The sequence below is a fragment of the Bos indicus genome, chromosome 18, assembly GCF_029378745.1.
Source record: "Bos indicus isolate NIAB-ARS_2022 breed Sahiwal x Tharparkar chromosome 18, NIAB-ARS_B.indTharparkar_mat_pri_1.0, whole genome shotgun sequence".
Classification (NCBI taxonomy): Eukaryota; Metazoa; Chordata; class Mammalia; order Artiodactyla; family Bovidae; genus Bos; species Bos indicus.
The window spans coordinates 11854800-12420045 of record NC_091777.1 but is presented as its reverse complement, the minus strand read 5'-3'; the positions used below and the strand labels follow the sequence as shown (position 1 = coordinate 12420045).

General features: G+C 56.7%; 5 protein-coding genes and 6 long non-coding RNA genes across 21 annotated transcripts; 7 read left to right on the top strand and 4 right to left on the bottom strand.

Moving 5' to 3' along the window:
• Positions 1-19034: 19034 nt before the first annotated feature.
• Positions 19035-32590, bottom strand: LOC139177049 (uncharacterized). 2 transcript variants are annotated; one of them, XR_011561434.1, is made up of 3 exons: positions 27061-32590; positions 26773-26854; positions 19035-26619 (listed from the first exon to the last, which is right to left on the bottom strand). It is a non-coding gene; the product is annotated as an uncharacterized lncRNA (long non-coding RNA). The 2 variants fall into 2 exon arrangements; XR_011561433.1 differs by having other exon boundaries at positions 19035-26854.
• A 640-nt stretch (positions 32591-33230) lies between these two features.
• Positions 33231-40470, bottom strand: COX4I1 (cytochrome c oxidase subunit 4I1). Its single transcript, XM_070770414.1, has 5 exons — positions 40337-40470; positions 39056-39129; positions 35188-35355; positions 34246-34377; positions 33231-33483 (listed from the first exon to the last, which is right to left on the bottom strand). The coding sequence occupies exons 2-5, from the start codon at positions 39126-39128 to the stop codon at positions 33347-33349; spliced, it is 510 nt and encodes a 169-aa protein (XP_070626515.1). The 5' UTR covers position 39129; positions 40337-40470; the 3' UTR covers positions 33231-33346.
• Positions 40471-40566: 96 nt separating this feature from the next.
• Positions 40567-52329, top strand: EMC8 (ER membrane protein complex subunit 8). 2 transcript variants are annotated; one of them, XM_019978789.2, is made up of 5 exons: positions 40594-41050; positions 48199-48275; positions 50475-50544; positions 51259-51353; positions 51866-52329. In XM_019978789.2, the coding sequence occupies exons 1-5, from the start codon at positions 40820-40822 to the stop codon at positions 52023-52025; spliced, it is 633 nt and encodes a 210-aa protein (XP_019834348.1). In that variant the 5' UTR covers positions 40594-40819; the 3' UTR covers positions 52026-52329. The 2 variants fall into 2 exon arrangements, with proteins under 2 accessions (XP_070626513.1, XP_019834348.1); XM_070770412.1 differs by lacking the exons at positions 50475-50544; positions 51259-51353; positions 51866-52329 and adding an exon at positions 49378-50123 and having other exon boundaries at positions 40567-41050.
• Positions 52330-79590: 27261 nt separating this feature from the next.
• On the top strand, positions 79591-109438 carry C18H16orf74 (chromosome 18 C16orf74 homolog). 3 transcript variants are annotated; one of them, XM_070770411.1, is made up of 5 exons: positions 79591-79799; positions 81148-81211; positions 87682-87726; positions 106535-106675; positions 108911-109438. In XM_070770411.1, the coding sequence occupies exons 3-5, from the start codon at positions 87699-87701 to the stop codon at positions 108967-108969; spliced, it is 228 nt and encodes a 75-aa protein (XP_070626512.1). In that variant the 5' UTR covers positions 79591-79799; positions 81148-81211; positions 87682-87698; the 3' UTR covers positions 108970-109438. The 3 variants fall into 3 exon arrangements, with proteins under 3 accessions (XP_070626512.1, XP_070626511.1, XP_019835792.1); XM_070770410.1 differs by lacking the exon at positions 81148-81211 and having other exon boundaries at positions 79592-79799; XM_019980233.2 differs by lacking the exons at positions 79591-79799; positions 81148-81211 and adding an exon at positions 88908-89055.
• Positions 109439-115760: 6322 nt separating this feature from the next.
• On the top strand, positions 115761-154870 carry GINS2 (GINS complex subunit 2). The gene is made up of 5 exons (XM_019978790.2): positions 115761-115950; positions 116171-116285; positions 146770-146869; positions 149469-149595; positions 149734-154870. The coding sequence occupies exons 1-5, from the start codon at positions 115861-115863 to the stop codon at positions 149857-149859; spliced, it is 558 nt and encodes a 185-aa protein (XP_019834349.1). The 5' UTR covers positions 115761-115860; the 3' UTR covers positions 149860-154870.
• Positions 151185-546286, bottom strand: GSE1 (Gse1 coiled-coil protein). 6 transcript variants are annotated; one of them, XR_011561427.1, is made up of 18 exons: positions 544024-546282; positions 398443-398623; positions 181623-181841; positions 173062-173261; positions 169197-169372; positions 168590-168787; positions 167896-168087; positions 167235-167539; positions 166394-166718; positions 163606-164222; positions 162821-162933; positions 162332-162602; positions 160949-161062; positions 159855-160220; positions 158319-158591; positions 155533-155636; positions 152855-154923; positions 151185-152781 (listed from the first exon to the last, which is right to left on the bottom strand). XR_011561427.1 is itself a non-coding variant. In XM_070770407.1 (17 exons), the coding sequence occupies exons 1-17, from the start codon at positions 545986-545988 to the stop codon at positions 154789-154791; spliced, it is 5712 nt and encodes a 1903-aa protein (XP_070626508.1). In that variant the 5' UTR covers positions 545989-546284; the 3' UTR covers positions 151185-154788. The 6 variants fall into 6 exon arrangements, 5 of the variants coding, with proteins under 5 accessions (XP_070626508.1, XP_019834345.2, XP_070626507.1 ...); XM_070770407.1 differs by having other exon boundaries at positions 151185-154923; positions 162332-162560; positions 544024-546284; XM_019978786.2 differs by having other exon boundaries at positions 151185-154923.
• On the top strand, positions 206310-208493 carry LOC139177044 (uncharacterized). Its single transcript, XR_011561426.1, has 3 exons — positions 206310-206455; positions 206690-206818; positions 207965-208493. It is a non-coding gene; the product is annotated as an uncharacterized lncRNA (long non-coding RNA).
• LOC139177045 (uncharacterized) lies at positions 247832-249665 on the top strand. Of its 2 annotated transcripts, XR_011561429.1 has the most exons (3): positions 247937-248440; positions 248794-249158; positions 249537-249665. It is a non-coding gene; the product is annotated as an uncharacterized lncRNA (long non-coding RNA). The 2 variants fall into 2 exon arrangements; XR_011561428.1 differs by lacking the exon at positions 249537-249665 and having other exon boundaries at positions 247832-248440; positions 248794-249201.
• Positions 270712-274871, bottom strand: LOC139177047 (uncharacterized). The gene is made up of 2 exons (XR_011561431.1): positions 273774-274871; positions 270712-273182 (listed from the first exon to the last, which is right to left on the bottom strand). It is a non-coding gene; the product is annotated as an uncharacterized lncRNA (long non-coding RNA).
• LOC139177046 (uncharacterized) lies at positions 371813-374386 on the top strand. The gene is made up of 3 exons (XR_011561430.1): positions 371813-371933; positions 373331-373489; positions 374110-374386. It is a non-coding gene; the product is annotated as an uncharacterized lncRNA (long non-coding RNA).
• Positions 493805-501234, top strand: LOC139177048 (uncharacterized). The gene is made up of 2 exons (XR_011561432.1): positions 493805-494040; positions 500566-501234. It is a non-coding gene; the product is annotated as an uncharacterized lncRNA (long non-coding RNA).
• Positions 546287-565246: the final 18960 nt, after the last annotated feature.

Here is a 565246-nt window from a genome sequence, read left to right as displayed (position 1 = left end):
TGTACAATTAACATTGATGAATTACAGAAGGTTGAATGAATTATGGGAGGTCAAATCAGTCAACCCTAAAGGAAATCAACCCTGAATATTCATTGGAAGGACTGGTGCTGAAGCTGAAACTCCAATACTTTGGCCACCTGATGTGAAGAACTGACTCATTGGAAAAGACCCTGATGCTGGGAAAGACTGAGGTCAGGAGGATTAGCGGGTGACAGAGGATAAGATGGTTGAATGGTATCACTGAGTCAATGGACATGAGTTTGAGCAAACTCCGGGAGATGGTGAAGGACAGAGAAACCTGGTGTGCTGCAGTCCAAAGGGTCACAAAGAGTCGAACACATTTAGGAACTGAACAACAAAGGAGATAGATGGAAAAGAAATTGACATTTGACAGAATTTTCCAAAATAATTTTGTGAACAAACAGAAATGGAGCAGCAGTCCAGGTCACTGGGACCTCCCAGTGGTTGGGTCATTCTATTTTTTCCTTGTCCTTCCCCAAACTCTTAACTTCCTCATTGCAGCCCTCATTGAGTTGACCTCTCACTCCAGGCTCATTTCCAGAAGTGTTTAGACTCTCTGCTCTGAAAGTCTCTTTCTCTAAAGGCAGTATTTCATGATCCCTCAGATCCTGACTTTCCCTGACTGCACAAGGGGATCCACAGAAACCCTAAGTGTCTTCTGATACCGTGTGACTACCAAATGGCAGCTGCCAGTGACAGCGTGAAGCCCCCCTCACCCCACCTAAACTCATGCCTGTTGTGAAATCTAGGGTGTAGAGGGATGTTCAGAAAATAGCTTCTTCCTTCCTGTGGCCAACTTCATGTAGACATGTCAGAATTGCAGGGGGAAAATGAGAGGTTAAAAAAATACACTGGATTTGCTGAAAAAGTTATTTCTTGTAAAAGTTTCTCCCTTCCATTTAGGGACGACATGAACAAGCAGATTACTCTGTTTCCTTAATCTGCGAAGGTAGAGAAAAACCCACTTCAGCAAGGGCTCTGTGCCTGAGCCAGCCACCATCTCCAGCTGTAGGGTGAAAATAACATTGAGGGTTCATCAAACCAAACCCCAGTGGGTTCTGTTTGAACATTTCTGCAGTCAGTCAGTAAGTTCAGTCACTCAGTCATGTCTGACTCTGCAACCCCATGGCCGGCAGCACAGCAAGCCTCCCTGTCCATCACCAACTCCCAGAGTTTACCCAACTCATGTCCATTGAGTTGGTGATACCATCCAACCATCTCATCCTCTGTCGTCCCCTTTTCCTCCCACCCTCAATCTTTCCCAGCATCAGGATCTTTTCAAATGGGTCAGCTCTTTGTATCAGGTGGCCAAAGTATTGGAGCCTCAGCTTCAACATAAGTCCTTCCAGGGAATATTCAGGGTTGATTTCCCTTAGGATGGACTGGTTGGATCTCCTTGCAGTCCAAGGGACTCTCAAGAGTCTTCTCCAACACCACAGTTCAAAAGCATCAATTCTTCAGTACTCAGCTTTCTTTATAGTCCAACTCTCACATCCATACATGACCACTGGAAAAACCATAGCCTTGACTAGATGGACCTTTGTTGGCAACGTAATGTCTTGGGGAATTTTGAGCATTACTTTACTAGTGTGTGAGATGAGTGCAATTGTGCGGTAGTTCGAGCATGCTTTGGCATTTGAACATTTCTTATGACCTCAAAATTTAGTTATGGAATGGGGTCCCTGCAGAACCAGGCTGAGACGTGGGTAGATCTTGTATTCAGTCACTCCATTCCTGCCTACAGCCTTTAAAAGGTCTTTTATTTCAGGTCACTAGTGGTAACCCTCTGTGTCTTCACCTGAAATGTCTTTGTGTCACAATCCCTCCTGAGTGATGGCTTAGATTCTAGCTTGGCAGATACCCTTGCTGATGAGCAAGATATTATTTGAAGATATTATTTGAAGATATTTGAAGATATTATTCTATTGTGTTCCACTTTATTTAAACATGCCAGGATAACTGGGCATCTATATGGGAAAAAAAGAAATTGGACCCTTACCTCACACCATACACAAAACTCAATTCTATGTAAATTATAGATCTACGTGTGAAGGCAATAATACAAAGTCTTTAAAATTAATATTAGAAATCTCTCTGCATGAATCTGGAATAGGTAAGTTTTCCTTAAGACAAAAAGAAGTCATTAACCTCAAGGGAAAGATTGATAAATACAACTCTATTGAAATTTAATATCAAAAATGTCATTAAAAATCCACAGATGAGAGAAGATACTTATAATACATGTACCAAACAGCTGGTTCTTATCCAGAATATATGAAGATCTCCTCAAAGCCGTAAGAAAATGAAACACCATAATTGAAAAACTGGAGGAAACTTTTCACAAGAAAGCAAGAAGGCCAATAAATCACGAAAGTATGCTCAACCTCATTAATAATAAGATAAATGCAAATTAAAATAACAACAAGTTACAACTATATACCCTATGACACACAATTCCACATTTAGTATATGCCCAGCAAAACGCAAACACCAGAATACATGTGAATATATATATACACACACACACACATGTGTGTGTGTCTGTGTGTATGTGTATGTATATATGTCAATTTCCAAAGCCTAGGGGGGAAAATGTCCATCAACTTTAGAATGGGGGAAAAAACCACATTAGAATGGATAAATAACGTGTGTATATTTGTGCCAATGAATAATATCCAGCAATGAAGATAAACGGCCTAGGGCTCCACACCACATGGATGAACCTTAACATGGTATTGAGTGAAAGGAGCCAATCCCACCCCCCACAAAAAGATGCAAATGATATGGTTCCATTGATATCAATTTGGAAATAAACAAAAATGGAACACTTCAGGATGAATACACAAGCAGTGGGTGCAGAAGGCAAAGTAGGGGTCTGATGACCATGAGGACAGTGGGACCTCCGGGGAGAGAGGGCCTGCTGGGAGGCGCCGCTTCTTGGGAACGCGTCAGTGGCACATTTATATTTTATGCACTTTTCTGTGAAACATAACACAGCAAAAAGGGGACGTTAAGGATTCCTAAAATAATAGGAACACAATCCATATCTTCCAAACTAGTGAATTAGAAAACCTGGGAAGAGGGGAACACAGGGGAAAATGAAAAGATCAACAAAACTTAAAGCACAACGTTGGAGACAAGAATAAAACCAAAAGGAGAATAAATAGAAAGCACAACATAAATGCCACGGAGAGGAGGTTCAAACTTGTGCGTGCTCACTCATGTCTGACTCTTTGCGACCCCATGGACTGTACCCTGACGGGCTCCTCTGTCCATGGGGTTCTCCAGGCAAGAATACTGGAATGGGTTGCTATTTCCTTCTCCATGGGATCTTCTTGACCCAGGGATCAAACCCATGTCTCCTGCGTTGCAGGCGGATTCTTTACCGCTATGCCACCTGGGAAGTAAATTAGGGGCATCTGCTCACTGGGTGACTGCCCCCTCAATGCCCACCGCATGCCACTGAGAGGAAATAGAGGTTCCCACACAGAGGCACCATTACATTCTGTCTTTGTTTAAAATAAATGCACCTTAATACAGTCACACATACACATCTACAAGTTCTAAGGGACCAGTCAGTAAAACGTTAGTTATCTCTGTGGGATGGAACTGTGGGTCGTTTTTATTTCTATTTCTAATATTTCTATAATTAGGCTCTGTCTCTTAGATTTTTTAAGACTTTATTTTTTTAAAGCAGTTGTAGGTTCACAGCAAAATTGAGAGGAAGGCAGAGAGAGTTCCAATACACCCCCAACCCTGTTTCTACACACACAGCCTCCCCCATATCAACATCCCCACCAGAGGGGTCCATTCATCATACCTTATGGATCTACCCTGACGGGTCATCTCCCAAGACTACCGTCTACCGTCTACCCTGGGGCTCACTCTGGGCACTGCATACTCTGGTTGGACAAATCTATAAGGTCCTGTAGCCCCCATGACAGAGTCACACAGAGTATCTTCACTGCCCTAAAACTGTGTTCCGTTTACTCATCCCTCCCTCCCCCTAACTTCTAGCATCCTCAGATCTTTTCATTCTCTCCATCGTTTTGCCTTTTACAGAATGTCACAGAGCTGGAATCACAGAGTATGTAGCTTTTTCAGATGGGCTTCCTTTACTTAGTATTAATAATATGCATTTAAGGTTCCACCTGGGGCTTCCCAGGTGCTGCCAGTGGTAAAGAACCCGCCTACCAATGCAGGAGACATAGAGACAAGGGTTCGATCCCTGGATCAGGAAGATCCCCTGGAGGAGGGCATGGCAACCCACTCCAGTATTCTTGCCTGGAGAATCCCATGGACAGAGGAGTCTGGAGGGCTACAGTTCATAGGATTGCACAGAGTCGGACACTACTGAAGTGACTTAGCATGCACACAAGGTTCCTCTGTGTCTTTTCATGTTTTAACAGCTCCTTTCTTTTTAGTACTGATGCTGCTTGGAAGAAAAGCTATGACAAACCTAGACAGTGTATTAAAAAGCAGAGAGACCACTTTGCCAACAAAGGTCTGTATAGTGAGAGTTTTTCCAGTAGACGTGTACAGATGTGAGAGTTGGACCATAAAGAAGGCTGAGCACCAAAGAATTGATGCTTTCAAATAGGGGTGCTGGAGAAGACTCTGGAGAGTTCCTTGGACTGCAAGAGTATCAAATCAGTCCATCGTAAAGGAAATCAACCCTGAATATTCATTGGAAGGACTGGTGCTGAAGCTGAAACTCCAATACTTTGGCCACCTGATGCGAAGAGCCAACTCGCTGGAAAAGACTCTAATGCTGGGAAAGATTAAGGGCAGGAAGAGAAGGGAGCGACAGGGGATGAGATGGTTGGATGGCATCACCAACTCAATGGATATGAGTTTGAGCAAACTCCGGGAGGTGGTGAAGGACAGGGAAGGCTGGCGTGCTGCAGTCCACGGGGTCACAGTTGGACATGACTTAGCAACTGAACGACAAGAAGTATTCCATTGTTTGGGCATACCACAGTTTAATCACTCACCTACTTAAAAGATATCTCGGTGCTTCCAAAATTTGGCACAATTGCTTTTTAAGTAATGGGAGTGACGTGGTAGTCAAGCTGAAGCCATGGTATGGAGATCCTCATGGGCCACGCCAAGTTTAGATGTCATAGGTCATACAGGAGCGAATGAAGATTCTGGAGCAGACACTCAATGGGACAGGAGCCGGCCTTGGGGAGGATCCATTCACTGAAGATTCGTGGTGTGGCGGGGTCAGAGGCAAGCGCTGAGCCAGAAGGCGCCCCAATTGGTCCAAAGGTAAGTGGGAGGGCAGGGATGATGCACGAAGGCCGGGGAGGAGAAAGGCGAATGGGGCTTTCAATTCTTTGAGGACATTTTGGAGGAAAGAAATAATAGAGCACAGTGAGATTCAGGCAGCTGGGTGGGACCCGGGAAGAGGGAGTAGTCAGGAAGAGGACGCCCAGCCTTGGAAACCAGGAGGGGAGGCTTTATTTAAGTCAGTTGGGGTTAACCTCAAGTACTCCCCGAATGTGTAAGATGATGCCCCAGGAAAGCCAGGTGCAGTTAGAGCATCTCCAAGGGACGAAGAGAGGCCGGTGAGGAAGCGCACTGGCCAGAGGGCAACTCGCCTGTCAGCTCTGGCGCCTCCCTCTGGCCCGACCGCAATCCTGCAAGGGGGGAAGTGTGGAGATGAGGACAGCTCCTCCCAGAGAGATGAGCCCACGTGTCCAAGGCCATGAGCAGTGGAGGATGTGACTAAGGTGTGAACTTGCCCCTCCTGTGGGCAAATCCCACTCTGCTCTCCGATAAACCGCTCCCATAGAGACGGTCCCGTCTGTGGGGCTGAGGAGCAGAGAAGGGAGCAAAGGATCCCATAAGTGTGTGACAGGCACAGCCTGCACTGTCTGGGGACCTGGCCTCCAGGTATGGTGATGAGTGGACAAAGACGCACAGGTGGTCTCGTAGAAGAGACCTCCATGTGTGGGCGACAGGGGCGGGGGCACCGCATCCCTGGTCCTGGGGGTGGGGGGCACTTCACACACACTGCTCTTCCCCTGAGCTGGCGCTCAGGACTATGGTCTTTCCTCCCTGTTACAACTGAGGAGTCAGAGGCCCCAAGGGGCTCACAAGTCCCAAGACGTCCTACGGCACAGGCTTTGAACACAGGCTTGGATCCAGGGCACAGGCTTTGGGTGTGGCTGTCTTGCTTCCCAGCCTCAGGCTCCCCATCTGTGAGATCGCAACCTCACAGACAGCTGTTACTCGCTAAAGCCTGTGAGCTATCATGATGTCTGCGGCTAGGACCTCGTCATAAGAACTAGCATTTGCACTGAAGTGATGGCTTGTATTGATCAAGCATTTTCCACATTTCATAGCTCTGAACTCAGTTTTTGTTGTTTTTTTTTAACTCTAGATCAAGCATGCTTTCTGGGATATTATGCCGTTTTGTTGGAAGAAACAGTCTGTGGAAAGAAAGAAAATGTAGATGCTTGAAAATAAGGTTCTGGCTGAGCAGGAAAGGCAGGAAGTCTCCCCTCATAGTCTCCTGCATTAGTTTCGGCCTTCCTGAGACCTTGGCTGGGGGATCGTGTCCTCCTTCCACTGATACATCCGGAGGTCAGTGAGGGTGTCGTTTACTTCCGGTTGTTTTGTGAGCTCTAGGTAACTGGGCCCAGCGTGTCTTACCCATAGAAGGGTTTTGATAAATATTTGTGGAAGGAGGGGAAGACGAGGACAGGGAGAGCCAGAGAGCAGCCTGGATGCAAGACCTCTGAAGACCAAGACCTCCTGTGCAGAGTGTTTGTCTTGCCAATGTATAAATACGGGAGTTCCGAGATTATACAACTTTTTTTTCCCCTCAGAACTGACACACTGCCTACGGGAATGAGTTCAGTGTGGATGGCCTGGGCAGACAGGCCTCCTTCAGGTTGAAAAGCAGTATCCTGTGCTAAAAATGACCCGAGACATGGAGAACCTGGCCCGGCTGGGAGAAGCAATCTGTGCCTCCCCATCTGTCAGCAACATGGGCATTCAAACAGCTGTTCTCGACTGCTGGCCGCGACCCTCTCTCGACCAATGAAGGGTCCTACGGGGCGCGTGGGATTTAGCTCCAGGGTCTGCCTTTTTCAGTGAGGTGAGACCCCTCCCCATCCTTTCGTCACACTCTGAAATTAAGAAGTGGGAACTTCTGGAAGCCACGGGACAAGGTGAACGTCACCCTGCTGGACGAGGTCAGGGGCTAAACACGCGCCTGCTGCACATGCGGAGCCCAGCGCCCTTTGCAAGTGGACAACTTACACTGCGCTTGACCTTCACACACCCACAGGCTATAAACAGCGTGAGAGAAGACGCAGCTGGCAGGGATCCGCTCTGCAGGGGGAAGTGGCCGTGTCACTGAAGGAGAGCACGTTAGTCACTAAGCTCGGCCTGGTTTCCTTCCAACAGCTGCCTTTTGCTACGTTATTAGATCTGGAAACGTTCAAGCAAAGAGAGCAATGAAGGGGGTCAAAACAATAACACTCGGGAACAGACAGGCAGAGACCCCGAGAGACAGCGCTTATGGGACGGGCTTGCACGACACTCACAGGTGAGTCTTACCACACCACTGTCAGAGCCCGAGGACCTAAAAACTGCAGAGGCTGAAATGCTACAGAGAAATCAACTGACTTCTAAACGATCTGGAGTCAGGAGTTCTATTTGTAAAAGCCGAAGTTGAAACGCTGACGTGGATGACAGAATCAATCCCGCACTGGCGGGTCTAAGAGATGCAAAGCTGCAACGGTTTTGCCACGTAGGAGAAAAGGGCGGTGAAAACTCACAGACACAGAGGGCTTCCCTGGCGGCTCAGTGACAAAGAACTCATCCGCTGATGCAGGAGGCACAGGTTCGATCCCAGGTCTGGGAAGATCCCACATGCCGCAGAGCAGCTAAGCCCGTATGCCACAGCTACTGAGGCCCCCAGGCCCCAGAGCCCAGGCTCCACAAGAAGAGAAGCCACGGCAGTGAGAAGCTTGCACACCGCAGCTAGAGAGCAGAGAAAAGCCTGTGCAGCAGTGAAGACGCAGCCCAGCCAGAAATAAACAAAGTTTAAAAAGAAAACACGGAGTCGCGGGGCATGGGCGCTGGGAGGCGGGGGTGAGGCACAGGCATCTCCGTCACAAGGACTTTGGGGCCAAAAGCGGAGTGTGGGATGGGGTGGGCGGGGGGGGGGTGCTGGGATTCTGAGGAGGGGTCAGGGGGGTTCAGACATCTATACCCTGAAAGGATGTGTCGTGAGGAGGCCAGGGGAGCAGTGGAGGGACTCGGGGCAATGTCCGTGTGTTATCACAGAGACCTGAGACGGGGGTCTCCAGGAAGGACTGCTTCCAAGGTGGGCCCTCGGCTGGTGTCTGGGAGCTCGGACCTGGGGAGGGTCCCCCTGGCAAGTGGCTCCCTGTCCTAAACTGTGTGTACAGATAGCAGGGCCGGCACTGGGCGCCTGCTGTCCTCCTGCGAGCCTGGGGTGAGGGTGGGTGTTGGGCAGAGGGTGCTCGTGGGACTGGCCCCCCAGTAAAAACCCTGGGCGCTGACTTCTGACGTGTCCCTGCTGGACAGCTCTGCGCACATGCCGCCTGGGCTCACTGCTGGGGGAGCTGAGCGCATCCTGTGTGACTCCACTGGAGAGGACGCTGGAGGTTGGCCCCCAGGACTTCACCACCCACCTCTCGGCCCCTTCGCAGTGGCAAAACCAGTCCCGGAACCCAGTCGGGCATCCTTGGTGTGGATGGTAAAGAAGAGAACCATGTTCTTAAGCGTCCAGTCACACGGAGGCTGACACGAGGCCACACACAGACAAACAACAGCTGAAGACCCGAAGCGTGTCATGAATTATCACGGGAATGGTTAAAACCAATTAAAGAGATAAAACAGGCCATGTTCTGCTTTCAGATGGTACTTCCAAAATCACTGCGTTCTGAATATAAGGCAGATTGATCATCAAACAAAACAAAAAACTCAGGATGCAATTTTCCTCGTCGTGGGTTGAACTGTCTCCCAAAAAAAGACACACAGAAGCCCTAACCTCTGGTATCTGTGAATGCGGCCTCATGTGGAGGTAGGTAGGGTCTCTGCAGGTGGGATCCAGTTAAGCTGGGGGCCTTGGCGCAGTTAGCGGTGCCCTAAGAAGAAGAGACACAGTTAGGGGTGGGGGAGAGTGTGGGGGAGGGCCGTGTAATGCTGGAGGCACACCTCTACCTCCTCAGTCATGGAAAGCCCAGGATGTCAGGGGCCACCAGTCAAGAGACCGGCAAGGAAGGAGACTTTCTGAGAGCCTTGAGGGGTTCGGTGGCAAGGCCCCACCCTCAATTTCAGGCTTCTGGCCCCGGCAACTGTGAGAGAACACACCTCTGCTGTTTTAAGTCATCCGGAGATCAGTATTTGGTTACTGCTGCCCCAGAAGCTAACATTGCTATTGCTATTGCTATTGCTAAGTCACTTCAGTTGTGTCTGACTCTGCGACCCCATAGACAGCAGCCCACCAGGCTCCCCTGTCCCTGGGATTCTCCAGGCAAGAACACTGGCTGCTGCTGCTAAGTCATTTCAGTCGTGTCCGACTCTGTGCGACCCTATAGACGGCAGCCCACCAGGTTCCCCCATCCCTGGGATTCTCCAGGCAAGAACACTGGAGTGGGTTGCCATTTCCTTCTCCAATGCATGAAAGTGAAAAGTGAAAGTGAAGTCGCTCAGTCGGGTCCGACTCTTAGCAACCCCATGGACTGCAGCCCACCAGGCTCCTCTGTCCGTGGATTTTCCAGGCAAGAGTACTAGACTGGGGTGCCATTGCCTTCTCCGAGAAGCTAACATACCCCCTGGCTAACTAAGTAGGGTGTGCGAGCGGAAGGCACCTTGTATGGTCCAACGTCAGAACCACAGTTTGACCCGCCCCGGAGGCATTCCACACACACGTGACACGTCTTCACCCTGTGTGACAGAGAACCCGCCGACCTCAGCAACCTGAAAGGCTTGAGGCCCAGCTCTAAAATCAATCTATCGATCAGCCTCTTCTGCTCTGAAGAAGCGGCCTCTGCCACTCAGCTTCCCAACCAAAGGCACGCGACTCACATCAGGTCCCAGTCGGCAGCGGAAGGACACCCTTCCCTCACAGAGGGCCTTGGCTCGCTCACCAGGGGCCGAGGGGAGCCCCTCAGGATGCAGGCTTGCTGTCATTGGGAGGATCAGCCACACGCTGCCCTGCACCTGAAGGGGGCTGATCACACCTGGGGAAAAATGTTTTCAAATTCTATGTGCTCGAATTGAAAGATAAAAGTCTTCACCTTCAAAGCATTTGTCAAGCTCAGATTAAAAGTTCAAAGTTCAAAGACACACTGGAAAAGGAAATGGCTACTCCAGTGTTCTTGCCTGGAGAATCCCATGGACAGAGGAGCCTGGCGGGCTTCATAGCCTATGGGGTCGCATGGAGTTGGACACAACTGAGCGTCTGAACAACAAATTTAAAGTTCAAAGACACACTTAGGAATCATACCACAGAGTAATTTTTGTTTTTTTGGCTGCGCTGGGCCTTGGTTCCTGCTCGCAGGCTTTCTCTACTGGGGAGAGTGGGGGCTACCCTCTGCTGGGGTGCGCAGGCTTCTCATTGCGGTGGCCTCTCTTGTTGCAGAGCACAGGCTCTAGGGCATGCGGCTCAGTAGCTGCGGTGCATAGGTTTAGTTGCCCCTGGGCATTCGGAATCTTCCCAGACCAGAGATTGAACCTGTGTCCTCTACATTGGCAGGCGGATTCTTAAGCACTGGACCGCCAGGGAAGACCCCACAGAGTGGATTTTAAATCACATCCGTGCCAGGAACACCAAAAGGCCACGACAGGGTCCCTGAGCTGGGGCCAGCCGGACGTGGACATGGACAGGTGGATGGAGGGTTCACACCCCAGCAAATAGTCAACTCTGAAGAGGTTGTAAGAAATACTTTACATGGTGTCAAAGCCCCTCACAACACACCTGAGTCAAAAGCACCTTCCAGAAGGGACCTTCCAGTTTAGAGTCTCTAATTCCCACATTGGAAGGGCTAGGAAATTCCATGCCTAGGGAAACAGTCACTTTCCCAGTTATCCAGAGAGGGGGAACAGGCTGGGCCAGTTTGGGGGCTCTGACTTGTGCACTCCCAGCACAGCCCCACCCCCCGATTCTGGGGAGAAGAGGCTAATGGGGCCGACTGGAGTGGTTGAGAGAAAGCTTTGTGAAAGGCTGTCCTTGAGCTCTGAGGGTGCAAAGTCTGTGTCTGGGCTGGGGGTGGAGGGTACCTGCTGAGCGGGAAAAGGGAAGGAAAGACAGGCAGGCCCAAACTGAGCCCTGTCCTGTCCCCTGCGGAGCAGAGCAAGCAGGGGTGGGGGCACGTGTAGAGGCCTTCAACGCGGGGGCCCCCAACTGTCATCCTGGGGGAGAATGAGAACCCTGAGGCTACAAGGGGGCACCTGTGTGAGGCGTCTCTGGGACGCCTGTGAGGATTCGGGGAGGCTTCTTGAACTCCAAATGCCCGAGTAGAGGCTGTCTGTCCCCGCCCCCTCCTGGAGACCCTGAAGGATCCTGACCAGCCTGTGCCTGTGGGAGGTCACCCCCTGCCATGCCCCCTCTGCCCACGTGGGGATGGGCTCCGGGTCTCTGGACTCCACACTACCAGGTGTCTGGAGGTGCACATGCCGGCCTGGGCAGGGAGCTTCTGGAAGTGGATCTCAGGAGAACAGCGAGAGAGCCTTGTCCCTGGGATCCAGGACTGCTTCTTACTCCCGGCTTGTGGGTAAAAGCAGTGGCCCGGAATGCATGCTGCAAGGTGCTTTGGGCTTTGAATCCCATGAGTTTGAGCATCCCCTGGTCACCCCAAGTTTTGGAGGTGGGCTGTGTGGCTGTGACTGATCTTTTGCAGGTGGGGGTGGGAAGGTGCAGAAAGACTCCACTGAAAGGTGTCCCCTCGCCCCAGGCCACCCCTCTCATGGGGACTCATCAGGGATCCCTTCATCCAGCAAATGTGGGGAATGTGCCCTGCACCCTGGGTCTAGGGCTCTGTGTCTGCAGAGAGGAGGGTGGGCCGAGCTAAGGGGACCTGCACCACTGATCTGTAGGAAAAAGGAGGGGCCGTCCTGTACATGGGGAGAATGGTGCGGTATCCCTCACAGGGAAGGAAGAAGCCAGGTTGGAGGCGCCAGAAGGTCCTGAGAGGGGCTATCTGGAAGGAGGACGTCCACACACTGCCTTCACTTCCCCTAGGGACCCTGTGCTGGTGATTTTATTGCCTGAGTTTATAGAGGGGCTTGGAGGGATTGGTGCCTTGCCCAGTGACAACAGCACTGGGCTCGACAGGTAGCTGGGGACCCCTCTTTCCCCTGCACCCCGCGGGCCCCTGAGAGCCACACTCAGGACCAGACGGGCCACGCCCATGTCTCCATCCAGGCCGAGACAGGCGGCGGCACGCAGAGTCCCCTTCATAGCTGCCGCGCCAGCCGCAGGACAGGGACCACAGCCCCGCGGCCAGGCTTCCAGCTGCACTGGGCGACACCAGCCCTGGGAACGAGGGCTGATGGGGAACTGAAAGAGCGCAGCCTGGCCCAGCTGGAGCGTGGAGTCCAGTTCCCAGGGACCTGGCGAGGACAAGGTCAAGGCCACACTGGTGTTTGTGCATTGCTCATTACTGGAGCACCGTCAGCCTTGCCGTATTGGTGCCCCTACCTGCCCCGTCCTCGGGAACCACCCAGAGCCTGGTCACAGCTAACAGCAGGCAGCCCTCATCCCCCGACCCTCCCTCTGGAGCTGGGGCAAGACGGCTCCAAGATGGAGATGGAGGTGCTGAAGGGGCCATTGCCTGGAGAAGGCAGAGAGTGGGCAGGGCGATGCGGGGCCCATCCGGAGACCCCCGCTCGGGGACAGTCCAGCGACCCCCTCCTCCTTCCCCACCAAGTCTGCAGGCACGCCCTGAGTGCCAGGGGCCTGGGCACCCCAGGAGACCCTCAGCCTGCTCCCACCCAAGGCCCTCAGCGCACACCCAGCCTCCCGAGCCCTGCGCCGCCTGGGCCCCTGCACCTGAGGTGTGCACTGAATCACACCTGCCCCTCTCTCCTGGGACGCGCATCAGTGCCCACCCTCCACTTCATCAGTGAGGAACCCTCCGCCCCCGTCTCAGTGGCACACCTGGCTCCAGGCCACTGCTTTCTAAGGTCCCCAGCTCTGGCTGGGCCACCCCTGGCTGCATAGAATGCAGAAGGACAGGGTCTTCTGCTCAAATCAGGGGCAGCACTGGAGCCCCCGAGCAGCTGAAGGATCTCAGTCTGTCCCCCACCTGACTCCGGGTTTCATCTGTCCTGGCCTCTCTCTAGCGAGCCACCCAGCTCCCTGCCTGAGAACACAGTTCAGTGGGCTCAGAGTGTCCAGAGCCTGGAAAGGTGGCCGCTGACCTCTGGGAGGGACCCCCAGTCCATGTTAGAAATGAAACATCTGCATCCAGCCCGTGGTTTGTGAGTGGTCACCTGGGAGTGGCTGAGCTGTGAGGCTGCAGCCTGAGGCCTCACCCTGGGGAGGGGAGGGAAGGCCTGGGAGCCTCTGGTGCAGACAGCGATGACGCTCACTCACGCAAGCTTGTGGCGTTTCCTTTCCAAGACTGAGGGCTCCTAAGGCCCTGAGGCACTTCCACCTCCAGAAGTTAAGGGTGTCTGAGTTAGGTGGGGTGGACCCACACCAGCTCCAGGACAGCCCCCGGAAGCCGAGTTTTCTTCGGTCATTTCTAACACCTAACAGCATCAACATTTCTTTTAAATTTTGCCTCTTTCTCTGAAAGATGGAATTTTAAAAAATTCCCTTATTCGACGCTTTACTTCATGACGAATTCTCAGAACAGCGTTCACTCCCACTTCTCAAAGTGACCTAGACTCCAAAGGCAGACACAGAAGCCCTATTGACTTTGCCACTATTTTACTCTGAGGTTTGGCAAGAAACAACTGACCTCAAAAGGCAGAACCTGTTTTTGCATGTGACTTCACGGTGTAAGTCTCTGACTATTACTGGGGCAGCCGTCTGCTTACTTATAATAGCAACCTTTTAAATCATCTGAAATGCTCAGTGTTTCACCACCAGTTGATTCCATTTGATTCTTCCAACAGTTCCAAGCTGGGGGTTATGATCTTCATGACAACAGAGCTGGCTGAGACTCAGTGACCATGCCTTCCACGCCCTCTGCAGTGTCCTAGGGGTTGAGCTCACATCATCACATCATGGGCCCTTTCCAGCCCACCATGCCCACTGATGTTTCTAAAGCCCAGGTTTTGACAGCCAAGTGCCATTTGTAGTGGCTTCAAAGCCCCCGATCCACAGAGCTGTGGTTCTCTACTCTTGGTGACCCACTTCTTATACTGAAATCTTGCCCTGCTCACAGAAAACCTGAGAAGACTCCAAACTAGTCGACGAGATTGCAACCATGTAAGGAGGCTCCCAGGGCACAGCAGGTCCCCAGAGCTGCCCTGTTCCCCCATGGCTCCCGCACGGCATGCGCTGCCCTCACTGGGCTCCCCTGTGAGGCGCCGCTGTCGGCTTCAAGAGACACCCTTGAACCTTTTCAGACGACTCTTGTTCACGGCTTCCCTGGAGCAGGGGGTAACTTTGGCATCCTCCTATACACAAAGGGCAATTGACCTTCGCCCCAGCCGGTGAGGGTTCCGGGCCCACAGAGAGCACGGCTTTCCAACTCCTTGCTGGGTGACTCCACGTGAGTCTCGAGCTCGGCCTCAGTGACAGCATTTCCACAGTGATGGGCAGGCACTAAGGAATCAGGGCTCTCCCCCAGGCCAGCTGGTTGCTAATCTACCAGCAGCCATGAGGAAGGAACCGGAGTAAGTACGGGGCTGGTGTCCAGTGAGGGGCTGGACTGGGAGCTCTACCAGCCCTTCTGGCTTCAGAACCAATGTTCTCCAACACCTGGCACAAAGGGACTCGGAGGCAGGGCCCAGAAGCCTGGAGCTGCCCCCAGGGCTTCTGTGAGAACCGCCCTGCCTCCTCTGCAGGCAGCACCAGAACCCATGCATGCGCAGGAGCTCGGGCTGCTTGGTGTCTGTAGGGCTGCGGCCAGGCTCCCAAGATAGAGGGCCTCAGCCTGCCACAACTCCCTGGGCTGAGCACTACAATGCTTCCCGATCATCTTCAGAAACCATGTCCTGCTTCCGGATGAGGCTTCCACCCCAGGACCCCAAGCCCTATCCTGATACCTCTGCCACCAAAGAGTAGGATCTGGAATGCGGACCTCAGGGTGGCTGGGGAGCCCAGGTGGCATCGTCCCCTTGTCCCATTAATCCTGCTGCTCCAGGGCCTGCCAGCCTCAGAGACGTGGAACAAGTGCAGACTCCAGCTTGCCAGACTCGCTTGGGAAACCAGGAGGCCGCCGTGTTGATCGTCACTGCGACACCAGTGCGTTGGGGGCCGGAAGGCGCCTGTCAGCATTACCTGCATAGCCTCTGCCTCTAGACACATCTGCACGGGAAGCCGGGCCGTAAACAGGCAGTGTCTCAGCAGGCTCGGAGCCAGACTGCAGGGGCTGCCTGGAACAGATGAACTGCAGCCCTGGATAAAAGGTCTGGGTCCTCCGTCCTGCGGAGGACGGGCACCCACAGCCAGCAGGCCCGGGATGCTGCGGGGCAGAATTGATCCGGACTGCGCTGGGCACCGCCTGGAAGGACAGTGGCCTCTGGGACCCTCCCTTCTCCAGATATTCACGGCGGTCCTAGTCCCTCCCTCCACCGAGGAAGCTGGTCTTCCTCCTGCTACGCTGACACCCTCCACAGGGCCAGTTGGTCTGCATGGGGTGGAGACCATGCCCGCCTGCCTCTCTGCTCAGGCTGGCCTGGCCCGGTGGACGTGCTGTCGTCTGTGGACATGGGGAAGGTGGCAGATTGCCACCCGCCTCTGAGTGCTGGGCCACGGGCACAGAGGTGTGAGGCCTGGGCAAGCCTGGGGGCTCCTGTGATGGAGCCTGGCACGCGTGGCCACACGGCACGAGGGTTCCAGCTCCGGCTTCACTCCCCTCCCTTGCCAGCTTTCCGCACGCAAATGTAATTCCGATGCTCAGGCCAACAGTTTCCATTTCACGAGTAAAGCAGATGAAGCGGGAAAATAAACCGAGTGGAGCGGCCCCTCCACCTGCTCCGTTGGCAAGCACCGACCATCAGAAGAGCAGCTCTTTCCGACAGGCCCTGCGCTGAGCAGCAGCAGAAACCAGCCCCGCAGGGTGGACACACTGCCCAGGCGGGTCTGGAGGACAGGTGGGCCTGGTGGCCCGGCTCAGCCAGGACCTCGGGCTCAGTGCCAGCCTCCCGGGACACTTGATCACCAGCCCGGCTCACCGGCTGGCTCGTTGTGACAGGAGCACAGCCCGCCAGGCAGGGAGCTCCTCCACGACACAGACAGCACGTGCTTGAGGGAGGGGGAGGAGAGGAGGGGCGAGCTGAGACTCCTGGTCTAGAGCCCACCTGCGAACTGCCCCCTGGCTCCATCTCAGACCTTGGGCCGCCCGCTAGACCTCTGTGCCAGAATCTTCCACCCACCTCCATCCTGTCCTCTCTGCCTGTGCGGCTCGGGGATGGGGTGGGGGTCAGCTAATGGGGAGCCCTCTGGGAGCCTGGAGGAGGGGGAAGGGCACTGTTGGGCATCTGCCTGCCGGGCACCCCCCCACTCCCACCACCGGCTGTGTCCCTTCACCACAGGCCCCTGCTCCTCTCACAGAGACTGTCACAGCACTTTCTCCTTCTGGTTCCAGAAACTTCTCCCCCCACACCACTTCTGGCCTAGGGTTGGAGCAGCTCCTCCTCTACCACCAGCTTGGGGCCCAAAATCTCCCCTTCAGGTCTGCTCACAGCCACACAAAGGACCCCTGCACTCTAATCTGAGGAGGCCTCTGTGTGGGGGACTGGGTAACCCTCGCCCCGTAAACATGGATAGTCACGCCTATTTCCAGGGCTGCAGGGAGAATTCAGTTGAGGGTGCCCATAAAAAGCTTGCATCACCTCACCCTACAGACCTGGCCACATCGATGCGGCTGGGTCAGCAGTAAGTTGTGGCACCAAATGCAAGTGGCAGCAACTGGCAGTCAGACCTGGAGTCCGAAAGAAAGGAGGCCTGGGGCCCCAGTGGTCAGGCCACGGGGAGGCCTGTGTTCACTGCGGACTCACTCTTGCAGACAGGCTGTGCTGAGAGCGGTGGTGGCACGGGCTCGGCGGCCAGGGTGGCGGGGGAAGGGAAGGGACATGGCCGGTACCTGCAGACGGGAAGCTGTGGGGGACCCGGAAGCTTCCTCGCCGGTTTCTGTGACCCTTGAGGGGACAAGCATTTGGCTGTAGAGCCCACGGCTCCTGCCAGCAGGACTAGGTGGATGGAAGCTGCAGTGAGGTGAGTTTGGTTCAAAAGGAAGAAGAAATTTCTAGTAACTGGAGCTTTCTAAAATAGATGCTTCCCACAGGGAACAAGGTCCCTGCAGTGTTGTTGGGGGAAGTGGAGACAGATAAAGGGACCATCGATGGAACTGTCATGTCACGGAACAACGAGGCCATGCTCAGACAAAAGGAGCAGTTTGTAGGTCCTGCTGCAGGACAAGCCCTGTTGTAGACAGCTCAGTACAAAAGCGGCTTTCAGAAATGCGTCGGTTCGACGTCCCTGGGGGCGCAGTGGGCAAGAATCTGGCTGCCGAAGCGGGGGTCACGGTGCTGATCTTGGGTATGGGAAGAGCCCGCATGCTGAGGAGCAACTAAGCGAAGGCCACACTGCTGAGCCTGTGCTCCACGAGACCAGCTCCCACTTGTCTCAGCTAGAGAAAGCTCATGCAGAGCAACAAAGACCCAGCACAGCCGGCGATAAATACAGAAGGAAAAGAGGTGCATGGGTAATGAGGATGAAAGTAAACATCAGGAGTAACAGGGTCTGGCTTTGAATAAACAGGAATCCAGGAATGCACATTGACGTCAGTGGATAAACACGGACAGCTTTCCATTGTGCACTGTCCTACCCCTAAACACAGAATCCCTGAGAAGAACTTAGCATTGTTTCTGTGATTTTCCAGACAAAACGCGTAAATTGCATCTCATTGTGAGGAAACATCAGACAAACCCAAATCAAGAGGCATCTGAGAAAAGATTGGACTATTCAAACATGTCCAGGCCGTGAATGCCAAGGAAACACTCAGAACAGATCCAGGCAGACAACAGGTCATCCCGTGATCCTGAATGGGGTCCCGCTGCCAGAGCAGGCTGGAGCCCTGAGTCCTAGCTGTCGGGAAACCTGAGTGGGGTCTCAGGGCGAAGGGCACACAGGAATGCTCTGAGATACTCTTATGTGCCTGCAAGTCCAAAAACGTTTCAAAATAAAGAGTAACAATAAATGTAAAGGAGAAAAAAACAAAACACCCAGTGACAGTGCTGACTGCCATCCCCCTGCTCGGTGCAAGGTCACAGGAAGGACACTGTGCCCTCTGAGGCAGGTAAGCTCGGGCAGGGCCCAGCCTGGGGGACACGGACACACGGAGACACGCGATCCACGTCAGCCTGTGAGACGTCCACCCACACAACAGCCCAGTCTCCTCAGCGAACGAACGGCCAGAGAAGGGAGGAATACAGGAGACTCACAAGGCACAGCAGCCTTTCCTGGATCCTGATTCAAGCAAACCGACTTCAGGGAGATGTTCACGAGAGAACTGGAGCGACGTGGACCCTGCCTGGCTGTCAGATGATACAAGCGAATCACTGCTAAGTTGTCTGCATGGAATCATGTTACGACTGCGATGCTTTAAAAAAAAAAAAAAGTCCTCATCTTTAAGAGTACTTTGACATATCCGCGGACAAAACACGACAATGTCTGGAGTTTGCTCAGACAATTGTGCAAATGTGCATTGACGGATGGACAGACAAAACGTGGGACACATGTATGAGAGTATTTATTATTCAGTCTTTGGAAGGAATGAAGGGCTGACACCTGCTACAACGCCAGTGAATTGTGAAAACATTATGTGCTAAGTGAAAGCCAGACATGAAAGGCCAAATAATTTTATTCCACTTATATGAGGCACCTAGATAGTCAAATTCATAAACACAGAAAGTAGAAAAGAGGTTCCCAGAGCTGGGGGTGGGGGGAACAGCAGGAGTTAGTGTTTAATGGAGACAGAGTTTCAGTTCGGGATGACGGAAAATTTCTGGAGATGGTGGCAGTGATGACTGCGGAAAAATGTGAATGTGCTTCATGACTCTAAACGGAAAGTGGCAAACTTTATTATGTATATCCTACCACCTTAAAAAAAAATACCAGGGGGGTGATGCACAAGCAGATAATTGCTGAAACTGGGTGACGAGTACCTGGAGATTACTTTTATAATTCACTCTCTTTTCATGCATGTCTCAAATGCTTCCACACTGAAGTGCATTCTTAAAACCTTACAGACAAAACAATGGTCCAAACACCCAGGGTTGATGAGCACAGCTATGAAAACCACTGCAGCTTGGAAAAACGTTCATGAGATTATGTTGGGTCAAAGGCTGGCTCTCCAATTCTGTCTATACTATGTGTGAATCACGTGCCAAAACATGAATTAAGGAAAAAATTCTGGAAGGAAACACACCAAATTTACAACAGCCCATAGTGTTCTGATGGTTGGATCGTGGGTAGATTTTCTTTTCTTCTTCTAAACTTTCTCTAATAGAGCTACTTGTATAGGTTTTGGAAATAAGTTACATATCCCCCAGGGCAGTCACAGGAGAGAGGCTGTTAGCAAGCAATTAAAGACTTCTCTGGTGGCACAGTGGGTGGGAATCTACCTGCCAGTGCAGGGGCCCCGAGTTCGATCCCTGAGCCAGGAAGACTCCACAAGCCGCAGAGTGGCTAAGCCTGTGCGCTGCTGAGCCTGTGCTCTAAAGGCCACCGGGAGCAGCTCCTGAGCCCACGTGACACAGCTACTGAAGCCTGCATGCTCTGGAGCCTGTGCTCCACAAGAGGAGCCCGGGCACCGCAATCAAGAGCAGTCTCTGCTCGCCACGACCTCAGAAAGCTGGCTCGCAGCAATGAAGCCCCAGCACAGCCAGGTAAACGAATCTCCGCTGTGCTGTACTCAGTCATGTCTGACTCTGGACTGTGGCCCGCCAGGCTCCTCTGTCCATGGGATTCTCCAGGCAAGGATACTGGAGTGGGTTGCCATTTCCTTCTCCAGGGGATCTTTCCAACCCAGGAACTGAACCTGCATCTCCTGCATTGGCAGACAGGTTCCTTACCACAGCGACACCTGGGAAGCCCTAAATAAATAAATAAAAATTTAGAAAACAACAACGCACGAGCTATGAGAAAGCAGCAATCCATCTGGAGAGTTCCGGGCTGCCTGGCCTGAGGATTCGGGGACAGCTGCCAGCCCAGGGCAAGGGGTGGGCGGCCTCTGCTCCTTCCTCTGGGGTGGGAAGGGGGTCTCCGGGCTGTCCCCTCCCTGGAGTGCAGTGGGTGCAGAAGAGTGCAGCCAGGCCTGACCCCAGGCCCACACACACAAAAGGGCCCCCAGGAGTCGGGCTGGGGGCGCTTCCTGTGCAAACGCCCGGCGGCTGCGGCGTCCAGGGCTGTGGTCGGCTGGCCCCAATCTGGGCTTGCATTGCTCAACCCGCCCTGCTTTTCCTGTTCCCCTTTCCCGAAGGCGCAGCCAAGGCTGCAGGTCCGGGGGCTCTGTGGGCTCACCACATGGTGGACCCCCCCCTGCCCAGGAGCTGTTTCCATGTCTCTGATTGTTTTCCCTCCCTGGGTTGCTAAACAGCTTATGAAGAAACCCCCTTTTGCTTTTGTATTCTGGGGAAGGAGCCCAGCACTGTTTGCCGAGAGGATGTGCCGTCTGGCCGAGTTGGCAGGACGCGCCCGGCCCCCTCACAGCCAGGTGGAGCGGCTCCCCCAGAGATGGACCCAAACCCACCCCCAGGTTGCACAGTGGTAACAACAGCTGACACCTACAGGGTGGGGGAGCTGTTCTCCTGACAGCCGTCCCGAGGGGGCCCGCCGTGACCCCGGTGTCTCGAGGAGGGGCTGAAGTGTCACAGGGAGGTGACACGGTTGACCCAGGTCAGGTTGGGGGGGGTTGATCAGAACCAGGACAGGACCACTCGCCCTCGCAGGTCCCCTGCAGTGTCCCGCGTGCCCAAGTGCCCCCAGGACCCCACTGAGGCTGCAGGTACAGGAGCCTCGGGGGTCCTTTGGAAGAGTGAACACTCACTCCTGAGGTCACTGCTTTGGGAAGGAAATTTCAAAGAGGTGGAGAAAAATGCCCATGGGGAGAAACATCTGTGTCAAGGAGAGTATCACCTCTGGAGCACGACCGAGAAGGGGTCCCAGATAATGCTGTGTTTCATACATCACAGGACGGGTCCGTGGAGTTCACAGTGGTATCGTGCATACAGTTTTCTATGTCCAGAATATTTCACCATGATTTTAAAATGAAAACCAAACAAACCAACCTGACTGACTGCACAGGCCTCTTCTCTGACCCTGAGTCAGTACTCCAAAGAATGTCAGCCAGGGGCTGACGGTCTCAGCAGGAGACGCTGGGCTCCACTGTTTATCCCAAGACACACCCTCAGGATTGGAGCCCCTAGCAGACAGAAGGAGAGCAGAGCAACCCCGCCCCCCCAACTATGGAGTCGTGGCTTTGATGAGGGCCACCCACAGCCCCCTCTGGCTGTGAGGGAGGCGCCCTGACCCGGCTCCTGTGACAGGCCTGCCCGGGGCCATCCGTCCCCCCTTCACAAGATCCCCCAGGGAGACGACCAACCGCACTAACACAGCAACCCAGCCTCCGAGGAACCTGCGGTATTTTTCAAGCCCGAGAAAAGAAAAATTCCGGCTGCTCAGACATCTGAAACAAACACTGGCTTTTCTGATTCTGAGACCCATGGGGATCTTTATTACGTAAACATCTGAAGGATCTGTTCTGTGCAGATGGACAAAAATACATAATTCACTTACAACATAAATAGCTTAGCGTTCCACTGCTCCAGGCCCTGGTTATGTATTATCATTTCAAAAAACCTGTGGAGGGTTTTGTGGCCAGTGACCGAGGCTCAGTCACCATGAGCAGAAGTCTGGTGATGACAGGCTCTGTGTGGAGTAAACGTGGGAGAGCCTGGACACGGGTCCCCCAGGATCTGGCCGCGGGCTCCCTTTTGTGCCAATGGTGTGGGGGTGGGGCCACACTCTGAGGTTTTGTTTTTCAGGATTACTTCAAGATGAAGACACTTTTGTGGGCATAACTGGGAGTTATTGTAGATTCGGTTCCAGTCCTCGAAATAAAGTGAGTCACGAATGCTTTGTTTCTCGGGGCCCATGAAGGTTCTCTTTACACTCTACTGAGCCTGTTCAGAGTGCAGTAGTATTATGGCTAAAAAATCTGCATGCTGTGCTGTGCTCAGTTGCTCAGTTGTGTCTGACTCTTTGAGACCCCAAGGACTTCAGCCCGCCAGGCTCCTCAGTCCATGGGATTCTCCAGGCAAGAACACTGGCTGCTGCTGCTAAGTCACTTCAGTGTCGTGTCCGACTCTGTGCGACCCCATAGACAGCAGCCCACCAGGCTCCCCTGTCCCTGGGATTCTCCAGGCAAGAACACTGGAGTGGGTTGCCATTTCCTTCTCCATTGCATGAAAGTGAAAAGTGAAAGTGAAGTCGCTCAGTCATGTCCAACTCTTTGAGACCCCATGGACTGCAGCCTACCAGGCTGCTCCACCCATGGGATTTTCCAGACAGGAGTACTGGAGTGGGGTGCCATTGCCTTCTCTGAAGAACACTGGAGTGAGCTGCTATACCAGGGGATCTTCCAACTCAGGGATCAAACCGAGGTCTCCAGCGTTGCAAGTGGATTCTTTACTGTCTGAGCCACCAGGGAAGCTCAAAAAATGTGCATACTTTAAAAAACAAAAACAATGACAATAGTAACTTCTAAGATCACTGATCACAAATAATAATGTAAAGGTTTGAAATATTGGGAGAATTACCGAAACATGACACACAGAAACAGAGTGAGCAAATATTTGCTGTTGGAAAGTGGCGACAATAAACGCAGGGTCGCCCCAAACGTCCAACTTGTAAAAAAAGGAAAAAAAGGCACCGTCTGCGAAGCCCAATAAAGCAAAGCACAATGAGACCAGGTACGCACGTGCAGGGGGCAGGCAAGGGTCTACACCTCCACAGTTTACCCCTCTGAATCTGAGCCTTCATCTATGGCCCGGGAGGGTGTGGGGCCCAGACCTAGAGTTAAAATGCCTCATCTGATCTCAGATGCCTCGGGCAGGCAACCAGAAACTTTTCAGCAACTTTTTCCAATCTGTTTCTTCCCAACTCTTGGTACCTAGAAGATCCATGAAAGACGTCCACTGAGCCTATGCGCTCGAACACAGGCTTGAACGTGTCTGTGTGCCTATACATATTTCTGGGTAGAGCGTTCTTAGCTTTTGTTGGATTCTCAAAGAGGGTGGTGAGTCCAAAAGTATTTGAACCTGTGTGTCAAGCTCTTTCTGTTATGAATAGGAAACAACAACAACAAAAATCCAACTTAAACTGGCTGGAGTAAATAAAGAAGAAAAAGGAATCTATTGGCCCGTGCAAGCAAAAGGTCAGGGAGATGCCAGGCTCAAGTAAAGCTGGATCCAGGGGCTCAAATCACACCAGAAAACCCGAGTCTCTCCAATTCTGGCTCCGCTTTCCTCCCTGGTCACCTCAGTATCAGGTGGGCTCGCTACAACCAGGCCTCCTGGGGTGCAGGCACACACCCTCACTGTTCTAGATGCAGCAGGATTTTAGCATCCCGGGGGCCCACTGCAGGTCACGTTCACAAACAAATCCTTCCGCAGAGGACTGGGACGCTTATCTAGGACGTGGGTCCTTGGTCTTCCCTGCAGTCCCAGAACAGGGGCTCTGCCAGGCTCATGCGGATACCAAGCTGGTGTTTTCCAGGGGGCCTCGAGGAGGTTTGAGGAAGTGGTGGCCCTAATAGCTGGGAAAGTCCTCTGAGGCAGCCTTGTGACTTGCTTTGCAGGTGACCCCAGCAGGCTCCTGATCAAAGGGAAAACCCCAAGAGTCCCCCTCCAGCCCAGCATGGTCACAGCATGTACAGAAATGCCTGGGAAGCACCAAACGCCAACGTGGCCATGGGCCAGGAAGCCCCAAACATGGAGATGCTGCCTAAAGCCCCTGCCAGTCACACCTTCTGGATACATGTGTCACCTCCAGCTTGCCCTCTCTGGTATCTGGACACTGACTTAGCACTCAGCAGAGAAACTAAATCAAAGCCAGCCCTGACAGAGCCAGCCTCTGAGCTGGAGTCCCACCTGACAGCTGTGCCCGGAGTCTCGGCCACCGCAGAGCAAGGGGAAATGTGTGAGCGCTGCAGTGTGACACGCTGGGGCTTAGACTCTGGCCCTCCCATCTACCAGGTGGACAGCCTCTTTTAGGGTCCCCACCTGGAACGGGTAACTACACTTCTGCCCCAGGACTGCGGTGAGCAGTGACTGAGATGGAACACGACACAGACGTTAGCGTGATGCCAGGACAATGAAACACTCACTCAGCAAACGTTTACTGAGCATCTAACGTGTGCCAGGCACTCTCCCAGAAGCCAGGGTTACAGTGAGGACAAAGCAGATGCAGGTGTTTGGGGCTTGTGAAGGTGAAGGAGACAGTGGTGATGAGGATGGTGGTGATGGTGACGCAGGAGGGTGACGATGAAGCCAAGACTCCTCCCCAGACCATGAGACCCTCAGGAGCAGGAGCTCAGCTCCCACTTCCGGCCCCCTCAGTGTCTTGCACATAGTAGGTACTTAAGCAATGGGTGTTGTTGACAGACTTACTCTACAAGCCGCTCCAGGCAGAGGAGAACCCTTCCAAGATGGCTCAAACCAGCCTCCATGCGAATTTCCTTAAGTTGTGTGTTTTATCTTTAAAACGGACTTGAGTCTCTTTCCACTCTGTGGTCCACCCATGTTTGTTTTACTTGTAAACAACAAGAACCTTTTTCAAAACTTTGAGTGAAAATGATGCCCCAAGAAAACATGCCCTGTTTACTCCTATGGCTTTTGAGACACTAACACACTCACACAGGCACGCACATACACACTCATCCCCCTCAGGCCACCCACACACACAGCAGGTCTCGGAGGCCAGGGCCAGAAGCACAAACCCAAACTGATAAGCCTCTGAGAACACGCATCTCTCCTGGTGGTGCTGAGCCAGAGAAGCAAGGGCAACTTAGCTCACCACGCTCCAGACAGGAGGCGGGAGCCGGCCACTCTGTGCTAAGAGCCAAAGGCTCTGAAAAGGTTGCTGGGAGCTTCGTTTTCCCCTTCAAACCTGGTGTTCCCATCACAGAGGCCACATCACCACCGGACGGACTCTGGAGGACACTTGGGGTCCAGGACTCAAGGCAAACAGAAAGCAGCCACTCTGAGTGGCCCGTCTTAGAATCTGCTCAGGAGTTCTCCCAACTCCAGCAAGGAGATTAAACCAGTCAATTCTAAAGGAAGTCAATCCTGAATACTCCCTGGAAGGACTGATGCTGAAGCTGAAGCTCCAATACTTTGGCCACCTAATGGGAAGAGCCGACTCACTGGAAAAGACCTTGGTTCTGGGAAAGACTGAGGGCAGGAGAAGGGGGCAGCAGAGGATGAGATGGTTGCATGGTATCACTGACTCAATGGACATGAACTTGGACAAACTCCAGGAGATGGTGAGGGACAGGGAAGCCTGGAGTGTGGCAGTCCATGGGGTCACAAAGAGTCAGACACTACTTGGCAACTCAACAATAACCACCACAACAACAACCTCCCAATTCCTGTGACAAATGTTCCGACCAGGAAAACAGGCAGGAAGAGGGCAAGACACTGCCCAGAGCTGCTGGGCTGGCCAGGACCTAGTCAGAGCCGGCTCCCTGAGTTTCTATTTCCTCGTTTCTGAAGTGAGCCTTCTAGACCATCTCTCAGATGGTTTTCAGTTCTGTTACACAATATCCATCCTCCACAGATGGAGGTGGAAAGCAGCTCAAGGGCGGTTTGACATCGACACACTGGAATTTATGAGAGATGAAAATGCTTGTCACCTGATCCCTGAGGGTGGGGGTCCTGCCCTTCCCACCGCAGAAGTTTAGCATCGACGTGGAAACGGCCGAGGACACAGTCAATTCCTCCCCTGCATGAGTCAGGAGGCAAATGTGAGGTGTGCAGTGCTGAGAAGCCTACATGGGCCAGTGCAACTTCCTGGGGGCGGGGGGAGGCCAGTGTTACTTGCAATTTGTAGAAGTAACTATTTCTATATTAAATACAGCAGTTGTGGAGTAAAATACAAATTTTCCATGGATTTTCACAATCAAACACAGGATTGTTGAAGGCATGTCATGCACAGGGCAGGACAATTGAGGTCACTGCCCCACATTCCACATTGCACAAACTTCCCTGCCAACTTTTCAGTAGACAAGTATGACAAGAAGGAAAAAAAAATTTTTTTAATGCAGAGCCTGCCTCTGGGGTCTCCAGGACCAGCACGGAGCCTGGACGCCACCTGGTGTTCATTTGGGATATGACAGTCAGCATCCTGAAGGGGTTGGCTTCAAATACCTGTGGAGCAGTGGAGCAGGGGAGCCGGTTCCCATATCACTGTGGAACCTCCCCACCCCTCCCCCAAGGGCCCCCGTTGTTAACACGCTCATTTGGGTGAGGTGGAGCCTCCCCAGCCTGGCCTCAAGAGCAGCACCGGCTTGTTAACCCCACCTCTGCTCTGCTCCCCTTGGAGACCCTGGTCCAGAAGCCCTGGGTTAGGCGGAGAGGTCTGTTTTCTGGCTTCTCAGGCAACCTGGGAATGAAGACAGAGGTCTGAATTTGCCATCACCGTGGGCAGATTTTAAACCCTACAGAAGCACCTAATACTGATATAAGGCCCAGGCCTCAGTGCCTTTACACAATAGCCCAGGTGACCCTAACACCCACCCTGAGCTGAGAAACACTGGGATGAAGACTCGCATCACGTGAGTTTTCTGATTAAAGCGTCCTGGTACTTACCTGGTGGTCCAGTGGTTAGGACTCCACGCTTCCAATGAAGGGGCTGCAGGTCCGGTCCCTGGCCAGGGAACTAGATCCCACACGGCCGAAAAATTAGTTTTTTAAAAGATTTCAGCATCCTTGGGAAGGACGCCAGCAGTGAACCTGGCTCCTCAATCAAGTGATGAGCACTTCCTGGGATATCCTTTGGACCAAGAGGTTCAGAGAGGTGTAGGCTGCCCACATGGACGTGTCCCGTGTTTGGGGTCATGTATATCCTGCTCCTGTAGGCACTCTGTCGGGACACCCTAAATGTCCTCAGCTTTCTTCACTAAAACACAAAAATTCCACAGTTAGAGCTATTTTCTGGCACAGTAACTGGTGGGATCAATCAGGTAAACGACCGCACTAAGGACGCAGAGCTTTGGCGCTAAAACTGGGAAAACCAAGATAGGTTTGCCGCCCTCAACCTCACACCCGCCTCAGACCAGCAGCAGTACCTGGGGCTGGGCCTCACTGTGCACTGGAGAGGCGGTGGGAGTCCACTCAACTCTCGAAGGGTCTGTGACCCCCAGGATGACAATCCTGTGTTCCGTGCTTACCCACATTGCAGCCCTACGGGTGCACTAGAGTGAATCTGGCAATAGATTTAGGGAGGAATTGAGGTTCCTAACATCCATCCCAAGACCAGGTGCTGCCTGCAGGGCGGGTCTCAGAAGGGAAGGCTCAGGAGATCACTGGTCAGTGGAGAGCAGTGGACGTCTGAGTTCAGCTGGTTTTGTTGTTGACTTCTGGTTTGGTTGGGGGGAGGGGAGAAATCGGTTACAGGGCAAAAGATGAGGAAACCGTTTAGAACATTTCTAATTTTACAGGGTTGTTTTTGCTTGGGGCTGACAGATATGGCAGCTGGCCTTCTGAGATGTGGGGGCTGCCTTCACTTCCCCACACACCTGGGGCTCACCTCTCTTTCACTCCTGCCATCCCTGCCCCGGTCAATCGGATCCCATTCAGCAGTTTCTCTGCAATGCCGGTCTGTCTCAGAGGCCAGCCCAGGAGGGTCAGTGTCAGGACTGAGTGCCCCAGCCCCCTGGACCTTTTCTTTTTACTCTTTCCTATTTCTTTTGGCCGCACTGGGTCTTAGTTGCTGCACGTGGGACCTTCAATGTGGTGTGCAGAATCTAGTTCCGCGACCAGGGAATAAAGCTGGGCCCCCTGCATTGGGAGCACAGACTTAGCCCCTGGACCACCAAGGCAGCCCGCCCCTGTCCAGATCTTACCAAGGTCCCCAGAGTTCACTTGCTGTCGGACTGGGTAACCTTCCCAGCCTCATCAGATGGTTCCACCGCACCTCCTTCCTGGTAGAACCCTTGGCTACCCTGGGGTCTCAGCTCTCGGGTCCATCAGCTGTCCCTGCTCCCCTCTGCTTCCTCTGGCACCACAGCAGATACCGTGCCGGGCTTGGGGCCGTGGTTGATCTGTCCCCACCCATTTGTCCTCTGGGGGATCATAGGGGTGGTTCACAGTAACATCTCACCTAATGGTTCAATGTGTGCGTGCTCAGTTGCTCAGTCGTTTGTGACCCCATGGACCGTAGACTGTGAGGCTCCTCTGTCCGTGGGATTTTCCAGGCAAGAATACTGGAGCAGGCTGCCATTTCCCTCTCCAGGGGCTCTTCCTGACCCAGGGGTCTTGCATCCCCTGTGTTAGCAGGAGGATTCTTTACCACTGTGTCACCTGGGCTGGATAGAAGTACCAGTGGGATTTCTGGTTTTGCTCTCTAGTATCTGTTTCTACAATACGGAGGGAATCACAGAAATTCCAAACCCCTGCCGCCACAGCCTTCGCCTCTCTGGAACCCCCTCTCCATTGCTGTTAACCATCCAAATAGGCCACCGTCATCTTTGCTGTTGTGGTCAACCAGTGTCTGAGGATCTGCCCTCATGGTCTCCTATCCCTCTGCTCCCCATTCTTCCTGAATCTCACTCCTTTCTTCTGAACTATTCTCTCCTTCCTGGATTATGTCCTTCATTGCTTCGTCAGGGAAGACCTGTGAGTAACACACGCTCTTCATGTTTGCCTGTATCTTTCTTCCCCTTGCACTTGGTTAACAGGTTCTGCGTGCATGCTCAGTCACTTCAGTTGTGTCTGATTCTTTTCCACTCCATGGACTGTAGAGCCTGCCAGGCTCCTCTGTCCACAGGATTCTCCAGGCAATAATACTGGAGTGAACTATTTCCTCCTCCAGGGGGATCTTCCCAACCCAGGGATCAAATCCACATCTCCTGTGTCTCTTGCAGCATCAGCAGGCGGATTCTTTACCCACTGAGCCATGTGAAATACTGTGGACCTAACAGAAGCAGAAGACATTAAGAAGAGGTGGCAAGAATACACAGAAGAACTATACAAAGATCTTCACCACCCAGATAATCACAATGGTATGATCACTCACCTAGACCCAGACATCCTGGAATGTGAAGTCAAGTGGGCCTTACGAAGCATCACTACAAACAAAGCTAGTGGAGGTGTTGGAATTCCAGTTGAGCTATTTCAAATCCTAAAAGATGATGCTGTGAAAGTGCTGCACTCAATATGCCAGCAAATTTGGAAAACTCAGCAGTGGCCACAGGACTCAAAAAGGTCAGTTTTCATTCCAATCCCAAAAAAAGGCAATGCCAGAGAATGTTCAAACTACCACACAATTGCACTCATCTCACACACTAGTAAAGTAATGTTCAAAATTCTCCAAGCCAGGCTTCAACAGTATGTGAACCGTGAATTTCCAAGTGTTCAAGCTGGATTTAGACAAGGCAGAGGAACCAGAGATCAAATTGCCAACAACCGCTTTATCATTGAAAAAGCAAGAGTTCCAGAAAAACACCTACTTCTGCTTTATTAACTATGCCAAAGCCTTTGACTGTGTGGATCACAACTAACTCTGGAAAATTCTTAAGAGATGGGAATACCAGATCACCTGACCTGCCTCTTGAGAAATCTGTATGCAGGTCAGAAATTAAGTTAGAACTGGACATGGAACAACAGACTGGTTCCAAACTGGGAAAGGAGTATGTCAAGGCTGTATATTGTCACCCAGCTTATTTAACTTATATGCAGAGTACATCATGAGAAATGCTGGACTGGACAAAGCACAGGCTGGAATCAAAATTGCCAGAAGAAATATCAATAATCTCAGATAAGCAGATGACACCACCTTTATGGCAGAAAGTGAAGAACTGAAGAGCCTCTTGATGAAAGTGAAAAGGAGAGTGAAAAAGCTGGCTTAAAACTCAACGTTCAGAAAACTAAGATCATGGCATCTGGTCCCATCACTTCAAAGCAAATAGATGGGAAACAGTGGAAACAGTAGCAAATTTTATTTTGGGGGGCTCCAAAGTCACTGCAGATGGTGACTGCAGCCATGAAATTAAGATGCTTACTCCTTGGAAGAAAAGTTATGACCAATCTAGACAGCATATTAAAAAGCAGAGACATTATTTTGCCAACAAAGGTCTTCCAGTCAAAGCTATGGTTTTTCCAGTGATCATGTATGGATGTGAGAGTTGGACTATAAAGAAAGCTGAGGACTGAAGAACTGATGCTTTTGAACTGTGGTGTTGGAGAAGACTCTTGAGAGTCCCTTGGACTGCAAGGAGATCCAACCAGTCCATTCTAAAGGAATTCACTCCTGAATAGTCATTGAAAGGACTGATGCTGAAGCTGAAACTCTAACACTTTGGTCACCTGATGGGAAGAGCAGACTCACTGGAAAAGACCCTGATGCTGGGAAAGATTGACAGCAGGAGAAGGGGATGACAGAGGATGAGATGGTTGGATGGCATCACTGACCGAATGGGCATGAGTTTGAGTGAGCTCCAGGAGTTGGTGATGGACAGGGAAGCCTGGCGTGCTGCAGTCCCTGGGGTTGCAGAGTCGGACACGACTGAGTGACTGAACTGAACTGAACCACATGGGGTTAAACAGGTTAGCTGATTCTATCATTCTCGTTCAAATTACCGTTCCATTGCCTTCTGGCTTCCAGGGTTACATTTGATAATCCGCTGTTACCTGTATCTGATATTTGATGATTTGTATTTGATGATTTTTAAGTTCTACAGGGTAGAAAGCTGCCAGCTGGCCACAAGGCGAACTCCTGAGTGACAGGCAAGATGAAGACAGCAGGCTAGGGCACAGCACACTCCAACTGGCAAGGAGCTCTCCACATGCCAGGTGAGGGCGGCAGCCCCGGCAGGGCCTGCAACGGTCCCCAGCAGACATGCAGCGCCTGGGCCAGTCAGGGACCCTCACTCAGCAATCTCCACTCCTGGAGGACAGGGGCCCCTCTGGCTAAGCCAGTGGCTGCTCCGTTGGCCTTCACAGTGGTTCTCGAAGTCCTGCTCCGACCTCATGTTACACAAGGAGCGCAGCAGTCTCCCTGAACGCCCTGGGAGAGCTACGTGGGCACAGCTCCAAGAGCTCAGCCAGCCCCCTCTCCACACCCTTCCTCTCACAGGGCTCAATCCCACAGGTCGTCTTTCAGGTCCTGGAACCCAGTGAGCCCTGTCGTCCTCAAGGCCTTTGTCCACGGTCTTTCAAGTGTGACCGTCTCAAGTGTGGGTGACAGTCATCAAGCCCCAGCTCAAACGCTGCCTCCTCGGGAAGGCCTCCCACCGCCGACCTCCTCCTGTTCCCCTCCCAAGCCCTCGTGAGTAGTCTCAAGATGTTGCCCACTGTTTCACTTGTCCTCAGTGCTCCTGGGGGCCCCAAGAGTGAGCCCTGAGGGTTGTGTTCAAGGGTGGTGGTCACCATCACTCCCCAAGGACATGCAGACCATCTGGAAAGTGGTCAGCAGACCTCCAGCTTCAAGATGCAGGGCTAGGTCAAGCATTCATTCTGCTTCCTCTTGAATCACTACTAAAATGGAAATAAAGGGAATTTTTTTGAAGGACAGAGAGAAGAGAGAAGAGACCAGTCATGTCTTGGAGTCTGACAGGAGTGCTTCCAACGTGTTCAGGGGAAGCCCCAGGCCCAGGGAGACTGTGTGGAGCCACCAGAGGGGAGAAGCAGAAGTCTGGAGGTCAGTCTCCACCACCCCCCATCCCCACTCAGGCAGCGCCCTCAGCCCCTAGCCAACTTCCAACCTGGGAAGATCCCCTCCCTCTTGGGGTCATTCTGACGTGACGGCGAGCGCCTCGGCAGGGCAGGTGCCCCCCCCAGGGCCACTCAAGGGTCAGAAAAGCCACGTGGTGGGTCAGGTCAGTCCTGTAACAGGAGCCCTCCCCGGAAAGGAACTGAAAACTGCATCACCGAGGAGGAGGCCTGAGCCACCCAGAGCCCCCTGGTCCTCACAGCCAGATTTGCACCCTGCCGCGCCAACACTTCCTCTCCCACCAGAGGGCCTGGGGGAGATGGGGAAAGGGGATCAGCTGGCCCTCTGAGAACAAGCCAGAAGCCACCACAGTCGGGGGCTCCAGTTAAACCTGCTCCTCCATGAGCCTACCTATGGCCATCTTTCGTCTCACTCCCCTGTGTGAGCTCTAGGGCCCAATTCCCCTCCAGTTACAGCTCCTCCCCCACCCGCCCGCCTGCCCCTGCACCAGTGCCGCTGGGAGACCCCTCTGCACCGGCTATCCGGCAGCCCCCATCACGCAGCTTGTGCTCTGGGATCTGTTCTGCACCCCACCCCCTGCAGGGGCCCCAGGAACCAGGGAGGGGAATGGACTTTAGAGTGGGCGGGAGAACCACAGGACGGCAGGAGGAGCCCCCACGGGGAGCCTGCCTGCCGGGGAGCCAGGGCAGGGTGCCTGGCACTGGCGTCACTGTGGCTTCTTAGATAAAGAGGTGGAGAGCGGCCAGAAAATCAGGCAGGAGACACAGAACTCGGCCTGCCCTTTCCAACCTCGTGGTCACACACTCCAACCAACACCAACTATCTGAAGGGGACATTTCCGGGAGAAAAGCGACCACAGGGACATCTGTCAGCCTGGCTACTGTAATGGGATTTTACTCATAAAAACCTCTTGCCAAGGACTCGATATTTTTAGTTTTCACATGCTAGTCCTTATACAATTTGTCTTTGCCAGTTCACTTACACCCGAAAGGTACTGACTACTGACAGACACGTGGGAGAAACCTCCCGCACGTCCAGTGCTGCTCCACTTCATTCAGTTACCGTCAAAGAACCAACCATGAGGCCGTCACGTGAACTGCGCGTTTATTAGCACTGGTGCTGCAACAGAGCGCCTCCAGTGAGCACGCGGAGCTGCATGCGGGTGACTGGACAGGTGAGGTGCAGACTCGGGACCGCGGGTCCTTACTTCTTCCACTCGTTCTTGTCGTAGTCCCACTTGGCCGAGAAGCCCTGGATGGGGGCCACCTTCATGTCGAGCATCCTCTTGGTCTGCTTGGCCACCCACTCCTCTTCAAAGGTGTGCGGGATGGGGCCGTACACTACAGTCCAAAACAACGGCGTGAGGTGACACTGTCTTGACAAGGTGTTTCTAAGCCAACACGTCACAGAGGTGAGTTTGCCCCATGGCACTAGCAACTTGATCAGCACCGTCATCGGCCACTCGACACCCACACCCACACCAACGTGCTGGTTTTAAACTCTGCGCACTGACAACTTGGTACTCCCAAATTACACCCTGGTTTGTAACAGTGAGCACGAAAACACAACGCTAGAGCAGAACGTATCCTGTGCAGGACACAGACGGCAGGTACACTGGCAAGCGTGCAGCCCAAGCAGAACCAAAGGCGACTCACGCAAGAGCGACAGTCACAGGCCTGTCACCGCCCCACGTCCACACGCAGAACGGGCCAACCTACCCCACAGAACAGAGAACACAGGACAGGCAGCACCAGAACCAGCAGGCAGCCCCACCGCCGGCCGAGCAGAAGCTGCTACGTCTGAAGACCCAGACCTCTGGTGACTTGAGCTGCAGTCCCTGCATCCCAAACAGCCCCTGATGGTAAGAGTGTCCTCCTCCTCAGTCTAACTTCCACCACACCTTCTCCTTGACACCTGACCGCCAAGCAGATGAGCCACTGGAAACGTGCTGGGCTGGACAACCAAGCGTGGCCCGTTCAGGATCAATCAGCCGCAGGCCACACCACTTCAGTTCACGTGAGCCAGCGTCCCAAAGCTGGTGAACACTCCAGGATGGAGCCCAGATGGCAGAGCCTGTCTGTGTGACGCACCGCCCCACTCACCATAGTGCTTCTCCCAGATGAGGAGGAGCGCGGTGAAGCCGATGAAGAACATGGCCGCGCCCACCACCGTCTTCCACTCATTTGTGCTCCTGTTCATCTCGGCGAAGCTCTCCTTGAACTTAAGGCGGTACACTGAGGAGACAAAGGACCGTGCTGCGGGCACAGACGCCCACCTCGAGGTAGAGCTCCCCAGCACGGGGGGCGGGGGGGCACACGGAGTGAGAAGCACCACAGGCTTCAGGCCCCGACACCCCCTCACACTCGGCAGGGGGCAGTGTGTGGTGGAGCATGGAGTGAGAACCACCACAGGCTTCAGGCCCCGACACCCCCCTCACACTCGGCGGGGGGCAGCATGCGGTGGAGCATGGAGTGCCTCACACTGGGGGGGGGGGGGGGGGGGGTGAGGAGCACCAAAGGCTTCAGGCCCCGACACACCCCTCACATTCGGCGTGGGGGGGGCGTGCGGTGGAGCACGGAGTGAGAACCACCACAGGCTTCAGGCCCCAACACCCCCCTCACACTCGGGGAGCGGGGGGAGATGTATGGAGACCCTGAAATTCCTCCTCATTTAGAGGAAGGCACGGGGTCCGTGTAACGTGCCTTCTTCCTGATGGTGTGCCAGCAATCTTCCATCAGTACTTAGCACACCCAGCCCCAGCGAGCGGAGGCGCTGAGGAGCTGCTCGCACATGTAAACCATCCTGAGTTCTACTCGGTGGCTCTGCAACCCTGCTCCTGCTCCTCCTGGGGGCTGGAGCCCATGAGCATGGACAGCAGCACCTGGGAGGGGGTTCAGCCAGCTGGCAGAGCTGATGCCCTGGACAGCCCCACAGATGCAGAGCACCGCCCCCCGCCCTCCCCAGCACACGGGTCTCTGGGCCCAGCCCAGATCCAGGAGAATTCTCGCCCAACGCAGGCTGCCCATGGTGCCGTCAATACCCACGTTCAACTTTCTCATCAATGGAGAGGCTGCTCCAGGAAGCCTTCTCCTTCTCCTTCAAGGCCTTCTGGCTGGCAGACAGGTTCTTGACATGGGCCACGTCGGGCAAGGGGTAGTCACGCCGGTCCACATAACTCGGGAGAGCATAATCTTCACTCTTTACAACACTTCCTAAAAAACATGTTGGACAAATATTTGAAATTCACGTAAGATCCATTACAAACAAGGCAGTACTTTTAAGAACTGAAGTCAGTCCAGGTACGTGCACCCTGAAAACCTCAGTCATCCCAGGGGCTGTGGCCCCCATTCCAGACAACCACAGGACGGTCGTGTGACATGGGGAGCAGGCTCGCCCCATGTGGCCCTGAGAGCAGGTGAGGACGGAGGGCAGATGGTAACAGCAGCGCTCCTCATCACAGCAAAACAGCAACCTGCCAGGGAGAACGAGGGAGCATGTCCTGCAACTACCGGGGTTCACACAGAGTCTGGACAGCTACTCAGGTTCCCTGGACTAACTGGAGCCTGGAGTAAAAGGAGGCCATTCCACAAGGAACTCCAACTAATGGGGAAGAACAATATAAAACTCATAAAAGAAACAAGGGTTCAAAGTTCAGAAACAAAGACATGAAAAGATGGCTACTGTGGCACTGCTTATTACAGCAAAGTAGCAAATAACCTTAGAAATGTGTATCATGGAGCCATTTGGCTTGTTCAACAAAGGTTTAGAGTGCCTACTGTATGCCAAGTACTGTTCTAGCTCAAAATGGGAAGAGAGTCGTGTACACACCAAGTCACAGAATACCATCGGGGTTATATTTTCTTTTTAAGAATCTGAGTTACGTGTAGATACTCACATGAATATGCCACTAAACACAAGTTAAACCCAAGTTGTCATCAGTGGGAAGCAGGGATGAAATAGAGACTTCTGCCCAAAAAGATAAAAATTTCAGCACCTTCAAATTCGTGTGTACCCAATGTATTACTCTAGTAAAAAGGGGAAAAGTTCAAAAAGCAGGGGAAAAAAGAGTATCTTAAACTTTAAGGTTTTCCCTCAGCAAAAAGCTGTTTGATTCTACCCTGTATTTGCAAGGAAATTCTGTGTTCGGAACGAATCTGGAGGTATAAAGTCCTACAAAAATGCTTCATCTCCATTAGCTTAGTCTGAATGATTGAAATCTCCCAAACTGTGTTAACAACACTGAAAGAAAACCTTGGATCTTAAACAAAGCAGTAAAAATTCTCCAAATGCTCACCAGTGCCTTGCCTATGACTAGCACACTCATATATTCATACCCAACCTTATCCCAAAGAGATTGAGATGAAATGGCTATTATTTTCATTTTAAAAGTTTTCATTTAAAACTTTCCAATTTTAAAACTCTAAGACGCTATTAAAATGATGAGTGGACTAAAAAGCACTCAGCTTACATGAGTTATTAAAAATGGATGTTAATTAGGGTGTTGAGAATGTTCTCAAGTTGATTACAGGATAATGGAGCAACTCAGCGAATGTACTGAAAACTGCTCAAGTGTAGCCTTTAATGTGTCAGGGTGTCATGGGAAATAGATCTAATAAAACTGTTATCAAGACGCAAATGCTTATAACCTTGAAGCATCCTAAGCATAAAACGGCATTTTCTAGAACAAAAATGACTAATTCGTGACCTCACCGCTGCCAAGGGCTCTTCAGGACTTTTGGCCTGGTTCCCTAGTAAATGGGAAGGGTGGGGGAGGCCCCCATACAGACACATAAATGTTAACACACCAAACATTCCTTTTAAAAGGAAAGAAAAGCATAGATTTTGCATCCTAGTGAAGGTTATCATTTCTATCCTCGATCTGGATAGATACGGGGGCCTCTGCTGAGGAAATCCAGGGAATCTGAGCTCCCGTCTCAGTCCGACATGTCGCCACATGAACACCTGAGCTGCCAGTGGGGGCTCCCAATGGCTATTCTATGTGCAGAACAACTTCATGTATGACTTTACACGACCAGAAATCTAGAATGAAAGGACGAGACTCGTCTGAGAGACAGCAGCTTCCTCCACCCGCCTACCGTGTGCGCGAGAGGCAGCAGTGAGTAAGCCCGGCAAGTACCTGCTTCCAAAAGCTTACGCTCAAAGAGGCAAACACCCCTCAAACTACCCGCAAACCCACAGCCTCTAAGGAAGCACACAGGGTGAGACAGGACCTTTTCCTGTAAAATGACACCAGCGCAGAGGGTACGACGCGAAGGAAGCACCATCTACACCTCTGGAGCTGAGGCAGGAGGCGGTGGCCTGGTACATCTGAGACACAAACCACCCGTGGGGCAGGGAGCGAACCACTGTGGAGCGCTGGTCTGGGCTGCTCTCTGCCTGTGAGTCTGATGTGATGAGGCCAGTGAGGCATGAGGAGCCAGCGGATGGCTGCACGCAGGGACCAACTACATCTGACTTCCTCTGCCTAAAGCAATACCTAAGAATAAGCCCTGGTCAGTGCTCCTGAAGGAGACAGAAGTTGGCTTCTCACAGAAGATCAGAACGACCAAAGGAACATGAAGGGACCTTGAGGGGTGATGGAAGTATTGCATGTCCTGATTGGAGTCACTGTCACACAGTTGAGTGAGTTTATCAAAATCCATAGAACATAACATCTAGAAAAGATAAACTTTCCTTTCTGTAAATTATACTTCAAACTGAACTAAACAAACAAAGAGCTAAAGAAATACATTAGCAAAACCAAAATGGAAACAAAAGGTAATCTTTGACCTAAGTGACTTCTAGGCTTTTAGTGAAGGAATGTTTCTTTCTGTATGTATTAACAACTAAAATTTTTATTATCTACTCATTTAAATAACATTTCAATAATGCTTTTACTAAAATTATCTGTTTTAGAGTCTGTTATCCTGAGCAATATAAAGGACATACAGAAATGTAACACCAAAGTATCACCAATTAAAGGACACAACATCAAGGAAAAAAAAATCACACATAAAGCAGCTCAGACAAAAGCTCCTGAGTCCCTGGATACATGAGTCTTGCTCTTGACTGCATCACCCATCACTCAAGCCTTGCACTTGATTCCCCAGTAACACAATCTGTCACAATGACTCCCATTTCCTCCTCCTGCTTGCTTTCCCTCTGCCTGGAATAACATTCCGCTCTTGAGTGTGAGGGAACCCCACCAGCCCTTCAGCAGAGCAAGGCCTCTCCTCCAGAAGCCCCTCCCCGTACCTCAGACCAGGCTAAATGCTTCTCCTCCGAGCCTATCTCTCATTGAAACACTGCCTACCTGTATCTTTCCTCTCCAGATTGCTGGGACTCTGGAGTAATTCCACGTCTCATATTCCTTTATTGTAAGTGTCTAACACTGACAGCTACAAAGAAGATGCTTGATAAACGCAAAACTCAACTTGCTATGTGCCAGGCTCTGAACTAGGTTCTTTAAGTACATTTCAGGTGAGAGAACAGATTCCTAAACTTGAGCAGCAAGTCCAAGGCAGAAATGAGATTAAACCCAGTCCATGTTCCTTCCCTTCTGCTGTCCCAATAATTTAAACAATATTCAAGGTAAGTGGCTAGACGGTGGGGGTGGGGGTTGGTTGGGGGTATGGAACAGTAAAGTCAGGTATAGGGTGGATCTCTTAAAAGGTGTGGAACTTGAACCTGAAAACATGGGAAGGGAAGGGAAGGAAAGAGGAGAAAATATCAGTATAAGCGAAGACTCAAACTAGGAGTCATTAAAACTCTAATCTAGAACTAGGCACCATTACACTGCATGTATCTCCCTTCAAATTCCTCAACAAAATGTGATCAGGATCAAAGCTCTCCACATCTGCAACTAGCACAGGGCCTTACTAGCAGCAGAGCAAAAAGAAAGATGACACTTACCATGGGCCCGAACACACACCGAGGTGGAGATTGCACGCCTACCAATCAGGCTAAATACTCTGGTTGCCAACATTCTGAAAGATAAAAACATACCTTCACTATGAACAAGGGTAAGCACCTATTAGGAATGATTCTTTTTGCCCCAGTGCATTCTGGAAATCAATGCAATTCTTTTTTTTCTTTTTCTCCCCAACATAAGTGACCGGTTCTTCATTACTGATTGTAAACTTTTAAAATAACCTAGGATGAGGATTTATTTTTTTTTTTCCTCAGCAGACAGCATGTTTTAATGGAGCGTCCTTATAAACCAACTGTCTCATACACATACACTTAAAGCAACTGGTAGAAAACTGGTTTGTTTGAGGGATTTTGCTCTTTTTGCCTTGGTTTTTTAAAAAATCAGCTTTCTTAAAAAGCAAAGAGGGAAAAAAATAGTTTAAGGAGACTGGAAAAGCTAGAATGTGCTGCCAGTAACGGGCTCCACCATCTAGAGGGAAAAGGTAAACAGTTTCAAGGAACTAAGAGACACGCACCGCATTCATTATTTGGTTACAGACCTAATATGTGCCCCGGCTTAGAAGGGGAAATGAAGGGGAATGGATGCAAAGGTGGCCTGATCCACTTTCAATCCCTGCAGGACAACGAATGACCGGGATGACACATCTCTCACGCGGGCCTTTTCAGGGTCAGGCCCCGCTCCCCTATTGCCCCTCCCTTAAATCTGGACCTTTCAGGGGGCTGCTGCTGATGGAAAAGATCCCGAACTCATTCAGAAAGCAGCCCACTAGAGGCAGAATCAACAAAAGCATGACGTCAGGGCCGAACTCGCCTCCTTTTCCCGTGTTTTCTCCCCGGCCTGGCCCGCGCCTGAGCGAGTGCCGAGCGTTTACCAGGCCAGGAAGCGGGGCGCCTCCCTCGGAGCCCCGTTACACCCCGGGCGGTGGCGCAGCACCGTCGGGAGGGGCGGCCGGGAGCCCGCAAGGCAACCTGCCCTCAGGCCCCCGCCCTCGGCCAGCGGACACTCCAAGGTCAGAGCCGCAACCAGCCCGCGGCTGCGGAAGGACAGCTGGAGACCGGCCGGATGCTTCCAGGCGTCATATAAGCAGGGACCAGGCGGCTCCCGAGCCCGGAGCCCCCAAGGGCCGGCCTCAATGTCACCGGGACAGGAGGCCCAGTCGTCAGTTCCCTGTGGGCGCCCAGCGGTGGGCACGCAGGCCCGAGGACTCCCAGGGCTCGACCCTCCTCAGCCTCGCGGCGCGGACCCGCCACCGCCCGCCTCACCTGATGCCACCGACCAGCCGCTGCCCACCGTCCCCGCCGCGACGACCGCCCTCTATGGCTCGGCTGCCTGCGACCGGAAGAGAGCGAGGCCGAGCCGCGGAGCACCACGGGATCGAGGAGGACTCCACCCCGCGCCCGACCGCGCGGGAGGTCACAGGACCGGAAGTAGGTCGAGCGGCGAACGTCGTAAAACGCCGGACTGGGCGGCTTTCCGGCGGCCACTGGACGTCCGCTTTCCGGCGGCGCCCGGCGGAAAGCGCCAGTGGAGTCTTAAGGTGGCCGCGTCGGCCTCTCCCGGGTGGTTAGCCGGCGTCTGAGGAGCGGAGCTCGAGCGGGTCTGGGCCCGTGAGGGGCCCTCGCCAGCCGCGGGCCGCGCCAGGGAGCCGCCGCCTCGTCCTCCTTCTCCCCTGAGGCGCCGCGCGGCCAGGCAGCGGATCCAGGCCTCGGCCGGCGCCGGGCCTCCGGGGCCCTCCCGGGCTCAGCATGCCCGGGGTGAAGCTGACCACCCAGGCCTACTGCAAGATGGTGCTGCACGGCGCGAAGTACCCGCACTGCGCCGTCAACGGACTGCTCGTGGCCGAGAAGCAGAAGCCACGCAAGGAGCACCTGCCCCTGGGCGGCCCGGGCGCCCACCACACCCTCTTCGTGGACTGTATCCCCCTCTTCCACGGCACCCTGGCCCTCGCCCCCATGCTGGAGGTGGCCCTCACCTTGGTAAGCGCGGAAAGGGGCTTGCCTCAGAGTTAGCGGGACAGGAGACGGGCTGACAGTCGGCTTCCGAGCCGTCCCGGCTAGAAGGTCAGGGTGGTCCAGCCGGAGTCTCGGGACCCAGCACCGCCGAGTTCGCCGTGATCGTGAACGGACGACCCGCGAGAGCGCGTTGGTCTTTGCCCGCACGCACTTAGCAAGAGCCCCGCAGGTGGCAGGCAGCTCGTCGTTGCAGCGGCCGAAGGGGCGACCTTAGTCGTCCCGGGTGTTTTTAGAACGCCTTAGGCGACGGAAAAGGCACCGATTTTCTCACACCGGTAGCCCTTATAGAGACAAGCCGCTGTGAACCGAGCGTCTGTATTTGGAATTTTGAGTCGCGGGGAGTTTGGACGTTGCCGTTGGGCTCGCGCGCACCGTCGCGCGGCCGGATCCGTGTCTGCCGTAGGTGTCAAGGCGCGGTTCTAACCACGTTACTGCCCCGGGACACCCAGGGTGGACCCACGGTTAGAAAGGCGGCGTCGAGCGCTCCGTGAACAAGAGCTTGTCTGTCTTCCTTAGTGATATCTGGAATGCAACCGTGATTTTAAAAGCTGAAGACTGTGTGTGGAATTTGAAAGCCAGAGCAGACTTGGCCTTCCAGCCCGCACACTTCTGTGGGTCTGCTCACGACTGATTTATTTGAAGTACAGTGGGAAAAGGTGTGGCGTAGGAACAGACCGACTGGTTATTGAATTTTGGGCCGTAGTTGTTGAGGTATGGTGACCAGTGAAGGAAAAAAGACGACCTGTAAATTGGAGTTAAAACCTTAGGGAGGAGTAGGCTCAGACCTGCCTGGGTTGAGGTAGAATTTTTCGAATATGTATAAACTAAGATACTAAAAGAGAATTAGTTGATTCATGCAAAGAGTAGTTAAGTTTGAGAAGAGTAGTAGAAATCCTTTTTCTCTACATCCCAACAAGTAAAATGAATCCATTTTGTAAATACCTAATTATGACACCCATGTAAATTCTTAATAAGCAGGAAGTATCTTTAGACCAGCAGTCCTTGCCTAAGCTTACTGGGCACATCTTTGAGTACTTGTTAAACTGAGTCATTGTGTGAATTTTTTCCTATCATCATGGGGCAGAACATAGATAGAAAGTAGATGATGTGTATAGAATCAACATTTTAGCTCCTAAAGAAATGTGCTGTTGGTATCAGTGTGTTGCTGGGGTATGCGTGTGTCTGTTTTAATGCAAGTCTTTTGAGCTTCCTGTCTTGATTATTCTATCAAGATAACTGTGTGGTGATTGGATATGTGCAGTGCAGTCGGTCACTCGCAGGGAACTCTATTGACCAGTAGTATTAAGCAGGGTTATCCAGCTTTCCAGTAGAGCCAAGCCTGTGCTAAGGGGAAGGATATTGCTATGGATCAAATACAGTACGTGTGTAGCGGTTGAACTTGTACCAGGCAGACAAGTACAGTACTGAAGAATAAGTGCCATATGGGGGGGTCAAGCAGAAAGTGGGGAGGGGTCTGCTGACCCAGGCTGGGACAGTCAGGGAGGGCAGGCTGCCCAGAGAAAGGGACATGCAAGTGGTGGCCCAAGGGGCAAGGCTGGAGGAAGGGGACAGAGGGACCAGGTGAAAACCGGGCCGGGGCGGGGGGGGGACGACACACTTTTAGAGATGAGCTAGAAGGTAGAGTATAAAGGGACCAGACAGAGAGAGACGTGAGCAGTGGACAGACTTCATCGTAGAAATCATTCAGGGGCACTGCTCGCTCTGCACCACTGCATCTGTACTCCAGATGCACCTTCGAGTGTTTCCCCAAGTGTGCCCTTCAGTGTTGGAGTCTCCTGTCCAACAGAATTAAGTGCAAACTAGGTTTTCTGCACTTAGCCTCTTTTAAGACAGTAAAAACTGTCTGAATGTCTGTCCTACCAAGCAATATGGTAACTTGTGCTCACTTTTCTTATATTGATCAAAACTTTGAATCATAGACTCAGCATTTAACAAGTAGGAGAACAATGTCAATTGAGTACAAATTAAATAACTTTGAAAATAAAGTCATAAAGAAAAAAATTGCCATTTGAAACCATCTACAAGTTTTTGTGTTACTGTTAAGATATTTAAGTTTATATCATTCAGATTTTGTCTTAGCAACTTTATAACCTGAAGGCAATGAAAAATCTCAGCCACAGTTTATCAGCTGTAGAAAATGTTTTAATAAAGCATTTAAATCCATAAAACTATAAACGAGGCCTAATTCTGATGGCTTGTTTCTATTCAGGGAGTTTTGTATTGGGTTATTTTTGATAAGTGGGAAAGACTGACTTGATATTCTGTCCATCAAAGGGCAGCATCAAATTCCTTTGCAAGGCTTTTCATTATAATTTTCCATTTAAAAAAAAATCCATGCATTTCTGGGTGCTTTCTATTTTTTTTTAAGTACTTAGGCCTGTTATCTTAATTTATCCTTATAACCCTTTGACGTAAGTAGTGATGGAATTATTTCTAATAGCAAAAACCCATAAAATGTCAGTAGGGAAATTAGCATAAAGCTGCTGTTTGCCTAAGCCCTCTTTGTCCTCCCCACACACACACACACACACACACCCCCACTGTGATTTCCTAGTGCTGGGAGCTGCTTGTTGGTACCTTCTGCTCTGATGACTTCTCATTTGACTTGGGCCTGGGATTCCTTCTGCTGCCCCCATGTGTGCTTTGCCTGTGCTCATCTGCACAGGCTACCGCCCCTCTGGCTTTTCGCTCAGCCCCCTACTTCCTCCTGGGAGGGGGAGCTGGCTGCTCTGGGCTCTCCTTTCAGTTCTTCCCGTGACCTTCGCTCTCTGTTCCCAGGCCCCTTATCTCCAGCGCTCTTCCTCCAAAGCCAGCTCCTCCTCATGGAAGAATCAGCTGCTGATTTAAGGATCTTTTTCTTCTCCGTGAAACTCGCCAACCCCTCTAGTTTTAGACTCCAGGGCCTGGGTGTTGCTGCAGACAGGGAGGCTCCCAGACACCTAGCTTGTAAGTGACCAGCGTGGGAGCAGCACCCTCCTTGGGGTGACTTACTTAGCAGCTCCCTGCCTTGCCTGCTTTGTGGCTGTGGTCACGGAAGTGCATGCAGTATTATGAGAACTCCAGGTGCCTGGCTCATGCGGACACTAGCAAGTTTGCCAAGAGAAGCTGCTTTCTTTGTCCAGCCTAGCTGGGAATGGACGAGTGGGCCCGAGCCTGTAGTAGTTCTCCTGCATGTCTGCGAGGGAGCAGGCCTGAAAGACGTGAACAGAGGGTGGCGGCTTGTGCCAAGGTGACAGTGTCCTTCTTTCCATCTGAAAAGTAAAGGAAACCGCATAAGTGAAAGCAGGATTTGGACCTTGTATCAAAGTCACTTGCCAGGTATCAGAGTGCCATCGTGAACATTTTCATTTTGATTGTTCACAAGATGCATCACAGGAGGACACCATAGCAGCAGAAACGAATTCACTGAGAACAGAGTTCAGACAGCTTCTCAGCTCTTTTGCTTTGTCCTGCCCCACTTGGAGGGTACGAGTTGCCTACTGTATAATCTGCCACTTAAATCCACTTGGGCTTTTTGTTAACAAGCTGTTTGGGCTGACTGCAGGATTCTGAAACCCCTCAAGAGCCACCTGCCCCATCCCCACTCGGCCGACTGTCCATGCTGCTTGCCTCCTGCAACACACCGACTCTGCTATGCTGCGTCACTCACTGATGACGTCTGGTCCACTGAAGCTTGTGTTCGCCACTCGGTGGACTCTGATGGCTGGTTCTCCAGTCATCAACTGGTGGCTACTGGTGTCTCTCTGGACAGTGGACAGGCTGTGCCTGCCCATCACAGGCATCCAGACTTCATTTGGTGGTTCTTATTTGAATCATTTTGTGACCTGGTTCACTTTGGGAGCAGCCTCTTCAAAGAGTTCTACTAGGAGTTCCCTGAGGTCCAGTAGTTAGGACTCGATGCTTTCCCTACCGGGGCCTCAGGTTCAATCCCTGGCTGGGGAACTAAGATTCTGCAAGCCATGTGATGCAGCCAGAAAAACAAACAAAAAGCAAAGAGTTCTACTAGAAGTTTAAGGTCATGACACTATTTTTCTGCTAGAATTTGGTTAGGCCTTTAGAGTGTTTTATATAGGAATCCACCCCTCTTTAGGTAAAGTGTCAGTTGAGGTATGTTCGTTTGTCACAAGAATCCACCATCCTGTCAGATGCCTTCTCTGCTGTCTGAGCACAGGTACAGGGTGACCCTGTGTGTTTCCTGGAGACTGAATCCCAAACCATTCCCTTCAGCCCAGAAGCAAGATTGGGGAGCAGCTTAGACTGCTCACTGAAGACTGCTGTGGGAGCTCCCGATGGCCTGGTGTCAGGGTTTGGTGCTCTCACCGCCGTGGCCTGAGTTCAGCGTCTGGTCAGGGAACTGATACCCTGCACTTGTGGTGCAGCCTGCTGCGGGATAGCAGCAGTGGGAAATAATCATCTTATCCTTGCATTAAAGGTAGCTGTGGTAGGCCCCAAAAAATGCACCCCCCCCCAAGATGTCCACGTCCTAGTTCTTGGACCCTTGGACAGGTAACCTTACGTGGAACAAGAGATGGCAGATAAGATTGAGTTAAGGATCTTGAAATGCGATGATTATCCTGGATTATCTGATAGACCCAGGGTTCACATAAGAGGGTCCACATAAGAGGCAGCAGGGTAAGAGTCAGAGAAGAGAATTTTGACCACAGAAGCAGGGGTCAGAGTGAGACAGCCACCACCCGAGGAATGCAGTGACCTGTGACCTCTCCATGTTGGAAAAGGCAGGGAGCAGATTCTACCCTCAAGTCTCCGCCAAGAGGCAGCCCCACAGACTTGTTTTTGACTTCCGACTTGTGAGCCAGATCTGTGCTGTGTTAGGCCACTAAGTGTTCATACCAGACTCAGGACACTCTCTGTAGTTGTGACTCTGGATGTAAGAGCAGCCCACAATGCGGAGCCAGGCGAGGGGCGCAGAGGTGGGCAGGCGTGAGGATCACCTACATGAGGACGCCCTCAAGAGACCAGTCTTGGATCAGAAACAGAGGCTAAGAGGGCGACACCAAAGGGCGGGCCAGTGGGTGGGTGTGAGTTCAGGAAATGGGACCAAGTGCCAGATTTTAGAACTAGGCTATGCCCTTGGATACCACGTGGAGGTAAATTTAGAAAGAAATGAAAGAATTTTGCTGCTGTAAGCAGCAGTAGAGTTTCCAAGACTCATTCTTTTAAGAGGTGATAGAAATAAAATATAAGTAGTTGTGGAATAATTTGCCTCAAAGTTAGAGTGAAAGAGCCATTATAAATATTTTGGCGACATAGCCCTCATCTCTTGGGTGGATGACCAAAGCCTCTAATTGGTTCATTGAGCCTTGGTTTTGACCCAGTATGGTAATTTGTGAGCTCTTAGGAGGGCAGAATTACTATTCTAATCCTCGTGTGAGCCAGGGAACCTTGGACTGTGACCATTTTGTAATGTCTGCTTTTAGTCATAAAGGAGACTGTTGGAGTCCCAAACCAGAATTTGAGAAAAAGAACGAATAGAGCTATGTTTAAAAAGGGAAAAGAAAGAAAAGAAACCCTTTTTAACCAGTTAATTCACTTTGAAAAAAATTGAGGATCAGTTGTATCTCTTCTTTTGCAAGCTGAGAATAGAATTTCCTGCAGTGTATTATTAAAATTCCGTTACAGCAAAACAGGACGACCTTTTGTTTTTAATAATCACATTAGATCTGCAGGATGCTAAATCTGATGAGAAGAGTGGCATTGTAAAACAAAAAACTTAGCCAGAAGGAAAAACATAAATACAGTATACTAACGCATATATATGGAATTTAGAAAGATGGTAACAATAACCCGGTGTACGAGACAGCAAAAGAGACACTGATGTATAGAACAGTCTTATGGACTCTGTGGGAGAGGGAGAGGGTGGGAAGATTTGGGAGAATGGCAATGAAACATGTAAAATATCATGTAGGAAACGAGTTGCCAGTCCAGGTTCGATGCACGATGCTGGATGCTTGGGGCTGGTGCACTGGGATGGCCCAGAGGGATGGTATGGGGAGGGAGGAGGGAGGAGGGTTCGGGATGGGGAACACATGTATACCTGTGGCGGATTCATTTTGATATTTGGCAAAACTAATACAATTATGTAAAGTTTAAAAATAAAATTAGAAAAGAAAAAAAAAAATATCTGCAGCCATGCTCCTGTTTAAAAGCATGCCACAGGGAAGTCTGTGAGTGCATGCACGCGTGCTCCCCTGCACCCCACATCCCAGCACAAGGGTTTTCATAGTGTATTACAAGGAATACTGAAATAACAGTACTGAAGGACTTGACTTTGAAAGAGACTCAGATTCCCATGCTGCCTCTGTTTTCTGGCTGTGCAAGCTTAGACCCTCTCTGAGCTCTTTAGTTTGCTATCTGTGAAGGATTGATTTTAACGACCTGAAGGCTTGTTCAAGCCCCAGAAGGCCTCAGTGCTTCATCTTGTCAGAGAAAGTGGATAACACTGGTTCCCCCTCACCCACGGCACTACACCCATTTATTATGTGTCTGCGCTGGAGCCTTCTGCTAGGACTAGGGGAGGAGGTCATTCCTAGTGTCCAGCCTCACACCCCACCCCACCCCCGGCCATTGCAGGCTCCTCCTCTGTGGGAAGACACTCCACCTCCGAGAGAGGGGAAGCCTATGCTCTTTGCTTTCTCTGACCTCCTATGGACTGTGGAAAAGCTAATTGCGGTGGCCTCCTTTCCCCTGAACACCCATACACCCATTTGGTGTGTGTTTGTTTTTTGGTGGCCATACCACCACCATAATTTGGTGGGATCTCAGTTCCCCAACCAAGGACTGAACCTGGGCCACAGCAGTGAAAGCCCAGAATCCTAGAAATCCTATGGACAGAAGAGCCTGGTGGGCTACAGTCCATGAGGGTTGCAAAGACTAGGACACAACTTAGCGACCGAACAACAGAGGCCACCAGGAAACTCCCGCATTTCATTCTCGTAGGGAGGAGGATACAGGAGTTCTGTTTGTCTTGTCCCAGCATTTGGTTGAGGGAGGGAGGTTCCTTTGTTTATTGAGACTTGATGTTTAAGGAAAAAGCATTCACCTTTTCTTCCCAAATTTTGTTCTCTTTTCAGATTGATTCGTGGTGCAAAGATAATAGCTACGTGATTGCTGGTTATTATCAAGCTAATGAACGAGTAAAGGATGCCAGGTATATCCCTGTGAAACCCCTCGAAACCCCTCAGTGGGCTCCCGGTGCAGAATCTGTCAGAACAGAATCCCTCCGTGCTTGTAGATAGTACTGCAGGGGTGCTGGGGCGCAGTCTGTGAAACAGTGCCCCTCCGTGCTGTTGATCGTATTCCAGGAGGGCTGGGGTACGGGTCATTCCAAACACCAGTTATTCTAAAGACTCAGATGAATGCTGGGATTCTGTCCTGTGTTGTCTTTATTTTGCTTAAAGGGAATTCTGAAAGCGAAAGCAACAGTCCAGCGCCTCCTGTTCAGTCCCCCCTGCGCTGTGCCTTGCTTCCCATTCCCAAACTGGGATTGATGTAGGGCAGAACACCAGGCAAGAACTCCACTCTTTTGGGGGGTTAAAAAAAAAGCAACTTTAGGTTTGGTGTTCTTTGGGTCTGCTGCTTTGACGAAAGCATGGTGTTTGCTACTTTCCCCATACAATAGGTCTTGTTTTCTTTTATCCAGCTAGTTGCCCCCATGGTGGTTCTCACTAACGAGCAAAGCTGAGATCTTTGCTTTGTTTCTGCATCAATGTCCTAGCAGAAAAACTGATAACATCCTAATGTTAGGGTAATTTGAGGTGGACTTAACAAGCTGGTTATCTCCAGAGGTGTGAACCGTCTGTCAGAGAAAGGAGGGTGGTGCAATTACCCAGAGCTGGTGACAAAAGCTGGCACCTGCCCTGCCTGAAGGAATGAAGATGGGTCGGGTCAGGAAGTTGTGTCCACCCCGCCACCTCCGCCGCCCTGAGAAGAACAGTGTCCTTTGGTCAAGGGATATGGCCAGCAGCCAGCCTGACATGATCTCACAGAGAGAGTCCCAGAGGAGTCGGCACCCTGAGCAGCCAGAGGCACGAGCTGGGTGACCCTGAAGCTTTGCTCATGTGGCCAGGCAGAGCTGATGGGCTCCCGTGTCCAGGCAGTCAGGGGGTGCAGTGAAGGGCCCCAGACCAAATGCCTCCCGGATTCATGTCCACTCGCCCAGCATAGGCAAGTGGTGGGACTCAGTAGCATTTGGGGAAATAATACAGTAAGCCAATGGAGCACTTCCAGAGATGTGAACTGTTTTGTTCTAGAGGACTGGGCCCAGTCAGGACTGAGGGTGGCAGAGTCCCCAGCGCAGCATGGACTCAGAGCGGCTTCTGTGCCAGCCTCTCTGTGGACGACATGCAGAGCTGCTCTCTGATCCCTGATTCTTCAGCTTTTCCCAAGACATCTCTGACTGTTTGGTCCCTGCATCCGTGCATGCCTCTGGTTTCTCCTCAGTGCGTCTCTTACCAGCCCCTCCTTCGAGTCCACCTGCCTCCCTATGTTGATGAACTGGAGCCTGTTCACGGCCTGTCAGTCTTGGTCTTATTACACGAAGGAAGCTGCCAGAGTGTGAATCCCCTGCCCCAGGCCAAGCTCTGTGGTGAGCTGAGCCACGGACTCCTGGCCCTTGCCCTCAAGCTGCTGCACTGAACTTGGAAGACATTGGAACCCAGGCCTGTGGTGCAGGCCCCGGAGCCCGTACTGTGCGGGTGGTGCGGGGACTGTGGCAGCAGGAGCAGGAGGCACTCCACCCACAGCCGTGACAGAGGAGCCTCCGGAAGGGTGTGGACAGATGAGCCGGTGGCTGCGGGACCCCGGCCCTCGAGACACCTGTGCAGCGCTGCCTTCACTCTAAGGGCTTTCCAGGGTGACTGGGGGATGAGACTCCCTGGGGCCCTTTGTCTATTACATTGTTTTTTGTTTCATTTTTCTTAATACGATGCTGCAGATAATCACACATCTCTGTAAATTTTCAATTTTAAAGGTAAAAATAGAATATTGGCTAAATTTATTTTTATAAAGCATTAAGCCTGCTTTTTTCACCTCAATCACGACGACAGGGTCGTAACTGTATAGTGTGTTTCTTTCTGGTTCAGTCCCTGCTTCAGAAAGCTGAGACTGATTGTACAGAGGGAAAGATGCACGAAAAGACAAGGGCCCCTGGTCTGCCCTGAGCAGAGCAACAAGTCACTGCAGCGGGATCACAGTCCCCAAAAGCTACCTAAATGGGTGTAACCCCACACGGGAGGTAGCTTACTGGTGCTGTTGGTCTTTGTGTCATTGCTGTTTACTCTGCCACAGGCAGACAGTGTTGCCCAGCGTCAGCTAAAACTTGGTAACCTCGTTGGTTCTTCCCTCTCAGTCCAAACCAGGTAGCAGAAAAGGTGGCCTCCAGAATCGCCGAGGGCTTCAGTGACACGGCTCTCATCATGGTGAGTCACTGTCGCTCGCTCCAGAGTCCTGTGTGTGGGGACAGCTGCTGAGCAGCCTCTTGCTGACGGGGAGCTTTGTCTGTGAGCGGTTTCCTTTCTGCAGGTACTTACTTCATCAGACCATGGCCTCCTTCGGCCGTCTTCTCCCAACTGCAGGCTTAAAGTTGCTGAGTCAGGGCCGCTGCAGTCATGGCACACGGGTGTCCAGAGGTGGGGGGTCTTTCAGCTACAATGGGTCTCAAAGTGGGATCCCCATGCTCACAGTATCAGTACCACCCGGGAATCTATTGGAAATGCAGGTTCTGGGGGCCTAGGAATCTATGTCTCCATAAGCTTCCAGATGATTCCAATGTACACTCAAGTCTGAGACGCATTGAATTAGGTCAACCAGCACAGCAGAGGGAGCAGGGACGGACATAGCTCATGTCAGGAGCCCTGTTCCTCTCAGTTCAGATGAAATTCTAACAGGGAAGGCAGCGTAACGTTTGGAAGCTTCGGGTGTGTGAGAAAGCAGTCAAGTACTCAGTGCTTCTCCCATGTGATGCACCGTGAGCCTGGGCTGTGGTGATGTGCACTCTGAGGCAGGGTGTCTGCTGCGCCCGTCCCTGACATCCCTGTGGAGTCCTCCCCCGTGGGAGAGCCCCAGGGAGGGACCCGCAGGCTGCCGCGGAGGTCCTGGCTCTGTTCGCGAGTGCGCCCTTCGTCTCGTTGCAGGTAGACAACACTAAGTTCACGATGGACTGTGTGGTCCCCACGATCCACGTGTATGAACACCACGAAAACAAATGGCGCTGCAGAGACCCGCACTAGTGAGTGCCCATTCCCCGGGGGGCCCGTGGGCCGCGTGCGCTGGGGCCAGTCCCGGCACGCTGCTTGCACGGGAGACCTGACCCCCGCCTCCTGGGTTTTTAAGCTACATGTTCTCTAGAGAAGTGTGCACACCTCATACAGAAGTCACGGGTGTTCCTCAGCCCCCAGAGGACAGGCCTACAGGGTTTCCAAGCAGTGGGGACATCCTGTCACTCACGGGTCTCCCCTCCCAATCCCAGGCCACCTTTCCCTAAGCCAGACCCTCTTCCCAGGCTTTTGTGGTTTATTTGCAATCAGTCATCTACCTCCAGCTTTTTCAGAATTTCATTTGAAGGTTATCTCTTGCATGTTTCATATCCTTTATATGTATCTTCATGTGTTTAGATGTGTTTGCTAGAGTTCACCCTTGGCTTCCTTTATACTACTCTGCGCGCGGCTGGTTTCCTGTTTACTCTATTGAAAAGCCACGCGTTTTGAGTAAGAGGCTGACTTCTCCTGTCTCACCTCATAGTGATTACTGTGAAGACTGGCCAGAGGCCCAGAGGATCTCAGCATCGCTCCTGGACAGCCGGTCCTACGAAACACTCGTGGATTTTGATAACCACCTGGATGACATTCGGAATGACTGGACAAATCCAGAGATCAATAAAGCTGTTCTGCACTTGTGTTAGGGAGGGGTTTCAATGACTGGTCTCTGGGCGTTTCCACTACACTGAAGAAGAGAAGTTATTTTTAAATGTAAATAAAATATCACAGTCGGTGTGGAAAGCTGACAGTTTTCAGAAGTGGCGTGTGCCTTGAGAGAGGGCAGAATGTCCATCAGTCACCTGTCTAATGCAAAGTCTCTAGACCAGGTACAGACCATCCCATCCGACCACCCTGTGGAGCCTTCCCAGTTGTACATGGCTATAGTTCTTCAAATCAAAGCTATTTCTGCTTGTCCAAGATTGTTCCTATTAAACAATTTTAACTAACCTTTTATAATCTGGAGAGAATACTTTTTAAAGCATATGAACTGTCTTTAAAAAAAAAAAAAAAGCCCAGATCTTATACCCAAAATAGAGTGTTTGTGAGTTTTCATCCTGTTTGAATTAATATCGTCCAGCCTGGGGATCAGGCCTGTGCCTGGTGTGCCGGTGCCAAGCTGTGTCTGAGAGCCGAATGCTGGTGTGCACAGCCAGGAGGCTCCCCTAGCTGCCACGCCTCTTCACATGGGAATAATGCTGCTGGTGCCTGGGAAACCTTCATCGTCAAAGGGTAAAAACAAACACGTTGGGAAGGCAGCTTGAGTGGGAGCCCTGTATGATGCTCCTCAAGCAGACAGATGGGAAACCCACGGAACTGAAGAAAAAGGGGATCGGTGTGCTAAGATTGTCTTAAACAGGCAAAAGTCGGTCCTGACTCGACTGGCTTGCATGATTACCCGAATGGCTCTAATTTATTTCTTCACAACAATTATTTCTTTTCGTATATGAAGCCACACGAGCTGAACAAAACATAGGCTCCTGGAGTTTTACAGCGCCCAGTCTGTAATCGTTAACGCTTGAAACAGTTAAGCTTTTTAACCCCATTGTAGGAAATTGATGGGGAAAGGACTCCATCGCGTTTATTCTTTTTCATACGAATTATTCCATGCAGAGTGCAGAGACCTGTACCTTTGCCGCTGTCATGTTTTGGACCATGTGAAGGAAGTCTGTGACAATTGGGTTATCTGTTGAAAAGGCTTATGGTGCAGCATTTCACTGTTTTATCAAGTAGGAAACCTTCCAGCATTGCTTACAATAGACATGCTTCCTTTAGTCCACCAGATTCTCTCTCCTTCCTTCAAATCCAGCTCACCCTTGGCTTTGTAAGGTGACCGTATGTCGTGTGGGGAACACAAATGAAGGGCTGGCATACCGATGCACTACACCTTCTCGTCGCCTCAGAGGCTGCAACCAGCACAGGAGGAGTGCAGCGGGCAGTCTTGTTCCAGATGGGTCTGTATTTTATTTTGGAAAGGAGAAGAGTCCGTCTCTAGCATTTGCCACAGAAAAGGCTGTCTTTTCCTGAAATTAGAATGAGCATGTGCTACCTCCAGGTCAAGGTCAAAGGTAACTGGTAGAGCTATTTGAAGCCAAAGGTGTGGCCAAGTCTAGTTTGGAAGCATTGCACAGATGGTCTTATTGTCCCACATTTTTACCTCTGTGAAGAAACAAAAACAAATTTCCAAAGTGCAGACGATTGCTTCTGGATGCTTGTGAAAACAGCAAAGCCCCTGGGCCCTGTGCCGGGCTCCCCTCTGTCTTCTCTCCAGGCCTGGCTGTGTGGCCTCTGAGCCTCCAGTCTCCCAGCCCTTAGAACAGTCGTTACCCACCCAGGATGAGAGTAGGAGCCCATCAGAAAGCCACTGAAATGGAATCATACTGTGATTTCCCTAGAAAAGATTTAGAGAAGCAACACAAATTATATTGTATATTGAAGAGATTCTTGTCAGTCAGAACATTCCTAAATGAGTCCTGCTTTGGTTCGAAGGGGCTGGAGGGGAAGGGGTGGGGAATGTGTAGAGACATCCCCTTAGAACCAGCCATATGCTTAAAATTCTGGTGGACGTTTTTCTCTGTTCATACATCCATCCATCATGAAGAGAGTGGGACAAATGAATTACCGGTTTGCCTAAAAATGCCATCCAAATCTAATGGTTGCTTTTAAGAATTGAAAAATACTGAATGTGAAAAGGTAGGCTGTGACTTCCTAAATGACAAAAAGCAAGGTGCACACTAAGGAAAAATTGGCTTAAGCTTTCCAGGGATCTGGTATTTTTAAGCTTCCTCAGTGTGAAAAGTTCCATATAGTTAGCTTTGACTCAGTGGCTTATTTTTCTGATTGATGTGCTTGCAAAACTGTTGTTCCCTCTTAGAGTAATTTTCAGCTTTTCTGACTTACCGTCTTTGTTTTGCCTTCAAAAGAAAAATATTGGCTTCCCAAACTGCCCCTTTTTAGTATTATATTTATCTTAACAAAGTAGCTACTTTATAACATCCTGGTAAGTGAAAGCAAGAAAAAGAGCCATGGGCATTAATCTCCATACCCTGCAGACATTTTTAGCAATTTTAATGAAGAGAACTGAATTTAAAAATAGACTTTGATTTTACTAATTGACATTTCTTTAGCCTTTCCATCAACTCAGTGCCTCTTAAGCACTGGATTCTTTTCTTCAATTCAGTAGAAAGCCTGGCAGCAAAGACTGGTTTGTGTTCCCCCTGCCAGCTTTCAGATAAAGTGAAAGTCTCTTGGCTCTGTCCAACTTTGTGACCCCATGGACTGTAGCCCACCAGGCTCCTCTGTTCATGGAACTCTCCAGGCAAGAATACTGGAGTGGGTTGCCATTCCCTTCTCCAGGGGATCTTCCCGGCCCAGGAATCGAACCGGGGTCTCCTGCATTGCAGGCCGATTCTTTACCAGCTGAGCCACCAGGGACGCCTTTAGCTGTCGGATAGGTGGTATGTTAATCTGACTGTGTTCCCGGACACCTCAGAATCGGCGAGGGGCGCGGGGCGGGTAACAGATATTTGTATTCTCATAATGTTGACTTGTTACTACTTAAAATGTTTAAGATCTTGAATAGGATGCAAAATCTGATCAAGTTTTGCCTTTCTCTGAGATGAATCCCCATTCTTCTAAGGAGCTTTTCTTTCCCCTTAAAGATTAACTCCTTGGGATCGAGTCCAGCTTTAGAACTGCCAAAAGCTGTGTTCTCCTTGGTCTTTTGCTTCCACAGTAGTGCGTCAGGTGCCAGCGTGGAGGAAACCTTTGGCTTGAACTTGCATTGCCATATAAAGCAGAGTAGCATCCTATATTTAGTGCTGTCTGAAAAAAAGTTCCAGATCCCATCAGGAAGGCCATGGTAAATAATCACATTTCAGGATACAGGCACACCTCGGAGATATTCTGCGTTTGGATTCAGATCACTGAAATACAGCAGTGGAGTGAGTCACAGGAATGTTTTGGTTTCCTGGTACGTAGAACAGTTATGCTTACACTATACTGTAGTCTGTTAAGTGTGCAACAGCACTGTGTCTGAGGAAACAGTATGCATACCTTAATTTCTAAATAATTCTTAGCTCAAACATGCTAACCATCGTCTGGGCCTTCAGAGAGTCATCATCTTTGCTGGTGGAGGGTCCGTGCCTCCATGTTGGTGACTGCTGATTGATAGGGTCGTGGCTGCCGAAGGCTAGGGTGCCTGTGGCAGTTTCTGAAAACGAGACAGCAGTGAAGTTTGCTGTGTGGATTGGCTTCTGTGAACGGTTTCTTTGTAGCATGCAGTGCTATCTGGTAGCATTTGACCCACAATAGGACTTCTTTCCAAAATTGGAGTCAGTTGTCCCAAACCTGCTTTATCAACTAAGTTGATGTCGTAGTCTAAGCCCTTTGTTGTCATTTCAGCAGTCTTAACATCTTTATAGGAGTAGATTCCATCTCACGAAACCACTTCCATGTCCTTCCATAAGGAGCAGCTCTCCTCTTTCATTCAAGTTTGATCATGAAGTTGCAGCAATTCAGCCACATCTTCAGGTTCCACTTCTAGTTCTAGATCTCTTGCTCTTCTCCCCATATCTGCAGTTACTTCCTCTGCTGAACCTTGAACCCTTCAGGGTCTTTCATGAGGCCTGGAATCACCTTCCAGACTCCTGTGTATGTTGATATTTTGACCTTTTCCCAAGAATCACAGATGTTTTTAATGGCATCTAGAATGGTGACTCCTTTCCAGAAGGTTTTCAATTCACTTTACCCAGATCCATCAGAGGAATCACTCACTACCTATGGCAGTTGGAGCCTTAGTGAATGTGTTTCTTGAAGAAGACTTAAAAAGTCAAAATGACACTTGGATCCATGGGCTACAGAATGGATGCTGTGTTAGCAGGCGTGAAAACCATTAATCTCATTGTCCATCTGCATCAGAGCTGTTGGGTGACCAGGTGCATTGTCACTGAGCAGCAGTCTTTTGAAAAGAATGTTTCTGAGCCTCAGGTTACAACAGTGGGATTAAAACATTCAGTAAACTGTGTTAACAGATGTGCCGTCATCCAGGCTTTGTTCTGTTTATAGCGCACAGGCAGAGTAGACTTAGCATCATTCTTCAGAGCCTGGGATTTTCGAAATGAGCACTGGCTTCAACTTAAAATCACCGTAACATTAGGTATTAGCCCCTAACAAGAGAGTTAGTCTGTCCTTTGAAGCTTTGAAACCGGTCATTGACTTCTCAATTCTAAAGGAGATCAACCCTGAGTATTCACTGGAAGGACTGATGCTGAAGCTGAGGCTCCAGGACTTTGGCCACCTGATGCAAAGAACTGATTCATTGGAAAAGACACTGATGCTGGAAAAGATTGAGGGCAGGAGGAGAAGAGGGGGCAGCAGAGGATGAGATGGTTAGACTACATCACCAACTCAATGGGCGTGAATTGAGCAAACTCCAGGAAACAGTGAAGGACAGGGGAGCCTGGCACGCTGCAGTCCATGGGGTCGCAAACAATTGGACATGACTTCGCAACTGAACAACAGCAACAGCAAATCAACTTCTCTCTAGTTACAAAAGTCCTAAATGGCATCTTCTCCCATTAGAAGGCTTCATCACCTACACTGAGCATCTGTTCACTGCAGCTGCCTTCACGTGTGATCTGAGCTGGAATTCTGGAGAACTCATTGCGGCTTCTCCATCAGCACTTGCTGCTTCAGCTGTCGCTTTCGTGCTCTGGAGGCAGCTTCTTTCCTTCAGCCTCAGGAACCATCTCTGCTGCTTCACACTTTCCTTCTGCAGTTTCCTCACCTCTCAGCCTTCACAGAATTGAGGCGAGTAGGGGTCTTGCTCTGCATTAGGCTTTGGCTTCCCAGAATGTGGCTGGCCTGATCTTCTATCCAGACTGCTCAAACTTTCTCCATATCAGCAGTAAGGCTGTTTCTTCGTCTTATCAATGTGTATACTGAAGCAGTGCTTTTAATTTCATTCAGGAACTTTTCCTTTGCATTCACAGCTCGGATAACTTAGATACAGCAGGCCTCTGGCTCTGCTTTCAGCATATCTTTCTCTCTAAGCCTGATCGTTTCCAGGTTTTGATTTAAAATGAGACATGAGACTCTTCCTTTCCCTTGAACACTTAGAGCCTGTTGCAAGGTTATTAATTGGCCTAATTTCAATATTACATCTCAGGGAATACAGGGGCCCAAGGAGAGGGAGAGACGGGTCAGTGGAACAGTAAGAACACAGTTTATCCATTCAGTTTGCTGTCATAGGGCTGTGGTTTGTGGTGCCCCAAAACAATTAACGATAGTAAGATCACTGATCACAGATCACATAACAAATATAACAACAGTAGAGAAGTTTGAAATATTGTGAAATTAGCAACATGTAACACAAAGTGAGCAAATGCTATTTGGAAAATGGTGCCAAGAGACTTGCTCAACACAGGGGTGCCGCAAACCTGCAATTTTTTTGAAAATACTGTGTCTGCAGAGTGTGATAAAAGGGGATCTGCCTGTGCTCGTGAAGTTCTCTGGGCAAGGCTTCTGCCCAGCACAGCCACAGTAGTTGGGGAGTCTGCCCCAGCTGCAAGTCAGGACATACGGGCAAGTTTGCCAAGACCCCCGGGTGCACCCTGCGTGCTGATGGTCTTGTGACACATGTAGAGTGGACCTGGCTGTCATCCACCAGCTTCCTCCGCTACGCTGACCTTACTGCTGAAGAGGTGGTCATTCCTCAGACGTTTTAAAAAACTAACCTTCCTGTTGGCTCAGCTCTGCGGGCGGCAGCAGTGTGGGTGGGTCCAGCCAGCCGCTCTCTAGCTTTCTGGTCATGGGCAGGTCACCCCTCGTGTCTCATCAGACAAAGGAGGGTGACCGTGCCTCCTGCAGGGGCGCTGTGAGGACAGAGGGGCTGGCACATGTGCTCTCAGCAGAGTGTGTCTGGGCTGCAGTCCTGGAGCCTGCTGCTTCCCGGGCTGACCCCAAGGCAGAGGACTGCGTGTGTGCGTGTGCTTGTGTCTCCTGCTTTGGGATGTGGGTTCTTTACCACTGGAGCCACCTAGGAAGCAGAGGACTACTTAGTCCTTTGCTAAGAACGATCTGTTCATTAATAAGTGCTTATTCGTAGTAGACACTCAGTGAGCATTTATTGAATGAATGAGTAAATAAAAGCATTTGTTCTCAGAAATGACAGCCGCTTACATTTCTTTAACCCTTTGTTTACACTCTCCTTTCTAGCCCCCCAGGATGCAGCAGGGTGACATGGTCTGCATTTTACGGGTGGGGAACCAAGGCCTGGACCAGAAGTGACTGCCTGAGGCCTTCCACGGCTGGGTCGGGGGGTGCAGGCCTGTCCTGGAGATGAGGAGCAGAGAAGCCATGTTCCTCCTCTTCCTGCCATGCTGCCCAGCCTCACTCCCGCTCCCGCCCCAAACTTAATGCATTTTCCTTCTTACTACAATGACAGTGTGCGTTCACGGTAGAAAATCAAAAAAAAGACTAGAAGAGACTCCCATTCTACCATGCCCCTGTTCACAAAGACAGCTGGAAAGCTGTGACATCGTCAGGGTCCCCTGAGACCTTTGGTGTCCTGGATACTGAGATGCAAAGGAGTGGGAAGCACGGAAGGCCTACATGTGAGGAGCTTACACTGTAAATTAAGGGGTAAAAGGCATAATTATAAGTAAACATTAGAAAATTTATGCAGATTCCCAGGCTTAGGCCCTGAGAGTTCAAATTCACTGAGATTCTGGACCCAAAAGTCAGTGTTTAGCCGGTGATTCAGGTCATACTTTAAAAAAAACCCTGGTCTCTGACCAAAACCCATGCATTATTGTGAAGAATTTGAGACCTTCAGAACTGAAGCGACCACCCCAGTACACACACACAGCCAGTGCCAGAACACTGGGACCACCGGGCCAACACCGGGAAGCTGGTAATTCTGTGGATCAGCAGCTCCAGCATCCTGATTCCGTAGGATTCGCCCTGGCAGGACTCAGGTCTCCTAGGTGAACTCTGCCTCAGCAAGAAGCTCTGTGATTTTTTTTTCTTTTTAAAAATACTTTGTGCACAGAATGCAGGTGTGTGCTGTAAACATCTGATCAGTGGGAAGCAAGCAGGTTGATGCCTAGCTCATAGCTTCTGAGCCATCTCACAGCCCTCACGGAGGACAGCAGGGCAAGAATAATGTCCCACAATTTCTCTGCTTCCCAAAGTGTTTTACACCTAGGAGGACCTATTGATTATTTTTAAGTTATATCCTGAACCCGTCAGTACTTCCCACTCTCAGGAGGTGGCCCTGTAGCAAGAGCCCTCCATGCAGCTGCCTCCTGTGTCCCTAGGGCCCTGACCTAGTCCCCATGTGTGCAGGGCCTGCCTCCAGAGACCTCTTGTAAAGTCAGACAGGTACGAACTGAAAAAAGCGGAGTCATCTGAAATCTCCCCATCTGCTGAGTATTCTTTCCTCCAAGTGTTGGGATTCCTTATTTTTTGGATTCTGAAGTCTTATATTTAAATTTGCTGAAAGAAATGTGATTGATATTTTCTGGATTATGAAATCATTTCCAGAACCATTAAGTTCACCCTTTTATAATCACATCTAATGTTCTCTGTGTTCCCATTTCAGACATACTTGGCAAGAGGTTTTTGGTTTTTGTTATTTTTTAATAAAACTTACTTATTGAAGACTAACATATAGACCGAAAAGCAGACAAATCACAAACATGTAACTCAGTGATTTTCCACAAAATGGTCAAGATGGGCAGGTTCAGGTTCTTGTAACCACCACCAAGCTCCAAACACAGAATGTTAGAACACTGCCAGCACCCAGGAGCCCCTCATGCCTAAACCCAGGTTAACTCTGCCCCTGGTTTTCGGCCTTTATATGACTGAAGGCGTGCAGCCTGTGTACTGGCTGTGAGATTCGTTCACGTGTGTAGTAATTTTTCATGCATTTTCCTTGCTGTGTGTCATTTCACTGTATCATCGTACCCCAGTCTCTCCATTTTACTGTAGGTGGATATTTGGGGTTCTTCCAGACTTAGGCTGACAACAGATCTTGCTGCAGTAAGTGTCCTCGTATGTGCCCTTTCATGCACATATGTACATGTTTCAGGATCATGATCGAGGTTGGGATGTGTATGTTCAGCTTCTTAGGGGACGGTGCCAGTTGAACACCTGCCCTCACTTCTTCTGTCTTTAACAACTCTGTGTCCTTTCAGTGGTAGATATTTTGATGGTGAGTAGGGGCTTGCTTGGTGGTTCAGACAATGAAGAAGCTGCCTGCAATACAGGAGACACGGGTTTGACCCCTAGGTCCAGAAGATCCCCTAGAGAAGGGCATGCTACCCACTTCAGTATCTTGCCTGGAAAATTCCACGGAGAGAGGAGCCTGGTGGGCTACAGTCCACGGTGTCACAATGACTTGGACACAACTGAGCAACTAACACTTTTCACTTTGAGCGGTATATCATGGATTATTGGTTTGAATATGAAAAGCAAAATAATAAGCTTTCCAGAAAATAGACGGAGGATATTCACATGTCCTCAGGCAGAGATTTTTAAACAGGACACATAAAGAAGCCATCAGTTATACTATATTAAAATCAGGAACTTCTGTTCATTAAAAAAAAAAAATTACAACTGTGAAAAGATCACAGCACCAGAGAAGATATTTATCATATACCCGACAAAGACTTCGATATATCTATCCAAATATATTTTAAAAATTAGGCGAAAACAAAACAAAAATTTAGGCCAATTTTTGAAAAATGACAACCCAACTGATCAGGTGCTTCCCCAAATAAGATATCCAAGTGACCAGTAAATGTTGAAAACATGCTCAATTAACGTCATCAAAGGAGAAGCGAATTGAAAACAGGAGAGTGTTCTCAAGGGAGGAAAACGTGAAGAAGCAGAACCCCTTCCCAGCCTCGCCTAGCTCACTGTCCCCGCCCTTCCAGAATGGTCTCACGTGACTTGACGGCATCCGGCACCCGAAGCAGCAGCTGGGCTGGGGTATTCTTGCGACTCAGCTTTCATACTTGGCCTCCACGGGCAGGGAGCAGCGGTGCTTGACCTGAGGAGCTCAGCTGTGCCTCTCTCCCCGCCCGCTTAGGATGTGACCCTCGGCGAGACTTCTAAGGAAGATGACCGTCTATCGACTGTCCTGTCACCTGCAGCCTCTAAGGCTCTGGCTTCCCACTTCATCCAGCCCCACAGCTCAGAGCTGGTCCTTCCAGAACCGCATTGTTCTGTTAATCACCCCTAATGCCTGGAATTTACTCAGCAGGCCTCCGAGCTGCTCAAAGCCATTTGCAGATCCTGCTGGTAAAATGGCTGTCCCTGGGCAGCCAAGCTCTCTGCTAAATTACTTCTAAGCAAAGAAGCCGTTCTCAAAACTCTAGGAGACTCGGAGTGCCTTGACAAGCAGGCCCTGTCCCCGCCTGCGCCCCAGGAGGAAAGCACAGCTCCTCTGGGCATTACGAGATCATCCAGGAGGGACAGTGGTCTCCGTAATTATGGGAGTGGTTACCCAGGTGGGCTGGCAGACCTGCAGACAGCCCCACGCCAGGGAGCACTCAGACGTGAGGAGAGGGAAACTGAGGCAGGCCAGGACCTGGTGAGGGGGGCAGGCTGGCAGCAGAGAAGAGGGGAATGTGTTTTGGTTGGGGAACTGGAGGAGCAAAGCAGATGGGTAGAAACCTGGGACGCAGAGGAACTGAAGTCTTTCTCCATTTTCAGCAGGGGCCCCCTGGTATTCTTCCCAATATGTCTCCCAAGCATCCCGCCTTTGAGACCAGCCCTGTGTGGGCACGGCCTCAGACACCCTGTGGACCCCGCTGCTTCCCTGGGCCTACAGGATGATGGGGGCTGGGTGCTCAGAGCTGCCTCTGCACCTGGCAGCCTCTAACCCAGCTGAGCGCTGGTCCTTCCCTTACGTAGCCCTCTGGACGCCGTGCGGGGAGCAGAAGGCAGTGGCCTGCAGGCCCTGGCCACAGGCCCTTCAGTGCAGGTGCACAGACACAGGAGGAGCTTAGTTCCTAGGGAGGGCAGCCCCTCTGGGAAAACACGGGAGGTGGGAGACAGAGCAGGGTGGGGTAGAGCCGGGACATGGTGGCAGGGAGGGACCAGCCCCCCAGAGTGTGAGCAGGTTGGGACAGCTGTCCCCAGCCAATACCACCCCGTGGCTCGGCTATTCCCTACAATTCCACTCCCCCGTCCTTCTGGGTCCAGAGATTGGGTCGTGATCAGAGTCTGGCGGTAGGTGCGGGAACCCTCAGCCTGGGGGCCTGGGTGACAGCTGATTTATCTCATCCTTTCCCATTCATGCCTCTCATGTACCTGAGTATCCAGACCAGGCTGTGAGCCCCCTGTCCAGTATCGAGAAGGTATGGGTGCTGTCTGTACAGGCTCCACAGGGAGCAGTGTTCAGAAAGAGGAGGAATAGGGCCTCCCTGGTGGTCCGGTGGTGAAGAATCTGCCTGCCAGTGGGGGAGTATGGTTGGATCCCTGGGCTAGGAAGATCCCACATGTTGCAGAGCAGCAAAGCCTCGGCACCACAACCACTGAGTCTATGCTCTAGAGCCTGGGAGCCACAACTACAGAGCCCACGTGCTGCAACTGCTGAAGCCCACACGCCCCAGAGCCTGTGCTCGGCAACAGGAGAAGCCACGGCAGTGAGAAGCCCGGGCACCGCAACCGGAGAAAGACCCACACAGCAGCGAAGACCCCGCACAGCCAAAACTAAATAAAGTTTTTAAAAAAAGACAGAGGAAGAATATTGCAGTGAATCGTGGAAAGGGAGGTGTTCCTCTGTGCACACAGGTCTGTCTCCTCTGTGCCAAGTGAGCAAGGGACCCCTGTGATCAGAGAGAACGGGGATGTGAGTGCCCACGCCCACCCACTGCCCACCCTGCCTAGTTCTGTGAAAGGCCTCTGATGGCGCTAGCTTCCTGAACCACCTGGGAGCACCTGTCAGACCCCCAGAAACAGACTCTGCGGGAGAGACCTGGAGCCACGCATCTCTGACCTGCTCCTCTAGCAGAGCCTGTCTGTCTCAGTGTGCTTGAGCTGGAGACTGACGTTCACTGGCTAAGCCTGTGTGTGTGCATGCTCAGTCGCTCAGTCGTGTACAGTTCTTTGCAGCCCCGTGGACTGTAGCCCGCCAGGCTCCTCTGTCCATGGGATTCTCCAAGCAAGAATACTGGAGTGGAATGGGTTGCCATTCCCTTCTGCAGGGGATCTTCACAACCCAAGGATCGAACCCAGGTCTCCTGCCTGGCAGGCAGATTCTTTACCATCTGAGTCACCTGGCCTGGAGCTGAATAAATTTCGTCATTTATTGTCCCCGCTCCACAGGGAGCTGTCAGCTAGGACCAGACCTCTCAGCAACCCCAGTCCAGCTGTGACTCCTGTTTGCTGAGTCCTGGGGAAGGCGTGCACAGGGCTGTGCGGGTCCCACTTCACCTCAGCTCGCCTCTCCAGCCCGCAGAGAGATGGCCTCTGCCCTCACAGGGCCAGGAGGACGCTGTGTTTGTGATGACACACTCAGCTTTCATCAGCCCGATGGCTTGTCTGGGCCACAGGACAGGCAAAGCCTCCCCCATCAACCGAAGAGGGGGTGAGGTCGTGGGCCCTTCCCTGAGACCTGCCCTCCCCACCAAAGCACCTCGCCACCCAGGCTCTGGCCAGAGATAGAACCCTCAAACTGTGGGCTCCTTCCGTCAGATGTTGCCTGTGGCAGGAAGAACACATGGCACCAGTTTGCCAGCTGGGGGCTTGGCCAGGCTTGCAGTGACGCCCAGCGCTCAGCTGGCTGCTGGCCCCAGGGACTTAGACCCCAGCATGGAAGAGCCTGGGCTTAGAGCTGCGGGTGTCTTCACTGGCCCCTGTGCCAGCTGCCTGGGCTGGGCTTCCCACCACGAGCCCAGGGGCGAGAGGAGCAGCGGGGCTGTGCCGGGGCCCCGGCGGCCTTTGATGTGTGTGGCAACAACAGACCAGTGGGAGCCAGGACAAGTCTGGGAGCACGCCACCATGGTCATTTCCCTCTTGGCCTCCAGCTGTGCCTCGAGGCTCCCTCCTTCCCCAGGGGCCCCGGCTGCAGCTCCGCCTCCAGTCTGCCCCCCGACACACACACACACCCCATGTGGTTTAGAGCAGCCCTGTTACAGTATTACAATGTGCTGTGGGGTGGGAAGGGCCAAGCCGAGCTGTCGACAGCATGGCGGAGCCCTCCAGGCCGCACTGGGCCAAACCAGGGGCCTTGAGGCTCCCAGGAGACCCCCAGTTCCCCAGCCCGATCTGCCACAAAAGGCCTCTGGTGTTCCCATCGGGACGACTGTTTGTCAGCATGGACACGGGTTTTCCCTGCGAACACACTGGTACCCCCTACACCCGACTCCCTTTCCTCTGCCTCCCAGGCACCCAGCTTTGCGTTCCAGGAACATTCCTTACCCCAGGCAAGGGGGAGGGAGGGGCAGATGTTGGAGTCGTTGTTTGATAACACTTCTATTTTCCAGAGCTGAGCTGGGGAAGATGCTGGCAGAAGAGAGGCCCGTCCTCCCTTCCCAGAACTGGGGTGAGTGGGTGGCTTCGGGTGGGCTTCTCAGATCCGAGCAAACGTCCTTGCCGGGGACCCGTCAGCTTCCGGGAAGGGCCTGGGTGCTCTGCCGGGCTGGTCTCACCCCAGCCACACTCTTGGCCACGTGTGAAGCCCTCGCCGCTCTCCACCCGCAGGTCCCCCGTCACCTGCTCCGTCTGGCCTGCTGCGTCGTGAGCCGGGCTCAGGGCTCCTCTCTTGTCCTGAGGCTGCTTGACTGCTGTCCCATGGGGGTGTCACTGGGGCCCCACACTCTCTCCCTCCACCACCACGGTCAGGGGGCCCCCGCCTGCCGCGGGGGTGCATGCGGTGCTGCGTTCGGCTCGGTAGCCTCCTCACAACGGGGACTTGTGCACGGTGACAGTGGGCCTGGAGCCCCTTCCTCTCAGGCTCTCAGGTCATCAGGCCAGATGTCCCTGTAGAGCCAGTGCGGTGACGGCTGTGCCCAACACACCCAGGCTTAGGTGGCTCACCCCAGGCCCGAATGCCAGACCTTGCCCTTCTGCTTTATGAACCACTTCTGTCATCCCCCCGCTGTCACCCCCGGGTCACCCGCTAGGACCCACGGCTGCCTTCCCAGGAGAGCCTTCCAGAAAGCATCCCGTCCTCCCCTTCCTTCCTCCTGCCGCAGTTCGGATCCTCCTCCACGTGGGTTTCTGTCTGCTGCACGGGCTCCAGCTGGCCCATCCCTCTGTCCTCGAGGCCAGAAACTGGGGATGTGAGCCAGGGATTAATGGCACAGAGTAAGCTTCCGAAAGCCACGGGGGCTGTTGGAAGGCCTGAGCTTAGAGATAATTTCCCTTCTCTGCGAAGGCTAGGCATTTAGTCTGACGGGCAGAGTCAGGAGACAGTCAGCCTGCGGGGGACGGGCAGCAGCCCTGGCCCGGATGGCCACCTGAGACAAGCAAGCGATGGTCCCCAGGCTAAGACGAGAGATGGCCACTGACCTCTCCTCCTAGAGGTAAGAGCTGGGGCCCAGGGAGCCTCACACGGAGCCCCTGAGGACCCCCGGAAGGCTTGGGGGCCCCTCTCCATCCCTGCTGTGGAAATCTCCCGTCAAGTGCCCAGCGACATGCCACGCACTTTCCTGTCCTCTCCTCCTCAGTTGTAAGAACTCTCTTATCACAGCATCCACTCCTGGCTTTTTTAATGTAAAGATTTCGGAAGTTTATACGAGTGAAAGACGTGACAAGGCTGCTGCTTCTCACTCCCACCCCTCACCAACCCAAAGCCCATCCTGGTTTTGGTCAAGTGATGTATTAAAATTGACACAGGAAAAGCAAGCCCACTTTCTTCTCACCGTCAGTTGGCAGCGCCTGGGGGAAGGAGGATGTTTGCGGCACAAATTTTTCGTGGAGGAGAGCTTGCTGCCAGGAGAACATTTCATTTCCGAGCATCTCAGGTTTTGTCTTCAGGCTGCGGGGAGGCTGTGACCCCCTCACTACCCTGCCCAGGTAGCCAGGGGTTCCAGGGAGGGGAACTGCTCTCTGGGGACCCAGGGCAACTCAAAGGAGGATTTGAACTCAGAACTTCCTGTCTGCTCGGACCCCATCCTGTTGAAGATTTTTGTAGCTGGGGGACGTACAGATGGGCCTGCTGGTGGCCAGGTCCTCAGTGTGTTTAATAAGCAAATGGAACATGGTGTGCCTAGAGGGTCCCCAAAAGTCAGTGGGGTCACTTTGGTCTTCCAGGTCCATGCCGGGGAGAGGGCTCAGTAACAGGGCTCCGCTGTGTGCCGTCCACAGCCAGGGACCTCCTGCCTCCCCAGGAATCCACCTGGTTCCTGGGGGGGTGATTTGGCACCTGCAGCCATGAAAAATAATTTTCAGTCTCTGGAGGAGGAAAGAGTCCGCACTGGTCAGGCACAGTGCACAAACGGGGTCAAAGTGCCAGGTCTGAGCCCGGCGTTCCAATCCCAGCTGTACCACCACTAGCTGGGGACACTGGAACCTACTCCACTCCTCCAGCTCGGTGTCCTTGTCTGTCAAACGGGGGTGAGGACTCCTGCCCTCTGTACCTCGTGTCATTAAGTCGGTTCATTCTCGTCTGGCGAACTTTCACGACCATTCCTGATTAGGAGCTGCTATTACCAGACGCTGGTCATGAGAAAGTGGCCGCATTTTCACCCACATCAGCTCAGTGACATGGGTACTATTAGCCCATCTTTCAGGTGTGGGAACTGAAGCACAGAGAAGACGGGTGACTTTCTCAAGGCTGCTCATTCACTCATTCATTATTTTTAATTCAGGGAGATTTTAATATGAAATATGTCAAGTATAGAAAAGTACGGAGAATCCTTTAACATGCACTTATGTCCTAGCATTTGCTGTATTTACTGAATCTTTTAACAGATGAAGTGTTGAGCTAAGAGCCCTCTCTGTCATCCTCTCCTATTCCACCTTTTCCTCCCTGCTTCCCCGGACCGACCACTTGTCTGAAGCTGGTGCCCCCTGCCCCAGATAGACCTACGGTGTTACTGTGTACACTTAGGGACGGCTTTCTCTTTTCCAAAATGCTACAGTTGACTTCACACCATACAGTCTTGCTTTCTGCCGCTCGGTATGCTTTTGAGTGTTTCCATGCAGTCATGTGCAGACCCGGCTCACCCACAAGAGCTGCTGCATGGCCTCCAGCGGACGAACAGGTCATGATGACACCCCCGGCACGTCTATGCCTTCTTCTGACCGGCCATCAGCACCTTTCCAAGTTCGCTGTTTACACAAGATACTACAGGGAACAGCCCCTCTACCCGCCCAGTGCTCCCTCATGCAGGCGTCCCAGGACCCTTTCGTGGGGTACTTGGGTGAGCTTCCCTGGATGCTGCCCAGCTGCCCTCCAGTCATCCCACTCCAAGCCCCGAGCAGCTGTCTGTCCAGGACCAGCACTTTTCAAGTGTTCAGTGGGTGTGGAGTGGCACCTCCTTGTGGTTAATTCACTAACTACTCACCAACGGCTGGAGCTGGCCAGGCGTTGTGGTGCACGGTTACCAAGTGTCGCCGCAGGGACCAGGAGCCCAGGGAGGGAACTCTAGACACAGAGTCCCTGGTCTCGCGTCCGGCAGCTCTTACCAAGCTCTGATTCACAGAGTCGGTCGTTTGCATGTGCACACCCCCTCCCCACGAGCAGTGATCTCCTCCAGCCAAAGGTCTGGGTGTTCCTGTTTTGGCCTCTCTCGATCCCAGCTGTCCCATATGGCAGCGGGCAGCCAGGTATGGCTCCTGAGGACTTGAAACGGGCCTGGACCAAGTGGAGATGTGCTTCGGGTGTACGATACACACCACCTTTGGGAGCATTAGCCCAGAAAGAAAGAGCCTGTCTTATTAATAATTTTTATATGGACTGCATGTCAAAGTGATATTTTTGGATAAATCAGGTTAAATGAAATATGCCACTGAAATGAAATTCACCTGTTTCTTTTTACTTTTTTTTAAAAAACAAGGCCACTAGGCAATCATAAATGGCACCTGTGGCTTGAAATAGATTTCTGTTGGATAGAAAGAGCCCTAGACTGTACCAGGCTGGAACCTTGTGGTAGGTGGCTGGGGAAGGTTTGATGGGTGGATGAGAGAGCAACCTGACACTGTGAGAGCAGAACCATGGGACGTCTGGGCCCCTGTGGCCCAGTCCTGATGTCCTCAAGACAGTGCAGAGCAGCTGGTCCCCTGCTCCAGAGCCCTGACACCCTTCCTTCCTGCCTTCCTCTCCTGCCCCAGGGGAGTGAGCAAGAGGCCACGAGAGCCGGCCGCCTGCAGAGAGGCTGCCTGAGCAGGCCCTCCCAGAAAGCCCCACACTGAGCAAGGAAACTGCCCTGCAGAGCAGCTCAGGCCACTTCAGGGTCAGCCCCCTCCCAGCCGCTGCCCCCACCCTGCTGGCACTGCCCCCGAACATTCCTCCAAAGCCCCTGGGAGGCCAGGACCACGCTGAGGGTTCCGGGCCGGCACTCTGGCTGCCCAAGGCCTCCTGGAAGAACACAGAGCTGCTCTTGGCCCCCGGGCACGGCGCCTGGGCCCTGCTCACCACGGCGCCTGCTTTGATGCCTTGAGAAAGGTTAACTTTGAAGCTGCTTGTCTGGGCGGCCGAGCTGCCCAGGGCTTGATAAAAGAGCCCAAAGGCTCCGGCCTGCAGCATTCTGTGGAGTTACCCCAGCAGATGGAGAGCCTGGGCTGAACAGCCGGGGAATCCCACCCCACTTTCCAAAGATGTGCTGAAACCTGACCGATTTGGAATCTTTGGGAGGAAGTAGAGTTGACAAAGCTAAGGTTTTGGGTGACCTAGTCTGACCCCGCAGGCACAACGCTTGGACGTGTTTTAGTGGCTGTAGGTGGGAAATATTGTAACAACAGTGTTGATTCTTTTCTGTGATGAACGGTGACCATAGGTCTGTCTGAGGCTGGACAGTGATCGGCAGTGCCCTCAGGCTCTGTCAGGCAGGGAGGACTGTTTGACCCTCCACCGCCCACCCGTCCCCAGTAGCCATGCCTCCTGGGCCTTCCTTCCCCTTCCTAGTCCCAGACTCCTCACCAGCTCATGCTCTGGCACCATCAGGGCACTGGCCTCCTGCATCCTTTCCCTGACTCACTTCCCCCAGCCCATCTACATCCCCTTTGGAGTGCTTCTCCTAAGCTGAGCCAGGAAGGCCCAGCTCATTCAAGTAAATAGAAGGGCAGAGCTTTGGACCAGGTCTTGCCTCTGACCTCTGGATGGACTTCGGCACAGGGCTGTGCACAGTTGAGGTCCCCAGTGTGTGCACGCGCGTGCTTAGTCGCTTCGTCGTGTGACTAAGAGACTGAGAGACCCTTGACTCTGAGACCCTGTGGACTGTAGCCTGCTAGGCTTCTCTGTCCATAGGGTTCTCCAGGAAAGAAAACTACAGTGGGTTGCCATTGCCTCCTCCAGGAGATCTTCCTGACCCAGGGATCGAACCTGAGTCTCCTACATTGCAGGCAGATTCTTTACCACTGTGCTACCTGGGAAGCCCGGTGTCCCCAGACATGGCCTCAAATAAGTAGTGTTGTTGTTCTTACAAGAACAAATAGGTTTACGAACAGGAATATCTCCCAAAAGCCACAAATTCCCTACCGGTCACAAAGTACCAATCTTTTTTATCTTCAAGATGGTTCCTAGGTCTGCCGTTTCCCTGAACCTGGCAAGATCAGAATTCATTCAACAAAGCAACTCATCCACAAGATTCCTTGACTCCTTCTGCCCTTACCCATCCCCCTGGTCTCAGATTGGTGCCTACTCCTCCCCTCTTCTTAAAAACCACCCCATACCCATGACCTCAATCCTAGCCCAGCTTGGGACTCCACATCTGCCACGGGATGTCCCATCTCAGAGCCTGGAGGACTGATGAGAAATCCCACCCACACCCACTGTAAAACACCTCTGGTTCTGGAACATTTTTCAAATAATTCTTTCAGTTTGGCATTTGAAGTTGTTTGGCTATAAGTAACATATTAAATTTAACGAGCACCATCAAGCCCGCTCAGGAATGCTCCTGAAGCAACACTTCAGTCTGCCTTCAAAGCACTGGAACTTTTGCGAAGACCAGATTTAGCACCAAAGAACGTTCCCGTGTCTCAAACTTTCCTTAGCCTCTGCTTTGCAGATTTCCTTACACTTTAAAACCCATGGATTTTTTTCCCTTTAACTTTTGAACTGGGTAATCCATTCTCCTGATTCGGGTTTCAAAGGTGCTGAAGGGAAGAGAATAAAAAGCCCCCGGGCCTCTGCCCCCAGCCCACTCCCTCCCTCCAAGGCAGCAAAGCGCTGGATTCTGCGGAACCCTCCAGAGTCCATCCAGCACACGCGTGCATGCGAGCTCAGTACACGAAGTCGTTTCCGACTCTTTGCGACCCCAGTAGCCCTCCAGGCTCCTGTTTCCACATGAACAAACACAAGGCCGTATTCCCCTCCGAGAAGAGGACTAAATGTTTGTACACACTTCTGCCGCTTGCTGTCTTTCACTTGGGGATCTCTCCACATCAGGACTTGAAGGGCTTTGTCATTCTTGCTGCTGCAATCTTGTTTGTTTTCATTGATGGGTTTTTTTCTTCTCACTCTGAGACAATTTGGGGGATCATGGGAGCCCACCGGCCCCGGTGCCCCCGTCCTATCCCCCTGATTACACTCTCTCCCCCACCCCCCCAGCCACCCTCTCCCACCCCGCAGGAGGCTGGGGCCAGCTATGCAGCCTCTCTGATCCACCCACTGCCCCACCAAGATGCCTCCATGACCAGCTGCTGCCAAACTCTGAGCCCTCACAGCTGCTGGTCTGGCCACCTCTGACCCCACCTTGGCTCCCAGGCCCTCACCCCCTGGGCTCCTCTGGCCGGCCTCCCAAGGGACTCCAAGGCAGGGCTGCCTTGCTGTCAGTCCCATCCTGCCACACTGCCTCAGGGACAACTTGATACCTTGTCCCTGAACCCTGCCATCTGCCCCCGCACCCCTGAACTTTGCCCCCTGGCCCCCATCATGCTTGTCTCTACACACATTACCCACCTCCCTGCCCCTGTGCTGCTGTGTGCTCCCCAAGCTGCTGGCCCCCTTGTGAGATGCTCCATATGTGAGAAGCTGAAGGAAGGAAGGACTGCCCTTCTTCCAGTCCTTCTCCATCACGAGTGTGGGCTGGAAACCACAGGCTTGCTCCCTCACTGCCAGCCGCCAGCCTGTGAGGGCGAGGTGCTCTCCAAGGTGCCTCCCTCCTCCTCCACCTCCCTCTCCAGTCGCTCCTGATTTTTGTCTTCCCTCCTCTTCCCACACCCTCCTGCCCTTCATTTTTAGGGTGCACCCTTTGCTCCTGTGTGCAGGTGCTCCAGTCCCCCCACCCCAAGAGGGTCCCAGGCTCCCCCTTCTCTCTCCTGCAGACCCAGCCCCAGGCTGGTGGTGCGGCTCATCTACCTCCACTCTTTCCAAAAGCCCCAGAGCCCAAGAAGCCTCTGCCCCTGCAGCAGGCTGCCATCCATCCAAACATCTGGTCATTCCAGGGCTCGGCCCCTGGGGACACCTGCCTCTTCCTCCCTCAACCTTGTGGCCACGCCTCCCGGGAGGTATAGGAGGTTGTTAACAGCAACTGGGGTTGTGGTCGTATTATAGCTTTCACGAGGTGTAACTCACATGCCATAAAACTCACCTGCTTTGCAGGCACAACTCCAGCAGCTTTAGTGAATTTACAGATCCCTCTGACTATTGCAGTCCCTCTTCAGCCCCAGCCCTGGCAACCAAATTTACTTTCTGTCTCTATCTAGACACTTCACATGCATGGAATCATCCTCTGTGTGGCCTTTTGTGTCTGGCTTGCTGTGGATTGTTGCCACCTTTTGGTTTTTGTGACTCGTGCTGCTGCTATGCACAAATGTGCACAAGTCTTCGTGTGGACATACACTTTCATTTCTCTTAGGCTGTTGTTCAGTCGCTCAGTTGTGTCCAACCCTTTGCGACCCCATGGACTGCAGCACGCCAGGCTTCCCTGTCCTTCACCATCTCCTGGAGTTTGCTCAAACTCATGTCCATTGAGTCAGTGATGCCATCCGACCATCTCATCCTCTGTCATCCCCTTCTCTTCCTGCCTTCAATGTTTCCCAGCATCAGGGTCTTTCCTAATGAGTCGGCTCTTCGCATTAGGTGGCCAAAGTATTGGAGCTTCAGCTTCAGCATCAGTTCTTCCAGGGAATATTCAGGGTTGATTCCTTCAGGATTGACTGGTTTTATCTCCTTGCTGTCCAAGGGACTCTCAAGAGTCTTCTCCAGCACCACAGTTTGAAAGCATCAATCCTTTGGCACTCAACCTTCCAGCTCTCACATCCATACATGACTTCTGGAAAAACCATAGCTTTGACTAGACAGACCTTTGTAGGCTAAGTAATGTCCCTACTTTTTAATCCTCTGTCTAGGTTTGTCATTGCTTTTCTTCCAAGGAGCAAGTGTCTTTTAATTTCATGGCTGCAATTCTCTTGGGTAGATACCTCAAAGGGGAAGTGATGGGCTGGTGAATGAATGTTCAGCTTTCTAAGAATCTGCCAAGCTGGATTCCAAAGTGGCGGCATCACTTTACACTCCCGGCAATAATTTAAGTTTCTCCACATCCTCACCAACATTTGTTATTTTCTTTTTACCTTATTTTCTTTGATCAGAGCCATTTGAGTACATGAGAAGTGGTATTTCATTGTGGTTTTGACTTGCATTTCCCTTAAGACTAATGAGATTGAGCTTCTCATCATGTGTGTCTTGGCCATTTTTATATCTCCTTTGGCGAAATATCTATTCTAGTCTTTTTAAAACTTTTTAAAATTTCAATGTCAGTTGTTAATTAGGTTATTTGCCTTCTTGCTGATTTGAGAGTCCTTTGTGTATTCAGTCCCATGCAAATATGTTCTCCTCGCATTTCATTTCCTTAAAGGTGTCTTGAAGTTTTTGGTTTTGATGAAGTGGCCGTCGACTTTTGTGACCCTGCCTCTATTGGTGGACACCGCTCTGGCGCCTGGCACAGTGCGGAAACCAGGCTCTGTCCTCACTAGCCCGAGACCTGGGTGGGCGACAGCACCTCTCTGGGCATCAGTCACCTTGTCTGCACAAAGGGGGCACTTTGGTACCCACCCCAGAAGCCCGCTCAAAGCTGTGCTTGAAACTGTGCCTGGTGCCCAGTTACCTTGAAACCAACCTCACTTACGGACTGTGGGTCTTTCGGGGATTTTACATTCATCCTCAGGTTGGATCCTTATTGCAGCCCTCAAAGCAGGTGCTATTCACCCCATTTGAGGGTGAAAAACAGAGACTCAGGAAAGCTGAGTGGTTTGTTTAAGGTCCCACAGCCTGTGAGGGGCTCACAGAGGCATCGCCCCACTTGAGGGGTCCAGGATTGCTGCCTCGCCACCCAACAGCTGCTCCCAGAGGCAGACTGAGGCTCCCTCCCCCGACCCGGAAGTCCAGGCCAACGCTGTCCCCAGGGTCACCAAATCGGCACAGGCCAGGCACTGGCCAGCAGGATGAGGGACTCATCACACTGCCCCAAAGCCAAGACCTCTGCCCTGGGGGGAGTCGAAGCTGCTAAGACACAGTGCGGCCAGCGGGACACTGGGGAACCCCAGGCATCGGGGAGCCCTGAGGAGGGCCAGGCTCAGCCTGGGGTGTGCACAGGGGTATCTCAGCCTCTTCCAGGTTGGGGTTAAGCCCCAGGCCCCTTCTGACGACCTCTGGAGCTACAAAGCAAGTCTGTGGGTCTGTGGTGATCTTCTTGGGCAGATAGGCCTGCAGACCAGAGTGTCCCCACCTGCATGGCCCATGTCCTCCTTACCTGGGAGCTGTCTCCCCAGGGCCTGTGTTTCTTTTGTGACTTAGCGAATTTTGAAACACACATGGAGAGAGAATAACACAACCAGTCCCCACGTACCTGTCTCCCAGATCCAACAGTGGTCACTGCAGGGCCACGCTCATCTATTCTCCCATCCATTGAGTACATTCCAGGCATCCTATCATGTCATTCCCAAATCCCACAGTACAAGTGTGGGCACACACATGTGCACAAAAGTTTCTCCAGAAAGAAAGGAACCACCCGCCACCTGCTTTGTACTGGGGCTCCTGGTGGGTCCTGGTAAGGAAGGCCCCTTGGCAGCCAGACATCCTCAGTCCAGGCCATTTCACCTCTCTGAGCCTCAGTTTCCTCATCTGTACAATGGGACTGCAGTACTTACTACCTGGCAAGATGGCCTTGGAGATTAATCAAGACTGCAGACCGTCTGTGGGCACATAGGGAGATAGCAGAACAGAAACAGCATGGCGGGGAGGGCCAACCCCAACATCAGGAGGTGGGGGAGAGAATGGGATGGAGGAGTTACAACCAGATCTTCCACTGTCTGAAACAACAAATTCTTAGGCGGGGGAGGGTGGTTAAAAGCCTCAACCAAATGTAGCAAGTCATAGATGCACATTTTCTCATTTCTCTGCTTTTTTGGACACTTGGAGTAGTTTATAAATCTAATTCAAGAACTTAAAGTTGCAATCAGATCGTGTCTGTGCTTGACACTTACTAGGAGCCTGGCTCAGTTACCTACTGCCATGTAACAAACATCTCCAGACTTAAAACAGCAGTGGCTTAAGAGAGCCACCTTTGTATACTTTCTCCCAACTCTGTGGGCTGCCAGGGCTCGGCCAGGTGGTTCCTGGGCAGCTCATGACACCAGCTGGGGCTGCTATCACCAGGTGGGGACTTGACTGGGCTGGATGTCTGGCCTGACCCACATGGCAGGTATTGGGGGCTGGGCACTGGCTGGGAGCTCAGCTGGAGCTCTTCCAGGCGGTCTACACCCAGGCAGTCTACACCCGGGCTGTCCCTGTGGCTTGGGTGTCTCAGCATGGTGGTGGGGTTCGGAGAGGGAGCCTTCCCAAGAGCAAGTCTTCCCAGATGGAGGAAGAAGCCACCCAGGCTGAGTCCCAGGACAGGTACTGCATCGCTTCTCTCGTCCTCCTCTGGCAATCTCAGGGCCACAGAGTTAAGGAGGGGGAATCAATGTCGCCCTTCAGTGTGTGTGTGGAGGGCGGGGGCAGGGGGAGGAAGATCTTGCAGCTGTCTTTAACTTCCCATTGTGATCAACAAACAAGTGTTGAATACAAAACTGAATTCCACAGACATGCTTCAAGCAGGGAATTAGCCCCGGTGAGGACTGGAGGGCTGTGAATGGAACAGTCTCTCCCTCCCCAAGCAGCACTGCTCTCCCGCTTCCTGACAGCTTGTGGAGACCCTCTGGGCCCCAAACCCTCCAACACAGAGTGTGACTGGTGGTGCTCTAGCGGTGAGGGGAGGTCACACCACGGTGACGAGGAAGGCCTGGCTTCTCACATCTGCTCAGGGGCTGCTGGGAGGCCAGTCTGCAGAGTGCCCTCTCTCCTTTCTGCTGCTCTGGCTGGAGGCTCCCAAGCACCCTGTCCACAGGTGTCCTGGGCTGAAGACCCCCGCTGAGCCCTGGGCTGCCCTGATGTCCTTCCAGGCACAGGAGGTGTCCGGGGCAACCACTATCGTCTCACCCTTCCTCCTCTGGTCCCCTCCCTGGCGCGGCCCCCGTGCTGCCTCCACCACCATTGTCGCCCACGCCACCCTTTGCTGACAGCTAGAAGGGGCATAGGCGGTGAGGCTGTGCAGACAGAACCACCCCCACCCTGCTCTGGCAACCTCTCCGAGTCACTGCCTCCCCAGCAGCTCCACGGGCTTGGCATTTGGGCAGATGGCTCCCTTTAGGAATGCGTATGGTCCCCCGTCCCCAGAAACTGTCTGAGGACTTGCGGTTCTTCATCGGTTCTCCCAACCCTGATGCGTTCCATGAGTGTGTCTGGAGCCCCTGCCCTGAGCTGGGCCCTGCCCCAGGCTGAGAAAGTGAGGCCAGCAGGGCAGACTGGTCCCTGCCCTCGGGAGCTTCCCTGCTAGGGATACCCGGTCATTGCACCCACCAACCCATGGCAGCCTACAGTGTGCCTGGCAGACGGACACATGCTCAAAGCCATGGGAGCCTGGAAGAGTTAACTGGACAAGGGAGGTGGAAGCTCATGAGGAGGAGCCACTCTACAGGGCTGGCCCCTTTTCCCTGGGCAGAAAACCAGACCAGCTTCCTTGGCACTTCACCTGGCTGCCAAGAAAATGATGTCCAAGTGGGTGCTCTCTCTTTTAAAAAAACAAAAGCTCACTTTATCTTGGAAAATTTCAAACACATACAAAAGTAGAATAGTATAATAAGCCTTCACGTATGCATCACTTAGCTTCAACAATTATCAACATTTTCCATTGTTTTCATCTCCACCAGCCCCTCCCGTCCTCACTCTGCCACCTTTTTATTTTCCTTGTCTTTGTCTTTTTTTGGCCACACCACGAGGCTTGTGGTATCTTAGTGCCCTGACCAAGGATCAAACCCACGGTGCAAGAGCAGAGCCCTAACCACTGGACAGCCAGGGAATTCCCATTATTTCCCTTGTCTTTGAAAAACCTCATCTTCATACTAATTCACTCACAAATACTTTTTCACATGGATCACTAACAGATAAGGGCTTTAAAAACACAATGACACCACTATCACATCTCTTAATATTGGCAGCGAGTTCTTAATATTATCTAACACCCAGACTGTGTTCAATTTTCTATTATCTCGCAAATATCTTTTTCTAGTTGGTTTGTTCACATCAGGACCCATCCAGGCTTTGCACAGATTTGGAGTAGGTTCATCTCTATCTGAAGTGTCTGTCCTTCCAAGTGGGCTTGGATGCTCGAGTGGAGATTCTCTACCGCAGGGGCCCCCAACCTCTGGGATCTAATGCCTGATGATCTGAGGTGGGGCTGACATAATAATAATAATGGAAATAAAGTTGCACAATAAATATTGTGTCCTTGAATCATCCTGAAACCATCCCCACCCCCGTCCGTGGAAAAACTGCCTTCCACAAAACCAGTTCCTGATGCCAAAAAGGTTAGGGACAGCTGCTCTATGGTATCAGTCAATTACCATCACCTGGGAGTTTTTACAAACCACCCCTACCTGGGCCCTACCTGGACCAATTAGGTCAGGGTCCCTGGGGTGAACCAGGACCTGAGTGTTTGCTTTATTCATTTGTATTTATTTATGTATCAGTTAAGCTCCACCCACCCCACCCCGCCTTGGGGATCCTGGCCTGCTGCCAGAGTTAGGAATCCCTGGAATACTCTTGGGGGTTCTCACTAGCAGTTGTGCCCCCGGGGTGTCCCCTGGCAATGTCTGGAGATGCTTTTGGTTGTCACCACTTGGGCAGGGGGGCTATGCACTGGCATTTAGTGGATGGCAGCCAGGACATCCTGCAGCCCGCGTGGCACAGAGTTAACCAGCCCCGAACATCAAAGTGCTGACATTGAGAAACTCTGATACTGGAGCACCAACCTCTCTGGTCTCAAGGGGCAGAGGCCTCCTGGGGGAGGAAAAAAATTAAACTGGATTCTTTCCATTCCTCATCTCAGCCCCTTACAGTTGATGAAATGCATCCCCCTGGGCTTCCTCTCATTAGCCCTGCATCCCCTCCCCCAGTGCTGCGTGGGGCTAAACTCTCCCAGGAGACTGGCCGCTCCCATCTCTGGTTGGGGCAGGAATGCATCTCTCACCTGCTGGGCGACCTCTGTCCTTCCCTCTGCCTCAGGCCTCACTCCTGGGAAATGGAAAGAGCAGGGCTGTCCCGAACCAGTGGTGACCTTCAGCCATCTGCACAGTTACCCCGTTCACTGCAGTACCCGGTGCCCAACACAGAGCAGGTGCTCAAAAAGTGTTTGTAGAAATGAATGGATCCCCATTTCTCCTTGTGGAAACCGGGGCGCAGAGAAAGTGGGTCTCACAACCAGCTTTTGGCCTCAAGGCTTTTCAGCCTTGTCCTTGCTTCTGTGTAAAGAATGTGTGTGCCTGCCTCCCCTAGGGGTTCCCCGCTCCTTTGCTGCCACCGTCTCAGGAGACGATGGGGAGCAAGGCTGTCCCACAGCTCCCCAGGGAGGAACAAGGGCACAGGACACTCCCAGCCCACCTTCCCTCCTGAGGCTGGGGTGGGGGCCATCCTCCCCCACTTTCCTCTGTTTGTGGGGAGGCATGATACATGTCCTATCATTTTGGACTGGATATGGTCTGGGCACCCAACATTTTGCAATATTTTTGGGAATGACTCAAAAGAGAACACAGCTGGAGAGCTGACTCAATGTCCTGCGTTCACTGAAGGCATGTCATTGTCCTGCTCGGAGGCTCAGTTCCCTTCCTCTGTTTCCAGAAGGACACAGGCCACAGGGCGTGGAGACCTTTTGATCGTTAGACGGAGCCGGCCTGACAGGCTGGTGACAATGACGTGAAAAACACTTGGTGGGGGTGGCTTTGTCCCTCCTGGCACGGTAGGTGCCTGTGGAGGCCTCCTCTCTGTGGGAGGCCTCCGGAGAAACCCATCTGGGTACAAGGCCCCGTGCACCCACAGGCGGGGAACTGGGCAATTCCTAACAGCTGGGCGTCCTCAAAAAACCTGCCACCCCCAGCCGGCCACACCGCTAGCTCAGCCCCACACGTGGGGTGCAAAAGCATGTGTGGAGAGCCAGAGGGCCAAACGTTAACAGCGGGGCAGCTGTCCCTTTGATCACGCGGGTCATCCGAAGCCCCGGAGGCCAGCGACTAGATGGGTGGGAGTGGGGGAGGGGCGCGCAGCTAGCACGTCCCCAGGACCCGGGGCAGGCGGGGAGATGGTGGAGCCTCCCTTCTCCCCGTTCCCCTTCTCCGCGGCTCGGCGGTGGGGCTCACTCAAGCACGGCCATGCGGTGTGGGGGAACCCCAAGGTCCCACTTCCACCAACCAGGGCTGGGGATGCACAGCCGCAGGGGGCCTGGCACCCAGCCTCGGGGAGGGGCGCACGGTGGAGAGTCCCGCGGCCCGAACTTTCCCCGGGATCCCCCTTCAGCCTCCCCCACCGGCCGGGCGAGAGGAAGCTAAGGAGAGCGGAGTGAGCCCGCGAAGCCGGAGGCGCGGGTGCTGGGCGCGCCCCCGGCTCACTCCCCAGGGAGGCGGCGGGCGGCCCCGCTCCGCCCCAGCGCCCGGCCGGTGAGATCCGGCGCCCGCGGGCGGGGCGGGGCTGCAGTCGGCACCGCCCCCGGGGTCCGGGGAGGGGACGGGGGAGGCGTGCGCGCAGCGGCGGCGGCGGCGGCGGCGGGTGCCGGGAACGCCGGCCGGGGCGGAGCGGGGCCCCAGCGCACTGCCCGGCTCGGGCCATGACCCCCGCTGCTCTCTCTTGTAGACTCGTCGCCGCGGCCCCTCGAGCCCGGCCGTCGCCGCTACGGGCGCCCGGGCGGGCCCCACAGTGAGCCCATCAGGAAGTGGTAAGTGCCCCGCGCCGCGCGCCCCGGTGTGCCCGGCGCTGCCCACCCCACCCCACCCCTCCCTTCCCTTCTGGAAGACACAGCTCTTTGCCGAAGCCGCAACCCCGCCAAGCAGCGTTCACGCCCCGCCAGTACCCGCCGCGGGAGGGCCGTCCCTGGGGAGGACGGGCCCCCACCCCGGGGTGGGGTGCGGTAGGGGACCCTCGCGGGCTCGGGCGTCCCCCCCTACTTCTTGTAGACTTTTCTGCGGAGACGCAGGTTTGGGGAAAGTTGGGCCCCCTTTGGCCATGTTGCAACTTACACCGGGCGCGTGGGGAGGTGTGTCCCCGCCCGTGGAAGCCGCCGGCCCCCCAGTCTCCACCTGCCACCCCACGCGGTCACGAGTTCCTGGGGAATGGGCCAGACCGCCATTCCTGAAAGCTGGAGAGGAGCCCGGCCGGGGGGTGGGGGCAGGAGGCCTGGAGAGGAACCATTTCCCCTCTATCGAGTATTTCAGAATGTATTATTTATGAACCGCCTCACTTAGGGGCCCCCTTCGCTCCCAGGGCATCAAAGCAGGTTTGCAACCGCAAAGGGCGACCACTATGAACGCGCTCGCCACTTGCCTGGCCCGCTGAGCTCAGCGGAACTGGAGGGAGGCACTCCTTACTCAGGTGGACCTACACCCCGGCTCGGCGCCCCCCCTGGTGGGCGGGGTCAGGGCAGAGGGGGACCTCTCTTAGACCTCCCCGGGCTGTTAGGCCGCGATGGAATCCGAAAAGTCTGTGCTGGCTGAGCCTCCTTCGCCTCGCTGAGAATGAGGAGGAAGAGGCAGGGAAGGCAGCCTGGTGAGGGCCCTCCTGTGATTGGTGCAGGAACAAACACCCCATCTTACAGACGAGGAAACTGAGGATCCCAGAGGCACATCTGGATTGGCAGGCTGCGGGGGGGGTGCTTCCTACAGAGCCCCCAGGGGTGCTGGGGGGCAGCCCCTGTCCCAGGCTGGGTCAAGTCCAGAAAGCAGCCCCTTACCTGTGCAGGCCACACCCACCATGGGTTCCCTGTCCCCACCCTGGATGGGAGGGAGTTGGTGTATTTATGGAAAGACTTAATCCCTCTGCAGGCCCCAAGGAGGTGGAAAGCTCCGCCAGCCTAATCTCCTCTCCCTGGAAGCCTTTCCCTTGGCAGGTGGGTTGCCCTGGGTGGGCTTGAGCCCTGGGTTGAGATCACCTCTGGAACTTCCGCTCAATGGCCACGGAAAGAGAGCAGAGCTACTTCATGTTGATTGAGCCCTACATGCTGCTACCCATCACCTGCGTTTTCCATTTTTCTTCTCTGACCTAACACTGTTGTTATCCCCACTTTACAGATGAGGACACAGAGGCTTATAAAGATCAAGTGACTGATCCAAGGTCACACGCAGGGGCGGGCGGGTAAGTGGCGAGGCCTAGCCTTGAACCCCTACCCTCACAGTGTAGGACCAAACTGTAGGCAGACCCTCCCGGGTGAAAATAATGTGTTATAGATTTACAATAATGCGTACACCCAGGAGCCCGCTCACAGCCGACGCAGCCACAGCCTCCCCTCCGAGCTTGTGGGGGATTGTGTGTATCCCACAGACAGTGCCACACTGTGGTTACTTTTTATTTGGGTGCAGAGAAAGCAGTGGTTTAGTTTTCTGTTTGCGCTGCAAACCTGAATGGGGTGAGCTGGCCAGCAGGAAAGCTAAGGGCTAATAGTTTGCGACTCCTAACTTCAAGGCTGCTGTAAAAAGGATGCCGTGTTTTCTAATTAGCCCCATGATTAGTTAACTGTTAGCCTAACTTCTAATAGAATACCCCTTATTTTTAAACATTTTTACTGACGTGTAACATATGGAAAGTTGCACAAATTGTACGTGTTGAATTTGATCTCAGGCTCAGAGGGCTAAGTATCGTGCTCACATTTACATGGCCAGTCAGTGGAAGACCACAGCTTGACCCTGGGTAGCCCAAGACCCTGCCCCGTGACAGCAAGGCAGGTGCAGGCTTTAGTGGGCACCTTGCCTCCCCCCCAAGCCCATCGTCTTTCGCTTCCTGTGGGCGAACAGCTGTGGGCCAGGCAAGTGCCCCCTGCGGGTCTGTGGCCTAAAGCCCAGGAGAGGCTCATGTTTGCATTCTGTGTACCAGAAAGGGAGGCATGTTAACGCTTGTAGCATCTGTTCCCAGCGCAGTCCCTTTGGCTGCTATTGTAGGAATTCTAATCCTGTTGCAAAAGGAAAGTCCCATTTTTTTTTAAAAGAAGGAAACCAAGATGTGTCATAGGCCTGCTGGGAGCCCCTCTTGGCCAGTCTGTCAGTAGGTCTTCCCTGTGTTTGCAGTAGGGGGACTGGCCCGAGAGCTGGTCCTGGGCTCCCCCAGCTGGGAGGGGAACCTGATTCTATCTGGTCTGGTGGGTCCACCCACCTAGGCAAACTGTCACATTCTTCAGCTGTGAGTCTCCACCCGTGCCCTCTCCTCCATCCTCCAGTGAGGTCTTGGTTAAGGGAGTGAGGCTCTGGGTCCCTGTCAAGTCACGAGCTCCACGGGACTCTTCCGATTCCGTCTGAGAGGTGACTCCAGAGACCGTGATCAGGCTGTTAGCCCAACTCTGCCTTTCACTGACTCCCTCTCTAGGCCTCCATGGGCCACAGGCCTCATCTGGGAAGCCCAGGTGGCCACCTCCATGTAGGGTTGCTAGGGTTAGCAAATAAAAATAAAGGCTGCCCTGTTCCATGTGAACTGCAGAAAATGATGGAGAATGTTTAGTAGGAGTCTGTCCCGTACAGGAGTTGGGCATCCTGTATTTTATTTGGCAGTTTATTTCTCTGACCGCTCCCAGTTCCAGAGATCTGATTCATCCCAGGAGGTGTTTACTTCATCTCCTACAGCCCAACCTCCATGATCCCCCAAAGCAGAAACCGAAGGGAAGCTAATAGCAGATCCCTTGTGCCCTGAGTGGTTCTGATGTGTTCCACGGGCAGTGCTACATCTTTATTACTTTACACTTTGTGCAGAGAACACATTAGTTTACTGTTCTCTTTGCATCAGGAACCTGCAGGGAGTGGGCTGGCGAGCCTACCCTGCTACGGGCTGATAGTTTGGGGCTCTTATCTGCAAGGCAGCTATAAAGATAGTAACAGACATCTTGGCCAAGGGTGTCCTCTGTCCTGGAGCTGCCCAGGCTTCAGAGGGGCCGTGAGGGGCCATTTGGCGTGCAGAGTGGCCGACATCCATCTCTCTGGCCACTGCTCAGGGGAGAGGCAGACCCCTGCAGGAGGAAGTAAGTTTTTATTTCTCACTGCCCATCCGTGTCACCAGAGAGGGTTCTGTCGCGGCCATTTGGCGGTAGGGAGATTCTTACGCCCGAGTGCAAGAAAGGACCTGTTTTAACTCAAGCTGTTGTGCAAATAATTAACAGCCTGATATTTTGAAGGGAACACAAACAGAGCCCGATTTGATATGAAAGGGTGGTTTTTCACACTCCTGCGAATGTGTGAGAGAGAGAGTACATTTATACCTAAACGTGAAGTTCTCTTGGGCCTGATGGCTTGCCTACCTTCTTGCCAAGCTAGGGGGGCCCCTCCCATGGAATCTTTTCTTCCCACCCGTTAAACCTTTATTTTCTAATTGCACAAATGTGTGTCTTCCGGGTATAGACCTCAGCATGTAGAATGATAGACACAGAAGCCCGGGGGTGCAACTGACCTGGCTTTGAGCTCTGGCCTCCCAGAGCTGCTGTTGGACCGCCCAGAGCTCCACTTGGTCATCTGTAAGTCACAGATGCGGTGATGTTATCTCGCTGGGTGTTGTCAGGTTTAGGAATTTTTGTAATGAACTCAGCCTCTTGAAAGCATTAGCTTGACATCTGTGTCAGTGGTGAGGATGAAGTTTAGGGGGACATAGCCTGCTGCCCACAGTCAAGCGTCTGTATGGCTCCATTTGGACAGATGAACATCCCGTCTACCAGGACCGTCTCCTGCAAAGGCACCTGCCATCTCTGCTGGGGGCAGCCCCATCACAGAGGGAGTGGAGTGGACGGGGCGCTGTCCACGGTCCTACATAAACCACCCTGGGGAGCGCCTCCTCCATCCCCTATAACTGGCTACACCTCGGACTCGGGGACTGCATAGCAGGCTGCCCCCCGGTTCTCTTCCCACACAGTGTCCCCACAGGCTACTGAAGGGTGACACCGTGACATTGACAGATGATGACGATGGTGACGACGGCTCCAGGCCCTGTCCTGGAGGCTGGGTCAGGATGCCTGTTCTATAACTGAGGACTTGGAGCCGGAGGGGCGGGGGTGGGGGAGGAGGGCGGTGAAGCATCAGCATCTCAGGCTCAGAGAGGAAGAGGACTTGGCCGAAGGTCACACAGCCCACACAGACTCCTGGTTCCTCTCAGCCCCTCCCAAGGCCCACTGCCCTTGTGGCGCGTTGCAGCAATGTGCATGGGAATGAGAAAGGTCGGTTGGTGAAAACTACATTTGGAAGTTTTAGAAACTAGAAATAGAATCATTCCACCTAGCCCTGACCTCACCATGTGACGTTTGCCTGACCCTCACACAGCTTCCCGTCCCACGGTGTCCACTGGATCCAGGCTGCCAGCTCCTCCTCCTTCCTTAACTTCCTTCCTTTTTTCCCTGAATGTTTGGAGATAGGTATTTCTCAAGTCACAGGACAGCTTTAGCGACAAAACCTATCCATTCAGGACAGTTTTCTGGGAGGAGCAGGGAACCAGAGCGCCTTCCCCCAGCCAGCGCTGCGGCCCCTGGCCACCCCTCCAGCCACACCAGAGACGGGGTAGGGGAGTTGGATGTGATGCTCCCACTGCATTCTGGCTACCGGGACGGGGCGCGGGGGGTGTTCCGTGGAGTCAGGGTAAATAACTGCTCTCTGCTTTCCCTTGCTGAATGCTTCCCTTGAATAGTTTCAAGTTTCAGAAAAGTTACAAGAACAGTAGGAGCTAATGTATATCCTTCCCTGGAAGTGAACATGTAGCTACAGTTGCTTCATTGGCTTGGATTTCTGGCCGGGCTCTGAGAGTGAAGCTGCAGAAATGATGGCCGAGGACCCTAAACACCCCAGTGCGTGTCCTCAGGGCAGGGCCCACCTCTTACAAAATGCAGCCCAGAGATCAGAATCACAAAACTCGACCACAGCTCCATGCTGTCACCTCCTGGACAGGTGTCTTTCTTTTGACCGTTTTACTACTTTTCAAACTAGAGACAAGCATGTCGTGAACGCCCGTGTCCCAGTGTCAGCGGCAGACAAGGCAGCGCCCCTCACCCTCCACGCCTCTGCGGCTGTTTCTCTGTTGGACTTTACGGCAGCTTCCCACTCTCACTTCGTCAGTGCGGACTTCAGTGTGAATCACTGTCGTGTGGCCCTAGGGTGGGATGTGTCGTGTAAGCTGTTGGGTGGGCGGTGGCCAGCGTGTACCCCAGACAGAACGGAGGAGCGTGGACTGTGAGATCAGAGCTCACTGTGTGGCTGTGATGTGGTGTGGCCGGCAAGAGCCCTGGGAGGTTGCTGTGGCCCTAACTCAGGGCCGCAGACCCCTGGGCAAGAGGCCCACGAGAGAGATGGGAGGGGAACTCTGGGGTTGAAAGCATAGGCTTGGAATCCCTGCCCCACCACCTGCTCCCCATACAACCCTTCTGCAGGTTAACTAACTTCCCGGTGCCTCAGTTTCCCCATTAGCAAAGTGGGGATCGGAATGGCCCCAGTGTCACCAGGCTGTCGTGAGGCTTAAATGACCATGAATGGAGGCACTCCGGAGGGTGCTGGGCACAGAGTGGGTGCTCGAGAGAGGCACCCATCCCTACCCCACAGGCCTTCTCTGGGGCTCTCCCTTCCTCCAGCACTGCACCCCCCAACCCAAGGAAGGGTACACACTCCTGGCAGCTCATCCCACCTATTAGAATCGTCTCGCCCCTGCCTCCAGAGCTTTGGAAAAGCCCAGTTCTTACCACAGCCCAGGCCAATGGGGAGCCTTTTGGGGAGGGACCCCTGCCAGGCTCTGATTCCCAGCTCTGGGAACTGCAGCTCCGGGCCTGCTCCAAGTAGGAAGCGCGTCCTTTACACGCAGCCATCCTGACTCTGTTCCCATACGTGTCTGACCGTCCCTCTTGCCCTCTCCCTCCCTGGTCCATCTCCTACCCGCCCACAAGTCCAGCCTGGCTAAAATTGAAGCCTTTGCCCTGGCCGCTCCTCCAGACTGACCCCTCCTGGGATCCTACCATCTCACCAGCCTGTACATCACCCCAGCTTCCAGCAGCTTCTCTCCTGTACCCTGGCTGCCCCACCTTTTCCAGTGCTCAGACTCCACGGTTTCTGGCCCAGAGCTGAGCTTCTGGGTCCCATGGGGCCTTGTTACAACATCGATTCCGGCTCAGTGCACCCAGGTGGGGCTGAGAGGCTGTACTGTTAATGAGTTCCTGGGGGTGCCAAGGCTGCTGGTAGCAAGGCCTGGAGGGGGGCTGGCCTGCACAGCCCGCTAGAATGCAGAAGCTACTACATGTGCTCAGGATAACCCCTCCACTATGTAACCAGCCTCCAGAGACCCCGCAGTGCGGCTCAGCCTGGGCCCTTCTGTGGCCTGTTCCTCCAGTGGGCCACGCCCCCGCATGTCCTCTGGGCCTTTGCACATTCTGTTCCTGCAGCCTGGGGTTTCCCGCTTGGCTGGCTCCTGTCTTTGGGGACATGGTCCCTGGCCTCCCAGGCTGGGACCGGAACCTTCCTCTGGCCTCCTGGCCTCAGATGGCACCACTGCACGCTTACTCAGGTGCAGGGTCCCGTTTGGCCTTGTATCCACCTGTGTCTGGTCTCCCAAGACCAGATGCCAGGATGGGAAATGTGTAAGAAGTATATTGAGGAAAGTAGGGAAGGGGGCTGGGAGGCCTGGGCCCAAGGAATGAGGGAGGAGGAGACAGGAGGATGGGTGCGGGGTGCCCATGGACAGTTGGCCAAGCCAGAGTCAGCCTGACTGTCAGGGTGCCTATCTCAGATCCCAGCCCTCCATCCAGGCTTGCACCGCAAGGGTGGCAGAGACCTTTGGGGCGCTGCCCATGGCCACCCCCCGGCCCCTGGTGTCTCCCTGCGAGTGCAGGAGTCCCCATCCTCAGCCTCTCAGAGCCCCGAGCACCCACCCTGTAGAGCTTCACAGACCCCTGTAGGGGGGCCCTCGCGGGGGTCAGGGCAGTCCTGGGTTGGAACCCCAACTCCACTCCTAGTAAGCTGTGTGGCCTCAGGTAGCCACCACCACCTCTCTGAGCCTTGATTTTTCTCATCCATAAAGTGGGGACAGTGATAGCACCTCCTAGGGTTGTAACAGAGTCAAATGTCAGGAGACCGTGAGCCGCTGCCCGTTTCTTCAGCAGCTCTTCAGAACTTGCAGGGAGATGGTGGGGGATTTTAACCCCCATGGACTGGGGACTGGGCTCCTTTCAGCCGTTAGGACGCGAAAGAATTTGCATTTTAGGAGAGGAGGCCTCGTTTGAACAGAAGGCACACCACACCCATCACGGGGCTCAGGGCCACCCTGCGGCCCCACCTGGGGCCCTCTCATCCCCAAAACAGCCACACGGTGGCCCCTCAAAGGCAGGGCAGGTGGTGCGTGTTCCGCCCCATCACCCAGGCCAGACCTCTCTTGCACCTTCACCAGCTCAGTCGCCGCACTGGGCCTCTCTCCAGCATGTTCACCTTTGAGATGCCTGAAAGTTTTTTCCACCAGCACACAGCAAATTCAGCCCAGATGTAGCCAGCAGGCGCCGTGACCTCGGCCGCGGTTTCTCTCCACCACTGCTTCCTGTTGTGCACCCATCAGGCCGGGTGGGGGCCTGGCCACGCGTGGCCGATACAAACAAGCCTCTCCTCTCTCCCCAGGCTGCAGAGGTGCCGACATGGGGCTGAAGCTGACCTGCCTGAAAGGTAAGCGGGCGGCTGTCTCCTTCCAGCTCTTAAGGGGGGTGCCCGGGGGGAGGTGGAGTGAGCCCTGAGACAGGGCAGACCCTGAGACCCCAGCGGTGCTGCCCTGGACTGGGAGGGGGGCACCTCCGGTAAAGGCAGCACCGGTACACAGCAGGCGCCGTGTAAGTGTGTGCTCTGACTCTGAGTGCTCCTCCAGGCCTGCCTTTCCCTGGAGCTGAGTGATGGGGGGACGTAGTGCCCCCCACGCCTTGGTTGCCCCCCTCAGAGGGATGCACTCCAGGCTGTGCAGGGTCAGGGGCCCTGCAGGACGGTGCCGGGCATGCACGGGGCGGGGTGGCGGGGGGGCTTTGCTCTCCACCCTGAGGGCCTGTTACCACGACACGGGTGGTGAGCTAGGTGGTCCCACCTGCTAGGGGCTGGGCAGGGAGGGCTAGGAGAGGCCAGGGCCAGCAGGGGGAAAGTTCCAGGATGCAGAATCATCGAGGGGCGTTGTACGTGTTGGTCGAGGCAGCCCAGACCTCTTTCTTCTGCTCTGGACCTTTCGGTTCAGCGTCCAGACGACCAACGGGGCCCATAGGAAGCTCATTACTGGGGGACAAATGCTCCTCCCATCATCTCCCCAGCCTAATATCTGGGAGTCACCCTGACGGCTTCTTGCCCATGTACAGCATGCCCGCCAGCCCTGACTCCCCTCCTGCCAGCTCCCACTCCATCCCTCTGTGACAGGAAGCCCTCGGGAGGTCAGGCTTCAGGCCCTAGGCTGGGATGTGGCACTCAGTGGGGGCAGGGTACGTCCATCTTGATGAACAGCTCTTCCAAGACCGCGGGCCAGTGGGGAGCAGCAGTCCCCACGGAGGAGTCAGGGGAGGTGCTTGCTGAGCGGGCGTCCAGGAGAGTTGGGTCCAGAGACGGAAGCCTCGGGGCTCAAGAACACTCTTCCCTTAGACCGTGCTGGGCACAGAACAGGCGTTCGAGACAAGCTGTCTTTTCTGGTTGTTAGTTGTGGTAAAATAGACATAACATAAAGTTTCCCCTGTTAACCATTTCTAAGCGTACAACCCAGGGGCATTAAGTGCATTCATGTTGCTGTACAAGCGTCAGCGCCGTCACCTCCAGGGCTCCTCCTTTTCCAGCTGAAACTCTGTCCGCATTAAACACAAACCCTCCCTTCCTCTCTCCAGAGCCCTGACCCCCACCACCTACTTTCTGTCTCTCTGAAAGCACCCACGGGGGTGCCTCCCGGAAGCGGAATTGTATGGCCTCTGCCGTTTTGTGTCTGGCTTCCTTCAGTCTCAGCGTGATGGTGAAGCTTCGTCCGTGTTGTGGCAGGTGTGTCGGGACCTCCTTCCTTTTCGAGGCCGAATACTGTTCCGTGGTGTGTGGGCCACGTCTGGTTTGTTCCCCTCCGATGGACGCTGGGCTGCCTGCAGGGTTGGCTGTTGCGCCGTCTTTGACAAACCAAGATGCTGGAGGGGCCTCTGGGAACCAGCTGCCTCCCTGCCCGAGGCTGGGGGTCGGCCAGGGCAGGAGGTCCAGCAGCCTCAGGTCTGAGAAGCCCTGGGAGGCGCCCCCCACCCCACCCCCACCAGCAGGACTGAAGCCTGGGCGGCAGCCTGAGTGCTCCTGGGCCGGGAGCTTTTAGAAGGGCGCCAGAGGAGCTAAGTGCTGGCAGGAGTGTGGGAGCGAGGGGTGCTCATGCATTTTTCATTGCTGGCTCTCCGGGGCCCACCCATCACCCTCTCCCACCCCCAGCCGCATCTGGCCTTGGTCTCTGAAGATGACGAGGCCCACACAGGCTTGGGTGTGACTGAGGACATGGGATGGGGGTTGGGCAGGGCATAGAAGCCCTCTCCCTGGGCTTAATGAAGACCACCCAGGTCCTCCACCAGTCCAGGGGCCTGGACCCTCCCCCTGTCGGAGCCTCATTCTTACAGCAGACTGCCAAGGGCTGGGTCCCGCACCCCTGACATCCACACGTGGTCGTCCATGTGCGTCCTTTGCTGCCCACAGGTGCGGGTCCAGCTGGTTGTTGGTACTGGGATATGTAGCCTGGGCACCGTCTTGTGTTTCAGTTCAGTTCAGTCCAGTCGCTCAGTCATGTCTGACTGTTTGGGACCCCAGGGACTGCAGCACGCCAGGCCTCCCTGTCCATTACCAACTCCCGGAGCTTACTCAAACTCGTGTCCATTGAGTCGGTGATGCCATTCAACCATCTCATCCTCTGTCGTCCCCTTCTCCTCCCGCCTTCAATCCTTCCCAGCATCTCGTGTTTATTTTTTATTTCACATCAAGTGTGAGGGCTGTGTTTCTCCAGGCCATGTCACTTTCACAGTGCTTGAATGCCTCTGTCCAGTTCTGCCGAGAATGGGTCTTTGGGTCGTTTCCGGCGTGTGGCTTTTTGGATAATGTCATTTTGAACATCTCTGCCCTAAGTACTAAGAGTCGGACACGACTGAAGCGACTTAGCAGCAGCAGCAGCCCTAAGTACTGGTTTATTTGGCTACCCCGGGTCTTTGCTGTGGCATGTGTGATCTTTCAGCTGCGGTTTGCACGATGTAGTTCCCTGACCAGGATTTGAACGCAGGCCCCCTACAGTAGGAGTGCAGACCCAGTAGGAGTGCAGACCACCAGGGAAATTCCCACTTTGTGAATTTTTTTTTAAATTATAATTTCTTTGGGATAAATTCCAGAAATCAAGATGATCTAGTCAAATAATAAGGGTAAATGGTGGCATCTTCCTGGGGGTTTGGCCCTGGACAAGGCCCTGGTCTGTGCACTCTGAGTGGAACCGTAGCTCATCCATCCCTCCTCCCACTGTGAAGTGGGCACTTCTGGGATCCCCAGTTTCCAGATGAGAAAGCTGAGAAGCATGGAAGTCATGTACTTAGCTGGGGCCACACAGCGTGGATCCAGGTGGGATTTGAACCCAGGCGGGCTGTCCCAGAGGCCTAGCTTTAGCCACCACTGGCATGGCCTCTTCAGAGGAAAGCCTTTTAATTCAACACTTAAAGTGACCGTGGTCTCTTACATCTTCACATGAATCCTAAACTTAGTTCATCTTAACATTAACTCAGGTGGTGTCTTAAGTTTCCACTGTAACAGATTATCACAGATGTGCGGCGGGGGCTGGTGGGGGGGGGTGGCGGTGGTTCAAACCACAGAAGTCTCTTCATGTTTTCTCCCAGTTCTGGAGGCCTGAAGTCTGAAACCAGAGTGGGCCATGTTCCCTCTGGGGGCTCCAGAGGTGGGGTCTTTCCTGTGTCTTCCAGCTCCTGGGGGCTCCAGGCGTCCTTGGCTTGTGGCCACCTCCCTCCAGCCTCCTCCCCTGTGTGTCCCTGGGCCCTTTCTCTTAGAAAGACATCCCTCTGCCTTTGTCTTATGAAAACACCAGTCTTTGGACTTAAAGTGAAAAGTGAAAGTGAAGTCGCTCAGTCATGTTCAACTCTTTGCAACCCCATGGACTATAGCCCACGGAATTTTCCAGGCAAGAGTACTGGAGTGGGTTGCCATTTCCTTCTCCAGGGGATCTTCCTGACCCAGGGATCAAACCCAGGTCTCCTGCATTGCAGGCAGAGGCTTTACCTCTGAGCCACCAGGGAAGCCAAGTCTTAAATACAGGATGATTGCATCACAAGGTCCTTCACTAATTATGTCTGCAAAGAACTTATTTCCAAATAAGGTCAGAGTTTGCAGTTCTGGGTGGGCGTGGATTGGGGGGGACTCTCCTCAAACCCACCACATGTCACTTCACCTCTGAACCTCCCACGTGGGGTACAAGAAGGCAGTTCTGTTTTAGTTTTAGAACGTGCTCATTGCCTGTCTTTGTCATTGCGATAAAGACGCAGCTCAAGGTGGGCGATCACAAGAGTGTGACGTCTGAGGGCTGTGCCAGAGTCCTTATGTTTCTGGTTCCAAAGGAGCAGGGGGACACTTTGAACAGGCTCCGTGTGCTCAAGGCCCAGCTGTAGCAGCCGTGACCTGTGGGAATGGTCCACTGTCCCGAGAGCACGTCCCTCGCTCCTTCTCATGTAAAGGCTGGTGTGCCCTGGGCATCCCCCAGTCACTCACCTTGTCCTCACTATATCTGGACAGCATAGCTAACTTTACAAATGGGAAGACTGTGGCACAGGGACCAGGGCTCAAGGCCCAGGGCAGGTCGTCGGGGCTTGGCCTGGCAGACGGCACATGAGGGTGGTGAGGGGTTTCCCTGATTCGTGAGCAGTTCTGTCCTGGTCAGCCTTGAGGGTGGGGCACCACCAGGAATCAGCATGGTGGGGCCCTATGGTTTTCAGCAGGGATCCCTGACCTGCAGTCTCAGCATCACCTGGGAAGCAGACAGAGGTGAGAATTCTCAGACCCACTTGCACCTGCCGCGTCAGGAGCTCTGGCGTTTCTTGCACTCTCTCTGAGGGATGCCAGGACATGCTCAAGGTGGAGAACCACTGGCAAGGTGACTCTGGAGTCAGAGAGATTAGGTTCAAATCCCAGTCCTGCCCCCAACCACTTCATGTGCCCAAGCCTCAGTTTCCCCATCTGTGAAATGGAGTGATGAGTGGCAGCATCTCCTGGGCCAGGTGTCAAGAATGATCTGAGATGAGCGCTAGAGATGGTGCCCCCGGGGTTCCTGGCCCTTCACGCCTTCCCACTCTGGAGGAGCTCCAGCTCCAGCTGTGTGGGGACCTTGCTGGGGAGGGGGGTGGGGGGTGGGTAGGGTCGGGGGAGTTAACCTGCAGGTGTGGCCTTTCCCATTGGGGTCTCCTCGGGGGCCTGGTGTGGTCTCTGGGACTCCCCAGAGTTTGCTGGCTTCAGCCCCAGCCAACTCCATCATCACCATGGAGACGGGATCCGAAAGATGGGGCTGGTCCCAGGGGACTGTCCTTCTGGAGCAAAAGGGCCAGGAGATGGAGACTTTGTCCAGGCTTGTTGTTTGGTTCGTTTGTTATAATAGGCTTTCTTTTTTAGAACAGTTTTAGATTTATATTAACAGAAAAATTGTGAAGAGAGTACATGGTTGTGTACACTCCATGACCAGTTTTATGTGTAGTCAGCATCTTACATGAGTGTGGTATGTTCTTTATGGCCAGTGAACTGATACCGACCCATTATTTTAACTAATACTTTATTCTGAGTTCCCAGTTTCTACCTGGGTCTGTCCGTGGATCTGATCCGGGACCCTCCTTACATTTAGTCATTGTGTGTCCTTAGGCCCCTCTGGGCTGAGCCAGTTTCTCAGAAGCTCCTTCTGTTTGTGACCTTGACCATCCTGAGGAGTATGGTCAGGTGCTGTGTAGGTTGGGTTTGGCAGTCTCTTTTGTGGAGTATGTGGTGATGGTGAGGGTGGAGATGAGACACAGCTGCAGCCCCCAGGCCACTGGGACCCCTGACTGCCCAGGCGTCCTTCCTGGTTCCCTGTGGTGGCTCAGAACCTCTGCTCCCAGTAACCCAGGTTTGGGTGGCTGGGAGCTGGCAGTTACAATAATGTCCATTTTTCTGATTGGCGTTTAGAGGCCCAAGACTAGCCTCAGGTCACAGCAGAGAGTCACCCTACAGAGCCCCCTTCCAGTGTGAACATGTGGTTCCAGCTGTCCTGCAGTGGGGTCCAGAGTTGGTGGAGAGAGTGTTCACCTCACAGTGCAGGGAACAGCATTCTGGTCAGAGGGAACAGCAGATGCAAAGCCCCAGAGACAGGAAGAGACTTGGTGAGCTGTCAAGTATGGTTGGAACTGGAGGTAGGGGCAGGGGCCAGGCGGAGAAGCTGAGGCCCTGGAGCAGGCAGGGCTGTGAGAGCAAAGGTGTTCATCGAGAATTTCTCTTCAGAGTCATGGGAGGCACTGGGATCACTCGAGAGTGGGTCCTCATCCTCTGTGTAACATCAGACTCACTCGAGAGGCTCACGGGAGGGGGTGGCCCTGGCCTGCTGATCAGGGCAGGGATTCTTTTTTTCTTTTTCCTTTAATAATTTTGTTTGTTTATTTTTGGCTGTGCTGGGTCTTGATTGCTGCAAGAGCTTTTTTCTAGTTGCGGAGAGTTGCGATGCACGGGCTTCTCATTGCAGTGGCTTCTCTGGCTGCGGAGCATGGGGCACACGGGTTCAGTAGTTACAGCACATGGCTCACAGCTGTGGTCCCCGGGCTCCAGAGCACAGGCTCAGTGGTTGTGGCACACAGGCCTAGTGGCCCCAAGGCATGTGGGACCTTCCCGGACCAGGGATTGAACCTGTGTCCCCTGCATTGGCAGGTGGATTCTTTACCACTGAGCTACCAGGGAAGCCCAGGGATTCAGTTTGGATGAAGCTGTGCAGCCTGGGGTGAGAACCACTGTCCGAGGCCCATGCCCTTGCTATTCAGGGGGCCCTGTGGTGTAGACTGACTACCCAGAGGTGACAAGGACCAAGTGAACTTGGCTGGGGTTCAGGGAGGCAGGCTTCAACCCAGAGCTCCTCCTGGAACCTCCTGTACAGATCTCTGCCCAGGAGACAGGGGCTTGGGGGGCTTGAAGCCCACCCCCCCGGCCTGCTCAGAGTAGGGGTGGGCAGTCGCAGCCGGTCGTGAACGCCGAGGCAGATGGAGCTTAGTCCGGCTCGGCCTTGTCCCAGGGGCGAGCTGGCAGCCCTCTTGGCTCAGAGCAGGGATTTACCCCTGGTCAGGCTTAAGCTAAACCCAGCACCTGCTGTCCTCCCGAAGGAGGGGGCAGAACCCAAGACTCACGGCAGGTGGGAGAGGAGAGTCGCTGTCTCTAACTGGGGCCCACACAGGATTAATCTGCATCTCCTCCTTGCTCCCGGGGCTCCACAGGGGCAGAAATCATGCTGCCTTCTTCATCCCTGGAGCCCTGTTCCCGGCTGTGGGTCAGCACACAGTAGGGACACAATCGACGCTGGTAGAAAGAGCACTCCTTTGAATTTAATTCAGATGCAGAGACCCTCCCAGGACCAGCCCTGACTGGCCAGGGCAGCTGTGCCATCTCATTCCCTCGCCCAGGTCAGCGGTCCACTCCTGTCCCCCACTACCCCACCTCTCCTGTCATCCACTCAGCGAGGCTTTGAGGAGACTCACTCACGATGCCCTGGTTACAGGTGGGGCTCCTGAGGCCTCGGGTGGGAAAGCCCCCTGGCTCGGGTCACACAGCAGCCGCGCGGGGGCCCCAAGGGCCTCGGGATCCTGACCAGGCACCTGGACATGAGGCCCCCTACCCCACCTCTGTGCCCGCAGTTGCCTCTGGGCCGGGCCTGGGCGAGGTGCTCCAGAAGTGCTTTTGGGCTGAAGGAGGCGGGAGGGGGCTGGACTTGCTGCCTGGTGCCGGCGGCTCTTGGGGGCTAGGGGCCTCATGCTGCCCCCAGGGAAGGGAGTGCTCACCAGCTGTCGGCTGCCAGCACGTGCCTGGCCTGGGAGGCTGACCTCTCTCCATCCTGGGCTGTGGTTCCCAAGCCTCCCAGAGGGCATGGACGTGATCCTGGGCCACGTCCACCTCTAACCCATCCTTCCCCACCTCCCCCCATCCTTCTGCTTCTGCCTCACAGACTTCACGGTGCCCAAGGCAGGTGAGCGTGAAGCTCAGAGACGGGTCACTGGGTCTGAGTCTCACATGACCTGGCTGAGGGTCTTCAATCCCCTGAATCAGTGCTTTTTGTTCTTAACTACAAAGCAGGACAGGGTCTGCAGGTGGCGCTGGCCAGTGCAGGAGACATAAGGGATGCGGGTTCCATCCCTGGGTCGGGAAGGTACCCTGGAGGAGGGCATGGCAGCCCACTCCAGTATTCTTGCCTGGAGAATCCCCATGGACAGAGGAGCCTGGCGGGCTACCGTCCATGGGGTTGCAAACAGTCAGACGTGACTGAAGCGACTTAGCACACACACATGTGACAGGTGCAGTTAGACCCTGGCCGGGCGGGCTGTGGCTGGGATGGAAGGAGGCTTGTGGGGGTGCCATGCGTGTGCGTAAGTGGCCACTGGGGGCTGTTGTTATTACTGAGATGATCCCATGTGCTTTCTTCCCTTTCGAATGTCTTTGGAGTTTTCTCTATGACCGTGGGCCAGGCCCCCCATGGCCAGAGCAACAGTGAGTGGTCCTGGTATCCGGAGCAGTCACTGACTTGCCCAGGAGTCCAGCACACAAAAGGACAGCTGTGTTCTGTCTCTCCCAGGGGCCGGACAGACCTGTGCCCTAGGGAGTGCTTGTGATGTCAGCGCCCACCGTGTTGTCAGCGCGCACCGTGGGCAGCAGGCGGCCGGGCCGGCCAAGGGCAGGTTGTGCTTTCCTGCATCCGTAGCGGAACCTCTGCCAGTTCCGTGGGAGGTCAGGAGCTGAGATGATCATGCGGAGTTGTCCTGGATGGAGGGGGGGCAGGCCTTTTATATGGCCATCTACTGGGGGAGCTGGCTTAAGAGCAGGTGCCTCCCTTGCTTGCCTCCCCTCCAAATCCCACCCGACAGTTTTCTTAGGCTGTGGGTAGGTGCTGTATGGGGCTGGGCTGTGAGCCCTCAGTGGGCAGCGCTCTGGGCCACTGGGGACCAGCCTGGCCGGCAGGGTGGATTGGGGCTGCACAGCCCAGCATGTGTACTCAGGCTGAAGGCTCAGACCCGGTGCTGTGGGACAGGCGCTGACACCTGTCACAGCCCCTGGCCACCACCAGCCTCTGCTCCTCTAGACATGCCCTGATGGCCCAGCCAAGGGCCACCCCCAGTGGGTCAGAAGGTGAGCCGTGAGGAGAGCACTCTGCAGCTGGAAAGAAGGGGCTGCAGCTCTGTCTGAGTGGAGAGGGAGCCACGCCCAACATGAGCCTGAAGTGAAAAGAACGGGCTGTGAAACGGCGGGTCCCGTGCCACCGCCTGTGCTGTGTGCTGAGTCACCCAGTCGTGTCCGACTCTTGCGACCCCATAGACCGTCGCCGCCAGGCTCCTCTGTCCATGGAGTTCTCCAGGCAAGAATGCTGGAGTGGGTTGCCGTGAGGGAATATGCCTGTGAGCATATGATCTACAGATACATAGACTGTTCTGGAAGAAGACAGTAGTCATGGTTGTCCCCAGGTGAAGAGGTGACAGGGAGCTGGGTGGCGGGAGAGTGAGATGGCAGCAGGACTCGGACAGACCTGAGTCCTCCCCAGGAGCCTGGGTCCCTGACCCAGGGACACCAGCTTGACCCCATCCCCTGGACGCTGTGCGGTTGACTCCTGGCCCCTGCGACCACACGCTGGGCCGTGCTCCTGAGTGGCTTGAAGAAAAAGGAGTGTTCCTCTTGGCGGTCCCATCCCCTTCTTACCTCTCCAGGCCTATACTCCTAATCCTCCCCCAGCTCCCTCACTGTCTTTTTACTGTCTTACCACGTCACCTTGATCAGACCTCTCCTGCAGCAGGAATGTTCCCCCACCTTCTCCCATTCCACCCCCTAAATCTGTATCAATCCCTCCTCAGAAATTGTTTTATTTCTCTTTTAATTATTTTATTTTTTGGGTATGTGAAACACCTGCATGGTACAGAATATAAAACGTGCAAAGGGATTAATGCAGTAAAAGCCAGCCTGCTCTCAGTGCTCTCCCAGCCACCCGCTGGAGGCAGCCTCCCAGTCTTCTGTGGGCTCTGCTGTCTGGCTGCCCGTCTGCACCCATCTCAGGCCTCAGCTGCCCACAGCTGGGGGACACCTCCTTGGCCTCAGGACCCAGGCTCCCCCAGGGGCTCCTCAGTTTTCCCAGAGTAACAGTAGTCACCTCCTTCCTCTGAGACTAACTGGGATTTTCTTGCCTAATTGCACAGTAATAACCGCAATATTCTATTAATAGCAGTGATGACTATTCATAGCAGCAGTAACAGTATGGCCCCGCTAAGCACTGCTGTTGGCCAGGCTGCCCCAGACAACTTCCGCCTAACCTCATGTGTCCTTACGAGCGTCCTGCAGGTTACAGGCTGGCATCTAGAGCACAAGTTCGAATCTTTATTCCGGCAAGGGGCCGACCACATATGTAGTATCTTTGCAGCTAAGGAAGCACAGGCTCAGAGAGGTTAAGAAGCCTTGCTCAGCCCACACATCTGGCCAAGGGCGACTGGGGAGGCCAGTCCCTCTGGCTCAGGACATCCTTAAGCCGCTTCCCGTGGCTCCAGCCACACAGATGTGCAGCAGGGCTACTCAAGACAAAGGAAACCAGTCACCCTCAGGTGCCTACTCTGTCTGAAATGCCCAGATATTGTCTCAGTCAGTAGTGGTGCTGACCGTGGTTCTCAGCTCTTGGGTAGAGCTGCCAGATTTAGGAAGGAAAAAACAAAAAAAGTGGGATGAATTTCAAATAAGGACTAGTTGTCTAGGATAAGTATATCCCTCATGTAGCATGGGCCGTAACTCTGAAAAACTGTTTTGCCCTGAGTCTTATCTGGCAACCCTATCCCCGGGGGACACTTGGCAGTGTCTGGAGACACCCTTTTTTGTTGCAATTCGGGAGCTACAGCATCTAGGGATCAGGTGCTGCTCCACCCTGGCCAGTGCTCAGGTGGCCCCACCGCAGGGTGACCCGGCCCCAGGCGCCAGCAGCGCTGAGGCTGGGGAGCCCGAGCCGCGCTCACCACACACCACCCACGGCCCGGCAGGGATCGAGGGCTTTGCAGATTTTCTTTGACCTTAAGTCTCCGTCATGCTCTGAGGGCAGGCCTACTCTTGAGTCCATCTTAGAGGCCAGTAGACCAAGGGCCAGGCTTCCCTGGTGGCCCAGCGGTAAAGAATCTGCCTGCAATGCAGATTCAATCCCTGGGTTGGAAAGATCTCCTGGAGAAGGAAATGGCAACTCACTCCAGTATTCTTGCGTGGAGAATCCCCATGGACAGAGGAGCCTGGCGGGCTACAGTCCATGGGGTTGCAAAGAGACACAACCGAGCGGCTAAGCACAGCACAGGGAAGCAAACACTCCCCACTTTGCGGCGCCTTTCTCTCTGGCTCCTCCTCCCGAGTTCTCTCTCCAGCAGCTCATCCCTGACGCAAGCTGGGGCTTTTTCCTTAATTAAAAAGAGATTTAAAGCATCCACTGCCGTCTCCACTGGGCCTGAGCTGCCGAGAAAAGGTAAAACCCCGCCCGCCTGCCCTGGCCTCATTTGTAATAATGCAAGGCTTTCCCCTTAATTGGAATTAAAAAAAAAAAAAAAAAGATTAAGTGCATCTGGAACCCTCAGAAGCATTTGTCCATTTGTTTTTTGAAAGATCGGCACTAAATCCAGACGCTGGTCATGTCTGAGGAATTAGTGCCAGCCCCAGCCTCTGCCTGGCCCCAGGGCCTTTGTGCATGCTGCCGCTGACCCACGAGCCCTCCCCACCATCTCTGTGGCCACCTTGGGGAAGCCTCTTCCGATTCCCACCGTCTCTTCCAATTCTGCTGCCCCCTCCGCCCTGTTATCTGTTCTTTCCTCCTCCCATCACTGACCCAGACTCTGCCAAGGTGGACTCTGCTTCCCAGCCTCCAGGAGGACAGGCTCTGCATCAAGTCTCCTATGACTTCTCTATGCCTCTGTGTGTCCATCTGGAAGGTGGACTTCGTCAGGAGGACCGAATCATGAATCCCTGCAAAGTGCTCACACAGCCCCCAGCCTCCTGTGAGCACCGTCATCACAGCCCAGCCACCTGGGCCCTCCCGACAATGGCCTGGATCAGAGGGCCCTCCCTGTTATTTTCTCCAGCCTCCTATGAAATCTTTGGGGTCCCAGTTTGCTGCCAGGGACTGGAGCAAGAGGTGGAGGAAGGCAGTGGGGCAGGGGACAGGAGCAGAGAAACATCTGTTGAGACTCTCTTGTTCTCTGCCACGTCCCCAGTGCCTGGAATGATGCCCAGCACACAGTAGGTGCACAGGAGCTCTGTGGACCAAGCTGGGGGGTTTATTCCTGAGCTGTGGGGGAGGAACATATCCCCTCCCTCTGCAGGTGAGCAGGTCAAACTTGGGGAGTCACAGTGGGAACTAGAGTCAGACTAGAGTCAAACTATAGAGTCAGGACCTAGAGTCAGACTGGGTTTCTCCTCCTTCCCCAGCCTGGGGCCCTGCCAGCCCAATAGGAAAAGGGGTCTTGTTTGAGTGTTCAGCTAGAACCAGGAACATCTTGTCAGAGTCACTCCAAACAGCTGTGTGACTGCAGAGACGAGACCAGGGCCTTGGCCTGCACTCAGGGGGCGAGGGGTGCTCAGCATTGGCTGAATCAGTGAATAAGTGCAAAGATTAGAATCTCATGCTGTTAATAACTGCTTGTGCTTATTGAGTGTGCACTGCAAAGCTGGCTTTGTGGTTTCCTCACCTGCCACATGTACCTTACCGACAGACCGCTTGGCTAGAGGGCGGGGCTTCCGTGTGGCTCGTCATCCTCTCAGCGCCCCCTGGAGGTGGGGACTGTGAAGTACCCCCATTTCTGCAGGTGGAGCTACTGCCAGGTGGGTTGAAGCCCAGCTGTACGTTCTGGCTTCCAACTGCACTGTGCGTCCAGCAGGGCCACTGTGTGAGACAGTGCCCTGGGGAACCGTGGGTGCGGTCCCAGGGATGTGGTCCCAGGCAGGGTCTGGGAGCTTTCTTTTAGGGTGCTGATCAAGCGCCATTTAAAAAAAGAACCAGCAGAGGGCGCCCTTAAGCCACGATCCCTGCGTTGGGGCCGCACCTGCTCTTGGATCCTGCCCGGTCATTTTGTGGCCTCTGGGTGGCCTGGGGACCAGGAACAGTGCTGTGTCCCCCGTGCCTGGGGCATCCTGAACAGAGAAGGGGCCTGGCTTAGGGCGTCTGAAGGATGAGAAGTGGCTGATGACAGAGTGAGTTGGGTCCTCAGGTTTGCATGCCCTCAGACATGCTGCCTGCCTTCTCCGAGCCTTGGTTTTCTCGCTGGAGAATGGCCATGGCCCTGGCATCCACGAGGGATTGTGTGAGGGTTAATGTGGACTCGGCCCAGAGCCTAACCTGGGGGACGCTCAACGAGGGTTTCGGGGGAGGCGGCAGCCGTGTGCCCCTCCCTCAGTGCTTGTCCCAGGCCACTGCTCCCGTGCTGGGCAGCCAAATGCCCCACACTCAGCCTTCTGTACCTACAAGATGGGTAGCATAGTTCCATTTTCCAGCCCTGGATTCTAGACTTGGAGAGAAAAACCACGTGTTCCCAGGCACCCTGGCTCAGGGGGGCCCTGCCCAGCTCTCAGACTCACACAGGAGCTTTGGAAAGTTCTGGTGGTCCCCCTGCCTTGGGTTATTTTTTAAACTTCCCAGGTGGCTTAGGAAGCCAAGATGGAAAACCACTGCCTAGGAGCGGGTCAGGGGCAAGGGCGGAACTGGTTTTCAGAGCTCACTCACAGAGCCCCAGCGTTTCCCCCGCGGGAGGCAGGCAGCTGCCACCAGGAGGCCAGGGAGGTCTGACCTGGCTTGCTCTGTGTCCAGCTTGACTCATGTCCTGGGAAAGCGTGTGCCTCAGAGCAGGGTTGGGTCAGGGTGGGTGACAGCCACCAGCCAGGAAGGCTTCCTGCGCATGCTCCCTGTCACACCCCCAAATCGAAATATCGGACAGCTCTGGGGCCCTGGGATTCCCTCTGCCTTTCCCTCCGGGGGCCTGGGCCCCTGGAATCCCAGCCAGGCCCTTCCCCTCAGGAAATGGGCTCTTAATGACCCGAGACGGGCACATAATTAACAAATAACCATTCTGGCTTTAGCACAAATGAGCTGCTTGTCTGGGGCAGGGTTGGCATTTGTGTTTAATCCCCAAAGTCGGCTTTATCTCCCCGGAGCTGCTCCCGAGAGCTCAGCCACTCCTGCTCTGGGCGGCCCAGAGGGCTGAAAGGGGCTGGAGTCCTGGCCCCCTCCCTCTTTGCCCTCCTCTCCCGCCTCCTCCTCCTCTCACTTTCCCCTCCCTCCTCCTCTCTCTCTCCTACCGCCCTCCCCCTCTCCTCCATCCTCTCCCCACTCTCATCCTCTTTGCCTTTCTTTCTTCTTTCTCCCCCTCCTCCTCCCCCTTCCTCCTCCCTTCCCTCCTCCTCCCCCTCCCTCCTCCCTTCCCTCCTCCTCCCCCTCCCCTCCTCCCCTCCCTCCTCCTTCCCCTCCTCCCCTCCCTCTTCTCTGCCTCCAGCATCTCTCCAGGACCCACCAAGAGTGACCTGATGCTTCCTGATTAAGAATGTGGGCTTTGTCACTGTGCTCCCAGAACAGGTTAAATTGCAGGTGTGAGCCCTGGGAGAGTGTGGCTTTCCTCCATTAGCATTTTCTTTTAGAACTTTGGAATACTCACTGAAGAAGGGGCCTTGGAGGCTGATCAGGGAGGCTCCCTTCAGTTACAGACAACAGTAATCAGAGCTCGATTTTGTGGCCATGCTCCCTGAGACGCCCTTTGGGGATGATTCTGGAGGAAGCTAGCAGGGACCAGCACCCTCTTGGCCCCAGCTCACTGGGCAAGGGCTTCCGAGGAATTCATTCATTCCGTTCATTTCCTCACGCCCACCACCTGTCACTTCCCAGCAGTAGCCAGATTTGGGATTTGGGTTTGGGTTTTGGCATTAATGAGCCTCGGGCTTTTGAGTTTCTGTTGTTGCCTATTAGGACGTCAGGCATGTCCCTGATCCAAACTTCCCAACTCCTGGATATTACAGAGCTGACAGAGGCAAACCACAGCCCTTGGACCAAAGCTGACTGCCCCTCCTGTTTTTCTAAATAAGTGTCTTGGCACACAGCCCCACCCACCCATTTACATATTGTCTGAGGCTGCACTTGTGTTCAGTGGCAAACCTGAGATGTTGCAACAGAGACTTTGTCGCCCCCAAAGTAAAACATATTTACCGTCAGGTCCTTTTCAGATAGTTTTCCTGGCTCTGTTACAGGATCATGGTTACAAGGAGCAGCAGCTTTTGGAATCAGACTGACTCAGGTCTGGGTTCAGATCCTGCTCCCGCCACCCGCTAGCTGTTCATCACTGTGCAAGCTCCTACCGTTTCTGGTCCTCGGTCTCACATCCGAGCTCACCCCTCCCGGTGTGGCCTTGAAGACCGTAGGAGGAGGTGTCTGGCATGTGGCAGATGATCCCTAAATGCCAACTGCTGCAGTGATAACAGGAGGACTTCCTGCAAGTGGCTTCTTTGTATCTGTTTTACATTCTGGGCTTCTGCATAAGATGGCAGGAAGAAACAGCTCTAAGGTTTTAAAGAAAGTTGGCAGCGGCCTTGGTGGGTGCTCCTGAGGGGCTCGTCGTCTGATGGAGGGGACGTGGCCCCTTTCTACAAAACTAACCAGCCTGCCTGGTAGATTTAGCGGGGGGCCACAGGGACTCTCCAGGAAGGAAACAGGATTGGGATTTCAAGGACAGGCAAGCTGTGCTGACTACTGTATCAGTTATCTACTGCTGCATAAACAATGACCCCCTGAACCTAGTGGCTTAAGGATTTGTTATCTCACAGTTTCTGTTGGTCGGAGATTCGGGGACAGTTTAGCTGGGAGGTTGTGTCACAGAGGGTCTCAGAGGTTACGGTCAAGCTGTAGGCTGAGCCCTAGTCTCGTCTGAAGGCTTGCCTGGGCTGAAGGACCCACGCCCTAGGTGGCATCCTCCCGTGCCATTGGCCCACCAGCTGGGCTCCCCCTCAGGCCGCTTGAGCATCCTCACACGTGGCAGCTGGCTCCCCGAGAGCAAGAGCAGTGTCCTGCATGACCTTGCCATGGAAATCACACGCCATCCCTTCTGTCTTCATCTCTGCATTGGAATCCACCCTAGCGTCCATCCCTCACTGGAGAGGAGGGGAATCAGACTCCACCCGTCAGGGACATCGTTGAGGACCACCACACTGACCCGGCAGGGGTGATTAAGGAGCACTGTCCCAGTGGGGGTCGGGGAAGCCCACCCTGCTGCTCGGCTCCTGCTGTTGGCTGGGGGCTCGGATACCTGAGCTAACGTGGTCCAGTCTGGGGCTGTTTGGGGAGGAAAAACAAAGAGGCAGGGCATGGCGACAAAGATCTGAATACTGAGTTCAGCGGTGCCTGAAGTTGTTTTTGATTTGAAATTGAAAGCACCCCTGTGTGCTCTGTCCCAGGCAGGATGCCAGGTTCTAAGGACGCATGGGCCAGCAAGTAGGGGCTGTCCTTCACACGCTCACGGTAAAGGCAGACGGGACTGATCGTTTCGAGATTGGCACCGGAAGACTAAAGGAGCGGGGTCAGATACCTGGGGCAGCTCCCCCATAGGAGAGCCTGTTATGCTGGGGTTTGAAGGGTCAGGAGGAGCTCACCACTCTCCCAGAGCAACAGAGAGCACTCCAGGCAGGAGCAGCCCGTGTGACAGCACAAAGGGCTGGGGAGCCCAGGGTGTTTGGGGAACTGTGAGCAGTTCAAGGGGTGTGGGCAGGTGGCAGGGAAAGGGAAAGTCTCTCAGTCGTGTCCAGCTCCTTGCGACCCCATGGACTATATGGCTATGACCAACGTAGGAAGCATACTAAAAAACAGAGACATTATTTTACCAACAGCGGTCCATCTAGTCAAAGCTATGGTTTCTCCAGTAGTCATGTATGGATGTGAGAGTTGGACTACAAAGAAAGCTGAGCGCTGAAGAATTGATGCTTTTGAATTGTAGCTTTGGAGAAGACTCTTGGGAGTCCCTTGGACTTCAAGGAGATCCAACCAGTCTATCCTAAAGGAAATCAGTCCTGAATATTCATTGGAAGGACTGATGCTGAAGCTGAAACTCCAATACTGTGGCCACCTGATGCGAAGAACTGACTCATTGGAAAAGACCCTGATGCTGGAAAAGATTGAAGGCGAGAGAAGGGGATGACAGAGGATGAGATGGTTGGATGGCATCACCGACTCGATGGACATGAGTTTGAGTAAGCTCCGGGAGTTGGTGATGGACAGGGAAGCTTGGTGTGCTGCATCCATGGGGTCAGAAAGAATCGGACATGACTGAGCAACTGAAGTAAACTGGATTATACAGTCCATGGAATTCTCTAGGCCAGAATACTGGAGTGGGTAGCCATTCCCTTCTCCAGGGGATCTTCCCAACCCAGGGATCGAACCCAGGTCTCCCACATTGCAGGTGGAATCTTTATGAGTTGAGCTACCCAGGGAAGTCCAGGTGGCAGGCTTCAAAACAAGCTTGGGGCAGACTGTGGAGGCTGACTTTAATTTACGATCAATCTTTCCCAGAAGGTATTTCATGACTCATGGTTTTGTGAGATGTTAACAGGTGTTCCTCCAAAAACAGAATCCAGGGTTATTTAAGTTCAGGAACCCCAGGATGAAGCACAATGACAGCAGCTTCCTCAGTGCAGGACTTCTCAGAGCCTTTAATGCTCCAACAGGCATGGGATCTCCACAAGATGGATAGAGTAGATGGGATTCCCAGACTCACTGGATCGTGGACCCTCCCTCCTGAGGGAGTCTGTGGAGGCAGTGTTCCAGGGAACACTCTTTGGGAAATGCTGTTTGTAGCTAATTGCTGAGAGCTAGTGAGTGTTCGGGTATGATCAGGTTTGCAGTTTCTGGCTGCTGTTTGGAGGGTGGGCTGCTGTTTGGAGGGATCAGCCAGAAGGTGGAGAGGCTCGCTAGGAGCATGAGGAGGGGGAGGAAGACTGTCACAGATGTGAGGTAAGTGGATCTATGGACTCTTTCTGTTGTTTAGTCGCTCAGTCGTGTCCAACTCTTTGCAACACCATGGACTGCAGCACGCCAGGCTTCCCTGTCCTTCACTATCTCCCAGAGTTTGCTCAAACTCTTGTCTATTGAGTTGGTGATGCCATCCAACCATCTCATCCTCTGTCACCCTCTTATCCTTTGCCTTCAGTCTCTTCCAGCATCAGGGTCTTTTCCAATGAGTCAGCCCTATGCATCAGATGGCCAAAATATTGGAGCTTCAGCATCAATCCTTCCAATGAATATTCAGGGTTGATTTCCTTTAGGATTGACTGGTTTGATCTTCTTGCAGTCCAAGGGACTCCCAAGAATCTTCTCCAGCACCACAAAAGCATCAATTCTTTTGCACTTAGCCTTCTTTATGGTCCAACTCTCACATCCATACAGGACTACTGGAGAAACCATAACTTTGACTAAGCGGACTTTGTTGGCAAAGTGATATGTCTGTGGTTGGTTAAATTGGCTGGAGGGTTGGAGAGTGAGGAGATGGGGGGTAAGGGGGACTGCTGCTAAGGCCCTGGTTACTGGCACAGGGCTGATGGCCTTGACTCAAGATGGGAAGAGTGAGGTTGGGATTTGGCAAGAGCACTTTCATGTCAGCTGGACATGAAGTCTGGGCTGGATTACCTGAGTTTATGGGAGAAAGAAGACAAGGCTTACAACAGTTTAGAAGAAAGAGATTCTTTGACTAATGTAACTTACCCAAAGGGACAAAAGGAAACAAAGTCTGAATAGCCCCACCTCTTACTAAAGAACCCCAATTTGTAATCAAACATGTTTGCACAAAGACAATTCCAGGCCCAGACAGTTTCTCCAGTGAATTCAGTCCAACGCTTAGGGAAGAAACAGCACTGATGTCACAGACTCTCAGAAGATAATTTGTGGGGGACGTAACTCCATGCATGGCACTGCCTCATGCAGGCGTGGCTTCCAGCTAAGCCTGTGGCTTTCCTCCACTCGGGGTTGTGTTTTGAGTACCTACTGTGTGTCACAGCCCCCAATGTTAACATGAGTGACCAAAGCAGAGAAAACTCGTACCCTGGCCAAGTCGCGCCAGCTCAGACGGGTCCTGACGTGGGCATGCAGAGCAGTCCCCTGGGCCCTGCACCATGGGGACCCATGGCAACGGAGGAGGGCAGCGGGCAGCCCCCAGCGGCCACTGACGTCTGTCTCTCTGTCGTGTGTGTGCGTGTGTGTCCCATGGCCTGCCCTCAGGCTTAAAGATGTGTGTAAGCAGCAGTGGCAGCCACGACGAGGCCCCCGTGCTGAGCGACAAGCACCTGGACGTCCCCAACATCATCATCACGCCGCCGACCCCCACAGGTGTGGCCCTGCCCAGGGACACCCGGAGGGCAGGTGAGGTGCTGCTGTCAGGCTGGGGGGCTGGGGTGGGTGTCTGCTCCTGTGCTTTATTAAAAATTTACACGTGGATCTGCACACACTCCACCTTGGGCCCGTGTCCCTGGCACCAGCCTCAGCAAGTTATGGTGTATGGAATAATTAGCTCCATAGCCTCTTCCGGCAGCTGGGTGAGTCATGGATGGGGCCGCGTGGGCCTGCCAAGGTGGTAGACAGAGGTGCCTTCCCCTGTAGCTGAGGAACTGGGGCTCTGTCTTGCGGTTCAGTGGACAGGACAGGCTTGGAAACTTCCCCCTCCCACCCAGGCTGGGGCTGATCTCTGGGCCTTCCAGACACAGCTCACTGCAAGGAGCAGAGAGGGGATGGGGTGGTTCCCAGAGAGATGGTGAGAGGGAGGGGCCCAAACTACTGCCCCCCGCCCCGCAACCCCCAGTCCCTCTGTGAATACCACTGGAGCTGGCAGGGGGCGGGGGGCGTTTATTCATGAACAGGTTTATTGAGTCAGGCCTGCTGCTTGGTGCAGAGGCTGCTGTTGTGAACAGTCATCGTAAGTGATGATGGTGGTGGTTTTTCCTTGAGGCCTCATAGTAACTCTGAGTCAGGTCCAGTTCTCATCATCCCCATTCTACAGGTGGGTAAACTGAGGTTCCGAGAGGTTGAAACACTTGTACAGCTGATACGTCAGAGTTGGGACTCAGATCCAGGCCGTGAGATCTGGAGCTTGTTCTCTGCACGCCCTGACTTGACGCCCTCTCGGGGGCTACCATTGTGGGCTACAGCTAGTGCCTGGCTCATCTAGGGGACACAGGCCCACAGAGGCTGAGGAGGGGCTCATGAAAAAGGTGGGGACGCACTCAGGTAGACTTCTCTAGAAGTTCTCAGTCTGGGTGTCAGCTTGCCCGCCAGGGGGAATGACCTGGAGAGCCCATCAGGCTGGGGCCAGACCCCACACTGGTACTAGCACTGGGTCAGGCACAGTAATGACAGCCATGGGTCACAGTCCCGTGTCACCTACCCAGGTGCCTGGCACTGGGCTATATGCTTTTCACAAATCTTAAGTGAATTCTCACTCCAACCCTCTGAGCTGTGCCCTTATCTCTAATTTATAGTTGGGAAAACTGAGGTCCACAGAGGGACAGTGACTCCCTCAAGGGCACACAGCAAGGTGAGAGAAGAGCTGGGTTTCTGCCCCTGTGTCTAATCAGAGAGCTTTCCATGGGTAACCGAGGCCCAGGCCCTGCCGTGACACCCCCTTCCCTCTCGGAGCCTCAGTGGCCTCATCTGTAAGATGGGATCATAACCGCCTTCCCTGCTCCCAGGGCTGGTGTGAGCACAGGGGAGACTCACAGTTCCTCCTCAAGGTTTGTGGGGTGCAGGCCTGGAGCCCTGAGTGCCCACGGGGTCCCAGTGCAGAGGGACTGCACAAGAGGCCCCCTCACATCCTGTCTGGTGGCAGAAGTGAGGCCTGGCCTCTGCCTTTCCCCATTTAGAGAGGGAGCTGGAGGAGGAAGGGCAGAGCCCTTGGAGTCACAGAACCCTGCATGTGGGAACGAGGCCCCAGCTCCCCCGTATCACAGAGAGTGGTCATGCCTCAGAGGCTGTGAGAGTTGGTGACGAGGAAGGTCAGGGGCCCGAGCCCACAGCCCGCACGGTGCCTGTGTGGCCAGTCTCCTCACCAGTGACACGTTTAGGGCAGGGGGACAGCCTGGCAGGCCTGGGCGGCACATCCAATGGGGCTGCGGGCTCCCGGCGCTGAAAGATCCCTGGGGCTTCCCCCACAGTGAGAGATGGGCGAGAACCCCGCCCTGCCCTGACCACCCTGCTGACTAGGGGGGCATGTCCCCTCTCGGGGCCTCACTTTCCCACCTGGAACTGGAGGGTGGGTGTGTTGACCTCCTGCCAAGCCTCAGGCATGCAGGCATCTCCAGGCAGGCGGTCTGAAGCAGCTGAGCCATGGGGTGTATGTGGTGGGGGAGGTTCAATCCCAGGAGCCTCAGCCTGAGATCTGGGGCAGCTCGGGGCTTGGGGTGGCCAGAGGAGAGGGGGAGAGCCCGTGAGACCCACGTCACTGGGTTCCCTCTCTGAATCGGCTGACACCACCGCCCTGCGTGCGCAGAGCTTGGAGGGATACGATGAAGCAACGTGGCCTGAGGCCCCGGCCCTGGAGCTTCTGGGGAAAGGGGCCTGGTGTGGGGGGCCCATCCGGATGTGGACCCCACCTCTGTCTCCTAGTCTGGCTGGACGAGTCTGGGTCGTGCACGGAGGATGGAGACCTTGACCCTGAGGCCTGAGGCGGCGACGCAGGTCAGGGGTGTGCCTGCCCCGGCTCCTGCTCTGGCCGTCCCCCTCTCCGCATGTCCGGGACCCTGGGACACTCTGCTGAGGACGCTGGCTGGGAGGACGCACCGGTTCCAGCGCTGGACCAGAGGCGTGGGGAGAGGAGCGAGCAGTCAGCCCCGCCCGCTTCCAGAGCGACACTTCTCAGGCCCCGTGGGGTGGACCAGACCTCCGACGCCTGCACGTTCTCGCTGACCCCGGGCATGGTGACAGACGCCGTCCAGGAGAGGCTCCCTTCTGGCCAGGTGGACTCCCAGCGCCCAGGGCCATGCAGACAGGCGCCCTGGAGGTGCACACACACATAAGGACTTCTTGCACAGGACTGGCTCCTTTTTTACACGTTGTCTTAAAGGCATCGAAACTGTCCAGAAAGTGATTTATAAGTTCTTTTTTGCATTGTAAATAAAGATCCCGTGTAACGTGCTGCGGACTCTGCTCCTTGTGCGGGCAGAGGAGATGGAGCACATTCAGTACAGAGGTAAGTTTAAGAGAATCGCTTATCATGGAGGGGCTGGTCTAGCTGGTTATGGGTTTTCGGGTGGTCTTGGCCCCTCAATTGGCCCTCCTCATTCTGTGGCCAGTAGCGCCCAGAGTGCGTTCTCACTGCAGACGCTCAGAGCACAAGCCAGGCCCGCAGGAGCGTTCTCAGCTTCCACATGTGGAGCAGGCAAGCCACACAGACACACCCCACGTGGCTGAGCTGGGCAGTCACATGGCACGGGAAGGGACAGACATGTCTATAAAGGGAGGGAGTGATGGGCTGGGAATAACCGTCTAGTTTTCTGGTGTAGACGCTGTGATTACCCCCATTTTACAGACGGGGCATCTGAGAAACTTAGAGCCCAAGGTCGTCAGAGAGTGAGAACTTGAACCCAGACCCCGCATTCTTACCATCCACATGAAGCTGCCACTCAGCAATATTTCTTGTTTGTCCCTTTCTCCCTGGATACTCGGCGCCCCTTATATCCCCCTGGAGGTGACGTGGACACTTTGCCCCAGTCCCTTCCCTCTGGGACCCAGGGGATGCTGGTCTCAGGGCTGGGTGCTCGTCCTGAGAGCTGGCTGTGTGTGCAGGCCAGGAGAGCCCACCCCCCATCTCCTGGGTACTGCTCAGAGGCCTCCAGCCCACTGAGTAACCTGTGGTGGCTAATGGACACTTCACCCCAGGCTTTTAGTGCCCATGGCAACAGCAAGAGGACTGTGAGCTGGAGAGCAGGTGGAGGCTGGCCAGAGGCTTTGCAGCCCTGGGGGCCGGTTTGGCTTTCTTGCAGGGCCAGGTGAGTCCCCTTGGTCTCCTGCAGAAAGGTCTTGCAGTCCAAGGCACCCACACCAGTCCTGGGCTCTGGGCCTCTTGAATCTGAAGGGCTCATTCCTTTTAGAGCCAGCATGGAGCATGCACCCCAACTGAGTGAGGGGGACCCTTCCTGGTGACACCTGCCCCCCAAGTCAGAAGAAACCCTGTGCAATGCTCACTGCTCCTGAGGCTCTGCCTTCAAGCTAGCTCTGTCTCTTCGTGAGGAAGGGGCGAGGCGGGGGGTGTGATGGCAGGGGGCAGGGCAGCCCACTGCAGCCCCCCAGCATTCCTTCTTAGGAGCGTGAGAAAGAACAGGGGGAGTGGATGCCAGCAAGGGTGTTGGCCGGACCCTGGGCTGTGCAGTGTGACCTTGGAAAGCTTCAGCCCCTCTGAATCTTGTCTTCACCTGTGAAGTGAGGAGAGCAGGACCTCCCACGTGGCAAGCCCACGTGCGTTAAGGAAAACGATCTCCGTGCAACAACCACATAGTACCTGGCATGGAGCAGACAGTCAGTAAATGGGGGCCATGATCACACAGGGCACACACCTCCCTGGGCCTCCGTTTGCTCGTCTGGGGAATGGGCACAACGCAGCGGGGACCTGAGGAGTCTGGAGGGGTGAGTGTGGGGCAGGTGGTGGAAGCGGGCACCTGGGACCCCGTCCCTGGGCGTGACAGAGCCCCGTGTGTGTGCACGAGGGCAGGGTTCCCCTCCAGCGCCCGAGGGCTTCCTCTGCTGCAGGAGCCACTGGTTTGGGGGCTCTCCAGGCCGCCTGGCGGTACCCCTCACCCACTAGGGATGGGAGTTAGCAGATACATGCCCCACCTCATTTGTTCCTCCTCCTGGTGCTGGTGAGGGGATTCAGACAACCTGGTGCTTTGTGCCGGTGCTGTCAGCAGGGAGCCGGTTCAAAGGCAGATGCCCTTTGTTAGGGGAGGTCTGGGGTGGGCCTACTGTTGTGTCTCTAACCAGCTCCCTGGGGGCAGTGCTGGTACTGTGAGGAGCCAGGCTTCCCTGGGAGCCCCAGGTTGCTGGGGAGCGGGGTGGGGTGGGGGTGGTCTGAGCCCCAAGGGGCCAGCAGTAGAAACTTGCTCCTTAACCTGAACTGGCCCTGGAGATCTCCCGCCTTCCTGGAGCATCCCAGGAGGGCCTTGTGAATAAACTGCTTCCACCTGAAGCCTTCCTCGGAGCCTAGGGCCCAGCCTGCCACGTCCACCCCCATGCTTCCTTTGTCAGATGGGCAACCTGGAGCGAGTTACTTTGCCTCTCTGAGCCTCAGCATCGGACTTCCCTGGCAGTCCAATGGTTATGACTCCCCCTTCCAATGCAGGGGAGGTGGGTTCGACTCCTGGTTGGGGAACTAGGTCCCACGTGCTGTGGGGCACAGCCAAAAGTTTAAAAAAAATAAATTATTAACTGATCAACTCTGAGCTTCAGCTTCCTCTATCTTCAAAAGAAGGTAGTAACCAGGTTGTTGGGAAGATGAAACAGATGACCATACGTACAGAACCTAGAGTGTTACCGATTATGCTGATGTTTGCAAAGCTGTGTTTGAGGAGATCCACCAGGCGAAGTCTGTGGTCGCAAACTTGTGAGGGGGTTGTTGGGTTTTCCGTGGACTTGACCCTTCATGAAAGGTCAGGCATGCTGTATCAGTCAGGGAGGGGGGTTACATCTTTGGGGTTGGTCTAGAATGACAATTTTTTTCTGAGCCCAAGACATGGCTGCCTGATTCTTATTTCTTGAGTCTGTTCTTCCTTAAATACATTCCCAGGGGAAATGGTTACTAATGCTTGCAGTTTATTTTCCATTTATTTTTAATGCTAAAGCCACACATACTAATTAAAACCAGCAACCAAAAAAAGCTTTGTAAGTGGCTTCCCGCAAAGTGTGTGTGGAGGGGTTGGTGTGTGGAGGGCAGAGGTCACGGTCAGTGTCAACTTAGGAGGAATGAACAGCTCTGGTCGCCCATGAAGCCCATTATCCCTAACCCCGTGTGTCCCAGCAATGTTCCTAGGCTCCAAGAGGCGAGGCAGTGATCGCGTCCTCGACGTGGGATTCATGCTGTATGCCTCTGGGAGGGGAGGCTGGGAGGGGAGAAAAGTGTGAAAACAGATGGAAATGTAATTTTTTAATGACAGCAGCAGATGGCAAAAAGACACAAGAGTGTATTGGCACTGTGTCGGAGGCATTTGAGAGCTCCCACCCGGCTCAGCTGTGATGTGCGCCCTGCGGCTCACGGGCTGGCTCCCCTGCCAGACTCTGGTGGCCTGCAAACAGCAGGGAGGGACTCGCAGGCCCAGCGGCGGCGATTAGGGGGACGCTGCCGGCTGTGCGGAGCCACAGGCGGCTGGGAAAGACCTGTGGCCACTGGGTGGGGTCCGGAGGCTTCCCGGGCCAGGCTTGCCGGGACCCTGCAGGCAGTCCTCGGGCTCTGGTTTCAGACCGTCCCTCCTCTTGGTCCCCTGGCTGTTGCCCTAGGTGCCACCGCTAGTGCTCAGCTAGACATCCGGTCCCAGCCTTCAGGTGATTCTCCTGCTGCTGGACTGGGTCCCATCCCCACTCCGCCCCCCAGAGCTCTCTTTCTGTAAACTGCTCATCCATTCACGTCACTCCCCGACCTGCATCTCTCACCCGGCCCGCTCAGGATCTGGTCAGGTTCTGGGGAGCAGCTTACACAGCGGCCCTGGATGACGGGAGCTGTCTGTCTTTCCTGCTTCATTCACCAGCACTCAGCAGGGAGAAGGACACCTTGAGGGCTGTCGTGAGCAGAGCCAGCCCTGCCGCCAGGTGCAGGAACCACGGCTGTCTGCACAGCTGGGCCAGACGCATCTGAGAACTTCGCCTACATCAGTCGTTCGCTCCCAGCCTCCCGAGGGCTTTAGGAGGTGAAGGTGGGAAGAGGTACCAGTTGGAGCGGCTGGGCCCCACCAGTAAAATTCGCCAGTGGCCAGAAACAGCAGGAGAGCCAGGCCTGCAGGGGTCATGCTATCACCCCTGCCTTGAGACCTTAGAGGGGCCCAGGTAGTGAAGCAGTCTTTGTCCTTGGAGGGTACCATCCCAAGGGCCCCTTTCAGCTGCGATGAGGGAAGAGAGTTTCAGGAGGAGGTGTTTTTCTGCTCTGCATGTCCCTTCTGCTTCCATGACTAAGTCTAGCCACCTCCCTAGCTGGGAGACGCCACCTGCAACAAGTCACTGCTTCCCCGCCATTCCCCGGGGACCACAGGAGAGCAGTGGACATCTGGGTGGTTTCCACCTTTTGGCTGTTGTGAATCATGGTGCTTTAACAAGGTCCCCCTAAGGACCTTGGCCAATACCTTGTTCAATACTTGTTTGCCCAATATTTGTCCAATACTTTGGCCACCAGATGCAACTCATTTGAAAAGACCCTGATGCTGGGACAGATTGAAGGCGGGAGGAGAAGGGGACGACAGAGGATGAAATGGTTGGATGGCATCACTGACTCAATGGACATGAGTTTGAGTAAGCTCTGGGAGTTGGCGATGGACAGGGAGGCCTGGCGTGCTGCAGTCCGTGGGGTCACAAAGAGTCGGACACAACTGAGTAACTGAACTGAACTGAAGGACCTTGGTGTCTACTCCAGTTTGAGGCTCCAAGACGCCACCGTTTTGTAGTGTGGAAGGCCGCACCCCCTTTGTCTCGTTCTGCCTACAGCCCTGTGACGTAAGCAGCAGCAAGTCCCCACGTTCCCAGAAAGGACGCCAGGACACTGGGCTCTGCTAGCACTCACGATCCCACCAGGGCCTCTCTGAACCTCGGCTCTCCCACCAGCTCTTTTCCTTTGTGCTTTTACAGTCTGCGGAAATCAGGGAGGGAAGCCTCTCCAACTTTGAAACACAAATATTTGCCAGTCAAGGAAACATTGCCCCATCAATCAAAACCCAGACAAGTTGGCACACACTCTCTGCAGATGCCTGAGGGAGCTTCTATTTTAGGAGGGGCCAGGTGGCCTGCCACCCCCCTCTTCCCCAAATACCCTGGGGACTCCTTCCCTTCCTACCTCTCTTGCAGATGAAAATACAGAGGTTCAGAGTGGTCACTTGCTCTCGGTTAGACAGCATTCCCGAGGGATCTTTTATTTTCTTGGAAAGTATTTGTCTTCGTAAATGACACAATGAAGGAAATCTCCAGGCTCCTCATGATCATTTCCAACGCAGATAAACAACAAACCGCTTTCCAGGCCGTGTGAATGGGCAGAACTGGATGATGGCTTTATTTCATCTTCCCAACAACCTGGCATGGGGCAGTTTTCTGGATTGTTAGACGGGAAAGTGTGTGGTTTTGTGGGGTGAGGGAGCTTTCCTGAAGGGATCTAGAACCCTGAAATACTCCTGTCACATATGCTTTTTCTTGGAGCCTAAAGCTAATGCTGTCAAATTCAGCATCACCTTCCCCCCCACCCCAGTCCTCCTCTAGCTGCTTCACCTCAGGTGGAAGCTCTGCTGGCTTATCATCACGCCACTGGAATCCCCCTGACCCTGGTTAGAGGTCAGTCCTCTATCCTCACCCAGACCACTGAATCAGAAGTCTGAGGGAGCGTGCACGTCAACACGGGGCATCTCTGGGGGAAGGGTGAGGGAGGGTAGGGAAGGGATGCTGCCAGAGGAGGGCCTGAGAACCACTGCTGCAATGGTTCACGTGAACCCACTCTATAGAGGGCACCCGGACGGACCAACAGTTAATAGCCGGACTCACTGATCCGTATTTGCAAACTCGCCCCTTCACAGGTTTTCACCTGCGGAGCCTGTAAAAGTGCAGGTTGTGAGCCTTTTCTCCAGCAGTTTCTGAATGGGAATATGTGGGTGCGATGAAGGAATCTGCATTGGCCAGAAGATTGTGAACTTAAAGGAAACAACGCCTTCCCTCACTCTATTTGGGTGGGTCGGTGGGGGCACCGCGTTTGTGTAGCCAGGTTACACCGTTACCAATTACATGCTTTAACTCCTGGCTCCGAAGGGGGCGACAGAGGATGAGATGATTGGGTGGCATCACCGACTCGATGGACATGAGTTTGAGCAAGCTGGGGGAGATGGTGATGGACAGGGAGGCCTGGCGCGCTGCAGTCCAAGGGGTTGCAAAGAGTCGGACACGACTGAGCGAATGAACAACTCCCGGCCCCGAAGCCCACCCAGCCCCATTTTGACTCGCGGTGTGGGAAGGCAGGCGCCCGGGGCTCGTGAAGGGCCACCGAGGGCGGTCCTAGGTGCAGGTGAGCCGGCGGCTCCAAGTTAGCGGCGCACGGGAGGGACGAGACCGGGACACGGGGACGGGCGGGGCCTGCCTCGAGGGGGCAGGACCCGCTCCGCAGTCACGTTCAAGATGGCCAATCCGCGGGCTCGTAACAGTCATTCTCCCCGCCTTCCACCGCCCCACGTAAAGCGCCGTCTTCCTATAGGCCGGCCAGGGCTCCTTCCGGTCAGGGGGCGGGCTCTGCGCGGTGGCGGGAAAGCGGCAGACACAGTGGTGTTTTCTCGGAAACTGAGGGACCTGAGGCGGCGGCGGCGAGCCCTGGGTCGGCCGGTGGCGACGCCATGGATGCAGCGGAGGTGGAGTTTCTGGCCGAGAAGGAGCTGGTCACCATCATCCCGAACTTCAGCCTGGACAAGATCTACCTCATCGGGGTGAGAACCGCCGGGCCCCCGGCTCGGTCTGGTGGGCTCCCGCTCCTGGCGGGCTGGGTTGTCGGGGCCCAGGCCCGCAGATGTAGTCGGGCGGGGCTGGGGAACCGGTGCAGGGTGGTGGCGGGGCGCGGGGCCGGTCGAGACCGCGCAGGGCGTCAGCTCGCGTACTGCGGAGGTCCAAGCCCTGCACTTGTGAGTGACGGGGTGTGCGTGTTTGCAGGGCGACCTGGGGCCTTTCAACCCCGGCCTACCGGTGCAGGTACCTCTGTGGCTGGCAGTCAACCTGAAGCAGAGACAGAAGTGTCGGCTGCTCCCACCTGAATGGATGGACGTGGGTGAGGACGCGGAGGGGGCCCCGCGAGGGGTTGGGAGACGGGGTGCCGTTTGGGGCGTGTGTACCAACTGTAGTTCAGGTTTTCACTGTAATATTATTTCCACTCGCTTTATTTAAAAATTTTTTTGAATTTTATTTTTATTTGTTTAGCTGCTCCAGGTCCTAGTTGCAGGCATGCAGGGTCTTTTAGTTGTGATTTGGGGGATCTAATTCCTTGACCAGGGATTGAACCTGGGCCCCTTTCAGTGCGGGTTGGTGGGGAGTCTTAGCCACTGGATCACCAGGGAGGTCCCTGATTTTTATTTTATATTGGAGTATTAGTTGAATAACAACGTTGTGTTGGTTCCTGGTGTGCAGCAAAGTGATTCAGGTATATGTGCACCTCAGGCGGAAAATCCCATGGACGGAGGAGCCTGGTAGGCTGCAGTCCGTGGGGTCTCGAAGAGTCAGACACGACTGACCGGCTTCACTTTCACTTTTCACTTTCATGCGTTGGAGAAGGATGGCAACCCACTCCAGTGTTCTTGCCTGGAGAATCCCAGGGACGGGGGAGCCTGGAGGGCTGCCGTCTATGAGGTCACACAGAGTCGGACACGACTGAAGCGACTTAGCAGCAGCAGCACGTGTCCACTGTTTTTTGAAATTCTACATCTTGGTTATTAGAGAATATTGAGCAGAGTTCCATGTGCTATACAGTAGGTGCTTGTTGGTTATCCATTTAAAATCTAGCAGGACACATTCCTGTAGCACATAGAACTGTGCTCAAGGTTATGTGGCATCCTGAATGGGAGGGGAGTTTGGGGGAGAATGGATATATGTACATGGATGGCTGAGTCCCTTTGCTGTTCACCTGAAACTGTCACAACATTGTTTGTTAATTGGCTATACCCCAATACAAAATGGGGCTTCCCAGGTGGCTCAGTAGGTAAGAATCCACCTGCAGTGCAGGAATCGCAGGGGGTGTGGGTTTGATCCCTGGGTGGGAAAGATCTCTGGAGGAGGGCATGGCCACCCGCTCCAGTATTCTTGCCTGGAGAATTCCCTTGGACAGAGGAGCCTGTTGGGCTCTTGTCCATAGGGTCGCAAAGAGTTGGACACGACTGAAGCAACTGAGCACGCACACATGCCATACAAAATACAAAATAATAAATACATGTAATAGTGTGTAGATCTCAGTCCCAAACTCCCAGTGTATCACTCCCCTCCACTTTTCCCCTTTCCTAACTCAAAGTTTATTTTCTAAGCCTGAGTCTGTTTCTGTTTTGTAAATAAGTTCATTTGTATCTTTTTTTTCTAGATTTCCCCATATAAGGCATATCATATGGGGAATCTAAAAAATATGTATCACCTATATGATACAGATATTTTCTCCTATATTGTGTGGATTGTTTTTTCACATTTTCCACAGTGTCCTTTGACACACAGTGTTTAAAAATTTTAATGAAGTGCTTTTTTTGTTGCTTGTGCTTTTAGTGTTTGCCTTTTTCTGTCTGGTTCACTTCACTTAGCATGATGATATCCAGGTCCACCCATGTTGCTGCAAGTGACATTATTGCATTCTTTTTAATGGCTGGGTGATGCTCCAGTGTGTGTGTGTGTGTGTGTGTACACCACATCTTGTTTATTCATCTGTCGGTGGACATTTGCGTTGCTTCCATGTCTGGGCTATTGTAAACAGGGCTGCAGTGAACATTGGGGTGCGTGTGTTTATTTATTTGTTTTTGGCTGCACTCGCAGTATATGGGATCTTAATTCCCTGACCAGGGATAGAACGCGAGCCCCCTGCACTGAAAGCTCTGAGTCTTAGTCACTGGACTTCCAGGGAAGTCCCACTTGTATCTTTTTTCTTTTTTTTTTTTTTTTTAACAATTTCAGAGAACTCTTTTTTTTTGTTTTTAACATATTTAGTTTTTTATGTATTTATTTTTGGCTGTGTCAGGGGCTTTCCTGATAGCTCAGATGTTAAAGAATCTGCCTTTATGCTGGAGACCCTGGTTCGATTCCCAGGTTAGGAAGATCCACTGGAGAAAGGAAAGGTTACCCACTCCAGTATTTTGGGGCTTCCCTTGTGGCTCAGCTGGTAAAGAATCAGCCTGCAATATGGGGGACCTGGGTTCTATCCCTGGGTTGGGAAGGTCCCCTGGAGAACGGAAAGACTAGCCACTGCAGTATTCTGGCCTGGAGAATTCCATGGGTAGTCCGTGGGGTCTCGAGGAGTCAGAAGTGACTGAGAGACTTTCACTCACCCACTCACTCTTTTGTCTGTGCTGGGTCTTCATTGCTGCACAGGCCTTTGTCTAGTCGTGGTGAGCGGGGGCTACTCCCTAGTTTCGGTGCGCCGGCTTCTCACTGCAGTGGTTCCTCCCATTGCTGAGATCAGCCGCTGTGGGTCACGAGCTCTAGAGCACAGGCTCAGTAGTTGTGGTGCACAGGCTTAGTTGCTCTGCAGCATGTGGGATATTCCCAGACCAGGGATTGATCCTGCCTTGGTTCTTGTCTCCTGCCTTGGCAGGCAGATTCTCTATCACTGAATCACCAGGGAAGCCCTCAGCTTGTACCTTTTTTTTAGTTTGCATTTTTTTCCTCTTATATTTTTAAATTAATAATTTTATTTTTAATTGAAAGATAATTGCTTTACAATATTGGTTTGATTTCTGCCATACATCAACATGATTTAGCTAGAGTGATTTAAGTCAGAGAGAAAAACAAATCTCTTAACCACATGTATATGGAATCTAGAAAGATGGTACTGATAAACCGATTGCAGGGCAGCAGTGGAGATGCAGACATAGAAAACAGCTTGTATCTTTTTGAACTGGGTGTTTTTCAGGTAGATGCCAAGTAGTGGGATTGCAGATTGATGGTAATTCTTTTTTTAGTTTTCTGAGGACCCTCTATACTGTGCTCCATAGTGGCTCCACCAGTTTATATTCCCACCAACTGTGTAGGAGGTTTCCGTTTTCTTCTCACCCTCAGCATTTATTCTTTGTAGTTTTTTAAAAAAACATTTTATTGTAACTTCTGTTTAAGGAAAGTATATGAGTGGCTTCATGGCTAAGTCTTGTCCGCCTCTTGCAACCCCATGGCCTGTAGCCCGCCAGGTTCTTCTGTCTATGGGGTTTCCCAGACAAGATTACTGGAGTGGGTTGCCATTTCCTTCTCCAGGGCATCTGCCTGACCCAGGGATGGAACTCAGCTCTCCTGCATTGCAGGCAGATTCTTTACTGACTGAGGCATCAGGAAGCCTCAGTCAGTAAAAAAAAAAATTTGTAGGTTTTTTTTTTTTTTAATGTATTTTCTTGTCCGAGCTGCATGTCATGTGGGATCTTAGTTCCCTGACCAACCAGGGATCTAACCCATGCCACTTGCCTTGGAAACCTGGAGTCTTAACCACTGAACCTCTACGGAAGTCCTTATCTTTTTTGGAATTTTTGATGATCACCATTCTAATTGGTGTGGGGTGATATCGCATTGTAGGTTTTTTTTTAAAGAACTTTATTTTTTCGTGTTATTTATTTTTTGACCGTCCCGGATCTTCTTTGCCGCATTGGCTTTTCTCTAGTTTCGGCAAGCCAGGGCTGCTTGTTCATCCTGGTGTGCAGGCTTCTCTTGTTGCAGAGCACAGGCCATAGGGCACTCGGGCTTCAGTCGTTGAGTCTCGTGGGCTCAGTAGTCGTGATTTTCAGGCTCTAGAGCACAGGCTCAGTATTGTGAAGCACGGGCTTAGTTACTCCAAGGCATATGGGAATCTTCTCGGACCAGGAATCAAACTGGTATCTCTTGCATTGGCAGGCAGATTCTTCTCTGCTGAGCCACCAGGGAAGCCCTCATTGTAGTTTTGATTGCATTTCTCTAATAATTAGTGATATTAAGCATCTTTTCATGTACCTCTTAGTAGACATCTGTATCTTTGGAGAAAAGTCTTTTTAGGTCTCCTGCCTGTGTTTTGATTGGGTGGTTTTCTTTTCTTTTTTTTTTTTTAATATTGAGATGCATGAGCTCTTGAAAAATTTGGAGATTGATCTTTTAACATCTCCCATTCTGTGGGTTGTCTTTTGTTTATGGTTTAGTTTGCTGTGCAAAAACTTTTGAGTTTAATGAGGTCCTTTTTGTTTTCGATTTTACGTTAGAGTATAGCTGATTAACAATGTTGTGTTAGTTCCAGGTGAACAGCAAAGTGATTCAGTTAAACATATACATGTATCTACCCTTTTTAAATTTCTTTTCTCATTTAGACTATTAGACTATTGAGCAGAGTTCTGTGTGCTATGCAGTAGGTCCTTGTTGGTTATCTACTTTATTAATTTTTAACTTTTTATTTTGTATTGGGGTGTAATTGATTAATAATGTTGTGATGTTACAGGTGGACAGTAAAGTGACTTAGCCATCTGTATATATGTGCCCATTCTCCCCCAAATTCCCCTCTCATTCAGGGTACCACATAACATTGAGTGGAGTTCCATATACTATAGAGTAGGTCCTTGTTGGTTATCCATTTTGAATGTAGCAGAGTGTACATGTCTATTCCAAACTCCCTAACTATTCTTTCCCCCTGGCAACCATAAGTTCTTTCTCTGTGAGTCTCTGTTTCGTAGGTTTGTTTGTATCATTTCTTTTTAGATTCCACATATATGGAATGTCATATGATATTTCTCTTCTGTCTGACTTACTTCACTATGACAATTTCTAGGTCCATTCATGTTGCTACAAATGCATTATTTCATTCTTTTTAATGGCTGAGTAATATTCCTAGGGTATATGTAACATTTCTTTATCCATTCCTCTCTGGACATTTAGGTTGCTTACGTGTCTTGGCTGTTGTCAACAATGCTGCAATGAACACTGGGATGTGTGTATCCTTTAGGATCATGTTTTTCTCTGGATATATGCCCGGAGTGGGATTGCAGGGCCGTATATATGATAGCTCTGTTTTTTAAGGAACCTCCATACTGTTCTCCAGAGTGGCTGCACCAATTTACATTCCCACCAACAGTGTCGGAGAGTTCCCTTCTCTCCACACCCTCTACAGCATTTATTGTGTGTGCATTTTTTGATGGTAGCTATTCTGGCTGCTGTGAAGCGATATCTCATTGTAGTTTTGATTTGCATCTCTCTAATAACCAGCGATGTTAAACATTTTTAAGTGCCTTTGGCCATCTGTCTTCTTTGGAGAAATGTCTATTTAGGTCTTCTGCCCATTAGTTGATTGGGTTGTTTTAATGCTGTTAAGCATCCTGAGCTTTTGTAAATTTTGGAGACTAATCCCTTGTTGGTCACATCATTTGCAGACATCTCCCATTCTGTGGGTTGTCTTTTTTGTTTTTATTTTACGTTGGAGTGTAGTTGATTAACAATGTTGTATTATTTTCAGGTGTACAGAAAAGTAATTCAGTTATACATATACATGTATTTTCTCTTTTTCAAATTCTTTTTTCATTTAAGCTATTAGAGATTGTTGAGAGTTCCCTGTGCTGTACAGTAGGTCCTTATTGGTTATCTGTTTTAAACATTTTAGTGTGTATATGTCAATCCCAAGCTCTCAATTCATCCCTTCCCTCCACCTTTTTCCACTGGTAATCCTGTTTGTTTTTTTTTAGTCTGTGACTGTTTCTGTTTTGTAAATAAGTGTATTTGCATATTTTTCATTTGTGCATATAAGCGACATTATGTGATATGTGCCTTTCTCTGTGTGGCTTACCTCACTTAGTATGATAATCTTCAGGTGTATCCATGTTACTGCATGTGGCATTATTTCATTCTTTTTCATGGCTGAGTAATATTCCAGTGTATATATGTAGCGTATCTTCTTTATGAATTTATCTGTTGATGGACATTTAGGTTTCTTCCTTGTCTCAGCTATTGTAAGCAGCGCTGCTGTGAACATAGGTGTGCGTGTATCTTTTTAAATTATAGCTTTGTCCAAATATATGCCCAGGAGTGGGATTGCTGGATCATATGGTAACTCTGTTTTTAGTTTTTTAAGGAACCTCCATACTGTTCTCCATAGTGACTGTTGTTCAGTAGCTAAGTTGTGTCTGACTCTTTGCGACCCCATGGACTGCAGCACACCAGGCTACTCTGTCCTCCACTGTCTCCCAGAGTTTATTCAACTTTGTGTCCATTGGGTTGATGATGCTATCTAACTGTCTCATCTTCTGCCCCTTCTTCTTTTGCCTTCAATCTTTTCCAGCATCAGGGTCTTTTCCAAGGAGTCAACTCTTGGCATCAGGTGGCCAAAGTATTGGAAATTCAGCATCAGGATGTTCAATGAATATTCAGGGTTGATTTCTTCTAGGATTGACTGGTCTGATCTTGCAGTCCAGTGAACTCTCAAGAGTCTTCAGCACCACGGTCTGTTCCCAGCAACGGTGTAGGAGGTTTCCCTTTTCTCCACACCCTCTCCAGCATTTACTGTTTGTAAACTTTTTGATGATGGCCATTCTGACCAGTGTGAGGTGATACCTCATTGTAGTTTTGGTTTGCATTTCTCTAATAATTAGTGATGTTGAGCATCTTCTCATGTGCCTGTGGTCATCTGTGTGTCTTCTTTGGACAGAAGTCTGTTTAGGTCTCCTTCCATTTTTTTGATGGGTTGTTTATTTTTTTGATATTGAGCTACATGAACTCTTTGTCAGTTTTGGACATTGATCCCTTGTTGGTCTCATCATTTGCAAATATTTCTCCCATTTTGTGGATTGTCTTATTTTCCTTATGGTTTCCTCTGCTGTGCAAAAGCTTTTCAGTTTCATTTGGTACCATTTATTTTTGGTTTTAATTTTTATTTTCTATCCGAGTGCAGTTGAATAACAGTGTTCTTAGTTCCAAGTGTACAGCATAGTAACTCAGTGATACATATACATATGTCTCTTTCTCAAATTCTTCTCCTATTTGGTTATTAAAGAATAGTGAGCAGAGTTATGTTTGGTATACTGTGGATCCTTGTTGGTTATTTATTGTAAATATAGTAGTGTGTTTATGTCAGTCCCAAACTCCCAATTTATCTTTCCCCTCCACTTTTCTGTGAGTCTGTTTCTGTCTCATAAATAAGTTCATTTGTATCTTTGTCTGGCTTACGTCACTTATTTTGATAATCTCCAGGTCCATCCATGTGGCTGCAAATGGAATTATATCATTGTTTTTTTTTTTTAATTGACGTATAGATCATTTATAATGTTGTGCCATCTCAGCTACACAGCAAACTGACTCAGTTATGTATTTTTTTTTAATATTCCTTTCCATTATGGTTTATCCCAGGAGGTTGGCTATAGTTCCAGTGTTAACCAGTAGGACCCTGTTGTTTATCCAGCCTAACAGTTTGCATCTGCCAACCCAACACTCCCAGTCCACTCCCCCTACTCCCGCTTACCAGTCACAGTCTGGTCTCTGTGTGAGTCTGTTTCTGCTTTGTAGATAGGTTCATTTGGGCCATGTTTTTTTTTTTTAGGTGTTCATAACTCTTTATTTGACATAGTTTCAAACTTACAGAAACATTGTAAGAGTACTGTAAACAAAATCCATATACCCTCTACACAGATTCACCAGTTTCCATCTGCCAGTCTGTGTATTAGATCAGATCAGTCGCTCAGTTGTGTCTGACTCTTTGCGACCCCATGAATTGCAGCCCGCCAGGCCTCCCTGTCCATCACCAACTCCCGGAGTTCACTCAGACTCACGTCCATTGAATCAGTGATGCCATCCAGCCATCTCATCCTCTGTCGTCCTCTCCTCCTCCTGCCCCCAACCCCTCCCAGCATCAGAGTCTTTTCCAATGAGTCAACTCTTCACATGAGGTAGCCAAAGTACTGGAGTTTCAGCTTCAGCATCATTCCTTCCAAAGAAATCCCAGGCCTGATCTCCTTCAAAATGGACTGGTTGGATCTCTTTGCAGTCCAAGGGACTCTCAAGAGTCTTCTCCAACACCACAGTTCAAAAGCATCAATTCTTCGGTGCTCAGCCTTCTTCACAGTCCAACTCGCACATCCATATGTGACCACAGGAAAAACCATAGTCTTGAGTAGACAAACCTTTGTTGGCAAAGTAATGTCTCTGCTTTTGAATATGCTGTCTAGGTTGGTCATAACTTTCCTTCCAAGGAGTAAGCGTCTTTTAATTTCATGGCTGCAGTCACCATCTGCAGTGATTTTGGAGCCCCCCAAAATAAAGTCTGACACTGTTTCCACTGTTTCCCCATCTATTTCCCATGAAGTGATGGGACCAGATGCCATGATCTTCGTTTCTGAATGTTGAGCTTTAAGCCAACTTTTTCACTCTCCACTTTCACTTTCATCAAGAGGCTTTTGAGTTCCTCTTCACTTCCTGCCATAAGGGTGATGTCATCTGCATATCTGAGGTTATTGATATTTCTCCCGGCAATCTTGATTCTAGTTTGTGCTTCTTCCAGTCCAGGGTTCCTCATGATGTACTCTGCATATAAGTTAAATAAGCAGGGTGACAATATACAGCCTTGACGAACTCCTTTTCCTATTTGGAACCAGTCTATTGTTCCATGTCCAGTTCTAACTGTTGCTTCCTGACCTGCATATAGGTTTCTCAAGAGGCAGGTCAGATGGTCTGGTATTCCCATTTCTTGAAGAATTTTCCACAGTTTATTGTGATCCACACAGTCAAAGGCTTTGGCATAGTCAATAAAGCAGAAATAGATGTTTTTCTGGAATTCTCTTGCTTTTTCCATGATCCAGCGGATGTTGGCACTTTGATCTCTGGTTCCTTTGCCTTTTCTAAAGCCAGATTGAACATCTGGAAGTTCACGGTTCACATATTTCTGAAGCCTGGCTTGGAGAATTTTGAGCATTACTTTACTAGCGTGTGGGATGAGTGCAATTGTGTGGTAGTTTGAGCATTCTTTGGCATTGCCTTTCTTTGGGATTGGAATGAAAACTGACCTTTTCCAGTCCTGTGGCCACTGCTGAGTTTTCCAAATTTGCTGGCATATTGAGTGCAGCACTTTCACCGCATCATCTTTCAGGTTTTGGAATAGCTCAACTGGAATTCCATCACCTCCACTAGCTTTGTTCGTAGTGATGCTTTCTAAGGCCCACTTGACTTCGCATTCCAGAATATCTGGCTCTAGGTCAGTGATCACACCATCATGATTATCTGGGTCGTGAAGATCTTTTTTGTACAGTTCTTCTGTGTATTCTTGCCACCTCTTCTTAATATCTTCTGCTTCTGTTAGGTCCATACCATTTCTGTCCTTTATCGAGCTTATCTTTGCATGAAATATTCCTTTGGTATCTCTGATTTTCTTGAAGAGATCCCTAGTCTTTCCCATTCTGTTGTTTTCCTCTATTTCTTTGCATTGATCGCTGAGGAAGGCTTTCTTACCTCTTCTTGCTATTCTTTGGAACTCTGCATTCAGATGCTTATATCTTTCCTTTTCTCCTTTGCTTTTCACTTCTCTTCTTTTCACAGCTATTTGTAAGGCCTCCCCAGACAGCCATTTTGCTTTTTTGCATTTCTTTTCTATGGGAATGGTCTTGATCCCTGTCTCCTGTACAATGTCACGAACCTCATTCCGTAGTTCATCAGGCACTCTATCTATCAGATCTAGGCCCTTAAATCTATTTCTCACTTCCACTGTATAATCATAAGGGATTTGATTTAGGTCATACCTGAATGGTCTAATGGTTTTCCCTACTTTCTTCAATTTAAGTCTGAATTTGGCAAAAAGGAGCTCATGATCTGAGCCACAGTCAGGTCCTGGTCTTGTTTTTGCTGACTGTATAGAGCTTCTCCATCTTTGGCTGCAAAGAATATAATCAATCTGATTTCGGTGTTGACCATCTGGTGATGTCCATGTATAGAGTCTTCTCTTGTGTTGTTGGAAGAGGGTGTTTGCTATGACCAGTGCATTTTCTTGGCAAAACTCTATTAGTCTTTGCCCTGCTTCATTCCGTATCCCAAGGCCAAATTTTCCTGTTACTCCAGGTGTTTCTTGACTTCCTGCTTTTGCATTCCAGTCCCCTATAATGAAAAGGACATCTTTTTTGGGTGTTAGTTCTAAAAGGTCTTGTAGGTCTTCATAGAACCGTTCAACTTCAGCTTCTTCAGCGTTACTGGTTGGGGCATAGACTTGGATTACTGTGATATTGAATGGTTTGCCTTGGAAATGAACAGAGATCATTCTGTTGTTCTTGAGATTGCATCCAAGTACTGCATTTCGGACTCTTTTGTTGACCATGATGGCCACTCCATTTCTTCTAAGGGATTCCTGCCTGCAGTAGTAGATATAATGGTCATCTGAGTTAAATTCACCCATTCCAGTGTATAGGCATATTAATTTTTTCTTGAATCACTGAGAATAAGTTGGAGACAATGTATGCCTTTAGCAGTACACAATGTGTACTTCCTAAGAGCAAGAGTATTTTCTTATATTACTTCAGTATAATTCTCCAAATTATGAAATTTAGCATTGATACAATATTATTATCTAATTCACAATCCATATTCAGATTTTTAAATTGTCCCACTAGTGTTCTCTACAGCTATTATTTCTCCATTTCAGGATCCAGTTAACAGTCCCGCAAGGGATTTAGTGCTCTTTTTCTATAGATTCCTTTAATCTGGAACATTTCCTCAATCTTTGTCTTTATTGATCTTAAAATTTTTAAGGGTACAGCAGTTATTTTATAGACTGTCTGTCAGCTTGGATTTGCCTCACATTTCCTCAGAATTAGATTCAGGTTATACATTTTTAGCAGAGATGCCTGGGAAGTGATGTTGGGGCTTCCTCATTGCATTTTATCAAGAGGCACATAATGGGAAGGAAACCAAAAAAAAAGAGGCGGTATATGTATATATATCGGAGAAGGCAATGGCACCTCACTCCAGTACTCTTGCCTGGAAAATCCCATGGACGGAGGAGCCTGGTGGGCTGCAGTCCCTGGGGTCGCTGGGAGTCGGATACGACTGAGCGACTTCACTTTGACTTTTCACTTTCATGCATTGGAGAAGGAAATGGCAACCTACTCCAGTGTTCTTGCCTGGAGAATCCCAGGGATGGGGGAGCCTGGTGGGCTGCCGTCTATGAGGTCACACAGAGTCGGACATGACTGAAGCAACTTAGCAGCAGCAGCAGCAGCAGCATGTGTATATATATAGCTGATTTAGGCTTCTCTGGTAGCTCAATTGGTAAAGAATCCGCTTGCAATGCAGCAAACCCCAGTTCGATTCCTGGGTTGAGAAGATCCGTAGAGAAGGGATAAGCTGTCCTCTCCAGTATTCTTGGGCTTTCCTGGTGGCTCAAATGGTAAAAAACCTGCCTGCAATGCGAGCTACCTGAGTTTGATCCCTGGGCTGGGAAGATCCCCTGGAGGAGGGCATGGCAACCCACTCCAGTATTCTTGCCTGGAGAATCCCATGGACAGAAGAGCCTGGTGGGCTGCAGTCCACGGGGTGGCAAAGAGTTGGACATGACTGAGCAACTGAGCACAGCATAGCTGATTCACTTCGCTGTCCAGTAGAAACTAACACAGCATTGTAGAGCAACTGTCCTCCAAAAAGAAAAACAGGCACATAACATCAGATTGCCCTGAAATCGATGAACTTAACTTTGATCTGTTTTCTTATCATTTTCTTACCTAGCAGTTTTTGCATCCATTGATTTACTTCTATACTTATTTGCTGTCATTTTATTGTAAAACAGAGCCCATCACATCTAATTATATATATATGTATGCATTTATTTATATTAAAAGGAACTAATGGATTTTTATTTTATGCAATTGGTTAAAACCAACTATATTTTACTATATACTTTAATATTAAAGTTATTTCAAATTTGGCCAGTGGGAGCCCCTTTGGGCTGGCTGCTCTGTCCTTTTATTATGTCACTATCATTCTTTGAGCACATTTTTATTTCTGGGACAAGATGTTTCAGGCTTAGTTAAGCTTTCCCTACCCCAAACTCAGATTGGTCTTCTCAGCTTGTTTTATTTTAATGGAGAACAGCATTGAAGAACCACATGCCATGGACTTCCCTGGTGATGCAGTGGCTAATACTTTACCATCCGATGCAGAGGGTAGGAGTTCAGTCCCTGGTCAGGAAACTAAGATCCCACATGCTGCAGCCAAAAATCCAAAAATAGTGTTACAAACACTATTGTAACAACTTCAATAAAGAGTTTAAAAAATTGGTACACATCAAAAAAAATCTTGGGAAAAAAAAAAAAGAAGCCTTGTGCCAAGCAAGCATACTGTTGCTTCTACCCTCTCCTCAGACAAGCTAGGGAAAATTTAAATATACAGTATATATGCACACACACTGGATTTTTTTTTTTTATCATATATTTCAAGTTCTCACAATAGAATTGGACTTGCAGGTGTAAGGGTATGGGTGATTGTCACTAATATTTCCATCTCCTCTCCCACCTTTTTCTACGTTTTAATTGCATATAAATATGGAAAAATTAAGAATGATGCTGTGTCTGCTTTCTGTTCTGTAACGCTGTGTTTGTGTGTACACGTGTGCGCTCAGTAGGTAAATTGTGTCAGACTATTTGCGACCCCATGGACTGTAGCCCGCCAGGCTCCTCTGTCCATGGGATTTTAGGCAAGAATACTGAGTGGGTTGCCATTTCCTGCTCCAGGATATGCCATATTTTAGATTCCACATATAACTGATATATGATTTGTCCTGACTTACCTCACTTAGTTTGGTGATGTCTAGTTCCATCCATGTTGCTGCAAATGGCATCATACTATTCTTTTTTATGGATGAGTAGTATTTCATTGTGTGTATTTACCATATAAATATATATGAATTCATCTTTATGAATTTATCTGTTGATGGACATTTGGGTTTCTTCCATGTCTCAGCTATTGTAAGCAGTGCTGCTATGAACATAGGGTGCATTGTAACTTTTTGAATTATAGTTTTGTCCAAGAAAGGCAATGCCAAAGAATGCTCAAACTACCACACAATTGCACTCATCTCACACGCTAGTAAAGTAATACTCAAAATTCTCCAAGCCAGGCTTCAGCAATACGTGAACCGTGAACTTCCAGATGTTCAATCTGGCTTTAGAAAAGGCAGAGGAACCAGAGATCAAAGTGTCAACATCCGCTGGATCATGGAAAAAGCAAGAGAGTTCCAGAAAAACATCTATTTCTGCTATTGACTATGCCAAAGCCTTTGACTGTGTGGATCACAATAAACTGTGGAAAATTCTTCAAGAGATGGGAATACCAGACCATCTGACCTGCCTCTTGAGAAACCTATATGCAGGTCAGGAAGCAACAGTTAGAACTGGACATGGAACAACAGACTGGTTCCAAATAGGAAAAGGAGTACATCAAGGCTGCATATTGTCACCCTGCTTATTTAACTTATATGCAGAGTACATCATAAGAAACACTGGGCTGGAAGATGCACAAGCTGGAATCAAGATTGCTGGGAGAAATATCAGTAACCTCAGATATGCAGATGACACCACCCTTATGGCAGGAAGTGAAGAGGAACTAAAAAGCCTCTTGATGAAAGTCAAAGAGGAGAGTGAAAAAGTTGGCTTAAAGCTCAGCATTCAGAAAACGAAGATCATGGCATCTGGTCCCATCACTTCATGGGAAATAGATGGGGAATCAGTGTCAGACTGGAAACAGTGTCAGACTTTACTTTTGGGGGCTCCAAAATCACTGCAGATGGTGATTGCAGCCATGAAATTAAAAGACGCTTACTCCTTGGAAGCAAAGTTATGATCAACTTAGATAGCATATTGAAAAGCAGAGACATTACTTTGCCAACAAAGGTCCGTCTAGTCAAGGCTATAGTTTTTCCTGTGGTCATGTATGGGTGTGAGAGTTGGACTGTGAAGAAGGCTGAGCGCCGAAGAATTGATGCTTTTGAACTGTGGTGTTGGAGAAGACTCTTGAGAGTCCCTTGGACTGCAAGGAGATCCACCCAGTCCATTCTAAAGGAGATCAGGCCTGGGATTTCTTTGGAAGGAATGATGCTAAAGCTGAAACTCCAGTACTTTGGCTACCTCATGCGAAGAGTTGGCTCATTGGAAAAGACTCTGATGCTGGGAAAGACTGAAGGCAGTAGAAGGGGATGACAGAGGATGAGATGGTTGGATGGCATCGCCAACTTGATGGACATGAGTTTGAGTCAACTTGGGGAGTTGGTGATGGACAGGGAGGCCTGGCGTGCTGCAATTCATGGGGTCGCAAAGGGTCAGACACGACTGAGCGACTGAACTGAACTGAACTGATGCCCAATAGTTGGATCGTATGATAGGTCTAGTTTTGTTTTCTGAGGAACCTTCATGCTGATCTCCATGGTGGCTGCACCGACTTACAGTGCCACCGACAGCTTGGGAGGTCTCTTCCCCACACCCGCTCCAGTATTTATTGTTTGTACACTTGTTGATGATGGCCTTTCTGACAGATGGGAGGTGATATCTCATTCTGGTTCTGCTTTGCATTCCTCTAATAATTATGTGATGTTGATCTCTTCTCATGTGCTTCTTGCACAGCTGTATGTATTATTTGGAGAAAAGTCTATTGGAGTCTTCTTCCTTTAAGCGATTGGATTGTTTATTTTTATATCAAGCTGCATAAGATCTTGTAATTTTGGAGATTGATATCTTGTGGGTCTAATCATTTGCAAATACTTTTTCCCATTCTGTGGGTTATCTTTTCATTTTGTTTATGGTTTCTGTTGCTGTGTGAGAGTTTTTGTTTAGTTATGTCCCATTTGTTTACTTTGATTTTTAGTTTTTTATTGCAGTTTAGTTGATTAATAAAGTTGTTAGTTTCAGGTGTACAGCATAGTGATTCAGTTGTATATATACATGTATCTACACTTGTTCAAATTCTTTTCCCATTTCAGTTATAACAGAATAGTGAGTAGAGTTTCCTCTCTTATACAGTTGATCCTTGTTGGTTATTTATTTTAAATATAGTAGTGTGTGTGTATGTCATTTCCATACTCCCAATTTATCCCTCACCTCCACTGTTCCCTTTTGCTAATAATAAGTTTGTTTTCTAAGTCTCTGAGTCTGTTTCTATTTTGTAAATAAATTCATTTGTATTTTTTTTAGACTTCACATAAAACCATATAATATGGTATTTGTCTTTCTCTGTGTGGTTAGTTTACATAGTATGATAATCTCCAGGTTCATCCACGTTGCTGCAGATGTCATTGTTTTTTTTTTGGCTGACTAACACTCTGTTGTGTGTACACACCACGTCTTCTTTATCCACTCAGCTGTCGCTGCACATCTGGGCTGCTTCCATGTCTTGGGTGCTGTAAGCAGTGCTGTGGTGAACGTTGGGGTGCATGTAATCCTTTGGAACTGTGGTTTTCTCCAGATATGTGACCAGGATTGGGATTCCTGGATCATATGCTAGCTCTTTTTTTAGCTTTTTAAGGACCTCCTTACTGTACTCCATAGTGGCTGCACTATTTTACGTTCCCACCAGCAGGGTAGGAGGGTACTCTTTTCTCCAGACTCTCTCCAGCATTTATTGTTGGTAGACTTTTTGATGATGGCCATTCTGACTGGTGGGAGGTGATATCTCATTGTAGTTTTGATTTGCATTTCTCTAATAACAGAAGCAGAAGATAATAAGAAGAGGTGGCAAGAATACACAGAAGAACTATACAAAAAAGATCTTCATGACCCTGATAGTCACGATGGTGTGATCACTCACCTATAGCCAGACATCCTGGAATGTGAAGTCAAGTGGGCCTTAGAAAGCATCACTACGAACAAAGTTGGTGGAGGTGATGGAATTCCAGTTAGGCTATTTGAAATACTGAAAGGTGATGCGGTGAAAGTGCTGCACTCAATATGCCAGCAAATTTGGAAAACTCAGCAGTGGCCACAGGACTGGAAAAGGTCAGTTTTCATTCCAATCCCAAAGAAAGGCAATGCCAAAGAATGCTCAAACTACCACACAATTGCACTCATCTCACACACTAGTACAGTAATGCTCAAAATTCTCCAAGCCAGACTTCAAGAATACATGAACCATGAACTTCCAGATGTTCAAGCTGGTTTTAGAAAAGGCAGAGGAACCAGAGATCAAATTGCCAACATCTGCTGGATCATTGAAAAAGCAAGAGAGTTCCAGAAAAACATCTATTTCTGCTTTATTGACTATGCCAAAGCCTTTGACTGTGTGGATCACAATAAACTCTGGAAAATTCCTCGAGATGGGAATACCAGACCATCTGACCTGCCTCTTGAGAAATCTGTAGGCAGGTCAGGAAGCAACAGTTAGAACTGGACATGGAACAACAGACTGGTTCCAAATAGGAAAAGGAGTACATCAAGGCTGTATATTGTCACCCTGCTTATTTAACTTATATGCAGAGTACATCATGAGAAACGCTGGGCTGGATGAAGCACAAGCTGGAATCAAGATTGCCGGGAGAAATATCAATAACCTCAGATATGCAGATGACACCACCCTTATGGCAGAAAGTGAAGAGGAACTAAAAAGCCTCTTGTCGAAAGTGAAAAAGGAGAGTGAAAAAGTTGGCTTAAAGCTCAACATTCAGAAATGAAGATCATGGCATCTGGTCCCATTAGTTCATGGGAAATAGATGGGGAATCAGTGGAAACAGTGTCAGACTTTTTTTTTTTTTGGCTCCCAAATCACTGCAGATCGTGATTGCAGCCATGAAATTAAAAGACGCTTACTCCTTGGAAGGAAAGTTATGACCAACCTAGATAGCATATTCAAAAGCAGAGACATTACTTTGCCAACAAAGGTCCATCTAGTCAAGGCTATGGTTTTTCCTGTGGTCATGTATGGATGTGAGAGTTGGACTGTGAAGAAAGCTGAGTACTGAAGAATTGATGCTTTTGAACTGTGGTGTTGGAGAAGACTCTTGAGAGTCCCTTGGACTGCAAGGAGATCCGACTAGTCAATCCTAAAGGAGATCAGTCCTGGGTGTTCATTGGAGGGACTGATGCTGAAGCTGAAACTCCAGTACTTTGGCCACCTCATGCGAAGAGTAGACTCATTGGAAAAGACCCTGATGCTGGGAGGGATTGGGGGCAGGAGGACGAGGGGACAACAGAGGATGAGATGGCTGGATGGCGTCACCGACTCGATGGACATGAGTTTGGGTAAACTCTGGGCATTGGTGATGGACAGGGAGGCCTGGCGTGCTGCGATTCATGGGGTCACAAAGAGTTGGACACGACTGAGCAACTGAACTGAATAATTAAAAGAGTCGAGCATCTTTTTCATGTGCTTTTTGCCATCTGTCTGTGCCATCTTTGGAGAAATGTCTATTTACATCTTCTGCCCATTTTTTAAGAAGTGATCGATTTATTCTGGCTGTGCTGGGTCTTCACTGCTGCACACCTCTGTCTGCTTGTGGGTAGCAGGGGCTACTTTGCAGTTGCGGTTCATGGGCTTCTTGTTGCAGTGGCCACTCTGGTTGTGGAGTACAGGCTGCAGGGTGCTTGGGCTTTAGTGGTTGCAGTTCGTGGGCTCAGTCATTGCTGTTCCCAGGCTCTGGAGCACAGATGCTGTGTGCAGACTTAGTTGCTATGCAACAAGTGGCATCTTCCCGGATCAGGGATTGAATCCATCCATGTCTCCTGCATTGGTAGGTGGATTCTTTAGCACTGAGCCTCCAGAGAAACTGCCCATTTTTTGATTGGGTTGTTCAAGCTTTTTTGTTGTTGAATTGTATGAGTTGTTTGTAAATTTTAGAGATTAAGCTCTTGTAGGTCACTTCATTTGCAAATATTTTCTCCCATTCTGTGGGTTGTCTTGTCATTTTCCGCATGGTTTTCTCTGCTGTGCAAAAACTTTTGAGTTTTATTTGGTCGTATTTGTTTATTTTTGGTTTTAGTTTTTATATTGAAATATATAGTTGAGCAACAGTGTTGTCTTAGTTTCAGATTTACAGCATAGTATTTCAGTTATATGTATACATATTGGGCTTCTTAGGTGGCTCTAATGGTAAAGAACCCACCTGCCAATGCAAGAGACGTGGGTTTAATTTCTGGTTGAGGAAGACCCCCTCGAGGACGACATGGTAACCCACCTCAGTGTTCTTGCCTGGGGAATCCCATGGACCAGGAGCCCAGTGGGCTACGATCCCTAGGGTTGCAAAGAGTCGGACACGATTGAAGCAACTTAGCATGCACATGCCTACGTGTATCTCTTTCTCAAATTCTTTTTCCATTACGGTTTTTACAGGATAGTGAGCAGAGTTCCCTGTGTTTTACTGTAGGTCCTGTTGGTTATTTATGTTAAATATAGTAATGTGTATATATCGATCCCAAACTCCCAATTTATCTTCCCCTCCACTTTTCCCCTGTGCTGACCATAAGTTTGTGAGTCTGTTTCTGCTTTGTAGATAAGTTCCTTTCTATAACTTTTTATAGAATCCACATATAAGCAATATCATATGATATGTCTTTCTCTCTCTGGTTTCCTGGACTTAGTATGATAATCTCCGTGTCCATGCCTGTTGCTGCAAGTGGAATTATTTCATTTTTTTTAAATTGAAGTATAGATGATTTACAGTGCTGTGCTCATCTCTGCTGTACAGCAAAGTGACTTAATTATTCACGTGTGTGTGTGTATACATTTTTAAAAATATTCTTTTCCATTATGGTTTCTCCCAGGAGGTTGGATATAGTTCCCAGTGTGAGACAGTTGGACCTTATTATTTATGCATTCTAAATTAATAGTTTGCATCAACCAGTGCAGAATTCATAGTCCACCCCTGTAGCTGTCCACCCCTCCTCCCCTGGCAGCCAGAAGTCTGACTTCTGTGTTAGTCTGCTCCCGTCCTGTAGACGGGTTCATTTGTGCCGAACTCTAGATTCCACGTGTAACTGATGCCACGTGGTATGTGTCCTTCTCTTCCTGATTGACTGACAGTACGGTTATCTCTAATTGCATCCAGGTTGCTGCAAATGGCGTCATTTCTTTTTTTAATGGCTAAATAGTATTTCATTGTATGTATTTACCACTCGATGAATTCATCTGTTGGTGGAGATTTAGGTTTCTTCCATGTCTCAGCTATTGTAAGCAGTGCTGCTATGAGCATAGGGTACATGTGTCTTTTTGGATTTAGGCTGGGTGTGTGCCCAGGAGTGGGGTTTTTGGATCATAGGATAGCTCTGTTTTTAGATTCCTGAGAAACCTCCATACTGCTCTCCATAAGTTCGCCAGCGTGTATTAACACCGCAGTGCAGCAGGACTTCTTTTCTCCATGCCCTCTCCAGCGTTCATTGTTTGTACAATTTTTGTTGATGGCCATTCTGACCAGTGTGAGATGATATCCCATTATAGTTTTGATGTGCGTGTCTCTAATTAGCAATATTAGGCATCTTTTCATACATCTCTTGGCCATGTGTGTGTCTTCTTTAGAGAAAGTCTGTTCAAGTTTCCTGACCGTTTTTTTGATTGGATTGTTTTTTTAGCTACATGAGCTCTTTGTCAAGTTTGGAGATGGGTCTCTTGTTAGTCTCATCATTTTGCCAACATTTTCTCTCATTCTGTGTGTTGTTTTGTTTATGGTTTCCTTTGCTGTGCAAAACCTTTTGAATTTAATGAGGTTTCATTTGTTTATTTTTAGTTTTTATTTTTCATTGGAATGTAGTTGATTAACAGTGTTGTGTTATTTTAGGTGTACAGCAAAGTGATCCAGTTATAACACATTACATGTATTTTCTCTTTCTTAAATTCTTTTTTCATTTAAATAATTAGAGATTATTAATCAGAGTTCCCTGTGCTGTATAGTAGGTCCTTGTTGGTTATCCATTTTAAATGTTTCTGTGCGTATATGTCAATCCCAAACTACCAGTTTACCCCTTCACTCCGTGTTTTTCCTTTGGTAATGGTAAGCTTTTGTCTAAGTCTGAGTCTGTTTCTGTTTTGTAAATCAGTTCATTTGTATATTTTTAGATTCTGCATGTAAGCTGTATCGTGTGATGTTTGCCTTTGTCTGTGTGGCTTACTTCACTTGCTATGGTAATCTCCAGGTCTACTGATGTTACTGCAAGTGGCATTATTTCATTCCCTTTAATGACTGATGAGCACTCCAGTGCATGGCTGTAGCACATCTTCTTTATGAATTTATCTGTTGAGGGACATTTAGATATCTTCTGTGTCTCAGCTGTTGTAACCAGCACTGCTATGACCACGGGTGCATGTATCTTTTTGAAGTATATATTTGCCCAGTTAGATGCCGGTGGGGGGGTGGGGATTGCTGGATCATATGGTAGCTCTAATTTTAATGTCTGAGCACCTCTATACTGGTTTCCACAGTGGCTGCACCAACGTACATTGCCACGAACAGTTGAGGAGGGTTCTCTTTTCTCCACACCCTCTCCAGCGTTTATTGTTTGTACACTTGTTGGTGTCTGCCTTTCTGACAGATGTGAGGTGATATCTCATTGTAGTTTTGATTTGCATTCTTCTAATAATTAGCGATGATGATGATGCTTCTTGCACAACTACATGTGTTCTTTGGAGAAAAGTCTTTTGGAGTCTTCTTCCCATTATGTGATTGGATTGGGTTCATATCAAGTTGCATGACTTTATACATTTTGGAGATGGATCCCTTGTAGCTCTAATTATTTGAAAATATTTTGTACCGTTCTGAAGGTTGTCTTTTCATTTTTTTTTTATAGTTTGCTATGCAAAAGCTTTTGAGTTTAATTATGTCCCCTTTGCTTATTTTTATTTTTGTTTTATATTGCAGTTTAGTTGATTAATAAAGAAATGCTAAAAGCAAAATGGCTGTCTGAGAAGGACTTACAAATAGTTGTGAAAAGAAGAGAAGCGAAAAGCAAAGGAGAAAAGGAAAGATATAAGCATCTGAATGCAGAATTCTAAAGAATAACAAGGAGAGATAAGAAAGCCTTCCTCAGTGATTAGTGCAAAGAAATAGAGGAAAACAATAGAATGGGAAAGACTAGAGATCTCCTCAAGAAAATCAGAGATACCAAGGGAACATTTCATGTAAAAATGGGCTTGATAAAGGACAGAAATGGTATGGACCTAACAGAAGCAGAAGATATTAAAAGGTGGCAAGAATACACTGAAGAACTGTACAAAAAAGATCTTCACGACCCAGATAATCTCACAATGGGGTGATCACTCACCTAGAGCCAGACATCCTGGATTGTGAAGTCAAGTGGGCCTTTCTAGGAAGCATCACTATGAACAAAGCTAGTGGAGGTGATGGAATTTCAGTTGAGCTATTTGAAATCCTAAAAGATGATGCCGTGAAAGTGCTGCATTCAATATGCCAGCAAATTTGGAAAACTCAGCAGTGGCCACAGGACTGGAAAAGGTCAGTTTTCATTCCAATCCCAAAGAAAGGCAATGCCAAAAGAATGTTCAAACTACTGCAAAATTGCACTCGTCTCACACATTAGTACAGTAATGCTCAAAATTCTCCAAGCCAGACTTTAAGAATATGTGAACCGTGAACTTCCAGATGTTCAAGCTGGATTTAGAAAGGGCAGAGGAACCAGAGATCAAATTGCCAACATCCGCTGGATCATAGAAAATGCAAGAGAGTTCCAGAAAAACATCTACTTCTGCTTTATTGACTATGCCAAACCTTTTGACTGTGTGGATCACAACAAACTGTGGAAAATGCCTCAAGAGATGAGAATACCAGACCACCTGACCTGCCTCTTGAGAAATCTGTATGCAGGTCAGGAAGCAACAGTTAGAACTGGACATGAAAAAACAGACTGATGCCAAATAGGAAAAGGAGTACATCAAGGCTATATATTGTCACTCTGCTTATTTAACTTATATGTGGAGTACATCATGAGAAATGCTGGGCTGGATGAAGCACAAGCTGGAATCAAGATTGCCAAGAGAAATATCTATTATCTCAGATATGCAGATGACACCACTCTTATGGCAGAAAGTGAAGAAGAACTGAAGAGCCTCTTGATGAAAGTGAAAGAGGAGAGTGAAAAGTTGGCTTAAAGCTCAACATTCAGAAAACGAAGATCATGGCATGCAGTCCCATCACTTCATGGCAAATAGATGGGGAAACAGTGTCAGACTTTATTTTTTTTGGCTCCAAAATCACTGCAGATGGTGACTGCAGCCATGAAATTAAAAGACGCTTACTCCTTGGAAGGAAAGTTATGACCAACCTAGACAGCATATTCAAAAGCAGAGACATTACTTTGCCAACAAAGGTCCGTCTAGTCAAGGCTATGGTTTTACCAGTGGTCATGTATGGATGTCAGAGTTGGACTATAAAGAAAGCTGTGTGCTGAAAAATTGATGCTTTTGAACTATGGTGTTGGATTAGACTCTTGAGAGTCCCATGGACTGCAAGGAGATCCAACCAGTCCATTCTAAAGGAAATCAGTCCCGATTGTTCATCGGAAGAACCGATGTTGAAGCTGAAACTCCAATACTTTGGCCACCTGATGCAAAGAACTGACTCCTTTGAAAAGACCCTGATGCTGGGAAAGATTGAAGGTGGGAGGAGAAGGGGATGACAGAGGATGAGATGGCTGGATGGCATCACTGACTCAATGGACATGAGTCTGAGTGAACTCTGGGAGTTGGTGATGGACAGGGAGGCCTGGCGTGCTGCGGTCCATGGGGTTGCAAAGAGTCGGACACGGCTGAGTGACTGAACTGAAAGTTGTGTTAGTTTCAGGCATATAGTGTAGTGATTCAGTTGTATATATACATGTATCCACTCTCTTCAAATTCTTTTCCCCTTTCGGTCATTAAAGAATAGTGAGCAGAGAGTTCTGTTAGTGGAAAGAGAGTCTGGAGACCCTTCCTCCTGTGGACCTTGGTTCTCAGTAAGGACCCAAAAAAGAATCTAAGATCCTACCATTACCAGAAAGTTAATTAACAATAAAGAACAGGTAACCAGGAGTCAGACACAAGTGAGTGACTGAGAAAAGAAAAGAAAGAACAGAGAGAACACCTCAAGAGAGAGGTGGGTTGCTCCAAGGGAGGCAAATGGCCCTAGAGGTCTGGGGTACAAGTTTTTAAGGCAAGGTCATTTGCATAATTGAGGAGGGTCACTGATTGACAACCTTGATTGATAGCAGCAGGTTATAGAGCAAGAGGCTCTACTGCACATACCCTTCTCATTAATTAGACATATGTCTTCATGGAGTGTTTATGAGCAGCTGATGAGCCCAGTGGCCACCACAGGTTAGTGGTGTGTGTGTGCACGTGCTGCAGTGGGGAAAGTCCCACCAGTTCGCTGGTGGGGTTTTTCCCCTTGACCATTTTGGAGTACTGGTAGGGGGTGTATTGTGGGGGGGCTTGTATATCTTTCAGTGCGATTAGGCAGTATGGGCCGGTCAGCTGAAGGGGCCGCTCCTCCTTGCTCTCAGCACCCTGCTGTCAGTCCCTTGTGTTACACAGTTGGTCCTTGTGGGGTATTGATTTTAAGTATGGCAGTGTGTGCATGTCAATCCCAACCTCCAGTATCTCTCTCCCCTCCACTTTTCCTTTATGCCAAGGGTAAGATTGGTTTCTAAATCTGTGAGTCTGTTTCTATTTTGTAAATATATTCATTTGAATCATTTTGTTTTAGAATTTACATATAAGCCATTTCATATGATATTTGTGTTTCTCTGGTTTAGTTTACTTGGTATGACAATCTACATGTTAATCCCGGTTCATCCATGTAGCTGCAGATGGTATTATTTTATTTGTTTTAATGGCTGAGTAATACTCCATTGTATGTATGTACCACATCTTCTTCATCCATGAGTCTCTCCATGAACATTTGGGTTGCTTCCATGTCTTGGGTGTGGGAAGCAGTGCTGCAGTGAACACTAGGGTGCGTGTGTCCATTGGAACCATGGTTTTCTTTGTATCCATAGGAATATGAATGCTGGATCATATGGTGGCTCTATTTTTAGTTTTTTAAGGAATCTTCAAACTGTTCTCCAGAGTGACTGTTGTTGAATCGCTGAGTCATGTCTGACTCTTTGCCACCCCATGGACTGCAGCACACCAGGCTCCTCTGTCTTCCACTATCTCCCGGAATTTGCTCAAATTCTTGTCCATTGAGTCTGTGGTGCTATCTAACCGTCTCATCCTCTGCCACCCCTTCTTCTCCTACCCTCAGTCTCTCCCAGCCTCAGGGTCTTTTCCAATGAGTCGGCTTTTCACATTGATTGGCCAAAGTATTGGAACTTCAGCATCAGCCCTTCCAATGAATATTTAGGGTTGATTTCATTTAGGATTGACTAGTTTGATCTTGCAGTCCATAGGACTCTCAAGTCATCTCCAGCACCGATATTCCTTAATAATAATAGTGTGGGAGTGTTCTCTTTTCTCTACACCCTCTCCAGCATTTATTTTTTGTAGACTTTTTGATGATGGCCATTCTGACCAGAGTGCAGTGGTATTTTTTGTAGTTTGATTTGTATTTCTCTAACAATTGAAAATGTTGAGCATGTTCTCAAGAGCCTGTTGCCATCTGTGTATCTGCTTTGGAGACACGTCGATGTAGGACTCTTATCCATTTTTTGATGGAGTTGGTTTTTTGATATTGAGCAGCCTGAGCTCTTTGTCAGTTTTGGATACTAATCCCTTGTCTGTCTCATGATTTGCATATATTTCCTCCTGGTCTGTTGGTTGTCTTGTCATTGTCTTTATGATTTCCTCTGCTGTGCAAAAGCTTTTGACTTTCATTTGCTCCTATTTGCTTTTTTTAAAAATAATTTATCTTATATTGAAGTATGCTGCTGCTAAGTCACTTCAGTGGTGTCTGACTCTGTGCATCCCCATAGATGGCAGCCCACCAGGCTCCTCTGTCCCTGGGATTCTCTAGGCAAGAACACTGGAGTGGGTTGCCATTTCCTTCTCCAATGCTTGAAAGTGAAAAGTGAAAGTGAAGTCGCTCAGTCGTGTCTGACTCCTAGCGACCCCATGGACTGCAGCCCACCAGGCTCCTCCATCCTTGGGATTTTCCAGGCAGGAGTACTGGAGTGGGGTGCCATTGCCTTCTCCGATACTGAAATATAGTTGAATAACAGTGATTTTTAGTTTCACATGCACAGCATGATGACTCAGTGATACGTATTACGTGTATGTTTCTCAAATTCTTTTTCCATCTTGGTTTACAGAATGGTGAGCAGAGTTCCCTGTGTTGTACTGTAGGTCCTTGTTGGTCATTTACTGTAAATATGGTAGTGTGTTTATGTCAGTTTCCCAAATTATCCTTCCTCTCCACGTTTTTCTTTTGCTAAGCATAAATTTGTTTACTGAGTCTGTTTCTGTTTTGTAAATACATTTAGTTGTATCATTTTTTTTTTTTTTTTTAGAATCCACAAGTGATATCGTATGATATTTGTCTTTGTTTTCTTTCTGTGTCTGGCTTACTTTACTTAGTATGATAATCTCAAAGTCTATGCATGTTGCTGCACATGGAAATTATCTCATCTTTTTTTTAAAAAATGGAAGTATAGGTGATTTACAGTGTTGTGCCCGTCTCTGCTGTACAGGGTAGTGACAGTTATATACATACATTCTTTTTTTTTTTTAATATTCTTTTCCATTATGGTTTATCCCAGGAGGATGGATGTAGTTCTCAGTGGCAAACACTGGAAACTTACAGTTTATCCATTCTGAATAAAATGGCTTGTGCCTGCTCTCGGTTGCAGTCTTCGGCCTCCCGTTCACCTGGCTCTTTCCTATTGCGGAGCGTGGGTGCCGGGCGCTCAGGCTTCTGGTTGTGGTGTGGGCTCAGCTGCTGCGTCTAGAGCACATGCTTATCGTTGTGGAGCACGGCGTAGTTGCTCTGCGGATGTGGGGATCAGAGATCATACCTGTGTCTCCTGCTTTGGCAGGCAGACTCTTTACCACTGAGCCACTAGGGAAGCCCTGGATTTTGTTGATATTGAGCTCCGTGAGCTCTTTGTCAATTTTGGTGATGGATCCCTTCTTGGTCTTATTGTTTGCAGACATTTATTCTATAGGTTGTCTTGTTTTGTTCTTGGTTTCCATTGCTGTGTGAAAGCTTTTGAGTTTAATTAGGTAATGTATGTTTGTTTTTAAGTTTTATTTCATATTGTAGTGCAGTGGGTCTGTATAGTCAAAGCTATGGTTTTTCCATTAGTCATGTATGGATGAGAGAGTTGGATCATAAAGAAGATTGAGTGCCGAAGAACTGATACTTTTGAACTGTGGTGTTGGAGAAGACTCTCGAGAGTCCCTTGGACTATAAGGAGATCCATCCAGTCTATCCTAAAAGAAATCAGTCGTGAATATTCATTGGAAGGACTGATGCTGAAGCTGAAGCTCTAATACTTTGGCCAGTTCAGTTCAGTCACTCAGTTGTGTCCGACTCTTTGCGATCCCATGGACTGCAGCACGCCAGGCCTCCCTGTCCATCACCAACTCCTGGAGTTTACTAAAACTCATGTCTGTTGACTCTGTGATGCCATCCAACCATCTCATCCTCTGTCATCCCCTTCTCCTCCCACCTTCAATCTTTCCCAGCATCAGGGTCTTTTCAGATGAATCAGTTCTTCACATCAGGTGGCATTGTTCTTCACATCACAAAGCATTGGAGTTTCAGCTTCAGCATGAGTCCTTCCAGTGAATATTCAGGACTGATCTCCTTTAGGATGGACTGGTTGGATCTCCTTGCTGTCCAAGGGACTCTCAAGAGTCTTCTCCAACACCACAGTTCAAAAGCATCAATTCTTCTGCAGTCAGCTTTCTATAAGGAAAGATGTGTCCGACTCTCATATCCATACACGACCACTGGAAAAACTGTAGTTTTTACTAGACGGACCTTTGTTGGCAAAATAATGTCTCTGCTTTGTAATATGCTGTCTAGGTTGGTCATAACTTTCCTTCCAAGTAGTAAGCGTCTTTTAATTTCATGGCTGCAATCACCATCTGCAGTGATTTGGGAGCCCCCCAAAATAAAGTCTGATACTGTTTGCACTGTTTCCCTATCTATTTCCCATGAAGTGATGGGACCGGATGCCATGATCTTCGTTTTCTGAATGTTGAGCTTTAAGCCAACTTTTTCACTCTCCTCTCTCACTTTCATCAAGAGGCTTTTGAGTTCCTTTTCACTTTCTGCCATAAGGGTGGTGTCATCTGCAGATCTGAGGTTATTGATATTTCTCCTGGCAATCTTGATTCCAGTTTGTGTTTCTTCCAGTCCAGCGTTTCTCATGATGTACTCTGCATATAAGTTAAATAAGCAGGGTGACAGTATACAGCCTTGATGTACTCCTTTTCCTATTTGGAACCAGTCTGTTGTTCCTTGTCCAGTTCTAACTGTTGCTTCCTGACCTGCATACAGATTTCTCAGGAGGCAGGTCAGGTGGTCTGGTGTTCTCATCTCTTGAAGAATTGTCCACAGTTTATCGTGATGCACACAGTCAAAGGCTGTAGCATATCTCTTTGGTAGGCCCCAGCAGTCTTTGTCGATGGTCGTTCAGCACTTAGTTGTGATTTTGGTGTCTTCATAAGAAGAGGTGAGCTCATGTCTCTCTGCCGTCTTGTCTCCACTGTCAGCTGCACAGACACGAAGACCAAATATTGAATTATTCTATTTATGTGATGAATTGTCCTGAGCAGGCAGATCCGTAAAGACAAGGGAAATTAGTGGTTGCCTAGGGATGGAGGTTTGAGTGGGTGATAGAAAGATTATGGGGTTCCTTTTGGGGTGGTGAAGATACTGTAAAGTCGATTGAAGTGATGGGTGTTCAACTCTGTGACTATATTAAAAACTATTGAGTGGGTGAATTGCATGATATGTTGATTATGCCTCTGTATAAAGGTGTTGGGGGGGGGGAAAAAGGAAAATACTGGGTCAAAGAGGCTGTCTGTCTTTATCCCAAACTTTTGCAGGCTTTTTTTCCTCACCTTGGTGATAAGAATGGCTCATTACTGAGAAGGATCTCAAATTTATCTAGGGTTGGGTTTGGGGGAATATAGAATCTGAAAAGCCTCTGAATGAGTTTGACTGTCCCCTTCCCTTTGGGAATCACCCAGGGGCCCCTGCCTCCTAGAAGCTTGGACACTTGGAGCCAAGTGTGACTCAAATATAGGTTAAAGACTGCGTGAGCATTTTGTCTTTAGTCCGTATCCCAAAGGGGTGTGTGAAGCTGGTGGTCCAGAAACATGGCAGGAAACTCAAGTTCGTTAGGCTTTGAGGGCTTGTTGGTTTTTTTTTAAGCAGGGACACATACCCTCAGCAGTGCCCCCCCGCCCCCCGCCCCGCTGGCTCCCCACACACCAAGGTCCTGGTTCCATCGGCACTTCTTCCCTTTCCAGCCTATTCCAACCCCAGGTGATGTGGGGCAAAAACCTGTCTGGTGGGAGCCCCGAGTCAGCGGGAAGGCGTGGGAAAGTTTCTCTGGGCCTTCTCACAGGCCTGGGCCATCCTGGGGACAGGAGTGGGCATCGCTCATCAGTCCACGAGGGCCGCTGCTGCCGCTGCCACCGTGGATTAGCTCTGCCTGTTCTCGGATGGCGCACATGGAATCATCTAGCATGTCAGTTTTTGCTCTCGCTTCTTTTAAACGTTTATTTGGCTGCACTGGGTCTCAGCCGTGGTGTGTGCACTCTTGAGTCCTGGCATGTGGGGTCTAACCTAGGACCCCGGCACCGGCAGCGTGGCATCTTTGTCCCTGGGCCACCAGGGAAGTCCTTGCTCTGACATCTTTAATTCAGCGTAACGTTCTTGAGATTCGTTCCCCTGTTGTTGTATGTGTTGTTACCTTATTCTTTTATCCTGAATAATGTTTCACTCACTGTGTGAGTATTCCACAGCTTGTCCGCATTTTCTGTTGGTGGATGTTTGGGTTGTTCCCCATTTTAGGCTATTGTGATCAAGGCTGCTTTGTGAACAGTCGTGTCTGAGTCTTTTTGTGGGTATTTGCTTTTATTTCTCTTGGGTAAATAAACGCCTAGAGCCCTGGAACTGCCAGCTCACAGGGCAGACTGCTCACTCTCGGAGGAGCCGCTCAGCAGCCCTGCAGCATGGTTGAACCGCTCTTGTGACCCAGCAGAGATGTACGAGCTGCTGCTATTCCGCCCCAGGCCACGCTGGGTGTTGTCGGTCTCTGCTGCAGAGATCAGACAGAGGTGTTTTATCCTCTGAGGTAGATGTAAAAAGGGAGAGTCGGTCTGTGGTGTGGGGAAGACGAGTGTGGAGAGAGGGCAGGCGGGGGTCCCATCAGGAGCTCAGGGTGGCCCGACCACTGGGTTGATGGAGGTGGGCAGATGTGGTTGGGGTCCAGGTGTGTTTTGAAGACAGGATGGGCAGGGTTTGCTGCGGGACAGGCCGTGGGATCAGAGAGAAGTGAGGGTGCCCGCTGGGGCTGCTGGCGGAGCTGGGGTGCCGTTTCCCAAGACTGGGACCAGCCTGGGCTAGACTGGGAGAGGGGCGTTGACTGTGGGGAGTCAGAGGAGAGTTTTCTTTTTAAGACAGAAGGTGCTGCGTGGAGGCTGATGGACTGGAGAGTGAGGAGGGCGCACTCAGCAGTGAGGGCAGCTGCCACGCCCCGTTCTGTGCAGTGAGAGGGGGTCCAGCACGCCCTTGGGGTGCGGGAGTGTGCGGGGAGAAGGCTGGAGAGGGTGAGGATGGCAGGGGGTGGGCACCAGGGGCCCTGGGGGTGGGTGGGCAGTCAGAGGAGACCCCACGCAGAGTGGCCTGTGCACGCCTTCACCACAGCTGCAGCCTGGTTCAGGACCAGGGTTTCTCAGCCAGGGGAAAGGATGGGGGAGGCCGGTGTGCGATGTTCTTGCTGGATGGGATCGGACTCAGCACTTTGGTTCCAGACTTGGGGCTTTCAAGCTCCTCTTACTTGTAGGTTGTCTTGCTCTCTTCTGAGCAGTGTTTTTTGTCTGTTAATATCTTTGGTTGTGCGGATTCTTCGTTGCTGTGCAGGCTTCCTCTCTAGTGGCAGCCAGCAGGGACTCCTCTTGCTTGCAGTGCACGGGCTTCTCACTGTGGTGGCTTCTCTTGTTGCGGAGCACAGGCTCTAAGCTTAGCTCCAGGGCACGTGGAGTCTTCCGGGACCAGGGATCAAGCCCATGTCCGCTGCAGTGGCAGGTGGATTCTTATCCACTGTGCCAGCAGGGAAGTCCTAAACAAGGTTTGGTATGAAGAAGGAAACTTTGCCAGTCACTAGTTACTATCATGTCCGCTTGGATCAAAGGTAGAATACTTCACTCTCCCCAAGAAAAGACCTGGCTCTGACTGTTCTCAGTCATGCATTTTGCAGGCCCAGCAACAGCTATAACCCAAATCTACCACCTTCTCTAAGAGAAGCTTAGAGGTTTGAAGAAATCAACCCTGTAATATCTAGTTAGTGATAATAAATGATAAAGTGTTTTTTTTTTTTCTGTTAGTTGATTGACTAGGTAACATGAAGTACTTGGGCAGGTGTGTTCTTCACCACTGCGCCACCTGGGAAACCCACTTGGTAAATTTGGAAGGTTTTAAATATATATTTTGCTTATGGTCATAGTAAAATGTATTCACTTCTAAATTTCAGAAAAGTTGGAGAAGATTCGAGATCATGAACGAAAGGAAGAAACTTTTACACCTATGCCCAGCCCTTACTACATGGAGCTCACCAAACTGCTGTTAAATCAGTGAGTAGCCCCACGGAGCCCACAGCCCGTGCCGCCTGCATCGGTCTGGACCCCTCTCCGCCCCAGCCCTCAGCCTGGAGGCATCGGGCGCGCACACGCTGACTGGGCTCCGGCTGTCCCACTTCCCCTTTTCCTTTCCTCTGTCCTTCCCTCTCCTGGTGAACCCCTTGTTCTTTCTGTTCTGCATCCTAACCCCCGCTTGTTTCTGGACTCCCTCTAACAGTGGCTTTTCCTTCACAGCAGTCACCGTTGTTAGTCACCCTGCACCCCTTTTCTTCTTGGGGCCTGGGTGTCTGAGAGCTTCCGTCTCCTGCACAGGGAAGGGCCGGGGCTCCCGTCTGCCTGTGACCCTGAGCTGGATGGGAAGGCCCCTGGTCAGGCTCCCTGTCGGCTTCTCCCTCAGCCAGAGTGCGCTTCTGTAGAGAAGGCTGCGTGGGCCTCCCCTGCCCTCTGGAGCCTCTCCAGGCTTGCAGTCCTGCTCGTGGCATTCACGCTGCATAGCCTGGCTCCCCTCTTCCTCGTCTCACAGCTCTGCAGGCCTTCCTCTCTCTCCAGGGTCTGGGGTCACGCTGGCCTCTCTCACTTCCACACGTAAGTAGAAGGTCCAGGTCCTCAGAGCACACGTGTGCGTGTCCACTGCCCCGTTCCTCTGCCCAGCGAGTCCCCTGTCCCCGCCTCCTCCTGGGTTTAGCACAGGTCCTCCCCCCAGGTAAGCACGCCTGTGCTCATCCCCGTCTCCAGGGCAGCCCTTGTCAGCGCTCTGCTCTCACCGCCGTCTGCCTGGGCCGCTCCTCTGCCCCGCCCCCGTTCTCACGGGCGGGGGCCGTCTCGTGCCCCAGCAGTGCCGGGTGCTCACATGTTTGTTGCTCACGTGTTTGTCAATAAATGAATGAATCAGCGGAGAAAGCAGGCAAGTATAGACAGCGTTGCCTAGGAGCAGCTTAGAATGTAGTCTGCACAATGCCAAGCCTTTCAAACGCTGAGCACCTTTTAATTGGTGAATTCAAGGGCAGGTCCAGAACGGAAGTTGGAAGTGGCCTGCTGCCTGCTGTAGAACAGCGAGGGCTGGGGCCCCGTGCACGGCACTGCGGATTCAAGTGGAGACTTGCGTCACGTGGGCTTGTCCTTGAGTTGACCTGAGGCAGCAGTTGTGCAGTTCACAACACTCCCCTTGTACAGCCTGCTAAGTGTCCCACTAGGCAGTGGAATTGGTCCTGTAGGCCCAAGTTCTGGTTCTGTTACCGGTGTGGTGTGACAATCTGTTAGGAGAACAGCCTGATGCAGCCCTCACGCCTGGCACTGCCCGGGGAGGGCTCCGTGGCTCGGAGGATGGAGGGACACATATTAGGGGAGAGGGTGTAGGCAGCACAGAAGGTGAAGAGCCCAGGGCTGTGGAGTGGGGCTGCTGGGACCCGCGTGCCTGCTGAGGGCAGGGGAGCGGAAGCCGTGTCCCCAGGAGGGTGTTCAGGCATGGGTGGGAGGGGGTGTCATTTGGAGGACCCAGAGGCTGCCTTGGAGGGGAGTGACTTCAGAAAGGAGAATACAGAAGTAGAGGGAAGGTCTGCGCGTCTGTAGGTTTTGAAGTTCAGAATATCATGTACACAGTTCCTATCAAACCCCCCATTTCCTTAGAGTCATTCATTCAGCGAAGGGGCCTTTGTTCTGCAGTGCAGTTCACAAGGAGCTGTGGGCCTTTGTTCCTTCACCTGCTGTTCAGACCGTAAGATCCACATTTGGGTCTTAAGTCTCCTACATCAGCTTTATACCACTGACTCTCCGTCTCCACTCATGAGCTCACTGTAGCCTGCGGAGGCTCATCCAGCCTGTCGTCCCTGGAGTTCATTCCAGGAGGCCTGGTGAAGGATGTTGGCCTCTGCTTTTGTCTTAGTTTGTCCCTTCCTTTAGAGGTTAAGGTCAGTTTAAAAATGTGTCACAGGAAAGCTGTCAGTGCCCTGCGCGGACTCCAGGCCGTACTTTTACCCCAAATTTGCTACGTATGGGCGGGCTACTTACGCTGATTTGCTTTTTGTTTTGTAATTTTTGCAAACGTATCTTTGTGGTCTCTGTCCTTCACGGGCTTTTGAGGGGAGGGAAGTGCTGTGCTGTGTAGTGCAGAGGGCTGCGCCTGGCACACAGCCTCCGCCCGCTTTCCCTGGTGGGCTGTAGCCCTGGGGCATTAGCGTCAGAGGCCATGACCTCTGAGCCGGCCTTCGAAAGATGCGTTCTCGCAGGAATTGTACAGAACACAGCACAGAGCACCCAGTTACCCCTAGACAGGAAGACCAGCTCAGAGCTGCTGCCCCAATACCTCAACGTTTTTGGTGAATAAACAGAAGTCCTTGTACTGCAGGCTGCCCAGGACAGCTAAATATGAGCACAGCTGACTTGGTGAGCATACTGGCTGAATTTTCCTGGCACCAAGGTTAACTGCTAGAAATCCTTACATTTTAAAACTGAAAGGTAAAACAGACTTTGAGCCTCAAACAGCTTGTGCATTTCTGTCTAAGCAGTGTTTAGGAAGAAGCCACTTTTCCTCAGATGCTGGCTCAATTTACTGCACGCTTCCCTGTGCGACTTAGCTCACATTTTCTTCCTTTAGTGCTTCGGACAACATCCCGAAAGCAGATGAGATCCGGACCCTGATCAAGGACGTGTGGGACACTCGCATAGCCAAGTTCCGGGTGTCTGCTGACAGCTTCGTGAGGCAGCAGGAGGCACACGCCAAGGTGCGCACGACGGGCGGGGGCTCAGGGGCTGACGCCCAAGCTGGCTTTCAGAAAACCATTGCTCACTGGTTCTTTATCCAGTAGATTTAACCTTTCTTGAAATCAAAAACTCAACCAGCTGTTTTCCCTCACGTTTAGCTGGATAACTTGACCCTGATGGAGATCAACACCAGCGGGGCTTTCCTCACACAAGCGCTCAACCACATGTACAAACTCCGCACAAACCTGCAGCCTTCGGACAGCGCCCAGTCTCAGGACTTCTAGGCAGGGACCGCTTGTCCAGGCCCGTGTCTGCCGGCAAGAGGCTCCCCAGGCGGCGTGAGCATTCGGGACATGACAGAGATACTCACGTTTCTGGAACTCTAGACCACTTCTGAATCTACGAAAAAAAGTGCAGTGAAGGAAGGAATGGGTTTATAATCTGGTTGGAAAGCAACAGGCTTACGCTCAGTTGAGACATTCTGTAATTCCTTATCTGTGTCTGGGAGCCAGCTGCCTTTTATGGGGGAAGAAAAAGCACTGGCAGAACGGGAGCGTCCCCAGCAGAGCCCCAGTCTCCTGCACGGGACAGTCGTGTGCAGCTGAGTGTTCAGTGATGTCGGGTGTTGCTTTTAAGATAAGATACAGCAGGCCAGTGACGTGGCCTTTCTCTTGGGCTACATTCAGTCTCCCACAGAGACTGTTCACACCGTGCGGGACAGCCCTGAGCACTCGGCTGGTGACGGTGACCCGTGCTTCTCATTAAGCCCCAATGCACAATAAAGGTGGAATCACTCAGTTCTCTTTGGGTTTTTTCCTGCATCACTCCCGCATGAAGGGAGCAGGCTCAGTGGCTTAAGGATCTGACAGAGCAGACTGAGAGGGTTAGCAGACAGCATGCCCTTCTGACCCCCACTCTTGGGTGTCTCTTGTTTGCTTGGCTGCTTCTGGGAAAGGGCTAAAAGGTTGTTTATCAGCAAGAAAGTAGGGGAAATGAATTCCATGTGTGTGTAAGTGAAGCTGAAGATGCGCTGCCAGGGGAGAACGGGGCCTGTGCGGTGGTTCTTGGTGGACTGAGGGGACAGCCTGCTTGAGGCAGCCGTGGCTCAGGCCAGAGTCCTGATTTTCCCTGGGAGGAGAATCTTCAGCTGTAGCACCACTTGATTCCTTACAGAAAGTACTTTCCCTCAAGTCAGGGGCGGGGGGCAATGACTGTCCAGTCCTGTAATGAGTGGGTTCAATCTCCAGCTGGTTCTCGAGGGTTTCTGAAGCGGGGGTATGTGTGTGATCATGTGACCAACTGGGCCCTGCTGGTGTTTTGACCCTTCAGCGTTTAAAACTCAAGTGACTTCAAGTTACCTGGGCGCTATTCGTCCATTCCAGGTGGGTCCCCAGATGTCCCTCTAAACAGCAGCTCGTGTTTAAACACTGAAGGAAGGGCCACACACAGAGGGACTATGACCCAGAACACTCGGTCTCCATAGTTTCATCCCTTCTCCTGAAACCAGGCTGAGGTCCAGTTGAATCTGTCTTCACACTTTACTTGTAAAGCTGTAGAATTGTTATTTTTTCCCCCTTACTATAACATAAAAAAGATTTTTCTCTTAACATGATTTAGGAAGATTTTATTTTCTGGATGTTGTCAGAAATTACAGCAATATATTCATAAATACCTAATTACTACATTCAACAAATAATATTACAATACAGTTAATTCAAACAAGTACACTTAGAACAGGTTTAATTTCACAGCATCTAAACTGCCCCCAGAGTGACCGAGGCACCGTTCCTCCTCCCCCGAGTCCTGGTTGGCTGTCCTGGCAGTTAGCAGCACCACGGGCTGGTAGCATGGGCCTCCTCAGCTCAGGCAGAGTTAAGGGGTCTAGTTCAGCACTGGATCGGAAGCTGGGGGACAGGCTACTGCAAGCAGTGACGTCGATAGCGTGGCTACTAGAAGAGTAGGGGGCTGCTGCTAAGTGGCTACTCTACACTGTAAGAGGAGCAACTTCCTGTGCTAGCCATCCCCATCTGGTGGTGGGTCCCCGGAACTGTCTACACTTTTAAACCGTGGCTCAGAGGGAAACGGGGTATGTGGCTTAGATTTAGAGATGGGGCAGCATCGCGAGCTACTCGATGGAATGCCACCCCACGCAGACTCAGATTACCTGTTGTTATTCTTTGCTAGTTTGCTAAAGGGGGCTCCTTTTAATAGTCTTTGAATTTCCCTGAGGATATAATCTTTATTAGCACTTTGCATGCTGCCAATTGTTGCATTTCCTTTAGAATATAGACTAAACTATTGGTCATTTATGTGAGATAATAGATTATGATACTTTATGCCAGTTTGCCTGTTTCTATGAAACACTCATTTTCAAATGATCAAGTCGTGCAGTGCCAAGTGTGGGAGGGAAACTCTAGTTACTACTGATCTGATTAAATGCACAGAGCCACACGACTCAGCTTTGGCAGGTACCCCTCAAATTTAGCAAAACTCCGTCAGGTCACAAAAATGCTGACACAAAAGTTCCAGAATCACTTCGAGAGAAAATTTGCTATATTTCTGAACTTTGTCTTTCAAAAAACTCAATGTGAAATAGCTGAACAAAAAGCTTTAGGGATTCCATATTTGTCAGCTTTTAAGCCTAAACTGAAAAAAGACTGATGCTACTCACTGTTCTTTTTGAAGAAGAGTTTTCAGGTTATAAACTGTTCAGTGGGGGGCATGATTGGGTATGCTGTCTCCCAGAGAGGCGCACTTCTGTTTTCACAAGACCCTCTGTTACCTTTTTCTTTCTTCATGTTGCCTTACTGGTCTGTATTTATATTCTGATTGTCATATTACTTGTTGAGCCCTAGGATATTCAGAGATCCTCACAGGTAGGTGGGGGAGGGGGTGCCACTCGGAAGGGGAAAGCTGTTAATACCCGCTCAGGGACAGAGCTGCCACCCCTGGTCAGCTGTCCTTTAACCTGTGTGCCACGAACTCCTCCCCAACCAACACACGGCAGCCAAGGGCGCCCCCCGCCAGGTGGTGAGGGGTCGGGGCTGTGCTTTTCCCATCAGGTCTGTTCTTCCCTTTGCTTCTAGCCAAGGCCCTTTACCAGCGCCCAGGAGCAAAGGCATCCAGACGTTTTCTATGATGGAGGAGGATGACTGGTGGGAAGTGCCAAGATGTAAGCCTTAGGCCTTCAGAACAGCAAGCAGGTTCTAAACAGAGAAATTCAGTGATGTTTTGCCCTGCCTCTTGGCAGTGGGGCTCCCTCTAAACACCTGTCCCCACCTGTGGCACGTGGTGCTCTCCGTGTCTCTGCTGGGAAGAGGCCCCCAGAACAGCTCTCAGTTCTCAAGTCATTTCTGTAGAGAGGAAAGCACTTGCTGACTGCTGATAATACTGGCGGCACTTTTTGTCTGAGTTTGCTAATAACTGGAAGATTGTTGGCAGGCATACAAAGCAAACTGCGTGGGAACAGATAAAGTGACACAGTGTCATCTGCCAGCAAGCTGTTCTGCACAGCTAAGGTCTGGGCTGAGGGCGTGGCCACTGGTCACAGCGCCTGGCCTTCCTGAAGGTCAGCCAGCCCGTCCCCAGGCCGGGGCGGAGGGGCGCACGTGGCCTGACGTGTGGTCCCCTCCCCTCCCCCAGGCACACCGACCACGGGCTGCCTTGGCCTCCGGTTTAGGCCCACTGGGGCAAGAGCTGCCTTTCTGATCTAGACGCAACCCAGCCTGAACCAGCAGCAACTGCGGCAAGGAGGGTGGGCTCCCTCGGCCCCGCGCTTCGCCCTGATACGATTATCCCCGTTTCCAGAGGCTCCTGCGCTCATCACAGTGAGCCCACGAGGAGAGGTTCTGGCGCACGTAGCTCACCCTGCCTTTAGGCTGTTTGGAAGCTCTGCATCTAAACCAGGCCCCTCCTCCTGCTCAGACTGCTGTAGACACCTTGGCACCGTCACAGAAACTGCGCCCACCTCAAAGGTTCTCCTCACGGAGTGCGCGTGTGAAGCTGCACGCACACGCCTGCCTGGTTCCCGCTGGAGACCAGCAGCGCTCGCCGGCTGGGGCAGCCGGGGAGGGCCCGGCGAGAGGGAAGAGGAACCATGGCTTTCCACATCACTCTCTGGTGCAACTCAAAAATGAAGTGCTCGTGTAGGCGCCAGTGGTAAGCTCTTTTTACTTTTCTTCTTCTTTAATTTTTAAAAACACGTCAATAACGTCCTGACCAGCAGCAGTACAAACACTAAAAGCAAGGCTTGGTTTTTTTTTTTTGCCCAGAAAAACAAAACAAAAACAAAACCCCCAAACAGGAAAACAAACAACAAAAAATCCCCCCAAACCACATATTAAAAATGGCAGGCTTTTTATAACAATAATTAAAGTAATAAAAACATACAAAACTTTGTTTTTTAATATATATACACAGTACAAGGCTGAAGCACCTTTGACTTTTCTCTCAAAATTGACATTTGTATGAAAACACCCCCGCCCCCCCGCAGTAACAATCGGGTGGGTGTGGATCAATGTACACATGGAGCTCTGGACACTTTCCCCCACGAAGGAATAACAGGTACCTTCAGTCTGGCGATTCACTTTAGGTAAGAGCTTTTCCGGGGAAAAGCCTTTGGGTGAGGCTTCGGTTCTGTTGCTTTGTGTGCTCCTAGGACCTCTTGCTTTCAGGAAAATTTTGCAGGAAAAATAACTAAACAAATAAGCCCTTTACTTAGAATGCACCCCACCTTCCTTCTGCTGGAGCAGGTCTCAATCCCGGGGAGGAGTGAGACCAGCCACCCCACGGCCAGAGCAGCCCGGGTTCCTGAGGCCAAAGGACCTGGCGACGAGACGCACACCGACGGTCCGTGCCACTCACGCGCCCTGGGGCTGGGAAACAGTCAGAGCTTAGTGTTGGTGACGGAGCCTTCATCTCGAGACTAAAAAATGACAACGCTGGAAAGGGTAAAACCGCCTTTAAAAAGGAAAAAACTATGGGCATCTTACACGGGTTGCTTGCCGAATGACAAAGGTGATTCAACTGCATTGAAGTCAAGGCGAGTTCGTTCTTTTTTTCTGGAGCCTGGAATCCTTTGCTTCATGCATGGCACATTCTCTTTTTTTTTTTTTTTAAGCGTCAAACCTCCCAGTGAAAAATATTAAATATTCAAGGTAATAAAATAGATAATATTTCTATACTATAGGTTCGGCCTAGTGCAAGGGAAACCGTCACCTCGGGTAACCCTTGAAGTAGCCTCTAGGCCAATGCATTGCAGGCAACGCAAGGCACTTCCGTAAGTGGTCCAGTTCCGCCTGGAGCCGCTCCCGTTCTGAAACGATCTTCTGTTTCTGGCTCCTCAGCTCCTGGAGAGAGATTCGTGTCAGACCCGCAGTTGACACAGTAAGGAAGGCTGTGGGATGCGCTCTAACTGCCCCCAGTATCTCCCAGCGGCAGCGTCTGCTGCTCTCGCAGCTTCAGCCCCGTCACTGTCAAGCTTCTGCCACTTCAGGAGTGGCCAAGATGTTCAAGCCCCAAACAGGACAGCACCCATCCCGTGGGCGGGAGGAAGCCGGCAGGGCTCTCACTGTCACGGCTGTGTGTAGGGGGTCCATCCTGTCCTTCCCGCGGGTGGGAGGAAGCCGGCAGGGTTCTCGCTGTCACGGCTGTGTGTATGGGGGTCCATCCCATCCCAAGAGCTCTCCCCTCTCCCTCCATTCTCCTGAGCACGTCACGGGGGGAGACTGACATGGGCAGTGCACCAGCCCCCACCCTTCCAGATCCATGTTCTGCAAACAGATGACACTCCCTCCTCAGGTGATTCCTGAATTTACCCCCTATCTCTCAAGAGCACAACTTCCCTTTAAAACTTGTCTGTATGGGTGCTCCTGAACCCAGACTCGAAAGGCTGAACGGGAATAACCACTGTGGAGTCAAGAAAGCCCCCCGGAGCCAGTCTGATCCCTGAGACTCACCGCCATGCTGTGGGAGAGCTGCTCGGCCGTGAGGCTGAGGCTGTAGTGCTGCGCCTCCAGCCGCCTGCACTGCGCCTGCAGCACCTGCCGCTCCAGATCTTGCTCTGAAAAGACAAGCCAGTGTGACGTCTCCTGTGCGCAGGGCCCAGGGCCCGGCACGCGGCCGCCTCTCTCCAGAGCAGCTGGCCGAAGCTCTCCCCTTTGGACCACATGGCTCCCTGCCCTGTCGATTGAGCTGGCGACTAGATGTCACTAAAGTGACCCAGCCCAGTGGAGTAAAGACCAAGGACGCAGCGTCCAAGGGCAATGTAAGGGGTGCAGCTTAGGGAATAGTAACAACTTACAGCCTTAATTTGCATTTTTCAAGGAAGATAAAAGGGTTAGACACGAAAACTTTTAAGCTGTTAGAAATTTATAGTTTTAACAAGTAAAGTAAAACCTCTGCCTTTCCGAAAAATACTGAGCTTCAAATCTTCAAGGATAAATCTCTGTTTTAACAGTCTCTTCAATAAGTGGTGCTGAGAAAACTAGACAACTGTATATAATAATGAAGCAGAACACTAACACCATATGCAGAGGTACATTCAGAATGGACTGAAGACCTAAATGTGAAGCTGGTTATTATAAAAACCCTTAGAGAAAAACATGGGCAGGAGAATCTTTGACATAAATTGCAACAAGCTCTTTTGATCCACTTCCTAAAATAATGAAAACAAACACAAACGGTGGGCCCAAATTAAACTTCAAGGCTTTTGCAGCAAAGGAAACCATAAAACAAAAAGATAACCCACCATACAGGAGAACGTATTTATAAAAGATGCAACCAATAAGGAATTTAATCTCCAAAATATGCAAACAGCTCATGTAGCTCAATATTTAAAAAAAAAAACAACCTAATCAAAAAATGGGTGAAGATTCCGCCCCCCGCCTCCCACCTTATTTTTCTTAATGAATCTTGGGTTCCCTGACCAGGGATTGAACCCACACTTTCCTCACTGGAAAGTGGATTCTTAAGCACTGGACCACCACCTCACCATCTGGGTGAGCATCTAGATAGCTATTTTTCCAAAGAAGACATAAAGATGGCTGAAAAGATGCTCAACATCACTAATTATCAGAGATGAAAATCAAAACCACCACCTCACCCCATTCAGAATGACCATCATCAAAAAACCTTCAGTAAATGCTGGAGAGGGTATGGAAAAAAGGAACCTTCCTACTCGTGGGTGGGAATATAAACTGCTGCAGCCACTATGAAGAGGACTATGGAGGTTCCTTTAAAAACTAAAGAGACCTACCATACGATTCAGCAATGCCAACCCTGGGGGCTATATATCTGGAGAAAACAATAATTTGAATAGATACCTGCAATCTTATGTTCACAGCAGCACTTTAAACAGCCAAAACATGGAGGCAACCTAAATGTCCATCAACAGAGGAATGGATAAAGAAGATGTGGAACATATGTACAGTGGAATACTACTCAGCCACAGGAAAAATGAAATGCCATTCACAGCGACATGGATAGACCCACAGATGGTCATACCGAGTGAAGTAAGCTAGAGAAAAACACGTATCACAAATATGATTCCACATATATGCGGAATCTAAAAAAAAATGGTACCTATGAAGTTATTTACAACACAGAAATAAAGTCAGAGATGCAGAGAACAGCCTTCTGATTATGGGGGTGGGGGATAAATTAGGAGATTGGTTTTAACACAGAGAACTCTGCTCAAAATTCTAATGGCCGATATGGGAAAAGAACGTAAGAAAGGGTGGATGTGTGTTTAACAGACTGATTTTGCTGTATACCTGGAACTGACAAATAACTATACATACTTCAATAAAAAAAATATAGGCATTGATACTCTTTGTTATGGCTGCTGCTGCTAAGTCGCTTCAGTCGTGTCCGACTCTGTGCGACCCCATAGACGACATCCCACCAGGCTCCCCCGTCCCCGGGATTCTCCAGGCAAGAACACTGGAGTGGGTTGCCATTTCCTTCTCCAATGCATGAAAGGGAAAAGTGAAAGTGAAGTCGCTCAGTCGTGTCCGACTCTTCGCGACCCCATGGTCTGCAGCCCACCAGGCTCCTCCATCCATGGGGTTTTCCAGGCAAGAATACTGGAGTGGGGTGCCAATGCCTTCTCCATTGTTATGGCTATGAGGGCATTCTTTTTGATTGTATTGAATACTTAGCTGGTTTTACGATGCTTATTTCAAAATATCCGAAATGATCGTGATATTCATGATAAAAACTTCTCTACAGTATGGTAATAAGTAGAATCTGGAAGTGGTGACGGCCAGGGTTCTGACGTTCTGGAGGCCGACAAGGGCTGGCCTCCTGTGCTGAGTGCTGTGCCAGGAGGATCGGAGCCTGTGGGCATGTTCTGAGACACACAGCCCGCAAGGTGTGCCAGAGGGAGACCTGGGCTCGGCTGGGTGAAACACTGCCTTTTCTAAACAGGGCGAGGACGGACAGAATGTTCAGAAGTGCAACAGGACTCAGCAGGCAAGCAGGCCTAGGTCCACGCTGTCACGCCGGGTGGGGCAGGCGCTCTGTGCCTAGGTTCCTCAGGGAGGACGTCTGTCCCTGAGGGATAGCTATTGCAAGCTAGCCCGGGCACCCCAGAAGCCCGAGGAGCGGTTCTGAGGCTCCTGTCTGCCTGTGGCCCAGGAGCCCGGGGTCTTGTCACTCCAACAGTCCCCAGCCTGGCGATGGAGACCGGCACCCATCGTGAGCCCGCGGAGCCTCCTGGCACACCCTCCCCGGCCCTCCGTACCTTCCACGTGTTCCTGGTAAGCTTCCAAAATGGCCTCGATCCCCTGCCACTTGCGCCTGGGCGGGTCCTCGTCGTCGTCCTCTCCGTCGTCCTCCTCCTCTGAGTCCGGGTCCATCTCCTGCGCCAGGGGGCCCTTCCTGCTGGCGGGGGGCTCCTGCTGCCCGTTGTGCTGGGGCGGAGGAAGGCGGCTGGAGGACTGCAACTCGGGGAGGTTGTAGTGGACGGATGCGTCAACCTTGTGGTTCTGCTCCGCCGACAGCACAGCTGCGCTTCCTGAGGAGAGAGACGGCTGTCACAGGGCCCCCGGGGCGGTCACAGGGCCCCCCGGGACACGCCCCGGGGGCAGGCAACGCCGTCAACAGGTCCCGGCAGGCACGACGGAGCGGCGCGAGGCCTCTACCCTTCGGAGACCAGAGGCGGCTCCATCAGAAAGGCTGGAGCGTGCCGCCGCAATGGCGGCAGAGCTGGGTCCAGGTCACCATGCTGTGCCGACACGCTCGGCTGGGTTAGGCTATAAGCCGCGCTGCACTGGTCTGTAAAGCGTCTGCACCCTCTCCCAGGACACACAGGCGCTCCGGTCCCGGAGCACACCCCGTGCTACCAAGAGTCTGAGCAGGCTGGGCCTGTCTAGACCGGGTCTGCTCCGCCTCCCGGTGCGGACAGCAGCCTTGGGCAGTCAGTGGACCCGTAAGGCCCAAAGTGGCAGGGGCTGGATGATGCTCAAGTCCTGAGGAAACAGGCAAGTGTAAAGTCAGGGAAGGGGTGAGATCAGGCAGGAAAAGTTAAGTCCTTAAGCTTGCCGGAAAACCTCTGTGGGTGTGTCTTAGAGGGAGCACGGGGGTTTAATCTAGCCAAAACATTTCCCCTCTTGAAAAATATGACTCCTAACTCACAACAAAACATCCAACAGAGGACAGTTTTGTTTTGCCCTTTTTTTAAAATCCACATCAAAACCACTACCCTTCGCTTTTTCATTTCATCCCTGCTGACAGCATTATTTTACCTGAAGGATACTGACACTGTCAGACCTGTTTATCTAAAAATGCTTCTTTGTCTATTCAGTTTTTTTTAGGAGGAAAATTTTTAAAATTGTTTTGGCAAAATAATGTGAAAATAATCATATAATTTTCTCTGGGCTGTTGCTCCCTGAGCATTCTTTTCTAGTCAGTTTCAACCTTTGATTCAGTGGGAATCAAACGTACTGACCCCTGTACTCTGAACTGTAGTGACTCCCACACGGAGATGTCCAAGGGGCATCTCGACTCCGGGGGCTCAGGCACAGACCAGAGCAACCAGCATGTCCCACCAAGTGCCGCTGGGTCTGGTGCTCAAGCGACAGTGGTGCTCCCAGGTGAGTCTGCGGGCAGGCTGGGAGATCCGTGCACCGTGAAAGGCGTGGATCCTATTTTTGCTGAAAAGGCTCCTCCCTTGTCATTACTTTTTTTTTTTTACAAAAAAGTCAAATGACTTCTGCTGGGAGGCAGAGCCTGCCTCTAACACCAGGTGCCGTGGCCCCAGTCCTAGCGGCCTCCTTACCTTTGTGCTTCTGCAAGGCCTTCTGGGTGGACTGCAGGACGGACTCGTGGAACTGGTGCGCAAACTCTTCTGCCACAAAGGGCTCCCACGGCTTGCTCTTTCCGTTGATGCTGTGCGACAGCGGCACGGGGATGTCCTTGGGTGCGGGGCCCCGGACGTAGTGGAGCATGCTCAGGCTCTTCTTGCCCCCGGGGGCCTCACTTGGCCTGGCCTTCTCACCGCTGGCGGGGGCTGGCTCCTGGATGCGCTCCGGAGGCCGGAGCTGTTCCAGCCTCCCAGGCTCCGTGGCCTTCGGGACGTCAGACAAGGAGGCGGCAATGCCCACAGGCTTCTCCGTGTCCAGGGAGGCTTGCTGCGTGGTGGGTTCTTAAGAGACAGAAAGCGAGGAACATGGTCAGACCTACATGTGAACAGGCTGACCCTGATCTCTAACCTAGGACAGAGGACCCGGACTCCGGAGCCATTTAATTAAAGGTCAGCGTGCAATGTTTGGTCTGAGACGGGGTGTGTTTAAGCAGCAAGGCCATCCTTGAAAGGTGCCCCAGGAAGGCGTCTGGGAAGAAGAAGAATGTGAAGGAAGGAGCAAGTCACTTCTGGTCATCCGAGAGCCAGGAAGTTACACAGCCGGATCCAGAGAGAAAGACTGAATTAGGAGCCAAGAACAGGGCCGGACCACCACCATTTCCTGCTTCGTCGGCAGGACAGCAGAGTCAGAGCCGTGAGAGACAGAGAGACAGAGAGAGAAAGCAGGTATCACAGGGCCTGTGAGACACACGCCAGGAGCACACAGCCCAAGCGGCAAGTGCTGAAACTGAAACCCGGGCCACGGTGGGGGGAACAGACGGCGGCCCAGCCACACCCGCCACCAGGCTGAGTCCGCTGGAGGAGCCAGGACCCCCACACCCCTGAAAGCGTGACTGCTGACACCGTGCTCTGCTGAGATCTTCCCACGCGCAGGAAGCTTGAGAGAGAGAAGGGAGAGGAAGAAAGAAGCCCGCCGTGTCCGGGAGGAAGATGACCTGGGGTGGTCGGTGGCCTGCGGCCCTGGGCACCCCCGGGACAGTCCCGGGGGTGGCGGATGGGGCTGGCCTTACCGCTCAGGGACACGGCAGGACTGTCCCTCGGAGAGGTCCTGAGCGGGTCTGCCACCGCAGCGGACAGCGCCTTCTGCTTCATGGCCTGGAGCAGCTCAACAAGCCTCTCTTTGTCTGTGAGAAAAGCAGCCTGAGATTACCGGTGGGGATCGCACCACTCCTGAGCAGGCAGAGGAGCAGGAGTGTGGCTCAGGCCGCGGCTGGCAGGCGTGAGTCCTTCGGAATGAGACACGAAGCCGCAGGCACAGGCTGGCTTTAGAGGAAGAATGTTCACTTTAGAGCCTGGACTCCTCACTGTCGCCACCTGACGGTTCAGGTGTTCCAAGAACAACGGTGCGCGCGTGTGGCGAGTCACAGGTACCTGCAAGCCTCTGTGGGTGAGTTCTCATTTTTAAATAGTTGGCCCCAACACAGGAAGCAACCCCGGAAGCCACACCGCGCCTCGGGGCGGGCAGGCTCTCTCCTGGGGCGGTCCACTCCCCGCTGCTCCGGCCGCAAGCGTGGCTCCCATGACAGCTGCCACCAGGGAAGAGGGACACACACACCCCCCCTGTGACCCCGCAGTTCAGGGGCCCCTTGCCGAACTTCCTTAGGACTTGAGTCAGGCCAAGAGATGCGCTTCTCAAAACCCATCACGTTCCCAGGGACGTGTCCTGGTCCCATCACTGCCTCTTTAAGGGAGAGCAGGAATCCACATCCACCGGATCGGCCCAGAATGAACGAAATGAGTGAAAGCAACTAAAATGACCGATAAGCACTCTTGCTTTCCTCTGACTTCCTTCCAGAAAGAGGTGACCAGGCCTCAGCAAGGGGGGACAGTGTGGGCGTGCAGCCCAGAAAGGTCAAGTTTTCCCCTGCTGCTGAGCAAGGACAAGGCGCAGACCAAGGAAGGGGGTGCCCCAGAAGGCGAGTTCAGATTCCAGCCCAGTCAGCCCCTCGTGGCCAGACCGGTCCGGAAGGGCGAGCTGTCCACACACGGTGGGTGTTGGCCCGGCCCTGCCCTGTGGCTGCGGACCACCCACACCTCCTGCCATCAGAACGTGAAACGGCAGCCACGTGAGCCGCCCGCGAAGCGGAGACCCAGCGACCACAGGCACCGGAAGACCTGGCCGGGGACAAGAGCGGGTGGGAGTCCACGGCTGATTACACAGGACACCAGCCACCTTCAGTTTCACGGGACGACACAAGAGAAAACACGCTCTGGAGGGGCTGTGTGAGTTCCCGACGGAGAGGGGCGTGGTGGCGAAGAGACGGGGGACGAGTCCGTGAGAGCCGAGGGGCGGCTTCAACCCCAAGAGCCCATGGCCCCGCTGCTTCCTCAGAGACCCCCAGCCGCCCCGGTGAGCCCGCCCCGAGGCCCGGCCCGGCCCCACCCCACCTCACCTTTCCTCTTCTCGGCGCTGATGTGGGTCAGGTTGAAGATGGTCAGGAACTTTTTCTTCTCCTCGAAGTTGGGGCTGCTGTTCATGTCGTCAGGGCTGTAGCGGGTGGACAGCGCTAGTCTGGGCGAAGGCGTCTGCCGCTTGCTCCGTGCCGTGGGGGGCGACGGGCTGCGCTCTCTCAGCATCCGCCGGCGCTTCCTCCGCTTCTGGGTCAGCAAGTCCTCCTTCTGCTGTTGGGTGGTCAAGCCAAAAAGTTGCAAAAACTCTAGCTTCTAGATTGGGAAAGAAAACAAATGAGGTTGAAACCATGGGCAGAGGCTCCCGCTGACCCCGGGGCCTCCTGGGCCTCGAAGGCTGCACTGTGGACACTCCGGGCTGGCCCGGGGAGGGGGAAGAGGGCGCCCGGAAGGCGTCCCAGCCGGCGCGGGGAAGCCGAGAGGGGGTGCCCGCAGCCCAGCCCAGGGCCCGACAGCGGCGAGACCACAGATACCTCGGAGGACGTGTCCAGTTTGAGGGGCGGCTGCTCGGCCACGCAGCGGAGGTGGGCCCTGACCTCCTCTTCGTCGCTCTCGTCGTAGGAGTCATCCAGGTCGTAGTAGTATCCTGGAGGCAGGAAAGGAGCTCTTTAGCCAGGCAAGGGAGCTCGCCTCTCCAGGGGATGCACACGGGGCACCCCTCGGACCCGAGAGCCCACCTGCAGGCCAGGCCCCGCTGCCCCTGGCCACCCCCAACCCTGGGCCCTGCGTCCGTTAACCCCCTAGCCCCAGGCCTCTCAGGGCTGGCGGTGGGGGCAGGAGGTGGGCACCAGGGCTGACAGAGCCCCAGCAGGGGACTGTCCTTCACGCTGGCCCGGGGACAGGGCAGCCTAGGTCTTTCTGCACGTCCACTCCCCTCCTGCTCAGGAGGGCCAGGGCACTCGGGCCCCCCCGTCCGCGGGAAGGCACAGTCCCATGCAGAACAGCAGAGCCCGAGGGCCCAGGGCCGACCCCGCCGCCTCACAGGTGAGTGGAGGGACGGCCCTTCTGGGACCAAACACGCGCTCCTCATGTGGCTTCGGGCCACGCTTCTGGCTGCGAGGCTGGGCTCGGCACTTAGCAGAAGGAGCTGGGCTGGGACCCCTGGTCCCGCCTGGCTGTTGAGAGGCTGTGCGGGTGGGAGGTGCCACGCTTGCCCTGGGCCTGCTCTCCTGTTCTCTGTGGCTTTCCGGGGAACCCCAGGGCGCTGCTGGCTGAGTCCCACGCCACTTGGCGCAGGAGCGAGGAAGGGAAACCAGACCTTTCTCCTGGGCCTCCCGCCGCCGGCGCTCCTCCAGGTCCAGCTTGCTGACCAGCCTCCGGCGCTGTTGCAGGAACTCGTCGTAGACGTAGGCAGGGTCGGGGCCCCTAGGCGGCGGGGGCCGGTAGGGCGAGCCTGGCTTCAGAGGTCCGGGGGGCTCCCCAAAGGCGGCCGGCGGGGCGAGTGAGGCCCGGGGCTGGCCCAAGACAGTCGGGGCGGCCGGCTCGAGCTCCGCCAGGAAGGGCCCGGGCCCCGGGGGGAAGGCCTGCGGCTCCAGGGCCCCCGGCTCCCGGGGCGGCGGCGGCGGGTACTTGTCCAGGGGGGTGGCCTCGCGCTTGCGGGGCCCCTCCTCTGCCTTCTCCGGGCAGTAGACCCTCTCCACCTTCACCAGTGGGACGGCAGCCGGGCGGCTGGGCTCGAATGGGGCGGGGTGGCCGTGCGGTGGGTGGCCCTCGGGGGCGCGCCGCGGCTCCAGCGAGCTGTCCATCAGGGACACAGGGTTCCAGAGGGCCGTGGGCATCGAGTGGTGCTGGGGCTTGGGTGAGATGAGCGGCGGGGGCCCGCCAAAGTGCTGCGGGGGCTCACGGCTGCCCGGCTCGTGGCGGTTCGGTCCCGGCCTAGGGGGATGGGGGCAGGAGCAGCTGTCAGCCAAGGGCCCGGGCTGGGAGCCCCCAGCCAGTACTGGGGTGGGGGTGAGAAGGTCTCCTGCAGGCCCCCTCTCCAGGGCTGGAGGGAGAACGTGCCTTTCACCCTGGAGCCAAGGGACCCACATCCTCCGCAGGCTGATGCAGACCAGGTTCCCGGAGGACCCAAGGCGTGCCACCCGTGGGAGATGGTGCGGGTGGGCCGACCTCTTCTCCCCGCACTGTGCTCACAGACGGCGGCATGAGACCAGCCTGAGGGGTCTGCCCAGCAGAGTGGACTGGGGGATACCCTCCGAGGAGACCCTCATGGCCAGCTACTCCCCATTGGTGGTCCCCGTCAGGACCGAAGCAACCCCACATGCCCGGGGAGCAGCATCTACACCCAGAGGGTCTCTGAGGACCAGACCGGGGCCTGTCCCGAGAGCCAGGTCACCAGCAGAGCACACGACCCTCCCACTGGCCTCAGACCAGCAGCTCTGCCTCAAGGCTGAACCAAGTGCCTCTCTCCCTGGTGCATTTAAAACAAAATTCAAATTCAACCTTCAGAAGACTACATGGCTGCTGTTTTTGCCAAAGTTTACCTACAATTTTTTAAGGGAAGCCCCATGCTGCCAAGGTGACCGAGGGCAGGATCTGAGGGGACTGGAGGGGAAAGAGCAGAGGCCACAGCAGGCACACGACTGCACTGCTGCTGGGCAAATACCAAAGGGGACCAGCTGCATCAAAAAGCTGTGAGTCTCTAAGTAAACGGCAAAGGCATAAAACCTGGTACCAGAATAAATAACTTCCTGCACTGGAGCCAAGCACAGACTGGTTTTCTAGCTCTGATCACAGGGCCCCAAAGGAACGTCACGCTTCCATGGGGACCACCTGGCCAGGGGTCAGAGGCCACACCTGCTGGGGCAGCAGCCCACAGGCCCTGACAGCTGCACTGGGATCCTGGGGCCCCAGGCCGAGGGAGGCAGCGTGCCCTGGACTCATCAGGAGATGGTGGACGTGTACCACCGGCTCGCCCGGTTCCTTACGGGGTCACGGGAGCAGAGGGCAGCTCAGAAGTAGAGGAGACAGCCCTTGTGTGGCCCCAAGTGGGCCTAGAGCAGCAGAGGGACCACGTGCAGCAGACGGTCCAGCCTGGCCGAGCAGCACGGAGACCCAGCCAGGGGCCCCAGCATGGTTCACTCCTGGCCACACCCAGCTAGCCGGGTGAATCCACCCCGGGCACCCTCACCAGTGGATGCCGAGGCAGGGGCTTGGATGGGTCAGCCACGCCCAGGATATAGAAACCCACTGGCCAGCAGAAGCTGGGACAAAGAGGGAGGGAGCCAAATGGACACTCACACCTCCATCCCAGACACCTCGAGTATTTCTCATCCTGAGAAGGCGGCACCATGGACGCCGAGGGCTGGGAAGAAGCTCAGAAGCCCTCCTGCCTGAACTCTGTGCACAGCAGAGGAGATGGGGGCAGGGCCCAGCGTCCCCCAGGCTTAGTCCCGTTCCTGCCACCAACTCTGGCTGAGGGTCTCCACCTGGGCCTTCGGAAGGAGCCCTGGAGGGATGGTGGGGTGGGGTGGGGGGGACACGGGGTGACAGCCAGATCAGCAGGCAGGGGCAGCGAGGCCCCGGGTCAGCTCTGAGAAGGGGCCCAGCTCACAAGGTGAGTGTCGGCAGCCAGGGTCCCAGAGACAGGTTCAAAAGCCTCTCGGAAAAAATTTTTTTTACAACAGGGCAGGAAAAAATGGGTTATTTTAATTATAAAAGCAATAAAATTAACTTTTTGTATGATTAAAAATCAAAGGGAGTCCCCTTCTCATTCCAGTTTGGACAGAGAGAGATGCTAGCACAGAGATTAATATCCATGGAAGCTTCTCGGTCGCCCCTCTCAGGCACCAAGCCTGCCCAGAGGGGCTGGGCCGGCTGTGAACACAGTTCCTGGCGGATACAGTTCTTGGCGGATGACGCCCCTGAAGCGAGCAGCTTCCTCCTCCCCTGTCTCCCTCCTCTCGGCCCAGACGGGGGTCTTAGAAGGTGACACGGAACCCAAGTAACAGCGCTCCACAGGCAGCTAGACCAAGGCACTCGCTAAACGCAGGCTCCGCCCCGCTCCCCCCACCCATCCTGGGCCCCGGCCCGCCCCCAGGGCCCACCTGGCGCTCTCCGGCCGGTGCTCCGGGTCCGCGGGTGCTGGCGGCCGGCCCAGGTCCAGCTGCTGCTCCAGCACCTGCTGCCGGAACTCGGACACCTGTGACTGGCGGTCCTCCTTCTCCTGCCTCAGGCGCCGCTGCCGCGCCAGCCACTTCTCCTCCTCGTTGGTGCGCTGCAGGAGCAGGGCTGTGGCCGCGCTGCTGCCCGGCAGCGAGAAGAGCCCGTGGCCGGCGAGGAGGCCGGGCGCCGCGTGGGGCGGGGCGGCCGCCGGGTGCAGGGGGTGCTGCACGGGCTTGGGCACCTGTAGGCCCGCGTCCTTCAACTTCTCTGTGGGCAAGAGAGGCCGTCAGGGCGGGGCGGGGTCCTAGCGTCTGGCTCAGCCCCGCCCCCTCAGAGAAGGGCGCCCCCTTTCCGTGGGGCCGGGCAGGACACGGCTGCTCCCCGGGGGTCCCTCCTGTCTGACGCAGCAGAGCGGACCTGAGCCAGTGGTTAGACAACCATGCAGACTAAGGTTGTACGTAAATATAGTGAGATTAAAGTATGTTAAGAATGAAAGTTAGGCTGCTGTGCAAATTCACTGTTTTAGTAAAATAAAGTACACTAAAAACTAAGGCTAAATACTCCAAGCTATCATCTCTAAAAATTTGGTTGTGCTATGGCGCACAATCTAAGTACAGTACACAGTCTCAGTTATCTACCGGCCTTCACACCAAGTCTGAATCCTGCCAGTGGACGTCCCTGTTCTCGGCTCCCGGTCCGGGGCCGTCCCCTGCCCCCATCCCCGCCCACCAGGCTTGATCACACGGCGTGTGGCTGCCCTGGGGCCCGCCCCTCCCCGGGTACCTGCGCGGGTCGGGGTGAGCTGCTCCGAGGGCTTGGCCCGCTCCTCAGCGGCGTGGCTCCGCAGCGCATGCAGCTCGGCCACGGGCAGGAAGGCCGGCTCCAGCGCCTTGGCGGCCAGCAGCTCCTTCTCGCGGGCGCGCTGCTCCCGCTGGCGCTCCAGCTCCCGCTCCTTCTCGCGCTCCAGCTCCTTTTCGCGCTCGCGCTCCTTCTCGCGTTCACGCTCCCGCTCCTTCTCGCGCTCGCGGTCAGCCTCCCGCTCGCGCTCGCGCTCCCTCTCCCGCCTCAGCTCCTCGTCCACCTGCAGCCTGGAGGTAAGGACGGGGATGTGACCTCCGTAGCGGGAAGAACCCCCAGGAGCGAGGCGCTCACACGTGAGCCCGGGGTTCTCCCCCTCCCAATGGGGAGGGGCCAGGGGCCAGGTTGTTTTTGCTAATGCGCCAAGAAAAAACTCAGCGTCCACTGGAGACCGAAAGCGGTGGACAGAGACTCTCCAGGCGCCCGGAAGGCTCCCGGCCATGGCCGGCGATTGTGAGGACGCGACCTCCAGACAGTGGCAGGGAGCTCCCGGCAGCACCCCTTCTGCAGGCAAGCGGGCGGAGGACAGGGGTGGCCCGTCCAAGCACAGCTGGCCTAGCTGGGCTCCGGGACGGGGCTGCCTTACCTCTCGGCACTGAGGCTGGACATCCGCTCCGAGTGCAGCGCCGCCAGGGACGAGTGGGAGAGCTCGGGCGGGTAGCGGACGCCGGAGAGGTGGAGGTGCATGGCCGACGGGTGCAGCGGGGGCAGGGAGCCAGGGGCAGGGATGGGGTAGAAGGGGGACCGCAGGGCTGACAGGCAGTAGGAGTCGTCCATCCTGTAGGGGGCAGAGGGGGCCGGTGAGCAGCTAACGTGGAGAGGAAGGCAGGACCCAGCCCCCCGCCAGGCACAGGTACTGATGCGGGAGCGGCGGACAGGGCCTCCACAAAGGTCCCGCAGAGAGCCCCCTTCCACAGCCAGCCCCAAAGCCCTGCACTCCCAGAGGCCACAAGGCCCCGCCGGCCACCCCTCAGCTCAGCCGGGCCAGGCCCAGTGTGGCCCCTCCAGGTCTGACCGTCTGACCCGGGAAGCTCCTACACAGAGTGGAAGCACAGCGCCGGCTGCTCAGGGTACTAACAGTCACGCGTGCCCGGGGAACCCCCGGTGGAGGCGGGGGACAGGGAGGCCAGACGGCGCGAGGAGAGTCTCCCTCCAGGAGCAAGCTCTGGACGGCTCATCCAGAGGCTGGGGGAGCGGCCCGCCCCACGGTCCCCGCCTCAGGGAATCTGGTCTCAGACCAGGGTCTACCCGCGGGCGGCTGGGGACGTCGGACGCCTCACCTGAAGGCTGGGTGCGGGAAGGGGTGCGGGGCCAGGTAGCCAGGGTGGTAGTAGGCTGCGGCGGTGGCCGGGTCCAGGCCGAGCGGAGGCAGGGAGGACACGCGGAGGTCCTCGGCCGTGTGGTAGGGCCGAAAGCTCCTCAGGTAGTCCTCGGTCACCGTGCTGGGGGGTACCACGTGGTGCACGGGCCGCTGCAGGCTGCAGGCAGGAGGGAGTGGTGGAGGTGAGCTCCGGGCCCCTGGGCCCCCACCCCGCACCCCGCCACCACCTCCCTCCTCGAAAGAGCAGTCCCTGCCAGAGGCCCAGGGCCCAGAAGTGGGCAGCTGCCGATCCTCGGGCCGCGTTGGCCCCTCACCAGGGGGCATGGGTCTGTTATCTGCAGCCTGGGGAGACCACCCCCCGCCCCCGGCCCTAGGAGCCAGGCTGGGGGTTTAGGGTCACGCAGGCAGTGAGCCCACTGTGGGCTCAAGTGGCAACGCCAGCAGGGCTGCCAGCCCAGGGCGGGGCCCCCATCTGGCAGCTCTCGGGCCCCGCTGGTGTGGACTCGTGGCAGCCAGAACCTCGGGGGTCCCACCCCACACCGTGCCACCCCCCGCCCCGCACTTACTTCAGCGGTGGGAAGCGGGAGTCCTGCACCACCGAGCTGGGCGAGATGCCGAAGGGGTAGGGGCTGCTGAGCAGGTGAGAGGGGATGGCCGGGCCCCCCGCCTTCTCCTGGGGCAGCGGGGGCTCCACGATGAGGCGCTCGCGGCTGCCGCCGCTGCCCCGGGAGCCAGCGTCCTGCTGGAGAAGACAGTGTGGGTCAGGGCCGGGGGGCAGCTCATAGCTCGGCCACCAGCAGCGGGCCAGGCCTTCCTCTGGACACACAGGAGCAGTCGAGCTTCAGGGGGACATTCTTGAAACAGTCTCCACGCCACGGCGGGGGTGACAGCCACTGAGCCCCTACCCACCGCCCGCCCGATCACGCCGGCATCCCAGGGGCCCAGGCGGCAGCTGCCGGCCTGCCTCACAGATCACTAGGCCTCAGTGCCCCCGGAAGACGTGGCTGAGCAGCTGGCGCTGCCCCGGGCCAAACAGGCCAGCCTGTCCCCCCGAGACAGACCCTGGGCGTCCCTGGCTCTGGCCAGAGCAGGCAGCTGTGGGGCCAGACCTGTCAGGGGACCTCTGCTCACTGGTGGGGGCTGTGGGCCCACCTGCCCAGACTCCTGCCCAAGAGAGGAACCTGGGGCCTGGAGGGTTCAGTGCGGGGGAGACCCCAGGAAACCAGAAGGGGCTCACGCAAGGCAGGAAGGGAAAGGCGGTGGCCCCCACCAGCCCCAGCCACACAGAGGAACATCCTGCAGGCCCACCCACAGGAATGTCCGGCTCTGGGCTGGCAGGCCATGGAGAGGCTCTGTCACTCTAGTCTCTGACATAGCCGGAAGGGAGCAAATGGCAGGCGCGGAGCGTTAACAGCCACTGGCCCAGGGTCCCGTTGCCATGCGGCCAAGGAAGACGCGGCTGCCCGGTCTCCCCGACCCCAGAGCTCCACGCGCCAGGCCCTTCCTCACCAGGCCGCACGGTGCCCCCCTCACCTGGCGTCGGGCCTGGCCCGGCTACCCCGGTCAGCGACAGGAGAGCAGGATGCAGGCCCAGGTCCATCCACCCCAGACCCACAGGTCAGGGAGACACCCTCCCCTGTCTGCCTGGCATCTTCCCCATCGGAGTCAGGATATGGGGGCAGCAGAGCCTCAGGTCACCTCATTCCCAAACGGGGGGCACAGGAGGGACCACACAGCCCCCACAGAGAGGAGGGGCCCACCCGTCACCATGTCTACGGAACACCCGGGCGAGTGGCCGCCTGTGCTCCCACCCCGTGTAGCAGGCTGGCCCCTCCACTCGGGGCGGGGCCCTCACAGGGCATGGACTCCGATTCCCCCTTTCCCAGGCGGGCTTCACCAGGCTGGGGGCTGTCGAGGGCGAGCCCCACACACAGGTCAGGGCAGGAAGCCAGCACTCCCCTCTGGTCCCCAAGGCCCTGGACGGGTCCCCATGACTGCCCCTGCCCCAGGGCCCCCGCCTGTCGGACGTGCACAGGAGGCGGGTCCTGCACATGCAGCTGCACCCGCCTCATACCCCCTCCGCTGGCACGGGATGCGGCCAGCATAAGAGGGGTGAAGGTCTTGAACCCTGTGCCTGGGGTCTGGGCTGGACTGACCGGGGACGGGGTGGGGGTGGGGGCGGCGCAGGCGGTGCTGCCTGGGTGGTGACGCAGCGGCTGGAGCCTGAGGCTCCCGAGTACAGGGCGGCCCCCAGGAAACGCTGGGCCCCGCAGTGAGGGGACCTGGGCACTGCCTCCAGGCTGGCAGCCCCAGACGGCAGAGGCCTCGCAGGGGACCTGTGCACACAGCCTGGAGAGGAGCTAAGACCACTCCTGGCCCCCTTTGCTGAACCAAACGCCAGAGTGAGGGCCCCATACACCATCCCTGGGTGGGGCCGCCCCCGTCCGCCTGCGGCAGGACAAAGCCCAGCTTGAAGGCGGCGGGGCCAGATGGCACCTTCCTGGGCGGGAAAGGCTGGGGGAGGGGCGGACGGCAGGCAGGGGGTTCCCACCCACCTGCCTGGAGCCCCGAGCCCCGCCAAGCTCGTGACAGGCACCTGGGAACGAGGTCAGGGGCCGTGCCTGGGAGCCCCAGCTGCCGCCCCGGGAGCACCTGCAGGCTCTTTCCATTGAGCGGCGGCCGCAGGCGCAGCTGCAAACAGAGGGAGCACGGGGAGGGGGGACCCTCTGTTCTCTGATGATTAGAGAGGCTTCTACCAGGCAGACGGGCAGACATGCCCTGTTAGCTCTAAAACAGGCTATTTGTCATCTCATCTGTCCCCACGCTGCTCCCGCCACCTGGGAAATGCCGGTGACCCCACGCGGGGCGCCCCCCAAGCCTCCCCGCCGGGAAGCGACTCCCCCTCCTGTCCCCTGCCCCCCCCCCAGGAGGATTATACCCTCCGCTGAGCCTCTGTGCCAGCTGGCCATCCCTCGCTGCTCCCCAGCCCCCGGCCCGCCTCCCCAGGGCGCCTGGGTCCTGCTCACCAGCCGCTGCACGCTAAGTGGCTGGAGCACCGCCCCTATAGCCCTTTCTCGGGGTCACTCGGTGCTTCCGAGGCCGTGAGGCCCCTCGGAGGAGGGCCGAGCTCAGGGGAAGGGGCCCATGGCCAGGAGCGGGGGCGTTGAGGAGGCTTCTGGGCCTGGAAGGGCAGCAGCTGGGTGCAGGGCAGGATGAGCAATCGCCAGGCCCCAGGGGTGAGGGGAGAGGCAGGTGGTTGGGCCCAGAGGTCAGGGCCAACTGTCAGGGGGCAACAGGCCCCTGGAGGCAGGACACTGTGGTGCGGATGCTGGTCCTCTCTCAAACCGGGCCGGGGGACGGCTGGGTGTCCGCACCCTGCTCTGGTTGGGATCAGCCCCGCAGGGCCCTGCCCGGCCCAAGGATGAGCCAGGAGGGTCCGGCACCTCGTGGATCAAGGTAGGGCTACCCCCAGCTGGGTCTTCGCCTTCTTTCAGGAATTCAGGGGCCCCCCCTACCGCTCTGTGGACGGAGGCTGCCCCCCCACCACCTCCAGGGCAGAGAACAGACAGACCCCGAGTGACGCCTACCCCCACCCGACCCAGCAGGGCAGAGAGCTGGGGGCCAAGCTGAAGACCCACTGTCCCCCCACCCCCCTCCTGCTCTCTCCGGGTTTAATTAGTGCTTCCAAGTGGCGCTGGCCCTCTGGGGACTCGGCAGAAACATCCAGAGCTTGGCGCAGTGACCATGTTCTTAATTAGGAGGGCCCTCCAGGCTGGGGGTGTGGGGGCGGGTCCCCCGAGGAGCCACACCCCCTGGGCGCACACCCAGGGAGCCCCGCCAAGTGTGGGAAAGGCCTCCTGGGGCAGGCAGGCCTTGACAGTTAAGACAGGTATCAGTAAAGGCGACCTGTGAAAACGTGGGTACGACAGACAGGAATAATAACAGCTCACGTTTACAAGAAGCCCTCATGATGTGCAAACACCATTCTGTCTCCCCAGATTCCTCTGTGGGAGTCCCAACCCCCAGGACCTCGCAAAGTGACCACGTGCGGGAGACGGGGGGTGTGTGCAGGGGTGACCGAGGCGGCGTGCGGTCACTAGGGCGGGCCCTGGTATCCTTGGAGGAAGAGGAGACCAGGGCACAGGCACGCACAGAAGAGCCCATGAAGATGCAGGGACAGGACGGCCGTTCACACGCCAAGGCGTGAGGCCTCAGGAGGGCCTGGCCTTGCCCACAGCCGGAACACGGGCCCCCAGCCCTATAGCTAACCCGCCCTGAGCCCACTCTGAGGGGCTCACCGGGGCAGCCCCAGACCACGAGCCCTGGGAGTGCTCTTGAGACACACAGACCCTCCGGGCAGCTGCTGTCCCCCAGCTCCCTCAGGGGGAAGCGGATCTCAACACGAAATGAGCCCGTCAGCTCCCCACTCACCTGGCGGCTCTCACTCCTCCAGACGCCATTGACAGTCTTGGTGGGGGCGATGGTCACCACGGGGGGTGTGCTGGGGACGCTGTGTCCCCCTGGGGGGACGATGATGGGACCCATGGGCACACGCTTGGGCGTGCTGGCTGGGGAGCTGTGGTTGGTGGCCGGAGAGGAGACAGGGGACGACTCGCTGCTCAGTGAAGACCCTGCGGGAGAAGGACACAGCGCCTGAGCAGGGGCCCGGGCTCTGCCGCGCCCCAGCCCAGCCTGGGGTCTGGGCGGGAAGTGGGGACACAACCGACCGACTGACCAGGTGGGCATGCCCGCCCCTCCCTGGGGCTGCTTACCCAACTCTACCCCAGGGGCGGGGGGAAGAGCCAGGGGAGTAAGCAGGTCCCCCCAACTTGGATAGGGAATGAGCCCCGGGAGAGCAAGTGCAGGGGCTTACAGGATGCTGTGGGGGGAAGGGGAAGTGGGCCCGCTGCTGGCCAGGCCTGGCTGGGGGTGGGGCTGAGAGAGGCCTATATTATCAGGACATCAAACGAGTTCATTTTATCTTGAGAACTGAACCATAATGTGGGGTTTACGGCAGACGGGTGGTCAGCACGTTCACAGAGCTGTGCAACCATCACCGTGACCTGCTTTCCGTCCGCCCCCCGGCCCTCAGCCTGCCCCCTTGGGCTTCTTCCCCAGAGTGGGTGGCGGGGATGGGGAGCTGGTATGGCCGGAGGCTTCCAGGCCTGCGGGTCAGTTTGGTCTCCAGCAGCTGCAGAGGCAGCAGGCGAGGAGAGCACAGGGCGTGGGGGGCCGGGGGGACCACTTGTGCCCTGACAGGAAGGCGCCCGCCTGCAGCAGCTCTCTCGAGGAGCGGCGGAGGGGGCGGCAGTGCGTCCAGTCACCCCATCCTCAGCCCCTGATGCCCCCGCTCCCAAGTGGGTCTCTAGTCTGAGGCCTATCCTGGCAGCGTGGCCCCAGGGGGGCTGGAGTCGGTGGTTTGGGGGACCCCCAGAGGCACGCCCAGGCCCTGTGCAGCCCAGCTGGGTTCACACCCATACCCCGCACTGCTCTGGGCTGCAGTTGGCGGTCAGAGGCCCCTCAGATGCCCACATGGTGCCCCATCGCACACAGACCCCCCAAATCTGTGAGCCACGAAGAACACCCAGGCACCGGGTCTAGGGTGAGCTCAGGAGGGCCCCCCTGATTCTGTCACAGCAGCACTTCAGCCACGGCCCTGCTCGGGCACCCAGAGGCGGCAGACCTGGCCCAGGAGACACCCTGTCTCGCAAAGCGCCCCTTGAAGAGGCCTGAACCAGGGGGCCAGGGAAGCTGGGGCCAGCACAGACCACCCCCTCTGCAAGTGGGACCCCACGGCTTCCATACTTCCCCCCGGGTCCTCTGCGGAACCTGCCTGGTCCCGGGGGCCAAGACCCTGGTACTCTCTCATCTCTTCAAGAGACCACACTCCTACCAAGTGACACCTCTGCCCGACGGGGAGGAGGGCAGTCTACGGCCCAGGGCGCTTGGCTCGGAGCCCTTCTCTCTGCCCCGAGGACCCCCAGCCAGGTGTGGGCTCAGCAGGAACTGGGAGACAGAGTGGCCGGACCCCGAGGCCCACAGATGCTGGCACAGGGCTCTGCCCCGAGAAGATGCGCCATGGCGGCTGAGTCGGTGCACTTCCTAGGCTTGTGCACGACCTGCACAACTGCACAGGACGACCCGCGGGAGACACCGGTGCACACAGAGCCTGGCCATCCACCCCCGGAACAACTCCAGAGCCAGGCGGCCCCTGGCCAGCAGGGCCTGGCCAGCAGGCGGTCACCTGAAGGCTGTTGCCCCTGAGGTATGACCGGATTCTCCAAATGGACCCACCAACCACGGCCCACACACCAGCAATTCTGTAACCCCGAGTCACCCAGGCCAACACCAAGCTCAGCCCTGGGTCAGGGCGCCCCCTCCCCCAGCTGTGCCACCCACTGGCCGGGCCAGCTCCAGCCTCCGCCAGCTGTCACGGCTGCTGGGTGGCCAATGCCAGGGACCGTCAGCTGCCTTCCCACCCTCTGCAGCTCAGCCTCCCAGGTTCTGAAACTAGCTGCGTCTGCTGGGTTGGGGGTCTGCCTATGACACCAGCTTCAAGGTGGCAGCGGTGGGAGGCAGGCTGACCTGGCCGCCCCAGCGCGCGGAGAGCTGACGAAGGGAAGGCCCGCACCCCAAACCCCCACCAGGTGGGGCAGCTTGCGGAGGCCAGGAAGCAGCGTCCCCGCCCTGCCCCGGGGACCCGCACAGCGGGCAGTGGGCCCCGGCCCACCCAGACACGGGTCAGCAGTGCCGACCCGAACCTCCCTCCACGCCCGCTGCTGCTGGAAGGACACGGAGCCACAGGGCAGGCGGGGGGACCGCCTGTGCGCCCAGGGCCGCCCTGTGGGTGGAGGGACATCGGGCCATGCTCTCTGGAGGCAAAAAAGAAAGAAAACGGACGCACCGAGCACCCCGAGCAGTCATGGGAGAGGCTGCACTGCCCGGGGGGGAAGCGGGGTCAAGCCTCCAGGGCCGGGCAGATGTGGGGGAGCCGAGCCTCACACTGGGGAGGCCCGATGGCCCCGCCGCCTGCACGCGGGGACTCAGGGCTGCCTGCTGCCCGGCCGCCTGCTCCGTCTCTGCACCCCACGCCACCAGCAGATCTCTGTGGACTGGCATCATTTCCAAGCGCTGGGCAGTGAGTGAGAAGGCCCCATTTCCAAGGGGGCGGGTGGGACTTGGGGACGGGGTGACGGGATCCGGAGGCCATGGGCAGTTAGCAGCCTGGCCCCTGGGGGATGGGCCAGCCACCGCCACTCAGCAGCTGGATCGATGCCTGACCACGCACCGGCCTATTAGTGAGCGTTGCCCCCGACCCCGGGCTCAGGGTGGCCATGATAAACCGCCGTGTGCGGCAGGCGTCGGCGGGCCGGGGGCGGCTGGGGTGGCAGCGTGCAGCGCTCTGCGTCCCCTCCATCTCTGACGCGGCAGGTGAGCGCCCGGGGCTGCCCAGGCTCCCGTCATTAACAGCTGAGACCCCAGAGTCGCCTCCACGGTGGCAGGAGTGCGGCCTGAAAACACGTCACAGCGGCAGCACAGAGGCCGTCAGCTCCCAGATGCACCCCCAACCTGCCACCGGGACAACAGCTAAGCACCAACTGGATGCCCCAAACCAGGGCTCCTGTGCCAGGGCCCGCCCTGAGCGGGGAGGCCAGGCCCGGCCTCAGCCTCACAGCCTGTCCCCCTCCCCTCCTCCCCGGGGGGAGGGACAGGGACCCCTGATGCGTCCCTGAAACAGGACCCTCGGGCCGCCTTCCGGCGCCCTGAGCTTCTTGGGGCCGAGGGCAGCATCGTGGGGGCAGGGCGGGAGGCGCTGTGACGGATGAGGGATGAGGACCAGCATCCATGTGGAGGGCCCCCCACAGCTGACCCCTGCCCAGACCTCACCCAGGACCGGCAGGGACCCCCGACCTGCAGCCGCGAGCACGTGTGAGCCCTGGAGGTGAAGTCCGCATCGTAAGGACACAGAGGCTGGGGACAGCGGGCACACGGCCAGCCCACGGTGGGTTCGGGGAGACCCTGCTGAGGGAGCCGCAGGGCTGCCGGCCCCTCCGCGGCGGGGACAGTTGAAGCCTCGCCCCCCACGCCCTCGAGGAGCCCTCTCCCCTTCACCAGGGGGCAACACACGCCTGCTCCCAGGACCGCCAGCCGCGTCACCAAACCCCAGCCAGCAAAGGTGTTTCTTCTCACAAGACGCGTTTCCCAGGGTTGAGCGGGAAGGCCGGTGTCTGTGCTGCTTCCCGTGGGGGCTCAGAGGCGGTGCCGAGGCGGGTTCTGGGGGTGACACTGTTGCCCTGCCACAGCCTGGGGAGGCCTCTGGTCCCACGGCCCAGGCCGGGCACCCCTCCAGAGCAGGCTCGGTCCCCTTGCCCTCGGCCTTGCTCTCCCTGGGATCGTGGCCCAGACACAGAGGAGGGGCGAGGCGCTGAGGATGCCCCCTCACACTCACACCTGTAAACGAGACAGACGGGGCTGCAGACCGAGCCCTGCCGGTCCCTGCACCCCCGCCCCATTTCGCTGTTTTCCTGAAAAGAGGCGGATTTCAGGCGGCAGACCGCAAGCGCCCACCTCGCTCCTGGCTCAGGTGGCTGCACTGCTGGTGGGCAGAGTCCCACCTCCAACCTCACCAGGAGGGTGCCCGCTCCCCCCACCTGTGCAAGGCGGCCCCTGCCCGTCACTTCTAAGAGCCCCATGGGAACAGGCAGACCAAGGTGACGGTCAGGCCCACGCCTGCAGCCCGAGGTTCCTTCCCGAACATGCTGTGTGGGCCTGGTCATGCCCAGGTCCGTCGGCACACACAGGAGCAGCTCGCCCCGACAGGACAGGGTCTCCCCGAAAGGATGCGTGGGGGGCACCCACGCCAGCCCTCAGCCGTGGACGCACCCACCTCGCTCGGCCCCTTGAGCCCTGGCTGTGCGCGTTGGGGGTGGGGTGACAGTGTGGGTGGCCCTGCACCGTCACCCACAGGCACCGTGCCTGGAGCGAGCGTGGGTCTCCTGAACCCTCATGATCAACGTGGCACGCACCACCCTCGTCCCGAGAACAGGCAGCAGCTCAGAGAGGTCGTGCGCCGGGCCCGGGTCACACAGCAAGGACACAAAACCTGCCAACGTCCGTGTCCCCACACGGGGCGCCCCCCTCCGTAGTGGGTTACAGGGCCGAGCACGTCGGGACCCCCCCAGGGACAGATCCCTGGCCCCTCGCCGGCCGATGGGGACCAGGCAGGGCCCCAGGAAAGACACCTCCCGCGGGGCGTGCCGTCTCCCGCTCACGAGCTCTCTGGGGGCAGCGCAAACAAGGCAGGCAGATTACTTGCTCTGCACTGAATTTTTAAACTGCACCTTGGAGGCACGACGTGAGCAAAGACATCAGCCCAGGAGCAGACGGGAGAGTTGGGCCGCGGCTCTCAGAACGAGATGCTCCAGAGGGGCAGAGGAGAGGGTCTCAGGGAGTCGGGGCGCCCAGGGCCATGGCCAGCACCCGGGGTGCATGAGGTGACCGGGACGGGCCTGGCGGCAAGCGGGGAGACCAAAGCCTCGACTGTCTTCTCTCAGCTATCAGTCCTCCCTGTGCAGGGATTGCTGCACCCTCGAGGGCGGGACAGTCCCCCTGAGGGTACCCTGCGGGCACAGGGGGCCTTGAAGGAACAGCCGAAGTGGAGGCCGTGTCAGGCCGTCTCTGGGAGGGCGGACTCGGATGCGGCAGTTGGAGGAGGACTGTGGTTTCCATCTCTGCTCCACGGCCTGTGAGTCGGGACGCCAGCCAAGCCTGAAGTGCGGCCAGGTCCTCCAGAGATGTAGACGCAGAACAGAGGCCAGGGCTCTCGCAGCAAGAGGCCGCCGGCACAGAGCGGGTGCTCAACGAACAGTCACTGCCCGGTTCAGGATGGGAGAGCCCTCACTGGCTGCACCCCTCACACCCAGGAGTGTGGTGCCAACCAGCCGCAGGAAGCCACGAGACCTGGGGGGATGCCCATGCGGACAGCCAGCAGCGGGGCCATGTGTGCCCACAGGCAGCAGGCGGCCAGGCCGCAGATCGGGGCTGCCAGGGCTGGGGGAGGGCATGGGAGGGGGGCAGGCTTCTTTGGGGAGACAGAACATTCTATAACTAAGTGATGGCTGGGACTCCCCTGGTAGTCCGGGGGTTAAGATTCTGCCTGCCAATGCAAGGGACACGGGCTCGATCCCTGGCCTGGGAAGACCCCACAAGCTAGGGAGCAACTAAGCCCGCGCGCCCCAGGGCCCGTGCTCTGCAGCTGGAGACACCACGGCAGTGAGGAGCCCGTGCGTTGCAACCAAGAGTAGCTCCCGCTCGTCACAGCTCGAGAAAGCCCGCACACAGCAACCAAGACCCAGGGCGGCCAGAAACTTGGACAAATTAATAAATTTTTATAAAATGATGGTCGCACAACTCTGAACGCGTGACAACCCGCTGAACTGTGTCCTTTTAGAAATGAATTTTATAAGAAATTTACAAAGAGAAAAATTGAGCCCCCCCTGCTCCAAATCACCAAGCCCAGCAAATGTCCCCCTTGGCCGTTCCGGTTTCCGGTGGAGAGACAGGGGAGCCGGGGCAGCCGGCCCTCCCCTCGTGCCCGCAGAGCCCTCCAAGCTCCCAGAAGCTGCCAGCCAAGACCCCCGTGTGCTCCCTGCACCGCTGCAGGGGGTGCTGGGGCGGGCAGGGGTGCAGGACGCCCGCCTCTCCCTGCCAGGGCCATGCTCAGGCTTTTGCCGTGCTAAGCCCGGCTCCTCCAGGTCCACGTGGAAAGGCCCAGGCAGCAGCAGCAAGGGACAGCTGGCGCGTCCTCAGCAGCTCTGTGATCCCAGGCTCCTTACGTGACCCCGCGGGGCCTCAGCCTCCCGCCCCCCTGCACACTGGGCCACCGCCAGGCTGCTGGCCCATTCTACAGACGGGAACAGCGCAGCAGAGCTGGGGGTGACTCCATGAGAAAAAAAAAAACGGGGACCAGGCCCAGGGATGTGGCCTGGAGGAGGCTCCAGAGAGTGACGGGGCTCAGCTCTTCAGAGCAAAAGCCCCACTGGGGTTGCCCAGATGGAGCGTTCCATGTTGAGCTCATCACCATAGCTTTAAACTTAAGCACAGGCTTGGCCTGTGGCCCCACGAGCCAGAAACGAGGTTGTGGTGCCCAGCATGCACAGCGGAACTACACCGAGCATCAGGGCAGCCCGGGGTCCAGACCCCAAGCTCCCCAGGCCCCAGGATTCCTCATCCGGGTGATGGGGACGCATCAGCCCAGCCAGCGGCGGACGCCGTGCTCCAGAGACAGCCTGAGAGCGGACCTGCGTGGCCCACCCCGCCCCATCCCTCCATCACAAAGTCCTCGGGCACCCTTCCCAGGGCATCATGCAAACACCTGGACCACAGCCGAAGGCAGCGGGTCCCCTGCAGCACAGTGCTCCCGGCCAGCGAGGCCCAACAGCCTCTGGCACGTGGGCTACCCACTGGCTCACCATCCGAGCTGGACGCTGGGGCCAGCGGAGAGGAGACAAAAGCCACCGAGGCCAGGCTCGCCCCACACCCAGGGCTCCCGTGGGAGCCTAGTCCTCTGCAGACGGCGGGGTGTGTGGAGAGGTGGTGTCACCCCGGGACGGGCTCAGCTGCCCAGGCATGGACACGGATGTTGGCTTAAGCCCTGATACCCGGGTCGGGGGTGACTCAGCCAGAGGGCCCTAGCGTCCCCAGCCTGCTGACAGCTGTCCGTGGAGGCCGTGCTGGCCCCGTCTCTCTGCCTCCTGGAACGTGACGGACGATGATACCAGAGCAGGGAGCCGCCAGGCAAACTCTGCCTCGGGGGGGCCTCCTCGTCCACTCAGAAGAGACCCCAGTTCAGGGCTGGAGCCACTGTGCCCACTCCTCGCCCGGGTGGACGCTAGCTACAAGGCGACCCCCTGGCAACGCAGAAACCAGGCCCAAAGGCCTGGGCTCCTGGGCCCACAGCCACCTGCCCTGGGATCCAGTCTACCCCGTTCCCTCCTCTGCCCAGCGACCACGTGAGCAGAAAAGGGGTGCAGACAAGTCAGAGTCAGACAGCAGCAGGCCCCCGCCGCACCCATCACAGCAAGAGTCCGCTCTGCTGAGCTGGAGACCCCCCGAGTCGATACAGACAGATGCGTGTTCTCCGGGTGCCCGAAGGGCCCTGGAACACACACCACCAAGCCCTGGACATTCGGGGCGAGGCAGACCACCCAGGGTCCCCACTTCCTCTGCCCAGGAGGTCGAATCCCTGCCGCCCCCCGCCGCCCCCCCCCCCCCCCCCCCCCACAGCAGGGTACCTACAGGGTACCTGAGAGGCCCGCGCTGGAATCCATAGCGGCCCAGGCCTCCCAGCAGCTCTGAGGCAAACTGCCTGCCACCCACTCATGCAGCCGGCGGCCCCTGACCTGGACTAACACAGGCTGACAGTCATCCTGGAATATCCTGGAGCCAGGCTGTATGCACGGGAAGGCTGACACTCAGAGAGGGCCAGCGTTTGCCAAAAGCCACACAGCACGTCACTGCCCCAGTGACAGGAGGAGCCAGGGCTCCAGACCCCTGGGGGACGCCTGTCCACACCACAAGACCCCTGCCTGGGGACAGGGGGGCGTGGGGTGTGCGGATGGCACTGGTGGGTGTGCCGTGCCCCCAACTCGGGAACACATCGGGACACACGCCTCCTGGGAAGAGGCCCCAGAGCAGGCTGGGGGCTCTAAAAGCAGTATGGCGCCTGCAAACCCCAACCCCATGCCCACTGCTGTCGGCGGAGGGCCCCCTCGGCGGCTCCTGAAGCAAAGAAGAAAGTCAGCAGACAGCGCAGAGAGTGGGGTTCAGCAGCCAGGAAAGCGCGTCCCCGCCGCGAAGCAGCAGCAGGAGGAAGACCAGCCAGTGTGGACACTTGGTGTGCGAGCCCGCCCTGCGCCCAGAGCCCCGGGGACCGGGCGGGACCGTGCTCTCCCCGCCCTCGGCCGGCTGCCCAGGGCGGGCGCGCCTCTTACCTCTGGGCTCCTCCGCCTGTTTGGCGAGCTTGCGCAGGGCGGCAGCGAAGCTGGAGGAAGGTGCGGCCTGGGCCGACAGCGCGCTGCTGGTGGCGGGGCTGCCGCTGGGCACCAGGGCGCCATTGAGTGGCGAGGGGGTGAGGGGGTTGACGGTGGCGGTGGTCCTGGTCGCGGTGGAGAGCATCCCTAGCGAAGGGGACTTGGGCTCATGGCTCATGCCTGAAACAGGAAGAGAAGAACCAGAGTCACCCGAGAGCACAGGGCCCAGCACCAGAGCGGGCACCGGCCGGGCATGTGGGGCGGGGGGCAGGCGAAGCAGGGCAGAGCCAGCTCTGTGGAGCGAGGGGGGCTGCCACCCCAACGTCCCTCTGCACTCCACACCCAGAGGACTACGGGGCCCAGGACCCCAGCCCAGCGTTCTCGCAAGAAAGGAAGGCCAGCGGAAAGAAGAGGGCCAGAGCGGGGACCCCCCCGGAGGACAGGCAGGGCCTCCAGCACGTCCCGCAGACGGGCGCCGGCGCACAGCCTTCCTCCTCCCAGAGGAGACGGGCTCAGGCAGGCAGCGGGGACCTGTCCTGGGCGGGTCGGCCGGGCCCTCATGTGCGGCTGCTGTTGCCCTTTGAACCTCAAAGCCCCCGGGGGACAAAGTGGGCCTGCACAGAGAAGGCTCCCTGCAGGTGAGAAGTGGGCAGGTGAGAAGTGCCGCTGAGGCCCCCGTGGCAGTCCAGCCGGGCACAGAGCCTACCGAGACACTGAAGACGCAAGGCGGCAGGTCTAGACGGCTCCCCCCGGGGGCGGGGGGTCCAGGCTCGGCCACGCTGGCCAAGGAGCTTACCAAAGGGACACCCTAAGCCTTTGCCGCCCCCCCCAGGACACTCGCCCTCCTGCGGGCCCCATGGGCCCCATCAACAAAGGCCGCGCTCCTCACGGGCTGGCGGGCGTGTCTCCTGCCTTCTCGATGGACACCTTGCCTGTGCCCGCTCCCAACCTGTGTGTACATTCGAGGGGTGCAAACGAGGCCTACAGCCTCACAGGCAGTGGGCCATGGGCTGAGTGCAGGAGAAGCGCAGAGAGCTGGGAGGACCGCGGCAGGGAACGCCGGCCACCTGGGGCGCTCCGGGAGGGGTTGGAAACTGCAGCCAGAGGGCGCCCATGAGGGCAGTGTGGCGGGGACGTGTGCCTCCCCCGGGGCCGCCTCCCCCGGGGCCCCCGCCCCTCCGCGGGCAGCCAGGAGAGATAACTGCGGGCCCCGACAACACAGCCTGCACCCTGAGTCCTGGAGAACTGGCCTGCGGCCCCCATCGCCCCCCCTGCAGGGCGGGTGGGCAAAGAGATCTCAGGGGGTGCAAGGGGTAAACGGCCATGACTGTGAGAGGGGCGTTCAAGAGGCCAATGCGTGCTCAGAGGGACCCTTCTCTCAGGAGAGGGCTCACACCTTGGGGACATAGGACCCCACAAGAGCCCTGGCGCCCGCGGCCAGCAGCCTGGCTGGCCTCCCAGCTGCCGGCGGGTGACACGGCCCTGACCCCGTGCGTCCGCCTCTCTGGAGGAGCGGGGGAGAGGGCAGAGTACAGGCGACTCCACAGGCCTCGCAGCCCAGCAAAGGAACCTGGGGGTGGAGGGACAGGTCCACGGCCCACAGGCTCTGGATTAGAGTGCTCTCTCAGCCACCCCGGCACTTGGCCAGCTGCTAGGGCAGTTGAGCAGGAGGCCCACCATGTCCCAGAAGCTCAGTCCCAGGCCCTCCCCAACACCTCATCCTCCCCAACCCCTTCTCCTCGGAATGAGGGAACAGGACCGTGTGGACCAGCCTCGGAGCAAGGAGGAAGGGGGCACCTGGAGGACAGGCTCTGCACAGACTACGCTGCCACACACGGTGGGTGCCCGGATCGCAGCTCTGGGGCCTGGGCAAGTCCCTTTGCCTCTCTGGGCCTCAGTTGCATCTATAACGTGAGGACGAAGACAAAGTCCACCTCATGAAGTCAATCCCACGAGGGTGCCAGGAGGTGATTCACAGCAGGCCCGGCACATCTCAAGGACCCCTCCTGGTGTCGTCACGCTGACAGTCAGTGGACGGGGCAGAAACCCAGGCCTGGATGGGCAGGGGCTAGGCCAAGGCCGCACGGGTCAGTCTGGGCAGACGACCTGAGCTGCCCGATATGTGCCGCCATCACCCCCGAAAGCCCTCCCCACCACCATCCCTTCCCGGGTGGGCCAGGTGCCCACAGACCAGCTTTGCCCACCCCTGGGCAGGACTGGCTGCTGAAAGCGAACACGGAGGACGCCGGGGACAGAGGGGCCCAGGGCTCTGGTCCTGCTGCCCGCAGGGAGGCCCAGGGATGGAGACCACGCAGGACCTGACTGGGGCAATCCAGAAGCCTGCTGGGTCCTGCTCTGGACCAAAGCGCCCTCAGCACCCACTCCATGAGCCAATGGTTTTTTTTAGGATGGGGGGGCATGGCATATGATGGAGTGCCATCCTTGCAGGGCCCCCAGCCCAGGCACAGCGTGTGGGGTCCCCACACAGGGCCACATGGCTTAGCAGCACATCAGGACTGGAACCCCATTTCCTGGGCGTTCTCACCAGGAAGAACCAGGGTGCGGGGGAAGGGCAGGACGCCCTCCCATGACCCCACCTGCCCAGTCCAAGGCCAAACCGCCATGGAAGACCAAGAGGCACAGATGCACTCAGAGTCAAGGTCACTTGGCCGCGGTGGTTCCGAAGTGGGTCCAAGTCTGTCCCTCGTTTGTGCAACGGGCGGGGACTAACCCTCTCCTCGTGCGTGGGCCAGATTCATTCGCAGGGAACAGGAAACGGCAGAAGATTGGCAACTGCCAAGGTGAGGTCATCAAAGTGCCTGGCCACCCCCTGCGCTCCCTGGACCACGTGGGCTGCAGGGAGTCTGCTGTCAGGCTGTGAAGACGCCAGAGGCGCCTGCGCAGGGATCCCACGTCCCAGGAATGGGGGCCTCCAACCCACAGCCACGTGAGGCAGTGGCTCCTCCAGCCCCAGGGAGCCTTGTGATGGGACCACGGCCAGGCACCAGCTTCATTACATCAGGGGCGCTGGGCCAGAGCTACCCAGCGCAGCTGCTCCCGGAGCCCAGCACGTCTGTATTCGGGATGGTTTGTTACGCAGCGCTAGTTAGCTAACTGGTACAGGGAGGGCCACCACATTCTCCACTGAACAGGACTCTCAACGTCCCTCTCCCTTTCTTTGTGCAGTTCAACCATCTGCAGACACGCTGTGTCTTCTTCACCCAGAGTCTCCAAAACAGAACCCTCTGGTGCTGTTCACATCACCTCCCTCCCCCTTCCCGGGATTCCTTAAGAGAACTGGCCACGACCCTTTAAACCCTACAGCCTCTTAAAGAAACATGTTATTATGCCCACTTTACAGATGGGAGAGTCCAGGCTTGGGCCCAAGGGCCGACAGAAGGTCACCAGCGGGGCTGGGATTACCTGAACACAGCACCCGTGTCCCACGGACGGGAAGCTGGTCGGGGCTCAGGTCCAGCCCTGCTCTGGGGACGTGAGGCAGGCGCAGAGGTCCCCCGTCTCCCAGGGACCTGTCCCCTCGGCCCAGGGGGCAGGTTTGAGGTCACTGCCCAGCGGCCACGTGACAGACTGGCCAGCTGGTGACCTGGGTGGACGTGCTGTGACCACCAGCTGCCAGCACTGGGCAGGATGGTACAGAGGTGCCAGGGAGCAGCCACTAGGCAAACCCAGGGTCAGACCCCCAAAACATCACACACCCCTTAAGGCCCTGGGTGGGGACCTTCGAGTGTCAGCAAGAGGAACAATTTTATTATTTTAGCTCTATGTTAAAAACGCTCTATGTTTTTAACGCAGAACTTCCTTGCCTGTGTTCCAGCTTTTCTGGAGTGAACCAGGTTTTTTAAAAATGGGGTGCCCTCAAAGAAAGAGAGACTTGGCTGCCTGAGTTTGGAATAACTCCTGGTGGGGATTCCCCCCAGACCAGGGCCTTCCGCTGGCCAGACATGGGAGCTGAGGGAACTGGGGTGCCCCTGCCAGAACCCCAACACTGACAGCCCCAGCCTTTCCCTGGCGACAAGGGTCCTGGGAGGCAGGTGCACCCCTGCCCCTTTCCCGAAAGAGCTGCCGCTGAATGTCAGTGCCTGGCTCCTCCTGGCACCCAGCGACACCCCACCCCCGCAGCACCTCACGGACAGCCCCCCGGGACTCCTGGGGGTCCCCCAGAGCGAGTGTCCCTGCTGTGGTCACTGTGGGCTCTGGAGCATCCTCTAGCCAGGAAAGCCACTCTGCTGATGTCAGGCCACTTAAAATAGGATTCCAAATGAGCAGCTTCCTTAGGGCAGTCTAAAATTAGCTTTCCTCCTCAGCTTGTGTGCGCCGGGAGGGGCGGGGAGGGGAGGCAGGGGCCCAAGGGACCACCGGCCGCTGGGGTGACAGCCCCCTTGCACTGAGGATGCAGGCAGGCAAAGGCCAAATGTGGGGGACCCTGCGAAGGGTCACCTTGAATTTGCTGGGGGTGGACGCATGATCACAGTCCCCATCTCTGGGTCTCGCCCCCAGTTGCAGCCTTGGGATTGCTTCAGGATGGCTCTGCCCCCCAGCCCTGCCCAGGCAGGCACCACCCTGACCGTGGAAGCCACAGGGGCAAGGGGAAGTGGGAGGGGGCCTCAGGCAGCCCTGGCACCCTGGAGAAGCCCCGCAGAGCAGGGGCACAGCCCCCACTCATTAGAGAGGTATTCATTAACTTCTGCGCTCCTGGCCATCAACTGGGTTCTCGTCTACATTATCAGCTCATGTAAATCCATCATCCTAACAGCTGGGAACAGGCTCCACAGCGTGGAGGCCAGGGATAGATGAGGGCTGGGGCAGGCTCCCTTCCTGCTCGACCGCCCTGACACGTGCACACACACACACATGCTCAGGGGGCCTCCTGGACATCTCAGCTGCCTCACAGGCTGCTGTCTGACCCCCCCACCTGCCACCATCAGCTGCCCGCCCCGGGACCCCAGAAAAAAGAGCTGCTACAGCAACACACCCAGAGATGAGACCCCCATGACCGAGGCGGTGCGGGGACCGGAGAGGAAAAGCCACCCCCAAAATCAGCCGGGCCCCTCCCTCCTGGATGGCACTGGTGTTCAGAATCAAGGCCCGCCAGGCCTGTGGAGGCCCCTTGCCAATGCCTGCACCTTCTACCAAAGCGAGGTGTCTTTAATCGATACTTTCTCCTCTCCTCCTCCCAGGTCTCTAATATGGCCAGAAGCAGCACAAAGCTTCAAAAAGCAAAGCAAAAGGTAAAGAAGAAAAACCCAAGTGCCAAGGGGCGAGCCTGGCTGGCGGCTCCGTGGACATTCTCCAGAACCACCTCGTCCCTGGTGCTTCAGAACACAGCCCGATCGATCGGGGAGCCTGCTGTCCAAAGGCGCGGCGACAGCAGGCACGACGGGGCGGGGGGTCGGGGGCAGGCCCCTGACGCTCCATTAAACGCGGCGGCGGGCTCCCGCTCCGCGGGTGGAGGGTGTATTAATCAGCCCGCGGCCGCCCTCCGCCTCCCGCGGACCCGTAATTACCGCTTCCTTTCATCCCGCTCTTCCGCGGCCCCAGACCTCGGGCCTGCTCCCTGCATGCTCTGTAATTACAAGCTAATAGCTGAGATGAATTTTCTGCTGGCTCCCGGTTCAAGCACCGATCCACCCCTTTCCCCTGACAGCGCCCCCCGCCCCGGGGTAATTACACCCCACAAGGCCGGGCCCAGCAGGGCCTCAGTCAGCTCTGCATGCGCAGTCCAGACCTGGGTTCTCTAATCACCCCTCTCGGTAATTCTTCATTACCGCAGACAGAAATGTTTGTGAACAAATATACAAGGTGTCCCCCAGCTCTGGGCCTCCACGCACCGCCCCCCACCCCGAAAGGGCGATGCTTGTGCAGCCCTAACGAACCGGGGTCACCTGAGCAGAGACCCGGCAGGCAGGCAGACGATGGCGGCGTGGGGCACCACGTGACCCGGGAGCCTGAGCAGCTTCATAACACATTCATTATATTTGCCTTCCGGCGTGTTCTGAGCTCACTCGCACGCAGCAGTTTTTCTTGGGGGTGGGGGCGGGGGCAGCACCGGGGGAGAGCCTGGGAAGGCGTCCTGGCCCCTGGATGCACAGAGGTGGCCTGCCTTAGACCCCCTTGTTCTTTTCCAAGGACACCCCCTTGGGTTGTGGATTTCTAAGGGGACCGGGTGGCGGGGGACTTTTCTTGCCCAGACCTGGACATCCTCCCCAAGGCTCCGGTCCACTACTAACTGCTGGAGCAGAGGACAGCCTGCATCCTGACCCGGAACCACCGAGAAGGACGGGGAGCGGGGGGCAGACGAGGCCGGCCCGTGGGCCCGTGTGCCCAGCGCCAACCCCGGCTCAGAAGCAGAACGCTAACGAGGCAGCTCATCTGAGGACAAGCCCGCCGCCCTCCCCCGCAGTCCTCTCGCTCATGCGGCTGCGTAGTTACTAGGGGATTGGGAAGGCAGGAGCCACGGAGGGTCTGCCAGGACCCCAGTCAGTGACAATGGAAGCCCTCCGCACTCCCAGAACCAGCCCCACGGGCTGAGCTGTCTGCAGAGCTCATTTCTGGGGTCCCTGGGAAAGCTGCCACAAATGGGTTCAGGGAGGGCCCTGCAGTCAACAGGGTGGGGTGGGGGGTGTGCAGCATTCTGGGTTCTCCCCGGCCTTGCCCACACACTGCCACGGCAGTGATGAGGGGCATGGGGGCTCTCAGGAGGCTGAAACTGGGTCCTAGGGAGAAGAGTGCTCAGGACAAACCCCCCACACAGGCCTGTCACTCAGGACAGGGGTGCCAGGGGAGCCGGGAGGTGTGGGTGGGACTAGGCCCCTAGGCTGGCTCCCGGGGTGGAGAGGAGAGCGCTGGGCAGGGCCGGGCAGCCTGCCGATGGAGGCCTCCCAGGACAGCCCAGTGAGCGGCTGAGGTTCAAGGCCACAGACGTGAGGGATCCCGGAGGTTCCGGTGGAGGCAAAGGACGGAAGTCAGGCAGCAGATGGCAGCGACATTTGACGGTGATTATTCCAAGCGGGTGGTGTCTGGAGCAGCCTGGGATGGGCAGACGGAGGGCGGCCTGGGAGGGGCGCGGAGTGGGTAGAGACAGCCCCGGGCATGATTAAGGCAAAAAAGGCTGTGGGACAGAGTCAAGGCTGGCACTGAGGGCACCCCAGAGGCGGTTGGCGTCAGCACTGACAACCACAAGGCCTGGCTGTGCCCAGAGCATCGCCGTCACCCTTCAGAGTCAGTCCAGGAACAGACCTCACCCCTCATCAGCCAAGCAGCCTCCTAACGTGGCCCATCCCGGCCCCACTCTACAGATGGGTAAACTGAGGCTGGAAGAGTCACATCCTTGTCGGGGGCTGCACGCTGAGGAGCCAGGGTGGGGACCCAGTTTTCCTTGCTGCTGTGCTGGCAATTTCCTTTTAAATAAGAAGACACTAGAAAGACACCCCACCCCCAACCCTAGCTAGGGGTCCCCTCCCATCCCGCAGGCTGCTGGAGCGCCCACGTAGGCCCACCTACACGCATCGCCTTAAAGAGGGTATCAGGGAGGAAGAGCAGCTCTGCCTCTGGGCTGCACCCCTTAACCCCACGTTGCGGCAGCTCGGGGCTGGAGGGCGCCAAGCCGACAACCCTGGAGTGACTCCTTGGTGTCCCCAAGGGCCCCGAGCTAACCAGGCCACCTCCCCACAAAGGAGCCCTTTGAGTGAGCTCACAGGTTCAGGGTGCAGGACTTGGCTGGGGTTGGGGTCAGAGGTCCCAAAGGACAGGAACCGAACCCGGCCAGGAGACGGCAGCGCGCTCCAAGCTTCCACGGAGCGGCTGGCCAGGGCAGGCAGGTGGGGCAACAGGCCAGCAGGGCAGGGGTCAAGGCCCTTTTCCCGAAGGGAGGACACCTGGCTGGGAGATGAGACGTGAGGCCGCTGCCGACGGGGTGTGCCCGGGCCCCGGGTGTCTAAACCCCTCAGGTGAGAGGGGGACACGCAGCAGAGCACCCATGCCCCTTCCGTACGCAGGGGGGTCGGCAAAGCCGTCCATAGGGCGGGCCTGTGCAACTGCACCCGCACCCCCGCCTCAAAGGGCACTTGGGAGGTCCTCAGCCCACGGAACAGGCACGGCGGCCCCGCCCTCACGTCCATCAGCTGAACGTGGAAAAGGAAGGCGCCTGGTGTCATGCCCAGGCAGGCGGGCCAGTCCAGAGTGTCACGGGGCAGGACCCCCGGGAGCTAAGTCGGGGGCTTAGCTAGGAAGCCAGCCAGAAGATGGGTCCGGGCCCGGCCCCCCAAACTTCCTAGCAGGGGCCTGTCCGGTCCCGATATGCCCCAAGCCTCAGTGTCCCCGTCAGCACCCCTGGGGGCGGGGACTAGGCAGGAGCGGGCAGAGGCGAAGGGGCCACTTTTCATCCAGCAACCTCGTTATTTGGCGCGAAGTCAAGACATCTTTAAATGTGAATTGATGGGCAGTAACTTAAAACTGGAGGTTTCTGGTCAAAATGAAGATTTCCAATTTCCCCTGGAAAATCAGGAGCCAGCAACCATATCCCGAGAGTGGGAACTCCCCCTCAGTCTGTCCCACTCTCCCCACTCTCTCAGGCTGGTGGGCTCACTCAAGACCAGAGGGGTCGCCAGTTTAGAAGCCACGCGGCTTTTGGGGATGAACTGGGTCCATGGGAGCTTAACAAACGTGCGCGCAGCCAGGATGCTCAGCTCTGACACTGGCACCTTGTCCATCCAGACGCAGCAGAAAGAAGTCCAGCCCCACCCTCAGCTTCGGGGGGGAGCCTGGCACATGTCAACAGCGGGTGGGTCCCACCTGAATCAAAGCCAGGACCTGGCCTCAACTTATGTTTTGTTGCTTTTGCAAAAGATCCATTCTCAACAGGGTTCAAAGGGGCAGACCAAGTCCCCCGCACCCCCAACCCCGAATCCTGCACGCAGTCAGTCTGACCAAGTCCAGAGCAGCTCATCCGTAAACCCACAGGGATGTGTGTGAGGAGGTGCGTGGCATCCCAGAACCCAGGCTACAGACACCTACAGCACAGAATTCTCTACACCCCAAGTACCAACACTCTCCCCTGGCGTGTTCTACCCAGGCTCAGGGTGTCAGAGGTAAGATACTAAGTTCTTAAGGTGGTCCTGTGGTCCAGACTCTAACAGTGTGTCCTCACCTGGGCTCATCCACCATCTTCAAAGCCCCACAGACCATGCCCAGATGTCCGAAAATGCTCCACTGGGTGGTGAGGGGAGACAAAAACACTACCCTGCAGCCAAAATGCATTTCAAAGCGGGTCCACCGGGTAAAAGTTTGCAAAAACAGTCATAAGCCACCAGCCATGAGCTCCCCAGTCCCAACCGTGTCCTAAGCCAGGTCAAGCCGGCCACAGCCATCCTCCACCGACTTCCTGAGCCAACTGCCGAGGCCTAAGTAATCCTTCACTTTCTCAAAAAAAACAAACAAAAACTCCCCCACGGCTCCAACCGGGAACGTGTAAGGTCCCAGTGCCTCAGGCAGGATGCTGGGGCCAGAACTGGCTCTCACGGGTACCACGTCCTAGGAGTCAAGGATCACAGGGCAAGAAGTGGTCCAGTCTACCCAAAACCTGCCAGGGGTGCAGCAAAAGGCGAGGCTGGTCACAGGCTTTTTCCTCCCCTAGTGGGGAGGATGGACATCCTTAGAAACCAAGGGCTGAGGGGCGTGGAGGGAACCATTCACCAGAGTCAGGTAAACAAAGGTCTGGGTTGTGCTGGCGGGCAGAAAGGCGAGTCCCTGCCGCTCTTTCTGGAGGAATCTGGCCAATGTCTTTTAAAGATGTCTCAAGCCTTCACACCCAGCCCTTTCCCCTCTCAAAATCTATCCAACACTCAATCCTGAGGTGTCAACACACCCGTGGGGGGCTCACTGCATGTGCCAGGAACACTGCTGGAAACTGCAGTGGTGAAACCCAAGGTCTGCTGAGCGCCCTGGCTGGGGCAGCCCAGCCCTGACACCCCACCACACGGGGTACGAGAAGGCAGGCAGGCAGGCAACGCGGACCTGCCAGCTTCAGCTAGGAAGCCAGCTGTTTGGTTAAAATGCACTCCCTGGTCCAGGTGACAGGCTCCCGGGACTGGCATGCCTCCTAAGGGAGCCCTCCAGAGTCTCAGAGTCTCACAAGACCTGTTTTTAGGTGAAATGCAGGCTGCAGAAAGCTACGTCAACGTGTTGGCAAAGGAGAGACCTGGCCGTCAAGCTGATGTAAAACCTACAATCTCAGCCCACAGGTCTGCTCCCCTTGGCGAGTCCAAGCAGGGCTGACCAGAAATCCTTCACACAAGGCCATCTGAACGCAACCCCGGGGGCCGACTCTGAGCCTCAGCGTTCTTATGCTGCTAAATGGGGGCAGCCCACCCTCCCCTACTCACGAGGAGGCAGCGGACAGGGCCCCAGTGCCTCTGGGGTGCTCAAAGTCCCTCCAGCATCCCCACCTGCAGACCTTGAGCTCCACCTGCATCCACCTCTGACGTCTAGTCTAGCCCAGCCTCACCTGTAAGTCAACAGAGACAGAGACCACACACTCTATGTAAAAGTTACAAAAGCACAAAGATAAATGAATGCCAGGAATTCAGCAGGACGAATCCACTCACACCCTTTGGTTTTCCCGTTTCACACGGCTTACCAGCTGTCTGATGGCGGGCAGGAAGGCAGGCCCCATGGGACCCCCCTGTATCTCCCGGCTAACAGTCGGTGGGGGTAATCCCTACCCTGCAAGTCAGACCCTCCGGGGAAGATGAACAATGGAGCGAGAAGTGACCCCACGTGACCCACGTCACATGAAGGCAGCCGGCCTGCCAGGCCCCTCAACCAGGCAGGGTGGCAGGGCAGGTGGAGCCCTGGGCTCGGGCTCAGTTCAGGGGGAGAGGAGACTGCGGTTAGCACAAAAGAGGAGCCTGCCCCCCCACCCCCACCCCCACCCCCGACCCGGCAGGCCCGGCCCTCCTCAGTTTGACACATGGATCTTCCTTCGGGACGGCTTAACCTGACCGAAAGCCTGCTGATCGATTTCTTTTATTGCTGCCTGTGGCCACAGAAGCATCTGAGCTCGGGGAAGGGCGGGGCTGGGGCTCATCTCACCTCCCTCCTGCTGACCTGGGGTGCAATCCCACCGACACGGGCCGGCAACAAGCAGGCAAGCTGCTGCTGGGGAGGGGGCCAGTGTGTGAGCCTGGGATCAAGACCAGGGTGGGTGGGGGGGTGCGACCCCAGAAGCCCCAGTGGGGAGGGTCCACAGGGGCTGGTGTGGTGTGAGCATGGGATGAAGACCCTGGGGTGGGTGTGGCCCCGGTGGGGAGCGTCCATCCCCAGTGGGGAGGGTCTGCGGGGCTGGTGTGGACCTTGAGCCTGGAGGTCTCGGTTGGAGAAGCAGCCACCGCCGCTCCTGCCCACACCAAACGTGGCAGGACCAGAGGCCAGGGGCACAGAGCCTTCTGGGTTTCGGAAGTTACAAGTCCCGGGAATCCTAGAGCCAGAGACAGGGGTGACCGCGTGCTTCTGACAGACCCGTACACAGGGGCCCTTGGTGCCAGGCGCTGCTCTGAGCTCTTTATAAGAAAGCACTTAACTCCCAACAGCCCAAGAACAAGGGGGCCGTGGCTGTTCCTACCATAGAGGCCCACAGGAAAGCGCGCATGGTCGTACAGGCTGAGCCGGGGGTGGTGGGAACACCCTGGTCAGGGACTGACCAGCCACTTGACACAGACACTTGGGGGCTGACCCCAGGCCCCTGAGGTTTGCAGCCCGCGCCCTGCACGGACCCACGGGGGCAGGCAGGTGGCGCGCATAACATCTGAGCCCTCACCTCTGACAAGGCCTCCGCAGGCCCATCCTACAGACAGGGAGCAGCTGGGGGCAGTGACGGTGCTGGGGAGGCCGGCGGCATCTGCCCAGGGGACGCCCCCACCCTGGTCTGGCCGCCCCAAAGCCTCGCCAACGTGCAACTCCTCACACGCATCAAGGCCTCCAGCTGGAGGAACCGGTTCCAGAATTGGAGGCTTGGCTGGAGCTCCAGACAGACACAGGAGCCACCGTCCAAACAGCTCAGCACCTGAAGGTCCCTTCAGGAGAAAGGCCTGCCGCTCGCCTGGGGCAGACAGGAGGAGCACCTCGCCTGGGGCAGGCAGGAGGAGCAGCGTCAGGATTTGACCCTGGGTTCGTACAAAGCCCAGGGCCGCCATGACCCAGGGATGGGGCTGAGAGCATGGCCAGGGGAGGGTACCCAGCCCCAGGCCATTCTAGGGCAAACGCCCCGGCAAACACCGCGGACTCTGGCTTCCCACGAGGGATCCCGGTTCTCCTTCAGAAGCATCAGGCCCCCACCTCCCCCAGAAAGAGGAATTCCTTCCCAACTGTGCCCCACCCCCCAGCAGAAGGCCCTTCTAGCTCAGCTGCGGGTTCATAAAATACAGATGTCTGGGCCCCACGCCTAGAGACGTGGGTCTTAACCTGTCACAGGTCTGGCCCCGGGTTTTAAAGCTCCCCGGGTAAATCTAAAGTGCAGCCAAGAATGAGCACCTGGTCTGGGGGCTTCCTGTTCCCCTAACACCTTCTTCCTCAGTTAAAAGTCACATCCCAGAGACACTCCCCGCCAAGGTTCCACTGGGATCCCCCAAAGCCTCAGGTTCAGCCAGATGCCCTCTTTTCCACGGACCCTCAGAACTGCGGTCCCCTCCCCCACCAGCAGCCGACTGGCCTCTGTCCCAGAGCCTCCCCTGCCCAGGCTGCTCTCATTTGCCTTAGCTCTGCAGGGGTCACCCCCTCCCCCAAACCAGCTCAAAGCCTCGGGAAGGGAGGGGCACAGGAAGCCGGTCTCAGGGACCGGGACTTGGAGCTGACCGCCCTGATCCAGGAATGGCAGACAGAGGAGCAGCCCAGCAAAGATGGGGGGGGCGGGGCACGGGGCGGGGCACAGAGCGTGATCGCCCACGGTTCCACCCTGCTGGGGGAAGGGGCGCAAGTCAAGAGGACGGTGGGGAGAAGACGCTGCCGAGGCGAGATTAAAAGGCCCCCGGTGCGCGCCCTGGCAGGCGTGCAAAGGGCCGCTCTGGATGCGGTGTTATCGGTGTGCACACTTCCCAGCGGCGGGCAAGGGCTGAGTTCAGAGGAGGCGCTCAATAAATTCTCATTGACAGGAACACTCCCCAGCGCCACCTCCCGCCTGTGGCCTCCGCCGGGGAGAGAGGCCAGCACGGGGAAGTGGAGCCAGTGGCTCGGCAGCCCACACCACTCTGGGCGAGAGAGGAGAGAAATTAAAGCGCGTGGCCAAGCTGAAATGTCACCTGAGACGCGGATCCCTGCAGGTTAGAAAAACAGGCACACCGAGGGGAGGGGGCGGGCCGCAGCCGGCAGCCCTGTGGTTTGGAGGCGGCCGTGTTGCCATAACAGAGGTAATGAACGTGCTACCACCAAGCCCAGCCCGCCTGGACTTCGAGTAACCCAGGCTGGGAATTCCAAGCCTTCCGACGGGGCCAGGAAAAACCTGCCTTGCTGGCTGACTCCACAAGCCCCTACGAGTTTCTGGGGCGAGAGGAGAGAGCTGGCAGCCAGGGTTGCTCACCTGCGCAAGCAGAATCCGAGGGCACCGCCCCCCCCCCCCCCCCCCCCCCTTCAGGGAAGGGGCTTGGAGCCCAGGGATCCTTCCTCTGTCGGAGCAGGGGAACGCCAGCTGCCAAAGGGTCAAGGGCCACGAGGGACTGAGCCGGCTGGGGAGGTGCTCAGCCTGGAGGTGCAGGACCCGAACCTGCCACAGAGCGGCGCTGTGCAGACTCTGCTTCGGCGCCTCAGGCCAGAAACCGGAGGTGCTGAACCCACAGGCGGGCAGCTGCTTCTGCTCAGAAACCCCAAGGCTCTCTGGGCTCTGCCGGCCCTAACCTTCCCCCAGAGACAGGGAAGTTAATGAAGGCCAAAGGTCTGCCTGCGCCTGCGGGCATGGCTGAATAAAGGCCATCGGAGCTTCCAAAGAGGTCTGCTGCTTGCTGCGGGCTCCTGCAGGCCCCCACCTCCTTATTCCCAGCCTCAGGTGGACAGGAGCCATGACCCGGGGAACTCTCAGCAAACCCAGACGGAGGGATCAGTAAACCCTGCTCAACCCTGACAAGGCAGGATTTGGGAAGCTGTCCCTAGCAGGTCAGGGCCTGCGCCGTCAGGGGCAGCCTGCTGCCCGATGCCCCGCAGATCGGGGCGGGCCTCCCAGCCTCCCTTCCCAAGGCCAGGGCTGACCTCCGTCACCCGCTCACCAGCTCCAGATTTCCACCACCCCCGAGGTTCACGGAAAAGGAAAATCAAGAGTGCCAAAGGCCTGGCTGGCTCCTGCGGCCCCCTTCCCTCCTCTCTGCATGCAGTGAGACAAAGTAACAGAGGCCAGCCGGGCACCCCCTTTCACGGCAGCGGGGCAGGACTGCCCCGATAAGGGCCCGCTGGAAGTATCCGTGTAGCTGTTATCACAAAGCCAGGCCTGCCGAGCCCGGGGCGGGCGGGGCAGCGACTCCCTGCCCTGCCGGATGACACACGGCGGCCCCTCACCTGTGGCGTGGCCCGGCTGAGTCAGGCGGCAGGTTCTGCCATACCCGCGGGTGGAGGCGCCCATAAACACAGGCTGAGCAACGCTGACGTGCCCCGAGCAGAAGTAACACCCAGGGAGGCCCAGAGGCAGGCAGCCTGTTCACCTGGGGTTCCCCCCGACCCAACTTTCTACTAGGGGGAGAAGGTCCAGCAGGCCTACTTTCCGGAGACCCAAGTGCCCCACCGGAGACCTTCTGCCCTCCCATCCCATTCCGTCCCACCCCCACCCTCCGGCCTGGAAATCGGCTTAGGCAGGGAGGTTCCCACCCAGGATCCGAGGGGGCCCTTTGTTCCAGCCTTTCACAAAAGAAGCCCTTTTTTGTTTCATCTGGTGGTCCCGCTTTTTGTTTCCAAACCACAGCCTGTGTGGGCCCCAGATAAGGCACTGCAGGGGTTAACAAGGATTTAATGTATTTTAGACGCACTTCCCAGACAAAGGCTAGTTTACAAAACAAGAGCCAAATCGACTCAACTCGGCCAGTATCCACCAACCAGCCGGCGGGCAGGTGCTTCCCCCGCCGCGCACACAGCCCTCCAAACTTAAGAGCCGTCGCTCCGGCAGGGGACCCCGGTCCATCACGTGGGGGGTATCGCGGCAACACTTCACCCAATCCGAACGACCCCTTCCCCCCACGACCCCGCGCCTCCATCTCCCCTGCGCACTTCTCAGGGGTCCCATTAATCCCCCACCCCAAACTCGGGAGGGGGAGTGGGAAGGGGGGAGGCGGGAGGACGAGCCCGACTCCCGCTCCGCCTCCACGGAGGGAATTTAATTAGCCTGCTGGAGAGGCGGGCGGGCGGCCGACGAGGTGTCTCTGCTGCTGCAATATAATTGAATCGGCTCCACTCGGTCGGGCCACTCGCCGCCCATCAGCGCGGCTGCCGGGCTGGGGGCGGGGAGGCGCATCCAGGCGGAGCAAGAAAGGCCGAGGGTGGGGGGGAAAGGGCAGCGCGGGTGGGGGGCGGCGGATGCAATCACCTCCCACCTCGGAGGCCGGGGCAGCCATCTTCAGCGGGAGGAGGGGCAGGGGACCGGCTCCTACGGGGCGGGGGGGAGCAGAGAAGCGGGGGAGAAGCCGTGGAGCCCGGGGCGCGCCCTTGGGAAGCAGGGCGTGGGGGTCGGAGACCTGGAGGCTGCAGTCCCGCCCTCCCGGCGGTCTCCCTAGCTCCGAGGGAAGGGGGAGGGGAGCGAGACAACAAAAACCCAACCTCGAGGCCCCAGCGGGCGATGCCCCCCGCCCACCGCAGCCGCCGCCAGCACCTGCCGCGGGGGCGCAGCGCCGCCCCCCTCGCTCCCTCCCCCGCCGCCGCAAAGTTTTCACTCCGGCTCTGGAGCGTAGACAGCTCACAGAGAGCCCCCCAGCTCCCTTGCTTCCCACCCGCCGCACGCTCGTAAAGCACCACTCGCCTAACGAAGCCACCGAGCCCGAGCCCCGGGGAGGCCCGAGCCCCCCCTGGAGGCCGGACGCCCAGGCTGCGACCAGCCGCGGGACGCGGGGCCTTGGGTCGCTGGCCTGCCCGCCCGGCTCTTATCGCCGCACACACTCCGGGGGAAGTTGCCCCGGAGCCGTTGGCGGCGCCCCCGCGAAACCCACGAACTTGGAGGAGAGGGGGGCGGGCGCGGGGGGTGGGGGCGCGCGCGGAGACCGCCGCCCGCCCGGCTAGACGCGCTCACCTTTCATGCCAGGGCCCCGCCGCTCCGCCTCGGCTGACACATGCTGGAGCCACCGTCGCCCAGTGTTTGTCTAAACTGCTTATCTCACCCGGGGCTGCTCGGCGGCGGCGGCGGCGGCGGCGGCGGCTCTGGCCCGCTGGGGAGGTGGAGCTTCCGGGGCCCCGGCCAAGAAACACCTGCTGCTGTCGCCGCCGCCGAGGACACACCCAAGCGCAACGCCGCCCACTCTCGGGCCACTGGCTCGCTCCCGGCTCTCTGACCTCAGCCAGCGGGAGGTGTCGGGTTTCAGCCGCAAACACACGCGCTCGCGCGCGCGCACCGACCGGCGCCCGGGTACACCCGCGCGGGCACACGCCCCTCCCCAGACAGGCCGGCCAGGTGAGCCGAGGACACCAGCAGGTAGGGGAAGTGCCACCCTCAGGTTCCCGGGGACCCCGGGCTTCACTGCTCAGGGGTCCCACCTACACTGGTGTCCGAGACCAGCCACTGGATTCCAAAAGCTGGGAGCGGTCACTTTCAACATGCCCACCAGGCGAGCAGCGCCCGTGCGCGTCTCCCGACTGCTTTCCGAGCGTCGAGAACAGCGTGTGCCACAAAGCAGACCCCCCGAGAAGTGAGCGGACAAACTCACGTGTGCTGGAGGCCTCCTAGAGGAAAACTTTTTCGGAGCTGGTGTCTGTGTTGGGGGGTGGGGGCAGGAGGGGGCAGACAAAGTAGGCTGTGTGCGTTTCTCCTCCCCAGCCCCTCTTAACTCTCCCAATTTGAAAGAGTTGAATGTTAAGGACTCGGGCCTACGCACCTTCTTCCCCCCAAATTCCAAGAGCTCCGCCTTCTCGTTCTAAGTAACTTTGGGGAAGGCCACAGTGCGGGGGGCGGCGGGGTAGTTCTTTTAAAGAACTCACGTCCCAGCGGCTGGAGAGTCCACGCAGGCGCCGCTCCGCCAGGGGGGTCATTAAGTAGCTGGGGTTGCGGTCAGAGGCGAGGCCGCCCGCCTCCAGAAACTGGCACGACCCACTGGGCCTCCGGCCCCAGAACAGCGCCTCCCCATTCCTGGCACCCCACCACCACCGCCACCACCACCTCACCCAGGCACTTGACAGACTGGAATGACTCAGGGAGCGTCCTGAAATTCCTGGGCACCCACAGGCGGCACGGCGAGAGCGGAGGGCCCTGGCCTCCCCGCCCCCATCGGCGGCGGGCGCAGAGGACCAGCCCGGCACCCCCCACCCGCCCCCAGCCCCGCGTCTCCGGGAAGCGCCGGGTCAATGGCGGCCCGCCTCGCCCGACGCCCCCTGGCCCTGGCGCGCCCCGCGCTCTGACCCCGCGCGTCCCAAGCTCCCAGGGTTGCTCGGATGCACCGGGGTCTCTGCCTGTACATCCTCTTTTTGAAAATCCTCTCCATCTACAGCCTTCCTGCTTTGCAGCCCCGGAGGCAAACCAGCACCCACCCCTCAGCACCCCGCCGTAGCGCCGCGCTGCGGGTTTCAACTTTCGGCCGCCGGTGCCAGCCCGCGCTTCTGCCAGCCCCAAACCTGCCCCAGGACATGCCCGCGCCGCGCTTGGCAGGCGCGCACGCAGCCGTCCCCGCGGGCCCAGCCTCCCCCGCCTCTCCTCCTCCCTCTCCCGCCCTCCCTTCCCTCCCCGCGCCAGTCCGGATTGCGACGGGAGGGAGCGCTGGGCGCCTGCCACCCCCCATCCATCTGTTCCCGATGACGCTGGCGGGCCTGGAGCAGTCGGAGCCCGCGCCAGCGGGGAGCAGGACTCGCCTGGGTGCCCGCCCGCCCGGGGGGCGAGGGGCAGGGCGCGGACGGACGCCCCCAAGCCACCCACTCCCCTGCTCCGCCTTCCGCCGAGGGCACGCGGGTCGGCCCCTCGCCTTGCACAAGGCTCCTGGCCGACCACAAACGAAAAGGGAAACGGACCTGCGAGGCCGAGCCGGGGGCCGTTACCGGCTCCTACCTGTGGGGGCCGGCCGGCCGGCCCTGGCACCTCGTGGGAGGGGCGCTTCCCCTTCACCCCCCACCGCCTGGCTTCGGGCCGCGCCTCCCTCGTGCGGGCCTAGGCCTCCGCCGGACGCTTTCGTTTACGCACCACACGGTGTCTCCACGGCGCGGCCTCCGGGAACTCACACTCAGCAGGGGACAGCAGACTCGGCGCGGAGGACGCGGTGCCTCCATCGCCGCCGGGAGTCTCCGGGAGGAGGGGGGTGGGGGAGGGAGGAGTCAGGAGAATTCAACCTAGGGCCTAGGGCCTGAAAAACCAAATTAAAAAACCTCTGGGGGCGGGTCCCACACTTTCCCACCTGGACTACAGGCTGGGGCGGGGGGAGTAACTTACGCAGGAAAACTCGCACCTGGATCGGACTCTCCTCCCAGCCCCGTCCCCAGGTCTGGACGCTGGGGCCCACCCTCCAACTCTCTCACCAGGACACGGTGGGCCAGCTCATTTCCCTTCATCCTGGGGAGACCCTGATGGTGGTGGTAGAGAGGGGGAGGTCAAGTTCTTCCACATGTCTGAGGACCACCGTGGCAAAACACAGAATTTTGTGGAGTGGCCACTTGGGTTCATCGTTTGGCTACTTTATTCAGAGTTGGTAGATTCCCCCGCCCCCTCCCAGGCATCTGGTTCCGCTGCATGGCGGGACGGGGAGCCTGATCCCGGTTCCCAGATGAGGAAGTCGAGGCCGCAGTTGCTCAAGGTCACGTGCACACACTGGTGCAATGGGAGCTGTGCTGGGAGCTGCTCACACCTGCAACCAGTCTCCCTTTCCCAGTACAGCCCGTCGAGGCCTCGGGGAGCTGCAGGGACGCCCCGCGGCCGCACGGGGGCAGCGGCGAGCTGGCTTGTCCGCCCCCGGCCAGAAAAATGCTGGCGGCCACCAGGCGGGCTGGCACGGTGGCGATGGGTGACACTCGCTGTCGGTGCGCCCGGCCCCGGGAAATCAGTAATCCGGAGCATGGCCTCCGGGTTGAAGGGTGAGAATTGCTCTCCCGCAGCCCGTGCGCTCCGCGCTAGCGAGATTGGTGGCTTGACTCCTCCACTTCCCGCCACTCAGGCTGGGGCTGGCAGCCCTCCATTTCTTCAGGGGCGTTTCTTCCCCTCCCGGTGGGGCCTGTTCCCACCCCGTAGCCGGTCCAGAGCCCTCCCTGGGCTCAGCCCTCCTCTCCTTCTTCCCCAGATGCTTGGGAACCGGACAGAAAAAGAAGGTTGGAGTAAAAGGGCAACTTTTACCGAAGGCCATGGTCAGTCCCATGGCAGAGGGGGGGGCCAAATGGGGACCCTTCCCGGAGTGGGGACACCTGCCCCAATGACCCAGCTCACCAGGATCCTGTTTCCCTGGTGCTAGGGGCAAGAGGATGCTGGTGAGTGCCCGCTCACACCCCCGACTGGGGTCAAATTAACTGGAGCAGGAAGCAGAGATCAGGAGGCCTTCTCCTGGCTGAGCACCTCCTCAGGAGGTTCCTTCAAAATCCAGCCCACCTCCAGCAGCTCACACGCTCAGTCATCCTGTCCGACTCTGCGACCTGGTGGACTGGAGCCCGCCAGGCTCCTCTCTGTCCATGGGATTCTCCAGGCAAGAATACTAGAGTGGGTTGCCATGCCGTCCTCCAGGGGATCTTGCTGACCCAGGGATTGAACCCGGGTTTCCTGCATCACCCGTGGATGAGCCACCAGGGAAGCCCCGCGAGCAGCCTGGAACTCGGGAAACCTATACGATGAAGCCCTCAGTGAAGTAAAAGCCCCTCCTTAAACTGACCCTCAGAGATACTGACGAGGGATCTGCAGGAAAGAAAGCGATGCCACTGACCAACATGGTGGGCATTCAGTCACTCAGCAAACACACTGGCCTTCCCAAATACAGAACTGAAAACACCAGGCCCGAGGTGAGAGGCGCTGACAGGGAGGGCACCTCAAGGCACCCAGGAGCTGGAAAGACAGGAGGGTGGGTGGGCAACTTACCCATTACCAGTACCACCAGCCAGGCCCCCACCGGCCAGGTGAGGTTCCCTGGAGTGCAGGTGTCCCGGCCCGGGTCCAGCCCGGGCTGTGCTGGGCCCTTGATGCCGGGGGTAGGGGTGGAGAGCCTGCATAGGTCCTGCTGTTTATCACCCTGCCTTCTCTGGGATCAGCAGGACTCAGTGCACTGTCTACCCTAAACCGCTGTTTCAGCACCTGAGGGCTGCATGTCACCATCATTTTCCATCACCCTGGCCACCCCATTCAGCACCTGATCGACAAACAAGCGTCAGGGACCTGGCCGTCAGTGCAGGTGGGAAGGGAGGTCCACTTCTGCCATTTACCACACACCTAACATGTGCCAGAGCTGCTCAACTCCTGTCATTTAATCCCCTTGGGCCCTGCGAGGCGGCCTCCTGACCTCCATCACAAAGCCCGGTGAGGAGACCAGAGAAGGTTAATTAACTTGCCTAGGGCACACACATTCGCTCCAAGCCAGATCCAGACCCTGGCTGTTCTCCTGTACTCAGCAGCATTTCTCTGTAGCTACTGCTGCGGATACCTCGGGGCGAGGCAGGGTTGTAGCACACCAGCCAGCTGTCCTGGGGTCTGAAAACCATTCTCCCTTCCAGGAGGGTTGGGGGACCCATGGCCCAGAGCCCTGGGATCTGCAAGTCCCTCTGCATGATGGGTCCACCCACCCCAAGGCTACCAGCGGAGAGGGTGCCACTAGGGGCCTCAGGGATGACGGACAGGGGGCCTGCCCTGCCACCCCCTCCGTCACCCCCCCATCCCGTCTCGGCAGGAGGCCCTGCCGCCCAGCCTCCATCACTCACACTCCGAAGTCCCCTTTCTCTCTCCAGCCAGCTATCACTGGCCCAGAAATTCTCTCCATTCTTCAAAGCCCAGCTTAAATCTTATCTCTTCCAAGGAGGCTTTTCCCATCCCCGCCTCTGGAATTCATCTCTCCAGGCACCACATCCCACTCTAGATACAGATCGCACGGGGCTGCAGTCTCAGATACTGGGGGAAAGATGGGGAGGAGTGTGTGAAGTACTGGTTGCTAGGCCACACAGCGGAGCTCCTGGGGTCAGGGAAAGGAAGGAGGATCTTTAGCAAGAGCTGGGGGCAAATGCGAGGGGGTGGGGTGTCCGGACCTCTCCTGTTGACAGCTGGAGCCCCAGCCTCCCCTCCCACCCCCACCCCCCCACTGACAGCGGGTGCCCGGAGGGGAAGGGACTGTCATGGAGTAGCTGTGATCCGGCCCCGACCTCTGCACGTTTGCGTCTCACGCAGACCCGCAGAAGGGATAAAGGGAGGGAAAACCAGGGCAACCCTCTCCAGACGCCCTCCCCGACCACTGCCCACCTAGGGAGGAGCCAGGCTCTCCTGGGGACCTGTGGGCAAGTCCAGGCCTGGCCTGGGAAGCCCCCGCCGCCCCGCCATTCCAGTCGGCTGTCCGGTAGCCAAGGTCACCTCCGGGGAGCAGGAGGGGCGAGGGCCCCGAGTGACCCGGGGGAACGCGGTGGCAGAGGTCGGGCTCTTAACCCTGGGCTGCCCCAACACTTCCTGCCCTTTCAGCGCCGGCCGCGGGCTGCACCCGCGCACAGCTGCGCTCCTTTACAATCAGTTAACAGCTGTTTTGCATAGATTTTCAATTCTAATTGCCTCGCTTTGTGAGACTCCGAAGCCCCGGTGAATGGGGAAGCCTCCGCGCGGCTAGAAAGCAGGCGGGGAGGGGGGACACTCCAGAGGGACTCAAAGGACGCCAGTGTGCGCGGGCCGGCTGCTTTTATTTTTATGTTTTAATAGAAGAATACCCACTGACGGCCCCCGCCCCCCCACCTCCTGCCGCTCCTCCCGGAGCCCAGAATCTGAAGGGTGCTCCCCAGCTGGGGGAGGGACGCCCTCCTCCGCCACCCGCCTCTGACCTGGAGCTCCCCAACCCACCCCAGACACAGGCCCAGGGTGGGGGGGCAGCTTCCAGCTCCACAGCGGCTGCAGGAGCCAGCCCTCCCTCCCCCCGAAGCCCCCCAGGCTCTCCAGTACCCAGATATGGGAAGCTAATTGGACAATAAAGTTGAGCAGCGAGGAAACGCGCTCTCTGGAGACAGCTGGCATCTATAAAAGAGAAATATTTGCATTTAAAACCTTTAAACTTTATATGGCAGGCCAGGCCAAGCCCAGGGGGAGGGTGGATGGAAGGGAGGTGCTTGGACCCTGGGGGGCAGAGGCTGGGGGTTGTGGGGGAGAGGCAGCACAGGCTGCTGGGGGTCCATGAAGGCCCTGAGGCTGGCAGTTTTGAATTTCTCTGCCACTGGCGGCAACCCCCACCCGCCAGTTCCTGCAAGTCACTAGCCACGGACAACACAGGCCTGGGTGGCCTCGCCATGGGTCAAGTACAACCCCTCCTAGCTCCCAACCCATCCGGGAGCCCAGGCCTTCCGTTGGCGTCCCGAGGCCTTTCCAAGCCAAGCACACGGGGCTGGGGTCCACACCTTCGCGGGGGGCTTGGCTGGAGTGCCGCCCATCCCCCAGCCACCGGGGCAGAGCCCCAGGCCACTATCCTCAAGCTGTCCCTTCCCCGGCTGCTGGCAGAGTCCCAGTGGGGAAGTGGCCCCCCAGGCATGGCTTCCTGCGAGAAGGCGGTTTGCAGGAAGGCCCGGCACTGCCCCAGGCCGCGTGTGCACCCCCAAATGGGCAGCTGTGGGAGCACGCTGAGCACCCCTGTGCTCGGAGCCCCTGGCCAGCGCCACCCCACTGCCCGGATGCAGAAGTCGGGGCTCAGAGAGATGAGGCTCGCGGGGGCTGGCGGGGCCCCACCGCCTCCACGCTGCTGTCTGGGGCGGTGGTACGGGGGGAGGTTTCATTTCCTCGCAGGGCTACTTCCCATTTTTCATATTTGAGAGAAACCTGGCCACATGTTCCTACTGTCAACATTTAGAGCTGGGAGAGGCTGTGCTCCTGACTGGTCTTATTTTAGCAGGCTTTTAAATGAAATCGCTGCGCACCGGGCTCCTCCACTCGGCGTCCCATCTGTCTACCTGCGGTGAGGGGGCGGCCGGTATAGACACCCAGGCTTTTCAGGGCAGGAGCAGAAACTTCCAGGGACTCAGGGAGTGGGTGCGTGTGTGGGATCAGGGGCGGTGGGGCAGAGAATGTGGCCCAAGTCAACAGCACACGTGTAATTTTCAATAATGTCAGTTTAGCAAAAACCACACCAAAGACATCCCCTTTGCCCAGGAACGCTGTGTCCTCACCACCTCTGTTCCCGTCAGGACATCTCCAGTCCCAGCACAGCTCAGCGCCGGGGCCGCCACATCCCAGCCTGGCGTCCAAGCCCCCGAACACCCGGGAGACTGGCCTCTCAGCCTCACCATGCTCTCTCTCTCCAGCCTCCCAACCCCACAGCCTCGGCCGACCTTTCCACCATCCCTTTCTAAGCATGACTTCCTGGTCATCTGGGGGGCGAACCTCATTACATTCCAGCATCACCAAAGAGCAAACGTCACAATGCGACTCCCGAGAGGGCCCCTGGCCCTGTGGGAGGGAGATGAGTGTGGCGGGGAGGGTGTGGTCAGAGGACAGACACCCGGGCTCCGTCCACGGGACCCCCACCTGGCCGGGCGCGTTGCCACCTGGCACTGTGCACGGGTGTTGCCAGCTGGTGACAGGGAAGCCACACGTCCCCTCCCCGGCTTTACACTGAGGGTGAGACGAGTAATAAGCTAGAAGGAGCCTAGCGTGGTGCCTGGAACACAGCTGGAGCTCCGCAGGATGACTTACATTTCGTGTGGGGGGACAGGAGGGTGGCAAACAAACATGCTTTACGGGGAAGCAGGCGTGCAGGCACTGGGGCCTGCAACCAGGCAGCACCGGGCTGGCCTGCTCTCTGGAGTGGCCTGGAAGGCACGTCCCTCCCCTTCCCCCCACGCAGGGAGGGGCCTTCGGGAATCCCAGACCCTCAGAGAATCAGGCCGACCCGTCTCTGCACACAGACAGCCCTGTGCTGGCTTCAGGGTCAGTGCTCCTGGCTGGTCACCTGCAGTCTGTGCAGCCAGGCGGAAGGGAGGACAGTCAGAGAGAAGGGGGCAACCTGGCGGGCCACCCAAGCTTCTTTAGCTTTTTTTTTTTTTTTTTTTTTTTAATATTGACAATACCCAGTCCTGGCTTCCTCCTCAGAGAGGTGTCTTAAAATTTACGCACCCAACCCAACAGTCCTCCCATGGGCTACTGACCAGACATAGAAAGGAGTGAAGTTCTGACATTCACTCCGACCTGGATGAACACAGTCAGGAAACATATGTCCACACAAAACCTTAGACGTGAATGTTTGTGGCAGCAAATCCCTAATGGCCAGAAAATGGCAACAACCTGAATGTCCACCGATGGACCAGGGATCTAAAAGCCTGTGGTCTGTTCACACAGTGGAGTATTATACAGCTGCGAAAAGGAAGCAAGCACCAGCCATGTGACAGCACAAATGACCCTTGCAAACCGTATGCTGAGTGAAAGCAGCCAGACACAGGGGCCCATCGGCGTGATTCCATCCAGAGCAGAGTCCAGACAGGTCAGTCCACGGGGATGGAGCAGCTGAGTGGCTGCCGAGGGCAAGGGTGGGGTCAGGGGAGAGGAGAGTGGGTATTGACGGGCACAGGGCTTTCTCCCAGGGTGAAAGGGATGTCTGGTGTCAAGACAGACGGGGTGGTCGCAAAACTTTGCAGATGGACTAAATGCTGATAAATTGTTCTCTTTTAAAAGGTTGATTTCACATGGTGTGATTTTTATCTCCATTTTTTAAAAGAAGTTCCGATCTGAAGCCCCCCCTCCAACTGATGCTGGGGGCCCACAGCTTCCAGAAAACCCCCGACGTGGACACCCCTGAGGACGAGCACCCCCTGGAAACCCTCTTCGCACTGTTCGTGACTCTTAGGTATGATGAGGGAAACCCATCAGGTTCCAGCATTTCCTGTTTCCAGGGAGGTTTTCCACACGTGGGCCCCACCCTCGCACACACACACATACACACGCAGGACACAGCGCTGTCTCTGCAGGCAGGACTGCTGGGCCCTCGAGGTGGAGGGTTCAGCCACGTTTTCTGTCCTCATCAACAGCTCTTTGGACTCAGGGAGGGTAGGCCGGGCCCCCATGAGCAGCTAGAGGTCAGGACACAGACAGGCACACATCTGTCCCCGGCCACCTGGCTACTGGGCTGGAGAGCAGCCAGCAGAGACCTGGGCAGGCTAGCGGACAGGGAGGGGTGAAGGCAGGCGCATTGAAGGTCACAGGTGACAGGGGAACCTGCAGTACCAGAACCCTGACCTCAGCCTGAGGTCAGCTTGGCTGCCTGGGGGAAGGCCAGAAGGCCCGGGTGGACACAGACATCTGGGTGGTTCCCGCATCAGTTTCTCAGGAACTACTCTCCTCTGTAAAGATTAACCAGCTGTCCTCTGCAGGCAAGGGGCTTTCCTCTCTTCCTGCTCTGTCAGCTTAGAGGACAGGGTCCCTGGACGCCCGGCCAGGTGGCCACGCGGACAGGCCACGGGCCCAGGCGAGCCCTGGGGTATTGAGTCACCCCAAGGTCCTGGGCCCATCTGGGAGGGACAAGGCTCAGGCCGAAACCACAGGACCCTGCTGAGCGCAGGGAGAAGGCCGTGTTCTAGAACCCAGGCTGCCAAGCCGTGGGGTCACTGCTGATATCAACTTGAAGTAGTCCTCAGAAACTTATTTGGGGGTGGGGTCCTCATCCCCAATTTTCCTTGTTCGTTTAAAAGCCTTCAAATTTCTTTCATGCAAAACCGCTCTGGAAAACCAACGTCTGTATAGGCCTGTGGATTTGCACACACGTATGCGGTGGGCTCCCCACCCCCCTTCCTTGGGCCTCTTCCTCCCCACCTCACCCCCCCCACACCATGGGCCCTGCTCTGCAGATGGCAGCCAGGGTTCTGGGAGTGAACATTTGTTGAGTGCCTACTATGCGCCAGGCTTGCTTCTTGCCACAGGAGACTAAGGCCTCGGTTTGAGCCCAGTCCTCTTCGCCCTTCCTCTGCTACCCACCTCCCCCCGCCTCCTTTTTCAGGATGGCGGTGCTCCTGACAAATTTCTGGATTCATTATCTACTGCCTGTCGAAGCCGCAAACCATCACCGGGACAATCAAATCCCAGATGCCTTTATCACTCGCCAACTGCACAAGTTTGATGTGGGCAGGGGACTGGCCCTCACCCAGCCTCTGCCCCCATGGCCAGGCCTGGGACCCCAGGGACGAGCGGTTAAGGCCAGGCCCCCGTCTCTCTGCCGGCTCACAGAGGCAGAGAGAGGAGCCACTTGCTCAACTCTTGTTGCATGTACGTTTTTATAACCTGGTCTCACAAATGGAAATAACCAAGGCAAAAGGACCTCGTTCAAAGGCGTGCCATTTCACCACGGGAAGTTCTGGTGGTGGTGGCTGCTGGTAAGGTCCCCGGGCATCTGCAGGCCCCGTGTGGAAGGTCAAGGAGGGGACGAGCTACCTGGGGTGTCCCTCTCACTTTCCACCTGTTTGCTCTAAGAAGGGCCTTTGATTTCCCTCCCAGGGGCTCTTCAGCCTCAGCTGTGAAGCCCCCACCCTGAAACACCTCCTCCCCACTCTGACCCCCCCACCCCCCATGAAGGCTGCTCCGCCCACCCAGCTGCCTGGCCCCCCACTCTCTGCAGCCCTGGCTTGGCCCAGTCCCACCGTGACATCGCCTGCAAGGGCGCCCAGAGCCTCCAGGTCCACTGTCTCCTCCTAGCAGGGCTGCCCACCTCCCACGCCCCTGCCCCCAACTCCCTGGGCTCCTCTCCCGTCCTAAGTCACCACCTCTGCCCCTCAAGACCTCACTTCCCATCTCTCCAGTCTCGCCCTGCAAATGCGGGTGCCGGCCAGCTCAGGTCTCCCCCCTCTCACACACAGGCCTTCCTAGAAGTGTCTAGACAGGTCCCCAACACATTTTCCTGCTACCCTTCAACCCCCCCTCGAAGGCAGGGTAATTTAGATTAAGAGCCCTCTCCCTTCCTCACCTTCCCCAGGCTCTACCTGTGCTGGGGGGCCCCTCCCCGGCCCCTCATAAAGCTCTTTTGTTTGCCACCTACCTCTTTGCTCAGGCCCTGGCTTAAATTCCACCTCCTCCAGGTAGCCTTCCGGGATGTGTCTCTAAGCTCCATTAGGGGAAGCTGATGTTCCCACTCCCATGGGGGGTTACTTTTGAATTCCTTACATTGCGCCCCAGGCTTACCAAGTCGATGGTAGAGAGGAAACAGCCATCCTTATTTCTGGACCTTCACAAGCCCTTAAATAGCTGTTTGCTGAATTCATCTAAATGAACATGAGAAGCCCCTTCCAGGACACAAGCCCTCATCAGCAACAAATGCTGTGTGCATCCCTCTTGCCCCCAAAATAAACTCAGCCAAAATCAGGACGCAGGAACCTCCTGGAATATACATCTGTCCTCTGGTTCTAGAAAGCTGAGTGCCTTTCTAGAGCAGACGAGGGTGGGTTTTCCCCGTCAGCCCTTGTGGGATCCTACAATCTGCGAAGACAGGCCAGTCCCTCCCTCTAAGAGTGGTTGGAGTCTTCTGCAGAGAGGCACCAGGGGAATAGACGCTGGGGTTTTCTGCTGTTGCGGAAGGCTCCCAGGTGACCTGAGAAGAGGCAGGCAGGGAGGCCCCCACCAGCACCTTCCCACCTGCACGCTCACCAAGCCCTGCTCCCACCGCAGAACCGGCTCCTCTCCCAGGGATGACAGGGACTCCGGAGAGAGCTCTGGCCCTCCCCCTCGCCATTGAGTGGGGAGGACAGCTCCCAGCCCCTCCCCTTGGCCCACATATAGGGCTCCTGGCGGCTCCCTACCCTGTCCCCGCCCCCCCCCAACCCCAAGCACCCAGCTCCGCGTGCAGACCTGCCTGGCTAGCAATTTGAGCCCGGAGTTAGCACAGCCCAGCTCAGGACTTCTATTCCTGGCTCAGCCGGCAAATTGCTTCATGACCTTGGGAAAGTCCCCACGCTGCCTGACCCCCTCTGTGTGCGCCGAGGCGGCGCGTGAGAAGCGGGCCCGCTGGACGCCGCGGTGTCTCGAGGTGACCCCGTGTCTCTCCAGCTGGCTGGTGGAGGAGCCGTGGGAGGGCTGCTTACGCAACACTTGGAAGCCCTCTGCGCGTGGGGAGCTGCACACGGTTGCGGCCTCGGATGCTCCAAGGGGCACCTGCCCTCGTGGGCCAGGCCTCCGTCTCAGCGGGGAGGGTGGCCACGCTTCCCTCGGGGCCAGGGCGACAGGCCCACCTGGCTCACAGGTGATGCTCCCGGGTGGTGCAGGGCTGGCCGGGCTCTTAGGAGGAGGGGCCGGCCTAAGTGGTCCTCCCAGCGCCTCCAGCTGCCTCCGCCTACTCCTGGCAATTGCACAGCCGCAAAGCCAGCCAGAGAGGTGAAACGCAAGAGGGTGGGTCACAGCTGGTCAGACCTGGACGGGAAGACAATTCTACAGACCAACCCCACTGCCCTATTAACCCACGATCTCCAAACTTCACTTTCCACAATGATCGAGCCTGTGTCACTCCCCCACTGTCCATTGCCTGCATGCTAATTTGGAAGTGGGGGGAGCCCAGGAATCTCCGTTTTCAACAGGTGGCCCCTCCCTCTTCCCTCAGGGGTGCCCCTGGGCTCCGCCTTTGAGAACCACCCCATTACCCTGGCTTACTCTGTCATCTGATTTGTGGCGTGATCCTCTTTTAAAAAATTAATTTTAATTTATCTCTTCCCTGCCTCTCTCTCCCCCAGAAGGATTCGAAGCAGCATTACCAACCTCTGATATGGAGACGTGTTTATTATTTTTACAGTTTCTGCAGGAAGCTCCCCAGAACCCAAAGGGGAATTATATTCATAGAGAATTGGGTCCCCAGCGTAAGTCAACATTATTCATTTAACAACTTCTATTGGCGCATGGAGATGTGAGCGGGGCCTCACCCAGAGACGTCTCCCGTGGTTGCCAGAAGATTTAATTCACAACATCCAGGAAAAATAATTAGGAGGAGTCAGAGGAAGCAGGGCGTGGGGAGGGGCCCACGGGCAACTGTGGTTTCGGGGCCACCCGCTGCCAGTTACCCCAAGTATCCCCCTGGCTTTGATCGGAAGCCACAGGGCCCACTCTGGGCATGTCTCGTGGGGTACCCACAGGCACACGAGGTGGGCTGGCACCGCCAAGCCCATCTGGACAGAACTTCTGGGAGAAGGGAGCTCCTTTCAAGCTCACGCGGACCAGCCACGCCACCCCTCCCCAGCGCTCAGCTACTGGGGGAGCACCCTGCATGGGGGCTGGTCAGGAGCCTCTCCTCTGCCAGGCTGCCCAGGGCCGGGGGTGGGGACACACTCCCCTGGCCTGAGGCCGCGCTCGCCAAGAAGGCTGATGGAGCAGCCCCAGGTGAGGAGAAGCGGGATTAGGTGTCCCTGCTCAGCTCTTAGCAGCGCTGCTGCTTTCTTAAGCATGCTGTGAATTATACTGCAGTTCCTGAAAGATCAAAGTGGGCTTCTAACCTGTGTGGTTTGGAGGTGGGACACAGAAGGCCAGACCCCGCTGGGGGCAGGGGTGCCCCTGTGAAAGCCGATGCCTGCTGGGGGGTGGTGACACAGGCTCACCCCCACTCCAAGGGTGGCCCTTAGTCGGGGCGATGGTTTACACAGGAGAGGGGACAAGAGGCAGGGCGGGGGCAGTTGGGAGTGACCGGCCCAGACCTGGTGCAGCCCACAGGACCCGGAAGGCAGGGCCCTGCTACAAAGAACATTCCGGATCACTGGGCCCAGAGAGGTGAGATGTGAAGAAACAGGACATGGGGCACAGGCCAGGAGGAGGAGGACCGAGAGAGAAAGCAAAGCCTCTCTCCTGGCACACCACTTTGCCCCGAAACTGTCTAGAGTCAGGTCCGAGGGACCACCGCCATCTCTATGTTTTATGTTATGAACAACTGTGGTGTCTTCAGGCCTGGGGAACACTACACATCTGTTTTGGCCCATGTCTCCCCTTCCTGTCTATCATTCCGAAAGACAGAAGGACACCCCCTCTTCCAAAGGTCCCCAAGTCTGATCTCTATAGCCCAGAGAGGTTAAGTGACTGAATCCATGTCACACAGCACCACAGACAAGATGAAATTCCAATCTGATTTCCTGTGCAGCCCTCAGGACAGGGCTGTGCAGTGTCTCAATAGTTCTCCCCTATTGAGAGAACCCAGGAAAATCTAACCCAAGACTGGTAATGGCTGAGGATGGCCCATCTTTTGGTTATTTAAGACTCTGCCCTAATCACCGCTCACAACAGCACCGCAGTAGAACCATCCGTGACGGGGGAAGTGCTCTGCGTCTGAGCTCTCCCACAGAGTTGTCCCCATCTACATGTGGCCACCGAGCACTTGAAACACGCCCAGTACAACCGAAGTACTAAATCTTTAATTTTGCTTACTTTTAATTAACCTAAAATTTATTAATAAAAATGAAATTTAAATAGCCACATGTGACCAGTGGCTACCATACTGGAAAACACAGAAAGTGAAAGTCGCTCAGTTGTGTCTCTTTACAACCCCATGGACTATACAGTCCATGGAATCCTCCAGGCCAGAATACTGGAGTGGGTAGCCTTTCCCTTTTCCAGGGGATCTTCCCGACCCAGGGATCAAACCCAGGTCTCCCACATTGCAGGCGTATTCATTACCAGCTGAGCCACCAGGGAAGCCCAAAAATACTGGAGTGGGTAGCCTATCCCTTCTCCAGGGGATCTCCCCAACCCAGGACTCAAACCAGGGTCTCCTGCTTTGCAGGCGGACTCTTTACCAACTAAGCTATCAGGGAAGCACAGATGTAGGCTATAAAAACAATCACATTTTTAAAGCCAAAAGTTGAGGTATTCGGTCTGAGAGGTGCACGTGGGCTCATGGACAAAACTCAACAGAGTATGTGATTTGGGGAGAATCCAGAGCTCACAGCTAAGGTGAGTTCAGACTCCAGCTGCAGCCCCCTGCCCCCAGGGGGAGGTCTCCTGGAAAGCTGTGGTCTAGAAACATTACAGGAGCCTGAAAATACTCCTCCCTGGGGAATTGTTCTGAGGCCTCATTTCTTGAGTTAGTGACAGGGGTCTGCAGCAAACGTTCACCAGGCGGGGGGACCATCACAGTGGTGTCAGAAGAGCAGAGGCACCCTTCCTGGGAGGTGTGGCGTGGCAGCGGTGAGGAGGAAGAGGCCTGCCTTTGGCCTCTGGATCAAGGATAGGCATCATAAATGGATGGGTGAATGGATGGATGGTGGATGGATAACGGATGGTGGATGGATGGATGGATGGAAGGAAGAAAGGAAAAAGAGTGGGAGAAGGTGGAAAATGGATAATGGATGGGTGGACAGATAGATGGAAAAACACAGAAAATGTCTGTTTTCCAAAGTCCCAGCCACATGATCATATCCAGAATTTTCCCAACAGACCTCAGTGGGTTTTCAGGAAGATACAAGTATTTTCTGGTCAATAAGACCAAGATGCCACTAAGCCAGCAATCTACCCCAGGGATCCTCAGCCGGAGGGGGCTCCTCCCTCCCGTTAGGTCTCCATCTAGAAAGGGGCCTGGTGTTCTCAGGCTGCCTTCTGTCAGGTTGAAAAGGAGAAGCCGCGCTCCCACTGAGAAAGAAGGCTTCCTGGGTTTCTGTAGATGTGAACTCCTGAAGACTAGACTCACAAAGCCCACTGAACAGCCTGCAAGGCCAGGGAAAGGCCTCCGGGGACAGTGCTGCCTGGCGCGGGGCCGCAGGGGCCTGAGCAGAAACACAGACGCCCTGCAGGCAGGGATGTCCAGGTCTGGGGGGCTCCCACCTCTCCTCTCCTTCCCGTATCACCTGGGCCTCCTTTCCAAAGCCTTGTCTTCCCTGGATGCTGCCCACCGCACCGGCTGCCTCTTCCATCAGGGCTGCCCCTCAATCGGCGGCCGTAATCGGCAGTCACGGACCCAGCACCCACAGATCCTGAGCCTCTAGCTGGTGTGGGGGTCGCCTGACGGACTTTATCCCCATCATGTCCTTTGACATCCCTGGGCAACGGTTCTGATCCCCCGCCCAGACAAAGCTCCATCCGACCAGCTCTGAGAGGTCCCAGACCTTCCTCAAGTCGCAAAGGGAGGCCTGACTCACAGGGACCAACGCCTGAAACAGATGCGCATCACGCAGGGAGAAGCCTGCTGTGCATTTGCTGGAAGACTGCACGAGAGCGCGTGAAAGAAGGACAATGTGAAGTATCTCCTGGTGGGCTAGGGGACAGAGGCTAGTGAGAGAGAAGCATAAAGGCCGGCCAGCCCTGCAGAAGGCCCCTGGCCAGAGACCCCGCCGGCCCAGGATTGCCAGTTCCCCCGGAGACTCCTGGGCTCACAGATGGGGCCTGGAACTTGGAAGAGCAGATGGAGCAGCTGACCACGCTGGGCAGGGACATCCTCGGGTTCTAACCTCTGCCCACCTCCCCCTGGCACCCCCCCGGGACAGGGCCCCGGCCCTCCACAGCGGGCCCCCAGCCCCGGCTGTCAGGGCCACTGGACAAACCACAGGCAGGCCAGGCCTGGGGCAGCCCCCGCGCGCCCCTCCTCCCCCCAGGGCTCCTCTCCTCCCTCCCTTTTCTGCAAAGAAGTCAAATTTGCCACTCGATGCATTAACCAAGCCGGTAATGAATGGCGACTGTGCGGTGGTGCCCGCTTGGAGAGGGAGACGCAGGCCAGGCGCAGACCCCAGCAACCGGGCAACGTTCCAGGCCCGGCTTCCGAGCCCCTCCGCTTGGACCCCCTCCCGCCCCGGCCCCCCACCCCCAGCTCCTCCCCCCCACCCCCCACACGAGAGAAGCAGCATGCTCTGTCATCAGAACCGCATTGTTCTGGCCAAAAGAAAAAACGGGTCCAGCAGATGGCAGGTGTAACAAAAGCAGCTTGCTGTGGCCAAACCAATTATTTATCTAATTATGATTTACCACTTAACCACACGATCTTTCTGCAGAGTTGTGGGCAATTAAAACCAGGGTGACTATGTGGATTATGCAAATAGGCTGGAGCCCGGCGAATAAAATTGGAGATTAGACATTCACACAGGCAGAAGCTGGCACAGGGCAGCCCCCCGGGGGTGGGGGGGGAGCGGAGGGGGGAGTCTGGGGGGAGGGGAGGCTAAGGGGCCGGGCTGGGGGTCAGGAAGGAGAGAGAATGGAGGGAAAGGGGATGAGGGAGCACGGTGGAGAGGATCAGCTGTGGGAACAGCACCTCCCCCTAGGCCTCCGGGCTGCCCTGGGGGTGACATCAGGCCCCTGGGAGGGGGAACATCAAGCCAGCCGGCATGACAGGAGCTGCAGGGAACATGTGCCTGGGGGAGGGGGAACCCAGGGAGACCTGGAGGCCAGATTGGACAGGGCAAGCTGAGGCTCCAAGAACAGGGCCATAGGCAACCATGCTGCAGGGCGGTGAGCCCCCAAGCCAGGGAAGGGGAGGGGAGGAGAGGAGACTCGGACCCTTGGATGGGACGCGGGTGGCTTCCCAAGGTTGCCCCAGACTCAGCGCATTGCAGCCAATTATTCTGTTTGCTCTTCATCACCACCTTGGAGACACAGCACCAGGGGCCTGGTTTACAGATTAAGAAACTGAGGCTTAATGAGACTCTTTGCCCAGGTGGCCTGCAGGGCTGGTGTGGATGGGGCCGGCCCTGGGCAGCCTCCAGACAGGCACTGAGCCCCCAGCCTGCCAGGGCAGCTTCCCAGCTGGAGGGGGCAGGGCGGGCTGCCCACGGGAGCAACTCTCAGCCGACGAGGACAGGTCTGTTCAGGTAGGTGAGCACCGACAGGGACCCACTAGCCGTCTGGGGACACCCAGGATCAGCCCCAGGCCCATGACTGACCAAGCAGCTGTGTGGCCCCTGACAGCTCACCCGTCTCTGGCTCAGTGTCCAAAAGGACTAGAGGCAATGACACTGCCTTTCCTGCCCCTCGAAAAGTGGGGGTGACACGCACCAACACCCTAATGTGATCCAGCTCTCCTTCAAGACAGCAGAGCAGAGGAAGAGACCTGGAGAGAGCGGCAGCCTGTGGGGATGCCCAGGAATCACCACTGGTTTGTTCTGTTACTAACAGAAGCAGAAATGCCCAGAGCACCAGTCCCACGTCCTACTCCAGAGGCCCTGGGGGGTCTTACCCCATCAGCCTCACAACACACCTGTGAGGTGGTGCTACTGATATTCCCATCAACTGAGGCACAGAGAGGGTAAGTAACTCGCTTAAGGTCACATAGCTGGCAAATGGCAGAGCTGGGGTTCTCATGCACTGATTCATTCCACATATATTTGAGCAGCCCCTGAAAAGCCAAGTTTGAGGCTAGACGTGTTTGCTCAGTCATGTCCGACTTTTTGTGACCCCACGAACTGTAGCCATAGACTGTGGCCAATCAGTTTTCTCTGTCCGTGGGGTTTTCTCAGCAAGGATACTGGAGTGGGTAGCCATTTCCTACTCCCAGGGATCTTCCTGACCCAGGGATCAAACCCAGGTCTCCTGCATTGCAGGCAGATTCTTTACCATCTGAGCCAACAGGGAAGCACTTGAGGCTGGAGTTAAACACAAAAACCAACATAAGAGAAGGTCTCCATTCTCAAGGACCTGCGTTCCGGTGCAGTGACATTTTAGGAACAGCTGTGATTAAGTGGAGGTGGGGGGCTAAGGAGGAAATGCTCCTCCCCTCCCACCCCTGTAGTACAAGATGAGGGGTGGTCCAAACCCTCCTCCCTCAGACACACTGTGAAGGGCCCTGAGACACAGGAAGGGGGGCAGAAAAGGAAAACCACGTAGAAAGCCAGTTCCTACCAAGGGTGCTCTCTCTACTAGATGTGAACCTTCTCCAGGGTCATCACTGGCCAAGGTGCCACTTAAATTGAAACTAATTAAAATCAAATAAAAGCTTCAGTTTCTCAGTCTCACTAATCCTCGACAGCCATCCGTGACTGGTGGTTCCCAATCCTGGCATCGCACCTCTAGAACGTTTCAGCAACGGTGCTGCTCCAAAGTAAGGTAGGGACAGGCAGGATTTTTATGTTTTGTTCATGGATGAACCCCCAGCACCCAGAGCCACGCCTAACTGTTCACTTGCAGAAGGAAAAGTGAGTGCAAGGCCTCCCTCGAGAAGGACGAGGGTGCTGGCATGGAAGATGAAGGAGCAGCTGGAATCCCGGTGCTGTCTGCAGGCTGGGCCGACAGCCCCCGAGCGCCGGGTCCACCAGCCCCGGGCCTGTATCAGTGCCCACTGGGGAAGCCCTTCCCACCACTGTCAGTGTCCAGGGGACGTTCCCCAGGACCCCGGCCCAGCAAGGCCACGGGAAGAGGGACGGCTGTCAATTCTCTATGGAGAGTGGGGCACACCCTGGGGACCCCCACCCTTGGTACATCTCTGAATTGCCATCCGCCCTGAGTTAAGGCCCTGGGTTCCTTTGTGTGTTGTGCGGGGAGAGCAAGTTCAGGGAAACTGGCTAACAATCCAATTCCAAGGACGTCTCCAGGAGCCCTGGATTAAGGCGGAGGCCGCCCAGTGAGGACCCTGTACTGTGGGGTCAGCTGGTCTCCTGAAGTCCAGTGGGAGCAAGGGGCCTTCTCTTGGAAGACAGTCAGGATGACCCCAGTTGTGCCAGAACACAGGGGGCCTGTTGTTCAGTCACTCAGTCGTGTCCAGCTGTTTCTGATCCCATGGACTACAGCACGCCAGGCTTCCCTATCCATCACCATCTCCTGGAGCTTGCTTAAATTCATGTCCATCGAGTCAGTGATGCCATCGAACCATCTCACCCTCTGTGACCCTAGTATGTCTTTATACACTGGAAGAGCAGGCAGAGGTGAGACTAAGGAGGTGTCTGGCGCCCCGGCAGCTGGGCAGGAGGAAGAAGGTGGCCGGGACCCCTTCTCCAGCCAGGCTTGAGGTGGCCCCCAAGATACAGAGTGTGACCTGGCCCGACCTTAAATGCCTGGGTGAAGGGCCTACTCCACAGGTCTGGATGAAGCCCCCTCACTGTCCCCAGAAGGGTACCTGGCCACGTGGGTCAGTTCTGTGAGCCTGCCCTGCCCCCCAAGAACGCGGGCCTAAGTCCCCTCTGCCCAGCTGCATGAAGTATCCCTGGGGGACAGGAGTGTCCCCACTTCACTGGCTGGAAAACGAGGCCCACAGAGCCGGCGGCTGCGGCCAGGGTGTGAGCCAGGCCTGAGTGCAAAGGGACGGCAGGCTCCTCTGTTGGTGCTCTACACCTCCACGCTCAGGCACACGTTTCCTCTGAAGATCTTCCAGAAAAGCTCAGGCCCCGCCCACCAGGCCCCAGGCCCCGCCCACCAAGCGTCCAGGCCCCGCCCTCCCGCTGCCCTGTATCGCAGCCCTCTCCGATGTCACCCAACGCAGCCTCAGAAGCTGGCCTGCGTTCGGTGGGGGTGGACATGCCTCCCAACCCGTCACTAAGAAACAGGGCCCCACCTGACCCAGACGCCACCCCAGCACGTCTGGGGTCTCGAGCCCTCGGGGCAGGCGCCAACACACTTCCAAGCCGAGATGAGAAATCTGTTGCAAAAGGCTCTCTTAGAGCTCGGGCCTGGAGACTATGGGCACGGGGGTGGGGGTCGGGGGTGAGCGAGAGGGACCTGGAGATCAGGACGACCGCGCCCTTCCGGCGAGCCGGGGCGAGGGGCGGCCGCAGGGGCGCGGGCGCTGGCGTCCCTGCCTGCAGCCCCTGCCCCCTCCTGACAAAGGCCTGCCTTCCTCCGGGGAAGTGCTCCTCCGTATATTAATAAACGGCAGCGGCGGCGGATTCTGCCGCCTGCCTGGGTTGATAGGAGATTTATGCAGCCTGCAAAGTCGGGAAATACAGAAGTATTCCTGATAATACTTCTTGTCCTACCAAAGGTCACGGGCAGGGCCCATCAATCCCGGGAAATAAAGAAGGTCCCGGTTTTGCTTGTTCTCCAGCGAAGGAAGAGAAGAGCCTTTTAATCGCCTCATTTGGAGAGCTGGCTGGGGTTGTATGTCATCCGAATTACAGATTCAGCATTAATTGACCAGATGTGGGGGGCTCTCTCTGGGCCCCGGAGGACCATAAAGCCATTCCCACACTGGTAATTAGCAGACAGCGCAGCCCAGGCTGGGCCACTGGCCCCCAAGGCAGGTGGCAGGAGGGAGGCAGGGAGCACACTGGATGCCGGGGGCGGGGCGGGGGTGGGGTCGGGCAGTGGTCAGACACTGAGCCTGTGCATGGTCCCCTCCATTCCAGGGGCCCCCAGGGGCTCAGAGGCCCACCCTCAGCGCAGCAGGACTGAAGGCCCGCTGGCCTGTAGGGGACACTACATCATGGGAAGTGGGTGGAAGGGGGTCGTTTCCCCCGAGAACTGCCCTGAGTGGGTGCATCCTGCCTAGGGCAGGCTCTGACCTCCTGTGGGAACCCAGCGGGAGGCGAACAGGTGAATTGAAGCTGGTGTGGACATGACCCCGCCACCAAAGGGGTGGCCTCAGCAGCTGACCTTCGGGCAACTGCAAAGGGCTGGATGGAGAGAGAAGGGGCCGGCTTCCTCTGGAGAGGACCCGGTGACCTCTGCGGAGGTGACAGGTGAGAGGGGAACATGTACAGGGATGACATTAAACTGTTTCAAAATCGGTCCAGCTAGGCCAGAGGCTGAAGCAGGGGCCAAGGCTGCCTGTCCTCCAAGCCCAAACCAGTAACTCTCTACTGGCCCCAGTATGGGAAGGTCTGGGGGAGGGGACCGAGGGGGACCTCAGGAAGGCATGGGGTGGGGTGGCTGTGGGGAGATGGACTCACCAGCCCTGCTGGGACTGGCTGCCTGGGGACAAGTGGGGCAGGAGTCAGTTCTCATGTGGAGACCTCCCTGAGGTCCTGAAACCACCCCCTTCCTGGGCCTCTGTTCTGTGACGGAGGAAAACCTACAAGGGGCCTGACCCAAGAAGTCCTACTGCACCAGGTGTGTCCCTGGACGTACCTGGGCTGAAGGTGGGAAGCACGCCAGCTCGTCCCCTGGATCCCGGCAGGTGCGTCCCCGTCCCCCGCCCTCCCGCCTTGGAGCCCGACCACCCGGAGCCCCACATGCACACTGCCGCTCGATCAATTCTGCTGTAATGTGTTTTATGAACATGCAGATGGCATGGCTGGGCCAGGGGGAAGGTTTTACCTTGGGATAAGAAATTAACACTGGCAAATAGCAAATTTACTGCATGTATTTTCATTTTCCTAATACCAGCACCATCTGCTAGCAATTGGGGCTCCACATCTCCGTTTTCCCCCTTTATTTCTCCCGCCCGCTCTTTTTTATTTATTTTTTTCATTTTCTGCAGCCGGGCCCTCCAGATGCCCGCGGGGGTGGGAGCTTCATCCTCTCACCAGGGAATCCAGGCTGTGGCCAGCAGCTGGCAACCCGGTCTCCCAGCTCGCCTCGGCCAAGGGCCCTCTCTATTTCTGTTTTTCCAGGCTGCAAGCCATGGAGGTACCCCCCACTTCTATGCCTCAGAGGGGTAACGTGAGCCCAACAAGAAAGGCAGACTTTAACCAATCCACACACTGAACTGAGGCAGTTCAATAAAACCCAGCTACATCAGACCCCTGGCAGCTGCGGGCACTTATTTCTCCCTTGCTGCTTCCTGGAATTACTTAAAATTAAAAAGTTAGCTACTGTGCATTCTACATGGAGCTCCCACCAGGCAGGAGCAGTGATGTGGGGCTGGGGGTCTCGGGGGCTGCAGTGGGACTTGGGGCACATATGACTTGTGTGCATGGCAGAGAGGGGGCAGGAGCTCACGGGGTCTGCAGCACAGGGAGAAAGCAGCCTCTGCACCCAGGGGTGGCCAGCTGTGTGTGCACCGGCCCCAGAGGTGGGGGAAGGGGATGCTCCCCCTACACGAGGCCACAGGGCATGCCAGCAGGCACACCGGTGCAGCACCTATGAGTCTTGGCCATGCAGCCTGGCAGTGGGTCGGCTGGGGTGGCCAGGCTCCCAAAGGGCAGGGAGCCATCCACACACCCCAGGGCCAGCTAGTGGACAGTCCACAGTGGGGCAGGACCAGAGAGAGGAGGGAGGAGAAAAGCCAGGTGGGATGGGGGGATGAGGCTCCTCTACCCCAGGAAGGTCAGGGCACCCTGTGTTTTGCAGCTGGAAGATGTCTGGGCCCGTAAATTCGTACGTTGAAGCTGCAACCCCTGGACCTCAGAATACGACTTCATCTGGGAACAGGGTCAGTGCAGGGTCAGTCATTAACTACTTGAGGGGAAGCCATGCAGGAGTGGGGTGGGCCCCTAATCCAATGACTGGCATCCCTATGAAAAGGGACAAGTCAGTCGCAGACCCACAGAGAGGGAAGACAGCCACCTACAGGCCAAGGGAAGAGGCCTGGAACGGACCCTGTCCCCACAGCCTCAGAGGGACCAACCCTGCCGAGAGCCACCTAAGTGCAGACTGCTGGCTTCTGGAGCTGAGACGCGTCTCTTGCTGAAACCACTCAGTCTGTATTTAATGGTACTTTTGCTGGGGCAGCCCTCGGACAGCTGACTTGAAACGAATGACCACTTGGGTTAGCCTCAGCCTCTTCATCTTTACAGTGGGAGTCATTTCTGTCTTCCCTCGTAGGTAAGAGATAGAAACCATATTATTGGTAATAATTGATGATAATAACATCCGAATAGTAGTAATCTTTCTAGGTGCTTCACATTGAATCCTTGCAAATCCCTGCCTCCCACCACGAAGTAGGTTCTTCTGTTACCCTCATTTTATAAGCAAGGGAACTGAGGCACAGAGAAGTTAATTAACCTGCCTAGGGTCACACAGCTAAGCAAGGAAGTAGCAGAGCTAGGAAGTGCACCCAGGTGGGCCAGCCCTGAGTCCTCACCACACCATACCTCTGAGCAAGAAGAGCTGTGGCCCTGGGACCTGGCTCAGCGCCTGGCTCGGAAAGATTAAGGAAAGACGACAGCTAGTGTCATCGCGGTCAGCTTTACACACGAGGAAACAGGCCGAGAGAGCAGAGGGGACGTGCCCAAGGCCGTTTGGACAGCATCAGAACCGGGTGGATGGACATCTCCTGACGCCAGACAGCGAGGACAGGGAAGCGTGCTAGACCTGAGCTGGGACCACGCTGGAAACTCGCCCCGCCCCCAAACCAGCAAGGGGCCAGCAGGAGCTGGAGAAACTGCGGCCACGCGGGAGAGAATCCTGCTGTCCCTGGCGTCCCAGCTGGCGTCTCCTGGCACAGCTCCCCCAGCTCCGGGCTCCATTCCTGGGTGTCCTAAAAATGCCACTGTGGCTGCCACACAGGAGGGCCACTACTGGGGGGAGGGGGTGCAGGGAAGCCCCAGGTGGACGGATGGGGTCCTTTCAGTGGCAGGGCGGCGAAAGCAGCGTTCCGGACGGGCCTCTGGTCTCTATGGCCCCTGGGGACCAGGGTAGAGCAGGGCCCCCAGCGTGCCGGCGGTAAACGGGGCTTGGCAGGCAGAGCCCAGAGGCCAAGCACATCTGATCTCCCTGCCCTCCCGGCCGCAGAGACGGGAGCAGGTGGGGGCCGCTAGCTCTACTCTTGAACCACTCACAGTTCATCATGTCTTTCCACGCCACCTTTTAGAAAATGCCCTGGCAACTTTTCCTTCCCATCAGAGAAGAGGAGGCAGGCTCCAGCCCACACAGTGGGGTCTGGCCCTGGAGTGCCTCCCTGGCCCATCTTGGGTAGGTCTGTCACTGTGACAGCTCGGGTCACCTGGACCCCAATATTTACTTCCACAAGGGTTCTGGATGCCTGGTGCACAGGAGTCAGTGGGAGGGAGTGGATCGGGCGGGTGTGGGTGGGGAGGCAGAGCCCTCAGCAGCCCCCATGTTGGCATACACTTCGTTCAAACAGACTGTCCCCTCGGCCAACCCTAGCTCAGCCAGCGGCCTGCCCACATCCGCACCCCACAACACACACAACTTTTCCAGCCAAAGGGAAGCCGGAGCACAAGACTGGAGGATAAAATTTGATTTGAAAGAATTTTATCGCTCAGCCCAATGATGGCTTTAAATATTAAAAAGGCATAAAACGGAAGGGGAACGGAAAAGCTGTACCAAGTACCAGCCTCAGACAGCTTCTGCCAAATACGATGCCATCTGAGAAAAAAACGAGCGTTCGGAAAGGGAAAGTCTGCCGGGGAAGGGGGGGCCACTCTGCCTCCCTGATCCTCCTGCTTTGCAGACATTTTCAAAGCAGCATCCTGGATCTCCCAAACCTTACCCAGAGACAGGTAATACATTCATTATTGATGGATCAGTACCCGGAGAGTGTAAATTACTGAAACAAACACGGCATAATTAGGGCATTAGAGGGAGCGTGGAGGGAAGGCAGGGTATGCCACGCTTGGCTGTGGCTTTCATCTTTGCAGGTGTTCATCTCGTGGCAGCCAGCACCCCAGCCTGCTTACCATATGCACATCCCGGCTAGCCAGTTCTCAGCTGGGAGGTCCGCTGGGAACTCCCTCCTGCCCCAAAGAGGCGCCCACAACCAGCCAGGCGCGTTTGGGGGAATGGGCAGAGGGGAAGAGAGCAGGTCTCTAGGCACGCGTGCATGCGCACACACGCACAGAGGCACACACACACGCAGGCACGCACACAAAGACCCAAGGCCAGTCTGCGGGCTTGCAGCTGGCGGGCCTGTGTCCCCGTCCCCGTGTGTGCCCTCAGAATTTCATGACAAGAATGAAACTGATCAGGCAGCCTCCAGTTCCATAATTAGGGCCAATTGAAGGAGACAAAGAAATCTATGGAGATCACAGTGGGAAGTGGTAGTGATGAACGCTGGCTTTGAAACAGCATTTTGTACTCACTGGACCATCACTGTCTTTACATAAAAGCTGCCGGCCTCCTTCCTCCTGGCTCCCTCCCCTGGGGCAGGGCGGCCAGCAAGGCCGGCTCCAGACCTCCAGACGGCCCCCTCCACCAACTGCCTTTTCTGGGTCAGGCCTCATTTCTGGTGGCACATCTCAGAGGAGGCTGGGGGGGTTATTTTTTCGGTGTGTGTGCGTGTGTGTGTGTGTGTGTGTGTGTGCGTGTGCTGGAGGTGGGCAGAGACAAAAGGCAGACCTGAAAAACATGCTCTCTCCCAGAGGCATCTGGAAGGTGACTAACTTACTGGCTTTCTGGGACGGGATCCTGTGTGTGTCTGTGTGTGTGCGTGCACATGTGTGTCACTGCGCATGCACATGCATGTGCGGAAGCAGGTGTGCATGCAAGGGTGTGCATGCACGCACATGTGACTGCATGTGTGCTGACCACATGCAGGATGGGAGATGTGTGGCTGTGTGTGTACATGTGTGTGGGGTGGGGAACCCCAGGGGACTGACAGCCTTGGAATCTGAGCCCCTTTCTTGCTCTTGATTTCTTCATTCTTCCTAAAAAAGTTAGGACAACAAAAGCAACCCAGGCCCAGAACTGGTGGCCTCGGGCTCTCCAGGACCCTTGAGGGAACGAGGACTGCTGGCAGAACCGCAGAGCACAGGCATCACCCCCGCCGGCACCCTAGAAGCAGACCCTGGCTGAGAAGGGCAGCCTGTCTCCTCAGCAGCCTGCTGCCCCGCTATGGGGCTGAGGTGCCGGACGACTGGGCCGGCCGTGCCAGCCGCCATGCAGAGTTCCAGCTGGGGACCCTGTGACACCACCCTGGGTGAGGTGGCCACTGGGCAGTGAGGGCACACCCCGCCGGGAGATGTGAGGGACTCCGGGAATTGTCCCCGGCTGGCGTCCCCACATTGGTGCCAACCTGTTCACGCACGCAAGTGTGGTTTCCTCCTCGTGCCCGCAGTAATCCTCCGACTTTACAGCAAATTATTAAAACTCACTTATATTTAATCTGCCTTCTGGAATTAATTGAATTTTTACGCTCAGCAAATGCCACAGTTTGTGCTGCCTCCCGATCGCTGGCTTGGAACAGCTAAATGACAAGGCAGCAGACCAACCGCAGGCTCTGTAGACAGGCTCTGGGGGTAAAAAGGCATTAAGAGGCTGGGTGGTGGGGGGTGGCCTGGGACAGCCCATCCCCACCTGATGCCCTCAACCACGGAGCACAGAAGCTCCGTTTATCAACTCCCTCCATTTATGGAGCAGGGGGGGGGGCTGCGCTCAGCACCCGGGGGGACTGTGCTCCTGGGGGACCCGGCTGGCAGGAGCAAGCCAGGAAGCACCCCTCCCCTCTCTGAGGGTGTCGCCCTGGTTGATCTCTGGCCAGGGGAGCTTTGCCCTCTCCCAAGTGACCGGGCCCTGGCCGGCCCCCAAATAGGCCCAAAGAAGGCCATCTCCTTCCTTGAACTTGACATTCACTGCGCCCAACACACGGGGCTTCCGGCCCCTCTGAACCCCGGCCAACTCCACAGCGGAGTTCCACACCCCGAAGGCGCTGAGGATCCAAGGTCACGTGGAGTCCTGGCATGCTCCCTTCTTGCCGGGACACGTTAATCCGGGGGTGCTGACACCTCCCGGGGAGGAGGGGTGATGTTTGCAGAGCCCCGTTCGGAGTGCTAAGTGCATCCCCTTAAGTCTGCCAGGTTCAGGGTTCTAAGTGCGATGACACCAGGGCTGGTGCAGAAGCGGCTGTGTGTCTGACCCCCCCTCCCTCCTGATTTCCCCGCCAACACGCAACTGTCCACAAACCAAGGAGGAGGCTGCCCGCCGCTGGTTTAGAGATTCTGAGCAGAGCACCCCCCGCCCCCAGACATCCCCACGCTGATAGCATCTGCATCCTAGACATGACTGATCCATCCAGCTGGAGGGGAGGGGGAGCTTTGAAAAATGCAGCCCCCTCCCCAACCCAGGGTCCACCTCAGGTCCCCAGAACTGGATGTGCTGGGTGGTAGAGGGCCTGGGGGGATGGGTCGGGAGGGGGAGCCTGTATTTTTTTTTTAAACTCCAAGAAATTCGGATTCAGCCAGGCAGGGCTGGGAACTGGGAACCTCTCAGCCTGCGAATTACGACACTGGAGGGGCAGGATTCCACTCCCATTGCTTGTGGGAAGGGCTCCCTGAATGAAGGCAGAGGTCAGCGGGATTTACCAGGTATGGAAAGTTCCCGGCAGCTGCGGGGGAGGGGCCGTCAAGACTCGCAGCGTTTTATGCCAGGAGGTCAAGCAGAGCTTGGTCCCCAAGGGATGGTCAAGTTTCCTGGCCCCGCCGTTCCCTGTCTCTCTCCATGCACGCGTGCACACACGCACTTCTATGGAGTCAGGGGGCAAGGACCCCAGAGGACCAGGTTCACCTGCATCCCTGCCTGTGACCCTTCCCACAGCCGTGATACACAAACAGGAGAGGCCTTCCAAGCCCGCCCTCCCCAGCTCCCCCAAACCCTAAGCCCAAGAGGCACGCCCCCAAGTTTATGCCAGCCTCCTCTTGTTGTGACTGTCCCATTCAGGCTCAGCAGGGATCCCAGGGGCTCCTCAGTCTGCAGGCTCGGCGGGCGCCTGGGACGCTGGCCCGCGTGGCCCTGGCCCAGGCCTGTGGAGGCGGTGCTGGGGTCTGTTCTGCAGCATCTGTTATCAGATACGCTGACCACCCAGGGGCTCAGCAACCTGCCATCAACGCCAGGACCTCGGAAGTCTGCCCCCGTCTTCCCGTCCAGCTTCCACACTGCCACCTGCCTGATTCCCAGTTCTGGGGTGAGGGGGTGGGATCAAAGGGGCTTCATCTTTGCCTTTCGGGGAGCCTCCCTCTGCTGCCTACTCCAGCTCCCAATGCAGAAGGAGAGAGGGAGGCAGGAGGGGAGGAGGTGAGCCCCTTCCCAAACCAGGCCAGAGGCGTTTCGGCAGGTCCTAATTAAAACCCTTCTCTGGGTCAGGCCCCGGGCCTGGCCTTGAGTGGAGATCACCAGCCAGTGACCCCACACTACCAGGCAGGACAAGGAGATGATGCTCAGGTACTGTATCTGGGGCTTCAGTGACTGTCTGGGTTAGCGTGGACTGCCGTAACAAAATGCCGTGGACCTGGGGGCTTCCACAAGTACTTATTTGATCACAGTTCTGGAGGCCGGGAGCGCTGGCAGGGCCCTCCCCTTGGGGGACAGACCACTGCCTTCTCTCTGGATGCGTATAAGGACACTAATCCTATGGGGTTAGGGTCCCACCATCGTGATCTCATTTACTCTGAATTACTTTCTTAGAGGTCCCATCTCCGAATACAGCCACACTGAGGGTCAGGTCTTCAACATACGAATTTGGTGGTGGGTGGGTTGGGGGGGACACAAATATTCAGTCCATCCAAGCAACCCCCTGACAGGCGTCAGCCACCACTGCCAGGCTGTGTGGACAACAGAGCACTTGAGTCTCTGAGTGTCGGTTGTGGGGCAGGTGTTACATGGAGCTAACAGATCCCCGTCAGAGGGTAGAGGGGTGTAGATGAGGTCTGACAGGCTCTCCTGGGCCCCCACAGAGGACACACGGCCGGGAGGACCCAAGTTCAACAGCAGCTCAGAGAGACACCAGCCCTGCCCTCCTTCCCTGTGGCTCAGCCGCTGCCTGGCTTCCAAGGCTCACCACCTGCTCCCAGCTCCTTCTCACATCTCCAGGATGGGTCCCTCCAAAGGTTCTGCATGTATTGCTTGTACTCACTCTCTCTCAGCTCATCTACTTCTCCCCTTCATCATACATTTTTCCACGGCAGGACCAGAGCATCTGCAACCAAAGCTGCCTCTTGCTCCTCTTTGCTTTCCCCACGATTTGCAGGAGCTCAATACACATCTATGGAACCAACGATGGAGCTGGGGCACCTGGCAGTTTGGTCCAGGAGTTGACCCAGGTTCCAGCCACAGGGCCTTTGCACTTGCCGCTCCCTTCACACGCCAGGCTCTATGGGGCTGCCTCCCTCACTCTCATCATCTCTCTCACCTGAGGCTTCCCAGCCTTCTTGCCCTGGCTGTCTTATGGAAAGCCCCACCATCTTTCACTGGCCTTCCCCTTTTCCTGCTGTATCTTTTCTCTGTAACTCCATCTATCCCCCATCTTACTGATTCTGTCTGTTGTCTACCTCCTCAACTACTGCTGGGGAGGAAGTAGTAGTATTCCAGGAAGTCAGGAATTTCTGTCTGCGTTTTCAGATGGAATTTCAGTCCCAGACCCTCAGTGCCCAGCTTACAGCCAGTGCTCAATACATGTTTGCCGACTGCATGGGGTGAGCTCCCCATCCGTGGAGGTATTTAAGTCAAGCACAGATGATCTTTCAGGGCTGCTTCTGATCTAAGACTTGGCAGCTCTGTGACTTCCTGAGATGGAGCTCCGTGGGGAACTCTGCTCCTAGGCGGGGGACGGGAGGCCACCCCAGAAACCAGCCCTTAGTGGGTCTCCCACGCTCAGGTCTGGGGAAATCCCCCAGCCCCAGGCCCCTCAGGAGCAACGCAGCAGGACCCAGGCAGACCCCACTGTCCCCAGACCTCCAGGACATGTCGCTTTGACCCCAGCTGTCCTGCCCACAGCCGGCCCAGGCGTACAGCTGACACAGGCTGCCTGGCAACAGGGCCAGGCCGGATTATCATACATTAAGACATAATTACTCTGTGGAAATTTACAATACAAAGCACCCTCCCCAACAAGTTGGCTTCAGAAGGATTCCAAGGATACAAAGCACTGCTGTGTCTCCGCCTGAGCCTGAGCCCCCTCCCCAGGCTAGCCCCGGCCAGAATTTCAAAAAAAGCGGGTGGGTTAGACTTTGCAGAAACCCCATTCTGCAGAAGCCCAGCCCAGGGATGGGCCTTCTGGCTCTCTGAGCCCCACCCCTCGGGACGGTCCTCCTGGTCCCTTCAGCCCCACCCCCGAAGCCTCTCTGGGTTTCCCTAGTCCAGGAGGCTGTAAGCATCACTGGGACCCCTCTTTCTCACACCCAGCCTGCTCTGCTTAGGGTAGAGAGAACCACACATCTCAAGCCACATCCTGGCTGTGACCTGCAGTGAGGCGGAGCCTCGAACAGACATTGAGTGATAGTCGCTCAGCCGTATTCAACTCTTTTGAGACTCCATGGACTGTAGCCTGCCAGGCTCCTTTGTCCATGGACTTCTTCAGACAGGAATACTGGAGTGGGTTGCCATTTCCTTCTCCAAACAGGCATCACTGAGCACCTACTGTGTGCCAGGCACTGTTAGCACCAGGATACGACCGTGAACGAGACAAATCAGACCTCTCCGGGTTCTGGCAGCGCCTGCAGTCCTGTGGGGAAGACAGATGAGAAAATACACAAATAGTGCACTTCCTGTGTGTCAAGTGTGCACGCAGGGTGGGAGATGGTTGGCTTGTGCAAAAGCCCAGCGGTGGGACCACAAGTGGTCAGGCTGGGGCGCAGCAGTGATGAGAAGATCTCTGGCTTTCACTCTAAGTAGGTTCTGAGCAGGGAGCCACCTGCTCTGATTTAAAGTGCCGGCTGGGCCTGGGTCTGAATCCTTCCTCCCCCTTCTTGGCCAAAGGACCTTTGCACAGGTCTGTCACCCCCGGAAGCCCCTGGTTCCCTCCGCAAAACAAAAACAGCAACAGCTACCACAAACCCACAGTGCAGAGCTGCAGAGAGAACACAAAGAAGATGGGCTGGCACACGGGTGGCGGGGGGGGGGGCATTGGGAGGGAGCTCTCGGGGCCTCAGTTGCCCCATCTGTAAAATGGGCACCAGCGGCCGGGTCACCTGTGCCTATCATCTGGGAGCCCATGTGACCCCGAGTAGACTCTTCCCCCAACACACAATCTACACTGAGGCTTGGTGGCCATGCTCTCAGTGTGATCAACAGCGTTCAGGGGAAAAAACTGATTAGGGGTTATTTACCCTCTGGCCATAAAACCCAGGGGCAGCCGAGCAGGAGCAGCTGCCCAGTCTCCACCCTCCCGGGTGTCAGCACAGGGTGTCTGGGGCCGCTCTGGCCTCTGGGGAGACGCCCCTGCAGAGCCAATCCGCCTGCTGGGCGCCGGCAGGAGGGGCTGGGAGGAGCCTGCACTTATCTTAAGGATCTCAGGGCCTTTCACCAGCCTCCAGGCTCACTGGTTCCCGAGAACAAAGGCCAGCAGCCTCCCAGCACCAGGTGGCTGACAGTTCAGCAAGAGGCCCAGAGAGGGGCAGGGCCCTGCCTGCGGTCACACAGCCTGCGGTCACACAGCCCGCGGTCCCTCCGCGGTCGAGGCGCCTGCTGTGCAGAGGAGCGGGCCAGCTGTGGCGGGCTTGGCTGAGAATGACAAAGCGCTGGAGGCCCAGGGGGCTGTGCGAGGCCCCCGCTTCTCCCGGAAACTCCCGGGTAAAGGTGGCCTTAGGCTTCTGAAGGGTGTCTCCTGGGGTGGGCGACCTGAACCTCTGGGCCATGGGCACACCCTCCTCTAAGAGATGGGGATGATGTGGGGGTGGGCAGAGGACTGGATGAGCTAACGCCTTGGCCACGGCCAAGACAGGCTGGGGGCAGGAGGGCGCGCCCTGAATTCCTTTCTTCACCACCCTGTGCGGGGCAGCATGCTCAGGACGGCAGAGAACTGTGCTTTGGGTGCACAGCCCGCGTCTCTGAAGGGTCGGCACCCCAGAGCCTCCGTCCCCCACTCCGCCCCCACCGTGTTCCGAGGCACCCGTCAGGGCCCTCACTGAGTTCCTGGATGACGGTGGGGGCAGATCACCCCACCTCCAGGCCCTCAACTTCCTGTCTGAGACGTGGGGATGGGGCCTGCAGTCAGGGAGGGACAGGCCTGCTCTTATAAGCCCTGCAGCATCACCCAAAGCTGGTGGGGACTTCCAGGGTGGCCCAGTGACAACCCGGGGAGGTGGGGAAGGTCTGCTCATGTCCCTTGGGGTTTGCAGTGGCCAAGCGCGGGGCTCCAAATGCACACCTGGCCTGGCCAAGGCGAGCTGGGGGCCTGAGCTGCAACCCCAGGATGACCTCTCAGGAAGGAAAGGGGCCAGAACACCCACAACACACCCCAACTCTGGGAGGATAGAGTTTCTGGAAAGGAAGGGTCTGGAGGGACTGCCTGCTGGGAGTGGAACACCCCCACTGGAAGTAGGTGCTGGGAGTCCGAGGAGGTTTGCAGAAGGAAGCCGCTCACGCTCACAGGTCAGCTGGGGACTCTGCACACCCAGCTACCCCATCACTGGGCCACCCGAGCCTAGGAATAAGGAGAGGAGGCAGCACCGGGTTCTGCTGGCTCTGAAAAGAAAAGCTCGCCTCTGGATTCAATTTCTTTCCAAGTTCTTTTTAGAAAGATAAACTCTTTCCTCCTGGATTCTGTAAACCTACTGATTTTCAAATTCCAGATACCTCTGAGACCAAGGCCCTTTAGATGTGCTTTTCTCCCCGGAATCCACACTTCTCAGAAGCGTTTGGTAACATCGTGTATTAAGGATGCACCATAAAAATAAATTGCATTGTAAAAGGGGGCCTCTTAACAGACAACCGGGGCTCTAGGGTTAAACGTCCAATTTTGTACCATTATCAGCAGTGATGTCAGACACATCAAAGGGCACCAAGGTTTCTGCGCCCACTCCCGCAGGACACCTGCCTGGCGCTGAGTGGGTTAAACAGGGCCCCAGGTTCCTTAATGCTTCCAGGTAATGCTCCCCCATCACCGCCTTAACACCAGAAGATTCCCTGGGACCAAATGCTCCTGAAGACAGCTGTCAGACACATTAGAAAACAGAAAGAAACACACACACACACACACACACACACACAACGACGCAACATACCAAATGCCAAAATATCATGAAATTCAAACAGCTAAAACAAATATAACCATAAAAAGACTAGAACCCTAGAAAAGCAATCTCTGCAATTAAGCAGTTTTCTGCTATATAGTGATAATCACCTAATTATACTATTAATGACAGTTCAACCTGCTTCCAAATAAAAGGACATTCCTCCATACCAGGATGCCAGCTGTTAGTTACAGATGTCAAACATCTTTAAAGCATGATTATTAAGGGGAAAAAACTCTATAAAATGAACACATCCATATTCGCACCCCCCATTAAAAAAAAAATCACAATTAGCCACGTTGGTTTTGCATTGCCCAAGTGAAAAATCACGAAAATAAAATGGCAAAGTCCAAGCGCAAGGCATTAGAAAGGGCAGGGGAAGGGCAGCCGTTCCCCCTCACCTGGGCTGTGCCCGGGTGTCTGCCCCACCAGGAGAGATCTAGGGCGGATGTGTGTGTATTTTCACGTCATCATCCTTCCAATGGAATCATCTCGGGACCAGGATGCTGACGCTGGATAACTGATCTCTGGATCATCCTGCCAGAGCTCTCCCCTAGGAAACACACGCCATCAGACGCCCGGGGTAGGGGGTGGTCAGGCAGTGCGGAGCTGCAGCAGAATCAGAAAGAACTCGGGTCACTCTAAGTGGTGGCCGCCCGCCCACCAGTCCCGGGCCCCACAGACATATGCTCAGGCTTATTCGCTGCCAGTATTTCTCCAAACTCTGTGCACCTTTGACATTCGGGAGCGCCAAGGTGTAATAAATACCCAACTTCATCTTCTGCCAATAGGCAGCCCCATTTAATTAACTGGAGCGTAAAGAGCTGGGAGGATGGGGGAGGGGACGCAGGAGCAGACACAGGGCGAGGGGATTAACCTTTCGAGCAAGCGGCTGGCGGGCCATGGGGGCGAGGGTCGGGGGGGTGCGGGGGGAGTGGTGGTGCGGGCATGCAGACAAGCTTGATAAATCGAAAGCAGGGGCCCTGGGAGTTACAGCCCCCACCCTCAAAGAGCAGATCCTGATAACCTTGTCGGGTTCCCTTGAGGGGTCCCGGAGGTCTCCAGGGTGGCAGGGACAAATGCCAGGCTGCCTTCTGCCCCGCACTGATGGGTGAGGAGGAGGCCCTTAGGGGGCCTGGCCGAGGGGGCCTGCCATCTACGAAGCCACTCAACGCTCAGCTGAGCTGCAAAGAGGACGGGCCGGCACTGTGCTTTCTGCCTGCTCCCGGGGGCTTGGGTGGTGGCCGAGGAGCCCTTCGGAAGTAGGGTGGAGATGCTGAAAGGGAGCTGTGTGGTCTGGGGACCTGGGCCACGAGGGAGAGCTGGTGGCCTTCTGACCCCAGGGCCCTGTGAGCAGAAGGAGAGGCAGCTTTGTTGAGTCCGGCTGCCGCTGACCTGTGGGGATTAAGCCTCAGATTTAATGGGATAGAAGAGGCTATGTCAGAGGGCAGGAGAGGATTTCAGAGCCGCTGAAAGGCACAGATCAGTGTCAGGAGGAGCCTGTCCTGCTTAGCTGCCAATCTGCTGTGTGACCTTAGGCAAGCCACTTTCCCTCTCTGGGCTGCAGCAGAATAAACGGACACAGGTTTGTTTTTTTTCCCCCAGGCTGAATTCTCACTGCGGAGCCGAGGAAACACATCCTGGAGGGTCATTTATCCAGTTTACAACTTCCACGGCTGGCCTTCAATAGCTTCCTTTCTCCCCCACAAGAGCACCAGGGCCAAGCCAGCTCTGCACCAGCTGGACTCCCTCCAAGAAAAACTCAGGCTCCAGGGGCCGCCTGTCAGAACCAGACGGGAGGCCAAGGTACCCCTGCTCCCCAAGGGGGAACAAGGCTTTCCGAACCAGTCCTCCCAGCGGGGTGGGGGTCCCTGTTCTGTCCCAGCCAAGGAATAACACTGCCCAAGTTCTCCCCCAAATCCTCCCACCCAGAGGAGGGTGGCAGAGGTCACCCACAGGTCCCAGCCTTCATCCCTCTTTCTATGGAATTCAGCCTTTGGAGAATTTGCTCTAGAATTCCTAGGAAGTTCCTCAGAAACGCATGCAGGACACTCAATCACAACAAGTCCATCCTGAGTGCTCTTGGCCAGAGGAGGGGAAATGCTTCCTGGGCAGAGGCTGGCAAGGGTGCTGTTGGCACCTGCTCTGGCCTCACCTGCCGGGTGGCCAAGGTGTCGCTACCAGTGACACCTGTGCTACTGTCAGCAACTAGTGACGGCTAGCTGCTCAGTCGTGCCTGACCCTTTGTGACCCCCAAGGTCCTCTGTCCATGGGATTCTCCATGCAAGAATACTGGAGCGGGTTGCCATATCCTTCTCCAGGGGATCTTTCCGACTCAGGGATCAAATCTGGGTCTCCTGCATGGCAGGCAGATTCTTTACCAATGAGCCACCACGGAAGTCCATTGCAGTGATGAAAGTCATCGCTTTGCTTCTGAGTTTCCAAATGAAGACGTATCCATCGATACTGAAAGACAGCGGATCCCCAGGACACTGCTCCATTTCCCAGCACTGAAAACCGAGACTCGGGCAAACAGTCCGGCAGCTCAGCACCTCACAAGCTTAAATGCGGGGCCACCACGAACAATCCAGCAATTCCACTCCAGGGTACACACTCGAGAAAAATAAAAACATGTCCACACAAAAACCTGTACACATACGCGCGCAGCACCATTATTTGTAACAGCCAAGAAGTGGAAACAGCCAAAACACCCATCGATGGGTGAATGGATAAGGCAAGCGTGTCCCATCCATACGACGGAAGGGTGCTGTGTGCTCAGTCCCTTCAGTTGTGTCCAACTCTGTGATAGAAGGGTGTGTGCTCAGTTCCTTCAGTCATGGGACTTAGGGACTGTGCAACTCCGAGCACTGTGGTCCACCAGGCTCCTCTGTTCATGGGATTCTCCAGGCAAGAATACTGGATTGGCTTGCTGTGTCCTCCTCCAGAGGATCTTCCTGACGATAGTAGGGTATTTGGTCATAAAAAGGAATGAAGTCCTGACATCTGCTATGACACGGATGAACCTTGAGGACATTATGCTAAATGAAGAGAAATCAGACACAGAAGGACACACACCGTGGGATTTCACATCTGTGAACCGTCCAGAACAGCCAAGTCCATGGAGAGGAGACGGAAAGTAGCGGTTGTCTAGGGCGTGGGCTTCCCTGGTAGCTCAGTCGGTAAAGAACCTGCCTGCAGTGCAGGAGACCCGGGTTCGATCCCTGGGTCAGGAAGATCCGCTGGAGAAGAAAACGGCAACCCGGTCCAGTATTCTTGCCTGGAAAATCCTACGGACAGAGGAGCCTGGTGGGCCACAGCCTGTGAGGTTGCAAGAGTCGGACACGACTTAGCGACTAAACTGCAAGGTTTGGGTGACTGGTTAAAATGGGGCACAGCTGCTAACACACAGGGTTTCTTTTGGAGTGAAAAATATTCTAGAACTAGATTACTGATGGCTGCAACACTCTGTATTATAATCACTGAAGTGCATGTTGTAAATTGCATGTTGAAGTGCATGGATTATATCTCAATGACTCAAAAAACCAGCTGAAACTCTGAGACAAACAAGCAAGCTGGCAAGGCCCGGGAGGAGACCACCAGGAGGTGCAGAATCCCCGAGGGGCTCTTGACTCTACATTATGGCAAGTCTGTGCAAAGATCTTCAGGGCGGGAAAGGGGTGGTGGGCAGTAACCAAGGGGCTGGAAATTGGGGGCGGGGGGATGTCATTACTGCCTCCAGAATCAAAACGTCAGGGTTCAACCTTGGCTCTACCATGTAGAGCTGTGTGATCTTGGGAAAGTGACTCCACCTCTCTGTGTTTCTGTTTCCACCTCTGGACGTGGTGCTGGTGGTAACAGGGAGTGTGAAGGATGGGAAGCCTCTTAAACCCAGGGGCTCCAGGCAGCCCCCTTAGCAGAGCCCATGGGGCCTCAGGAGCCCGACACCCACACAGCCTAAACCCCCTCTCTGCAGCCTGGGTCTCCCTGACGTTCAGCCTTTGGGATCCCTCTCATGCTGACTGCCCTGATGGCACGGACGTCAGCAAGCCCCCTGGATGCTGGGAGTCCTTTCCCTAGATACCCTCGAGCACCTAGAAGTCAGTGAGATCCCATGGGTGTGGGAGAGGGGGAGGGCCTGGAAACCGAGGGAGGAGAGCCAGGTTCTAGAAAAGCCTTTTCAGGTTCAGGCTCCAGGCGCACACCTCACCTGCTCAGTCCTTCTGGACTCCCCGGGGCGTGGTGAGGACGGACTAAAGTGCGTGTGTGCACGAGAGGGAGTGAATCCGTTTGGAGACTTTCCCTTTATTTATTTTTCTTCCCTCTGCACTGCAAAGGCTCACAGGATCTTAGTTCCCTGGCCAGGAATTGAACTGGGGCCCCCTGGCAGTGAAAGCACCGAGTCCTAGCCTCTGGACCACCAGGGGATGCCTGAGACCTTCTAAAGAGACATGCCCCTGCAGGAGATGATGCGAGCGTGCACACAGGCACGTGCGTGGACACGCTCGTGACAGAGCACTAGAGCTGCTGTCCTCCGGGGCCCGCTGGCCCCCCACCCGGTGCCACTTGACCATGAAACCACGCCTTCCTCCATCGGACTGTCACGTGGAGGTTTAGACCCCCACCTCCATCCCAGCCCACTTCCCACTTCACTGATGGGCACCGCGGCCGCCTCTCCCACGCCCCTCCCTTCCATCCCTCGCCCACCCTTGGCAGCCGCACGGGATGCTGCCGGCCGAGCTCCACGGTGGCTCTGGCCCCCGCCTCCCCCACTTGGGCTCCTGTCACCCCTGAACTGCCCATCCTGTGTTTGATGTCAGGGGTAGGTCAATCCCTGTCTGGGGTTCCCCGTGTCGTCCAATACAGCAAAAAGCACCCCCAGCTTCTGAGAGCCCCCTGCCCCCTGCCGAAGACTGAAAAGGCTGCCCCAGACCCCCATAGCATCCCCTACCCCACCCCAGGTCACAAGCCAGCCCCAGCCAATGGAACTTTCCACAAAGATGGAAACACTCTCTTCCTGCCCTATCCAATAGTGGCCACCAGCCCCACATGGCAATCCAGCAGTGGGGCTGGAGTGACTAAGGAACGGACGTTTTGATTTTGTTTCATTTTGAGCCATTTCATTTAACGCTTTACCTTTTGATGGTTAACATGCAGCTAGGTCTGGTCCCTGGAAACTCCAAGTGTGGCCTACGGGCCAGCCACATGGGAGCCACGTGGGCCTGGGGAAGGGGGACGCAAATGACCTCAGAGCCTCGAGGGAGGGAAAGTCCCCATCTGCCTTGTCAGGTACCACCTCGACCCACTTGAATCAGAAGCTGCCCCTTAAGAGCCTGGGTGACTCGAGGGCACGGTACGGTCTGTGTCTCCTCCCTTCACACCTCCCCCATCTTCCGCTTTCAAAACCCCCTAATTCTTCAGAATCTGTTTCCAACACCACCTCCTCCAGGAAGCCCTCTCAGATGGCTCCAGCTGACTGGGAACTCACTGACCTCCAAGCCCCCGGAGTCATGTGCATCCCTCCAGGGGCCCCATGGAGGGATGGGGCCCATGTGTGGCTTGCAGTCCATGTGTGGCTTAGCTCCTCCCCTGCGCAGGTGGCCAGGAGGGCCTCAGAGGCATGACCTATGACTTACTTTCCACTCTCTGCTCTGCCCTCCTGGGCCTGGCACCCAGCAGGTGCTCAAGCACTGCTGGGGCAGCTGCAGCTACAAGAAGCCAAACATCTTGCCAAACCAGGGCAAGGAGAATAGACCAGTGCGAGGAGAACAGAGTTGGTTGCAGGCTATTTGCTTTATTATTCCTTCCACTCGGCTTGCCCCACCGGTCCAACCCGCTGGCCGCCTCTCTCCGAGCCCTAGCGCCTGGGAGGTGACAGAGCCCTGAGTCAAAGGCATCAAAACCAGAAGCCAAGGCCAGGCAGGTGGAGTTATTGGTTTCAGTGAGCCAAATAAAGCCTCACATGCTTTTCATGAACCTTTCTCTCTGCAGGTCAGGAGCAGGGCCACAGCTCCAGCACGCAGCAGGTGTCAGCGCCCCGAGAGCTCACCAGGAGCCCACCTCCGGGACCCCGGAGGCCCCTGAGCATCGCGGACAGAGGCAGGTCAAGGGCAGGGTCTTCCCGCCCCCAGCACGTTCCCTCTCGCTGCCACACTTGGTAGCCTCCCGTGCATCCTGGGCTCTGAAGATCTTCCCTAACGCCAAGGCTTCGAAGGCCAACGCTGACCAAGGACCCAGGCCCCCAGAAGCTCCCCTTGGGAGCCTGCGGCTCACACAGGCCACACTTCATCCCATCAGGCAGCTCAGCCTGCCCCCAAACAGCCATTTCTCCAAAAAGCTCAGTGCGAGGAGCCGCAGTTCAGCCTGGGAGCCTAGGGCCACGGGTCACGTCTTGGCTCTAACCCCGGAAGCTGCCAGAAACATCACTTTTGTGTCCTCCTCTGTCAGGCGGGGGATCGAAACCCCCGCCTCCACCCCTGCGGCTCAGGCAGGAAGTGGCCTCAGCCCCACGCGGAGAGACGGTCTCCAGGGGCTGCAATATAAACATGCCTGTCCAGGCTGAGGGCAGGTGCAAAGCCCTGGAGAGACCCACCCAAACCCACACAGGCCTGACGTGGCTCCAAGGCCTCCCCACGGCACGCTAGGGCTACGGTGTCATCTTTAGTCATGGGTTTCCAAGAAGCAGGGGAAACACGGGTTAACAGGAGGCTGCCATAACCAGCTGAGGCCTGCCCCAGATCTCCAGGCCCAGTTGGAAACAAGACAGTGATAGCAATCACACTAAAGACAATGCTGATAACAGGTGACCATCCACAGAGGGCCGACAGGTGCTGTCCACCACGCTAGGCATTTTAAACGCACAGACCCTTTACTTCCCACAGCAAGCTCGGGAAATGCCACCCTCCACATATACACTCAATTAAACTGAGGCATGGGGCTTCCCAAGTGGTGCTGGTGGTAAAGAACCGGCCTGTCCGTGCAGGAGACACAGGTTCAATCTCTAGGTCGGGAAGATCCCCTGGAGGAGGGCATGGCAACCCATGCCAGTGCTCTTGCCTGGAGAATCCCACAGACAGAGGAGCCTGGCGGGCTACAGTCCATGGGGTCGCACAGAGTCGGACACGACTGAAGCGATTTAGTGCACGCACAAACAGGGGCACAGAGCATCCAGGTAGCCTGCCCAAGGCCTCACTGGGAATAAATGGGAGAAGAAGGACTCAAATTCCGGTCACTTGGCTTCTGAGCCCACGAGTTCAACCGCCAGGCTATGCCCCTCATACATAATGGAGGCTGCTCCTGCCGTTGAACCTGGGAGCGGAGGAAGGAGTAACCGGTCATAATGGGTGAGCTCAGAGAGGCTTCCAGACTTCTGACCCCGGCCTGCCAGGGAGTGGAAAGATCCCATTCAGAGCACGGCAGAGGGTTAGAGAAGGTCAGGCTAGACAGACAGGCAGGGGATTCACTTCCAGGGGCCTTACCTCCCATGCTAGGAAGCCGGGCTCTGCTGAGGAAGGCAGATCCCAGCAGAACCATCCTGGAAAACGCTAACCTACTACATAGAACAGTTCAAATATGGTGGAGGCCTGTTACACCCCACCTTGGAGGGGACCTTAATAACACCGGCCACCATCGTATTCTAGATCCAAAGGGGATCTGATCCCTATGGGGGCCCCCAGCGTGACTCCCGGGGGCGGACGCAGAGCAGTGGGGGCGTCCGGTTTCTCCCCTGCAGGCATTACCCCTGCCGGTGACTCCACTGTTGTGAAACTCGGGGGCTCAGGAGCCCTCTGACTAATGCTTCCCACTATCAAGCCGGGCCTGGGCCTGCTCTGGCTGTAACTCTGCTAATGAGATGTGAGTTATCAACCCCATCTCTGGATGGAGAAACTGAGGGAGGGAAGGCTGAGGGAGTTCCCAGAAGCCTCCTCACCTGGTGACTTGCCAGTTTCTGGGTCAAGGGTCTAGCTGGCTGCCCTAGACACGGATCAATCCCTGTGCGCTGAAGTCCAGGATGAATATTCATGAGCCTATCTGGTTCCACACTTTCATTTCTGGCCCAAATTAATAATTTACCATGGAGTTCCATAAAAATCAGACATAACTCATTAGCAGCTCCCCAAAAGGCACTCCAGGCTTCTCACTGATCCTGGGGAGGGGCTGGTCTTTCTTCTGTGACAAGTTAATGAGGCCCTTATTTTGAGCAACAACTCTTATTTGTGCAGGGATAGTGAACTTGGAACTTGGGGATCCCACTGCCGTGGAAGGCCACCCAGGTGTGAGCCCCCTCTTCCCAGCTGCCCCACAGGGGCGCCAAGGCCTCTGCTCGAAGCCCCGCCCACGTACGACTCAGGACACTTATGGAGCTGTCCCTGTAGATGCATAGACTCTCTTCCGCTGGCAGACAGGGCTGCCATCCACCTGGGCTTCCCTGGTGGCTCAGATGGCAAAGAATCTGCCTGCAGTACAGAAGACCTGGGATTGATCCCTGGGTCGGCAAGATCCCCTGGAGAAGGGAATGGCAACACACGTCAGTATTCTCGCCTGGAGAATCCCATCCACAGAGGGGCCTGGCATGCTACAGTCCATGGGGTCGCAAAGAGTCAGGCATGACTGAGCGACGAACACTTTCACTTTCTTTTCTTTCACCCTCTACCTGGATGGGGAACCGGCAGGTGAATGGGGTGTGTGCATGTGCAACAGGCTCTGTGTTCCAGAGAGGCACCCCCATCACCCACCCGACACGCTCTTGCTATTAATAGCACCTTGCTATGCCCCGCTTAACTCCCCTCCAACTGATCCCAGGCAGGTTCATCCCTCACTGTAATGAACAGGATGTGACACCATGTGACTTCTGAGGCTAGGTCCTCAAAGGCCATGCAATTTCTCCCTTGTGAGCCGGGACCCCAGCGTTTGGAGCACTGAGCCCCCATACAGGAAACACGGCGTCCCCGAGGCAGCCATGGTGGAAGGAAGCCCAAGCCACACACAGCGGGCCACACAGAGATGCTGGACCCAGAGCCCCAGCTGGGGTCCTGGGCAGCAGCTAGCACCGCCTCCCGGGCAGGAGAGTGGGACAAGCCCTCGGATGACTCCAGAGTCTGGCCAGCAAGTGTCCTCCAGCCTCCCAGTCTTCCCAGCAGAGGCCACAGGCCTCACAGAGCAGAGACCAGCCGCACTCCACCGTGCCCCTCCTGAAGGCCTGACCCGCAGCACACGTGAGCACAATAAATGAAATCCTCCTCCATCCCAGGGGATCCTGACCCCCTGCAGGCCCCCCCACCAGCGACCCCAGCTGCTGATGTGGCCCACCACACCCCGGGCCAGCATCCTGTGGTGAGTGCCGAGGCAGAGCTGGCTGAAATCTGCCTGTGCGGGAAACCTCAAAAGAGCAGTGGTGGGCAGGAAGGGACATCTTTACCCCTGGGTCCTTGAGAGCGAAGACAGAGGCGGACGATACCTGCGCCGCTCACTCCCGGGCCCGCCCCCCTCCACGCAGCTGCATGCCCTGCCTCACCTCACCCCGTCCTTTCTCCACTGCTCCCCACCAGGCAGGCAGCCCCACCCCACAGGCCCCTCCAGCGAGCTCAATTAAGACCCAGGCACCATCTCCTCCTCCCCTTCCTTTATGTTCCCGCCTGCCCCCTCTTCTCTTGTCAGATAATCACGGGAAACCGGCAAACGGTTGACACAGTTACCAAGACAACAGAAGTTAGGACTGGCGAGGAGGTCTGAAAGCTAATCCTAAATGAATTACAGGACAAGAGTGACAAGGGGGTGGGGACCCGCGTCAAGCAGCTTCAAAGAAGGCCCCAGCGTCTGAGGCAAGGTGCCGTCTGCCTTCCGCGTGGGCTCTGTCACGGGCCTGGGGGGGTGACGCTCGAGTCCTCTGGGCGGGGGCGGGGGGGGTGGTCGGAGAAGGGATTCATTCAAACGAAATTCTCCACTGGAGATGGTCTGGCAAGGCCACCCAGTTAAGACTCAGGGCCTGGGGTTCACCCAATTTTGCTTTCCTGATGTGGGGGGTGGGGGCCAGCAGGGAAGAGGCCAGGACGATCTAATCGAGGCAATTCCATGGTTTCTTTACTTATTTAGAACTTGCCATCTTGTGACCAGAGCAGCAGCATGGGCCCAGCTGCCTGACAGCAATTTGGAATCTGGGCAAAGGGGCCCACGGGCAATGTCCACCCTGCCTTGGTCACTGCCCCTGGTCAAGCGTGACTCAGTCAGGCCCCTCGGGAACAATCCAAGACATGGGCAGCTCGAAGTCCAAACGTAGCTGCAGCGAATGGTTCCACAGCGCTTGGTCCGGGCCTCCTGCCGATTTACTCCCCGGACACTCATGAGACCCCGACGAGGGAGGCCCTACTGCTGGCCCACTTGACAAACGGGGAAATGGAGGCCCGGAGAAGGTGAGTAACCCGCCCAGAGTCACACAGCGTGTCAGGAGCTGAGACCAGATCAACCCCAGGGCTCTCATCCCAGTCTTTGCTCCACCCAGCACTGCAGCATCAGAAAATGTCGCTGACCTCGAGGCCTGCCAGGCAGACCCCCAAATGTCAGCTCCTGGCTGTCACCCACCTGAGGGGCAGGCCCACACCCCACTCGCACCCCAGGGCAGGTGCAGAGGCCCTCCCGGATTATCCCCATCCCCTGCTCGTTCACTGGCCAAGGACACCTCTATACACGACAGCCCCGTGCTCAGATGTCCCAGGGACAGGCTACCCCGGCCTAGTTTCTGCACTCGGGACTGTGTCAGACCAAGTGTCACACTCGAGCGAGCCTGAGAATCCCCTGGAGGGCTCGAGAACACACAGACCGCCAGAGCCCACTACAGACTTTCTGCCTCAGTATGTCTTGTTCGGGGTAGGGGGAGCCGGTCCTGACAATCTACACCTTCTCAGCTCCCAGCTGGTGCTGACGCTGCGGGCCTGGGAGCCCTGTGTGGAGAACCGCTGGGGTGTCACTAGCCCACACTTGAAGCCCCTCGCCCCGTCCTCCTCCTGCCAGACCCTGTGGCTCTGAGAGGCGCCCCCTGCCCGACCATTCGCCTCCACAAGGGAGGCTGTCCGAGTGGACTTTCCCAAACAAACGGGATGGGGTGCACGGCCACCTGCCCCGGCCTGTACCTCCAGATGCCCTGCCTCGCGCTGCCTCCCCGCCTGCTCTCTCGCCTGGACCATGGCTGTCACCTCCATGCTGGTCTCCCTCCTGCGCCCCCGACCCCTGATCGCCGGGAACCTCCTCCCTGAGCCCCGTGGCCAGGAGGGGCTGCTCAAGGCACCCCGCCCCCAGCTCCCATCTCATCCCCTGCGGCCACGTGGACACCTTCGAGGCCTCAGGACCCTCACACGAGTGTGACCCTGTCCCCGGGCCTTTCCTCTCAGACCTCCCCAAGGCTAACCTCTCCCTTTCTTGGGGTCTCGGGGCACCCCCCCACCTCCCCCCACCACACACACACACACACTCTGGCCACCTGCTCCATTCTCCAGATTCTCAGCCAAATTTCTGTGCACCGGGGCCGGTGCCTGGCACGTGGTAAACATGTTTGGGGAGTAAACCAATGAATTTGGTGCTTTAAAGCCCTGGATTCCCGCCCACTGACAGCAGGACTGGTGTCACGTGTCATTGGCCTTATGACCCTCGAGACCCTCCAAGTGTGGTTCCAACCCACCCAGTGATTTTATTCCCCAGCACCCTGCTTTATCCCTCCTCACCAAGCCCTCCCATGCCCCTAAAACTCTCCTTCCTGCCCTTCCAGGGAGGCCCAGCCCCCCAGGGGAATGGCCCGCTTCCCACCAGCTGCCCCTGTCCCCACTCTCCGGTCCTCATGCCACTGCTGGGCCTCCAGAGGTGGACAGCGGCCCACTGGACGGCCAGGGAAGCCCCTTCCGTGGGGGCTTCCATCCTGCCCACTCATTCTCTCCTTCTCGTCCTCAGACCCAGGGCCTCAGAGTCTGGAAGGTGGGGCCGGAGTCTGGACGCTCTCAGGGTGGAGGTCTCCACCCTCTTCAAGGACACACAGGTTGCAGAGCCCGGCCACCAGTGGGCACCTCTAAGAATGGCCTTCTCAGCACACCTGGTATGAACGTCACATGCTGACTGTCTTAAGAGTGGTTTCCCTATTCTTTTTTAAGATTAGCGCACTTTATTTGTTTACTCATTCATTCATTCATTTTTGGCTGTGCTGGGTCCTCATTGCTGCACGTCGGCTTTCTCCAGCTGCAGCAAGGCTGCTCTTCATTGCGGCGCACGAGCTTCTCATCGCAGCAGCTTCTCTCATTGCAGAGCACAGGCTCTAGGGCATGTAGGTTTCAGCAGTTGCCCCGCGGCATGTGGGATCTTAGATCCCAGACCAGGGATGGAAACCCCTGTCCCCTGCATTAAGCAGGTGGATTCTTAACCACTGGACTACCAGGGAAGTCCGGCTTCCCTATTCTTGTTCATCCCTCCTCACTGCATTAGCTTCCTTCTACCAATCCTCACCCCTTTGGCGCACACCACTTCAAAGGCCTGCCTCCAACACCCGCGTCCTCCACGGAGTCATTTCCTCCACCAGGGTAATGGATCCTGTGAGTTTCCAGAGCATTCTGTCCTCACTCATCTCACTCCCTGCTCATTCTAAAGCAACCTGAGGATGAGACACAGATTCCTTCGCTGTCCCTGTGGGGGCCACACTGGGTCCAGGTCAGATGGTGATCTTTAGGTGGGGACAGACTGGTTTCCAGGTGGCTCAGTGGCAAAGAACCTGCCTGCCAATGCAAGAGAATCGAGTTTGATCCCTGGGTTGGGAAGATCCCCTGGAGGAGGAAATGGCAACCCACTCCAGTATTCTTGCCTGGAGAATCCCGTGGACAGAGGGGCCTGGTAGGTTACAGTCTGTGGGGTGACAAAGAGTCGGACACGACTAGACAACAACAGACTGGTCCGGTGTCCCTGGAGGACAGAACTAGGTCAGACGCATGCGTGTGCTCCGTGTGAAAAGCAACATTCTAACAACCCACGGTGGTATGGCGGGGCTGAGCCCCAGAGACCGCCAAATGGCAAGAAGGGAGGGGTTAGGCCATCTGACCTCTGAGGTCCCTTCTGAGTTCCCTCTGAAGTCTCTTCTGTGACTTCCCAACCCCACGGGCCATTAAGCAAGCGGACAGATGCCCACTGGGCGGCAGTCCAGGCCTGGTCAGAGGGCGCTTCCTGTCTGCCTCGGGAGGAGCGGGAGAGACAGAGGAGGCCCTGATTCTTCACGGTTGTGGGCTTCTGCTAGGGGCCTGGACTTGGGCGTTGGGGGTGAGACCTGGGCCCAGATTAACACCCCAGGCAAGCACTGGCCTTAGCTGTAATTTGGCCTAAGGGCAACCATCAACCCAGCCTGAGTAGTGGAAGGCCTGGCATTGGTGGGAACAAGCCAGAAAAATGCATTTCCCCCTAAAGACTTGTAAAAAAATTCTCACTGATTTTTTTCCTCTTACCCCAAGCTTTCACAGCTCTAAATATGCCACACTTAGTAATTTTACGAGCAAACTAAGCTATACATCACACAGTTTTATGTTCCTAAATTAACAAAAGGACTTTAAATCTATATGGAGCTCTTAAAAAAAAAAAAAAAAGCACTGCATCTATTTTTATTCCCTCACCCCCAAATTCCCTCTTTCTTTCTAATATACGCCCCTCCATCCGCCAAGTGGCTTCAAAATTTTTGATTGTGTAGCTAGACCATCAAGAAGCGACCATTCCAAGTATGGATGCAGATCTGCTTTGCTGAGGGCCCCGTAAGAGCTGAGGCCACTGTCCTTTGGGAAAGGCTATTGGAGGGGCTATTAATATGCTAAGACATTCCCAAGTAGATGAAGAGTTCATGTAGTCCACGTCTACCAATTCAATCTCACCACAAATCTAAGAATTAGAAGTCAACAGGTCCCTTCAAGGTCTTCTGACATCCAAGTTCTTAGCTGCAAAGTATGGGGTAGACCAGATGACCAGAGGGGCCCATGTACACTTGACCTTGGAGAGAAAGCAGCACTGTGGGGCTGCTCCATTCACACAGGTCCATATCCAAATAACATGGAGCCCCGGACTCGGAACAGAAGTCCGGGTCCAGACACTTCATCCCACGGCTGGCTGTGTCTCTGGGAGCTGGGTGGCCCTGGCCAGCTGCCCTCTGGCTCTCCTCTGCCTCCTGCACAGAAGGAAGCAAACCCTCCCAGCCTCTGCCCCTGCCTCATTCTAGGGCAGGGATCCAGGTATCATAATGACTGCCTGCTCCCAGCACATAAAAGGAACCTCTCCTGACTCCAAGAGCCAAGAAGATAAGAAGCAGAGGGTCTCCAAAGGGGCTATATCAGGTTTCCACCCATGGAGTAAAAGTAACACGTTTAAGGCAAGAAAAAGGCTTAATGAGAACCAAATTGAGCAGGGGCGGGGGGGTGGGAACCAGACCAGGCCCCTCAGAGAAGGGCTGGGCCGCAGCTGGGACAAAAGGGCCCCCCCACCCCGCCTGAAAGCCGACAGATGGAAATGTGGCGGCCCCTCCCCACTTCCCAGGGGTATCGGAAGATTAATTAGTGACTGCCTGGAAAGTGCTAGATGGGAGCCGAAACGCCTGTCCCTGCTGAGTTTCTGAGCTGTAAATAAGCAGCTTTCTCAATCACCAATGAAATAGCAATGTTGTCCTTTTATCTGACTCAGATCCCATTAGGCCCAACTTGCCCCTAGAACAGGCTTTGGGTGTTCCAGAGCTGCCCGAAAGCCCTGGGTTTGCTCATGACCCGGCAGCTTCCCAGGACGAGCTCTCGACAAGCCAGAGCTGGGCCTGAGCTCTGTCACAGCTGCCTACGGCGGATACCCCCCACCCCCCAGTTTCAGCTCCTGAGGGGGCCCCTGGGATCGGGCAGCTGGCAGCTGGAGGCCCATAGCTCTGGCCGGCCCTCGCCCCCAGCCACCTCCCCCAAATCAGGTGAGCAGACCTGGGCCGGCCGCAGCCTGGGGCCTTCTGGAAGCAGGCTGGGTTGGGGGGGGCGGGGGGCGGTGAAAAAGAAAACCAGGCAGCTTCCCACAGGCCACTTGGGCCAAGAGTCCCTTCTCTCGGGCACCGCCGCTCCCAGCAGGGGAAGCCCACCATTTGCAAGCCTCTCAAAGGAAGTGCAGACAGGGGCCCAGGACCGCTGACCCTCGGGGGCTGCTCTGCTCAGTCCTCAGTCGTGTCCGACCCGTGGCAACCCCATGGACTGTAGCCCACCAGGCTCCTCTGTTCATGGGATTTTTCAGGCAAGAATACTGGAGTTGGGTTGTCATTTCCTTCTCCAGGGGAGCTTCCTGACCCAGGGATCGAACGCACATCTCCTGGACCTCCTGCGTTGGCAGGCAGATTCTTTACCCACTGAGCCATCAGGGAATTTGGGGGTGGAGGGGGTCTCTGGGGGAAGGGAAAATGTTCTGGGGAGACCCGGATTCTCTGAGAGCAGGCTGTGTTGCCTTGGGCCAAACCCCAGGCCTCTCTGGGCCTCAGTTTCCTCACTGGAGAATCTGGAGTGTCCTTTCCAGCAGTGGACAGTAGGTCCCCAGGGGAAACCAGGGTCACCCAGAGTTCAGCACGGGGCCAGGGTGGGGTCAGCTGACAGCTGAAGAGTCCTCCCTCTGCGAACTCCAGGAACAAGATAAGGGGGCCGGCAGGGCGCCACCGCCAACACCAACGGCCAATTCCCTCCCTCGCTCGTTCAACAAATATTTATTAAGCAGGGACTCTGGAGCCAGGCTGCTCGGGGTCAAAGCCCAGCTGCACCATTTACTGCCCTCGCGGCCTCCACCTCCCATGCCTCAGTCTCTTCAGCTGGCAAATGGGAGTATGTTAACACCACAGCTGGTACGGAATGCACACCAGAGAAGCAGTGGCTGCTGCCACCCCTTCTTCCTGATTATTTTCATCCCTGTTATTATCACTCTGGCGCTGAGTCGAGCAGGAAAGAAACACACAGTCCCCACCTGCGTGGAGCTTGCAGTCTGATCACGCTCAGGAAACGGGGTAACTGGGCACGCGTGCACACAGAAGGGAATCTCAAGTGGTATTAAGAGACCCCACCCACCCATCCACCAGCCCCAGCTCCCTTGACACACACCCGTGCCTCCTCCTCGTGGCATAGGAGGTATCCTCCTGGACACCAAACCCCCCAACAGTGAATGAACACCAGAGGCCAGGCAATGCATCATGGGGTGCAAGGGGCCTGTCTGGTCCAAAGATCTGAATTCAAGTGCAGCTCAACTGCTAAGAGGCCCTTGTGATTTTCTGCAAATAATTCCACCTTAATAATAATTATTATCATAGCTGTCACTTCTCTGTGTGAACATCACCCCAGGCACTGTCCTCGGTGTCTCACAAGGATTCCCTCACTTAATCCCTTACACCAGATGTCAGCACACTTCCCCTGCAAGGGCCAGATAATGCGTGTTAGGTTTGACCGGCCTTGTCCCAGCAAGTCCATTTTGCTGCTGGAGTGGGAAAGCTGCCACAGATAATACACGGAGAAACGGGCCTGGCCGAGTGCCAGGAAAACGTTACTCACCAAGTCAAGCGGTGGGCCACAGAGGGCTGACCCCTGCCTTACACTGACACTGAGGGAGACCCAAGTAGGGATCCCATTTCACAGATGGTAAAATCGAGGCCCAGAGAGCTCAAGTCACCTGCTGAAGTCACAGCTCGGGACAGGCAGAGGACTTCAAACCTATGCTGCTGCTCGGCCTCAGTCTCGGCAAACAGGAGGAGACTCGCCTGATGCCAGCCTGACTGGGAACAAACTGCCCCTCCACACCCGCCTCAGGCCCCAGGGAATGGCTGGATGGTAAGTTCTGGGTCCCGGCTCTCTGCACTCTGTGATGGGATCTGGCCACGGGGAAGAACAAGGTCCCAGAGGCTCTGGAGCACACGGGGCTGGCCCAGTCCAGGCCCCTCCACCCTGGGCCAGCGGGGTGGGCGGCGGTCAGCTTTGCAGCCCAGCTCCTCCATTTCCCAGCTGGGTGAGCTGCTAGCGCCTCTGAGTCTCACCTTCCTCATCTGTGAAATGGGCAGACAACAGCACTCATCTCAGGGGTTGGAGTCAGATTTACAGGACAAATTCTGGCAAAGCACTAAGGGAGCCTGAGGCCAATCACAAGAACCAGGTCACTCCTTTTACAACTCTATCTGCTACTCTAGGATGAGCTGACTGAAGTCCAGGGAAGCAAAGCCACTGGACCACGGTTCTTCTCAGTGAAGCCTCTACACTGTGACGGCGAAATTATAAAGTACAAACCATGGTGAGGAAACTGAAAAAAAAAAAAAAAGGAGGACACGCCTCCCTTCACAGACCCAGAGGACGTGTGCCCTGACCTCCTCAGGGTCCCGATCTGCAGACCTCACACTCTGCTTCTCAGAGCTTCACACCAGCCACGACTCATTTCTCTTAATTGCTCTGGATTTCCTAGCCTGACACTTCCTCCTTTTCTCTCCGAGGCTCCCAGTGTAAATAGAAAATCGGTCACCTGATGAATAAATATGTGCCAGCAGCCACCCAATGGCAGGTGAAGTGGGGTGTAGATTACAAACACCTGTGCTTTAAAGACGCCCTGTACTTAAGAAGATTCATTCTTGCTACAAACGTGTAGTGAATGTCTAAAAGGCCAGACACGGCTCTGGGGGTGGCGCAGGAGGTACAAAGGGGGTGGGGGGAGGCCACTGGGAGCCGCCAGCCAGAGCTCAGGCTCAAAGGGCCTTGGCACCGCTCTCAGCCACCCGGGGGTCTTCCTATGGGGGAGCCTGGGGGGAGCCTTGGGGAGCTGGCTCTGAGCCCCAGGATTGGGCCCGGCACCCTTTTATAAACTGGGGATTCCGGTTCTAATTTGGAGCGGATCTGGGAAGTGCCGTGCAGAGGTAAGAGAAGTGCTGGATTTGCATCTCAGGCTGTGAAGGAAAAGAGACAGAAGGCAGTGCAGATCCTGAGAAACATGCTTCCTGCGAAAGTGGTGGAGACATCAAGCGAGAGACACGGACCTTGTCAACTCTGGGGAAGGGACCCAAACCAGCCACAAAAAGACTCAGAAAGAGTAAACAGGCAGCTTTCACACAGAACTGAGAAGTCCTTCCCACTTTTTTCCTCTTCCGGCCTCCTACTACTCTACCAACTGGGTGAAGATGTTTGCCCTGGCTCAGATCTCCAAGAGTTGGGTCCTGCCGGGGGCCCATCCCCTCCCCTCACACGCCTCCCAGGGGGATCTGGGAGAGCTGCAGGAGCTACAGCCAAGGTGACGGGGGTGGTGGGGTGGTGGTGGAGCTTCTGAACAGAGGAATAACCTACCCCCCCAGCCGGCCACATGCACCTATTGCCAGCAAAGCAGTTCAGGAGTAAACCTCCACTGGCAGCCTCCTCTGCAGAATGTTAAAAGCCCCAAGGTGAGAAGCCCAGAAACAGGAGAAGTCCCCTCTTCTTCTTACACGCCCCCATCCCCCCCAAATCCATGGATGCCTCAACTTCCATAGGAACTGTGTGACAACGCACAGGGAAGATAAGACTCTCAAAGGAAGGAGGGGGAAATAAAAACAGCCCATTCCTAGAACCAGCAGTCACATGCAAACCAGCCTTCCTGACCTGCGGGTCACGTGCCCTGCCTGGGGCAGGCTTGGTGAGATGCTCCCGACCCCAGGGGACCCTGGAAGGGGGTGACAGTCTGCCAGCGGGACCCCAGGAATCACCAAGGTTGCTGCCTCCTTCACCAGGAACCCTGGCTCGCCTGCTTCCCTTTAGCCTACATGTAATTATTTTTAAGGTTTCAAAGTCCAAATAAGGTGAACACAAGAGGGGCTCCCCAAACCTCCTGCTGTCACCCCCTCCCCTCTCCTTTGGGCTGCAAGAGCGACTTGCCCCGAAACAGAAAGTTACAGGGCAGGCTGCTGTCAGCGCGCAGGAAGGTTAGGGAAACAGGAAGCCACGCCAGCCACCCTCCAGAGCTTCCCCCGGCCCCCTCCTTCGACCTCGGCAGGCACAAAACCTTCCAGGGAATCCCAGGCAGGAAGGGGGGTGTGGGGGTGGGGGCAGGCGCGCCACGCTCGCGCGGAGACCATGCAAGGGGCTGGCTGGAGGCAGAGGAAAATAAGCCCCAGGACTAGGGGCTGGCGGGGGGCGGGGTGGGGTGGAACGCATGCTACCCGATCAGGGCGGCCTGCAGGAAAGTAACTTCACACCCGGTGCTTAATTCACCTTGGGAGGCTTGAGTGCCCCGGCCGCTCGCTGCGCGGCCACCACGGAGCCGGCTCCGGGCAGACAAAAGGAGCGAGACGCGCTACCCCGGCGGCTGTGCACTGGGGCGGCGGGCCGGGTGGGCGCTCCCCGCCGCACGTAGCGCACACACCGCCGGCTGGACCGCAGCGGGAGCAGCCGGGGCCGCGCGCTCTCGCCGGTCTGCTGGGAGCTCGGCGGACCCATCGCCCCTACCCAGGCCGGGGTAGAGAGGGCGCTGGGATCTGGAGGGGTAGGTTAGGGTGGGGGTCCGGGGCGCGCCGGCGCCGCGCGGGACCCGGGGAGGCGCACAGAGCTCGCTTACCTGGTAAGTAATACAGAGGCGGCTTCAATCCAAACATGATTCAGATTAGAATTCCATAGTGGCCAGAGAGGGATGAAGAAGGAAAAAAAAAATTAAAACCCAGCGAAGAGACAAAAAGCGCCGTCCGAGCCACGGCGCTCAAAAATGTCCAAAACAATAAAATTAAGCCAGAAGAGCGATTCCGACGGCGGCGGCGGGGGGGGCGGGGGGAATCCTTTTTTCTTTTCCTTCCTAAAATGATCAAAAGCCTCTCTCTCCGGCCAGCGACCGGGCAGTTTCGGCCACCTTGGCCCTGGCAGATCCACAATGAGGTAATTGACGACCAAGGACGGGCCGGAGCCTCCACGGCTGCCCGGTGTCTTCGCCGCGTGTGTATTTTCTGCCTTTTGGACTTGAGATGCAAATAAAAGAAGGAGGGGGGCGCACGGCGGAGGGAAGCAGGCGGGAGAGAGGAGAGGAGCGCGAGAAAAATAAAGGGGGGAGGTGAGGGTGAGGAAATTGGGGGGTTAAGATCTTCAGGGATTACTCATTTGAAAGAAAAAAGAGAAAGAGAGAGAAGCAGCCCCCAAGACGTGCGAGTAGCAATCTCTCCTCCATTCAGCCATTTGAATGTCAAGGGCGAGGGTCAAGGGACCTGTTTCCAACAGGGTTTCACGTTCAGAACCAGAAGGAAAAAGGAAGGGGGGGTGGCGGGAGGGGGGTATCTCTTGTTGCCAAGGAGAAATCGGCTTTGTTTTCGTTTCCCCTTAGCTACTGGGTGAGGAGGGGCGGGGTGGGGGTGGGGGGGCGGGAGAGAAGAGGAGGGGGCGAACGGGGAGGAGAGAGGAGAAAATTAATACCCAAACAGCCAAGAAGTACCGAGGGGGAGATTTCTTCTCGTAAATAAAAGAGGCAGCGACTGCAAACAAGTCTCGGGCAGGAGAAAGCAGGCCGAGGAGCCGGTTCCCTTCCCCCCTTGCCACCAACCCCCCCACCTTTTTCTTTTCTTTTTTTTTTTTTGGGTTATCTCCCTGGCCCGGCGTCCCACCACTGACTCAGAGAGCAGGGTTGGGGCAAGGAGGAGAAAGAACTCGCGGGGGCTCGGGCGCCCGGGCAGAAGGAGCAGGAGGAAGGCAAGCGGGCAGGCGAGAGCGCGCGGCGGTGGAGAGCCCTCGATCAATTTTCATGCAAGAATCATTATCGGTAAATTGGAAAGCTGGCTGCCTGACAGCAGATTTGTCTCCCCTAATGAAAGCGAAAGGGTAGGGGCGCAGCGGCGGCGGCTCCTTCCGTCTCTACGCGGCATCTTCCGAGAGCTCCATGCTCCGCAGGGCGATAATAATAGTTTCACTTGCGAGCTTCCCCCCGCGCGGCGGTTGCCGCGCCGGGCAGCAGATCCATGAGAATCGGGATCGGGGCGCAGAGAACTGAGCTCCCCTCTCCAAACGTGGGGAGGGTGCTACTGCTGACGGCGAGGTGCTCCCCTCTGCCCCAAAGCGGGGGCCGCTTACACACTGTGGGCGGCTGCGGGCGCCGCCGGTCCCCCCTCCGGCTGCCCAACTCTGCGCTCTGGCCGCCCGCCCGCCCGCCCGTCCTCCCCACCCACGTCTGACAGCTGCGGGAGCGGGGAGTTCACCCGCCGCTGGGGCCTGGGAGGAGGATCCCCAAATCGTGCCCTGGTAGCTTTGGCCCGCCTTTTGTGAAACCCACACGGGGCTGCGGCAATACACCGGCCTGACCCGGGCTGAGCTCCTAAGGCCAGTGGCTCCTTTCTCTCCTTTACCTCTCACCCTTCACCCCCACCCCTTAAAAATCCCTGTTGGAAGTGTAATCAAATGCTTGATACCATCTCCCACACTCTCCCTGCACTGGTGCATTATCAGATCCGGGAAGGCATGCTTCCAGGCAAATAGACCTAATAAATGCTATTACTGGGATTCTGCAAGCCCCGGCTGCACCATAGTAACGAGAGCCCTGGCTAATTTGGTTTAAGAAAACGACCAACTGCACAGAGTGTGTGTGAGTGAGTGTGGAGCCTGTATCCCTCCTCCCCACCCGCCTCCCTTTCACACCAGCTCAAGAAGGCCCCATGTGATAATTCCCCAAATCGAAGGGGAAAAAACCCTGCCGCCAAACCACATCCTGTGCGCTCATTGTCCAGCCCAGCGCTTTTAAAGAGACAGGATCCATTTACCCACCGCCCCCCCCCCCCTCCCCGCCCAACACACACACTTAAACGCATGCCGCAAAGCCGCCTCTTGATGTGACAATTTATTTTCAAGCCCTTTTACCTTCTGAAGGCCCCCCTCGGTGGCACTGTCAACCGGAATCGCGACTTGGTAACACTAAGGGGTCACCTTTTGACCCCAGATACAATCACCATGGTTTGAGGAAGGGACCTGAGCCTGCAGGTACGCACTGGCGGGCCACTGCGGGTCACGACAGGCTTGGGTTCCTGCCAACGCTTTCCAGCCGCTGCGTAAATCAAGGGTCCCCAGCGGCAGCACGCTCCCCCCAGCCCCCGGCTCCCCGCTAAACGCGGTGGCTTAGTGTGACAATTGGACTCCCGGAATATGATCCTCTAGAGAAGGGCTCCTAAGGGCGAACTGGAGGAGGTGGGCGGACCCCGCGTGCCTTCTGACCCCTCTCTGCAACTCTCCCCCCTCACTACGCCCACCCCGCCAGAAAATCTTAAATGGGCTGGGCGGAGCGCCGGCAGCCAAGGGAGGGGTGGCGCTCCTCCCCGCCGCCAACGGCTGAGTGGGTGCAGCGCGCCGCGGCTGCCTTCTCCGCCGGCTGGGCCGCCGGGGCTGCGAGCAGCCTCTTTGAGACCCCCAGTCCCTGTGGCGCCCCCCATCCCCCACCGCGGCGTCCCCCCGCGCCACCGGCGGCCGGGCTCGCGCGGGCACCCGGGGGCACCCGGGAGGGCGCGAGGCTGCTGACCTGGAGGAAACCGGCCGCGCGGGGCCGCAGGCGCCCGCCGCCAGCATCTGGCCGCTCCGCCCCGCGCTGACCCGAGAGGTCGCGCCCGGCCCTCGGCGGCGGCGGCCCTTTGTTTCCGGGGCTGCGTGGCGGCGCGCTCCGTGCTCCCCCGCGCCTCCCCCTGCGCCCGCCGCCTACGGCGGCCCCGCGAGGGAGACAAGGCCTGGGCCCGGCGGGGTCGGGTCCAGCACCTGTGCGCCCGACCCCAGCCTGGCCTTCGCTTCAGTCCCCGCTTTGGCCTCCCACCCCTGTGTCACGCGCATACTTGATCATCTGCGCCCCTCTGGGAATGGGGGGCACCAAGGCGCGCATGGAATAGCTCAGTCAAGCTGCTGCCCACCCCCATGACCCCTCATAAACTAGGAAAATTTCTGATTCTACTTGGGGTAGGGAGGAAGAAATAAAACTATTTTTCAAAGACCCTAAACTATCAGTTTCTGTTGTCATTCTTTTATTGGTTTTTAATTCTCCAGGATTACACGAACAACAGTAGTAATTAATACTAAACCTTCCTCTACTGTATATGCTAATGGCAGGAGCCATAAAAATTAATTTGCAAACATGTCATTACACAATAGCGGTACAGGCAATAAACGTGTAATTATGGGCCAATCACAGGCAGGGTACAGAGGCAGGGATGCTCCCCCAATCTGCTGGGCTCCCCCCTCCCCTGCTAAAGTGGAGAAGAGGGTGCCACAGAGAAGCCTGCCTTCTGGAAGCCACCTGTGGAGAATGCTCCCAGACTGGGGGATGGCACCGGGGGTCTCCCATCTTGAGTTTTAAGGGCCTGGCTTCTATATGAAACCCCTTGGAGACAGCCACTCCAGGGCCAACAGAAACTGAGATGGTGGGAGGGAGGCATGCTGGAGACTTGAAGAGCTCCTTGGCCTGGCTCACTGGTGGCCGGTGAGCGGAAGAGGAGACCCCGACCCCCACCCCTACCCTGCGGGCCTGCACAGCTTATTTCTGCTTCCGGGTCAAAAGGCAAACATCTCCTCCCCCCCACCCCTGCCCCCAATAAGTATTTGAATTCCTGCATCAGACTATTTCAAAATGCTGGGGCCAAGCCCTAATTGCTCTTAGCCACTCCCTGGGGCAGGAGGTAAGCTGTAAGATTCTAGTGATACCCTCAACCTCCCTTGGTCCTGGGCCTGGGTGGCTCAAAATGGGTGAGTGACATTTCCTGGTGACAGGGACATTTGTAAGGGAGGAAAATATGAGATCTACCATGGGAGGGTGGCTGCACCACAGCTCCCAACCTGATGCCAAAACAGCTGAAAAATATAAAGCAACCCCTGCCATGCCAAGCAGCCCGCTTAACGGGCGGCCTCTCCACTGAATGGCTCGGTTGTTTGCCATAATGGGGCTGAACGGGGAGCTGGAAGGCTCTTCTCTTTCCCACCGGCCCTTGTGGCTTGGCTGTCGTTTTTTGGAACCCATCACTAAGGCCATTCATCTCCAAGGGACTCACCCCTCCTTGGACGGTGCCTATGGCCTGGCTGGGCGGTGGGAGGGGCAGCCCGTCTGGGCCACACCTGGACCAGCTGCCAGGTGCCCAGGTGAGAAGGACCACCTTCTTCTGGGGACCTTAGCTCTGCGGGATTCTCTGCAAGGATGGGGGCCTATCTCCACCCCCTCTCCTCTCTCGCGGCCTCTCCTGCTACTATCCCAGCTCACCTCTGCGCAAGAGTCAGGCGTTTATAGAAAAGAGGCAGCAGTCAGTGCAGGCTGAGCCTCCAGGCTCCCTTTTTACAGTTGGGGCCACTGCAGGGCAAACCCGTCCATGCAGCCAGCCCACCTGGGGTCAGAGGGAAGCTTCAGGCATGCCCTGGGCCCAGTGGAAAGAAAAGCGCTTCATCCCTCAATGGGGCTGGCTGCTTCTTGGAGGCGGTGCCAAGTCCACCAGACACCACCCCCACCCCGCCTCCTTCCGGCCACCAAAGACTCGAGGGTGCCCTCCTTACCACTCTCCCCTGCTGCACCTTCAAACGGAGGGACCCCAGACTCCCTCTAGCAGGGTGGCAGCTGCCACAGAACAGAGACAGTCTCACTGGCCAAGAGCATCAGCTGAATGTGGTAAAGATAGCTCCCAGCACATGCTGAGAACAGTGAGGCCGCAGAGGGGTCTGGGGCGCGCCACAGCTGGCGGGATGTCCGGCTCCCGGCCGCAGGGCTCACGGCCTCTGTGTGCCCATTGGCACTCTGGTGGCTGCCCAGGCCAGGCTGTGACCTCACCTTCTGGAGGGGCACTGCTCCCCAGGGACTCCAGGGAAGGGAGGCGAGAGAAGGCCATGGTGCTCACCTGAAATGCCCTCTGGTCTGCCCCCTCCCTCCAATTCCCTCCCTGGAATAATCACGCCAGCTGATATTTCCTGAGCACTTGGTAAGTGTCAGTTGCTGTTCTAAGCGCTTTTCACGGATAATTCATTGGATCCTCATGACAACCGTGTTCAAGGTCACCCTTAAGAGTTCCATTTTCTAGATGAGGCCTAGAGAGGTCAAGTGTCTCCTCAAAGGACACACAGCCAGGAAGTGGCAGAGCTGGGGTTTGAGGCTGAGCTGGTTCCAGAGTCCACGTCCATAACCTGGGAGTTAGACCAGAGTTCCGATTCCAGCTGGGCCCCACCCACCATGTGCCCTCAGGCAGTGATGTCACCCTTTGAGCCTCTGTTGCCTCACCTGGAAAATGGGATGAAATCAGCGCTTGCAATCTAGGAAGACGCAGCTGGTAACCACTCAGGTGCCTGGCACAGAGTAAGGACTCCATAAAGAGAGCTGGAAATTACTGTGTTTTGAGTAATAGCAGTTAACCACAGACGGGCCTCAGGACACCCAGGACTGCCCTGACACACAGTGACCATCACCCCAATCTGTACATGAGCACACTGAGGCCCCAAGAGGTGAAGTCACTCACCCAAGGGTACCCAGGGTGTAGACACACCCGCTTTCTCCCTCCGTCCAGTTTGTTCCTTAGGTGAGTGAACAAGTGTGAAAGTTCAGTCTCAAGAGAAGCAAGGCCGAGGCTAGAAGAGAAAACGAGAACTTCCAGCCCGTCAAGGTCACGTCTGCAAACCCAGATTTTGCTTCCATCTCGGCCTGGCACGCTTACTTTTGCTTTCCCATGACTCCAGGCTCCCCACCCACGGAGTGCCATCCCCTCTTAGGGGTCTAACCGGGTCCCCCACGGCCTTCTCCACGGGCCCTGTGTGATGGGCTCAACGGTGTCCTGCCAAAATATATGTCCACTTGCAACCATGAATCTGACCTTCATTGAAAAAGGAGTCTGTGCGGGTGTCATTCAGCTCAGGATCCTGAGTTGAGATCATTCTGAATCATCAGGGCTGGCCCTAAACCCAACAGCCAGTACCCAGAAAGACAAGCAGACATGAGAGAAGACACACACAAGAGGCTCCTTGAAGACAGTGGCAGAGGCTGGAGGGATGCAGCCACAGGCTGAGAAATGGCTGGAGCCCCAGGAGCTGGAAGAGGCAGGAGGGGCCCTCCCTGAGAGCATATAGGGAGCGCAGTGGCCCTCCTGACACTTCGGTTTCAGATTTCTGGCCTCTGGAACTGGGTGATAACACCTCTGAGGTTTCGAGCCACCCAGTTTGGGGTACTTTGTTACAGAAGCCACAGGAAACTCACACATCTTGTCACTTCTGTGAAAATGGAATGCACTCTTGTCCTGCCAAGCAGGGGAGGCCCTGGGCCGTGCCCAATGCTGGACACTGCAGGCCTCGGGCCAGCTAGGTCACCCTCTCCTGCAGGCCTGCAGCAAGGGCTGGGAGGAAGATGAAATGTCTAGGGCCCGTGGGCAGGTGTGCGCTCCGGCCGCCTGTGCTCCGTGAAAGCGAGGTTCAGCCCCTGCTGGCTGGGGGCCTTCTCGGTGACCTGCCTGCCCTCCTGCCTCTCCCGCACCGGCGACACACATTTGTCGGCTGGTGTTTGGGCAGCAGCCTGGCCTGCTGGAGATCGTCGAGGATGGCTATCTGCCCGGGAAGTGGTCAGCTGGCCAGCCTTGCCCGATCAGCCTGTAAACTGAGGGCTCTGCCGGCCTCGAGCATCCTGGCTGGCCCCACGAGGCTCGGGGTAACAACAGCAACGAACAACAGGGAGCCTGGCGCCTGGTTTTTCACCAAACCCGCTTCCCTTTGCTCTTGGGCTCATACCCAGCCTACATCTCTCAGCCTGCCATGCAGATGTATGGGTCAGGTGACCACTCTGGCAAAGAGAATGTGGTGGAAGTAGTGACTCCCCACCTCCAGGCCCAGCACAGAAGAGCCTCTGTGCTCCCCTTCGGGGTCTGCTCACCAGACGCCAGCTCCCAGGAGACAGAAGACAAGGCGCCTCCATCACACCCCTAAATGTTGTGGAGGCGGAGGTCCCAGCCTCCCCCCTCTCCACTGCCTGCACCAATTATACGTTATGTTGGCACATGATGAAGAAATTTCTACTGTGGAACTTCTACTAGGGAGTGTGTATAGAGGCCATGATGCGAGGTGCCACTTAGTTCTCAGCGCCTCTTCGTTAGAGCAGCTAAGGTTAGAGATAAACACGTACAAAATAACTCAAAATCAAGAAGGCAATGGCACCCCACTCCAGTGTTCTTGCCTGGAGAATCCCAGGGACGGGGGAGCCTGGTGGGCTGCCGTCTATGGGGTCGCACAGAGTCGGACACGACTGAAGCGACAGCAGCAGCAGCAGCAGCATGCACGTCTCCTTTATGGGTATTTACTTGATGACCAGCACTGCACTGGATGTTTTAAATGCATTCTCTCACGTCATCCTCACAGTAAAAGTAAATCTATCATTGCCCCTATTTTTCAGATGAACAAACTGAGGTCCAGAGAAATGTCCTGCCCAAGGTCACACAGCCAGTAAGAGGGAAATCTGCTTCGAACCCAGATCCTGTATGTTCAACTGCTGTCTCTGGCATCCCCCTCAACTTTCTTTAGCAGGATCTGGCAAAGGGGCTTAAATCCCCCCTTTTAATGAAAAGTCAAGCAAGCAGACAAACAGGATAACGCTGCACGAGACTGTCTACACACAGAACTGTGCACCTGACCTTCAGGCTGGGGCTGCCGGGCAAGCTCGGCTTTGGGAGCTCTTTACAAGACGTCTGCCGTGCTGGGATGTGATGGCGCCAAAGTGCTTCCTCCCCACGGGCCGAACGGAGGTGCCAGAGAAATCAGACAGACACTGCGTCTGGGGCTGCGGGGGCCAAACAGCTCCCCTCTGAGGGGCGACCCTCACCTGTCCCCGTGTGCCCCCTGCCCCAGGCTATAGACGGGCCTCTTCTGGAGGTGGTCTATCATTAGTCTCAGACAGCTCTGGTTGTCAATGTCCAACTCTGTGCACAGCCAGCAAGCCCAGGGCTGGCAAGTGGCTGTCGAAAAGCAGGGAGGAAGGTCTCCAAGGTGGGGTGGGGGGGAGGAGGGAACACGCGGGGGTCAGGCCTGGTGGCCCCTTCTGTGGACAGGGCGACAGCCATGTTACCGTCTGCTCAGATCCTGCTCCGGGCGCCGTGCCGCTCAGCTGCCCGGGGGCAGGCTGACAAGGCTTTCTTCTCCCCACCGGTGTCTGCCCACCAGGGACCAGGCGAGAGCCTGTTCGAGGGAAAAAGGCATTTGTGAACAGCCCTTCCCGCTGCCTGCTGCTGGCGTCTGCCGGGCAGGGAGTCACCGCCGGGACGTAATTACCCGTCTCCGGATGACACATGGATCTGCCTGTCTACCCCTGGGCCTGACTGCTGCGGGTCGATGTAGCCCTCTGGCCGACACGATGTGGTTCTTAAGAGGCAGCTTTGTGCCTGCTCCTCCTCACGCTGGGCACAGCTCTAGGGGGAACCTTGGCCCCTCTTTTATTCTTTTCTGCCTATACCTTGCAAAAACCCCCCGCCTCCGGTGTGTGTACGGGGGGGCCCTGCCACTTCCTTTCCCTTTGCAGCACCTCCCCTGCCCACAGTCTCTCTACTGTGTCCCCCAAGACCTGAGCTCTCCTTTCTTTATCCTCCAGTGGGTCATGCTTGAACTCAGGGGACTCCTGACTTGCCCCCCAACAAGAGAGCGTCTCCCTAGAGAACGGCTCTTCTGTTGGCCCGTTTTCAAAGCACGGATGTGACGTGACTGAGATTTGGGGCCAGATCATCCTTCTTGTGGGGCCACCCTGTGCACTGTAGGCTGTTCAGCAGCATCCCCCTGGATGCCAATGGCACACCCTGGTTGTGACGATGAAAACGTCCTCAGAAGTGGCCAGATCTGCACAAACACACACCCCTGGTGGGTACGAAAGTTGCCCTGACTGAGAGTCGTTCATGTAGTATAAACCAGGAATTCCCTGGTTGTTCACGGGCTCCCACTGCTGGGCGCCCAGGCTCAATCTCTTGTCAGGGAACTAAGATCTTGAAAACTGCATAGCATGGCCAAAAAAAAAAAAAAAAAATATAAGGATCCAGCCATGACTCTGAGTGACCTGATTTTTAGAATTAGCACTACCACTGGCCTAGGGCAAATGAGTGCCCCCTTCTTGGCCCCAGTTTTAGCACACAAAATCAGAGGGCCTGAATGGGGGTGCTGTGGTCTTTCAGCTGACAGGATTCGCTGAGCCTGCATAGAATCAATGGTTCCAAAGTAAAGATGAGCTTGGGATTCAGGAAACAGGGTCATAAGGAAAGAAATCCAGTGATGTCACAGTGTTCAAACAGAGAAAAGGAGAGAATAGCCAAAATGTCAGGTGGGCAACCCTGGAGCCTTGTGGCCTTTTCTCCACAGTCCTCTTTCTCTCTGACTTAATCAAATCCTGCCCTGAAATAAAAGGTACCTGTGATCAGTCATTTACACTCTAGTACGATTTAGCACCACCTCTACTATCATCAGAACCGAGACTGTGGCCCCAGCGGGAGCCATCTCATGGCTAACTGGAACAGCTGAAGCATGTATTTGGGAAAGGCAGGGCAAAAGAGCCATTCTGCCCACTTGGGTTTAAACTGTGGTTTCAATTTCATAACATCATGTGAGGAGGTGAACTTCCGGGTGCCCAGTCCGTTTCAACAGCTGCCGAGGGGGAGGAAACAGCATCAGTCAAGAGCTGGGCTCGGAAGAAGTTGTGCGGCTCGGATGAACCGTGATACAGAGGACGGTCCAGCAGAACCGCCAACAACCCAGGCGCTGAGCGGCCAGCCCCCTGGACTTCACAGGATCACCCTCCTGACAGCACCTGGCAGTCACCAGCTTGGGCTACGCTGAGCAGAGCACCGAGGCCAGGACATTCTCAGTTGGTGACCACAATCCTGACCCATGTGTCTCAAAGACAGGATTTCCGGTTGTTTGTGGGGGTGGATGATCCCAGAAGCAGCTCTGCTTCAGCTTTGTGCTGGGAGGCAGGGTGACTGTTCCTGGTGTATGGGGCGGGAAGCATTACACCTGTTTCATCCCATAGAGTGGGAGCCATGTGGGTTCGGGAGAGGCTACCGGGTCCGAGTGTAGCTCTACCCCCGTGGTAGGTATAGGACGGCTGTGGCCTTCTCTGGCCTTCAGTCTCCTCCTCGGACTAAGTGATCCCCCAGGCCTTCCAGCTCTGCAAGCCCATGATTAATAAAACTCAGACGCACCATCTGCTCACTCTGACATTTAAGAAACAGAACAGGTTTCCAAAGAGAAAGCTGCCCCATGCAGCTTGCTTTTCCTCCTTCGCCTGCTGATTGAGTGCGGGTTCACACCCTCCCCGTATCCCAGCCCTGACTTGAAAAAATCTCAGACACAAACACACATACATACAGGCACACACAGAGCTGTCTCTTCCGTTCCTCCCTGCAGGACTAGCTGATGCCCTGGTCAAACTCGGAGCTCCCCGGGCCCTGCGCCTGGTATAACGCCTCCTTCAGCTGGAGGGAGAGACGTGCATCTTGACGGCACGGCCCCAGACTTCACAACTAAGGTGGCGCTGACTCATCTTTCCTGCTGGTTCAGCTCCTCCTCAGCGCTGGGGAGTGAGAAGTGCTGACCCCCTTCACAGATGGGGAAACTGAACTGGAGATGGCAGGGTCGCCCCAAGGGCACAAGGGTGACAGGCAGGGCAGCAGGGGCGTCACCTCGGCGGAGTCCATGCGTATCGAATGTCCGTGTCCCGACTCGTCACATAGGACACCACAAGGCTCTGTCCTGAGGATGCCCATCACTGTCCAGGGAGGCCTGGTCTCTAAAGAAACGGGTCTCAGGCCCACTCTGCCGCCAGAGACATGGGACACAGACCCTCTGGCCAGGCCCGTGGCCCTGCCGCGTCCACCGAGTGGCCTATGACCGAAGGCATCTGAAGCCAGGCAGAGAGCAGGGGGCTCGGGGGGAGACGTAGCCCAGCCAAGCTCAAGAGCCGAGCCCAGGTGGCTAACCTGAGGGCCTGGTCAGGCCAGGATGGCTGAGTGGCAGCCAGGTGTCCCGATGGGCCTGCCCTGTGGCCTCCTCCCACTGCCCAGGCCCTCTGCTCTCAGCCGGCGGCTGCGCTTGGCCGCCTGCTGCTGCCCTGACTGCTCTGGACACAGTGCCAGCCGCTCCAAGCCACCCCAGGCGGAGCACAGACTTCACTCCTGTCCTCTGTCCCCGGCACGTCCACCGCTCCCCCCATCCCCCTGCGTGGAGAAGTGGCCTGGACTTCCTGTTTCTCATAATGGCCAATAAAATCAACCCAAGGAGCCAGATAAAAATATCCCTCCAGCTTCTCAAGGGCACTGGGCCAAAAGGGACAGGGAACTGGAGTCCCCAGAGCTGACCTGGCACAGACGCCCTGCTGGCCCCAGGGGCGTGTACGGACCCTGTGAAACCTGCACTTCGGTCTTCATGGCCTTGAAGGTCAAGGGGGACTGAATGCAAAGCCTGGGTTCTCTGGACGAGTTGGGGGCCTAAGCCAGGGTCCCAGCTGGCACTAGTGGTAAAGAACCCGCCTGCCAATGCAGGAGACATAAGAGACGTGGGTTCAATCCCTGAGTCGGGAAGATCCCCTGAAGGAAGGCATGGCAACCCACTCCAGTATTCTTGCCTGGAGGACCCTATGGACAGAGGAGCCTGGTGGGCTACAGTCCATGGGGTCGCAAAGAGTCATGTGACTTAGCATGCATGCACTGGAGTACGACCCACTCAGCCTGAGAGTGAAGGGGGTGCCTGCCAACCCTTGTGCAGAAGCACAGCCAGGCTGAAGTCAGGTGCTGCCCTGGGAACGTTAAGTCCTGGACTGGATTAAGAAGGTGCCAAAGAGGTCACGTCTCTTAAGCACCTGCCAGAAACAAATACACATCCTCCTGAAGGGTAGTCCCTTCAACCTATACCTGCCAATTTTAAAAAAATATATAATTTAAAAATATTTTTAAATATATATTTAAAAAAATATAATGACCTGCACATTGTCAAAGATAACCAGGCACCCAGGAAGTACACTCTTCCTGGTTGAGAGTCAGTGGCTCCAACGGCTGACAGAAGCAGATCTGCAGTGACTCCAGAGGCCTGGGATTTTCACAGCCTAGACGGCTCTGCCGGCTCCGATCAAGAAAGAGGAGACAGGCCTGGAGGGATGCGCAGAGGACTGGAAACCGAAACAAGGGAGGCACCACAGCCTAACATCGCGCCAGGACGCAGCCCTGAACGAGGGCAAGGATGCTCCCTGCACGTCACTACCTCCTGGGAACCATGCCTGCCCCCCAGCAGGAGTTCAGTAGCAAGACCTGCAGGGAGGCGAGCGTGGGGGCATCTGCCTCTTCCAGGTAAACCTGGTGAATCACTCTAGTCAGTGAGCAAATAGGCGAGAGGAGGTGATTAATCCTCACTTTCCCTCCACTCTGACATTTCTCTGTGTGAAGGTAGGCGCGCATGAAAAAAAAACAAACTCAGCCACAGAGCGGCCTCCACAGCGGAAAAACAACAACCCAGAGGTGTAATGGCTGCTGCAAAAAAACTGAATCTTTTAGGCCAAAACAAGCAAGCCCCCACCGCTATAATTTCGAGTTATCCGTTCTTTATTACAATTCCTGGCCTTGGCTCTCAAAGCATCTACCAGGGAATCTTTCTGTGGGGGCAATTTTGGTGCCTGCAATTAGCTGAACAGGCATCTTTTGTCCCCGCTAAAGCACTCAATTGCAGGTGTAATTAGGTTCCCTCACCCCTGAAATCTGCAGAGAGCCGCCCGCCTTGACTAACTGCACCCACAATTAAGTGCTTACGGGCATGTGGCTGGAGCCGGCAAACATGTGCACGCAGCTAATAGCGGGGGCACCGAGCAGCCTTTCAAAAATAGACACTGTGTTGGAGAGATCCAGCCTCTTTCCATTTGTTGTTCAAACGGCTTTGTCCAGCTGGGAATAATGAGAAAAGACAAACACGCCAATTAGGCTAGGTCCATACATAAATAAACCACACAGCTCCTTAATTAAGCCACTTACAGGAGTGGGCAAGGCCGGGAGAGGAAAGGGGCAGGAGAGCCACGGCCCTGTGGGGCCAGTGCCCAGCCTGGGGCCTGGATGCCATTTGGGCCAAGATGGCGGAGCCCAGCAGAAGGCCTCCATCCATCCATCACGGGAGGCTCCAGACCACTCCAGGCAAGGGATGCTGGTGGGGGTGAGGGCAGGCTTGGGAGCTGGAGGAGGGTTGTCGGGGTGGGGAGGGGTCTCCAGCCGGTCCTCAGGGCGAGAGAGAGGCAGGAGCCAGGGAAGGGACTGAAGGAGACTGGAATCCCTCCACCAGGGGACGCCAGCATGGGACTGGCCTCCTTTGCCCTCTTCCACAAGCTGGCCTGGCCTGGCACACGACCTCTTCCCTGAAGGCAGGCACACCTGCTCTCCGCCCACCGCCTCTTCCCTGGGCCCCGGAAGAGTGGTGAAGTCCAAAATCAAATCATCTGTCTGCTTCCCAAGGCCAGCTTGCTTGAGGCCTTCGGTGGACGACACCCAGGCCCTGGCCCAGCCTCCGCAGCCACAAACTGGACGCCGGCTACGGTTCAAGACAAAGGAAGGACACTTGTGGCCAGGGCTGAGGCCTGCCGGGGGCGGGGAGGGGGGGGCGGGAAATGGCTGTTGGTGGTGGTGGGTAATTCAGTATCTCAGGCCTCACCGTCAGTGCCAGCCCTGCTGCACACTTCTTCGCTCCCTGCCACGCTGCTGGATTGCTTCTCGACAATAAAACCTAGCAGATTACAGTCGCTGTAATCAGGCGAGGGAGCAAAGCTTCCCGCTCCCCCAGCAGTGCCACTGAAAGCCATTTGCCTTTTGCAGAGCTCAGCAGTCCCGGCTGGAAGCAAAGGGCAAAGGCAATATTTAGATAATTAAAAACCCATTGCTGATGGGCCAGCCGGGTGGCGACAGGTGGCTTTGGGGTGGACCAGCAATGGTTCAGAATGGCCAGCATGCCTTCTCGCCTCCCCTTGCAGCTATGGTTAAAGGAGATGAGAGGTCTGGGAGGTAGGCAGGTGACCACTGGGAAATTCCACTCCAAGAAGAAGTGGGCTTATGCCTGGACTCTGTTCCAGAGTCCCTGCAAGACTGGGGCAGGGCTGCGCCTTCGCCTCACCTCTGCTCCAGCCACGCTGGCCAGCCTGGACTCTTCCTGCCTCGGGGCCTTTGCACTGGTTGTGCCGGCTGCCTGGAGCTCTCCTCCCCCAGCCAGACACATAGCTTCCCTGCCCCCTTCAAATATCTCCTTCTCAGGAAGGCCCATCCTGGCTGCACACCACCCTCCCCAGTCGCCCCGGGCTCTCACTCGACTGTGGGGTTTCTGCAGCGCTTCACCCCTTGACTCACACCTGACATTTCTGGCATCTTGTTCCGTCTTTTTTTTTACGGGACTCGGATCTGGCATCCCACCACCACTTCAGCGGTGCCTGGTGTGGTGGCTGGGGCTTGGGACTCAGTTCTGAATAAGTGAATGAATGAACGATGCCCAGGTTGGATACAAAGCAACCTAGGGTGCTGCCTCGGAAGGAGGTTTGGGCTGGAGACCAGGTAGGGAATGTACTGTGGAGGCTTCCGGGCAGGGGACAGTGTCCCTCCCCATGTGAGCTGGAGTCAGAAGGCGTCCCTGGCCTCAGCCCTCTCCCAAATCTGCAGCCCCGGGCAGCAGAGGAGACCACAGGCCAATGTGGCCGGTGTCTCCTCATTTAGCTTTTGATTTGTAAAGCTTGACTTGGCGCCAAGAATCACTGAGCTCCTAGGAGCGAGCCCTGTGCCTCTGCCCCTCTCCTGCCCTTCAACCCTCTCGGCCGATGCCTGTGAAAATCCCAATCGAGATCGCTGTTCTTCACAACGGCCAGGCCTCGATGATCTGTCGTCATGGGGACAGTGGGAGCAGGGACCACCGCAGCACACAGAGAGCCCGCGGCCCTGTTTCAGGCCCTGGCTCCTTTGCAGCAAACACCGCCCGCAGCTGCTGCTGGACCCCCTGAAGAGCAGGGTGGAGTTTCATCCCCTCTTTGTCCCCCACTCCACCTCGGCTTTAAGGGATTTCCCAGGACAGCCCTCTTCTCGCCCCGCCTGCTGGGATGGGCCCTGAGGATGGTGTCGGGGGCACACTGGCTGCTTCGGGTCCCGTGGTCTCCCGCTTCTCCAAACTCTGAGAGTGTGTGCCCCAGGCACAGTGTAGTCCTTGCCTCACCACCCCTACCGCACCAGGTCTGGGAGTTTCTGGAGCCTTCCTGATCGTGACCAGTATCGAGAGTCTGACAGGCAGCCGCGTCAGTCATGCCTGCTTCTCCCTGGAGGCCCCAGAGCCCCCACCTGTCCCCCCAGCCCCTGCTTGGTTGGGTTGGATCGTGTCTTGAATGCAGGAAACAGGGGAGGGATAGCCATTCTGGGCCAGGGAGGAGCCTCCTGGGGCGGGGGTGGGAGTCCAGGGGCCAGGTGGCCTGGGTCTGCACCCACCTGTCACTCATGGCCCCTGACTTCTCTCCACATCCGGCTCCTCGCACCACTGAGTATGGATGCAAGTGTGGAACACCCAGCCCCCACCCCACGCACCCTGTTATCTCTGAGATGTGATTAATGTCCCCACCCAAGATTGGGCAGGGACCGCCAGAGCATATGTGCTTGCCAAGTGGCAGACACTGTGGGAATGGAGGAGGCTTCAGGAAGGGCCCTCGCCTCTTCCCACCCTTGGAGCCAGCTTCACCGTAAGTTCACCGAACGGGTTCTGCTTCCCCTTTCTGAAGGAGTCTTCATCTCAGCCTGAGCATCAGCCCACTTCCCTAAAGGAAACAAGCCCGCGGGGCCCTGTGGAGAACTCAGAGCGTCCTGGCCTTTGGCCAAACCCACAGAAGCTTGGCCGGTGACCTGGCCAGTTCTCCTAATCCCCAGGCAGTTGCCGGCCTCCCTGTTTGGGACGCTTCCCCTTACATGTCCCCTCCACGTTCCCCGCTGCGTCCCCTTCTCGGGGCCCTCGGGGCCTGCATGCTTGTGGCCCTCTCCAGCTACCTCTGTCCTGAGACGCCAGCCTCTGCCATCTCCAGCAGCACACAAACACCCAAGGCCTGCCTAGTATACAGCAGGTGCCCCATGAGCGCAGGCCAGGAGGCAGAGGCAGAGGCCCTGGAGGCCCACCGTCTGAAGGAACTTGGGAAACTGATCCTCCTGGCCCTGTCCTCGCACTTGAGTTTCCAGCAACATCAAGGGAGGGGGTGAAAAAGTGGATCCCCGGGGCGCTGGGCCAGGGGCTGTTTTGTTTTGGCTTCTCGGTCCCTGGGTTTGGGGCTGGGGTCTTGACCACATGCAGCTCCAGATGAGGGTGGGGGTCCCACCCACTTCTGCTTTCACTGGGTGTCACCACAAACCACCCAGCCGGCCTTCCTCTTATCAGCAGCTGTCACGCCCAGAGGCTGCGGTGGCTTTGTTTTTTTGTCCCTCCCTCCAGGGAGCCCTGATAAGGAGGCCAGCCTTTACCCTCTGCTGCTACCCTTGGTGGCCTGGAAAAGCCTCCCCAGTAACGGAGGGACCGGACCGCCCGGGGTTTCTGGTGGTAACCCCAGTGACTCCACCCCTCGTCCCCAGGAGGGCAGGAGGGAGCTGGGAGGGTCGGGCTCCCCATTCGGGAGAAGCCCAGCTCCCAGGACACCTGGCAGTGACTCCAGGAGGCCAAGATGGCAGCCTGGAAGGGGTGCGCCGGGCGGAGAGCCAGGCCTGACAGCTGGTGGGCCTCCGCGAGGAAGCCTGTTTGCAGGACTGGCTCGCTGGCTGGTTTATAATCTTGGCACCGTCAAGCAGGAAGTGAGGAGCCAGCCAGCAGCTCAGAGGGCAAGACTTGCTTGCGACTCCCCCACCCCTGCATCTCAAGGCAGTCTCTTTTCCTCGTCTCCTTGCCCGGAGCCCCTCGGGTCAGGGGCCGGTCTCAGTTACAGTTGCATCCTGCACCAGGGAGAAGCCTGGTCCAGGGCACTGCTCTGGGCGCTGTGGCCTGCTTGCAGAAGCCCGAGGCCTGTCCCGCCAGCCAGCAAGGAGCTGGCGCTGCGCCACGCACACCTGGCTCCCCAGGCCCTCACTCCACATCCAGAACAGCCCCCTGGGGTGTCTGTCCATCAGCAGGAGGGCGGATGGACAACTGCGCTGACTCACACAAAGGAACACGGCTCTGCAACCTGACGAGTGTCACAGACAATGCAGGGTGGAGGCAGCCAGGCTGCCGAACACCCCGGGCACACACAGCTCCATTTACACGGCGCTTCCCTGAGGACGTGTAAGAAGGGCCGAGGTGTGCGGACGCTGGCACACCCGTGTGCAAGGCACTGTCCACCACAGCCCAAACGTGGGTGCAACTCAAGGGTCCCCGAGAGCTGAACACATAAACAAACGTGATACACACACACACACACACGGGAATATTATTCAGCCTTAAAAAGGATCCAAGCACTGACAGCTGTGACAACATGGATGACCTTGACATTGTGCTAAGAGAGAGAAGCCTGTCCCAGAAGGACAGCTCCTGCATGAGTCCACTGACGGGAACCCTGCAGGAGTCGCGGTCATACACACAGAAGGCAGAGGGCTGGGGGAGGGGTGGGGGAGTCAGGGGACTAACGCGGACAGTGTCAGTTTCGGAAGATGGACCGTGGTGATGCGCGTGTAACACTGGACATGTACTTCATGCCACAGATCTGAATATTTGAAAATGGGTGAGACGCTAAAGCTTATGTTTTGTGTATTTTACCACAATTTGAAAAGAAGGAGAAGAAAGTCTAACCTCCAGTAATAGAACCCAGAGCAGGGGCTGGGATAGAGAGTGGACTGGACAGGCACACCTGGGAAGGAACTTTCTGGAGTGATGGCAATTTCTACACCTGGTCGGAGCCGCTGGTTACACAGACGTGCACAGATGTGTCAACGGCGAAGGAACAAAACTCTTTAAATGGCTGCATTTTATTAAACACAAACTATACCTCAATAAGGCTTCCCTACTGGGGTTCAATCCCTGGGTCGGGAAGATCTCGTGGAGGAGGGCATGGCAACCCACTCTAGTATCCTGCCTGGAGAAGCCCCACGTACAGAGGAGCCTGGCGGGCTACAGTCCATGGGGTCACAGAGTTGGACACGACTGAGCAACTAAACACAAGATATCTCAATAAGCTAGAATCAAGATTGTGGGAAGAAATATCAGTAACCTCAGATATGCAGATGACACCATCCATATGGCAAAAGTAAAGAGGAAATTAAAGAGCCTCTTGATGAAGGTGGAAGAGGAGAGTGAAAAAGCTGGCTTAAAACTCAACATTCAAAACATGAAGATCATGGCATCCAGTCCCATCACTTCATGGCAAATAGATGGGGAAACAGTGGTAAGAGTGACAGATTTTTTCTTCTTGGGCTCCAAAATCACTGCAGACGGTGACCGTGGCCATGAAATTAAAAGGCGCTTGCTCCTTGGGAGACAAGCAACAACAAACCTAGACAGTGTATTAAAAAACAGAGACATTACTTTGCCTATACAGTTTGGTACAGTCAAAGCTATGGTTTTTCCAATACTCAGTCACGTACGGATGTGAGACAATAAAAAAGGTTGCGCGCCAAAGAATCAATGCCTTAGAACTGTTCCTGGGTTGGGAAGATCCCCTGGAGAAGGGAAGGCTACCCACTCTAGTATTCCGGCCTAGAGAATTCCATGGACTGGGGTGGCAAAGAGTCGGACATGACCGAGAGACTTTCACTCACTCAGAACTGTACTGCTGGAGAAGACTCTTGCGAATCCCTTGGACATCAAGGAGATCAAACAAGTCAATCCTAAAGGAAATCAACCCTGAATATTCATTGGAAGGACTGATGCTGAAGCTGAAGCTCCAATACTCTGGCCACCTGATGAGAAGAGCCGACTCACTGGAAAAGACTCTGATGCTGGGAAAGACTGAGGGCAGGAGGAGAAGGGGACGACAGAGGTGAGATGGTGGGATGGCATCATTGACTCAATGGACATGAGTTTGAGCAAGCTCCAGGAGTTGATGATGGACAGGGAAGACAGGGGTGCTCCATTCCATGGGGTCGTAAAGAGTCGGACATGACCAAGCGACTGAACAACAACAAAAATAGTTCAATAAAACATTTTAAATGTTAAAAACAACTTCAAACTCTCATCTCAATACACATTTATTTACAAGTTATTTTTAGGTACTCTATATGAATAATCTCTGTTAAAAAATTCTTCCTGAGTGAAGGGTTGCTGGGCCCCACACCAGAAAGCAGGGGTCAAGGCAGTCTGAGGGTGAGGCCTAGTGACTGCAGGAGGATGAGCTGGGGGTGGTTTAGGGGCACGTGGGACAATCTCAAGGCCCTGCTGTCTGTTGATATGGCCCTGAGACCAAGGCGCCATGCCCCTTCTCTCTCAAGAAGAGATATGATGCCCCACCCCACCCCCGCAAACTGGGCAGGTGTGCCAGAATTCTTGAGTCCAGAGTCCCACCTCTCCCGGGGGGGCTCAGCCTCTGCCCAGGGGCGTAGCTGGGGGCGATCCCAGACCTGAGATGGCGGGTGTGGGGGGTTGGGGGTGGTGGTTGGTGCTGAACTCAGCTTCCAGAGGAGGGCGGGGATCCTTCAGCCACTGTGGCCTTGGACGCACCCTCCCTGTGCTGCAGTGTCCCCGAATTTAAGGGGCACAATGATGCTCCCCATGGGGCGGTCCAGAGAATCACAATCAAGCCAGAAGCCCTGGAGCACACCAAGCTCTCAAGGCTCCCGGCTGTTACTTTCTCTCTGGACTCCTCAGGCCTCTGCCCACCACCCCCTCGGCTTCTCCCCTTCTCCCCTCAGGCTCCGTGGGCCACCTCTCTGCAGCCCTGAGTTCAAGCCCACGGGCGGGGCCGTGTTTATCTTTAAGTCGTCCTTTTCCTGCCCCCGGGCGCAGCACCTGGCCCCTCCCTAGACCTATTGTCTCTGGACCCAGGGCCATCCGGTTGTCCTGGGGGGAAACAAGGGAGCCCCCCACCCCCATTTCCTCACAGTGGCTTGGACTCCAAGTCCCTGACCCAGCCCTTGACCAAATAAACACCAGCACACACAAAAGACATCCCGCACAGACCCTGGGCAGGCGGGCGGTGAGGGGGGGCCTGGGGGCAGCACCGGGCGGAAGGAGGCGGGGCCCAGCTTCTGGAGCCCGCTGCAGAAGGTGCCACCAGGATCCTGGGGACCCCGGGAGCCCGAGCCCATCCAGAGGGCTCTGTTGGCAGAGCTGCCCGAGGACCCTGCCTGGACGGCCAGGCTTTTCTCAGCAGGAGTCCCTGTGCAAGGGGTGCCCACCGCCCACTGCTGCTGCCGCCCATTCCTCACGCAGCCCCCGCTGGGTGTCGCGGCACTTGGAGCTCTCTGCCCCAGGCCCGCGGGACAGCGGAGGAGCACTCCCCACCACCTCTCCGGGGACCCCAGCAAAGCCAAGCTCCAGGGGCCTACACAGAGCCCCCTCTATCGGGCTCCTTCTGGCGCCCCTGGTGTCTCCTGGGATGACCTCCCAGATAGAGCTCCTGCACTAAGTCCTGAATCTAGGTAGCCAAATGCAGCCAGAGGCAGGTGTGTGCCCACAGCATCACCGCGTGGAGGTCAATTGGGATAACAAAGCCAACAGGCCCTGGGTGGCTCCTGCCCTCCAGACAATGGGGGCGTGGGGGTCGGGGGGAAGAAGCCAGAACACCACAGCTCACAGGGGCTGTGCTGCGGCTCAGCCCTGGGATGGGCGACTCAGACGGGTTTGGATCTCCTCTTCTCCCATTAGACCTGACTGTCTCCAGAGGAACCACGGGGTGGGAGCTGTAATTGCTTCCTCGTGTTCCATCCATTAACGGGAACTCAGATCCACAGGCTGGCTGCTCGCTGAGGCTTCAGGTAGCAATTTTCCATTTGTGTTTCAAATTTTAATGAACACGCCTGTCCCCTGGGCTGGAGATGTGGGCTGTGAGCGGGTGGCAGGCGTGCCACCCAAGGCGGGGGCTCCAAGGGGTTCCTGCCAGGGCTTGATTTCTCCAGGGAGCAGCTCCAAGCAAAGGGGTCCTCACCGCAGCCTCCCAGCTCCCACCGACCCTCCCCGCTGAGTCCGCGTGGCACGGCACGGGCCGCAAATTGTTAAGATTATTATTTCTTTCCGACAGCCCCAAAGTGTCCTATATCCCCAGATGGAGAGCAGAGTTCAGCTCTGATAAGATTGCATCACCGGGAGGAGATACATCCTCACCCTTGCTCCCGCGGCCTCCGGCTCACATAATTCCTCTCTGATCTTACCCAGGGCATCCAGTCAGGCTGGGAGGCAAACGGGATAATCCATTTTAGAGAGATTGATCAATATCGTTAGGAGCCTTTTAAATGGTTCCACAGGCTTCAAGGAGCCGAGGCAGACAGCTGAGCTGGAAGTTGGGGGGCCGGGCGGGGGGAGGGGGGCCGGTGATGGGAGGCAGGCACTACCCATGGGGATTTTCGGTCCTCCCATTTCCTACCTTCGGGAGCTGGTTCCCATCAGGGCTGGAAGGCCGGGTACATGTGGGCAGGTCATGCGCTGCACAGGGAGCTGGGCTCAGGGGCGTCGCGGGCAGAAGTCTAGCGGCTCTGGACACCAGTGCCTGGAGAAAACCGGACACGTGTCTCTCGCGATGTGGGCTGGGCAGCTCAAATGGCCCAGCCAGGTGCCAGGAGGCAATGAGACCCAGTGGAGCCAGAGCTTCGGACTTTTTAAAGAAAGCCTAAAAATCCGTTTTTGTTTTTTTTTTTAAATCTCCCGGCTTTAAAATATTGGCAATACATTTCAAAAAAAAAAACAAACGAAGAGCTGTGTGGGGACCAAGTGAAACCCAGCTGCAGGCCAAGTTCCCGAGGTCTTGCACAGGCCCCCCGGGGAGGCTCTGCCCGCGGCAGGATCTCCTCTCCACCTGCTCCTGCTGGCTCCCGCCACCTCCCTCGGGAAACTCGCCCACAGCCTGCCCCCTTTCCTCTCACTTCCCCTAGCACGATCCACACGGCAGCTCCTCCTTCAAAAGGCACCCGGAGCTAGACCACCTCCCACCGGGTCCTGCCCCCAACCCGGGGGCTCCTGCAGCGCCTCCTTGCGACTCTCCTGCGGCCGCCGCGCCCCCTGCAGTCTGCTCTCGGTACAGCAGCCGAGGACACTTGTCCCACCAAGGGCGCCGCTGCACAGACCCCTCCGCGGCTCCCACCTCCTTCTGAGTGAAAGCCGCGCCGGTGCGGCCCTCTCTGGGACTCGGCGCGATCCGCCCTCTGCCCCACTCTCCCCCTCTCGCTGGCCTTCGGGCTTCCTCTCCCGCCTCAGGGCCTTTGCACTTTGCCCTGCCCTTACTGTAACCTGGGTCTGACGTCCATGTGACCACGAAGGGGCTCCAGTAGCAGTCACGCTGGGGCAAGAGGCAGAAACCGGGACCGCCTGCGGTACACGGGACATGCCTGTCACCTGTTTTTTTTTTTTTTTTTCCCCAGGCTCTGTTAAAGGGCATCAGAGAAGCCCTCCCTGGCCGCCCCAGGGAAAACACCCTGACCCCCTTATATTTTCTCCACATCGCTGGTCACCACGAAACCTTGTGCCTATTTATCCTGTTGTGTTTGTTTCTTATCCACGGTCTTGAGCAGACTGTAAACTCCATGAGGGCAGGACCTGTGACTGTGTTGCTCACTAACAGTGTGCTGAGAGCCAAGGGGAGAAAAGCAGGGCATGGATGAACGTCTCGCTTCCTCCAGGGACCCCGCTCAGAAGCTGCTCAGAACGACGCTCGAGACAGCTCACGTCCCTACTCATCTCTCCAGCTATATCCCCGATTCTCCGTCGGCGATGAACTACCTGCAGTGAATTTAGTACAAGTCTACGCACGTGCTCTTTTCTTTTCCTAAAATGCCCTTCTCCCCATCTACCAGGCAAACACCTATTCATCCTTTAAAACCCAGTGAGAAAATCCCCTACTTTAGGAAACACTCCCTGACTTTGTCCATACTCCCGACTATAGCTAACCCCTCCTTCCACTATTGCTCCCACGCGTGTCAACGTTGGCATCTTAGCCTTCCGTGTCTGTCTTCCAGGACACAGTCTGCCGTGTCCCCCAGATTCCGCCCACTGCTGTCAATCAAAGATCTCCAGCATCCCCCAACCAGGGCAGCTGACGGTCCCAGGAAAACAGCATTGTTGCCATAATCCCTCCTCGGGGAGGCTTGATTTGGGGGTGGAAGGAAAAGAATTGCCTTCTGATCTGCGTGCTCTCCCGCCTCGAGTGACCCCCTGCTCTGAGATGCCAGTGCTGCTGCTGGGTGTCATTAGGCCTGGCTGTACCCCCCCCAACTCCGCCCCCCAACTCCGCCCCCCACTCTGGGCACACCACCCTCATCGTCACCCCTCTCTCTGGCTTGTTCTCCCTCCGCCTTCCCTGGGAGGGTCCTCCCCAGAGCAGACCTCTCTTCACTGGGTCCTGTCTGCTTCCCGCCCCCGTGGCAAGGGCAACGCCTTCCCCCAAAACCCCCTGCCAAGAAGGCAGGCAGCCTGAGAGCCTCTTGCATGTGGGCACAAGTCAGGGGGCCGGGGCGGCGGGGGAAGCCAGCGGGAGCAGACAACTCTTCAAGAAGCACGAGAGACACGGTCCTGGCTGCAACCAGGAAGCCTGCTGCTCCGGGAAGACAGGAAGCGAGAGCAGGTCAGGGAGGCGCCGCTCACCTGGGAGACGGCCACTGGGGGTGGGGGGTGCCCTCTCCCCAAATCCCTGCCCCCACCGCCAGCAATATTTTTATAACACTGTTTTGGCACGTCCGCTGTGAACTTAATTTAACATCCATATTGCTGCTACTTAATTAAATAGATGAACTCATTCTACATTTACAAGTCTTAATTCATCCTGAACAAAATTGGCCATGTTTGGTTCTTTATACACACTAGCAGCTCCCTGGAACAAATGGTGGCCTTTCCGCGTTAACGGCGGGGACAGGTTAAAAGCTAATTATCGGCTCTGGTCGCCTGTGTGAGGGAGCGGACATCTTTATCCATCATCAGAAGGGAACAGAGGGGCCTTCGAGCTCTGCTCTCCCGGCCAGAGGGCGGCGGGGCTGGCAGGCCCTTCCCCTACCTGGGCCTGACCCCTCGACGGTGGGGGGGCTCCTGCCCCACCATGGGGCCTCCTTCCATCCCCACTCACTGCCCCTCTCTCCTTGGGAGCGCTCACATGTCCCACCCCACAGCTCTGGCCACCTGCATCACTCCACAGGGGGCCGGTCAGGCTGGTCAGCGTGTGTGTGTGTGTCTGTGTGTCTCCCCAAAATCTGAGCATGGGATACACGGCCTACATTTCTGCAGCCCCCTGAGGGCGGGGGATAAGGGACATGGTGGGCCCAGCTGGGTCAGGCTGCCAGGGCACCCCTCTCTCACGGGGTCGGGACAAGGATCCCCGGGCTGACCCTGGGGAGTGCCCAGACCAGGCCCTGGCACACAGTAGGTGCTCAGTACATGCAGCAGGTACTTGAGTGTCTCCAAGCTTGCTGCCGGGGACACTAGGCCAGGCTCAGAAAGAGAGAGACCCAGGGACAGCGTGGCTCTGGCCCGTCTCAAGGCAACCCTACCAGATCTGGACCATCTATGCCTTGGAGCCAGGGACTAGAGGGGAGCCTGGGGGTCCTCACCTCCCACCGCATGACAGCCCCTGGGTTGTAGGCCCGTGGAACGCGCAGTCTATGGTGAGCTGAAGGGGCACGCAGCCTGCGTTCCCCCAGGTGCTGTTGGAATGTGCTTTCCAGGTACTCTGCATGTCAGCCTCACGGCAACCCTGTGCAGGGGCGACTACTCCAACCCACACCTGACGGGAAGAAATGAAGCCCAGGGAGGTTAAATAGCTTGCCCGGGGTCACACAGCCAGCCGCTCTGGAGAAGGCACTGCAAACCAGACACTGGGGGGGCAGGCAGAGCCCACATCTCAGTGCCCCTGGAGGAGTGGCTTGGGGCTCCCGCTGAGACTGACCTCCAGGCACATGGGCAGTGGCCCCCCCACCCTGAAGACCAGATCCCCAAAGGAAAGCCTGCTGATCTATCACAGGGGGCACCTGCCCCCACTGAATAAGAAAGCCCAGCGTTGGTCTGGCCTCCTCCCACTTGACAGCTCTTTGGACCCTGCTGACCACTGGGCAGGCAGCTGGGCCTCGGTTCACCTGCAAAACCGTCCTTTCCCCGGGCCAGGCCGGTTACCACTCTGCCACCACCTTTGGGGCCTCTGCCAGAGAGAGCTTGGGGATGTGAGATGGGAGCAAATCTCGGCAGAGGGGTCATCTGTGTTCCTAAGGTGGTCTCAGCACCAGCCTAGGCTGCAGACGAGTGGGTCGGGGAGGTGTGGGGCGGGGGGCGGGGTGGGGGGGGCGGCACATCGAGCTGCCAACAGTTCCCTCGGCCTGGATGAGGCCCCACCCACTGGGGCCAGGGCTGCAAGCAGAGGCTGGGAGGCCACAAGGCCGTGAAACAAGCAAAGCCAGCAGGCGCTGACATAACCTCCCGGGCCGGCTGCCCAGCCAACGTCCCGATCACCAGGGGAGCGAGCAATTGTTCGTTTGGGAGAGGGGAGCTGATCAGGGGGTGGGGGGTCCACTCACTAGCTCTAATCCTGCTGTGGATGCACTAACGGCAGCCTGCATGGCCCCTGCACAGCCCCCAGGGGGTGGTGGGAGAGCCCAGAGGTGCCTGGACGAAGCCCCCCACGCCCTGGACCAGCCCCAAGGTGTGGGCTGGCCTCCCTGGTCTCCCCGAGGTGTGGGCGCCCTGCCCACCTCCCGCACACACAGGCTGTGAAGAGGCCAGCAGACGCCCCCATGGCCACCCCCCCAGCCCGGAGAAGCCGGTGCCATCTCCCCCTCGCCATTACAGGCCTGGCCCCCAGCTCCCCAGCCCAGGAAAGCGAGCAGGTCACAGCGATACAGACGTGACTCCCAGCCCTTGGAGGGGCCCAGTTCCACTCGTCTTGCTGGATGTCCTCCCCAGACCATGGCCTCCGGCCCTGCCGCGGTGCACACCCACCTCTGGCTCCTCATGCCCGGGCCTCAGGTTGTCTCTGACAGGTGTCCCGTGGGTGGTCTCAAGCACCCTTGGCGGGCTCCTCCTGGGCCCCCCATCCGTCAACCCCCTCAACAGTGGCAGCCCTGCCAGCGTTGCTGAGAGCCTCCAATGGGCCAGAAGCATCTTTATATTCAGGCCATCTCGTTCTGCATTTTACAAGCAGCCCCTGTTTCTAAATGAGCAGAGACCCAGAGAGGCTGAGTTCCTTACCCTAAGCCACACAGCCAGCAGGAGCTGTGACCAGGCAGATCAGGTCTCCGGAGCTCCAACCACGCCCCTCTCCCCCACCTACTATGGCCAACCAAACCCACCTACTCACAGGCCGGAGAGGGCAGATCACTGGCAGGCAGCCACCAGCACTGGTGTTCAATGGCTGGGGAGGCTGGGGAATGGGGGCACTCCACCCCTTGGGGAGCCAGCCCTTTTTGCAGGCCTCCACCCCAGGTACTCAGCATCACTCCCAAAAGCCCTGGCCTTGGACAGGCGGCGCCTCTGCAGCCAGATGCAACCCCCCCCACCCCCCGCAACCGCTCCCACTGCTGCCTCGGCCCATTCACACCCAGCCCTTCCTCCCAGAGGCCTGTCCATTAGCCAGAACTGTGGGGTAAGCAGGGGGCAAGCCTTTCCCCCGGGGGTTAGAACAATGCCGAGAAGGGACCTTTGGGACTCTCTGACCTCCCGATGTCCAGGGAGCCTGAGGGGTGACAGCTGGGACTCACAGGAGGGTCTGGGGTGCAAGCAGCCAAGACCCTGGGGCACCATGCCTTGCTCTGTTGCCTAGAATTGCGTCAGCCCTACCCCCAGGGCTGGGGGTCTTGCGGGGGGGGGGGTGGGAGGCAGCCCCTAGGGTCTTCCAGCCCTACTTCCTTCCCCAGCCCCGACTTGGGCTCCTTAATCAGTCCCCAGAGAGCCCTCCCTCCCAATTCCTCCCTATCTAGAGATGATTTCATCAGACAGTCAATCAACAAATATTTACCCAGCACCTCCCAGAGTACTCAGAGGGCAGAGGCGGGACTTCAACAAGAGCCAAAGATGGAGCCAGGCTAGAAGGTGGGGTGGCCACCAGGTCATGCTCTCCTAACAAACTCATGTATACGCGCACACCAGCACACCCCACACACAGTCAGCACACACACAGACTCCGGGGTTCACACCTCCCTTCTCTGCGGCCTTGTACTCCTGGGCAACCCAGCTCACCGCTGATGCCTCAGTTTACAAACCTGTAGGAGGAGCCCTGCTGTGAGTGTGACGTCATCTCACACACGTGCATGCAAGGGGCTCAGGTCGGAGCCTACCCCGAGCAAGTGCTCCTGGACACCCCTACTCACGCCTGAACTGCTCCCTCCAGGATGCACAGTTTCAGGGCCCCTTCAGGGGGAGTGAGCCCCAAGGACCTGCAGGGAGGGAGACTTGCTGACCCAGGAAGCAAGATGGCTGGAGCTGGTGCCACGTGGGGAGAGGAGGGCTGCCCCCTCGGGGTGCCGGGCCTCGGGCCACGCTAACCTTTCACACCCGTTGACCCCCTGAGCCTTCCTGATCGTGGCCCTCGGGCAGGTGTGGTGAAGGGCACAGGAGGGCACGTCTGGGGGGACCTCTGGTGGGGGGTCGCCCTGCTGCATTCTCATTTGTGGCTGCCCGTAACGGTGTGGGCGAGAGATAATGGACGAGCCACTTCCTGGCAGATCCCACAGTTCACCCGGGGCCCGCGAAGGGGAGGACGCGCTGCTGCTCAAGGTCCCCCCACCAGCGTGGGGGCTGCCCACTGTCTCATCCACCCTTGCAGGTTCCCCGTCCTGGACGCGGCTCGGGGAGCCTTGGCTGCGGGTGGGGAGAGGGAGGCTCGAGAGGGCAGGGCATGCCCAGCCTGCCTGCCCAGTGCCCTCTGCCCACGAGGGCTCCCAGAATTGGGAGGAGGCCCCGGCGGGCACCTGTGGGGAGGTGGACGTGGGGCTGCACCCCTGCCACTGTTACCCACCGGCTCCCGTGAGCAGTGCCCGGTTTCTGGCTGGCACACACAGACACGGGAACACTTGGCACTGCCAGGGCCCTCATTAGCAGAGGATCTTAAAACAGTATGTGGAAACCCTTCAAGACCCCCTGGGCTGAGCGCCAGCATGCTCCGGATTTTACAGGGCCAGAACACTGAGACGGAAAGGCTGGCCTCTCTCCGGCGGGCAGGCAACTCCAGTGCACAGCCAGGCCTCCTGCCCTCAAGGCCGGTGTCCCCTCCTCCTGCAGGGGTGGGGCTGGAAACCCTCTGCAGCCCACTCGCGCAGATGCTGTGGACAGGATGGCTGCAAACACATATCGTCAACGCAAGGGAAGGACGCTGCAGGAGGAAGGGGGTGTGGGGGCCATGACTGCACAGAAGAAGAAACCGAGGTCCACATTGGTCCCAAACACGCCCAGAGTTTGTAGCAGGTAAAGCTGGGCTGGGAACTCAGGCTTCTTGATGCCCACAGGCCAGTCCTGGGTGGGCTTCTGCACAGGCAAGAGGGAGGGCCGCAGCGCCTGGGGAGGATGGACAGGGAGGACAGCGCTGGGCCCAGAGGCAGGAGGCCTGGGACTCGATCCTGGCTGTGTCACAGACTCGCTTTGGGCAAGTCCAGTTCCTCATCCTTGAAGGTGAGCCTTGGATGTCTCACTCTGGACAGAGAACCAGCTGCCAGGCCTGAGCCTGGCGTCCTGTGCCCTGCTCTGGGCCCTCGGGCAGCATCCCTGGGCTGCAGTCAGTGGGTGGGGGGGCCTCCCGGCACTGGTCAGGGCAGAGGCACGGCCCCAAGGTCAGAGCTTCCGCTGCAAACATGTTAGTCTCGGAGGCCTGGCTGAAGACCCCAGACTCACTCCCCGACCCTACCCGCCTCGAAGCGAAGACATCTCTCTGCCCAGCCCAAGACTGACAGAAAGACCAACAGACTGATGAATGGGGTGAGAGAGACCCTCTGGGCTGCTGGGGGGCAGGGCGGGCATTTCCTTGGTGTCCTCCACTCAAGCAGCCAGGGGCAAGTCTTGCACTCAGGACAATGTGCCCTAAACACACACCAACTGCTGGATTTACACCCGAGATCATGCGCTGCACACTGCATGCTGGCCCCAGACCGACTCTGAACCTCCCGCGGAGAGCTGCCCTGTCCCCGTTCTACAGTGGGGGGAGTTGGCTCGAGGCAGAGCTGGACCCTGAACGTGGCCACCTGGGGCTCTCCACGGCTGTGTGGCCTTGGCCAAACCACTTCCCTCTCCATGCCTGTTCCCCCTCCACTGCCCCCGCTGGCGGAAAACATTGACGTCACATCCCTGGCTCAGCCAACGAGATGATTCAGACGCGCACCCAGCGCAGTCCCCGTGGCGCCCCTGTATCGCGGCCGTTCTCCTGTGGCCGGCCTCCCCCCATCCACGTGGGCATCCTTGTTGCCTGGAGACCCTCACACTCTCTCCTGGACCCTCACACCCTGGGAGATCACCGCCACCCCCCGCCCCTGCCCCCGGGCGCTCCCAAAGCCCCCTGCTGCATGAGCACCTCGGGGTCATCATGGAGCGGAAGCGCAGCTGTCCGGGCGGCCAGGGACATGGGGCCCCGCGGGCAGGGCTGCAGGAGAGAGATAACCCACTGGCCCCGGCTCCTAGGCACCTGATGCGGTCCCTCGAGCGGGAGCCGGGCCCTGGCACCAGGCTGGGGATGGCGGCGGGGAAGTGACAGGGCGGCGGAGCGGGAGACGGGCCCTCACAAAGAGCACGTCCCCTGTAAGTGGAGATAAACCCCGGGAGGCAGCGGGCGCGGGATCGGTTGTTGAGCCGATGTACCACATGCTGACAGGGCAGACGCGAGGCCTTTCACGGCCACGCGGCTTTCATTTGTCGTTATTCATGGAGAAGCCGGGCGCTTTATCTCCCTCACATTATGTGAGGCCACGAGGCAGACACTTGCTCCGCAAGCGGGGCTCCCTCGGAAAATATTAATATGTAAATGTCACTCTCCCAAGACCAGAAATGAAATGGAATGACCGGCTGGGAGATGCTCTGCTGGCAAGATGAAAAAAAAAAAAAAAATAAGAAAAGAGAAAGAGAAAAAGCTGCTGGGGCTGGAGGCGAGGGAGCCGGCTTAGAGAGGGAGGGCGGGCTCACGGGGAGCCTGGGATTTGCAGGGGGGGGCAGGGGGAGGAGGCAAGTGGGGAGCGGTTCAACTATCTTCTCTCCCCAGACAAACGCTTCAGGGCAAAAACCTTAGAGCAGGGCGGGGGAAGCTTCCGGCATCAGCTTGAGGGTAGGCAGATAACACAGAAGCTAGGCGGCAACTCTGCACCCAGGGACCCTCTGCAAGCACCTGCATGCCGGGCTCTTCGGTCACTGCCAGCCCTGTGGCCCCATTTCCCGGATGACAAAGTCCTGGCACAGGGAGGCTGAGCCACTGGGCCAAGGCGTGCCCTGCCCCTACGACTCTTTCTGTCAGACCCCTGAGCTAGACCAGCAGGGACCCTATCTGATGCTCCTTGTGTGCAGGGCAGCCTGACCCTGGGCCGCCTCTGCACTTCCAGGCTGGGACACAGCCTGCCCTGCCCCACCTGCCCGAAGCAGCAGGAAGTAGGTGACACACCACACCCTCCCTACGGTGAAAGGACCTCCAGGATTCCACGCCAGCTCCTCAAATCACAGCAGGAAAAGGGCAAAGGGGACTTACAGCACCTCGCCGCCCCCCCCAGACCCCGCTCAATTCACAGCCAGGGAAACGGAGTCTAGGGGACACCTGACTATCCTACGACGGTCCGCCAGCCCTAAGTCCGGCTGACTCTTCCCAGCCATCGCCCCATTGAACTCCCGGGGGTAGGACCCCACTGCCTCCTTGTCACAGGAAATGCAGAACCTGCCCGAGGTCCCATAGGGATCAGAGGGGCTGGCTGGTGATCTCCGCTCTGAGGGTGCTCTGGCCAGAGGAGGGACCCGAGTGAAGACGTGGGATGCCCACGGGGCACCTGCCCGCAGGGCTGGCACTGCTTGAAGTCCCTCTCCAGCCTTGCCTGTGGCTGGGAGCTAGAGTTTCCTTCCCCCCGCCCACCTTGTCTGTCTCCAGTCCCTGCAGGCCACCATCCTGTGTCCCCAGTGGTGAGAAAGCTGGGCGGGGAGTGGCGTATTGTGGGTGAGGGGTGGGAGGGCGCCCACCAGCCATGGAGCTAGCGGGGCAGGAAACTGACATAAAGTCTTAGCACAAGAGATGGGAACTCTCCCCTTTCACTGCATTTTTGGGGTGGTCCAGGGGCCCCACCAGAGAGCAATGCTGTGGTTCGTGTGTCCCCTGCCCTGAACCACTGGATCCTCAGAGCCCAGCCCCATACCGCCATCCACAGAGCACCCTGGGAGGAAATGGGGGCACGTTCGGCCCCCCACCTGCTCAAGTGACCTCCCCAGATACAGAAGATACCAGCCCTGAGCCCCGAGAAAACACAGGCATGAGCTGGCGGCTGCTGCTGGCCCTTCTCTCTGAGGCGGCCGCCCTCCTCCGTGCCCCCACCCCGCCTGCCTGCTGCCAGATCTCATCAGTGGACTCCAGGGTGACCCGAGGCCACAGAGCTCGCAGGAGTGGTTGTGTTTCTTCCCAGCAATGCCAGCTCGCTACTTAACCCTGTCAAGCAGGGAGCCCTCGGGAGGCCTGCGCGAGGGACTGGGAGAGAGTGGGCTGGGCGTGGGGGGCCGAGGCCAGGAAGCCCTGTTCCCTGGGCACCCCCAGGCTGGAGAGCAGGCCCCGGGGGACAGGGACAGGGGCCAAGCAGAGGAGGGGCGGGCCCGCAGATGGAAACTGTGACTTCAGAAAGCTGGAATGCTGCCTGGGAAACACCAGAGCTCATCCATCACCCAGAGGCACCCTGGGAGCGGGGGGCAGGCTCCTGGGACCCCCAGGAGGAGCACATGCACACACCTCCCAACCCTCACACACACACCGACACACGTGAACACAAACATGGGTACACATGTGTGTACCAGGCCACACACGTGTACTCATGTGCACACACATGCACATGCAAACACAGCACACCACCCACACCCACACGCATGCACAGATGTACATGTGTAAAAAACACACGCACACAGATGTACATGTGTACAACACATGTGTGCACAAATGTAAACACGTACATGTGTGCGCACAGGTGTGTGTGTACAACACACATACACACAGATACACACATGCACACACAGATGCACACACATATATACGCACACATACACACAGCCCTGCCAAGTCTCTGACTCACCAGCCCTGACCTCCGCCCCGGGATCCCTGCCGGCCTGCGGGCAGCCCCGGGCAGAGGGCCGGGGGAGGTAGGGAGAGCAGCGGCTTGGCAGGGCTGCCTGGGGCCTCCGGAACAGAACACTGGGGGGGCAGCGGCACTCACTGCCAGGCCTTGCGGTCTGGACTTGAGAAATCTCCATCCCGTAATAAGAGATTCTGGCACAAGGGGCCCTTCCCTGAACAATGGGCTGAGCGGCTCTGAGCATGGCGGGCGCCTGAGTGTGAGGCGTCTGGGCAAGCTGATTGTGTGCCCCGAGGCGGGGCGCTGGGCAGGCTCCCGGGGCTGCTCCCCCAGGGCTGGGCCTGCTCCCTCCTCCAGGAGCTGCCCTGTGGGGCGGGGGCAGAACTCCTGCAATGCCAGGAAGGGGACGGGGCTCCAAAGAGGCTGAAGCCTGTTTCCTGGGAGGCCCTGGGGGCTCCTGGTCAGAGGGGCCCCGATCCTTGGGCCTCCCCTGAGACTGAACTGGAGGGCAAGGGAGGGGAGAGAAGGCAGGCGGGGGAGAGGAGGAGCAGGGGAGAACAGCGGAGGAGGAGGGAAGATCGGGAGGGGGCTGTCCGCCAACCGCACCCTGGAACCACTCAGGGAAGCCTGGTTTCCCAAGGGCCGCTAGGGAATCCACCCTGTGTTGGTTCTCAAAGTGGGGTTCCCACAGGGAAGCAGCGTCACCTGGCAGAAATGCAGGTTCTCAGGCTCTCGCAGAGCGGTGTTTATCACACCACATGTCCAGGGGATGCCGATGCTGAGTGGGGGTGGGGAAACCCCTAAGAGCAACCTGCTCTCAAGGCGGGGGCAACTTGTCAGGGCGCGCAAGCCATGGGGGTGCAAGCAGGGAGGGTCCTGCTTCCTGGAGCGGGGGCTGAAGCCTGAGGCAGGAGGTGCTCCAAGTCCTAGGAGTCTGATTGTCAAGACAAGGGGACGCCTGGGATGTGCTCAGGCTGAGGAGCAGGAGCCGAGGGTGGGGAGAGAAAAGTGGCTCCTGTGGGGGGAGGTCCGGGGGGCTTCAGCACTGATGGGCGGCCAGGAAGAGCCCCAGCATGGGCTGCGGCCTGTGACAACGACAGCGGTGGGGACAGCTGGTGTGTCTAGGTGCGCTTCACCAACACCACCCTCCTCACACTGCGTGCACACGTGCTAAAGGCTTCCCAGGAGGCGCTGATGGCAAGGAACTAGCCTGCCCACGCAGGAGACATGAGATGCGGGTTCAATTCCCTGGGTCGGGAAGATTCCCCTGGAGAAGGGAATGGCAGCCCGCTCCAGTATTCTTGCCTGGAGAATCCCATGGACAGAGGAGCCTGGTGGGCTACAGTCCATGGGGTCGCACAGAGTCAGACACGACTGAAGGGACCTTCCACGCTACATAGGAGCAAATGGGGCACAGAGAGGGTAAGTGGCCTGAGGACCCCCAGCTGCAAAGGGGCTGAGTGGGGACAGCAGTGAAACCGCGCCCAGAGTCAGGGTCTTCGCTTTCAACCGCTCTCTGTGCAGACGGGGAGAGGGGGGTACAGATCCCAAGGAGACAGGAGTCAGGGTGGGGCAGAGTCCCGGCTGGACGATGCCCAGGAGCTCCCCACAATGGGCCAGTGGACCAGATGGCAGAGCGATGGACAAAGCAGACAGAGGTCAAAGTGGAGGAGGGTTTCAAAGGCTTGCAGAGGTCCCCAAGGTGACCTGAATGCCACATGCTGGGGTCTGGGGTCTGGAAGAGTGCAGGATAGACTTGCAAAAGCCCTGACCAGTGACCTGCCTGACTGCCCCCCTGCTTGCCAGGCTGGGGACAAGCACGTGAGGCTCGGGTCCCTCCACCTGCGACCCTCTTGCAGATCTGCAATTAAACCAGCATCTCCACCAGCGTCGTGCGGCTCATCAGCCCCCGCTCTCCCGTTGCTGGGTGATGGGGGCGCTTTGATATCGGGCCGGACTCTAATGCGTGCGGTGCAAGGGACCCTTAATTTATTACGTGCCGGTAATTGATGTTTATATAAAGTAGCTCTTACAGCTACTCAAAGTAGGAGATGAAAGGCAATCAATCAGCCATTTGCCTCAAAAGAAAGGGAGAAACACCACACGTTTCAAAAGCAGGCCCCTGAAAAAATGCTGGAAGGGGGCTGGATGAGCACGCCGGCACTTTGAAGCTTGAGGTTCCAACCACAGACAAACGGCGGTTGCCAGGACGTGGGAACCGTCCCCGGGCTGCCTGTGGCTTTTGGAGCGGGGAGGGTCTGGGGGCCCTCCGGGAGGACACAGGCCACGGTGCTGGACGCTGCCCTGTGGCCCTGGAGCCTTCCCTCGGCTATCTGGCCCATCACCTGCTCCACCCTGGTCACTCGTTCTGTTCGCTGGGGTCACAACTCCAAGAAATGTGGCTTGAGGCCCAGGTTGAGTTTTGAGGGGACCCTCCTGCACCCCAGGGGGGCCCCAAGGCTGAGGTGTAACGCTTCCTATGTGGGCTGCGCCAGTCTGTGGACACAAGGGATGGGGCTCCCCAGAGTCACCTCATGTCGGGCTCCTCTTTCTCCTCTGCCACCTACCCTTGCCCTGACTCCCACCCTCTAAACCAGCCTGAGCCAGCAGGTCTGGCACGAAGGCCCCAGACTCAGGGCCCTGGAGGGACTCTGGCCCTTCCAGATCCTGGGGGCAGCCGCCGTGCCCCGGCTCCAGGGGGCTCTCTGTGGTCACGTGGCTCCCTCTGCGTCAGATCCTCTCTCAGGACCGCGCTGCACGTGCACCTGGGGAATCCCACTAACCACAGCGCACACGCCTGAACCTAACTGCACCAGCAAATGCCTCTTTCCCACATCGGGTCACATGTACAGGATCAGGCGTTAGGACGCAATGTCTTTGGGGGGGCACTGCAGTCTATCGCAGACACGAAGGGGAAGTCAAGCCAGGTTCCCGCTCTTTTCTGTCCAGATCAAATGGCCACGAAAGTCAGGCCCTTGTCCAGGGGCTTGTCACCCGCCTACTCACTACTTACCAAGGGCCAGGCGCTGTCCCGGGCATTGGGGTTACAGTGGTAAAGGAAACGAAGAGCAGGCACAAAGGCCCTGAGGCTCCATGTTTGGGGAACAGCGAGGCAGAGGGTGTGGCTGGAGTGAAGCAAGCCTGGACACAGGAGCAGGGGACAGGAGGCTGGGGGTCAAGAAAGCCTTTCTGGTTCTAGCTGTGACGTTGACTTTTGTGGGGGGTGCTCCAACAACAAGGCCAAAGCCGTGTGCATCCACAGTTGGGGTCAGCGAGGTCCTGCTTCCCTAACCAAGGCTGGGTACCCCATCCCTTCCAGTGGGGACCAGCAGAAGCAGCCCCCAGCCCTTGCTGAGCATTGGTCCAGAAGCCTGTGCTCAGGCACACAGCGGAGGGTACAAGGCACAGCTGCCAGCTGTGCTGTGCGTGCCCTGGTCCAGGCGGGGTGTGCCAGCTGCACCCACACTCACACCCACACAGGCACACATGCGCACACACCACACACGCGCATGTGCACACACGTACACACACATGCACACAGGTACTACACACACATGCACACACGCAAACACACACAGGCACACATGCAAACACACACCACACACGCGCACGTGCACACACGCACACACACATGCACACAGGTACCACACACACAGGCACACACGCAAACACACACGTACACACGTGCACACACGTACACGCATGCAGGCACACACACAAACACACACCACACACACATACACACATGAACATGCAAGCATGTGTGCTCTCACACACACACACACACACTCGGGGCCTGGTCCCAGGCTGGGGGTGAGCTGGGGGCAGCGCTGTGCCTTCCGGAGCCGCAGCCTCCATTAAGAATTTATTAGCCCAGAGGGAAGAAGTCTTTAGCTCTGGGTTTCCTGCGGTGGGGTTCTCGGCAGCAGCAAAACTTGGCTTCTGGGAATAAAATGGAAATGCGGCCCCTGGGATACACGCAAGCCGGGCTCACAAGGCATTTCCCTCTGAGCTTGGCCGAGCGGCCCCCAATGATGGGAGGGCAGGGAGGGGCAGGTGGGGGCCCCGGGGCACCCCAGGGCAAGCGCACAGGACGCTGCTGGCGCCCGCCCCCTGGGCCTCACCTGCTCGGCGCCGCCTGGCCTAATAAACCCTCTCTCTTTGGAGTCACATTCGATGCGGTTCCAACAGGGAGCCATACGTCACCAAATCCAGCAAAAATTTGTGCTAAATTGAATCAATCCATCTTGGAAATGGCTCTTGTCAGGTTCTGTCAGGGAGACCGTCTGCAGGGGACGCAGAGATCAGGAGGGGCGATGGGACGCGGGGGCTGGTGGGGGGGTGCGATCCAAACACCCCTGAGCCTCCCGCAGCCTCCGGTTGGGGGAGGAAGGGGCACGCCTGCGGCCCCGTGAGCGAGCTCCCGCACACTGTTGGGGCTGAGTAGTGGGCCCCTCCCCCGCGGCCTGGCCAGCCTGCCGCCGCTCCACCTTCTGCAGAGCTTCCTGTGTCTCGATTTCACAGGGCTCTACAGAGATCAGACGCCCACCCATGGCCAGGGGAGCTGAGGGCAGGTGGTGGCCTGGGCAAGCCAGGCCAGTGAGTCCAGACCTGCGGCTGCAGGACTTATGGATCCGGAACCAAGGTGCCCTCCAGGTGGACAGCCAGGAGGCAGCCTCTCCCAGTGGGAGTCGGCCTGGAGAGGTCCTTGGGCAGCAGACCCTGTGTCTGGAGCACTGAGTTCCTCAGATGAACAAGACACAGAGTCGCCTGGTCAGCCACCACCCTGCAGCTCTGAGCGAGGCCCATGCAACCTCAGGAGCCGGCTCGGAAAGGGGGCTCGGAGCCTTCAGAGCCCACCACCAACATGACCTCCCCGAGACCAGAATGCCTGCTGTGCGTGCTTAGCCCTGTCCAACTCTGTGTGACCCTGTGGACTGTAGCCCACCAGGCTCCTCTGTCCATGGGGCTTTTCCAGGCAAGAGTACTGGAGTGGGTTGCCATTTCCTTCTCCAGGGGATGTTCTCCATCCAGGGATCTAACTTGCGTCTCTTGCATCTCCCGCATTAGCAGGCAGATTCTTTACCACTGTGCCACCTGGGAAGGCCAGAACGCCAGCTACCTCTTCCTGAAGTCTGGCTCTCGTCCCCGGCCCAGATCTAACCCTCCTAGCTGCCTTCCTCTCCATGTGCACTTGTGCAAACCTGGGAACCTGGCTCCCATCCCGTGGACAGGCCTGTGTCTGCGCTGCACCCTCCCCAGGCCAGCCTCCTCTGCTCAGGTCACCCCACCCCACCTCAGATAGCGGTTCAAGTCTCTCCTCTGCCACCCCCACTGTCGTCCACCTCCAGGAACTCCAATCCCTATGGTCGTATCTAAAGTGTCCCAGCCTACCCAGCACTCGGTTGCCCAGGGAACTGCCGTCGGCTGTCAGCCACACAGTCAGAGGGCACAGAGCTGCCGTGCACCCAATACAGCCCAGAGGACGTGATGTGAGATGTTTACAAGCCGCTCCTCCGAATGTCAAGTTCAGGGGCACCGGGACGCAAGTGAAAAAAGTGCTATAAAGTTCCTGTGGATTTTCCACTGTGGGGAAAACAAATCAAGACACCAATCTCACCAGCACTTCTAGTTCACAAGGCGATCCCCTTCCCTCTGGCCGAAGTTTCTGGACAACTGTTGTCCCACGTCCGTGAAACAGCGGCCGGGCGCCTCGGCAGTTGACCAGTCCCACCCTGAAGCCCACGGTCATGGCGACAGCTGGACCAAGGCTGCTCCCGCAGGCAGCCCACCTGCAAAGCCCCTGGATGGCCTGTCCCTGCCTCCAGGCACCGTTTCTGCTTCTCCTTCATTTCCCCCACCCTCTGTGGTACAGAAGCCACTCAAAATATGTCCCTTTGGAGCATCATCTGATCTAAAGAATGACTCCATGGGCTTAGATGTTGGGGCAGTGGTTTCCCCAGGAGGACAGTGGCTAACTGGGCCTGGGGGGGGATGCTGAGGGGGGCTTCTGGGACTGCTCACACCCCATTTCTTTCCTGGGAGCTGGTCACCTGGTGAGTTCAGTGGTAAACACACGTGACTGGGCACTTACATGCACTTTCTGATGACCAGCATACTTTACAGATAACTGAAAAGGAGAAATTTCATGTGTCACGGGCTGAATGGTGGCCCCTAAAATCCCAGGACTGCAGTCCTAGCCCCCAGCACCACAGAACATGACTCTCTGGATAGACAGGGTCTTTCAAGAGGTGGTCAGGTTAAAATGAGGTCATGGAACGGGGGCAGGGGGGACTCGTCCAATACGACTGGTGTCCTTATACGAACAGGAGGTTAGAACTAGACATACACAGAGGGACGGCCACGCGAGGATATGGGGAGAAGGCGGCTGTCCACACGCCAAACCGCTAACACCTGCATCTGGACTTCCAGCCTCCATAACCATGAGAAAATACACGCTGTCTGGGCGGCTGTGCCTGATGCTGAGCACCCGAGCACCCCTGTGGCGAGCCGGGGAGCCCTGTGGTCAGTCCGGTCCGCTCCAAGGCAGGGGGTCCTGTGGGGAGAGAAGCGGCCAGGTTTGGCTTCATGGGGTCATTTTCCCTCAGAGTCATCACAGCCCCCAACTCGATTTCCAAACCGGACACCCAGGGAGCCGAGTGCCGAGGCTGAGACCTATGGAGGGATTTATTAGCAGGCAGAGGAGGACAAAGGCAATCTCGCCTGACACAAATATAGATGAATATGTGTACAGGAGCCCACAGACTGGCAAATTAAAACAGGGCTGGGGCAGGCGAGCGTCGAGGACGCCGGTTGATGGATTCTCCCAGCCAGGCGGCTGGGCCCACCAAATATGTCACCACAACACGCTCCTGAGAAACTGCAGCCTCTACACACACCCGAGGGCGGGGGCGGGGACGGAAGAAGGGGCTGCGGGCCAGCAGAGCTGGGGACTCCAGGTGTGCGGACAGCGCGCGTGCAGATCTGATCTGGGACTCGGGAGGAAAGGGGGTGTTGGCTTGGGAAACGTGGGTACATGGGGAGGACAGGAAGCAGGAGAGGGGCTTTCGCTGCCACCCTGCACCCCCAAGCTGCCAGACCCCACGGAGCAAAGGCAAGCTACCCCAAGGCAGCTGTCTGTGCTGCCTCCCCCAGCAAGGAGCAGGAGCTGCCTGAGCAGCTGACGAGGGAAGGAAAGGGAGGACGGATGAATGAATGGCTGGCTGGCTGAATGAATGACGCTGGATGACACCACGCTGGGTGCTCAGCACAGCTCTCAGCACATGGCTGATACAAACCAGCTGTCGCCATCAGTGTCACTACATTGCCACCACCCCCACCCCCAGGATCAAGCCCGCATCGACGTGGATTACCTCCACCGCAAGAAACACGTGACCCCATAGAAGGGCTCCAGGCTTTTCCCATCTGGGCCATCCTCACGCCACACTGGCCACTCCAGTCTCCCGAAGCCCCACGGCCCTGCCCTTTCCAGCTCCTCCCCATGCTGGTCTTGTCCCCCTTTCCTGGAATAACCCTCCTTCTTTCCCCTGCTGGGTCCCACATCCCTCCTTAGCCCCAGGGACAAGTGACACGAAGGCCCAGGTGACACCAACATGAGGGACAGAGATGCCTGTCCTCAGTCTGCCCGTCCCCTGTGCTCGGGCACCAGCCCTGGTTCTGGGCGCCCCTCACCGGGTGACCCACACGCCCACTCTGCTCAGTGCAGGCCGGGGCTCCAACAGCGAGTGCCCGGTGAGCCCTTCCAGACACAGCCACGGGGGTGGAGCGGGTGCAGAGCAAACATTTAAAAAACCAGGGTCCAACCTGGAGGAGGCATGGGGAGGGCCCATGCTGTTTGTGCCTGTGGATACGGGTGTAAACGGGTGCATGTGGGGGGTGCGTGTGTACAAGTGTGTAAGTGGGGCACTTCTGTGTGCATGGGGTGTGTGTGCACGCATACACGGGGGAGTGGGCACGTGTGTGCTGTAGGAGGTACCCATGGGGGCTCCTGTGTATGTGACTGCGTGCGAGTGTGTGTGCTGGTGGTGGATGGCTGGGCAAGACAGAATTCTCTGTCCGGCAACTGTATAGCTCTAACTTCTTTTCAGACCTTTGTTCTAAATCTGTTCATCCGACAAAAAGGCCAAGCACAGGGGCAGAGCCCACCTCCTTCTCTGCACCCTTTGTTCTGGGACATTAGGGTCCCTGGAGATTTAAGCCGGTGGAGTCAGGCCTTCGGACACCTGCAGCCCCAGGCGGCTTGCAGAGCCATCTACCTAACACGATGTCTAAACAGAATCACTCGCAGATTCACCCAGACACCCGCGACACCGCCGGCTCCACAGGTAGCTCCGCCCGCTAAACACACCGGAGAAGGGAAGTTTGGAGCTGGGATCCACGCGCTGCCCGTGACTGCTCTGTGGTCGGGGCTGGTCCTCACTCCACACTCTGGGAAACCGGGCCTCAGAAGGCCTTTCCAGATCCGCCGTAGAGCGTGAGGGGAGAGAAGGCAGAGGATTGCGAGGCTTGAGTGTGCCCGGGCGGGGCGGCCTTCTCAAACTGTAGAGTGCGGTTCTCAGTGCGCAGATCAATCCCGGCTCCCCGGGACGACCCACCTCTCCATCCCCGCTCAGATGTCCTCTGCCCAGCGTGGGGTCCGCGCCACCATCACCCTTCAGCCCAGGGGTGTACATGGGTCAGGTCTGCATCCTCCCACCCCAGGGGATCAGTGTCCACCTCAGTCTGGAAGAGTGGGGAGGGCAGGGCAGCGGCAGGCAGAGGCGGTGTGGACGAGGGAAGCGGCCCTTTCTGCATGGTCAGCAGCCTGGGATCCCTCCCACGACCACCGCCACACCTGACCTTCCGTCCTAACGAAGGGGAGTGAGAAGGTGACCATCCGTCTCCAGCACGGCCGGCCCTAATTAAGCGTCAGCGAGCTCCCCAACCTGCCTGCTTTCTGTCCCCGGCATAATATGTTATTTACCTGCAGCTAATAGGTTCACGGGTAATGATAGTCTTGTATCAAATGACGGCCGTTTGGCTTCTGACAGTTTTAAAGACCGGTCTCGGGGACACTACAGTTTCTAATTACAGGGTCTGTCACCGGCGAGGTTCAGTTCAACACCACTCGTTCTCCCGCGGGTGACACTTCTGTCCAGATAGGAAATTTAAGCTCAGCCTCGACAGTTAAGGTTAAAAATACTGCTCGGTACGAGGCGAGGGATCATAATTTGGGTCGCTGCCGTGTTTAATTAATTGGACTGCGGCAATCAGCGCTCCGAGGTCCGTAATTACAGGCAGGGCGAGGGCCCGCTCCCCCCGCCGTGTCTTACAGCTGTAATTTCGCGGGGGCTCTGACCCGGCTTAGAGCAAGGGGCCCTGGAGTTCTTTCAAGGAGCGAGGTACTTCATTAGGCAGCCGTGATTTGTGAGCAGGAGAGGCGGAGGCAGGGTGGCGAGGCAGGAGGGGCCGCACCTGCCCTCGCTCTTCCCCGCTGTGGGCTGCCACCCTCTCCCCCGGGGCAATCCCGGCAGGCGGTGTGATGACAAATACAAGGGAGAGACCCCCGGACGCCACAGGAAGCGGCGAGGAGGACAGGGTCCTGGCTCCGGGAACCTGGCTCCGTGTCTCACTGTTCTGCTCGGGCCAGGTGAACTCAGATCACGGGGCCTTTGCACTTGCGGCTCCCTCCCCCCAGATGCCAACATGGTTTCCCTCCCTGTCCCTTTGTTCAGGGACAGGCTCGGTCCCCTCCTTGGAGGGGAGGAGCTTCCCCTGACCTTCTTGCCCCATCACCCAGCCCTGCATCCTGCCTGTCCCCTTGGAGGATCCCCGTCCCCATCTGAGGTCACCCTGTGGGGGTGTGCCCCGGCTTGTGCTCTGTCCTCCGTGAGGACTCAGTCCTGCCTGGCATGGGAATGAATGGCTCTTTATCACAACACTTCCCATTCCTCTGAGGCCACCACGTGTCTCTGTCCCAGGCTGATCTCGCTTAAGCTTCAAGGAAGGGCCCGTGAACGACTCCAGTGGGATGCGGGCCCTCCCTGATCCATGAACACCTGCCCAGCCCACGCTCCTGGATCTCCTCCGCCTGGAGCCGAGGTCTGGGAGGTCCACCGTCCTGACTGTGCCGTCTATGCTCGAGGTCACCCCTGAGCCTGAGATGCCACAGAAGCTGGAGGAGGAATGCCCGACACTCAGAGGGAAGCTGCCTGTGACCCACGGGCAGTAAGACAGCCGTTAAAGGAGAAGATGAGGCAGGCAGGGCCCCATGTGGGGGACAGACACCCATTCCAAACCACATGTAGAGGGGACAGCATCCGTCAGCGGGCAGCCCGCCCCCCAGCCCCTCAACCAGAAGCGGGTGTGTACGCTGAGTTGTGTCCCTGCCCAAAGATACAATGAAACCCTGGTTCCAGTACCTCTGAATGGCTCCCTATTGGAACAAGTCTGAGGATGTAATGAAAATGGATGCTAAGAGGAGGTCACACTGGAGAAGGGTGGGCTCTCCACCAGGATGACGGGGGTCCTTACAGGAAGAGAAGAGACTCAGAGACACATACAGGGAGGAAGCCAGCTGACGACAGAGACGGCCACGGGAGGGATGCGGCCGCAAGCCACGAGCACTGAGGATGGCCAGCAAGGCCAGAGGCTGGGAGAGACGAGGGAGGGTCCCCCCGGCACCATCAGAGGGAGCGCAGCCCCGTGGACAGCTTGGTTTCAGACCCCTGTCCCCCAGAACTCGAGGGAATAGAGATCGCTGTTGGTTCGGACACTCCCGCAGGCACCCCGCAGAGGAGCACGCCGGGCTCGGTGACCTCTGCGGGGTGGCCAAATCCATCACTGTCTCGCGTGCCCCTCCTCCCGGGCCCTTGGCATGCGGTTCCCATGGAGCTCAGGGACCCAGGGGGTGGGGGACAAACACGCCTGTTTATTAAGAATCGAAGGCTGGGCTGCTGCATCTCAGTGGAGAGCTGCTTTTGAAGTGCCGAGTGATTTATTTTAGCCAATTACTGGTGCACTTCCCCTTCCTGAGGACCCCACGTAATTGATTGAAACCTATTGAAAACAAATTAGCCAGCACCAGGATGCAAAGATCTGTTTATCACTTCTCTGGAGGTTTTCAGGGAATCCACGGGAACTACAGAACACATCCGCATTTGTTTTTCCCGTTTCCAGAAGGACAGGAGGAGAAAAAGAACAAACTGCTTCTAGACCCTTCTGAGCACCTGGCAGCCTGTTGTTTACTAGGATTATCACCCTGAGGACGCACTAATACTCTGCCATGCTGATGTCTGAGCCCACTGTGGGGGTACTGAGGGTGGTCCCAGTTTTTCACGGAAGGGTGAGTATCTTCACATTTCTTGCTTTGTTCCTTGTCTATTACAACCGACTTCCTTAGAACAAATCCCAGCATGGGACTTCCGGGATCCGGGTAAAGAAGCATCTCTGTGGATCTCGCTATGGCCTGCCCTTCTGCTTTTCCAAAAGGGCTCTCCCTGTCCACATGTTGCCAGGCTCCAGCCATCTGTCTGTTTCACCACAACAGTGCCAGCAATGCATGTTACCATTTTTTAACGTTTGGGAGCTGACTTAGCAAGTATAAAATGGCACAGGGGTGAGGTGGCTTCAAACATACGTATAGGTGAACTTTTTAAAAATCAGTTTGAATTGTGGCAAAACACACAACATAAAAATTTACCACCTTAACCACTTTTAAGTGCACCGTGCTCACTCGCTTCAGTCGTGTCCGACTCTTTGTGACCCCATGAACTGTAGCCCGCCAGGCTCCTCTGTCCATGGGATTCTCCAGGCAAGAATACTGGAGTGGGTTGCAGTGCCTTTCTGGAGGGGATCTTCCCAACTCAGGGACAGAACCCATATCTCCGGTGTCTGCTGTAAAGCAGGCAGGTTCTTTACCCACTGAGCCACCTGGGAAGCCCTTTAAGTGCACAGTTCAGTGATATTAAGTACATTCACATTAAGTCACATTTTTAAAAAGTTATTTCCTCACCTATGTGAAGATCGCTCTGAGATGGCAGCTGATGCTCTATGCTCGGCTTACCCTACCTTTGCCCTGCCCCCCTCACGTGGCCAGGCCCACCTCTCAGGAGCTGCAGTCCAGCATTTCCCCACCTCACTGGTATTCCAGGCTTGCACAGGGGCATCCTATGCTGCTCAAAGCCTTGCAGGGCCTCCTCTGGCCCAGCGCATGGGACCTCAGCTCCTTTCAGAAAAGCCGTGCCTTCCAAGCCCCTCCAACCAGGTGCAGGTCACTCCACCGCACCAGACTGTCCACCTCCCCCGACATCAGGCTTCCGATCGCTCAAGCCACTGTTTGCTTTCTCCTGCTCTTTTGCAAGCAAGGCAGGCGCACAGACCACACTGACCCTGCTGCCCCACACACGCAAGACCCCAATCAGGTCCTCCTGCACCCCAGCTAGCAGCAGGGCCCCCTCTCCTCGGCTGCCCCGAGCCCAAGAAGACCGAAGTTGCAGGCTCTGTGGGGCTCTGGCCGTCACCACCGCTGTCCCTGCTGCAGAATCCTGCTGCTATTTCCATCACACCTCACTGCTGTCAGGGGGAGCAGCCGGGTTGAAAGGACAAGGTGGCAGCGTCCTGCAGAGCACCTCGCCCGTGGGGCCGGCCTCCCTGCCATGGGCATCCTCCTTGTCATGAACAGGCGGAGGGGTGGGGAGGGCGCCTCCTGCCAGTGGAGCCTGGGAACCTGGCACAGCCATGCCCTGGCCCTCGGGGCCCATGTGCATGTGTATACACACGTCACATCCGTGTGTGATACGTGTTTGTGTGTGTAGTGTGTATGTGCACAGGTATAGTATGTGTGTCACACTGTGTGTGATATGTGTATGTGCATGTAGTGTGCACACGTGTGTCCGTGCAGGTGTAATACATGGGTCACATTTGTTTGATATGTGTGTGGATGTAGTGTGCATGTGAGCGCGCGCGGGTGCATGTGTCACACGTGTGACGCATGCATGTGCAAGTACTGTGTGTGTGTGGGGGTGCAGCACATGCGTCACACGTGTGATGTATGTGCATTAGTGTGTTATGTGCGTGCGCGTGTGGGTATAGTACATGTGTCACATCTGCATGTGATAATGTGCACGTGCGTGTAATGTGTATGTATGTGTAGGTGCGTCACATCTGTGTGATATGTGTATGTGCGTGTAGTGCATATGTATGTGTGCACAGGTGTAGTACATGTGGCACATGTGGCTGATACGTGTATGCGCGTGTAGTGTGTATGTGTGAAGGCAGAGTACGTGTGTCATATCTGTGTGACACGTGTGTGTGCGTGTAGTGTGCGTGTGTCTACACAGATATAGCACGTGTGTCACATGTGTATGATACATGTATGTGTATGTGTGTATGCACAGGTGTGTGCATATGTCATATATCTGTGTGACACGTGTATGTGCATGCAGTGTGTGTGTGTCCACACAGGTATAGTACGTGTGTCACATCTGTGTATGATATGTGCACGTGGGTATGTATGTGCATGTGCACGGGTGTAGTACACGTGTCGTATCTCTGTGTGATGTGTGTGTACATGTAGTATGTGTGTGCACGCAGGCACATGTCACATCTGTGTGATACATGCCTGTGAGTGTAGCGTGCATGTGCACGCGCATGGGTGTGGTATGTGTATCACAGCTGGGTGATGTGTGTATGCACGTGTAGTGTGCATGCGTACGAACGTGTCACCTCTGTGTGATACACACATGTGCATGTGCCGTGTATATGTGTGTGGGTGTAGCACATGCATCACATCTGTGTGGTTTGCGTATGTGTGTGTAGTGTGCATGCGCGTGGGTGTAGTGTGCGCGTCACATCTGTGTTATACACATATGTGCATGTAGTGTGTGCACATGCAGGTGTAATACGTGTGTCACATCTGCACGTGATACATGTATGTGTAGGAGCATGTGTGCAGGTGTATTACATGTGCATACGTCTGTGATACATGTATGTGCAGGTAGCATGTGTGCAGGTGTATTACATGTGTATACGTCTGTGAGCACACGTTTGCATATGTATATGCCTATGCAGGCATGTATGTGTGTGTATGTGAATGCCTGTTTCTGTGTGCATGTGTATCTCTGGGTGCATGCATGCATGCTGGTGACGGGAATGAGGAAACCGTTGGCACCCCAGCAGGTCAGGGCACTGATGTGCAGGGCTGGGGCACCCCGGAATGGGCAGCACTGTGTGCTTCTGTCTCCCACCGTCTACCCACCAGTGCTGCCCCTTCTCCATCAGTCCTTGGATTCTGGGCCCAGGTACCCCCACCCTGCCCCCGAAGGTGGACAGCAGAGGCAGAGCAGACGGGGCACGAGTTCCAGAGCCTGGACCACCCACCCCCCAGCAGGGAGACTTCCGGCAAAGCCACAGTAGCTCCCCAGGCCTCCATTTCCCCACCTGCAAAATGGGGATAACCAGAGCACTACCCTCACAGGGAGGCCCTGAGGACCAAAAACACCCGTGCTGGGTGCTGAGACCGCGGGGCACTGGGCCGACATCCAGGATGGCAGTGTGTCCAATCCTGGGGTTCCCCAGCCCTAAGACCCCGAGTCAGCTGTGGGCAGTGATCTCGCGCAAACCCCTGGAGTTTGCTACTGGGACCCTACTTAGAGGGAGGGTCTCTGCAGCTGGGATTCAGATGTAAGCAAGCCGAGGAGGCGTTACCCACCGCCCCACGCTGCTGCCCAGCCGTGTGAGGCCAGGCTCACAGTTCCTGGACTCTCGCATCAGGAGAAGAACACATTCACATGACAGACGGTGACTGAAAGTAACACCCAGGTGCCTTCTAGGGAGCAGGGCGCCCGCACTGGGTGGAAGAACTCATGCACATGAGCTCATGTGTCCTGACCGTCCACGACCCTACGGCTGGATCCACAGCTCCACTTTACAGAGGAGGAAACAAAGGCCCCAGGGTAGAAGCCTCTGACTCAGGGCACATGGCTTCTGACACACACGTGTGGGGACCCCAAGTCCCCGCTGCCATCTGCTTGCTGATGTAAAGGAAAGGTTGAGGAGGAAAGGGGTTAAGACGAGCCCCAAGCTCAGCAGAGCACCCAGGTCCTCAAGGGGCAATGCTAAGTGACAGCTCAGTGGGACTAGAAAAATCAGGCACAAAGGGGGCCATGAAACACTCCCCTGGAGGGCCTCCGGGGACAGCCAGTGGCAGGGGTGAGGGGGGTGGGTAGGACATTTGGTGAAGCCCCTCTGCGCTCCGGCCCCGCCCTCTCCCGCAGCCAGCCTCACCTGCACTCCAGGGAACCTGCCTTGGAATTACAGGCTTTGAATCTTTCAGTCTTGCTGCTGCTATTTGCCACTGACAACATGGTTCCAGCTCCCAATCCCAATTGAGTCAATTTCTCCCCAATTCCATTTCTGCCTTCGACCGCAAAAATCGCCAGCCCTTCATCAGCTGTGGGGCTGGCCTGGCTGAAGACTTAGAGACACATCCCAAGGCCAGGCCTTCCCGTCCCCACTGCCTCCCGAGCATGCCCTTCGGTGGTCTCTCAGGAGCCACGACCCTTCCCTCTTTGGAAGCTTCTCGCGGTATTCCTTCTCCTGCTCTTGGTGAAGTCTCGGCCCTGGCACTGTTGGTCCTGGCGGCCCCCGGGTGGCAGTGATGCAAACACCATCACTCATGCGGCTTAGACCTGTTGTAGCAATTCCTCCCCCCTCCGTCCCTGGGCCCGAGAGAGAGACGCCCATCGCTCATCTCGACGACAATGGCACCCGGAGGCGCAGGGCGCCGGGAGATGGATGGTTCTGGGAATTAGCGCCGGCTGCAAAGTGGGGACCTTTCACCTCTGGGGAGCAGGGTCAAGTCACTGCCACCGCGGGCCCGGCCCCCAGGGAAATGAAGCAGGAGACCCCTGCCCCGGGCAGTGCCCTGACTCCCCCACACGTACAAGCATCTGGCCCCACCGTGAGCCGGGGGAGCCAATTCCAGTCTCGAGGACGATCGATTCGCTGGGGCCGCCTGCTGATGCTCAGAGGCAGGTGCTGGCTGTGGCTTCTGACAAATGAGGAATCAGAGACTCAGGGACATTGGACGAATTACCCCCAGGTCTCCTGGCTCCAATGTCCTTTCCAGCGGGGCCAGCTGTCCCCTGGGGTGACAGACTCGGCCTCTCTTCTTCTCCCAGCCTCCCGGAGGCTAAGATGAGGTCTTAACATCCCTCACCAGTTTACAGATTTCAAAGCACTTTCTCATTTGAGTCTCAAAACCCAGGGAGACCGGGATGTCTTTTGTCAGCCCTTGTCTGAGAGCAAAGGGCCCAGAAGCCCCGAGGGTCTGAGCAACTTGCCCGGGGGGCCTGGGCTCCAGGTCCAAGGCCCTTCCTCTCCTGATGGAATTCCCCTGCCTCGGGACATGTAGGAGAGGATTTCCCAAGAGCTCTGGGGGATGGGCCACTGCCATTCCAGGCCTTCCCTCCTCTTCTTCCTCGCCCCAGTAGGGCCACAGAACGCTGGCACTGCCCTAGTTCTAAATAATGTAGTGCCAGAAAGAGCCTGGCGTGCTCACAGCCAGGGGAGGGCTGCTGGCCTGACCTAGAGACTTCGGAAGCCAGGCCAAGGTCGGGCCCACTCACCCTGTGGTCACCTCCCTGCCGTCCAGCCCTGTTTTCAGGCAGCACAACGGACTGGGCACAGGGCCCACGTGCCAGCCACCTCCCCACTGTGGGCAGGGCTGCCCTTGAGTCACAGGGCTCTTGGGCTCATCGGATGTGAGGGTCTTGCCTGGTCAGCCCCAAAGCTCCTTCCGGCAATCCGAATCTGTAGTTGGGGCAAAGAGTGTCCCCTGCAAGTTCATGACCACCCAGAACCTCAGGATGTGACCCTACTTGGAAACAGGGTCTTTGGAGACGTCATTAGTTAACATGAGGTCATCCTGGAAGGGGGAGGCCCCAGATCCAACATGCCCGGTGTCCTTGTAAGAAGACGGCTGTGTGACAGCAGAGACTGGAGGGATGTGTTGACATCTGAGAGACACCGAGAAGCTAGGAGAGGCGGGCAAGGACCCGCCCCTAGAGCCTTTGGAGGAGCATGGCCCGGCTGTCACCTTGATCTCAAACTTCTGGCCTCCAGAACTGAGACAGAACAAAACTTCTGCTGTTTTAAGACACCTGTGTGCGCTCAGTCCCTTCAGTCGTGTCCGACTCTGTCCAGCACTATGGACTGCAGCCCGCCAGGCTCCTCTGCTCCTCTGTCCATGGGGTTCTCCAGGCAGGAATACTGGAGTGGGCTGCCATGCCCTCCTCCAGGGGATCTTCCCACCCCAGGGATCAAACCCACGTCTTGTGTCACACCTGCATTGCAGGCAGATTCTTTACCATGAGGGCCACCTGGGAAGCCCCCTTAAGACACCTAGTTTGACGTAATTTGCTACAGCAGCCCCAGGAAAGTGAAAATTTGAAATGTGAAAACCGGTTTACTGGGAAGGCGCTGAGGGAAGGGCTTGCCCCGCGACCTTGGCACATGCTGCCCCAGCTCACTGGGGCACCCTCCCCGGGTGGGTATCACAGGCCCGCTCACTGACTTCCTGCCGGCCTCTGCTCAAGGTCACGGCCACTTCTGGTCTCCTTCAGTCCCTCCCCTGCCCGCCCCACTGACATCAGCACTATGGACTGCAGCCCGCCAGGCTCTCTATCCTCTGTCCTGGCTGCCGTTGCCTTCTTACTACGCATCACCACTGCGCTGATCCCCCACACCCCCCATCACCCGTGCGCTGTTGTCAGACGCACGGCCGGTCCTTCCACCACAGGCGGGCACAGGTGCCTACCTGGATCCTCGCTGTGTCCTGCTCCCAGCACAGAGCCTGGAGGAGGCACCGGTGTGGCCTGAGCCCAGCGTCAGCACAGGCACCCTCAGGTCCTATGTCACTGCTGGCCTGGGACAGAGTCCTCCGAGGAGAAGCCCAAGTGCGCGTCACCACCAGGAGGCAGGGGGCACAGCATTTATGGCTTGATACCTGGAAACCTCCTGGGCTCGAATCCCGGCCCTGTCCCTTCCAGGCTGGGCAACCTCAAGCAAGTTACCGAACGTCTCTGGGTCTCTGTTTTATAAACAGGATATAAAAATATCTTGCTTCGTGCACTTTTTGAGTGTACTAAATGAGTTAATAGGGCCGGGGCCCTGAGAACAGAGGTGGCGTTTCCTAAGGACGAGGTCAGCTGTTACTGATGACGCTGCTGTTGTGGGAACTCTTGGAAAACACCAGTGAGGTGAGACGGGCAAGGCTCCACCTGAGAGACAGAACTTGAACGGCAGGCATCCACTAGGTTCGTGGGATGGGATGAGGGACCCCCCTGGGGCAGGACAGAGGAGACCCCTGCACAGGCCTGTCTGGGCAGCGGCAAACCCTTTAAAGGGTTACACAGCTTATTTTCAGATCAAACACAAAGATCCCAGCATCCCCAGCGAGAAGCTACTTCTGAGGAGCAGGAGCAAGGCAAGCCGGTGCTCTGGTGAAGCCCACCTGGCACTCGCAGATTCTGCGGGGCGGGTGCAGCCCTCAAGGTCAGAGGCAGCCAGCTCTCTCTGGGCCTGGCTGCCACCCAGGGGTCAGCTCCCCACATGTCAGGGGTGCCGGGCAAGCAGAAAGATTCCCCAGATGTCCCCGGGAGCCCTGAGCCAACCGGCAACCCATGTGGGGTCCAGGACGTGGGAGAGAGAGGGCCCCTCCTGTACACACGGGCCACAGGCCACAGCTGCCACCGAGCTGTTAGACACGGACTAACTCGGGGACTGTGCCCCCGAGTGAGGGGCACTGGGCTGCAGGCAGCCAGGCCACAGTGTGCCCCCCATTCCCAGTTCTCTGGCACTGCTCAGCTCACCCCGTCCTAGGAGGAGGGGACCCCTCGGCCTTTCTCTCCTGTCCTCCCTCGCTAGGCCCCTCTGCTCTGGTCCCCACCCCAAGCACCACGGCCGGAGGGGCATGCCTGCCCCTGCCCAACCCTCCAAGGATGCCCACGCATCCCCTTGAAGCCCTCCCCAGCCTCAGCTCTGCCTGCTCCCTCTGCCCAGGGCCTCCCTCAGACACCGCCCTCCCCATCCACTTGCTCCTCCCCGGAGCGCCTGCGTCTCCCCAACCCCAGCTCCCGCGTGGATGTACCAGGGTCATCATCTGTCTCTGCAGGCATGGCCCTCTATCCGTGTACCTCTAGCGTGCCCCAGATGCTCCACAAATACCGGGCAAGCAGCAGATGGATCCAGGGTCCCTCCTCCTGGGCCCAGGGGTGCACCCAGAGGAGGGCTCAATCAGCGCCCGCTGCCCGCATGATCGGGGGTGGGGGTGGGGGGCAGGCCCCCCTGAGGCTCAGCGGGGGATGGGCTGCACAGATGCTGCTCGTGGGCTGGGGGTGGCACGCGGCACCCACAGGGCCCACCGGAAGCAGAGCTGGGGGACCAGGCGGCCAGAGGGAGGGGAAGAGACGCCTGCCCTGCGGCCCCCCCCGCCCCCGCGAGAGCGGGCAGGCCCAGGCAGGAGCTGACGGCCCTGCACTATCCGGCTGACTTGGCCGGCATTAATTTGACCATATATACACACGCTAATCAGCTGTAACCGTGGCACCCAGCTCAATTCAAATTGATTTACTGAGCCTGGAAATGGATACAAATGTGATTAAAGGCTTTTTATTTTACATAGGTTCTCTATAAAATGATTTAAATCAATTGCCCGGCAGGCCCCATGCTATTACTGCACTGAGCCTCCTCTTATATTGATGGATATGGTGCTCCGAGCTACAGCTGGGGTGTCAGCAACGCTGCCGCCCGGCCCTGGGATCGAGGTCGGGCACCCCAGCCCTTGACAGTGTGTGGCCGCCTCCGCTCAGGGTGCCCCTCTGTGGCCAACAGGGCTGGGCTGGCACCTTCAAGAGGGTGGCGAGGGCTGGAGGGTGAGGGGGGCTAGTCTGGGAGTGGGCTGGCAGTGCCATGGCAACAGCCTTGAGAGCCGTCTCCTAGACCACTTGCCTCTTGTCAGCGACTCCTGCCTCTGGACATCTCAGGGGGCTGGACTTGAGCCTGGAAGGTCAAGTTCATAATCTGGACCTCCAAGGACACTGCTGGGATGGATGCTCTGCAGACACCACCTGCCCCAACCTGTGGCCCCTTTTCAGATGAAGAAACTGAGGTCAACGGGTGCAAATCAGTGAGCAGAATCTCGGACAGATGGGTGTCTTGGGTCTCAGGTAACCCCCTTCTTCCATTAGAGGCTCCCCACCCCAGGTAGTGCAGAGGTAAAGAACCTGTCTGCCCTGCAGGAGACGCAAGAGATGCGGGTTTGATCCCTGGGTCGGGAAGATCCCTGGAGAAGGAAATAGCCAACTGCTCCAGTATTCTTGCCTGGAGAACCCCATGGACAGAGGAGCCTGGTGGGGTACGGTCCATAGGGTCTCAAGGAGTTGGACTGAGCGACCGAGCATGCACCCTGAGTGAATGAGGACTGGCAGCCATGCTGGTCTCCTCCCGCTGAGATGGACGATACGAGGTGTTTCTGGAAGCCCCAGCCTGTGGGGGGAGCTCAGGTGGAGCCAATGGAACAGCTGGCCACCCAGCAGGCCAAGGCCAGGGGCGCGCCCCACACCCTCTGTGTGCTGCCTGGGCCACAGACAGGGCCTCAAACAACAGAAATGCATTCTTTCACATTCTGGAGGCCAGAGGTCTGAAACAGGGTTTGGGCAGGGCCTTGGGAGCCTCCCTCCTGCATCTTCCAGCTCCTGGTGGCTCCAGGCACCCTTGGCTTCTGGCTGCACCAATCCATCTTCTCCCGTCACACACAGCCTTCTCCTGGCAGTGAAAGTGTCGAGTCCTAACAACAGCCCGCCAGGGAACTCCCCCAGTTCTTTTCTAACGGGGGCCCTTGGCTGGTTAGTAACTGAACCAGGGAGGCCAGGCTCGCAGAAGGGCGATGGACCCACATGCCTGGGTCTGTGGGCTGCACCTGCTCCCACAGAGGGCATGTGTCAGCCGCCTCTCTTCCCCGGGGGCTTCTGCAGCCTGTTCTGAACACCTGCGGAGGCCAGACGGGTGCCTGAGCCACAAGCCACCTGGCTCCCTGGCAGGCTTCTTTGGCGGCTGGGTTAAGCCCACAGCACCTACCGAGAAGCGAGAGCAGTGTGGGGAACACCTCAAGCACCTTCCTGCAGGGTCGTCGTTCAGAACAATCCATCAGCCCTGCTCCAGAGCTCATCGAGACGGAGAGTGGAGTAGCTGGGGACAGGAAGGTGGCTTCATTTGCCCTCCAGAGCTCTGCTGTCCAGTATAACACCCCCTAGCCACGGGCAGTGACTGGAATTCAAATTCAAGCTGATTGACATTAAATAAAATTTGAAATTCCATTTTTCAGTCTCAAGAAGCACACGTAGCTAGGACAGGACAGCACAGATGCAGAACGTTTCCCACCATCAGAAGTTCTACTGGAAAGCTGTGCTACAGTCATATTTCCACATGGCATCTTGTACCATGGCAAAAGGAATCAACACCAAAAAAAAAAGGTAAGAATGAACAAATGAAAGCAGACAGAACTGCTGATTTCCCATCACACCAAATCCAGCCCCTGGGAGGCTTTTGGCGTAAGCATTCTTACCTTTCCTCCCATCACTGACCAAACACGACACATTTTCCAGGCCCAGCCCCTGCCTCAAGTCCAAGAGATCACTCACCTCTCCCCAACCTTCCCTCATTCTTGCCCTTGCCTAATTCCCTGATTTGCTCAAATTTTTCCACAAGACCCTCCTCCACAGTTTTGAACACTGCATTCTATGTTTTCAGCCTCAAGAACTCCTAGGCATCCTTCAAAACCCCAGTTCAAATTCATGGCTTCTAGAAAGTCTGTTCTTACAGCATCCTATACTTTGCTCTCTTGTGGCATTTCCCACCATGAACTTGAGTCATTTGTACATCTGTCCTCTCCTTAGCTGTGAGCATTTGGCAACCAAACTCATTAGCTTAACACTACGCTGTAAGAACTGGAGTAACAGAAAATTCTCTCTCAACTAGACCCTGAGTTACCTAGAGGTTATCGCTGCCTAGAGCCCTGGATCTGGGGCACGAATGAGTGAATGAGTCACAGAGATCAGGGGTCAGGTCCTACACCCTCCCTCCAGACGCTGAGCATAAGTGTAAGCACACAGTAGGAGTTTAATAAATGGAGGGGAGCGGAGAAGCTGAATGGAGCAGAGAAAAGACTCAGAGGATGAGGCTACTGGTGCAGAAACACCAGCCAGAAGGGCCAATGGGACAGTGAGGTGGGCGGGGCCTGGCCCTCCAGGAGGACAGACTTGGACGGGAAGCGGGCTCCGGCTCCAGCTCCGTTTACCCTCTGCCTCCATCCTCACTCAGACGGCGGGGGGCCACCTGTGAGGGCACTGTGAGGCTGGGCACTGGCTCCCTGGATGATCTGAGCCCATTCTCCCAGGCTCACCTTTCCTCTCCTGATGGAAGCCTCTGGGGCTGGGCAGAGGGGCCGCCTCTGCTTCCTGACCCCATTGCCAATGCCACTGTCCTGCAGAGGGCCGAGGGGAGTGACAAGGAGATGCAGAGGGCATCGGTGACAGGTCCCTGCGGCCTCAACAGCCCTTTAGAGGCCGGAAACCCCGGCCTCAGGGACCGGACACCCTGGTCTCAGGGACCAGGCTGGCTGAGAGTCAGAGGACAAGTTGACTGTCCAAGGTCAGGCAGGTTCCCTGCCTCCCTGGGGCTACCTGGCCGTCCCCCTGCCAGAGTGCGCACAGCCCCCACTTCCTAAAGGGAGATGGTCTCTGCTCACAACACCTCTGCTCCACCAGCTATAAATCCGAGGCTCCCACGACCCTTGCTCGGGGGTCCGTCGTTTGCCAGCAGGGCTCACGGACCTCAAGGAGACGCTTTACTTTTCTAGCTATCGTAAAGGATGCCATTCAGGACAGCAGATGAAGAGAGACCTCAGGTGAGGCCTGGGGGTGCACATGGAGCAGCCACATCACCTCCTGAACAGGACATGTCCACCAACCTGGAGGCTCTTGAACTCTGTAGATTAGGGATATTTACGAAGGCTTCGTCCCAGAGCCACGACTGACCAGTACTCACTCTCTGGAGGGTGAGGGTGGGGGGCTTGAAAGCTCCATCTTCCCAACCTGGTGCTGGGGACCATCCCCACCCTGAGGCCACACAGAGTCACCTCATTAGAACAAAGGATGCTCCTCTCACTCAGGAAATTCCAAGGAGTCAGGAACCGGGGCAGACCTCAAGGATACATCCGATTACATCACCTCCCTTGTCTCCCAAGGGCACGGCCCTGCCCCGAGTGCCTGTCCCCAACTTCTGCTCTGCTCAAAGCTGCACAAGGATCCCCAAGTGGGCCAGAAAGCTCGCATCTGAATCCTGGCCCGCCGTCCCCAGCTGTGAGACCTGGGCACGTCGCCTGGCCTCTCTGGGCCCTGTATCCCTGTAACACGGAGATGAGATGGGAGGAACTGGGAGGCTGCTGTGGGCTGCAGCCAGCTCAGCTTTGCCCGGTTCACGCAAACCCTCCGTAAGCATTTATGAAGTCAATTCACCCAGGAAAAAGACACAACCCCATCACAACCGAGGCAACTCCCACAATCCCTGGAACCCAGGCCCACAAGGGCAGCGCTAAACCCACTGCTCTCCAGCTGCGTGTGACCAGCTTACTGGACAAGCAGGAAGGTGCAGCTCCCAGGGCCAAGTAAACGCACCCCTTCTGCGTTGAAAACTAGATCTGAGTTAATGGGAACTCTCCCGGGGGTGGGGCTGACGGTCATTGTAGTGATGGGAGCCAGGCTCGCTCAGAGAGTTCTGTCCGGTCCTAGCAGATCCACAACCTTCCCTGTACTGGGGTCCCCCTGCCCCCTGGCGTTCAGTCAGCACAGGCAGACCCCCACCCCCACCCCCGATCAGCACCTTGCGCAGCCACAGGGAGCCACAGAGGGTTCTACACAGAGGGAGGCCACATCCGCTTAGAATCGTGAATCCTCTGAGAGGAGAAACACCACCATGAGCTGAGCTACCCTGAGGGCAGGGGTGATTCTGGGGAAGCTGGGGGAGGGGCCGTGCACCCCTGGGTGAGGGTAAGCTCGCATGTACACAGGTGCCCAGACAGGTGACTGTGCGTGTGTGCACGTGTGAGACTGTGCACGTGTGTGGGTGTGTAGGGAGTGTTACGAGCGTGTGTTATGTGCATGTGTGAGAGGGGGCTGAGGCGTGGGTGCAGTTCACCACCCTCTCATCTGTAAAAGGGGCCACGACCCAGCCCCCGGGGGCTTCAGCCAAGACTCACCCCCATGGAGGGGAGGCGGCCCCCCATCCAGGCCGAGGGTGGGGGGTTCACAAGAGGGGCTCTTCCCCTTCTCAGTTGATATTTGGGGGGCAGGAGGGCCGCCAGCAGCTGCTCCTGGGACCCACAACCCTCAGGGACGAGCCGGTAGCAGTGGGGCGGGTCCCCGGGAGGGGGCCCCGAGGCTTCAGTTACAGGAACAATTAGGGCGCCCTGCTGCACGCCAGCCGCCGCGGCGCCATCGCAAGAGTGACAAGCAGGCCCCGGCGGGCTGCGAGCGGTAATCCCGGCAAGGCTCCCCGGTGTTAATGGTGCGAGCAGGCTCATTAGCCGTCATCCGTCTGTCCTTAATGCGGCGGAGGCGGCGCGGGGCTGCGGGTGAAGGATGCCCTCCCAGGCGAGGCGGGCGGGCGGCTCGCCCTCCCCTCCCCTCCCCCGCGCTGCAAGAAGCTGTGAAGGCGGGGTGAAGGCCCGGGGAGAGGGGAGGACAGAGACCCACTCCTCTGGTGTGAGAGCCGCTGCGCAAAGGCCAGACCTGCAGCTCAGCCCTGCCCCGCTGTGTGACTGCAGGCTCCTCGGCCTCCCTCTCTGGGCCTAGGCCGTCCTGGGCGGGGAAAGCAAGGGCTAGAACAGGTGCCCCTAGGGCACAGGGAACCGTGGGTGGGCGGCCCTGGGGTGCCCTTTTCTGGGCTCAGCTATCCCTCACGTGTCCGGGGAGGTGTGGGGGCGTGAATGTCACCCAGAATGTTCCAGATGGTTTCCTGACAACCATAAATCCTGCCTTTGTGTGCAGTGGCAGAAGGGCCCGACCGCACCATCTGGGGTGGGTGCCCTGGCAAGGGGCCTAGGACAGGTGCTGAGGAATCAAGCTTGAGTGAGCAGGTACATGCCTCGGGCCTGACTCAGGTGCAGCCGTGCCCAGGCAGCTGCAGGTGAGCTGTGCCTGGGAGGAGGGGGCAGAGGAGGGGGCGCCCCCGTCGGCCGTCATGGCAGAGACCACGAGCTGGAAAGGTGGCCCAGAGAGGCGGGGCGGGCAGGAGGGCTGGCTGCAGGGGAAGGGGCCCTGGGGGCACAAGCTGGGTTCCAGTTCAGGCTGCCAGGCTCACGTCCTATCTCTGCTGCGTGAGGAGGGGGATCATGCACCCTCTGTGGCCTCCCGTCTGTAACATGGCAGGTAGCAGTGCCCCCTCCCCTGACAGTATGAGAAGGTGAGTGGACATGTCTAAAGTTGGATGGGGCCATGTCAGCTGTCAGCACCCCAGCTGTGGCATCGCCCCTCCAGGACACGCCTGCATACCCCGAACTACACACTAGTTACTCTTTCAGCTCAAACGGCTGTTTGGTTTCTGGAGGGATAATTTACAACTAATTAAAAAAAAAAACAAAAACCAGTTTACATCCAGAAGGAAGCCGTGGATCACCAGCAGGAGGGGAAGGGCAGCACCCCGGCCTCGAACCCTCCTGAGACTTGTTGGCTGAGCCCAGCTTGCTCAGAGGGGGTTCAGCCAGGGGCTGGAGTGTGTAGGGCCCATGGGCACCTGCTGGCCCTTCTCACCACAGGATTGGGAGCAAACAGCAGAGCAGGGAGCCCATGAGGCGGCTTTACTTGAAATTCTGTTCCAGCGTGATGCAAAACACTCTCCAGTGTCCCATGACATTGCCACTGCCTGTGGATGTGTGGGCCTCCGTGGGTGCAACGTCACATCCGTGAGAGGCTTTGAAAGCGGGGCCACCTCCTCCAGTCTCAGGAAAGCAAGACCAGCCCCAGGCCCAGCACGCCGGATCCCAGGCCCGGGCTCTGCCCTTTAACCTCCCCGGCCTCAGTTTCCCAACCTGGAAAATGGGGGCACTCAATTGATTCCCTCTCCTGCTGGCCGCTGGGGGGCTTCAACCAGCACCCAGGTCTGCGAGCCCCTCCATCTGTGGGCTGAGGGGCCACTGGCAGCCCAGAGCCAGCTGGCCGCGGCTGGGAGGACGGTGAGCTGTGGGTGGCTGTCTCCCCGACGTTCTTCAATTATTCAAACAATAACCGCACCCTTATTTAAAGTCTAGTCTTGCATCCGCGCGTCAGGTGGCGGCGAGCACCAGGGCCTGCTGGTAGATTTACTCGGGGACAGGCTCCTTCTCGCAAAGTCAATTAATTAAGCAAACATTCCTGCCAGAGGGTTCTCAGGTGTGTGGCCGGGAGGCCTGGCGGTCTCAGCCCGCCGCCTCTGGGACACCTGATCCCATAGGGCCTGCGAAGTGGGTGGGGACAGTGGCCCAGAGCCGGGCGCTGGCTGGTGGAAGGGGAAGGGCACAGGAACAAGTTTCCAGGGCGCTCCTGTGCACCAGGCCTGGGCAGACCCTCGGCCCCAGGGGCTCTCCCAGCCCTCACTGCCAGCCCCTCAGCACACAAGGGCTCAGGTGGGGAAACTGAGGCGCAGAGTGGTGGAGGGACCCACTCAAATTCACCCACAGGGCCAGTGCTGCAGGTGGGGGCTGGAGACCAGGCCGTTGGGATATCCACGTGCTTGGCACCAGCCAGGCCCAGCTCCATACCTGCCCCTCCCCCGGGACAAACCATCACGCCCCTCCTGCCTCTCACCCAGCAGAGACAAGCACCTCCCAGGGCACCCCCCACAAAGTAAACGCAGCCCATGGGTGGAGCGTTCTGGCATGTTGGGGCCCCGGGCCACTCCCACCTCCTCTCTGCTGCTCTCCTCTGGACAACGACAGCAGCCAGCGGGCACTCATTAATAGCTTACAAAGCCCTTTTGCCACCATCAGAGCCTCTGAACGGACGTAATCGCCAGAAAGGTTGTCAGCAACAGCAGCTCCGCTGTTGAGGTGAGGATGTGAAATCCTGGGGTGAGACGACCCCAGGGGTCACAGTCAGGGACCAGACACCAGGCCACTGGGCCCTGAGGTGGAGGGCTGGCCTGTCCTGCAGCGGCTGCTAAGCACAGTGGCCAGGGGTGTGGACACTGCTGGAGTGGGGGACCAGCTCGCACCCCAGCTGTTGACCTCAGGCAAATCACACGTAACAGCTCTGGACCTCAGTTTCCTCCCCCGTGAAATGGGGGTGAGAGCAGAAGCACCTCCTCATTCTGGCCACTGTGAGAATAGTGAAGTCAGTGCAGATGAAGCATGGGGCACAGGCTGTCCTCACCCCACCTTTCCTGTGCTTCTCGCTCCATCTCCCAAAGCGCCAACACAGAGCGGAGGCCCTCCAAGAGGCATTACTGGCTCCAGCCGCAGAATTGGCGGCATCAAGGTGAAGAGAGGTTGCCAGGCCCTGTCTTCACCAGCTCATCTCAGCTCCTGGAAACTGACCACACCACACACTTCCAGCACACAGGCACTGATTGTGCAAACCTTGGCCTGTGCACGGGACAGGATTTCAGCTCAGCTGAAAGCCTCTCATCCACGCCCCCTTGGGAAGGAGGAGGAGCCCATCCACACAGATGTAACTTCAGTTCCTTGGTCAGAGTTCCTTTGGTCCCCTCCTCATCCACCAAAATGAATACTCTGGCCACCTGAAGTGAAGAGCTGACTCACTGGAAAAGACCCTGATGCTGGGAAAGACTGAAGGCAAAAGGAGAAGAGGGCAGCAAAGGGTGAAATGGTTAGATGGCATCACCGACTCAATGGACATGAATCTAGCAAACTCTGGGAGGTAGTGGAGAACAGGGAAGCCTGGAGTATGGCATGCAATCCATGGGGTCAAAAAGAGTCAGCCACAACTTAGCAACTGAACAACATCCCTCAAGAAAACTCCTATGCACCCCTCGGAAGCCTTCTCAAGCACCCCATCCCTCTGTCCCCGACCTGTGTAACACGACCTCTTTCCGGCCATCTCAGAGTCTGAGCTGCGCCTCTCCCATCAACAGAACGGATGACCATGAGCCAGATGCTGCAGTGTGACTTTCTGTGGTTTATCTCAGTTAATCTTTCAAAATGAGAGGTACCATTTTTCTTCATTTGACAGATAAGGAAACTGACGACACAGAGCGGTTGAGCTACACGCTGAAGCTGACAGCTGGCCAGCAAGAGAGCCTGGACTTGAACCCAGCAAGTCTGGCTCTGATCTCAGCGGGGCTGAGCCAGGGTCGGGCCTGGCGGGAGTTGGTGGAATAGCGAAGGAGAAAATTGCCGGGAACGAGGCAGGAGGCCCTTCGACCCAGGGAGGAAGCAAGAGCGAGCCAAAGAGCAAGACTGAAATCCGATCGGAGGCAAGCACACGCTGTCCAGGGAGGGGGGTGACAGAGACCCGTGGTTTCTGCACGTGCCACTCCCTGGGGGACCCGCCAGTGCTTGCTCAGCTCGGAACCCAGCTGCTCCGGGCGATTATTATTTCAGCAGTCGAGGGAGGCAAGTGGAGGGCTCTAGGCCTCAAGCTGAAACCTCGGGGAGGGGCTGCTAGGGGGTGCCAAGCAGAAAATCAATCTGGGGGGGCCCAGGCCCTGATGCTGCTTGCCACCCAATCTGGCCCCCACTCTTCTGGGGGACCCTCGGCCGCCCCCACTGTCTGCCACACCTGCTGTGAAAATGACACCCCTCGGCGGATGGCCCCTGCTCTCCCTCCTGGGAGGGCAATCAGACACCACACAGAGCAGGAACAGGCAGTGGGCGCTGATCAGCTGGAGGGCAGCTGGGATTGGGGGGGCCCTCCTGGGCCCCAGGAACAGCAGAGCCTGAGAGGGTGGGCTGAGGAATGGGGGCAGCAGAAGGGACCCTCCCCCCCAGTAAAAAAATCAACACACAGAGGCCCTGAAAGGCAGGGCCTCACCTAGCCCGGTGGGGCCCTGGGACTTCCCTCCCTCCCCGTCCACACATCTACCTCTCACCCCAGCAGCACGATGTTGGGGATCAGGCAGCAGTGTCTGGAGACAAACCACCGTCAGCTCCAGTCCTGACATGAAGGCCCGTGGCTGGCATGTACTTGGTCTTTCTTTGCCTCGGTCTGCTCATCTGTCAGGCGGGAGCAGTACCAGTCTGCACACTGGTGAAGGGTTGCGAGGTGAAAGATTTCAGCCGAGGGCTCGGGACGGGCCAGGAACACAGGAGACGCTCCAAAGGGGCCACCCACTGCCGCCGTTTCTGCCGCGCCGTCCCCAGCCCCTGCCGTCGTCTGATCAGGAAATGGGGCCTGGAGAACTGCGAGCAGAGAACAGAATAGGCTGGAGCCAGCACAGGGTACGCAGCGACACTTGAGAAATGTCCTCTCTGCCGTGATGCTGGGCACCCCCAGCTGTCCCCCTGGACTCAACACCACAAGGAGTCCTCAAGACAGGAGGCAGCAAGCGAGTTACACACAGGGGGCCAGAGATCTGAACACATACGCCTGCACAGAAACATGTCCACATGTGTCCATACAGCACTGGTCACAAGAGACAAGTGGCAATTACCCAAACACCACTGACGGATGCATGGGTACACAAAATGTGGTCCCACACTGGAATATTACTCAGCTGTGAAAAGGAGTGAGGCGCTGACTCCCGCTACAGTACAGATGAACCTTGAGGACACGATGCTTGGTCAAAGAAGTCACACAAAAAGCTCCAAATTTTATGATTCCATTAACAGGAAACGTCCAGACTAGGTAAATCCACAGAGATAGAAAGTAGATTGCTCATTGTGAGGGGCTGGGGAGGGGGGTGACAGCGGGGTTTCTTCGTGGGGTGATGCAAATGTTCAGGAATGAGATGGTGGCAGTGGTTGCACAATTCTGTGATTGTGCCAAAAACCACTGGCTTGTACACTTTAAAATGGTGGTTTTCATGGTATGCAAACCATATCTCAATAAAACCGCTAAAAAACCCAAATCCCTGAAGCCTATCCTGTGCCTCGCAAGTGACTGCCAAGGGCCTGGGAGGCTCTCTGCAGGCATGAGGACAGGGTGGGGGTGGCGGGTAGAGGGGCCCACTCGGCGAATGGCCTGACCCGGGAGGAAGGCGGGCTTCGGCCGGGAGGGCAGAGTTCACAAGCAGCAGCACACGGGGGAAGATCTCAGTTTTGGTTCTTGATGAAAGTGAAAGAGGAGAGTGAAAAAGCTGGCTTAAAGCTCAACATTCAGAAAACTAAGATCATGGCATCTGATCCCATCACTTCATGGCAGATAGATGGGGAAACAGTGGAAACAGTGGCTGACTTTATTTTTTTGGGCTCCAAAATCACTGTAGATGGTGACTGCAACCATGAAATTAAAAGACACTTACTCCTTGGAAGGAAAGTTATGACCAATCTAGACAGCATATTAAAAAGCACAGACATTACTTTGTCAACAAAGGTCCATCTAGTCAAGGCTATGATTTTTCCAGTAGTCGTGTATGGATGTGAGAGTTGGACATTAAAAAAAGCTGAGCGCAAAAGAATTGATGCTTTTGAAGTTTGGTGTTGGAGAAGACTCTTGAGAGTCCCTTGGACTGCAAGGAGATCCAACCAGTCCATCCTAAAGGAGATCAGTCCTGGGTGTTCATTGGAAGGACTGATGTTGACGCTGAAACTCCAATATTTTAGCCACCTGATACGAAGAGCTGACTCATTTGAAAAGACCCTGATGTTGGGAAAGATAGAAGGCAGGAGGAGAAGGGGACGACAGAGGATGAGATGGTTAGATAGCATCACTGACTCAATGGGCATGAATTTGGGTAAACTCCAGGAGTTGGTGATGGACAGGGAGGCCTGGCATGCTGCGGTTCATGGGGTCACAAAGAGCCGGACATGACTGAGCAACTGAACTGAACTGAAAGAGTGGGAAGCATATAAAACAGAACACTTCTCCAGAATCATTGTTGAGCACTTCCTGCATACGTGTTCCTGGACTCCAGAGCCAGAGAACCCACCTAGTCCTCGCCCTGGTACAGGCCAGTTCGGCAGGACACCTGGAACCACAAAGTCATGCCAACACATCCACACCAAGGAGTCCCAGGAAACGGGCCAAGAAACCCTCCACCCAAAGGAAAAGCTGCAGTCAGCAAGGAATAGAGAAGGTGGGAACAGCGTGTGCGGAGGCTGTGAGGCAAACGGGAACATAAAGGGCTAAAAACGCCTGGTGAAGCCAGACCCAGGAACGGAAGGCAAGACTGGCAGCTCTAGGACCAATGTCTGGGACAATGGAAATCCCCCTGCTCCGTCCTGCACCCCGAACACATACAATGTCCCCACCAGGCTGTGACGGGGTAGGGATGAAGGCACAGCTCACCTTATCTGGGACGGTCAGATGTGTGTGTGAGGATGGAAGGTGAGGAGGAGCGAAGACTAGGCCAGCCCCTAAGCGGCTGCGGTCTTTGAACATCACCCCAACCCTGATGGGTCCTCCAGACTGCCAAGGATCCCCTCCAGGCACTCCAGGCCCCGGGAAGCCTGTCATGTTGCCTTTGTATAAGAAATATCTATTTATTTATTTGCCTGTGCTAAGGCTTAGTTGTGGCACACAGGCATGAGGGTCTGGTTTCCCAACCAGGGATCGAACCCCAACCCCCTGCATTGGGAGTGTGGAGTTTTAACCACTGGACCCCCCCCCCCAAGGAAGTTCCTAGCCCTTCGTATTCTCAGGAACAGTCACAGGCCTCAAGAGCAATACTTCCCACTGGGCTCCTGTCTCCTCTCCATTCCCAGCAGAGGCAGGATGCCCTGTTCCCTCCTGAGCAAGCTTCCCGCTGGGGAAACCACAGGTCTGGACACCCAGACACAGGCTCCTGAAGTCACAGAGGACTTCAGGACCCGCAGCCCCAGCAGCAAAGATTATTGAGGCCCCAAATTGCCCGTCTCTACACACAGACCACAGCAGGCTACAGATAAACCAGCTCTGAAGGCTGGGCTGGTATTATTACAAGTAATCACTCCTCAGCGTAATTACGGGTTCTCAGACAGAAGTCTGTCTCCCTCGGCTCGGCAGGCTGAAAGACCAGCACCCAGGGCTCTGGCCCCCACCCACTTCGGGACACCGTCTTGAGTCCCACAGGGCAGCAGGTGGCCTGGCCTGCGGGAGTTAAGATGCGGCCAGAAACAGCCCATTCCCCAGGAAGGAAGAGCCCCCCTGGAAGCGGTTGGAGCCTGGCCGCGGATGGCCTGGTGGCCACGCTCCCACCGTGCAGGCCCATGGGGCTCTCAGCACTGACTAAAGGCTCAGCAGCTCTCCCCGCTACATTCCCACTTCCCGTGGCCCCAGGCTGCAGGCCTGGCAGGTGGGGGCAGGGATGAAGAAGGGTCAGGCAGAAAAGCTGAAACTTGTCTGAGAGGGGCAGAGCAGATAGGGGTCACTGCGTCCCCCTGAGCAGGTCAACGAGCCCACCGGGAACGTGGGAATGTTATGACTAGTTAAACTTGATCATCCCTGGACCATATCAGCTGTGGCACAGGGGGACGTGGGGTCGCCCCGGCTGAATCAGGAGATAAAGAAGAACCGTCCGTAGAAAGAGCCAAGCGGGAGACTACCGTGAAATTCAGACTCAAGGTCCGAGCTGGGAGTCCGTGGGTGCCAAGGGTGTGCCTAGCACCTTCTAGAAGGAAGGATGGGAGGATGGAGCGGCAGAGGTGGTTTCATTTAGGAAACTGACACGTGGACCTCACAGCACCCTGCTCCCGCAGCCCTTGGGGCTGGAGGCTCAGCTTCCTCTCGGCTGGAGAGGAAGGGAGAGAGCGGGTAAGGGCTGCGGAGGGAGGTGGGGGAGCGACGGCGAGGCAGGGTCACGCCATCGGCACCAGGCACTCGGGTCTAACGGTGGGAAACCCTGAAGACAGAGATAACCGGTTCTCGGAGCTGGCACGGCCCCACAGCATCCCTGCAGCCGGGGTCCCCCACCAGCCTCCCTCCTCGCAGCTCCAGCTGTTCTCCTCCCTGCGCCCACGAACAACTGCCAACGTGGTGGGGAGGGCAGAGGGCGGAGGTGGGAGGGCTGTTTGGGAAGACAACCACTGCACCGAGGCCAGCTCTTTCGCAGACTCAGCTGGACTCCACCTCTTGTCGGCCTGGTGCGGCCACCAACGAACTCGAACTCATACTCGCTGGCCCCGGCTTCTCCCTGCCCTGTGCTCCACCCTCCAGAGGACCCCGGGAGAAGGAAGGCTGGCTCATGCTCCACTCTGCCCGAACCCTCGCAGGCTCCCACCTCGCTCCCAGGAAAGGCCAGTTTCCAGCACCCCTGCACGTGCACCCCACTCTCCCCACCCCTTGTTTTCCTGGACACCTCAGGCAGGTTCCCCGCTCAGGTGCCTTTGCGTCCTGCCCGGGGCTCCCCGCAGCCTCGGTGTAACCAGCTCTGGCACCCAAGATACAACCACACCCTGACTCCTGGGCACCTGTGAACGTGGACTTATTTGGAAAAAAGGGTTTTTGCAGATGTAATTAATGATCTTGAAGTAAGACCATCCTGGATTATCTGATGAGTGGCCCTATGTCCTAGAATGAGTGTAAGAGAGGAGGGAGGCCTGTGAAGACGGAGCAGGGCTGAGGCCACAAGCCATGGAGAGCAGGCGGCCGCCAGAAGCCAGGAGGGGAGACGCCGGAAGCCAGGAGGGGAGACGCCGGAAGCCAGGAGGGGAGACGCCGGAAGCCAGGAGGGGAGACGCCGGAAGCCAGGAGGGGAGACGCCGGAAGCCAGGAGGGGCGGCGCTGGAAGTTGGGAGAGGCGGGACAGGTTCTTCTTGGGAGCCCCGAAGGGAGACGGCCTGAGCTGGGATCTGAACTGAGAGGATACACATCTGGTTTAGGACCTAGTTCGTGGAGCTTTATCACAGCTGCCCCAGGACAGCTATTGATCTTCCAACTTACCCCAGCAGGGCCCCCCCAACCCGCACTGCGTCATAACCGGGTCCTCGCCCGCGCCTTTGCACAGCTGCACAGCGTGACGTGCGCTGTTTCCATCACTCGCTGCCTGGAACACATGCTCCTGACCGGGGAACACTGGGTCCCTGGTGACCTGCAACCAGGCTGGGCCTCCGGCGTGGCCGGCCCCTCCCCAGGCCACACGCCCCTCACCTCTCAGACGCCAACTGAGCGCAGGGTGAGCTGAGTGCAGGGTGAGCTGGCCCCAGGGTGCTAGTTACTCGGAGCTGTGGCCATCATTTTGCCCCCGCGTTCTACCCAGGGGACCCTGGCAGAGTCTGGAGACCTCCTTGGTCATCACAACTGGGGGCTGTTACTGGCCCACAGCCAGCAGAGGCCAGCAACGCACAGAACGGCCCCCACGACAAGCATCTGGCCCCGAATGTCAACAGCGCCCCAGCACCTTAGGGTGTAACCACTCGGGAAGATTTCTCCCCAACCTGAAGTGACAGGGACACGCTTTTCACCCCTGAGCCATCAAGGCCCATCCCGGGTCCAGGACAAGCAGACATCTAACATGCGGTGGGCCGAAGAACTGACCCGAGGGGCCAGCGGGTGGCACAAAATAAGAACGAACCCCACAATCGGCTGAGATGCTGGGACCCCAGCCCCTCCATTCGAGTCAGCCCAGAGTGGGGGTCTCTGAGATGAGGGGGCCAGGCTGAGAAAGCCCAGGGCGGGCAGGCGAGTCCCTCCAATGTGGCCCGGCTCACCGAGGTGCCACAGGGGCCATCACGGAGGGAGCGCTTTGCTCTGGGCCTTGGGCAGGAACCCTACGCCTCCCCCCCGCCTCCTGCCACCCTCTCCCTGCTCCCCAGCCTCAAGCTTCAATGGGCTTGTGTGTCTGCCAGATGGCAACGCGCTATGTGTCAGGAGATAATCGCTATTAAAAATTCACTCAGTTTTATTTTATTTTTTTAGGTTCCGTTTGGGCTCTCTGCTTTCTCCTAAAAAAGCTACCAAACTGCCACCGTCACACTGTTTTAATTGTCTCTAATTAAGAGAAACATTGACTGGGTCACCAGGGTTTCTCCACACTGGTGGTTGGCGGTGCAGCTTGGGGGCCAAAGGCCCTGCTCACTCGTTCACCCCCGAGGAACGAGGCATGGTCCTCCCCAAGGAGGCCCAGCGGTCCTCCCAGGCCCCCATTGCTCCTGAGAATGGGCAGGACTGCTCTTCTGCCCTGAGAGACTCTGGCTCTGTCGGGTGTGGGTCACCAGTGTAATGAGCTCAGCATCCCAACAAGAGGCGATGAGTATCCAGGGCATTGCCAGATGCAGGGGCTGGGTGGACAGGGCTGTGCTGTGGGTTCAGGCCCCAGGTGGAAACTTCCCCTGGGAAGGAGGCTCAGATCCCGGTTCTGTCCCCATTCGCCTGCCTGGGCAAGTCCTGACCTGCTCAGGGCTCAGTTTCCATGTCTGCCCCGGGGGGCCACACGCAGTTGGTTGGATGGCTGCTGGGACAGGCATGAGATAGATGCCGCGGGCTGAGTGTGCAGGGGGTGAGGTCAGGTCAGAGGAGGCAGGCAGGCAGGCACCCGCCGGCCACATAGGGCCTTTCAAGGCAGTCAAGGATTCGGGCGCCTACGGGTTCCAGCATGTTCTGGGTGCTGGGAACACACCAGGGTACAGACCGGCTAGTTTACACTGCTGACCTTCTAGAAGAAGGCAGGAGGTGGTCAACTATTGAACTTGATAGTGGACGGGGGGTTCCTGCGGACCCTGTGAGCCTTGCCCTGGAGTGAGTCCGAGGGGGGACCCGGGGGCAGAGGAGGTGGCGGCATCTCAGGCTCAGGCCGGGATGAGCAAGAGTGACCGAGACGGCCCGGCTCCTCTCCCCGTCTTGCCTGCCCTTGGGCGTCCCTGCCTCCTGCAGACAGGTGACACAGGGCGGCTGCTGGGCCAAGCCTGGTCGTCTACTGCACCCATTTCAGACTGGAGGCCTTTCTTCCCGGCAGAGCAGCTCATTTCTCCCACCTGACCTGGAGGCCAGGGAGGTCCAGGGCACTGGGAAACAGGCCCCCCAAGTCAGGTTTAGTATCCTTTCAGCCATCCCACAACACTGGAGGGTCTTCAGAGGAGCATTAGATGGTATTTTTAATATATTTAAAGAATACATAAGGGGAGTTGTGATGGTGTATTAGTGTTCTGGCGCTGCAATAACAAATGACCATAATCTGGGGGGCTAGAAACTACAGAAATGTTTGTCATAGTACTGGAGACCGGAAGTCTGAACTCTAGGTACTGGCTGGTCCCCGTCCCTCCAAAGGCTCTGGAAGGATCTCCCCTCAGCTCTTCCAGCTTCTGGGTGCTTCAGGTGTCCTTGGCTTGTGGCCTAATTTCCCCAGTGTCTGCCTCCACCTTCTCACAGCCTATGTGTCTCTTGTTTTTTCTTATAAGGATACCACCAGTCATTGGACTTCAGACTCTATCCTAACCCAGGTCGATTTCACCTCGAGGTCCTTAACTACATGCATGTTTCCAAATAAGGTCACGCTCCAAGCTCCCAGGTGGACATGAACCTTGGGAGACACCGTTCACCCTAGCACACTGACTCACAATGTCACCAGCACGCTAACACGGGCATCACCCTTTCTGGAGCGCACACCCTGTTTTTTTAGTATTTACTTTTGGCTGTGCTGGGTCTTTGTTGCTGTGTGCAGGCTTTCTCTAGTTGTGGCCAGCAAGGGCTGCTCTCTAGTTGCTATCTGCAGGCTTCTCGTGTGGTGGCTTCTCTTGTTGCGGAGCACAGGCTCTAGGGTCGACAGGCTTCAGGAGTTGCAGCACGTGGATTCTAGTTGTGACGCACGGGCTCAGTTGCTCCATGGCGTGTGGGGTTTCCCTGGACCAGAGATTGGACCTGTGTCCCGTGCATTGGCAGGCAGATTCTTAACCACTGGACCCCCAGGAAAGTCTGCAGAGCTGACACTCTTTGATGTCAGTAGATGGGAAAACGCAGTTACTATTCTCGAGGCCAGCATGGCCAGCAGGGGGAAATAGGAGCAGAGATGTAGAGAACTGTTCCTTGGCTGGAAGCTCTGAGGCCAGGCCATGGATAGGGTCCTCATAAGGGTTCAGAAGGGCTGCTGGCCTTGATGTGGCTCAACCCACCTGCCCCCAGACATGAGTGGGTCCCTGAGCTCATGACACAGGTGTGGCGGCCCAGGGAGGAGCTGTCTAGTCCATCCTCATAGAGCTGGGGAGGCAGAGCCTCAGTAAGGGAAGTGCCTGTCCAAGGCCACATGTTTGCTCCTGGGTTCCTCCTGTTCCTCCAGACATCCCTCTGGCTTGTGCCCATTCCTGTGGCCCCAGGACCCCTGAACACAGACACATGGAGCCTGGGTAGTGAGAGGCACCCTCCCAGGATGACCTCTATCAAAGGGGGAGATGGGGTCAGGAGGTCAGGACGCAGGCAGAAAGGGGGAAAGCAGACATCAAAGGTCAAGGGTCACTGTGAAAACCAGAGGCTGGGCAGACAGGGAATGATAACCCAGCAGCAGGTGGGCTTGCGACCCCAAACCCTCCCACACCTGGTACCACATGCTCTCCTCCGGCACCCAGAGTCATGCTATTTTTTAAATTTATTTGTCTGCACAGGGTCTTAGTTGCAACATGCGGGATCTAGCTTCCTGACCAGGGATCAAACCCAGGCCCTCTGCACTGGGAGTGTGGAGTCTTAGCCACTGGACCACCAGAGAGGTCCCCCTGTGTCACTTTAGACGTGAAGGATCTCTCTGGGACCCAGCTGTGGGGAGTGCTAACGTTTACTAGGCAAATTCCATGTTCTAACCACTTAGTCCAACACCCTTAAGAGATATGGAGAGGGGAGGTTTGAGGCTTGTCTGAAAGCCATCATCTTGGGGCAGTTTGTTACACTGTCTAGAACAAGTGCTTTATAACCGCCTTTCATAGAGGAGGAAATCGAGGCACACAGAGGTTAAGTGTCTTGTTCAAAGGGACACGGCCAGTAAGAGGCAGTTGCTATTCAGTTGCAAAGTTGTGTCCACCTGTTTGCGACCCCATGGACTGCAGCACACCAGGCTTCCCTGTCCTTCACCATCTCCCAGAGCTTGCTCAAACTCATGTCCGTTAAGTCAGCAATGTCATCCTCTTCCCTTCTTCCCTTCAGTCTTTCCCAGCATCAGGCTCTTTTCCAATGAGTTGTCTCTTTGCATCAAGTGGCCAAAGTATTGGAGCTTCAGCATCAGAGTCCTTCCAGTGAATATTCAGGATTGATTTCCTTTAGGATTGACTGGTTTGATATCTCTGCAGTCCAAGGGACTCTCAAGAGTCTTCTCCAACACCACAGTTCAAAAACATGAATTCTTTGATACTCAGCCTTTACGGTCCAAAGCAAGGGCCGGCATTCCCACCTGGCTACTGAAGCTCTGCTGAAATCAGAATTGGTAGAACTGAGCCACCTGCTCAGTCCCACTTCTTTCTTTCTTTCTTTCTTTTGGCTGCATCACACGGCATGTGGGATCTTAGTTCTCCGATCAGGGATCAAACCCATGCCCCCTACAGTGGGAGCTCGGAGTGTTAACCACTGGACCAACAAGGAATTCCTGGACCCGCTTCTTTTTATTTTTTAATTTATTTTTATTTTAAAATATTTGTTTGGCTGCACCAGGCCTTAATTGTGGCACATTGGGATCTTAATCTTCCTGGCAGCACGCAGGAACTTTAGTTGCAGCATGTTCAATCTAGTTCCCTGACTAGGGATCAAACCTGGGCCCCCTGCATTAGGAGCTCAGAGTCTTAGCCACTGGACCCCAGGGAGGTCCTCCAGCCCCACTTCTTAATTTGCCTCTTCCTCTAAGCTGAGGGTCTCCAGTGATGTTTCTTCCAAACAGAGCAAGATGTACATGCAAACCTGGAGACGGTGTGTCTGGTTTCCTTGCTGACTGGCAAAAGCACGGGTGATGATGCCCGCAGCGCCACCCCAGAGGTCTGCACCACTGGCAGAGGTGTTGCCCCTGCCTCTCTCTCAAGGTTTACAAGGGCCATCCCCACCTCTCACAGCAGCTGACCCGAGGACAGACAGGCTCAGCTGCCAGAGTAGACCATCAGGACCCTTTCAAGTTCTCGGAATCTCCTGAGAGAAGCCTGATCTGGGTCCCTGGGTGCTGGCATTGGTGGCAAGGGGCCATGGGGTTCAGACAGCCCCTGTCCACCCTGCTTGGGGAATAATCCAAAGAGGCTGCTCCCAAAGGCACAGCTGGGGGCCTGAGACCGCTACAGAGCAGAAGGACCACGTGCGGTGGGAGGAAGAGGTGCCCAGCACCCAGAGACGGCTCACCAGGCACGCAGCCCAGGATGGGACAGCCCGGGCTCCAGCCGCCCTCCCTCACTGCCTCACTAGCCGTGTGACCCTGAGGAGCGAGCCGGACCTCTCAGACCCTACTTCCTCACCCGCCTAAACAAGACACCATCAAAACGGGCCTCCTCCTGAAGCTGCTGTGAGGCCTGGGACTTCACATCCACGCTCTGCAGGCCAGGGACAGAGTGTGCTGGGCAGAGGGGGCTCACATCCGAGTGGCCACCACCCCCGTACATCCCAGGGAAACTGAGGTCTGAGGGGACAACGTGGCCTGGCCAAGGGCACACAGTCGGCCAGGGCCTCCTGGGGCTGCCAGGGTCCCATAGGGCAGGGCCTCCACTGCCCCGCATCCGCCAGCCCCAGGAGGAAGGGCAATCAGAGGAAGCCAGCAGACAGGACTGATGATCAAACACCTGAATGAGACGGGAGTTTTGTAGGTTCATTTAACTGAAAGGAAAGAGCCTCCGCCTTCCTCTAAGCTGCTGCCCCGCACCTGGCCCCCCAGGAGAGCTCGGGAAACCGCCTAAGCCAACATCTGACAGCCGAGGATTTGTTTTAAGCTCTTTCTACCCACTGCACTGTAACCATCAGCTGTTCACGACCTCTCCACAAGCCACTCTTCCCCTCCCCGAGTTCTCCAAAGGCAAAAAGCTTTAAAAGCCTCCGTTCAAACAGGCGGAGATGCATACACACAGAGATGCAGGGCTGGAAGAGAGGTGAGGTGGCAAGAAGGGGCCCGGGGGACCCCAGCAGTGAGGACGGTGGGGTGGGGTGGGGAGCAGGAGGGCACCCTAGGGTCACCTGGGAGGAAAGGCCTGCAGGTCAGGATGCCCAGCCTCACACAGGAGGGGGGAGCTGTGTGGAAGCCACCATCACCGCCCCCCCACCAGCCTCTGTCACTAACATCCCCATGAAGGTACTCAGCAACCAGAGTGACTGTCCACGGCTACCTTCTCCCCACCCTTCCCCCAACACCTCCTTGCCCTCCAGCCAAGGACCTCGGGGCCCCCGCCCCACCCACTCCACCTTCACAGGCTCAGCTTGCAGGGGGGCCCTGGACTCAGACAGGGACTGATGACAACACTGCCCACAGCGGCTCTGTGACCTGTTCATCCTCTCACAACTTGTGAGGTCCCAACCTTGACACCACCAGCAAGTTCCCCTGCCAGGAGAGCTGGTGGGGGGCCCAGGGACATGTTAGCATGGTCTGGGGAGGGGGGCAAGGGGGGGTGAAAGATCCTTTAAATCCACACTTGCTCCCCACCTGCATGCAAGAGGGGGAGAACCCCCCATTTCTTATTCCTGGATCTCACCCCCCTGGTTTCCTGTTGGCACAAGGGGCCAGGCGTGGATTGAAGGGCAAGACCCCTGCCAGGCTGCTACAGGCCGGCCACCTCCACACACCGAATCTGCAGGGGAGGCCCTGGCCTCTGGGCTGGACCATGGATGTGCCGCAGGCAAGCCAGACAGCCCGGCTGGATTGGGCTTTTCTACTTAAAAATAAATCGGTTGGCTTGAAGAGGAACTGGCAGGCGGCGGCCTAGGGGCACGTGCACGACATGGGGGTGATCCGAGGTCAGCAAGCCAGGCGGGGTGGGCGGCGCCCCAGAAAGTTCCATCCCAGGCCCTCCCAGTCTCCCTCTCCGCAGGCGGCAGTTGGCACTTACTGAGGTTCTGGAGCAGGGCCGACCAGGTCTTCAAGCCGAGCATGCTGTACCTTCCCAGGGGGCCGCGGGGACCCCCGGGGGCTCTACGAGGGGCTCTAGGAGGGGCTTTCCCGCATAGCCGGCGGCGTGGGCGCAGGGTCACCTAGCGGCGAGGCATCCACGCGCCCCGTGCGATCCTGCAGCCCGCTGAGCGCTGGGGGCTGGGGTCCCAGGGAGGTGGAAAGGGCGGGCGGGGGGAGTAGTAGGGCGAGGGGCGTCACGGGACAGCGGGATGCCCCAGAGGGGCCGGGGACCTGGGGGTCAGGAGCCGCCGGGGGCGTCCGCCTGCCTGATGCAGGGACCTGGGGAGGAAGGCCAGGGCACCCGGGGGATCACCCGGAGCAGCTTCTCACGCCGCCCCAGGGAGCACCCCGTGCCCCCTCGCCCGCGGCTTCACGCACCGCCGGCTGTGGCTACGCGGCCGCCTGGCAGCAACCATTTTATTCCCTTCCCGCTCTGCTGGGGCCGCGCGCCTCCTCCCCGCCACCTCCAGCGCGCAGCGGCGCCCCCACCGTCCGCCTCCCCTACGCTCCCCGCGCCCCGCCCGCTCCCTGGGCAGCCCCCGCTCCCCTGCACTTGATAACGCGCTTGTCAAGACTGCTGAGTTGTTCCTGACCTCTCCCCCGCCGCTGCTAATTAAGGCTCCGCCGTGACAGTTCAAGTGCCGAGCATCAAGTTTGCAGAACCAAAGCCTCTAATTGGGGCCGCTTTTCATTTCTCCATCCCGCAGGCTGGGGCTCCCCGGACCTGGGCACCGGCGCATTTTCCTTTTGTATGTTTCATCAGGGAGGAGGAGAACAGGGAGCGGGGGGCCGGCTCCGGAGAGGAGGGCAGGGAACAACGGAAAGGCGGGAGGGGGAGCAGAGGGGCCAGGCAGGGGGCCCTCCTCTGCCCCCCAGCAGTCAGTCAGTAGCGAGGGGACACCTCCCGCTAAGCCTCTAAGCCCACCTGACATCTCTTCTAACCCAGGGGTCGCTGATCTCCTGGACTGAGCATTGCCAGGAGCTGAGCCCCACCAGCAGGAGGCAGCTGCAGGGGCAGCCCCTGCCCTTCCCCTGGCGATCGCTCCACCCTTGGGTGGTGTGACAAGGAGGGGGTGCAGCTCCCACACTGTGTGCTGGGGGGTGTCATGTAGCCCAGGAGCTAACAACCTGGCAGAGGCTGGCTTGCCAGGCCCCCCAACCCCGGGCTGAGCAGTGTGCCCCTCCTCACCCCCAGCTCCCTCCTGGCCTCTCCTTTCCAGATAAGTGCTGGCGAGCATCAGGCTCTTAGTGACTCTTCAGGCTGCCTCTTTCCTCCAACGCCTACTAAATCAAGCCGGCGCTGAGAGCCACCGGCTGGGAGGAGAGGAGGAGGAGGGGGGCCGCTGGCTGGCTCTCAGGAGTGGCTGGAGGGGTGGGGGCTGAGAGGAAGTCTCTGCGAGGAGGGGGTGTGGGGGCAGCAAGAGGCCCAGACTCAGCTGGAAGAGGAGGGCTGGGGGGGTCGGGGTCGGGGGGGGCGGCACTGGGAGGCAGGCTGGGGGGAAACTGAGGCACAAGAGGTCCCTTGCTGGCTGGACAGGGCCTTTCAGCTCTGAACCCTCCTAAAGAGGCCTATGGACACTCAGGGCTGTGAGTCCCACACTGGCCCGAGCATTCCAGGTGGTTCTAATTAAGTTGAGGACATTATTCAGAGCCACCACCCAGGTAATTGGTGAGATGCAGTCTACCATGGAGTCTCAAACACTGCTGTGAACCACCTAGGGGAATCTGAACCATTTCTCCCACCCCCAGGTTGTCTGGGCAGGACCCAGCCAATGACATCAGGCCCCTAGGCATGGACCCAGGCATCAGCATTTCTTAAAGCATCTAAGACATTCCTACTTGTAGCCGTGGTGGGTAGCCGTGGTAGAGAGCCGTGGTTCTAAGACAGCGGTTCTTAGTGAGCCAGGGGCGGGGGCGGGGTGGGGGTGGTTCTGCCTGCCCCCTCCCGGGTCAGAGCATATTGGAAAAGATCAGCAGACATCTTTGGTGGTCGCAGTGCAGGGGGCAGGGGCCGCTAGGATCTTGCGGGTGAAGGGACACTGTTCAGCGCCCTGCCACACACAGGACGGCCCGCACGGAGGGTGACCCGTCCCCATGTCTGCAGCGCTGCCGTCTGGTTGAGGAACCCGGGCTAGGCCAGTCCATCCCGGGGGCAGGCAAGTGCCCTTGCGAACGCTATTCCCAGGGAGCCCAGCTCCACGCTTGCCCCAAGGGTGCTCCCGAAGAATCTCCTTCCTCTCCGGAACCCCTCCCAGGGTGAGGACAGCTCTGCAGCTGAGCTGAAGTCTGGGAACTCCTACCCCCCCCCCCCCCCCCCCGGGCCAAGCCCCTCCCCATCTGTCATCTGACCCCAGACACTCACTAGCAGCCCACTTTAGGGGCCCCCTGAGTCTCCTCTGCTCCGACAGACTCTCACCCCATCCCCACGCCACCCCTGATTTCCTTAGTTCATTCCCCATCACAGTTTGGGGTTCTGGAATGCTCCTCAGGTTATCAACATCCTCCTGAGAGTTCATCCTCCTGAGGCAGCAGGCCCATGACCACGCGTGTGCGCTCCACCTCTGCCAGCCCCCCTCCCACTCTCAGCGCCTCCAAAGACGACAGCAGGAGAAGTCATTGCTGGTTCCTGCCCAACCCGCGCCCCCCACCCCCACCCCGGGATGGCCAAGGCCAACTCCACCTCCCACCAAGTTCCCCATCCTCTGCTCATCAGTTTGCTTTTTGAAACTAAGCCCTGGACTTTACGTGACTTTACAGAGAATGGACACTGCATTTTACCCAGGGCTTTCTTCCCATTGTCCAGCAGATTAGCAAACGCCTGGGTTCCACATCTGACTAGACCAGTGGCCCTCCCATGGGCGTGGGTATCCGTGTGAGGGTGGTTCTCATGTCTGGAGAACAATCACCTGGGGAGTTTTTACAATACCGGCCTGGGGCCCTGCCTTGGTCCAGACATACCAGAATCTCTGGAGCTGGCTCAGAAGCAGTAATATTTCTAGAACACAGGTGGGCCCAGGGTGCAGCCAGAGCTGGGAGCAGCTGCAGTAAGGATGGGGCCACCAGCTCCCCCCAAGCCAGCACATTTGACCTTGAATGCACTTGGCATTTCAGGCAAGAGTGGCGTGGGGGAAGAGCTTCCAGGTCCAGGGGTGTGCGCTGGGAGGGAGCCGGGGTTGGGCAGGCACCCCGAGGGGGCGGCAGCACCCCACTGCCCTCGTGCTGCTGATGGCAGGAGGGCTGCCCATGCTTATCCCTGGTGGGGCCAGCCTGGGCACAACCAGCCCCCAGGCCAGGAACCAGGTGAAGTTGTGCCCTGTGTGTGTCCCACAGGGAAGAGAACCAGATCCCAGGGAGTTGTGGGGTCTGCTGCCTGGTGGGAACTCCTTGAGAAGCTGCTGGGAGACACCGGAGTATAGACTTGGATCCAGCAGGGCTACCGACTCCCTGTGTGAGCGCCCTGGGCTTCAGCACCGTCCTCTCTGACAGACAGGTGAATGCTGGTTCAGCCCTGTGCATGTCTAGGTCTCAAGACAAAAGAGGAAGAAAAACAACCAACTCACTCAACGTCACACTAACGTGCAGGGCCTCGGTTTTCTCATCTGTACAACGGGCACACTGGGCTAAATGTGCTCTTAGAACGCACCGTCTCTAAACCACCCCTTGGCAGATCCCAGAGAAGGCCCACTAAGCACATGGGCACAAAGACACAAAGCAGGGCAGTGGAGACGAGCACTCTGGTGCCCCCAGGGTGAAAGAATGCTGGGTGGGGTGAGGGGGTTTGTGCTCCGAGCCACCAGCAGCCAAATGGGTGTCGGGGGTGGTGATGGGCGCCAACAGGAACCCAGGAGAAGGGCACCCAGTATAGTGCTCGAGTCATTTGCTGCGCTTGGATGAAATGGCACACGGTTGCTGAAACGGAGCCCTTGCTCTGCTCATGAAACACACCTGGAGCGGGTCCTGCCTGCCTGGAGGAAGAGGCACCTTCTGATTTGCACAAAAGGCCCGAATGGGCTGGTGGTGGCTCTCCTAGGGAAGGCTGCTGCCTCCCAAATTCTGCCCTCCCAGTTCCAAATTCCTTTCCTGGGGACAGTCCTCCCTTCCCTTCCCCTCCAAGGGCACAGACTGGAGCACAACCTCCCAGGAAGGACAGGGACTCCAGTAGTTCAAAGGGGTAAATGACTGATACTCAGCGTTCACAGACGGACAAAGGAGAGCCCAGGGCAGTGCTGGGATAGGCAGGGTCATCACCTGGCTGTAACTTGCCCACCTCCAGACTTGCCCTGACGCCATACTTTCAGGGTCTGTTAGTTACAGGCATGACTAGAAACCACCAAGCCAGCAGGAGACAGTCATGGTGTCACATATAGGGGCAAAAAGGAAGTCTCCAAACCCCCCTGGGGCCTGGGAACAAAGGACGGAAAACGACACAAGCAAATCTGAATACCACCTTGCTCTGGAGACAGGAGCCAGAGGGTTTGGCCTCAGCCTTCTCATCTGTAAATGGGGCCAACAGCACGGCCCTGTCACAGGCTAGAGGAGGCAAGGCACAGGACGGGTGCAGGGCAGGGTCTGCTCAGTCCTTTATAAACGTTTGTTGCTATTATCGTCGTTGTTCTTGGGAAACCAGGGAAAGCATCAAGTCTCAGGTCCTACGTTCTGGGCTCAGGGGACTCAGGGAAGCTCCCTGGGCCCCCATATCTGTCCCCCTTGGGGTTAAAGCAGAACCCCCCAAGTCTTGTTCCTGGGGTGTCAGGACCTTGCTGGCCGGCTCACAAGTGCTGGTGGCCTGGGTCCTTGGGTGAGGATCCCACCTCCTACATGCCCAGAATGCAGGGACTGCCAGGCCAGGGGTGATGGCACGTTTCATCCCCGGGAGGGAGATGATGAGGTCTGTGGTGCTGACCCTCCAGGGGACGGGAGGGAAACCCAAGACGGACTGCGTCCTCAGCCCAAGTCAGAGAGGCCTCACCCCGGCCATGCCAAATTCCTGGAGTTCGCGATGAGCAGCTGTGGCCTCTCTGCCCTGCTTCCTGCCTCAGGAGGGGGGATGTACCTCCCCACTCCCAGTCCTGCCCAGTCTGGGGTCCTGACCTTTTCCAGATAAACCTCACAGGGCCTTGCCCCTCCCCACCCCTATCTGGCTGTGGGCACCACACTCCCGGGGCCCAGGGGCAAACCAAGGGGCCTTTTCTTTGGGATCAGAGAAAAGACGAGGGTGCAGGGGCCGCCGGCTCCCCTCTCAGCGGTCCTGGGTGGGCGGGCAGCCTGGGACCCCCGCTGCCTAGGCTTGTTTCCCAGAGACTTCTGGGAGGAGGCCCCAGGAGCCCCGTTTAGCCTCTAACCCTGCAGCACAGCAGAGAAGGGGCTGCTCCGTTCTCAGGCAGGGAAGGCGGGGTGGCGTCCTCTTCGCCAGCAGTCTGCCCCATGCTCTCCCCTGGAGAGGGGCACCGACGGCCAGGTCTTCCCTCCAGGGCCCGGCTTCCTATGACAGTCTCCCGCAGGCTGCTGCTCCCAGCAGTTTCCCCAAGGACAGATGCTGGATGGATCTGCCTTTAATGCCGCTGAGCCACCTCAAGGCTCAGACACACACACAAGGCAGAACACCCCCGCCCACCCCCATCTCCAGGGTCCCTGGGGATGTTCGGGGGTCCCCACCACGCTGGCCTGTACTTCACGCCATGTGGACTGCTGAAGTTTGGGGATGCTGGGGCATACAATGGGAAGCGCTCATGCTCTCCGTGGGTCCTTGCCTCCGGGAATGCCCCCTCCTCCCTGGACACCTCCTCACTGGTTGGTCACGATGCTACATCCATCAGCTCCAAGCCAGACACAGAGGGGGCGGACTCCCTCTGCCCGCCACACTGTGGGGCTGGCGCACGGCGTCTCCCAAGGCACCGTCCTGCCTTTCAGGGACCCCCCTGGAAGCCACGCCTGAGTTAAGTCAAGAGACGCCGGCCTCCAATGGACCTGACCAGGGTAAGCCGAGTCCAGGTGGAAAGCCGGATACCTAGGTTCAAATCATAGCTCTGTCCCCTAACAACCATGTATATCCCCAGGCAAGACATCAGCCTCTGTCTGTTTCCTCATCTGAAAAAATGAGGATGCTTTCAAGCATCTCCTTGCAGGGTTAGTGACAATAACACGACTTCAAACAGGTTTGTAAGGCGCACAGAGCAAGGCCTGACCCATGAAGTCACCTGCGTCTGGGCTGGGGGACAAGCATTTCAGCCCAGGATGAGGAGTGGGTGGCAAGCTTTGACTCCTGCCATGCAAGAGCCGACTGTGAGGGCTTCCGGGCTCTAGGCGAGGGTCCTTGGGCAGCTATGGAGAGGCTCTGAGGGCCAGTGGACTTCGGAGAGGGCACCAAGCAGGTGGGACTGTCCCTAAGGCCTCCCTCAAATAGATCTGCATCTTCCAGATCAGGTAGGTGGGCGTGACCTCACTTTGCATATGAGGACAATGAGGTGTCAAGAGGGAGAAGGACTTGGGCAGAGTCACTCACAAGAAAGGCAAGAGCCTCCCCCGCCTTCCCTGGCCCCAGACCCCAGGTTTGGAATTGCCTTGTCTGAGCCTAGCCCTGGGGGCCGCCTTGAGGACTGAGGGACACAGGGAACCCCAGCAGTGAGAGCTGGGGCTCCAGGACTCACCCTGATGAGACCGGCCCCATGGCCACCCACCGACTTCACCCCTAATTAAAGGGGCCAGGCCTCATGGAGCAGCCCCCACCCCCACTGCTCGCTCCAGAGCGGCCAGCCCTACCTGCAGCCTCCCCTGCCTTCCGGATTCATCGTAATTAACAACACCTGGAGCACAGCCGGAGCTCAGGGCCCAGCCTTCCTGCACAGGTGATGGCTCACAGTGCAGTGAGCCTCTGGGGGTGAGGGGCTTGCAGGAAGGAAGGGACGCAGTGGGCAGGAGAGCTGCCCAGAGTCCCCCGCCCAGTGCAGAGCTCCCCAAACAGCTTCTCTTCACCCCATCAGCCGTGCTGATGCCCAAATCCACAACATTCACCCAGTGTGGGGACCAGAGCGGCTGCCTTGCGGTTGGCAACCCACTGCCTCCACTTAACAGAGGGGGCCCAGGAGTTTGTGCCTTGTCCGAGATTCTGAGCCAAGGTCTGCCCAGAATCACCAGCAGCGTTGGGGCACCTCTTGGGGGGCCCCGAAGCCTGAAACACACAGGCAAGGGAGGGAATTACAGCCAAAACACACTCCCAGAAAAAAGTTAAAGGCCTCCAGACAAGACCCTGGTGCCCACCGGTGGGTGGAGGCACCGAGCGGCCCCCAGCCCCCACGAAGGGGTCTCCACCCGCCTGGCACCACAGAGCACCAGGAGCAAAGAGGGCACCCGGTGTAAACTGGAGAGAAAAGGCGAGCCCCATGCCTGGGAGACATCCAGCGTCCTGCCCACCAGACGTTTCTCTCCAGCAATGTCTACACCGAGGGTCCCTGTGCTCAAACCCTTCTCCAGGATTCCACAAGGCCGCGAGGAGGAGGCGACCACAGCCTGCACGTGGGGACCGCCTGCGTCCACTGGAGCCCAGCGGGTCCAGGGAGGGCGGCAGCTCCAGAAGGATCTGTCTGTTTAGGTTGGGGGCTGCCAGCCACACTCACCTGGGGGACTCTGAAAAACTCCTGATGGCCTGGCCACAGCCCAAACTAACCCCATCACGACCCTAGGGAAGCAGTGGGGTGTGCATCAGTATTTTAGTCTCCCAGGGGTTCCCTCAGCCACCAGGACCCAGACGCTGTGGATGGAGGGAGAGGTGGGTGGCCGGGGTGGGAACACACAGAGCCTGGATCCCGGCTCACCACCCCACGTTAATTACCCCAGCCCCCCGGCACGTCCCAGCTCGCGAAAGTTGGGTAAATAAATAAACAACCGTGCTGGCAGGGCCAGCCAGCACCACCAAATTAGGGATGCGGAGTCAGACAGCTTGACTCTCAAGACATAATCGGTTTAATTGCAGGGCCTCGGTGCAGGCCAGGGTGGTGAACTGCTCCTGCACCCCCATCCGTTTCATTAAAATCCAATTACTCGAGCTGGCCACGGGGCTCCGGCAGGGACAAAGGCGCATCTCCAGCCAAGGTCGGCCCTGACGCTGAGACAGGTCTGCAGGGCCCAGACACTTCTTCCTCAGGGCACACGGGCCCAGTCTCTCCGGGAGCCAGAGAGGGGAGAGAGGCGGGCAGGGAGAGCCCACTCTGTTGCCCCCTGGGCTGTGGAAGGAAGCGGGGAGTTGACGGCACAGCCCTGGGCATCCACTCACCCCCCTGGACTTCACAGGGGCATCCTGAGTTGCTGCTGCAGATGGAACATCTCTGTCTCCCTCACATTCAACCCACTGAAGCCTTGATCCCCAGGGCAGCGGTGTGTATGGAGGTGGGGCCTGTGGGAGGTGATGTGGGTTCAATGAAGTCACGAGGGTGGGGCACCCACGATGGGATTCGTGCCCTTATGAGAGGTGAGACCCGAGTGTACAAAGAAGGAGCCACCAGAGGGCACGGCAAGGAGGCAGCCCCACCAGTGGCCAGTTCGCCGGCACCTGCTCTCATGTTTCCAGCCTCCAGGCGGAAAGGAATGGACGTCTGTTGTCTAAACCCCCAGGGGAGGGGGCGCTCTGTTACAGAAGCCTGGGTGGACGAAGACACAGAGTAAATGCCCAGATGTCCACTGATGGGTGAGCAGACACATGAGTGCTGGCGCATCCCGACCACAGGACCCCACTCTCGACCACGACACGGCACCAACAGCAGCGTGCTGAGAGAACAACGCCAGACTCGGGGCCTTCCCAATGAGCGCTTCCCCCAAGTGAAGCCAGGGGGCCAGAAAACAGACCTGCGGTGCAGGGGCCAGAGGAGTGAATGACGGGGTTTCCTGGGTTATGGGGGGAAGGTTTACATCTGGACTGTGCTGTGGTCTTGCCACAATATACATTTTGGCGGAACTAGTGGTAAAGAGCTTCCTTGGTGGCTCAGACAGTAGAGTGTCTGCCTGCAATGTGGGAGACCCGGGTTCGATCCCTGGGTCAGGAAGATCCCCTGGAGAAGGAAATGGCAACCCACTCCAGTACTCTTGCCTGGAAAATTCCATGGCTGGAGGAGCCTGGTGAGCTATAGTCCATGGGGTCGCAAAGAGTCGGACGACTGAGCAACTTTACTTCACTTCACTTCAGTGGTAAAGAACCTGCCTGCCAAGGCAGGAGACATAAGAGACATGGGTTCGATTCCTGCATTGGCAAGATCCCTTGGAGGAGGGCACGACAACCCACTCCAGCATTCCTGCCTGGAGAATCCCATGGACAGAGGAGTCTGGTGGGCTACAGTCCACGAGGTCACAAAGAGTCAGACACGACAGAAGAGACAGCACACAGGCACCCTGAACAGTATGCTTAAAAGCACGAACGGTGTTGCTTGTGAGTTGTGTCTTGATAACCCTGATTTAAAACAAACATGAGGAGCCTGCAAGGAGTGGGCCACAAAGTGAAGCCGTGCAAGGGTGCCTGGGTGCAGCCTGGTAGCTCAGACCCTATCCAAAGGGGCTGGTGGGGGAGGCCGCGGGGGCTGAGGCCCTGTTCCTCGGGGGCTGAGCTGGGGGCCCTGGGGGGCGCGCAGGAAGGGGGCAGCAGGTGCTCTGGCACACTTCGTGTCTTTCCACAGTGTTGTTATCACTGTTGTCATCAGACCCTCAAAGCGGCTCTTCAAATCCAGCCCCGACCTTCTGCAGGAGCGGGGATCAGAGCAGTCAAGCCCTCCCCTCAAAGTTGCACAGCGGCAGTGCAGGGAGAGCCCCGCCCACGGCAGCCGGCTCAGGAGCTCAGTGTTCAGTGAGTGACTCTTAGCGGCGCAGAAAACCAGGCAGCGGGGCTTCAAAAGTCGTGTTCCCAAGAGAGGAAGGAGTCACGGCCACGCTCACGTTCCCAATCAATGCTACTTGGCGGGTGTGTCTCCTGTCGCCCTGGCCTTAATGGAAACTGGCTTCTCGGGTGACCCTGCCGTGGAGGTGGAGTGGCAGGGCCGATCAGGGGGCCAGGGCTCTCCCCCACCCCCACGCCCCTGCCACCACTGCCCCAGCCACCCCGACTTTGCTTGCCCAGGCCCTTCCAGGCCCGGCACCACCTGGAACATGGTGGGCGAGGCTGGGGACAAGCTGCCTGCCGCCTCCCGAGAGCCTCGGCCATGGTGTGCGGGCGGGACCCCCGGCCGGCACGCTGCCATGAGGTGAATCGGGCACCGTGAGAGTCACAAAGACCAATTAAAACGAGAGGAAAAACAGCCTGGCACTCCCCAGGGCTCCCTGGCCAGCTGCGCCCTGCTCCCACCTCACCCCCCGGGGCCACCCCCTCCACGCCCGGCCACCTGCCCCCAACGGCGGGGACACTGATGCTGCTGTCTGGCCTGGGCTCTGGCCGCCAGGGCTGAGGGGGGCAGGGGCACTGCCGAGGCCAACAGCTCTCAGATTCTCAACTCAATTGCTGCGAGGAGAGCTGAGAAATTGCCTTTCTGACCCAAAACCGGAGTTCACAGCTGCACTTCATTACGGATTTCTCCAGGAGGCCCTGGGAGAGCCGGCTCGCGAGGGCTCACCTGTTAACAGCAGCTGCGCCCGCCTCTTTCCTAAGCACGTTGGTGGTTTCCTGCCCGGGGCTGCGGGGGCAGGGGCCGGCTGCCAGCAGGGATCCAAAGCCCCCCTCCCCAACGCCCTGCCAGTCTGCATTAACTCAGCAGATGGAGGGAGGCCGAGGCGCCAGATAAGCGAGGGAGACGGACAGGAAAAGGCCACAGGTCTGGACCTTGCTCTCCTCAGAAGGTACCAGGAGGCAGGGGGCACCGCTCTGCCTCCCCTGGGGCCCCACCCCCTTCCTCACGGTCTCACGGCCGCTTCACTGGGCTGACGTGTGCCTGCGTGGGGCCTGGGGCATCTCTGGGCACGCGGCAGCTGCTCCATGAAGGCCCCCCGCCCCGCCCTGGCAGTAGCCTCTGCGTGCGTTTGAAACGCCACCGTTCAACACCCGACGGTTAAAGGGCACAGGAACCAGGGCCGCTCCACTCTGGTCACACGGTAGAATCGTCCGGAGGACCTGTGGAGCCCAGAGCCAGCCACCAGGCTGCCCTGCCCTGCTCCCCCCCTTAACACATGAATGCGTGTCCCCCAACACTGAAGCACAGCAGGCCCTGAGGGATAGGAAGCCACCCCTGAGTCCGCCCCACCGCATGCCAGCCTGGCAGCGAGAAGCTGTGTGACACCAGGCAAGTAGCTTAACGTCTCTGGACCTTTGCTGAAAGGCTGGGTACTGGCTGGGTACTGGCTAGGTGCTGACAGCCTCAGAGCTGTGTCCGGAAGGCACCCTGGGGTCCAGCCCGACACCTAAAATCCTGTCTCGTTTCTTCTTCCGTGCACTTGCACGCTTTTGGCAGTCTGGGGGAAAGGGGGTTTCAGTTTAGTCTCTGCCACTCGATACCTATACGATGCTAACCGAGCTGAACCCTGCGAAGCCTCACTGGGGAACCAGGGGATGGACCAGCCTCGCAGGCCATCCGTCATGAAGGGGACACGGGCACTGAGCAAGAGCCTGGCCCTGTGATGGGACAGCGGGCACATCCTGAGACCTCATGGCACACCAGGGGGCAGGTTCTTTTAGCAGCCCCGTTCCCCAGATAAGAGAGCCAAGGTCTGGGGAGAGGTCACTTCCCCAAGCTTAACTGGTGAGGCTGGGATTTGAACCCTGACTTTTGAGTCCAAGGCCTTGGCCTCTGCGTGCTCCTGTGGCCTCCTGCGGGTGCCTCCTCTTGTCCCGGGCTCTCCCACCAGAGCCACCAGGACCTTGCTGTGGCCAGGTGTGGAAGGATCGGGACACACACACGGGGCCTGGGCCATGAAGCCGGTGGGGGGTGGTGGTGCTGTGCCCCCTGCAGATGTCCAGGAACAGAGGGGCATGGGGGCCCAGGGTGAGCGTCCCTGTACACAGGGCAGCTGGCTCAAGTCGCAGATGAACAGAGAGGCCCAGTCTGGGGCTGCAGCACACACAGCATCTGACATTATAGGGGGTTGGGGGGCAGGGTGGAGGAGGGAAGAAGGAAGGAGCGGGGAACAACAAAGAAAGCTGAGTGCCTGCAGAGGGACGGAGGCCAGGCGGGGAGGGAGCAAGGCGGCTGGGCCAGGGGCGCCGGGCGGGCACAGACAAGGACACAGGGCCTCAGAGGGCTCACCCCCCATGCCGGTGCACAGGAAGCCGGGTGAGACAGGCCGCGCCCTCCCACGTTATTCCTTGGGCTGAGCTTCAGGCTCACCAGGGTGGGCGGGCACGCAGGGGGCTCCCACCAAGACACAGGCCAAGAACCGAGGGCGGGCCATCTGCTGAGGACCCCAGAGCACCACCTGGCCCCGGGCACCCTGCCTGCGCCTCTCTCTCTCCGTCCTGACTCCTTGCCTCCTTGCATTCACCCAGGGGACCTCCCACAACACCAGGAGCAGACGATCCCTTGTGCCTACTGCACAAGGAACCGGAGGTCAGAGCGGATCAGCTCGTTTCAGCCTCTTGGCTGTGCTGCCAGGCAAGTGTGGTTCCTATTTGGTGCAGGCAGAGCCTGAGGTGCTGCGCCCGCCCGTGCAGCACTCGAGCCCCCGCCTTGAACCAACGGGTGGAAGGACGAACAGGGGCCTGGTGTCCTGCGAGAGCCCTGGTCCTCCGGGTCCAACCCCACACGGCTCCCCACCCAGCAGGACGCCAGGCCAGGCCTCCCAGGAGCACCAGCGCTGACACTCACTGTATGGGTGGTGGTGAGTACATCACGCTCCCCGAACGCACACCAGGCACTCTTCCAAACGCTGCGGACCCGACAGTTACTCACGGAGGTGCCAGGCCTGCGTGGGCGGGGAACACCATTACCTGCCCATTTTACAGATGGAGCGCCCACGGCACAGAGAGGTTAGATAGCCTGCCGGAGACACAGCCAGCGGGTGTCAAGCCAGGATGTGAGCCCCTGGGCCTGACCCCGGGGCGGCGAGGTGGGCCTGGGCAGAGCCCCACAGGCTGGCGTGCGGTGGGGCTGGGGTGGGGGTGGGAGAGCAGGCCGGCCGCCTGGGGCCGGGGCCAGGGGATGCTCTCCCTCCTGCCAGGAGAGGGCCACGGCTGGCACCCTCCCCGAGAGGGCAGGCCTTGCAAGGGAAGCAGAAATCTGTCGTTAGCACGGTGCCAAACCCAAAGTGGCTGCGCCCGAGCTGCAATCCAATAAAAGTGCGACTTGTCTATTTATCATCCTCGGGGCTTTTTATCACAGTGCAGATGGCTGCTACCTTGGGAGGCTCAGCAGCTCCCTGCCAGCCGCCCGCCTCGCAGAGTTGAGCTCCACAGAATCTGGGCCCGCACCTGCGAGGGGGCCGCGGAGGTGGCCACCAGCCCGGGTCCCGCCCCCTCTCAGCCCCGCCCCTCTCCTCTCAGCCCCGCCCCCCCACACTCAAGGAGCAGGGAGCCCCGCCCCCTCCGCCGTGTCAGCCCGGGGCCGGCGCACCTGGAGCCGAGCCCCTCATTACCCTGCGTGCCAGGTGCTCCCGGTGCGTGTGGGGCGGGGGAGAGAAGGCGGCGAGGAGCCCTGCTGGGGGCGGGGGTGGGTGCTGGCGGCGGAGCTCGAGGCGCCTCAAGCCCTTCACCAGGAGGCTCAGAACCATGGGGCCCCGTGAGGGCGCCGCTGGCGATTCAGGCTGGAAGATAAAGCCTGAGAAGATCAAGGGAGAGGCGTGCGGAAAGGACAGCGACCATGCAGCCTCGTGGTGTGCGTGTGGCGCAGGGGGTGGGGGGCCGAGGAGTTAGACTCTGCCTCGAGGTCATGGAGGCTGAGACTCAGAGCCAGAGGCCCACTGGGGCCTCCCAGAGACACGACAAGATCGGGCATCACCGGACCCCTTCAAGTCTGGTGTCCACATCTGAACCCACCTGACTCCCATTAGTGGGAAGGTGAGGAGAGTCCTGGAGATCAGGCCTGAAGTGGGTGCTGGTTCCCGCCCCTCCCAGTATCACGTTTGTGTCCAGAGGAGGCAGTTTTCCCCACCAACACAGAGCCCCAGCTGGAGTGAGTGTGTGTGTGCGTGGACGTGTGTGCATGCACACATGTCAGGATGTGGGGGCGGGGCGGGGGAGGCTGAAGGATTTGCCCCATCTAGCCTGTGAGGTCCAGGGGACACAAGGCACCAGGGCACTGCAAGCCACGGCCTTTGCCCTCTAGACCGTAGCCCAGGAAACAAAACCACCACTTCTGCCCCACCCCCCACCCCCCAAGGTTTCCCAGGTCGTTTGGGGTGTCCGCTCTCCAAATAAACCAGGCTCAGCAGCTGTAAAAACCAGCAGCCTTCTGCATCACGCACCCCAGGGAGCCGGCTAGATGCAGGGCTGCTGATCTGGAAGAGGCGCCGAGCATCCTTCTCACCAGCTCTCTGGTCTTCCCCCCGAACCCGAGGCTCTGCCTCCCCGATGACGAGCTCCTCTCCCGCTCCCAAGCTGTGGTTCCTGTCCCCGGGGCAGGGGCGGGGGTCCTGCAGCTCAGGCCCTTCCTGTTGCCTGGAGAGCCCCCTCCCACCCCCCAGAATCTGCCTGTTGTCCTTCAAGGCCTCACTCAATTGCAGGAGCTCTGGGCCTCTGAAAACATTATTTCTGGCCATCACACGGGTACAAACACCCCGTCATCAAAGGAGGAAGCTGAAGCTCAAAGAGGTCGGGACCGGGGCGGGGTGACACAGCCCGCCACCTTCCCCTCAGGGCGGGGTCCTCTGTCTTCCGATGCCAGTGCTCCTGCTGTCCCAGTCGCTCCTGTGAGGAGGGCCGGGGGGCTGGGAATACACCCACTGTCTGCATTTGCCTCTAGGTTTCTGTTTTTCCTCAGTTCAGTTCAGTTGCTCAGTTGTGTCTGACTCTTTGCAACCCCTTGCACTGGAGCACACCAGGCCTCCCTGTCCATCACCATCTCCCGGAGTTTACTCAAACTCACGTCCATTGAGTTGGTAATACCATCCAACCATCTCATCCTCTGTCGTCCCCTTCTCCTCCCACCTTCAATCTGTCCCAGCATCAGGGTCTTTTCCAATGAGTCAGCTCTCCGCATCAGGTAGCTAAACTATTAAAGCTCCAGCTTCAGTATCAGTCCTTCCAATGAATATTCAGGACTGATTTTCTTTAGGATGGACTGGTTTGATCTTGCAGTCCAAGGGACCCTCAAGAGTCTTCTCCAATACCACCGTTCAAAAGCATCAATTCTTCTATTTTCCCTAGTGATACTTAAGTTCTGGCCTGTAACAATAGCTAACACTTACATAAATATTAACAACAGCACAGGCCAGATCCAGATCTAAGCACTTCACACACATTTCCTTATTCGATTCCGTCAACGACACAAGGAGGAAGGCTTTGCCGTCTCTATTCTACAGACGGAAAGCAGCACAGAGAGGTGAAGAAACTGGCCCAAGGTAACACAGCTGGAGGCAGGATTCTAGTCTGTGTTCAAGCAGCTGCAGTCACACTCTGGCCTGGGTGCTGTACTGCAGGACCCCGATGGGCCCATCTCCAGGAGCACCGAGTCACAGCTGCTTAGACCAAATCTTTGTCCCAGACAACAGGGACCTGAGATTTCTGTGCTCAGACTGTAGCTCTCATGGTGAAGGCACGGCATGGGAAACATCAAGCCACTTGCCACCTGAGAATTCAAGGTGGCCAGCCTGCTGGGGAACATGCCAGGAGGCCAGTCCTGGGCCCCAGAGATGGAAGCTGTATCTCCCCTGGACAGAGAGGAAACTGACCGGAAGATGTCAGGGGTCAGGGTGGCCACAGAGAGAGCCCATGTGAGGACAGAGGCAGAGGCTGGAGTGCTGCAGCCACAAGCCAAGGACACCTGGGGCCACCAAGGAGCTGGGGTGGCAGGAACGACCCCCCAAACCCAGAGTTTTGAAAGGAACTAACACGGCCAACACCTTGATTTTGGACTTCTGGCCTCCAGAACTGCGAGAGAGTAGATTTCTGTTGTCTCACGTGATAATGGGTCATGTCGGCCCTGGGACACTAATACAGGGGCTACCAGGCTGGTCGCTGCTGACAAAGACACCCCACCTGATGGGCCACCCGCCTGGGACTCCTGGGACCCTCTGCATTCTGAGTCTGAGATCTAGAGCCGTCATATCGTGCCTCTCTCCAGACTGAGAAATCCTGCATGACCGCTGGGCGCTCACTACTGTGCATCACCAGCCTCAGTTTACCTTGGCAATGGGGTCCAACCTCCTGCTTCCCAACCCGCCCGCCACTCTGAACGGGCTCCCATCACACCTACCCTCCATTCATTTATTCAACAAACGCGTGTCAACCACCAGCTGAGCCCCCACGCTGTTCCAGCCACTGGGACATGGCAGGGAAGGTGATAAAGATCCTGCCTGCAAGAGGCTGATGCCGGGGGTTGGGTGGCCAGACTGTAAAGAAGCAGATACCACCATCTGGGCCACCGAGGACTGCCAGAGGGGAAATGAAGCCGGGCAGGCAGCCACGGGTGGCTGTACTAAGGAGGGGTGGTCAGCAAAGACTTTTCCGGAGAGGTGATGCTTGAGCTGAGGCCTGATCAAGGTGGGTCCTGAATCCTACAAGTATCTGCATGAAGAGGGCACCATGCTCCTGGGACAGCCAGTGTGAAGGCTCTGAAGCAGGAATGAGGGGCCCAGCGAGGCACTCCGTGCGGCCGCCTCTAAACTCCAACAGCCGGCGGCATCTCTCCAACCCAGACTTGCCTCAAGTCATCCCTCCATTCACTCACTCAGCAGACGTTTCCTGCGCCAGCCACTGGACGGGGCTTCGGGATACGCTGGCGAACAAGACACAGGAAGTATGTTTGCTGGGGGTTTACGTGCTCAGGAGTCAAAGAAGGCGGTTCAGATAAACATGGTGAAATGAGAGGACAGGACAGCAGGGAGAGGCTGGCTCTCTGGGAAAGACTCTGCTGGGGGAGAGAGCGGGTGGGCGGGCGGGAGCCGACGGTCCAGCAGGAGAGACCTGCTCTGGAGCCGGGAGGGGCCGACCCCCCTCCCTGAAGGGAGGGCCTGGCGGTGAGCGAGGGTGTGTACTTCTGGGCCTCTGTGTCTCTGCACAAGGGTCTCTGCACGTGTGTGTGTCTGGGGAATCTCCATGCATGTGTGTGCACACGTGTCTGAGCTCATGTCTTAAGGAGAGGCTTCAGTGGGAAAGCCTAGACCCCGAGGCGCATCAGAAGCCCCCACCCCCACCCCGACACATGCCTGGAATTACAAAGTGCCTCAGCACGGTGCCTGGTGCGTGCGTGCATGTGTGTGAGACACAGACGTGTGCTCTCCCCCAGCGAGCCCCTCGGAACAAAGTCCACCCTCTACCTCTCAGGGCCACCGCCATCTGTCTCTCTGCCCCTCCTGCCGGGCTCGGCCATTAGAGCCAGTCGGGGGGGCACCCCCCTCCAGGCCGGGAGAGGCCAGATGGCAGGAATCAGGGCCTCCTCTCCCCCAAGGGAGGTCGAGCCCGGGCTGCTGCCCCCTCCTCTCAGCCCCCAGCCACCTGGGTCATGGGGCAGGCCACCACCCTCCTCCTCGGCGCCTCCTAGCTGTCCTGACCCTGTCCCCGGAGCCCCACCGCCAGAGGCCAATTGCGGCTGCCACATGAATCACGGTCCAGGTCACAGCCCTCGGGGGCCCGCAGACAGTGTGGCTGCCAAAGAGCCTGACAGCCCTGGTCGGGGACCTCCAGGGGCCAGTGGGAAGGTCAGGGGGGCCCAGCGCCGCCCTGGGCCTCTGGGTGATGGTGGTAGCTGGCCCCACCACACAGGGAGGGAGCCTTGGATCACAGGCCCCAGGTCAGGGGTTCAGGCCAAGCCTTACCCTGGCATCCCCCAGACAACAAACAGGAGGCCGCACTTGGGTGGCCCTCTGCAGCTACTTGTGCCAGCCGACCCCAGACCTGAACCTCTGCACACTGTGGTCAGTGAAGGGGCAGCCCAGGCACGGCCTGCCGGCCTGCGTGCAGCTGAGTGATGTCGCCTTTCAGTCCACACGCTGAAATCCCCCCCGGGGATGGTCACTGTGGCTAACGGTCCTTCTCACAGACATTCAACAAACGGAGGGAGGGGACTGAGGCTGGGTTGGACACTCAAGCTCTGGAACCAACTGCTTGGGTTAATTCTGGTGTCTTCCTTCCAGACCTGCTGAGCTTGAGCAAGTGAGGCAGCTGCTCCAGGCCTCAGGTTCCCCATCTGTGACTGCACTTAACCTTGCTAGGCTCCTGCTAGGATTAAATGAGGCAGTGCTTAAAACAGGGTCTGAGCTAATGTGATCCTAACCATAACCCTAGGTGTAAACCGACAGGAACAGGGGCAAAGGCACAGGCTCCCCACTCCTGCCCCCCCTCCACACCACTCTAACTGCGGTCTGTTCATTCAGTCACACATTCCACACACTTCACAGGGTGCACAGGGGAGGGTCAGGGGCTCACAGCCTGGTGGGGCTGGCAGAGGCAAAAACACAGCATCCTATTCAGGGGGGCACACGCAGAGAGAGGGGAGCAGCCCCCAGGATGCCCGGGACAGATGCCCTCCCGGCAGCCTGGGACCGCTACCCCGGGGGCGTAGACTGTAGAGCCAGGTAATGAGTCCTAAGAGTAGCTTTTATTGATTGCAAGCTGTGTTGCAGTCTTTTACACCCAGAACTGATTTAATCCCACAAAATCCTACCCTGTGAGGGAGGTCCTAGTGTGGTCTAGGAAACTGGCGGCTCAGAGAGGTTCAGCGACTTGCCACACACACGGGAAGGGTGAGAGGAGGATTTGAACCCAGAGACAGTCCAGTCACTGACCAGCAGGCTCTAGGGGGGTGGCATCCAGTCTTCACGACAGCTCTCCCCTCTAACTACTGGATTCTCAGAGACGGAAACAAGGAAAGCAGCAAGCACCTTCACAGGTGCGGACACGCAGCCCGCAGACGGTCAGCGACAGCTCCTGAACCTGGGCTCTGATCGCCAGCGGCCCGCGCCTTCCCCTCCAGGCCCCCTTCCTGGGCAGGGCCCACCGGGCCGTGCAGACCTGCAGCCCGCCCCTCCACAGGGCGGGGGGCATGGGTGCTGACTCCCTGGAGGACCTTACTTCCTTATTTCAATCCCGGCACCGCGTAGCGGCCTCCAGGGGCCCGCAGCAGGGCCGGGCCACAGCGGGCTTTCTGGAAATAAAAATGAGGGGGAAACGCCTTTCCAGGCGCCCAGTTCTCCTATTTACATGTAAAAGGGTCTCCGCGGCGCCTCCCGACCCTCCCCCCTCTTCCCCCAGCTTCCTTTGGGGGCGGGGAGGGGGGTGTGGTTTCGAGGGCGCCCCGGGGGATTTCGGTGACCCCCGGCGCCTCCCCTGAGAGTCCGGCGGGGGCGTCCGCTGGGAGGGACATCAGATGGCCGCGAGGGGGAGGGGCTGCAGAGGAGGAGAAGGGGGGCGCTGCCGCCGCCTCGTCCCCGCCCCCCACAATGGGAAATTTCATGGGTGTGGTAACGCGTGAGACCCGCCGGCTGCGCCCGTGGCCGCCCTCCCCGCCCCCGCCCGCCCCCGCCATCTGCTGCGAGGCCAGAAGTCGCCGGGGGAGGTGGGGGGCGCTGCTGCGGGCTCCGATGCCCCGACCCCGGCGTTTACCTCCTCTCTCCACCCCTACTTGTCCAGCAGATGTCTTGCCAAGGATGAGCGGGAGCTTCGCTCTGGCTGCCCCACCGTCCCGGGCCGCGCGCCTCGGAGGGGGCCGGGGGGCGCAGGGGGCCCAAGGCCCGCCCACTCTCTGGCCTGTGGGCTCTGCACCCCCCACCAGCCCCGCGAAGGCCGCAGCGTGGGGTCTCAGCCCGGGAACCGGGCGCCTAGCCAGCGGGGAACCTGCCAGGCAGCCGTCCCGCCCCTTGGGCGGGAGACCGGCGCCCACGGGCCTTCTGGGGTTTGGGCCGCCGCCCAGCTGGCCAGGCCTGAGGCTGGAGCTGGCTCCGGGGGACTCCCGGGGAGGTCAAGTCTTCCCTCACCGGGCTGGGCTGCCGAGGTCCACGTCTTAACCCTCTGGGGCGGGTTTGAATTCTCGCCCCACTGAAGAAGGGAGTTTTCCCTCTGAAGCGGACGTTCTAGGTCTGCACTCTAGATGGGGAACTGCCCCAGCACAGGAAAGGTCCATCCCCCACTCCTGCCCCAGGGGAGGCTTGGATGCCACCAGTGAACAGCCAGCCAGAGCTGTCCAGACTGCAGGGACTGGCTCAGGCTGGCCGCCACTGCACCAGAGTGACGAGTGACCGAGCTGATGCCCAGTAAGGGTCAGGGCTCTGATAACAGGCTGAGCCAGCTGTTGGCTGTGTGGCCCACGGCCACTGTCTTGAGTACTCTGAGCACTTTCCCTATTTGCAAAATCAGGGTAAGAAAAAACTACCTTGCCCAGAGGGCTTTCCTAGTGGAGACACTGGTTCGATCCCTGGGTCGGGAACCTCCTCTGGAGAAGGAAATGTCAACTCACTCCAGTATTCTTGCCTGGAGAATCCCATGGACAGAGGAACCTGGCAGGCTATAGTCCGTGGAGTTGGACATGACTGAGTGACAAACACTTTGGCTACACTTTCACCTCGCCCAGAACTGATGTATGCAGCTACCTCCTTGGGATGTTCTCCCAAGTGCACAGGAAGGGAGAGGAGTTCTAACAGCCCCCCATTTCCAGGGCCCCTGACCCAGGCTCTGTGCCCCTCCCTGGAGGAACCAGTGAAGCCTAATTGAATTTCCAAAGCACATGGCTGAGATTCTGGACCTGGGGGCCCACAGCCTGGGGATGGAACGTGGCCCACTGGCTGATGTTTGAGCACACACATACGTGACCCCCCCCATCCCCCTGCCCTGGCCTCAGCTTCCTGCCTGGGGAAATGGGGCCCACTACACCCACTTTGCAGTGAGACGGCTCACCAGTTCCCTGGCCCCTGGCCAAACCCCAGCCCAGACCTCACTGCACAGATGAGCAAACAGTGCACTGGCAGCGACAGCTGAGAGGCCACTGCATCCGGAAGGGCTTCCACGCTCCTCCCCTTATGGGACCCTTTGACACACAGGCTCGCTCCCCCTCTCTCCCCCTCTCTCAGATATGCTATCAAGCCCAGATGACCCTCCAAGACCACCTAAGGTGGAGGGCTGGGGGGTGACGGAAAGGGGGAAACCACAGCCCCAGTCCCAGCTCCTCCCACAACACCCACCCGGAAGTCAGCTGCTGAGCACCTGGTGGGGTGGCTCGGACAGATTGGGACACACATCCTGGCACACACAGGGCTCTGAGGAATCTCCGCTGCAGGGGCGGGACGGGGACGTGGGGGCGCAGGGTCACAGCTCCAGATCTCCAGGGCTGGGGGTGAGGGAGGACCCAGACCAGGCCCACCCTCGGGAGGCTGCCGGCTAGAGCGGCTAGAGCATGCCTGTGTGTGCAGCCTCTCAGCAGGGTCCCGCCCTGGTCCTCAGGGATGGGGGCTCGGGGGGTGGCCCCAAGGCAGAACTGGCCACAAAATTTGTGGAGTCTAGGGCAGAATGAAAATGCAGGGCCCCTGGTTCAAAAAGAGCTGAGTGTCAAGATGGCAACACAGGCGTGAGACCAAGTACAGGCTCGTGTGACCATTCTGGGTCACGTGTCCACGAAGCCCCCTTGCTGTGGGGTCAGGGAGGAAAGGACCCGCCCTCGTGGGGCAGGGCAGAAACGGGCAAGCACAGACCTCAGCCAGTCTGACATCCTGGCTCTGGCACTTCCCAACTGTGTGGCCTCGGGCAAACAACCCAGCCTTTCTGTGTTTCAGTTTCCTCTCCCACACAGAAAGCAGCCCCTTCCCACGCGATTGCTGGGGAATTTAAAGGCGTTACAGACACATGAAAAGAACTGGCACAGAGTCATTATGACGTGAGTGCTCTTAATTATTAACACAACCTCCGTTGTTACTCACCACCACCCTGGTGCCCCCTGCGTCGAGAGCTAGAAGCGGCTCATGGAGGAAAGAGGACCGTGGGGTGTTCTGTGGGAGCTCCGCTGTGTTACGGGAGTGAGGCCCGGGTTCCGACCTGCTGTGAATAAATCCTGTAACTGTGGCAGGCCCCTTCCCGGCCCCAAGTTGTGGTTCCTTCCCTGGTGCCGTGAGGGGTTGGGCCACAGTCCTGCAAACTGGTGCTGCAGGATTCCTGCTCATGGTCATCCCTTTCAGCAGGGATACAAGGAATTACAGCTCTTCCCTTCACAGAGCCTTCTGTTCAGTCATCTAACCTTCCATTCCATCTTTCCTTCCACTTAGTCACTTAACCGATAGCCATCCATTGAACCAACATTCATTCATCCATGCAACCACCTACCATCCATCATCCAACACCCACTATATCCATCCAACCATCCACCCATCCATTCATCTAATTCCACGCAAGTGTCCGTCCAACCAACATCTACCCAATCATCTGTTCATCCATCCATCCATCATCTGTGAGCCATCCACACAACCTGTCTAGAGTGGGCAGCAGAGGGCTCTGGGAGTGGCCAGCAGTCATGGTCCATGACGTACATTGACTGGGCTTCTCTCTTGAAGGCTGACAGAGGGCAAGATAAGTGACTTGTGGGGGTCAGAAGAAAAAAAAAGGCATTCCTGGACCTAGGTCAGACAGAGCTGAACCCAATCAAATCACGGTTCTGCTTTTACGTCTGGTGACCTGACCCAGGTGACTTAATGTCCCAGAGTCTCAGTCTCTTTGTCAGCAAGATGGACATAAGAACTACGTCATTTGGGTGGTGTCCAGACTAAATGATAAGAAAATGACAACATAAACCAAGCCGGAGAATGCATTTGTCTCAAAGCGGGCTGGGTGAGTTGCTCACGTCTCACGCAGCCACTGTCAATAACAGCCCCTGCCAGGGTCAGTGTCTGCATCCCCGCCGAGCCCCTGAGTCCCCCGGAACCTCCAGGCCCCTCCCAACTTCCCCAGAAGAGTCTCGGGGGGATTTATCACCATCTGGGCTCCAGAGCAGAACTGAAAAAGCAGAGTCCTTCCAGCCCCGTCCAGTGTGAGCACTCTTGTCCTCGGGAACACCAGGTCCATCGGCAGCGCCAGAGAGACTTGGGTTCGAACCCGGCTCTGACACCAGTGGTGTCTCTGGAGCCAGACTGCTTGAAGGTCCCACCCTCGGTCTCGTCACGTGGAAACCAGAGGCACTTTGAGCTTGTTGGAAGCATTACGGAGAACGACTGGGAAACACCCAACATGTGACTGTTCTTCCATAAACACCTGTTACCATTGCAAACAGGGCAGAGCAGGGATGCAAAGAATCTCAGAAATGCATAAAGGGTGTGACGGCACAGGTGGTGCAGGGGCGGGCAAGCGAGAGCTGCCCCATGTGCAGGGATGCACACGACACATGGGCAACACGTGCCCACAGGTGCGACACGGACGCGGGGAGCACGCAAACACGAAAACAGCTGTGTGGAGACATGTGCTCGGAGCTGTTGGCACACAGGTGCGACACGGACGCAGGGAGCACGCGAACACGAAAACAGCTACGTGGATACGCGTGCTTGGACCCGTGGCACACAGGTGCTCGGGCACCTGGTAGGGCGGAAGGGTACAATCGGGATGCCAACGCGGGGTCTCAGCTTCACGGTTCCTGTCGCCTTTCTCCTACCTGGCCCCTACCTGCCTGTGAGGTGCATGCTCCAGACAGTCCTACTTCGAGGGGGCAAGGTCTCAGTTCGCGGTGGACTTGACTTTTGAGGGCAAGTGCCACCCCAGTTCCCCACAAGCACTTGATGGGGGTGTGGCTGTGTGCAGGCTGCCAGCTCCAGCCTCCCCCACCTGGGCATGCCCACGTCGGCGAGTGGTGGTGTAGTGTTCTGGAAACCCTGCAATCTATTCCGCATGCCTAGAACCTCATCTTATGACCCTCTAAGGGCTTTATTAATAGCCTATTAGTGGGTAATTCATGCATTTTGATGAGAAATCATCTAGTGGTAGCTTATGGGGGAGGAGGGTTTCGGGGCAAGTGGGGAGGCGTGGAGCGAGGGTTTCGCCTCCCGTTCACTTCTAGCACCTGTGCGGGCGACAACAGCTCCGCTGGGTCCCAACGCGGCGGCATGGCGGTGGTGCTCCCCCCGTCCCCCCCAACCCCGACGGCCCCGCCACTCATTAATCTTGATGAGATTTCTGCTGAGTATTCTTCCAGGGCTTTCAAACCGTTCGCTAATTGCAATTAATCACTTACCGAAACAGATGTCAGGAACAATGGGATTGGGAAGGCTGGAGGCTTGATAAAGCTGTCAGGAGAGGGTGCGTGGGTGGCGGGGGCCCAAGGGGGCCCCCAACACCCTCTGTGTCAGGCTGCCAGGGACCCGCTCCTGCCCAGGTGGGCTCGGAGGGGGCGGGAAGGCAGGGCTGCTCTGGGGTGGAAGAAGGTGGGTTGGCCGAGTAGTGGGGGAGCCAGGAGAATGATGCCACCCCCACCCCCGGAGGCCAGTTTCCAGCCCTGATCCCCCAAAGGCTGTGACCAGGGGCCAGCGGGGGCCGGGACCCGAGAAGCAGGTTCCACAGACGGGGCCTCAGCGCGGCTGCGGTTTTGTGTGGTTTGTGTGCCCTGCGGTAACAGAAGAATTGTATATTCGCATTAGTTGCCAGCATTTAAAAATCAGATTTGACAGAAAAATCTGGACTTCTGGCTTCTCTTGAAAAAATACAATGATTTTGCCATGTGCCACGGGGCAACAATCAGCCACGGCTGAGTGAAGCCCCCAGCCCTGAAAAGACCCCTGCAAGTATCCCCAGGCAGCCTTCTACGCCTGCTTCACTCAGCCGCCCCTGTTGGGTGGATGCAGAGGCTTTGCACGTGAATGCTCCCGAGGCTCGGGACTCTGAGCCCAGCTTGCAGGTTTTGCACACTGGACAGAAGGACTCTGGCCCGAGGGGCCGGGGCTTCTGCCCTTAACTGCACAGGAGATTCTCGGGGGTGGGGGTAAGGCCCTCATGCCCAGGGCCCTGTGCCCTCCCGGAGCAGCTTCTGCCTGCCTCCCTCTGGGATCTGCCGAGCTGGGTGACCTCGAGTAGACTGCTTGACCCCTCTGTGTGGGCTTTTCCCCTCATCCGTGATCTGGGGATCTGGACCATGCAGGAGGCATGCCCTGGGTTCCAGTCATCATCATTGATTATCACAGGTCATCTTTGCACTGTGTGTCTTATTGCTCCAAACTGCTGTCAGGGGCTGGATTTTATCCTGCCTTGTCAGTCTGACCTTCGTGTGCCATGAGGCTGCGACGTTAAACGAGTTAACAGGTCACGCTCCTAACTCAGGAGCGTGAGTGCTCAGAGAGCACTAGGAGTTGTTAGGATCCTGCCTTGCAGCTGGCACGGAGCTGGGCTCACACTAAGCCCCTAATCTATTCGTGGGGGGCTGGGGAGAGAAGAGACGGAAGAAGGAATGAAATCGGCCAAGACTCGCTCGTCCACAGCATACACTGTGCGCTGCTGTGTGTCGGCCCCGCTCGCAGCCCTGGGGAGAGCGCCCTGTGCGGAACAAGCCCCCGGTGGAGCTGGCAGGCCAGCAGGGAGACAGATAATAAGCAAATACACACATCCGTGTGTGCCGGCTGTGATGCTGAGCTCTGGAGAAGAACAGCAGAGTAGGTGGATGGAGGGCCCCGAGGGAGGGATGAGGTGGGGGGTGCTGGGGGGAGGAAGGGAAGTCTCATCCAGGCCCTGTGGTGAAAAGAAGAGTGGCTGCAGATCATGCAGATTCGCATGAGTGAGAAGAGTGGGAAGAGGCAGTGGAAGCAGCACGTGCAAAGGCCCTGGGGCCTGTCTGAGAGCCAGGGAGGAGGAGGCTGTGTCTGGAGATTAGGAGACAGGACGACGGGACCGATCACCCCAGGCCTGGAGCCAGAGCAAGACACTGGCTTTGCTCCAGTGATGGGAGCCATGGCAGGTTCTGAGCAAGGAGGGGCCTGATGACACTTGAATAGCAGACCCCCACTTGTCACATGGAGAAAGCGGCCCCCTGCCCGCCCACCGCCCCTGAAGCCCCCGGGGTGAACACAGGGTCCCTGGTGCCCAGCACACGCAGCCCCTGCCCACTGCCCCTGGAGCCCCCAGGGTGAACACAGGGTCCCTGGTGCCCTGCACACGCAGCCCCTGCTCACTGCCCCCGGAGCCCTCGGGGTGAACACAGGGTCCCTGGTGCCCTGCGCACACAGCTTCCGGGGAGGGCTATTTCCGGGCAGCAGTTTGGTGCCACCCCTTTGGGAGCTCCCTGTGCTCTGGGTGCGTGCACACACACCCGTGCTGCCAGGAGAGAGTGGTGTCTGGCTCTGGGGGTGCCCTGCGTGTGTGTTCCGGGCGGGAGTGTGTCTCCAGGCGTGCGGCTCTGTGGTGTTCTGTTCGAGCGTGTGTGTTGCAGGGACGTGGGGGCCCACGAGTGTCTGCTGCTCCCAGAAGTGTTTTCAGAAGTTACACAGCATGGCGGGGTGGGGGGGGTGTGTGCTTGGGTCTGTGTGTGTGTCCCGTGTGGGCGTGGGCTTAGAGCTCTGGGTATTCTGTGTGTACACAGAGACAGCACAGGCAAGCTGTTCCCATGTGGGGTCGTAGGTGCGGGGAGATGGGATCGACGGCCCCAGGGCTCCATTTCTCAGGGGAGCAAACTGAGGCTCCAAGGTCACTCAGTAGTAAGGGGAGCAGTTGGGATTCAAACCAAAGTCTGTGGGACACACCGCAGCCCATGTTCTGTCCCCTCAAACCATCTCCTCCTCAAGTGCTTCTTACTAGAAAATAAAGATAAGGATCTCTGAGCCAGCAGAAGGGGCTAAAAGTCAGGGTTAACTCAGCACATTTCCAGTGGCCGCAAATGCCTCCAGCCTAGGGATGTTTCTGTTGCTTGTCCTTCCCTCCCCTGCAACCTCTACAATCCATCCACTCATCCCTCTACCTGTCCATCTATCTGTCCACCTACTTCCAACAAGTTCTTAAGAGTGGTGATGAAAAGTGCAGATTCTCTCTGAAGTTTGAATCCTGGCCCTGCCACTGACCACTGAGCGACTGTGGGCAGGTAACCCTGTCTCTCCGTGCCTCAGTTTCCCTAGCTGTAAGAAGGGATGTATCTATAAGATATCACCTACGAGACACTCGCCTGTGAGGTTGCAGGCTAAGAAGTTCAGATTCCCACCCGCCTGCGACTTGCTGTGGATTCCTGGCCACGGTTAAAGTTCCTTCATGCTCAGCCTCAATCTCCCCATCTGTAACTTGGGAACAAGTTGTGCGTCCCTAGTGCTGAGAGGCCAGTGAGATAAGGTTGCCCTGCATGGCTTGATGGATGGGGGCTGGCGTGATGTGAGGAAGGTGGGGAGGGGAGGCTGACCTGGCTGGCCTGGAGGGTGGGGCAGGGCAGCATAGGGTGGCATCCTTTCCCTGTGCCTGTCTCCAAAGCTCTGTCTCCTGGCAGGAAGATCCCACGCCCCTTTGCCGCCAAGAGATCTGCTTTGTCTCATGAGTGTCAGCCCAGTGATTCTGCTCTCCAGCTTCCGTCTTCTCCCCACACTCCCTGCACCAGCCCAGCCTCCCTGACTCCTCTGAGATCTGGCTCCCAGCTCCGTGGGCCTCTCATCTGCCAAGCCTCTGCTGTTCAGCAGCCCCAACCTTCCTTGGCCCTAGGGGTGTGCAGTGCTCCGCGCAGGCGTGACCTCTCTGTTACCCGCGTGTCCTCCTCTCGCCTTTTCAGTTCTCCAACACCTGTGTCACCGATGCCCTGGATTAAATTCTCTCTGTTGAGATACCTCGTGTGGTGTGGTTTCTACATTCTGGCTGGCCCCCAACTGAGACCACAGAACAGGCAGCTGCTCCACAGCTGTGACGACATGGGAGCATCCAGGGACGTGGGGGCACTGCCTGCTGATTCCCCAACCACCCAGAGCTCCAAGGGAGGGTCGACCGGGGCCCCCGAGCTCGAGAATGGGGCCCCCAGCTCAGCCCTGCGCCCCCTGGTCTCTGCTGTCCTCTGGGAAGAAAGCCCCATGCCAGCTGCCTGCGTGCGAGGCAGAGGCTCTGCCTACAACCCACGGAGGCCCTGACACGTGTTAAAATAAATATTCTGCAAATATGATGTTCCATATGTATGACTTCGTGGGGTGATGATTTTCCTACTGATCGCCGTAAGTGACAGCTGTGCGGGGAGTGCTGGAAACACGGGCTGGGCGGCCTCTCCGTGCTGCGCGGCGGGGTGGGGAGGGGGGTGCCCTGGCACAGGAGCATCTGGCGATTCGGGACATGGGAGGAGCCCAGCGCCTGTCAACGCTCCGAGCGGGCACATTAGCTATTCCGAGGGACGCGTGGAGCAGGTGTTCCCAAGCAGCCTGTTCGTGATAATTACTTTTAGATTGTTTTAAAGTATTTAAGCGAGATCCTAGAGGCTGGGAGTTGGGGGGAGCCTGGATGGTGGGCCAGGCCCCCCCCGCCCAGGGTCCAGCCAAGGGGATCTGCAGAGATGGGATGGGACGGGACCATGTGACACTGGATCCCATTGGCCACTGGGTCCCTGTGCAGCTTGCAGCAGCTAGGCCAGCTGGGCCAGTTGTTAGAATATTGACGTACGTCCATCCTGAGGCCCCAGGTCCCAGCAAGCGGCTTCCAGGAGGCTTGGCCTCTTGCCAGGAAGTTGCCAGTCTCCCTGGGACCCATAAGGAAGGCGGGGCCGTGGGCAGAGCAGGTGAAATACCTTGAACGTTGGCCCTGATGTTGCCCGTCAAGCTCTGCTTCCCACAGGAATGCCTGGCCCTGACACGGGGAGGGCAGGGGTCTCGGATCTGCTGTTCCCATGCTGAGAACACACGGAGGAGCTCAGTGAGTTCTCCGTGCACCAGTGAGCGAGTGAGTGAGCAAGTGGATGAATGGGGACAGAGTCACTAGTGAGAGCTGCCTTTCTGGCCCCTTCAGGAGACCCCAGGATATTCTTTGTCTGAACAAATAATGTGCCCGAGCTATGGGGCGCTGGGAGGGGCTGCATTCTCTCAGCCTAGAGGGTGAGTGGAGGCAGGAAGCCTGGCTCTGAGAGTGTCTTCAGTCAGCCCTCTGGCACGGGGAGCAGAGCCGGAACTGACACCCCAACTGAGGGCTCAGGGGCTCCCTTAAAGAAACCTGATGATGCTGGCGCCACAGGCGCCCTGTCCTGGGAGCTGGGGGCACAAGCAGGCACCTGGCTGGGGAGCTCTGCAGGCAGAGGGAAGGGCTGGGGCAGTCGGGGGCGGGGGAGGACAGACAGACAGACACACGGTCACCATGGCTTAGTGGAGGCAGGACAGGGCCCCAGTGCTCCATGACCCCCTGCCTGCCTAGATCTACCTTCCCTTTGGTCCAAGCCCCTCCCAACCCCCAGCCCCTCATAGAATCCACTCAGGGAGCCGCAGAGCTCAGGGCACAGCCACCCCCAGGAACATGTGCGAAGGCCCGGCCACTCCAGACTGATGAGTGGGAACTCCCAGCAGGTGGGACTCTGCCCAGGGGTGGTTTCAGAAAAGCCCCAGGAGTTTGAGGCTCAGCAGAAGGTGCCCGCACTCCAGGAGCAGCGGCCCAGGTCTGGAACCCCTGCGCAGGGGTGCAGGCTGGCTGGGCATCCCCCAGGTGGCCCAACCCCAGCACTGGGCCTGTGGGATCAGGGACTTCGGGAGGATGGAGCCTGGCTTTGCATGAGGGATGATGTCCATGGAGGGTTGGAGATGGCTCTCAAGATAGGCTGGGACCTTTGTCCCTTTCTGCAGAGGAGAGTCCCTTCTGGTCACTTCCAGCTCCTACGGACATGGACCCTCAGGCGCGGGTCAGATGATTAGGATTCTAGTTCCTGGTAACCGACTCCGCCCTGCTGTCCTCTGTGTGTTTGCCCAGGCGGTGCCTGGGGCCAGCCGCACCTGAATGCCCGCCTCTGGCAGGGATCACAGGGCCAGGGGCTGGGAGCAGTGGTGTTTACAGCTGCTATTTAAAATCCTGGCAAGTTCAATATTAGCTCGGGGGTTTGTGCAATCTGTTGCCAAGATAAAGCCACTGAGCGGGTGAGCAGGGTGCCCTGTCCTGCCCCGCCCCGATGGAGCCCAGAGCAGCTAGACCTGGTTAACGAGCAGCCTACAGGCTCCAGCAGCCCCTCCTCCAAAGCCCATTTGCCAGAGTTCACCAAGCGCGACCCCAGGGCCACAGTGCTCCAACCTTGGGGGGACTCAGGAGCTCCCTGCTGCCCTGCTCAGCAGAGGAGCTGGAACTCTGAGGGGTGGCCGCCGAGGCCCTGCGTGACCAGCCCCACTCCCCTCTACCCCAGCTCCAGCCTTGAGCGCCCAAGCATGCACCACCTGAGGGCGTTCGCACCTGCCTGGGACACTTCCTCCTCACCCCCTTCAGGCTGGAAGGTCACCTCCTGCAACCAGAGCTCCGCCTGTCCCTTCCCTCCCCTCCCCCTGCTTGACTGTGTTCAAGAGCTTATCACACCCGGCCTGGGATCACGTATTCACTGCAGTACATGTTTACTTCTATCCACTCCATTTCGTGATACAGGGGTAAAGAATCTGCCTGCCAATGCAGGAGATGGCGGGTTTGATTCCTGGGTTGGGAAGATTCCCTGGAGAAGGAAATGGCAACCCCGTCCAGTATTCTTGCCTGGAGAATCCCATGGACAGAGGAGCCTGGCAGCCAGGCTACAGTCCCTGGGGTCACAAAGTGTCAGACATGACTGAGTGACTGAGCACACACATCCCTCGTGAGGGCAGGTACCTTGTGTGCCCCGTTTCTGGCCAGGACAGTGCCAGGCACTGCGTGCGCCACGGCCGAGACCCCCAGACAAGCGCTCCCTGCTCCACCCTCCCACCCTGGCCCAGGGACCCCCACCCCCCGGCCCCGCCCAGGGAGGAAGCTGACATCCCTCATTTAGCGACTCTGCAGGGGCACCCCCGGCTCCTTCCTGAGAAGCCTCTTACTGTCAGTCTTGCCTGGAGCCTGCGTGCCTGTGGGAGGACCCTGCCAGCCACCCTGGCGGAATTCATCTTTTATTCATGCTGATAATGTAAACGGGACTGTGTCTGGAGCAGAGTCACTTAACCCATTAGAGAAGCCGCTGCTGCGTCACAGGCCTGGAGGCAGGGGGTGGGGGGGGACGTGGGGTGTGGCCTGGACCTCAGACGCGCCCCGGGGGACAGCTAGGCTTAGGGGTCCACAGATGGGCCGCCTGGGTTCCAGCTTCCTCGGTAGGTCATCCTCATAGAAATGAACGGTCAGTTCTGTGCATTTACCAAGGCCACCCCGGAAGGCTGTCCCTGGAGGGGTTCAGGAAGGAGGTCCTGGGATGACGATAAATGCCTGCCTGGTGGGGTGGTGCGCGGACTGAGCCAATAACACGCGGAAAGAAACAGAGCAGGGCCTGGCCCAGAAGATGCGTCAACGAATGTCAACTAGTATCCATTCCTCTAGGAAGAAAGCCCTGGAGTCAGGGCCTCTGGGAGGCCACTCCTAAAGGAAATGTTAAGGATGGAAATACAGCTACTGCCACGGCTCTGCCTCTGGTGAAGCGGGTGGGATAAGAACACACACACACAGACACACACACACACACACACACACACACACACACACACACACACACACACACACACACACCTGGATGGAGGCGGTTCACAAGGACAGGCCTGCAGAAACAGTGGCAGTTAGGAAACCTGCCTTCTCTCTGCCTGTCAGAAAGTAGTTGGCCAGCCGTTTGTCGAATGAATAAGTGATGAGCTGGCTGGGGTCCGGCTGCTGGAGACCCGGCTTGACACCCTGCTATCTTCGAGAGCTGGGCCCAGGAGCGCCCGTGGGCTAAGGGTCACCGGGTGTACGGTGGGGACAGTCACACATACCCTGCGTCACAAGTGAGGACTAAATGAGATACCATACAGGGTGCCCCGCCGGGCCAGCCGGGCGTCCTCAGCCCCTCTCTGCCTCAGCTCGCTCAGCGGGGTGTGTAGTCAATACCCTGTTGGCTGTGCTCTTTTGCGGGAGGGGTGAGACGGAGAGAGGTATGGGGAACCGGGACAGGGGCTGGAAAGAGGTTACCCGGCAGGATGTCTTGGGCCCCATCCTCCCATGCTCTGGGCCCCGGGCCAGAGAGACCCCTGGACACCTCCATCCTGAGTCCAGGCCACCAGGGGACCTGGTTCAGGAGAGACCAGGGCCTCCGCCTGCACCCCCATGGCCTGGCTTCCCGTCTACGGGGCTCACTGCCCGTCGGGCGCTGCTCTAAATGCTGCAGATTCCACGCCAGTCCTACCTCCCTTGGGTAGGTCCTGTTCTTGTTCCTATTTCACAGGGGAGGAGACTGAAGCCCCGGGGCTCAGGTGACTCGGCCTGAGCAGTACAGGCGGCATCCAGGTGGTGCCCCTTAGGGAAGCCCCTGGCATTGCAGCTGGTGCGCCCCCCACCACACGCCCCACCTACCCCCGCCCCGGGGCCCGGGAGGCCCTTAACCCCCCTCTCATGCCTTCAGGAAGCCACCTGCCTCAGCCCGCTCATCCCAGGGCCAGCACGGACTGATCACCCCTGAGCCTCAGGGGACTGGCAGGTGTACCCAGTCTGTACCAGGGGCCCGCCTGCTTCTGTCACTGTCACTGGGGGTCCACTCGGCCAGCGAGGGGAGGCATGACCGGGTGAGACCCAGAGGGCGGGCAGGCCCGGTGGGGCCAGAGAGCAGGGTGTGGAGCCTCAGCCCCGGAGCCGCCTGGGCCTCTCGGGGCCTCCCCTGCTTTCCTTTGGGAGGATGCGAGGTGAGAATCAAAACCTGTGTGGTCCCCTAGGAGTGTCCTGCGGCTGCTGGAACAAAGAACCCTTACAAAACCCAGAATTCACTCCCTCACGGTTCTGAGTTCACCTCTCCGGAGGCCCTGGGCCAGGGGCGGGCGGTGATCCTTCCTGCCTCTTCCAGCTTCCTGTGGCTGCTGGACACCCTGGTCCCTTCCCAAAACCTTCCTATAGGCACCCTGGTCTTGGATTGAAGTTCCACCCTAGTCCTGTATCACCGTATCTTAACTGCTGGCAAAGACCCTCTTCCTGGTGAAGGTCACAGGCTGAGGTTCCAGGCGGACAATGCGTTTGGGGGGCCACTACCAAACCCAGCACAGCCCTGCGTTCAGCAGGGACTCAGGCCCCAGGCCAGTCGGCACACTTTAGCGCTCGCTGGCCCCAGAGGCCCCTGCTGCCCTGCCGTTGGCCCCTTATCTTCTGTCCAAGCCACGGGGAGCTCTGCCCGCATGGCCCCACGTCCACACTGTTTCAGTCTCCAAGCCCACCCCACTGTTCCCTCTGTCTGGAAGGCCCTTCTCCCGTTTTCCACGGAGGGAACTTCTTCTGCCTTCAAAGCCCAGCTCAAGCATCACCACCTTCAGGAAGCCCTCCTTGATTTCAGGCAAGGCTCCGTGCTCCCTGTGCTTATTCCAGCCACTGTGATGAGCATGCTGTTTACTGTCTGCCGAGGTACCCGCCAGACTCTTCGAGACACCAGGAGGGCAAGGGGCTTGTCTTGTTCAGGTCAGCATCCCAGCCCCTAACACAGACCTGGGCACTTCACAGACTCATGATACCTGGTGGCAGAAGGAGTGATCAGACAGTCCCAGCTGGGTCTCAGAGGGGCCTTCTGGGGGCTAAGATGCTGGACCAGCACTCCACGTCTCTGGCCCTCCCAGAGCAGCGGCTCTCTGCCCCTGGCTACGTGTGTGCTCAGTCACTCAGTCATGTCCAACTCTGTGGGACCCCTATGGACCGCAGCCCGCCAGGCGCCTCTGTCCATGGGACTCTCCAGGCAAGAATACTGGAGTGGGTTGCCATGCCCTCCTCCCGGGGATTCTCCCGACCCAGAGACAGAACCCGCACTGGCAAGCGGGTCCTTTACCACTAGCGCCCCCTGGGAAGCCCTGCACGAGCCCCATCCAGCCGCTTGCATCAGGATCCCTGGGGGTGGGGCCGGGCATCGGAGGTGTTTCAGAGTCCCTTGATGTGAACAAGTATGCAGGGCTGGGGAGCACTGCACCAAGCCAAGGGAAAGGCTGGTGGACTCTTAAACTCTGCCCCCCAACTCTAGATGGGGGTCCCTGGTGGTCTCAGCACCCACCCTTAGGGCAGTGCCCTGCACCCTCGCTGCGGTCCCTGCAGTGACCAAGCCAGCAACCCTCAGCTGTCAGCAAGCTCCAGACCCAGGGCTCCCCACCACCGCTCCCTCCCAAGGTGCCTCCCCCAGGCTCCCGGCTTCACACACCATCTGTGCACCAAGGGTGCTGTGTGCGTAGCTGCAGACTCAAATACCCAACTGCCAACTGGATCTCCACTTGGTGTCTAACAGCATCTCTCAACGTGGCCAGAACGGAGCTCCGGCTCCTCTCCCCAGACCCGTTCCTCCTGGCAACGCCAGCCTCCCAGTCCCTCAAGTCACAGACTTGGAGATGTTCTTGAGTCCTCTGTCTCTCCCTCCTCTGAGCCACCAGCAAATCCCGACAGCTCTGCGTTCCAAGTGTACGCGGAAGCCGAGCACCCCCTCCAAAGCACCACCCTGTGCCCAGGAGCCGTCACGTCTTTGCCTCGACTGTTGCGACAACCCCCCAGTGCCCCTGCTTCTGTCTTGGTTTCCTTTGTTCCCCACACAGAGGCCCGGCGGGCCCTGGGGTGGAGCCTGGAAGGGATGACATAGCGGGCCGTGTATCCTCTCAGCTCTGGACCGCCTCTTGACGGTGCCTGTCACCACACCCCACAGATGGCAGTGGCTTCTCTGTGCTGGGAAGCTGGGGCAATCAAGAGAGGGCTTCCTGGAGGAGGTGGGGTTTGTGCTAAGTGCTGATTTGGATGGGCAGCCAGGAGGGAGATGGGCAGTCCATCGTGTCCAGAGACTGAGAGACGAGATGAGCAGCGTGCGGGAAAGGCAGCCGGGAGCTGGATCGTCGCCTCTGAGGGCCGGTGGTCAAGGGTGCCCCTGGGCTGGCCCTGGGGCCCCAGGTCCTGTAGCCGTCAGCCTTTTAGCCCCACTTCTGTGACTCTGCACCAAACCTGCTTCCCAGCAGCCCCAGAGTAACCCCCACACCCCTCCCTGCCTTCCTCGAGCCCAGTGATTCTATCTGCGGGCCCTAGACCTGCAGCATCAAGGTCGCCAGGGAACTTGCCGGAAATGCAGTCTTGGCCCCACCCAGCCTCACTGAGTCAGAAGTGCTGAGACAGCCCAGCACTGCAGATGTTACACACCCTCCAGGGGTACTGATGCTGCTGGAGTCAGAGAACCGCCGTCCAGCCATGCTGGACGCTGACGAACATCTGGGACCCGGAGGCTTGTCCCTTCCCCGTGCACTCAGGATCCAGCCTTCTGTCCAAGGAATGCCCCCTGACTGTAGGACAGCTGCAGCGGCCGGGGCCATTGTGGGTGGCGGATGGAGAAGAGGGCTGCAGGCCCCAACGCAGAGACACCAAACCAGCAGCAACGGGGGATGCCTGCGGCTGTCCACACACACCCGTGCCAGCCCTTCTAGAACCACACAGGAGGGTAAGCAGAGCAAGTCAGAAATCCACCGCTCTGACTCCATCCTCCCGCTGGTGAAAACACAGAGGCCAGGAAAGTCAAAATAAACCACCGGGGTGGCCAGCGGCTGAGCTGGAGCGTGACCTCAGGGCTCCTGATGTGGGGCGCCTGACAGCTTCCACCAGGGGCCGTTTCACCACCAGGGGACGGCTGGTGAGGCCTGGAGACGTTTTGGGGTTGTTGCACCTAGGGGAGCAGGTGCGGAGGGCAGCTCGTGGGTCACAGCTTGAGAATGTGGTTCAAGGTCCTACCGTGCTCAGGACAGCCCCACCACAGAGAATGGTCCAGCCCCGAATGTCAGTGGCAGCGATGCTGAAGAGCGCTGATCGGCCTCCACGTCAACGCAAGACCAGGAAATTAGTGATCTCCTAGGAGTCTATGTACCAGGCCCTCAAATTCCTGCCACACTCTGCATGGTGGTGGGAAAACACCCAGCAAAGGGTTTGCTGGGTGTCCTGCAGGTCAGCCGAGGACCCTCCATCACCACTGTCCCGGGACCACTCCTCCACACCCCGCCAGGGAGTGAGTGGGCGTGTCTGACCAGGCAGCTGACTGAGCCCTCTTTCCTGGGGGCAGCCGGACTGTACGGGTACCCCCGGACCTCACCTTGCTCAGAGGCGGGTCCGACTGAGCCCACTGCTCACATCCCATCACGCCACTTGCTCCCACTTGGGACTCCGAACAGAGCAGAATCACACATTCAACCTTGAGAAATTAGGCGGCCCCTCCCAGCTCCCGGTTCGGAGCACCGCCCCCCACCAACTCCTCTCGCTGGCGAGCACTGGTTCCAAGAGCGGTTCATATTTAATAATGCAATTTATATTCCACTCTCAACATAAACTATTGTAAAGGCGCTCTAATGTAAAAATACATCTGGCTTGTCAATAGTTTATCTTCTGGATCGGCATCTAAATCCCTGGGCCTTTTTGACTTATGGCTGCACCACTGTCTAATGAATAAAAAGGTGCAAATTATAGGCCCAGCTTTAATGCTCATCATAAAATTAGACGATAGTTGCAAAAGCTGCATTCTCCTGCCCACAGTGCCGCGATGGTGAGCCATAAATAAAGTGTATTTAATGTATCCCAGGGCTGTGCAAACCCGGGAAACAGTGTGTTATCGCTCGGCCTTCGATGGGTCCGCCAGAAGTTCAATGAAGTGATAACGGATCCATCATGTGAATTTATGTTAACTGTCTCCGTGCAAAGCCATGGCCTCAACACTGTAAATAGCCTACAATCCTTCTAGCAGGCCCGCCTGCCGATAAAACTGTCAGTGCCGGGCTGGCAGCAAGCACCTTCAGGACAGGGGGACAAGCCGTTGAGTTCTGGAGGCCGGCGGGGGCCTCGCCCCCCACCCCTCACCCCCGGGGCTCTTCTGCAGGCTTGTCAACCGCAAAGGGAATGAACCTTCTTTCAATCAGCAGATCCCACTCACAGGGGTCAACAGAGGCCGGCTGTGGTAGACGGGTCTGCTGGGGACGTGGCTGGCGGGGTGGTGGCTGTCTGCCTGCGAGGGGGCTGGGGGTGAGAAGGGGACCCAGTTACTTCCTGGCCTGGGTTACAGGCGCTTCAGCTCTAGGATGTGGGTCTGTAGCATCCGGACACCTCTGGCACCTGGAGCCTGCTAGTGTCATGATGGGTTCATTATGTAGCCATCTGTCCATCTATCCATCCGTTGTTAATACTGCACTCAGCCCTTCTATGTTCTAGGTCCTGTGAGGACACGGAGAGGACACAGGAAGACCACCAGCTGAGAAGCCAGGATCCCCAAGTATAAAATCCACCCCTGCTAACATCGTTTCTCTGTGTCTCTAGTCTATGACCATCTATTCCCTTCTCGGAAGCTCCGTGGCACCGACTCTCACACCTTTCTTGTTCAGACTGCGAGCTGAGACCCAAGAAGGAGTCGTGAACGCATTCTATGGAGGGGGTGAGAATCTTTCTTCTCTGGCACTCAACAGGACAGGGAACACGAGTCGCCCAAACACTGTTTCGAGGGCACGCATGTGCACGTAGCGTTTGGGTAATGAGGTAAAACGGAAAATTCATCCCGTGAGCTGCAGACACACGGGAGTTTGAGAAACGTGCGTCTGTACCGCTCACTGGCAAGTGACATGGTTCCTGAAATGTGTCTTGCCATGTGGAAGGGCCTGCTTGTCCTACGTGAGTCCCATAAACGCCCTGCACCCTGCCCTGCATCTAACTGATCCCCTCCTCCATACCACAGTGGTTTCGAATGTGAGGGCCCGCCATGGATATGCAAATGCGTGCAGCCTCCACGAAGCTCTGAGAGTAACTCCTAGGGTTCTCTGAACCCTTTCAGAATTGCAATTCTGGAGTCAATTTTGTAAGGTGCACAGCCTGCTAGGACAGTGGTGCATGGATGTAACATGTAAGTATACATGTTCTGAGAAACGTGGGCTAAAAACGACTGGACTGACACAGGCTCGTGAGGTTTGTAGACGCCTGGGACCCAAGGTGGCCCACCACCCTAGAGTCCCTGATGCTCGCGATTAAAGACGGTGCTCTCAGCTCAACGGGGCTGAAGGCCCCTGACCCTGGGAGCAATAGCTGGGGAAGGGGCGGCATCGATCCCGGTATCCTCAGCAACGTCTCAGGGCGCTGACCTTTCTCCTGGGGACTCACCACCCCGCTTCCACAGCCCTCTATGGGTGCCTTGATTCCCACACCCCAGCTGCTACCAGCAACATGCTCTCTTTGGGGACACGGGAGGCAGCCTGTCTCTCTGCTGCAGCTTCACCTTTAGGGGGCTCTCATCTGGGTGGAGCGGCGTCTCTGCAATGCTTGCCACAATGCAGGTTCCCAGGCCTGGCTGTGCACTCCTGGGTCAGCACTCCTGGGGGGCCAGGGACCCAGCGACTCCATGGATCCCACTGACATGTGACAGCCGCCAACTGTCAGGCTGGGTTGGCAGGGCATGTTAGAAACACACAGGCTTTGAAATGAGAATAAGCGCTCTGACCCCATGGGTCAGCCATGAGGCGAGCAGAACAGCTGGGGCTTGGAGAGGTGTTCCCTGTGGGTTCCTGGCGGCAGCATGGAACCTTCCAGAAGCCAGGCCCTCCACGAGTAGAATCTGACATCGTACATGTGGATCAAAGGCTCGGCTTTATGGGCTGTCACCGAACAAGCAGCAGGGTGGCATCGGGAGCGTGTGTGGCCTGGGGAGTGGCACAGGGCTGGGGCAGGGCTGGCCCCCAAAGATGTGCCTGCCCTCATGTTACTGCATAATGCACACAGCACACCAGAAGGAGGCGTCTCTGCTGGCGGGATGAGGGTGAGGCTCTGAGTGCAGGGGAGCCTGGGTTACCCAGGTGGGCCCTGAGTGCAACCGCAGGCATTCTCCCAGGCAGGGGGCAGACGGAGCTTGCCATCCAGAGAGCGGAGGGCCATGCAGAGCCATAGCACAGCGTGCTGTGGAGAGGCTGGCCCTCAAGGTGGGCGCGACGCGGCCACAGCCCAAGGCCGCCGGCCGCCGCGGAGGCCGGCAGAGACCACAACAGATCCCCCTCAGGCCTCCAGAGGGGGCGCGGCGCTGCCCACACCTTGATTTCAGCCCCCGATACCGATTCTGGACTTTCAGGACGACGACGGGAGGATAAACGCCCTGTTTGAACTGCAGAGTTTGTGATCATTTGTTTCGGTGGCCCTGGGGCACTCAGAAGGCCCCATGTTCCAGAGGGCGAGTGCTTGGAATTCAATGCCCTCTGCTTGCTGCCTTTAAACCCTTCATCATTCTGTCTTTTTTTTTTTTCTTAAACCTCGCTGCTGCTCAGCTAGTGGGATCTTACCTCCCTGACCAAGGATGCAACCCGTGCTCACTGCGGTGGAAGTGTAGTGTCCTAACCACAAGAGGAATTCTCTCATCTTTCAACTTGTGTCTTATACATGAGGTCTGATGAGACAACAGTATGCATGGGGTCGGGCGGGGGGGTGGTGGTGCCTGAAGCTTTGGCTGAGCAATGGTCTTGCCCCAGAGCAGCAGCCAGCTGTGTGTGGGGAGCGGGAGGCTCCGGTTCTGGTATCCCCTCCATGTCTGCGGGGTGAGGCGTGGGAGGGGCACAAACCCAGGTATGGGTCAGGACACAGCCCCCAGGGTCTGTGGGTCGGGCCAGCTCCATCTTTCTCGGTCCCACTACAAGGTGAAATTCAACCTTGCCTTCCCGTGGGCTGCCCCTTAATTTAGGGCAGAGGGCCCCCGAGGGGTCAGCGCCTCCACTCCAGGACGCACTAGTGCACAGGGTGGGTAAGGGGCGCTGCCCAGCACCACTGTCCTCCAACCAGCGGGATACGGCAGAAGACATGGCATGTCACTCGTGAGATTTGTTTAGAAGATGCTGGTTCCCTCCCTCCCCGGCACTTTCTTGCCTTCTTGCTTTACTCACTTTGACAAAGCATGTTGTGAGCGGCCATGTGGGAGAGGGCCATATGGCAAGGAATTGAGGGAGGCGTCCAGCCAACCTCCATCCAGGGATTGAGGCCCTTTGTCAACGGTCCTCAAAGACCTGAATCCTGCCAGTGGCTGTGAGTGGGTCCTCCCCCAGTGAGCCCTCAGATGAGATGGCAGCCCTGGCCCACCCTGGATCACAGCCTGTGAGGGCCCCTGAAGCAGGAGATCCAGCTGGGCTGCACCCAGATTCCTGACCACCGGCACTGGGAGATAATAGATGCTGCTGGGAGCCGCCAGGTTTGGGGGTAATTTGTTATGCGGCCATGGATAGCTGATGCACCCAGCCAGACAGGCCTGGGGCACCTCCTCTGGGAAGCACTGGCTTGTGCTTTCGCAGCCCACACTCAGCTGAGCTGGCAGAGCCCTGCTTCTTACCCAAGATCCTTCCTCCAACCTCAGCTCTTGTAGCTCAGCCTGGCCCTGACTCTCCATCACACCATGACGGGCCCTGTGAGCTCATTCTCAGCTGCGAGGTTGCTCTCTGTCACCTACAAGAGGCTCCACTCCTCCTAGGTCCACTCCAGTCTCCCCTTCATGGCCAGCTTCTCTGATTGACTCCATCCCATCCAAGTCTCTGCTCCCCTGGGCCTCCCCGGCATCGCTGGGTTCAGTTCAGAGAACGCCATGGCCCCAGGGATAGATCAAATGCCAGGCTCAGCATCCGCTGGCTCATCCTGCCTCCTCCGTGGGCAGCAAGGTTCCTAAGGACGGATAACTCTTAACCCACTCAATGCCAGACACCACAGGGCACTTAACGTGTGCTGCAGGCTAGGCTTCCAGACAAATGGCACAGGATTCTTGCCCTCTCTGGGCCAACAGTCCTCAAATCTGGGGACTGCAGGGCTTGTGAGAAAGTGGTTCCCTCAGTGGGTGCTCTTAATGTGCCAGGCTCCAGTTTGAGAGGCCTGGCGGGTGGCACTCACCGCTGTCCCTAGGGAAGTTCTATGCAGACGTGACTGCACACAGATGTGTGCCCCGAGTCCCTGGAAATGCTCAGTTAAAGGGTGGTCATCCGGTAACCAGAATGTGCTCAGTTACACGTAGACCACCATCCAGGTGGAGAGTGCAAAGTTAAAGTATCCTGGTAGGGAGCTGGTGGCACCCAGGCTGAGAATTATGTTTTTGTTGGGAGGGTGGCTGCCAGGCAGCCCCACACACCTGCTAAAGGCTAAAGCCTAGAATAGGAGGTACGGACGCCCCTGGGGAAGCGCCCCAGGCAGGGCAGGGCAAGACGCGGTGTCCACAAGGGGACCAGGCAGTGTGGGGCATTAGACCAGGACGTGCGTGCTCAGTTGGCCTGAACCGTCTGCAACGCCATTTCCCAACCTGACCGGACTCATGGCCTGTTGGTTTGAGGACAAAGGATCAGGCTAAATGCTGCACATCCCCGGGAAGCGCACCCAGGCCTCAACACTCCGCAGCCCCTTGCGTACAAGTAGGTGCTCCATAAACACTCTGTAATGAGAGCCTCTTGCACACTCCCAGCGTCTCGCTCAGCACCAGCCTCCAGGTGCCCCCACCACACCACCCCTTCCCTCATCCAACCTGGGAGGTCCCCTGCTACCACCTCGTGGCCGCAGGCGGCTGCCCAGCGCGAGGCCAGCCCTCGAGGGGCCACAGCTGGCCGGGCTGGCCACAGCCTCCCCCAGAGATCCTGGGCCAGCTGAGGAGGTGCCGCCTGCCCCTGGGCCAGCTCACTCGCCTGGCATGGCTCTGCGGAGGCGTCCCAGTGATGGCAGCCGCGGGCCCCCTGGGGGCCAACCAACCAAACCAGGCCCCCTGTGGTCTGGGCAGCAGCCTCTCCACCCGCCCCGCCCCGTTCCAATGGTCCCAAGGACTCCCTAATAATAGCACTCCTAAATCCTCATGGCCAATTCGGCTCCATTTCTATAAATAATGTAGAATCTTTTTATTTACTGACAGGTTGTAAAAGTATCAGGGAGAATAATGTGAAATCAGGAGCTGCTGAATAATGCATGCCATCCGCCTCACTCCCTCTCCTGCCTGGGCAGGGTCCCTTGGCCCCCAGAGACTGCACCCCCTTTGAGGGGCCACGGGAGGGCTGCTCAGAGCTGACGCTGGGGTCCTGTGCGCCACTTCCTCCATTCAGTCCTTCAAGGTTTGGACTTGATCTTCGGGCAGATTTCTGGGGTCACTCAGGGTGCAGGGTCAAGGGTCCACACCCATGTGCTCTGCATATTCAAACCAAACCTCAGGCTCAGCCGCTCATACAAACATATATTTGCATGGTCAGAGCCAGGTCTCTGCCGCATCCCCTTCCCAGACACACACAGACATGCACCCACAATCATACACAGACATACACATAATCATACAAAATGCAAAGGTACAGACACATACACATCACATACACACACCACATGGAATACACACAGACAGACATACCCAGACATATGCAATCAGACACACGTACACAATCACACACTAAGACACACAAACACATAAACACAAAGAGACACACAGATATACACAATCATGCACACACAGACGAAGACAGACAACCACAGACACATGAAGATACACCTACACACACACACACACACAACCACACACAAAGGTGTAACCACACAGACACACGTAGATACACTTAACACACACACACACAACCACATACAAAGATGTAACCACACAGACACACGTAGATACACCTAACACACACACACACACACACACACAACCACATACAAAGACGTAACCACACAGACACACGTAGATACACCTAACACACACACACACACACACACAACCACACACAAAGATGTAACCACACAGACACACATAGATACACTTAACACACACACACACACAACCACACACAAAGATGTAACCACACAGACACATGAAGACACACTTAACACATACACACACACAACCACACACAAAGACGTAACCACACAGACACATGAAGACACACTTAACACACACACACACACAACCACACACAAAGACGTAACCACACAGACACATGAAGATACACCTAACACACACACACACACCAGTGATGGCTAGAGGTCATTTCCTCTAGCCACATACAAAGATGTAACCACACAGACACGTGTAGATATACCTAACACACACACACACACAACCACATGCACAGATGTAACCACACAGACACATGAAGATACACCTACACACACACACACACACAACCACACACAAAGATGTAACCACACAGACACACATAGATACACCTAACACACACACACACAACCATGCAAAGATGTAACCACACAGACAAGACACACAGCCACACACACCTTGTTTTCCCTTATCTTTGGTGATCTCAAAATCTCGTCATAGTGGGGAGGGCTGGCTGAAGCTTTGGTGGATAATTCGTATTTTTTCTTGACTTTTGAAGAACGTGCATTAATTATTCAAGATGCTGGCTTGGCTGTGAGGGTGCAGGTGTTAGAGTGGCCACAGGGAGGGTATGACTTGGCATGCCTCGCATTCAGCTGCACTGTCCAGGCAGAGCCCCTGGGACTGGGTGGGGTGGGGGGGTCTGTCCCTGGCTGGAAATGACCTCTAGCCATCACTGAGGGGGGCAGGGCTGGGGGCTGAGCCTGGAAACTGTACCCATGAGGGTGTGGCCCCGGCTGTCTGCTGACAGGGGTAGCCCCTGCGCCCAGGGGCTCAGCACACAGCAGGTGCTCAGCACACACACAGGAGTAAAAAGCTCCATGCTGCTGTCACCCCCCACTGTACGCCTAAGCACACCTCCACACGTGCACACAGTCTCCCTGAGCAGGCCAAATGGCCAGAAAGGGACACTGTCCATTGGTTCAGGAACCCGGCACGGGCTGTGAGCTTTGGGTCCCCCGTGAGCTCTGACATCCGAACCGCAGGCCCCTCTCTTCTAGCCCGTGGTGCCATTTTACAGCTGGAGACACTGAGGCGCCAGGTCGCACAGCGATTTGCCTGAGATCTGGAATTTAGTGCCAGTGGCATGGCAGTGGTCACACAGGTCACCCCTATTCCTGCCACGGCCACAGGGGGCAGACAGGTCCCCACGCTGCAGACACGCCAAGGGGAACAGCCGCTTCACCGAAGACAGACAGTGATGCATTTGGGATGGGGTACAGGCCGGCTACCTCCAAGCCCCTGCCTCCTGACTGGGGTGGGACCGAGCTCTTGGGTCTGCCTGGGTCCCTCCATCTGTTACAGAATGGTATTCCTAACACTCCACCCCGCTTTCCCAGCAGGCACCCCAGTTCTTCACACGCCTTAACTCGTTCAATCCCCAAGCCCGTCCGTGGAGTCGGCACTATTATCAGGCCCACTTCGCAGATGTGAACACCGAGGTAGAGAACGAGATCAGCACTTATTGGGGTCTGAACCCCACAGACTCCAGAAGGCAGAGCGAGGTACCTCTACAAGGGGCTTCTCTTCTGGGGGCACACAGGGTCACCGGAAGTCTTAAAAACACATGGATCCCTGGACCCTCCCACCCTGAGATTCTGAATGAGCGGGTCTGCAAGGTGGAATGTGGGCTGCAGGGTTTTGGAACTGTGATGAAAAGGGGTGGCCCCAGCTTCCTGGGGCTCCTTTGCTCCTGGAAGCCACACGCCTCCTTCTGAGAGCCGCCGGCAGAGGGTTTCAGGGGAGATGCCCAAATTAAAATCAGACCTCAGGACGGGAGCCCCTTCCCACGTCATTTCAGGCCCGAAGCTTGAGGCCAGCAGGTCCCCAGAGAAGCAGCAGCAAAGAGAACCGAGGTGGAGGCTGCTGGGTGTCCTTGGGCGGCCAGATGGCGGCTCGGCCAGCAGGCGGGGCCACCCGCGCTGCCTGGAGCTCTGGGGAGGCCGGGCTGAGTCAGAAACCCAGGCTTTCTGCCCGGAAGGTGACTTTGGAAGCTTGAGAATTTGGCCATGATGGCTTCAGAACCAGCCTGTTCCCAAGCCTCAGTCATCAGAGACCACACGCTCCAGGCTGGGACAGTGCAAGGGGACCCCAGTGCCAGGCACCTGCCTGGAGGGTGAGGGCAGCACAGGGCTCACAGCAGACGGTGGACACAGGCGAGAGAGAGAGAGAGAGAGAGGGGGGGGGGGGGAGAGAGAGAGAAGGAGAGAGAGAGAGAAAGAGAGAGGGAGGGAGGGAGGGAGGGAGGGAGGGAGAGTGTGTGTGCCGAGGGCCACATGTCTAGGGCCGGTGAGCTTTGCTGTGTGGCTCTGGGTCCAGCACTTTGCCTCTCTGAGCCTGAAAGGGGGCAAAAACCTGCCCTTTGCCAAGGGCCTGAGCAAAGGCATTTGGACCCCAGCCCCGGGTGGGGGAAACCAAGCCTCACCTCTTCCCTTGCTCCCTGCTGGACTTCATGGAGGACCACGAGTTGTGGGGCGGTGTCGGTTTCTCCCCTCTCCCGTCCACTCCATATCTCCCCTGCACCCTCCCTCTCCCAGCCTCGCCGGCAGGACGGAGCCACCCCCTTCGCCCCTTCTCCCACCCACCCCCACTCCGTCCCTCTCGGGGTCTCCCTCGTCCCGTGGCCCCAAGCCTCGTGAGGTCTCAGGCTCCCTAGAGGGGGCAGTCCGTCTCCCACACAGACAGGAAGCAGGGCCTGCTCGCAGGGCCCCGCCGCCCCCAGCACTAAGGCCTTCCAGATGTGACCTCCTCTGACACACCCTGGGTCCCAGTCCCACCAGGCCTGTGACCTCCAAGGGGCCCGGTCCACTTGGGCAGCCCCCGGATGTTCATTCCCAGCTCTTGAGAGGACTCGGACACGCCCTGGGCGCCCTGAAGGGTGCACAGCCGAGCGCCCTGTACCCCCACGTCAAGGAGAGGAGGGACCCGCCGGGCCCTGAGCCAACGGATTTCCTCCGCCGGCGCCTGGCGGTGGGCAGCCCGCCTCTGGCAGCGGCCTGGCGTCGGAAGGCGTTGGCAGACCGCGGCCAGCTCTGCCAGGCGCCCCGGGGTGGCGGCTCCTCCCACGGGGAACTGGGAGAGGGTGCTGGGTGGCGGAGGGGAGCTTTTGCATCACAGGGGCAGATAACCGGCTCTGTTCTGGAGTTCAAGCCGGGACCTGTCTGCGTTAGGGCCTGTGGCCGGATATTTCCTGTCTCTTGAGACAAGATACGCCGCCCACTCTCAAGCCCTCCCCTCCCCTCCCCACCCCACAGCCCAGGGCCTGAGCTGGCCCAGAAGAAGCTGCACTTTGTCACTCTTATCTGCTCCCCCACCCCCGGCCCGCAGGCGCTTGGGGGTGGCTGGGGAACAGGAGGGACGGAGGTTCACACCCCACCTTCCTCCCGCAGGATCTGAGTGGGTTTTCCGATGAGGACCATGAGCTGTTGAATGAGCGAGGCAGACTGAGGCTGGGGGCGGCTGCCTCAGGCTGAGAGGATGTGTTCAATGGCTCTAATGGCACCTGAGCGAACATTCTAGAGGAAGAAAGCCGGGGCAAAAAAGGAGGAAAACCCCAGAGCCCCTGGAGGGAGCTCAGTGGACAAAAAGAAGCCTGGGGACAGCCCACCAGCACCCCCCAGGCCCCAGGCCAGGGGTCCCGGGTCTGGTCTGGGGCGGCCCTGAGTCCTGAAGGACTCCCCAGGCGCCTCTTCTGCAGGGCCTGGACGTTTGAGGTTTCCCCTCCCTCCTAATCTATTCTGGGCGTGCTCTGCTTGCAGTCAGGCTGGCGAGGGGCTGAGGCTGCATGGCGGTGGGGGGGGCGGGGCACGGGGGGAGGGCAGCGGGGGGCCAGGCGGAGGCAGGCTGGATGATTTAGGAGCTGCTCTGGGCAGGCCCCGGGAGAGTGTGGGCAGGGAGGGCGGAGGTGACAGATGGAAGGCGCATTTATTAAGGGTGAGTCAAAACATGTGAAGGGTTTTCTTGGGAGCCCTGGTGGGAAGGGATGCTGGGAGCTGATGCGGTGAGGGCTGGGCAGCGTGCCCGGCCCAAAGCCGGAGCCACAAGAGCTCGGCACTGGCCCCTGGGAGGTGTCTCCGGCTGGTGGATGTGCCAACCTGTGTCCAGCCAGGCCGGACCTGCAGGCTCCGAGACGCCCCTCTGCATCTTCCTGCTCCACCCTTGGGCTGACCGGGCCCTGGCGCTGCCTCAGTTTGCACACCTGTAAAATGGGAGACTCATGCTGCCCCTCGCGTGGGGAGAGCCTGGTGCACAGTAGGGACGCGGTGATCTTGGTTTCTTCCCTTAGTTCCTCTGTAAGACACTCCGCAGTCCACACTGCCCTGAAGCCCTGGCTGCCACAGGCTTTAGCTTTTTCTGGGCCTGCTCCATTGCCTTCTTGGACCAGGGGTTCAGGGCGGGGTCCACACTCTTCGCCTGGCACGGGCCCTCCCTTCTCAGGCCCTGTCCCACTTTGCCCCACACCCTCCCTCCTGCTCACCTCCCACCTGGCCAGGGCCTGACATCAGCCTCCCTTTTTCAAGGTGCCCAAGCTCCCGCCCTTCCTACAAGCTCACGCTCCCCAACTGAGAATGGCCAGCTGCCTCCTTACACTGGTCTAATTCTCATATACGTCCTCCCAGGACTTTAGCGCCTCCTCCTCCAGGGAGTCTTCCAGGGATGCTTCCAGTCGGGCCCCTTGTTGAGTTTCTAGAGCACTTGGCCCGGCCCATGCTGAGAACAGAAACCGTGTGTCCAGGGAGCTGGGGCTGGCATGGAGGGTGTTCACGGCGCCGAGGAAGACATGCTTCCTGGAGGCATGCTTCCAATGGGACAGGGAAGGTTCACTTGGCTGCAGGAAAAGATGGTCTGGGGGAAGGAGAAGGGGACGCCTTCCCAAGGAAGACAAATGAACTAATGCCAACTCCCCCAGAGACCTTCAGAGGGGAAGCCCATGCCTGGCTCCCTCTGGCAGGGCCTGGAAGCTTGGGGTGAACAGCAGAGGGGAGGAGGGGCAGAGACCTTCCAGGACAAGACCAGCCACAATATAAGAACAGATGCAGGGGACTCAATTGCCCAGGGACCCACCAAACCACTAGCTTGAAGGTGAAGCTCAAAGCCAGCCCGTCCTCTCCACGTTAACATGAGGAAAGCAAGTACCCAGCCTCCACGATTATTTGAGAATTCTCCCTCTCCACCCATCATTAGAGCAGTGTCCAACGGGGCCGCGGAGCACAGACAGGTATTAAATTTTAATGAGTGCTAATGGCTCTGCCCTACTTTGTGAGCACGGGCCTACGTTGATGAACATTTAATTTCTCAGGCCTTGACCTCTTTCCTCTCCTCTCCCGCAGCCCCCTCGCCGGCTTCCACCCTCACAGATGTTTGTGAGCAGCAGGTAGGGCGGGAACCTTCCTGGGCCACCTGAGAGCACACTCAACAATCAGAACCCCACAGCCAGCAGCAACGTGCGGCCCTGTGACACAGACTTTCATTCATTCCTTCACTCCCGGGTAGGTAAGGAGAGGCATCGGGGGTTGAGGGACTGTGCCCTGGGGGAGGGGCCCATTACACTGACGCCAGCAGACCAGCACCCACCGCCCCCCAAGACCGGAGTTCCCCAAGCCCAGCTCTGTCCCGGGGGACCTGGGTATGGACTGCAGGGCTGGAGTGGTGGCCAGGCCCCTGCTGCCCCCTGGCGGCGATGAGGCCCACCTGCCCGGGCTGGCAGGATGGGGTGGGGGTGAAGGGCTGACCACAAACCCTTGGGCTCAGGCTGGGCCACCAGACTGGGGGACGGCCTGGTTCTGAACCAGGACTCCTAGAAAGCTCAGCGCGCTGGAGCCGGTTGCTATCTTCTGGGCACGGATGCCATGGTCCCATACTCATTAGCATCCCTTCCATTCCTTGTAGTCCGCCAGGCTCCTCTGTCCACGGGATTTCCCAGGCAAGAATACTGGAGTGGGTTGCCATTTCCTTCCCAGGGATCTTCCTGACCCAGGGATCAAACCCGCTTCTCCTGCAAAAGCAGGTGGATTCTTTACCACTGAGCCACCTGGGAGACCCATGACATGGGATTGGTCAGTTCAGCCACTCAGTCGTCGTGTCTGACTCTTTGCGCCCCCCTCTGCAGCACATCAGGCCTCCCTGTCCATCACCAACTCCTGCAGCTTGCTCACACTCATGTCCATCGGGTCAGTGATGCCATCCAACCATCTCATCCTCTGTCGTCCCCTTCTCCTCCTGCCTTCAATCTTTCCCAGCATCAGGGTCTCTTCCATTGAGTCGGCTCTTCGCATCAGGTGGCCAAAGTATTGGAGCTTCAGCATCAGCATCAGTCCTTCCAATGAATATTCAGGACTGATTTCCTTTAGGATGGACTGGTTGGATCTCCTTGCAGTCCAAGGGACTCTGGGATATACTTATACAAAAGTGTAATTCTTTATCTCAAGTTGAAATCTAACCCAGCGCCCTGTTTTGCTTTCCTTTCTGAATCAGGCAGCCCCACCCGGGGGCCTGCTGTAGGCATTAGATGTATTAACTAACTGCCTCAGACAGAGTCAACGATACTCATGTTGGCTATTCTGTTATTTTAACTATTTGTATTATCTTCATTTGTGTTCCCCGAAGCAGAGCCTGAGACAAGGATTGATTCACGGGCAAGGGGTTTATTTGTGAGGGGCTTCGGGAAGTGGGGACAGAGAGGCTGGGAAGCAGGGGAAGGACCACGCTGAGTGGGCCTCTGGGGACTCGGGGACAGAAGGGTCCCCAGGAAGGACAGAAGGAGGGGGGCTTTATCAGCGACACGTCTGTTCTTTGGTGGGATGCCAACCCCCTGCTTGGAGTGGCAGCTAAGACTTTAAATCATTACAGGGGCTCCGTCTCTGCCGGGGACCACCAGGGCAGGCGGGAGAGGTGCGGGCAGGGCCCCAGCAGCACCCACTATGGGCATCCCGGGCAAGAGTACTGGGGTGAACATGTCCCCCCACGGTCACGTCCACCTGGAGACTATGAGTGTGAGTCCTTATGGAAAGAGGGTCTCTGCAGGTATGACCACGTTAAAATGAGCCTCGTGTGGGCCCTCATCTAGTGCCTGGTGTCCTCACGTGAGGAGGAGCACGTGGACACAGAGGGGGAGACGGCCACGTGAAAGGAGCGACAGGGAGAGAGTGATGTGGCTGTGAGCCACGGGGTGCCAGGGGTGGCCGGAACCCCCCGAAGCTGGAAGAGACACGGAGGGACCCGCCCTGGGGGACCAAGGCCCTGCCCACGCCTCGATCTTGGATGTCTGGCCTCCGGGACTGCAGGAGGATCCATTTCTGTTGTTTTAAGTTGCCCAGTTTGTGGTCCTTTGTGATGACTGCCCCGGGGACCTGAGTACAGTGAGAAGTCGCTTTATCTCTGAGCCTCAGTCTCTTCCACTGACAAAAGGGATAAAACGGCCTGTCTCCTCGGGTGGCCGTGTGTGCACGGCACATTCACAAACCCAAACTCAGCACGCCGCCCAGAACCACTAAATCCCGGGCAGCGCGGCGGCGGGTTTGTCCGCTCGGTCCTGGCCCCTTCTGGAGGGCGCGGGGCTGACAGCCGCGGGGACCTGGAGGGCTGACAGCATCAGGCCGTTTATGCAGCCCGAGCCGGGGAGGCTGGCGCCCTTGTTCTGTCAACTCCGGGGGCACCCGCGGTGAGGCCGGGCTATCAATCCCCACCCGCCTTATCGTTCTGCCGGCATCAGGGGAGTGCAGACACAGGGTGTAATGTCGTAACACCCGCCGGCCAATCACCTTTGCTTCCAGAGACAGCTCAGGCTGTCAGAGGAGCCGGGAGGTAAATATTTCAGCAGGCGGAGGCCAGCCACCCCACCCCCGCTCCAGGGTGGGCGGGAGGGGACAGGCACGGCCAGGAACGCGGGCATCAAATCTCAACCCGTTTAAAATGTTCGCACAGTAAATCCAAGGCGGGTAAGCAGAGAGGCTGAAGCAAGGATGAAATACGAGCAGATATAAAGCCGGACACCTTTATTGTTCTGAAACGTCTTCCAACAAGTTATGGGACCAAAGCTTGACCCTAAGCTATCATACTGTTATATGGTGGGACACAAAGCGGACTCTTGGAATTAGGGCTCAAGGGGGGCTCCTGGGCCCGCCTGTCCACCTGGCCCCAGGTTCCCCCCGCTTGGTGGGAATCTGACCCTGACGTTGCTGTAAAGAGACGCCTGTCCTGCTGGGCGCCTCCCCTCAGTCACTTGAACGCATCCTCCTGCCTTGGCCGGGTTGTACCTGAGACCTCAGAAAGCTACCAGCACTATGATTTACTGAGCACCTCCTAGGCTCCAGCAGCAGCCCTGGGCCCCGGGGACACGCAAGAACAGGGCTCCCCCAGCAGCAGCCCTGGGCCCGGGGACACGCAAGAACAGGGCTCCCCCAGCAGCAGCCCTGGGCCCTGGGGACACGCAAGAACAGGGCTCCCCCAGCCTGATCTGAGAACGCACCTGAGCTCATCCCAACTGCAGCTGGTGATTTATTCTCTGTCCCTCCTTGGGGCCTCTGCCCTGCCTCCATGGCCTCTTGGATAAAAGGGGTAAGGGGCTCGGCTCTCTGGGTGGGGTCTGTGAGCCTCAGCACCCCGGGCCACGCAGAGCGCTAAGCTCGGGGCTACCCACCACGCGGCTGCTCGAGAGTGATGCCGCGCTCTGGGACTCAGTTGGCGCCTCTCGAGACGGGGGCCACAGCCACGCCTTCCCCGTGGTGTGGGAGGGCTCAGGGGCTCACACAGTAGTGGCTTCAGATGGAAGAGCTCCGTGCTTTGTCGGGATTCTTCTTAGGGGCGCAGAAGGGAAGACCCCGGAGGCTCAGCCAGCAGAGCAGGGCGCCCCCTCCCCAGTTCAGGGCCCACAGGACAGTGACAAAGGGTGGGTGGGGCGCAGAAGGGGACCAGAGACAGCACCCCTCAAGGAGCTCTGAGCGGCCATGCAAATCTGATGCAGGGTCTTCCTGCTCCACTCTGCAGCCCCAACCGCCCACCCTGGGATAAGCCCAGCCGCTTCTCAGACAGGCTCCGCTCAGTCGCACAGCTACAGGCGGGCTCCTCTCTCCCCAGCGTGGGGGCTCAGACCTGGCTGGCCTCAGGACCGAGGTCCCCGTCTTGATCAGATGGCCAACCCGTAAGTCCTAAGAGGACCCTCGACATTAGGGAGACTTTCTCCACCGTTTAGAATCCATCACACACCTGTGCCATTGCCTGGAGACGCTCCCTCTAACCCACTTTCCCTCTCACCTTGTCACAGCCCAGCCACTAAAACGGAGCCGCTAATAGAGCCACCAGCCACTCCCTGCTGTCCCCCGTCCGCGGGCAAACCTGGGTCAGAGGAAGGAAGAAGCCTGCCTTCCTCTCTGCTTTCCTTCCTCCCATCTGCGGCCTGTCCATCCACCCAAACACCCTCCCTGCATGCCTCCTATCCGCTCATCCACCTATCTGTCCTTCCATCCACGCATTTGTGCAACTCGGTATTTTAGCTGAGCACGTACTACGCACCAAGCACTCTCCCCCCATTCTGGGGACACATGGAGGAACAAAAGAGACGCAGGAGCTCTCGCGATAGCCAAGGCAGACACTAAAAACCATGGAAATCAATGAATAAGACAGTTTGGGGTGATTAGTGCCAAGGATGAGGAAGAAAGACCATCAATGTATATGAGAATGAGGGGTTAAGGTGATCAGGTCGGATGATCCAGAAGGGCCTCATGGAGGAGGTGACACTGAAGCAGATGCCTGAAGGGCAAGGGAAGCCAGTCCCACAGAGCGTGGGGCCTGGATGCTCCAGGCAGCAGGGGTGGGAGGGAAGCAAGGGCAAAGGTCCCCTCGCAGGCCCAGGAAAGAAGGGGCCACAGGAAGTCAGGGGTGGTGTTGGGGCTCGCCTGCGCTGGGTTCGGGGAGGAGGCCAAGAGCTGGGAAGGGGTGATTCTAAACCTGCAGGGGTGGGACTCAGCGGGGCCTGGAGGCGGGGCCCTCGGGTGCCAGGAGAGCCAACACCCTCCTCCCTGAAGGCCCGGGCAGCTTGCATGCTGAACCTGCCGAGTCCTGGACCGGAAAGGGCGCCCCCAGAGACCACAGCTGTCAGACAGGATTGGGGGCCGCCCCGGCAGGCCTCCTGCATCCTCAAGGGGCTCAGAGCATCCCCTCTCAAACTGTCTGGAGCTTGGACAGTGGAGGGGCTGGGCGAGGACCCTGCTCGTGATGGCCTGGGGGTTGCCAAACCTTGGTGCGTCGGTTTCCCTTCCTGGTGTGATGAGAATCTGGCTCACGTGCACTGGAGCCTCACCATCAGGGCCCGCTCACCACACTCCCTCCTTTCTGCCCCCCTAGTAGGCTACGGAACATCCCAGGAGGGCGGCCAGGGTGCCCGCTGCTGTTCTTAGTCTCCATGGGCCACACTGCTTAACTGGACAAGGGCGAGGAGGCGTGTGGAGGGTTCCACCTGCAGTCACCCTGTCTGAACAGAGCAGGGGATGGGGGTGGTCTCCATGCAGGCATCCTGTCAACCCGGACCTGTCCCAGAGGCCTTGAGTGAAGGGACCGCTGTCGCATGGCCACAGGGAGCCCTGGACAGGCCTGCAAAGTGACCCCCTTCTGGGTGTCCTCGGGGCCGGGGGGGGTCTGCCCCTTCAGTTGGGAAGACCTGCCCTCCCCTGGTGCTCCCCACACCCAGGGGGCAGGCGCCAACCCCGGAGCCGCTGCTCCGCCCTCTCCCACCCTCGGCCGCATTCAGGGCGCGACAGGCCCCATCTGCAGCTGGAGCCAGAGCTGGAGCCGGCCCGGCCCGGGGTCACCGGTGGTCATCCTTAATGGCTCCACTCTCCTGTCCGGCTCCAGCTCCGCGAGGGAGTGATCTATGACCCCATTACTGCCGAGGCCTCTGAAGGGCTCCAGGATGGATTACTGGCTGCCGTGGGAGAGCAAGGAGGCGAAAACACGGGCAGGTGAAAAATGAACTTCATCAGACTCCCTGGGTCTCATTACCATCCATCAGTGGCCAGCCCGACCCTGGAGCGGGGTGGGGGGAAGTTGCGGACACCCCTTCCCTGCTGTCGGGGCTCCACCTAGGCTGGGAGCTCAGCTCAGCTGTGCCCCCCGCCTCGCTCCCCAGAGACCCCAAGAAGGGGCCCAGCCCCGCCGTGACATGGGGGCCGGAAGTGAGCATCTCCCCTCAGGTCCTGACTCTGCAGCTGTAAGTCTGTCCAGGCTTCTGGCCAGCGGGCTCTGACAGTGGGGGCCACCCTTCTCTGCCCCTAACCCTTGGCACAAATAAGCGCCTCCCGGCCAGCAGCAACCCCTAGACACCTGCTGAGGTGGCCCTACCCAGCTGGGCCCCACGTGGGACAGGGGACCTCCTTGGCGAGAACGGGTTCATCTCCCAGCTGGCAGAGCACCCGGGGCCAAGGGCAGGGGCCAGGGAGGTGGAACCCTGAATGAGAAGAGGCTGCGCTGGGGGCCAGGCACCCAGCTCCCTCCCCCAGCTCAAGAGGCTCTGAGCAGGTCTGCTCCAGAGGTGGGTCTTCACCTCCCCTGGTTTCCCCCCATTACTCACCAAAGAGCCCCCTGGGAGGGTTCAGGAAAGGCCCACGAGACTTGGACAGGCCTATTCCAGGCTACCCCCGAACCCTTCCACTGCGGGACCAGCTTCAAATCAGTCCATGCCTCCACCCATGGCTGTCCCTCAGGAGGGTCGGGGCCTAATTTAGCCAGAGCTCGTCGAGGTCCCCAGAGATGAGGGCCACCCAGCACATGTAACCTCCACCACTCTGCCTGGCCGGGAGCTCACAGCCTTTCTGTGGGCTGAGCGGCCCCCTGCACAGGCCCCGGCTTGTCTGAGAAGCCAGAGCAAGACCAGGGGACAGGCGGACAGACAAACGGAAGCTCTTCTGATATCACTGGAGACGGCTGGTTCGGTGCCAACTCTGCAGGCCCTGTGCTGAACAACTGGGACCGGCCCTTGCTGATGAGGCTGCTGATACGGAAAAGTTCAGAGAGGTTGAGATAGTGGTCTGAGGTCACACAGCAAGCAAGCAGCAGGGGCTGGGAGGGGAGCCAGCACCCTGTTCAGGGGCCAGAAAGAGGTTCTGCAAGCCGAGCCTGGCCCTTTCAGGGTGAAGGCCCCCCTGAAACCCCCACTATGTCCTCAGAGGCGGCTCAGCTGGTGTGCGGAGGCGTGTTCCCCATTCTCCCGGGGAGGGGGCGCTCTGGGGCCCCAGAACAGGATCCTGGGCTGGCACACGGCTACGCTCCCTCCTTCGAGCCTGTCCTCATCTGGAGGGAACTGACTGCTTCTCAGCGCGGAGTGAGTTCTGGGCGGGGACACGCTGTGAAGCGGTTTTGGCAGGAGGGGTGGTTGGCATTGCCTGGATTTTGAAGGGAAAACCAACCAGGATCCGAACCAAAGCTGGAGGCGGCTGCCAAGCCCCAGAGGGGACAGCCAGGGACAGAGGACAAGCAGCCTCTGGGTCAAAGGCACAATCCTGCGGCCCAGAGACCAGTGGTCCACTCTGACCCCGGGCTCTGTAGGTAGGAGGCACGCGGGGTCCTCCCAAGGGCCCTGCCATCCCTGATTTGAGGATTTCCTGCCCTGGGCGGGGGGCCCTTTATAGCAGATACTGCTTATCCCAGTCTGGCCTTCAAGACCCTGAGGCTCAAAACCTCCCTGGCCTTGGCTCCCTTCCCCAGGCAGACAAACACCCACGAGGCAATTAGAGGGAAGCATGAATAGTCAATTGTGGGCAGCTTCTGAGGAAACTCACAGTCACCCAGGCTGGCCCTGGGGGAGGAGTGTGAGTGTGTGTGTGTGTGTGTGTGTGTGTGTGTGAGAGAGAGAGGGAGAGGGAGAGAGCCCACGAATGAGTGTGTGTGCGTGTGCGCGCTGGGAGCACTGAGTGTGTGCTTGAGTGTGAGACAGACTGAGTGTCTGAGTGTGCATGTGTATGAATACATGTGTGATCATGCACTGAGGCTGTGTATGTGTGTGTGTGTGTGAGAGATGGCATGTACATATGTTGGGAACTGTGTGTACGTGTGTGCACGGAGCTCTGGGTGCCCAGGGCCAGCCTGCTAGGCTATGGTGGACACCCCGCAGCAGCTCCAGGCTGGAGGGTGCTGGAGTCCGTCCCTGCCCCAAGACGAGCCTACAGGGAGGAGGAAGGCTTCTAGAACTTCTCCTACTCGGAAGCACTTTGACCAGCTCTGTCCCAGGCCCACTCCATCCTTCCAGCTCACTCAGGGTCCACCGTGGGCTTCCCCGCCAGGGCACCAGCGGAAAGCCCCCAAGCAGGGCCCCCAGGTGTCCAGGCCTCTGTCACCAGGGATAGAGGGGCTGACTGTCTGGCCCGGGGTCCCTCCAGGATGTGAGACTGGGAGAGGTTTTACTCAGTTACCCACACTGCAGAGACGGGGTCTGAGTGTTCGGAAGATTTCGGGGTCACCACATGTCCTGTAGGATACCAGTGCTCCCGGCAGGGGCCAGTCCCGAGGGTCCAGGACCACAAGGCTCCGGCCCCCATCCCTCCAGCTTGTGGGTAAAGGAAGGGCCCGGAACTGCGAGATAAAGCCAGACTCGGAGGGACTGGGGAGGGACTGCGGGCTGGGAGATAAGCCATTGGGGCCGCCATGTGCCCCAGCCCCGCAGGGTGTGTGGCTGGGAGATAACCATGCTTCCGGGGGTTGCCGCCGGGGTCGGGGCTGCGTGATTGATGCCCAGGGGAGGGACGAGCCCGCCGCTCACAGGAGCGGGCACAGGAAGCAGCAGGGGCTCCACAGAGGCCCAGGGGGCCGGGGGCCGGGTGGACTGAGGGCCTGCACTGCTGGCGTGGGTGCCTTAGCTGCCGATGGGGCTCTCGGCACCCCGTGACTGGCGGGGAGACAGGGGTGGGTCACACGGGGCCAGCCCCCGGGTCAGCACAGTGATCCCAGGCTGCCGTCAGGAGGGGGAGCCAACCTGGAGAGGCACCCGGTTCTCATTCTAGGTGACACTTCTCTCCATGAACAGACATGCCCACCTCTGGTTCACCCAGAAGCCCCTTGAGAGGGTGAGCAGGGACAGCTGTCCTAGACCGGGCCGGCGTTCTGGGTGACCCTGAGACGAGGTCACCACGGCAAGGGCCAGAGGGAGCTGCCAGCCTCGGTTCTGGGCCAGTGGGAACTGCCAGGGTCTGACTGCCTGGTTCCAGTCCTGGCTAACTGCCGAGCCCCAGCTTCCTCATCTGTAAATGGGGCTGACACCGCCTTCCTCTTGGGGCTGTTGTGAATATGAAGCTGTACCTAGTCAGAGCACTATACACGTTTACGAAATAAAATTAAATTCACAGTGTGACCTAGCAGATTTCACTCCTAGGTATACACCTGACTCTTGACCAGCACGGGTTTGAATGGCATGGGTCTGCTTACACACGGGTTTTTTTTAAACAGTAGATAGGACAGTACTGTAGGATCTGTGGTTGGTGAATCCTTGGATGGGGGAACTGTGGGTGCAGAGGGCCGACTATAACTTACAAGAGGATTTTCAACTGCTTGGAGTGTTGGCGCCCCAACTCCTGCGCTTTTCAAGGGCCGACTGTATACCCCAAAGAACGGAAAACAAGTGTTCCAAGTCAGGCCTGTGAACGAATGTTCACAACAGCGTTCATTGTAACAGCCCAAATGTGGAGACAACCCAAGTGTCCGTCAGTAGAAGAATGAATACGTAAAATGGGGCACAGCCAGGCAGTGGAGTATTACTCAGCCACGAAAAGGAACGGGATCCTCTGATACAGCTACAACATGCACGGACCTTGAAAACAAGCTCAGTGAGGGAGACCGGACCCAAAGGACCGCACATCGTCTGAGTCATGTACGTGAAAAGCCCAGAAGAAGCAAATCCGTAGCAGCGGAAAGCAGGCTGGGGGCTGCCAGGGGTGGGGGCAGGAGGAGCGAGCACCACTGCACGGCACAGGGGTCCCTTTGGGGGCGATGAACTGGGAAGAGGTGATGGCCGTGTAACATCGTGAATGGGCCAAACGCGTTAGTCACTATAAAGTGGCCCGTTTTATGTTATGTGAGTTCTGTCTCAATGCAAAAAGTTTAAATTAACATGCACTGCCAAGACTTTACCAGCAGGCTCCCACGCCCACCCAGGAACTAATGAAATGTAAAGGCTGGGGAAGGAGTACCTCTCACTTGGGCAGGACAGCACGTGCCCTGGGGAGGAGCCGCCGGGAAGGCTGGTTGTGAGGGTGGATGATGGATGCCCACCCACCCAGTGAGTGCTAGGTGGATCCAATAAGATTTGGGGCTGCAGCAAATGCAGCCGATTTGTGAAACGGGTCTGTGTCACGATTTCAAGCCACCACCGTCCAACACAGAGCACAGACCAAAAGTCTGAGACTCAGAGTAAACCCAATCGTGGTGGGGGGTGCTGGGAGGTGGGGACACCTGGGCAGGAGAGAGGGGGATTCCTCACCTCACTTCGCCCTGCCCCTGTCTTGCTTGTGACCTTGACCAGTGGCTACCCAGGCTTCACTTTCCTCGTCTGCAGAAACAAGGGCCTGACTCTGGGATTCCAGGAGGAGATGGGGCAGGATTCAACCTCCGCCCAGTACAGATGAGGCCCTGGAGCTCCACCCCTTCCTGAGAGAACAGTCTCCCTCTGTCTCCAGTAGGACCCCCACCACCCTCCTTGGAATCCTGGAATCCTTCAAGTCACGGTGCTGTCTCTCCTTCTCCAGGAAGCCCTCCCAGACTTCTCCGATGTGTGCCCTTAACCTTTGGGGTGCCCGGCTGGACTCTAAGACCCCTGAAGACAAGGTCTCTACCTGTGAATTCCTGCTACCATTCAGGGAGATAGCGACTATCCATGTTAGAATTTCCCGGCCAGTCCTGCAGTTCTTATAATCCACAGGAATATTCTAGAAATCACGTTTTGCCTTCCCAAGGCCAGATACCTGCCTGAGGGCCTATCTTTGGGTTTGGAAAATACGCCTCTCTGCCACCAAGGCTGGCAGGGCTGGGGCGCCCAGGAGGCTTGGACTGGGCGGGAAGACCCGGCGCAATAAGTGCTCAACGCTCGTAAGTTGTTGCTTGTACAAGGGGGAGAACCGGGTCCCCCTGCCGTGAGCGGGGCATCAAGGAGGCTGGGTGGCTCCCCACAGCTCATTGCCCCAAAACGGGCTTCCCGACTTCGACCCTCCCACGCACACCCACTCTCCAGACGAGCCCTGGGAGGCCAGCCCAAGTGGACGGTGTCCCCGTGGAGGGCGCCGGGTCGGCAGGCTGGGGAAGGGGCTGGTGGGTCCTGAATGTCATGGAGCCTAGGAAGGGAGCCTGGGGCCATGGTCCTTCCTAAGATGCCCAGAGCGCCCGTGGAGGAGGGAGGGGGCCGCATAAGACCAGTGTGGGTGCGGCCTCTGCCCCACTCTGAGCTCCCTGCTGCCTGACCATGTGTTCCCAGTTGGCTGGGGCACAGATGAGCAGGCCGATAAGCCCCTTTCCTGGGGACAGGGCTGTCTGCAGAAGGCCTTGAGATAAGGCTGAGAAGCAGCGCCGAGCCTGTGGTTTCCTTGTGCTGGGGAGGTGGGGCCGGCATGGGCAGAGGGGCTGGGGTGACAGGGGGCTCAGGCCTGCCCCCACCCAGCTCCCAGAGAGGGAGAGAGGGAGGCCGCCCCCTGCAGCCCTGCAGCTGTTTACGAATCCAGGGCTCACCCCACGCCAAGTCTGGTGCCAGCCACCCCTGGGGGACAACGGAGGTGAACCCCAGCCTCCTAACTGCCAGGACCTCCAGGTGTCAGAGCAGAGAACAAAGCTGGCAGCTTCTACCCAGGGCACATGGAGTGAGGAAGCAACTGGCATTTTCTACACGCTGTCCCGTCCCTAAGTGCTTTTCACCTCATTTAATCTATCCACAACCCTACAATCCAGCCTATGAGCTCTGCTTCTGAGATGAGGAAACAAAGGCACAGAGAAGTTAGGTGACTTGCCCGAAGCTCATGAGTCTCTCTTCGGTCGGTGTCTCTTTTTCCAGGTTCTGTTTGGCCAGCAGCCCGCAGTGAGCCCTCAAGTTGAGACATTATATATTGGCAAGGCAGGCTAGGAGGGAGAGGGGCAGGGCAAGGTGGGGGCAGGGGCCGTGGAACCCACGGGGTGCTGACGCCACACAGATGCCCCTGGGGAATGGGATGCATGGGACACTCAGAACACGCAGACGTCACTCTGACCTCTGAAGGACAGACATGGCTCTTGCAACCCCCCCAAACCACATGCCGCCCACGAGAGGTGGGTGCTCTGTCACCCACGGTCATTCACATGCCCCCACCACAACCAGCACGCCAGGCTTCCGATCAAAGACGACCAGAGCTCCAGAACCGAAGACAAAGACCTGGTTGGTGGAGAAGAGGGTGGGAAGCCCTGGGCCACAGCACACTGAGCAAGTCTGCCCAGCGGACCCTCTGAGATTGTGCAGTGCACAGCCTGAGCAACGGCGGGAGCAGTTCAGAAGCCCCGCGGGGCCCGCAGTTCTGGTAACAGTCACCATGCTGACCAACCTGTGTCACCCTGGACACCTCTCTCGCTAGAAGACCCCCCTCCCCGCCTCGCCCAGCCCCAGTCCTCCCCGCCAAGCCGCGGGGGCACCTGTGGCTTGGCAGGGCCGGGCGCTGAGGGTGAAGGAAGGCGCAGACATCCGCCACCCTCCCCCACTCCCGGGCGCACCTCCAGCTTCTGGCTCCCGCGGTGACAGCCTGCCTCCCACAGCTCCGAGAACAGAGCCAGGCTGTGTTCACGTGTCCCCCGCCGGGACCACACGGCGGCGGGCAAGAGGGCAGGCGGGCGGGGGAGCAGAACCGCCGCCCCACACCGCCAGGCCACAGGCTCTGTCTGTGCCCAAGCCTGCCATCAGGGAGCCGCGAGGCGGCCAGGCCAGCCCACCCAGCACTGCACTCACCCCGGACCAGCCCCTGGGGGCCAGGGCAGGCCTCAGCAGCCCGGCCTCCCCCTCGCTAGGGAAGACGGACGTCCTTGGCTGTGCCCACTGCACGGACGGGGAGACGGGCTCAGATCGGCCTGCGGGGTCTGGCTCCTGAGACTGTGTGGTCAGCCATCGCCTGGGGGAGGGGGAGACGCAGGGAAGGGGCCGGAGCCACGTGCGGGGATCTGACCCCGGGCCAGCCTGGTCCAGAGCCCCACTTGTCACCCCACGTCTGGGGAGAGGGGATGCCTGGGGTGGTCTCCTGGCCCCCTCGGGGAGGGTGAGGAGCCACTGTCGCTGGAGAAGGGGCAGGGAGGCTGGCCTCAGTCACTTGTCTGTCCCCACCCTACAGAGGCTGGGGCAGCAGTGGGTGCCCCCGAAGGAGGCGGCTGGGGTCCCAGAAGCCGGCCTCAGGGATGCTCTCCTCCACGGTCCCTGCCAAACCAGCAGGTCAGACACACGTCACGTCCAGGCCCCTTGCCGCCTCCAGGGACAGTGGGCCTGGCTGGCTGCCCAAGCCACCGTCTGCACACTAATTCCCTTGGCCCGCTGAAACCTCTGGGTGTGCGCACACGTGCCCGTGAACATGCAAGGGAACCACGCGTGTCAACCCCCAACACACACCAACATACACAGACACAGACACGCGTACTCAGACACACAGACAGACAGACACACAGCCCCCAGGGAGAAGGGGTAGGGAGCAACTGATCTGAAATCCACTTGGCCTCTCCGTCTGTCCTGATGGAAATCAAAGGGAAGGAGGGAAGCCTGGTGGGCAGCCAGGGCCTGTGTTTTATGAAGGAGATGCAGAGAGTGTGTGGTCCTGCCATGGTGACGGGTGACCACAGGGGACTGTGGGAACAAAAGCAGTCATTCCTGCCCCGGGCTGTCTGCTCCCTATGGGCTGGGGTCTCCATGTTGCCTGGGAAGAGAGGAGACCCGGCATTCATTCATTCTTCATTCAGTCAAGCATCCACCCACCCATCCATCCTTCCATCCACCCACCCTCCACTTCCTATCCATCCTTCCATCCTCCACCCTCTATCCATCCATCCATCCATTCATTCTCCACTCTCCATCCATCCATCCTTCTAGAAATGTTACTGAGCACCTACTGTGCACAGACCCTCTGCTAGGCAGCAAGCAGGACGTCGGAGGCCCTGTCTGACATGGCGTGGTGCTGGAAAAAGGACAGCATGACTGAACACGTGCTGTGCGTGCAGCCTCGTTTAACCCCATGGCGACCCTGTGTGGCAGACGCCACCAGCACGCCCACTTCGCAGATGAGAAAGCTGAGGCTCCGCTGAAAAGGAGCAACACAAGAGCCTGTGCTTTTGACTCTTTCCCTTCCCTTCTGTCCCCTTTCCATTTCTGTCTGTCTTATTTGACAAGAAAGAGAACCAGAGAAGTCAGGACCCCAAATGGCCAACAATCATGGTATAAGCTAGGCTACTCTATGTCCCTGCTTGCCTGGGACAGTCCTGGTTTTCAGCTAATGTCCCCACATAAGAGGTAACTGTGCCACCTGTGTTCTCACACATGCCCTGGTTTAGACCTGGGTGAAGTTAAGAGTTCCCTTCCCACTCTGGAGCTGAGAAAAAGACGTAATATTGAGGGAAAAGGGAGGGTCTGAGGACAGAGCAATCCCTGAAGGCTTCCTGCAGGAGGTGGAGCAGAGCTGCCACCTGGAGGAAGGGGCACACTGCCCTCCAAGACCCCACACCCACCACACAGGCCAGGGTACAGCTCCGCTCCTCTGTTTAGGGATGTTCTGGTCCAGGAATCCCAGGAAGTGCAGATGCTGGGTACCAGGCAGTGTCGGGGGCAGGGCCTGAGGCAAATGTGGTCCCTCTGGCTGCCAAGGGTATGGGGAAGGGGCTGGAGTCTGGGAAGGCTGATGGGATCAAAGCCCCCAGTGGCCCCTGGCTGCTCTCCCAGTACCCATGAGGCAGGCTGGGCCAGGGCCTGCTCCAGGCACCCAGCACCCTGCCCCCTGGGAGGACAAGCTGTCCTGCCAGCCATCACCACGTGTGGCCTGGCACCTGCCCGTCCAGACAGGACTGGGGCTGTCCCCGGCCTGGCAGGGGACCTGGGGCCTCCCAGCAAGGTCTTCCCAGCCCAAGCCCTGTAGCGACCCCGGCGAACCTTCTGGACTTCTCAAAGCTCAGGAAGCGTTTTCCTAAATGGGGGCGGGCCGCCTGTGACTGAGGACACGCCTTACCCCGTATGGTGGCCCAGGACCCGAGCTCTGCGCCTCACTTTCATTCTAGCTCTGCCACGCAGCTCTGCGCCTCACTTTCATTCTAGCTCTGCCACGCAGCTGACCGGCCCGGGGACCGCCGGCTGCTCGCCTGGAACACGGGGGAGGAAGGGCCCTGGCACGCAGGGTGCGGGGGGTTTGCTGAATGGGCGCCTGCCACGGGCGCCAAAGGGCCTCGGTATAAAGGAGGTCCTTGCTGCACAGACGGGCACGTGGAGGAGGTGGGCACCGGAACTGAGGCGTGGTAGGAAGACCCTCCCATCTGGCCTCTGCTCCTCCGTGACCTGCCCAATAGGTGGGAGGCTCCTGCTTGCACACCGCCGAGGCTGGGGCGCTCGCTGCCTCGCAGTCACCCGGCCTACAGGCGGGCAGCGGGGGCGTGCCCTCTTTGTCAGCGCGCTTACTGTGGTCAGACTCAATCCAAGGTGGGAGGTGAGAGTCGGGACTAAAGTCCATGCCCCCACCTCCCAAGCCGGGGCCCGGCCTGCTGTCCTAGGAGCCAAGAGGTGGTTGTGATGGAGGAGGGAGGGGAGGGGCCTGTGCGTCCCCACTGGTGTGGGACGGGGAGCTCCGAGCACTCCTGTGGTCCCACCGGCGCCTCCTCAGAGGCTGCCCTGGCCCCCTCCACTTGCTCCTCCATTCCTGGGTCTGCCTGGCCCCTCTTCCGGTCCTCCTGCCATATCTTCCTCTCACTTCCAGAAGCAGGAAGGGACTTGGCAGATGAGTCACCGAGTTCTAGACCCTCCGCTAGGCTGGGGACAGCCCTAGTCCTGCCAGGACAAGCAGGCGCCAGGCCACGGGGCACCTGCAGCACTGGGAGGTGGGGCAGCTTGTCCTCTGGGGAGGGGGCCCTGGGTGCCCGGAGCAGGCCCAGAGGAGCCCCCCAGCAGGGACGTGCCCTCCTGTGAGCCTCAGTTTCCCCTCTGCAGGAAGGGGTGGTAGGAGTCGGTGCCTCTCTGAGCCACCCGGCTCTGCGCTTTGCCTACAATAGCTGGGAGGACAGCAGGCTCACCTGTGCACACCCTCGGGCGCCCAGCACCAGGCCCCGTGCCAGCCTGGGCCCCGTGACGGCACGCTGGGCAGAGAAGCCGCCGCGATGGGGGCAGAGGGGCCGCGCCAGGGGGACCCAGGGCTGCAGTGCTTGCTGCCATGCCGCGGAGCTCCGCTGCACCTCGTTATGATCCCAACTCCTGCCCCTGGGTCCCAGCTCAGATTGGGGCCACTGGGCCAGCCCCTGGGGACTCTCCATCTCTCCCCTGGGTCACGCTGTGTTCCACACACACACACACACCGCTGTGTCCCTGCAGCCAGGACACACACCCCTCACCAAGTCCCAGCTCAGTGTCGGCTCCCCCATCTCGGCCTTCCACCCTGTGAGTCTGGGCGCCGACCCAGAAACCCCCTTCCCAGATGGGGCCATCCCAGGGACTCACCCGGCAGCAGCGCCGGCCACGTGGGGCTCTTCGGGTCCATGGGAGCGGGCTCTCCCTGCCCCTGGGCCCCCGGCCTGACCCCCAAGGGGCAGCTCCCTTCAGCCTGCAGGGAGGGGGGCCGAGGGGGCGGAGTGACAAGGCGGCAGCAGCAGCAGAGGAAGCCTGCCCAGCGTCTGCAGACCGGCTCCGACCGGACCAGAGTCCTGAGACGCCAGCGGAGAGGTCAAGGGCGGCAAGCCAGGGCTGCCCAGCGAGACACAGATCAACCACGCGGCCGCCCTCCCCCGGCCCCCAGCCTCCCCCCGCCGGCTCACGCCCCAGCTGCTGCAGACGGGAGCCGCGCTCTGGAGGGTGGAAGGTGGCGGCCACTTCCTGCCTGCCCCTCGCGGTTCAACTCCCGCAGGACCCAGGGGTCGAGGGATTCCTGGCACATGGAGACCTCTTCCCTGGGCAGCGGGGCCGCCCCCAGACTCCGAGGGGGTCACAGCCCCACCGAGGCGGCCCTCGCTCATTCACACCCTCACTCAGCCGTCTCCCCCGAGCACCTGCCCCGTGCCAGGCCCTGCACTGGTTCCCGGTCCCTGGAGCTCTATGGTGTCCTCCAGGCAGCAGGAGCCGTCCCTGTCCCTGGGCATTCCTGGAGAGAAAGGGCCAAGGACGGCCCAGCTCGGGTGGGAGGAAGGGCAGAGGCTATGGTCTTGGGGACCCACAGAGACGCTGTGGCGGGAGACTCGTGGGGGCAGGAAGGAAGGATGGAGGGGAAGGGGAGGAGCTTACTGTCATCGGGGTCTCGGCTCCCAGGGTCTCCTCCCTACAAGGTCCAGATGCCCAGTTCAAGCGCTGCCTCCTCCCGAGAGCCCTTCCGGGTGCTCTGCGCTGGGCTTGTTAGAGCCCATCTTGGTGCATTTGGAAAAAGAAGGGTTGGACATCTGTTGGGGGGGAGACCATGACTCTGCTGCCTTAGGGGGCCAGCTGGGCCCAGAGGGTCACCCATGACACGCCCAGAGGGTGTGCCACAAGTTGCTTGCTGGGGGTGGGTGAGGGTGGGAGGCTGAGGGGGCAGAGCCTTGTCAGGTCTCTGGGGTCAATCCCTTCCCTGTGCCTGCGGTGGGCAGAAGGCCGGGGGACTGTGGCTGCAGATGCCCCGAGGAGTATGGCTTAGGCCATGTTCACAGTCACCTCCTTGGGCAAACACGAAGCTGCACCCAGAACCTCCTGGTACAGGTGAGAATCCAGCCCCTCCCAGGCAGGGTGGGAACACCCCCGTCCCCGCATCCTAAACACAGTGGTTAGTAACTGAGGTCACCTTCATGCCACATCCCCTGGAGAAAGGTGCTAGCATTACACTTCTGTTCCAGAGAGGGAACTGTCCCAGGGTGACCTAGCACACACCTGCTGGGTCAGGTACCCCCGCAGCACAGCCACCAGGCCAGAGGGGCCAGCCCCAGCCAAGTGGCGCAGAGTCAGCGCGACATCCCCATGCAGTCCTCACCAGTTAGCCTGTTCTTCAGTTGTGGGCATGGCCCCCACGCCCCATGGGCAGCACGTGGCCAGCTCAACCAGCCACAGGGACGGGAGTGGAGGTCAAAGAGTGGTCCCCAAAGACAGCCAAGGCCTCGTCCCCAACACCTGATGCTTCACTTTACAGGACAATAGTAACATGTCACTTTACAGGACAAAAGGGACCTGGGAGATTGAGAAGGCTGCCAACCCTGAGACGGGAGCTCAATCTTGATGTCCCAGGCAAGCCCAGTGTGATCACAAGGGTCCCTGTGAGAGGGAGGCAGGGCGGGAGATCTGACGACAGAAGTAAGAGGTTGAAGGGACGTGGGGCCGCAAGCCAAGGAATGCAGGCACCTCCAGAAGCAGAAACAGAAGGACACATTCTTCCTCGGAGCCTCTGGAAGGAACCAGGCCTGTGACACCTTGATTTTAGGCCAGTGAGACCTGGGTCAGGCCTCTGATCTCTGACCTCCAGACTGTAAGGTACTGCCAAGTTCATGGCTATCTGTTACAGCAGCCACGGGAAAGTAACACAGCTAGGAAGACAACTGTTCCCAGCCTCACAGAACCTGATATTCAATGGCTGCTCAATTAATGCTCTTCTCTGTGTGGGAAAGATTGAAGGCAGGAGCAGAAGGGGATGACAGAGGACAAGAGGGTTGGATGGCACCAACTTAATGGACATGAGTTTGAGCAAGCTCCGGGAGACGGTGAAGGACAGGGAAGCTTGGCGTGCTACAGCCCATGGGGTCTCAAAGACTCAGGTACAACTGAGCGACTGGACAACAGCTGCATGTTTGATCCAGAGGGCTCACAGCCCCTGTCTAGAGTCAGCCAAGTCCAAGGAGGAGAAAGGACCAATCTCTCACAGGTGACTGTGAAGTCTCCTTGTCCCCCATGTGACTGCACTGGGAGACCTCAGGGAAAAGCAAACAGCCTGTGGTCACTGGAATTCTGTATTTCAGAGCAAAGCCCTGGAGAGCGAAGAAAAGTTCTGGAATGGAATGAGGATCTGCTTGGAACATCGACCCTGGGGCCAGGAAGCTTGGGTAAACGCACGCTCTCGATGTCTATGAAAATCTGACTTGCTCTTCACCTTCCCCTCATCAGGTCCCCAGCACCAGCCGACTTGAAACTTGTGTTCACTCAACAAACATCGACTGAGCACCTCCTGTGCAGTGGGCCAGGTGCTGGAGCCATAAAGAGGACAGTAAGACGTGTCCCCGTCTTCATGGAGCGGGCAAGCGGGCAGCCTCGGGGCTGCGCACTTGGGCTTCCTGTGGCTGGGACTCTGCCCAGGGTCCTCTCCTCGGCAGGACCTTCTGGGACCAGCCCGCCTACAGTCACAAGCTTCATCTCTGTGTTCTTCTGCCCTATTTTGCTTCGTGGAACCTGTCCCCGCCTGGCATCACGCATGCTACCTAGCACAGTCTTTGACACACAGTAGGTGCTCAACAAACACTTGTGAACAAATGCACTCACAGGAACGGCGGCCTAGAGGTGGAGACAGATGTGAGAACAGGCAACCACGGTTAGAGACACGAGCAAAGGTCTGTTGGAGAGATGTCTGTTTTTCAAACGGCTTTTGCTTCTAAATTAGAAGGTTGTGGGTGAGAGCTGGTATGGACGCAGGGGGAGTCTTACACACAGTGCTCTTGTAGCCTGTTACATCGATACGGTGAGCCAAGGTCCCCCGAGTGCCGGCTTACCTACCAGCTTAAACCCAGCCTTGGCAAAAGCAGGGTGGTGAGTGGGTGGAGGACACGGCCAGGACGGCAGACAGGCGGGCCCCAAGCGCAGGAGCCCTGGAGAGGTGGTCTGTGCTGTTTTTAGCTCCTTGGGGTCCCCAACACTGCCCCCGCGATACCCCACCTGGGTCTCAGAATGGCCATGTCTACGGCTCAGCTGGATCTCCTTTTTTCTACCCTGAAATCTTGATCACAGACTTACTTGGAAGGAAAATAGATATCGGGGCAAACAGACCCACTTGACAGCAATTTTGCCAGGTCAGAAGAGTTGCTTTTATCTTAGTGCCGTTTTGAACTTTGGTGAAGGCAACGCTTAGTTCATCATTTCATGAAATTGCCCAAGTTCTCCTTTCTTTTCCATGTCACGGAAATCTGAATCAGTGACAAGGACCCACCAAGTCGCACCCTGGCCAAGGGACCAGCTGAAAGCAAGCAGAGCCTGGCGAGCGGGGAGAGGCCTGGGGCCCAGCCCCGAGAGCCCCCTCTAAACACTCAGAGGCTCCTGGGGAGGGGTTACCAAAAAGCCCAGAGCCTCTGGGCTGCCTGGGCTTCTCTGCCTCCTGCCTCGACATGCAAGCTCCGTGCTCCCCAGGGAACAGTAAGTTCCTGAGAAGATAAACAGTCTCTGGTTGGAGAGAAAACAGACTTTGGATCCCAGCTCAGCTGGAGATGAACAAAGGAAGAGAGCGGTCGGCAGGAGCAGGGACACACTGCCGCGGCGCAGAGCGTCTCCCCGTGGAGCCGGCGCGGGGGCTGGGGGGCTGCAGCCAAGCCCGGCCGCCCTGCCCTCCAAGCAGCTGCCGCTTGGCTGCAGAGAACAGGATCCACCCAGTGCCTCCCGCCAGAGCACTCAGCACCAGCACCCGCTCCAGGCGAGGCCTGCCAAGGACGTCTTGGGGCCCGAGCCAAGTACCCAAGCCGAGGCCCTGCCTTCCTGGCTGCAGAGGCCCAACCTCGCTGGCCGGGAGTCCATCCGCCCAACAAAGGAGTGACAAGAGCCGCAGCAGGGCCAGGACCCCGGCAGGCACCAGCTCACCCTCCTCGCATGGCCCCACCAGCTCCCGCATCCCTGAATGTCAGGTGTGGTGCTTGGCGACGGATGTGGGTCACCTGGGGTCTCACGGCACTCGCGGGGGAGCCGGGGCGTGGAGAAGTTGTGCCTGGAACCAGGGGCTCGGAAGGGGCAGAGGCAGGATGCGGATTTAGGATGTGCCAGGCCGGACCCGAACGCTTAAGAGAGGCCCACACCCAACAAATACTGATTGTATTTAAACCCAGGGCTTCCCTGGTGGCTCAGATAGTGAAGAATCCACCGGCAATGTGGGAGAACGGGGTTCCATTCCTAGGTTGGGAAGATTCCCCTGGAGGAGGGCATGGCAATCCACTCCAGTATTCTTGCCTGGAAAATCCCCAGGGACAGAGGAGCCTGGCGGGCTACAGTCCATGGGGTCGCAAAGAGTCGGATGTGACTGGAGCAGAGCACAACATGTATTTTTTTAAGCCACTACAGCAGCAGTAGACACCAACCCCCAACTCTTCCCAGACTCCTGTCATGGGACCAGAGTAGGTGAACGGAGGGGTCCTGGGCCGGCACGGGTTGGAGACAGAGGATGCACTGCATCTCCCACATACGCTCCTACTCCGCTGGCCAGACCTGCTCCTGCCCACCCCTCTCTACCGGGCCAGGGGTCCCCCAAAGCCAGGGACAAGCACACATGAGGATGGAGGCTTTCTGGGTGGGAGTAGGGTGGCAGGGGTCTGATAGGACAGAAGTCTGATAGGACAGACCACCCCTCAGGGCTAGCAGACCCCAGCACCCTGATGTGACTGGAGGAAAGGCAGGAGCCCAGGGGACAAACCTAGATAGCATTTTAAAAAGCAGAGACCTCGCTTTGCCAACAAAGGTCCATAGAGTCAAAACTATGGTTTTTCCAGTAGTCATGTATAGACGTGAGAGCTGGACCATAAAGAAGGCTGAGCACCAAAGAACTGATGGTTTTTGAACTCAGGTGCTGGAGAAGACTCTTGAGAGTTCCTTGGACTGCAAGAAGATCAAACCAGTCAATCCTAAGGGAAATCAACCCTGAATATTCACCAGAAAGACTGATGTGGAAGTTTAAGCTCCAATACTTTGGCTACCTTATGCGAAGAGCTGATTCACTGGAAAAAGACTCTGATGCTGGGAAAGATTGAAGGCAGGAGGAAAAGGGGAGGCAGAGGGTGAGATGGTTGGATGGCATCACTAACTCGATGGACATGAGTTTGAACAAACTACAGGAGATAGTTCATCGGGAAGCCCAGTCGGCTGAGTGACTGAACGACAGCAGGAGCACACCATGATGGGGGAGTCCACCTTGCTCCGGCTTTTGGTGACTGCCCCCCAACCCAAACCCATCAGTTGGGTCTGCAGCCTCAACCACGTCTACCAATGAAGACGATATCTGCCACTTTAGATGCCACTCCAGAGCTCAGAGAGGACGTCCAAGGGCCCACGGGGCAGAACACAGGGCCACCGCTCAGCTGGGCGGCAAGGCAGCCCTGAGGCCACGCGGGGAGCCTGCGCCCAGAGGGGCGGCCCTGGAGCTGTGTGGCAGGCAGCCTGCGGAGCCTTGCCCGGCAGCACTGGGGGCCCCTGGGGGCTCCTCCCAGGCCCCTGACTCTACCTTGAACTGTAGCCAGGGAGGCTTCACTGCTACAACCTCATGCCTGCTCAGCAGCTCTGGAAGGTTCTGAGCCTGGCGGAAGCTCTGTGGAGGGATGCTGGGCCTAGACTCCAGTCACTCCCTTGCCTGTCACCGGACAGTACTGCCCCTCGCCCGCACAGAGACCACTGCTCGGGAACGCCGTCCCCGCGGCTACTGATGGATTCCGAGTGACCTCTGGCTGGATTCTACGCCACCTGCGAGTGCTTTGTGAGAGATGGACTTTCCTTTGACTAAAGGCTGAAGGATACTGGAAGGAGCTGGGGCTGGTGGGGGGTCACCACCTTCAGGGACAGCCATCTCGCTGTGAGGTTGGGACAGCGCCCTTCTCCCCCCAGCCTGGTCCACCCAAGGTCCATGCCTTGCCTGCCAGGAAGAAGCCCAGCCCCGGGGGTCCCTGCTGCCCCTGCAGCCCCAGAGCTGTTCTCCAGCAGCCAGCCAGTGAGCACCCCCCAGGCGGGCCTTCCAGATGCAGTGCCTGACAACCACACAGCTCCCCCTGGGTCTGGGAGGGACGCAGGCAGCTGGGCCATGCCTGTCCCCGGAGCACGCGGCCTCCAGCCCCCCAGCCCAGCACCAGGGCGGCGGTGGTGTAATGGCTTCCCGCCCCGGCGAGGGCCGCTGTCCCCACACATGCAGGGAACTGGGGCTCAGAGACCGACAGTGGACAGTTGCCCCCCAAGGCAAGGGACACAGCCCCTCAACCTGCCCATAGCCACCCGGCCCTCTGAGAAAGGCCCCTGCCCCAGCCGGCACAGGGGAGGGGGCTGGAGCCCACCATCACGGAGGGAGCCGGAGGGACAGTGGGGAGACGGGAGGGGCGAGGAGCTCTGGGGAGGGGGCGCGACGGGGCCTGTGTGCGTGTGCCTGTGTGTATTGCACACCCACCCTCGTGCCTGGTGCGCCTGCCAGGTCTGTGCGTGTCCCCCGCGCGTCCCCACGCAGCGTGTCCATGTGTCTGTAGGTGCACGCCCCCGCGCCCGCCCCGCCGCCCAGCTGGCGGTGCACAGCTGGACCCGGGGGGCCGTGCGCACGGCCCGATGCGAGGTGGCAGGTGTGTAATAAACCATTAGTCACTGTCACGTTTCCAAGCAGCGGCCTCCCCGGGAGGGGCTGCCTGCGGGCTGGCGCTGCCTGGCGGGTCTCCAGCTGTGAGCTGCGTGTCCCCCATCCCCCCGGCTGCCGGCAGGGCTGCCGCCTGACAGGGGAGCAGCTGGCTGGCGTGGGTCTTGTGCTCCTGCCCTGCCCCAGGGGCCCCAGGGGCCCCAGGGCAGGGGGGCAGGGCCTCGTGTGTGCCCAGCGGGGTAGGGAGGTCCTTGAGGGTCACGGCTGTGCAGCTTATCACCCAGAGCTGAGGGCGGGCTGGGACAGCAGCCTCAGGGATGCTCTGGGCTGCCGGAGGAGGCGCCAGTGGGGCGAATAGGAGTTACAAGCAACAGCACTGACACCAGCCAGGACGCCGGGCTCTCAGGGGAGGGGGGCCAGGACTGCACTGGACCTGCCATTCTCACACCGGCTGGTGAGCCAGGCACTCCACTGGCCTTCCCGCCCATTCCTCAGATGAGGAAACCGAGGCGCAGCGCAAGGAGACGCTTGTCCCAGGCGTCCCTGCCCACCACCTGCAGTCCCCTTTGCTGCCAGACACCCCGTCCCCCTCTGCCACGGGCCGGATGCCCCCTGGAGGGCTGGTGGCCCATCAGCCCGTCAGCCAGCCCCTTCCCTTGCTGAGTCTACACTGCAGAAAGCAAGAGGTGGGTGCCTGGGGGCATCCTGGAGATGGACTCCCAGGACCCCAGCACCACGAGCTGGCTGCCCCACTCGCTGACAAGCAGCGTTTTCCACCAGCCGCCCCCGCAGTGGCCCAGCAACAGGGAAGGCTGGGCAGGGGGCTGTTAAGCATTAGTCCTCTTAGGGGCACAACACGCCCAGGGAGCCACCCCGCGGGGTCTTGGCCTAAGGGGCTGCTGCAGGGCCCTCCCTAGGTAAGAACGCAGGTGTCCACTCACCGTTCCCATTCCAGGGCCCACAGGCCACACAACAAATGCCTGAGGACTCCACGCTCACAGGCCCAACAACCAACCTGGGGCCAGCCTCTCCATCACTGGGGAAAGCAACGCGTCCAACAGGGTAGGGATGGTGGGGACAGGGTCTTGGTGGCTGGAGGGGGTAGGAGTGAACGCCCATGCTGGAAAACGCCAGGCAGCACCTCCCGCGGCCGGACCCCCTTGTTCCCTCTGTCCCAAATGAGGCTACACCGGGAGCCATGTGCCTGGACGTGAGCGGCGCACCCCCACGGCGGGAGGGCAGGCGAGCCCCCGCACCGGCAGCTGGACATCACGCGGCACACGACGTGAAATGGAGCAGGACGGCAGCTGTGACAACAGGCGGCCTTTCAGGGCTGCGCAGGCCCCGGAGGCAAGGCTCACACCCCAGACACCCGGCCACGGGGTGCCAGGCAAGCACAGGTGTGGCGGAAGAGCAGACGGGATCCTGGCAGGTTGCTCTGGGGCGACAGGGCATCCAGGTAGATGGTGAGTTCTAGGGCAGGGTCTGGTGGCTCATGGAGCTAGATCCATTATGCTATTTTTTAAATGAATGAGTGAACACAATGGAATGTAGAGATAAAAAAAGAAACCAACAAAGGCTGTGAATTGACAACGAGAGAGAGGGAAACGATCAAACTCAAGTCAGGAAGACCCAGCCTCCTGGCTCCCCACTAAAATGTGGCGACCCTGGGGTGGGAGTCTGCACCCCAACTTCTGGGGAGGCTTCTGGCTTCCAGGAGCTGCCGGATCCACTCCAGTAGACAGAAATGGTGAAATGCTGGCACCTACCTGTGCCTGCAAGGTCTGGTCCGGCCCCATCCAGGCTACTCTGCTGACACCGGGCTGGCCCCTGCTCCTGGCCGGCCCTGGGGCCCCTGGGCAGGCTCTCTGCTGGGGCACCCGGCCGAGGCTCAGGCTCCCGGGCGGGAGCGTGGGTGGCTGTCGATGTCTCGAGAGATGCAGATGTGACCTAGAAGAACAGGAGGGGGACGTGGTGAGTCTTGGGCACGTCTGCTTGGAGGTGCCCCAGGATGCTGGGTATCGCCTCTCGCCCACAGTGGCCTGGCGTTGCTGTCAGAGGCCTGGTGTGGCTGGATCTGGGAGCCAGAGTGTCTTCCTCGTCCAGCAAACGCTGCCCAGGGACACCAGGCTGACCCCCAGGCGCTGGGGGTCCACCCCCAGGACCCACTGCCACCTGGGCACCTCCGCTCTGCAAAGGCCTCTGTGACAGCTACCAGCTGGTCGCACGTGTAATGACCACTCTAGCTAATCTTCAGTTCTCCCCGCAGGGCGGTCATCCTATCCCCACCCTTGCCCTGTGTTTTTAAAAAATATTGTCTAGTAAAATATGTCGCTGCTGTTTGCTGATTACTCGCTAAGTCGGGTGCGACTCTGTGACGCCAGGGACTGTAGCCCACCAGGCTCCTCTGTCCCTGGGATTTCCCAGGCAAGAACACTGGAGTGGGTTACATAACGAAAAATTTACCATCTAGACCATTTTAAGGATACAACTCAGTGGCGGGAAGTCCAAACATGTGTGCAACCATCCCCCAGATCCATTTCCGGAACTTTCTCATCAGCCCAAATGGAAACTCCATACTCATTAGACACTACCTCTCCACCCCTGCCCCACCCCGGCACCCACCATCCCGGCCGGTCACTCTGCCCCCGGTCCACAGGGGCGCGGGGGACTGGGGCTCAGAGAGGGGCGGCGGGAGCCTGAGGTCACAGAGCTGCCGAGGCAGGGCTGACACAGGTTCGCATCCTGGGCTCCTAGGCCTGAAACCCTGGCAGCTCCCTGGGGGCTGGTCCCGGGGCCTGGCGACCCCCCGCTCCCCGATTACAAGCTCTGGGACTGCATGGCTGTCAGAGAACAACTTCGCGTTGATCCCGTTTTTCCAAGGATTAGGGCTATAAAAGCAAAGTGCCTGAGAGAGATGGATGGTGCTCCATCCAGGCTCCGCCAGCCCCACACGCGAGAGACGGGTACATTTACCATTTGTTTCCGGGAGCGCTTTAATTTATGGGATCCATATGGTGACGCTGCCCTGACCACGGCCCCCGCAAATCCCACAGGGGTGCTGGCAGCTTAGGCTGGAGCCGGGAGGGGGTGGCGCCTGGCCCCGGCACACTTCATCCACTCCTGGCCTGCTTAGGGCTGGGGGCCCACCACACGGCGGGGAGCCTGGAGCCCCTGTAGACCCCACTCCGTAGGGTTTTCGCTGCTCTGGCAAACCCTGCCATCACCACTCGGGGAAACTCTTGCCAGACGCAGGGCTGCTGTGTCCCCGTTAGTCACAGGATGACTCGCCAAGCCAACCCCGGGGACTGTCTGCGGGGTGGCACCAGGTCAAAGTGGGCAGCGTTCTCCAAGCCCCTGGGGGCAGGCTGGCATTGCCCTGGCCCTGACCCTACTGTGCGCTGGTGCAAAGGAGAAAGAGGTGTGGCCCGCCCCTGCCCTGCTCCTCCTCCTGGAGCACGGGGAGGTGGCTGGCAATGCCTCCCGGCTCCCCAGATGGGACATGAGGATGCCGTGACTGAGCACCTACTATGCGCTACAGTTAATCTTCCAGGGAAGAAAGCACGGAGACGCACGGGGACAAGTGGCTGCAGTAAGTGGAGGTGCCTGGATTTGAACCCTAGCAGTTGGGAGAAGACTTGGCTGCTCCAAAACAACCAGGGACATAGCCTTTAAGCAGAGAGCAGCAGATGGCAGAAGAGAATACTTTCGGGTGGGAGTGGGTGCAGATGACAACGACTGCAGGAGCTGGAGAATAGAACTCCCCAAGGGCTGGGAAAATCCAGGCAGGCTTCCTGGAGCAGGTGGAACTGTCCTGAACTAGACCTTCAAAGAGAGCAGGTTTGGAAAGGGAGGGGGGACAGGAAGGAGGTACCGGGTAGGTGAGACTGGGGGTTGGGGAGGGGGAGGCGGGCAGCGCCAGTCCACCCGGCGCCATGTGGAGGGAAGCTGGCTCCATCCCACCAGGCCTGATCTTTCAAGAGGAAGCGGGGAATCCATCTTTAAAAGCGACACCCGCGTGATTATTAAGTGTTGAAATACTACACGAACCCTTACATGCTGCTGGTGGGGCTGCAAACTCGTGCAGCTGCTTTGGAGACGGCCTGGTAGTTCGTCAAGATCCAGAGACACAGAGTCGTCACAGGATGCAGCGACTCCACTCCTAGGCAGGTATCCCAGAGAGACAAAAGCAGACGTCCACACGAAAGCTTGCCTCTAAATGTTCATAGCAACTCTCAGTTCACAGAAGAATTCAGCGATGAACTTGGAGGCAGGTTCTTCCCCTGTCGAGTCCTGCCAACACCCTGACCTGCAGTGGGGGCCCCTGCTGAGCATGCAACGGTAGGCGTGCAAGCTGCTTACGCGTAATCCTCTGTTACACAGCAGTGGATAACTAAGACAACCTTAGAGCAGGGCCAGGCCCAGAAACACACACTCCCCGGCACCATCATGTGCCAGACACTCTCCCTCCTCGGGTCCAGCTGTCCCCACCACAAGGATTTCACCCCCTTCTCTGGGGTCTGTCAGCAGCTGCCCCAGAAGCCAAGGAGGCTCAGTCACTGTTAATTGCTGGGCGAGGCTGCCAGACACACGTGGGCGGGAGTATGCGTTATCTCATGCTAGCATCATCGGAGGTGGGAGGCGAAGGTTCGCAAAGGTTCTTGGCCAGACCATCGCAGGGAGGCAGAGAGCAGGCTTTCCTCACCCTTCAAGGCCAAATTTACAACAGTTCCCGACTAATAAAAAGCAGACCCTTGAACCAACACATCCACTGTGTCTTCTCGCTACCAGAGCCCAGAGCTCCAAGCTCACGGCCGGACTTACTGTGCTATTGGGAGGGGGGCCTGGGACATACATTGCTCCCTGCCCTGGGGACCCTGGAAATTGGCAGCACCCCAGAGAGTCCATGGGGCCCTGTGGAGCGAGCAGGATAAACTTTATTGTCCCATTTATTTCCCTGGACCGGGGCCACCACATTTAAAGCATTAGTTAACAGGGAAAGGAAAAAAAAGCGGGGGGGGGGGGGGTGGAAATTTCCAGGGTTCTTTACCATAAAAGGGATCTGCAGCCCACCACTGAATATTCTAATGAGATCTTGCCTTGTTACACTTTCTCTGGGGAGCTAAGTGATTTCTGCAGAGCGCCGATTCCAGGTAAATTTGCAGGTAGGGATGATGGTGGCTGGGGGCATGGGGGGCAGTGTGCCGGCAGAGAGGAGCATCATGGCTACAGAAAGGAGAATCCTGTATCAGGCTTGTCAGCACCAGGGTATTTGATGGATCGTATCAGTCCTCGGGCTCCCCAGGTCTGGGAACTCCTGCTCTATTGTTCTATAGAATTGTTTTATTGAGATAAAATCCATATACCATACTACTCACCCATGGAAAGTATATACAATTCGGGGGCTTTGAGTATAAGCACAGACTTGAGTGACCACCAACAGCATTCATCTAGGACATACCCATCACCCTGTCCCCCCCAGCCCTGGCAGCTGCTTGTCTCCCTCCATCTTCACAGGCGTGCCTCCTCTGGATGCTGCATATAGACGGAACCCTCCACCATGTAACCCTCTGAGTCTGGCTTCTTTCGCTCGGCATAATGTTTCTCAGACTTGCCCACGTGGTAGATTGTAAACCATGTATTTTTAAAAACAAAGGCAGTTCCAGTTTGAGGACCCACAGTAGCCCAGAGGCCACTGCACGAGATGCCAGGACTTCCCTCTCCGGCAGCCCTGCCAACTGACTGTTCCCTGGGCACCACCCCCTCACCCCAGCACCCAGCCAGATTCCACCTCTCCGGCTTCCTGCAGAGCGACAGGGTCAGGCACTGGGTTCTGGGTTCTCTCCACTGGTTTCCAGCTGGGAGATCTTGGCAAAGTGACTTAACCTCTCTGGGCCTCAGTTTCCCCTTCTGTAGAATGTATTAACAACCCAGCAAAGTCTGACTCCCAGAGGCAAATGGAGGGGATGAGTTCTTTCTGCTAAAGCACATAGTAGGTGCTCAAGAAACGGTCGCTTATCTCAAGACCTAACCACATAAGCATCGGGAACAAGAGCCAAAGGGGTGCCAGGGCCAGGGGACCCCACAGAGCCTGGAAGGGTGTGTGCTGGAGAAGGTGTCACAGTCTTGGCCTTGGGGCCCCAGCGGGCCTCTGGGCACTTTCAGCCTCAGTTGGCAGGGCCACCTTCTAGGTCCCCTCAACCACTGCGGGCACAGAGCCTGAGGCAGTTCTGGAGTCCCTGAAGTCATGGGGTAGGATCTGGGGTGTGAGACTCCCATTTTTCCTGATCACCCCGAATCTTCTCTTTCCTCCAAATCGGCTCAACATACACTTCAGGAAGCCAGCCTTGCCAATCCCAAATAAAGCAAACACGGGCCTGAATCCTGAGTGCTGCCTGCCTGCAGCCATAACTAAGAGTAACAGATGAGTCATGACTGCTCGGACTTCAGCTTACGTCTCGGGGAAATGGGCCAGTGATGCCCTAGCCTAGCTTCACAGAGCGCTTGCCCTGTGCCAGGAGTCCACTGAGCACTTGCTGTCGGTAGCCAGCGTCATTCTTGCAACAGCCCTCCCTTAACGCCTGCTTTGTAGAGGAGGAAACCGAGGCACAGAGAATTCGAGTCAGCTACCCAAGCTCACCCAGCTGGTCAGAGTCAGAGCGCCCACAGCGCTGGCACCAGGGGGTCCTCACTGCACACCGGCAGGGCCTGACTCATGCTGGCTCAGCAGACACACGGCAGCCTGGATTGCGGGTGAGCAAGTGGGCTGTGGAGGGTCTATCTCAAGAGCAAGGCTGGGAGGGGAGGCAGAACTGAGCTGCTGGAGAGGGACGAGGAGACACCAGCATGCGACAGCGCCCATGGACACAGCATCACCGGCCCTTGGCCCCAAGGAGTGATCAGACACGGACGGGAGGCCTGGGCCAGGGGAGAAGAGCCACCTCCCCCGCAAACAGGAGTGGCTGGGGGCCTGCCTTGGCTTGAGGGTGGGTGGGCACAGCCCGGCTGGTGGGAGACCCTGCCACCGGCCAGGGACCTGTGGGTCACAGGCCTGGAGCTGTCTATCTGGGAGGGAATAAGGACACATGGGCCAGCCCTACCATGAAGACCCTCCCCCCCATTTCCTGGCACCCACCCACGAGAGCCCACCCACAAAGATGCGCTCAAGCCTCTCTGGGGGGGCTTCTTGTCCTGTGCTACAAGCTGGGGCATCAGAGGTCTAAGACCAGTATTTTATGCCCCTTAATTCCCTGTAATAGCTCCATAATGGTGAGCAGAGAACTCCAAATGCTTCAGGAAAGGGGACGATCAAGCTCTGGGTCAGGGGGAGACAGAGCTGCTGAATGCACAGTCCCCGACAAGCAGACAACGAGCGGGTTATTAAACGTGCGGGGCAGACCGGGCGTAATTGGAAAGTTATTAGATATGGAATACACACAGCACCCAGCAAATGAGTAATCAGGGGCTAATTAAGCTCACGCGACACGGCAGATCGCGCCGGAGAGGCTGGTGGCTGCCACATCTGTGGCAGCAATTAGGGGCGCTCCGGCTGCGGCACCCGCAGGGAGGGGGGTCGCCTGCTTGGGCGGAGTCCCAGCCGGGGGTCTCAATCCCACTCTTCCCCCAGCCGAGTCCCGCCAGGTGTTCCCACGTCTCAGGGGCGGGAGGCGGGGTGGGGAGGCTCATCCAGCCTTGAGGACACAAGGTCCTGGACTCAGAAAAAAAAAACAAAAACAAAAAGAAGGTTTTTGTCCCTGGCCGCACATCTGGCCAGGAGAGGACTCGCTGCAGCCTCCTGAGGGGACAGACACAGTCATAAGGGTCCCCCCAAATGACCTGCAAAGTGTGTGCACAGAGTCACCTCTGAGAGCTTCACTGGAGTTCTGCCAGGCAGGCCAGCCAAGGGGCATGACCAGCCCATTTTATAGATGGGGAAACGGAGGCTAATAGGACCAGAAGGGGACGGAACTCACCCAGCCTGGTTCCTCTGCAGCAGGCACAGACACCGCCTCCCAAGTGTCTGGGAAAGACGGGGGCACTGCTGTTTCTCAGGAGACTGGAGCAGTTACGTGGACAAAGGGAGCGACCGTCTGGGTTCCTCCGAACTAGGTGACCTTGTGCATGCTTCTGAACACCTCTGAGCCTCAGCGTTTTCATCTGCAAAGGGGGTGCTGAGAGTCACACCCATGGCACACAGCAGTCGTGAGGATTCCAAAGTTAGCATTCGCGCAGTCCAGCCCAGGCCTGACACACGGACGTCATGGACGCATTTGCTAAAGCCAGAAAGAGAAGAAAGCCCACTCCTAATGCCACAAAGAGAACCAGAAAGCCCCTAGTTCAAGTCCCGGGGGCTGCCGGAGCTGAAGAGAATCCAAATTCAGCCGAAACTAGGCACTCTTTCCGAGCCAGGAGCCAGTCTGTCCCTGAAGGGTCCCAGCAGAAGGGCAGGAGACTCGGGACAAAAATGTCTTTCACTGGTCACAGGTATACGTTGACTGCACCTACAGAGCGCCAGGCCCCACACCCGTGACACCCAGTGGGTGTCAGCCCATTACGCCTTAGCTCTGGGCAGGGGCAGGAACTGTTGGGCCCCATCACACAGATGGGGAAACAGACCCAGAAAGGTTGGCTCGTGGCTGTGTCTGGATGGCGCAGGTGGGGCATGATGTCTCTGGAAAAAAGAAAAGCCAGAGTCTGGGAGTTCCTGGTGGGCCCGTGGTTAAGAGTCTGCCTTGCAGTGCAGGGGAAGTGGGTTCGATCCCTGGTTCAGGGAACTAAGAGCCCACGTGCTGTGGAGCAACTGAGCCCATGTGTCACAGCTAGAAAATCCGTGTGCCACAGTGAAAGACACAGCAGGACGCCACAGAGATCCTGCATGCCACAGCTAAGAACGGATGCGGCCAAATAAGTCAATAAATATTAAGAAAAGAAAGCAGGAAAGCAAACCGGAGACTGTTGCTAACAGCACTCAGAGCATCGAGAGGCACACCTGGGTGGGGCAGGTGCAGCTGGACACACAGGACCCCAGGGAGACTGGAGCCGGCCAGAGGCAGGCAAGCCCAACTTATGCTGCTTCTGTGGCTGAATGGGACCTTCGGAAGGTGCGAGCCCGGCCCCTCACTCAAGGGAGGCCTCTGGGCCAGCTGAGTCCCTTGTCTGGCCAGGGGCAGAGGCAGGGGTCTGCAGGGAGGAATGCACTGTTTCCAGAGGCGAGCTTGCTGCCCCCTGACTGCCAGGCTGCAGGCCGTGCGGGTGGTGATGCTGGGGGAATCCAGTTCAGGCCCAGGGTTAGGGATGAGGCCCTCCGGAGTCTGGGGGCCCCTGGAAGCCAGCAGGGGGAGCAGGCTGATATCAGACCAAAGACTGCCTGACCCCCGGCTCTCCGGGGCTCCCCCTCCTACTCCTGTGGTGCTCTCTCACCTCCTCCTGCCTCCTAGGGAAAGTCTCCCACCAGTTTCTGGGCACACAGCCCTCCTCACTTCAGCCCAACCACGCCTGAGCCGGAGCCAACTTTCCAGAATACCACACTCAACCAGCCTGCACAAAATCCTTCCTGACCCCTCCGCGGGACATCTGAGAGCCATGTGATTTGGGCCAGCCTAGCTTCTCACACGTTATGCCTCACGTCCACCTAACCACCTGACCAACCCTGCCTCCATCCACCCATCCTTCTACCTGTCTATCTGACTGTCCATCCATCTGTCCATCCATCTTTCCATCCAACCGTCCATCATCCCTTCCATCTATCTATCCAATCGTCCAGTCAACCATCCATCCATCTAATAAACATTTATTAGGCACCTACTATTGCCAGGCATTGCACCTGAGCTACAACCGCCGACAGAGCAGGTAAACGCCCCTGCCCTTAGGAAGGTGACGTTCCGGGGACTTCCCCAGTGGCCCAGCCTTGCGATGCTGGGGGCGTGGGTTTGATCCCTGGGTCAGGGAACTAAGATCACACATGCTGTGGGCCAACTAAGCCTGTGTGCTGCAACGATGAGCCCGCCCGCCCTGGAGGCTCCACAGAGCTCTAGGCTAGTGCCACGGCTAGAGGGCCCATGCACTGCAACGAGAAAGACCCCGCAGGGCACAACCAGGATCCCGTGTGCCGCAACGAAGACCTACAGCCAAATAAACGCATTAAAAAAAAAGAGTACGGGAGGGTTTATTACAGTATTCTCCCCCCTTCTGTTGGTGACATTCTGGTTGGGGAAGACAGACTCAGTAAATCCATACTGACATGTCAGTTGGTAGGAGGTGCCAGAAGGACGAACAGGAGAAGGGGACAGGGAGGGGGAGCGTGGCCAGAGTTAGAACTCTCCATAGGCTGGCCCCACTGAGAAGGGACATTGTGCAAAGACTTGAAGGAAACAAGAAAGCTAGCCATGGATATCTGCAGGAAGAGTGTTCCAGGAAGTCAGTCAGTTCAGTCGCTCAGTCGTGTCCAACTCTTTGTGACTCCATGGATTGCAGCCCGCCAGGCCTTCCTGTCCATCACCAACTCCCAGAGCTTACTCAAACTCACGTCCATCGAGTCAGTGATGCCATCCAACCATCTCATCCTCTGTCGTCCCCTTCTCCTCCTGCCTTCAATCTTTCCCAGCATCAGGGTCTTTTCAAATAAGTCAGTTCTTTGCATGAGGTGGCCAAAGTATTGGAGTTTCAGCTTCACCATCAGTCCTTCCGATGAACATTCAGGACTGATCTCCTTTAGGATGGACTGGTTGGATCTCCTTGCAGTCCAAGGGACTCTCAAGAGTCTTCTCCAGCACCACAGTTCAAAAGCATCAATTCTTCAGGACATCAACGTTCCAGGAAGAAGGAACAGCAAACAAGACGCCCCGAGGCGGGGAGCACATGTGCAGACCTTTCGTGAAAAGGCCAGACAGTATGGGCTTGCTCCCTTCCGCTCCCCTGCAGGCGTTCCGCAGGGCCTGGGGGCTGTGTGCCTTCGTGCACCCACTCTACCTCTCTGGGCTTTGGTTTCCCCATTTGTAAAATGGCAAGGGCTCCCTAGGTCCGAGGTTCAGGGCGAGCACAGCACAGGGGTCTGATCACGAGCCACTGTCATGTCCATGAGTCCCCCTCTTATCCCAAAATGCCCTCTGCTTCTCCCCAAGTCCCTGCCTCCTTTCCAGCCAAGAGCCTGCCCCCCTCCCCCGGACTCTCCCCGGCTCCCCTTCCCAGGCAAAGGCAGACCCTCCCCTGGACTACCTCCAGTAGAGCCCTCATCTGAGTACCACTGATTCAGGGGTTATGCTTCTGGCCCCTCAAGACTGTCCCCGCCCTGAATAGCACCTGGTAACTCCAAGGCCTGGCAGTGTCCCCAACACAACACAAAGAGGAGACATCTAAGTTGTGGAAGGAGCCACATGGTGGTGTGGGGAACCGCGTTTCAGGCACAGGGAACAGCCGTGCAAAGGCCCTGAGGCAGGAGAGTGCCTGGTGTGACCGAGGGTCAGTAATGGGGACCACGTGGATGGGCCCCTGACAGACTCGGGCTCTCATTCAGAGTAAGAGGGAAGCTGGGAGGGTTCCAAGTCAAGGACAGATGTGATCTGACTTTTGCTTTAACTTTTGACGATGAGATGCTTCCAGATTCACATGCAGTACGCAGGAGAGCCTGCGTACCCTTGGCTCAGTTTCCCCAAAGGTAACATCTTACAAAACCAGAGCCAAGGTCACAGGAAGGAACTATCAGGACAATCTGCCTCTGTCGGGCACGTGTCCCCAGTGGGACCTGGACTTGCACGGGCGTGTGCATTCTGTTCTCCTGAGTGTTCTCTCCAGCATCGGCTCCTACAAACACCTCCACCCAGGCACAGGCAGCAGGCCCACCCTCAGCATCCCCCGGGACGCTCCCTGACAAGCACACTCCGCTACTCCTGCCCCAGACGCCCAGCCCCGCCAGCCGCTGATCTGTTCTCCATTTCTACGTTCTGCCGTTCCAGGCATGTTATGCAAATGCAATCACAGTCTGTAACCCTTTGGGACTGTTCCCGCTCAGCACGGCTCCCTGGAGGTTCACCAGGTTGGCGGGCATTTTGGTGGTTTGTTCCTTTTTATTACGGAAGTCATCATCCACGGCGTGGCTGTCCCTCGTCTTGGGGGCCTGTCGCCTGGTTTCAGCAGAGGGAAGCTGGTTCCCTGCAGGTTGAGGGGCTTCTTCTGTCCCATCCCAGGCTCATGTCCCACCACGGCCCTGCCCCTCCTCCTGTCTTCAGAATCTGCGCCTGGTTTACCTGCCAGCTCCCTGTCCGGGGCCTGTCCCCTCCATCTGGGAACCAGCACCCTGCTCATCAGGCATGATGCACCCCTACACCACCCCACACAGCCTCTTTAGATGCCCCAAACTGGGGAGTCAGGGGGCTTGTCAACCCAAGGCTTCTGGAGCGCTCCTGGTTCAGATGCAGATCAGAGATGTTTAACAACCTGCCAAAAGCCGCACAGCTGGAAGACGGGCCGACGCCCACCCTGGCGTGCTTCAGTTGCGTCAGAGATGGGTTCTGAGGACAGGGTGAGAGAGTGGGCTGGCGCAAGGGCTGCCCTGGACCCTGCGGGGGCTCCGCTCGACCCCGTGCCTCCACCAGGGGGGCCTTGGCGGCTGCAGGTAAACATGACATAATTACTGCGGAGGGAACTGTGCTGTCTCACCCGGGGCAGTCAGTTTATCAAGCGCTGACAGTGCATTAGCTAAGTGATCACTAGACTATTAATTTTTTTTCCCCAGCCCTTGCCAGGGGTATTACAGTGAAAAATGGCAGCTTAACCGCAGGGAAATTCTTCAGGGTGACAAAAATAAAAATAGCTCTAATTGAAGTTGATAGAAATTATACCCTTTAAAAACACACGTCAGGGTGCACTGGCTGTATTGTAAATTAACGCGGGGGCAGGGTTTCTGACACAGGATGGTGGGAGCACAGCGACAGCCACAGCAGCCTCCCAGGGCCTCCCATCTGCCGGGCCGCGGCTCAGCAGCCTTGGGGGGCGACGGGCCTGCCTGGAGGCTGGCGCCCGGGTTGGGGTAGGGTAGGGTCTGGCAGTTGTGGCCTCGCTCACCACCCAGCCCCTGCCGAGGGGCAGCCGGCAGGATGAGGCCAGGGCCACTTCAGGGAGCCCTGGGTGTCCTGGGGTGCTGCAGGCCCTCCTGGGAGCAGAGGGGGCCGGGCCCTCAGCAAGCCAGGCCGGCGCTCCAGCACCACGGCCACCGCGGGGCCCGGCTCGCAACGCTGGAGGCCAGCATGAAACTCGCCCATGAGAACGTGTTCATCACGGAGGCCCCGGCCCATCAGACGGAGCCTGCGTGCTCTGGTCTTGGCGGTGAAGCGTAAGCGTCCCCCAGCAGCCAGGGGCTTCAGTGCGGCGTGTGAAAGAATGATAAATATAACAGCGATAAAATACTAATAATCACAGGCAGAGCATCTGCCCGGCGCACCACACTGTTTCAAGTACTTTCCACATGTTTTAATTCACTTAGTCCTCGACACAGCCGGTGAGGCAAACACGGTCATTATCGTCATCGCGTTCCAGACGAGGAAGCGCGTCTGGAGGCCCAGGCAGGCTGTGCGGCCCGCCTGCAGGGACGGTCACTCGGCCCCCTCTAGGCTGGCCTCCGAAGCCCCCTGCTCAGGGCCCCTGAGCCCAGCAGAGGATGGGCCCCCGGCCGGCAGGCAGGTCTCTGGAGGAGCCACCCTCGGAGCGTGGCACCCGCAGCGGCGTCAGTGGGGGCCCTGCACACGCACGAGACAGGAAAACCAGACTCCATATCACGTCTGCTTACTCAGCTTTCACCTTCGCGGTTTATCGCGCTGGCTTCCAGTTGAGAATGTTTCCGGTAGTCTGAAATAGACAGGCTAGCCCATTCTCAAAGCTCTGGCCTCTAAGGGTCGAACACTCTTCCTTTTCTATAGAGATGAGCAGCTGGAGAACAGAGAACAGCACTTGCCCTGCTGGAGGTTCACAGGAACATCACGAGCTGATGCAAGAACAAAGGATTCCGACACCAGGAGGCTTGCAACAACAAGCCACGCCCTTCCCTCATCTTGACTTGACTTATTCATTTATTTTATTCTCATTTATTTTTTTGGCCACACCGAGTGGCATGCAGGGTCCCAGCTCCCTGACTAGGGCTGGAACTCGTACAGCCTGCAGTGAAAGCCAAGTCTGAACCACTGAACTGCCGGGGAATTTCCCACCTTGACTTGAAAAGGACTTTGCTGAGACCCTTCGGGGAATTTGGGGTTTGGAGGGCATGAGCCACCCGTCTCCTTGCACAGCCCTGCAATAAGCCTTTTTCTGCTCCAAACTCGGATGGTTCGGTATTGTTTGGTCTCACTGTGTGCTGCACACAAAAACCCGAGTGTGGTAACATACACTTATTTTCACACGACTTGTACAATTTACTTCTATTTTGGCTTCACCTTTACTGAGGTTGAGAATTCACTTAAGCTTCCTATAGCTTCCAACAACTTAAAACTGTGCTAGGTATTATGCATTGGTCAGGGGTTGGGGGTGGGTAAAGAAAAAAACAGACCTAAGAATTAAATTTTGGAATACTTATCGGGCCCTTGCCCCAATAAATGCCAGGCACTGTTCTAGGCACTGGAGATTCACAGCACGACGAGGAAAGTTCCAGGCCTCTTGCCACTAATGTTTGAAAAGGTTGGAAGAAATAATTACAGAGCCACTCATTTCAGGTCCACAGGCAAAGACAGAAGTCACCAAAAATGAAAATCCAAATACCATCTTACGATGGAAAGACACAAGTCAAAAATCTAAGAATCTGACCTGCAAAGGATTCTAAGCTTACCCTTTTAAAAAGAATAAAGGGAAAGATTAGAAGGAATCTCTCATTTTCTCTCTCTCTTCCTGAGCGTGTGCATGTACACACACACACATACACACACACACCATTTCCAGGGAGAGAAATCTAATAATGGGAGAAACCTCGAGAAGAGCGATTTTCATGGCTTTGCACTGCTGTCTTCCCTGAAAAGATCTGGAGGGAATAATTGACTGGAGTGAGTCCTGATTGAGGTGGAAAAGGGGAAAAGTAAACGTGGGAAATGCAGACAGGAGCTTCTAGAAAGGGCACGGCACGCGCGCAAGTCCTGTGGGGCTGGGTCCGCTCTGCCCACGGTTGGTCCAGAGAAGTCTCGGGAGACACGGGAGCAGACCCCGGGCCGGCACAGACATGCACGCCCCTCTCCCAGGAGAGAACGAAGCCCCAGGATGGAAGTGACGGGACTGCTCGCCTGGCATCACACCCAGGTGGACCGCAGAACACATCATCGTGGGGGTGGGGAGTGACTCCGCAACCACGGTGAAGGGCACCGGACGACTCCCGGCTGCCGGCCGGTCTGCGGGAGGGGACGTGACACCCGAGCCAGGAGAGGAAGCGGCTGCAAGCGATCTCCGTGACCTCACACGACATTCACTCAGGCCACAGCAGCCACCTGGGTTAGCCCCAGTCACCTCGGGGCACAGGAACCCCTGTGCTGACCTCACGGGGCCTCTGCCTGAAGGATCAGAGTGGGATGCCAGTGGGAAGAGCTGTGACCCAGCCCACCACATGCCTGGCCGCACTCTGCACGTCACCTTATTTCATTCTTAAGCCACCGTATCAGTAAGGATCGACAGTAGCCTCCACCTATTAAAGCATGCCTGGAGTCACGCGGTGACTCCTTCCCTGGGGGCTGTGTGGCCCAGAGAAGTTACTAAACCTCTCTGGGTCCCAGCTTCCTCACCTGTAAAATGGTCATAATGACAGTACCTTCACAAGAAAGGAAAAAAAAAAAAAGACTCAGGTACTCAGAACGCCACCTGGCCCTCAGAAGCTGCTCAGGAAAGCCCGGAGGATTTTATTTTCCTTGAGATAACTACTTAATGTCATTTGACTTACGTACCAAGCGCTGTTCAAACACTTGAAACATCTTGACTGGCTTGATCCTCTTAACACGCCTATGAGGCAGGTTCTACTGTATCACATGCCCACTTTATGGATGAGAAGACCAAGGCACAGAGCTGGTAAGTCAGCTGCCCCAGGTCACACAGCACCAGCTCTGCACCCAGATGCTGTCACGCTTGCCGTCATCCTTGGTCTATACCATTAACCTTCTCACAACACCGTCCCCCAGAACACCCCAGGAAGTTCAGAGGGCGCTCAGGGACCCCCACAGTACAAATGACATTAAGCAACTTCATACAAACAGCTGGTTAGAGGTGAGGCAAGAAGATAAAGGCAAGTCTGGAGACGCAGAGGGGTGAAGATCTAATAGTGTGACGATCAGAAGGAGAATAAAGCGAGCATACGGTGGGCTGGGGTTGGGGGGTGAGAGTGTGTCACCCCTTCTGTGGAAGGCAAAGGGCCCTGACTCCCGGGACGGGGGAAGGACGGGGAGCCTGGGCGCGGAGGCTCCGGGAACAGGAGGGGCCCTTCCTCAGTCCCACACCGCTTTCCAGATCTTTATTTTGATGCTGCGTTCCTTTTGATCATCATGAAAAAGGAAAACCACCACCGGCACCTCTCGAGCGGAGGGGCTGGCGTGATCGGGAAGGGCTGGGAAGGCGCGGAGGAGCCGGCTTTGTTTGCGTAATCTCTGTCTCACTGCAGAGATGAATGGGAGCTCGGGGAAGTCTCCAGCACCCCCAAATCTCCGAGGGGAGAGGGACCTGAAATGTCGTCTACCTCCTGCTTCTCAAACTCAGGATGTGTCCCACATAAGAGCAATTTTTTTAAAAAAGGGAATGGAATAGGAAAAAAAAAATATTGGCATGCACTGTATGTAGTAAAAATACCATTTTGTGAAACAGGTTTCAGGCACTGATGTATGTCAGCGTCGCCTGGGACCCGGGCACCGAGGACCCCCACACCCTGTGTGCAGAGCCCACCCGTCTTCTGGCCCTGCCCCCAGGAGGCTCCACGGGCCACACCCCACTGCCACTCTGCCCTCAGACCCTGCCCCCGATTCCGGGACCCCGGGGTCCCTGCTTGCGCGCCCGAGTCCACGCTCAGAGCTGTGCAGGCCTCCTTCCAGTGCACCTCCTGAGAGGACCACCCCGTGAGAGGGCCCCCCAGAAGGGCCATCAAAGGGCAGCAGGGCTGGAACTTGGGCCAGCAGGCTGGGTGTCCACGTGTGGGAGCCTCATGTCCTGCGGGCCACAGTACCGGACAGAAGACGGGATGGGCACGAGTCTCTGTCCACTGTCGCCAACCCCCAGATGCTGGGGCAGACCTGGTGCGTGTGTGCATGTGTGTGTACACGTGTGGGTGTGCACACGGAGGCATGCACCTCTGTGCATGCCTGAGTGTGCACGCACATGCCTGTGTCTATGTGGGCATGTTTGTGTGCACACGTGTGCATGCATGTACCACTAAGCGTGCGTATACACATGAACTGCATTGTGTAAGCACGCAGGTGTGCACACATGCATGTGTGCATATATGTATGTGTGTACACATGGACCAAATGTGTGGCTCTGGCATGGGGTTGTGTGCACCCATGTACACATGGACCAAATGTGTGGCTCTGGTGTGGGGTTGTGTGCACCCATGTACCTGGCATGTGAGCATGTGGTGTGCACCTGTGGGCGTGTGTGGGCATGCACGTGTGATGCACTGCCCGTGTTCAGTAGCGCACAGTCCAGCAGCTGGAGAGGGCTGCCTGGTCCACCCCGATTCACCAAGCGGGTGGGCACACTGACCCTGCCCCACACGTCTGTCCTCCCGGGGGGACTCCCTTACCACTGGCACCTTGGATGTTCCGTCTTCGAAGTCAGACACTCAATCTGGAAGTGCCCTGAGCGAACCCTTGTCAACCTCCCAGCTGGAGAGCCAGGCTTCGTAAACTCTGGTTGAATGAGAACGTGAAGAAACACAGGCTCAGAACCCAGTGGCCCAGCCCCAGGCACTATGGGGTGCCACAGAGCGGGAAAAGGGCTCATGGACGACCCCAAACACCCCAGTGGCTGCCCAAGGCCCGAGGCACAGCCCAGAGGCTTCTAGAAGGACCCCAGACCACACATGAGTCAGAAGCAGTCCTGGTGCCCCATTCTGTCACAGCCCCAAGACACTGGGGTCCCAGGAAGACCTCGGTCTTGCCTTGTTCAGGCCGTGAGCCCCACCCCAGCCGTCCTCCCAGTGCTGCCTAGTGGGGGGCGAGGCCAGCCCCAGAATCCCCCCACGCTGGCCGGGGAGCAGGTGGGGGCTCTTGACAGGAGCCCTGAGGGGAGCAGAGAACTCCACCCAAGCACTCCCTGGCCATGGGGGTGGAAGGAAGTGCCCACCGGTCCCTAGCACGGCCCGAGGCTCACACTCAGCCTGTCTTCCATGGGCCTCAGGGTTTCCGACCCTAAGCTGCGGGTGGTCTTTTCTCCCCTTCCTCCCCGTCTCTGGCAGGCTGTCATTACTGTGGCTGTCCTTCAGAACGGACAGCCACCAGGCGGTGGGGGGCTCCACGCGTCCCTAAGGGGGGACCTGTCCACTGAGAGGGTGCCGCCTGAAAGTTGAGCTTTAAAACTTCACACTCAGATTATTTAGGATGCCTGGTGGGGCTGATGGAGAAGAAGGCAAACTAGCAGCCCCAGAGCCTTCCCTTGACTCTGTAGCTCACTAAGAGGGGGTGCCTGAGGATGGATAAGCCGCCCTTGGAAACAAGGCCTGGCCAGCAGGGGGAGGCTCCCAGGTGTCCTGGAACGGACTGTGCGGGAAGCTCTGGACAGTATGGAGCAGGGGACGTGCTGCCCAGGGGCCGCCTTCTCCTGCAGCCGCAAGGTCACCCCTCTGATGAGCGGGGCCCTGGGTGAGCATCCGGAGCAAGCATGGGGACCAGAGTGACTTCATCTTGCTCTGTTCACCCCACAGGCCGCATCTCACACCAGCCTCCTGAGTGAAGGGCCAATACACCCACTCTACAGATGGGGAAGTTGAGGCTGGAGAGGAAGGTGGCTTCCAAGGTCTGGCTCCAGGTGGGGGCAGAGGAGCCTGGGGTTCGTGGTTCCCTGTCCCTGGTGACACACCCCCCCCAAAAAAAAAACAGGCACCCCAGCATCTTCAGGAGCCTGGTCTGCATGGGAGCTGCCCCTGGAGAGGCCCTGCTTAGTGTGCTCAGCCAGCCCACGGCTGCCAAGGTGCCAACTCACTGGCTCCCTGCTAATTACTCATTTTTGCAGATCAAAGGCCTTGTTTATTAAAAAAGTGGATTGAACTTGTCTGCTTCCCTCCCTCAGAAACAAAGCTAAGACAGCCTGGCCTCCGCCTACAAGCCCTCCCTCTGCCCACCCGGGCTTTTGCAGAGTGAGTCCCTGTCAATGCCACCTGTGCCTTGGCGGGCTTGGGGCCCCCTGGAGGGCCCATCAGCTCGGGGCAGGGGCTCCCCGGCACCTGGTGCCTGGGAGTTAAGGGCTCCTACCTGAGGGGCCCACCCCACTCCACCCCACACCTCTGCCCATCGACGCTCACCCTCCAGCTCAGCCTCCTGGGATGAGCAGGACTCGGAGGAGTGGAGACAGGAGAGAGGGACCCCCGGAGAGGGAGGCTGAGAAGAGGGGTCACGCTCACAGGCAGGGATCCACCCAGCCAGGGGTGGGGGAGGCAGTGACAGGGACGAGAATAGAGACTAGCCCTTCAGGGGGGGCTGAAGGCAGCAGGGCAGTGACTCCTGTGGCCCCCAGGCAGCTCCGCCCAGGCCCCCAGGAGAAGATGGTGGGGGAGTGGAGAGGAGGCATGCTAAGAGCTCTGGTTTCCGAACCCAACAGAGGTGCTGAGAATCCTCCTGTGAGACCTGCGGAAAGTCTCTCCACCTCTCTGAGTCTCTGCTGCCCCATCTGGAAAGTGGGGCCAAGGGTCGCCCTTGTTTTGCAGAGATGCTGGAGGATTCCGTGAGTTAGGTATAAAGTACACGGCTTCCCAGGTGGCACAGTAGTAAAGAATCTGCCTGCCCATACAGGAGCCGCAGGAGATGCAGGTTCCATCCCTGGGTTGGGAAGATCCCCTAGAGAAGGGAATGGCAACCCACTCCAGTATTCTTGCCCAAGAATCCCGTGGACAGAGGAGCCTGGCAGGCTACAGTCCGTGGGGTCGCAGAGTCAGACATGACTGAGTGACTGAGCACACGGCGTGTACTCATCACACACTCGGGCTAGTTTTAACATTATTTGGAAGTTGGAGAAGGAGTTACACACGCGGGTCCATAAACCCAAACGTGGGCACACAGACCCACGGGTGCACAGAGCAGCAGCTCCATCTCGTGGCCCGTGGGGACGCGGCCCCAGAAGACGGCGTGCGGCGGGGTTGCCTTTTCCCACCTCTAGGTCAATGTCCTGTCTGCCACCTGCCCCGCCAGCAGGATGTGACTGAGAGTCTGGATCTCCCCCCGACCAGGTCCACGAGTCCAGGAAAGGGGTTGTAGTGGTCCTTGCCCAACCCCCAGGACCCAGAGCAGAGCAGCTGAGAGACTGCAGAGGCAGCCAAACTGGTCCAGCCTTGAGCCTCCACGTCAAGGCAGGAGGAATTCACTGTAAAGGTGACTCAAGTGGCCACACCCCTTTCATCCAGAGGTCCCAGGGCTTGACACACACGCTCATTAAATCCCAGGTGTCTACCTGACAGGGAGACCCCGAGTCCGTACTTCCTGCACCTCACAACTTCGAGAGATGCAAATACCAGAAGCCTGTCCTTGTTTTCTACAAGAGAAGCCTGAGCTCAGAAAGGTTAGGTGCTCGGTCAAAGGTCACACAGCAGGCTGGGAACTTGGTCTCTCCGACTGCCATCTGGTTGGCTGCCCTGATCCCTGCTCTGCAGCCAGGCTGGGAAATGTGAGTGGTTGATGGCTCCCTGGTGCCCTGGGCAATCCATCTCCCTGCCCTGGCTCAGCCTCCCTAAGGGCCTGATCCAAACAAGGGAAGGGGTGGCCCTGGGCCCCCAGGGCTCACACACTGCAGCTGAGACTTGCCAAAGAGGGACAGGAGGAGTCTGAGAGAGAGTGCAGAATTCGGGACCAGGGATATGTACCTTACGAACATTTTAAATAATGAAACATCTCAGACACGGAAAATAATGTAGCAAGCACACAGGCACCCACATGTCACCCATCCCCAGTCTAGCAGAGATGGACGCCACTGTGCAGCCAGCATCCCTGCCCGAGAGCTTCGAGAGCCCTGACCGGGCCTGCCCATCAGCAGTGCTGGCCAGGCCTCTCTCAAGGACTGGAGGGGTGGGACCTCCCGAGCAGGGTGCTGGCCACTCAACAGAGGCTTCGGCAACAGTGACCACAAACTTAGTCCTTCCAACATCGCCACTTCATTCGCTTATAGTCTGGAGGGCGGACATCTGACACAGGTCTTCTGGGGCTACACTCAGGTGTGGGCAGGCCTGGCTCCTCCTGGGGAGACTCCAGGGGCGACTCCGTCTTCTCGTTTCTGGTTTCTACCTGCGCCTGCATCCTTTGGCTCGGGGCCCCTTCCTTACGTCACCCCAGCTCTGCCTTCTGCAGTCACATGTCCTACTTCCTTCTCTGTGAAATCCTCCCCACCTCCTCTCACAAGGACCCCAGGATGACACTGGTCCCAGCTGGATAAGCCAGGATCCCCACTGCCAGGTCCTTAACTGAATCACACCCAGGATGTCCATTGTGCCCTGTCAGATCACATACACAGGGCTCAGTGGATGGGGGCATGGACGTCGTGGGGCTGTTGTTCGGCCTGGCACAGCAGGCATTTGATGAAAAAAAAAAAGACCTGGGACTTCCCTGGTGGTCCAGTGGTTAGGACTCCATGCTTCCACTCCAGGGGGCATGAGTTTGACCTCTGATCAGGGAGCCAGGATCCTGTATGCTCCATAGTGTGGCCAAAAAAAACCAAGCCACCCCCCAAACCCCCCCATCCCCAAATGTGGCTTTGCCCGTTATTTTCCACCCCTCACTGTCACAGGAAGAACACGTGGACTCCCAGGAGACAGCAGAGCTCCAGTAGGGGGGGGCAAAAGCGAAGGAATGATAGCTGGGGGTCCAGGGCCAGGCTTGGGCTCGAGTGAAGCCCCTTGGAGAAGGGGGTCTGGCACCTGCGTTTTGAGCCCATGATGGAGGGGGGCGTCTGTCCCCCTTCCCGGGGAAGGATGCTACGCCCTGGGTCCTGCCCACACACCGCCCAGCCTCCCCTTCCCCGGCCCTTCTTCCCAGGCAGCCCCGAGTTACAGTTTTAATGAGTTCCTTGCCCTCTAATTAGCAGGTGCGGCTTTGAAAGGAAGCGCCTGGTGTTTACCTTGCAAGGAGCCTTTAATAACCAAACCCAAGGAATCGCGGGCTGGCTCCCGCCTAATCCCCATCTGAACGGCAGGCTTAATGAGCCTTGGCACCAGTGAACCGGGGCCTGCCCTCTCCCAGGCGCCCTGCAGCGCCCCTGGGGCTCGTTACGGAGCGGCTTCTGCCCTGTTGAGAGATGCCCCGGCAGCCCAGGGGGACTGAGGCCCGGGGGCCAGCTCATGCCCGGACTGGGCAGCTGCTCCCATGGGCCACTCTGTGTCCCCAGGCCGGGGGGGCCCCTGCCTCAGCACCGACCGGGAGCCCAGGCTGAGGCCCGACCTGTGTGGTGGCAACACCCTGACCCCATCCCTACTGTCGTCCTGTGTCATCCGTGGGCCCTGGGGACGCCCAGGGGAGCTGAGACCTGCATTCCCAGGGACCCGGCAGACACCTCCTGTATTAATCTCACTCACTGGCCCTGCAGGCTGGCAGGGTTGACCTCCACTCTACAGATGAGCAAACCACGGTGCAGAACAGCCTTTGCTGGCAACCAAAGGGACACGCTGGGACTTCCACTAGGGTTGGTCTGATTCCCAGGCGGCAGCTCTTTCTAGGGATCCAGGGAGCTGGGTGGGGGCGGCGAGCAGGGGCAGAGGGCAGGGTTCAAGTGTTAAAACAGCAGTGCCACCCGAGCCTCTGGCCCCCATGAGGGGCTGGGACAACGACACCCCCCCGCCCGGCTTAGCCCATCACCGAATGCCTGTCCCATGCGGAGGTCAGGGTCCTGGAGGCCCAGCATCTCCTCTGTGCAGCTGGGGGCAGGGGCGGGGGTGGGCAGCAGGGGACATTCTCCTTGGTACCCATCTTTCCGGTCAGGTCAGTAGCAGGAGGCCTGGGACGGGGCTGGATCCCCAGAAGGAAGAGGCAGCTGTGCGCCTGGAGAGGCAGCCTCGTAAATCACAGGAGAGGTGGGCGGGGCCCACAGGACCCCCGGGGTGGGGTGGGGGGGCTGGCATGGGCAAGGCTGGCGGGGAGCCCCATCACCTCTCTCTGGTCCCCTCCCCAGCTCACATCCTGCAGGGCCTAGAAAGGGCCCCCCCGACCCCGCTCTCTGAGCAGGAATATTCTAGAACGTGGGGGTTTTTGTTTAGTTCTCCTAAAGTGAATGGAGTGCCTCGGGGTTGCTGGAAGAAGGCGGAGGCGCCTCCCACCCCATTCCGTGCGGTGGTTACCTCCTCCCTCGCCTCTGAATAGCCTGCCGTCTGCCGGGAGCTTGAAAGGCGTTTGGAGTGTTTGGGCGGGAGAGGAGAGGCCTCCGCGGGCCTCCTTTGTGGGGAAAGGGCCCCCGCTGGGCCTTTATCTGGCTCTTCCCCGGAGCCGCGGAGCCACCTCCAGAGGGTGGGGGCGCTCAGGAAGGCAGCCCTCTGGGCCTCTTGTCCCCTCTAGGGTGGGGTGGGGCCCAGGCCGCCGGCACCCCAGGCCTTTCCACTCCTGCGGGGCCGGGGCTGGGCTGGGAAGAGGAGGCGCTGCTGAGCCCCGGTCCCTGGCCTGGCAGGCGTGGGTCAGGCATGGGCAGCCAGTCAAGCAGTGACTGAGCGCTCACTGTAAGGCCAGCAGGGGAGAGAGACACCGGAGCCGAGCAGCCCTCTAGGTCCCGGCCTGGGGGTCAGGGGAGGCAGCTGCCCAGGAATCTGATCTGGGAGTCGGGGTCGGGGCGCAGCGCAGGTACGGTGGCAAAGGTGATGCAGCCCCCTCCCCAGGAGGGGACTATCGGGTCTCAGCAGGGGAGTCTGTGACCTTGAGCTTCTTCCGCTTTTCTCCCTCAGAGCCTCTGTTTTCCCATCTGTGAAGGCGGGTGTGCGGTGGGGCCCAGTGACCTGCAGGAACCCGTCCACCCCTGACCCTTCATGTCACGAGAACAGGTTCTGTTTTCCAAAAGGGCCACAGTGGTCCTCCCCACCCCACAACTCTTCCAGAACCTTCCAGTTCTGCTCCCTTCCCTTGGACTGGACGGGCAGGGGCCCGGGGACAGCTGCCACTGATGGTCTGGTGCGGGTGGTGCCTGGTGACGGGGTGGGGGGTTGCCCGGCCGGGGTGCTGTGGCTCCTGCCTGGCTCTCTCCCCCAGACGCTTGGTGTTGGGGTGCAACCACGGTGCTGAGCGGAGCCCAAGCCACGCGGGGAGCCAACACCAACTCCAACACCTGCCCTGGGGGTAGAGGTGGGGGAAGAAACCAGTCCTCCCCATCAGACATCATCAAACTGTAGATCTGTGAGCATCAGCAACCGGAGGTTCATTTCTGCTCTGAGTTCGGGAGCTGTTGGTCACACAGCAACAGATGACTATTGGGAGAAGCATCTCCAGGCAGGGGCTGAAGCCCCGCCGCCTTCCGACTGGGACCCCATAGCAGTTAGTACATACCAGGCCTCCACAAGGTCTTGACAATCAGCTCTAAAACATGAGATAAATCTAGATGCTAAGGACTTTCCAAGGGCCAGGCAGGCGCTGTTCTAAGCATCAAACTCATTTCATCCAAACAGCATTCATTTGCACGTTACACAGGAGGAAACCAAAGCACAGAGAGAATAAGGAACTCTTCCGAGGTCACACAGCCAGGAAGTGGTAGAGCTGGGATTCAAACTGGGCCAGAGGTTCCAGAGTCCTCCCCACTAACCTTTCGCTTTTACTGCCCCTTCTCACGGGTTGTAATGGTCCTGAAAAACCAGGAGGGACCTGATTCCAAACACTGGGTCTTTTCCAATGAAATGATGTTGTTAAGTACAAACTCTCAAGCCACTTTCCTGTCCTTGTAAATTTTTTCATGCGAAAATATTTAAACATCAATTAAAAAATATCCTTTATCAGATCAAAGGGCTTCCCAGGTGGTGGCTCAGTGGTAAAGAATCCACCTGCTGATGCAGGAGGCCTGGGTTTGATCTCTGGGTCGGGAAAATCCCTTAGAGGAGGAAACGTCAACCCACTCCAGTGTTCTCGCCTGGAGAATCCCATGTATGGAGGAGCCTGGCAGGCTACAGTCCACGGGGCTGCAGAGTCAGACACACCTGGAGCGACTTGGCACGCACGTACGCATCGGATCCTAGGACCCAGGTTTTGCTTGAATATCATAATTGTGATAGACTGATCTCTCAAGAGGGGCAATAATAAGGCCCACGGGTCAAAGTGATCTGGGATGCAAAGAAATAAAATGTGCAGCCCAGGCCCAAAGCACGCTCTGGCCACTAAGCCTTCTTGAAAAACAGAGATGTAATTCATATGCCGTGCAAGGCGCCATTCAAAGCACACAACCCAGTGGCTGCCAGCACGCTCACACATCAGCACTACTTCCTCCAGGACAGTGCCGCCGCCCCAGACAAAACCTCGTCCCCTCCAGAGTCCTCTTCCCCACCCTCCCTGCTCATCGCCCCCCATGGCTCCCAGACACTCATCTGCTTTCTGGCTCTGCGATGTCTCTCTCCTGCATGTTTCACTCAATGGCGTCGTACGGCACACAGCCTTTTGTGTCCGGCTGCGGGTTTTCAAGGTTTATCATCCGTGTGGTAGTGCAGATCAGCACTTTGTTCCTTTTGAGAGTCAAATAATATTCCATTGTCTAGATGGACCAAGTTTTTGTTTATCCACTCGCCGGTGGAGGGACGTTTGTTTCCGCTTTTTGTTTATTGTGCCTGCTGCTGTCACGAGCATTTGTGACAAGTGTGTGCTGTGGCTGTGTGTTTTCAATTTGTGTGGGAGTGGGCCTGCAGGGCTGTGCAGTGCCTCGGTGTCCAATTGTCTGAGGAGCCCCCACTGCCGCCCCAGCAGTGACCCATCTCACACTCCCGCCAGCCGTGTTCGAGGGTTCCGATTTCCCCACATCCCCACCGACATCTGTTATTGTCCGTCTGTGATTCTAGCCGTGCTAGTGGGGTGAGGTGCCGTCTCACGGTGGTGGAGTTTTCATGCAAAAAAGAGATCGGGGGACACAGGCAGTTCACAGAAAATTCTCCTGGGCTCAGGACAGATTCGGGGTGAAGGCATTACTGGACATGGAAGCTGTGGGCCCCAAGCCAAGGAACCAGCCTCACTGTGTCAGGACCTCATAATGCGAACGAGAGGCGAGTGTGTGATGGACACACAGGCCCACATCACTGGCGGGGCCCAGCACGGAATGAAAACGGGGAGCGGGGTTTTTGATCAACAGCGATTAAGAACGTCAAGACGGCAACCGCATTACACTGGGTGGGGGGCCCTGGACACATGGTCAGCCCACTTGGGCAAGGGCTCCCCTCCAGGCATCTGCCCTCTGCTCAGCCTGGCAGGACCCGGGATGGCTGTGGACCCACAGGGCAGCGCCTCCAGGAGCTCTGGCAGGTGCTACTCAGAAAGGCCGGGGACTGCCCCTCCATCCATTCCAGGTCTCATGTACACACCCCTCCTCTCCACAAGGGGCCAGCCCAACTCCAAGCATCACCCTCCCACCCAGATTCCCTGCTTCTAGAAAGTTCTCCTCCTCTTTCAGAATGGGCTCAATTTGAGAGCCTCCTAGGAATTTCACTCGCACAGCTCTGGCTAATCAGTGGCCCCGGTCCCCAACCTTTCAACCTTTCTAAGGGCCACTGAGGCAAGGGGTCTCATCCCACTACTGTGTGGTCACTACCCACCCACAGAAGGTTCCAGAAAATGCTGAGCCTCTGGCACCAAATGCTCTCCCTGGGACATCTCCAGTTCAGCGATGGCTCAGAGAAGGCTCAGAAACACCCGTGGGTGCACGTGAGCCCATGTGTGGTATGGAGACTGCGGCCTTGGGGCCCAGGCCTACCTGAAACAGGCTTTCAGGCCATCCCCCAAGATCTGTCTCCTTCAGGAGCCGCAAATGCTCAGAAACAATAGGCCGCAGTGCCTGGGACGATTCGGGGGGCTGGAGGCCACAGGAACAGTGTGACCTTGGCCCTAGACCAGGGCCCCACTGGACCCTGGGGCCGTCAGAGCCTCGGCTTCCTCGAGGGTAACCTGGAGATGGCAGCCCTTGCCCGCAGAGCCGTCCCAGCTGGAGCCCTGTCCTCAGGATCCAGGCCAGCAGACCCCACGGGTGGCAGCGGCTGGCACAGCAGCAGGGTAAACAGTCCCTGGTCATCGCATGCGGCAAATCCACCTCTGATTAGGTTTATGTGTTTATTTTTCTTTGCAATAGGGTGTGGAAACGCAAACAGTGCGGCCAGTTCGTGTTTCCAGAAGGCTCCGGGAGTTCTCTCGGCTCTGGGTGGGCTGCCCCCACCCGCCCCCACACCCCCGGCTTTCAGGACGCTGACCCACCCATCAGGCGCTATCAGAGCAGGACTGGCCACCGTGGATGGCAGAGGACGCGCTGTTTCCTGGAACATGCGTCAGGTGACTGTGGCGGCCGGCAATGTTGAACTTGGAAAGTGAGCCGGTGCTCTGTCTGAACGGCGCGTTGCTGGGTGCAGAGACCCGGCGCCTCCCACGTAAGCCCAGGGCCGACCCAGAGCAACGGGTCCCCACGGCTGCCTGGAGAGGGAGCGGGGGCCGTCAGGGCTGGGGTGGGGACACCACCCTGGGTCAGAGAGCAGATTCTGGGGCTCGCTCTACCCTAGAGGGCTCAGGAGCCTGGCCTCTGCCCGGGCCACTGCATCCGCATCTGTACAGGGGCTGTCAGTCTGGCCTGAGGCTCGATCGGCTGCAGGCCACAGGATTCCCCCCACTCTCCTCTGAACGAGGAATGGGTAGAACAGGTGAGAGCAGAGCAGCCCAGGCTTGGCGGGGCAGGGGGTGTGCACGGACCCTCTTTGTCACCGCTGCTTTTCTTCTCCGTCCTGAGGCCTCTGCGGCCCACTGCTGAATACATCATTATCTTAAGGGCACCATGGTATCCCTAAAACCCATGAGCACTCAGGCCACAGGCTGGCTGAGCACCTACTATATGACACAGACTATTCAAGGGGCCACGGACCCAGCTGCGAAGAAGGGAGACGAAGCCCCTCGTCTTCCAGGCTCCTGGAGGCAGCGAGACAAAAACCCAAAACACACAATGTGCAGAGGGCGAGTGGAATGAAGGGAACTAGAACCCCAGAAGGAGGACTGAGGATGAAGGAGGCCCTCACAGGGGCACCCACAGGGAAGCGAGGCGGGGAGCTCTCTGTGTCTCCAGGTGGGAGGGGTGGCAGGTGCAAAGGCCCTGAGGCACGAGCTCCCGCGGGGCTTTGGAGGAAGAGCAGGAAGGCCCGAGTGCCGGAGGCAGCCAAGGAGAGTGGGAAGAAAGGAGGTGGGAAAGCCGGCTAAGGGGTCAGATCCCACCCTGGCTGGCCAAGTGCACAGCACCGATTCACGTCCCCCAGGAACCTCAGCACCACACCGCATCTGCAGATACAGTCTTTGCAGACGCATGTGCCTTAACATGAGGTCACGCTGCGCTGGGGCAGGCCTAAAATCCAGAAAAGGTGTTTGTATAAAAAGAGGAGAGGACACTGACGCAGAGGGGAAAGCCAGGCAGAGGCTGGAGAGATTTGGCCACAGGTGAAGGAACTCTGGGAGCCCCTGGAGCCCTCAGCAGGGAGCCCGGCCCTGCCCACATCTTCATTTTGGGCTTCCGGCTACCAGACCATGAGAGAAAGCATTCCCATTGCTCAGGCCACCGGTGTGTGGTCACGTGGCATGGCAGCCCCCAGACACCAAACACCCAGGGAGGGACTTTGGTTTCATTTGGGGTGAGATGGGGGTCAACACGGACATGAGGAGCATGGCATGAACTGCCTGGCATTTAGAAGGTTGAGGTGACCTCACATGGCTCCCCGTACCAGGCTCCTAGCCTCAGAGGAAGCTAACGGGCCCAGCATTCTGGGGAAGAAAAAGAAAAACCCCGCATGGCCAGTGGTCACCTGAGCAGAAGGGTGACCAGGGCCCTGCCTTCCAGAGGCCCACACAATGAAATGGACTCACCGGCCCCACTTGGTTCTCCCCGTTGCCTTATTTAAAGATTCCCAGACAGAGTTTCCCCTCTGAAAAGCTAGAACCTTTCATTATGCATCTGAGAACCTGTAATTTTTTTTTTTAAGAGAACACAGCCCCAAAGGAGAAGTGAGTCAGCCGGGTCTGTGAGCCACACGGTCTGCCAGCCATGAGCCCCAGGACGAGGTGATGGAGCCGGGGACGCAGGGGAGGCCACCCGCTGCCCTCGTGCCTGCCAGGCGCTGCATGCCCCCATGGCACAGCCTCGACTCAGAGTTTGACTAAGTGTGTCCCGTCTGTGCAAAGAAGGTCTTCCAGGAAGGTGAGGCAAGAGTACACTCTGAGGGCGGCCAGGCGCTGGGGTACCAGGCCAGAGTGCGCACCTCTAGGGGAGATGGGCCTCTGAGAGGTCACGGGGCGCCGCGCGCGAACGCGGAGTGAAATTAACACCACGCCTGGTGCTGGAGGCCCCTGGGCCCTGGCTCACGTGTGCTGCGCGTTGGGAGCAAAGGCGCCACTGGCTCCGGTGCGACGCGGCTGTGAGGAGGCCGCCCCGCCCTTGCTTGACCGCAGAGCTCCCCTGGGACGTGCAGCTCGTCCCCAGACGCGCCCCACCCCGCCTGGCCAGACCTAGGGGAGCCGGACGCTCCCTGAGACGAGGCCCAGGAGAGGCACTCCGCACACCACTGCTGCGGCCTGCGACGAAGTCATTCGACCTAGAAGCTTCCGGAAGGAGTCTGGCGACCCTGCCACCGGCTCTTCAACACTGACCATAGGCCTCGGTCACGTGCCCGCTTCTTCAGCACGTTCTGCACACATTTCCAGCCTCTGGGGGGAAGGGAGCTGCTGTCTTCATTGGCTTTGAGACCCCAGCCAGCCCTGGGGAATTTGTCTCCATGTTGGGGCAGAAGAGGAGGAGGGCAGAGACATGGGATGTTTTGAGTACCTACTACGCGCCAGGCCCCAGGGTTCCACGTCAGACATTGCCCTGGCTCCGTCCTTCTGAGCCGCCCTGGAAACTTTTCCAGCCAAGAACTTGGCACCCAGACACCGGGCCACGGGCCATCTGAGCGCTGGGGCCCGGCCCGGCTGGACCCCTAAGAACGCCGCCCTACTTACAAGCCACTCATCAGTCATGTTGATGAAGTGGAGGGGCTGCTTCAGAGGTGAGGGCGTTCAGGTCCAAGGCCACTTAATGACAGTTCAGCATGATGGCTGCAGCCAGCAGCTAAGGAGGCTCAAGGACCCACATCCAGGGGTCCCCCGCCCCGCCCTGTGTCTCCAGCACCAGCTGGGGGCAGGCAGAGTGGGTGTTGGGGAGGGAGGAGCCTGAAGCCACATCCTTCTTAAAAAATTTTAATTGAAGGCTAATTACTTTACATTATTGTAGTGGGTTTTGCCATATATTGACATGAATCAGCCATGGGTGTGCATATGTTCCCCATCCTCAACTCCCCTCCCACCTCCCTCCCATCCCACCCTCAGGGTCATCCCAGTGCACCAGCCCAGAGCACCCTGTCTCATGCATGGAACCTGGACTGGTGATCTGTTTCACATATGATAATATTTGTGTTTCAATGCTATTCTCTCAAATCATCCCACCCTTGCCTTCTCCCACAAAGTCCAAAAGTCTGTTCTTTACATCTGTGTCTCTTTTGCTATCTCGCATATAGGGTCATCGTTACCATCTTTCTAAAGTCCATATATATGTGTTAATATACGATATTGGTGTTTTTCTTTCTGACTTACTTCGCTCTGTATAATAGGCTCCAGTTTCATCCACCTCATTAGAACTGATTCAAACGCATTCTTTTTAATAGCTGAGTAATATTCCACTGTGTATATGTATCACAGCTTTCTTATCCATTCATCTGCCGATGAACATCTAGCTTATGAAGCCACATCCTTGCTGGTGGTTTGCTCCAGCACCCGCCCTACGGCCTCCACCACCCAGCAGCGTGGACCCTGACAGCGGCCCTGGTTCTCCGGTGTGCCCTGTGCCCGCCCCTGCTGTGCCTGCTTCCACTGGACACCATGCCATCAGCCCCCCAGACACTGCCCACTCTGTAGATGAGAAAACGGAGGCACAGGGTGCCTGTCAGCCCCCAGTCTCCTGGGGTGGCCAAAACCCGGACAGAAAAAGGCCCCTGTTCTTCTGCTTGCAGAGTACGGGCTCTCCCAAGGGGCCTGGCGGGTGCTGTCTCGTGGCGTCCTGCCCGTGCAGACACTGGTCCCTGCTGCAAACCTTACCGGTGCCTCTGCCAGGGCTCTGCAGGTGCTGGCCTCATCGCCATGCAGCCAGCCCCCCACCCTTCCCAGCTTTCTAGAACCTCCTGGTTTTCCTGCAGCCTCAGGTTGATACTCAAATACCTGGCAACTGGTAAAGCAGGCTTTTCGTCTTATCGATAGTGTGGGGTCCCCAGAAGCGGACCCTGAGGCGGGGACTGGAGTGGAAACTGACTGGGGGAGCGGGTGGGAAGGAGGCCGGGTGGGGTGAGATGAGAAGGGAGGAGCCGGCGGGCGCCTACTCTTATGGGGTGACATCACGGCAACAGGGGGTGCTGTGTGGTCTGGCGGGAGCAGCTCCCGGGACCCTGGTCCCCAGCAATGCAAGCCAGAGAACCTGCCCACTGCACACAGCAGGCGCTCAATAAATGCTCCTGGCTAAGTAAACACAGAGCAGATGGAGCGAGAGGCCTTTCCACACGGGCAGGGAATAACTGCCCCTGCCTTTGGCCCAACGGGAGATGGAAAGCCCCTGGGGCAGGGGAGCGTGGGGTGCCCCGTGGGGCCTGCCCCTCACCCCCACCCCACCCCCGCCTGTGGTCTGTGGCCGCTGCTCCCAACGAGCACCAGGGCGCTACTCCTGGGGTGCTTGCCCCGAGGACCACTGACTCCATGACAGCTCATTCCATACTCAGACTCCGTGAAGCCCTCCCCCCATGCCCCGCCGGGCCGCAGCCCAGCCGGCTTGGGGGCCCCGAGCAGGGCGGTGCTCACATGCCCAGGTCCAGCTCCGTGCGCGGGATGAGAGAACGGGTCCTCCTGCCAGCTCCCAAGGCACGCGGGGAAACACGCGATGGAGCCGGCAGGGACCCGAGCCCTGCAGAGTGCCACAGGGATGGCGGGGTCCCTGACCAGCTCCCTCTGCGGCGAGACCACTGGTCATTTCCGTGGCCCCTCTGCTGAGGACGCTGGTGGTCCTGCACCCTGGGCTGTGGGGAGACCTGGGCACTGGCCCAGCACTGCCCCCTACTGGCCGATGGTCATGAGCTCATCTTTCCCTTCTGGAATCAGGGATGAGACCCCAGTCAACACGAGGTTTCCAGCTCCCCTAGGAGAAAGAATCGGGGCCAGGATTCGGCAGTGTGGGTCCCAGACACGCTTGACCAAAGCCGAGGCCACAGGCCATGTCGAGCTACGGAGCCCTTGAAAAGCGTGTGGTGTGATGGAGAAGTGGACACACCGGGTTCTGAAGAGTTGCTACAAGAAAAAGAAAATCACACTAACCATTCAATACAGATCGCATATTCAAACAATAGTGTTTGGATATATTGGGCTAAAGAAAACATACATCAAAATGAATTTCACCTCTTTCCACCCCCATTTTATTGAGATACAAATGACATATAACATGGTAAAGTAAGCAGCATAATGATTTGATAAATACAAATATCATATTTACTGATCACTACAATAAGTTTGGAGATCAGTCCTGGGATTTCTTTGGAAGGAATGATGCTAAAGCTGAAACTCCAGTACTTTGGCCACCTCATGCGAAGAGTTGACTCATTGGAAAAAACCCTGATGCTGGGAGGGATTAGGGGCAGGAGGAGAAGGGGACGACAGAGGATGAGATGGCTGGATGGCATTACCGACTCAATGGACATGAGTTTGAGTGAACTCGGGGAGTTGGTGATGGACAGGGAGGCCTGGCGTGCTGTGGTTCATGGGGTCGCAAAGAGTTGGACATGATTGAGCGACTGAACTGAACTGAACTGAACAATAAGTTTAGTTAACAGCCACCACCTCAGGTAGTTACAGATTTTCTTCCTTGGGATGAAGTGTTTTTACTGTTTTCTTAACGCGGTGACTAGGAAATCTAAGATTCCATAGCTGGCTGGCATTGTCCTTTTCACTGGACAGTGGCTGGAGTCTCCAGTAAGCCACTTGGCCCTTGGGAAACCAGCAGGCAGACCCGCCAGCCAGGCGGCCGTCTGTCCAGGACATTTTGGGGCCCTGAGCACCACCTCTGGAAGAGTCAGAGCACAACTTGGCAGGGACCACATGCCCCCAGGATGTAGCCGATCCCCTCTGGCCTTAACCCCAGAGGTCTCTTCTCTGCAGACTCTCCTTGGCACCCCACTTAACATTGCGGCTCTGCATGATGACCAGCTCTTGCCCTTCCCTGCGGGCAAGGCTCCACATTCTTTATGCTCCCCACTTAGGGTTGCCGGATGCAGCAAGTAAAAATCCAGGGTGCTCAGTTAAGTCTGTCTTTCAGATCAACAACAAATACTTTTTCTAGTATAAGTATAGCCCATGCACTATTGGGGATATACTTATATCAAAAATTTGTCATTGATGGAAATAGATTTAACTGGGCTCCTTGGATTGTGCCTGGCACCCCCACCACTCCTGGGTCTGAAGTCTTATTTTGCAGGTTGACTGGAGTCCCCCGAGCCGGGGTGACAGCTCCCCACGGACAGGGGCATTGGTTTGTTACTCTCGGACCCTTGGCATTTAGTTCCATTGGGCACGTGATCTGTGCTCGACGAGTATTTGTGGAACGAATGGGGGAAACCAGCATTTCCACAGAAGACACAGCTGACCTAAGATCCCCCTGACCCTTTCCTGACCCTCACACACTTAGGGTGGGCGTCATGCTCCCAGAAAGCCTGACTGCTTGCAAACATCCTCCAGTCCTGAAATACCCACAGGACAGGCCTCGGCAGAAATGAGACGGCGAGAGACACAGAGAGTGGGCTTGATGGCCGCGGGTGCCGCCACGCTCCTGCCTGGCTCCTGCTTTACAGACACAGCTGGGCTGTGTGGCCCTCGGTCTGGGCAGTGGGAGAGAGTGCTCACCGGCTTTCCATCCCCTTCCATCAGCCAGTCCCTCTGTGTTCTTCTCAGCTGTCAAAAGCTAACCCTGGGAGTTCTTGCAGGGAGATGCTAAAGACAGGGTCACTGGGCACCTTGGCTGCCTCTGTCCAGAGCGGGCAGGGCTGGGCGCCCACAGATCAGCTGGGCCTCTGCTCTGGCCCAGGACACACACAGCAGAGTTTCTGAGCCAGCCTTCATGCGACACTGCTACCAGGTGTCCCTCCAAACCATCCAAATGTCCTCAATGTTCTGCTACATCAGCAAGCGGCAGAGGCAGGGCTGTTGCCGGTTTGCATCTTGATCAAGATACAAAGGACCCAGAACTCCTGGCTGGGATGCAGGGGCCCCGAGCGGCTCTCTCTCCCACCAGATGCCCTGGCAGATAAGCAAGAAACAGAGTCCACACTGCTGCCTGCCCTTGGGGAATCTTGTCTGGGGAGATAAGACTCTGGGAACAGCAGAAAAATGCAAGCTGGAGAACACCGAGGGCCAAGTGACGGGCCAGACAGCTCAACACGGCAGGCTAACCAGGCTGGCGGGGCCACGAGAACACACCGGAGGGGGGGAAGAGGACCCAGGGAGCCCATGTGCGTACATGCACGTGCGTGCGTGCACATGGGGAGCACGCACACACAGCTATTCTCAGGCAGGGGCAGCCAGCCTGACTCCACTGTGCCTGCCACTGCCCACCTGGCCCCAGCTGACCTTCCCCAGTGCTGGGCCAGGTCCTGGCACACCGTGAGCCTCACCTCCACCAAGCTGTAAGCTTAAAAATGAACTCCCGAGTGGTCTCAAGACTTTCCAAAGGGCTCCTGGCTGGTGGCAGAACTCATGTCCCCTACTGTGGCGAGCTGTGTGTGGTGAGCCTTGGGCTCTGGGCTGCTCTGTGGCCCCAGCTAGTGGGATGCCTTCTTTTCCTTTCTCTTCCTTCCCCAGATCCATGAGGCACAGCTTGGGAGGATGGGGTGGGAAAGAGGGGCCCCTCTCTGAGCCAAGGTCTCTCTCTCTCTCTCTCTCTCTCACACACACACACACACACACACACACACACACTTGTTGACTGGGACTAGTGCAGCATCACATCACCCAGGACCTGCTCTCACCTCTTGGGTCTCCCAGCCTCCCAGCCCTCCAAGTGAGCAGGCAGGGGGTGGACCCCAGGGGGATGCTGCCAGTCCAGCCCAGCTAGGGGGCGGCAGAAGCTGGGTCTTGACCAGGAGAGCAGCTCAGCTATCCCACCCCCAGACTGTGGAGCCCTCGGTGCCTGCTGAGCCAGCCCTGGAACCCTGCTTTGGGTCAAGGCCTCGCTGCCCCCAGCCCGAGGCCCCCTCAGCTGTTCTGGGGTGACTGACAGGGCATGAAACCCTCTCACGGCAAAGGGCAGGACACGGGGGTGGAGGAAGGAGAACTGGGGGAGGGGGATTATCTGCTTGGCTTCCTCAGCGCGAACGTGAAAAGGCCCGTTGTCCACCAGAGAGGGAGAGACGGCCAAGAGGGCCTGGCCCCGGCCCAAGCAGGCAGGCTGTCCCGGGACGTCTACCAGGGTGGTCTTAGTGTAGGGCAGCCCCCCAAACATAGAACCGCACGGCGAGAGTCGAGCAAGGGAGAGACACGGGGAACAGGGGTGTCAGCCAAGCGGAAGCAGGGCGGGGGGCAGGGGCTCTCTGGTCCCTCCCCTGCACGCGACGCTGGACCAGCTCACTCATGGCGGCCCTCGTGTGGCTGCGCCCGGGGTGTCTGCTCCTCGGACCAATGACAGGGTGACTCAGCAAGGTGCAGAGCAGGGCCTGGAACCCAGAGCCCAGCGGTCTTGGGACAAGAGCACCGGTGGGCCTTCAGCAGGTTCAGGGCTTTGCTCCTGTTGGGATGGTGGCAGGGGCTCTGCCCTGGGCCCCGCTCCCCATAGTTGGGGATCCAGCGGGCTGGCCGCACACCCAGGCATCAGTCCTTGGGGCTTCTGTGCGCCTCCGTGGACAGCAGCTCCTGCTTCTCCAGAGGGTCCCAGGGACCCACAGCCCCCACTGGCCAGATGCCTGCTTCACCCCTTGCTGGGCGGCCCAGCACCTTGGGACACACTATAGCCCAGCCCGGCCTAGACAGTGACGGGGAGGGGGCTATGGCCCGCCCTCTGAAGCCAGCTTCGGTCTAGAAAGACTAGACCTCCCCTCCTACTCCTGCCTGTACTGGAGAGAACAGTGTTCCCCCAAAATGCGTGTCCTCCTGGAACCCGTGAATGAGACCTTATTTGGAAAGAAGTCTTTGCAGATGGAATCATGTTACAGTGAGATCAGGCTGGAGCAGGGCGGCCCTACAACAATGGCAGTGACCCAAGAGATAGGCGCAGGAGGGGCCGTGTGACCACAGAGGCAGAGGTTGGAGGGGTGCAGCCACAAGCCTGGGACGCCAGGAGCCAGAGAGAGATCTGCCTGGGGAGCCCCGGGCCCCAGGTCCCAGGAGGGGCACCTGCTCTGCCCTGGGCCCACCCATCTTGTCCCAGCGTTGCTGGGACTTAGGTGTCCGCCCACCTGCTGGGGGAGACTGGGACGCTGAGAAAGGAGGCTCTGCTGGGGCCTGGAATCTGGTGCAGAAGCAGCCGTGCCGCCCCTCCCAGCTGTCCTCCGCGCTGTCAGAACCCCCGCCTGCGGGCAGACCAGCTAATCGGTCTTGACAGCCCACCACCATTCCTGGACTGCCGAGGAGAGGCTGGCGTGGCTATATTTAGCCTCCAATTGCTCTGCCTGGGGAGCTGTGAAGTACCAGGGGTGTGGGGGTGCGGGGCTGAAGGATACAGGGTCGGGGCAAGGAGCGGGGCCCTGGCCCCTCTGTGTGCGCCCTGGGCAAGTGCCCCGGCCCCCAGAGAAGACTTTCCAATTCAGGGCTTTGGCTGCAAACAGTGGGAGTGGGGGCTCCCCGCGTGGGGGACCACAGCCCACCTGGGCCAGCTGACCAGCTGCCTAGCAGGGCAGGCAGGCCAGAGTCGGCCGAGCACCCTCCCTGGGCGCCCTTTCCAGACAGGGCTGGAGGCCCCCCTCCTTGGCCTGGCTTGCTCCTCCAGGGCCCCCATCTCACCTGGCGTGCCTGGGCAGTCACACCCTGGACACTGTAGAGGGGCTGGGGAGCGATGCCTGGCGCCTGGGAGCAGGGAGGAGGGAGACAGAAGGAGCAGGAGCCAGGAGGGGGAGCAGGTGAGAGGGCGGGGAGGGGGGGTGTAGTGGGGGGTGCGGGGGCAGGCGGAGAGAGACAGGAGGGAGGAAGGGGTGAGGGGAGAGGAGGGCAGGCCCATCCCAGTCACTATGGAAACGAAGGGTGGGATGATGCAATAGTAACCCGAACGATGATTTAGGGACTTCCCTGGGGGTCCAGTGGCTAAGACTCCACGCTCCCAACAGCAGGGGCCCAGGTTCGATCCCTGGGGGTGGGGTGGGGGGCGGTGAACTAGACCCCACGTGCCACAACAAAGACCCTGCACAGCCAAACAGATCAAACACAGACCTGTTGAAAAGAGAATGGGGGTCGGACAAACACAGCTACTGCTTCTTGAGCGCTGCCACCCAGTGGGGTGGCCATGGCTCGTATTCCGCCTCCCTGATGGAGGAGACAGAGGCCCCTGGCAGTGAGGGGCATCTGACAGACGGACGGCGCGGCGGCCCGGTCCTCCTCGGACACCGTCGTCAGCGCAGCTCCGTGTGGGCCGCCCCGCTGGGGGTCAGCTGGTGGGGGAGACGGCAGGAGGCACCGGCCAAGGCCAGCACGCGCCCCCCCCACCCGCCCCCCCGGCCGGGCCCAGCTGAGCGCCCGATGGCGGGTCAGGGGTGAGGCCGCGCTAAGTGGCTTATGCCTCCGTGCAGAGGCCGACTGACAGACGGTTGGATTAACAAAGACGCACTCTGTTCCCCAGCAGGTCATGTGGAAAGCACAGCCACGACCCCTGTCACTTCTCCTTTTTTATTTTTTTGTAAGAAGAGATGTTTGTTCCCGAGCTGGGGCGGAGGAGGAGGAGGAGGAGGCGGGGGGGTGGGGGGGGGCGCGCCAGCTGTAAGCACATCAGCTGCTGCGGGCACAATGGGGGGCTTCTCTGCTGCGGCCACCTCTCAGCCAGGGACGCCAGCCGGCCCGGCACACGGGGGACCAGCCTGCTGCCCAGCTCTGCGGCAGAGCCACGCTCCCGAGTGCCAGTGTGCAGGCCAGCCATGGAAAAGGGACCATTAGCCCCAAATGGAGCCTGCAGAGCAGGGGGGCGGCGGGCAGGCAGCCGTGGCAGCTGCAGACACGGTTCCCCGCCTGGAGGACCACAGAAGGACACGCTGCCTCCTGCCCGGCCCAGCCGATCACCTCCTGTGACCATGCTGTTTCAGACAGACCAAGGGAAATAAAGCCTACCCTTAAGATTAACCTCACCTTTCCTTTTCACCTCTAAAACGTGACTACTCGACGCTGTGACGCTCCATGCGCGGCTGGCAGACCACTTCTGTTGGGCAATGGGTCCGGGCCCACAGAGTCAGCGTCCCCTGAAGCAGGCTAGACACGCAGGCTCCCAGGCCCCACACAGGCTCGCAGTCACATCCTCGTCCCCAGGCCAGGTCCGGAGCCCCACCACCGCTGTGCTTGTGACCTGTCTCCAGACCGAGTCCGGCCTCCCACACCACCACATGGCTTTAAGGGCTCTTGCAAAGCACCCCCCAAGTCAGCAGAAAGGTCCAGCCCTCCATCCGAGGCAGCATGGGTCCTAACTGGGGAGAATTCCTCCGGTGGGTCACGGTGGCAGAAAATACGACCTTAGAATTCTGAACTTGCCCTGGTTCCTCCAAAGGGCTTCTGGTCAAAACGTCTCTGATTTAAACTGAATGGAGAGGGACTGTCTAGTTTCCAGACTTGCACAGTTTACCGAGCACCTTCCACGGGCAAGGTGTTTAAAATACATGTACCTCAGGCTCTGTGGACATACACAGCAATGCAAGCTGAGCTTGCCTCTTGAGCATCTTTGCGGGGGGCTAGTTTTACTAAACAGATAAGAGAGATTTCCCAACCCAAGTTCTCTCCAAGCTGCCCCCATGTGGCCTCACCCAGGGACAGAGGGAGCCCCCTTTCTGGTTGGCCTCAGATAACTAGAAAGCTCCTTCCCCTACTGAATTACAAAGTCTTCTGGAACCCCGCCTCCAGTCTGTGGGAGCCCCTGGCTCCATCCCAAGTAAACCTACTTGCCCTTGACACCTCCCATTCGCAGGAACCACCACCAAGCGGCCCGTGATTAAGCGTGTCCAACCCCCTCACCTCATCCTGGGGCAGCGCGGCTCCCAGAGCCTGCCGTGCTGGCCACCTCCCTCCCCAGACCTGCTCGGCTGGGTCAGCGCTCCAGCGTGTCACCACCTGCCCTCCTGTTCCCTGCCCTGACGCCCCGCGGAGAGGGGAGGATTGGGAAGCCACGTTGCACAGGAACAAAGCCAGAGCTGGGGGTGGAGTGGGGGCACTGGTAGCTAGTAAATTACCAGAGAATGTTCTTGCTCTTTTCCTGCAGCAGAAATTCCTGCCTTGGGTGACAGAGGATGAGTTGGTTGGATGGCATCATCGAGTCAATGGACAGGAGTCTGAGCAAACTCCAGGAGATGGTGAAGGACAGGGAAGCCTGGCGTGCGGCAGTCCGTGGGGTTGCAAAGAGTTGGACACGACTGAGCGACTGAGCAACAACAGCTGGCCGCACAGCAGCATCACCAGGGCTTCACCAAACACTGAGCCTGAGGCTCTGTCAGCTTTGGCTTCAGCTGGCCAGGGGGGGGCCGGGCATCAAGATTTTGTTAAAAGCTCCCAGGTTTGTAAGGCGCAGGGGAGTCTAGGGTCACTGCTGGCCCTCAGCCTGCACTGGGAGTAGGAGGAGAACCCGGGACCCCCAGGGAGGAGTGTTGCCAGGGCAGGGCCCACCACCTGCATCTCTGATGCATCTGCAACGAGGGGCATGCGCCCCAAGGAATGCGGGGTGCCCCATGACAGGGGCCAGGCTGGGGGAAGGCGCAGGTTTCTAACAGGACCTGGGCTGTGCAGCTCGGCCTCTGGCAGGCTGTAAGGAAGTGAGTCCCGATCTGGGTGCAGCCCTAAAGCAGGGGGTGTTTAGTGATGGGGAAGCCTGATTTATTTCTAGGAGGCTAGCATTGTCCCTGATAAGAGCACTGCATGGCAGTCGTGATGCTGGCAGAAGTGGGGACATTCAGCCTCCCTGGGGTGGGACAGTGGCTGCCTGTGTCCAGCGAGGCCCTGTCTGTAGCCTGTGAACCTGTGGCCTCGGTGGCTGTTCATTTCAATCCTGAAAGCCCTCTTTCCATTTCCGTTCTGAAGACACAAGCGTGGGGCTTCTCCTGACGTGGAACCGAGCTGCCCCTGGCAGGAACTCAGCCTCATAAGTGAGGCCCCGTGGCCTCCACATCACCTGAGTGCCCACTGTCTCCTGGCCATGGCCGTGCAAGACACCTGGCCTGGGCATCAGCCCGGGGCCACCCTGAGCTCCGAACGGAACAGCGGAGGGGTCGGCGCCACCCTCCTCCCGTAACTCAGTGTCCCCACATGGAACAGGAAGGCTGCTGCTGAGGTCCCTCTGTGCTTTCAAAGTCCATGATTTTGGGCATCTGGTGCAGAGAGGTCACATAGCAGCCGCCCTGTCCCCTAAGCTTGGACAGTCAGCCACCCTGGGGCCTCCAGAAGAAACTCCTGCCATCTGCCTCTGTCCAGGCCTCAACTGTGGGATCTACTTCTGCCCTCCAGGACCACTCTGGTCCTGTTCTCCTTGCATGGGTCGCTGCCTTTGCCCAGAGCAAGGAAGCAGGACCCTCCTGTGGTCAATCAGCTAGGATGCCCTTGGCCAGGCCCCAAAGAGCGCATGGAGCTTCCAAGGGCCTCGGGCCTGAGAAAGCAGGAGCTGCAGTGCCCACACACTGTGCTGCTGGACACTCACCCTGGCCGGGACTTCAAGCATGTTCCCTCACTTCATCCTTGCCGTCACCCCAAAGGGTGCATGCTGTTCTCACCCTCGTTTTACCCATGGGGACACTGAGGCAAGATCAGGTTAAAGTCACTTCTCCCAGGTCCCCAGAGCACAGGAGGCAGGGCCAGCTGTGAACCCAGGCAGCCAGGCTCCACAGCCCGGCCATCTGTAACCTGGTCTGCGGCTTGCGAGCTGGGTGGTCTTGGGCAGGCCAATTTACCTCTCTGGGCCTCAGTCTATCTGTCTGATAAAATGGGGTCAAGAGTAGACCCCACCGGCCCCCAGTCTGTTGTGAGGGTCAGATGAATGAGTCCAGGAAGAACCCTGGGCACACAGCCAGAGCTCAGGAAGGGCCACTTTCTAGGACTGCCGTGAGTTTAGAGGACGGGGCGCCTTGGCGCCCTCTGGTGACAGGGAGGTCTCCCGCAGGAGGAGGTGGGCAGCAGGATCAGACGACAGGCAGGGCAGGGCCGCAGCCGCCACACACCGACCACAGGTGGCGGTGGCATCAGGGTGGGCCCTGCTCTGGGGACATCTGGCTGTGGCCCAGCGCTGATTTGGCACATGGGTCTCAGACCCAAGGCACCTCACTTTTCGGGTGCTCCTGATCTCAGCATGGCTGGAGCGTGTCCTGGAGCCCCAGAAACAAGCTAAATCAGAGTGACCACCACAGGGCAAGCCTCCAGTCACTTGGCCACCTCACCTAAATGCCAGGCATGTGCTGAGAACCCTGCCAGGCCTTGCACGAGGCAGAGACCAGTCAATGTTCACCAAACAGGACCCACAGCTCTGGATACACAGCTAAGCGACACTTTCCACCTCTCAGGACTCGCAGGTTAACATTGAGGGCTCTGAGGTCCCAAGAGACGGCAGTGCCTGGAACCCTGAACCACCTCCGGGAAGACCTACTGAACACCCTATTGGACTACGATGCAGACGAGACTCAGTTTTCTCTGCATTAACCATGAATGGTTGGGGGCTGTTTATCACAGCAGCTAGCATCACCCACCCTGTCTAATACACCAAACCTTAACAATGGCTCAGGCAAGATCCCACCTCAAGGAACTCACAGGGCTCTCAGGGAAAGACATATGGGCCTTCCGTCTTAGCGTTATTAGGGGTTTGTTAAGACGCAGATACCAGGGCCCAGCTCACGCCGTCTGAATCAGGAGCTCTGAGGAGGAACTGTCACCCACGTTTTAAACCAGCACCCCTGGCGGTTCTGATGCACAATGCATGCGAGAGCAGCTGGCACTATAGCAGAACATCACGACTCTCATTTGGTGCTAGAGAAGGGGGCAGGCTGGGTGCTCCTGCCTGAGCCCAGCCTGGCCCCCCGTGCTGTCCATGAGGAGCCTGGACCGCAGCCCCGCACGGAGGTGTGGGGGCCATGAGTCACTCGAGGCTGATGGTCATTCAGTACACTGGGCAGACAAGAGATTCATTAGGGTCCTTGCTTAACGCGATGACGAATTCATTGAATTCTGATAAGGTCGTCTCTTAGCAGGTGGGATAAATCGCAGCTGATCTCTTGTCACGACGACTCTGAGTCATCCCGGATTAAATTAATAATGATTAATTGGGGCTCCTGAAAGCTGAGCCGCCAAGCGAAGATTAGAGTGTGCGTTCGAGCTGGCTCTCTCTCCCTTTTATTTCCTCTCTCCCTTCCTGGGCTGCGCCTCCTCCCCCAGGTGACATTCTGAGACGGGAAACTGGAAGTGGAGGATTTGGAGATGCGGAGCAGCCATTAGCAGCTGCTCAGAGGGCTGCGGGCAGGGCAGGGGGGTGGGGGGGCGGCTGCCTGGAGAGCTCTGCTGTTTCTGGAGGCTCTTCACGCACCCAGGAGGCCAGCCATCCCCCTGGTCACGGACCCCAGGTGGGCTTACTCCTCTCCCCCTCACCACTGCACCTGGATCCCCCAGTGGGGCTTGGCTCTGGGGCCTGGGGGTGATAGGCTGGTGGGGGGCAAGGTCGCAGCGTGTGTTTTGTGAGACAAACAGCAGGTCTGACACCCGGGGCCTCTGGGCCACGTGGAGGGAGGGTAGGCCCGTGTGGACTGCTGCCGGTGGGGGGACCCCTCTGCCCTGCCCTGGGAGAGGACCCAGGGGTGTGCGGCCCGGCTCCAAGATCACAGAGAGATGAGACACAGCCATGGAGCTGAACGCAGGATAGACAGGGGTCAGGATGCAGTCCCCATGGAGGATCCACAAAGCGCACAGGTCTGAGATCAGCGCCCTGACATTACTTTGGTGAACTCCCTTCCGGGTGCCTGCTGAGGGCAGCTGGGGCTACCCCAATCTCCCCCCACCCCCACCTGTGTGGGGCTTGTACAGGTGAGTGCAGACAGGCCTGTGTGTTCCAGGACAGACTTTTAGGAGGTGACTATATTCTCTGGAAAGCGCTCATCATCCATGGGATCCTTCTCCCAGGGGCCACCCCATTCCAGGGGCTTCTCCAAGCGCCCCCAGGAATTCCACGCATCCCCCAAGCAAAGGCCGCTGCTGCCAACTGCCTGGGTTGTCAGCACACATTCACAGAGGGCACCGCTCTGCTGGGCCCACACAGCTCATAAAGTCAACACGGTCGCTCGACTTGGGAGGTTTAACCATAAACATTCCTGCAGCGGGCCTGGCGCCATGTGAGGTGAGAGGGAAGTGGGGAGGGGTCCCCGCCAGCTCTCTGGGTTTGGGAAGGTTCTGTGCCACTTCAGAGAGCTGGCAGCTGGAACTACAAGAATTCTGAGCGGTGGGAGGGTGCAGGGAAAGGAAACCCCCCTGAAGGGTTGGGGGGAGGGCAGCTGGACCCTTTCCCCCAAACCTTCCGTCCCACTCCCGAGGGGGCCAGAGAGGTGACTGAGCCATGCGGCGCCAGCTCATGGGACCAACTGACACATTGCCACCCTGCCCAAGTCTCCTCCAGGCCCTCAGCACCCCCAAACACAGGCAGGAGGCCAGCTTGGGGGCTCAGGGTGCAGGGCAAGGCGTGCAAGCCCTCTCCAGGCATCCCAGCTCAGGGGGAAGCTAGGTGGGTGGTCAGGGCTGAGCTGGTCACCTTTGTAAACCCTGTGAGGCTGGGATCTAAAGTCCAGGCTTGTTGTGAGAACCAAGGTGGGAGCCAGAAGCACAGTGACGGCTCTAAAAATACTGTGCTTAACCACTGAGTGGATGAACGAACTGTGGTCTCTCCACACAGCGGAGCAGTACTCAGCCACGAAAAGGAGCTAAGCGCCAACAGAGCTATAGCAGGTGCGAACCCATAAAACATCACGGTGAGCCAGACACCAGACAAACGGGCAAGCAGGGGATGATTCCATCTATAGGACCCACCCAGAGCAGGCCTGCTCACAAGACAAGAGACGGACAAGAGGCACCAGGGCTGGCTGGAGGGGGTGCAGTTTCTGTCTGGAAAGATGAAAGAGTTCTGGAAGGAGACAGTAGTGATGGTTGTACAATGCTGTGAATGTACGTGATGCCACTGAACTGTCCACTTAACGATTAAAATGGCAGGTTTTTTTATTGTATCTATTGTAACACAGTAACTAAACATGATCGTCAAGTCTACAGTTAATTTCTGCAGAGGAAGGGATGGGGCAGAGGCCTCAAATGGGACTTGCTGCCCTTGAATCCTAAAACAAGAGCAAGCTCACTGGAGGCCCAGAGGCAGGTCCGCTTGAGGACACGCTCCCTGCACCCGTGGGCAAGTCACAGCTTCCCCTATCTGCTCAGTGGACCCAGAAGCCTGGATCCTGCCTCCAGCGCGATTACCCACCAGCCTGCTGTCCTGAAAACCGGCCACTTCGCAAACAGACACAGGAATTCTGCCAGACTCAGCGCCTAGGACATTCAGAACCGAACCCATCAACAAGGTACTACTGGGCCAGCATATTTCCAAGACTTGTCAAGTAAAGTGAAAATCGCTCAGTCGTGTCTGACTCTTTGCGACCCCGTGGAATTCTCCAGGCCAGAATACTGGAGTGGGTAGCCTTTCCCTTCTCCAAGGGATCTTCCCAACCCAGGGATCGAACTCAGGTCTCCCTCATTGCAGGGGAACTCTTTACCAGTTGGGTCACAATGGAAGCCCAGGCTTGCCAGGTCAACCCCAAATGCATTTTCTCCCTGAAGATGAGACAGTACGAGGTTTGACTTGAATTGTGATATACAATGTTTACTGAACAAATTTGCCACCTAGAAGACCATGCCCCATGGCAGGCTGGGAGACAGGGCTGCAGAATGTCAGGAAGACAGACAGACAGACAGACAGACAGACAGAGGAGGGGTGTCCACAACCACACGTGGCTGGAGCGAGGGGCTTTGCTGGCCAAGAAGGAAAACTGTCCAACACCATGTACACAAACACGTAGACCCCCTCTGAACCACTCCACAAATTCTATGCCGTCGACAACCAAGCGTCCGTGTCCTAGCCATGACAGTAACTGGGCTTGCGCCTGTTTAATTAATATGAGAGCTCTTCTGTCAGGGCTAGACAAAGAGAGGTCCCTCCCAGAGGCCACTCTCATGGACCAAGGACATCAACCAGCCAAAGGGGGTGTTCTTGACCCCAAGGGCAACACTGGAAAGAGGCTCCCCAACCAAGTGACTTCCTGAAATTTGGGGGGCCTTCATTCACAGAGGGGTCCCACTGCCCAGGCTGGCTGCAAAGGGCTGCAAAGAAACTGTCTTTGGGCTGGCTGACCTTGAGAAGTGGAAACATGCTCGCCCAGGGCTGGGCCCTGGGCTCTGCTGTCTCTCCTGCCCCCCACCCCCCGTTGCTGGCCTCCACCTGCTGGCCAACTGGTCACCCAGGGTGTGGCAGGCACAGCAGTGGCCCTCAAAGACAAGTCCACCCTAATCACCAGAACCTGTAAACACATGACCTGATGTAACTCAAGGGACTTCACAGGGGTGACAAAGTTAAGGGTCTTGAGCTAGAAGAGGATCCTCGGTTATCCAGGTGGTCCCCAGTCCTGATGAGTGGAAGCAGGTCAAAGCCACGCAATGCTGCTGCTATGAAGAAGGAAGGGACCACAGCCAAGGAGCGTGGGCTCCTCCCAAGGCTGGAAAAGACCAGGAAACAGACTTTCCCTCCAGAAAGGAACTGGCTGTGCCAACGCTTTGGTTTTAGCCCCACAAGACCCGTGTAGGACTTACAGACTGTAAGAGAATAAATGTGCATGCATGGTTTTAGCCACCAGTCATTTTTTAAGCAGCCACAGAAGATAGTGCCCGGGCTGGGGGCTCATCTTGAGCTGCTGAGATAGAACGGAGTCGCTGGTCAGCTAAGCGCAAGGGTGGGGGTGCCCTAAGGAGGCCCCTCTCCCCAAAGGGCAGGCAGGGACCAAGGCACGCATGGCCCTGGGATCGGCCACCCTGGTCCAGATTCCGCCCCTCCCAGCCTCTCCCCTGTGTCCCGGCAGGTCTGCAAGGTGGAAGGACAGAGCAGAGGCGGAGGCTGCCTGTTAAATACCAGCCCGGGGTGGACCCCTGCAAGCCACCGAGAAGCGTCCTAGGGGAGAATTCCCCTGGTGTCACTTGCCTGTCAAAAGCGGTCACTGCTGCCTGCCACCTACAGAATCAGCGCCAAACCACCAGGACGCTTCCAGTCCAACGGGGCCTCTGCTCCTCCCACGGGGGCTGCTGGTTTACGTCACTGTGTCCTGGCCCCACCGTGGGGCCAGGTCTCACTCAAGTCCAACCTTGAACCCCCCACCCCCACAGCCTCACCTCCTAGGACCACAGGGGCCACAATCCACCCCCAGGGGCTCCCAGGGCCAGCCTTGCATCCCAGACCCTCCAGCCCATCCTCTGAGCACCAGGAGCCCTCAGGTCCACGAGAGCAGCAGGCCTGGCCCGGCAGACGCTGGGGCACTGCTGAGGTCTGACCCAGCCACAGTGCAACGATAAAACCACACAATCTTGTGGGCCAGGGAGGCCTTTCTTCTTAGACTTCTGAGAAGCGACGTGGATCGCAGGAACTAGAGAGCACTATGTGAAACTCATTAAGAACAAGAGAGACTTCCCCAGCAGTCCAGCGGTTAAGACCCCCACACTTCCACGGCCAAGGGCGCAGGTTCAACCCCTTGTCTGGGAACTAAGATTCCATAAGCTGTGCGGTACCGCCAAAAAGAGAAAACAGCAGGGATAGAAACTTCCCTCACCTGCGGCTTAAGGGATGTTGACGTCGTTGTGCTAAAGCAAGGAGCTGGGCGCCTGCTCACCCCTTTCCATACCCACGTGGAGGGAACCTGGGAAGACCTGGCCAAGCTCTGGGAGCCCCCATGTGGGACCTGCAGTTACAGCACCTCCACAAGCCCCCCAGGGACCTGTGGGCTCAAGCTGGGGACACTTGGGCAGGTGGAACTTCACCCCCTTCTCCTCCCCCTTGGCAACAGCCAGGTGAAAATGCAGGGGCCAGTCCACCTGCCTCCCTGTCCTTGGGCACACCTGCCCACCTTCAGCGGGGATGGGGCACCCCAGAACACCCAGGGGCTGCTGCTCGCGGCCCCCCACCCGAAGGACAGTCTATCTGGGGTGGAAATGGGCCTCCTCCTCCTGCCTGGCTGGAAATGTCAGGCCATCTTGGGTGACATCTTGCCTGCAAGTGTTCTGGCCAAGATTCGGCCGTCTCCCCTGAGTCCGTCTGCAGGTGCAGCCGAAACCGCAGCTGCGTGGAGGTGGGGAGTGGAGGATGGAGCCAGGAAGAATCTGGAATCACCCCAGCAGGCTGGTGAGGGGCTGGTCGTGGGGCGGGGTGAGTGGCCAGGAAACAGGACATGCCGGGGAGGGTCACTGGGTGGGTGATGCCCTTGCCGGGCTGGAGAGGGCTGAAGATCAAGTTTCTTCTTGAAGGTGTCGTGTCTGCCTCTTGTAGTCATCTGGCAGAGGAGGCGGCTGGCTGGACGGGTCTGGGGGCCTCAGAGGGCTCTCCACAAACCAGCAGAGCTCCGTGGGTGTACAGGGTCTCGGGCCCTCCCTGGCCCATGGAGTTGGAACCTGCTCTTTCCAACAGGATCCTGGTGGCTGGTGGGGAGTAGGGCAGCCTCGGAACTGGACCAGTAGAGCCAAGCTTTCACAGTAGTGACCCAGCCCGACCCGTCCTCCGAGAAGGCGGGCCTTCCACTGAGCTCTGCATAAGCAGGCCCGTTTCCCGTCTTCATCCTCACATTTCGGGGTGGAGTCAGTCCACTTAGCTCCCGAGTTCACAGGGTCCCCCACAATGAGCCCGGCAGGTGATGAGGGCGCCCCGTGACAGAGGGGCGAGAGGAAACGTAAACTCCAAAGGTGACGGGCCAATTTGTGACTGGAGCAACCCGTTAGGCAGTAAGGAATGAATGGAATGAAGACTATCACAGCAGCCCGGCTGGAATGAAATTTTAAGGAATTTACAAACACACGAACAGTGGTTCACCCCAAGCCTACTACAGCAGGACCCAGCCCCGTCGACACCCTGACCTCAGACCTCTGCCTCTGGAACTTGAGAGAAGATCTCTCTGTTGACTGAGGCCACCGAGTCCGTAGGCATTTGTTACACCTGTCCCAGGACACTAAAGCAGGTCTGTAACTTGCCCAATAGCTAAGAGAAAAGGCCCAGCTGATGAAAGTGAACAGACTAGCGGCTGCGAGGGGTAGGGTAGGGACAGGGGACTGACCACGAAGGGGCACACAGAACTCTCCGGTGTGATGGAAACAGTCTGTGTGATGACTATGACAGTGGCTACGTGACTACATACATTTGTCAGAACTCACTGTATTTGGCACTTAAAACTCACAGGTTTTATTGTATATAAATTATATCTCAGTAAAACTGATCAAAAATGAAACAGCTTAACCTGCACACACACCCACACATAATCATTCTTCAGAAGAGAAGTGACATCCGTTATTAGCCCCGTTCCACAGAGAAGATGTCACAGCACAGACAGGTTAAGCGATTCACCCAAAGATGCACAGCGAGGAGCCGCAGATGTGGGATGTGGTCCCTCCCAGGCTGACGCTGGTTCTTCTGTTTAGCCGTCTGCCTCCTTACTGGGCGCCGAGGGTCAAGGGCAGGGCTGCAGTATTTCTGTCTAAGCCTGACCCAGTCAATGCAAAGCCAGCACTAATAACAGATGGAGGGGAATAAGGGCCTTTTGTGGTAAGAGTGACAAGGGCAGTGTTCTGTGCTTAGAAGGGAGGAGGGCACAGCCCGGCCAGGGGTTTGGTGACCCCACAGAGAGGCCTGGGAGGTGGCCTCTCGCCACTGGACGACTTGGCCAGGCCGGACCTGCGCCCCTAGCCTCCTGCAGAGTGAGGACGGTGTGCGGAGGGTCTCCCTGTGGTCAGAGGCTTGGTCAGAAGCTGGGGCTGGCAGGGGAAGAGGGGCTGGGGTGAGGCCCTCCTGCCTGCTGGGCAGAGGCCACACACTGTGTCCACGCCAAGGCCCTGAGCCTCGTGGGCATGTCCACCCTGCCAGGGCAGACAGACCTCCATTCAACACCCCAGAACGCCCAGGAGCACAGGGCTGAGGAGGAGGAGGAGGCGGGAAGTGTGGCAACCTCCCCCAGGGCAGGGAAGGAAGGGAATAATCCAGAACACGTCGCTTCATTGCCTCGGGAAGGAAAAAAAATACAGCCAGAACCAGACAGGCACAAAGGCGCCCTTCTGCAGAGTGGCTGCCGCGCTGGGCTTGTGCTGCCTCGGGATCCCAGACCCCGTGCCGTCAGGGCCGTGTCAGGGTCTGCTGCTGCTCTGTGACTGTCGGGGGCCAGCAGCCCTGCTCCGGCCGGCACACGTGGCTTTGATGGTGGAGAAACGCCTCCCTGCTCATCTGCCCTGGAGCACTAGGCAGACCCTTCGAGCGGCCACTCCTGGGGGACTGTGTGAGCGGGCGGTGGCTGCGGGAGGGGCAAAGAAGTACAGGACCTGGGCCCTGTCAGTCTCTGGGCAAAACCAAGTAACGCAGAAACTAAAGGATGGCCTGCAGAGTCCTTCTTCTCTGTCTGTCTCAACCCCCACAAGGCTGTTTGCAGAGCTGGTTAACGTCACAGATCACTACCAAAAGAGGAGCAAGGTGTAAATTAGAGGTTTACTTTAGGAAAAGGTTTCCTCTTGCTCCAGGATTCATGACTCAGGGAGTGGTGTGCAGGCTGGGTTTCCTTGTGCAGTGTGGAACCTGCCCAACTGCACATGGGAGCCCCAGGGATGACGAACAGAAAGCCACGGGAGTGACAGATCTCTCGAGGCCTAACATCGAGGTCCAGGAAACAGACCCACTTGTGTTTCAGCTAACAATGTAAAGCAGCATGCAATCATGCTGAAGCCTCAGGGCAGGATCCCTGAAGGCCTGAGCGTTCCTGGTCGAGGGGCCAGGCCACGGGAGCAATGTGGACAAGGCCGAGTGATCAGAGGACAGCCCTGGGAGCACAGGAGGCCAGCTGGCCAGGATGAGCTGGGCCCAAGGGCAGGACAGATGCCTCAGGTGTGACATGACTGACCTCTCTAGGGAAAGATTTCAGCTGTCCAGCAGCTGGCATCCAAACTTCTGAATCAAGGGAAAGGTTAAGCAGCCAGCCCTTCAGGGAGGGAAAGGAATGCCTCCTTCCCCACAAGGGGCCATCTGGACCCAGACCCACCCTCAGCCGGCGGCAGGGGGTTCAGGCTTCTGGAATTCTGCACCCTGGATCCCACTCCTGGCCCTGTCCCCAAAACCTCCGCCTGTGAGGACACGCAAGAGGGAGATGAAACGCCAGCAAAGGAGGAAGAGGAAGGGGGGTGCTCAGCCACGTCACTGAAAATCTTTGCTGGAGGGAGAGTCCAGGCGGCTTGCTCTGGGGCTATGGGGCCCAGCCTTCAGGGAAGAGGGGTCTCAGCTGGGAGCAGGGGGTCTACACTCCCTCCACAGCCCCCTGGGATGCAGTGCCAGAGACCTGGATGGCTCTCAATGACGACTCAGCCCCCGTCCCCAGGGAGGACCAGCAGGCCCTGGCTTTGAGGTGCCCCTCACCCCAAACCCACAGAGGCTCCCTGCTGCCCACGGTTACTTTCCACTTGGCAACAAGGCCCTCGGGCTCCTCCCTGGAGACCAGAGATCTTTGCCTGCAAACAGCCCTTAGCCGTCCAGGCCCCTGGGGTCTCCAGTCGCCTCTCCCTCTCCCAAACCCCCTTTCTCCAGCCCCTGAAACATGGGAGCCGCACAGGCATGGTTCCAGCTGGGCCAGGGGACAGAGCCTGTGAGGCTGAGCAGTTTTTCTTCTCACTCACAGCCTTTTGGGGCTAGAATCAATCAGTCCAGAAGACAAGGGCCCCTGCCCGTAGTCTGAATGTCACCAGGCCACCCCTCTGGGCAGCCCCTGCAGACAGACGTCAGCTGGCCTCCCGACCAGCACACAAGGCTCGACCACGTAATTTGGTCCTTTATAAATACCCACCACGTCAGCATCAGCGTCACGGTGGCATTTTGATAACATCAGGCCAAGTGCTCAGCACTTTCACAAAGACCAAGAAACCTCCCATTTTACAGATGAGGAAACCAAGGATGCATAAATAGCTACACCTTACCCCAGTGACACCGTGGCCTGACCCCCATCTCCTAGGTTCAGGCAGCAGCCTGGCAGGGGCACCAGGCGATGCCGGTTCTCGCTGAGCACCCAGGGTCCCCACAGCTTGCCCAGCCCCTGGGCCCATGTGGATGGAGGGCGGGCCAGGAGAGGTGGCCCCTCATGCCCCCAGGCCCACTGCCAACCCTGCACGGTGCCTCTTCCGCTTCCCGCCTCCCGGGTCTCAGCCAGCAGCTTGCTCTCACCTCCTTCCTGCCCATGCCCCGCCAGTGAACGGTCATGGAGGCTGCAGCTGCCTGACAGGAGCCCAGGGCCCAGGCTGGCTTCAGTTTTGAATGTTCAGAGGCACAGTTATTTGTCCGTGATGTCTTGGGAGGGCCATGAAAGAGGGGCCTGCTTGGGCCTCGCCTGCCAAGTGACCCTTTGGGGCTAGGAATGAGCTGCCCTGAGCTTCATGCGTGCACATGCACACACGTATGTAGGAGGGCCCATCTGATGGACAGGCGCCCCGGGGACCTGCTCAGCGCACCTAACCCCTCTGGCCCTTACCCATGCAAATCCCCCAGCAGCTGTCACGGCTCGTCCTGCGGGGCCAGCTGGGCCAGCTGGGCAGCGGGGCGGAGTAGGGGGGCTGGGCTGCCTCCCAGGGCCCCTCCCACACTGCTGGCTTTGTTTTGCACAGGGGCTGCTGAGAGGCCAGGAGCAGGCTCCAAAGACGCTTTGAGCGAGGCCTTGTGGGCCTGTTGGGGGAAAGCCTGCCCTGCCCTCCCGACACTGGTCCGGAAATGGCAGCAGGTGCTAGGCGGCCCTGTGGGTGCATTTAGCCCTCGTGGTTAGACGTGTCCTGGGGGTCAGGCTGCCATGGTTTGAATCCTGGTTTATCACTTCCTAGCTGAGTGACTTTGGGCAAATTACCTGCCCTCTCTGGGCCTCAATCACCCTTCTGCATCCCGGCGACAGTAATGGTCTCTACCTCCAACGATGCATGAGGAACTAGATATGAGACAATCCTCGCAAGGTATTAGTAACAGTGCTAACTGACCCTGACCCAGTGCTCAGAAAATGCCAGCCAGCAGCAGGGATAACCGTGGGTGCCCACTTCTGAGTTCTCCCATTGCCAGGATCAGACAAGAGACCTAACACGAAGGCTGGACAGGTGAGGCTGCCACAACCAACAGGGACGACACAGCCACTCTCCGTGGCCCCTACAGGGCCCCCGGCTACTGCAGCGCAGGTGGACTCGAACCCAGGGTGACCGCAGGCAAACTCGCAGCCTCTCGGGGCCTTGCAGAGATGAGAAAGCCCTTCGGAGGAGATGGTGTCTGGGAGACTCGGGAAGAAGCTCTCAGAGTCTGTCCTCTGGGTGCCTCACCCAAACCCTTTCTGCACTTCCTCCTGGGGGTCCTGCCCTGGGGGCTGGGTTTGGGGTCACATCCGAGAAGGAGCCTCATTACATGACACTTGTCTCTTGGCTTTGCCACACATGGCATCACAACCTCATTTACGCCAGGTTCACTGGCTCCTCCTCAGAGGGGCAGACTGAGTCCCGACTTCCTCTGTTCTAAGTGGTGTCCGCCTCCAGACAAGGGGCCCCTTAGGATCAGAACCTGCTGGAACCGTGTCGGGTTCCCAGGCCGAGGTTGATGTGCTGCAGATGCTGAGGCTGGCCATGTCCTTGCCTGGTGGCTGAGGCGGCGAGCTGGGCGCACGGGTGCTGACCGTGGCCCCAGGCGGGTCACCCCTGTGCTCTGGGCCTACCCGCCTGCCCACTTGTCTCTGTCATCTGTGAGGTTCCTGCCCTGAGCCCTGGCTCTGATATTCTCCAGTGAGTGCAGAGTCAGTGTTTCATTATTATTATTTTTTTTAACATCAAGAAGTGGAGAGACAAGGATAGTAGTGATTCTTTCTCACTGATCTTCACTTCTTCCATCCACAAGTATTCACAAGTATTTATTAAGTACCTACTGTGTGCCAGGCACTGACCTTGGCAGCACACACACAGCCATGCGTGAGCAAACCAGGCCGTCTCGGGGCCAACGGAGCTTAGTTCTTTAGGTTTAGGTGGCCCTGGGGGACACAGACACCAACTAAGTACGACAGTATGTCAGGGACACACGTGGAGGAGAGTAAAGCTGAGGAGGCGGGAGAGGAGTTGCGGGGCTGGGGCTAGAATTTAGATCAGTGGCTGCTGGAAGTAACAACAGAAGGGGCCCCAGGAGGAAGTGAAAGTGCCAGGCACGTGTCTGCCAGGACGAACGGGATTTCGGGCAGAAGGAACCGCACACGCAAAGGCCCCGGGGCAGCGACCCGGCTGGCTCCACCAGCAACAGCAAGCAGGGGAGCCGGGCCGGACAGGAGTGAGTGAGAAGAGGCAAGGAGGCTGGGGCTGGGGTGTGGGCAGATCAGGGACGGCCCGGGAGTCGCTGTGAGGTCGCAGCGGTCGGTCAGCTCCCTGGCCCCCAACAGGTCCTCCTGTAACACTGGCGTGGGTGGCACGGGGGGCGGGCGGGCCACATGGAGCCGGCACCGAGGCCACCCTGGAGCCCAGGCCTCTGCAGGCCCGCCAAGTGCAGCGTGTCTTGCACAATTTCCGGGAGCCAAATCTGACAGAGCCATCTGTCTCGAACAGACCCCAGCGCCTGCCTCCAGCTGGTCCCTCGCACGAGCCAGCGTTCTCGGTGACACCGCCGAACCCTCATCTGCTGTCCCGGCCCCCCGAGACGCTGGGCAGCGGGGGGGGTGGACAGAGGCGGCATTGAGAGCTGTGCGTGCAGCCGAGGCAAGGCAAGCGCCGCCCCCGATGGCACCCGGGTGACCTCCTGGAGCCTACAGACCCTCGCCCTTCCCAGGGAGAATGCACGTTTCGTGATAGCTTGTCTTGAAGTAGAGCCGGTTCCTATAAAGCCCCAGGCCCCGGGAGACCCGAGGCCCCAGGACAGGGGACAAGGAAATCACCCGTGCGCTGCTCTGACCTTTTTCTGTTTCTCCTTTTTGAATTCCCTGTGCAGGGAATAAAATGTCCCACTCTGGCTAATAATACAAACTCGCCTGACTTGAAACTTCCCAAGTGATGGCAGAACAGATGTTCCAATAGCCCCCAATCTTTCATCTTTCCACAAAAAAAAAAAAAAAGAAAAGACAGCCCACACACAATCCAATCTGAAGCTGTCGGGGCCTGGACTAATAGATGCGTCCACTGCAGCGCCAAACAGTTTTTGGCGAGCAGGAGAGCTCCTCGTGGTGATGATTATAGCTCAGACGTGCCTGCTCCTAATTTATTCTAACAGGACCCCGCCTTCCGGGCCAGGCTCTCGACAATGATCTATTGTCAGGATGGACGTCTCCCAGCGTGAGAGCACTTGGAAGCCCACCTTGTGAACAGCCACCCTGGCATGCCAAGTCCCGGATTCACCCAGGTGGCGACGGCAGCAATGTTCGGGGCAGACCACCAGGCACAGACACCCCCGTTTGATTTTCCAGAGCTGTGTGGTCACACATTCCCTCAAATAGACGTTCCCGTTTCCAGTGAGTCACTTGGCTGAGACGCCGGTGCTGGAGCCAGCACGTGGACTGACCCTCCTGAACTCGCCCTCGGAAACAGCGAGTGACCACGGCGTCCCCGCGACCGGAGTGGGGGATGGGCCCTTGGCCATGCGCGATCTCCAAGGCAGGGTCCACTGACCCCCTCCTGCTCAAGAGGGACATCAGTTCAGCAGCTCAGCACAAGCGGGCACCGGAGAGGAGGGGCCGTCTCCGGCCTCACGTGCCAGGACCCCACCTCTTCTGCGCCAACGTCCAGGGAACCAGCGGCTCCCAGGTCACCCACCTCAACATCCCCACTGGCTCCCTCCTGTCTGCCAGGGTCCTGCTGCCAAGTTCTGGCTTCCTTCAGGGCTCCCTGGGATGCCGAAACTGACTGGATGGAAACCGTACCCTCAGAGCTGGGAGGTGCATTCGAGCTCTTGAGGGAGCCGTCTGCAGCCTTCACAGTGCACGTAGCGTGCCTGGCAGGGAGCGGGGGGTCCCACCAAAGTGCAGGTTCTGCTCCAAGTTGGGGGCAGGGCTTGAGACTCTGCCTTCCTTGCATGCTCTGCGGAGTGGGCTGCCCCTGGTGCACAGACCACGTTGAGCATTACTGACTGTGGAGGGGCTGGTCCAAGCCCCAAGAAACACCCACTCGCCTTACTTTACCAAACAGGCCATTTTTAGCAGGAACAGCTCAGCAGGGATGCTGTGTCCTTCTTGGCATCTGATATCCGGAGGCCCCTGAGGTCATCTGTCCCACCCCCGTGACGGTAGCACGGACCACCCTCATCTTCCCAATCACGACAGATCTCGGGGAGAGATACATTAAGACGAGGCACACCTCTTGTTGTTCATCACCATTCTGCCCACTGATTTCCGCATCTGTTGATGATTTCTGCCTGAAACAATGACGACTGTGCTATCTGCAAATGGCCTTTTGCTGTTTCCATCATCCCCTCTATAGTCGCTGATTTTCTGATTCAAATTCTGGCCTGTTGTTGCACATCTGATACAAAGAGGAGCCCAGATACGGGGGAGGTGCAGCCTTCCTGATGTCTGCTTGTGGCCAGCGAGCAGTCCACATCCAGTTACAAGCAGGTACCTCTCTGCATGCTGGTGGCACGGGCCAGCCCCCGCCCCCACCCACCACGCCCCAGGTATCAGCCAGCCTGCCCGTTATTAGTCCTGGGCCACCACGTTCCAATGATCCTGACAGGCCATGGGCCACAGCTCCCCAGCAGCAGGCAATTAATACCCAGTGAGTGGCTCTCACCACCCCCTCACTGGCTCCAACACGACATCTGTATGGAGTTCCTGAGAAGCCTCAACCCAGCAAATCCCTTAATTGGTGGACATGAAAAACCCAGGGCCGTGTGCTGGAATCACAAAGTCCTGGGGGCCGGAGAGGCTGTGCTGCTTGGAGGTCGGATGTCAGGGCGGGAACAGAGGGAAGGGCCAGGGGGGCAGGTCTCACAGGCCGCCTCCCCCACGAGCTCGGAGGAGAGTGGATGTAAGCGACGCTGCCTGCCTCCTCCCTGTCTGATCACCCTCTGTGTCACGTTCTTTGTCCCCGCGCCGAACACGCTGTGATCACACGCCCAGGCTCATCCCGCAGTGACAGCGGAAGCACACCCCCGTCGGGCGAACTCTCAATTCTCCCGGCCTCCTGACCTTCTCCGGGGCCGGGGGCATCTTGAAAGCAGAACCGCGTGTTTCTGAGGGCCGGCGGGCAGCCGTGCGCTAGGGAGGGAGCCGCGGCCGCGGGCACACATGGAGCGGCAGGAGAGGGCGTGGAGCCCGTGCGGTCCTGCCCTGCCCCCAACTCCGTGCCACTCACATTGGGAAACCGAGGCTCCGACGGGCAGAGGCACAGGCCCAGGGGCGCCCAGGCAGCAGGAGGCATCCGAGTAGCAGGAATCAGGGTAGGAGCTCTGGGGCAGATTATGGTGGTTTAGTGATTAAGTTGTGTCCAACTCTTTGCAACCTCATGGACTGAAGCCCACCAGGCTCCTCTGTCCATGGGATTCTCCAGGGCAGAACTCTGGAGTGGGTTGCCATTTCCTTCTCCAAGGGATCTTCCCGACCCAGGAATTGAACCCAGGTTTCCTGCATTGCAGGCGGATTCTTTACCAACTGAGCCAGGGAAAGAAGCCCAGATTCAGTTCAGTTCAGTCGCTCAGTCGTGTCCGACTCTTTGTGACCCCATGAATCGCAGCACGCCAGGCCTCCCTGTCCATCACCAACTCCCGGAGTTCACCCAGACTCATGTCCATCGAGTCGGTGATGCCATCCAGCCATCTCATCCTCTGTCATCCTCTTCTCCTCCTGCCCCCAATCCCTCCCAGCATCAGGGTCTTTTCCAATGAGTCAACTCTTCGTATGAGGTGGCCAAAGTACTGGAGTTTCAGCTTTAGCATCAGTCCTTCCAAAGAACACTGAAGCCCAGATTGCTCAGGTTCAAATGCCAGCTCCACCCTGTCCCAGTTGTGTGGCCTTAGGCAAGGGACTGCCCTTCTCTGGGCCTCGGTTTCCTTATCTCTACAAGGCGGATAACAGCAGTCCGACTCCCCAGGGCTTGTCTGAGGGTTACACGAGCTGATACACTTGGGAGGCCCTGCGAACAGGCCCAGCGGCAGAAAAACAGCTGCAAGGGTGCTTTTCTCTCTTGGTCCAGCGTCCTTCCCGGGCCCACTCCCAGGCCCGACCGTGCAGTGGAAGCCTGCCTGCTGCAGTTCCGCGGTTCACCCGGGGAGGGCGCCTGCGGACTCACACCGGCTCTCTCCACCCGGGCCACCGCGGCGGGTGTAGTCCGGATCCCTCTGGGCCCCTGGCTGCCGGCTCGGCTCAGTCTGAGCACGTGAGGGCCGCGGGCTTCGAGAGGCCCCTGGGCTCCAGAGAAGAGTGTCCACGACCGGGCTGCGGCCGCGGACCCCGCTGCGAGCCCGCGAGGCCAGGCGGCTCCGGGCGCCCTGGGCTGGCACCCACTCTTCTCCAGCTTCCACAGCCCCACCCCATCCCCGCAGGCTATTTCCAGCTTCTGCCAATTCAGCACTTGGTGAGGACAGAGCACGGATGGGGCTGTTGGAGGGCAGTGAACCAAGGGCAGCAACCTGAGTGGCCAGTGAAATAACGGTGCAAGGGACAGGGCACGACTCCTGGGGCTAGGACAGCCAAGGTTTTAGTCCTTCCACCCGACTGGGGGTCCAACTGCCAGGTTGCAAGGTCCCTCACTCAGGCCCGTGGAGAGATGCCCCACACAGACAGGGCCCAGCTCCTGCCATTCGAGGGCTCTCCTTGGAAGAGAAGCCTCCCACCCTGGGCCAGTTCTGCCCGCTGATTCCAGCCCCTGCCAATGTCTCGAGAAACCCCCGAGCTAGAACCACCGGGTCAAGCCAATGCCGAAGTGGCTCCCCAGTCCATAAAAAACAGGAGAGACAGTCAACGCTCATTGTGGATTTAGGCCACTAGGTTTAGGGGTGACTGGTTATACAGCATTAGGAACTAGTAATAAAGCACTGAATTCCACAAGTTAGCCAGGAAACAAAACCGTGCAGTAGGCAATAAAGGTGAATCTGGACTTAAGAAACCTGGTTATAGAAAACATACAAAATCATGGACAGAAAGAAGGGAAGTCATATTCACGATAAAATCCTCCTGGGAAAAACAAAGAGCCTTTGGGGTCCCCCCAACGCCCTCGAGCAAATCCCATTCTTTTGCGGGCTCAGCATCCTCATCACCAAACTCTCCCCTCCCAGCAGTCTGGAATATGCAGCCCTCACTGATTCCGTACCCACCCCTGAGGTCTCCCCCAAAGATGTGAGAACTCTGGAACAGGCTTTTGGTAAAAGCAACTTTCACAAGTCTGGAGGAAGGAAGGCTCTAAAATGAGTCAACCCCTGCAGGAGGGAGGTTGCTGGGAATGAAAAGGCATGAGCCAGAGGATGGCCCTGGAAGTCCCTCCCAGCACCGTGGGGGCCCCCCAAGACCTCGGTCAGGTAAATGTCAGCCCTGAGGCCCCAAAGGAAGCCAGCAATCTGCAGGTAGGGTGGCTGAACCCAGGGCCCTGAGCCTTCTGGTCGATTAACCCTACACGTCATGGGGGCTGTGCCCTGCAGACGCCTGAATCTCCAGCACTGCTTCTAGATCTTCTGAAAGCAGGAGCATGGCAGCAAGGCTTAGAAGGAATTCTAATCTCTTGCCGCCCTCCCCACCTATCCCATAAAGACATCACCCATCAGCTGGGAAGAGCCGATTCACCTAAGAAGCAGAGCCTTTGGGGTAGAACTACCCCGGCCCCCACATCCATTCCCCTCAGCTCTGCCCACAGAGACCAAGTTAGACACAGTTTGAGATTTATGTTCTTCTGGGGTTTTCTTTTTCTGGAGCATTGCATATGGTTTTTAGAAGAAGAAGAAGGAAAAAAAAAAAAAACAAAACTGGAGTCTTTGAAAGTAGCTGGAAACTAATCGCCCCGACTAATTAAGAGGCAGGTTAGATTAAGCTCTGATGCAGAATAACTTCTCTATGGGGCATTTAATACACTCGCTCAACCCCTATGGGCCTGGGTTTAACCACCTACGGAGGGGATATGAGTAATAATTATCTCCTTTGGAGAGGTGCTGGGAGGGTTAATTAACTCGTGGCTGGGGATGCTTTGAGCTGCTCCGTGGCCAGCTTGGGGGTGAGTGTCGTCCCAAGTGCTATTCCAGAAAGAAGCCATCACTTGCCTTCTGTCAAAAGTTCGTGGCCCGGCTGCATCTCCAGGACCCAGAGGGCCCCCTCGAGGCCCAGCACCGACCCCTGCAGCTCTAAAGCTCAGTGGTGCTTTGGTGGGAAGAGGGGCTGCCTGCTGCCTCACCTTGTCCTGGATGCGTCCTTAAGGAACGTTAGGGCAGGGAGGCCCATTTTCCCCAAACTTCCCCATGGCAACCAGAGCCGCGAGCACAGCAAGGGCACCGAGCCCGGCTCTTCCACCTGGTTTGGCCCTTCCCAGAAAAGCGCTCACCTGGTGGGCTGCTGGAGCACACCCAGCCAGGGTGGGCTGGGTGGAACTGGCGCTGGTTCCGCCCCGGGATGTCAACCTCGGCCACACCAGCTCGGCCGTGGGATAGCGCCTTGTCCCAGGCTTTCTGCCTCTCTCTGCCTTGTTTTTCTAAGAAACCATATATGATAACACAAAACAGTGTCCTCAGAGGGCTTTGAAAAAGGAAAGGCATTTATGCAAATACACAGAAGGAAGGGTGATGTTTTGGAAAATGATAATAATAGTTTGCAGGAATGATGTGGGGCAGAGGCCCCCAAATAAAAGAGGTCGTGGGCCCCAGCGATCTCAGCCGGGAGACGACCACCATGGCTGGAATCAGAGACTGTGGTGCTGGGAGGCATCTTGGGCAGAGAGTTCACATCCAGGACCAGTGAGGGAACTTTGTCAAGGTCACTGGCAGACAGAAGCAGGACCTGGGGGCACGCTCCCCACACCCGCCTCACTCCTGGCCCCAAGCTCCCCGCCCTACACATCTCAGGCTCCACCTGCAGAGAACCTGGGTCCCCAAGGGCCAGCTCGTCTGCTCCTAAATGACACCAGCTCTGGAATGAGAGCTGCAGACCTTCCAGTTCTGGGAAAACTGCCAACAAAAGTGCTGACTTCAGCAGCCCTGGGCGAAAGGGAGCACTTCTGGGGCCCCAAGTGGGGTTCAGTTTTCCTCCCTCAACTCTGGGGGTGCAAAGAATTAAGTATCCCACCGGGAATTCCTGGAGTCACTCACTTTAACTCAATGAACGGCTGTCTCCCTGGCTAGTGATGCACCAGATTAAAGGCCCCTGTGTGCTCTGAGATGACGTTCCTTCCATTGAGAGGTGGGCTTCTCCCAAAATTCAGACCCTAACTCTGGGGAGAGTCAGAGTCTCAGGGATTTGAGTGAGGACAAGAGAAGCTGGGGTTTGGAATCTGCAGCTCCGGCCCAGCTACTGGGGGACTCACAGGTGATCAGATACGGGGGCCCATCTTCTCCCCACCCACCCCAAGGAGCAGGAAGGGAGAGGGGTCTGACGCCGGTTACTGGGGGGAGGCGGAGGCACCAAGGTTGGGAGCTTCCTCTTGAGGGATTCACGGAAGGCTTGGCAGACAAGTATCACGCCTGGGAATGGGAAAACACGGGTACCGCTCGCCCCAGGGCCTCAGATCTGGAGCTTCCTCCCTCCCGGCTTGTCTCCTATTCTCCCAGCTCCACACCTGAGCTGGAGGAACGAACCAGACCCCCAAAGCCTCTCTTCCACACCACAGAACCTCATCTCATTTGCACTTTAAAAAGCTGGGCGTAAACATATACGCCCAAAACATCTGAGGTGAAGAGACAATAACGAGAGACTTCCCTGGCGGTCCAGTGCTCAGGAATCCACCTTCCGAGGCAGGGGCACAGGTTCCATCTCTGGTCCGGGAACTAAGATCCCACATAGCGTGGGGGCAACTAAGCCCACGTGCCACAACAACTGAGCCCAAGAGCCACAGCTAGAGGGAAGCCCGCGCGCCGTCACCAAAAGTCCCTCGTGACGCAACCAAGCCCCGGTGTGCCCAACCAAGACCTGATGAAGCCAGACAAACAGACAAACGTTGAAACAGCGTGAGCAGCCTCCAGGGATGCACACTCACGGGGGAAGCACAGGTCAGCCCAGGATCACGTGAGCTTGTTTTTTTTTTCAATGAATCTGCATTTTTAAGTGTCACGTCACCTTTCACAAACAACAAGAACAAAAAACCCTAATGACAAACGGGCAAATAAAAACAGAAAAGGTGCTGCTGGGTAACCCGCACAGAGCCCCTGCCTTAGGCAGAAGGTGCCCCGCAGACTCGGGTCCCCGGCTCCACGGCCAGGAGACAGGGTCTCAGGCTGAGACCTGCCATGCCTGGGTCAGGGAGGGGGTCCACGAGGGGAGGGTGAGTCCAAGGGAGCCCCTCACCCGCTTGGGATCAAATCCTGCACTTTGGCCCAGAGAACTGGGCACCTCTCTCCTCAGTTTTGTCATCTGTAAAATGGGACCTACGGAGGACTTTCTTTGTGGAGCAGCTGTACAGTTTAAATGGGACCACGTAGTTAGGGCAAGAGTGGCCACCACTCTGTCTCCTGGGAGTGGAGCCAGGAAAGCCCCCAGGGCCTGTCTTACTGCCCACAGCCCCTGCCCGCAGAGACGGCACAGATCTGAGGTTCCCTGGGCAGAAGGGAGCCCTGCCGTGGCAGCTCAAAGAAACCACACACGGCCCCAGTCGAGAGCCTGGCGTCCATGTCCCGGGATCACTCGGGGTCTCCTCTAGGCACCGGTGGCTCAGGGGAACTGTTAGAAATGCAGAGGGTCAGGCCCTGCCCTGGACTCACCGGATCCCCGGTGGCTCATCTGAACAGCCTTAGCCTGGGGCCGGGCCTAGGTGGTGCCCGACAGTGCGTTCCTGAGGCTGCTGGGTGACGCCCGCGCTGCTGCCTGGGCCCCCCGCCCCCCGCCCTGGACCACATCTGCAGGAAGGCCACTCTCCACCCTCCTCTGCACCTCCTGGGCCAACTGCCTCTGGTCGCCATGCTCCAGAGGCTTCCCTGATCCCACCAGCCTTTCTGGATCAATCATCTTTAATGCTGCCCCAAGGCACTGGGCAGTCTCCTCCCCGGTCCTGCTGGGGCTGTAACTGCTCAGTGACTGGCAGCTGATTTCATTCACATCTTTCTCCTCAAGCAGACTGCAGGGGCACACAGGAGGTGCTGAGAAAACTGTGGGTAACTGGATGATGCTGACCTGGCTGAGGTCTGAGCTGGACTTCCTGGGCCACCGAGGACCAGCTCTGAGGCCCCTGGCCCACTTCCGTAGGTCCCCCTGCCTCGGTTTCCTCCTTGGGATTAAGTGAGGTGATTTGTGTGAAGTGCTCCAGCAGTGCATAAGCAAGCACTTGGCTACAGCAGAAGGCTCTTTCCAGCTTCCCTGTAAGGTACACACAACTGGCTGGTTGAGTCCTGCCGGCTGTGTGACCTTAGGCAAGTAATGCACTGCACCCTCTCTGGTCCTCAGTTTCCTCATCTGCAAAGCAGGGATGAGAACCCTGCCAACCCGACCTAAGGCTTGAGCCCTCCTCCTCCGCGGCTCTGGCTGCCAGGCTAGCACATGGCTAAATCACCTCCGGGCTCCCCACCCTCCAAGGCAGGAAACACACCCACTGTTTGTATGGGGACCCTGGGTGTTGGCTTTGTCCACAGCCCTGCGAGAGCTGAGACTGGGCCTGTGTGTGGCCTGGTACCCACATGTGCAGAAACTCACCGGGTCAGAGGGCAGTGTGCAGGCCTGCAGCCCAGCCATCTGCCTCTTCCCTTCCTGGGCCAAGGGCGCCATCTGCTGGGGGCATGGGGCTCGGCACCCTGGTGTGCCTCTGCTGGGCTGGTGGGGTCATGACCTTAACTTAGCCACACTGGGCCCCTACAGTCCCTGCACCCCAACTGTTCCCCATCCCAGGACAGACCCTCGGCACTGGGCCTTGACGCCCACAGACCTGGGGGTGGAATACTGGGTGCTGGCTCCAGAACCTTCTCTCCTTTTGTTGGCGTGGTTCAAATTCAGTAGCTCTTTATGAGGCTGGTGAGGCAGCTGAGACTCACACCAAGGCCCGAGTGTGTGAGATGCAGGCCCCTCCATCAAGACGCTCCTGCTGGTCTGAGGGCCTACGCCCCTCCCCAGGCCCCTGGGTCCCGGTTTCCTCTCTGTCCCCCTGAGCCCGCAGGGCCTTCATGTCCCACGCTAAGGGGCTGGGGCTCCGGCTGTTCTAGCAACAACTGCCCAACCTCCTCCCAACTCCTGGATCTCTGGCTCTGGAACCCTCCTGTGCCCGTGGGGGTCAAGAGGGCACCTCAGGTCCCCCTGCCACCATGCCATGCCGCGCTCTGCAGGTGGCCCCAGTAGAACCCCATGCGGACTCTCAGTCCTGACAACCTCCCAGCGCTAGACACGGGCTGCCAGCAAACTATAATTAGGGACACTTTGATCCTCAAGTCTGCTGACAGATAAACCACAGAATATGCCTCATCTTCCCCACGAACTGCAGGAGCAGGGCTGGTCCCCCAGGGAGCCCACAGGGCTTGGCTTCCTGCACTGAGGAGCTGGCAGGTGACCTGCTCCAGGGGGCAGGAGCCAGGGACTCCGTATCAGCTCAGACCCTGACTCTGGGTTCTGCCCCTCCCACTAGGGAGAAGGGAAAGGGTACTCGGGCCCCATCAGCACTGCAGAGACTAAGCCGCCCATCATCCCTGCTTGCAGAGCATTCCGAAATGCCCCAGAGAGCAGAGCACATAGCCGCTGGGACCCATTCCGAGCCATCACTGACGGGTGTCCCCCAAAACACCCCGACCCCTCCCCTCCTTCTGTCATGGTGGCAAAACACACACACGATGCCGTTGAACATGTTAACCACTTTTAGAACAAAACCTCAGCGGCATTTCACACTGTCACTCCAGTGTGCAGCCGTGACCTCTGTCTGATGCCAAGACATTCTCATCGCCCCACACAGAGACGCTGTGCCCACTGGCAGTCACTCCCCTCACAATGGCTCCTCCACTTTGTCTCCACCTCCAGGGGTGAGCTAGCTCCACACACTTCACGCCCGTGGAGTCATCCACGCACAGCCTTCTGGCCTCCTTCACTCTGCAGGCTGTCGTCAAGGTTCACCACATCATAGCCGTTGTCTGCGCTTCATCCCTCTTTATGGCTAAGTAATACTCCACTGTGTGGATGGACCCTGTTGGTTTGTGTTTTTTTAATCATCTGTTGATAGACTTTTCGACCATCTCTACCTTTTGGCTCTTGTGAATTACGCTACGGGGAATACACCTGTATAAGCTCCTTTATGGTATTTCAAGGTCAGGCGCATGGAGGTGGAACTATAAGCAGAGAAGTCCACCCTTCTCAAGTAGACATTTCGCTGAGCTTTCATGGCCCCATGTCTCCCCTTCCAACCCTCACACCCCCCGGGGCAGTGGGGGACATTCACCCCATGAAGGAGATGAGGACACCGGGGCCTGAAGAGGCTGTTCCTGGGGTCCCCTGGCTCCGGGGAGCAGGCCCATGTGGCCCCAGGGCTGGCGCCACCTGCCTCCAGGCTGTCATCATGTCATCTCCCAGCCAGCCCTGGCTTCCGTTTCTGCCTGAGAAAACGCGGGGCGCTTGGCACAGGCAGCCCTGCAGGCTTCTCTTCCTCTCTGCCTGTCCCTACATCAGGCCCCCGAGTGTGGCCACAGGGCCTTACCTCCCCGGCGCCCGGCTCGCCGGCTGCAGTGTGAGGCCAGCAGGTGGCTTCTCAGAGAAGCCGGGAGCCCGGGGCCGGGGCTCAGGGCCAGGGGTGCTGAACCATCGGGCGGCGGCTCCGAGGGGTGAAGGAATGCCGCGTGCAGCTCAACGGTGCACGTGGGAAAATCGCACCAAACCCGAACAGTTTTCCAGGAGAGTAGAAACTGCCAAAATTCATCCGAGAGGCAGCAGCAGAAACATGAACAGACCTCAAACCCGGGGAGAAACAGCAAAAGTTGTCAAAGGATTAACTCCAAGGATGGTGAAGGCCAGACACGCTGCCTTGGAGCGTGGAGGGATGGATCGTTCTCGAGCTGGAAGCTGGCGGGGACACAGCACTGCTCCTGGACGGACGCACGGCTGAGGGCACAGGAGGAGCTGCCACGTCAGAACCCAGACCCGTGCGGGAGAGGAGGGTGGGGGCCCGCCTGCCCTGCAGCTCCCAGAGCGGACGGTGGTGACAACGGGAGCACTGGACGTGGGCCTGGGGACCCCAGGGCGCCCGGCACCCACAGGGCTGATCCACCTGTGCCCCCCCGGGGCGGGTGTCCCCCGCCTGTGGTGGGTGCAGGGTGCCCTCCACAGAGGGAAGCGCCGAGGCAGGAGGGTGCTTGGAAGGAGCGTCCGTAAGAGAAGGTGCCCTGCAGACCCCGGCCTGGCCCCGAGGCCCCTGCAGTTTCCACCAGGCGCCCCCACCCCAGCCCTGGGGCCTCCAGCTGCTCCCCCAGAACCAGGCACATCTCAGCCAGAATGTGACCCAGAGGCTGCCCCCTGCCCTCCCCTCCCCTAGCTGAGCTGCTCTTCCCGCTCAGCACCCAGGATGGTAGGGAAGGGGAGCATGGGGCCAGAAGGCCCCTGCAGGCCTGTGACCCCAGAGACACCTCAGCCCCTCTGGCCTGGTTTGAGGGTTCCAGCGGCCCCGAGCACCTCTCGGGACGGGCAACATCCTGACGCTGTTCATAACAGGCAAGCCAGTCAAACGCTCGGTGTGGCTGCCCTCCCGGACCTGGAGGGGCTTCTCAGGCTTTGGGGTGCCTCTCCAACGCACCCCTCAGAGACTGCTGACATCAATAACCACAGCTCACTGCTGCCTCCAGGCCTTGTGTCCCTGAGATGCTCTGCACCCCACCCAACCCCAGGAGAGCAGATGAAGACCCCGGCACATGCCTCCGCGTGACATCGCGTGGGCAGAAGGGGAGGGGAAGGGAAGGGAAGCACTCTGCTGGGCAGGTCACCCAACCCTCAACCCCACCGATCCTGCCCAGAGCTCAGGGGTCTCCCCGACGACGTGAGGGCGCCCGGCTGTTGATTCACCAGTTCCCTGCAGGCACCAGGAAGGGCGCAGCTCCTAACACCTGTCTGGCCACAGGCCAGGGGTACACCTGGGGCCCCAGAAGCACCTGGAAATGAGAGCTACTCAAGGGCAGGCGGTTGGAAGCCGGGCCCGCAGGATGAAAGGGGTGGGCGGCACGGGCCGGCCTGACAGCCTCTGCTTTGCCCCCAGACAAGCCATGAAGATGGGGACACCGGCCGCAGTCACGAAGCGGAGAACCGCAGGCCTTCGTGAGTACAGGCAGACCCCTGAAGCCAGGTGTGTCTGCCCCAAGGCCGCCTGCCTCCCACTCCTCCTGCTCCGTCTAGCTGGGGATGGATGGGCTGTCGGAAGCTGCAGACAGGACCATTTAGAAACCGCTCTTTCCTAGGTGGATGGCAGGACCTCACACAGAACTGCTCCCACCCCGGAAACACCCAGGGTGACATCCTCTGCGGCTCTGGGGAGCCAGGGCTGCAGAGGATGACTAAATGGATTTTTCCTCCCTCTGGTGTGTGTTCCCTTCAAGGCCGCACGCAGGACAGAGCGTTAACAAAGCGGCCAGCCCAGGGCAGCATCAGTTCAACAAGCACAACAGCCTGTGAGTTTTGATTTAATAAAAGCGGCCCCCACTGGGCCACTTTAATTGTTTCCAGATTCTGAAAATATTTGAAAAGAGGATGCAAATGGAAAACTCCACCTCTGGCTACCGCGGCTTCCCAAGCTCGCTGTGCTGGACGTCCACACAGGCTGTGTCCTCGGAGAGTCACCTGGGCAGAGGGAGCGAGCCCCTGATGTCACCCAGACGGATGGCCCAAGCGGGGAAAGACACGGCGAGGGGAGGACCTCTTCACCTGGCCAGACAAGGGTGGATGTGGGTGGGAGAGCAGCTGGTCAGCATGTCATGACCCTGCCAGCGAGCCCTGGAGGGACAGGGCTCGGGCAGCGTTCCATCGCCTGGAGACCGGGGGGCAGTGCTGCGGCAGGCAGGATGCAGGGCTGGAGCCCCGGAGTCCGCGCGGGGAGCTGGCGACCCAGGGAGCTCGCTCGAAGCACCTCTCCAGCCCCTTCTGGCCAGACTGATGCCAAAGGAGCAAAGTCTCCCAGGCCCTCCCTGGGTGGGAGGCAGAGCAGCAGCACCACAGGGAGGACACGGGGGTGGAGTCCAGTGAGCTTGAGCTCAGCTGTGCAGCCTCAGGAAAGTCACTGGCCTTCTCTGGGCCTCAGTATTCAAGCCTGAAAAAGGGGCTGGCTGTGCAAACCCCAAAGTGCTCAACAGAGTCCACGGGCGGGTCAGTGGTACGGCACGTGCGTGGACCCAGGTGCCCCACCTACAGGCCCGTCTGTTGTCTGCAGGCCCTGGGCAGACCTGTGGCCAAAGACTGGGGTGCAGGGGCCACTCTGGCTACCTTCCGGGGGCTCTGGAGCCCCTTCCCACGACTAGGGTTTGAGGGGGGCCAGGGAGGCTGGAGAGAGGTTCTCTGCGGCCAGGAAAGGGGCTGGCGGGCAGAGCTGGGAGGATGGTGTGGGAGTCTGGAGTCCCTTGGCCTGTCTGCGTCCCCAGCCCTGTTCGCCACCTGCACTGTGCTTGTAAAGATCTCCCTAATCAGGAAAGATGGTTTGTTATCTCCATAAAACATGAGGCGAGAACACAGCACACGCGCGCGCGCACACACACACACACACACACACTGACAGGTGCTCTCCCACCCCGAGCCTGACACAGATGACAGCCTGTCACGGTCTGAATGTTACAAGTCAATTACGCCCACCTCCCTGCCAGCCTCAGATGCCGCCGAGGGCAACCATCGCCCCGTATCAGGGCACCAAGGAAGGACGTGGGATGCTCCCCCAGGAGAGGCCCGTCCGCCCTCGGGAGGCCGCTGCCTGTCAATCAGGAGGAAAATCGGAGGTGGGGGTGCCTCATTTATTCTCATCCCTCGACCTCCGTATTAAACACCAGGGCAACGAGAAAGGGAGACACGGCGTGGTTCCAGTGTGGCCTCGGGCGAGTTGCTGAACGTCCCTGCCCTTGGCTTCCCCCTTTGTACAGTGCAGCCCACGTCCACCCCAGGGCTCCCCTATGGGAAGCAATGTCGGGGTCAGTCTCTTCCTCTCCTGAGCTTTCCCTGGCCTCCCCTCCCCTTCCCACCTACCCTATCTGGACCTTGGTCTTATGTTAAGAGTCTGCTGGGGGCCAGGAGAAAGTGGGCCCAGACACCAGGGGCAGAAATGGATCTCCTGCTTCAGACCCCAGGCAGGGTTCTGTCTGGGCAGCTCTGAGTATGGAGAGAACCCCATCCCCCGAACGGTGAGACCCACTGCCCACGCTGCTCCCCGCCGAGGACCATGGAGAGAGGCGAGGAGGGGTCCTGGGTGGAGGGGAGCGGGGCTCGCCGTGCAGAGCCTGTCTGGCGGCTGGCACCGGTACTTTACGATCATGTCACCACCAGGAAGAGGACCCGGGCCCCCGCTGGCCCAGGCCTGTGCGGCCCCCTCCCCCAGCCGGGAGAGCACAGCTGCTCCTGGGTCCAGGCATGGACAATGCACTGGGAAGCACGGAGGGACAGCACTGTGGGGAGGCGAAGGCAGGGGAGACGGCTGCCAGGGGCGCGGCGGGGGGAGGCGCGCTGAGAAAACCGCCCCTCCTCACCACCAGCACCAAACCCTGACACGCCAGACCCGGGCTGTGGCAGGCAGGGACTCCAGCTCAGCACACTTACGGCTCACTGAATCTTGATGCCCGCACGATTATCCCCACTTCACAGATGACGAAACTGAGGCTCAGAGAAGCAGCCTGACCAAGGTTGCCGGTGAGTTTGTGGTAAAGCAGGCTTTGAACCAGGCCTCTGGCCCCACCATCCGTTTTTAACCAGCACCGCTCTGGCCCCTCGTGTATTGGCAGCAACGCGGTGTGTGGCTGCCTGAGGAGGGACAGCCCACAGAGGGTTCTGCAGGTGAATAGGAGTTGGCTGGCAGTGGAAACAACTCACGGGTTGGGGAAAACGTGGATGTGTACTCTAGAACAGAGAGGAGTGAGCACAGGAGGACAGAAAACGGGCCCATGCCTGACGCACAGTAGGTGCTCAGAAAGTAAATATGGAACAAGGTGCCGGTGGGGACAGCGTGAGACGCAGGCTGGGGGCGCAGGCTGAGGCACACTCCTGCATGCACACTGCCACTCCCCTTCCCCACCCCCCACCCCGACACATTCTCTGCTCTCACTTCCTTCCTGCCAACCCCCAGTGGTGCCTCTGCATCGCCCAGGGCTGCGCCCCCGATGCTGAGCGTCCTTGGGGAGCTGCTGGGGGGGTGACTGAGAAGAGAGGACTGGGTGACGACGGGGAAGCGGCGGCGGCTGGGGAAGCCGGTCCACCGAGCTCTGGATTTTTAAGGGGCAGGCACTCCACTGCAGGGAAGCTGCCACCCCCGCTTCCCGGGGGCCTTAGCTCTGGGTGGGGAGGGGGCCTCAGATGCGCTCTGCCTCCAGCGGGGGCCAGCGTCTCAGGGGAAGCTGGCCGAGCAGCCACACCGCTACTGCTCTGATAACCTTCAGCCCTGACCTCATTTCCCACGGAGGCTCATGCAATTTCTTCCAATTTTCCACATAATTAGCTGAGCAGGAGACACATCCTCTCCTCTGAGGCAAGAAGGAGCCGGCTGCTCCAGGGCCCCAGGGCTGCGGCCGAGGGCAGAGCCGGCCTGGCAAGTGCTGGACAGCAGGCAGCAGCGGGGACAAGCTGGGGACAGGGCAAGGGTTCAAATCCCTGCTCCCCGACCTGCTGGCTGTGCGACTTTGGGTCAGATGTCAGGCCTCTGAAAGATACAGGTCACACAAGTCTCTCCCGGATGCAACCTCATGGCACTCAGAGTGGCCACTAGATCCTTGTCTCTACCCCTCTTGGCCCCCGAAACACCCCCAGAAAACATTCCCCTCCTTTTTTCTCATTCTTTATTCCAGGCCTCAAACCACCCCCTCCAGTTAGGAGGGTAGGTCTGCATGGCTGCACTATGGACCCACTGGCCTAGGTCTTGCCCTCTGTGAAGTGGGCACAACAGAAGACATCTTGAAGGTGAGAAAAAAACAGGTCCACACGTGGGGGCCCTGGGCAGGGGCCGCCCAGTCCCTCAGAGCCACTCACGGGCCGTGACCAAGTGGGGGAAGTGCCAGCTGGGCTGGGACCACGGGCTTCCTTTCCAGGGATGCCGTCATCCCTGCCCAGTTCCAGGGGGGCCCCGGGCAGCTCTGCAGTGCTGTCAGTAACCCCCAATTAGGCTGAAGTGAAGGGGTAAAGGCCTTCCTGGTGGGCCCTAACAAGCACCAACTTGCTCCTTGGGCCTCGGTTTCCCTAACTGGGCGATAAGCAAGGCCTCGGTTTCCTTAACTTAGATGACAAGCAAGGCCACTCCTTCCCGACTGCAGAAGGCACACCAGAGAGAGAAGACGTACCTCCCGGCAGCCTCGCCCTGGGGCAGGAAGGGGTCCCCATGGCCCCCAAGGCACCCCACAGCCTAGGAGGAGGCTGGCAGGGGTGGGGTGCCCAAGCTTCGTGTGAGGAGGCCGGCTGGGATGAGGTGCCCCCACCTCCCCAAGAAGCTCAGGCTCCTTGGAACGGCCTTCCCCTGACAGCATGAGCGATTCCCTTCCTCCCTCTGGAGCCGGCGCCAAGGCCTGGAATCCATCACTCCGTGGCGTCTGTCTAGGGTGCTGCCGGCCGCCGGGCCATGCTCGCGGGGAGCGCAGGGAACGTCTCCAGGCAGCACAGGGCCTGGAGCACATCAAGGCTGAGTACAGACACCTGCCCCATGACCGTGGGCGTGTGGCCTCACCTCCTGGCCCCGGGATGCTCACAGAGAAATGCCCTCACCGAGGGCCCACGAGCCCTGAACACCTGGGGTGCAGGCAGGAACCGTGCACCCCCGTTTCTTGTGCCTATCAGCAAGTCCTCAATGGCTTAATCAAGAAAGCATTTCCCTCAGGAAAAGCAGCAGCAGCGACCAGGGGAATGGGGCCTGGAGCCGGCTGCATGCCCAGGGCACGAGGCTGCTGCAGCTCCCTTGCTGTGGGGCCCTTTATCACCAGGCCACTTTCCGTAACCTTGGGACAAAGGGCTTGAGGATGGGGTCTGCAGCTACGGACGGACTGTGAACCCTCAAAGGGCCTTTGGGGACTTACAGCACAGGACCAAGGGAAGGCCACCAAGGGGAGCCGCAGGGCTGAGAAATAAAGGAGCAGTCGGGGAGGCCTTCCTGGGGTGGGGAGAGCGGGTGGTGAGGCTGACCTTGGAAAAAGATAGACATTGAGAGAAGGTGGCCCCAGGCAAGGGAGCCGAGGTGTGATGGCGTCTGTGATCTAGAATTCTCCGTACACAGAGATGGGTTCAGGCAGGTCTGGGTTGGGTCTGCTGGCGATGCCCCCCACCTCGGGGATCTGCAGAAGGCCTTGCACCCTGTCTCGGAATGCACTCCTGCCCTGCAAGGGAGCTCCTGGTAGGGCAACGACTGTGTTCCAGTGCTCAGGCCAGCCTAGGGTCCTGGCCTAGTCAGGGTTGTGCCAGAGGAGACGAGAGCAACCTACAGTGAGGGATACAAAGATGCCTTGCTGGGGTCCACGTGTCCCAGGAGGACCTGGGGCAGAGAATAACATCATTCATTCATTCATTCATCAAACGTAAGGCCCCTGGCCCTCTTGGTGCTGACCACGAGGAATAAACCAGAGACACAGGCCTTGACCTGAGCAGCTCATGTTTCAAGGGGGAAGACAGGTGTGAAACCAGTTCCCAGAAAGCTGATTTGGAGGGGCCTATTATAGAAGACTTCCTGGAGGAGGTGACACTGGGGGGTGAGCTTTCCCATAGGAGAAAGGCGGGGTGGGGAATCCCAGTTACAAGAGACAGTCCAAGCATACTCAGGTGGAGGCCAGAAGGGGGCCTGAGCTGGGAGGTGGTGTGGGGAGGATTCTGGAGAGCAGAGACCGGGTCCCAGGAGATCAGACTCAGCAGGGAAAGCAGCATTCTGAGCAGTCAGCTCCCATTAGCAGCAGAGTTGTGACTTGCCTCCCCCCATTGGAGGGTGGCCGCAAGCTCCCTTCTATGTTGTAGAAAACAGCATGCCAGGCCGCCAAAATCAGGGATAAGCTTTTCTTGCTGCAAATAAGCTGGTTTCAGCCCCGTTTACACTCCCTGCATCTGCCCGCAGGACCCTGTTCCTGTAACTCCGTTGCTCGTTTCCTCGTAAGAATTAACAGAATGATATTTCTCCTCCCTGCCCATCACTCCCAATTTGGCAACACAGGGAAGGGGCCCCCCCCACCTGGAAAATTCACCATGCACTTACAACACGCCACCCACCACTCCAAGCACTCACTCCAGAGGCTCCTGTCCGCTCCTCACCATGACCTCGTGCGGCCACTGTGCTGTTACCGTCCTATTTCTCAGAGGCGAAAGAAGAGGCTCAGAGAGGCCAGGTAACCAGACCGGCATCACACAGCAGCCCAAGTCAGGACGCAGAATGTCTGATCTTGAAATGCAAGGACTTGACCCCACTGCCCTGGCCTTCCCAGCCCTGGGTGCCTGCATGATGCCCACACATCCCGCAGCCGAGGTTCTCAGCAGAGGGAGGGTCTGGCTGGAACATCTGTTGCTGGGGAACTGGCAGGGAGAGCGAGGGCTCCAGTCCGCTGGAGCACTGCACACGGAGTGAAGGCCCCCAGGCCACCCCTGCCCATCCCGCACCCCCTCCTCCTGCCCTGGAATGCTCTGAAGGAGGTTCTCAGGTCTCCGAGAGGGCTTGGGAGTCGAGGATAGAAAGTGGAAGGCACTCTGACCACCACTAAGTCAGAAATAAAAAATAAGGAGATGGTGAGGTTGGAGCAACCAAAGTAAATAAAGATGCCCTGGACACCCACCGTGCCGGGTGTGACACCCCAGCAAGGGCCAGCTCGGGGTGCGGCCAAGGCCCCCGCTCCACTTGGACCAGCTCCTGGCCAGCAGCGCCAGGTTCCCCCCTAGGGGGTGGGGCCTGGTCCACAGGGCTGCACGGGGCCAGTCTGAGTTGCCCCCCGCCAGGGCTTCCCTGGGCTCCAGAAAGGCCCTGCGGCAGGGGGAGGGGCCAGGGAGCAGAATCACACTCTGCATCTACAGTGTGTGTCCACACAACGGTGTCACGCCTCAGCCACTGGGGCTCCTCTGCCTTCAGGAAGGGACTCCAGGGTGAGCTGTCCCTGACAGATAACATCTGAAGCCCTTGGAGAGGGTCCTCAGTCCCTAACCTCACTGCCCCCACCCTCCCCCAGCAGGCTGCGTCCCAAGGTCACTCACTCCTAACCTCTGAGCAAGAGGTCCTCTCCACGCGGAGCACCCGCCCCACCTTCACCGCCGGGGGCACTGAGAGGCTATGCAAGTGTCTCTCGGGCAGCGCCTCCTCCTGGAAGCCCTCCCTGATGCCCAGCGGGCCGGGAACTCAGGGCTGAGCTCTGCGCCCTCACACGCTGTCCATGTTTGGCCTCCCTGCTAGTCAGCAGCTCCAGGAGGCCGGGACGGCTCTTCAGACTCAGCATACACGAAGCCGAACAAAATGCGGTGCAAAAGGCGGCAGCTTCATGCAGTTGGATCCGATCCTCGGGGCCTTAGAAGTATCTATCACAGAATCAGTGGCTCTCGGCCACATCCACTGACAGAAGAAATTCAAGCGTTCACACATGAGCCAAGTTTATTCCGGGCCCAGAACCGCACCCCACCCCCCCCACCACCACCACCTGAGCCAGCAGCATCGGCATCACCTGGGAACTAGTCAGAAATGTATATTCCGCACGCGGAGCTCAGGTGGCCAGGCGACGTGTTTAACAAACCCCCCAGCGGATCCCAATGCCGCTCAAATGGGAGAACCCTGCCCTAAAACATATAAAGGGACACTGTTTTTCTAACAAGCCAAAAAGGAAAGGAGTGGTGGTGGGGAGAAGTGATCTTTGTTATTCATCCTCATAAATACACACGATAGCAGTAATCATCTGTGATGTCACCGCGGCCTTTCCTGACCACGCTGTTTGAAATTGCACCCTTCTGCCCTCCCCGCCTCTCCGCCCGCCCCAGCTTCCCTCTCCTCCCTGCCTCTAATCACCTCTAATTAGCTGTCAGGAGGATGCAAGCTAGCCCGGCCCCCTCCCTGACAACAGCAGGGATTACATATGTGATCTCTGCGTTTTTTCTCCTTCCCTTTTGGAAGGTCAGCAGCCTTTCTGTTCACTGCTCAGCACCCAGCGCCTAGTGCAGGGTCTGGCATACAGTAGGTGCCCAATACATGTTGGATCCATGGGACCCAGATGTGTGTTACTGCTTTCAGCTCACTGCAACACATGCCCCTACTGGATGCTTTGCAGCATGTCTGAGGACGAGTATCATTTTATACCCAATCTGCAGATGAACAAACGGAGCCTCAGGCAGCGCAGACTTGCCTGACAGCAAACGAAGCCTCAGACTCCCACTCGGGTCTGAGTCCTAACCCAGAGCCTTGCGCCTGTAGGCACATTCAGGCCCCAGGGACCCTCCATCCTGGCTCTGCCCTCCTCCTGCTGCCAACAAGCAGGCCTGGAGGGACCACGGTCCACGGGCTCCGCCAACACACAAGCTGCTGGTCTGGGCACCTCAGATCCAGGGCTGGAGGGAGGGAGGCCGTGGCGGGCCTCCTCTGAAGCCTCGGCTTGCAGCTTCAGGGCCGCGGTGATGATGCCTGCCATATGAGAGGCCCCCCGGTGTAAAGACACACAGCTAATTAGCTGTCAGGAGCGATGCAAACTCTAGCCTGGCCCCTCCCCGACAGCCTCTCCCGGAATCGCCCTCTGCCACCGCGTGTCACCACATGATAAAAGGAAATATGTTCAAAGCCGAGCCACTAACAAGAGACGAGGAGGCGCACAGAGGCAGAGAGAAGCAGATTGCCTCTGACACTCTCTGAGGAAAGGGGGATAAATTAAAACCATTAAAAAAATAATTTGTCATCGTCAGGTTTCCCAAAGAAGTTCTTCTTGAAGGGCAGACTTCCTGTTCCGGGCCTTCTGAGCATCGGCTGGGAGGGGTCCGTTAAGTGGTGGAGGGCCTGGGCTCCGGGCTCTAAACAGGCTCTGCCCCTGCCACCTGGTGTGAGTGGGCCTCACGGAGTGGGGGTGCTCGGAGGCGCCGCACGATCAGGTTTACGGAAGATGCTAGGAGACAAATGCACGGCAGCGCTCCTGTGTCCAGGCTGCTCGCCGGCCCCACTGAGCTAGGGAAGCAGGCTCGAGCCCGTGATTGCTCTACAACAGCAAGGACAGCTTGGACCTCAGAGTTCTCAGAACTCAGTGAATGCACGAGTGCCTGGAACACACCTGGGTAGATGGTTGCTGCTTTGGTCACAGTTCAAGGGTATTTGCTGGGCTCTGTGGACCTTTGAAGGTGTAAAGGGAGACCAATAAATGCCATGCTCCCTCCTACCAGCAGCCAGGACTGCCACAGATGGGGCTTGGCCTGCCCCTCACCCCGAGCTTGCCCTTGCCTCTCCCGTGTGGCCCCCATGGAGCCTGCTAGAAGTGCTGCCCAGGGGTCAGGACCAGCTGTGCCCCCGTGAAGACATGCACACCCTCTCTGTGCCCCCCCTCAGGGAGATGCACACGAATTGCTGACCCTCCTTGAGCCCTGACCAGAAGTCAGGCACAGTTCTAAACAGTCCATCCATGAATTCACTCCCAAGAGTTCTGGCAACAGTCCATTGTACAGAGGGAACACTGAGGCACCAGGAGGCAAAGTGGTTTCCCCAAAGTCACACACTTAGTGAGTGGTGACACCGGGAGTCCTGTCCCCCAAGAGCCCTCGTGGGGTGTTGCAAAGATTAAGTCAAGCACCCGGCACACGGCAAGCACTTGGTAACGCTGGTTGGTGATGGGACTACAGAGGAGGTGCCATCAGCAGGAATACGTGGGCTCCGGGCCTGGGCTACAGAAACACAAGCAAAGGAGGGCTTTTCCAGGACAGACGGCAGCACCCAGATCACAGGGTGGCCTTGGCCCTCCAGGCCCTGCGGGGTGGGAGGTGAGATGAGCGCTGGGAGCTGGCAAGTCAGGCGAAGCACTCAACTTCCAGGTGGCCTGAGCTCCTGTGACAGGGGACACGGCCCGGCTGAAACTGGGCATCTTGGTGGAATTCCTGCCGACAGGCGGAGCCCACACCCCTCCCCCTTTCTCTGCAGCTGGGGTGGGTCAGCAGATGTCTTCACGGAAAAACAAGAGCTGTGTCAACAGAAGACCGAGGTCACACATGGACTCCCTGTGTCCTTCTGTGCGAGGACCCACGTGCTCATGTTACAGGAAGTGGATGTAGGGGTGGGGGCCCTGCTAGACACAATCCTGGTCTTTGCACAAGACAGTCTGGGGAGCGATGGGCGAGCCCACAGCAGTGACCACCCGGGGGAGCGGGGCAGCTCCTGTGGGTCGGCCCCCGTTGCCATGGAAACCCGCTCCTGCTGGATGAGTCCACTGAGTTGAAATATTTGACCTGACAAGCGTCAAGGTCACTGAAATTAAAGCCATGGCGTAACCCCCTGAGACCAGTGGTGACCTCAGGGCTAGGAGGCTGGGAGGGCTTGCTGGAGAGGGCGGGGCTGGAGCTCCCCCCTCCCCCCATAGTTCCTCCCCCCCCGGGGCCCATGCCGCTAGAAGGACAGGTGGGTGGCCATGGGGCCCCTCCTGTGGGCCACTTGAGTCTGGGACCACCCTCCAGGGTCCTTTCAGGAGCTTGTGCCGGGAGGAGTGTGGCTCTGCCCACTGCCTCACTAGGCCCCCACATCCACCGGGCCCCCTACCCTGCCCCTCCATTCCTTCAGCTCCAGCCAGACCAACTCCCTGTTTGGGGGGCGTGGTGGACTCCATCTGCAGGAAGCCAAGTCAGGGCCCCACTGCCTCTGAGCTGCTCCAGTGCTCCCACCGTGAGAGTCCTCCCTTCTCCCAGGGGCCCCCTGCCTTCCGTACTGATGCTCTGTACCTACAGCCCTGTGTCGCTCTGGGCTGGTGGCTCACTCTCTCTGTCCCTCTGGGAGGGCTGCCCTTCTCCCCCACCCGAGGACGGCTGGCACTGCGTCTCTGTCACACGGGGAGGTATCTCCTGGGGCCTGGCACCCAGTGGAGCGGGCCGGAGCACACAGTGGGGGCGGCACATGGGGGCGGGGTCCCTCAGTGGGGCTGGGGCGAGCCTCCCAGTGTAGGTGACGGGCTGGGAGGCGTCAGCCGGGCCCTTGGAGACCCGGGGCACCTGCCCCCTCCTGGGGCTGTTTTATTTCTGTCCTTACAGTACACCCCTGCCCCCCGCCAGGTTCCCACCGTCTCCCTGGCCACCCAGGGACGCCCTCGTCATCCTTTGCCCTCCGCTGGCAGGGGTCAAGGCCTGGCCTAGGCCCAGGACCCGGAGGGGCCTCTGGGAATCTCCCTTCTGCCTGGCAGCCCCCAGGGCCTCCCTTAAGTGGCTCTGGCCCCAGAGAGAGACGAAGCGGGAGCAGCAGGCCCTGCTGACATGCGGCAGGATTTCCATGGCAACCGTGCAGGGCGGGCCAGCTGGCAGGAGTGGAGTCTGGCAGAGCAGCGGGTCTGGCCTCCCACTAGGGCAAGGTCAGGCTGGGGCGCAGGGGCTGTGTGGAGCGGGGGACCAACGTGACAAGGCCGTGGCCTCTCTGAGGAGGGCGTGGGGACCCCCCGCGCTGTCACAGGCCAGGACTGATGCTGAGGGAAGCCCACGTCCTCTCTGGTCACACACAGGGTAGGGGTTCTTGCTGGAATTCTCTGATTCCTTCTGAGGCAATGGGCACCCCCGCCTCCTCACACCTCTGACTCAGCGGGGAAGGGCCATGCGGCTGTGTGGCCCAGGAGGTGGCGCTCCACTGCTGTGGTCCTCGTTTCTGCAGCGTATAGTAGGGACCCAGTGCAATGGGCTGAATGGAAGGAAGAACAGGCAGGCATGTTCACAACCGCTCAGGCTGAGGGGCGGAGGGGAGGCTGCTGAGGGTGGGGAGGGACAAAAGACCCACTGAGATCAACCCCGCCCGTCTGCCCCTCCGTCCCCCGCCCTGAGGACGAGGGCAGCGGCACTCACCCCTGCTGAACCCTTCCTGCTCTCACCTGCACCCTGGAAGAACTCAGAGCCCTGCTCCGGGGACAGGAGGCCAGGAAGACGCCCGTTCCCAGGGAGCTCCAGGCCCCTTTCCCTCCCTCCATCACAGGACAGGGGGCCGGGCTCTTTCCGGCTGTGTGATGGGCCTGCAGGAAAATGGCCTTGCTGGGCCAGGTCTGGGTGGCACTGGGTGCCAAGTGAGGGGCCTCTGTGCCCAGCTCTGACTATTCTGCCCCTTCCCCTGCTCTCGCCAGGCCTCTCTCAGGTGCTGAACATGCACCCCCAACGCCCGTCGAGATTCCCCACTTCAGCCAGGGCTCTTCTGCCCATTCTAGGAATGAAGGAACCCAGGCCCCAAAGGCAGGCTAAGCTCGCTGGGCAAAGCGGGGCTCTGAGTCCAGGCCTTGTGCGCCCCACCATTCCCCACGCCAGCATCCCAGGACCTCCGAGCCAGGGCCCAGGAGATCACCCCTCGAGCAGATGCATAAACTGAGGCCAGGAGGAAGGATGATCAACATCCAAGACGTTCAGAGACTAGACGTTACTTTCCTCTTCTTTTCAGCAAAGGCAATCTGTAAAATGCTTACCTAGACATGGTTCCATTTTCCATGTCTTTTAAGACTTCTACAAATCAATTTACAAATATATATAAGAACGATCCTTGCCCAGCCCATGTGCTCGAGGTTTGGTGAAACAGAACAGACTGAGTTCCTGGGGAAACATGGCATAAGATGCAGAGAGCGGTTCCAACATGTCCCACCTGCCTCTCAGACGAGGACCGCCAATGCAGCCCGCCCTGCGTCTCTACCGCCTCCCCAAGCCTCCCCAGGAGGCATCAGCGGAATGTTCTAGATCTGTGTTGTTTAAGGCGGCAGCCGCCAGGCAGCCATGTATGTTTTTTGAGCACTTGGAAGTCGGTCAGTGAGACTAGCATTGGGATTTCTAACTGTGTGTTGCTGAGTGGCCGCCCGCCCCATGCAGGACACGCTCCCTCTGGAATAAACGTCTGTTTAGGGTTAGTGCAGCGGAGGTTAGGGTGTAGGCAGGGGAGAGCACAGATCCCAAGGCTGACGGCATGGCAGGACCAGAGCCACCCCGGGCGCTGGAACAGACCGCGGACGGCTGGCTGAGTGGCGGGCGGGAGCGGGGAGAGGTCAGGACCTGGGACCCTGGCCACAAGTGCGGCATCTGCAGGTGCTGAGAGGCAGGCGGAGCAGAGGAGGGCTTGCAGAGGGAAACACAGCAGTGACTCTAAGCCAGCGCCCTCATTGCTCTGGGCCTGGGTCTGTCTGTAAACTGAATCAGTAATGGTGCCAAACCCAAGGACGCTGTGAGGTTAAGCGAGCTCCGTGTGGGAGGCACTTGGGCACGCCAGCATGCAGGCGACGGCCGCTCTTGCAAGTCTGGCTGTGCTTCTCTAGACCTAAGGCCTCTGCTCGGTGCCATCTGAATCTCCCTGCTGAGGGCAGAGCTCGTGGCTCCTGGTGTCCCTTGGCCCCTTCATGCTTTTCCCAGAGTGAACCCTTTCAGTCCACAATACTACAAGTCAGGTATTATAGCTTTCCCCATTTTACAGATGGGAAAGCCAAGGCACAGAGAGGTTAGGGAACCTTCCCAAGGTCACACAGCTCCATGCAGTCGAGTCAGGATTCAAAAGTAGAAACTGACATCACCCCATTGTACAGATTGGGAAACCAAGGCTGGGATGGGTGTCTTCATGGCCCTGGGTCACAGAGCCAGGAAGAGACTGAGCTGGGCTGGCTGGAAGCTGGGACTTCCACCTCTTCAGATCAGGCTCTGACACCTGGGCTCTCAGGCCTCCCCAGCAGACTCCAGGCAGGGTATTTGGGGAGAAGCCTCTTGAAGGGCTGAGGAAGGCTGGGGGGCCGGGGGAGGTGGCGACAGCCGGCTGGGCTTCTGCCACTCGCTCCCATCGCCGCCTCTCACACCCGCCGCTGCGGGGGAGCCGGAAGCTGGCGGCACCAACTGCTGCCGCCTCCGCCCCTCTCCCTGGCCATCTGCTCTCGCGGGATCGCAGTGGGCGCCAGGTCCTCGCCGAGACCATCCTCCGCCGTCTTGAGGGGCTGTGCCCCAGCCTCCCCTTCTCCAGGGGGGGCTGTAAGGGGCACAGTGGGCTGGGTGCCCCCTCACCTCCCTGCACTCCACTGTCACGGGCACAGCACACACCATCGTGTGGCTCGGAACTCTGAACCCACCCCTACCCGTGAGTGGGACCCCTGCCTGCGTCCCTCCCACTGGGGGGTTTTCTGACCACAGGATCCCTCCCCTGCAAAGGTTTGCTGCTTCCCCAGAAACACCATCATCCCTGTCTCCTGGGGTGTGACCTGACTCAGAGCAAGCAAGGGGAGGAGCCCCTGTAGGTGGGGACCGTGACAGCTTCCCAGCTGGTGGCAGAGGCCCCTAGAAGTTGAGAGCTCAGAGCCATCTGTCTTAAGCTGTGACCCCTTTGCCAGAGCTCCTGGGGGCTCAGTGGACCCCTCCCCTCAGTACAGCCACACCAAGGGGCCACTGCACAAGAGCAGAGCATGTACTAGATGCCTGAAGGTTCACCACATGTCCCAGCCTAGGCAGCCCAGAGGACAAGGCCTTCAGGGCACACGGGCCAAAGGGGACACAGGAGGAACCCAGGGAAGCCTCCACAGGCAGAAAAGTTCGACTCTGAGGGCCAGGGAGGGCTTAGTGGGCACCCAGGACCTTCCCCTTTGCTCTCCTCACCTCTGACACCACACTGTGAAAGGACTCCATACTGGTTCTGCCACTTCCTGGCTCTGTGACCGCAGGCCAGTGACTTGACCTCTCGGAGTGCCAAGGGGAAATTGCAAGGGCCGTCTCCCTGAGAGGGACCCCACCCTATTTCCAGGTCCGGTTAGGCTGTGGGTCCACTGGATCTTGCAGAGGACAGCGACATCTAGTGGGCTGAAGGCACATTGCCCATCACCCCAGGAGGTCCCCCATGGTACCCCAAGTTTCCAGGGCATGGAGGCTCACCCTCCAGGGAAGACCAGGGCACGAGCAGGTGCCACGAATCGCTGGCACCAGTGCCTGCTCAGCTCTGTCTCCCCAGGACTCCCGCACCTCCTCCCGTGGGCAGCCGCATTCCCACGTGGCATATGCCCGCCATATGCTGTCCCTGTCACAGCATCCTCACGGGTCTGCGAGCAGCCTGCTGGCGGGGGCGGGGTGCCTCAGAGCTGGAGCTCGCCCCAACTGCTATGTGGAGCAAGCTGCACAGGGAGCCGCTCCGAGGAGGGCCAGCCCTGCTGTGAGCGAGGTGGGCCTGTGATCCCATATCACAGGCTATTCAACTGAGGCTCAGAGAGGCTGAGTGCCTTGCTCGGGGCCACAGCGCTTGCAAGGGCAGACCCGTCCTGGGCCCCACAGCCTCTGGCTGTGTATCTGCAACTTGAGGGGGGCTGGGCCGGACACAGCCCCATAGAATTCTCTGGTTGCCAGAGGCTTAGCTTGCTCAAGCTCTGGTCCTATGAGTCCCCCATGACCTCCTACCCATGGGGACATTAGGGTCCCCTCGGAGACCTTGGCCTCGCTGAACTCCTGTTCTGACAATCCGAGAAGCAGAGTCTCCAGGGCACTCTGCGCTAGAAGCCTGAACCTGATCAGTGCTTCTCAAAGTGTGTTCCCGGAGATCTACTGTCCTGTAGGTGGGCTTGGGGTCTGCCTGAGGAGCTGGGGGAAATCGAGAGGTTGGGGAGTGGTCTCCTTAAACCACAGTGTCAAGAGGTGATTTCCATAGTAAGTACAGGGGAGCACAGTCCAAAGTAAGAGGCAGAAAGTTCCAGAGCCCGGCACAGTTCAGGAGGCATTGCTGGGCATGTGAGGACAGGCCCAGCGTCCGCAGGCACCAAGTCCCCTGCAGGAGCCTGGCCGAGGCGGCTCCATGGGGCAGTGTCAGCAGCACTCAGAGCGCCTCCTGAAGGCCAGGCAGGGTCCCTGAGCCCCATATACAGGGGTGGCCTTGGGGGGCTCGGGAATCACAATCCCGGGGCTCCCAGGTCCAGCCTCTGTCATCTATCGGCTTGTGCAGCTCAGGTGAGGGACCCCATCTGGGTGCCTCAGTCTCTTCATCTCTGAGATGGAGCCAGGAACAGTTCCTACCTATGACAATGGATTAGACAAGTTCATGGACCGAATAGCACAGAAATGTGTCCTCCCACAGCTCTAGAGGTCAGCAGTCCGGGGTCAAGGGGTGGGGCCCTCCTGCCTCCTTCTGCTTCTGAGACGGCCAGTGGTCCTCAGCTCGGCCTGTGGCAGCGTACCTTCCATCTTGGCCCCGGTCCTCATGTGGCTGTCCTCTGTGTCTCTGTCCCCACATGCCACTGTGTCCAGATTCCCCTCTTCTCATAAGGACACCAGTCATTGGACTTAGGGCCCTAATCCAGTGTGACGCCACTTTAACAAACTCTACCTGTGAGGACCCTCCTTCCTAACAAGGTCACATTCTGAGGCTCTGGGTGGACAGGCATTTGGGGGGATACTATCCAATCAATGACCTCTGCCTCCCAGGTAAGAAAAATGACTGGCACACACATGGGTTTACTGATCCTCACTGAACACCCAGAGGGTGACTCAGGCCCACTCTTAGGCACCAGGAAACCAAGGCTGAGAATGGTGAAACGTCTGCCTGGACTCAGTCCCACAGTGTGGGGCTTGGATCCGATCCGTCTTTGTGCCTCCACCGCCTGGGCACTTCCTGGCCCGATGCCCCCCAGCCACCTGTCTGGCAGCACAGCTATCACCCCCATGAGCACTGCTTACTGTCCTGGAGGGGGGGCCCATCTGTGCAGGCTTGCTGCTTACCCAGCTACCACACCAGCTTCTCTAATCTTCTGGGTCCCTGCTGTAAATGGGGAGACGACCCCAACCTCAGAGTGGGAGGGCGGGACCCCATGGGGCGGAGGGTAGAGGGATGTACGTGTGTGACCGGGAGGGCGTGGCCTCGCGGGAGGGCGCAGTTCACGGGAGTCAGCATTGCTGTTATTTCCATTCACTTCGATGCACACAGTAGCATCATCTTGGTACAGAACAAACGCTGGATAAACGCTGGCTCTGATGGAGGAAGGAAAGGGCAGGAAGCTCAACCTGACTGCTAGGTTCCCATCTGGCAAACCACCATGGAGCCCTCTCTGCACTAGGCAGGTGACTGTGCCAATCACAGACCAGGCGGTACCCCTGCCAGGGAGATGCAAATGGGGAGCTCTGAGCATCTCGGAGTCTGAGTACCTGGTGGGGCCTGGTCACCCAGAGGACCAGTGGGGTGAGAGGAAGCCCCTAATCCAGTCATGCAGCCACGAATGAGCTGCCTCTGACGGGGAGGCGGGCAGGGGTGAGGAGAGAGCCGGGTGCCAGGCCACTGGGCAGCTGCTGCATTACGGGGGCCTCTGCACACAAAATTACTGAGGAAACAAGAAAAGCCTTCTGGGTTTAGAAAGAGCCTTGTCTGCAACCTGGGAAGCTGGGGGTCTGGCCACAGTAGGCAAGGTCAGATGGCCCAGGAATGCCCAGTAGGCATCTCATGGGCAGGCAGGCAAGCCACAGGCCTCCTCCAGGGCTACCCTTGACTCTGGCCTTGTCTGGCTTCCAAGTGAGGCTGAGCAGGGCTCAATGACCTTGGGCCCTGTCACCTCTGCTGAGCCCAGTGAAACAGGGAGTTCAGAAGTGTCTGCTCTCCTGACCGCTGACACGTCCTGAGCAAGGCACCAAAGGGAAGTTGCTGCCCCCTGGGCAGAGGGGTGACCAAGCTGGCAGAAGCTCCAGGTCTCATGGTTCAGTCTCCCGTCCTGAGTTAGCTGAACACCTACTTTGGGCCTGCTGGGCTCAGGACTAGCACACAGTGGCACACAAGACCTAAGTCCTTCCTGGGAGGAACAGGTGATGCTGCCCTCAGGACGTCTGTGAGAGGACCAGACTGGGTAACCCCGGGGTAGGACCCTGAAGAGCTGGGGGAGGTGGTACTGTGCAAGGGGGCCCGAGCCTGCAGTCACCCAGCAACTCCACTCCCGGGAGTGTGAACCCAAGACAAACACGTCCACACACAACCTGTCCACAGGCATTCACAGCAGCCCAGACACCTATCAGTGGTGAAAGGATGGACCCAATGTGGCGTGGCCGTCCCGTGGAGTGTTACTCAGCCACACAAAGGAGTGGCGCACGGACATGCTACCACGTGGGTGAACCTTGAGGACATTCATCCAAGTGAAAGGAGTCAGACTCACAAGGACACCTACCAAATGATCCCATTTACAGGAAATCTCCAGAAGAGGTAAATCCACAGAGACTGAAAGTAAAATAGATTTGTGGTTGCTAAGGCAAGGGCAGGGAAGAATGGACAGTGACTGCTAAGCGTTAAGGGATTTTTTTGAGGCCTGAGGCAGGTCAGGTGGTCTGGTATTCCCATCTCTTTCAGAATTTTCCACAGTTTATTGTGATCCACACAGTCAAAGGTTTTGGCATAGTCAATAAAGCAGAAATAGATGTTTTTCTGGAACTCTCTTGCTTTTTCGATGATCCAGCAGATGTTGGCAATTTGATGTCTGGTTCCTCTACCTTTTCTAAAACCAGCTTGAACATCAGGAAGTTCACGGTTCACGTATTACTGAAGCCCGGCTTGGAGAATTTTGAGCATTACTTTACTAGCATGTGAGATGAGTGCAATTGTGCGGTAGTTTGAGCATTCTTTAGCATTGCCTTTCTTTGGGATTGGAATGAAAACTGATCTTTTCCAGTCCTGTGGCCACTACTGAGTTTTCCAAATTTGTTGGCATATTGAGTGCAGCACTTTCACAGCATCATCTTTCAGGATTTGAAATAGCTCAACTGGAATTCCATCACCTCCACTGGCTTTGTTCGTAGTGATGTTTTCTAAGGCCCACTTGACTTCACATTCCAGGATGTCTGGCTCTAGGTCAGTGATCACACCATCGTGATTATCTGGGTCATGAAGATCTTTTTTGTACAGTTCTGTGTATTCTTGCCACCTCTTCTTAATATCTTCTGCTTCTGTTAGGTCCATACCATTTCTGTCCTTTATTGAGCCCATCTTTGTATGAAATGTTCCCTTGGTATCTCTAATTTTCTTGAAGAGATCTCTAGTCTTTCCCATTCTGTTGTTTTCCTCTATTTCTTTGCATTGATTGCTGAGGAAGGCTTTCGTATCTCTCCCTGCTATTCTTTGGAACTCTGCATTCAAATGGGAATATTTTTCCTTTTCTCCTTTGCTTTTCGCTTCTCTTCTTTTCACAGCTATTTGTAAGGCCTCCTCAGACAGCCATTTTGCTTTTTTGCATTTCTTTTCCATGGGGATGGTCTTGATCCCTGTCTCCTGTACAATGTCACAAACCTCAGTCCATAGTTCATCAGGCACTCTGTCTATCAGATCTAGTCCCTTAAATCTATTTCTCACTTCCACTGTATAATCATAAGGGATTTGATTTAGGTCATACTTGAATGGTCTAGTGGTTTTCCCTACTTTCTTCAATTTAAGTCTGAATATGGCAATAAGGAGAATTCTGAAAGAGATGGGAATACCAGACCACCTGACCTGCCTCTTGAGAAACCTGTATGCAGGCCAGGAAGCAACAGTTAGAACTGGACCTGGAACAACAGACTGGTTCCAAATAGGAAAAGGAGTACATCAAGGCTGTATATTGTCACCCTGCTTATTTAACTTATATGCAGAGTACATCATGAGAAACGCTGGGCTGGAAGAAGCACAAGCTGGAATCAAGATTGCTGGGAGAAATATCAATAACCTCAGATATGCAGATGACACCACCCTTATGGCAGAAAGTGAAGAGGAACTAAAAAGCCTCTTGATGAAAGTGAAAGAGGAGAGTGAAAAAGTTGGCTTAAAGCTCAACATTCAGAAAACGAAGATCATGGCATCTGGTCTCATCACTTCATGGCAAATAGATGGGGAAACAGTGGAAACAGTGTCAGACTTTATTTTTTGGGGCTCCAAAATCACTGCAGATGGTGATTGCAGCCATGAAATTAAAAGACACTTACTCCTTGGAAGGAAAGTTACGACCAACCTAGACAGCATATTAAAAAGCAGAGATATTACTTTGCCAACAAAGGTCCGTCTAGTCAAAGCTATGGTTTTTCCAGCGGTCATGTGGTCATGAGAGTTGGTTTTCAGTGGTCATGACAGTTGGACTGTGAAGAAAGCTGAGCGCCAAAGAATTGATGCTTTTGAACTGTGGTGTTGGAGAAGACTCTTGAGAGTCTCTTGGACTGCAAGGAGATCCAACCAGTCCATCCTACAGGAGATCAGTCCTGGGTGTTCATTGGAAGTACTGATGCTGAGGCTGAAACTCCAATACTTTGGCCACCTCATGCGAAGAGTTGACTCATTGGAAAAGACCCTGATGCTGGGAGGGATTGGGGGCAGGAGGAGAAGGGGATGACAGAAGATGAGATTGCTGGATGGCATCACCGACTCGATGCACATGAGTTTGGGTGAACTCCGGGAGTTGGTGATGGACAGGGAGGCCTGGCGTGCTGCGGTTCATGGGGTCACGGAGAGTCGGACACAACTGAGCGACTGAAATGAACTGAACTGATGCAATATTCCAGAATTCGACGCTGGTGATTGCTGCACACATCTGTGACTACTCTAAAATTCATTAAACTCTACACTTAAATGGGTGAACCATTACAAAACTCTTACTTTAAAAACCAGTATTAACACTTACCAAATGCTACTTTTCATAAGGTGGGGTGTTCTCAAAATTATAAAAATTAAAAGGAATGAGCCCCATATTATTCTGTGGTCAGAGATATAACAGGCACTTGCAAGGGCTTCTGTGACAAAGGGCTTTTCAGGCAGGGCTGTGGTGGTTCAGGGAGGGGAGGCCTCGTCGGGGGTCCCAGGAGGCGGCCGCCCTGTCTCTGAAAGCCCAGCTCGCCCTGGAGGGAGCTCAGTTTGTAAACTGTCAGTGGGTGCTCAAGGGCCTAGCCTTGGGGGCACATGCCTGGAGCTGGCAGGGGTTTTTGCCAGAGACCAAGTAGTGTATGCGTGACCACTGGCCACCTTGAACAGGGACCTGTGGCAAGGGATCCAAGTACCTTCAGAAAGAAGGCCACCGTCTTCTCTCTCTGCCGTGGGGAGGGAGAGAGGATCTCTCCGGGGATAGCCAAGGGCTCGGCCTGGAGCAGGGTAGTGGACGGAACTAGAGAGGGTTGGCGAGGAGCTGCCCAAGGTCACGGCCAACACGATAAACACAGAGCACACAGCATGGGGCTCTCGGGTGCTGTTCTTCAGGCAACCCGCAAGAGCCAAAGAAGAGGACCCAGTGTCCTGCCTGCTGCCAAGATGCGAGAACGAGGCACTGGGTGGCCCTGTCACATGGCTCTTGGACCCAGGACATCGCAGCTGCTGTGATGATAGCGGAAACACTGGCTGTCCTCCGGGGGCGTCTGGGCGTTGGGCCCCTGCCTCCCGCCTCATTGCAGGGCGAGCCTGGCACTCACTTCTTGAGCTCCACTCAGAGCCAGGCCCTCAGGATCCCAGAATAACATGCCTCCCCACGATGACCATCCATTTCTACCCACAGAACTAGGGCTCCTACAATTTAACTCAAGTCTTAATGCTAACCAGCAGAGTTAAGCAGGAGGCGTCGGTGAGCAACAGCTGAGGCCATGAGGCCCACCCCCTCTGTCACCGGCATCCATGCCCACTGCCAGCCTGGGGCGCCTTCGCCTTCAGCTGAGCAGCTCTAAACTGGGGGAACTACCACAACCCCCTCCTCGGGTTTGATGATTTGCTGGAAAGGCTCATACAACTCAGGGAAACACGACTTACAAGAAGGGGTTTACTATAGAGGCCACAGCCCCAGAACAGCCCTGTGGAAGGCCTGCAGCATCCTGCTGGGCAGACAGCTGGGGAGCGGGAGCCCCAGCCAGACCCCTGGCCCTGAGGCCTGGCCTGGATGCCCGCCTGTCCCGTGTGGTGGCACAGAGCCCAGAGCTCTGCTCCAAGGAGCTGTCGTTTCCACTGAGTGACTTCCAATGTGTGAGGCCCCCACGCCCCAGGCCAGCGGCGACCTTAGCCAGAGATGTTCCCCGGCTCCAGAGCTGGGGGTCCTGGCTCACCTCCCAGCTGTGCCGTGAGCTTGCTGGGCTGACACTGTCATCCCAGGGGTTGCTATCTCCATGAGGCGCTCCTCAGAACTGCCCCTTCCTGGGCCCCACTCCTCCTGCTGGGAAGCCAGGGGAGGGGTCTGCCACCAGCGTCCCCCACTGTGCCCTGGGACGGACAGAAAGAGTCAGGCGGGGGGTGGGCTCTGGCCCAGCTTTGTTCCTCCTGACTGGGTATACTGGGCTACTGGGTACAATAAAATCTGAACAAACACCATGGCTGCTTAAAAAACCTTTCATGCCTGGGTAAGGCAGGATTTCTCAGCTGTGCCTCAAAAGCAAATCGAGCAAGATGGACTTGACTTGGTAAGGTGAGCAGTCCCGGGCAGAAGGACTTCAGGCACAGCTGGATCCAGAGTTTCACATACATCGCTTGGAAGCTGCAGCCTGTCTGTCTCTGCCCCCACCTGTCTGTCCCTCCCACTCCGCCTCCCCACCCCAGCTCTAAGCTCTCCCACCTTGGCCTCACTTTTAGGGGACTCCTGCCTTGTGATGTCCCCTGGAGAACCAACTGGAGGGGGTGCTGAATGCTCAGCACCCACCCCCGCTGCTCCAGTCAGATCACCTCCCCAACTGAGCCCACATGTCCCAGGCCCTGGCATCCCCACCCAAAGAGAGCAGGTCCTACCGACCAAAGACCTTCTGAGCAGGTGCAGATGGGGGAGATAGCACCAGCCAGAACCACCTCTCCCAGCTTGGCTCCAGCCAAGATAAGGCTCCCAAAGGACTAATGCTGGTGTGTAAATATTAGATACTTCTGTCTCCGTCGAGACCAATTACACAGATCATGGCGGCTCCCGCAGGACTCTGCCTTCCACTTACTGTATCATCATTAACAGCCTATTAGGTAACAGCTGCTCAGAGAGCGCGCAGGCAGGGGGAGAGGAGGCTGCGGGGAAGAGGAGGGAGAGGAAAAGAGAGGTGAGGGAGAGGAGAGACAGAAAAGGGGGAAGAGACCAAAGGAGAGAAAGAGACAAAGGTGGCAAGGATGACAAAGACAGTCACAGAGAGTCAAGAAGCAGGGAGAGATGGGTAGACAGAGTCAGGCACAAAGACACACAGCAGAGAGCCAAGGGAGAGGGGGCTGTGAGCTCTGCGAGGGTGTGATGCTCCTGAGGCCCCAGGCCCACCTCCCCACCAGGTTCCCCTGCAACCCCTACAGCCAGAGGCCTGCCTGTCCTTGGCCCCACAGGTAGACGGGCAGGGCTGCAAGGCCCCAAGAAAGCCCTTCTAAGGCCAGGGCTGCCCGCAGCAGGCCCTAACCACATGCCACTGGCTGATTTATCCCCCAGGGATTCCTATGGCCAAAAGATGAGAGTCACCACCACGGCACGGACTCCAGACCCTTCTACAGAAAGGCCCTCGAGTTCGAGTGCATGTCCAGCCTGGCTGCTCATCACACTATGGGTTTCTGACACTGCTCGGAAAAGAAAGGCAGGAATCAGCCATCTCCTGCAGCCATCACAGACCAGCCCCTCCCTACCTCCCCTCTTCAGGTCCCCGGGACAGGGACAGCCCACGTACCAACCTACGCAGGGGTGTGAAGGGACACACAGAGGCTGAGTGACCGGCCTGCCCAAAGCCACCAGGGAGCCCCTGGTGCTCAAGGCCAGGGACCCCAGGAGGTCAGAGCTGAGCTCCGCAGTCCTGGTGCACCTCCTCTGGGAGCGGCAAATTCTCTGCTGGAGGCTTAGGGACAAAACACAGCCCCCTGGGGCCAAGGGCTTGAGCCAGGCTCCCAGAGGAGGGAGAGAGGACCTGTGTGTCCAGCTGCGACCAGCACCCCTCCGAGGATGAGGCCTCTCCAGACCCTGAGCAGTCTCCAAGGCCACTCCTCCCCGCCACCCACGGGGCCCCATAGCTTCTGAGTCCTGAGATCCTCTGCCCTGAGCCTGGGCCTCTCGGCAAGGCTGCAGGCTTACCATCTGTCTGTCCTCCACCAAACCACAAATATTTACTGAGCACTCCCCATCCACAAGTGCAGGTCCAGGCACTGGGGACAGCGTGACAAGGGGATGTGGACCCTGCCCACGTGATGCCAAGGGTCCCTGTGCTCAGAGATGTATGCCAAAGGACAGTGGCCAAGGAAGGCTGCACTGACAGCGTGAAGGGGCAGCAGCCCTGAGGGGACACCAAAGCCACGGGAGAACGAACTTACACATCTGAGAAGTGGGAGGAGGCCACGGTGCAGGGGATGTGGGGGTGGCTACAAGATGAAGTCAGACAGGAAGTGGGGCTCAGATCTGGAGGCACCTCTTGGGCCCTAAGGCAAGGGCTGGAACCTCCTTCTAAGAGCACCGGGATGATGCCTCGGGGCACACAGTCTGGCCCTTCTACTAGGCTGCTGGGGCCAAGGGCAGGGGACGCACCACTGTGGGCCTGAATCCCCACTTCAGCACTCAGAAGAGATGACAGACGTCCCCCACCCAGGTCTGCTCTCTACAGAGCCCCCCTTTCATCACTTCCAGGCACAGTACCCTTGGCTGCCCCCCCACAGCCTCCTCTCCAGGCTGCGAGAGGTCTGGGGCCTTTAGGGGTGGGGGTGGGGTAACCCCCGCTGGGATTTCGGGTTCCCAGCCCTGCAAAGCATTTTATTTCTCCTCCTTCAGGGCTGGGAATAATTAGGCGACCGGGAACATAAATCATGGCCTGGCCCTGTACATCTGCTAATCACATCTCCTGAGGATGGGCCAGGCAGGGGCGGACAGGGGCCCTGCAGCTGGGGCCTCGGGCAGGGGGGTCCATGCACCCCACATCCACCATGCTCCCAGCAAGGGTGTGGATCGCCGGTGGAGAGGGTGGTCCAGGTTCCCTCAAACTCACAACCACACACACACACACACACAGATACACAAAGGCACACATGCCCACATATACACACACCCTGACCCACTACTGAGAGCACATCAAGAGACAAAACTCACATACACACATTCACATATACAGACGTGCCACCCCCCCCCCCCCACACACACACCACGCACATGGGTGTGCGCACGCACACACACTCAGGATCCCTGGTGAGGAACTCCTGGAGAGGGATACTGCACTTTGGGGTTCTGGCGCCACCTAGGGTCCATCACTGGAACTGCCGGCCTGCACAAGGCTGACGCCAAGGCAGGGCCCCAGTCCCTCCTTCTCCCTCCAGCCAGAGGAGGAAACTTCTTTCTATTAAAGGCCCCTAATCTGTACCAATTCTGGCATATATGCATATAAAAAACTCGCAACTAACTGGCAATGGGCGTGTGGGGTAAGGACTATTTTAAGAATTAGATACATAACAAATTTAAGGTAACTTGCTTAAAACACTAAGGAATATAACTTTATCTCAACAATCCAAACAAAAGGGGCCCAAAAGGAGTTTTTATCACAGTCAGCAAGCTCCTTCTCCAAAAACAACAATAACATTAGCATCCAGCCAGGGCCACAGCTGCTTACCACAATTTTGATGAAAAGACCCTGATGCTGGGAAACGAAGATTGAAGGCAGGAGGAGAAGGGGATGACAGAGGATGAGATGGCTGGATGGCATCACCAACTCGATGGACATGAGTTTGAGCAAACTCCGGGAGTTAGTGATGGACAGGGCAGCCTGGCAGGCTGCAGTCATGGGGTCGCAAAGAGTCGGACACGACTGAGTGACTGAAGTGATTCTTTTAAAACAAATTTACTTAAGGAAAAAGGGGTCTTATTTAAATAAAATAATGATTCAAATACTGGTGTAAGTGTCACATGAGGTGAACATGTCCAGCTGGAGACTTCCTCATGAAAGGCTCGCCTTTGGCATCCATCTTTCAGGAAAAAACAGCAGCCAGGGAAGGTTCATCGACCATCCAGGTCGCTCAGCACTGTGGTGGAGCTGGACATCTGGACCAGAGCAGTGTTCCGGACACAGAGTGGTCCCCTGGTCTGCATCTCACCCTCCTGCTGCCAGGCGGTGTGATGGGGTCTGGGAGGTGCGCCCACCAGGGTGACCATCCCCAGGTGCACGTCTCAGGTTAGTGGCCCATGGTGGGCGGGGCCTCTTGAGTCAGTGTGCCTGCGATTCAGTTTACCCTTTAATCCACACTTCAGCCTTTCACACGGCTCCAGGTGTGCAGCACTATTCTTACTAGCTAACACACAGAAACAACCTCAATGTCCATCAACAGATGGGGGATAAGGAACATGTGGTATATACACACAATGGAGTATTACTCGGCCATGATAAAGAATGAAGTCTTGCAACTAGAGATGATCATCCTCAGTGTAGGAAGTCAGAAAAACAAATTCCACATGATGTGACCTACATGTTGAAGAAGGAATTCATAGGGCCTGGACTCCATCTTAGGCCCGTTCAGGCTGATCATGCTCAGCCACCCTTCCAATGGACTCCGAACTCTGTGTTTAGTGCCTGTGAAGACAACAACAAAAGGATAAGACCCCCTCCAGACAGGGGAACCTTGAAGATCATATCTAGGTTACTCATCGCCTAAGAGAAAACATACACTAATCACCCCTTCCTCCAGACAGGCCATAAATTTTTCTGCATCTATCGGAGTGTAAGCAATTATTGATTATTGGCTAATTGTTTAACTTAGCACATAGCACGTGAATGATGGGGTTATTGGGATTGTATTTTCCTTGGTTTATGCAAGTCTCAAAGGATTTGGAGTGGTGGGTTCAGACACGTACACATGGGGTATAAAAGATTTTCACAAATGCTGGTCGGGGTCCTTGGCTAAGAGACTCTGCCTTGGGCCCTCCGGTGTAATAAACTGCACTCCACTATCTGCATTGTCCTTCTGAGTGAGTTTGTTTCCCAGAACACGTGGCTACAACAATGTGGAAACTAAAATACGACCCAAATGAACCCATCGATGAAACAGAAACAGATTCACAGACAGAGCAAGTTTGTGGTTGCCGAGGGGGAGGGATGGAGAGGGAGCTCGGAGTTAGCAGATGCAAACTATTACACATAGAATGGAGTAAGGACAAAGCCCTGCTGAACAGCACAAGGAACTATACTCAGTATCCTGTGGTAAACCCTCATGGAAAAGAATATAGATGATTAACTGAGTCACTCTGCTATACAAAAGAAATTAACACAACGTTGTACATCAACTATACTCAGTTAAGAAAAAACAATTTTTTTAAGGCACCTAAACAACTTTAAAAAAAAATCACAGACCCTGGTGATGCCCCAACTGCGTTCAGGGGACAGAGTGGCCCAGCAGGGGCCCTTCCAGCTACACCCCTACCCGATCTCCCAGCCCCAGTGCGCTGGAGAGCTGCAGACCGAGTTCAAGGGCAAGACGTCTGGCCCTGAAGGAGCCTGGAGCCGCTGAGAGGCTTCAGGAGAGGGGAGGCTCAGTGGGAATTTTCAGCTAGGGGTGCGTGCATCCACGTGCCTCCTCATGGCTCTCCCAGCTCCTGCCTCTCCCCGCCCCCTCCAAACCCCTACCCAAATCCCCAGGAGAATGGCAGGGGGCACTGATGCCCACCCTGCTCACACCTCGCTCAATATTCATCTGTCCTCATGTAGGCAGATCAGACACCTCGCCCCCTTCTCCACAAGAGTAACAGTGGTCTGTCAGGAGCCCACTCTAGTCCCAGCTCCCTCCTACGGCCCTACTTCGGTATGTCTGGCCAGCCAGCACACAGTAAGTCTTCATCAGGGGTGAGATGAACTGACTAAAAGAAAGTAACAAATGGGAAGAAGGGGTGGAGCCAGCATGGGGGAGAGCAGCAGGCGCCAGCAGGCTGCAGCAACTGCTCCAAACAGGCCCGGGTCGGGGGCCACCTGGAGAACCCGGCAGAGCCCCGCCCCCGCCTCCCGCCAAGCCCTCCCGCACCGGATCTCCACCCAAACCCTGCGGGGGGAGGGGCGAAGGGGGGCAGGCAGAGGGGCCAAGACAAGCAGAGGGCCTTCCAGAGCCCCCTTCCAGGACGCGCGCCCGGGATTCCACCGACAGAACTGGGAGCCAAGGCTGACGAAATCCCGGCATCTGAGGATGCCGCCTGCCCGCCCGGGTCCAGCTTCCCACAGCATCCTCTCCAGGGCTGCGAGGCATGGCGGGGCTGTGCAGGGCAGAGGGACAGAACAGCACCTCCCTTGGATGACTGCCTCCGTGGGAGGCGATAGTTCTGGAAGAAAAACAAACAGGCTCTGGGGGAGGGAGGAAGCAGGCAGCAGATGCTGGAGGGAGAGCTCTGGTGTCTGGGGGAGTCAGGGCAGACTGGCGGGTGACTGGGCTGGGGGTGGCCCCCCAGGTACCCTATGGCACCAGGCCAGGGTCAGGTCCCTAGGCTCTTCCTGCTGGGCCTTGCAGGGAACTCGGGCAGAGAAAGTGTCCCTGGCAGGATGCCACCCCCGGGGGTCCCTATGCGCACGGCGGCTCCCCCATCGTGGGTCTGACAGCACAGCTGGCTGGGTGGCCCAGCCAGGAGCCCAGGCCCCAGCGCTCCCCCGTCCACTCCTACCCACCACCCTGTCTGCAGCCAAGCCCTTGCCTCTGCTCCCCGATACCCCTTCTTCATTCACTTGAGCAGTGACTAGGGGGTCCTAGGATGTATCTTGCCCACTCAAGACGCTGGGGGTCAGTGCAGCAGACAAGCTCATCCTGCCCCAAGGAGCTTCACTCAGCCACCTTCATTGGCTCCCCATGACTTCCAGGATAAGGCAAACCCTGAAGGGTGGAGCCCGTTGTCAACTTCAAATCTGGACTCCCCTCTCGGGATTCCAGTCAATGGGACAGGCCCCCAGAGTAGGCAGCTACTCAAGCTCACCGCTTCTCCAAGCCTCTGTCCATGCTAGGCCCTCGGCCTATGGCCCCTGTCCACCAGTCTTTGCAGAAGTCCCCCTCACCCCATCCACGAGCGTCTAGTTTTACACTGGAGACCCCTGGTGTGAGGCTGAGGTGACAAACACAATCAGAGTACACGAGATGCACAGGAGGCCTTGCAGGAGGAGAAGGGTGTGGGGCTGGGGAGGCGCTGGCAGGGGCAGCTGGGCAGAGGTCCTGGGGTACCTGGTAGGCGCCAGAAAGTCAGTGTGAAGCAGAGGGACGCTCCACCCGAAGTGGAGAGGGGACTGCTGCTGCAGGGCCCAGCTCACTCTCCTGCTCATGAACCTTCAAGGGCTCCCACTGCCTGGCCACAGAGTTCAAGAGATGCACCCAAGAGTGGGCATTCCCAGCCTTCACACTGGCTACAAGCTGCCCACCCACCTTTCCTCTGGATTCAGACACACATACCTGCTGCTCTCTTTTGTACATCTGACTGTGTGTGTTTCACAGCATCTCCCCCGGCCCTGCTCATGGAAGCCCTCAGCTCCATCCCGCCCCGCCCTGTTCTCAGGCTATCTGTCACCTACAGTGTCACATTCCTGTGTGAGGCACCACTACCAGCCCATTCTACAGCCAAGGCTGAGGCACAGAGAGGTGAAGTCCCACACCCAGATCACACAGCTTGAAAATGATGAGGCTGGGCGAGGAACCAGAGAGGCATTACACGGCTCTGTCTGCCCGCAGCCATAGCCTTGGGCTGCCTGCTTTGCCTTTCAGTGGTTACTGTCCCCCCAGCCGGGTCCCAGGCCCTGGAGCTTCTACCCAGCCAGCCAGCCAGAGGTGAACACCGGGCCAGGACGGTCACACAGCGGGTTGATAATGAACCTATCACACCTGTATGGTGTCAGGTTAACACCAAAATCAGCACCACACGGAAGCCACAGGGCCCCACAGGAGGCCTCGGACTCCTCCAGACCTCAGTTTCCCCTCTCGGCAAGTGGGGGCCGAGCAGCTGGTCCTTAGGCCTCGCACTCCTCCCAGGAAGAAAGCCACATCACATCCGCTGCCCCTTCTGCCTCGGGCCCAGTGGCAGGCCTACCCTGGGAGCCACACCGGCAGCGGAGGAGGGAGGAGCCAGGAAATCCGGGCGGGCGGCGCCCACCCCCAGCCCCGGGCCCGGCGCCGGAGGGGGCGCCGGCTGCCCCAGAAACGCGCTCCAGATGGAGAGGCGCTGCCAGCATTCCTGGAAGGTAACGCCAGGCTGGGGGGCGGGGGCAGTCCGCGGGATACAGCCGCAGCCCGCTGCCAGATGTGCTTCACGAACAGCTGCCCCCGGCTAATAAGGTCAGCTCCTGGCTCCGGCGAGCCGCGCACCCACCGGCCACCTCCGCCAGCCTGGCACCCGCGCCCTCCTGCTTCCCGGGGTGGGCAGGCGGTGCACCCCCCACCCCCAGCCCTGGGGCCGTTGGGGAGGAGCCAGGCCCACACCACCCCTGAGGCGGTGAGGGGGAGCTCAAGCCCCCGCCCCTAAGGTGACAGGGAGGCGTCAGAACACCTCCACACCCGCGAGCTGTCGGTGGGGGGAGAGCTAAGAACCCACCCCTCCGGGGGCCAGAACCCCCTTGGGGTCAGGGAGGCATAAATAACCAGCACACCCCCCCAAGCCAACACTTCCGTGCTGCTGGAGGAGGGGTGCAGTTCCGGGCTCGCTCTGATTTTCTGTTTTATTGGCTGTTTCCCTTCTATGACTGAAAGGGGAGACCTAGTGCTAAGTTTGGGGCCACAGCCTGAGGGGGAAGTGCTCACATTCCACGTGCCCCTAGGGTGGGGACCCCCACTCCAGGCTGGGCAGGCTGCCTGGGAAGGGCAGCTGCAGGGAACTGGGGCTCCGAGGACTCCCTGCCCTCCTACCCCACAGCCTGGCCCCTCTACTTCACCCCAGAAACACTCTGTCCTTCATCCAGAGAAGTGAGGTCACCTCCCTGTGGGTCACAGGGCAGGTAGGGGAGCTAGTGTCGGGATCAGGGCCCAGATTCCGCTCCTCCCTTCCACCCAGGTCCCCCACAGGGCTGAGGGCAGCTCCCCCCGCCCAACCCTCCCTACTAGATAAAGGCGCCGGCAGCCGCCTTTGTTTCTCTGGTGTAAACCGAGCCAGATGCGGTCTAATCCCCCAGCTGGGCTGGATTTGCTGGCGGCTGTGGCTCCAACGCCTCCCAACCCCTCCAGCCCCGCCCGCCCCGCTGTGCCCTCGGCCGGCGTTCCCAGGGTTGCTGGGGGAAGGGAGGGGGTTAATGACTTTGGAGCCTCAACCTCACCCACCTCCCCAACCTGAAGGCCAAGGGCAGAAATAAGATCCCAAGGGTCTGGGGATCAAGCCCTCCTGGGCCGTCTCACCTCAGGTGAGTCACGTGATTTCTCTGAGCCTCAGTTTTCTTGTCTGTAAAATGGGGGTAAGGAGGTCGCAAGCCACAGGTGGTAGGAAGCTCAGTAAGCTCAGATGCTATTACTAGGATTTAGAAAGATATTCACTTCCCTGAAAACCCACTGTGCGCCACATGGCCCTAACCACACCACCCTAGCTCCAGGGCATGGAACAGCAGCGACAGCCACTTAGATGCCCACAGGAATGACTCATTCACTCCTCCCAAGAACCTGAGAACCCAAGGAGGCTCGGGCTAGTATACCCACATGACACAGATGAAGAAGCTGAGGCCCAGAAAGATTCCCAGATGAGTGAGAGGCAGGATTATTATTAAAAAGTGAGGAAGTGGCCTAGAGAGGTAAAGTGACTTGCCTAGGGTCACACAGCCAACGAAAGGGAGGCAGAATGGATGCACGAGGGACAAATACAGAAGGGGGAGGGCACCTTCCCTTGTAGCACTAGTGGGTTCTTCAAAGTGTGGTCTGCAGCCCTCCAGAATCAGACCCCCATGACACTTGTTAAAAATGCAGGTTCCTGGGCCCTGGTCTGATCCTGCTGAACAACAGTCCCTGGGGGGTGGGTGCCCTAGGGGTGGGGGTCAAAGCAGCATTCCGCGTTGCTGACCGGGTGGTCCACACTGCACACGGGGGGGAGGCGGGGGGGCAAGGGCAGAAAGGACCTGGGGCAGGCCAAGCTGAAAGCAAGCAGCCCTGGAGGGGGCTCTGTTCCCTCAGGGACCTGGCCCACCAGCCCTGGGCCACCGGCTGGGAACACAGCCTCACCTGGGCTGGTTCAGCCAGGAGGCAGGCAGGGAGCCGAGCTCAGAACCTGCCAGGAGCGTCTGATGGACGCAGCGCCTCCTTCCAAAGGCCATTAATCATCCAGAGAAACTCCTTGTCAGTCTGTGTGTTCCCCCTGCCTCCACCCATGCACACTGCGCACACCACATGCACAGACACACCCACAAGAACACACACTACGCATACAGGCTCTGTGCGTACATATCACACACCCACAGCCCCCACATGACACACAAGAACACACACTATGCACCCAGGCTCTGTGTGTACACAGATCACACACCCACAGCCCCCACACTATGCACACAGGCTCTGTGTGTACACACATCACACACCCACACCCCCCACGTACCACACCCACACCCCCACGTACCACACACACAAGCACACACACTATGCACACAGGCTCTGTGTGTACACATGTCACATACCCACAGCCCCCACATGCCACACATGCAAGCACACACACTATGCACACAGGCTCTGTGTGTACACACATCACATACCCACACCCCCCCACATACCACACACTATGCACACAGGCTCTGTGTGTACACATATCACACACCCATAGCCCCCACATACCACACACACAAGCACACAGGCTCTGTGTGTACACACGTCACACACCCACACCCCCCCACATACCACACACTATGCACACAGGCTCTGTGTGTACACATGTCACACACCCACAGCCCCCACATACCACACACATAAGAACACACACTATGCACACAGGCTCTGTGTGTACCCACATCACACACCCATGTCTCCCAGATGCACCACATAACACACTACACCGTCAACCCACACACATGCACGCAGCAATACAAACATGCAAACATACAGACGTGTGTGCACAGGCTGTCAGAGCAGTTCCCCCTGATGAAAGGAGACAAGCAGGGCCCCTGGAGCTGTTCTAAATGCCCCCAAAGGTGGAGCAGCCCCCACTGGAGGGCCCCAGCCGGGCTCCAGCTCCCCGTTCCCTTGGTTGGGGTGGCAATTCTGCCAACCTGGTGCCTCCCCAGTGCTTTTCATCCCCATCTGAAGCTCTGGCTGGTGGCAGTGATTAATAAAAAATGAGGAAATGAATTAATGATTGGCTGATAAATGTGGCTTGGCAGACGCCTCATCTTTGCAAGCAGCTTTGCAAGGGAGGGAGGTGACTACTCGGATTCTTGGGGCAAGAAGGCTGGTACGCTATTTCCCCATGCGTTGCACTAATGAGGACAAGGCCAGGCATCAGCCCTCAAGAGAGCCCTGGGACCAGAGGCACGCCCCCTGCCTCTGCCTGCCCACCACCCGCTCTGACCCACGGCCACATGCCCAGAAGCCCAGCCGTGGGAGTCCTGCTCAAGCCCGTCACACACTGGAACCCAGAGTCACTCATACGTCCATCCACATCAGAAAGGACACAGACACAGGGCTGATATCCAGGAGAGGCAACCAGGGTATACAGAAGCTTTCTTCAACTGGAGTAGTCATGGAGGCCTCCTGGAGGAGGTGACACTAGCATGTTTGATGAAAAGCAGCAGATATTCTGGGCAGAAGGGCAGGTACCTGAGAGCAGGGCGCTGCTGTTTCTGCGGGGCCTAAGAAGGAAAACCCAGGACATGGGGAGAGGGCCGCCTTCTCCCTGCCTTGCGCCTCACACAGGAACACAGCCAGACCTTGTGAGGGCCTGAGTGGCAGCACCCAACTGAGGACCCGTGTACTCTGCTCCCAAGCCCACACCCTAAGCAGCACCAGGGAGCAACCCTGTGCCTCTTTGCTCTGGACACTCATAGCCCATCCAGCGCCTGAGACCCCGTCTGCCTGCCCCTCTGAGGGTGTCTGACAGGGTGGTCTGAACTGCCTGCCTGAGGGGAACAGGCTGGTATGAAAATGGGCAGAACATTCACGTTCAGGTGAGGGCTGGCCATTCAGAGCGTGTCCCCAAGGAGGCAGGCAGCTCGTGGCCTCCTGTGATGTGCATGTTCCTCTGAGTTGAGAAGGCAGCTCCCAGGGGAGCAGCCGTGAAAGCGCCCGCCTCCCTGCAGCCTTGTAGCGACAGACACACCTCCAAAGAGAGGTAGGAACAGCCCACACCTTGGTTCTGGTTCGCCTGCCAAAAAGGTCACCACCGTTCATCTCCCCACTGGAGGAAGCAAGTATGGCTGGGACCAGGCCCCATGAGGCTGGCGCTCCCTAAACCAAAGCACAGGGGCTGCCAAGCACCGGCACCTGCAGCTGTCAGAGAAGAGCCACAGACGGACACCCACCAGCTGGCAGAGTCAAGGGGTCCGCAGGCCAGGACCATGACGACTCCCCATGTGCTTTTGCAAGTTGTTCTAAATCTTTCAAGTTTTCTAAAGCATCATTTTGTGCTGTGGGAAGAGTAAGTGTTATTAAAGACACTAATGGGGGAAGGAGCAGAAATGACCTTGCTACAAAAATGAAACTGAAGGTTTAGACGGGCTTTGGGGGCTAAGCAGTTAGCTGCCTCAGTGGAAGACCCAGTGGAGCCTGCATTATCACTCACACAGGCAGCTCTGCCCAGGGAGCTTCTAGGAAAGGAGGGGGAGCTACAGTCGGCCAGCTGTCTCCCATTCCAACCACACATCCAGCTATTGGTCCATCTATCTGTCCATCTAAGCACCTATCTGTTTAACCATCAGCACATTCATGCCTCCATTCATCTGTCCATCTATCTATCCTTCACCTTTCCATCACTCACTCATCTGGAGTAAGCAACTTTTTCACTGTATCTAACCAGCATCTGTCCCTCCCTGACCCAGTGGCCCCGTCCACCAACAGACTCCTTTCCCCTCTACAAGGGTGGGCCGGTCAGAATCTTCCTTGGCACATTTCCCAGGAATTCCTCTCCGTGCCCTCTTTGGAATCACTAGATGCTAGCCTAGAACTGACCTTAGCCATCTCTGACCCGTGAGGAGAACATGCCCAAGGATGCATTCCACACAGGGGAAAGCAAAGCTGAGGATGGAGACCCAAGGGTGCCTGGGCTCAGCTGCACCGTCACTGGTTACAGGAGTCCACAAACACACTTTTGGAATTGGGTTTGTGGCATTTGCAAACAGAGAGGAGTGTGGGTAACACGAGCTCTTCCAGTACAGTACAGGGTGATTTAGAACCTTCTAGATGTTCATTCCTGAGTCACACAAGGACGCCCAAAAGACAAACACGCCCTGTTGCAGCCTTCCAGAGGCTGACCCCCAGCTCGAGGTGCAGTTCTGAAACGAACGTGGAGGAAGCACCCCGCCCAGATGCTCGATGCCAGCACGGGGTCCACAGACCCAGGCCAGGCTCCTGCCACTGAGCCTCATTCCTCATCTGTAAAATGGAGGTGGCAACCCCTGCTTGAAGATCAGGCCAATTGGGCTGCTCCCCACCAGCCATTCCTATCTGCTTCTTTTTCTGATGGCAGAGCCTGCCGCGCGTGAAGTCTGGAAAGGTCAGATACTTGTATTCCCAGCACCTTGCAATTACAGATGGGCATGTGACCCAACTTGGACAGATGGACCCAAATTTGCTAAGGTCTTCTGGAAAACACCCTTGCCCCAAAGAGAAAATGGCAAAGGAGACCCCATCCCTTCCCATTCTGCTTTTGGATGCTATCCTCCTGTAAGAATGCGATGCTTGGAGCTGTGGCAGCCAGCTTGTGACCAAGAGGAAAGGGCTGAGACTATTATACTTGGATTCACTTTAATTTAAGGGAAAGGTTGCCTCTTGCACACCGGGGGCTAGGGGCTGCAGCTGGCACTGTCAACATTGGCTGTAGGAGGTGATCTCGTGAAGAAGCTAAAAGCATGGATTCTGGAATCAGCTCTATCTACTACTTGCTGGCTGTGGGACCTTTGGTAATTTACTTAACTCCTCTGTGCCTCCATCACCTTCTCCATAAAATGCGAACAGTATTTTGCGAGTGTTAAGCAACTTAGTATACATGAAAACATTTTGCACAGTGCCTGGCACATAGAAAGTGCCCCCAGAGGACATCAGCTCTAATTAGCCATCACTGTCAGAGAATGGGGGGGTGCAGGAGGGCCAGGCCCCGGGGGGAAGCCAGGTGGGCACAAAGGCCCCGCCCACAGAAGCGGAACGGGAGCCGCAAGCCTGCTCCCGGCCTTGGCACTGCGGAGGCTGTGCTGACTTGCTCTGTGTTTGCCCTGCCAAGGCCAGAGCAGCTGGCTCCAGCCTGCCGATGCCTGCAGGGAGAGACACCCCTCCATGCAGCCGCCCGTCTCCCTCCACCCCTGCCGACCCAGAGCTAGCGTGGCAGCCCCGAAGTGGGCACCCTGTCGGCCTGGGGCAGACCTCAGCCCAGGTCCACAGAGGCCCCCCACCCCAACTCTGCAAGCTGTGCTCCTGACTCCAGCCAAGTAGCCTCCCCTTCGAGGAGGAGGTGGTGTCCCTCCACCCCTCCCGCCAGAGCCGACCATGGAAGCAGTTCCGTTTGGCTGCCATACTGCAGTGACTCAAAAACAGTTGTTTGGCTTGTCGGACGCCCAGGCCCTGCACAGCTCGGAACAGACTGCGGGGCTGGGGGCCTTGTAACTTGGGTGTGTTCTCTCCCCAGGGAGGGCGGGAGGCCCCAGGCCCCTTTGCAGCATGGTACACTGAGACACGTCTCTGCATCTTCATCAGAAACGATAGAGCTGCCCTCCTGCCAGACTGCATCCATCCACGACACATGCGGTTCTCGCCGGCCTGGGAAGCTGCCAGAATCAGTGTGAGCAAGGTTTCTACTCAGGTGGCTCAGTGGTGAAGAATCCACCTGCAATGCACGAGACGTAGGTTTGATCCCTGGGTCAAAAAGATCCCCTGGAGGAAGAAATGGCAACCCGCCCCAGTATTCTTGCCCAGAGGACCCCAAGGACAGAGGAGCCTGGTGGGTTACAGTCCATGGGGTTGCAGAGTTGGACACGACTGAGCAGGCACAAGGTTCCTACGCAGTCAGGGGAGGGGCTGCTCACTCCGGACATCTGGCATCTCCATGACAACCCCAGACACAGGCGCCGTGGTTAGGCCTGTTCTGAACGTGAGGACACGGAGGCTCAGAGGCAGAAGTACCTCGCCTGGGTCACAGCGCTGGTTTGCGGCAGGGGAGGACTGGGTCCCAGGCTCAGGTGATCTTAAAGCCTTGGCATTAACTGCATGACTCAGCACCCCCAGAAGCTTTTGGCCCAAGAGCTTCGCCCTCCCCATCCTGGCCATCCTGCATGTTGCTGCCCAAGAACGATGCTCAGGAACCTCCCCTGCTCACCCACCTTCAGAGGCTCCCCAGCACCCACAGTAAAAAAAACACAAACCCTCTGTACAGGCCTCTCCATCTCTGATCTCCGACATCATGCCTACAGTCCATTCACTCCTCACAAGCTGAGTGCTAGGGTCCGTAGAGACTGGATCACACATCTGCCCCAGCAGGCCAGCTGCACCCACCGCAGGGCCTCTGTGAGCTGCCCCTCTGTCTGGAAGCTGTTCTCCCCCCATGCCCCGTGGCATGCCTGCCCTCCATCCTGGGAGAGGCCAGCCTGTTCATCCCAGGCAGTGCTCCCCACCGCCACCCCACCCCAGTGTCTTCTCTACTACACTCTTCTCACTACTGGCAGGGCATCCTGTGGCATCGATTTATGCTTAACGTTTAAGGCCTCCGATCAGATGGTGAGGCAGGACCTGGCCTGTCTTGTTTCCTGCTGCACCCCCTGTGCCCACACACGGCCAGCATGCAGGACACGCTGAGTGAATTAGTGAATGAGTTCCCTTCTCCCAGGGCTCCTCACGGAGCCAGCATGTATACGGAGTCCTGACTGGCCTGAAATAACCTCCCTGCTACGTTCTCTGCCTACGCTTATCCTCTGCGACTCCCAGAGTTTCCTTCAAATTGGCCCAACAATCCCCGACTCTGGCCCCAACCTGCAAGTTCTCCTCCAGGACAGGATGCCGTCCAGAGGCTCCTCAGTCATGCAAACATCCCCAAACTTGCCTGTGTGGTTCCTGCCACCTCAATCACCCTTTCCAGCCACCTCCTGCACATCCCACAGGAGCCCTTCAAGTATTCCCTCCCTTGCAAGGTAGAGCTGATCACATCCCCTTTTGACACTTCTGTCCTGTGGACACACACCCACTATGAGGGCCTCATGCATTTGCCTTCACTGATCATAAGGCTGCATGCATACAGCAGGTGCTCACTACACCATTAGAGCATAACCCACCATCTCTTCTCATCCTTCACAATGTACAGGCCTCCCTGACTGGACAGGAATGCTCTGATGGCAGGGGCTCTTTTGTTCATTGCTACATCCTCAGTACAAAATCCAGAGAAGGCAATGGCACCCCACTCCAGTACTCGTGCCTGGAAAATCTCACGGACGGAGGAGCCTGGTGGGCTGCAGTCCATGGGGTTGCGAAGAGTCGGACCCGACTGAGCGACTTCACTTTCACTTTTCACTTTCATGCATTGGAGAAGGAAGTGGCAACCCACTCCAGTGTTCTTGCCTGGAGAATCCCAGGGACGGGGGAGCCTGGTGGGGCTGCCGTCTATGGGGTCGCACAGAGTTGGACACGACTGAAGCGACTTAGAAGCAGCAGCAGCAGTACAAAATCAGATGCCTGTTAAATGGATGGATGGACCAATGCACTGATGGATGGATAGGTGGATGCACGGAAGGACAAAAGGAAGGAGGAATGGATGGATGGACTGGTGGGTGGACGCCCGAAGGAAAACAAGATACATGGACAGGTAGATGCCACGAGGAGCCAGGCAAGACAGAACTATGAAGGGACGGGGGAGGACAGGCAGGTGCATGGCAGACAGATGGGCGATGGACACGCGTGTGGACAGTGCAAAGGAAATCGGTGGATGGATGGGTAGGTGGAAGGACGGATGGCAGGCAGGCAGGCCAGACGCATACACGCATGGGATGGATGAAAGGACAGAGAAGATGCACGCACGGAGGACGGCTGGGCAGGCAAGTGGGTGAGGAGGACGGCCGCTACTCGGGCCACTGATCTCTTATGGGCAATCTCAGTGTTCTGACCAGATGAAGAGCCCCCCAAAGGAGCCTCCCCCCCTCACCAACAGGTGCTACCACTGCTCTGAGTGAACAGAGGGGGTGGGTATCTCCTCAGTTCTCCAGCTACACACACACACACACACACACACACACACACACACACACACAAACACACACTCCAGGAGCATCTCAAGGAGCCTGAAGACTGTGTGGAGAGGCTGCCATCATAGCAGTGGACACTCATGGGCCCTTACTCCCTACCCGGCCCTGTGCCGAGCCCTTCCCTGGATACCCCACAACGCCCAGGCAGCAGGTGGCTCACTAACTTTATCAACAGGGAAACAGGTCCAAAGGGGCTAGATTACCACCCGCAGTCACAGAGCTGCAGGAGGCTGAGCCAGGGGTCAAACCCAGAGCCTGAACTCTCAGCTACTCTGCTGCCAGCAGGCCCCAGCCGTGGCCACCACGTTCCACCTCCTACTTTATGGCATTTTCACTCTCTCTGTCCTTCCTCTGAAATCTACTTAGTGTTTCTTACTTCATAATCTCCGTTAAGTCAACTCATTTTTTTAAGCTTAAATATATTTATAATGTACATGACTACCCTAAAAGGAAAATCAGTATTAAGCAACATAAGTGGAAAATAACCCTAAAAATACATACTGTGAAAACGATGCAATGCTATTCAATTTTAGCCAAATAAAATGCCCAATGAAGGCTCGGGACCCAAGACCTATTCTCTCTCTATTAAAGATGGAGATCAGCGAGCGTGGTGGTTTAAAAACATATCCATGGATGCTCTGACATGCCTCCCCCTGAAGAGGCAGAGCCCTTGAGTGTGGGCCAGACTTAGGGATTCGCGTCCCGTGAAGAGAACAGGGCAGAAGTGACCACGCATGGATTCTGAGACCAGGTCATTTGAGGCACTGAGGCTCCCCACTGGTTCTTTCTTGGGTCACTGACTCTGGGCAAAGCCAGCTGCTCTAGGGAGACACCCACACGGCAAGGAGCTGAGGCTCCAGTCAAGGCTGTGTGAGGCGCCATCTTGGAGCTGACCGCCCAGCCCCAGTCAAACCTTGTTTTAAGCTACAACATTTGGGGGCATTTGTGACACAGCAAGCAATAAGGGGGCGCTGAAGAGAGCCCGAGACTCTCCACGAAGCAGTCAGAGTGATCAAAGGCCAACTGAAGGGTGGCTGGTGGACCCTGATGGGACTCAACATATTCTTTGATGCCACGTCCATGCCTGCCCTCTCCACTCTGCTCCCCACCCAGCAGCCAGAGGGATGGGGTTCCACCCATCAGGTTACATCTCCCCAGGGAACCACCCCAACAAATCCCCTTCCCACTTGGAACTCTCAGGGCTTGACATCCTCCAGTCCTCCTGGGCTCCCCTTCCTCCGTATTCACCCACCGGCCGAGCCAACCACCCGCTTTACCTACACAGTCCCAAGCGCGTCCCCACCAGAACTTTCACAGTGATTGCTCCTCTTCCCTTCTGCCAGGACCACTCTTCGCCTGACCAGCCCCTCCTGCCAGTCAAAGCTGTGCCTCCCAGCCGCTCCCAAGCATGCCAGTCAATCCCCATACAGCCCCTGCTCATCAGCTCCCTCCAGGCTTCCCCACCTCTCCGGTGATACCTGGCTGCAGGTTTATCTGACAGCACGGTGTGTACCTGTTCCCTCCTTTCTTCTCAGTCAGGTCCGCCTGCAGAAGATGAACTGGATGGGGGAAGGTGTGGGGAGCGGAGGGAGGTCTGACCTGTTCAGAGCTGGGTCTCCTGTACTCAGAACATGCTCAGCAGACCTCCACGGAATGAATGATGGAGCTTCTGGATCCCACCAAGGACTGGGCATCCAGGAAACCAGGGAGTCTGACTCAAACTAAGCTATAAACTGGAACTGGAACAGCTCTCGCTAATCTGTAGAGCCTCCAGCTCCACTCAAATATAACAATGTTCTGCAGCTGCCAGCCAGACCCAGGGTGCTTTTTTTTTAAGTTTGGCTTCTGGAACCTCTCCTCTGTTCCTCAACCCCCCTCTTCCTTTGCTTCTCCCCTGGTCCCTCTCTGTGTCCACTCCTGTCATCGACATACAATTTTCTGCCACCGTTGTCTGCTCCTTGGTCTGTTCTCTCCACCGCATCCAGGGATTTTGTTCCCTACACGGAAAACCTCTGTGTGTGCTCTGTGCTGCCCAGGCAGCGTCTCTGCCTCCATAACATCTTGAAAATAGCACTGGAAGTGGGTATGGAGTTTCAGTTTGGGTGATAAGAAAGTTCTGGAACTACATGGTGGTGATGGTCACACAACAGCACACACAAACACTTAACGCCACTAGGCCGGACCCTTTAAGATGGTGTAATGGTAAATTTTACATGATGTTTATTTTTTTATACAGTAAAGAACAGTAAGAAAAATGGTGCTGGCCCCATTTGGTCATCATCAAGCTTAGCAGTTTGAAGACTTTATAATTCGTAACACTGGTAAGTCTAAAGGCACTTTTCTGGGATTTCCTGAGGTAGAATACTCGGGTGTGATTCCTTTGATGCCTGCCTGCCCATAAACCATATTCTCCTTCATACAACTAATCAGTAAATGAACAAAAACATCAATCTGGTAAAACCACCTAGAAAATGAAATTTCAAAAAGTTTTACAGCTTTGGGGATATGCAGCTTTTAAATTTTTGTTTTCCTCTTTCTTACACAAAAATTAAACTAGAAACAGAAGAGAAGTCACAGTATTAATGAAGCCCTGTGGTGGATCCAGGCCTCTGTGCAGTGAAGGCCAGCCCAGGCAGGTGACCAGAGAGACAGAAAATAAATCAACAAAAACTTCCCCACCTCCCAAGGTGCATTTTCAACAGGAATGACCCCCACCCATCCAATCCACGAAGCGAACTGGGATGCATTTTTTAATTGGGCCATGCTTTCAGCTTCCTGGGCTGTTCTAGGAAATGCCAAAATCATTACAATTTTCAAATTATTTGATCTGACAGAGATGCTGGTACATGGCCATGGGAGATGGGAATGGGCTGTTTTGAAAAACAGATACAAAGATTTTTAAAGCTGCTGGCGGGCTGGTTTCCACAATCCACGATGCCCTGGAGAACTAATGCAATTGTGCTGGGATGTGAAACTATCTCCCCCGGGGATGTGTAGAGGCCATGGTCCTGCACTCAAGGGCGCTGCCTCCAGCATATCCTATGGTCCTGTGACCACTTGACCAACTGGCCCTCAGGCAAGGGGTGTAGGAGTTCTGCTCTGGACCCAGCTGAGGGCTGGGCTCCGCGCGCTGCCGTTCTGGACAAGTCTGTCCCTGAGGTCTCCTTGGATCCATTCAGGGCAGAGTCTGATGGAGAAAGCTGGGGCCTCTACCCTGAAGCATGTCATTCTACTGAGGACCCTGGGGCGGGGCAGAGGGGCACTGGGGGCCAGGCTAGGTCCCTGCCAGCGTGGACGTGGCCGAAAGGAAGAGAGGTGTGGAGCCAGCGTCCTGCCCTGTCCTCTCCCCAGCGCCCCTGCTGGACCCCCAGCTGCCCTGTGGCCAGGCTAGTGCAGGCCTCTCCCGCCCTCCCTGAGGTGGGTCACTGAGTTGGGGTGACTCTAGGGGCTGGGATGGGCAGCTGAGTCAGAACCCACCACATCAACCAGAGATGGCCATCCCATCCAGAGACAGAAAAACACCCTGGACCCAACCAAGGCTGCCGTGGGGCCTGAGTGCCATCAGCCCTCCACCCCCCTCCTTGGTGCAGGGTTGGCTGGAGGCCGTGTCCCACCTGTCTAGAGAGCGCCCCTCGTGGATCTGGGGTTATTTACAGAGCTGGCAGCTATTTAAAGCCTTGGTTTGTTTAGGAAGTGGCAGCGGGTGCTGGGTCCCTTAGGGGATGGGTCTGGGGTTGCAGAGCCTGCTGCCATTTGAGCAGGGGACCAGTCAGTTCTTCTGGGGGCCTGGGGGATATGACCTGGTCTGTCCACCAGCAGTGTTGGGGGAGGTGTGTGAGTGTCTGTGCATGAGCACGTGGGGGCGTGAGAATCCCGCTGGCAGCCCCCGGCCGGCCTCCCCAGATACACAGCCACACAGTGGGCTCCTTATGGGTGCCCAGGCCACCCGCTCCACCCCAGCAGGGACAGCTGCAGGCTACTGGCCTTCCTGCCCCGGGCGGGAGCTGCACCGCTTGCCCTCAGAGGGCTGGTCTACTCCAGGATTTTACGGTGGAGGCCTGGTTTTCCCAGCCACAGTGTCTCGGACAGGGGACAGCCCAGGGGACGCTGCATGGCCACAAAGCTTGGCTGTTCCCCCACGCGCCAATGGCTGGAGTGGTGCCGCTGGGGGTGGGTGAGGGCAGGGCAGAGGGTGCAGAGGAAGCCAGGGAGCCTGGCGGAGAGCTGGCAAGCTTTCCTGGGAAAGGGAGTAGTGAGGAGACCCAGAAACCAGGAGACACACAGACTCAGAGACAGAGGCAGAGACAGACAGATACGGGAGGACAAAGAGGTGGACGCGGCAAGACAAAGCGGGGACCGGAGAGCTGGGCGCAGCCGGGCCGCATGGAGATGGCGCGAGCGGCCGACATGTGTGTGGTGAGGCTCAAGTTCAAAAGGGAGGGAAGAGGTGGTTAGACGACCAAAGTCATTGAAAAATTTTTGGCGCAGCTGCCCCGAGGCTCCTGGCCGTGGGCCCGGCTCGGAGCTGAACTTAAACAAACCCCTGCAGCAGCCATCTGCTTGATTTTAAAATAAATCAAACAGTCTGCTGAGCCGGGATCGAGTTTCCATCTGCGCCGCCACCCGCTCGCCGGCTTGGAGCCACGCTTGCCTCTCCCAGCCAAGGCTCCTGGCAACATGTGGGCCGGTAATTCCTCCAGGAGCAGGGAAACCGGACCCCCGCCGCCCCCAGCTCCTAACTGAAAGCAAGTGCTATTTTTATAGCCACCCACTGGAGAGGGGGCCCCAACAGGGCAAGGGAAACCCAGGCACGGGGTTACACTGAGTTGCCTCCAGCACAGAGGGGTGGGGGACACGTCACAGAATGCTTCCCACCCTCTGCCTCCAGGAAAGGGGTGAGTGGCTGAGTGTGGGGGTGCCGGCCCCCGGGGCCAGGAGGATGCTCCGACACCATGTGAGGCCCACGAGCCCGCCTGGGCAGCGGAAGACCCCTGTGGGTGGCAGCAGCCTAGGGCTCCCCAGAGCAGCCAAAAGCTGTGGCAGAGTCCCCCCTCCCTCAGGCTGGGGCCACCCTGGGAAGTGCCACCCACCTGTCCCCTGCAGCGCTGGGCGACCAGGGGAGCCCGCCTTCCCTGACACAGGCCAGAAACAGAAACACCAGCCTGGCAGGGCTCAGTGAGCCCCATCTGTGCAGTGGGCCTAACACAGCACTTTGGTGGTCTTGGGGAAACAAGGATGGGGTCCTATGATCTTGGGGCTGTAGCTAGCATAGAGGGGCTTTTATGCCATCCTGGAAAACATAGGAAGGAAAGAAGTGATGACAAGAAAAGATGCCTTCCTGGGAAGCTGCCCATTCCCAGCCCAAGGGGTCCACGGTGATGAGACAGGCCTCCGTGCCCCAGGACACCACACCTCTGCAGTGCAGACCGCCCACTGACCCCTGCCAGATGCTTCCTGCTGCATGAGCCGGGTCCCAGTGGGGGAGAGACATGGGTGTGGGACCCCAGTTTTATGCAAAGTTCTCATTGTACAAACCAGAGTGGGCCAGGAGCAGAGCGAGCGGGTCTGGACAGCACCACCTCTCCCACATATCAGGGTCCCTCTGAGCATGGGTCCCTCTGACATGGGTCCCCCCAACTCAAAAGCACAGAGGGGAGGAATGGATGGCTCAGGGACCTTTAGACGCCCACTGTGTCACATTCTCCACTGCTCTTTCAAGGGATGACCAACCTTCAGATGCAAAGGCTTCTGCACCTAGAAGCTTCCTTTGGTTTGACCAGCCAGCACTTTGCTCCTCAGCCCCAAACACAGCTCAGAAATGAAGACAAGCCGACTCCACAGGCACAGCAAGTCTCATACGTGTCAGGCTCGATCTCCCACCCTCTTATCTGTCACCGGAGGTACAGGCTTTGAGAGTCCACGGGAGGCTCCTTGTGGGGCTGGTGTGCTCACCTCGCCCATTTCCCATGTGGAGACACTGAGGCAGAGTCAGTTACCCCAGGACAGCACTGGTACAGCTGGGGCCCCATGTGGGACCTGCCCCCTCAACAGCACACCCTCAGCCACTGTGCCCTCCTCCTCTTCCATGGGCATCCCCCACCCCGCCACCCTCCCTCGGCAGGCCCAGCTGCTCCCCAACCAAGTCAGGCTTTGTCAAGGCCCACCCAAATGTCCAGCACACTGCCTTCCATGGGCCAGCTTGCTTGTTTCCCCAAGACGGCCTAAAAAAAGGGTGTTATGAACCCATCTTACAGTGAGGGAAACTGAGGCCTGAGAGGGACAGGCACACTGGGCACTCTGGATGGCCCTGGCCCTGGCACAGCGCCACTCCTCACTCCCACCCCAGAAGCCGAGACTGGACAAAGAGGCCAGGGCAAGTGCAGGAGGGGGGCACCCCCTGCCCACAGGGTCAGCTCTGAGAGTCACCCCTTCCCTTTCCCTCCTGCTCTGGCCCCTGCCCCTCTATTCTGCAAAACTTTACTGCACAGCTGCAGTGCCCCATCCCATGGGCCAGCCCTACCCAGGGGACAAGGCGTGTAACGGCCACTATCGTGGCTTTGTAAGAGGGCACACGCAGGGCCAGAGGGAGGAAAACGAAGGCCCACTGGTCGGGGGGGGGGGGGGGGGGGGGGGGGGGGGGGGGCGGGGGGGGGGGTGTGCGCATGCGTGCAAGTGTCCCAGGGCTGCCGTCACTAGTCACCACAAACCAGGTGCTTGAACGACAGAAACTCGTTTGCTCAGTCTGCACAAGTTTGAATCCAAGGTGTGGTCAGGGCCACAGGCCTCCTGAAGGGATCAGGGAGGAGCCCTCGGGGCTTCTCCAGCCTCTGGCAGCTGCCAGCCACACGGAGTCCCTTGGCTTGTAGCCGCGTTCCCATCCCTGCCTCCCTCTTCACGTGGCCTCTGTGTGCGTGTCCGTCTCCACCCATCACTGTGCTGCCAGGGTCCAAATTCCCCTCTTCTTATAAGGACACCAGGCAGTGGATTCAGGGCCACCCTTATCCAGCCTGACCTCATCGTCACTAGATCACATCTGCAAAGACCTTATTTCCAAATAAGGGCAAGTTCACAGGTTCAGGTGGCCATGAACCCGGGGGGACACTGGCCCCAGCACCGGCCCCTGAGGTGCTGGCCCCCGAGCAGACCTCTCCAGGTGGACAGAAGCCACAAACACGGCAATGGGGCCAGAGGGACTCCTTCACCGAACCCAATACTTGCATGATGTCAATCTCTTCTTTCTGCCTCCGGACTCCTAACAGCCAGAACCTATTACGGGATATTTTGTACCCGGAGGGAGGGAGGGAGGGCGCCAGGGCTGGCTCCCAGCCTGGCAGAGATGCCTGGTGACGGCTCCACCCACTCGCAGCTCGCTCTCTCCCTCTCTCTGTCACAGAACCAGCCACAGAAAATCTCTGTGAGGATGACCAGGGCCTCCATTCCCACATGACTGACGCAGCCCAGCTGCCAACAGCCCGCTGACCTCCGCCCCAGGAGCCTGTGAGCCTGAGCTGCCTGTGGACACTGGTCTTCCCTCTCCCAGCCAAGGGGCTCCTCTGATGTTCCCTGCTCCTGTGAGAACCCTAGCTCAGACTCAGAGCCCAGAAGATGACCTTCAAGGTCGTATGGCCCCCTGGAGGGCGCTCCGCATGGCTGAGGGCCCAGGCCCTGGGCTCCCCAGGCCGGAGGGGTGTTTTCCTCACACGGCAGGACCCGCTGCACTGACCAATGCACTCGGGGTGGGTGGAGAGCCATACGCAGCAGCCGCAGCCCCAGGACTCTTCTGGAGACGCACCCTACAGGCGTAAGAGCAGTTAACATGCAGGAAGACGTTATCTGCAACAGTGGGGGAAACAGTGTAAATGTCCAATGTGAAGCGCAGACGCACCCTTCACACACTGCTGAGCACCCTCCGTCACCACCCATGGGTGCTGCACACCTCTCATGGACATCGGGGGGGGCAGTGTGTAACCAGGGATCAGGCATGGACCCAAACAGCAGATGCGTTTTTCTCAGGGTTCTGGAGGCTAGAAGCTGGAGACCACGGTGGTCAGCAGGCTTGGCTCCTTCCCAGGCCTCTCTCTGCAGCGTGTAGACGGCCGTCCTCTCCCCGCGTCTGCGCGTGGTCTTCCTTCTGTGTGTGTCTGTGTCCTGATTCCCTCTTCGTACAAGGACACCAGACCTACTCGATCAGGCCCCACCTGAATGACCTCATTCTACCTTAACTGCCTCTCTAAAGACCCTGTCTGCAAGCATGGCCGCAGTCTAAGGCGCTAGGGTTAGCACCTAGGTTAGTCAACATAGGAACTGGAGGTGTGCGTGCGTGCGCGTGTATGTACACAATTCAGCCCATGACAGGCATCCTCACCAAGTGAAAGCTGTTAAGAGAGGCCGTGTTTCAAGTGACACCAGCATCGTGGTGACACAGAAGCTTTCAGCCCCCTGTTGCATGAGACTCAAGAGTTCCAAGATCTCACTGGCTCCCAGGATGGAAGCCCTGACTGAAACACACCCCATGTGACGGCAGGAAAGCAGAGAAAAAGGGCCTGGGGTAGCACCCAGCTCCAAGTCTCCGGAGCTGAGTGCCCTGGACAGGCCGCCTCGAAGGCGGCTCAGGGGCAGAGGCCGAGCTCCTCGGGGCAGCCGGCAGGGGTGCCCGGTCTACGCCCCTCCACCCTCACAGCCATCCTCAGGCTAGATGGTGGCGATCCCGCTTCACACTGGATAGCGAGTTATCACCCATAAAGGCCTTGTGAGGCAGGCCCCTCCAGGTCCCACAGCCCCAGGGAACTGTGGAGGTTTCACAGACGGCGGAAATGAGGTTCAGACACAGCCAGTGGCCTGTCCAAGGTCACACGACACGGAAGTGGCAAAAGCGTCTGCCTGACATTTAGCACTGAGACCAACGGAGACAGCATTAAAGTGTGCTTCCGTGGGAGGGGTCCTATCACCCTGTGAACAGTCGCACCAGCGATTCAAGGCCTCTTCCAGTCTGGACTTACATGGACATATTTCTTTAAGGCTGTAATCAAGACATGTTTACAATTCTGTGTTCTGCTTATTTTGACTCAGCATTAGATCATCAGCTTCTCTGTGCTCAAATGGGCTCCATGGACCTCATTTTAAAGCCACAGAATATTCCACCCCTAGGGATACGTAACAGTGTACCTAACTGTATCTTGCTGTTGGATGTTCAGAATTCCCCCATTATAAATAACAGTGCAAAGAACATCTTTGTGTGTCTTACCATTTTCATTCTTCCAAGCGCATTCCTTAGGATACATTTCTAGCAATGTGATTATTGGGCAGCAGCATGGAGCGTTTTTAAAACCCTGGATAGAGACTGACAAATGGTTTGGGGAACAGACGATATGATACAGATCTATGCTGCCAGCAGCAGTAATAATCAGCCGAATTTCTGCAATTTCACCAGCACCAAGTCTTATTAATTTTTCCTGGTATTTTAATAGCTTTCATGTAACTATATCCCCATATATTTACTTGTCTTCTCTCCCATTTGAACCACCTGTCCAAAATTCCCTGTCTTTTTAACAGCAACCAGGGAGGCCAGAAAGTTCAGAACCAGTCTGTCTGGTGGCCCATAGCTTCAGGACACCAAGGGATCATGTTCTGTGCTGGCTGATGGTAGGGGACAGTCTCTCCCAGTGAGCCTTCAGCCACAGCTGCCCCTACCGCCAGGGTAAGTCTAGCAGGCAACGCTGGGTTGACCACTTGGGGCTTCTACTCCCCGCCTCGGTCATGTGCTATGGCCAAGCCCACGTGGCTTAGATATTAAGTTGCAAAATGTGGGCCGAGTGGCTGAAGGGACACTGCTTTGCCTGGTGTGACCTGAGGGCTGGCCACAGAGGAGCAGGTGCTGCTGAAGCTCTTTCTGGAACTCTGAGTTGCTCCAGAGGGTGTCTCCCTAATTCGGGGCATGCAAAGGTGATGGGGCAGGATGGGAGGAGGCAAATGTCAATGGGGACGCAGGCCAGCTAGGGGCACGAGAACCAGAAAAGGCCAGGAATAGAATCCGGCTTCCTTTATATCCAAAATTATCAGGGAAGGGGCAGAAAGCAGAGAAGCCAGGCGCCAAAGCCATGTGGTGAGGCTCCATGGTTAAGACAGACCCTGCTGGTCTGGGTTCAAATCCCAGTGCTGCCCTGACCAACTGTGAGACCACAGACTGGTCCTCTCATCTCCTTGTGCCTCAGTTTCCTCCTCTGTGAAGTGGGTTCACAGTGTCACTCACAGGGTTGTTGTCCGAGTTAATGGAGCCAACAAGTATACAGCTCAGCAGGCTTCGGGGCACAGCTGGTGCTTAGGAAACAAAAACTTCACGCGGTGGGTGTCACAGTCAGCCCACACCTCACGCGGCTGGTCCAGAGGAGGCTGCAGCAAACCGCAACCCCCCCAGCCAGCCAACTAAGCATGGCTTTTAAGTTTTCAAAGAATTCTAAAGAGTAAGCAAATAACAGAGAAGAATATGCAGCAGACACCAGAGGCCAGCCCACAAAGCCTGAAATATCTAACACCTGGTCCTTTAAGAACAAGTTCGCCAAGCTAGGTCTAGAGACATGGAAATTTCTGGTGGAATAATGGAGAGGGTGTGGGGGCAGAGCCAGGAGAGGAAGTAGCAAGGATGTCAGTGTCCAAGTGGAGGGCTGCACGGAGGGACCTGCAGATCAGAAACAGTCCATGCCCAGGGGCGGGCACTCACTCGTGTCCACTGGGGAACCCGATTGATTCTGCTGTCTCTGCGGGGTGGACAGAAGCAGCCACTGAGATGGGGCCCAGCCACATGGTGTGGCCCCTCCAACAGCTCAGAACCCAGATCTGCAAGGAATGCTGAGACATCACAAGGTCAGACCCCAGGGAAACAAGAGAGCCAGCCTGGCTCCAAAGTCACCAGCCAATCGACACTCCACACCATACGTGCGCCCAGGCACCTAGGACCCTCCTGAACACCCTCTATGCCCAAAGTGGCTACTTGAAACTTCTCTCATGGGGCTACCCTGGCCTGGCAAGGGTGCTCCTCAAGTGAGGCCCCAGGATAGGGACCCAGGGACACCAACCCCATCCCAAGATAGACAGAATCACATCTGTCCTTTCCTAGCCTGGTCCCTCAGGAAAGCTGCCTCTAAACTCCAGTCTTCATCTGCTACTGCATGCCTGGCAAGGCATCTGGGGATCCTGAGTGGATGTTTGACTGATCAGCCCTGGAGGTCAGCTGTAAAGGGCTACCCTCTTCCTCCCATCTTACAGATGAGAGAGCAGAGGCTGTGAGAGGAGTGGGGACTCAGAGATGGGATCCAAGCCAGCATCAAAGTCCAGCTCCAAAGCCCGGCTTCCTTGCCACAGCATCTCAGGGGCTGACGGGGACGCCCAGGCGCTGTGGGTAGGAAGGGGCTTTGTGGTGGGGAGGAGAGGGCATCTCTGAAGGAGCCTAGTTCTCTCCACCCATGGATGGTCAGTCCCGCCCAGCTGGGCCGCCAGCCCCTGGGGACGGGGCCCCATCTGTCTTGCTCACTGCTGTCACCCAGGGCCTAGCCCAGGCCAGGTGTTCTGCTGAGTGACTCAGTGACTGAGGCTGGCCTGGAGGGCAGGCAGAGGGGGCCCCCACAACCTTCCCAGTACAACTCTGGACAGGTCTCCCCTGGGAGCCCAAACAGGGAGCCAGGGTGAAGCTCCTGAAGGTGCTGTGGTGGGGACAGCGCCCTTGGGGAAGGCAGAGGGCCCTTGAGCCTCAGGGCCTCAATCTCCCCTTTGAATGTAAAACAGGAGGGAGTGAGAGAGCAGGCAGCACAGACACAAACAGCCCCCAGCCGCCAGCCCATCCCCATCAGCAAGAGCCCTCCGCTCGGCCCTGCCAAGTGCCGGGCCAGCAGTGGGCCTGGAGAATAAACATGTCACTGCAAGGCCAGCCCGCCGGACCGCTGGAGCCAAGAACCGCCGGAGGCTGTAAACAGTCTCTCTTGGCCGCAGACTCTGGCCCACCTCTCTGCACTGGGAATTAGCACTTTGCCTGCCATAAAGAAAGGGCAGGCCAGGGTGGGGGTGTTTGGGGAGGGGGTGGTGGGCGGGGAAGCGGGGCTGGACTGCAGCCAGCACCTCCATCCTCGAGGTCTGGAAGCCCCTCCTTTCTCAAGGAGGCAGGGGGAGGCTGTGAATGAATGGGCCGCGGGAGGCTGCCCAGAGGCCCAGCCGGGCAGTGCCGGCCACAGGCTGGAGAAGGGACAGGGCAGGGCTGAGGCCTTTTCTAGGGGCCCTGGTCAAGGCCAAGGGAGGCAGTTGCTTTTTACAGCACCCCAAACCCCACCCAGGGCTTCCAGCTGGGTCTTGGGGAGGCAGAGAGTCCCTGGGCAGCAAAGGCCCAAGTCACACTGAGGAGCCTTCCAGCCATCTTGCAAACCCTGCCTTACTAGCCCTGGGAAGCAGTCACCTCTCACTCTGCCCTGGACATGCCCTACTGCAAGTTCACACCAGGCTTAAGAACCGCTGCCTTCGTTCTGGTTCTACCCTCCAGAGCCAAATATCTTCTCAAAAGGTAAGGTGAGGCACGCCACCCCCAGTTAGAACCCTTCAATAGGGCCTCTGCCCTTCACATCATGGTGCTTCCAGCCCTGCCTGCCTCCTCAGCCTCCGCTACAGACAGCCTCCCCACCATGCACCTTCCTCCTGCCTCTGGGCCTTTGCACATGCTGTCCCCTGTACCATGAATGCCCTTCCCCCTCTCTTATGCCTTCTTTACTTCCTCTTATTGTTTGGACCTTAGACCAACAGTCATCTCCTCCGGAAGTCTCCGGTCACTGAGACACCACCACACCCCCACTGAGGCTGCTGGAATCCGAGACAAGTGTTGGTGAGGATGTCGGAAAACACTGCGGGTGGAAACGGAAAACAGTCCTGCAGTTCCCCACGTGACCCAGCAATTCCACTCCCAGGCATCTGCCCAAGAGAATGAAAGCATTAACGTCCACACAAAGCCTTGTCCATGGATGCTTATAGCTGCACTATTCACAACAGCCAAAGGTGGAAACACAGAAATGCCCATCACTGATGAAGGGATACATAACGTGCTACATCCAGACAGTGAGAGTCACTCAGCCATAAAAAGGGAGTTTGACACAGTCTCCAACACGGATGAACCTTGAACACATTTGCAAAGTGAAAGAAGTCAGATGGGAAAGATCACATAAGAGATGATTCTATTCATATGAAATGTCCAGAAGAGAAAAATCCAGACAGACAGAAAGATCAGTGGTGACTTTAGGGCTTGGGGGTGGGGGTGGTGGAGATGGAGTGACTGCTCACAGGCATGGGGCTTCCTTTCAGGGTGATGAACATGCTCTAACACGGACAGGGGTGATGGCCGCCTGATCCCGTGAAAATGCTAACCGCCACCAGGCTGTACACACTAGATGGCGGAACTGTGTGATGTGTGCGTTCTGTCTCAACAAAGCTGTTAGAGGGGCCTCTCTGGTGGCCCAGTAGCTTGGACTCTGCTCCCAAGGCAGGGGGCTCAGGTTCAATCCCTGGTCGGGGAACTAGATCCCACACCACAGCCAAGAGCTGGCACAGGCACATTTTAACCAAACAAATCACTATTTAAAAAAGAAGCAGCTGCCATAGAACAGTCGGCCCAGGCCCTGGCCCCTGCCCTCATCTGTGGCTGGGTCCCAGGCCCCTGCTGCCCTCGCTCTGTCCTGCCAGGCAGATCTGGGCGGCATGTGTCCGGGGCCCCAGCCGCTAGCTTCCAGTCAGAGGGGCAGCAGAGGAGAAGGGAGCAAGGCTCGGCTGTGTCCACCACCCGGGCCTCTCTGCAGGGCGGAGTGGACCAGCTGTGTCCCGTGCCCCCACTTACTGATGGCCCCCCTCCTGCCCAAGGACCCTGGTGCTCCCCCTTCTGCCCTCACCAGCCCAGGGAGCAGCCCCCTGCTCTGCCGACACCTGCCTACACCTGGGCACATAGGCCCTCTGCTAAGCTCTTCTTGGCAATGCATACAAGCATGCCCATGGCTGCCAGGACCCCCCCTGAGCAGGCCCGATGCTCACCCCTTGCAGAGGGGTTGCAGATCTAGAAGGCTCACAGGTCAAGGCTGGCCCTGGAGAGACCGTCTGGACGCCAAGAAGGACAGGGGTTGGGGAGGCGGTGGGGGCAGGTCCTTGGGGGAGAGGCCCCAGAGCCAGGAGTGAATTCACAGCTCAGGTGCCCGGGCTCTGGCTCCTGGAGAAGACTGGGGCCAAGGGAGCCAGAGCATCCGGGGAGAACTGGCCTGTGGGGCGGGTGGGGCTGGGAGCCTCTCTCCCATGAGCACAGATGTTCTGGAGGCGGGGGCGGGGGAGCGCCGTGGGCTGGCCAGCCTCCCTGAGGGCCTGGGGAGCGGCCAGGAGGCCTGCAGCCTGTCGCCAGGGCGGCGGCAGGGCGAGCCGGAGCCCTTGGCTCCCCGTCCCGCCTGGAAGCCAGGCCTCACTCCACCCTGGGCCTGGGGAGACCACATCTGGGCTCTGAGGAGGGCGCTCAGGCAAGAGCAGACACAGGGAACTGGGTGTGATTTCTGCCCAGCTCCAAATGGAGGTTTCTGGGCCATCAGCAAAGTCATCTCCACATACACTGGGCCCCCAGGACCCCAGGGGCCTTTCCAAGGGGCAGGTGGGTCCCAGGGAGGGCACCCCTGGCACCCTGGGAGACAGTTCCCTCTCTGGGTCCATCCTAAGGATCACAGGGCACCAGGAGTGCTGGCAGCCCCGTGACCGTGAGAACTGAAAACTCACATATTCACCCCTGCCGGGACCCGGGGCTGGTGTGGAGCCTGTTCTCCAGGGCCCACTCTGGAGTGGCGGCCAGCCTCCTCCATCAGCATCTGCCGCTGCCCCCCGGGGCTCTGCTCTGTTTACCCCCAGATTCCTGGAAGCCCAGGGAGCAACCTCCTGGCCTCGGCGAGACAGGCCAGGCCTCAAGCAGGGGCCTGGTGCCCGTGCCCTGCACTGATGCTGTGCAATCTTACCTGGCTTCATTAGGAACAGGGCTTGTGGGAAACTCCTTGAGACCCTGGCACTCACACTCCTTCCTGGGAAGGTGCTGGATTCCCCAAGACAAGTGGGGACAGGGGAGGAGAGGGTCAGGGATGACAGCAGCCTGCCCTGGCCCTCACCGCCCAACCTGCCAACTGCCGGACAGGCGGGCACAGCTCTAGACCCGAGTTCTTCCCCAGCTCTCCCATGCCTGTCTCCTCCCCGACGGGCATCCACGGGGCCTGATGGGGTGTTTCCCCACCTCACCTCCCTAAGTTTGGTTACGGCCCTGGAGCACCTACCAGGCTCTCATTTATCTGAAGTTTTCCTTTTCAATGCACTTTTCTAACCTTCGAAAGACTGAAGAAACCAGCATCATTCACCATCCGCAGATGTTAGTAAGGAAACTATACCCAGGAATTCTGTCTGAAAACACTGCTTTCTTCAGCCTCAATTCTGAAATATACAGAGCTTTAAAAATGTTGAAAAATTTCACAAGTTTATGGCAAATTTTATGATATGTCCATGTGACTACACTAATGTAGATAGAGAAAGAGAGAGAAGTGGGGTGAGGGGAGGGGTCTGATTAAGACCCCAGCCCTGAGGGTTTCCCTGCCACAAGATCAGAAGTGGAACCCGAAGGACAGCTTTCTCACATGTGATGCACACAGTTGGTTAAACCCAAAACTCTGGGCCCCTTACAAGATGTCAGCCTGTGTAAGAGCACCAACCACACCAGGAAATGCTGGCCCAGGGAGAGGGCACAAGACCCAGAGTTCAGGCCTGACCTCTGCAATGCAGCTACATGACATGGGGGAAGTCAGGTCGCCTGAGTGAAGCTTCCTTGTCTCCCTGCTCCTGAAGCAGATGGTCTGTACAGCCACTGAGACCAAAGCCCTCAAGAGACACTCCACAAATATTGATTATCTCTATTATGACACACGGGCCATAGCAATCAGTGATGCTGGTCTGGGCACCCAAGACTGGAGATAGGGACAACACCCAAGGATTCTTCCAAGAGGCCCCTGTCCAGAGGGAACTCAGAGCCTGGATACAGAGATAAAATTGGCCCCAGAGGACAAGCACCGCTAGTGACAAAACTGAGACCCAAGTATATCTGAAGGCAGAAGGAAGCAGGAAGAAGAGAGTGACACAGTGTCAGGGAGCAGGTGAGGGAGAAGGCGGGGCCGTCTGCAGACAGCAGAGGGGAGGGCGACAGTCCTAGCTATTTTCGTTCGGGGAAAGCAGAGCAAGGCAAAGTCAGGTAGACCTGGCGACCACGCTCTCCAGCCTAGAAGTCTGTCTGTGGGCCTGGCTTGACCCTTCCCACTGTGGCCATCCACGCTGCCCCTTATCTGTGCTTGGACCATTGCACTAGCCTCCTCCCTGCTCTCCCGGCCACCAGCCTTGGGATGTCACCTGGACCTCCATGTAGGGGCTGGCTTTGTCTCTGGTCATATCAGGCCCCTGCTCAAAATCCTTCCCCTACTGCCCCTGACTGAGGCCCTCTGCAGGGACAAAGTGTACCCTCTAGACGGAATGTCCCCATTTAATCCTTTTCAAATCCTGAACTCCCAAAGTTAGAATTCAGAGAAGGAAAAAAAAAAAGGGCAGAGGTGCAAACTCTGAGTTCCCACCCAAAACACTTTTGACAGACAAGAAAAAACTGCATATTTACACAGAAATAAAGGAGGAGGGGATCTTGGTGAAGAAACTAGCCTCTTTTCGCAGTTAAAGCCAGTACACCTCTGACAAAATAAACACTGCAGGACCTCTGTTGTATATTCTTGGAGAGGGTGATTACACTTCAGAATAAATACATCTCCCTCCCTTGAGTCTGGTCAAAAGGACCGGTGTCCGTGCCTGGCTCCATGTGAGCCACACCGGGGGACAGAGGAGCCCCACGCCTAGCACACGTGCTGCCAGCACAGAGGAGGCCTGGCCCAAGGCAGCGCTGGGACCTGAGCCCGGAGGCCAGGAGCCCGTGTGTGTGTGAGGGGTGGGGGCTCTCCGTGCTGCTCATCAAAATCAGATGGTGGCGTCTAGGCTTGTCTGCGGGCAGTTTGGAGCATCTCTGAAGCCACCTGGGCCTCCCCGGGGGGCGCGGCTTCCCTGCCCAGGCCCAGCCTCCAGCCTCCAGCCGGCAGGACTGCAGCCACCTCTTCCCACCCAGCACCACACCCCCTCTCCCCCAAGGCCACCGTCAGACAGGCCGCCTGTCCTGCTCATCCACTTCTTCACCACCCGTCTCCTCGGCGCGGGGTCAGCTCCGGGCGCGCAGGGACTCCGTGTTGTTCATGGCTTTGCGCCCCCCCTGGCCCAGCCTGGGACAGAGCTTGGCCAGCAGCTGGCACTTAGGAAATGTCTGCTCAGGGAATGCGCTGGGCTGGCCTCTCTCATGCATGCCTCCAGCTGACCAGCAGAGGAAGACTCCTTTCCCGTTCACATCTAGGGATACCTGAGCTCTTTTCTCTGTGACCCCTGGCCCCATGGCTGGGGGCTGGGATGACCTGTGCCATGATCCTGAGGGCTCCCAAGGCTATGGGACAGCTTGGAGCTGGAGGGCAAGGCCCAGAGGCAGCCAGGGTTTCCGTCTCCTCCCCTCCTCCCGTCTCCAAACAGGCTCAGGGAGTGGGGACCCTGAGGGTCACCGTTCAGCGGCCCAACACCCCCAACATTGGAGGATTCGCCCGACTACATGTATATGTGTCACAGAATCACTTTGCTGTACGGCAGAAATCTTCACAATGTACATCAATCATACTTAAATATTTTTTAGAAGGCATCCTTGGCCAGAAGAAAGAACCATTGCCTCCTTGGACAGAACACGCTCAGTTTGTCACTGAATCCAGAAATTGCCCTCTACACCCGTCACATGCTGAAGGTGAGTGAGAACACACTAAGCCATCGTGCTGACTTTGCTCCATCAGACCAGCTCCGCTCCGGCTGTGAGGCTGAGGGCTGGCCCTGGGCCGGCCGCGCTGCCTGGATACACTATGCTTTCCCTCTGGGGCTCGGCCTCCTGGCTGTTACTGGAGGACTCGGGACCGCCAGCCCAGGACCTCACAGAACTTTCCCATGTTGCCAGCTGGGTGACAGAGGTCCTGGATTCAGGCGCTGTGCTCCAGGATGACAGAGCAGGGACACCAGGCCCAAGATTCCTGACCTGGGTGACACGTGGCCTCGATCTTGGGGGAGAAGGCCATGCGCCCAGGCCTATGGAGGTGCCCCTGCTGAGGGGCCGCTGCCCTCAGGGGGAAGCACAGCTCCCGTTATCCATCCTCATGAACTGCAATTTAATGAGCAGACTTCTTTGGGAAACTAAGACAGCGATTTAAGATTTTAAAGCTGGAAGGGCCCCAGGGGTCATAAGCCGACCTGCCCTTCCCCAGGTGAGTGAGGGCCTCCCTGTGTTCCCTGTCTGTCCCCCGGGGCTGACTCCAGCTTGCCCTACTTTCCTGGGATTGTCTGTCCATCAGCCCAACTGCCCACCAGGCTCTGAGCTCCTCGGGACGGGTTCTCTCCACTATGTCTGGTATAGAGAAGGTGCTCACAGTAAACGGTTGATCAATAAATGAATCATATCTGGCCCCTCTTCTGACCCCAAGAAAACAGACGTTCAAACTGCTGGTCCAAGATAAACAGAGAGTTGACGGGTCTGGGCTAGGATCTGGAGACTCCCTGGGCAGAGCTTGGTCCCCCACACAGCAAGATCTCCCAGACATGCTGCCAGTGCCCAAATGCCATGGACACCCGGCCGGCCACTCCAGCATCTTCAGGAGAAACCCAAGCACGGAGTGACCTTTAAATTCAGTTAGAAATGGACTATGCTGACCTTAATAAAAGATCCATTTAGCTTCTGAATGAGGAACCACGAATTCCAGCAGGTCCCACCCCATCTAAATGCGCGGTGTCTGGGACTCCCCCAGTGCCAGGGGAGCGCTTGTGTAGGATGGTAGCACACTGCCAGAGGATTTATGGGGCTGCTCAGGGTCCCAGCTGGCCTAGCTGGGACCAGCAACGGGCGGAGAGCAGGCTGGGACCCCCTCATGGAGGAGACAAGCTGACTTTATGAAAGATCCCCAGTGCCCCCAACACCAGGAGAGCACCAGGCACACCAGAGGCCATTTCTCCCTTTTCTCCTAACACTGAAAATGTGACTCACACACACTGCACCAGTGAAACAGGGCAGGAGCGTGTGGGTCAAGAGTCAGCTGTCCCCCTCTCTACATGGTCAGATTAACTCCTTCCCCACCCTTCTCCATCTTCAAATGAACACAAAAGCACACAAAAGCGGCCTTCTCTCCTATCACCCAGACTCTCCTATACCTGGGACTCGGCATCACACAGCATCACTCCAGTGGAGGCAGTTGTAACGCTGATCCCCAAATTCTTACCCACAAGCCCCAAATCCAAAAGTTCTGGAAACCAAAACACTTTCTGCACTCATTTGTCAGCAGAACAGGCCCTGCCTGGAGACTATTTATAGTCCCGGGCTTTTCCCCCATGGGATATTCACATCTTACTGCAGGAAGAGGGTGGAGTTTGACTCCAGGGTGCTGCCCCCAGCCCCGCAGAGATGTTATGTAAAATATAGCATCACACTAAAGAATCTGACTAAGGGCCAGAAAAGTCTGGAAATGTTTCTGGCCTGAAAGGCATCCAACAAGGGATGTGGACCAGCAGTGACACGAACGGCAGCTGTTAGGTTTCACAATGACAGGCTCTCCTTCTCTCTAACCTTCCCGTGATGTTCACAGTGGCGCAGTGCCTGGGACATCCTGAATCTTCTCCGTCACAGAGAAATTCACAGGGTTCATTTTTGCTACTGCACGCAATGCTGCAGTGGACATCCTCACACACACACACACACACACACACACACACACACTGGAGTCCTGTTTTCTACAGGGTAAATCAGCAGTACGCACCCCAAATGGTAGTGAAAACACACTGCGGATGAAGACAGCGATGTGCCACATGGCAAGGTTCCAAGACACTGAAATCCTGGGTCTGCAGATGGGCAGCTGTGTGACTTAGGGCAAGTGACTTAACCTCTCTGGGCCTCAGGGAAAATAGGAAGCTGTGAGACTGCGTCCAGCTCCGCCTTCTCAGCTCCTGTCCAGGCCTGGGTTACCACGGCTGCCTCCCGAGTGGCTTATACCTGTCTCCTTTTCTCCTTCTCCCAGCTTGCCTGCCTAACACCACTCAGAAAAATCCTTCTTTTAAAACCACTTCTCTTACGCTGTTCTCAACCCTCACTCCAAACACACAATGGCTTTTTATTGACTCAGTGAATGGAACCCAACCGTCTCTGTTGGTTTAAGGAAGGGGGAAAAAAAAAAACTCTATATTAAAAATAATAAATCACCTGAAATTCTGTCAGCCTGGCTGGCTTCATCTGTGCCTATTTCTCCCCCATCTACACATGTCCACACACACAAGGCACATGGCTTGATCGCAGTGGCTGGACAGTCCTGCTCCCAGTGTCTGCCCTTGACATCATCTCAGTGCCTCCTGTGCTGGGAAGGAGGCTTCATGTTGATCTGAGAGCTGGTGGTCCTACGTTCATTCAGGCCCAGCAGAGCTACAGCTGCATTGAATGTTCTATTCAGCCTCTTCTTTAAAAAAAAAAAAAAAGTGCTCCCTGTGCACATCTGCCCACCCCAGCCCTGGCAGAAGAACCTCATCATCTCACACTGGAGAGTCTTGTTAAACATTTCCTGAGATATACTGTGTAGAACACAGGTCCTTCCTCTACCTGGAGGGTCACAGTACACATCAGCACATTAAAGGCACTGATAAGTCCCGCAGCACACAATCCTGTTTAGCTTTCTCTAATCTACTGTTTCCCAAACAGTAGAAGCAAAAAAGAGCTTGTGAGCAAGGAAAAAAATCACCCCAACACCCTATCGTTAGTATTCCTTGGCACACACTTGGGGGCATGCTAAGTGCCTGAGGTCGCCTCACACACTTCCGGAGTCATCTCCTGCTCAGACATCTTCCCGAAGGGCCCCACGTCACCCTGGTAACCAATCTGAATCCTGAGCCTGTTGTTTGCATTCAACAATGTCCTCTGTCCTTTTACCTCTTGGAAAAAGCAGCTCATTGTGGTCACTGCCATGTGCAGACCCAGAAGAAACAGACCCGGACCAGCCCCTGATCAGCCGGTGATGTTAGGCAAACCCGTTAAGATTTCTGAGCCTCAGTTTTCTCATCTGTGAAATGGAGGAGCCAGCAGCTCAGCACCAATGTCATGGATTCTAGTCTGCCGAGGTCTCAGTTCACAGCTCCAGCAGAGACCAGTGAGGCTACCAAGTCCAAGAACAGCAGCAGAGAGGAAGGGTGATTTTCTTCCAAAAGTAACTCAGGAACGTGGAGCCAGGATGTCTGGCCGTGAGGCCCAGCTCTGCTGCGCCCTGGCTGCCTGGCTGTGTGTAAGGCCTTGACCCCTGAGCTTCACTTCCTCCCTGTAAACTGAAACAGGCCCCACAGACACAAATATACTCAGAGACACAGACACACACATAGGTACACGTAAAACTGGTGAAATCTGAATAAGATGGGCCCATTGTCAATGTCAACTTGCAGCTCTGACGTTTGCACTAGTTACATAAGATGTTATCACTGAGGAAAACTGGGTGATTTTGTATGTAAAATCACTTTTATCTCAAAATGACATTTTTTTAGGCTAACACCTATACCATGGAGACACTGCAAGTGTTCAACAAGATGGTATATTTATCATTCCCTCTGCGATGCCTAACCACATGGTGGGTGTTCAGTAAACAGGCACCAAAGAACTGAATGAAAGGAGGAATATGAGGAGCACATAGTAGGTACTCAGTATTTTCCCTTATTCTTCCAATAATGTCTTCTCAGCCCAGCAAAGTGAACTCATCCGAAGCCTGCTTGCTGGGAACGCTGTCACCAGAGGCTCCTGTGGTCTCCCCACAGCAGAGGCTTTGTCAGGACCTGCCAGCTGCCAGGGGTTGGGGGAGAGCAGGCACGCCGGCAGAGCCAAGAACAGGGTTCATGCTTGTTTGGGAAGGTGCGTGTTCGAATCCTACCTCTCTCCCATAAGGGCCGAGGTGGTTTCCAACAGAGGCCCAGGCCTGAGACGGGCTGCCCCACCCCCTGGCCTCAGTACATCCAAGGAAGCCACTCAGAGGCTGCCAAAGAAAACTTCCCCCTCCTGGTCTCCCAGCCCTCTGGCCACTTGTTGCATGGCTAGCAATGCGGCCGGGAGGCCCCCAGGCTCCCCACCACCTGACAGGCCAGGCCAGGCAGCTCCTGAGGTCATCCAGTTAGAGCCAAGGGGAGGGAGTGAGGGGCAGGCCCAGAGTGGGGGCAGCTGAGGTTCAAGAAGGCTTACTGCAGAGCCGCCACATCTGCACAAACCCAGAAACAAGCTGGGTGTCCAGCAACAGGTGACCCGGGGTCACTACAGAGCCCATACAATCCCTATTCTCAGAGGATGCTAAGTGATGTGGGAACCGAGGATAACAGCCGGCCCTCCGCTCTCACCCATTCTAGCTCGTCCAAGCTGCAGAACAGCTTCGCATAAAGACGGCTGTCACCCTGCTTTACAGCTGGGGCAACCACAGCACACAGCAGTTAAGGAACTGGTCCAAGGACACACAGCTAGTAAGGGAGGCAGCCCTGAGGAGAACCAGGCATCTTGGTCCACAGTCTACAGTTTGAGCCGCTCTGGAAACACCTGTGATGTCCAAGGTAGAAGAGACTGGAGAACACAGCATAGGGTGTGACTCCACCCAGAGCAGTGTGTGTACACACGTGTGTAGGGCAAACGGCTGGAAGCTCTGGGTCATGGGAATATGGGTCATTTTTATGACTTCCCTTGTATCTCTACCGTCTGCATTGTCAACACAGAACATATCAGACTCCAGGAAAAGATCCAAAAATGTCAAGTCAGCTGCCCTTAGTCCCTCCTTTCTCTTTCCCAGTGCCCTCCCTCTGCATGTCCCCACCCAGGCCCAGGAGCTCTGGAAACTGTGCTCACAGCCTGAGTCCTTTTTGGCACCACACCATACCCGCCCTGAGGCCTGTCATGAGGTCAGGGAAATCTTCTCAAGCCAAAAAGCTTACACAGCTTTGCCTGAAATACATTTTACAGTGGCATAAACGGTTTTGAGCTCCCTAAATGCTCATTTTGGGACGGGGCAGTAGAGGTGGGTGATGGCCTTTTTATTTGGGAGCCTACCGCACTGACATGAAAACTGTGTTTACCACAACACTGGGACCTGCTTATGCTGGGACGCCAAGAGCAAGATCCGCAACTGCACAAAAGAGTTTCATTTTAACTTCGAAAAAAAAACACACTGAAAATGCCCAGGAGGAAACACGTAATGATGTTAACAGTAGCTGCCTCTGAGCAAAGTGGGGAGCAAGTACTGAGGCTGGGCTGGGTTATTCCTCATGTACTTTCCCAAATCCCTACAATAATAATGGAATCATAATAAAAACAATAGCTGGCACTTCTTTGGGGCTTTCTAACTGCCAGATACCAAGCACTTCATATGCATTAACTCTTTTAATCCCTTCTTTGAAGCAGGTACAATCACAAATGTTTCACAGAAGAAGAAACCAAGGCACAGAGAGGTGAATTTACTCGCCCAAGACCACACAGCTGACATTTGTCACCTTTTTAAAAAATTAAATATTAAAACCTTCTTTCGTTATGATGGCTCAAGGACAGAAAAGAGTTTTAATATTTTTTGAATGCATACTGTTGCTGCTGCTGCTGCTAAGTTGCTTCAGTTGTGTCCGACTCTGTGTGACCCCATAGACGGCAGCCCACCAGGCTCCCCCATCCCTGGGATTCTCCAGGCAAGAACACTGGAGTGGGTTGCCATTTCCTTCTCCAATGCATGAAAGTGAAAAGTGAAAGTGAAGTCGCTCAGTCACGTCCTACTCTTCGCGACCCCATGGACTGCAGCCTACCAGGCTCCTCCGTCCATGGGATTTTCCAGGCAAGAGGACTGGAGTGGGGTGCCATTGCCTTCTCCGTGCATACTGTTGCCAAGTCGCTTCAGTCGTGTCTGACTCTGTGTGACCCCATGGACTGCAGCCTACCAGGCTTCTCTGTCCATGGGATTCTCCAGGCAAGAACACTGGAGTGGGTTGCCATTTCCTTCTCCAGTGCATGAAAGTGGAAAGTGAAAGTGAAATCACTCAGTCGTGTCTGACTCTTAGCGACCCCATGGACTGCAGCCCACCAGGCTCCTCCGTCCATGGGATTTTCCAGGCAACAGTACTGGAGTGGGGTGCCACTGCCTTCTCCCGTGCATACTGTTACTGATACATAAATAAACATAACATGCCCACCTGCTTTGTTCCTCTTTTAAAAAGCAAATTGAAAATGAGAATCCTCATTCATTGCTGGTGGGCATATAAACCAGTATTAGCTCTGAAAACAATCTGACAACTTTCTCAAATAGTTAAACCTAGAGTTATGCTACAACCAGCAATTCCACTCTATGCGTACCACAGAGAGAGAAAAAAAAACATCCACACAAAAACCTGTACACTAATGTTCAAAGCAGCACTATTCACAACAGCTGAGAGGTGAAAACAACTCAAATATCCATCAGTAAGTGAGTGGATAAACAAATGTAGCCTATACATTCAAAGAGGACTATTATTCAGTCATGAAAAGGAGCAAAGTGCTGACACATGCTACAGCGTGGATGAGCCCTGACAACACTATGCTGACTGAAAGAAGGCAGACACAAAAGACTACATATTGCATGATTCCATTTACATAATATGTCTAGGAGAGGTAAATCCATAGAGACTGAAAGGAGATTAGCGGTTGCCAGGGGCTAGCGGGAAGGGAGAATAGGGGTTCTTTTAGGGGTGATGAAAATGTTCTAAATTTAGACAGTAAGGATGGTCACACAATTTTGTGAATATAATAAAAAAAACTGAATTCTATACTTTAAAAGGGTAAATTATCTCATAATCCTACTGAAAAATTTTTTCCAGTTATTTTTAAATTACACAGCACATGAACAGACTCATATTTTAAAACTCAGCAGTGCTTCACATAAACCCTCCTAGTTCCAGCCTCTCCCCAAAGGCAGTCGCTCTCAGCAGTTTGGAATATATCCTTCTAGGCTCTGTTTTTTGCACTTACATACATATTAATACACAGCACACATATTCTAAGTGATACAATAGTCTACTTTTCACAAAGATGGTAGCAAGGCACACCTGCCAGCAACAAATGAGAGGGTCAAGCCTTCGCCAAGTCTGGAATCAATCTTTCTGAAGTTTCCCGATCTGACAAGTAAAGATCACTTGGTGGTTTACGTCGGTACTTCAGTGATACAGAGGCCTCAAAGCCATGAGTCCCCTTCTCAGCAGTACTCCGGGCTCCAGCAGGCCTCCCTCCCACATGGCTGCTGTTTAGTCACTCTGTAGCGTCTGACTCTTTGTGACCCCATGGTCTACAGCCTGCTGGGGTCCTCCGTCCATGGCATTTCCCAGGCAAGAACAGTGGAGTGGATTGCCATTTCCTTCTCTGAAGAAAAAGATTTTTTAAAGAATGCAACTCACCCAGAAATAACTGCCATGGTTCTGAGAGGACACCAGGTGGCTGTGGTGATGGAGGAGCAGTGGGTTCACAGAAGGACGCTTTGCACCATCCAGCTGCACCCTCGTGAGCCCCCTACGTGTGCCTTGGGTGGGGATTCCACACGGGCTCAGCAGCTGGCACTGGCCTCCCACAGCCCCTCAAACTGCTAATGCAAAAATATCAAGACATCTGTGATGGGAGGGAGAGCCCTGACTGATGAATTGGAAATATCCCAGGGCACTGGCACTCTGCCTCAGCCTCTCACATGCTCTGTGTTCATGGGCAAGTCCCTTCCCCTCTCCACGCCTCTTTGATGAAGTGAATAAAGAGACATTCTGAGATTTGTCATAAATGCAAAGACAAGAGAAACAAAAGTTTCAATCAGGCTATAGATAAAATATACTTTGTAGCAAAAGCATCAATGAACATGTAACATTTTAAAGAGTGGATACTCTATAAAAAAAAGTGAAACAATGCACTATTGAACAGTATATTCTAAATAACAGAGCCGCCAATGTACAAAAGGACATCAATCCTTCACAATCTGTGGCTCTGAGATAGTCTTTTTTTCTCATCTAGATTAAAAAATTTATAATTCTTTCTTACCTATCTGAGGTTTGATAAAATCCCCTAAAGCAAAAGAACGTCCCCTTTTGACGTCACTTGTGGAGGTCACAAGGGCAGGTTGACAGAAATCATTTTAACATCCACTGACTCAACACAGACAGAGATCAGGCTTGGAAAACGTGCTCTTAAGCATAAAAAACTTGGAAAAGGCTTGGTGGTTTCAAAACATTTTGTCCACACTTGCAAAAATAGAGCAAGAGAGGATATAAGTGCAAAAGATGTTACATTTCAAGCCCAAAAGGACTGGTTCAAAACATTAGAGAGGTACCATCTCTAAATAAAAACTTTTTGAAAGATTAATAAAATTGATAAAAACCTCTAGCCAGCTTGATCAACAGGGGGAAAAAAAAGGAGAGAGAAGATACCAACAATCTATATCAGGAATGCAGGAGGGTACATCATTACAGAACCTATAGACATTAAAAGGAGATTGCCGGGAGAAATCTCAATAACCTCAGATATGCAGATGACACCACCCTTATGGCAGAAAGTGAAGAGGAACTAAAAAACCTCTTGATGAAAGTGAAAGTGGAGAGTGAAAAAGTTGGCTTAAAGCTCAACATTCAGAAAACGAAGATCATGGCATCTGGTCCCATCACTTCATGGGTAATAGATGGGGAAACAGTGGAAACAGTGTCAGACTTTATTTTTTTGGGCTCCAAAATCACTGCAGATGGTGACTGTAGCCATTAAATTAAAAGATGCTTACTCCTTGGAAGGAAAGTTATGACCAACCTAGATAGCATATTCAAAAGCAGAGACATTACTTTGCCAACAAAGGTCTGTCTAGTCAAGGCTATGGTTTTTCCAGTGGTCATGTATGGATGTGAGAGTTGGACTATGAAGAAGGCTGAGCGCTGAAGAATTGATGCTTTTGAACTGTGGTGTTGGAGAAGACTCTTGAGAATCCCTTGGACTGCAAGGAGATCCAACCAGTCCATTCTGAAGATCAGCCCTGGGATTTCTTTGGAGGGAATGATGCTGAAGCTGAAACTCCAGTACTTTGGCCACCTCATGCGAAGAGTTGACTCACTGGAAAAGACTCTGATGCTGGGAGGGACTGGGGGCAGGAGGAGAAGGGGATGATAGAGGATGAGATGGCTGGATGGCATCACTGACTCGATGCACATGAGTTTGGGTGAACTCCGGGAGTTGGTGATGGACAGGGAGGCCTGGTGTGCTGTGATTCATGGCGTCGTGAAGCGTCAGACACGACTGAGAGACTGAACTGAACTGATGAAGGAGTTATGCCAATTAATTCTGACTACCTGGATGAAATGGATGTTTCCTGAAAAACCATAAATTACCAAAACTGACTCAAGAAGAAATAAACCTTACAGGAGAATTCTCCCTCAGCACATCAAGATGACAGGTAAGTGAAGAAAGAAACCATCTACTGAAGAAAGAAACTCAGGAAAAGCCTACCTCGTGGAATAGGGCTTTAAAAGTGGACGAAGTTGGTGTGTTTTAACTTGCTGTCTCCTAGAAATTTACTATGATTTTTAATAACAGATACTTAATGTTATCTTTACTGTTTCCTCCCTAACCTATTTTCTCTGAGACTTTGTTTTGCCAACTGTGGTTTTGCCAATTATGGAGCTCTTTAGGAATGCCATTCTCCCAGCTGGCAAGGATCTGCCGTGTACAATGCACAATAGAAAAACCAATGGAGAGTTCAAGGATAAAAATTCCAATTTTAGCTATTCCATCTAGTTGGAGAGACAGGGCTTACAGATGTGAAGCAACCAGAAGACAACATGAAGCGCACATAATGAAGTGATTAATTATTACCAAGTAGGGGAAAATTGCATACAGACAAGGGCCTAGGCCCTTAGGGGAGCACAGAAAGACTTCAGCTGGTAGAAGTTAGCAAGGAAGGCTTCCGGGAGTGGGAAAATACGCAAAAAAAGTGAAAGAAAGAGCATATATTAAGATACGATAGTGGGAACAAGTCAGATGGTTTCAAGGAACAGAGGAGTCAGCCCGCACGCATCACGCTATGGGTGTGTGCAGATGCCGACAGTGGCTCTTTACCTTTGGGGGGTCACGCGCCCTTTTGAGAGTCTAATAAAAGCCACTGATGTCCTCTCCCCAGAAAAATGCATGTGTGCCCCAGATTCTGCTTTTGAGGTTAAGAAGTCTGTCTGTAGGAGTGGGGATGCAGCGTTGAGAACGAGGGGTCTCTGTGAGCTCCCCAAACTCCTGCCTCTAAAGCGTCCCTCTTCCTCATGGCCTGATCCAAAAGGTGCCGCTCCTGGTTCATTTCATCTCACTAATGGGCTTCAGATCTCTGTGTTTTTGAGATCTATGGGTCAGCTCTCCAGAATGATGAGAACTAGAGAGGAAACTAAATGACAAACAGCAAAAATATTAAGAGCCTAGGCAAATATCCAGATAAAACTATTATTTGAAAAGATACATGTGCCCCAATGTTCATAGCAGCATGATTCACAACAGACAAGACACGGAAACAACCTCAACGTCCACCGAGAGAGGAATGGGGTAAGAAGATGTGGTCCATACACACAGTGGAATGCTTCTCAGTCAGAAAAGGAGCTAAAATACATTTGCAGCAACACAGATACAACCAGAGACTATCATTACTAAGCAAGTCAGAAAGAGAAAGACAAACACCACATAATATCACTTACACGTGGAATCTAAAATGCAGCACAAATGAACTTATCTGTGAAACAGAAACAGACCCACAGAGAAAAGGCTTGTGGGTGCCAAGGGGAGAGGGGTGGGGGCGCGGTGGAGTGTGGGTGAGCGGATGCAAACCATTACATGCAGGATGGATGGACGGACAAGGGTCCACCGTGCAGCACGGGGAGCGATGTTCAGCATCCTGTGACGGGGCTTCCCCGGCAGCGCAGCAGGTAAGATTCTGCCTCCAGCGTGGGGCTGGGGCAGGTGGGGTTTCGACTGGTTCTCGGGGAGCTAAAATCCCACAAGCCTTATGGCCAAAAAAAAAGCAGAATACAAACAACAGAAGCAGTGTTGTACCAAACTCAATAAAGACTTTAAAAATGGTACACACACACATCTTAAAAAACATACCCTGTGATAAATCATAAGGAAAAGAATATGAAAAAAGAAAGTATGTATAACCAAATCACTTTGCTGTATAGCAGGAACGAATATAACATTGTAAATCAACTATACTTCAATAGCATTTTTTAAAAACAATAAGGGCCAATATTATTGAACATGTACTGTGTACCAAGCTCTATGACACACACACACTACAATAATTCCCATATACAGATGAGGAAACAGGCCCACAGACAAGCAGTCAGCTGACACACACCTGCTGACTGCCACCACGTATCAGCATGGCTCTTCTCAGGGACAGAGGCCACGTGAGGGATAATCACCTAAATGCTCCCTTCACTTCTCAGATGAGTGCTGGGAGCCCAGGGAGGGGATGATGGGACCTCAGACCCCAGGTGCCTTGGGCTACTTCCAAGCTTTCTAACCCCCTCCAAGTGGAGTTTCAGATTCTTCAAACCCCCTTCCTTCCTCTGCCCCCAGTAACCACAGCAAACATTTCTGGGGTCTTGATGGCTTGCCAGGCTGTCACTAAGGGCTTCAACTGCCTCATACCCCCATAAGGGAGAACATAAGATTGTCCTTGTGTATGGATGAGAAGCCTGGGGCTCAGAGCTCTGAAGTGAGGCTGAGGACGACATGGGTGGCAGGGGTGGGTAGCGAGGTCTGACTTCAGAATACCCTTGGCCAAACCACACCATCTGCCCTTGGAGAGCAACCAACACAGCCTTGCCTAGAGCCACGATTCCATCCCCCCTTTTATGGACAGCTGGGAGAGCTAAGTGACACTGCGCAGAGGCGGGCATCCTAACAGGAAAAGTGTGGAACCAAGTTCCTGGTGTCCTGTATCTCTCCCCAAAGCAGAAAGGCTTCTATGCTTGCAGGGTCCTGACAGGAACCCTGAACCCTCCCTAGGACCTTGGTCTGGCCTGAAGCTGCCCCCAATAGGGTGGTGGGGGAGTGGGGGGGTCAGTGGCAGCCCTGTTCCTGCCGCTCCCACCAGCCGGGGCCCCTGAGCACGCAGCTGCCAGTTTCTGCTGAGGCTGTTCCACCTAATTAAGGCCCCAGCGCCACTGCAGCCAGAATCACAAGGGATCCCGTCATTCCCCCTGGGGCACAGAGCCCCGGGCACCAGGACACTGCAGGGCCAGCCTGCCAGCTGGGCCGCTCCCTGTTGCCTGGCCTGGACCTGGAGGTGACAGAGGCGAGGGGCCTTTCAAGGCTGACTGCTCCTCCGTGGTGCCCAGTGTAGCCATTTCGCTGTGGCAACTCCAACCACGGCCCTATCCGGGCTCAGTGGGACCTTAAGCAGTCTCTGCAAAGTCACCCCAAGGGGCCCAGCCAGAAAGACAGGTGCCAACTTCCCTCATTCACCCCCAAGAGTCCTAGTCACTAGGGCCAGTAAGACAATGTCTTACGAGCATCTAACACGTGGCAGCTGCCGCTGCTGTTTCCTCATCACCATCATCCTCATTCACTTCACTGCATCTCACTGATTTGAGGACCCAGACTATTTTACATTTTAAACTTCTGAAATCAGGATGAACCTTATCATGGATAGAGTGTCGGTTTCGTGACCAGCACTCTTCTTGCCCAGTGGTATGTAAAACAAGCATGTGTTTTACAAGAACAGACCACGTCTAGCATTAGATAATGACAGCGTTCACCGCCTCCCCTGGCACAGTTATGGTCCTCAACTCTGCGTGTAGCATCTAGGGCCTTGTGGGGGCTCAGTGAAATGCTGCTGAGGGAACCAACCCATCACCTCACTTACGCTCCCTTATTTACAGCTTTAAGGCAAACATGTCCCCTTACTGCATCAATTCTCCCCACAAAATCTCCTAAGCAACACCCCTCCCAAGCCCCCTGCAGGTCCCAGGGTTTCCTAGGATGCCCAAGGGAGGTGGAGGCGGCTCTCCTCCAGGACACAGGAGCAGGCCTGGCTGGGCTGACTCGGCCCCACTGGCGGGCAGCCTGAGTTTCAGATGGAGCACACAGAGCCCCCGAGGAGCTCCAGACTGTGGGCCTGGCTGGGGTCAAGCCACCAGGAAGTGGATCTGGCACAAGCTCCAAAAGGCCTACACAGACCAGAGAAGCCAGCAAGGGGGGACATTCTCCTGCCACCTGGAAAAATTCTACATGTGAGTCCTGGGAAGGCCCGCCCAACACGCTCGGAACAATCTCACCAAACGGAGTAGGGAGGGTCAGGAGCTGCAGAGCAGAGTTTGGCCAGAAATTTCCAGAGGGTGTTCCAAGCATGCTCAGCTGAGCTCCGCAGGCTGCAAGCCAGATGCTCGGCTCCAGTGGAGGCCGACCTCTGGGGCTCCTGGGGGGTCCTCTACTGAGGGCGGGCGGGGACACAGTTCTGGCCACCTGACAATCATGACAACAAAATGCAGATGCCCAGAAAGTTATCAGAATGGGGCTCCTTTCAGACCCAATGCCTCGAAGCCACCATTGGGGTGGAGAAACCTTAGGAGCTGCAGAGAGAGAAGTGAATCCTGCCCTCAACACCGACAGTGATGTGGCCATGGGCAAGTCCCTTTCCCTCTCTGGATTTCACAGGCCTTGATTTTCAGATGGAGATGATTCCAGACTTCAAGACACAGATCTTTCCAGAGACAGAGAGATATGTATCTGTGATGAGAAGGCCAATTCATCAGAAAGACAAAAAAAACCATAAACGTGCAGGAGCCTCAAAATACATGAAGCAAAATTTGACAAAACTAAAGGGAAAAAAAGACATTAAAAATTGTGACAGATATTAAGACCTCTCAGAGAATGTGATATGGGAGTGTGTATGTGTTGTTCATACAAGACAGCATGCACTTGTGTGAATGTATGTGTGCAAAAAGAGTGAGTGTGAGAGATGAGTGTGTCAGGGTGTGCCCAGTCAGTGGGCCAGGGGCTGTGGGGGGAAAGGGTCTATCCTCTCATGCCCCCACAACTGGCCATCCTCCAGTTCAGGGTCTCCAGGCTCCTTACCGTGCCCACCCTCCTCAGGACCTGCCCCGAAGCCAGGTCTCACCTCAGAGAAAGCCTGGTGCTTCCCCATCACCTCGTGAGCGGCAGGTAAGTGAGGTCCAGGTTTTGCCTGCTAACTGGAAGGACTCCGGCCACTCCATGGCAGGAGTCACTGGAGCCAGAGCCCACTTTCCTCACAGTTTTGAAAAGCAAAGAAAGTGCAGTTTCACAAGAGGAAGAAGGTGAGGAGCAAGAGAAGCAGTCTTTCCCTTTGCAAGAGGGGGGCTGGGTGACTACAGTCAGACCAGGCTGTGCCCAGGCCAGGATGGAGGGCTGCCCTACTCTGGACCGGGGTGTGTGTGTGCCCAAGGAGCCTCAGCTCTGGCACAAGACAGAAGCCTTGTTTCCAGTATGGCCCTGCCCCCACCATCGCCCCCTCCCCACCAAGACCCAGGGGGCAGTGCACAGTGAGGCTGCCCAACCCCGTCTTTCTTTCCTCACACTGGGGCCCTCAGCATCCAAGGTGCTGGGTGTGGAGGGCCGGTGATGCAGACTGCTCAAAACATTTCAGGCCGCCTCATCTGATGGCCCTGGGGCATTGCACAATCACACAAAAGAAAGAACAGCACACATCGGAGCAAGACACTCCGGAAGAAAAAGGGTCTGGGGAGAGACCCTGCCGTCAAAGGATTCAGGATTAAAAGAGCTGGCACCTACGCCCATGCAAGGCCACCCTCTCAGGCCATCTAAGTCTCACAGGCCTGAAAGGCTCCTCCAGGTCTCCCGCGTCTTGGACCGATGGCTGTGAACACAGGACCCCTGAGCCTTCTGACCAGGGGCTGCAGCGTCTGGGAGTCTGCAAAGCCATGCCTGCCTCCCACCTGTCTCCGTCCCTCCCAGTGGCAGAACCCACACAAACCTCTTAATCCCCATCTGTGAACCCTCGTCTGAAAGCCGGGTGAGGTTTATGGGTCTGGGAAGGCTTATAAAACACGGCTGCAGTGTGCCAATGCTCCGACCCCTCCCCCGCTGTCCCCCTCAGGGAGCTGGTGCAGGAGTCCAAGGGCAGCCTCTCCTGTGGCTCCATCAGGGTGGGCTCCTTCCAGCCCCATACTCTCTCCCATGAGTGCTACTCACGCCTGGGCATGGGGAGAGCCCATTTGTTAGACCACCCATTCTCTCACATCCTGGCTCTGCCATGTAATCCAAAACTCTCAGGATCAGGAGCCCTGGTCTCCCCCTTTGAGAAAAGGGACTCATGCCACCTTTCCAGAGGCCAGTGCACGCCACCCTCTGTGGTCACAGGAGGAATAGGGAGTCTGCGGAGGAGGGCAGTGGCTGGCACAGAGTGGGCGCCATCAGATCAGCATCATCTGCTACAGCTTCATCGTCACCACCACCATGTCCTGAGACCTCACGATGTCTGTGTCAGAAGCGGGGGTGGACAGAACCCCCTCAATGATCTTCCTTGGCATTGGCTCTGCCAACAATTGGTACTAATAGGTGGGCAGGACAAAGTGACCTTGGTGGGCTCTGACCTTTGTGGGGTCCTTCTTGGACCCTGGACTGCCTCCTCTCCCCACTTCACTCACACTCTGCAGGTAGAAACAGCTTCAAGAGGTGGCTGCTCCTGCCCAGGGCCCCAGCATGCCTGCCTGGCTCAGCTGAGCCAAATACCAACTGTGACCTTTGTGTCATCCATTCAAGGTTGCTGGCACCTCTGGAAGGAAATCCAATCCAGCAATCAATTTCACTCAGGGTTCCACACCAAATAGGTTGGGCAGCAAGTGGCTGGGGCGGCCAGTGAGGGGGCAGAGACCTTCAGAGCCGCTGGACTCACAGGCCAAGCTAAAGCTCAACCTCGAGGATCTTCTCTCCCCACTGCCCAGCACCACTCCTGCAAACAGGTGTAGAAAGATGAGAGCCTGACAGCTGCACAGGAGCCAAGGGGCTCAGCTTCTACTCTTTACCATCTGATCCCATTGCACAGAGGGGAAAACTGAGACCCAGACAGGTGGAGGGTCTGAGCGAAGGCCACTGAGTCCTGGGGCCAGAATCTGGGCTTCTAATTTCCAGGGGTATAGCTGGAGCAAGTAAAAAATCCCCACGAGCAAGTGCAACATGTTCTTAAGAAAACTCCTCTTATTCCAGGGAGAAGACCAACTCCCAGCTCCAAACAAACCCCATGGTGGAGACCACCTATGGAGGTGTGACGGTGGTCAGTGAGTTGACGGAACACAGCTTTAAGGAGTCATAAATGTGCCTTTCTCAAACCTAAGTCATATCATGTAATTTGGCTGCCTAAAACCCCTAAAGGAAGAGAGAACTGAAAGAGTCAATGTGGAATTACCAGGAGACCCAGCAATTCCACTCTGGGTTACCTGCCCAAGAGAAAACAGATCCATACAAAAACCTGTACACGAATGTTCACAGTGTACAGTCAAAAGCAGAAACAGCCCAAATGTTCATCCACTGATAAACAAAATGTGCTTTATCCATATAGTGGAATATTATTCAGCCATTAAAAGGGATGTAGTACTGATTCATGCTACAGTGTGGGTGAATCGTGAAAACATGCAAAATGACAGAAGCCAAGCACAAATGACCACACACCGTGCGGCTCCATTTCCACAAAATGTAGAATATGTCCATCCACAGACAGGAGGTTTGTGGCTGCCAGGGCCTGGGGGCGGGAGGTGACCACTAATAAGGAAGGGGTTTCTTTTGGGGGGTGGCAGGAATGCTCTAGACAGTGGAGACAGCTGCACAACCCTGTAAAAACACTAAAAACCACTGAACTGTATACTTTAAAAGAGCGAGTCTTTAGTGTGTGAATTAGATCTCAACGTAAAAACAAAACAAAAACAAGAGCCAGCCCACAGTCCGGACTCCCAGCGAGGCCCACCCGACTGGCCCCTGCCGACCTGAGACGAACCCCACCTCGCCCTCAGGCACTGCAGCTTCCTCACTGGAAAAAATAAACCCATTAAAGCGGCCTTAAGCTGTGGGCTTGTTGGTCCTCCTGATATAATGCTGCCTGAAAACTGATGACCCATGAGGGTTTTCTGACCCTAACACGTTATCCTCCCCAGCATAGAACATCATGGTGTTTTGGGGCCACAGAATGACATACCAAATTTAAAACCTAGATCCCATGAAATGGGGAAACACTGCACTTCCAGCCACAGGTTAACAAGTCTGGGGATCTAACTGAGGATTACACTTACAACGCTGTATCACATACTCAAATGCTGTTAGAGAACAGATCTTAAATGGTTTCACCACAAAAAAGAAATGGCAACTATGGGGTGGAACGGAGGTCATTTTGCAATAGATACACGTATCTAATCAGTACTCTGCATATACCTTAAAATTGTATCATGCTGTAAGTCACTTATAGCTTGATAAAGCTGGAGGAAAAAGAAAAAAAATTAACTTAATAAATACCACAGGTCAGATTCCACGTGTGGCTGGCAAACTACCTGTGACCCCTGAGGACCAGCCGGGAAACGAGCACAGGTCACACGGTGTGCACACGCTCCTTCCACCACCACCCTGGCGGGGCTCCCTCTGGGGCCGAGTGGCAAATGGAAGCCAAGGCCCTAAATGTTCTTCCCAGAGGGCAGAAGTACCATCCCTCTCCACAGTCCCTGCAGGGACACGGACCGGGGACAGAAGATGGACCTGAAATCCAGATGTGGGCTCTTCCTCAGCCAAGAAAATGTGCCAATGAGGCCAGAACCTTCAATTGCTCAGAAGACAGTCACAGCAGAGTTAACCTCCCAGGGGTCAGATCCAGAGAGATCTAGGCAGAGAAGGGGCCAAAAAGCTCTGGGCAAGCTATCCCTCCAGCCCTGACCTGGCCCCTTCCCTGTCTCCAGGGAGGCTGAGTTTTGAAGACCTTTGGCCATCCAAGTTGTCTCCAATCACCTCCAGGGTTAAGACGAGGCGCATCTGGAAAGTTTACTCGACTGAGCAGATGGCTCCTAACTCGCCAAGAAAAGCAGAGACCTCCCCTCGGAGGAGGTGGTCAGAGCTTGGGAAAGGCCCAAAGCCCAGTCACTTAGCAGCAGCTGCCAGGGACAGGGTGCCAGGGTCAACCCAGCTGGCAGCGTCTCCTGGCACCTTCTGGAAGGCTCCTCTGTCCAATCACCTTGTCCAGGTGCCCCTCAAGCCTGGCCCTGGGAGGAGGGGCTGCCAGGCCCTCCCTGAAGAGCTAGGAGCCGAGTGGGCGCAGAGAGCAGGGAACACGGGAAACAGATGTGCGCGCGGTCCTGACAGGCGAGTGATGACAGACGCTCTCTGCAGGCCTCAGATGTCAGCGCGGAGAAAAGAAAGGCGGCCCAGCGGCAACACCTGTTCCAGGCTGGGAGGCCAGGCTCGGGGGGCTGGGCGGGCGTCCCCTCGGAGAAGGCCGGGGTGTGGTTAGGTAAACAGCTGCACGCTCCATTGCCCAGAACGCTCCCCAGACAGAGGGAAGAGGCAAGGGTGGCCTGGCCACCAACTGGCTCACAAGGGAAGTGCTCGATCACGCGGCAAACCCATCCTTGACTGGAGTAGGCTTCTCCTGGCAGCAGGAGGAGGTCCCAGCTGACATCTTAACACCTGGGCAATGCTGGGGGCAGCAAAGAGAAAGGGCACCACTTCTCAGTGGGTGGGAAAATGTGCGGGGTCAGGGGGGCTGGCAGCAGAGCCAGCTGGTGGGGGCTTCTCAGGACCTCTGGCCCAGGCAAGCTGGCTCCTGCCTCCCAGCTGCTCTGCTGGCTCAAGTTGGGGGCGGGGAGGGGCACGCACAAGGACTATTACGACCTGCCCACCCAGGGCACTGCCACCCCTACAGCTGGAGCCCCAGAGGGGACAGAAGTCAAGAGCACAGACTCCAAAGCCAGGCTCCTAGTCCAGTGCTGACCTCAACATCATTAGCTGAATGACCCTGGGCAAACTCCTTGACCTCTATGGACTGGCTTTTTCCTCTATGACATGAGGATAGCAGTACCTCCCTAAACGGGGTTGCTGTGAGGACCCAGTGAGTGTGAGTACAGTAAAGTCTGGCATAGGCTGGAACTCGGGAAGCGTTCTAGACCCTCGTGGTTATTACATCCTCAGATACCATCTCTGCAGCCTGGCCAGCCGTGCCTCCTAGCTCTCAAGAGGGACAATCATTCCCTGCCTCAGCAGAAAAGTGGGGGCAGAGGCTGTGACACTGGAGCCCGTGGGTGCCAGTGAGAGACCCACCCTGAGCTAGGAGCAGCTCAGGGACGAGAAGGGAATGAATGGGACCCATACTTCTGCTGCCCGCCAGCAGCTGTCACATCACAAACTTTTCAGAGGAAAGAGCATCTCCATTTCTCAGAGGCAGCAACTAAGGCCCAGAGAGGGCAAGAGTCTTACCCTAGGTCACACAGCCAGCTCCCAGCAGAATGAAGATTGAAGCCAGATCTATATTAAGGCCAACCCAGGGTCTTCCCAAGGTCCCAGTGCTGAGGCCCCTCCTAGGACAAGCTCCCTCAAAAAGGTGGGCTGCAGCCTCCCCAGCCCATCCCCAACACAGCCCTATCCAAGCAGCCAGCTCAGAGGCAGTGGCTACAGAGCACGGTGCTCTGCAGGGCGAGGGGGCCAGCTGGTGAGAAAAGCCACAATCTAAACAGAGGGTACCAATGACACCCCTCCTTTCTTCCTTCCATGTTTTCTTTCTAGTTGATTTAGTCATAGATAAACACTTATAGGAAACAACTGAGGCATCGTAGCAGGTGGTATAGACCAGGTTCTGGAACACACTGTCCCAGCTAAGCGGCTTCCCTGCGGCCACCTTCCAATGCCCCAGCCACTTGCCCCACCCCAGATTCTCAAACTGTCCCCAAGAGATACATGGAATACAGACGCGAGCACCAGAGTCTCCAGAGTGGAATCGGGAAAGGAGCGTGGGGGCCTCCACACCTCCCCTGGGCTTGCCTGCAGCCCCCGGGACCCTGAGTGCTCATCCTGTGCCCGCCCTGGCCCTCGGCAGCCTCGTCCTGCTGTGCTCGCAGCCCTGCAGGAAGCTGTCCTCCCTGTGGACACTTCGTGCCCCTCCCCTGACACCACCAGCGCCCAGGGCCTGGAACAGCGGCTGGCTCAGAGGAGGCGCTCCGTAAGTATCTGCTGCGTGAATGCGGGGACGGGAGGCTGTGTTTCCTGAAGTCTGCTGACCGTCAGTCAGGCTCTCCTGGGGGCAGAGTGGTGGCTTCTCTTTCCCTCTGTTTGGAAGAGCCTAAGCCCCATACTGCTGCCCCACCTCACAAAGGCCCGGTGGCCTCCCCTGCCACCTGGGGTGCTGCCATGGTCCAGCCCCAGGTGGAGCTCTCCCATGCCCATTCCGAACCTGCTTTCACTTTTGATTGCCCCTCTGCATCTTCAACTCTAAACCCTTTCTTCTTTTCCTGATTTCAAGGCTTCTAGTTCATTCCAATCTCATTTCCCTTTCTCCTGAATCCTCCCCCACCAACAAATCCCACCCATCTTCCAAGGCTCTTCTTCCACCAGACAGATGGATGGAGCAGGACATTGGGGTAGAAAGACCTATGTTCAAGACCCACCTCGGCCACCTACCGGCTGTGTGATAGTCACAAGGCCATCTGACTTCTCTGAGTCTCCATTTACTTATCTCTAAAAAGGGAATAATAAGGTTTCATACAGACATGGCAAGAAGCAAATGAGATAAGTTGTTTTAGAAATCGTGCAAAAGTTAGTGTGATGTTTTAGCCTTCCCATATTCACACCGGCCCCTTCTGGGCAGACTGCAGCTAGCGTCTTCATCCATACCTGGCCTCCCTCCACGCCCCATGTCCCAGCTGGACTGGGAACTGCAGCTTCTTTGCTTCCTTAAGTTCTATCAGCTAAGGCCCCCAGCTAGCATTTCAGTAACTCCCAACAGGTGAGCAAACCAACATGGGAAAACTCATCGCAGTTAGACGGTCTGCAGCAAACAGTCTGAGAGGCCTCATGGGGAGAGCTCTGATGACCCCATGCCCCCCAATGCCAAGATGAAAATCTGTACCCATCCTACAGAAGCCACCTGCATCCTGGAAGAATCTGTCCCAACACACTGGGAGAACATGAAGGGTCCCACTGTACGCCAAGCACTTGATTTTGCAGAGGCAATCAAATGCCCCGATTTATTTAATTCTCAGTACTCATGGGCTGCCGTCTATGGGGTCACACAAAGTCAGACACGACTGAAGCAACTTAGCAGCAGCAGCAGCAGCATGGCCCCATGAGGCAGGTAATGCTTATTTCCACTCCTCAGTTTAAAGACATGTATTCAGGGAGGATGAGAGGTGTCCTCTCTGGCACTCAGTTAACAAGAGAAAGGGCAGGATTGGAACCCAATCCTGTCCTGCTCCAAAGCTAGGCTGGGCTCTTCTCGGTCCAACCCTTCCAGGAACTGCAGGTCAGATTCCCAGCAGCAGACCCCGGGCAGGGCTGCCCCACACCACCAGGAGAGTTCAGCATCTACAGTGGGGGTGAGAAGCCATCCCCAAACGTTCTAAAGACAGAAGCTCCCAAACCAGACCAAAGCCCCCAAAGAAAGCACTAAGCCCAAAGAGGATGCTGACGCTGAAGGAACCTTGGGCAGAGCACAAAGGTGTCAGGGCCAGGCACCTACTTTATAGACTCAGCCACCACGTGTGAACATGCAACCCAGGAGCCCACACACGTGCGCACAGTCTGTCTGTGTGGCAGGCAGACTCAGGAAGCTTTCAAGCAGATGGACATCCACCCCTGGACAAGCGAAGGCACCCTTCCCTGTTCACGTGTCCTCTGCCAGTCCCTCGCCAATGGCCACCACTCCAGGCATGGGATTAGGCAAGCTAGCACCACTGGCTTCAGTGGAAACTAGGATTCCTGGCCCCGGTAGCCATGACGGTGATCATAACTCACAGATGTCTGCTTCCCCAGACCCACCGGGGGCAGTTCCTGCTTTGGCCTCTGCAAAGCCGGATCCAAAATTAACTGAACCCCGTCTGGCTCCTCCCGGGCAGGCAGCGTGAAGGCAGGCGCCTTATAAACAGGGTGCACGCCAGGCTTCCCACCCTCCCCCGGCACAGCTGACTTGCAGAGAAGAAAGACTCTCTTCCCACCGGGAGAAAGGCCTGTCTAGGCCACTGTCTCCCGGGCCCCAAACCTCCATGTCTGGAAATCTCTCTTCATCGGCTGTTAAGCAACCAGAGAGCCTCAAAGGAAAAGTGTGAACTTGGGTGGAAAATTCTGGAAAAACTAAGCCTAGTGGGAACGAGAGAGAGAGGAACTTCTGATGTGTTTCAAACCGGGTAAGTACGAGACCTCTCAGTGACCCGCATGGCTGGACTAATTACCAATGTTATCAGGCGGATGACAGACGTGCCCCGAACTTCCTCTGTTTGATAGATTCCGCTGCACACACACTCAAGTTCAGGCCCATGCCTGCTGCTTTCAGCAATGCCCTATTCTTCCACAGGACCACTCGGCCCCCCAGCTCCTCTGGCCTGCCCCAGGCCTCCAGGCTCGGCTAGCACAGCAGGGTGACCCAAGAGGGCCCCTCCTGCTGGAACACAGCACACAGAATCAGTGCAAACTGCTCCCCGGCAGAATAGAAAACAACATCTCTTCTTTCCCTGCTGGGGTTTCAGAGGATGACTGAGGACGGCTGCTTACCTTCCTCGCAGCTGCCACTGGGGAGCTCCAGCCCACGGGTGCCTGGCGGGGGAGCCCCTGGCCAGCGCACACCAGGGTCCCGCACTCTATGCAGGCGCCGATGACCAACTGCCGCCCGTCATCCACTAGCAGGCTGTGGCTCGCTCGCAGGGTGTAGAGAAACAAGGGCAGCCGGGCCACCCTCACGGCCTTCAGCCCGAGACACCGCTTCTTCTCCTGCTGGCAGAAGAAGCACACAAATGTCTCCACGCGGTACTGCCGAGACCAGGGGCTGACAGCATGGTGGGCACCGCGCGCCTCGTGCTGCAGCCACTGGCCCAGCAGGTCGTGGTAGCAGAGCACACAGGTGGCCACCAGGCCGGTGGCGTCGGCTGGCCTGGCGCGCGGGGCGGGCGGATAGACAGTGAGGAAGGGAAAGAAGGGCTCCTTCTCGCCCAAGCGGCTGGACGGGTTCACGTTGAGCTGGAACTCCTTCCCGGGGCCCAGCTCAGTCCCACAGATGTAACAGATTGATGCTGGGCTGCCCTGGGCCGACAAGGGCGGCTCGGAGAGAGTAGGGTCCGAGGCAGAGAAGGCCTGGTGGTACCTGCCCAGGAAGCCCTGCACTGAGGTGATGAGCTCCTCATTCTGGCAGGCCCGGTACAGGGCCCAGACGTCCTCCAGGACGCTGAAGCACTTGGGGCAGCTGCGGACTTCACAGCGCTTGTTGGGGCCCTGAGCGTTGGGCGGGCAGGGCAGGAGGCTGAGGAAGGGGAAATGCATGGAGGCCCTGGCATTGCCGTTGAGGCTCCTGGAGGCCACGGCCCGGGCATCCTGGGTGCAGTCCTCCCCACAGAGGTAGCAGGCCTCCGGCAGGGACCCACTGGGTGGGCCTTCTTCCCTCAGGAGCCGCCTGCCCTTGGAGGCCATGCCTGGGGCGTGGCTGTTCAGGGGCACCACGTAGAGCCGCTGCAGGACGGGCACATTGGCCAGTTCAAAGCTCTGCCATTGCTGCATGAGGGATGAGAAGCAGCAGGGGCACACCAGGGTGCTACCACCCTCGCTGATGGGCTGTGCCCCCGGGGGCGGGCTGTGCAGCCACAGGAAGGGGAAGAAGGGGGCCTGGGCCAGCTTCTCCTGCTTCTGCACGTGGATCTGGTGCTGCGAGGCTGGGGACAGCGCTGACCCGCAGATGTAGCAGCAAAGGCCCTCTGGTGGTGCTGCCCGGCTCTCCGGGGGAACCCGGGGTGCATGGCCACTACCATTTTCCTTGTCTTTGGGGCCTCGGGGGCCTGGGAGAGGTTGCTCCTTGCGGTCCTCCTCCTCGCTGGTGATGTTGATGTCACTGTCCTCAGACATGCAGTAGCCCCCACGGCTCTCCCGCAGTGGCCTGCTCTCGGGAGTCTTGGCGACCCTGCCCAAAGGAGCTCCTTTTGTGCCCTCTGCAGGGGCCACCTGGACTGAAGGCCCTTGCCAAGGGTCCTGAACTCCCCTCAGGACGCTGGCCCGGGCCTCTGGGACCCAGTGCCTCCCGGGGCCCTTCCGCCGGCGCCGGATGCCGGCCTTGGGCTCCCCATCCAGGCGGAGCTTCGAGGGGACTCCCTCCTCTTCCACATCCCCAGACGCCGGAGTCTCCGCACCCTGTCCTGGAGAGGGTCCCAGCGCCGGCCTCCACTCCAGGCAGCGGCCACCGCGAGGCCCGGGCCCCGGGGCGGAGCGCGCAGCTGGCGCCCCATCCTGGTGGGGACTGGGGCCGTCGCGCGCCGCAGGGTCGGGCTCAGAGAGGGGGTCGGTGTCAGACAGCTCCGACAGCTCCGAGTCTCGAGGCTCCTCGGCAGCCGCGCGGGGCCCGGGTCCGCCGCCTTCGTCTTCGTCGTCCGCGCCGCCCAGCGCATAGGCGACGTTCCACTCGCGAGGGGCCGCGGCGCCCCCGCGGCGCCCGCCCGCGCCCGCGTCGCACTGGTGGGGACGCTTGAGCCAGTACATGCGCTTGTCCACGGGCGTGCGGGCGCGCTCGAAGGCGGCCCACTGCTCGCCCAGGAAGCAGCGGCAAACGGCGCACACCAGCACGCAGCCGTCGGCCGGGGACAGCTCGCGCGCGCCGGGCGCGGGCTCCTGCTGCTGCAGGAACGGGAAGAAGGGCTGTGCCGGGGCCCCCGCGCCCGCCGCCGCCGCCGGCTGCTTCACCTGCAGCTTCAGCTCCTTGCCGCGCCCGATGCCGCCGCCGCAGATAAAGCAGGAGAGCGGCGCGCCGCCGCCGCCCGCCGTCCGCTCGCCCACGGCTGCCATAAGCCGCTGCTTGCGGGAGACCGGCGCCGGCCGCCCGCTCATGGCCGCGCCGCGCCGCCCGCCCGCCCCGGCCCCCGCGCGCCCGGGGCGGCCCTCACCGCCCGCCGCCGCGCCCAACTTGGAGCATGTGTGCGCGCCGCAAAGTTTGGCGGCGGGCACGGGCGCTTCGCCGCACGCAGAGGCGCCCCCCCGGCCAGCCGAGCCCCCGGCGGCGCCGCGGCGAGCGCGCCCGGAACGCAGCAGCGGCGGCGGCGGGCTCCGGGCGGCTGGAGCGGCAGCCGCATGTGCGAGCTCCGGCGCCTGCCAAAGCGTTGGGTCATTTAATTGGGGAGGAGGGAGGCGGGGCGGCGGGCGGTGCGCAGGGAGGAGGGGAGGAGGAGGGGAGGAGGAGGGCGGGAGGGCGGGAGCGCGGCGGGCGGGGGAATCCCTCCCTCGAGCTCCCTCCCCTCCCCCCGCCCTCCTCCCCTCCCCCCGCCCTCCTCCCCTCCCCCCGCCCTCCTCCCCTCCCCCTACTCCTCCGCCCTCCCCCCCGCCCCCACCCCCCCCACTCCACCCCCCCCACCCCCCCCCTCCCCGTCCCCCGCGTCCCAAACTGCGCACAATAGCTCGCCGGCTCCTCTATCTATTTTGTGTCCAGCCGGGAGCCGCACTCGATGATTCATTGCCCCAATTAGGGGCTCTCTCCAGCGTGCCTGGCTCGAGCCGTCTGAAGGGTCTCCTCGGGGACCCGCAGAAACCCATCAGCCGCTAGAGCTGGTCTTTAAGTAAAGGTCAAGCAGGACGCAGCCGGAGCCAGGTAAGGACGCGACCGGCGTCCCAGGAGACAAGGGAGGGCTGCTCCCTCAACCCCGAAGTAGGCAAGCTGCCGAGTCAGCTGGGGGGCCCCTGCCCCCTCCCCATTCTAACGGGCCCTTTACAGCCTTGAGGAGCCCGGGGTTGGGGACACCTTTCAGGGCCCAGTGTTCTAATTCTGGTGACAGAGGTAAGAGCTGTCCCCTGTCTCCTGGGACATATTAGAGAATGCACCATCCTAGGGACAGACTCCTTAGCCTGCCACACCCCAGCCCACCGCTGGGCAGGGGCAGAAAGGGTCCTGTGTGTAAGGGCTGTGTGTTCCAGGACACATGACTCAACAACTCTGGGCCCATTTTTCCTCTTGTTAGGCAGAAGCTCTGGCAGGGGGTTAACTGTTTCCATGTATTTACTGTACCTATGTATGCTGCTGCTGCTGCTGCTAAATCGCTTCAGTCGTGTCCGACTCTGTGCGACCCCATAGACGGCAGCCCACCAGGCTCCCCCGTCCCTGGGATTCTCCAGGCAAGAACACTGGAGTGGGTTGCCATTTCCTCCTCCAATGCATGAAAGTGAAAAGTGAAAGTGAAGTCACTCAGTCGTGTCCGACTCTTAGCGACCCCATGGACTGCAGCCTACCAGGCTCCCCCATCCATGGGATTTTCCAGGCAAGAGTACTGGAGTGGGTTGCCATTGTATTTATTAAACACAGAAAGAGAAACCTTAGTACCTGCCAGGGGCAGAATCTAAGTACTTTATACACATCCGCTCAGTCGCTCCTCCCAATAATTCTGCATTAAGTGCCATGATCAGCCCACTTTACAGATGAGAAAGAGGAGGCACTGAGCTCTAAGGTACACTTCGTGAATGGCGGAGCTGGCATTCAGACCCAGGCAGTCAGTTCCAGGCCCCTGTTCTCAACTCCCTGGCTGCACAGTCACTAGGCAAACATCTGGGCCCCGTCATCCAGCTGCTGATGGAGACTGTCCACAGCAGGGGACACAGCCAAGACTGCTCCATCCTCCCTGCTGCTCTGGCACTGGCTGGGAGGCCTTGGGCAAATCCAGGCCTCTCTGGGTTCACATTTCATCTGCAAAATGCCCATCCCTTCCAGCTTCAAAAATCTGAGTCTCTGATTTCTGAGCAGTTAACAACTGTCCCAACCCACCAGCTGGAGCCCAGAGTCAGCCTGGGGACAAAGGTGCCAGGTTGGCCCCTCTGCCCTCTGGGACACTGACATGTAAATAAAACGAGGCTTCCTCTTGGCATGGAGGAAGGTCATGCATTATAAATAAAGGGAACAAGAGAAAGGGCCACCTCTTTGGAATCCCTGGTGGATATTCCAGGGCTCACAGTTCAGGGGTCAACAGGAAGCGCATCACCATCACCATGGCCAGAAGTGCAGGACTGGGGGCTCTCACCCAGGCCAGGAAAAAGCCCTGTCAGCAGGACTGTCCTGAGGGAGTGCTGCGGGCAGGGCCAAGGGGCTTCCCTGCTTCTGGCATCTTTAATACCTGCTGGGAGGAGGGAGCCTGATGAGGAGAACGTTAAAGGGTGAGGTCTGCATAACTGTGTCCCAGCATAACTCTCAAGCCCCACATAGACCAAGAGCTTGCTGGTAACACAGTCCCTGGCTCAGGAAAGAGAGGTCCGCTGGGGGTTACATATGGGTCCCCTAAGGCTTGGCTCATGCTGTTCCTTGTTTCAAACACTTCTCCAGGCTCTCTTTATGAAGCCAGCTGCTCTCCTCTTTATGGTCTTGGTCTTCCCCCAGAGGACTTCCTCCTTCTCCAACTGAAGTAGCTTGCCCTGTCATTCTCAGTCTCAGCTCACTGGCATCGGAATTTGCCAACGGTTTTATTTTTCTGTTGACTGTTCTCTGACTGATTCCCCCAGGAGCCCGGGTGCTCCCTCCTGCGGGAAGCACGTCTTTGTTGCTCACTGTGTAGATCCAAAGCCTGGCTCACTGCCGGAGCCCACCCTCCTGGGTCCCAATCCTGCCCCATCGCTCTCAAGCCGTGTGAGCCCTGGGCAAACCCCTTAGCTCCCTAAGCTTCAGTTTTCTGCCTTGTGCAATGGGGTCGTGACCCTCCACAGACAGGGGCCTGGCACGTGGTAGGTGACTGTGTGGGTATACTTCCTGGTCCTGTCCAATGGTTGAGGAGGTTCTGCGACTGCCTGTCTGCACTCCCAGGTGAGCGGGCCACGGTAGTGAAGTCACACACACAGTCAGGGGCAGAAGCACCTCGGAGGTTGACAGGAGGAGAGGGAGTGGTTTTCTTGGCTAAGCTAGTCATCTAGAGAGTACCCTGAGTGTGTGCAACATGTGTGAAAGTATGTGTATGCAAGTGTTGGAGTGTGCATGTGTGTATGTATGCATCTGTATGTACACATATGCCTGCATTCATGTGTGTGCATGTGTCAGTGTGTACACGTGTGTGCATCCCTATGCGTATGTATGCATGTATTCACGCTTGTACCTATGTGTGTGTACAAAGGGGGCCAGGAGTGGAGGGAAGAGCTGCTCACTGGATGTCTCTATTTCCTTCTATGACCCAGTGGCTCAGGAAGGTCCCCAGGCACACATCGTGGAGCCAGGGAACAGGGGAGAACAGAGCAGAGCAGGAGGAAGGCAGGTGATGACGGTTGGTCATTTGTGGGTAGGTGACCGGGGTGCAGATGCTGGTACAGTTTGACATACCAGATGGACATCACAGCTCTGCTGTTTACTAGTTGTGAGAGCCTTGGCCTGCTAGTTAACCTCTCTGAGTCTCGGGCTCCCCATCTGTAAAACAAGGATAACAAAGCAACTCACCCCACAGGGCTGCGAGCAAGGTGAAGTGAGACCGTCCAGGCGGAGCACTCTCTCTGGATGCAGACGTCACAGGAGCGCTTGTGCACATGGGTTGAGTGTGAAGCACACACAGGTCCCTGACCCACACGTTTTGCAACAAGCTAGTGAGGTAGATAGATTCTGCTATGTCCTCAGTTTCCAGGTGAGGAGACAAAGAGACATAAAAGCTGGAGGTCATGCAGCAGGCGAAGCTAGGGCCAGAGCCCAGGAGGTGTGTCTCTGTCACTCCCTGGCTATGTTGGCCATTAGCTTTGCCCTGAGCCCTGTGATGCCAGCTTGTTCTCACGTATGTCCCCAGTTTCACACCTAAGGAGACTCAGACACAAAACAGGCTGAGTCTGTGCCAGCGATGAGGCCAAGTCTCAAGGTTCATTCATAATAACTTCATGTTGGAGCCACAGCCTCCAGGTGCCAGCAGAGTCAGCTCCTCGCTTCCCTCTGAGCCCCCCAGCCCTCCCTGCAGCTGCGGAGAGGGGGCCAGGCACCCGCAGACCACGTGGACCGCCACCCAGTGCTCTCCATCTTCATTCTTGGGACTCGAAAGCATGATGGGATTGTGAAGCACCAACAGATGCTCACAAGCACCCCAGTGTTAGGGACAGGGAGAAAATGCCCACCTTGGGTCTGCAGGAGACCAGAAGACCGTCAGCGTGAAACGTCTGGGCACATTGCAAATTTGCAGCTTCCTGTAGGGTCGCCTTGGCCCAGAAACCGCAGGAATCTGCCCTCGCACTGCGGGGGAGAGCAAGTTTCCAGGCTCCAAGCACTTATCACACGTCGTATTGTGTGTCTGTCTCTGGGTGGCTTCCCTCGCGAGGTCCCACAGCGTCACAAGGCGGGGGACTCAGTTGGGGCCCAATCCATGCTTAAACATGGGATGCCAGACTCTATCCAAAACCTCGCAGTGCCTTCCAAGTTCCAGAATTGCCTGGCTGCTTCTACCGGCTTCCAGTCTTTCATTCTTTCAAGTGCCAGCAATCCAGACCAAATCCTTCCCTGTGGCCCGAGCTCCCCCCGACCCTGCAACCCGCCTGCCCCCCTCATGGCGCCCTTGCCTGCTTCCTCCTCTCTCTATGCTGTACAGGGCCTTAGGCACCCCTCCCAGAACCCCGTCCCCTTCGGAGGCTGGCCCACCATTCCTCTTTTAGAGGCAACGTGTGCTTGTGTGTTTGGCTTCTGGCTCACTGGGGACCAGAAAAACAAAATTTATCATCTGACTGTCCTATTTTTTTTTAATTTCTTTCCATTTGTTTCCTCCTAAGAATGAAGTAAGTATTTTTAAGCTGTGCTCAGAGTTTCAAACATGGCAGGCCACAGGCAAAAGCATATCCTCCTTCTCAGAGGGAAGGAATGCAACCGTTAACAATAAAAAAAAAAAAAAGAATCCCTGGGATTTATGAAGGCCGTCTTATGAGCCGTCTCACATCCGTTAGCTCGTATGACACAGCAATCCAGGGGGTGAAGAAGGATTCACCAGCTCCACCTGAGAGATGGAGAGACTGAGGTTCTAGGGGATATCTCCTGGGCCTGGGGTAAGCGCCCAGCTGCTGGGGCTGGTGAAATTTCCTAGTGTTTGTATGTGTAAACTGGGCTGATCTGTTCAATGTCAACATTAAAAATATATAGCGTGTTTGGTGACCCTAGCTTAGCATCCCTTCTGTTTTCAAATATAGGGGTGTCAGAGGGTGGAAGTGGGAGGACCACTTTCCATCTCTGGGGCCTGAGAAAAGTGCTCCAGAGAACTACTTTGTAAGCTGCTTGCATTACACAATTAAGGGCAAAAGCATGGGATAAAGAGTCTAAGAGCAGAATCAGGTATCCCTGAAATCTTGCCTTGCTCCCATGAACCCGAAAAAAAAAACAAACAGACACAAACAGCCCAGGCCCACCCCTCTGGTGACACTATTCCCCGACCTCCTCCTCCATCGCAAAACCCGAGGTTATTCCTGTGAACTTCAGGGCCTCATAAAGCTCCTTTGATAGATGATCACCTGGGTGGACCTGCACCGGAGATGCGGGGACAAATGCCATAAGAATCTTGTGTGTCCTCAAAGACTCCCTTGCCACTGGTTTCTCAACAGACCCCTGACTTGCCGCACAAAACCCACAGTAATCATTCATGTGGGTAGGGAATAGGTGGGCTGGGGAGGAGAGGGGGAAGAAGTAGACCACGGACTTCATACTATCTGAAGAGTGCCTGGTATGCAGTAGGTGCTCAATATTGCCCCCCAGTGTGTACTGATAGTAAGTAGCTCAGGTTCACAGCATGCTGACTAGATGCCAGGTGCTATGTTCAGAGCTTACATCATCACCTAGTTTAGATCTCACAACAGCCTGAAAAATAGGCATTATTATTTACCCTGTTTTACTGATGGGGACCCTGAGGCTCTGACTGGTGAACACATGTCCCCAAGGTCACAGAGCAGAACTGGGGGAGCTGGGTTCAAACCCAGGGAGTCTGGCCAGAGAGCCTTTCTCTAACCTACCCTGCTGCTGCGTGCCCAGCTCCTGGCCTGCTGGGCCAGCCTCCCAATTCTTGTCCTTAGATGGGTCCTGCCAGGGAGGCAGACTTACCAGACACCTTCAAATCCTGCCTGTGGCTCCACCAGCAGCCGCAGCTTAGCCCAAGTTCCCCAACCCTCAGCAGCCCAGGCTCTCAGGCCCTGGACTACTTGGTGGGCTGCAGGTACCTCAGCTCAGGCTAATGGTGGTGGGAAGGGGGAGCCAGCAGCCACAGATTCCTTCCAGCTGTTCCTCTGAGTCACCAAAGGATGTTCCAAACCCCATGGCCAGCCCGCCTGCCCTGGTCTTTCATTTCTGCGGTTGGTTGGTGCTGGACTCATTGATGGGGATGTAAAACAGGATTGAAGTGTGTGTCCAATACTAAACCAGGGTGCAGTAATTTCTAAAAGCTTTCATTAGGCTTTACATATAGAAAAGTGTGCCCACGTATATATAGAACCATGGGCATCATCATGTGGGTCCAGCTTGTGGAATTCTCACAAGCTGAGCATGTCTGTGTCATCAGCACCCAGAAATAAGGCACGGCTAGCCTCCTGAACTGAGCTTCCTCCCAGCAGCTCCCCTTGCATCTCATCCAGGCCTTACCCCCATCAAGGGTAACAAGTCCCAGCTGGAATGCCAGGTGTCCCGGCTTCTAATGCCAAACTGCTTTTTATTTTTTAGCAGCTTTACTGAGATATAATTCACATGCCACACCATCCACCAATTCAATGGTGAATAGTTCAGTGGCTTTTAATCTCTGATGGTTGTGCAACCATCATCAGAGTCAATTGGAGAATATTTTCACTGCTCCCAAGAAAAACCCCATGTTCATAAGCTGTCACCTCCCAACCCTCCAGCCCTAGGCAATACTCATCTACTTTCTGTCTCTGTGGATCTGCCCATTCTGGAGATTTCACTGAAATGGCATCATGCGATACGTGGTCTTTTGTGACTAGTGTCTTTCACTGAGCATGATGTTTTCAGGGTTCAACTGCACGTCAGTACAGACTGCATATTATATAAATGGAAGGATATCATATGTAGTCTCTGAGTCTGCCTTGTGGCTCTATGTTATGTCTGTGAAATTCTCCCATTTCTGCACCTGAGAGTACCCAATTCTTTTCCATTGCTGCATAGTATTCCACTGGTGAGCTTACCACAATTTTTCCAGCCATTCCACCACTGCTTGGCTTTGGAGCCATTCCCATCTTACTCAAACACCAATACTGTTTTTCTGAACATTGTCGTCCATGTCTTTTGTTGAAAACACACGAGGTATTTCTACTGGAGTTGCTCCTATGGGGTAGGTATATGTTAGACACCAATGCATACTAAGACATTTGAAACCATATTCGTGGTGGCTTGTGGAATTCCTAGGATTCCCTGGCTCCTAAGACTGTCTTTCAGCTGCCCAACGCTGTGGGCCATCTCCCTGCAGGGCACCCACCCCCTGGCCACCCCAGCAGCCCCCATGCAGCCCACATGGGCCGCAGAGGAAAAGGGCTTGGTGGCTGGTATTTTCGTTGGGTTGTGTGAGCACGCATGGTTTCCCTGTCCTGGCTCTGAAACTGTGTTCCTTTCACAGGCCAGAAATACTTAGGCATGGCTCACTCTAAAAGGGGAAACATATTTTAAAATTCCAATCTGCCCATGTCTTAGAATGATTTAGAACATTCCAGCTGTCCAGAGGACAGCGCTCACCAGGAACAGTGACTTACAGTCCCCAGTGCCCACTTTGGGTCCTGACTCCACTCCCTCCTGGGTTCAGAATGCATTTCCTGAGCGCCTGCCCATCTGAAGGTCTGGGTCAGATGCTGTACAGGGTCCAAGCTGATGGGCAGCGGGATGCTGCAGTGGCAGGGACACGAGTCTTAGGAGGAGAGGGTCCCAAGCCCTAAGTCGGCCCTGCTCAGTTCTGAATCTGTGTTCTGAATCCGTGTACATCCTCTCATTTAATCCTTCCAATGGCCCCATGAGATAGAGGCACAAGTACTATTTCCACCTTATGGATGAGGAGACAGATGCTCAGAAAGGCTATGCTACTGCCCAAGACCACACAGCTTCTAAGTGACAGAGCTGGAATTCAAACCCAGGTTGTCTGGCTTCAGAGCCTACACTTCAGACTGCAGTAAGTTGTCTCTGGCTTTCACTGTCTGGATGGAAATCCCAGCCCTGTCGTTTACTCTCTGCACGGCCCTGGGCAAGTGGTTGGGACTTCTCAGCCATACTTCCTTAGTCCACAACCATGCCCATCACCCCTTGTTGCCTCGGGAAGATTGAAACACTCCTGAATGCAGAAGGGCTGAGAACTCAGCATGGGGAGCCATTTCTGCCCCCTACCTCTGGAGTCCCCCAGAAGGGTTTCCGCCTCCAAGAAGTGTATTTTTTGGAGAGAGTTTTGAGGTTGTGGCCCCTCTCTGACCACCCTGTTTATTTGGCAGGTGAGGACCCACAGCCCAGGGAATTATACATTGTCCAAGGTCGCATGCAGAGCTGGAAGGGGAATTCCTAAACTCGAGCTCTCTCACCTTTGAAAACTGGGGGTTTCTGGTTTTGAGGCCAAGGTGCCCTCACCCAGCCATTCAAGAACATCTTGGTGACCCTGTCTCTTCCTTGGGACCCCAGAGCTCAGGCCTCTGGTGATCAGCTCCAGACTTCTGAGAAAACTAGAGCAAGTCTGACGTTCTGGGTGGCTGCCAGGGGCTTCAGGCTTGAACCCGACCCCCAACCCTGAGTAAGCTAGGGTGAGGTGGGGTGGGGGCAGGCACGGAGGCCGGGAGTCAGGCCTGGGTGTCCCGTTGCAACTCCAGCCAGGCACCCTGACTCGTCTTCCAGAAAGATTATCTCCCAGCAGGGCCACCCAGGACCCTGCTCGGCCATCAATATTTATCAGACCTGAAAACAGAGCTGCAAAAAATAGCCGAGAACAGGTGCCACGGTGGCAGGCACTCCAGCTCAGGCTGTGGGCAGCTGGGTGGGGGTGGTGTTTAGAGGAGGGTACCAGGGTGGACAAGGCCAGCTTAACAGGGGACCTCATCTGGGGGCAGCAGAAGATCAAGGACATGGCCGCCTCACTAGAAGAAGCTGGAGCTTCCCTCCTGCTGTGGATGCGGGGGCCAGAGTGGGGATGGGGAGGGTAGGGGAGTGCTGCCAGGCCTGGGTGGAAGCTGGGGGCTTGGGAGGTTTGGCAGGGCAGCAGTGACCCCACCTGCTTCCCCTTGGGGTGCTTCACATCCGCTCTCTACCCAGGAGCTGCACAGTGTGATCTGTTCAAAGCACAAATCTGGTTATGGTCTCCCTGCTGCTTAAAATCCTCAGGCTTCACAGCTCTCAGGTGACAGGTTGAGCTTCCTATTTCTGGCCCTGCCACGTCTCCAGGAGACTCCAGGACCTCTGGGCCCCTGGCCTTGACCTTCCAAGACACACACACACTGCATCTCAGGGCCTTTGCATGTACCGTCTGGATTGACTGCATTTGATTCCTTCCCCTCTGTGCCTATTTCATTCCTGCCTATGCCAGGTATAAGCCATTCTCCATCCTTCTACTCTGCAGGCCGACCCTACAAATCATGTTCTGCAGGTCCCCTGGCCTCTGCTTCTCCCCTCCACTCAGGGTCAGCCCATGGAGGCACTGGGGAGACCCCAGGGCGAGAGGAGGGAGAAGCCGGGGTATTTCTTTCTTCCTCTTCCTCTCTCCCTTTCCCCTTCTCCATCTCCCCTCCCGCTTTGGGCCGAGTCTCCAGAAATGGCTGCATTTCCTCTGTGCTCCAGCTGCAGCCCCAATAACTGTCTCCTCTTTGTCCCTCAGGCAGAGGTGACAGCAGCTTCCTGCAGTTCCTAATCGCCCCTATTTGCTCTTTCAACTGCATTACCACTTTTGTAACCAGGTCCCTTTATTTAATTCCTCTCTGGAGTTACCTGATACAGTGGCTCTTTCCTGGAGGCTGGTTCATCCTGTGGTTCCTGCATGAAGATCCAGACCCCACAGGAGCCTCCCTGGCCCCCCAGGCCTGGCTCAGGAACCTCTGGGATATGCTGGGTGATTTCTTTTCCTTCTGGGCACTTATTGCTATTTGCAATTATGAATTCATGAGTGTGGTTATTCTATTAACATCTGTCTCCCCCCAAATCTGCAAGTTCCATGAGGGTAAGGGCCAGACATCTGTTTTTGCTCAACACTGTATCTCCAGCACCACAACCTGGTCTCGGCCTGGCACCTAGGTGCACGCAATAAACATTTGCTGAATGAATGAATGAACGAGGAGAGTGTGAGGGACTCATTCAGCCACAACCATTTACTCTAAATGAATCTTTTTCCTGTCTTTCATGAGGTTACTGGATAGGCTGGTTGGAGAAACTCTTCATTCATTCATTCATTCAACTACAAGTTATTGAGCACTCACTGGGTGGGTGCCAGGGTGGACGGATGGATACACAGATGGATGAATACATGGGTAGATGGAAGGAAGGAGAGAGGGAGAACGGACAGACGGGTAAGGAGATGAGTGAGAGGAGAGAAGGATTCACTCCTGGGAAAGAAAAGGAAGGCAAGGAGGGAAGACAGGCAGGCTGGATTAAGATAAAAGGTGTAACCATTCTTTTGAGAAAAAGCAGAGGGGCCAGAAAATAAGCAGGAACCTTATGCTGAGTCCCTCAAAGATCCAGGAAGGTAAGGCTCTGAGAAGAGAGTGGGTGGGGAACCTAGTTTCTGAACAGAGCTACAATTCCCTCTGGTCACCAAGATTAACAACTTTGATTTGGAGAGCCCATTTCCAGTCACGACTTTGAGGCCAAGAGGGTGTGCCCAGTAGCCCTTGGGCTACCCAGGAGACAAGGGGCTCCTGAGTTGACAGCTCAGGTTGACATGTCCCTGGCAGCAGGAGGTAGTGGCAAAACTGAGCCCCCTGAACCCCCCAAGCACATGTCTAGTAGGAGATGGACAGTATTTAATCTCTTCACTCAAATCCCTGGGACCCAGACAAGCTCAAACATGACAAGCCTCAGAATCACCCTGAGCCCATCTGGCAAGCTGCTGCTTGCAGTACTCTCAGGTCCAGGTCCCAAGGCTGGTGTGGTGGCGGGGCGGGGGGGGGGTCTGGAAATCTGCATTATTTTAGTGGCCATTCAAGGATTCAGACGCAGGCGGTTCATAAGCCACAGCCTGAAAAACACTGATAATGGCGCCATCTCAAATTGTATCAGGGAGGCACAGGGGAGGAGGCAGGGAGGCGGCATGTGCTTGACCTTGGCAGTCAAGGCTCTGACTTCCACCCTGACCCGTCCCAGGGGACCCTCTGAGCCTTGTGTCTCCATCCACCAACTGCATACAACACCAGAGTTTTCTCTCTCCCTGGTGACATAAGGATTATGCACAAAACACTCGCAGAGAGCGTTACACCCAGCAAAGGTAAGCGCTGAACTCGTCCACTCAGTTAAAATCTAGTTCATCTCCATGCCTCATAAGAGTTCCAGGATTCACAGTTCTGTGGGTTTTAGAAATATAAAATGCTACCTAGGCTCAACATTACCTTATAACTCAGTGGGGTTGGGGGCAGCCCCCTTAAACAAAACCACTGATATTTCTGTACCAAAATACATGAATCTTCATGCTGAAGAGCAGCCATGGAGGCTATAAATAGCCTCATGTCCATTCAAGGCAGATTTCTGAGACCAAATGAGTTACAGACAAACTTGGTTTTTCCAGCTTTTATGATTTTGGCATTGTGAATAGGGGATCGAGCCCTGTATAAAGATGCAGCCATCCAGAATGACGATATTAAAAAAAAAAAATCACACTCTGGCCACCTCTGTATGAACTGAGAAGGAAATTAGCACCATATTGTAAAAGTAAGAGAATTTTTTTTTTTTTTTTTAAGTAATACACATGTCCAAGGCAAAGAGACTAGAAAAATGGGTATGCCTGACACCTGGAGCAACAGATGGTGGGGTTTTTGCTTTTTTGCTTATGAGTATTTTCAAAAGTTTCTACCTTGAACCATGAACATATATTGCTTTGTGATTTTTTTTTAATAATACAAATTTCAAAATCTTTAAATGCACAAAGACTTGGTGAGATGACCCCTTTGAGGGGGAGTGGTAGGCCAAGGGAGTCAGAGACGCAGGGGCAGCATGGCCACAGCCCCTCTCCGGTCTTCTCAGAGGGTGGACAAAGCCCCTTGCCTGCACGCTCAGGGCCTGCCTTCCCCAGCCCAGAGAACCAGGCTCTAGAGGGAACCAGCCCCTGCAATCCCCCTGTGTGCGGGTCCTCAGCCCAGAACCCCACCATGGATGCCCCAGGGGCCCAGGTCAACTGGGGAGGGCAGGCAGGAGGCAAAGGCAGGCGGGAAGGGAGGGTACACAGGAGGCAGGGGGCCACTGGAGGAGCAGGAGCGCTGATTTGCAGCCGCCCCTCAACAGGTGGCCTGCCATCTGCTCCGGCTCCCCGCCCAGGCCACGTGTCCAGCCCTCTTGAGTTTAACTTTGGCTGCACACACAGCCTGAGTTCATGCAGCCAGAAAAAGAACTACCAAGAGCGGGCCCGGCCGAGGACAGTGCGCGGGTCACTTGTCGCCTGAGAGCAAGTCTAAAAATGACCACGAACCTTGGAAAGTCCCTCTGCTCAGGCCCTGCCCTGCATTTCTCTTCACTGGGTTCCTGGAGTTTGGCCTAAACGCTCTTTAGAGTGCTCATCCTTTACTTGACAAATATTACAATGTAGGCCCAGAGAGGCGAAGGAGCTGGCCGGGGGTCACACAGCTTGACATTTACCAATTCACTCACTGATTCTTAACTGTTTATTGCACAGGCTCCCTCCCTGCCAGCTGCAGAAACAAGGCCTCAGAGAGCCTATAAACCTAGCAAGGAGAAGCCAAAACTTAAAAATGCAAGAGTTTTCTAGCTCTGCAGCTGACAACCTGAGAGAATTCTTGAAGTTCTCTGAGCCTCGACTCCCTTATCTGTGAAACGGGAGTAATAACAACAGTGCCACCCTCTTAAGAGCTGACAGGTGAATCCTTTTATTCGACTTTAGCCTCACGCACTTTTATCTTATTCTCAAAATGACCTTGGGTGGTCAATATCATGAGCGTTTTGCTGATGAGAGAAGGGAAGTGTCAAGTCATTTACCAGCGTGCCCAGGGCAAGCCCAGACTTGGAGCAGGTCACTCAGATCCCCAGCTGCTCCCTCACTGGTCCTCCTGGCCACCCCTCTCCTTCCTCCTCCCTGCATCTGCCTCCACCCTGGAAGAGAACATGCTGGAACCCATCCCCAGGGTGGGGCCCAGCTGTCACCCTCCCAGCAGCTGGGACCCCAGGGTGCGGTGTCCAGTGCTGGCCTGCAAGCTGAGGCTGGGGAGACACATACAGCTTCTAACCCACTGGGGGAAGGAGGAGGGCCACCATTACAGTGTGTGCTCCCCTGTGCAAGCCCCTCCTCTGTAACAGGCCCCCTCCTCCAGGCGGCCAGCCCTGCTTGGTGCCTTTCCTCCCCTTGGGACCCCAGGGCACGCAGGCTGGGGGTGCTTGCATGGGGGCAGGTCCATCCCCCCAGTGCTCAGGGCCCCGGAGACCCAGGGAGTGGGAGTTGATTCTAAGGCAAGGAAGAAGAAAGCCAGCCAGCTGCAGGGGGTGGGGAGTGCGGTCCCGTCCCGGGAAAGGCCTGCCTGCCAGGCCCTGGCCTCCCTGGGCTGTATGCCTCTTCCCGCCGGCCCAGAGGCGCCAGAGCCGGCCTGGGAAGGAGCCGCGCCAGGTCAGGGCGGGCCTGTCCCCCTCTCAAGTCCCCGCCCTGAGTAGGGTTTTCTTACTCGAGCCAGAAGTAGGAGGGGACACAGTGATTCTGATCATGCAGAGACGGAAACACGAGAGAGAGATACAGAGATGGGAAGAGACAGAGACACAGAGAGAGAGGGAAGAAACAGAGACACAGAGAGAGAGAGAGAGTCAGAGAGACACAAACAGAGGCAAAGATAGAAATACAGAGAAACAGAGTCAGAAAGACAGAGATAAAGTCAGAGAGAGGGAGACAGAGATAGTCAGAGGGAGACAGAGTCAGAGAGGGAGAGAGAGACAGAGACAAAGTCAGAGAGAGAGAGACAGAGATATAAAGTCAGAGAGACAGATACATACAGATAGAGACCGAAATACAGACAGACAGACAAAGATAGATACGGAGATAGAGGGAGACAGACACCGAGAGAGATGCACAGAGTTATACACACACAGACACAAGATGTCACACATGGAGAAACGCAAAGATAGAGTCTGAAAAACAGAGACAGAAACGGAGAGACACAGGCCTGCACAGGGCCTCTCCACCCCGCTGCCTTCATCATCCTGAATCAGCCCATTTCTGGGGGAGCAGCTGGAGGGGACTCTGGGGCCATCCTTCAGGCAGTGACCCAGGGCTGCCAGTGCCAGCCAGACACCCAGCACCTCACAAGCCAACATCAGTGTCCTAAGCCCTGACCCCACCAAATCTCCCTCCTACCCCTCCCCAGCCGACCCTCCACTCACACCCTGAAAACCTGTGGCAGTAGAGTTGTCTTTTCTAGAATTTCATATAAACAGAGTCACACAGTGTGCCTGGCAGCTCTCACTCAGTGGGTTTTCGAGGGTCTCCCAAAAAGCCTGCAGGGGTCTCGTCTCCCTTTTTGCCGATGGATGATGTTCCACTGTATGCGGACACCAGCTTGGTATCCACCCCCTGCTGATGGACATGTGGGTGGTTTCCAATGTGGGGTTACTGTGAACACGGCTGCTGTGGATGTGAATTCAGCTTGTGGTGTGCACGTGGGTTCTTCTTCCCCTCAGGAACTGTCTTTGCTGGGTCACAGTCAGGTGCTGACCTTCAGCCAGTAGCTGGTTTGGCCCATTTCCTTTGTCTTTAGAAACAGGGATTTTAAAAAGTGGAAACAACCTGTATGTCCATCAACAGATGACTGAATTAACAAAATGGGGTTCATCCACACAGTGAAGGATTACTCAACCATGAGGGAATGAGGTTCTGGCACAGGCTACCACAGCGATGCAAACACCATGCAAAGGAAAAGAAGCCAGACAGAAACGGAAACGAGCAGGACCCGACGGGGGTCCTGAGTGCAGAAGTCTTTCTGTGTCCCCCATTTCTTGTTTGTAGAGAATAGACTTCAGCCTCCATGATTCTGAGCTCCAAAAGTCAAAATCAAACAGCTGCTCATCAGGCAAGGGAGGGCAGCCAAGAAACAAGAGTGCAGCCTTGGGGCAGGGCCCTGGTCTGCCCCCCACCAGGGATGCATGCAACAGTATCTCTGAGCTCTTCTGCAGAACTAAAACCCCCAACAAATGGAAGATATCAGCATTCTCCTCTTCAGAGAAACTCATCAGACCACCTGAGACAAGATTAAAGGCGTGCGGGCCCTGCACACACTGTGACCCGTATCAGCAGCCCCACCCTGAAGCACTGCTATAAAACTCCCCACCAAATCCCCCCGGGTTGGGACACACAGTTTTTGAGGTACAAACCCACTCTGGTCCCCTTTGCCTGGCAAAACAATAAAACTAATCTTTTCGACTTTACCCAAAACTCTGTCTCTGAGATTCAGTCTGCTACCAGTGCACCAAAGCCCAGTTTTTGGCATCACAAAGGGCCACAAAAAGTAGAATTCCATTTCATTTATATGGAGTGTCCAGAACAAGTAAATCCACAAGGACACAAGGGAGGTTAATGGTTGCTTAGGGCTGGGGAGGGGGTCAGGAGTGACTGCAAATGGGTAAGGGTCTCCTTTCGGGGGTAATGAAAATGTTTTGAAATCAGATAGAGGTGAGGGTTGAACAGCCTTGTTGCTGTTGTTTAGTCGTTAAGCCACGTCTGACTCTCTTGCGGTCCCCCGGACTATAGCTTGCACGGCTCCTCTATCCATGGGATTCCCAGACAAGAATACTGAAGTGGGTTGCCACTTTCTCCTCCAGGGGATCTTCCTGACCCAGGGATCAAACACAAGTCTCTTGCATCTCCTGCATTGGCAAGCAGATTCTTTACAATGAGCCACCAGAAAAGTTCTTGGGAATATACTAAATGCCACTGAATCATACACTTTAACGTGATGAATGTTAAATTGGTGAACTTTATGGGATGTGTGTTTCCCAGGTGATGCGAGTGGTAAATAACCCGCCCGACAATGCAGGAGACGTAAGAGGTGTGGGTTCAATCCTTGCATCAGGAAGATCCCCTGGAGGAGGGCATGACATCCCACTCCAGTGTTCTTGCCTGGAGAATCCCATGGACAGAGCAGCCTGGTGGGCTACTTGGGGTCCATGGGGTCACAAAGAGTCAGATATGCCTGAAGCAACTTAGCATGCATGCCTGGGATATGAATTTTGCCTCAATTTTTTAAAGTTGGAGATAATCTGATAATAACAGTGTGTCTTTATAGGATTCCTGTGACAAATAATGAGATGATACACAGAAGCACTTAGCACAGGGCCGGAACACTGCCTGGCACATAATAGGTGCTCAACAAACATTCGCCAATCTCCCCAGTCCCTCAGGCAATGCCCTGCCAGGAAAACATGGTAATGAGCATGTCTGCAGCTACTCTGACCTTCATGTTCATTATCTTCAAGAAATCTTCAAAACAATCTCATCAGATGGGAATCTTTTAACATTTATTATTATTAATCTCCCCATGTTTACAGAGAAGGAAATCAAGATAAGTAACCCTCCCAAAGTCAGCCACCAGCCTGGGCTGGCTGACTTCGGAGTCCATGGGGCCAGGTGAGCACACAGCACTGTCAGCCAGCCCTGAGCCTCAGGACACACGTCATGGAGTCTGGATGCATGGGCAGAGGTGCCCTTGGCCGTCTTCACAGAATAAGGGCCTCTCCCCGCCTCTCAGGCTGGGTTTTAACAGATCTGGGGGGAATGGAGGCCAATTGTATCCCTGTGACCCTGCTCTGAGAGCCTGCGCTCCCAGCAGGGTAGGGGATGTGGCTGCCTAGGGGTCCTGGGCAAGCCAGGTAGAAGGCCCCCACAGAGGCCAGGCCAGCAGGCTGCTCCCAGGGACTCTACTGGGGCTCACGAGGAAAGAGGCAGTGAGCGAAAGGCAGCAGAAACAAGCCAGGGGAGACCCGCTCACAGGGCCTGGGCTGCTCTCTGTCTGCAGGCGGTCTCAGCCCCTAGCCTCCTGTGGCTGTGGGCACATCCCCTGTCTTGAAATTCTCCTGAGCTAGTCTCAGCCTCACTGAGCCCTCCCCCAGGCCATCACATCACTTCCTGCCTGACTGCAGAACAGTCTCTCCTAGAGCTGCTCCCCTCTCTTCCCCAGCCCACACCAGACCACTGGAACTCTGCTCCACATCCAGCCTTCCAAAACTCCACTTTGCTCACGTGACTTCCCTGCCCTCAAACCATCTGCAGCTCTTTAGTGCCCCCAGAGAGGCAGTTTGGAAACCAGCAAAAAGGAAGGACTGTGGTCAGGGTATCTCAGTTCAAATCCTGGCTCCACCACAGACAAAGCGAGTGACGTCACCAAGTCCCTTTGCCACACCTCGCCTCACTTTCTCCATCTGCAAAGTGGAGTAAGGATGGCACATAGTAGTGCCAAGTACACTACCTCACACCAAGTCGTGGGCAGAGTCCATGAGCTGACACTATGTGGAGAGTGTTCAGAGCAGTGCCAGCCGGTTATTTCTGAGTATTACAAATACTGGGGAGAGAGGCAGTCCACCTTCTCCATGTGGCTGAGGCCAGTGTCCCGAGTCCACCCCAGCCAACGTGCACAGCCCCCACCTGGCTGTTTCCGGCCAGCTCTCAGGACAGCTGTCCCCGTCACTACAATGTCGCCTCCCGTCTTCTGCCCCATGCTCTGCACATTACAGTGGGGCCTCCACATTTTGACAACGGAACAAGAACAGTGGACACCAAGACCTTGCCAGGCCCCAGGACAGGCCCCTCTAGGGCCTTCCATATGTCAACTCATTTCATCAACACCACACCCTGTAAGATTGGTACTGCTCTATCTCTACCTGATAGATGGGGAAATCGAGGCACAAAGCGGTAAGGGCCACCCTGCTGGGACATGAAGAGGCAGGACTGAAACCCAGGCATTGAGGTTCTGGGGCCTGTGGTCTTAACCACCAGGCTCCGTGGCATCTCTGCAGCCTTAGCACAGGCCTGGCACATAGTAGGTGCTGTCAACACGATCATCCCTCAGGTGTGAGCCATGGCTTGTGCGGGTACACAGGTGCACCAGGCAAGAGTCGGGCCTGTGGCGACTCCAGGTGGTGGGTGAATGTCCCTCAGGGGCTGCCCTGTGGGGCTCCAAGGGTCCTGAGCAGAAGGGCAGCACCCTCCCCACATGCCAGCTCTCGCCAAGGTCACTGTCCTGCCCTCAATCTCCTGCATGTTGCCATTGTCCTGCACACTGTCTCCTGGTGATTTAGGGCTTCAGTGGCCCTGGGCATGTAGCCTCCCTAGGAGTGCCAGCCCGTCCACATCGGGGACAGTCCCCTAGACAGCGGCCTCTGGGTCGCCGCCCAGATCCGGCCCTCCCCAGAGCAGGGCTGGGCTGGTGCACAGCCAGCCCCCAGGCCACCCGTCAGATGAAAGGACCTTTACAGAGAAAGGGGCACTTTTTGGAGGGCAGGGGCTCAGCTGAGCTCCAGGACTCTGTCCACCCCAATCCTGTCCATGGGCAGAGCTCAGCGGCCCCCACTTCTCCCCTCGGAGGCCCCTCCCCTGCACAAACCCAGGTCCCCCACTGCTCCCCCCACCCCACTACACACATCCATTAGGCACCTCTGTGGGCCACAACGTGGCCCCTGGTGTCT

Bases quoted from the DNA above. Each gene is read 5' to 3' on its own strand.
- EMC8 (XM_070770412.1), top strand. From the start codon at position 40,820: ATGCCCGGGGTGAAGCTGACCACCCAGGCCTACTGCAAGATGGTGCTG. The intron at 41,051-48,198 runs GTAAGCGCGGAA...TTCTCTTTTCAG, and splicing joins TGGAGGTGGCCCTCACCTTG to ATTGATTCGTGGTGCAAAGA. The intron at 48,276-49,377 runs GTATATCCCTGT...GTTTTGTTCTAG, and splicing joins GAACGAGTAAAGGATGCCAG to AGGACTGGGCCCAGTCAGGA.
- C18H16orf74 (XM_070770411.1), top strand. From the start codon at position 87,699: ATGGGGCTGAAGCTGACCTGCCTGAAAG. The intron at 87,727-106,534 runs GTAAGCGGGCGG...GCCTGCCCTCAG, and splicing joins GAAGCTGACCTGCCTGAAAG to GCTTAAAGATGTGTGTAAGC. The intron at 106,676-108,910 runs GTGAGGTGCTGC...TCTGTCTCCTAG, and splicing joins CAGGGACACCCGGAGGGCAG to TCTGGCTGGACGAGTCTGGG.
- GSE1 (XM_019978786.2), bottom strand. From the start codon at position 545,988: ATGTACTGGCTCAAGCGTCCCCACCAGTGCGACGCGGGCGCGGGCGGG. The intron at 173,262-181,622 runs GTAAGAGGCGCG...CTTCTCCCGCAG, and splicing joins ACAGGCGGAGGAGCCCAGAG to GGTCTTCACTGAGCAGCGAG. The intron at 162,934-163,605 runs GTCTGGTTTCCC...TCCTGCCTCCAG, and splicing joins GCGGGAGGCCCAGGAGAAAG to GATACTACTACGACCTGGAT.
- COX4I1 (XM_070770414.1), bottom strand. From the start codon at position 39,128: ATGTTGGCAACCAGAGTATTTAGCCTGATTGGTAGGCGTGCAATCTCC. The intron at 35,356-39,055 runs GTAAGTGTCATC...CATGTTTTTTAG, and splicing joins GGTGTGTGTTCGGGCCCATG to GAAGTGTTGTAAAGAGTGAA. The intron at 33,484-34,245 runs GTGAGTGGGGCG...TTTGGACTGTAG, and splicing joins CATCTGGGAGAAGCACTATG to TGTACGGCCCCATCCCGCAC.
- GINS2 (XM_019978790.2), top strand. From the start codon at position 115,861: ATGGATGCAGCGGAGGTGGAGTTTCTGGCCGAGAAGGAGCTGGTCACC. The intron at 115,951-116,170 runs GTGAGAACCGCC...GCGTGTTTGCAG, and splicing joins ACAAGATCTACCTCATCGGG to GGCGACCTGGGGCCTTTCAA. The intron at 146,870-149,468 runs GTGAGTAGCCCC...TTCTTCCTTTAG, and splicing joins ACCAAACTGCTGTTAAATCA to TGCTTCGGACAACATCCCGA.